The sequence below is a fragment of the Sorex fumeus genome, unplaced genomic scaffold (genome assembly GCF_029834395.1).
Source record: "Sorex fumeus unplaced genomic scaffold, SorFum_2.1 ptg000122l, whole genome shotgun sequence".
Lineage (NCBI taxonomy): Eukaryota > Metazoa > Chordata > Mammalia > Eulipotyphla > Soricidae > Sorex > Sorex fumeus.
The window spans coordinates 55,996,908-56,573,623 of record NW_026606179.1 but is presented as its reverse complement, the minus strand read 5'-3'; the positions used below and the strand labels follow the sequence as shown (position 1 = coordinate 56,573,623).

General features: G+C 41.0%; 1 protein-coding gene and 1 non-coding gene across 2 annotated transcripts; both read right to left on the bottom strand.

The window, feature by feature from the left end:
* Positions 1-231,344: 231,344 nt before the first annotated feature.
* On the bottom strand, positions 231,345-519,057 carry CNTNAP4 (contactin associated protein family member 4). The gene is made up of 24 exons (XM_056135853.1): positions 518,789-519,057; positions 470,927-471,037; positions 433,810-434,003; positions 363,295-363,442; positions 345,144-345,347; positions 344,233-344,420; positions 342,964-343,107; positions 339,546-339,807; positions 331,320-331,469; positions 324,618-324,789; positions 319,726-319,832; positions 316,663-316,782; positions 303,012-303,209; positions 298,348-298,504; positions 294,317-294,444; positions 276,874-277,044; positions 275,366-275,584; positions 259,148-259,387; positions 255,804-256,028; positions 254,138-254,271; positions 253,144-253,231; positions 239,422-239,640; positions 239,019-239,090; positions 231,345-233,750 (listed from the first exon to the last, which is right to left on the bottom strand). Exons 1-24 carry the CDS (start codon positions 518,871-518,873, stop codon positions 233,557-233,559), a joined length of 3,930 nt encoding a protein of 1,309 aa, XP_055991828.1. The 5' UTR covers positions 518,874-519,057; the 3' UTR covers positions 231,345-233,556.
* On the bottom strand, positions 299,818-299,922 carry LOC130044648 (U6 spliceosomal RNA). Its single transcript, XR_008795482.1, has one exon. It is a non-coding gene; the product is annotated as a U6 spliceosomal RNA (small nuclear RNA).
* Positions 519,058-576,716: the final 57,659 nt, after the last annotated feature.

The following is a 576,716-nucleotide window of genomic DNA, read 5'->3' as shown; positions in this document are numbered from 1 at the left end:
GTGCTGTGGCCCATTTGGGAAAGTTTATCATGTCCACAAGCTAGAAACCTGGGCTTCCAGTGGTCACAAAGGCAGCACCTGCTATCATATTTCAGTAGAAGCCAGTTTTCATTGCCAGTTCTCAGGGTGGCAGTGTAGTGGGGCAGCTGCAGCCATACTGGGGACCAGCAGCCTCCTCTGTCCGTCCCGGGGCCTGGGGCAGGTTCCAGAGGACTTTGCTTCTGAGCATTTCTGCAATTGTGGCGAAAACTGTAGCCACACCCCCCAGGAGGCTCAGTGAACCACTGAGTCAGGAACTGATGGCTCCACACACATGTGGTTTTTTCAACCAATGCCCCGAGGGAGTGCCATGGCACCTCAAGTTTGAATACTGCCCTGCAATGTCACTAGGAAACTTTTTGAGGCTTCATCAAGAAGGTCAGATCAGAAGCGGTGCCTTCAACTCCCTCCAGTTGAGTCTGTAAATGCCCAAATCCCTATAGACAATGACACTCTTTTAAACTCAAATAATAACCAATCAAATATATTACCACTTTTGGAACAATAATGAAGAGTTTTATCATGATGTTTTCATAGTTATTCAGTGGGTGAATTTTTTCATCTTCCAAGTGGGTGGTGATACAGATCGCAGGCAAAGGGAGGGGATTACGGAGGGGTAAAGGCTTGCTAGAATGATCCAGGAAGATCTAGGCTATGATTGGTGGGTGGGAGCGCGCCTTCTGTTTGTTACTTAACACAGTGTTGTAGGAGTTTTGATTTGTGTAAATTAAACCACATTCAAATGAACCACCAGTGGCACATGACATGGTCAACTTGTTAAAGAAAGCAGAGTTCCAGTGGGAGGTGCTGAGTGAATTTTTTTTTCTCTGAAAAGGGGGTAGTAAGCCAAATAAATATGGGAACCTTTGCGCTCAGTGAAATAAATCAAGAGAAAGACAAATGCAGGTGATCTCTCTGGGCTATAACCAAGAAGCAAAGTGAGAGAATAGACAAAACTAGATGTGAACAAACCTCTAGACTCAGACAGCAGGGCTGAGGCTACCTATGAGAAGTAGGGTCCAAAGGATGGACTGAAAGAATGTTGATAATTTGGCGGTGTGACATACGGGGCCATATATTCTAAGGCAGCTCAAAACAGTACCCCTAAACCACATAGAGCTGTGTAAACCAGCTTTTCTCAGCCATGTGTCATATTGCCCCCAAGGGGGCCACAGGTGAAAATTGCATAAATTGGGCCCATAACATAAAACTAGAAGATCAACCAGCTGGAGACAGTGGCAAGGGGGTTAGAGGTGTGGTGGGGGGTGAGGCTTGGCACAGGAAGGAAACAACATCAGGAGACCACAATCGGGAAAGGTTGAGAACCACTAATATAAATTAATGTTACCTTGATGCAAACAAACAGAACCATACTCAAATTTTTTTTAGCATTCAATTACTATAAGTACACGTGGAATTGAACTATATTCCTATATCCTAAGCTTTTCCCATTGTTAGCCAATAAGATCTAAAAAGTAATGCTATTCCTGTGTTTCTCACTGAAATACAAATGATGAGTATATATGTGGATGTAGGTAGATTCCAAAGCATAGGTCAGGCACATCACAAATAAAATCTAGCCCTGGTTTCCCCTGTAGGTCATTTACTTTTGGGAACTCTGTATATTAAGAAAACTAATACTGGGGCACTGGAAAATTGACTTGATATCACTGTTTGCCCCGATTACATATTCATAGGATGGTCTTGCTGTTTATAAGCAAAATGTAGCATTGATAGTCTGGTCTAATAGAGAATCTGGCTATTTTCCGTGCAAATAGTCAAACATTTATTTTCATTTTAGGAAATAAAATACGTATCTCTCAGCAGTAAACTCCTGTGAACCAGAAGTGGGCCTGTAGTTGTTCCTAAAGATTATTTTGTATTTGCTTTTAGTGAATCATTTCTCAGTCACTTTGAATTTGTTATACAAATAAAGACAATCTTTATATGTGTATGAAGTAAGAATATAGTTTGAAGACCCCTCAAAAGTATCTCACTGGAACAATAAGCCAGGAAACCATCCCACTGAGACAGAACAAAAGCAAGTTCAATGAAAAACAGTTTTCATTTTACACTAGAGACTACAGCTTCTGGAGATGAAATCTTCTGTATTGCTAAGTCCTTTTATATCCCCAATCTTCTTGTCTGTTCAGAAATCCTTAAGTTCTATTCTATGTAGAGTTTCTGTTGGTTACTAGACATTGGGATGGGGTGGGGTGCGCACATCACATAATTTGAGAGATAACACATTGAAAGAGCTGAAGTGAGAGTTTTATAAAGATGCCCCCCCAAATGCTCTCACATCATTAATGCACTGTGTGAGTATACTGATTTCTTTCCTTTTCCCTCCAGTATCTTTTAGGTCAGTCTGCATAATCTCTAGGTCCTACGAATTTCTATTTAGTATGTGTCACCACATGAGACCAGGAGACCCTCCAGCTGGAGGTGAGGAGCACAGGAAGAAAACAAGATCAGAAGGGGCTACCATCAGAGAAAAGTTGAAAAACACTGATGTAAATTAAAGAAACTTTTGATGAAAACAAAAAAAAAATCAGACTCAGAATTTTTTAGTATTCAACTATGCAGCTGCAAGGAATGATGAAATCATGCAATTTGATGCAACATAGTGGGAACTGGAAGATGTGTTGAATGAAGTAAGTCAAGAGAAGAAAGACAAACACGGGATGATCTTATTTATCTATGGAATATAGAATAAAGGATGGTAAATGTATTGTATTAAAAGGGGGATGCTTAGATAATCCTTGAATTCAGTTTATAGAGAGGAGATGGACAGAGAAGGAAAGAAATCAAGGGGAAATGGAGAAGAGAACAAGAAGTAATGGGTGCAGACGCATCAGGGCATCAGTTATTCCAGTGATATGAGTGAGGGATGTATCCATATACCCAAAATACAGACCTAACAGAAAATGAGATCTAAATGGCAACCACTGAATCTTTGTAACAAACCTGTCAAGTTCAGACAGGGGTAGAGTGGAAGTTGGGATGGGGAGGGAATCCAGGAACACTGATGGAGGAAGTTGACACTGGTGGAGGAATTGGCATCAAATTACTGTAGGCCTACAATGCAACTATCAGTAACTTTGTAAATCATGGCTCTTTAATAATCTTTTAAAAAATTAAAAAGAAATTATTAAACATTAAACAAAAAAAACAAGATTGTTTTAGCATTCAATTACTATGTAAGCTCAAGAACAAAAGAACACTTTTCATATTCACGCATAAAGATTTTCAAGCTCTGCCCATATTCAGTGAAAACGGATGCAAAGAATAAGTAAATAAACTGAGGCCATTCTTTCTGACCTTGAATGTGAGGGCCATCAGGCCAATGGTAGGCTAACGGTTGATTCTTAATATCAACATCTATGTTTTCCCATGTTCCATGCTTCCACTGATTAGGTATGACCACTCCGTGTTCTCCCCACCCGCAGACAAGTTGCTTGTATTGCAAATTATTAATAACATTTCCAGGTCCAACAATATGGTCATCACAGGGGCCCCCTCAGCCTTCATCATCACTTCGACGTTATTGAACTAGCAAGCAGTAATATATAAGGGCAGCTGTAGCTCCAGAAGCTGAAATCATCAGAGCTAACTTTCCCAGCATAGATTTCAGATGATTAAAGGACTATAATAGACTGAGAGTCTGATGAGCAGAGGTGAAAACATTTGCTTCATTTCTCCTTTCTGAACATTCTATACATCTATTTCTATTCCTGTTTCTATTTCTATTCATACTCAGTAATCTTCCCTTCCATTTATAACTCAAGTTAAATTTATTCAGATGGACAATGGGTAGATACTTGGGCAGTAGAATCAAATGTACTTAGATTAGAGTTTTGGCTGTGCTGGTTGCCATATGAAGCTTTTGAACGAGTTTTCTTTGAAGAAGTACCTGAGTTCCTTTAGTTGCAATCCTATTGTGTATTTCACAAGTTGCATTTAATGAAAACATGGATTAAAGTGTTTGTGCATAATAAATACCAGCTATGGATGGAGTTAGTCAAGAAAGTGCATCCTGTGGCAAGGTTGTGTTATTCATTAGAATTTCTTTTAAGTGAAATAAACATATACTAGATTGGATTAAATATATACTAATGCTTTTCAAATGGCATCTTACCCATTGGAAACTTGAGGGATCAAATGAATGAAACTTCATGAGTCATTTGAATGATCAAATCAGCAAATAATCTCATTTGAAATATGGCCATACATTTACTTAAATATTTTAGATGGATGGTAATTTTATTCCATCAATCATTCTTTTTCACGCTTAGGGCTTTATTTTTGGACTCAAGAGTGTGGTAATTGGAGATTTCTGCTTCTGGCTATGATGGATTAGTTTGCAGCTGACCAAATCATATGCCAAGAAAAGGTAGATGCAATAAAAAACACATTTTTGAAGGTACCAGGGAGCTATAAAGGCAGTTAAAACTTGTGGAGCCAAAAACATGGAGAGAAGGAACGTGTAAGAGAAGTGAGTACGACATTCGACAAGACATTCCTAGTCTAGGATTTGCAGATTGTTAAACAGCATTGGGAGGGGTAAAGAATAGCTGGACAAAAGCAGAGCAGAAAATAGTAACTAGGCAGCATTCCTGACAACCCTGCAGTGGAGAGTTCCCCCAGAAGGGTATCACACCTGTGAAGGCAGCCAGGACTTGAGGGGACAAATCCAAAAACAAAGGGAAGAGGCACAAAACTGTAACCCTGCTCCAATTTCTAACTGCAAGATTTTGTCATAGGGCGAGAGGGTAAGTAGAGACTGCCCCTGAAATATCTAAGATGAACATCAGAGTTTCATCAGTTCACAGCACAAGAAAGAAAAAGCAATCCCAGTCCACTGAGAAGGAAGGAATCCTAATAAACAAACTGTAGAAGCAATGACCAGATAATGGATCAGGTCTAATAACAAAGCCAAATCCACATGGGAGACTGTAAAACCCTGCTCACATTGTTATGCCTCCGTTAACTCTGCAGGAAATTTAAACCTAGTTACCTAATTCTCTGGAGGACTCAGTTCTCAGCACCATCTTCTAGCTTCTCTACATGTTCGCATGCAAAAAAGACAACATCTTTTATTTTTTCATTAAGAGTTGAAAAGGACCTTTTGGTCAAATTAAACATTAGAAATAATAATGATCATTCATATTTTGAAATAAGCTCAAAAGAAGTATAAAACTGTATTTTATAGCAAGAGGGTGGAGGATACGTTAGAAAATTGTCACAGAGCCCTTTAATACATAAGAAGTTCCTTTATGACTTTGGAACAGATGAAATTTTTTTAAATTAGATCCGAAGAGCAGTACTTCCAAATTCACCCCCCCCCCCATTATTGCAAATGACAAGATAACTTTCTTCTTCAGGGTTGAATAGTATTTATTACAACTGTCTTTCTATGCAGATATATAATTTCTTAACCCCTTTATCTGTTTATAAACACTTATATTGTTCTACTCCCTTGGACTTTGGACCTACTGGACACATAGAAACAGAGAGTAAAATGATTTTGTTACCAGGGGCAGGGAGCTTGAACATGGTAAAAATTTCATGGTATGGATGTATAACAAAGCAACATGTTGAATGACTTAAATATATACAAGGAAAAGATGAATCTCTATGATTTCTCTCTTTTTTTAATTTTGCTTTTTGGCTCACACCCAACAACGCTCAGGGGTTACTCCTGGCTCTGAACTCAGGAATTACTCAGGAATTAAAGGTGCTTGGAGGATCTTTTGGGATGCCGGGCATTGAACCTGGGTCGGCTGTGTGCAAAACAGATGCCCTACCCGCTGTACTATCACTATAGTCCCGTCTATGATTTCTCTTTTATGTAGAAGATAAAAAACAAATTAATCAAAACAAAAACAAATGCTTATTCCAATATCATAAGTGTCACCTCAACGCTAAACTATAAGAATTGTTTTAATGCCTAGATGTAGAGAACCGGTTGCTTGTCACCAGAGCTTACCAGAGCACAAAGGAGTTGGGATATGAAATAGCAGAAACAGGTGGCCCATGTCACAGTGGAAGGTGGAGTGGAGACTCTTGTAGCAATATACCATATACCCGGGTCATATATAATCTTATCAAATCAATATTACTTTAATTTTAAAAATAGGAAATTTTGAGATAAAAGCATAATCATATAGGAAAGGATAGATAAGTAGAATATCACATTGCATTCACATACCAAGAAGATACAGAGATTAGAAAGGCAATTTAGAGAATAGAATTTATATGCAATCTGTAACAAAGGACTCATCCAGAATAGATCAACAATCTTAATAAATCACACTTCACAAATTAGAGCAACAAGTACGCCAATTAGTAAATAAGAAGATGATCTTCATCATTAATCATCCAGAAATGCTAATTGCCTTCCAACTATTATTGAGGAAATTGGAAAGATAGAGACTCATTGGAGAGAAAGTGGGAGAGCGTAATAATAGAAGAACATCGTGCCTCTAGAAGGGAATTAGTCGCTAGCACATCAAACAATTATTTGGCCCCATATATGAAACGTTAATCTTAAATATTACATGACCCATCATTTCAACTACTAAGTGAATCAACAGAAATGCACAGACTATCTAGATTAAAGATGTAAAATTACGTTTACATGACTGATAATAACTCTAATACTAAATACTTACTGGTCGATAATTTATAGTGTAGCTATATAATGCAATAATATGCACAAATAGAAATTATTTCATTTATACTATAAGAAGCAACCATAAATAAGTCTCATACACATCATATGGGTGGAGCAGTAGCACAGCGGGTAGGGCGTTTGCCTTGCACACAGCTGACCCGAATTCAATTCCTCCATCCCTCTTGGAGAGCACAGCAAGCTACTGAGAGTATCCCGACCGCATGGCAGAGCCTGGTAAGCTCCCTGTGGTGTATTCAATATGCCAAACACAGTAACAACAAATTTCATAATAAAGATGTTACTGGTGCCCGCTGGAGCAAATCGATGAACAACAGGAAGACAGTGCTACGGCACTACACGTCACATAAGCACAAGTAAGAATATTTTGGCTAGCACATTAAGATGGATTTAAAACTGCAAAAGCTAATCAATGGGATTAGAACCCTAGACGATGGTTATTTTTTTGCCAAAGGCTATAGCCAGGAGAACCTAATCAGGTCTTTCTGAAGTCCTGTTAATGTTTTGTTTCTTAACAAAGGTAAGTAGTTGCATTCTGTGTTTAATTCAAATGTATCCTTTTGTATCCTTATGAAATTTTGCAAATATCTAACAAAATTAACAGTCTCTAATAACCTCTTCAATTTATCTTAATAAAGTCATTAATTTACAATCAATCAAACCAAATCACAAATTTTTGTAGCTCTTCATATAAATAGAATATGTCATTTCCCTCCTGGCTCTTTGTTTTATGGAACACACCAGAAAAGAAGTCATCATTTTTTCTTTCCAGAATTTCTTTCTTTCTCATCTTCTTCAAAGTAAAGACTGCTTATAATCTTAATTTTCTCAATAGAGCACATTGAATGTTGGCATTTTGCCATCACTTAATGCACTGACATCTTTTCATTGTTATATAGATTAATATATTACCTGGGCTTCTGGAGAAAGACAAGATGGAAAACAACATGGGTTTTGATTGTGGGAATTCGAAACGCAGCAATGTTCTTCTGTCCTTTCTTATTTATCTGCCTGCAAAACAATGCAGAGTGTGTGACTAAAAACACCAGATCCACTCCACAAACACAATCTTAACTAGAAAATTAATTTTCTTTGACTTCTTTTATTTCTTTTTTGTTTTGTTTTGTTTTGGGGCCACACCTAGCCATACTCAGGGTTACTCCAGATTCTTCAGTCAAGAATTCCTCCTGACGGTGCTCAGAAGACCATATGGGATGCCAGAGATAGAACCTGGGTTGGCCACATGCAAGGTAAAGGCATACCCTCTGTTCTTTCACATGGGCCCCCTTTTATTTGATTTCTATTATTGCTCCTTAAAATATACACGTTTCAACACATTTTTCCCCTGAAAAGTAAGCAACAACTTAACATTTGTATTGTACCTGTGTGGATTTTCTTTGATTTTGCTTTATTTTGTTTTAATATTTATCTGTTTATTTGGTAGGGGGAGAATGTCCTTGGTTCTGTGCAATAACACTATTTCTCCCCAAAGGCAAGTTAATATACTCTATGAAAATATTGTAGCAATTATATTTGCTCATTTTTTTCATCTTCCAGCAATCTCATGGTGCTTTATCTAGTCTCCCGCTCTGCAGTTTTACCGATTCTTACTGTAAATTTTTCCTATCTTTACTATCCACATTTCCTCTACCATTTGGAAGCAAAATTATTTTACTCTAAACAAAGAACACCTTAATTGTCAGTAAACAACACTTGCAAAAATGGAAGTTATTATCACCTTGTTGATCTCTGAATCAATATCCAGGAGGCATTTTAGCCAGAACACTCAGATCAAATGAACTCTGCAGGCTGGCTCTATGTCTGGGGAAAGGGAGTAAGATTTAAGAAAAGAGGCAAAATCAGCCACAGAGCTATTCTCTTAATAAAGTCCGTGTGTAAACACTGTCAAATCTCTCTCAGCTTTTACCATTGACGAATGGGAGGTTCAGCTTAGGTAATTATAGACTAGCTTTTGACAGAAGAACACTCAGCTCTGGCCCTGAGAACTCTATCACTGTACCACTATCATCCCATTGTTCATTGATTTACTTGAGCTGGTGCCAGTAACGTCTCCATTCGTCCCACTCCTGAGATTTTAGCAGCCTCTCTTTACTCGTCTTTTCCAACGCTGCCGTATTAGAGGCTCTTTTAGGGTCAGGGGAGTGTGACCTGTTATTGTTATTGTTTTTGGCATATTGAATATGCCACAGGTGACTTGCAGGCTCTGCCTTGAGAACTACTGGACAAAAATACAGAACTGTTTAAAGACATCCAAAAGCTTCCTCTAAAGCAATAGATATTTATGAAAATAAGATGGGACAGAGGGAGACAAATGGAATGGAAGCAAAATCCCATTTTGGGTTTCCCTTCCCAAATACACATGTCCTGGCCAATCCATAAGGATTACTACCAGGTTGCTGAATCTCCACACAGTGGCACATGGAGGTGAATGAAAAACCAGCACTTGCTGATGCAGAGATGCCATTTAAAACCTACCCAATTCCCAGTTAGATGAAGGTGCTCTTCCTCGTACTAGCTGTTCCTCCTAAAGCTAAGGAAAATCCTTTTTATATATTCTTATACTTAAATATATAAAATTCATTAAAATATAATTTGGCACCTAATAAAAAAGACAAGGAAGAACCAACGAAAACACACAAAGTAAAAAGAGATGCCAGGAAAAAGTCACAAAAAATATTAATTATGCACCACCTTGAAGTCATGGTAATTAAACATTTCAAAGTATTAATAACTAATGCAGAGTTCGGCAGAGAACTAGAAATTCTAAGAAAGTGTAAGGTAAAAGTTCTAGGAATACAAAATTGGAGTTGGTGCTGAGTGGTTGGAGGTTGGATATCAAGGCATTTTAGACATAGTTTGCAAGGGGATTTAAGTAAAGAGATGATAATGAAAAAACTAAGAATGTAGCAGAGTGTAAAATTTATTATAAACTATTGCTATAAGTCACAGGTAAAATAATTGAGCATCTTTAAAATTCTGATATGCATGCATTTGTACTCCAAGAGAAAAAGGGTTTATGGAGAAAAACTGACATTTTAAAATAAAATGTCAGACAATTTTCCAAAATTAAGACAAGAAACCATAAGACTCAGTATTCCAAACCCTAGCAGAACAGTTATCAGAAAACCTAATCCAACACTGGTAAAGGAGAAAAAAAGAAAATTCCTAAAATGCAGCAAGATACTATTATGTTTTATCTTCGTCCCAGGAACTGTAAGAATAATAGCTGACTTAGCAACATGAAATAATAAAAGGAAAAATACATTCCTCATTATTTCTCAAACATGCTAGAAGAAAATAAGTCAACATTAACGTCTATATCTAATAGAAATATCCTTCAGAAAATGGTGGCAAAGTAAGCTGAATGGATCTGTCATCGCAGTCTTTCTCAAATGCAATAATAAAAGTGGTCTTGGGCAAAACGGAAATGATATTAAAGGCAGAAGAACAGAAATTAAAATAGTGAACTGGTGTGTGGATAGAAGTAAGCCATTATTTGGTACACAGTTGCAGTATTATGAAATGAAAAGTTATAAAGGTAGAAAATAATAATGCTTACAAAACATCATTAATGACTGCATACCACTGAATACAGTGTGGCAAATTTTATGCTGTATTATACAGCAATAAAATATTCGGGAGAAAAGTGATACACAGATAGCAAGACTAACATAAATACTCGGTGCCTGTCAACAGCTTAAAAAAATAGTGTCTTGATAAGTGATATATTGGTGATGAATTTCAACCTTCCTTGGTTCCCTTGTCCATTATAGGCCATTATATGAACACAAGACAAACACCAACTCTGCTTAACATGCCCTGGAGCTTTTTAACAATCCTCTCCTTTCTAAGAGAAGGTTTTCTCTAAAAATGGTTATCACTGATTGAACAAAAATAATATAATATATTGTAATATTTTGACCAGGATACAGCAAAAGTACTAATTTAAATTAAACTTTAATTAATCAAGGATGCATGCTTCAATCTCTAGGTAACTGCTCAAAAGATAGTAATAAAAGAAGTAGACTGAGTTATAAACTGATGGAGAGGTAAAAGGAGTAATGAGATAAATAAGATGTGTTTTTTTAGTCATTGGTTTCCCTTAAATAAAAACCTAAAGGAGAAGACTTGAGAATTGTTAATTTGGGGGAAGTTAGTGGTAGTTGCTAAAATAGGGCAGAAAACAAAGTTACCATAGTTAACAGAGAAACTAAAATAATTGACTTAGCTACCATGATGGGTTACATCATATCTTACAGGTCACACTGACATATAACCTAGTAAGGTTGCACCCCACTGGGATTGTTTGGGGAGTCTAAATAAAATAAAAACTGAAACTGTCCACTTGGATAATAAAGATGAGCTAAGATCTGTTCTTCAATCTAGGACTTAAAGCTAACCCCTCGAGCATTGGTTTCTCTATACCACTGTGTTCTTCTTAGGGTATTCCAACCTATGCTCCAGGGATATTTTCTCTGTGTGAAATTTAAAAGCTTGTTGTAAAATGGAAAAAACTCAAGGTAAGAAACTCTATGATGTCACCCACAGAAAGTTTGTAAGGACTTAATAGAACTGATCTCTAAAGAATGGATGAACAAAATAGGCCTCTCAGATACTGAATAAATATGAAGTTGACTCTGTTGAAAGATTTGGGGCATTGTGTTTCTGGACATCTCCCAATTCTTAATCTTCAGACTCAAGGGAAACTGTGAGCTATTTAGTTGTCTTTCCATAAAGCTCTGGTTTGCTAAGTAGTCCAAAATATGTGTCTTTTCTATGTTCCTAAGAACTTTGACTGATAGGATGGAGAACACCATAAATATTCAGGCATCATCTTGACTTCAAAGAGCCAAATATTTTAAGGAAGAGCAAAAAGAAATAATTAAGATTCCCCAGCAGAGACATTACTGTAGATTTAAAAGTTATATTTAAGAATCTTGCATGAAACATCTGCAGAATCCTAAATATTTTGAGAACTGCAAGACAGAGTTATTTAGTGAAATCAGGTTTTGATCAAAGAGTCACTGGAGTTTAGCAATTAAAAGAGATTGTTCTAGGTATGGAAAGGAAGATTGAGTCAAATGTTCATATAAAGAAGGAATCTCAAGCTATTGGAATAGCAGCATGGAAACCCCCAGGTCTAGATCTAGACACAAGAAAAATATTTTAAAGTCATTGCATACAAGAAATTAATATGAAAGGTGATTACTTCACTTGGGCTGGGGTAATATGCTCCAAAAAATTTAAAAATAAAGACATGGCATATATCTTTAATTTTCTTCTTTCCCTTTGCATTAATTTATTATCACTGATCTTTGAAATGGAGAAAACATTTAAGTAAAAGTAGAAGCATAAGGGCTAACATAAGAACTCCTTGTTATTTAATAATAATTTATATAGTCAACTATGTGAAATGTGAAATGTCAATCCTAATTGCCACATTAAAATAAAAGGGAAAGTCATGCCTATAGTGATTTAGGGAAGAAAGGAGTATTTTCTAGAAGACAGAATCTCCCATCCACGGCATTTGTCCTAGAATTATGCAAATCGGATAAAAACAATTATGCATTTTAAGGAACAATTGGAAGAGCTAGCAACTCTAGAAATGGGGGAATACTATCAAGATTGTCACATGCATACAAGGTGCCCAATCATTTCATTGTTTGTGCAACATAAATTCTTCTCTTTGCTAAATTTCTAGTATGATCACAGCATCTTAGGGCTTGAGAAACCAGATCAAAGAGTTGGAAGGGCCTTCCTCATATACTCTCATCTTCTCTGATGTCTCTTTTACCTAATCTTTGCCTTTAATTTATCAAAGCAGCGATGCTGTAATAGTCCTTCAATGTTCTGAAGGCATTGAAGTGAGCAAGGAAAAGGATGACACCTGCGATCTGAGACAGAAATCTGAGGAATAGAAATATTTATTTTCCGGTACAATTTTTTTTTGGTTTTCAAACCCACCAATCCCAGGAAGATAAATGTGCCTCTTTAAGACATATTTGAAATAACCACAATTAATGATACCCTTATCCCTTTGAATTATTTTAATCTTCCATCTTCAGCAGCCCTCATACCTCACATGCACCGAGCACATTGGACCTGTGGAGCCTTAGACATGGAAATTGGCAGTCCTTAAAGAATAAAGGTGAATTCTTGAAACACATAGAGCTAGTATCTGAAATGGCGCCCTGATATTTTCTCAGCTCTGGTCCACTGACACCCAGTATCATTTGATATTCAGTGCTGGATGGAGAACTCAGACTGTGGTTTTGTGCTGCGAATTTAAGTACATGGGAAGCTCACTGCAAAAATTTCTCAATGAGTTGGTCAAATGACTAAGCTGAATATATGAAAATGGACGGAGTCTGCTATTCGGATCACACAAAGGGCAATCCTCCTCCACAGCCAGACTGTCATTTGGACTGCTCAGAGTTGAACTTTTTTGGGAAATTGACAATTATGTTGATCCCTAAATGGCCAGTTTCTGAAACAATTTGGCCTACTTAGTTCCAGAAAGAATTCAAAAGAGAAATACATAAATTAGCAAACTAGTAAGAAAAATTCACTCTGCCTCCTAACAATATTCTTTTATGTTTGATCCCATGCTAACCACTATTTTAGAAAGGTAATTACTGATGTTGTAGAAAATTCACATCTGCATCAATGCTTTTGTGCATGAAAAATAAAAGACTTTATTCAAGTATAGAAGACAGTCGAGTGTCTGGCTCCTGTCTGAAAGCCAGTCAACTTATGCTGGAAACCAGCCTTTGCTTACCAGCTGTGTAACCTGAGGAAAATTTGGTGAATTTTTGTGTCTGTTTCTTCATCTAGAAAATGTAATCAAAGTATATCTTTTCTTTCTTTTTGGGTCACACCTGTGTTGCTCAAGGATTACTCCTGGTTCTATGCTAGGGATAGAGTGAGCTCTAGGAAACATGTGAGGTATCAGGGCCTGAACATAGGTCAGCCACATGTAAAGTAAGCACCCTACCTGCTGTACTATCACTCCAGGCCAAGAGTTTTTCTTTCTTTCCCTTCCTTCCTTCCTTCCTTCCTTCCTTCCTTCCTTCCTTCCTTCCTTCCTTTCCCTCCCTCCCTCCCTCCCTCCCTCCCTCCCTCCCTCCCTTCCTTCCTTCCTTCCTTCCTTCCTTCCTTCCTTCCTTCCTTCCTTTCTCTTTCTTTCTTTCTTTCTTTCTTTCTTTCTTTCTTTCTTTCTTTCCTTCTTTCTTTCTCTTTCTTTCTTTTTCCTAACCAATCATTTTTCATCTTTTTTTTCTGTTCTTGTCAATGGTGGTTTGGGGGGATCATACCCAGAAATGCTCAGGGGTTACTCCTGGCTCTGCACTCCAGGATTACTCCTACTGGTATCGGGGAGGGAATGCTGGGAATAAAACATGGGTCAGGAATATGCCAGACAAATGCCTTATCCACTTTATGATCAGTCTGGCCCCAAGCAGATTTTTCCTAAGGGTGAAGTACAACCAGGCATGTAAAATGCTTAGACTAAGCAATTCTACTTCTATGTATCCAAAAGACTTGAAAGCAGGCATTTAAATTAAAATGATCCAATATTCATGGAAGAATGAGTAGATCAGCAAAACATAGCACACACACACACACACACAACACACACACACATATACACGGACCATTATACAACCTGAAAGAAGAAGAACATTCAGAAGTATGTTATAATATGAATCAACTTTGACAATCTATGGTAAGTGAACTAAACCAGTCATGAAGGATAAATATGGATTTTATTTTATCAGGTATCTAAGAGGCATCCGATTCATTGAGAAAGGAAAACTGTTTAGGATGCTGGATGCCAGAGGTTGAGGGCTGGGGCGGGGGAGGCGCATGAAAAAAAAGTGATTATTCCTTGTTGCTATAGGTTTCATTTGTGGTGAGGCTGGAGAGATAATACATTAGTGACATTAGAGATAATGTCACTAATGCGAGTTTGGCTTGCCTCCACCTTCAGTCCGTGGCACTCCTTATGATCCTCAAGCACTTCCAGGACAAATTCCTGAGCATGGAGCATGAAGTTAGCCCTGGAAACTGTCCCCCCCACCCCAAGTAAAAAGTAAAATAGAATTCTACAAGGCTAGAGAGGTCATAGAGGGGGTAAGGCACTTGCACTGCACATAGCCAACACAAGTTTCATCATTGGCACTTCATATGGTTCTCAGAACACTGCCAGGAATGGTCCTTGAGCACAGAGCAAGTACAGAGCCAGAAGGAAGCCCCAAGGCATGCTAAGTGTGATCCCAAACAAAAATCACAAAGTTTCTGAGTATGTATGGTGGCAATGGTCATACGATGTGAATGTCACTAATGCCATGGAACTGTATACCTCAAACAAGTTAAAATGGTCTATATTACGTGATGGCTGCATGAGCCTTCACCTCTTATTTTTTTTCTTTTTGGGTCACACCTGGCGATGCACAAGGGTTACTCCTGGCTCATGCACTCAGGAATTACTCCTGGTGGTACTTGGGGGACCATATGGGATGTTGGGAATCGAACCCGGGTCGGCCGCGTGCAAGGCAAACGCCCTACCTGCTGTGCTATCGCTCCATCCCCAAGCCTCCAGCTCTTATATGCTTCAAAGGATGCTTAACCCAGTGGGTTAAGTGATCCTTTTTAGGAATCACAGAATCAGCTTCCCTGAGACAAACTAGGAAAGCAAATTCTGGGGCCCAACCCCAGGCTTATTGAATCAGTAGGCTATAAGGAAGAGCAGCAGTGTGTTATAACAAGCCTCCTGCTAACTGTGAAATGTAAAGAAATAAGCAATTGAGAGTAGTTAACGAGTGTGCAGTGCCATAACTCTTCCTATTCTTTAGGCTCCCTTGATTCACTTTCTAGGACACGTTGGTCTTTTTAGGTAATTCCTCCTCTGCCTTCTTTATCAGACTTTCTCTCCTACCTTCTAGCTAAACTGTGAAGAGAAGATGGAGATATTGAAAGATAAACAGGACTGAAAATTATCTGCTGACAGGGGTAAATCCCCGAGGTCTCTCACTCACATGTCTTTGAGTAAGAGACAGACCAGAGGTCGTTTCCATAGTGATGCACACTCTGTGATCTATAAATTGCAGAACGCAGAAGAAAATTATTGAAAATGCCTGTGGAAACTGTAAAGTTTTTTCAGAAGAATGTTTGCAATCCCTTAAATTGTCATGTTCCCTCTCATGATAAACATAGAGGTTATGGGTTATTTAAATGGGTTGTAAGCATCTGGGGGGCCATTGTGATTCTCATTAAACTTCCACTAACCGTAAAGACCTCTTTATTCTTAAAATGAACATGCTGTGAAGAAAGTCATTGCAGAATACCCAGACTGTGACAGACATTAACCTCCAGCATCAATAGCTTCGACTTTTCCCGAACTCCAATAAAACCTTGGAATTCTCAATTGGAGCCACTTCCCTCCTGCAATAACGTTTGCTTTTTGTGAACCCATAAATCAAATCACTTTCCCTCTTTGGAACAAGATCTAAACTTGGTTCCTTGCCTTCGTTTACATCAGATCCCCACAGGAGAAAACCTCTCCTTGATTTTTGATAAGTAGTGACTGTGTGTTCCCAGGAAATGAGCACTTAGACAATGGGGTTAAGTCTGGTCAAAATTCCTTTCTGTTATCACACTGTGTGTGTGTGTGTGCGTGTGTGTGTGTGTGTGTGTGTGTGTGTTTGCACAGGCATGCGCAGGCGCACCCACACACTTTCTAACAATGTGTGCTCAATATTTCCCTGTAATTACTCTCTAATGAAAGTCTATAAAAGGAATCTTGGACCCAATTAGTCGATCTGAAATCCTGCCCCAAAGCGTTTATTTTGAGACCACCTATGATTGTCTGCCTCTGAGTGTGTGGTTCTGGGCTCTGGGCTGAGCCAGAAGCACTATTTTCTTTTTGTTTTGTTTTGTTTGTTTAGTTTTTTGGGTCACACCTGGCAATCAGGTGTTACTCCTGGCTTTGCACTCAGGAACTACTCCTGGCAGTGCTCGGGGGACCATATAGGATGCTGGGAATAGAACCTGAGTTGGCCGTGTACAAGGAAAATACCCTACCTGCTGCACTATTGCAACCCAAGGAGAACTATTTTCAAGGTTCACCTGCTGCTTATTCCATGGTCTCCCAAAGTCTCAGTGCATCTAGGTTTTATTTTGTGAGTGTATGTGGTGGTGGGGATGGGAGTGTGTTTGGACCACACCCAGTGTGGTAAAGGCTTACCACTCTGAACTCTCTTACAACTCTCTTACCATCCCTGAACTCTCTCTGTGTTCAGGGATCACTGATGGTGGTGCTCAGAGGATCTTATGCAGTGCCATATGCAGAGTCGGGGTCATCCATGTCCAAGGCCAGCACTATCTCCACTGTCTCCAGTCCTGGCCTTCTATTTTTATCTGCAGACTCAGATTCTCAGTTTCCTTCTAATTAGGAAGGTTCTAGCAATCTCCCAACCTTCCCAAGGGGAGTTTCTGAAAAGCAAGTTAGCCACTTCGGAGAAATGCTTAGGGGCTCAGAAAGAACATTCAAGGTTAGAGTAGTTTCTGATTCCTGTTCGGCTTTCACAGGGAAGTCTCCCTGGGGGACTTAGAGGAGATGAAATCCCAAGTTCTCATAATTTGGACAAGATGCTGGGTACAAGGCCTCTGTATTCAAAAACAATGTTGGAAATATCACATAGAGGGGTCCAGACACTGAGAGGGATCTTCTAAGGTTAGGTGAAGACCTCATAGTAATGGCAAATCTATATCTGAACAGGATGGGCACAAGTGCTTTATATAGGCATCCAATTAGATCCTGTCAAACAGGAAAAGTTTGACAAAAGGAGCTTTTATTTAATGTTCTGTAACTTTCTCAGGAGCCCATCTTTCATCAGAGGAGTCATCAATGTTTGGTTTGGTGAATTTTTGGGGGGGTGGGGAGCACACCCAGTGGTACTTCGGAGTTTCTCCTGGCTCTGCACTCAGGATTGACCCTGGCCGTGCTCAGAGGACCATATGGGATGCTGGGATCAAACCTGGGTCATCCATATGCAAGGCAAATGCCTTACCCCCTATATTCTATCTCAGGACCCAGAAGGAGTCATGGATGAAAGGGAAGTGGAGAATCCTCACAATGATTATAAATAAACTCGGGGTAACCCTACTTGCTCAAAACCATGTCTTTATATTGAATTCTGGTTCACTGAGAGAAGATACGAGTGATGCTGGATTTCCTTTTCATGGCTATTTCTCCACCAACCCTGCATTTTTAATTCCATCATATTCCTGAGAAGACTCCGAGGTAAAAAAGAAGACTTGCAAATCCTCCTTATCTCTCTTCTTCAGTCTAAGTGGAGGATCTGGGGAAATTTTTAACTGATCTGCGGTAACATCTGCCTCAGACTGGTTTATTTTCCTTGCGATGGATTGGAGCTACTTCAAATGGTCATTAAAAGGTCCAGTCTCAGAGCCAGGGAGACAGCACATGGGTTTAGTTGCTTGCACACAACCTACCAGGGTTTGATCATCAGCACCACATATGGTCTCTTGAGCACCTCTAGGCATGGTCTGAGCATAGAACTCACGGATCATGAGCACTGCGAGGTGTGGCTCCTAAATTAAATTAATAGATAAATAGGGTCCAGTCTCCTTGTCCTACTCTATGGTTCTCTGGGCCACCTGCTGAGTTTATACCTGGGTGTTTGCTCATGGGAAGCACAAAGGACTCCCGGGATATGGTGCTTGAAAGTCACCTGTGGGGGATTTTGACTCAGGGTTCTATTTCAAGACCAAAGTTGAGGGTTCCTTCTGCCACTGGATGCTCTGCATCACTTTCATGCCATCGGTGTGGTAAGAAGGTGCTCATAACATCATGGATCCCCATCAGAGTGTTCTGATTCCATTTTGTACCACTCACCTCCCAGGGGCATGTGGCATGTGAGTCCCCTCAGAGCGGGGATGCTGAGCCCAGCTCTGGCACCACTATCCATCTCCCGCTTTCTCCTTCAACAGGAGACCCTGCATGGAGGATTTCCACACAGCCTGGCCTCCAGTGACCCTCTACCCCTCCTCACCTTTCCCAACGAGCCCACCCTGCAAATGCTCCTGAAGTGTAGGAGAAGGGCTTTCTAACTTACTATGCCCATTAACCTATCAATTATTATAGCTTTAGTTTCATTTGTGAGAAGATTCACAAAGCTTCTCTGTCTAAAGCTCTGCCATTACAAAGAACTCCACACTATTAAATATCAAAACCAGAATATTGATGCTGATGTTTTTTTCATTCATCTTTTAATAACCCAAATCTTCCAGCAATGTCTTTGGTCACCTGTGGACAATCTGACTCTGAGTGGGAGGGAGCTTCCTTGGTACTCAGCTATGTCCTAAGCACTTGGAGAATTCTCTCAAATATAGACAAATACCCTTAGAATCCTCATTTTTCAGGAGAAATGGAGTCTTAAATGAATTATATCATTTGGCCAATGGGCCACATCTAGCAGGGGGTGGAGCTAGTCTCTCGAGAAGTAGCCACTTGAGAAAAATGGACTTAATTTTTGTTTATATATAATGTATATGTATTTATGTGATGTACATTTATCCTATTTATGTGCTTTATATATTTATTATATTGAGCTATTTTTCTTTGCATACTTAATATAGCATAGTATGTAATCAGGGTGTTTGCCTTGCATGTGGTCGATCCGGGTTTGATTCCTCTGCCCCTCTTGGAGAGCTCAGCAAGCTACGGAGAGTATCTCACCTGCACAGCAAAGCCTGGCAAGCTACCCGTGAGGTATACAATATGCCAAAGACAGTAACAACAAGTCTCCCAATGGAGATGTTACTGGTGCCTACTCGAGCAAATCGATGAACAAACGGAGGACAGTGCTACGGTGCAGTGCATGTACTAACGGACTCATGGTTCTCTTCCATTTGTTTACATATTTTCAAAACCAAACACCCACTTGCATTAATACTTTGGCTAAGTAGGGTGTTTGCCTTGCACGCAGCCAACATGGCCACTCGAGTTCGATTCCTCCACTCCTCTTGGAGAGCCTGGCAAGCTACCAAGAGTATCTCACCTGCATGGCAGAGCCTGGCAAGCTACCCGTGATGTATTCGATATGCCAAACACAGTAACAACAAAGTCTCCAATGGAGACGTTACTGGGCCCGCTCGAGCAAATCGATGAACAACGGGAGGACAGTGCCATGTAATTATCCCAAAGAGGAGCAGCTGAGGTGAAAGTGGAGAAGGGGGATGTCGTCTCTGGGTCCAACTGAGTTCCCTGAGGCCCTGCCGCACCCCGAGCTGCAGAATCACTTGGAGCCCATCTCCCTGCTCCAGCTCAGGAACATCCCTAACAGCACGGCCAGAAATCCCACAGCTAGACAGCACTGGAGTCAAGCTCAGTGTTGAGGAGGGGCTACAGGCTCACGCTGCAGCAGGGACTGTGCTCCTATTTGGTTTAACGCTCCACACTTGCCAAATTCCTCTTCTCTCCAGGCCTCCAAAACAGAACCCGCCAAATAGAAGCTGCTTCTCTCGCTTATTTTGTTCCAAGGACATGCTGTGTTTGGCTGGGACATGGTGGGATGCGGTAACAGTGTTCAGTGTCTAAAGCTTTCCTTGCCGAGTCACTTGAAATGGCAGCATTTCTATGGACAGCTGCAACCCGCTCACTTCCCAACCAGGTGGAAATCAGACTCTGGGGTTTCAGCTCATAGGGCTGAGCCCACCACAGACTCTGTTATTCGCTAACACCCAGCACTTGGTCTTCTACTTGCAACTCAATAAGCACTCACCGTGTGTTTTCTTAAATTATTAATTAACTAATAGCACTAGCTTGTGCTCTCATCAATTGATTTAAATGTCAATGTACTAATTATCCTGGAGAAGCAGATGTGGTTTTACATGCTTAATTTACGAGAGGGAAGCCTTTTGATTATCATGGGTTTTGTTTTAAAATCTTAAAAAACGAGAAAATAGGAGGGGGATTTAGTGATTTGATGAACCATGGAATTAATTGCTTGCTTTTCCCGATTTCAATTACTCTCTCTCTTGTCCAGTCTGCTAGAGAAGTTATCAAGTAACTTGATACTTGTTTCCGTGTTTTTAAATAGCAGGTCAACTCACCTTCCTAGTCAACAAAGGATCATAATCATTCGATTAAGTAGGGGAAATTGATCTGCATTTGTATTCCAATTATTCAGGCAAGACTGAAGCAAATCCTTAACCTAGAAAATATTCTCCTGGTCTATATTTACCCACAGAATTCCCTAGAAATGCGGCCATCTTCTTTGTTTTTCTATCATTACAAGAGCAAGTGGCATTATAATAAACTTTGTTAGGCCCTATGGGAAATTCAGAAACATTCTCTGAACTCATACCAAACACTATCGCAATAAACTTCAATTTGCCCTCAAACACTTGCTCATTGTACAAGAGGCTAAAACCAAGATTCAAGGTCAGGTGGCTGGAGTCTCATGTCTACACTGGCTGCTAAAAGGGTAGGTGTTCTGGTTCCTGAGAGGGTCACTTGGTTGTGTAGATTGTGTCCAGCTAAGAGAAACCATGTAGAGACCATGTAGGCTCCAGAAGAACCTGGATCACCCCCACCACTCCCTCTCATAATGAAAACTGAGAATATCGGGTGTGTCCAGAACCAATTTTCCATCAGAGAATTGGAGAGCCTCTGAGTCTTTCACCAAGTGAACCCCCTCTTCTTTCCTTGAAGCCCAGAACCCTATTCTATTCTCTAGTCCAGATATATCTAAGTCAATTCTCCATAAGCAGTTCATTCAACTGGTTCTTTTTCCTTCCTAATCTGCTTGATGTTCATTTGATTGCTGGGCCAGTCTGGAAAGAAACCAAAGGGGTGGGGAGAGGGTTTCTCTTCACTCCTACATCATCTTGCTTTTCTCTTTCTCCGTACACATTGTTAATTTGCTGTTAGTTTAATCATGTCACAGGTAAATTGTGCATTAAACATTTTAAACACTGCACCAATTCACCATCTTACCACACAGCAGCTGTAGTCAACCTCATAAATGTGTGCTAAAGGAAGAGAAATAAATATCTTCCGTGTGCACCACTAATTCCTGATCATCTTCATTTTCCTCTGTTATTTAATTACTACCCCTGGGAGAGACGTGATCTTTATAAATACCATAAAATCAGAGGGCTCACATTGTTCTTCAAAGCCAATTTCCATTAAAAAATAAGACTGATTCAGAGAAACCCTTTTTTCTGCTTTTAGTTACTTTAATCTCTTTTTAAAAATGCTACAAATCCTGATTTTTTATTTTAAACATCGTTAGAAAAGACCACAAGTTCAACTAAATGCCCAATTCAGAAATACTTTCTTTCAGTATGAGGCTTTTGATAAGTAAATTCTAAGCCACAGTCAATGCTCTAACAAGTTATTGATATGTGAATAGCACTGTCCTCTTGTTGTTCATCGATTTGCTTGAGCGGGCACCAGTAATGTCTCACAACAAATTGTGAGACTTGTTGTTACTGTTTTTGGCATATCAAATACGTCACGTGTAGCTTGCCAGGCTTTGCTGTGCGGGCGAGATACTCGGTAGCTTGCCGGGCTCTCCAGAGAGGGGTGGAGGAATCCAACCTGGGTCGGGCCACGTGTAAGGCAAATACCCTACCCGCTGTGCTATTGCTTCAACCCATTGATATGTGAATAAATGATATAATTAAATATGAGTGTGGGACGGTGAATTTGCATTTATGTGTGTCTGTGTGCATGCCTGCCATTGTAAATGATGGCAAGTACTGAAGAGAAGGTAAATGAACCCCAAATTCTAATCATACCCTGAACCACACAAAAGCACCATCACAGCATTTAATGTCATGTTTACATCATCCAGCATCTCCTTTAGGACCAGTGGGTGTTGTTTGATTGTGGATTGACACTTCCAGGCAATTTGCGTTCATTACTAGATTAAAAAAAAAACATGACTGGTCACATTTTCTGTGATCAGATCACCATGGTTTCCATCCCCCTGATTCTGAGTCATTCTTTTTTGCATTTTGTGTTCTAGAACTTGGGAGTTCTCCTTCTCTGTTGTCTGGAACTGCACCTTAAAGGGAACTTCCTGGCAGGCCAAGGAAGTTGGGTGCGGTCATTTCTCCTCAGCCATAGCTTTATTATTATATGCCAATATGTCCTAGCCACCGGCATAATAGTAGACCCCGAGACATAGTTAATGACTATTGAAACTTGATCTCCATCCAACAGCCACTGCCCTAGTCCAGATCTTAATGATGTTTTCAATTATTAAATATAGATCAAAACTAATGTAACTAATGATGTTTCAGAACTCATGACAACTGCCGTGCTTTTGACATTCTGGTCAGATAATTTTTTGGAGGAACTTCATATGTGTGTGAGCATGCTTAGAGTCTAGCCACAAGCAAGATGCTAGTAGCAGTTTTCCCTAATCCTAACAATCACAAATCTCTCTCGGTATTACCAAGTGTGGTCTCAGTGATGAAACTGCTTTCTCCAGCATCAGTAGACATAGATAATAGTCCCAGACCTTTCTCTCTCTGCTCCAAATCTGCATATGGCCGGTAGTAAAGCCTTCCTAAAATAAACATTCCAGTAGCATCTTTTCTTTGCCTAAATACTGGGTTACCATGTCCATGGCGTTAATAACCTGCACTGTAAATAATGGCAGTGTTCAAAGCAGATCTGAGATAGTCACCCTGTGCTGTTTCTGCTGTGACCTTCAGCAAGTACACTGACTTCCCTGGATTCCATGTTCCTCCTTCTAAAAGCTGGGCTGAAGGATTTATAATATTCTCCCCACTTTAACACTTTCAGATTCCTCACATAATTCAGTTACCTATGCAAATTAGCAAGCACTGTCTTTATAAGTGTTTAGCATGGTGCTCTGACAAAACCGATTGTTAAAGATACTTAAATCATCAGATCTGTCTAAACCAGAATGCTTTCTAAGTACCCAGAGTTTGACCTAAATACCCTTCTTCCATGATATCCTCCATAAACCTGGCACTTAGACTATTTTGAAAATAAAGTTCTTTCTCTATGTGGTAGTGTTCTGTTACAAAAATAAATAAGTAAATAAATAAATTATGGAACCCTGATCCTTAGTCCCTTGGTATAGAAGCTGGGGGAAGGGCTTTAACCTAATTTCTAAATGTGACTTCACCCCTTCACAAATTAGGAATTCTAATGATTCTTCAGAAGGTTGCTCTGATGTATAGAATTTGGCACAATGTCAAGTGCATAGTACGTGTTGAATAAATTTCATTACTATAAACTATTTCCAAGACTTCTGACCACAATAGCAAGTGTGCTTTAATCTGCAATTTTTTTCTCTGAGTGTCACATTCAAGTAATGTTCACCTTTCAATAATGACAACATAGACTGGGGAAATGCTGGTATTCTGAGCTCTTCTGCATATCCATTGGAGGGGTTCACATGACTCTGCATAAGAGGAGTTCAATATTAATGGACTGAATTAACTACTGTTGTTGTCCATGCATGTTTCAGAGATGTCTGGGTGCATGTTCTACTTAACAGGAAAATGTTTTATTGACCTAGAATGGAAAGCAACAAGAGTCACTTCTTGTTTATGAACTAGATGGTCAGATTAAAAAATCACATTAAAAAATTCCACTCATTTGCATAGCATGTCCTTTAGCTGTAACATTTAATTAATATGGTAACTCATCAAAAGTGCTGAATAATAATATATGCCACTATTTGATTTGACCAACCCCAAAGGAACATACATTTATTCAGATTCCCCATAGCAGAGAGATTAAGGCTTGAAGATGCTGCATTAGAACCTACAGCCATCTTTATTTTTCCCCAGGCTGCTAATTATGTTCTCAAAATATGATTAGTTGAAGCAATTTTATGCAAAGCACATCCTATCATACAATGCCTTTACATCTTTGTCATGGGGTGGCTCAGCTCATATAACCTAACTTAATAACCCATTATCAGAAAAGATGATCTGTGCACACATGAGAACTCTGAATGAAATGTTGTTTCAGAATGTGTCAGTGAACTCAGAAACAAAATCAAGGTTTTTAAAAATATTAACTGCAACTTAATCAAAGTAGGATTCACTGAGAGACTAGTCATGGCTAGTCATAATTCTCAAGCTGGGCTGAACAACTGAATCACCAGATATCATTTTAGAACATAATGATGGCTTCATCTTACACCAATTAAAACAGAATGTTAGTGGGAATATTCTCATAGAGTGATAGCAGCTAAAAGCTGCCCATGTGATTATAATATGACGTGTTAGGGAGAAAAGGAAATTTCTCTCGACCCCTCTAGGTTGCTCATACATGTCAAATAATCAAGTTATCATTGAACATATTAGAAAGAGAACAAAACCCAGAAGTGTACTTAGATGCATATGGAAACCTAGATAGTTGTGGGTCCCAAAAGCAATGAGGAGGGCGAGGATATATCCTACGGTAAGGAATGGGAGAAGGGTCTGCGCCTTGAAGTCAACAGGAGGGGAAAGCCTCATCACAAAATTAGACACCTCATAATTAGATATAGCCTTGCTCTTAGATAGTCTTCTCTGAAAGAAATGAAATTTCAGGTAAAAACTCTAATCCTGGTTTACAGCCTCATTTTTTGATTCTTCTAAGTTCAAAGCAATGGCAAAAGTCTCTCATAAATCTGCAGTGCCTCAGTTGACTTCAGCTCAAAATACTCTACAGGCTAAGCTTGGGAAATTCAATCCTGAATATTTTGCTGAGAGACTTATTCTTTAGTAGCCAGGGTGGAGAGACCAAGAAGAGAAGTAATTAGGGATGGTACCTAAAGAGGTAGAGTAGAAATGCATTTTATATTCAGTCTAGTACCTTACTTATAACTGTAGCTTAGTGATGGAGAAAGACTAGACCCTAAGGATTATTCAATAGAATGAGTCAATGTCGGTTTTGAAACTTTGACTATTAAAAGAAATGAATGAGCTCCTTAAATTTCTGAAGAAAGTAGTGTAAGCATACATGATCAGCCTATACTTTTACAAATTCCCAATAGCTTTCTTAACACAAAAGCTAGTAATAAATATCATAAATTTGTAGTTACTTAAAATGGAGACAATAGTTAACTTTCTAATTATTTGATTATATGTCTCTTCATGGGATAACCATTCTAATTTTTTTAACCATATAGCAAGAAGTATCTCTCTAAACTGGTGTGATTTCATCTCAAAAACAGAAGGTGGGTTCTTACAGAGAAAAAAATCAGGGGTGAAAATGTAGTAATCTTACTCAGCTATAGAAGAGATAGATTTTTGCTTTCTGCTACGATCTTAATGGAACTGGAGGGTTTGTGCTAAGTGAAATTAGTCAGAGGATAAAGATAGCTAGAAAATCAGATCATCTTATTTATATGTGGTGTTTAAAGAATCAAAGTCAGGGAATTGACAAACCAGTACAAAACATATCCTTAAACTCTGATGACAGACTGAGGTCACCAATGGGGGAAGGTCCTATGGAGGGACTAGAGTGACAGAATAACCTACAGAGCACTTGTCTTGCTATGAGTTGGCCTGGGTCCAATCCCTAGAACCCTTTGTGGGTCCCCATGACCACCAAAAGTGGTCCCTGAGTTCAGAGTCAGGAGTAAGCCCTCAGCACCACTGGGTGTGGACCCAAAACAAAACCAAAAAAAAAGATCCAATGGAGACAGGTTGAGGGAGATTAGCACTCTGGATTAGCATGTGGTATAGAAACATGGTACCCTTAAAACATGCATACATTTAGACCCTTGTAAGTAATGTCCCTTAATTGGTAAATTTGGTAAATTAATTGCAATCCTCCACCCAGATCCTCCAAATTCCAGTAGACGGGGGTCACACCCACCACCTGGCCCCCTGGCGCCGTGTAATCCCATCAACGGCCAAGACTCAGAGACTATAAAATCCAGCTCCCGGACGAGACCAGTGCAGTCAGTCTCCTGCCCCTGCGCCTGGCTGTTCCTCGCTGGGGTCCCTTGGACGGGAGCGGGTTGAGCTTTCCTCCCCGCCCCGACCAGGGCTCCGGCAGCCGAAGACCTCCAGGACCAGCCACCACCATGCTGAGACCACTCTCCGCACACATGAAGGTACTGGCAGAGGGACAAAGCCACGCAGGTTCCGGGGCCGAGATCTCCAAGCCTACTCGAATTGGAGTCGAGCATCCTCCACCCAGATCCTCCAAATTCCAGTAGGCGGGAGTCACACCCACCACCTGGCCCCCTGGCGCCGTGTAATCCCATCAACGGCCAAGACTCAGAGACTATAAAATCCAGCTGCCGGAACCGTGCAGCCGCAAATGCGGCTGCGCGACATCTTATCAGGACATCTTTTTATGATATCTTATTATCTCATTCCTACTCTGGACAAACTTGCAGGCTATAGCATATAGCCTGCCCACAGGGCAGAGTCTGGCAAACTCCCCGTGGCGTACCAAATATGCCAAATACCAGTAACAATGATGGGTCTCATTCTCCTAAAGAGCCTTGAATATAATCTCAGGGCTAGGATGAAAGAGACATTACTGGGGCCTGCTCGAGGCAATCGACGAATAACAGGATGATGAATGAATGAAAAATGAATTTAACAAAATAAAATTTAATAAAAATTAAATATTCTTCAAAATAAAATAGCAAAGATACAAAAGGGACCACAGACCTATTGTGGGATGCCACAGGCTAAAGAAAAAGAGGTGCTCCTTTGCTCACTTTGATTTTATACCATCAAGAAATATGTCATCCATTAGTCACTTGTTTTATTGTATTTTTAAAATAATAGGTAGAAACATTGCCATAGGAAACTCATGCTATGATTTTCAAACAAGAGAGAATTCAAATAAGATGCATACCTACTATATTTTATGAAATGTCAAAAACACAAATAAGAACAAAAGATCATCTGTCTTTTGCAGGCTACATTCAAATTCCATTCCTGCCATTTATTTCACTCACCATATTTTGTGGGAAAAAAAGAACACAAGGAATCCTTAAATCCATCTTAAATAACCATACTGTAGCACTGTAGCACTGTCCTCCTGTTGTTCATCGATTTGCTCGACCTGGCCCAGTAATGTCACCATTGTGAAACTTGTTATTACTGTGTTTGGCATATCTAATACGTCAAGGGTAGCTTGCCAGGCTTTGCCATGTGGGCAATCTACTCTCAGTAGCTTGCTGGGCTCTCCAAGAGGGGCGGAGGAATTGAACCCAGGTCGGCCATGTGCAAGGCAAAGACCCTAGCCGCTGTGCTATCACTCCAGCCTTAAATAGCCATACTACATAGAGTAAACTTGATGCAGACAGAATATCCTTAGTAGTAATGAACTTTCACAAACATACTGATTGTAATTGTTCAAATGGAGAGATCATTCTCATTATGACACAGGTCTTTCTGACTCTTTATGGCACATGCGTTTCTATATTTTATACATTCATTTGTTCATCCTCAGAACAAGAAACTTGGTAAATGTTGACTTGACTTGACTTTCTCCCGTTATCCCTATGGTTCAGTCTCTTGCCCTTAAAAGAGAGTCACTTCTGCCTTTGCTTCAGTTTAGGTTAATCTTAAGAATTGTGCTGGCCAACAGAAGTCAAAGGAAGTCAGTGCACTTCTTCTAAACCCAGAACCCAAGCAGTCCAACTTGCTTTTAGCCAGGACTCAAGAAGGAGGACTTGATTGTATCCTCTCCAAGAAATATTTTATCCCCCTGAGAAGGTTCAGAGCTCGTTTAGAGATCAAGGAGCTATGTGGAGCAGAACTATAATCTATAGACGATAACCCAGAGAAAGAAATGCCTCTCTGATGGCCAGAGATAAGAGATAACACCACCTATAAAGAGATCAGAGGGTCTCGCTGCTCACAGAGCATTGTCTGAGTACCTCCAGACTAAGTGAGCAGTAACAAAGCATTCTAGCTTTAAATCACTAAGTTGTGGGTGTTTTGTTCTACAGAAATTGCAACATGGTATAGAACATAGTACCTAAGGATGCTGTCAAATTAAAACTTCAACAAAATAGTTGGTATTGGGAAAGAAGAAAATAGCCAGAGCTGGGAGCAGGGAAATTGTCGGAAACTTAGTTGTCAAAGGCTTGGGAAACAGTGAGAAATAAAAAAGAATGGATTGGATTGGAGGCAAACAGTGACCCGTGGTTACAGCAACAAAGAAACTGGCAAAGCTGAATCTTTATGAGTAAGAAAAAGACCCCCTGGATTGCATGCATTTGGACCTTGGCAGGGCATTTTCCAGGTGGAAAACGAAAATGTCACTTGAATTTTGTTTCTGAAAATGATAAGGTAAGACAAATGCAGGAGGAACTGAGATACACTAGGCGTGGGTGAATGAAAACCCAGGAAAAATTGCAGATGTTGGTAGTGGTCAATCACAGCTGACCTGCCTTGGGAGGGAAATCTACAGGATCACATTGACGGCATTGTTTCCTTTTCAGCATCTCATCAATCGTACTTGCCAACTTAAGATTTAAGAAACCATTTCATTTTACTCTCTGCTTTTTGCTCAAACTCATTTTAACAGCTGTATCCTTTATTCAGAAGAGGTTCAGTTTGCTTGTTTGTTTGACAAAATATTGCATAGTGATTTTGTTGCAGTGTGCTTGCTTCTGTGTTTATATTTTTGCCAAATTACTGATTTAAATTGTTTGGACCTCTAAATGCATTTCCCCCAAGCCGTGCTTTATTTCCTCTGTGGAAAACTGTCCTACGTAGCCCCAGAATTACCCACAGAACATGTTTTATGTAGGAACAAAACTAAGGAAAATACAGCTCAATTTTTCTTTCATGTACACACTGAAGTTTAACATAAGTAATAGAGAAGGCATATTAACATCTCCCAGAGATGGCGAAAGTACCAAGAGAAGCTAAGAGAAGGCTATGCAATGCAAATCACAAAGCCATCCTTTTTAGTGTTTTCAAGACTTTTCTCTCTGTGATCAGTACATGCTCTCTATCTTGTAGAGTAACATATTAGAAAAATGATTTATTGTGACATCATTATCGCTACAAAATCTTTTCAAAATTAGAAAAAAATAATATGCACTATTACAAAATGTGCATATAGTTATGCAAATAATGTAAGTATACTATTAAATCTTGCCACAAAAAGTGAATTGATTTTTAGTTCTCTTGGGTTCACGGACCGGGTTTGATTCCTCCGCTCCTCTCCAGAGAGCCCGACAAGCTACCGAGAGTATCTCGCCCGCACGGCAAAGCCTGGCAAGCTATCCGTGACATATTCAATTTGCCAAACACAGTAAGAACAAGTCTCACAATGGAGATGTTACTGGGCCTGCTCGAGCAAATCGATGAACAACGGGAGGACAGTGTTGATACCAAGTCTAAGTCTCTGAGATGATATATTAACTCTTTTTTTGCTTTTTTTTTTTTTTTTTGCTTTTTGGGTCACACCCAGTGATGCACAGGGGTCACTCCTGGCTCTGAACTCAGGAATTACCCCTGGTGGTGCTCAGGGGACTATATGGGATGCTGGAAATCGAACCCAGGTCAGCTGTGTGCAAGGCAAACGCCCTACCCACCGTTTTATTGCTCCATCCCTGACATATTAATTCTTATGTGGATGAATTTCCATCTATAAATACTCTTGCCACTAAGATAAAAATGTTTTGAATATTTTAATAAGCAAAAATGTTTCGCCTTCATGTTTTCCATTTCAAAACTCTATCTGAAGGAATAACTTTAAGTTGTTCTTCATATTTAGTGTTTATTGATCTAAAGAATATCATGTGAACTGAGAAGATATTTCATGTAATTATTGATGTGCCAGAGGAGCCTGAACTTTTTTTGCTTTTGGGGGTCACTTCTGGTTCTATAGTCAGGAGCTGCTTCAAGTGGTATTTGGGGGACCATATGTGGTATCAGAGATCAAACCAGCCTTAAGTACATGCAAGGCAAGTGCCTTATCTTCTGTACTATATCTCTGGTCCCAAAATCTGAAATTTTGACTGGAAATATTTTTGCAAAATGTTTGTGTTGGATGTCCCTAATGACAAAAAAGTACCCCATCATTCATGAGAGTGTCTCTTGCACTCAATAAAAATTTACTGAATGGTAAAGGAGGAACATTCCCTATAGCAGATGAAAGGTAAGGAACATAAAGCAGTTGTGATGTTATGATCATACAGAAAATTCTTCCCTCTGGATCCTGAATTGCAGTCAGACATTCTTTACAGTAAGCTCTTTGAACTAATCACGCTTTGTATTAGGAGGGTTATATTTTCATATGCACATAGTTTATGACTGATGAATTATATCCTACAAATGTAATTCATGTCAGAATTTTATGTCTAAAGTCAAATAATCTTCATCTTCTATTCTTTTGTAAAGAATTTGCTTCTATTATTAGAGTGAAACAACCCTTATTTTGAGAGAGATGCTCCAAATAAGTGCTCAGAGACTCTGGAGTCACTTCTAATGACATTGAAACAGGCTAGAGGATGTAATATAAGTGTCAGAGAATGCAAAGTTTCCCAGCCCCGCTGGTGCTGAGGACAACCTGGCAAGGCCACACTTGAAGGTGCTAGAAGTCTCCAGGGCTCTATTATTGGTGCTAGTGTGTGTTGGGGGCAGATTGGGGATCTAACTAGGATCCCACAAGTGTAAACCATGTGTCATAACACCTGCATTTTCTTCCCTGCCCTGAGAGTCTTTCTCTTTTCTGGAGACTCAACCCTGACAGCAGTGTTGCCATTGACTTAAGTGTCATTTATGTCTCAAAGAAATCTGCAGATGATCCCCTCCTATTTATTTGTTTACATGACAACAGAAACACAGATTTGTTTTTGTTTTTCTTGTTGTTTTTGTTTTTTCATTTCCATATCCAATTGTCAGAAAAGTCAAGATTCTTGGCTTTTTTATTTGCTGCAAAGAGAATGTACCAATTTAATCATGTACCAACTCCCTGTGTACCAAGTTAAACAAGATTACTATTCACAATTTGGTTCCTATCTTGCTGCTTCCTCTTATCATTTGCTTTCAGTTTTCATTCCTTGAGCATATAAGGTACCTTCCAAGAATACCTACCAGAAAAGGTTAAAAACACACGTGAGAATTATCAAATGGTTTAAAATCATACAATTTTGTTTTGATCACTAGATCACTTGACTTCCGGTTAATCATCAATTTGCTCAAGCAGGTGCCAGTAACGTCTCCATTCATCCCTGTCGCATGCTAGTGTAGCCCAATAGCGTCTGTTTGTTCTAGGAACACGAAGAGCCTCAAATCAATCATTCAGGATCTTGATGAAGAAGTCTGACCATCTGGTAGGTGGGTAGCCACGCGGTCTTCTGACATCCCATGGAAACTAGTTGGTAACGATTCTAGTCTAGCGGTCTTCTCCAATTCTCATTACGTGTCCAGCCCATATGATTTTCAACGCCTTGGCAAACGACATGGCATTCCTGATTTTTGACCATCGACGGAGGTCAGAACTCCGGATTCTTTCTCTCATTTGAGTGGAATGTGATACTCCAAGCATAGCTCTTTCTATTCCTCTTTGGAGACCCGAATAGCGTTCTCATCCTGTTTTCATGGGGCCCAGGTCTCTGAGGCATATGTCAATGCAGGAAGAACAGTGGAATCGAAGAGATGTGCCCGGAGCTGGAGGTTTTTTGTCCTCTTAGCTATTTCTTCGACGTTCTTGAAGGAATTCCAAGCCACTCTTCCTCCTGCGCAATTCAGGTGCCAGGTCATTTGTCATGTTGACTTCTCAACCTAGGCATGCATAACTGTTGCATTTGGAGATGTTCATTCCCTTGAGAGCGAATGGTACATCAGGAACAGAACGTTTCTCATAAACATTGTCTTTGTGAGATTCAGCTGGAGTCTGACCTTTCAATACACAGGATCGAAGTCCGCCAGCACTTGTGCCACTTGGCTAATGCTTGGTGTTATTAGAACAATGTCATCAGCAAAGTGGAGGTGGTGTAGTTGCCGACCATCTAGCTTCACTCCCATTCCTTCCCATTCCAGCCGTCGCATGACATTCTCGAGGGTGGCACTGAAGAGTTTCAGTGAAATGGTACCACCCTGCAGAACCCCTCTCTTGACATCAATAATCACTACTTTGTAGAATGGTGAGATCCTGGTAGTGAATTCGTAATACAGCTCACGGAGGATCCTGATGTATTGAGTATGAATGCCCTGATTGGCTATGACTTTAATGACCGCTTCAGTCTCAACAGAATCAAAGGCCTTCTTTAAATCAATGAACGTTAGACAGAGTGACATCTTGAACTCCAGAGAAACCTCAATGAGCTTGGTTATCGTGTGGACGATCATGCTGAATCCTTTGAGGAACCTGGCTTTCTTGCATGGTTGTCCTTCATCTAGTGTTCTGCCAATCCTATTCAGGATGACTTGAGTGAACAGCTTGTAGATGACCGACAATAGGCAGATTGGGTGACAGTTGCCAATGTCACGGATGTCTTCCTTCTTGTACAGTAGTGCAATCCTTCTGGTTTTCCATTGGGATGCAACCTTGCATTCAGACAGGAAGCATGTGAAGAGCAGAGCCATTGTATTGATGAGTACAGATGGCAGGTTCTTCAGGTGTTCAGGTCTGACCTTGTCTGGTCCAGGTGATGTTTGTTTCTTTACCAATAAAATGGCATGTCAGATTTCGGAAGGGAGAATGTTGGGAATGACATGTCAATCCTGTGGAATTTGGTATGTGGCAGGTGGACGTGGCTATCGAAGAGATCCAAGTAGATGTCATGGATAATCTTCTTCATTGCCCTTCTGGAAGATGTGAGAAGGACGTTGGAGGGCAGTCATCTTTGTCTTGTAGTTGGCGAAGGAGAGGCGGGCATTACGAATGCTTTTTCTGTCTTCTGCTGCATCTACCAGCACTGCTGCTCTTCTCTCTTTGAGGTTTTCCTTTATCACATCTCTGCACTGCTTTGCAAGCTTGGACGTTTGCTTGTGGTTGCCTGAGGCATGCACCAAACCACATTGGCAAATAAGCTCAAGAGTTTTTGAAGACAGGCGTTTTTTTTTGTGGCTATCTCTCTCGGGGTTCCCTGCACAATCATGGAGGTGCGGAACCAGTCCATTGTTTTCTTCGTCAATGTTGTCAATGACGGCATCTTCCCATGTTGCAGCAATAATGCCAAAGAGCTCCCAGTTGGTGGTCATTCTGGGAGTTCTCTTCTTAAACTTTGCAGCCCTTTCTCCCCGCTCTGTGAAGTAGAATTTTGCACGAAGGTGGTCTGATCCCATTTGGAATTTTGGGACAACAGTGTGTCAGGCAAAACCACTGATTGAATATGATGTGGTAAATTTCGTTGTGGAACTGTCCACTGGGAGACTCCCATGTCCAACGTTTAGATTCAGCCTTCTGGAACTGTGAGTTGCCATGGATGGTCTTGGTCGACATGATGAACTCAGACAGTCTCTCACCCTGTTTGTTCCATTCTACAACGTGGGTCCTGATGTGGAGTTCTTCGGCTGATCTTCTCAGTCCTATCTTGGCATTAAAATCACCAACAATGATCTTGTAGAAGGTGTGTTCTTTATAGAACTTCTCCAGCTCCGTGTAGAACTTCTCAATTTCTCCTTCATCATAATTGGATGTTTGTGCATAGACACTGCTGGCATTGAGCCACATATATTTAAGTGTAATCATCCAATTTGGGTTGTTAGGCATTCAAATGAATCAATGCTCATGGCCAAGTTTGTGTTGACAAGGACACCGATGCCCCCAATGCCTCTTTTGTCGCATGTCCCAAGGAACAGTTCTTCCTCAGTGTCGAAAATGGCATGATGTGATTGATGCCTTCTTGTCTCGGTCAGGAAAATGATGTCGTACTTGATCTTTCGCACTTGTACCTTCAGGTCCTCAATGGATTCATCTGATGCCAGCATACATTCATTGAAAGTACAGACAATCATTTTTGTCTTTCTTCATTTTGGCAGCCTCGTTCGGCCTTGAGATTTTATCACCCTCTCCTTTCTCATTCTTCTCAACGCTGTGGTATTGGTGACTCCTTCAGGGTCAGGGAATGAGACCCATTGTAATTACTGGTTTTGGCATATTGAATACACAACAGATAGCTTGCCAGGCTCTGCCATGCAGGCAGAATACTCTCAGTAGCTTGCCAGGCTCTCCGAGAGGGATAGAGGCTTTTGGGGCGGCTTCTTATCACCCTTGTAGGTGTTCCCATGGTTCAAACTATATTTGCACCCTATCAAATATGGTGCCGCAATCCTGGAAAATGGGTATCAAGTGTCTTATGATGTGTACAGAGAGCGTCCTGGAGTATGGCAGCAACTGGGTAGTGGAGGTGTTTGTTTTAAAAAATTATAATTCTACTCTCACCAAGAGCAGATCCACATGGGAGGAGAGTGGTTCTTAGTATCAAAACTTTAATTATTATTCAAGTGACTGAAATATTCTATCAGAACCAAAATATATCCCCAACTCTTCCATTTGGGGTACTTTTCTCTCAGGGAGTCAGATAAAACCTAAACTTTTCTCTACTATATTCTCTCTCACGCCACATGAATTTCTCTGTGCTCTAGTAATATAGAGCTGGGATCCAGGAAAGACATCCTTGCCTTTTATTAATATCATTATCCGGTGTGTGTGTTTCTCTGGGACTGCAAGTAGACAACTGTTTCAACACTTAAGATGTTTGCCAATAGCAGCTATTCTCATGAATTCAAATCTCAACACTACTGGGAATGTTGCCTTTGCCTCTAATGATGAGCTGAATCTGTCAAAGAAAATGATGAGCAGTGGTTGGTAGCAAACATTTCTCTCCACTCTCAGTAGACTCTCTTTTGTGTAACTCTCTGATTACAAGTGGGGAGGCTCGCAATTCTGGGGGACAGACACAATCACTCAAGTCGGATACCTAACTAGAACTCTTCTACAGCTAAGAACTGCTAGAAATACTCCTCTTCTTTTCCAGCCAATTGTCAGAAATGTTCTTTCAGAAAGGACAGCTGAAATACTAGGAACTTTTCTCTTGAAAATAAGTTGGGCAGAAAGTCATGTCTGTGCGTTGTTCACCAATGAGACATATGTCCTGCATTTCTCTGGAAACTCCGCCATTTAATGAAACAGGTGATGGATTTGATTGGAAGTGGCTCTCATGATTAGCATCACTGTTGTCATATGAAATAAAACATAAAGGTGATTATCAGGTCGGGCACATTTGGTTATAAATCCAAACACTAAGTATTTTGCAGTCACCTGGAGTCCTTCTTCCTCCATCTTTCATCATTTCCTCCCCTGTTATTTCAGAGGCCATCATTCTTTCTGTTCTCTGAACTCTTGTAGTAATGACACTCAGTACTTCAGCTCTTAATTACAAACCACATTGCCTTGGCAGAACAAAATTTTAATGCTTGAACGACTCTTGATCTCAACCACAATGGTCCAAAGGAGAGACAGACAGACAGACAGACAGACAGACAGAGAGAAGACAAGCACCTGCCATAGAGGCATGCAGGGAGTGGGGGGGGGGGGTCAGGGGTGATGGGAGGGAACCCGGGGACACTGGTGCTGGGAAATGTACACTGGTGGAAGGTTGCATGTTGGAATACTATAAGACTGAAATCTGGGGCCAGAGTGATAGTAGATAGTACAGCGGGTAGGGCTTTTGCCTTGCACACGTCTGACCCAGTTTGGATTCATGGCATCCCATATGGTTCCCCAAGCAATGCCAGGAGTAATTCCTGAGTTCAGAGCCACAAGTAAGCCCTGAGCATTGCTGGGTGTGGCCCAGAAAGCAAAAAAAAGACTGAAAACCATTCATGAACAGCGTTGTAAGGGTTTATCTCACAGTGAATCAACTGAAAAGTTGAAAAAAAAAGAATTTCCATGGAAAGCACTGCTCATATATTTGTTATTACTATTAGTAATATCCTGACAAATAAGCATGTTTCTTATTATAAAATAAAAGAAAGACCCTTGCTCTCCTGGAACCACCTCATGAATAGAAGTTGCCCCCCAAAATCGTGTTTTATATTTTATACTATCTCTAAAGTACCAAATATAGAGCAGAGTTGAAACTCAATTAAGAATTTATGGATGTCTGGTTCAGGAAAGTGCCATCTTTAAACAGTAGTCCTTGTCCCCTGCTACCAGATGGTGAGGTCCCTGAGTGCCTCACATAGAAGGAAATATGGAAAAAAATGCCCACCAAGTAGATACAAAACAGCACTTCAGTCTGACTCTCCTGGACCCTGGAGAATGGAAGAGTTGGCAACAACAGCTGGGAAAGGCCACTTCAGAAAAGTGTACACTTGTCAGAAGATTCTGTTGTGATAGACAAGCTTTAAACATCTAGAAAGTGCTCTTCTCTTTGTAAGGTTTACAATTTTTCATCACAGAGATTCCAAATGTAGTCACTTGATAAAAAAAGATTATTGGGGTTACCCTACTATATCAAATATCATGGGAAGTCTTCGTGCTACTTGCTCAAAATACTACTAAGAAAATTATTTCTCCCAGGTATCCACCTTTCCATTCTCAGGATTCAGGGATCTTTGGAGAAATGTTAATTATAGGAGCAGAGCAGAAAATATTCAAGGTGAATCTAGTATATCCTTATAGTGCCAAAAAGTCAGAAAGAGCTAAAAACAAAAACTTCTTGTGGAGGGGATATGTTAAAGTAACCCAGGAACCTAGTAAATGAATTTCTGATGGTTAAGAATGGGATGATTTGAGGACAAAAAAATGAATAATACAGTACTGGATCATGACTCATGTATAAAACAAATATTCTCAAGTTCATTCTGATATTAAGTAGCACTATAGCACTGTCCTCCCACTGTTCATTGATTTGCTTGAGCAGGCACCAATAACAACTCAATTGTGAGATTTGTTGTTACTGTTTTTTTGGCATATCGAATACAATATGGGGAACTTGCCAGGCTCTGCTGTGTATGCAGGATACTCTCAGTAGCTTGCCGGGCTCTCGGAGAGGAACGGAGGAATCGAACCTGGGTCGGTAGCATGCAAGGCAAACACCCCTGATATTAAGTAAAGAGAAGAAACAGTTTCACCCAGAAGAACAATTCTAAGTGGGTTAGAAACCCCTCCAGTGTTTCTGCATGAATAAGGACTTCCTTCCCAAGGACACATCATGTAGAGAGGGAAATACTAGAGTCACATTAGTGACAAGAAACCAATAAACTCTTCCTTAGCCTGGGGGTCAAGATTAATGTCACATGGGTGTATGTAGCCTCATGACATAAAGGGTAAAATGGGTACTATAAGGGGTGAAGGGGTAAAAATAAATTATCTGAGACTTGTCATATAAAAAAATCAGAAAAATTTCAATAAAAGAACTTTTTTAATAAACAATATTCCTGGCTAGGACTCTTCAAAATTTTTAAGATTATCAACATCCAGGAAAGTCTGAGAAACCAGGCCAGAGTAGAGGCATCTAAGGAAGACTCAATGGAAGGCATTCTCATGAGGGGGTATATAGGATGAAAAAAAATACCCGTACAAGGAGTTCATAGGATATACTCACTATGTTCACACTTTTTCTCTAAATCAATATTTTTTTCAAATAAAAAAGTTTCTTTAAAAATATTTATGCTTCAATGGGGTACTATGTAGCTGTTAGAAAAGACGAAGTCACGAAATTTACATATGAGTGGTACTACATGGAAAGTATCATGTTAAGCGAAATGACTCAGAAAGAAAGGGATAGACATAGAAAGATTGCATTCATCTGGGGAACATAAAGTAACAAAATAGGAAACTAACAACCAAGAAAGGCCAAGATTAGTACCAGGAGTTTTACTCCATGACTTGGAGGCCAACCACACATACTAGGGGAAAAGGGAGCTCAGATAAACAGGGGAACACCAAATAAAGGTGTTGGGAGGATCCTTCCAGGATGGGAGAAGAATGCTGAAAGTAGACTATAGACCAAACATGATTGCCACTCAATGTTTCTTTTGCAAACCACAACATCCAAAAGGAGAGAGAGAACAGAGGGGAATGCCCTGCCACAGAGACAGAGTGGGATGGGGGAAATGGGGGGTGGGAGGGATACTGGGATCCGTGGTGGTGGGAAGTGGGCACTGATGGAGGGATGGTATTTGATCATTGTATAATTGAAACCCAAGCACAAAAACGTGTAAGTCTGAAACTGTAACTCATGATGTCTCACTATTAAAAAAATTTTTAATAAAAAAAATAAAAATAAATAAATAAATAATATATTTGTGCTTGAGTTACAAATTAGGGACACAAATTGTTATCCCCCAGTATGCTCGAGGTAAAGGTAAAGGCCCTCCCGTTGATCATCAATTTGCTCGAGCGGACCCAGTAACGTCTCCATAGGAGACTTTGTTGTTACTGTGTCTGGCATATCGAATACATCACAGGGGGCTTGCGACGCTCTGCCGTGCGGGCGAGATACTCTCGGTAGCTGGCCGGGCTCTCCGAGAGGGGCAGAGGAATCGAACTCGGGTCGGCCATGTTGGTTGCTTGCAAGGCAAACTCCCTACCCGCTGTGTTATTGACCTCCTTAGTCATCAAATACATGTCCATTAATATCATAATGAATATCACTACACCTGAAAATAACAAATAAAGCTATGAGTTCAACCAGATCTTCCTATCACTAGTCATGACATAGAATTTACAATACACTTAGGAAAGAAGTCTGCAGGATTCTTTAGAAGAGAAATATAAACTTTCCCTATGATCAAAATATTCAACTCCTAGATTTTACTCAATGGAAATGAAAACATATATCCATATGAGATGCACAAAAGGGTAGAGAGTGGCTTCATTAAAGTCTGAAATTAGTGAAAAGCTTCTAATAACTTGTGTTCAACAGTAACAGTAACATAATTAGGGGATGGACATCCAAAAGAACAAAAGCAACCAACTGGTGTTGGCTCGGATGTGGGGAGAAAGGGACTCTCCTTCACTGCTGGTGGGAATGCCGACTGGTTCAGCCCTTTTGGAAAACAATATGGATGATTCTCAAAAAATTAAAAATTGAGCCCCCATTTGACCCATCAATACCATTTCTGGGGATATATACCGGAGATGCAAAAAAGTATAGTAGAAATGACATCTGCACTTATATGTTCATTGCAGCACTCTTTACAATAGCCAGAATCTGGAAAAAACCCGAGGGCCTGAGAACAAATGACTGGTTAAAGAAACTTTGGTACATCTACACAATGAAATACTATGCAGCTGTTAGAAAAGATGAGGTCATGAAATTTGCATACAGGTAGATCAACATGGAAAGTATCATGATAAGTGAAATGAGGCAGAAAGAGAGGGACAGCCATAGAAAGATAACATACATTTGTGGAATATAAAGTAACATAATGGGACAATAACACCCAAAAATAGTAGAGATAAGTACCAAGAGGATTACTCTACAGCTTAGAAGCCGGCCTCACATGCTGGGGGAAAAGGCAACTCATATAGAGAAGGGACCACCAAGTAAACGGTGCTAGGAGGGCCTGCTCGGGATGGGAGATGCAAGCTGAAAGTAGACTATAGGCTGAACATCATGGCCACTTAATACCTCTATTGCAAATCACAACACCCAAAAGGAGAGAGAGCGAGCAAATGGGAATGCCCTGCCACAGAGGCGGGGTAGGGTGGAGGGGAGAGGATGGGGGTGGTAGGAGGGATGCTGAGACCATTGGTGGTAGAAAATGAGCACTGGTGGAGGGATGGGTACTCGATCATTGTATGACTGAAATGCAAGCACGAAAGTTTATAAGTCTGTAACTGTACCTCATGGTGATTTACTAATATTTTAAAAAAATAAATGAAAAATAAATTTTAATAAAAGTAAAAAACAAAATTAGGGGCTGGAGTGGTAGTACAGTGGGTAGGGTGTTTGCCTTGCACATGGCTGACCAGGGCAGAGAGACTGTAATCCCATCAGCGGCCAAGACTCAGAGACTATAAAATTCAGATCCCGGAACCGCGCGGCCGCATTCGCGGCCGCGCGACATCTTATTATCTCATTCCTACTTTGGACAAACTTGCAGGCTGTCGAATGTAGCCTGCCCACAGGGCAGAGTCTGGCAAACTCCCCGTGGCCTACCAAATATGCCAAATACCAGTAACAATGATGGGTCTCATTCTCCTAAAGAGCCCTGAATATAATCTCAGGGCTAGGATGAAAGAGACGTTACTGGGGCCTGCTCGAGGCAATCGACGATTAACAGGATGATGAAATGAAATGAAAATGAAATGGCTGACCAGAGTTCGATCCCCAGCATCCCATATGGTCTCCCGAGCACCGCCAGGAGTAATTCCTGAGTACAGAGCCAGGAGTAACTCCTGTGCATCCCCAGGTGTGATCCCCCCATACACACAAAAAGTAACAATAAAAACTTTTTTTAGTATCCCTGCTCAATGCATTGACTCCTCACATATAAAAATTATGTGGGTGCAAAGATGATGATCCCATGTCTTGATGGGGCTTTTGTCATGTATTTATCCATGTCTGTTCAGGAACCAACCTATTTCATTTATCAGGGTAGGAAGGGCAGGGTCCCATACCTGGATGCATTCAGGGATTAGTCCTGGCAGTGCTAGGGAGGTCATAATGTGGTGTTGGGAATTGATTCCCGGGTGGCCACATGGAAGGCAAGCACACTGCCCATGGTACTCTCTCTCCAGCCTCAACAAGTCTATTTAAAAAATAAATAAACTTTCCTTATAGATGTCTCCTCCAGTTCTATTTAGCCATACCTAATAGCTTTTAAATCACAAAGAAAAGGAACATGCATTTTCAATGTTTACTTCGGAAGAAGCTAAGTATGTTTTTCTTTTTCTGTAGGACACTTGCCTGAGCCTCTATGTCAGTAGATATTTTGCATCATTGGAAAATATCTGGATAGTAGCTTGCATGTTGCTTTTATTTGTCTCACCCTGAGTCAACCACTGCCTTTTATTTCTTTCAATTTTATAGTTTAAATTAAAATTCAGAATTAATGGATTGCATTTAGTTTTTAACAATGATATAATATTTATAAATGGGATTTTCTTATAGAGGAGCAGCCACTTCTATAAAAAGTAGAATGTTAATATAATTATTCCTATATTTTATTTCATTAAATGAAAACATTTAAGTAATGATTAAATATTTCATAATTCAAACCCAAATTGTTGTCCTAAAGTCATTTTTTTCATACTGTTTGAATAAAATAAAATTATTGCTTCTAACCCACTTAGTACCTATTTTTAATTTAATAACATCATCTGTTGAGTTTATTTCTCTCATTTATTTAAAAACACTCAGATAGCCTCTACTGAAATTAAGTGATGACTCATTCCTATTCTCCTACTGACTCTAATATTTCAATGGCTGATATTTTGCCTCTGATTTAAGATTCTGGTTATTGGCAATGAAGATAATCCATGAGCCCTATTTTTTATAGAGAACTGTTGCTAGAAAATGTATTACGTTATTATTTTGGTATTATTTATTGCATATTTCAAACTTTAAATATTTGAAGACAAGACTGACTTTAAAAATATATGTTCTTTAGCTTCAAATTCTCCCACCCTGTCCTGCAAGCAGCATGAATAAATCACTTCTAGGTGGCACTGCAGAAAAGATGGAGGTCATCAAGGCACATGCTAAGGTTTCTGGCTAGGACAGGTTGGGACTTTGCACAGTTAAGAGTGCACTTGCACCAATCACAATAGTCTCACAAATGAGCACTTTTATGACCATGTGGCTGCAGCCTTCAGAGGTTAGATTTCCCAAGAAAAGTGAACTGTCCTCTGAAGGATAATGCCAAAGCAGAAGAGATGACTGGGAATACAAACTCATGATTTCACCTTTCCTTTCCCTCCCCCAATCAGAGAATAATATCATTTACCTTATATTTGATTGCCATTCATAGAGCGTGTACTTTTGGTACCTTCCTAGTTTTTGGAACTTCAAATTAGCCACCAAGCCAGACCAGTTTCAGCCATCCAACTAGAGCTAGAAAACTCTATAGATCTCAGACTGCAATCAGTCTTTTGTATCACCTTCTGCCTCTGTTGCAGCAACAATCTCTGAACTGAACAAAAGTGGAGGTTTAGCATGTCTGGCCTGTGAAAACCTGATCACCTGATCTACCAACGCAGATTTGTGCTGTCTCTTCAGTTTGCAGACTCTGGTTATCTATCACTACAAGTTGACTCTCCTTTCCTATGTAAGGAACAGAACATTGAATGGTTCATGGTTACTTGGTAGACTCTTGCTCTCTCCTGCCACAGGGCTTTTGCACAAGCTGATCCTTGGCCCCCCAAATGCAACTGTCAGCAAAAATCCCTTTCCCCTCATTTCTGTATAGACATCAGATTTTCACTCCCTAGGACGGATGAGAAATCTATTTATACACCCTCTCTTGAGCCCCTTGATGTACCGTTTTTATTGCAGTGGGCTTAATACTATTATTAACATTAACACATAGCTCCACATTTTATTCCAAACACCAAAACACAGTGAAACAAATATTTTGTGACAAATGAATAAATATTGATCAAGCCCCCACTTAAGTTCCTGGCAGTGATCTGGCTCCTTTAGAAATAATAGCAAGCTCCTCAGAAACAGATCATTATTCGATAGTAAATAAACAAATACATGCCAGGGAGTCTGTAAAAACACTAGATCTGTTCCATGGATAAGAACAAAGCCTCTTACAACAGAATAGGGGGAGAGAGTGACTAAGGGAAGGAAGAAGCTTCTTCTCAGCCCTGGGCCTAGAATGTCCCTGTGAGGACCTATCCTTGGACAAGGAATGAAATAAGCTGAGATGGACGGCGCCTGGTTTTCCAGCCACAGAGGGAAGGTGCCGGCATGTTGTTTGAGAACTTTGAATTTTATTCTGAGAGCTATGAGAAGTCAGGGAGAGTTATGAGCAGGCCGCGATGTGGTCTGACTCCGTAAATAAAGCGATGTGCTCGGAATGCGTGATGAAGGCTCTCTCCAGTCGCTCCACCGAGTACAGGCTTGATGATGGAAAAGGCAGAAAGCAAGCACATCAGTCAGCAGGCAACTACAAAGGTGCAGGGGAGAGACATTTGGATGGCACTGTGTTTAAAGGGAGAGTGCTTTGGGTTTGCTGCTGGAAGAATAGATGACTGTGAGAGGGATATGGAGATTATGCCACGATTTTAGTCTGGGCAACTCTAGGGGAGCTGCCAATCACTAAGAAGAGAGGGGGAGAGAGAGAGAGAGAGAGAGAGAGAGAGAGAGAGAGAGAGAGAGAGAGAGAGAGAGAATGTGTGGGCTCTCGCATAGATGTAGAGTAGGAGGGGTGATTGGAGAGACCCAAGAGTTAGTAATCACTCTAAGAGAACCTCATTTTCTTCCTGGATAAAAGTATCTCAACATAAGCCATCCCTGAGAGCATTAGAAACTCATGAGCCAGAAATTGTGCCCCGGGGAGTCCACATTGAAATATTGACATTAGGCACTGAAGAAATGATAAAATATTTATAGAGTGGTAATTAATTTTTAAGTTTTTCTTCTTTTAAGAGTTGGTTTATAAGAACAATACCAGGCCTGATAACAATTCCCCTAGATGTTTTCAAGCCTGTGATTTTAAATGACTGTAGCAAACAATGTTTAATTCACTAACGCTTGACAATGTTGATTTATTGTAACCAGATAATATTTGTTTAGGGTATTACCATACTTTGTTTATTAAATTCTTACCATAGTTTCACACTGGGTTCTAATCTTACCTTCCAGTTAGTTGTCTAGTCTATTAAATTTAACATAATAAACAAAAACATGTTTGTCATTTTGTTTTTCACAAGATATTTATAAGCATAGGTATGTCCTCATATGCTTTTGGGTTTTGAAATATACAATATTGATATAATTGGGAAAAGCTTATACTGAAGAATAAAACTGTAGTGGTACACTGTTAATAGATCACTTGATCAGTTGACTTCCCATTAATCGTTGATTTGCTCGAGCGGGCGCCAATAACGTCTCCATTTGTCCCTGTCACATGCTAGTGTAGCCCAATGGCATCTGTTTGCTCTAGGAACATGAAGAGCCTCAAACCGATCGTTCATGATCTTGATGAAGAAGTCTGACCATCTGGTAGGTGGGCGGCCACGCGGTCTTTTGACATCCCGTGGAATCCAGTCAGTAACAGCTCTAGTCCAGCGGTCGTCTTTAAATCTCATTACGTGACCAGCCCATCTGATTTTTGACACCTTGGCAAACGAGACAGCGTCCCTGATTCTTGATCGTTGACGGAGGTCGGAACTCTGGATTCTTTCTCTCATTTGAGTGAAACATGATATTCCAAGCATAGCTCTTTCAATTCCTCTTTGGGAGACCCGAATAGCATTCTCATCCTGTTTGCGTAGGGCCCAGGTCTCTGAGGCATATGTTAATGCAGGAAGAACAGTGGAATCAAAGAGATGTGCCCAAAGCTGGAGGTTCTTCGTCCTCTTAGCTATTTCTTCGGCGCTCTTGAAGGCGTTTCAAGTCGCTCTCTTCCTCCTGCGCAGCTCAGATGCCAGGTCATTTGTCATGTTGATTTCTCGACCTAGGTACACATAACTGTTGCTTTCAGAGATGGTCGTTCCATTGAGAGCAAATGGAGTGTCAGGGACGAGGCTGTTTCTCATAAACCTTGTCTTCGTAAGATTCAGCTGTAGTCCTACCTTTCCACACTCACGGTCCAAGTCGGTCAGCACTTGTGTTAATAGATACCTTGGAGAAATTAGTAACAAATGCATGAATGAAATGATACTCCCTCAAACAAGAGATTGATTTTCCCAAATCAACCCCACCCAGAATGAGCTCTTAATCAGAATTACAAGGAATTGGAAGGGAGAGGGCAAAAGTTATCAGGAAAACAAAAATCTAGTCAAAACTTAAGAACAAAGACTATAAAATTTGCGAGTAAAATAAAGAGAAAGGAACAAAATATTATTAAGATTATTATTATTATTAATTTTATTGAATCACCGTGAGATAGCTACAAGCTTTCTTGTTTGGGTTACAATCACACAATGATCAAACACCCATCCCTCCACCAGTGCACATTCCCCACCACCAATATCCCCGGTATACCCCCCCCCCCCCCACATTTTCTACCCTCCCCCTGCCTCCATGGCAGACAATATTCCCCATAATCTCTCTACTTTAGGGCATTATGGTTTGCAATACAGACCCTGAGAGGTTATCATGTTTGGTCCTTTATCTACTTTCTGCACACATCCCCCATACGAACCGATTCCTCCAGCCATCATTCTCTTATTAAGAAGATTATTAAGAGTAGATTTGAATTTATTATATAGTCCCAAGATGTAATGAGCATAGAGATGTTAACTTCTTTCCTTACAAGAACAAAAAGAACCAACTAAAATTTACAAGAAGCAAGCAAATTGAGATGTCAGGATAAAAACCCCTGTCTCATGCTCTGAAGTCTTGAGATCAGTTAAGTATGTATAGAATTACAAGAAGAGGTAACCAAGGATAGAGCCTCAGGACCTTCAGATGAAGCTGGGGCAGAAGAAAACGGGCAATGGTCAAAAACAGATGCATAATAAAAACATGGGTAAAATGTAAGGGAGGGGGAAATCTAAGAAAATACTAAGAAACTGCAGGGAAAATGAATTCCTTTGAAGAGCTCATCATTCTATTATATATGGCCAAGGAAAGAATCCATGAACTTGAGGGTATGTCCATAGAAACTTCCTGAACTGTGAAGGGTAGAGAGATAGTACGGTGGGTAGCACAACTTGTCTAGCACACAGCTGACCTGGATTCGATCTCTGGCTTTCTGTGTTGTCCTCTGACCTCTGTCGGCAGATCCCTGAGCTCAGGGCTGGGAGGAAGCCATGCACACAGTCAGGAGTGGCCCCAAAACAAAACAGAAAATTTCTTAAAGTGCAAAGAATGCAGGGAAAGAATGGTGTGGAGGGGGAACTTTCAGCAAAATATTCAAGAACTGGGGAACGTAATTAAAATGGATGATCTATGATTAATTTTAATATCCAAAAGGGGAGCAAGGATGAGACAGAGAAATATTAAATGTAATAATATCCAAGGCCTTTCCAAAATTAGATGGATATGGGTAGGTGAGATGAATACTGGCAACGTCAGGGGGGATGGAAGGGAGAATTTGGGACTCATCTAAGCCCTCTGAACTGCTTCTAGAACAGTATAATGTTATTCGTAAATGTACCTAGTGATTGTTGTAAAATAGGAAACAATTGACAATTGTTATAAATGCATATTAAACTCTTTATGGGATAAAGCACATTTGGGAGGAGGTAAATTAGAAATAAGTATATTGAAAAAGCATACTACTTAAATAAAAATCTAAATTGTTGTTTTTAAATCATTATTTTATTATTTATTTTGGTTTTGGAGTTACACCCAGAGGCGCTCAGCACTTGCTCCTGGCTCTGTGCTCAGGGATCACTCCTGGCAGGGCTAGGGGGACTCTATGGGATGCTGGGGATCAAACCCAGGTTGGCTCCATTCAAGGCAATTGCCTTCCCCACCCCCACCATACTACCTTTCTGGCCATAAATTAGTGTTTTTAAAAAGTGGTTCAGCACAGATAAAAATAGAATTCCTTTGAGGGTGTGGGGGGAATATCAGATATATTATTCAGGTTTAGTAGAAATATTCAAGAGTTGGAAATATAAGGGGACTGAGAGATTGTCTGAGAAGTGCCTGCCTTGTATATGTCCTGGCTCAATCTTAGACAGTACTCCTTCTGGAGTGATCCTGGGTACCTCCAGGCCTGATCTGAGTGCAGAGCCAGAAGTACTGAGAATCTATGAATCTTACTGAGGACAAATACCCTACCTGCTTAGATGTCATGGTGTTTAAGACCTGGAGAATGGTACAACAATTCCTGGAACCCTATGCTAATAAGACAAGACAAAAGGCAAGCACCAAACCTAATTCTTTGGAGTTCTGGAGACAATTCCTGTGTGTGTGTGTGTGTGTGTGTGTGTGTGTGTGTGTGTGTGTATCCCCAAATCAACAAGCAATGCTAAGATACCAGTACAGTGTGTGAGATTCAATTCAATTCTAATACTAAGGTAGCAGCATATCTTTTGGGTTCAGTCCTAAATTTCTGTCTACCAACACACCACTTCCATCACCAACTTAAAACTCAACTTGCTACCTATATTACTGATAGGCTTTAAATCTGAGATTTCTGGGGCTGGAGAGATAGCACAGCGGGTAGGGCGTTTGCCTTGCACACGGCCAACCCGGGTTCGATTCCCAGCATCCCATATGGTCCCCTGAGCACCGCCAGGAGTAACTCCTGAGTGCAGAGTCAGGAGTAACCCCTGTGAATTGCCAGGTGTAACCCAAAAAGCAAAAAAAAAAAAAATCTGAGAGTTCTAAGACCCAGTTCTTAGGTATGTGACTTGGATACGGGTTGCTCACATAACTCAGACAAATAGTTTACTTACTAGATTGCTGGTTACTTATCAAGGGATAGCTATGAGGAATAACCAGGAGGAAGAAATGCAGAGAGCAATAGCATCCTACTGTCTGCAGGCGGACCATCACCTTCAAAGTTCCTTGTGTTCACCCACTGAAGGTCTACCAAACCCATCCTTTTGGGTCTTATGGAGGCATAAGTTGATTTATGGAAGCATGATAGATGAGCCCATTGATGACTGGTGATTGATTCAATCTCCAGTTTAAGAGACAGGGGGAATGGGACTTAGAATTCCAATTTTCCAATCACAAGACTATCTCCATCATTAAGCGATTTCCAAAAGTCATCTCATTAACCTAATAGGAAGCACTTTATCACTGTCCTGGCTTAGGAAATTCTGAGGGTTTTAAGAACTCTGTGCCCAAAAATATTTGGAGCAAGACCAAAGAAATATTTTGTATTATAAATCACAACATCACAGTAGGTAGCTGAGCAGATATGAGAAGGATCATTAGCAGAACCTGGCACACTTTGATGTGCCCCAATTTGAATGAATGTAGGACAAGATGTGCAATCAGAAATTATTTGAAACTTTTAGTAGTGACTGCTCAATCGTCTGTACCAATGGCAAAGCATAAAAACTATTTGGAAAACATATCTATCTCATTATGCTAAAACCTGGAAAAATAATTAACATCTATAATGCTATTTTAATTATATTATTATGTTCGATGGTCACACCTGGCAATGCTCGGGGCTTTTTCCTGGCTCTGTGCCTCAGAGGTCACTCCTAGTAGTGCCCACAGGACCACATGTGGTGCCAGAGATCTAACCAGGGTTGGCCATGCGCAAGGCAAGTGACTTAACCCTTGTATAATCCCTTAGCCACAAAGAAATTTATTACTTATCTCTGGTTTGGGGGCTTTAGCAGTCCTCAAGGCTTACTCTTGGCCCTGTACTGAGAGATCATTCCTGGCAGGGCTCAGGAGACCTTATGGGATGCCAGGGATTAAAACCCAAGTGAGCTGCCTGCAAGGCAAGCATGCTCTCCACTGTATCATCTCTCTGATTCTTAACATCTAGATTATGACTCTGTCAGGGTACCAACTCTATTATATCTGAAGATTTTCAATCCTCCTATCTTGTGATCAGGATCTTAGGACTATTGAAATGAACTATTCTCCATAGAGATAAATACATGCTGTATGAGTTTTCTGATGGCAATCTGCTATCTAAATAATCACCAAGAGCAAAACAGAAAAATAGAAATATATCAATAGGAATGCTGACTTTTTATTAACAATGTAATATTAAATATTCTAAAGTACTTTTCGGGCTGGAGCGATAGCACAGCGGGTAGGGTGTTTGCCTTGCACACAGCCAATATGGCTGACCCGAGTTTGATTCCTCCGCCCCTCTCGGAGAGCCCGGCAAGCTATCGAGAGTATCTCGCCCGCATGGCAAACCATACTAGGAAAGAGAGAAATAAAGTATGTGACAATTTGAACATTTTTCTAGTCAATCTCTCTTATTCTTTCAGGGGAGAAAAAATAAGATCAACTTATTGATTTGATAAACTCTGAACCTTTGGCAATGATATGCTTCTGGAGAAAGATGTTTGCTTACTTTTATTATTGTTCACATCTAATTATATCAGAGTAATTGCTCACTTCTAATCAAATAATTTCCTTATCCCTTGAAAATAAAAGTTCCCTTAAATAATGCTAGACTACTGAAATGCATAACCTAAAGTGAAATTTTAATTCAGGCATTTCATCATTTCTATCTTTGATAGCATATGACAGCAGAAAAATTATCCTTATCTTTGTAATTGATCATTAAGATGTATATCCAACTAAATAAAATATTAGGTAAGAATTACTGTTGATTTAAAATATTTTCAATGTAGAACATTTTCAAAGATTTTTAAAAATATATCTTTAGTGACTACATGTTTGTTTATTTATTTGGGTTTTGGGGTGCACCTGACATGTCCACTTACTTTTGGCGCTATTCTCAGGGAATCACTCCTGGTGGTATCCAGGAGATCATTGCACACATTGCCTGTGTGCAAGCCTCAACCAACTATGCCTAATGTGATTTTGCTCCTCTAATAAAATCCTGTAGCATTGTAGCACTGTCCTCCCGTTGTTCATTGATTTGCTCGAGTGGGCCCAGAAACATCTCCATTGTGAGACTTATTGTTACCGTGTTTGGCATATCAAATACATCACAGGGAGTTTGCCAGGCTTTGCCTTGTGGGCCGAAGATTCACATGTTTCTTCTTTCCAATTTATCTAAATACACCTAGGTCTACTGGAATTATTTCTCTCATTTAACACTTTCACTCTGTGTGAACCGTTGGTGGCTCACACTTGAATGTGATTTAGTTAATAGAAATTGCAACTCCAATGTCAATGTGTTAAATTATCAGGTAAACCTAAAATCAAAAGGCAGATTAAGTGCCATGGTCAATTAAATAGTAGATGAACATTAAGAATAACAGCAACAGAACATTAGATACTAGATTGTATCACATTGCACAAGTTATTTGCAATGGGAAAAGCCACAGATTAAATAAAAAGCAACAAATTAAATAACTGATTAATCTTTAACTAAAAATTAAAAATAATTAAAAATGAGGAACACAGAGATGGTACAGGGGTTAAGGTTTGCATGTGGCAGAACTTGGGTTTGATTTCGGAGGACAGAGCCAGGAGTAACCTCTGAGCATGGCCAAGCATGCCCCCCAAACAAATGAAATATATATATATATATATATATATTTAAAAGCTAGTGTTGTTAATACTTTTATAGACCCAGAGACTATAAAACCCAGCTCCCAGAAGTGCATGGCTGCAAATGCGGCTGCACGACATCTTATTTATCTCATTCTTGCTTTGGACAACCTGGCAGGCTACCAAATGTAATCTGCCCACACAGCAGAGTCTGGCAAACTCCCCGTGGCATACCCAATATGCCAAATAGCCGTAACAATGATGGGTCTCATTCTCCTAACCCTGAATGAGTGCCTTGAATGTGGCACTTTTTAGAATCTCAGGGCTAGGACGAAGGAGACATTACTGGTGCCTGCTCGAGGCAATCGATGAACAACAGGATGATTGTGATCGTGATCGTGATCATGAGTATTGTTAACAGATCTAATTTAGAAAAGTTAATGAATAAAATGTTAAAAAGGAAATTACGGCCCCCAAATAGAGCCTACCTATCATGTCAAGTCCTACCAAAATGTCTTAGTACCAATTCCTATGTATTAAGGCAGGAGTCTATATCTAGCATATGGAGGCCCTGGGCTCCATCCCTGGTACCACATGGCCACTGAGCACTGCTGAAGGTAGACCAGACGATGCCCTGGGCTGCTGGGCCAGAATTGAGAATATATTAGTTCCACACAGCTGGGTCAACTATCATCTATCAACCCTGGGCCCCTCTGAACTGCTTGGGAGATAGTCCTCACGAGACACAAACTTCCATAAAATCTAGCCAAATTGCAATTTTTGTTTCTCCCCAAAGTGAAAATTAAAATGAATCTAGCTGGAATTTCCTGGTCAGCATGGAGAGACCAAATTAGTCAAGCCAAACAAAAGACTCCTCTGAAAGACTGGCCTGAATGAACAGTAACCAGGCCCAAGGGGTGCGGGTAGGACACACCATCAATTTCACGAGATCCTCTGTCTTTCTCCATGGCCCTTTAGATTTCAAGAAATGGCAACTAATGAGGGAACCAGTAGCTAAAATACAATAGTATCCTAACGCTGAGTGGGTCACAAACTTTGCCTGTTTTTTTAACCTGTTTGCTAAGCTTGTCAACCCTACAGAACAATTTGTACAGCTTTCAGTGGCATGGTAAGATAAAACTAACAACTCTGCCATGAATTGGAAATCAATAAAGCATTAAAAATGCAAATACATTCTTGTTAATATGATATAATTGTGAAGAACTTTTAGGCATTCAATTATCATTTAACACAAAAGCCTGTAACGATTTAATTAGGAATCCTTCACCTAATTGAGGTCAAGATTGTTAGCAGTGGATGTCTAATTAACTTGCTTACAGCAGAGATCTTTTTTAAAAACTCCCTAGATAAAATCCTTCCTTAAGAGATATTTACCCCATTTTCCTAAGCACAAACACACTAGGAATTCATATGAAAGTTGTCAGGATCCAAATAAAGTCTGGACCTGAGTAAGTGGCACTTAGGTGCCATCAGATTCTTGATTCTGACCGTAGTTGTATATTACAACTTGGGAGAGCAGAGTGAAGGGTATTCCAGAACTCCCTATTATTTTACAATTTATTTGGAGTGTTTCATAATCCAAAATAAAATATTGAAAGTGAATCTATATCTTTCTAAACTTGAAGTACTTGCATTGTTTTCTTTCTCTTTAGACGTTACAGTGATTATTTGAGGCAATACCTGATTCTATGAAACAATAAGGCCAAATTAAAGTGGCAGTTTAATTAAGAAAACCTCAGACATCGTAGCATTTTTAAAAGTTGTTAGAGAAGATTCTCTTGGCTGTTTGCATCTTTCAGTCAGATTATGCACTTTCAATATCCAGGTACCATTTCCAGGGTTAAAGATTTGAGTTTCTTTTGTTTAAACTCCATCTCACGATCACAATCATCCTGTTGTTCACCTATGGTCTCGAGCAGACACCAGTAACGTCTCCTTCTAACTACCCCTGAGATTTTAAAAGAGCCATTTCAATGCTCTTTCAGGATTAGGAAAATGAGACCCATCATTGTTACTGGTATTTGGCATATTGAGTACAACACGGGAAGTTTGCCAGACTCTGCCGCGGGCAGGATATTTTTTGTAGCCTTCCAAGTTCTCCAAAGGAAAGATAATAAGATGTCGCGCCATCTATACCACGTAAATTCTGTACTTGGATTTCCTTCCAAAATTTCTATGTAACAACTTTAAAAACAAGCGTTCTACAGAATAGATGTTGAGAATGATTAGCATATAGAGTAAAAAAACATGTTTCCTCATTAAGTCTAGCATCAACAAACTAAATTAGAAATGTGTCTTATACATCACCGGGTGGCCATTGAAAAACTAGGATTTAATTACTTTAATGACTCAATGAGTTTGTGGTTTTTATTAGGACAACCTGGTGCACTTCACATTTCTTTTTTGAGTTTGCTTCTTAAAATCACACAGACAGGACATTTATTTTTAACTTGCCCATCACCTGTGAAACTGAGGATCTTTGGGTTTCCAAAGCTCTTGTCTGCCCATTGCTCCATTACTTGCTCAGGGCTTCCGGCTCACCCACTTCCTTGAGTTTCTTGAACACACCTGCTTTTCCACACCTCTCGCCATCACCACAGGCTGGTTTCTCCATCTGGAACACTTATTCCTCTAATCTCTGCCTTCTTGCCTTTGTTGAGCCTCCATTCATCCATCTTTGAAATGTCACTTCAAATGACAGTTGAAGATCCAAGATAAGAGTGACTTTCAATAGCAAAGTTCTATTACGGTCAATGGGGATTTTTCACACACTGGAGGGGACAATCTGTCTGAGGTCTCACAGGTCTGGATACACAAAGTGTCGAAGGAATCTCCTGTCCACATGATGCCAGTGATAGAAATTATGCCTTCCACTCATTTCAAGAAAGTGAGAACTGCTATGAGGGTAAACATGGTTCAGGGCTCAGTGAGATTCCTCAGAGCTGTGGTCTTTAGGTGAAATCATAATTTATGCATTCTGTGAGATTAGAATTAAATTCAATTGCTTTCATATTTTACCTATTTTGCAGTCTAACTTCCAGCATTGGTTGCTTGTCTTGCAAATTATATTAAAAATGAAAATTTACCTATCCTGTGACTGTGGATACAACTACTCCTTTTTATTTTCTTCTATTTTGTGGTCACATCCAGCAATGCTCAGGAATTAGGAATAATCCAGGTTCTGAGATTAGGGATAGCATCTGGTAGGATTTATGGGTACTGGGGATAGAACCCAGGTGGGCTGTGTATTAGGCAACACCCTACCTGTTGTCCTATCTCTCCTGCCTCTACCTTCCCTTTCCTTTTCTCATTCAAATAACAGGTCATCCCTTGCTGTTTATTCAGTTAAGATCTCAAAGGTGGAAGGAACTTGGAAAAAGGTGGAAGGAACTTGGTTTGAAAAAGGAAATAAAATGATCTATTAAGGAGCAAAAGAAATCTTGTACTCCTCTTCAGAGGCTGGACAAATAATCAAGCAATCATGAGGCAGACTGAGAAAGAACAACAACATAATAATATGTCTGCCATCTATTCAGGTGGGAGGAACCCAGCAAATCTGAATATTGTAGCAAGAGTTTTTTTTAGACACCATCTTTAAACGGATTAGCTTCCAAAGGACTTCAGGAAGCAGGAAGGTCAGTTAAGATGTTTACTAGAGAGGGATAGTAAAACAAGTTAAGTACTGCCTTGTCCATTGATTAGAGTTTCCCTTAAGAAAGATGTTTACATGTGAATTCTCCCTTCCTTTGAAATTAACCTTTTGCTGAAAGGGGCCCCTGACATAACCCTGTGAGTGAATTACACTATTCATTCACCAAACACTCCATACTGAATGAAGATATGCCAATGCCCCGAGCTATGCTAGAAACTTCTCTTTGCAGATGTGCATATTTAGCTTTGGTATCCTTGGGTAGAGAACTGTAGTCCCTGGGTAAATTATCAATCACACCTCTTGGCCTCTCCCTTTTGAAACTCTCAGTCAGCAGTTACTACTATGTATTTCTGAGTATAAAGATTAAAAAACCGAGGCAGCACTCTGTATTGTGTTAAAATAGGATTTAACCATTAACCTTGCTGTTTTTATGAATATGCTCAAAATTAGGTTCTCCTCTTTAGCTTCAAGGTTGATTCTAAATAGATATTGATAGTAAACTAGGCGGTGAGTAAAAATAGATGACATTAGTCAAAACACAGTAGCATATCTAGTAAAAAATTAAAATGTAGCTTGAATATCTACACAAACATCCCTTCCATATGCCTAAATGTATTACATACAGGCTCATTCAAGCAAAGTAATGAAAAAAAAGCATGTTTGATACAAGGCCAAAGTTATAGGAATAAAAGAAGTGCTTCCCACACATCAAAGACTATCTCTTCCAGATCAGCAATCTGCACCCAACAATTATGTACTAGACATGATCATTAGGATTTTTCTGAGTTCCATCCAATAAAGTTGGCAGGTCTAATATGAAAATTGTGAATAGTGAACTAGCAGTGGGAAAAAGGGAAATAAACATCCTTTTTGTGCCATTAAAAAAAAGTTTCATATTAAAGTCCTGCAATAAGAGTGGCCTGCAACAGTGAACACTTGATATGATAATTCTAGATGCTTCTGACACAAGACAGAGAGTAGGAAAAACCAGGAACTCGTATTAGGGGTAGTCTCAAGATGTAGTCAATGTTCTAAAATCCTCAAGACAGAGGGTATCCAATCCTCTCTGGAAAGAAAGATGGCGGCCGCACGGGAGCCTTGTGGACAGCAGGTTTGAGCCGGGGGTGGGGGCGGCAGGGACCTCATGGGAAGGGGGGCATTCTGGGCCGTCCTTCACGCCCGACCGAGGTCACCAGCTGCCCCCCACGAGCGGCTCTCCGGCATGGCCACGACTCCAGAGCACAGAAACCAATCTCTTAACTATCTAACTTTTAATAGAAATACTTCCAGGGTTAATAAGTAAAATAGCAGAAATCCAAAACCCCACGGCCGCGATCATTTTATTCTTAAACCCAGCTGTAGAAAGCAAATCATTTCACAACGCTGTTTCAGCATGTCTGATGGGGGGGGGGGGGTCGTAAACTCTAAACAATAATGGTGCATCTTCTATCGAAACAATGTATCTAGTCAAAGTAGATAGAGTATTAACTAGAACTCATCTGCCTCACAGGAATTGGGAGGGGTGGGAGGTGGGGTTCTATTGGGGTTTGCGGTTAAAAATAAGTATTGGTAAAGGGAAATGTGTTTGATATTTACATGACTGAGACCTAAACCCGAAAGCTCTGTAACTTTTCCCACAGTGATTCAATAAAGAAATAAATTATTAAAAAAAAAAGACAGAGGGTATCAAGTAAATATTAAGTAAATTCAATTACCCACCTATGATACATGGACTGATTCTTTGGAAGACATTTCCTTGTGGTAGAGAAAATATTCAATCACACTTTAAAAGAGAATTAGTACTTTTTATAAATATGGTTCTGTAATCTTGTATTAAGTGTTTTATGACGTGTCCCAAGGCCGTGCAGTCTTGAAAGCGTCCTGTAGAGTGGTGGCGGCTGGGCAGTGGAGGTAGTGGAGGTCTGACAGGCTGCTGGGAGCAGGCAGAGGATCTCTGTTCTGGGGTCTGTTGAGCCTGGAGTCCAAGGTCACAAAGTTCTGCTTCCCTGGTTCTGTGGGGCGTCACTCGTGCATGTAACTTTGTGTACAAGTTTACTTTATTTTAAAATGTCAAGGAGAAACATTATTTTCTATTACTTACATGCCAAGTAAGTCATAAAATAACCCAAAATAAAATAATCTCCTGAGATAATAGCTTTTATATTTTTACACTTTAAATTTAAATGCAGTAATTGTTGCTTTGGATTTTATTTTCTCCTAACAATCAATTATGAATCTTTTATCAACACATTTTCCCAGATCTTTCAAAATAAGAGTGAAACTTAAGATTTTATAGTAGTACAATTTTATAGGTCCTCCTTTTTTTTTTTTGAAAAATAAAAAATCTTACTGTTACTTTGACAAGAGACCATCAACTATTTATGCTTTAGGAAAAAATGAAGATGTTCAGCAAATCTCAACATTCTCTTTGAATCTTTTAATCAAAGACATTTTCAAGTGGGTACTGAGGCTAAAAGCATGCTAGATTTCCTGGAAAAAGAGATGGGAAATTACCTTCTGCTTGACAGCTGGGAGGGGTTACAACTTGAAAGAGGAGGAAATGATTTGGAATAATTTCTACTTTTTTCATACTCCAAAATGATCAGCTCTGGAAGGGCGGATGAATCCTGTGGAATCTGCATAAGCCATTTCAGAAACTACCTTTCTCTACCTACTCCGTTGCCCAAGGCAGCTGTTGAGTTCAGTAACATTCCAATGTTACTCTTTGTCCAAGCCATGCCTTCAACTCATTATTTTATTTTTTTTGCCATGCCTTACTCTTGACCTTTGTATTAACATATATTTTTCCACCTTGGGACACCCATTCTTATTCTAACTAATTTATATTGTTCTTATTCATAAACACACAGGAGCATGTAAATATAGACATTGATATACAATCTATTTTCTTTAGTGGGATAAATAATTGGCTCACATACATTTTGGGATGCCAAATGTCATATCTCTTCCCGTTTCTTTTGTTCTCTTCTTAAATGGTGATCGTTTTTCCTTACCATCTAGCTCTATATTCGCATCTTTCTTGCATACATGTATTTACCTTACATGTACGCAAGTTATGTGGTCCAGCTGAAGAAGGACGACCAAGAGAATGGATGGTGATAGGAAGGTGATACATGCTATCAAGTTTTCCTCTGCAGAAAAATGGGGACAACTTTGAAATAGGTAGGGAATACTGTATTAGATATTATCTACCATGTGTATGAGAGTTTGGCATATCGAATACATCACGGGTAGCTTGCCAGGCTTTGCCATGAGGGCCAAACACAGTAACAACAAGTCTCAAAATGGAGACGTTACTGGGCCCGCTAGAGCAACTCGATGAACAACAGAAGGACAGTGTATGAGAGTGCTAGGAAGATTCCTTTGCACCTGTTTATTAAATCTTGTCCACACACAGTATTTCCTATTTTCTCACTGCTTCTCTCTATACAGACTTAATTTTTACCTTCACCAGCCCAGTAAAATAAGCAAGCATTTCTAAGATTTTAAAGGGAGCTGGACATAAAAGAATTATTCACGGTCTACAAAAAGTTATAAGGTCATCCAAGACTTCCTCTGCCATATAGTTCCCTGAATATTGTTATTGTTGCTAAACCTGTCAAAAGTTATTCTGCATCTTAAGAGCCTGTGAATTGTGTCTCAGGAATACAGCTCTGAGGTCATTTAAAAAAAGGGGGAGGGAAGACTTTTTGCTGGAACATTCTTCTTAAAGGCAAGGTATTCTGTTTTCTTCCACAGCGTGTTCTTCGTGAGTCTACACCAGTTTGTAGCAGTTCAGCATCAGTGTTTAGATAATAGAAAATGACAGCTCTTAAGCCACTGCAAATAATTTTAAAATATTAGGGTCAGTTAGGAGGTGAGGAGAAGTAACAAGAGATAAATGAATTGAGAGAAGCCACCCAGATGGCTAACAGCTGAGAAACCAGTCGGGAATGAAATTGTCAAGAAAATCCCCCGGTAACAGTCACCAAACAATATTTCAAGATTGTTTGGCCTTGTGCTCAATTTGAACTGTTTCTCCTCTGTGGATACCCCAGCTTTGGTATCCACCCTGATGCTACTTTTTCGAAGACCATTAAGTGCACATTTGCAATATGTGAATGATGGCTGGGTTTAGGGTTGTTACTGAAATAAAGACCTCTGGGGCCTGAGTGATAGTATAGCTGTCAGGATACTTGCCTTGCATGCGGCCTACTGGGTTCCATTCCCAGCATCCCATAAGGTCCCCCAAGCACCACCAGGAGTAATTACTGAGTGCAGAACCTGGGGTAACCCCTAAGCACCACCAAAAACAATGTATATATAAAGTATAGATATTGATATACAATCTATTTTCTTTAGTGGGATAAATACCCTTTGGGATGCTGAATGTCATATCATATTTCTTCCCATTTCTTTTCTTCTCTTCTTAAATGGTGATCACTTGTCCTTAAAATCTGTGCTCCAAAAGTCCCAAGCTGCTCCCCACTCCCCCCCACACAAAAAGAGATACACTTTTTCTTAGTTGATGCCATGTAGATCAAAAACTAGCCCACCCCGGGCAGAGAGATGAACAAACCAATAAAAGGATATTGATGAGCCAGTAAGGAGATCCACTGCTGCTCAGGAAGTAGGGACACATTGGGGAAGCAATTTGGATAGACATAAAGATTGGGTATTTTCGTTTTAAACCTGTTTTTCTGGGAGTAATGTAGCAGCTGGCATGCAGGCTACGGAGGAAGTGACTGATAGAACAGTGGTTTACATAATATAATGGGGCCAATCAGAGATGAGAGGGAGCTGATAGGCAGCCTGGTTTCCCGATGAGGGATGTGATGTATCATCTTTGAGGGAGTGGAAGCCGAGATGCAATGAGGAACTCAGTCCTTACTGAAGACAACAGGAAGTCAGTTGAGTCAATTGTGAAAAGAGGCAAGAGATGGGCCGGGGGGGGGGGGGGGGGGAGGCGAGGAAGGGGATGACATGGGGAGTGGAAAGGGGAGGGTTGCACAGTGTCTCTGCCTTCACAGTCCTCTCTTATTCTTGTGTTCTTTGTATGTTCTTCTCTCATTCTTAGGTTCTTTGAGTGCTTTCTATATTATTAACTCATCTACCCACTGACCCTTATACAATCCTGCTGCATGGATTATGCAATGGGAAAAGATTCTTGGCACGATGATTTTCACCAGTGCTCCTTCCCTGCCCCAGGACTATCCATGCTTGTTCCTAGGGACATAGGCAGGACTGTTGCTACTTCTTTCTCTAGCAGATAACAATCAGGAGCAGAGGCCATTCTAAGTGATCTCTGGACCAAAAGGTGATGAAATATTTGGTTCTGTCATCTTTCTCCTAGGATGAACCTACCTACTCTAAAATAAGCCAATTATAAATGTTCTCTTTTGCCTAAGCCATTGAAAGACTGGCCCATCACTTAACCACAAAGAATAAGAGCTACAAATAAGCCTCAGAAGACCGGAGACAGGCAGAAGGAGCCTGAAGGAGTAGCTGACTGGGAGAGGTAAGTCCTCCTGTGTCAATCATTTCTTTTGCTCCCATGCAGCTGTCTTGATCTGTGGGTTGGACTTTGCAGATTGCAATTACGAAACTGGCAGCAAGCCACCTTTCAAGTGTGTGGACCATTGAAATATGGTACACTCTATTCCTTGAAATGTTCAGAGTAGTTAAAAGTATTGACGGAATGTGCTACTTTTCCTTCAGAATGGCAGGGCGTTAGCCAAGCTGGCTTCATAGAAATAGCCATCTTGTTCCTATTTAATGTCTCTCATAAAGCCTTAGAGCCACAATGAGCTGAAACATTTCATAAGAATAATGCTATCATAATTATTCCTACTGGGAATTATGGTCTCCATCTAGAAAAACATTTTTACTATGTAGCATTTTAACTGGAAGACTTTATTTCTGCTCTTTGGCATTCCAGGGCTATGGGATATTCTTATGTGTCTACAACTTACCTACCAGACTCGTAGGATATTTTGTTCCCTACTCTTTCTAGAGAAATTAGATAAGTAATGCTGCATTTCACTTCTGTGCAGTATAGTGCCTGTGCACATATGGATTTGAAGGTCACTTTTACATATATTTAAAAAAAAAGCAAATTGATTTTATTCCTAATAAGAGAATTTAAAATATCATAGCAAGTAAATTCATTGGAAAGAAGCCTTCTGTAGTGTATTCATTTGCAGGTCACCTCGGGTTCATGATACCCGATCAACTTACAGCTGATTAATGAAAGCAGAGTTAATCAATTCAAGTGATAAATTGCCAGTGTTCTTCAGATTCTGTTTTCAAGTCAATAATATTCATTGCCTGTCTATTTTTTAGTCAAATTTATTTTAAAACTTTAAAAATTGTGACGATAGTATAGACTCCACATACCCTGCATTTGGCTATCCCTGTTACTAACATTTGATGCTTAGTATGTCATATTTGTAAAATTAATATATTTAATTTAGTAAAACCCATATCTTTTCCTATTTTTTGACTTAGTAGACTTATTTTTTTTGTCACAGTGTCCCATTCAGAATTCTTTATCACCTTCGATAGTTAACCCTCCTTAGACTACTCTTGACTGTCACTGTTTCTCAAATTTTCCTGTTTGGGGTGACACTGACAGTTTTAGGGATATTTGTCAAGTATTTTATGGAATATCCCTTAACTGGGATTTATATAATGTGTTTCTTATGATTAGATGAGGGTTAATATGCTTGGAGGAGTAGCCCACAGAGGTAAGATGACATTTTACCACGTCATATCAAAGGTAGATGACATCAATATGATTTGTCATTGTTTTCATTAATATCTACAGCTGACAAAGTGTTGAAACGTTTTAATCATTTAAAGTTGCTCTTCTCAGATTCCTTTTGCATACTGCTCTCTTTAGGAAGAAGACACTTCACCTTTACCTTCCTTTACAAGGTAAAAGAATTCCTTGGGAAAAAAAAACAATTCCAGTGATAGAGCAGCAAATATATTATATGAACCTGAAGACTCTTGTAGGAGCAGAAACTAAGATAGTACTCAAAAGGACAGAATTATGTCAAGTGTATACAGAAATTACCCTGAATGGTTTGCCACTGGCCAAAAATCAACAGTTTAAAAAATAAGATAAAGAGTATGTCACTGTCTGTCCTGTCCTCCCGTTGTTCATCGATTTGCTCGAGCGGGTCCAGTAACGTCTCCATTGGAGACTTTGTTGTTACTGTGTCTGGCATATCGAATACATCACGGGTAGCTTGCCAGGCTCTGCCGTGCGCGCGAGATACTCTCGGTAGCTTGCCGGGCTCTCCGAGAGGGGCGGAGGAATCGAACTCGGGTCGGCCATGTTGGCTGCGTGTAAGGCAAACGCCCTACCCGCTGTGCTATCGCTCCAGCCCAAAGAGTATGTACTGGGTTATAATCCAGATTGTAACATGAATATTCATGTGTGATAGTAATATCACAGATTACAGAATAAAGAATGTGCCAGAAAAAAAGCTTCCTCAATTGAAATACTCAGATAATGGATGTAAGCAACCCTCCTTTCAGGAACCATATCTTATCTCTTCATTTCCAAGTACTGGATATGCGTTAAACTTAGCAACTTGTCTCCTAGTAATAGAGTATGGAAAACTAGAAAAAAACAACTAGAAAAAAAACTAGTTGCTTTACATTGGAAAAACCTGGCCAACCCTTTCAATAGCAAGAAAAAACATGGAAACCAAATCTAATGGGGTTTCCTGAGTTAAATCTGAAACATAATTTTTGTTAATGGCAAAATTGGTTGAATCTGAAGTCAAAACTGCAGCGCATAGCAATGCTTCAACAATAGTTTTTAGTTTTGACAAATGTATTCTGTTAATATAAGACATTCACAATAATTTCTACTCTGGACTATCACCGTTTCTCAGAAAACAGAGTGCCTTATGAGAGTTGTTTGTTCTATCATTGTAACTTCTCTGTACATAAAAGAGTATCCCAACACAAAAGCTTATTTTAAAGATAAAAGGCAGGGTTGGAGAAATAGTAGGGGCATAAGTCACTTCTCTTGCAAGCAGCCAACCCCAGTCCAATCCCTTCTAGCTCAGATGGTCCCCCAAGCACCACCAGGATTGATGGCTGAACAGAGCCAAGAGTAAGTTCTGAGTACCACTGGGTTCAGACCCTAAGCCCCAAGTAAATAAATGAATGAATGAATAACACTAAAATAAAAAAAAAAACACAAACCAAAAATAATGTAAGCATGAGGTCCAAACCACAACAATGAAACTTTAAAACACCCCTTCAAGTAGGCAGGCAGGGGATCTGAAGGAGCATGAGGATAGCAGTGGAAGCAATTGGACACTGGTCATAAGGTTGGTGCTGGAATAGTGTATACCTGAAGCTCAGTTATCAAAAACTTTGTGAATCACAATGTCTTCATACAAAATTATGTTCTCAATTGAAAAGAATACATTTTCACTTTTTTGATAATATTTTATTTTTTTATTCATACTGGACTTTAAAATTTTTTTTTATTAGTGAAACACCTTGAGGTACAGTTGTAGACACAAATTTTTGTGCTTGGGTTTCAATTATACAATGATCAAATACCCATCCCTCCACTAGTGCCCATTTTCCACCATCACTGATCCCAGTACCCCTCCCACCCCCCCCCCCATCCCATCCTGCCTCTGTGGCAGGGCATTCCCTTTTGTTCTCTCTCCTTTTGAGTGCTGTGGTTTGCAAAAGAGGCATTGAGTGGCAATCATGTTTGGCCTATAGTTTTCAGCATGTATATTAAGACATTTTTTAAAGATGACGTGTATTAACTATATGATAATCAAGCATATACAGACTAATTGGAATGACTCATCTTTCTATTAATGAACAGAGTTATGTATAGCAAATATTTCTTCAAACCTAAGGAACCATAGACTATTTGACTCTATTCTCCACACATGAACCTCGTTACTAAGCAGAATATATTTTTTGGAAGAATGGCAATAATTCCTCCCTGAAATTTTTAATCTTTTAAGAAAAGTTTTTTGACTTTTTGTCAAAAAGTTGTAACATATACTAGTTCCATTAAATGTTTGTACTCCATTTGTACTACATTGAATAGAAGAAAAGATATTAATATAGAAACTAAAAATTACTTTTTAGATGTAAGCCTGGCTTACTCTTACTAGAAATAAATATAGTGAAAGTTACCTACATAACGTGTTGTTACTTTAGAATCACTCATAGATAACACACATGCCCAATCGCCCACTTTGTAGTCAGATGCATATTAAACTCTAGCAAACATATAGTGTTTTGTGTTGTGCATTTGCAGATGCATAGAAATCACAATTAAAAACACTGGCCTATATAAAAATTGTAATTTTTATTACACGGAAAATAACTTGTTTATATTTTTAGCATCTAATAAGTTGATCACAAAATGTGTCGTTTTGTTCTTATGGATATGATTTAGCAGAATCTGTGATGAAATTAGATCACATAAATTTCTGAAATTTTATAAATATTACTATAAAATTGTATAATACTATAAAATAAGACTTTGATTTTTCTTCTTTTATCAATATTCTAATATTTGAATAAACGTCATCTCATCCATCAAAAGTAGAGTGACTAGAATGTTTAATCAAGAAATCTCTATAACAAGAATAAGTGCTGTATTTATTTAACAAGCCCACTAATTATTGCAGAAACTACTTGATTTTTAACAGTGCATACTATATTTTATTTCATTTCCTATACCAATTAAAGTAAGGAAATTATAGGGGGAAAGATGGTGGTACATATTTATTTTATTTCTTAAAGCTCTTTCAGTTAAAAGAATAATTTAGAAAAGAACACAACTCGTTGTGTTTGGGAATTAAGAAAATAACATTACCAATCCTCTTGCATATAATCCATTCTACTAAAGGGTAAATTTGACATGCTTCCAACCAGCACTAAAACTGTCAGAAAACCCTTGAAAGTGGCATTTAAAAAAATCAATAGTGACCCTTCACATCTTTTAAATTGGTCAACTTTGATTGCCTAGTTCCCCGAAACACTTTGGAACTTGCATGGGTACATAGAGCTGGCCTGAGTCAGTCATTATCAAAGCCATTAGAAAGAGACAGAGAAAGAAGGAGAGAGAGAGAGAGAGAGAGAGAGAGAGAGAGAGAGAGAGAGAGAGAGAGAGAGAGGGAAAGAGTGCCACTTAGAGTTACAATATTGTATAAACATTTAAAGTGTCTTCATGTCCTGCTTAAGAAAGGATACCATGATTTCTTAAATGCATCCATCTCTTGGGAAGTAAAGGGGTCAAAGAGGAATTCAGTGGAATAACTTTACCAGTAACTCTAGAAAAAAAATGCCAGGAATATTTTCCCTTCAGCAAAGGTACTAATATCCCAGTTTTATGGTAGATTTGCTCCTAATGCCAGTTCTTGGAAAAACTTTTCAGATATTTTTGTACCAAATAATTTGACTTCACAGTAAAACTTTTGAAGTGCATTCAGATAGATGACTGAGTAAAGAAACTGATACATATACTCAATGGAATACTACTCAGCTTTAAGAAAAGATGAAATCATACAATACAATTTGCTACTACATGGGTATATCTGGAACATATCATGCTGAGTGAAGTTAGTCAGGAGGACAAGGACAGACAAAAAATTATCTGTCATAAATGGGATATAAAGAAACATAAAAGAGGAATTACAAAGTTAGAAGAAACTGCTTTTCAGTAGGAAGTATACCAACCATGAGGGATGACAGAGAATGGGTGGAACAATGGTGGAGGGAAATATAGGGTAGAGTGTGTGGTGCTGGAATGTTTTATGTATGAAACCCGACCAAAAACAGTTTTGTAAACCACAGTGCCTCAAATACTTATTTTAAAATGATGAATGCAGTTATTTTGTCTGTTTGAGCCATATCTGGCGGTGCTCAGGGCTTACTCCTGGCTCTGCACTCCAAGATCATTCCGGGTGGGCTCAGGGGACCAGATGGGGTATTGGGGGTTGAACCTGCAGCTATTTTTTCCTTAACATTTTACTCATGTGATAAGCTGTTGGTGCTTATATACATGCATGAACTATTAGAAGAGGAAACAAAACATCTCCTCCACTCATCCGCTTAAACATAGTTTTAAATATTATCAAGCTGAAATTTCTGGGGTAATAAAAACATTCAAGACAAAGTAGGAGTGAGATTTTACAATTACTTTCATTGTCAGTTTGTCATTTACTTGACAAATAATAAAGGTCCCCCAAATAATATGACCCAACAGTAATCTTTTTTGTTTGCACTTAGATGATAAATGTGCCATTTATCTCACAAGTTACATAGACTCTAATTAAATTTACCTAAACATGTGAATTGTTATTCATTCATGTGTCTCACTCATTTTCTCCCTGTCTATATTTAAATTTTTTTGCAAGTTGTTATTCTTCTCATGCCATGAAATTTTCTGAATGAGAGACAATGCTGGGTTTGGTGCTGGTCTCAAAGGAGAGATGTTTTAAAAATCTATTTTCATTGAGGTATATTTACAAATGGGCTAGAGTGATAGCTTAGCGGGTAGAGCATTTGCCTTGCACACGGCTGACCTGGGTTCGATTCCTCTGCCCCTCTTGGAGAGCCTGGAAAGCTACCGAGAATATCCCACCTACATGGCAAGACCTAGCAAGCTACCCGTGAAGTATTCAATATGACAAAAACAGTAACAACAAGTCTCACAATGGAGACATTGCTGGCGCCTGCTTGAGCAAATGAATGAACAACGGGAGGACAGTGCTACAGTGCTATATTTACAAATACTATTTAAAGTGTGTGCATTCACCGTCTGGCATTTGTGGCTTGGTAAACCCTGCTGACTGCCTGGCCAAGCTGCGTAAATATTTTTTTTGGGGGGAGGGGGCTTTTTAACAACCAACAATGCCCAGGGGTTACACCTGGCTCTGCACTCAGAAATTGCTCCTGGTGGTGCTCAGGGGACCCTATGGGATGCTGGAGATCAAACCTGGGTCAGCCACGTGCAATGCAAACACCCTGCCTGCTGGACTATCGCTCCAGACCCAGTCTAAATATTTTCACTTATTTAACCAAACGGGCTGGAGCAATAGCACAGTGATAGGGCATTTGCCTTGCGCCAGCCGAGCTGGGTTCGATTCCTCCACCCTTCTTGGAGACCCCAGCAAGCTACCGAGAATACCTCGCCCACACAGCAGAGGCTGCCAAGCTACCTGTGAAGTATTCGATATGCCAAACAAAGTAACAACAAGTCTCACAATCGAGACATTACTGGGCCCACTAAAGCAAATCGATGAACAATGGGAGGACAGTGCTACAGATAGTGCTATTTTCAGTGTATTGTTCAATATATTTTAAGCCTATGTGTGAGATATCCAAATAACCATCACCATCTCCAAGGCACCAAATATCTCTTATTATTTCAGATGATCCCTTAAGCGCCCTCGCCATCAATTTCAACTTAACTTTGGAGAAGTTAAAAACTGATATAAAGCAATAGCACAGCGGTAGGGCATTTGCCTTGTGCTCAGTCAGCCCGGCTGAGCCAGGTTCGATTCCTCCACCCCTCTCGGAGAGCCCAGCAAGCTACCGAGAGTATCTCACCCACATGGCAAAGCCTGGCAAGCTACCCGTGATGTATTCAATATGCCAAAACACAGTAACAAGTCTCAAAATGGAGACATTACTGTGCCCGCTTGAGCAAATCGATGAACAATGGGAGGACAGTGACAGTGATGTTTTCCCTTACCATGGGTTAGTCTTGCCTTTCCCAGAATTTCAAGGAAACTTGACATTATGCTTCCATGTGTGTATTGTCCATTTCATGCCATGTATTGGAAGCTCGTCCACGCTGTCATGTCAGGGGTTCATTTAGTCTTAGTTGAGCAGTGATTACATTTCCCGCACATACATTCTGTTTTAGTGGTGATTTTTACCATTGACAGCAGGTGATTTTTACCCCAGCACACTACTGACGTGTCGTATAACCTTGATAAAATTCCACTAAACCCAACATTTTTGCTGGTTACATAGGGGAGATAAGGCATCATTACTTTGCTAATCCAAAGTGGTTTACATAAGAGACATGGGATGTCTTGGGGACATGGGATCACCCTCACAAACATAAAGGTGCCAGAGTGACAGGGAGGAATGATGGGTCTCCTTGTGAACCCATGGGACAATGTCTCATCCAGATACAGGAGATAACCATTATGGTTTCTATCATTAGTGGCAGCGTTATCTTCTAATGCATCACTGTAAAAATCAACTCTTTTCTCACATACAGTGATTTGCATTTTCAAATAACGAGTGAGCAGCGGGAGCAGACAGCTTCCTTGGGAAACACGTACTTTGTTCCTAAACAAGTAGAGTCTCGTATTTTGTATAAGGCACGAATTAATAATAAATAGAGAAATAAATAATCCATAGCAGAAATGCATATAATCTAGAGGTCCACTATTTTCCAATCGCTCTACTTCTCCTGAAAATATTATAATTTTCCCGGCAGTGGAGTACTCTTGGCTCTTATATATATTATGGCATTCGTGTGAGAGGAAGACCACGTGCTGCATGTTTGCAGAAGGTTCTGACTCACAGGCGATGCTTTACTCAGAGCGGTGGCATCTGTCCAAGATCAACCAGTCTGTAGGTTTAACTTTTGCAGTGGGGTGGAACCAGAGGACTTCATTGTTCTGGAAGGAAAGTTTTTTACGGGTTCTCCTGGGGCAAGATGCAACAGGGGTTCAACAGCCCAGCTAAGAGTGGAGTGAGCTCCAACACACAGGCCAAGACTTTGTACACTTCAAGGAGGTAAGGCACTCGCCTTGCGTGCAGAACCTGTTTCAACTCCTGGCACTGCACGTGGTTGTCTGAGTCAGGAGGATCTCCTGAATACTTCCTTGTGTGTTTCCCCTGCTCACTCCTTGATAAGCTGAAATGGTCACATCTCTAGGATTGCTCTACTGACATTGGAGGAGCCATCCTTATCATTAAATGACCTAAGCAGGACATCTCGGGGCTCAGTATTCCTCCTTGCAGAGTGCAACCTCATTGTCTCTGGGGTGAAGGAAGGGCAAAGTCTTCACCCAGTGAGGATTCCCCCCAGAAGAGAGAAAGGATACGAGCTACTGCTCACCTGCACCCCCTGTCTTATCCATATAGCATACCTGGCACCTCCTAATCAAACAGTTCTCTGGAATTGAAAGAGTTACTTGGGAACAAAGATGTTTTTCCCCTAAATTTGTCCTGGGGATATTAGGCAGGGTGACTACAGAAAGATGCACTGTTTCTTCCTTGTTTTTCTAAAGAACTTGTCCTAATAGACCATCTAGAATCCCCTGGAAATATCAATGGGCAAAAGATTGGCTTTCTTCTTGTCTAAACCACCAGCCAGAACTTATGTGATTGATGTGCCCAAGGCTGCTGGCAGCCCTCTGGGCCTGACACTTCACATGCCAATGGGTTCTATGGAGAAGAGATCTAAGAACCAGGGTCAACATTGCTTTGAGGAGTTCCTACTCTCACCCTCTGATTCTCCTGCAGGCCCCATCACTTAGCAGGGACTTCCTGGTCCTTTCTGAAGCTCACTGAAGTTCACTGATTGCTAAAGCTTCCCAGAAGGGATCACATGCACAATGACCTCATCTACTACCATCCAAGTAAGACCTTGGGGCTTAGAAGGATGTGTCTGAGTCCTTCTACCTGGGTTTTATTTGTTCATCTCCCCAAGATCAATCACCTTCCTCTTCATTTTGTTTTGATTAGAGGCCATACCCAGCAATGCTGAGGTGTTATTCCTGGATCTGCACTCAGAAATTATTCCTAGCAGTGCTTAGGGACCAATAATGGAATGTTGGGGATTGTACCCAGGTCATCCTTGTGAAAGACAAGAGCCTTACCCGCTGTACTATTGCTATGGTCCCTCGCCTTCTTCTTCCAAAGGCAATCTCTCATTTGTGATTATCATGAACAGAAACTATCAGACAAGGCACTGGGATTGGTTCACTTATTGCACCAACTTGATGGGAGTTAAGGGATGCCCAGTGACGTGGCAGAAAATTATTTCCAGGTGTGTTTATGTTTCTGCAAGAAATTGGCATTTGTGTTCATCAGTGGAATCAAAAGGATTACCTCACCTATGGGAGTGGGCCGCACCCAATTCACTAAGTCTCTAAGAAGGACAAAAAGGTAAAGAAAGGACACATTTGCTTTCTCTGCTTGATCTGGGATGTTCATCTTCTCCAGCCCATCTGTGTGACATTTTAGACCATCAGATAGGAACCACTGAATCCACTAGTTGGACTGAGGATTCAACCAGGCCCTCGGAGTTGGACTGGAACCACATCATGGACTTTCTTGGGCCCCAGGCTTACTGATAATATATGGAGAGATATCTTGGCTTTCATATTACAGGAGCCAATCCCACCAAATAGATACTTTTCTACATCTTTTGTTCCCATGTCTGTGAGAACACTGAAACAAAATTTTATTTCATTACCAGAATGCTTTAAGAGTCTCACTTAAACCATTTCCTAAGTCAATCTCTTTGTTCACCCCATTTCTTCTCTCAAAATCCTTTTCTGTGAGAACAGACAATGAGCCTTAGAAACCTGAGTGTCGGGGCTGGAGCGATAGCACAGCGGGTAGGGCGTTTGCCTTGCACATGGCTGACCTGACTTTGATTCCCAGCATCCCATATGGTCCCCTGAGCACCGTCAGGAGTAATTCCTGAGTGCAGAGCCACAAGTAACCCCTGTGCATTGCCAGGTGTGATCCAAAAAGCAAAAAAAGAAACCTGAGTATCCACCAGGACTATTGTACATGCCAGACAGGAGCTCCTGTGGGTGTGAATTCTAATTCCCCCCAAGCTCCATCACTGAGGCCGAGGTGGGCCAAGCAGGAGGGTGGTGGGAGTTAGCACCACTAGTGGCTACTTCTGCCTAACTTCCTCCTAGGCATACTCTAAGTACCATTGCTAGAAGGATACTGTAGTCCATGTATTAAAAGTTTATTGAAATGTGCAAAGTATCTGCATTGTTCACTCCTCATCAAGGAGTTAAGGGACTCTGTCCAGGATACTCACGAGATATTTTTTGAAAACTAAGGCATATAATGACTTTGGTTGGTTGCTCTTAATGTCAGTGGACAAAGGCATGAAAGAAAAAGATGAGCTCAGGGATTTGAGTCCCGGCTCAAACACCACATGAATGACCTCAGAACTTTCAAGTGTGCCCTGGTGGAGGCGTGTAACTCCCATAGCCTCGGGGCTGAGATTGTTGAAAATCAAACACGACTCATCCTGCAATAGATGAATTAAACAAGAGCTGACTTTCAGCCTCAGAATGCTTCCCTGACTGGGAAGGAATGAGAAGGTGGTCATTGGGATGGGGACGGCAGAAGACCCCGAGGGTCCTAACGACATTGAAAGCCTCAATTCTAATGAGGCTTGTGTGTTTGTGGAGGTCTTCCCCTCTTTTGGTCAGGTCTTTCTACCCACATCTCAGGGAGGTGAACAGGGATAGTTACAATGGGGCAGGGCTGACGCTTCCCACTGACTTTCAGCTGGCTTGATTCTTCATCCTATCCACTGAATTACTCATTTGTTATATTTTTAGAGTTTGTGAAAAACTCAATTCTCTCAAATATTTTCAGGAGTTCTATTCTTTTATAGAGAAGAAAGTCCCTAAAATTACTTACGTCATTGTTCCTGCTGACATCACCTAAGGTCATACAAAGATGTCATTAAAAGCATTATTGGAATTTTTTTTTTAATTTATTCCTTTATTTTCAGATGGTAATTTGTTTTTTAACCAGAGTACAACTATCTACACTACTCCATTGTATTGAATCAAGAAGCAGATGGTTCTGTGAAAAAATTAAAAAATAAAAGCTAAAACATATATTCGTAGTTTCCTTTTTAACTGTAGCATGTGGTAATCACCAGCTGTTCAATATTTGTTGCTTTCATGAAGAATCTATAACAATAGAAGAAGATTTATCTTTCAGATTTTTTAGTGGACATATCTCAATTCTTATTGGCTTTCCTTTTGCAATAATTATCTTTAAGATTATTTTTATAGATAAGTCTAATTGGATTTTTTTACACTAGTTTCTGAGTTCTAATGCAATAATGAATTAAATTCTGCAATTAGTTTCAGGATTTTCATGTCATTTTTATTTTATCAAGAATGCCTTTTGTCACTATAACCTCTAAGGGGAAACATATTTCTCTGAGAGATGAGTGACTGCAATGAATCTTTTAACATCTCAAAATAATGCTAAATATTCCCTCTTGTCTTTACTTCAAAATATTGGTTTGATCTGTGCACGTTTATTTATTTATGGGCAAACCAAGTTCACCTAGTCTGTTTTAGTCTGCAGAATCTTCATGAATTTTGAGTATTTTCATCATGTGCAGCCAGTCTTAAAGCCCAATTGATGTAAATTATTTCTGTGTTTTTGAAAATGGCTTACAAACTAAATTTTATTTAAAACTGGTAGCTGTGCAAAAGGCTACTCAGAAATTTATATGTGTGACTTTTCACAAACATTTTTGTTAAAAATCTGAGAAATACCTTTCATTCACTGCCTATTCTTTTTATTTCTCTATAAACATTATTATAAAAAACAAAATATGCAATTGTGCTGAATCAATTGTATTCTTCTTTACAGCTTATCCTTATGGCCCTTTTGGAATTTTACTTGATTTATAAAGTTGGAAAAGAATCATTAGTCATCTGCAAGTTAAGAACATCTTAGAATGACTACAATCTCCTCAAAGTCCCCTGTGACGAAGAAAAGCATGAGTGGGGAAACTGAACTGGAGAGAGAAACCAATCTTAAGGAACTGTGGTCAAAATGCCTTGCTTTTATAAATTTTGAAGAAATATCTGATTATCTTGAATCATTTCCAGAAACTTAAAAGCTGCCTGCACCACTACAGCATGCAAAAATTTAGGTATATTTGATTATTGATTCAAAAAATTTCTTCTCATTCTTACATAATAAAAATCCCTATGCCCTGTCTTAAGATGTAAAGGAGGAGGACTGATCAATGGTAGGAAGTTTGCCACAAATTTGTGAGGGTCAAAGGGCAGTTAGGATAGAGAAAGAACCAGTATTGACAATAATAGTTAGAAATGATCACTCTGAGCAAGACTGAGTGTTGAAAGGAGATAAAGGGATAACCTTTCAGTATCTATATTGCAAATCACAATGCCCAAAAGGAAAGAGAGAGAGGGTGGGAGGGGGAGAGGAGAAAGGGGAGGAGATAGAGAGACAGAGAGAGAGGGAGGGAGAGAGAGAGAGAGAGAGAGAGAGAGAGAGAGAGAGAGAGAGAGAGAGAGAAGAAAAGTTGTCTGCACAGAGGAGACAGGCAGTGGGTGGTGGGGTTGGGGGTAAGATTGGGAAATGTACACTGGTGAAGGGATGGGTGTTGGAACATTGTATGGTTGAAACCCTATCATGAACAACCTTGTAAGTGTATATCTAGCTGTATATCTAATTTTTTTTTTATTTTTGGGTCACACCTGGTGATTCACAGGACTTACTCCTGGCTCTGTACTCAGGAATTACTCCTGGCATGGTTTGGGATCTCCGACGCAGACAAGGACCATGCAGGAATGCAATCAGCAAGCAGTAGTTTATTGAGCTGGCTAGCCAGCGTCAAGCCGTCTCACCGACACGCAGGTCCAGCAGGTTAGACAAGACCCTGAGCTTCTTCAAAGGGGATCTTATTTGTAGGCCTTCACCAGCCATTACTGCAGCGTCCGCGCATTTCATTACCAATAGATTTGTAACAACATATACTTTCTTGGGCTAGAGCAATAGCACAGTGGGTAGGGCATTTGCCTTGCACGTGGCCAACATGGCCGACCCGAATTCAATTCCTCTGCCCCTCTTGGAGAGCCTGGCAAGCTACCGAGAGTATCTTGCCTGCACGGCAAAGCCTAGCCTGTGACGTATTCGATATGCCAAACACAGTAACAAATCTCACAATGTTACTGAACCCGCTCAAGCAAATACTTTCTTAACCAATCCATTTAAAAGTACATGACTCCTTAGCCTATAGATTCAAAGATCAGCATTTACGTACATGGGCATTGTACCTTGATTTATCCATTTCTCTTGGGTAAAAGGATTAATTTAGTAGTAATTAATGGAAACTAAACTATCAGTGGTTATCATGAGGCAGAGTATATACTGATGTCAATTATAACTCATACAAGGTTATAAACAATGCTATTTTTGTGTAGACCTCTAGGTTTCAACGGCAGTGACCAGACCCCATTTCACTTTTCCTCCCTTCCAGAAGTATAATGCAATTTTTCCTCCTTAGATATTTACCTCTTACTTTTAAGATCTATCTCTTACACACACACACACACACACACACACACACACACACTTTTACTTTTACATCAGCTCACACCCCATTTCTTCTTATGCACCAGTGAGAGTGGGTAAATTATACGACAGATTTTTTGAAAGATATATCTTCATGAAACTTCTATATTACTAAATCCTACTCACATCACACACTTCTTTTTTTGGGGGGGGCGGGGGTCCACACCTGGCGATGCACAGGGGTTACTTCTGGCTCTGCACTCAGGAATTACCCCTGGCAGTGCTCAGGGGACCATATGGGACGCTGGGAATAGAACCCAGGCTGGCCATGTTCAAGACAAACGCCCTCCCCGCTGTGTGATTGCCGCAACCCCACCACACTACACCCTTAATCTAAGTGAACAACAATTCTTAGCATTTACATCTGATATTTACATCTGATAATTACATCTCATAATATTTTCCATTAAATATAGGCATATCAATAAAGGTTTTAAATATTATACTTTGGGGAGAGCATGAGACAACAGATTTAGAAAAATCTGCTTAATTGCATTCATTGGGGTTGGAAAGATATGTTAAGAATATAGACTCTAACAGATTGAAACAAGATCTGAATCACTTACTGAATTTGAAATCACTGTTATGATGTCATAGTCCACTAAACAAATATGTCAAAGACCCTATCTTCCCATCCGAGCGTTTATAAACATAATTAGAAAACCGAACTGTATTGTTCTGCCCTGCCTTTTCACAGTAAAATCCAGTAGTTACATCAGGTATAAATTTTTACTTATGTTCAAATAAGATTTTTCTTCTTGCCAATCTCTCTTCCATCCTAGTTCTCCACACAAACCAAGAGAGACTCTTCTTTCGCTGGTTGTCTGTTACAACTATGGAGACTGCTAATTATTTGGGTAAGATTCAGAGCAAGACTAAAACTAAATGATCTGCGATTTCTATTTACCCTTGACAATCAGTTCCTCTATGGTCCCTTCGTGCTTAGCAGAAAGACAGACTTAATTAGTCAAAGTCACGAACAACACAGGACAAAGTAGTCATTTCTAGCCTTTTGTGAATCTTTAAAAGAATCAGTGCAAACAAGAAAATGCCAGTTTTGTCTGCAATAACTTAAACTAGGAAAGGCTTTGTAATTTACTCTGCATTTTTCTATTCTTTCCTCAATCTAAGTTAATTTATTTTAAAGTACTGTCACCAACAGTCTTCATTCAGATATCAGATAAATATGAAAATTAAAATGCTTGATGGAATAAGATATAGTGGGAACCCTCCAAGTCTAGGCAAATTAAAAGATAGTATCTCTTAGATAAGACTCTTCCAAGAATCTTTAATTTTCTATCCTTTAACTCTTCTCATCCCAAAAAGAATTATTATTCCATTATTAGTTTCTTTCCTTTTCCTGTATGCCATTTTCTATGCAGTAAACTGCAGAGCATACTTTTGCATGCAGGTCATAAGCAAACTTATCACTTCACCCCAATGTTAGTTTTCTCGTTTAGAGTCTAGCATTTAGCATGCTTGTTTCCATTCTTTCTTGCCCCCAATCTCTTGCGGACTAGGCACAAGCTCCAAAAATACTTTTATTTGGAGATGTAAGAAGAAATCTCCGGAGGTCTTTCCAAAGTATTTTAAATGGTAATGTCTTATTCTCATTTTGGAAGAGATAACCAGTACTTGAGTATTAGTTTTAGGATGACCTGGGTGTTGTGGTATTTGTGATAGTACTATTTATAACAGCAAACACTTAATAGCAGCTAAAAATACAGTAGAGGGTTAAGTTACTAAATTATTGAACTAACATTAGAAAACCCTCTGCTTCCATTCAAACCAACCTTCTCCAGCACAATAATCCAGGGATGCATGTCATTGTTTCCATGTTTACTGAAATAAGTTTAATTAACGACAAAAGGTTCCTTCCAATGTCTTGGCAATGTTTTACGGAAACTGTAGCACAAACTTTAAAACATATCTCCTCATCCACCATTTAATATCTGCCAATCTAAGGTCAAAAACCCACTTTTATTGGAAAACCCTTCTTAATGAGCAACTGTTCTCTCTACTTAGGGGTTATCATTCACCTATCTGTCTTATATTACAGATTCTTTATCCCATCTTCACTCACACAACTATTTCTCCACTGTGCTCATACATATGGAGCAAAATATTTATGAGAGTTATTATCAGCAAAATGATGGAGTAGGCAGCTTCAAGCACTCATGCCCCCAGAAAAGCATTGAAAAGCAAGCAGTAATTGTCAGGACCAAACTTTTGAAGTGCCCTAAAAAATCATCGCAGAGTAAACAAATGAATGCTGAATCAGGGGGAAAAATGCTACTGAGAGATGATAAACAAGCAGGGCACCACTTTTCCAGGCCCTTTTTAGATTGGTGGCAGCGGGTGAGAGAAGAGAGCCAACACACTCAGCGTTGGAAAGATGGTTTCCAAACTAGGCACACCAAAGCGACTCATTACCAGTGATTCCACAGTCTCTTCTAACATCTTTGGGGAGTACTTGCAAGAGCGATGCACAGTGCTCACCTTCATCTGGCTGTGCTTGGAACTTACTGAGGTTAGAATGTAGCTCTCTTATAGCTGAAGAGATAATACAACAGATAGGGCTCTTGCCTTGCATGCAGCTGACCTGGGTTAGATCCCTGACATTCAATATGGTCCCCAAGCATAGACAGGAGTATTTCCCGAATTCAAAGCCAAAAGTAACATCTAAGCATTGCCCAAAAACAAAACAAAACAAAACAAAAAAATAAACGTAGCTCTTTCTTTTCTTGAAAACATTTTAGGAAAAAGCAAATATGTCAATGATACTGGGGACAGTGTCCAGAAGACAAAACAAATTAACCGAAGCCCAGGAAGAAAAGTTGGGTGTTTTTGCAATGGTGTATTTTTATATAGTACTTGCCTGGGCCAGGGGATGCCCACATAGCTGGCAAGACATTACTCCTGGAGGAGGAGATTTGCATCTGAATCAGTAGGCAGAGGAAGGAATACCCACCCCCACCAATGTGGTGGGCATCATCCTATCCTGTTATGGCCCCTATGGGACAAAAAGTAGAGGAAAGATGGATTTGGGCAGGCTCTGTACTGGGCGATTACTGCTGGTGGAACTCAAGGGACCAAATGGGTGTCGGGTATCAAATTCAGGTTGCCTGCATACTACCTGTTTTACTATTACTCCAGTCCAAGACATCCATTATTATTTGCCTTCAGACACTGGAGCTCTTGGTTTTTGAGACTTGTAACTTCTGCCCAAAGACTGGAAATCTTTTTTTTTTCTTTTTGGTTCACACCTGGTGATGCACAGGGTTTACTCCTGGCTTTGCACTCAGGAATTACTCTTGGCAATGCGTGAGGGTCCATATGGGATGCTGAGAATCAAACCCGGGTTGGCTGCATGCAAGGCATTTGCCCTACCTGCCGTGCTATCGCTCCAGCTCCAAGACTGGAAATTTTATCCTGAACTTGAGACTTCAGTCTTCAGACTCAGACTGGATTCTGCAAGTGGCTTTTGTGGTATTTAGTTTGGTCCCCTGAGCCCTGAGCCAGGAGTAAGCCCTGAACACTGTTGGGCATGACTCAAAACATAAACCAAAGAAAATTAAGAAAAGGAGGAAAAAATTGTTAAAGAAATATATTATTATAGCCTTTGATGATAATTATTATAATAAAATAATAATCCCTAAATAAATGGGAGAATCCGATTACCATAATTACTGTATTAATATTCAAATGTCCAGTTTTCCAAACAAATCACCAGGTATGTTAACAAACAGGATTATTTTGTGGTCTATTCAGAGATTCCAAATGAATGACAGAACCGTACCAGAGGAAATCACCTACTGAAATAAGAAGAAAAGGGCTTTAAAACTACTATTTATGTATGGCAGAGCATTAAAGGAGAAGATGGATAAAAGTATTCAGGAAAATAAATAAAATGAAGTATGAAAAAATAAGAAAACCATAATCAATAAAGAGATATAAACTATAAAATGGAACCAAATAGGATTGGAGATTTACTCCCAAGCACAGAACTAAAAATAACCACTGAGGACCACCAGAGTGGACCAACATACCCACAGCCCCCACAAATATTTAAAATAAAATTACTTAAAAATAAAATATTTAAAGTGAAATTACTTACTAGAGGTTATACTAGAGATATAATAGCAGATTAGAATCACCATGGAAAGTTAAATTTCAAGAAAAAATAATTTAAATCGTTCACTCTGAAGACTATGATGAAAAAATAAAACAAAGTAAGCAGAACCTATAGAACATATGGGATATAATCAAAAGGGACAAAATACTCATCATGGAAGTTTCAGACAGAACAGAAAAAATCAGAAAGAATATTTAAAGAAATAATCATCATGCACATCAAAAGTTTGATGAACATTTTGAATTTATCCTTACATATAAGAAGTAAACAAACTCTAAAGAGTAAGAGAAATCCACATAAGATGCATGATCAAGCCATCATAACCAAAGAGAAAATTCTTGAAAGCAGCAAAAGAAGTGATATGTCTCATTCAAGGAAATCTTCAATAAAATTAGTAGCTAGTTATAATCAGAAATCATGGAGATCATAAAATCATGGAATGGCATATTTAAAATGCTGAAGAAAAACTCAAGATAGAAATTGCCACCTGAGGAAAAAAAAAGTCCTTTAAATATGAGAGAGGGACTAGAGAGATCATACAGTGGGTGGGGGAACTTGCCTTGCATGTTCTGGGTTCTGGGTTCAATTCTCAGCACCCATATAGTTCCCCCATCCCCTCCTGGAGTGATCCCTGAGTGTAGAGCCAGCAGTAAGCCCTGAGAACGGTCAGGTGTGGCCCCAAATCCAGTAAAATAAAAAAACAGATGAAAAAAATTAAAAATTATCTTTTAGAACTACCAACCATGAGGTCTAATTTTATATCAACTAGATGGTTATAATAAAAAAAATTTAAAGTAGTAAATGTTAAAGTAGGGCCAGAGCAATAGCATAGCAGGTAGGGAGTTTGCCTTGCACTTGGCTGACCTGGGTTTGATTCCTCTGCCCCTCTCGGAGATCCTGGCAAGCTGCCAAGAGTATCCTGCCCCCACAGAAAAGCCTGGCAAGCTCCCTGTGGCATATTTGATATGCCAAAAACAGTAACAACAAGTCTCACAATTTGTTGTGAGACGTTACTAATGCCTGCTCAAGAAAATCAATGAACAACGGGGAGACAGGGCTACAGTGCTAAATGTTAAAGAATTAATGAAATCGTACTAGATGACAATTTGAAGTCATAGGAACATAAAGCATATTCAGTAAAAGCAGCTACAAAGCACATACAGAAAACCATTATTATTATTGTATTTAGGATTGTAACTACCATTTTGCCCCATATGGAACGTAAAAGGCAAATTCATCCTAAAACTGTATAAATCCATATTATTAGACACCTGATAAAGATGTCATTTATAACAACAAAAAATGACATACGTAGATCATCATTGTATGCTTTTGAAGTTAGTCTTCATTCAAATAATATCCTTTATAAATTTAAGATGCTAAATATAATGCCCCTGGCAATTGTCAACAATACATCTATAAAAGAAAACGAGGAGGGAATCAAAAATATACACACCCCAAACCACCTGACAATTTTCTAATTGCGAAGTTGTAGCCCTATTTGAATATTATTCTCTAGGATTTTTGAATGAAACGTTCACGAGTATCATCTTAAAAGACCCTGAAACCCTGGAGAGGCACAACAGTATAGTCGAAGTGACATCTGCATTTGTTTGTTCATTGCAGCACTGTTTACAATAGCCAGAATCTGGAAAAAACCTGAGTGCCCGAGAAAAGATGTCTGGTTAAAGAAACTTTGGTACATCTACACAATGGAGTACTATGTAGCTATTAGAAAAAATGAAGTCGTGAAATTTACATACAAGTGGTACTACATGGAAAATATCATGCTAAGCGAAATGAGCCAGAAAGAGAGGGATAGACATAGAAAGATTGCATTCACCTGGGTAACATAAAGTAACAAAATAGGAGACTAACACCCAAGAACAGCTGTGATAAATACCAGGATGTTCACTCCATGGCTTCGAAGCCAGCTGCACACTCTAGGGGTAAAGGTAGCTCAGATGGGCAAGGGAGCACCAAATAAAGGGTGCTGGGAAGATCCACCCAGGACGGGAGATGCATGCTGAAAGTAGACTCTAGATCGAACATGATTGCCACCCAATGCCTCTTCTGCAAACCACAGCACCCAAAAGGAGAGAACTAAAGGAAGTGCCCTGCCACAGAGGAAGGGTGGGATGGGGGCTGGGGGTGGGTGGGAGGGATACTGGGATTGGTAGGGGTGGAGAATGGGCACTGGTGGTGGGATGGGTACTTGATCATTGTATAACTGAAACCCAACCACAAAAACATGTAAGTCTACAACTGTATCTCATGGTGTTTCACTAAAAAAAAAAAAAAGTAAAGGTAAAGGCCCTCCCGTTATTCATCGATTTGCTCGAGTGGGCCCAGTAATGTCTCCATGGGAGACTTTGTTGTTACTGTGTCTGGCATATCGAATACGTCACGGGGAGCTTGCCAGGCTCTGCCGTGCGGGCGAGATACTCTCGGTAGCTTGCCAGGCTGGAGCAATAGCACAGTGGGTAGGGTGTTTGCCTTGCATGTGGCAGACCCGGGTTCGACTCCCAGCATCCCATATGGTCCCCTGAGCACTGCCAGGGGTAATTCCTGAGTGCAGAGCAAGGAGAAACCCCTGAGCATCACCGGGTGTGACCCCCCCAAAAAAAGAAAAAAAAAGACCCTGAAAATTTCCAGAGTAGATTTCATACCACAAGGAGCAATTGTGCATCAATCCACCCTCCTCATTAACCAGCAATTACTCCTCTTTGGTCACCTTCCTACAGCTCTGACTAGCTCCCCATTCTGTTTTCCAAAGAACATCGGAAGTTCACTTTAAACACAAATCTCACCATCCCTTTGCCCTTTTTTTCCCAAGTGGTAGCAAAATGCAGAGGTTTCCCCTGAACTCTGAAAAAAAAAATCCTCTATTCTCCAGCCTACCCTAGAAATTCCAAAATCACATTGGTGCATACAATGGAATTAGGGATTGACTTCTTGGCCTCATACATGCCTTGAGCACTTTGAAATAGGACTAGGGGGAAGCACTTACCAGCTGTGCTCAAGAGTCATTCCTAAAGGTGTTTGTGGGGACGGAATCAAACCAGGATTAATTGCACGCCAAGTACACTCCTAGACCCCAGTATTATCTCTCTCTGGCCTGCCCTGGTTCCCAAGGCCAGTGAAACTACCTTCTGGGATCCCTTTCACTGAGAGCCCAAGCAGAAGAACTGTCAGGACCTATTCAGTGAATGCAGGAGACCCTGGGGTTTGAATTTGGCCTTACACATCCTGGGAAAGTACTTTAAGGCGCTAAATCATCTTCAGGGCTTCTCAAATCCAGCATTTTTACTGGTTGGGCCTTGAGACCCTATATCAGAAAGAAATCTGCAGAGCATTGCAATTTGTCAGAAACATTAAACTTCTCTCTGCCTCTTTTGCAGGTCATCACTTGCTTGTATTCAACTGCATCCGGGAAGGCCAGCTGGATGCTGGAAACTAGTTCTTTAAGGACTGATGAGAATAAGCCTGACCTCTTCCCAATTAAAGTTGTTCCAGGAATCTCTCTGGCATCAGAAGGTGCTATTGCCCCCCCCCCCACAAAGATTCCCTATTTACAAGAATTCACAGGCTATAAAAGTAAAAAGTATCAGCTGACCATCAAAAGTCATGCAGAAAGAAATTAAGTTTTAGTAGAGAGAATTTTGATTCCATGAGCATAAAATAATCACTTCAATGTCAGCCTTTCAACAAGATAGCTAGGGAATCCCAAACCATCAATTTCTATGCTGACACTTTCAAGACTCTTGGGTGAGACTGATGAAGGATGGAGTCAGAGCATTGGTAATTCGATGCGGGATTCTTCACCCTGTACAAGAGTCAATTGATGTGGGATTTCTGTGAAGGCATTTCCCATCCATTTCTCGAGCATTAATATCATGCATTTCCTTTGACCCTGTGGTAATTTTTGCTAGGAATTCATTCTTTTAAACTAATTAGAGATGCCAAAGCAATCTATTACCAGAAGTAGATTGCTCCACATTATTTATAGAATTTGGCAAGTACAAATCTCATTTTATAAATTCAGGTGCACAAGCAATTCATGTTAATTTTTCTGAAATTGAACTTTTTTTTTGAAGCTTCCTTTCTACCAGGCATCGCAAAGCTAATTTAACTGCACCCCACTCTCTCAGTCACTCCCACCCTTGCAACTTGATTATTGATGTATCTGAGTTGCATATACCTCACCATTGGGAAGAGGAGTTAGCCATCAGGGTCATTATCATCTACTCCCATCACATCTAAGAGGCCCTCATTCCATCTGGGTGAACAGTTGTCTGTCTGCAGCATGACTATTTTTCCTAATTCCCAGCAGTCTTGTTTCAGAGTCACTAACTCTGTCTTTGACCTATAGGGCACATGGGAAATGATTCTTGCTGCCTATCATTCTGGGCTGCTGGAAAATCTATAAAGCCCCATAAAACCCTGAAAACAGACACACAACTTGAGTGTGGTACCATTTCTGTTCCTGGAGATTTGTTTGTTTCAGTTTGGTTTGGGGGCCACACCTAACTATGATCAGGGGTTACTGCAGACTCTGGGCTTAGGGGTTACTACTCGTGGTGCTTAGGGGAATTACATGGGGTGCCCAGATGGAACCTGGGTTGGCCTTGTAGAAGGCAAGGCAGCTAACCAGCTGTACTTCAGGCCCGAGAGCTGTTTTATTTTAAAAACCTGTTTCTAAGCTTTGGAGTCTCCAAACCAAATCTCCTTTCTTTTCTCACCCCTAATTTTGAGGCATTTGACAGGACATCCTCTAATGCCTGAATAGAGGCAGAGAAAGTATTATGTCCTCATATTAGCAAAGCAATCAAGTAAAACAGAAACGGACAACAACTGAAAGAATGAAATAAATTGTTTTTCCAAACAATAGGAAACCATTCCACTTTAAAATGAGGCAGGTTTTATTTTGAGGGTTACTTAATAATATGAATTAAAGTCTGGAAAACACAACCAAAATAATCTCATAATGTTCACTTGTAAAACTGCCTATATATATATAATACAAACACTCGGAAAGGAAATATATTAAAATACTAAACACTAAGCAAGAACGCTGAGAATATACACAACCTCCTTCTATGAGTGTCCAAATGGAAAAGCATACTCTTTACAGTAGAAACATACATATAACTTTGATTTCTAAGAAAAAATACAAGTACTGTCAAGAGTCCAAATAAAATAAGGACTGGAGAGATTTCCTTGGTTTGAGCACTTAGAAGGTAATTGAAGAACTTAGCTTGAGCATTTTCAGTGAAGTTGATGGGGGTAGAAGTCAATTTGCTGTAGATTAAAATTTAAAATGGGAAGTTAAATATGTTAGTGAATCTAAACCCGATTTCCAAACGGGTTTTATAGCTTGGCTATAAAAGGAGAGAGATAAAGCAATAGCTAGAGAGGGGCATTAGCTCAGAAAAAGGCTTCTATATATTTAATAGAAGATATTAGCAGATACTTAGGGGCTGGGCAGGAGTGAGGAGAAAGGCAAACGTTTGAATATAGGTTAAAAGCCTCAATTTTCTCGGTGGAGAAGGAAGGGAAATTATCAGCAGAGAAAAGTGGCTGATGGCAGGGTAGGCTCTGAGAGGGAAATAATAAGGAATTAAAACCGTTGCTGTGATGAGCAAGGCAGGAGACCAATGGATGGAAGGCTATTCAGAGCAGCTCTGGAGTCCAGCTGCCCTGGCTTCCTGGAAAGTGTGGTGACACCAATCTGCTCCAACGTGTGATTCAATCTAACAGCCTGCGGGGGTCTGGGTATGGAGCAGGAAAAGTAGAACGCTGGACCCATTTGGAGTCGAGAGACAGACAGCAACTTTGGGTAGGAAAACAGGCCCTCGCTCCTGTGCAACTTCAGTGACATCCCGGTGTGTGTGTTGGTGGGGAGGGAGGGATGGGATGGAAATGATGACTTTGAAAAGAAGCTGAAGTGTAGTCCCAAGAGCTGACAGCTTGCAGCATCTTCAAGAGTGGACGGATGAGCGGGTCAGAGGGCACTCCTGGATCTCTTCCTTGCTAATGGTCTAGTTCATTAACATCACTTAGTTGTCAGGGTTTTCTTGTAAACATGATCTAATCGGGGAATATGTTTCCTGGCTCGCTTTCTGCAACTTTATTTTCCTGAATTTTTTTTTTAGGGGGGTGGTTTGGGCCACAGCCAGCAGTGCTCAGAGAATACTCTATGTTCAATGTGTAGAGTCTCTCCCTGCAGTTTTTAGGGACCGCGTGGTGCAGAGATTGAACCCAGGAAGAAAGAAAGAATAAGAAAAGACATCTTCCTGTGATCAGAATTCTTAGGATTTACACTCGTAGCCAGTGACCGGTGTATCATGCAATAGTGTTAGCTGTGGCCTCATCCTGTTTTCTGTCCCACAGCGTGATCTCGAATAGTCAGAGAAGCAGCAGTGCAGAGCATTGCACACAGAAAAAATGAGCAGCTATTCACTCCTGAGGATGAAGCTGCGCTAAGGGAGCTGGTGAGTTTGCCCATGGATATGTACACAGGGGCTCTCACAAAACAGATGAGCTCTAAGGCTGCATCTTGCCAGTTCCTAGGGAGCCAGCCCTCCTCGCTGAGCACCTTCAGAATGGCCAGGCTTCATGAAAACAAGAAACAAAAATAGTTGTCAAAACAGAAAGCTGCTTCTTCTCTCTCTGATTAGAGAAACTAGAGTAGGATAGTATGGGTTTCTTTTTAAATACTTAAGCTTACGTTTTCTCATTAATTTGATATAATCATTCATGTATTTATAATAATTCATAAATTATCTCCAACTTTCTAATTTTTATTTTGGAATTGGAGCCACACCCAGCAGCACTGGCTCTGGGTTTAGCGATCACTCCTGGAGGGACTCAGGAGTGTCAGGGGCTGAACAGAGGGTATCAGCATGCAAGGAAAATGCCTTATTTCTTTTTATTTTTTTAACTTTTTAATTTTTTATTGAAGGTATGTTTTTATTTCTTTTTTTATTTTTTAAATCTTTATTAGTGAAACACCATGAGGTACAGTTGCAGACTTACAAATTTTTGTGCTTGGGTTTCAGTTATACAATGATCGAGTACCCGTCCCTCCACCAGTGCCCATTTTCCACCACCATGGGTCCCAGTATCTCTCCCACCCCCCATCCCCCCACCCCCCCCCCATCCCACCCTGCCTCTGTGGCAGGGCATTCCCTTTTGTTCTATCTCTCCTTTGGGGTGCTGTGGTTTGCAAAAGAGGCATTGAGTGGCAGTCATGTTCAGTCTATATGACTGAATGCATCTCAGCACACATCTCCCACCCTGGGAGGATCCTCCCAACACCCTTTATTTGGTGCCCCCTTCTCTATCTGAGCTGCTTTTTCCCCTGGAATGTGCGAAAATGCCTTATTTCTTCCACTCTCTCTCCATTCAGTTCCTTATTATTTTAGAAAACAGACAGGATTTTGATCCTGAATCATCAGGAAAATAACTTTTAATAATTGATGCCAGAGCATCTCTAAAGGGCCTAGTTCTTTCTGATCACATAGACAAGGGGTGGGGCGGGACACTGGGTTCACTGGAAGTTTCTACATAGTGGACTGAGGTAAGGTGGCAAGGCAGCAACCATAATACCGTGTCCAGGTAATCTGTAGGCTAGATTCATCTGGGAGGGTCATTGTAGCATATAACATGATTCATATTAGAGCTTCAGTCTTCCTCTTACTATGGAAGAAGTAATCAGTACAATAAATACAATAATAAATAATAAAAATCACATATAAAAATAGCCCTGTCCTATAAATCTTATTAATAAATGCTCTTCAGAAAGTGGGGAGAGAATAAAAATATCATGTATACCCTAACATATGAATATATTATATTACATACCCTAATCATGAATATTTGTACTAAATTTCTACAATTATTAAGGATGTATATTTGCTTTGAGGAAATTTTCTCTACACTTCCACAATTATTAAGGATGTATATTTGCTTTGAGGAAAATTTCCCTGAAAGCAAATATTTATTGAGTGTGTTAATGGTAGAACTGTTTATTGAGCATATACTCTGTGTCTGGCACTAGTTTAAGTGTTGAACATAATTCTTTTTTCCCTTAACCCTATCAGGTAAGGTTTTTTTTTTAAATGCCACCATTTTATTGCTATAAACATTTTTATTACAGTTTAGGTGGTTACAATAAAGTTTATAGTATCAATGTTAAAAAATTTCTATGCCATAGGATCACGAAAGTACCCATGTTCCTGCATCATTGTGCCACCGCTTCAAAGAAAAACGAGAGAGAGAGAGAGAGAGAGAGAGAGAGAGAGAGAGAGAGAGTCTTGTCACTGGCTAGCCACCACGATCCAGCGTAAGATATTATGGTCATTATTCGTTATACTTCCAAGGTAAAGTTATTAAATTTTATGGTTTTCAAGAATGGTCAGATTTTTTATTCATTTACCCAGTGGGACTCATTATTTTTGCTTTCCAACGTTGTATTATTATACTGAGATTATTTAATATCCAGAGGCATATCTGTTTTTAAAAATGGAATTGATTCAGAAAGTAAAGCCTAATAACTGTCATTCTCACAAATTGACTCGCCTGATACATCTCTCAATACAGAAAAATCATCCATACCAAAATTTGTCAATGCTAAGTATGAAAAGGATGACTCTGGATACACACTGGTATTTACCAAAAAGGGCGTGGTCACCTCCTTGGTTTGGTTCTGAGTTTTCCTATTTGGAGTTCCCTCATCTTTCAAGTATCATAGGAGTTTCAAGAGTATCAATACAAGAGAAGCACTCATCATTTTCTAAGCACTATTAGCCATCACTGCTAGATTTTTTTTAAAGACCCGTTTAAGGAGAAAAAGAACACCATCTTTTGGGTTATTTTTATTTAAAGGTAGGATGCATACCTAAATAACTCTCCTGATAGGCATCGGGCAAATATGTAGCAATTTAGACTTTTCAAAGTTTTGCAAGAACAAATTAAAAATTATCTCACAAGTCTGAGGGGGTGTTGACATACTTTCTCCATGTGATAGAAAGAAGTTAGAACTTATCTACACTGCCAAGGAATCCCTGGACTGGAAACCTCTTTTCAGCCATGGTTTCTGAGCTCCTGGCTGGTTCCTTGTGAAGGTTCTCTCCTCTTCTCACTCATCAGTTCCGTCCCATTAATATCGCTAACATGATATCCAAGTAACCTGAGTTGAAAGTCTAGGTTTGTCATTCACACTTGCATATTTGGGGGCAACTCACTTAGTTTCTGTGAACTGTGATATTCATATATAACATACACATTCAGGGGAGGTTGGTGAAGGTTAAAATAGATAGTGAGGAACAGTTACATGTTGACTCATTGTGATCACATGTAAAGAAATGGCTGTAAATACAAACTTGAAAGACAGCCATCATAGTGAGCTTTGTTCTCCAGGAATATCTGTCTTGAGTGTTTCTCTCTCTTACTCCCTCTCTCTCTCCACTTCCCTTAGTATTTCTATAAAACTGGAATATACACATATACACATATTTTGATCAATAGTATGCTGAAAAATTTTAAATTACTAGAGTAAAATAAAACACAATGAGGTCTAAAAATCACATTTTCATGTTTTAAACGATAGTGTTATCACTTGTTTTCAAATGCAGGCTAATTCAAAATTAGGACATTAAGGTGGCTAAGCTTTGAAGAAGAGAAATTGATATAGATTCATCTTCAAGTCCCCAAGAATTATTTTTTATGAAGAGTCTAGGATTATTCGCAGAAATAAAATTACAAGCATACTAAAACCAATACATAAAAAATTATATAATAACTATAATTTTAATGGTAATAGGTATAGACTTTATAGGCACAGGCAAGAAAGACTGCTAATATTTTCCACGCAGAAGTTCACTCTATCAACACGCCATCTCTGTACTGCCACAAACATCATTAGCCAGTTCACAATGGGCAAGATGGACGCTCAGGGAGCACATAGAATTTGCACAAAGTTACCAGGAAAATAAGGAGGAAAAAGTGGGATTAGAACCTCTTTTTCAACGAGCAAAGAGTGCCAACTGCCACCAAAAGGGTCACACTCTTCTCCACACTTTTCGGCCAGCAGGTACTTGCTAGTCATTTGAGAAATCAACTGGCCGAGGTAGAAATGTGTTCGCCATAGAAACTGGCTAAGGTTACGGAGTAGAGACTTGTCCCTGCCACCCATGCCAGTGGTTCCTGGTTTCCGGTTGTCACATGTGGAGTCAGGCTGTGCTCAGCTTTGGCTGTGTATGCACTCTCTCCAGGGGCCCCATACATCTCCATCCGGAAGTCAATATTACTCTGATCCAAGTTCTTCCCTCAGTCCTTGGAGTGTGTCAGCCCTACTCAGACTGCAACTCCTCAGCATTCTAGCTAACCCAGCTTTAGTCTAGTTTCCAGTCATGTAAGTCTTGCTGAAGAAGCTGATCAGGAAAGGCCAGAGATACAGCTCAGTAGAGAAGGGGAATCAACTTAGAACCAAAGCACATGGCACATGGCTCTGAGGCGCCCAACACTGCCAGGTGTGGCCCTAGGGACCCACATAACACCTGATGAGCATTACTGCCAGGTCGAGCACTAAATGGACAATTTAGTGGTTCCAAGTCATTTGTGCACTGCTTTGGAGGACCTTACCCCTGAAAAAAAAATTGAAGGAGTGGGAAAAAGAGGAGAAAGAAAATTAATCAAAGAAATATATATTTACATCAACTGACTGTACATTTCTTTTACTTGTTTTTGTTTGGGGATCACACCTGGCTGTGTTCAGGACTTACTCCTAACCCTATGCTCAGGGATCACTCCTGATTGTTCTCAGGAAAGCAAACAGGGTCCTGAGATTGAACTCTGGTCCTCTCTGGCCCCTAAATCTATACCTAAAATTTTCTTCCTGCCTATTTTTTCTTTTATTTCTTGTAGGAAATTGCTCTTTATTGATGCTGAAGTTATACCTCCAGGTGTATCATTTATAATTGGTCTTGGCTGAAAAATCGTGGTTGATCACTGGGTTTCAAAGCAGGTGTCTTCAAGAATCTGAAGTACTGTTGCTTTTTTTTTTTTAATGTATACTTTCAAAGTTCATCTCAGCTTGGTTATTACTGTTAGCATGACTAAGCAGTCATCATTGCGGTTGATAGTTTTAGAGTATATTAGAGTTGTAGTTCTATCCTGCCCTGTCATCAATTTCTATTGGCTAAATGTATATGCTGCTCAATTGTCTCTGTCCAACTTTTGCACTATGCAATATTCAACTTTTAAATGCATGCTTGGTTGCCCACAGTTCATTAAATGATTAATCAGCTGCTGAAAGACAAAAAGGATGAGACGGTAACAATTGAATTATAGGAGCTAAGGAGATCATTCAGAGGGCAGGCATATATGCCTTGCATTCACTTGGCCCCAAGTTTCATCCCAATACCACATGTCCCAAGCAGTAGCATCAGTCGTAACCCTGTGGCCCTGGTGAGTCCCAGCACTTTTGGGCTTGCTTACTGAGCAGTTGAGCCCGAGTTAGGCCAAGTATCAGCAGGGGTGGCTCCCAACCCTCTGAGCACTGCCTAAGTGCTAAAAAAATATATAAAATATAAAAACTGAAATATAAAATTAGTCAAGCTACCAAGAGTATCTCGCCCGCATGGCAGAGCCTGGCAAGCTCCTTGTGACGTATTCGATATGCCAGACACAGTAACAACAAAGTCTCCAATGGAGACGTTACTGGGCCCACTCGAGCAAATCGATGATCAAGGGGAGGGCCTTTACCTTTACCTTTATATTAAAATTCTACCCCACTCAAATTAGTCTTTGTGTAGAAGGAAGCCTACTGATTTTCAGCATGCAGTGAACAGATAACAAGAGCAGTGAAGTTTATTTTCAGTGGTTTATCTATCTAGCTCTTGTACCTCTTCTGTCCTTGAGTTGACCTTCTTGGGGTGAATCTTGCACACCATTGGGACTGCTTACCAACTTCAAGAATGCAAATTCTTACACTGAATATTCATATGACTAATGGTTATATGAATATTCACAACAAATCACAGAAATATGTGTGTATATATACATATATGTATACATACATATACATATATATGTGTGTGCATATATATATATACACACACACACATATATATATGCATGCCTCTCAGAATGCCTGGCAAGCTACTGAGAGTATCCTGCCCCCATGAGCAGAGGCCTGGCAAACTCCCCATGGCTATTCGATATGCCAAAACCAGTAACTATAACAGGTTTCATTCCCCTGACCGTGAAATAGCCTCCAATTGTTGGGAAAGACGAGTTAAGGAGAGAAGGAGAGGCTGCTAAAATCTCAGGGCTGGGACGAATAGAGACATTACTATTACTGGCGCCCACTCAAATTAATCAATGAACAACGGGATGACAGTGATACAGTGATACAGCGATTAGTTATAAATTAATAATGTAGGGTGATGGGCTTGAGAGAAAAAAATAAATATTTTTTTTTTAAAAAAGTAAGTTTCAGGGACTGGAGCGATAGTGCAGTGGGTAGGGCGTTTGCCTTGCACACGGCTGACCCTGGTTCAATCCCCGGCCTCCTATATGGTGCCCTGAGCACCTCCAGGAGTAATTCCTGAGTGCAGAACCACCCTGAGCATCACTGGGTGTTACCCAAAAAGCAAAAATAAAATAAGTTTTAGGAGAGTGAATTTTTAAATTAAAATATTATGTCCCAAGGCTGCCATTAATTGATTTTACTATTTGTATCTCTACTACCTGGAGTTCAGAAATCTCCCCCAGACCCAAATCACAGAAAACAGTCTGAGCCAGTACGTTTAATAGCATGGCTAACAGAACTCACTGAAAAGGTGCAGAACCATGTGTGGAACTGAATGAATTTCTGTTTTTACTTCTTGTAATTTCAATTTTGAGAAAGATGCCTGGACCACTGTCTAGCTCTCCTTCCCTGCTCCCCTCCCCACTCCAAATATACTGATCTCTTAGACACAAACGAAAATAAAATCATCAGAGCATTCATAATTCAATGTCCCTCTAGCTTCTATTGGTGACTAATTTTAAATGTCTTTTACATTCCCTCACAAGCACAAGATGAAACTGCACAAAATGAACCACAACATATAACAATGCCTGAGCCTAAGGTCAGATTTCCATTCAGCAATTTTTTTTTTGCTTTGCATTACATCATCTTAATGTTTGATATCATCTGTAGAATAGGATAGTGTTTAATGATAGTAGTTTTAAGATAGTTTTATCTTTGAGAATTTTGTTTTCCATAGGCTAATCCTATTGGATTGAATTATTCTGTCATTTCCTACAGAAAGAGATGTCATTTTCCAGAGTGCTTTTCTAACATTCTAAAGAAATATTTTATCATAAGGGCTATTGTCACCATATAAATAGAAAATACAGATTAACATTTTTCTTGTGTAGAATGGATATCTAGCACCTATATGTTTTTGCTTTTCCTGTTGAAATGACAGTGTAATCAAACCACTCAAAATAATGTTTTTCTCCTAATATAATTTCCTCTAAAAATATTAAAATGCAAGCAGAATAATTATTTCACTTTCCCCTATAATTATTTTACTTTAGATTTTATCTGTCTCCCATTCGGTGATATACAAATGATTGAAATAAATTTCAAATACAAAATATTTGCTTATAAATCTCCATTTGTGATTTTAACGATATAAACATGTTATGCAAATGGAATTTGTTATTCTGAAAGTATTTTAACTTGAGTGTATAAAAATATAAATCAAAGAAATTACTTTTATAATTATGACATATTAATTCATCTATATCAATTTGGTTCAGAAACATTTGCCAAAATATTATAGCACAATCATACTTAAGAATTAGTAATCTTTTACTAATTTAGTAACTGTTTCAATACTGCTGGCGTTCATAATTTTAAAATACATCAGCAAAATCTCCAGGCTGAAAAAAAGCTTATATCTCAAAGTTACCTTTCCTAAGTACACAAATTTCACTACTGACTTTAAAGTATACGATAAGAATTTTCTAAGACCAAGTCCCCATTCTTGCTATATTCAAGGCAAGTACCCTAACCACCATACTATCTCTTTGGCCTGAGCAGAAAAATATATTTAATCTTTAAAATAAGTGTGAGATATCCTCCTTCTACCCAATATGAACCAACATAAGTTAGTATGCCATAATTTGTACTCACATGTAAGCATGTGTAAATTGATCATTTTTTCATCATGTAATGAATATATTTTAAATGCTCTAAATTGCACACCTGTGTTTGGGCAGGGGAAGGTCTTTGATACTGGTGCAATTATTTACATAAAAGAACAGATTGGTTTTGCTAAATTCACTGACTTCTAAACTCCTTTTCTAAGTTTCTATCATTTCAAGACTGTCTTGATTAAGATGGAGGAGGGAATTAAGTTTATTCAAGTTGGATTAATGAAAAGCTGATTTGAATAGTGTTATCCCACAATATTATTTCCTTGCTTTTCCTTCACTCTTTTAATATTCTTTTTCCTTACTCCTTGAGTTTAATATATGATTATTTTGTAGAAAGTACTCATCGAGCACGTTTCAGAACCACATGTGGCCATTTTATATTGGTTGCAGTATTCTGAAATTATGGTTTCATTATCTCTTGGCCTGGTTTTGAGAGAGAAAAATATACGTGCTTACCCACCATTATAAGCTATGGACGTTTTGGAACACCATTGAGATTGAAGCGCTAAGCTTGCAAAAAAAAAAAAATGATTCTAACAAACGGTGTGCTTTGAATTTTCCTTTCTACTGTGTTTTTATTCATTTAAAAAATTCTCACATGGTGTTCTAAAGCAGTTACAATGAATCACAGGGTTGAATTCAGCTTTGCAAATATATTAAAAGAAATTATCAGGCATTTCACTTCATCAAGAAACATCACACAAGGAAAAAAAAAAGCAAACCCTTGCTAGGTAGTATTGCACAAAGACCAAAAAGAATTGAATCAGTATTATTGCTTTCCGTTGACAAGCACAAAATTGTACTATCTCCAAGAGAGGGACTATTTGTAAACTTTTTGAACACAGTTACCTTTGTATTCATTACTTACTAAGATCCATATTGCACACTGGTGATATTGCATAAATATCGCCGTGCCTGAGTATATGTTATGTCCCTTGTTTAAATCTCTTCAGAGGCTGATGATGTTGTTTCAGCACTTGGTCTGGAAAACTAAAGGTTGCTTAATGGACATCAAAAGGTGGTGGAAATTGCTACACAGAGCAAGAACCCACTCTCACCTTTGCATAAAGCAACATCTGGGGCTGCAACTGCCTAGATCCCAGGAAAAGCATCTCAATGGTGGTTTGTAATGATTCCACCCAGAGTGACAAATTACACAGGGCTTATATGTTGCTCTAAGGTCTCTAATTAACCAAGTACACTAAGACATAATTTACAGTGGTGGATTCTTCTAGATAATACTGTTTAATAATAATTGTGGAAAAATATCAGTCTGGTTTTCATTTATCCAGAGACTGATTCTCTGTGTTGCTGTTACGCAGGGTGTTTGATAGTTCATAATTTTCCCAGACACCATCAATTCAAATATGGTTTTCAAGTCAAAGACTAGGACAGAGAAAGAGTTATAGGGGTTAAGGCAACTGCCTTACATGCACGCAGCTGACCCAGATTCAGTCTCTGGCACCTCCTGTGTTCTCTCAAGCTCTGCCAAAAGAGATCCCTGAACACAGAAGCAGGTGTAAGCCGTGAGTGCAGCCAGGTATATACCAAAAACAAAAACTCCAGTCAAAGAATGAGGAAGACAAAGGAGGAGGAAAGTCAACACCACTGTGAGCTTTTGACTTCATCTTTGCCAAGTTCATTGGAAGGTACATAAATGCTGCACCTTTCAAGGGATATTTGCCTTGAAGTCTGGCTCTATTTTCAATTTCTAGGGATAATAAGAAATGTTTTATGATATTTTGAAATGGTAGAACATCTCTGAAATCTGAGTTCATATGGAATCTGATCTACAAGCTAGATACATACTAACCCAGGTCCCTGCTACTTACACTTTCAGTGCTTTCTTTCTTCTACTATAAATTATTAATAAACCAGGCATGCATATCCAGACATTAATGTCAGTATACTTAAAGAAAAGTTTTCTATACATTTTGCATAATTCTCTTTTAAAAGATTTTGAAAGTAGACTATAGACCGAACATGATTGCCACCCAATGCCTCTTTTGCAAACCACAGCACCCAAAAGGAGAGAGGGTACAAAAGGGAGTGCCCTGCCAGAGAGGAACAGAGGTGGGACAGGGGGATGGGGGGTGGGAGGGATACTGGGATTGGTGGGGGTGGAGAATGGGCACTGGTGGAGGGATGGGTACTTGATCATCGTATAACTGAAACCCAAGCACAAAAATTTGTAACTATACAACTGTACCTCATGGTGTTTCACTAATAAAAATAAATAAATAAAGATTTTGTTGAATCACTGTGAGATAGACAGAAAGCTGTTCATGATTAGGTTTCAATCATACAGTGTTTCAACACCCATGCCTCCACCAGCGTATATTTCCCAGCACTAGTGTCCCTGGTTTCTCTCCCATCACTGTCCACCCTGCCTCTATGGCATGCGCTTTCTCCTTTCTCTCTCCTTTTCCCTCTCCCTTCTCCCCTCTGCCTCTCCTCATTCCCCCTCCAATCCCACCCCACACACACACACACACAACCACAGTGCTATTCGCTATATAGCATATAGCATTCAAGATCTTGAGACAACCCAAATACCCCACAAATGAGAGGTAAACAGTGGCATATAGAATACTACTCAACTATAGGAGAAGATGAAAACTTGTCTTTCCTACAACATGAATAGAACTCGATGGTATCCTCCTATTGAATCAAAGTATCCTCTTATTGAGTCAAAGGACACATTGGTTTATGTCACTTATATGTGGCTTATGAAGAAATAAAATAAGTGAATAGAGACTACCCAGTGAAAACAAACCTTTTGGCTCCGACAACAAAGCCAAGGTTGCTGGATTTGCAATGTACAGTGTGTTTTGCAAGGTGCTTGCCTTGCATGTGGCCAACCCAGTTCAATCCCTGGCATTGGTCTACTGATCCCTTCCTTGGATGATCCCTGGGCACAGAGCCAGAAGGAGTAAGTTCTGAGCACCATCCACTGCCCTGCCGCCCCCCTCCAAATGCAGAAGTGAGATAACCAAAATGGGTTGTAGACAGAGGGAAGCAAAGGAGAAAGGACCTATGGGCAGTGGTGAAGTATTTTTCGCCCTCTGTGGTGGGTATTAGGTAACATTGTACCCCTATAGCATAAATATTAATACTGTGGTAAACCATGTTACCTTAATAATAATGATAATAAATTCTAACAAATGACCAAAAAAGGACTCTGGGGTCTTCTATTTTTTAGGATTTTTTTTTTTTGGTTTTGAGGTTTTATTGATTTGGTGGGGGGGGGGGGGGTCGTGGCTTTTGAGCTACAGTTAGCTGTGATCTGGGTTTACTCCTTGCTCTGTGCTCAGGGAACAGTCCTGGAGCTGTTTGGGGGAACATGTGGTGCCAGGAATTGAACCTCCACTGGTTATGTGTGAGGCAAGTCACCCATTGAGCCCTCTCTCTGGCCCCCTCTTCAGGATGTCAGTGATGAAAATGCTGTTCTCTTTTACCCCTTGAAGGAAGTGTAAAATAAATACAATCAGACAACTGGCACTAAATTTTCAAATTAAAGGTAAAATGTGGAACTTCTCACCTGCATAAATATATTTTTTATGACATTCAATTTGAACTCTCTAAAAGAAAGCTGCTTTTTAAAAAAGGTGTCCTTAAATTATATGCCTTTGTGCCATTAAACATTTATTTTCTTCAAATACATCAAGAATGTCATTCATTCAAAACCGTATGTTATCTTTAATCATAAAACACAACTAGACTTATTGAATATGAATACATTCTGTAGTTTGATGCACTCGAAATTGCTGTGCTCTGCTTTTTTGGAAAAAATTCTTTTTCAGTGTAACTTTGACTTATGAATATTGTAACAGTTCTTTCCTGTTCACATTCAGTGAACTGAGACAACCTTCACTCTGGTGTTGGGGTCTCCTTCCAAGAATTTGTCTTATGAAAATGCATATTCAATGGTTGAGTGTCTCTGAAGAAAAAGCAATATGGGAAGCTTATAACCTTTATGGATATTTTGAGCTTTGTTTATATTTTTCAGAATATCTCGGGCAAACATTTCCATGTGTTCACTTTTCAAAATAAAAGGATAAATGAATTTCACAAAGTAAAGAGTGCTACTATTTTTCACACTGGGAAAGTGCGTGCGTGAGAGAAAGAAAGAGACACAGACAGCGATAAATAACATAAATTTAATCACTCTCATGCTACCCAGACTATCAGAGTCATGAGGTTAGGCAACCATTGGCTTTGGAGTGATTCAGACATTTTATGTTAAAAATATTACAGTGCTCACTTTCAAATTGCGGGATTAAAAAAATACTATTTTGCCAAATTAAACATGTTAACCTAGACATTGTAAATTAGAGGCTATTCAAGTGGTAGACAGTATTGTTAGGTGGGAGGTGGAATAAGGTCAGAGCTTTCACTGTGATTGGAGTAAGTAATCATTTCCTCCTACCTTTTGATATTTAATAGTAACACACACACACACACACACACACACACATGCAGTGCAGGTTGTTTTTTTTCCTTTTCGTTTTGTTTCTGCTAAGTATTACCTTATAAATAGGGGACCTGAGAGTCACTGAACAAGATTTTATTGATGCAAAATGCTTCTAGTTTTGAAAAACAAGTGAAAGGTAAACCTTGGGAAAAGTGTCCACAGCAGGGGGTGTTGTGAGGGACAGGCAACAGGCCAGATGCTGAGCTGTGGATGCCTGACCCTCACACCAGCCCCTAGAGAGTCCTGCTCTGTGTGTGACTGTGGTCACCCTAACCTATGCGAGTCCGCTTTCCTGCTGGGCCTTGGGGCACCTCCCGTGGCTCTGGATTGATGCTAGGTGATAATGGGAGATTTGGGCAGGGTCTGGTGACATAGACCCTGTCACCGCCAGGGCTGGAGCGTGCTGAGCGGACGCCCATGGATGGGGCTGGGTGTCACCTTTCCCTCCACTTCCCCAGGGAGCCTCGGCATCCTAGATAGGACTGCCTTAACGTGTTTTAGCTAAAGCCTCTTCTTGGGGCATCACGGGTGATTTATGGGAGTAGACTTTTTTATATGGACATATTGAAGAGCTGTCAGATAGTGTTGATTAAGTAGTCCGGCTGCAGAGGCAAACTGCCAAGGTGGAGAACAACGCGGCCAAGCATCCCACCTTAGACTCTGCCAGCCACTTCTCAGGGCTCTAGTTTCCTGATAAATAAATCAGAAATGAGGACATTAGTGAGGAGAAAAGGGAGGGAGGAGGAGAACGGTATCTACCTGGGGTGGTTGTTTCAAATATTTTTTGAAATTAATCTATATATGATACATGACAAAACCTGGCGCTTGGTTCATACATCAATGACTAGAAAACTCTCAGTAGATTGTAAAGTTCTGAAGAAGAACTTTATTTACACATTAGTAATAAATAGTCACACTCGGTGTATATTTTTACAACATCCTTGAACTGGTGATAGGAGCATCAGAGAGATCCAGGGATTCAAGAGTCGGCCTTACATTGCTCTCTAACCAGTGTCATTACAGAAATGAACACAGGGTAGAGATAAGGTTCGGAGGGTTCAAAGGAAGCCCCAAAGCCAGTCTGGTCCACTGAGCAGTTTGGGACAAGATTAAACATGGTGTGTTAAATAATGGTTCACAAATCCTCTGCACTTCCCGATTCCAGTTCCAATTCTTAAATAGAATTGCGATTGTGATTTGGTATGTATCTTTCCTGATATTTATTATTTTGCAAGCACTTGTACACATTAAGCAATCAGGGCAAAAATATCTATTATGCTGCAGCATGAATTCTGTCTGTACCTATCGCTGCTTTGAGATGGATAGTTTCATTAAGCAACATTTACATGTTTATGTTATTCCTTTCCACAATGTTATTCCATTCTACTCGCTCACTATCTCTTTTATGTTCCTTCATTATGTTAGGAGGGTGATCAAGCTTTCTGTTCAAGAACCAGGTCTAATTCTTAGAGGTAGTCTTCATGAACTGTATTTTAATTCTTTCTTTCTTGTTACTTTAATTTTAAATCTGATTTTATTTTTATAAAGTTGTATCTCGCCCGCACGGCAAAGCCTGGCAAGCTACCCGTGACATATTCGATCTGCCAAACACAGTTAACAACAAGTCTCACAATGGAGACGTTACTGGGCCCGCTTGAGCAAATCGATGAACAACCGGAGCATAGTGCTAGTGCTAGTTCACAATAATTTACTACACTCAATATTCAACACCAGTTGCACCACCATTATACCTTCCTACCACTATTTCAAATTTTCCCACCATCACCCAAGCCTGCCCCAAAAGCAGTCCCTAAATAATTTATTTTGTATTGCTTGTTATGGCTAATGTGCTAAAAATTATGCAAGTTTCCTTAGAGGAAAATGTGTGAAGATTGTGGTATCACACCCTGAAGCCTCTATAAGAGATTCCTAACATGGTATAGGTTGGGCCTTGTGTGCTAATATTTTTTTAATCAAGATTGGTTGCCTTCTACCTTATACCTCATCCAATGTTGTGTGCTACTGCAGGTACATCAATGACATAGAGTATAGATGTTGCTTCAGGAATTCTAAAATTTTAAATAGAGTTATGTAGTTGGAGTTAATTTTTAACTAGATGGTGACTTTGTGGTCCAGAGCTTGTTGCTCTCTTCGGAGATTTGTGAGTCTCTGGATCATTTCTGTTAATGAACTTATATGGCACTCCAGGCAATTTGTGGGTGTGACTCCCAGGCTCCTGGAAGAGCAGAGAGATGTGGGGAGGTCGTCCATTCCCGACTCCATTAAAGCCTGGAAGTTTAGGTCACAAAACCCTCATACCTGAGTTTTTCAACAGATTCGCTCCAGGCATGAGGCTGTGGAGATCAGCTGTGAACCTGATGGCTATTGGGTTCTGGAAGTTTTCAGCGGCTGGGGCTCTGAAGCCCAGGTGGTGTACCCACCCGCCCCTCTCCCGGGTGTCCCTCATGAGACTCAGTCTGGTGAGGGGTCTGGAGGCATCTCTGTAGTTTGTTGCTCTCTTCTGAGATTTGTTTGTGAGTCTCTTTCTTTTTCAATAGGCTAGCACTCACAGAGAGTCAATCTTTGAACAGGCAATTATCCACCTACCACACTAGATTTCTTCCTTTGAAATATGTTCCTCCGTAGCCCCCCTGAATACACACCCCCTGGTTGTGCTGTCTGTTTCAGGGAAACAAGGTCACCTATAGAGTCCACTGACTTTGGTAGTCTCTCATCTTCTGCAGAGTTTCCCTGACATCATGAGTGAAGAAGGACTCATGCTCCTTACAGAGCAGGCTGTCAGGAATGTTTTATCTTCAGTAACTTGGGAAAATTTTACATTTCTATCCAGGGACCACATGGGGCTACCATGTGGTAGCCCAAGACATTGCATGAACTCTACTTCAGTCACTAATTAGTTTTACTCTGATCATCATTCACCTTTCGAGTCTCTTTTCTTATAACAGAAGGGGCAGTTGATAGTTTTCAACTATCCTGAAAAAAGTCCTGGGATGCTAAGGGGCAAGCCTAGAAGGTAGTTTGGGGTGGGAAAAAGAGATAAAAGGAAGCTAGCCTATTTCATTTTCTCATGTTTTACAGATAAAAGCAACCTTTGTTTTGTCTTTGATGAAATATTTTGAGTCTTAAATAAAATATTGAATCCACTAAACTGATTTCTACTTTAACATCTCTTGAGGAAATACTCTAGAATCTCCCATTTTATGAAGTAGACATCAAATATCTGTGAAAATAATCTAAAACTAAATTAAACCAAGTCTTGATGTGCTGTGCTTCATTACAAAAAAATGGAAAATGATACATAATTTTTTGCATGTCAGTAGACTCAACTACTTTAATTATTTGTACTATCAAAAATATTTGAAAATAGTTTAAAATGTTTTCATCACTATAAAACTGGGTATATCTTTGAAGCTATGTTCTTTTGCCTATCAACCATGTTCTAACCTACTCTGCTTTTCCAAAACAGATTGATTTCTTCAAGTCATGGAAATAAACTGACTCAAAACTCTCATAGCTAAATTTCTGTACTTATTTATAATTACTTGTAGCTGTGCTAGACCAGAGATGGTAGGGAAAACGTGAATAGAATCTACCAGGAGTATAAGTAGCTGGATTTGTTGGTCATGAATATATATATATATATATATATATATATTTATATGGATGTGTGTTTTTTTTTTTGCTTTGCTGCAACTATGATTTGGGCAAGTTAATGAATTTCTATGTATTTTTTTCCAATATCTCTAAAATACTTTAAGGAGAATTAAATATTAGAGTTTACAACTCTTGTCACAGTGTCAAACACATAATAAACTGCAACTTCATGATAACATTGAATTGTATGATTTCTGAGTCGGCCTAAGAAAGTAGAACCTTGTCCTAGAGCACCAAATTGAAAATGTAAATGTAGTTATAATATGTAATTATTTATAATGTCTATATAATTTTATATTTACAATTTTGGTATTTTTAAAGAGGATAACTCAAACCTATTGAAGTATTTTTTCTCCCATATTATTAATGCAAAACAAATGCAGTTTATGAAAATGGGTCAGAAATTTGGTGGCTCATGAAATAGTTCCACACTCCACAAGACTCCTCGTGCACTGCCAGAAGTGATGCCTCCAAAAATTAGGAAAGTGCAGGATGGCTTTTATTGTGTATCCTTGGAATACATATATATGTGAATGTGTGTATATGTTTATATATTGTAAACAAAATAATGTCAATACAAAGAAAACCATGGAGCATAAGGTGTGATATATTTGAAACAATTAATGAAGAGGGTGTAAACAGAGGACTACAAGAGCGAAACATCAACCAGTCAACCATGAATACACACTGCTATCTTGCTAGTGTCACTCTTTCCAGATTTATTGAATCTCTTATTATTTTTATCATCAACCCCAGGCAACCCTGATCACATGAACCAGAAATGCATAAGAAGGGAGGAGAGATTGGTTAGAAGAGCAGGCAGAGTGCTTGCCTTGCACACAGCAGACCCAGATTCAATCCCTACAACCATATATAGTCCCTTCTTTCCTGAGCACAGAGCCAGGGGTAAGCCCACAGCACAGCTGAGTGTGGTGCAAAGGAAGGAAAAAAAAGGAAGAAAAAGAAAATAAGTGAAGAATCCGATTTATCACCCTATCCTAAATTAATATTATAAAAGGACTCAAAAATACAGGGAAAAATGCCAATGAGTGCATATTTATAATAAAATGTAAATAAAATATAAAAGCTAAAATAGCGAACCAAAAACGTTCCCTCAATTAAAAATTCTTTAGGAAAATATTCCTAAAGTAATCAATTTAATGAAACAAGAAAATTGTAAAATAAATCAGGCATTAAAATTATTTTTTAAATCTATGATTTAAAAGACTACTTTTTGCCAAAACAGAATAATTATGAAGCAATGAGGACTCAGTAAAATACATATTAATCAAATACAGAATTTGAATGTGCATATAAATTCATAACCTATGTGGAATGAACTTATTTAATATTCAAAGATATAGAGTAAATTCCTAAATACTGCAGTTTTATTTAATTGTTGCCAAGTCTGGGAAACAATTCTTGTAAAATATATTCTGATTTAAATAAATTCAGAATATTATTTTCTTTAAAACTGCATTTTTACAGCACATTTATCTAGCTGCTAGATGTTATACAAAAAGCTTGAAAATAGAGAGCCAGTAAATTTAATTATAGTCACTTTCAAATATAGAATTCCAGGATATTAGGACTAAAGATAGTTTTAAGGAAGAACCTACTTCATGTTCTCCATTCTTCCCTTTATCTTTGTATTAAAACATTACATTTAACATTCATGTTCTAAAACTTCCAGACCTTACCTGATTCCCTTACCAATAGCATAGGACACTGATCAATTTGTTTGACATCTCTTTTTCCTCTTTTGCATATTAAAATGAGACTGAGAACAATGACACAGATAAGCATCATAAGAGAAGTCCTATACCCACTAGGAATTTTGTATGCAGTTGGTTTCCTATTTGTCCATTTCCACCAATAGAAGGTTAAGGTAATTAGCTATGCGTAGGGCCTTTTCATCTATCACGATCACGACCACCCTGTTGTTCGTCGATTGCCTCGAGCAGGTGCCAGTAACGTCTTCTTCGTCCTAGCCCTGAGATTTTTTTTTTAAAGTGCCATATTTTTCATCTATAACATCACAAATAATCCACAAAATTTAATGAATTTTTATTTGAGGACCACTCCGGAAGATGCTTAGGGGTTACTTCCGGCTCTGCACTCAGGAATCACTCCTGGTATGCTTCCATAGAGGGGCACATGTGGGGAGCAACCGTATGGATACCAAGGATCAAACCCAGTTTGGTCACATCCAAGGATAGTACCTGCTTTACTATCACTCTAGCCCCTTCCACAATCTTTTGAAACAGAATTATTATCACTTGATCACTTGACTTCCCGTTAATCGTCGATTTGCTCAAGCGGGTGCCAGTAACATCTCAATTTGTCCCTGTCACGTGCTAGTGTAGCCCAATGGTGTCTGTTCGTTCTAGGATCTTGATGAAGAAGTCTGACCATCTGGTAGGTGGGCGGCCACACGGTCTCTTGACATCCAGTAGAATCCAGTCGGTAATGGCTCTAGTCCAGCGGCCGTCTCCAAATCTCATTATGTGTCCAGCCCATCTGATTTTTGACACCTTGGCAAATGAGACAGTGTCTCTGATTCTTGATTGTTGACGGAGGTCAGAACTCCGGATTCTTTCTCTCATTTGAGAGAAATGTGATACTCCAAGCATAGCTCTTTCAATTCCTCTTTGGGAGACCCAAATAGCATTCTCATCCTGTTTGTGTAACAGAATTATTATACTATCTGTATAAATCCATGTGCAAAGAATTTAGATAAACTATGCACATAATACTTATACACAATAAGATTATTAGTCTCCATATTAACTAAATATATCAAGTAATATTGTATGAAAGACTTCTACAAAGTTATGCAAATAGGGTGCACACCATCAGTTATAAAAACTAATTTTGAATGAGAACTTAGATGACCATTGTAATCGATGCTGAAAATGAGTGGAGGTTTCTGTGATCATTTTCTCTAAATGTATCCTTGGATCATTAGCTTTAGAGTGGGTTAATACTTAATATTATGGAAAAGGGTACTTTGGTCAAATCTATTTGTAAGGTATTTGATTGTGCAAATTATCAGTGCCCATGGTTGTAAATTTGGGTTACTGGGGGTTGTAGACCTATTGTGTGTATCTCCTAGAGCAGAATTTTCCCACTGGTCTATTCTCTAACAGAGGACATAACAAAGTCAGATTGAGATGTGTTCAAAATGCTCTCTTACATTTAATTGTCCATTTTTGTCATTTATGACAGGTCATGTATAACAAGTGCATTAAATTCCATGAAATTTTAAGAGGTGAGATGTAAAAGTGTAACATCTAAATAGGATCTTAATTTTTCTCCATAGTAAAAAGTTTTATCATAATATATTACTGAAAAATTTAATTTCAAATAATTCTATATACCCCATAGACATTTTTCTTTCTTTCGTTGTTTTGTTTTGTTTTGGGACACACATGGTGGTGGTCAAGGATGACTCCACTCAGGAGTTACTTCTGGAAGTCTTTGGGTGACCATACAAGATGTCAGGGATCATACCTGGGCCAGCTGCATTGCAAGACAAACACACTACCTGTTGAACTATTGCTCCATTCCCACCATAAACATTTCTTGAGGATGAATATATTAAATGATATTAAACCAGTTCAGGCTAGTTCAGGTATTCCCTTATGATTATTTTTCTCTGCAAGGTAAAGATTTATATGTATATTAAAGGCAAGTCAGTTGATTATTTGCACTGTGAGGTATTTTTGTTGCTATTTTGTTTTTTGTTTTGTTGTAACACCCACTGGTATTCAGGGCTTGCTTTTAGCTCTGTCCTCAAGGATCACTCCTGGTAGGCTTGGGGGACCATACAGGTAATTGGACCTTGGTTGGCACAGTGCAAAGTGCTACCTGCTGCACGAAGGTTCTGGCCTAAGTACTGTGAAAACATAAATCAGGAATAGTGTTTCTTAGGGGGCCAGAGCCATGGTACAGCGAGTGGGGTGTTTGCCTTGCATGCATGGGCCCCAAGTTCGATCCCCTGCATCCCATATGTTCCCTTGAGCACTGTCAGGAGTAATTCCTTTGTGCAGAGCCAAGAGTAATTCCTGAGCATTGCCGGGTGTGACCCCCCCCAAAAAAGAAAACAAGAATAGTGCTTCTTATAGAATTATTTGAAAATTAACAGTTGCACTGACTCATAGATTATTCCCTGAAAGGAGCAAGTTTATGGAGGCTGGGGGAAATAGTTCAATGGACTCACTTGTACAAATAAACACATTCAGAAGTGGCATAAGTTTTCCCTACTAGCCTTAATGGGCGGTGTTCTCCGAACTTAAGTCACTTTATATTTTGACTTCTTGTAAATTTAACACCATTGTCCTTGTTTACTTGGATTTCAAATACAACCCAGGCTACATTTGTTGAAATTGACCCACCCAGCAGGTTGTTTGTGCTCATCCAGCAGTCAGAAGTCAAGCACATCCCAATTAAGGTTTGTTAACATTAAATGGATCCCTCGCCCATTTACTCTGTCACTGTCACTGTCCTCCTGTTGTTCCCTGATTTGCTCAAGCGGGCCCAGTAACGTCTCCATTGTAACACTTGTTACTGTGTTTGGCATGTCGAATACGTCACGGGTAGCTTGCCAGGCTTTGCTGTGTGGGTGAAATACTCTTGGTAGCTTACCGGGGCTCTCGAGAGGGGAAGAGGAATCGAACTTGGGTCGGTGAGGTCGGCCATGTACGAGGCAAACGCCCTACCCGCTGTGCTAACTGCACCAAATCTTCTGCAACTCCACAGTGTATCACAGATGGTTAACACAAACTGTGTAATTTTCAAACTTGGAGTTTATTCAAGGGGTGACTTTTTTTTAATTACTTGTACAGCTATTGATTTACAGCACAGTAAATTTAGGTGAAAAGGATTACACTTTAGTCTGTCAAATATAGTAGCCCCTAGCCGTAGCACTGTCGCACTGTCATCCTGTTGCTCATCGATTTGCTTGAGTAGGCACCAGTAATATCCATTGTGAGACTTGTTACTGTTGAATACACCATATATTGAATACACCATGGGTAGCTTGCCAGGCTCGGCCGTACGGGCAGGATACTCTCTGTTGCTTGCCAGGCTCTCTGAGAGGGATGGAGGAATCGAGCCCAGGTCGGCCAAGCGCAGGCAAATGCCCTACCCATTGTGATATCACTCCAGGGGCTAATTTATATAGTCCCTAGCTATATAAATTAAAAGTAAATGATGGCAGATATTCAGTTCCTTGATTCAGCAGCCACCTTTCAAGATACAATAGCCACCTAGAATGCACAGCTATTAGTGTTGATTTAGAACTTTTACATATCAGTAGACTTCTATTGAACACATATTCTTTCTAGATGAGGTACCCAGGCATATGAAAAACACACAGCTAAAAGTCTCCTTTTTCAACTACAGTTCTTGGTCCAAAGACATCAGGTGACTTGTTTTAGTTTTTGTCACTTAAAATTATTCAATTTAAAAAGGCTTCAGATGTAAAAATATGCATAAACTGTGACCATATATTGAATGTGATTGTAAAATGTTTGGAGAATATCAGTATCTTAGAAGTTCAATTGATATTGGGGCTGGAGAGATAGTGCAGGGGTTTTCTTGCACATGGCCAACCTGGGTTTAATCCCAGGCAGCCCATGTTGTCCCCACAGCTGTGCCAGAAATGATCTAATCATCTGCACAGTACCAGGAGTAAGATTGGAACTCAGCTGGGTGTGTGCCCACAACTCACCAAAAAAAAGAAAAATGGATTTATATGTGTGTTAGTGGTTTTAAAATATTTTCTGAAAAGCATTGGAATATAATTTACATATGCAAGTAATCCATTTCAAGCATATATTTTCATGATTTAAAAAATTCAACTGGGGGCTGGAGCATAGCACAGCAGGTAAGGCATTTGCCTTACACGTGGCCGACCCGGGTTTGATTCCCAGCATACCATATGGTCCTCTGAGCACTGCCAGGAGTAATTCCTGAGTGCAGAGCCAGGAGTAACCCCTGTGCATTTCCAGGTGTGACCCAAAAAGCAAAATAAAAATAAAAATAAAATAAATAAAATAAAAATAAATAAAAATTAAAAATTAAAAATTAAACTGATATAAGCACTAATGTCTCAACATACAGAATATTTCATTACCTAAAGAAGCTCTTTAATGAGTCTTCTCATCAATCCCATGCAACTCTATCTGCTCTTCTCTTATCAGAATAAATTTTTATTTCTCAGTCCAAAATAATATTTTTGAATCAATGATTTGAGGTACTGTAATTACACAACTACTAATGACCAGGTTTCACACACTCAAAGTTCCAGCACCACAGCCTGCACGAGTGTTCACTTCCCTCCACGATTGTCCTCCACGATTGTCCCCTACCATCCATCTCCTACCCCCTTGAAAACTTCAGCTCTGTAGACCAGCTCCCAGGTTCTGTAGTCTTTGGTCAACATTCCCTTACTGTTTCTTCATATCCCACATGAGAGAGAGATCATTCTGCATCTGTGTCTCTTTTACCAACTGACTTCACTAAATATGATAGACTCCAGATCCACCCACTTAATAGAAAATTACATGCTTTTATTTTTTCTTATAGCTGAATAGTATTCCATTGTGTGTATATGCCATATTTTTAGATCCAATATCTTCAGATTTTGGATACGACATAGCCACACAAATGTGTTTTCAAAATAGCATTTTTGGGTCCTGGGGATATATATGCCAAAAAGTAGGAAAAGCCACTTATATAATAAACTCTTTTCTGTTTGCTTTATACCTTCACGCTTGCTAAACTCAGTTTTTAATGTAGCATCTTTAGGAACTCCTACATAGTTGATCATGCCTTTTAGTAATTAAAGACAACTTTATATCTTCATTTCTCTCAGTACATCTTTTATTTCTCTACCTAGTCATGTCTCTTTAGCTAAAAGTTCCAAGACAGCACTGAGTAGAAATAATCAGAGTAAATATCATGAAATTTAGTGGGAAATAGCCAATTCCTATTACTAATATGAAGTTATTTTTAGATTATTCAATGACTATAGCCATCTGACCTTATATAATTGCTGTAAGTAGGTTCTTAAAACTCAATGTCCTGATGTCTGATGCTAAAATCAATGAGAGGCAGTTAAATGAGGAAGACAAATGTAAAATGGGATGAAAATAGATAAGATGGAATCTACGAACTAGAACCTATGAGGATAGACTGAATAGTTTGTGTCTGCTTTGTCCTCAATCTTCAAGATGTGGATATACAGCAAGAAAAGCTAGTGTCTTTCACTACAGAGCTTTCAAAGAGACATCTGGTCCAGAACTCAAAGACTCTGAAAGGATTCAGTGGAAACAGAACTAATAAAAGGGTAGTGGCTGCCCTCTTATTAGAAATAGAAAATAGAAATAGAAAACTCAAATTCCCTTTAAGCATGACTTTCATTGTATCCAATAAATTTTTGGTTGTGTTTTCTCTTCCCTTTAATTCAAAATATCTTCTATTTTTCTCTTACAGTTTCTCCTATGACTCATGTATTATTGGAAAATGTTCTTCTTTTCTCTTTTTTTTTCTTTTTGGGTCACACTCAGCGATGCACAGGCATTACTCCTGGCTCATACATGCAGGAATTACTGCTGGTGGTGCTCAGGGAACCGTATGGGATGCTGAAAATCTAATCCAGGTTAGTCACTTGCAAGGCAAATGCCCCGAGCCTCACACATGCAAAGAAAGTGCTCCATCACTGAACTACATCCCCAGGCTAGGAAGTATCTCTTCAAGTTTAATTCACAAACTTTCAACTATCTTTCTGTTATTGATTTCTAGTGCAATTCCTTCATGCTAAGAGATCAGATATTATATAATTTCATTTTTTTCAGTTTTGTCAAGGGGGATTAGTACTGTGAATGTGTCTGTTTTAGAAAATAGCCCTTGTGAATTTGTTAAGATTCACAAGGGTTATTGAAGGTTGTAGGGTGAAGTAGTCTACAGATTATATTGCGTTTATTTGATTATTGGGGTGTTTCATCCTTATTAATTATCTGCCTGCCGCATCTATCTATTTCAAACACAGGGATGTTGAGATCTCCAATGGTAATAATGAATTTATTTCTTCTTGCGGGTATATCAGTTTTTTCAGCATGTAGACTAATGCTTTGTTAAGTAATAGATACACATTAAGAATTGTTATATATCTTCTTTGAGAATTCTCTCATCTACTCACTTCTTGGGCTGGAGTAATAGCACAGTGGATAGGGCGTTTGCCTTACATGCGACCAACCTGTGTGTTCAATTCTTCCACCCCTCTCGGAGAGGGGCAAGAGCCTGGCAAGCTACCGAGAGTATCCTGCCTGCACAGCAAAGCCTGGTTAACTACTCGTGACATATTCAATATGCCAGAAACAATAACAACAAGTCTCACAATGGAGACATTACTGGTGCCTGCTGGAGCAAACTGATGAACAACAGGAGGACAGTGCTACAGTGCTACCTACTTCTTATCCTTCATAACTTTTCTTGTTTTAAAGTCAGCTTTGGGGTGCAGAGACAACTCAGTAAGCTGGATAGCTTGCATTGTATGCTGGATTCCTGGGTTCAGTCCTTGGCATCACATTATCCCCTCAACACCACAGGGCGTGGCCCCCAAAGGAGGGAGGGATGAAGAAGTGAACTCAGCATCTGAAATGAATACAGCATCACCTGCATTCTCCCTCTCTTCAGTGTTAATTTGTAATCTCATTTGCATTTTAAGTAATTTTATGCACAGGAAACATTGAGGTTGATCTCGTTTTTTGATCTTGCCAATTCGATATTTTAATTAGTATATATAAGAATTCTTATTATTGATTATTGATGTAACTGGATAGCATCTATAATGTTTGTCACTTTTTCCTATTATTTTTTCTTATTCTTTGCTCTTATTTTTGGGTTGCACGCGTACTGGGCCCGCTCGAGCAATCGATAAACAACGGGAGGACAGTAACAGTGACAGTGACCTGGCAATAGCACAGCAAGTCGGGCATTTTCCTTGCACACGGCCGATGTGGCCAACCCTGGTTTGATTTCTCTGACCCTCTCGGAGAGCCCAGCAAGCTACGGAGAGTATCTCACCCACACGGCAAAGCCTGGCAAGCTACCCATGACGTATTCAATACGCCAAACACAGTGACAACGAGTCTCACAATAGAGATGTTACTGGGCCCACTCGAGCAAATTGATGAACAATGGGAGGACAGTGCTACAGTGAAGTGCAGTACTTTAAACTGAACATTTCATATGATAGCATTTTCTAAATTATACTTTCTTTTTTTTAAAGGTTGCCCTAGAAGTTTCAAATATACATTTACAAACATCTAACTCCACTTTTAAATAACACTGCATTACTTTATAAATAGTATGTATACCTTATAATGACAAAATAATCTTAATCCTTTTTCTCTGTTGTCATTTCATTTATACATAAGTATACATAAACATATAAATAAGCTGACATAATAGAATGTATTGTAGCTATTATTACTTAGAAGAAATTGTCGTCTATTAAATCAATTTAGAACAAGAAATTTAAAAGCTTTCATTTTACTTTCACTTATTCACTTCCTAATGCACTTCTTTTCTTTATGTACATCTGAGTATTTGAACTACATCAATTTACTACTCTCTGAAAAACTTCTTTGAACATTTTTGGTAACATATTTCTAAGCACAACAAATTGACTCCATTTTTTGTTTGTGAGAAAGCATTTCTGCTTCATTTATGAAGAACGATTTCTCAGGGTACAAACTTCTGGGTGATTCTGTTTCTCTAAACACTTTAAACATTGCACTTCCCCTCTCTTCTTTCTTGTGTTCTTACTTGCATTCCATTGAGAAGTGGAATACAATTATCCTTTCTTTTCTTTCAACATTTTCATTCTCTAAGATTAGGTTTTCAAGAGGTTTCCTTATTTTTTACGTTCTGAGAACTGGTCGTTGTGCCCTACTGCAGTGTTTTTCACCTGTGTCCCTCTTGCTGTTCCTGGGCTCCAGGATGACGTGTGTTTTATGTTTTGGTGCCTGATATTAACTTATGATGGTTCATAGTTATTACTGGTATAAATATTCTTCCTTTTTCCCCTTCCTTTTTTCTCCTAGTATGCTCATTAAACATATGACATATGTTAAACATTTTGTAGTGCTCCAGAGTTACATTCTCTCTCTCTCTCTCTCTCTCTCTCTCTCTCTCTCTCTCTCTCTCTCTCTCTCTCTCTCTCTCTCTCTCTCTCCTTTCTCTATTTTGGCCACTGTGATTTGCAATACAGATACTGAAAGGTAATCAGGAATATCCCTTTACCTACTTTTATTTTATTTTTAAATTTTTATTAGTGAAACACCATGAGGTACAGTTGTAGACTTAAAAAATTTTTGTGCTTGGGTTTCAGTTATACAATGATCCAGTACCCATCCCTCCACCAGTGCCCATTCTCCATCATTTACATTTTTTTTTTAATTTTTGTTAGTGAAACACCATGAGGTACAGTTGCAGGTTTACAAATTTTTGTGCTTGGGTTTCAATTGTACAATGATCAAACACCCATCCCTCCACCAGTGCCCATTATTACCTACTTTTAGCACTCAGTTCATGTCCAACATGATCATTTCCAGCTATTTTTTGTCATATTGTTCCAGGGGCTGGAGCAATAGCACAGTGGTAGGGCATTTGCCTTTCATGCAGCCAACATGGCCAACCCGAGTTGGATTTCTCCGCCCCTCTCGGAGAGCCCGGCAAGCTACCAAGAGTATCTCGCCCGCACAGCAGAGCCTGGCAAGCCACCCGTGATGTGGCCAAACACAGTAACAACAAAATCTCCAATGGAGATGTTACTGGGCCCGCTTGAACAAATCAATGAACAATGGGAGGGCCTTTTATTGTTCCCTTCTCTTTCTTACTAACATCTACTCCATACACAATTGTGGTTGATTCCAACCATTGACCAGTCCTCCTATCCCCTGATTTCACTGGGTGTGGATATTAATCTTCACATACACACACATATGTACATATATCACTGTCACTGTCCTTCCATTGTTTATCGATTTGCTCGAGCGGGCACCAGTAACGTCTCCATTGTGAGACTTGTTGTTACTGTGTTTGGCATATTGAATACATCACAGGTAGCTTGCCAGGCTTTTCTGTGCGGGTGAGATACTCTCGGTTGCTTGTTGGGCTCTCCAAGAGGGGTGGAGGAATCGAACCCTGGTAAGCCGGGTTGGCTGTGATATGTATTTATATACCACAAATGAATGCAGTCATTCTATATCTGTCCCTCTCCTTCTGACTCATTTCACTCATGATACTTTCCCTGTCCATTCATTTATAGGCAAATTTCATGACTCCATTCTTCATAACAGTTGCATAGTATTCCATTGTGTAGATGGTCCATAGTTTCTTTATCTATTTGTCTGTTCTTGACCACTCAGGTTGTTTCCAGATTCTGGCTATTGTGAATAGTGCTGCAATAAACACAGAAGGCAGATGGTGTTTCTACTGTGTGCTTTTGGGCTCCCCAGGATATATTCCCAGAACTGATATTGCTGGGTCAAATGGGAGCTCTGTTTCTAGTTTTCAAGGAATGTTCATATTGTTTTAAAAAAAAAATCTGCACCAGTTGGTACTCCTACCAACAATGAAGGAGATTCCCTTTCTCCCCACATCCATGCCAGCACTAGTTGATCCTGTTCTTTTGGATGTGTGCCAGTCTCTGTAGTGTGAGGTAATATCTCATTGTTGTTTTGATCTGCATCTCCTCATGATTAGTTAGTGATAAAGAGCATTTTTTTCATGTGCCTTTGGCCATTTGACTTTCTTTTCTGAGAAAGTTTCTGTTCATTTCATCACCCCATTTTCTGATGGGCCTATATTTTCTTTAACTCTTTCTTCCAGGACAAACGTGAAGGCTCTTTTTCTATCCTAAGATAGAGGCAGAGAACTATGTGAATCTCACTAGTGCTCTTAGTGTGAGGGAATGGATTCAGGCTGCCTTTTACAAGCAAATGTTCTTTTCTATCATGATCATAAATAAGGACAAAAAAGTCAAGAGTGGTCCAAACCATAAATTTCCCGAAAACATAACTATCCAATCTGAGTTGTAGGGAGAAATATTAAACTTGTCTTCTCTTAAGAATATTTCTTGACTTGTTAAATTTTTTATTTGAAGAATGATTGCATCTAGTGATTAAAATGGTGATATCTAAATATTTTAAGTTTAAACTATATTTAAGGGTATGAGATAAGAAATATGACCCTGATTTCCATAAGAGCATTCCATTACAATAGTTTTTGACTCAGCCATTGGTAGCAGGTTATAAAGCACAGGATATAAAATTTTGATCAATTCATCATGGGATTTAAATTTTGTTTAATTTATCAATGAGGGAATCATCAAGAATATAAGAGCTCACTCTAAGGACAATTGAGAAACAAGGAGGTTTGTTAGTCAGGAATGAAAGAAATGCCTAAAAATGCCTAAATAAGACTGCTAAATTATGTATAAGACTGGCTGTTAAAAGGTCAATAAATTATATTATCAATATTTTCTGGTTAACCTCTAACTTTATAGAGCTCTAAACTACTGGAGCATTAATCAGCTGTGGATTGTTAGTCACATATTCTGTGACCACAAAGTTATGCCTTCAAGAGAATTGTCTGAAAGTCCAGCAGAATTTTTATAAAATACTATGACCCAACAGCAACAGTATCACTATATCGTGTCTCTTTCTAGATGCAGCTCCATAGGTCACCTTGGTTTTTGCACCAAGATTCCTTTTGGGTTCAGAAGGATGAAGTGATAAGTCCCAATCCTGCACATACTCACTGGAGCTTTATTTACAATATACTACCCAGACAGAGGAGGTATAGCATACTAAAAGGATTTCTTAGTAAAGAAAGCGGTATAGAGCAGCCTCAGAAGACCCTCATTTATCTTCCAGCTAGTAAATTCCATCAGTATGTTTAAAGAAGGACAAAACTGCCAGAGGTGTCCCCAAGGAGAATGAAACAGATTCAGATCTACTATTAACCCTTTCTGACTCATGTGGACGAAATGACTGCTTCCATGAACCATCTGGCATTTACTTTTGGTGATAGTGATACATATTTTTTAAAGAGAAAACTTATAATTTACATGCAAATATAAAATGAGCATATCCCAAAGACCGTTTACTACTCACTAATGGATGAGCAAACCAGCAGCATGGTTTACTGGTTCACAGAAGAATTTAGATAATACACCCACATATGGGCAATCAGGCATGTTGAAATGAGTGTACAATGGTCAGCATTTACTGGACAATAATCGGTTACATTCCACAAGACTAAATCCATTAGCATTTCTATGGAAAAGTAATAATGGACAGTATCATATAGCACAGCGGGTAGGGCGTTCGCCTTACAAGCGGCCAACATGGCCGACCCGAGTTCGATTCCTCCGCCCCTCTCGGAGAGCCCGGCAAGCTACCGAGAGTATTCGATATGCCAGACACAGTAACAACAAAGTCTCCAATGGAGACGTTACTGGGCCCGCTTGAGCAAATCGACGATCAACGGGAGGGCCATCATATCCTTTCTACCACCTCCAGAGATATAAGATAGCTAAAAACAATGACCTGACAAACCTCAAAGAGTGAGCCAGACAAAACCTAGTCATCTTTTGTGTGGGTGTATGTCTCTAACAAGAAGTTTCACAAATTTCCCTGACAGTGGACACTTTTATCAGGCATTTACCTGAATCGTTCTAAATGCACTGACATCACATCAATGGCAATTTCTGTTTTATCTCTTTTTGACACATCTCCAGAGGTCACATTGTTTTTTACAGCAAGAAGTCTTTACGTAAAGGACAGTTCAATAATATTAATATGCCTTCTGATGTCAACTTCTAGCCTGGAAAAATGTTTTAATAGTCCTCTGGCTTGTGTAATTGTAACCCATTAAACTTGCAATTAAATATAAAAAAGTGTAGTCTTTATGATTCGAGGGATGACATGATAGGCTCGTTCTTCTCTGATAAATCTCTTCAGTAAACTTTTACCAAATTTTAGGTATTTACCTGGAGATTTTCTGGATCAAGGATATTCATATATTCAGGCTTAATGGATATTGATAGATATTGTTATATGCTCATTAGTCATGCAGAATTCTGTGTAACCTGAAAACAGGGAAGTTATAAAACTCAGTTTGAGTCAACAAAGGGTGAATCTCAGACAATCTCCTTTGTAGCTCTCATGACTTCTGAAATTGTAGTGCTACAGTCTCTAACATAACAAGAATATACCTATTGCTTGTGTGTGTATCAGGCACAGAACTTCAAAACCTTAAGATTTCTTAAATGACAAGTGCCTAAACACGTGATTCATAAAGGTCACATACCCGGGTGGGCTTGTTTTCAGAAAATCCAACCACGTGATTTAGAGCCCCAAATCATAAACTGTGGGCCCTGACCGCACAAGCAGTCTTATAACTAAAGATGGGGGATATGTTGGCAACAGTGAGAGGTTCCCAAACATTCAACAACCAGAAGTCACTTTAAAAACAACCATGTCATAAAGTCAGAGTTTTTCCATGTTAAATTTCTGATATACTAGACTCACAAGTGGGAAGCTTAAGAAGACCCATTTTAAGGGCTGGAGCAATAGTACAGTGGGTAGGGCATTTGCCTTGCATGCAGGCCTACCTGGGTTCAATTCCCAGCATCCCATATGGTCCCCTGAGTACCATCAGGAGTAATTCCTGAGTCCAGAGCCAGGAGAAACCCCTGAGCATCACTGGGTGTGACCCCAAAAAATAAAAAAAAAAAGAAGACCCATTTTAGAGGAAGTTTGAGCAAATCCAAACTCTGGGAAAGGGAAGAGTTCTAGAGATTGATTTCAATCCTGCATTCATTGATTCCATAAATCACACATGAAGAAAAGTTCCCCCCTCACTCCCCCCCTCCAAAAAAGATTCTGGATATCACATTTTTGAAGCTCTCTGGTTTGTGAACACAATGACCTCACTGTAACTGAAGTTTTCACATGCTATAATATGTGCAAACATGCCTATCAAACCAATTAAGTACTCATTCTAACCTATGATTTACATCTAGCTTTTGATTAAGTCATCCTGGAAGGATAAATCCTATGAGCCAGGGCCAAATGTGTTGAAGCTGACCATTTCTGTCCATGTGGACAGACTCTAAACAGTGTTGACTAAACAATGGATCATGATGGTGTATGAAAAGGCTGAATATCACCATGGGGAATGACACTCTCTAGCACAAGGATTTTCAGTTCAGAACAGGTCAAGAGAAATTGACCATCTAACTTGGGAGAGAGGAGGAGGATGAGGAGCAGGAGGAGGAGGAGGAGGAGGAGGAGGGTAACTCGAATTGTAATTTGCATTCATTCTTGTACAATATGAAAAGAACACTGGACTGTGCATCATAAATGCTTAATTTGAGAAACTTGAATGATAAAAATTTTCATATTCATTTCTGGGGAATTAGAATAACTCAAGGGGGGGGAACTAAGGAAACCAATAGTAGGCATACACAAATAAGTATTCACACATAATACAATGTCTTTTAATTCAGAATGACACTTGAGTGTCCATTTCATAGAAGTATACAATTTGGGTGGGGGAAATATTGAAAATCACTGGCTATCTGGGGGCTGGAGCAATAGTATAGTTAAGTAGCATGCTTATCTTGCATGTGGCTGACCTGACTTTGATCCCTGGCATCACATATGATCCCCTGAGCTCACCAAAAGTGATCCTGGAGTGCAGAGCCAGGAGTAAACCCTGAGCACTGCCAGGTGTGGTCCAAAAGGGTGGGGGGGGTGGAGAAAGAAATCATTGTCTATCTGGTTAAGACATTTGGTTTTAATCTTTGTTCACAGTGGGGAGTTGAGAAGTTTGGGTCGATGGAGTGAGAAAAATAGAAGTGTTGCCGCAAGGAAATTGATACAACAACAACCAGGTGATTAAGGGAGACAGGACAAAGAAAATGATTGGCATTTGTGATATTATAGCACTAGCAATACTTCTCTAGGTTTATTGTTAACTAAAAAACATTTTTATTCCCAGGATTATATTTAGTATTTACAGAATTAAATTCAACCTTTCAGAATTACATTTCAAAATATTTTTAAAAGAAGCTTCCTGTTCTTAACACAGCTGCCACCGTGGAAATAATGGCCCAGCTTCAGAACTGATTTGGGAGGAGATGCAATTCAAGCCAGTGGAACTCATGGGCGCATCACTTTTCAAGCTGAAAACTCTGAGGTGTACTAGTCCCCACCCTGCCAAAGCTCCAGCAGCCAATTCCATACCCCCCAACCGCCATCACATAGATGGCCAACTTTTCACTGCTCCTTGATTAATCACTGCAGAGAAGCTAAGCTGATGAAACTCCCAGGTCTGTGGGTTTTGAGGCTGAAAACTCTACAGTCTTCTTGAAGTGGGGGTGGGCAGCTTCCCCACACCTTACTCCACCACATACTGCCAGGAGCCCCAGAAGCCATACCTGCATCCCACAGCCACTGCCATGTAAACAATGGCCCAGCGTCATAGCTTTATGACTGATATTGGAAGAGATGCAAGGCAAGCTGATGCAAAGCGCAGGTACACTGGTCTTCAGGCTGAAAATTCTGGGTCTCTCCAGGATGGGGGCAGGGCAAGAATTGTCCCAGCTCTACAGATTGTGGAACTCCTGGAGACATGGTCGTGTTTGTGGCTGCATGACACCTCAAATTCTACAACACTGAGAGCTAGTAGGAACACAGCAAATTAGGTGGGAAAGTAGCACAGAAGCCCACTAAGCTCAATAAAAAAACACAAAACACAGAAGACTCAACTAGCAACAAACAGATCAGTAAAATCTCAGACAAGAACTTTAATAACCTCACTGTGAGATACAATCATTTTCACAAATTTTGTTTTACTGAACTCGATTTTGATAATTCCATTGGCCATGTTGTTGTAACAAGCAATATAAAAACATTATTTTGTGCTTGCCAAGGCAGGTAGGCTTGGGAGGTGTGTGGGAAACTGGGGACAATGGTGGAGGGAAGGTCACACAAGTGGTGGAATTTGTGTTGGAACACTAAATACTGGAAACAACTATATTATAAACAACTTTGTAAACCATGGTGTTTATATAAAGTTTAAAAAATAAAATAAGGAAACTTTATGTTTTCCCTCCAGTAGGCACACCATTTATAAATGAGTAAAGAGATCTGAAGAGATTATGGGAATCTGATCATTGGAGAATTCTAATGAACTGTCTTCAGTACTAAAGCAAAATTTGCACCAAAGACTTGAATTAAAGAAGATCTCTTTGAATCAAAGAAGATTTGATTCAAAGCTGTTGCAGTAGGAGAGAGAAGTCAGAACTCAGAGTGAGTTTAATGCCACTGCAAAAAAAAAAAAAAAAGAAGAAGAAGGTGGGGGAGGGGAGATTTTTCAAGTGCTAGAGCAAAGGGAAAATACAGATCACCTTTGCTGATGTTAATTTACCTTAAGAAACAGTCAACTTTCTAGTTTTCAGATTCCCACTAACTGAGGCTTTTACTCTCTTGCAGAAACCAGGGATGGAAAGGTGCTTGTTCCTCTCTGACATTTACAAATAGAAAGATGGGGAGTAAAACTTGTGTGAGACATTTCTGGAGGGTGATATATCAAAGGGGGCATGAAAACAATTCTACTAGTTTTCTAACATAAATTGTTCTAAGAAAGAGAGCAATCAGGTGCCATGAGTCAGGAAGAAGCATACCCACTAAAGTTTGGTAAAGCTGAGAGTAATGTTAGGTCAACACATTAAAGTTTTTTAAGCACTATATTGAAGCAGTGGTATGAAGAGGCAGCATATTAGAAGTGCACTGGAAAATAGCCATTAGAGACATTTGTCTATGGGTATAGAGAGCTGGAAATAAAGGGATTTAAAGGAAATGATTCAGGTGAGTGTGGGGATTAGAAAATCTCAAGTAAATAAAGGGATATACATAATTACAAGGCGAGTGTGTGTGTGTGTGTGAGAGAGAGAGAGAGAGAGAAAGAGAGAGACAAAGAGAGAGAGAGAGAGAGAGAGAGAGAGAGAGAGAGAGAGAAAAGTGCCTGCCATAGAGGCAGGTAGTAGAGGGAAGGACGGACATTGGTGGCAGGAAATGTATATTGGTGAAGATAGAACATGACTGAAACCCAATTATGAACAACTTTGTAGCTGTGCATCTCACTGTGATTCAATGGAAAGAAGGAAAAAGATAGAGAAAGAGAAAGAAAGCGAGGAAGGAAGGAAGGAAGGAAGGAAGGAAGGAAGGAAGGAAGGAAGGAAGGAAGGAAGGAGAAAGAAAAAGAAAGAAAGAAAGAACGAAAGAAAGAAAGAAAGAAAGAAAGAAAGAGAAAGAAAGAACGAAAGAAAGAAAGAAAGAAAGAAAGAAAGAAAGAAAGAAAGAAAGAAAGAAAGAAAGAAAGAAAGAGAATCTTAACTTTGCAGAGCACACTGGCAAGTTGCAGGCCCAGGGAAGAGCTGGTGTTAGCTGCCATCCAATGCTGAAGGCAGCCGTTGTCACCTTTTTCTCAGGACAGCTATTGATCATTACCTCTTACCACCTTTAACTGATTGGATGTGGCCCACTACACTATAGAGGCTACTCCACTTTAATGAGATGCTACTGATTAAAAGGTTAAAATTACCTGAAAAATCCCTTCATGACATCATCTGAACTGACATTTAAGAAAATAGTTGGGTATCATACCTACTTAAATTGACACAGAAAATGAACCCTTACAAACAGGAAACCTGATGGTCAGAAAAACCTCTAACAGGCTAAATGGAACCTCTGTTAAAGCCTTCCTGAAGAATGAGTGTCTCTGGGAAACATTCCGATGCTACTTTTAGTTAATAAATCAGTTACATAATGGGGGCAAATGCAGACAACTCGCCAAGACTAGGTTCTTGGGAATTTTTATTGTTTCAGAGAAGCAGAAACAATCACAATTTTTCTTTTCTGGATAATGAAGCTTGCTTTGAAATATAGGACTAGCTGAAGAACACCCCGAGTCAAAAAAAAGATGCCACCCTTGAAGGAAAGATCTAATTTGGGAATCAGGAATTGCACTTTCCACAGCCATACAGGAAGGAAGACGCTGACCTTCCGATGATAAGAATATATTATTTCTCTAACAGCGGGGCACCCAGCACACAATGTGAGAAGCAGAAAGTCGTGCAATTTACATTTTCACTGTGAAGATGTGAGATGGCAAAGAAAAAAAAACCCATGAGATGTGAAAATGCAGCCTTTCTTAGAGTTAGTTTATGCACCTCCACCCCATGATAAGAATTAGGTGTAGTTCACCTTCGAAATGATAACTTTAGAGATTGTGCGGCACTGGTGTTCTGGGAGAGTGGGAGATGGGCGAATAAAATAGAAAGATGCATTCAAGCACTAAATAGAGATGTTAAGAAAAGCTTGCAGCAGATGAAGTTATTATTCACCTGATGTGTTGCTATCTCTCAGATCATTGGATACACCTTAAAATGCAAATTGCTCCTTTCTAGATATTGGCAATTTTTTTTTTACTTTATTCAGGGAACTGAAGATAATTTTGACTCTCAACCAGAGTCCTGTCTTTCAACTTACAAAGTCCTAAAAAGGAAAAAAATAAATACAAGCGAGAGTTTTTTTAGTCTGTCCCAAAGGTTTCTCCTTCTCTTAGAGATGTTACCAGGAGCACTGAGGCAGGTGAGAAGCAGTGGATACGTGTAAGGCTTTTTCCCTACTGGCCTAAAAGCAGGACGTAGACTGGCAAATGTGCCCTATGCCCCCTCTCAATCCATAACAAGTGTCCCCTGAGACAACTCCAAACACTGGCTCATAGGTGACAACAGAGTCTGCATACAAACACCGTGACATGTTTTTGACAATCTATGAACAACATGACTAGTTCTCTTCCTACAACATGTGGCCTTCAAAACTGCCCTACCTTGTCTTGCCACTTCTAAAAAAATTGCATGACTATTTTGCTGAGAAATTCTGTAAGTCTAAGTTCTAACAACATTTTTGAATTAATTATCACTCAGCTAGAGCCATAGCACAGTGGGTAGGGCGTTTGCCTTGCTTGCTGCCAACCAGGGCAACCCGGGTTCGATTCTTCCGCCCCTCTCAGAGAGTCTGGCAAGCTACCAAGAGTATTTTCCCCCCTGGCAAAGCCTGGCAAGCTATGCGTGATGTATTTGATATGCCAAACACAGTAACAACAGTCTCGCAATGGAGATGCTATTGAGCCCGCTAGAGCAAATCAATGAACAACGGGAGGACAGTGACAGTGACATCACTCAGAGCTCCTGTGTACAAGAGATGTACATGTTAATAAACCAAGCTACCGAGAGTATCTCGCCCGCACGGCAGGGCCTGGCAAGCTCCCCGTGACGTATTCGATATGCCAGACACAGTAACAACAAAGTCTCCGGTGAAGACGTTACTGGGCCCGCTCGAGCAAATCGATGATCAACGGGAGGGCCTTTACTTTACTTTTACTTATTAATTACTTTTGAAGGATGCCAGCTAGAGAATATTGAAGGGTAGAGGAGGGGGAAATAGTCAAATTTTTAAATTTTCTTTCCTTAATATATGAAATTTGGGGCCGGAGCAATAGTACAGGCGGTAGGGTGTTTCCCTTGTATGCAGTCGACGTGGGTTCGATCTCCAGTGTCCCATATGATCCCCCAAGCACCACCAAGAGTAATTTCTGAGTGCAGAGCCCGGAGTAACTGCTGAGCATCACTGGGCATGACCCAAAAAGCAAAAAAAAAAAAATGAAATTTGGCTTGCAAAAATATTTTAGCCTTTATCGACCACTTAGAACACTAAATATTTAGTTCCTTGATTGCATAAAAGCCTAGATTGCCATGTTTTCTAAACCATCAAAATGAATCAATGATAAACTTCATAAAATAACATTTTAGAAAAAAATGAAACAAAAACAGATTATAGATGGAAACCTAATTTTTGATCCAAAAATGTAGAATATATACTTGATATTGAATGTGTGGCTTACACTACAAAATAGAAAAATGCACGCTGAAAATCTAAATAACCAGAGGACCTGGTCATACAGGGCTGGTGGCAAGTCTGGACTGCCCACTAGTTATGTGTGTGTCAGCTGCCCAGCTGTTCGTCCTTCCCTCCTGCCCCAACTTGTCTCCTGCCATTACATCACCTGCTCTCATCGAAGATTTGATGGACCAGAGTTCCACAGTTCAAATGAGTTTAAGAGCAATTTCTATTATTTTGTATTTGCAGTTTTTTTTTATCCTATGTCCACCACTTGAGTGTCAAGACCCCTCCACCATGATCTGAGGGACCCTCTTCCTGCCGCCCACTTTGCATCCTCAGTTCACCATCCTGTAGACTATAGCTCAGGATTTGCTTCCTCTGGGGAAAATCTATGCTCTTGCTTTGTTTTTTTATACCCTACACATGAGTGAGATCATTTGGAATTTGTCTTTTTTCTCTCACTCACTTCACTTACTGTGACTCTCTTTAATCACAGAAAACTGCAAGATTCATCTATTTTCACCATCTTAAACAACCATTAGGTGAAAAAGGAAGGAAAAATATCTTTTTAATTTTTGTTTATTTATTTATTGAATCGCCGTGAGAACAGTCACAAAGCTTTTCAGTTCAAGTCTCAGTTGGTCATTCAATGATCAAACACCTGTCCCTTCACCAGTGCACATTTTCCACCACCAAGAACCCCAATATACCCCCCACCCACCCCACACCTGTGTAGCAGATTTCCACTTTACTCTCTCTCTTTTTACATTGATCACATTCAATATTACGACAAAAACCTCAACATTGTTATTTGGAAATTCCCCCCAACATTCACAAAGATATCCTAAGAAAATTTGTTTTCTGTTGCTGATTATGAAGAGCATATGATGTCGTGTGGCCACAATAGTGGCCACGTAAACTTGGATTTCTGATATTTTAGTAATAAACCTAGAGGGATTACTGCTAGAAGCCCCTGGGTTCTGAGATTGGTATGTGTGCCTCTGGGATCATGGTCAATCAGAAGCCGGAGGAGGCATTTGAGGGTGGCAACCAGGAGCATTGTCATGGTGGGGAGCAGGGCTGATTCCACCCCCATCCCATGAAGCCCCACGTACCTTGTCAACACAGTCTCATATCTGGCTATTCATTAGGCTCTAAAAGATGCAGGCCACCATGTCACCACCAAAAAGTGGGACAGGTGGAGGGACAGACACCCTTCCCTTCCCAGGGTGGCCTAGCACCATAGTTAAATATACAATCCAGATGTATTTCGGTTGGGCATTATCTTTTGCTCAGATTTTCCCACCACCATTCAAGCCTGATTTTCGGGGACAAATACTAGATCATTTACTTTCCGTTGATAACTTTGCATATCAGGAGAAGGTGGGGAGACAGCACCTACCCCATCTGTGATCTCCTGGTGATATCAGCTCTGGATGGGGTCCGGAGAATTCTCTGAGAGCTGTGGGGCTCTCCAGCCAGTTTTTTTCTTTGCTGCTGTGTGCTGTAAGATGGCGCTGGGGGCGAGTTGTGGGCATGACTCATGGAATCAGAGGTTTCCTGGGAGCTGGGGCAGCCCCAATGCAGTTCGGAAAATAGTCCTGGTACCTGGATTCCAGAGCCATGCTTGTAGAAGCTCATGGTCACCAGGATAGGAAAAATATCTTGAGCATGTATAAGCCACAATGTCATCCTAACCCTGCTCAGCAAAGATGAATATCCCTGCCTTGTCTTTCTGAAATCAGCTCCACATCTGGGTAGTCACATCTGCCAATTGGAAAGTCTTTTTTCTGCAGTGGTCGGGGGAGAGGGGTGTTGGACCACACCCAGATGTACTTGAGTTTGCTCCTGGCTCTGTGCTCAGGACTCACTCCTGGCAATGCTCAGGGTACCATAAGGGTTCCAGAAATCAATCTGGCTCAGTCATGCTCAAGCTTTGTCCTACCCAGTTCCTTAATGCCATTTTTGATTCAACTGTTTCTGTGATGTTTGAATGATTCCTTTATCAATAGTCTCTTAAACGATAGAAAACATGAGACATCCTATGCATGACTGACAGCAGATATGAAAAGAGGATTTAATAAAAGATAGTATTTTATACATATTACACCTGCAATTTATTTATAGTTACAAATTAAGATAGGCAGTGGGGTTGGTGCAGGGAGGCTTCAGGACAAAGTTTTAGGATGTCATAACTGAAAAATGCATACAGAAAAAAGATTCAATCTGAAAAGGAATCATCCTGATTCCAGCTCAGACCCCTCAAGAAGTTCAGACCTCTCTGAAGACAACGAACAGGCAGAAATAAAAGCCCTTAAAAGACTGAGAGAATGAAGAAACCCCCGGGACTTAAGGTTGAAAATGCCCAAGCAAGGATTTTACCTGCACACAGTTCAAACTGAGGCAGCTTGATTCAGATCTTTTCTTTTTATGAGCTTTCCAGCCACTCTGGACACTCTGCATTCGAGATTCAGCCCTTCTTTTTGGACAGATAACCTCTTTCTGACTCTCTAGAGGGCATTGCTTTCTCTCTGGGGGAAGCCTGCATTTGCCCTTGAACTTGTAGCCTACTTCAATAAAATTTCTTTATTGATCTGCTCTCAGATGATTTTCCACAATGAAAATCAAAGATCTGAAGTCCAAGGGGAGGTCGGGCTGATTTCATTTCCTGCAAAGAGCAAAACCTTGTCTCACTCTGGGATGGTCCCTGACCTCCCACAGTGCATATACCACGGATAACACATGGATGTAATTGGAAGAAAGACACTATTAACGGACCTGTGCAAATCACGTGGTGCTCTTCAAAACTCAACTTTATTAACCACGAATCCCAAAAATCAGTATCCAGAGACATGGTACATATACATACAAAGCAACCAGGTGGTAAACACAAACGCAGTCTACAATCCAACTGCCCATCAGGGAACTGAAAAACGAGACACAAATGAATGAACTGATTATGCCTTACATCATAAGGAAGATATGGTGAACATTAGTCCAAGTGGAAAGCCACATAAAAAGACATATACTGCATGGATTTAATTCTATGAAACTGCAAAGCATGCAAAACTTAAAATAACATAATTCTTCTATCTATAGATTATAAAACAAAAGTAGAGCACATTAATGACAAAGGGGTCACAGGGAGTAAATTTTATAGGTACTTGCTTCATATATGTTTCAGAACAGAATTTTCTCACTGATGTATTCTGGAGTTGGCTAGAAGGTACTTGTTTTCCTTTATTATTACTGTTTACAAATGTGTGTGCTCATGTATGTTTGTATGTATATCTAGATATATATGTGTAAATATGCTTTACAAATTTATACTGATGTGCATAATAATACATATAAAATCATTTTACAAATCTATTCTGATGCATGTAAATAAGGTGCTGTGAGGACAGCAGTCTGTGATGGCTGTTGTCTGATTTAGATTGAACATGGGCTATTACTCTCCCTTGAGATTATTTTCTTTAGTCATTTTTAGTCACTGTTTATATAACTCATGGATTGAATTGCTTTTAGAAATAGACTTTCTCCAACTTAATTTAGTTGAGAATAAACACTTTTGACAATATTATATAATATTACTTCTCCAAGACCCATCTACTAGAAACCTTTCTTGAAATGATAATTGTGTGAAAGGAAAAACATTTTTTTCCTGACAGCAGCACTTGCCGAGGAGATACCAAAGTGCAAACTGTTCCACTAAAATGATTCTAACCAGCTAGCATTCTCGGGGAAGGACACACTTTGAGTGACCTTCTACACAACTCCCTTGACTACATTGCCATTGGACTGAAGACCCTTTCTTGACCCAAACACAGTATGATTTTTTAGATGAATCATAACAAGCCTGGGGAGGCAGCCTGTCTATGGAGCGGTCCAGCTTTTGCTCCTTGATCAGAATGTCCATACTGAAACCCAGTCCTAACCTCGAGACTCAAGGCAAGAGAGGTGAAACATTTGGAGTTGTGTGAGAGTTGATGGTGGAGGCAGTCAGGAGGTTGCTGATAGGCTGTGCTAGGCAGCTGTAGGCACAGCCAGGCATGTCCAAGCCTGCTTTCATCACAGCTGTCTCTGAGAAGATGCTGAAACGGCTGACCTGACATGGATCATCAAGGATTTTAACCCACCAATCATTACTCAATGAACATTTTACTGTTCTCTAGGCTACTGTATCAATCAGAATATCTAGCCTACTTTGCAAAGAGGGTCACTCATGCTAGACTTGGAACCCTGATTTACATCACTGGCCAGAGTGAGAATGTCCCATCATTTCTATGTGGAGAGAAGCCCTAACCCATTCAGGTAGCTTGAAATCTTTATTTATTTATTTATTCATTTATTCATTTATTTTATTGAATTGCCATGAGAACCCGCTTTCGGGTTTAAGTCTTAGTCATACAATGATCAAACACCCATCTCTTCACCTTGCACATTTTCCACCACCAAGAACCCCAGTACACCTCCCATTCCACCCCTCCCCCTGCCTGTGTGGCAAATGATTTCCACTTTACTCTCTCTTAGATTAAATTCAGTTTTTCAACAGAAGACTCATCATTATTATTTGGAATTTCCCCCCAACAATCAGACCTGCTGAAAAAGCATCATTAGATAATTTGTTTTCTATTGCTGATAATGAAAAGCATATTATGATTTTGGATTTCTGATATTTTTGTAATTAAGTACGGAGGGATTTCTGCCAGAATCTGCTGGTTTCCGAGATTGATTTGTGAGCCTCTGGGATCATGGCCTTTCAGGAACTGGAGGAGCCTTTCGTAGGCGGCAACTCAGGGTCACGTTGGGATGGGGGGAGGAGAGGGCCGGTTACACTCCCCCATCTGGTGAGGCCAGAATGTCTTGTCACTGCAAGCTTGTACCTCTCTGTTCAATAGGCTCTGGAAGATGGTGGTCACCATGCCACCATTGAGGGGAAAAAGCGGAAGGGACAACGCCCTTTCCCACCCAGGGCGGCAAGGGGCCATTAACTTTTTAAAGGCTTCTGGAAACTTCTAGTGTCTTCTGGGCTGCAGCTATAAAAGAGCTCCAAATAAAATACTGATGTTTTGCTTGCAACAAGATTCTGTTCTTTCTGGAAATATACCTCTGACTTTTCCCTCAAATCAGTCAGTGAAAATTTTTCACTGTTGTATTCTTGAAGCTGACCAAAAAATAAATAAACCTTGTTTTCAAATATCTTTGGCTTTGTTTTTGTTTGGGTTCCAGTTGATTGCAATATTTTTAAAAATCGGGTTCAAGTTATTGATTTCATTTGTCATTTCTTTAGATACAAAATGATATTTATGAGAACAAAGCAAAAGTTGCATTTGTCAATAGTTTGTCCAATATTAGTTCTTCTGACAACCAAAAGTGCTATTGATTTCTTTTTATAATTTATTAGAACAATTGTCTTACTTCTGATATATTTTACATTAACACAATTTCAGAAATAGTATTTTCTTTTATTCTTCTTTATATTTTTTCTTCTGTGCTTGTGATTGTAACACCTGCAGTGTGTAGATGAGGTTTGTTTTGCTCGTTGTTGTAGAGCGAATCCTTTTTAAAAAGTTCTTGCCAAAATCTTTGTTTTATCTTCAGCAGCACTGAGTTCATGTCATGAATGTGTCTAGCTGAGTTCAAGTATATCAAACAATTGCAACAGAACTTGGGGAGTACTTGTCTATCTACCCGTCTGCATCCAAAGAGAAATTAATTGGAGCAATGTTTCCATAGACCCGCTGTGAGCTCTGTGTGGGAGTGCGGGAAGGCAAGAATTTAAGTCACATTTTCTCAACAAACTGGTAATCAATTATCAATCGGAGTTGGTTGACACTACAACCATCACTGTTTCCATTTCATTTAATTCCCATAAAAATAAATCCACTTGCATTCAGTTCTGTAGTTTGAGAACATTTACAGTGCATTTGTGCTGGACCATGACTGATCTCTTGGCTTTTTTAACTGCCCATTTTATTAAAGAAAATTAACAGAAATAAGAAAGTAAAGAAAGATGTCCAGAATTCCATCACAAATTAAATTATTTTTACATTTATTTCTCCCCTAAGCCCTTGTAATAATTTTATACAGCTTCATTAAAGCTTTCATACAGTGTTGTTAACATAAGTATTTTTACTGTGACTACATATCTGTAATGATATTTAGAAATACTTAATATTACATAAGGTCAATTAAGCATTTTCCTTAAATAATATTCCTGGTAGTAAAAATTCAAGCTGTTATGACATAAAACAAATGATTAAAATTAACCTGTTGTTTAATGTATTTAAAAGAAAAATCAAGAAAAAAATTCTTAAGGAGTAAAACATGGACTCTTCTCCACTGTTATTTACTTTATACTAAATACATTTCAAATAGTGGTATTTGGGTGCCAAATACCTGGCACTACTTAAATGATCTTTGTTATATATATGATTACATATATATTTCTGAATAATTTAAATAGAATTGGGAGAATTCACATCTTTCTCCATCAAACTGAGAGACATTTTCCTAAGTTTCCTCTGAATCAAAAATCAGAATACTTAATGCTGACACAATACTGTTTTGCATTCCACAGCCTACTTTCAAATTTTACTGCTTGCTCCAATAATGTTCTTCTTCACAATAACTTTTCCTTTGTCCAAGTCCAATTCCAAATCCTTTACGTGTTACAAAGCTTTATTCTCCTTTGACATGAACTAATTTTTTACCTTCCTTTTGTCTCTCATGACCTTATGGTTTTTGACAGTCTAGCCAATCACTAGAACTTCCTGTGTTTCACATCTGCATTCTGTTTCCTCATGACTAGATACAGATTGTGCCTTTTTAATGCCACTACCTCAGCCTGGACACTCTGCTATCCCATGTCATGAATCCAGGAAATGCTGCTGTTAGTATCTCCACTGATCACTTCATTAGATGTGATGAATGTTTCTTCCCTCTGAAGTTTTCCATATTTGAGCAAGATACCTTGAGGTCAAATAAATATTCTGATCTTTGTAAAACTTTTACTCACTATTTTTAGTACCTACTGATGATATGGCATGAATCAATCTTTACTACGATGGTTGCAGAAAGGAAATATTATAATAAGCCATTATTTCTACATTGATGACTTAGTCTTTATTATGAATAACCCTCTTCCTGGTCTTCATCTGTATTGGCATATAGATTGATATTTTCTTCTCTGAATGTTGTTATGATTTTCATGCTCAGGTTTTCCCAGTTTTGCCACGTGACACTGAGAGATAGGGAGACACCTTGGCAGCAAGTGATCTTAAGGAAAACTCAGTCCTTTAGGAATTTTTTTTTTAATTTTTATTAGTGAGACACCATGAGGTGCAGTTGTAGACTTACAAATTTTGTGCTTGGGTTTCAATTATACAATGATCAAATACCCATCTCTCCACCAGTGCTCATTTCCCACCACCACGGATCCCATTATCCCTCCCTCCCCCCATCCCCTCCATTTCACGCTGCCTCTGTGGCAGGGCATTCCCCTCTGTCCTCTCTCTCCTTTTGGGTGTTGTGGTTTGCAAAAGAGGCATTGAGTGGCAATCATGTTCAGTCTATATTCTACTTTCAGCACGCATCTCCCATTCTGGGAGGATCCTCCCAATACCCTTCATTTGGTGCTCCCTTCTCTATCTGAGCTGCCTTTTCCCCCTAGCATGTATGGCTGGCCTGCAAGTCATGGAGCAAAATTCCTTTAGGAAATTTTGAGGCATCACGGTAAGTTCATCAGTTGTGACAAAGATACTGTGAGGTAGGATGTGGACATGCAGTAGTCTATGTACACCGAGAGGTGGAGATACAAGGGAAGACTCTGCACTTACCTCTCGATTATGTTACTAACCTCTACCTGCTCTAGGAAAACATCCATTTTCCTCTATTCCAAAGTAACAGGGCTTTTATGGATGGCACTTTAAGAAATAACTAAAAATACCACTAAACAACAAGGTTCAACCAGGTAGCAGGATTCTAGAGTATTTTACAAACCAACTGTGTAATCACGAAACCACTAGGAAAAGCTCCACGTGGCTCCCTCTGGCCACCTGCGTTTGGTGGTCTCTGGCCTCTTCCCCACCCAGAATGGCTGATACCATGGGCAGACAAAGGAGGAAACGAGGGCCAAGCTGGTTGGTCATCAGTTGCCGTTTATTCCATTCTCCCAACGCGCCTTTTCCAATCTCACTTAGTCCCTCATTCTAGTCTCACACTGTCCCTCATTGACTTCTCCTATTTCTCCAACTCCCATTAGCTGCCCTGGTCTCTCTTTAGTCTCTCACCAACTCCCCAGCATTGGGGACAGCACAATCAACATGTCAAAAGCCCTTCCTGATCACTCAAGGGCAGAAATACCATGTAGGGGTGTTTCTCCTCTACTTAGTTCAATAACTTAATTAACATTGCTCTGAACTAACTATGCAAAGGACTTAAGGAGAAGAGAAAAGCAATATTTACAAGCTAAGAGAGTCTGATTAGGAGATAAAGGTAATTGACCAGTTGGGGAAGCAGAGCACAAAGAAAGAGGTTACAAGTAAACACAGAGGAATGGGAGCACTGTGATGGGAGTAACCCAATAAACCTAAGCTCCCTGTGGCAAGGCAGAAAGGACAAACCAACGTTATCCTACACCAACTATATCTCTCTATTCCAGAAACAAACAATTCAAAAAAAACTATTTAAAAAATACATTCACCCAGAATACTCAAGGAAATTGCAATATCCAATATGCACACCCTGTAGGTGCAGGATAAAGTAAAATACTTTCTGAGATATGGATTTTGTTATTAAGATGAAGCAAATGCCTCTACAAATAAGTGTCTGCTATGTGAGAAATTCTGGATAACTACTGAAGGAGATCAATTTGTTGCCAAAAGGAATCAAGCAAGATTGGAAGAAAAAATAACAGAAATATTTACAGCAACAAAGAAGACAGCTTGTTTAGGAGTTAAAAAAACAATAAATTAGCATGTTAAAAAATTCTTTGAGGCTTCTTTAGAATCCATTAATACAGAGAAAAGTTGTCAAAGAAATGTGCTACAAATATGGTCCAATCATTTTGAAGTCTAGAAGAATAACTCATCTGAAAAACCCTGACCTTTCCTCCAAAAATGTCAAAAGATACATTTGATTGTGCTATTTCACACACACACACTCACACACACACACACACACACACACACACACACACACACACACAGACTCTCTCTCTCTCTCTCTCTTTCTCAAATGAAAAAAATTCACAAGGTGTCTTTTAATCTATTTAGGACTTTAACAATGAAGGAAAGCCATACCCTTGATTTGATCCTTGCTGCCTTAACTTCGAGGTCCTTTACTGAACAAAGGCCTCCTGAATTTTATCTTTCACCACTTGATGATAAAAAGCAAGAACCTCTCCAACTCTTACCTTCCCTGATTGGTCATTGGGTTCTTTTCCCTCCCAAATGATATCAGACAACGCTTTTACCCAAATTCTTATCACAGAACAGGATGAATAGCCCATCATCAGCAACCTCAATACCCAATCCCTGTCAGTCTTCTAATTAAAGATGGTGCTCAGGCCACTGATACTGATTTTCATGGAGGCAGCACTTCGGCTAGATATCATTATTTATGAGAGTTAGAGTGGGCTAAAGTGGTGATAATTAAACCCAAATCTCAGTGACTTTAGTGACTTAGTTTTATTTTTTCCATCACCAAGAGAAGCTGATCTGCGCAGGTCAATCACTCCGGGAGGCAGACAGGCCATCTTTTAAAATAATTCCAAAGGCACCAAAAGAAAATTCTCTTATGAGAGTCTCAACCAATAATGCAATTCCCTGGTGCAAGAGACACAGGTCACTCTTTAAGCACAGAGCATCATGTCCCCCTCACCATCAGGGGATTGAAGAAATACTATCCTTACATGGACCTGGCAGCTGAAGATTCAATGTCAGTAATGACCACTGGACTTAGGAACTGACAGTTTCTCTGGAAAATCCATTGTTGGGGGCTGAAAGTCAAGAACACCAGGCAAATATGTGGGCATGAGGCAAGCACTGGACTGGACAGGCTGATCTGAGAATGAAACTCAAGTGCCCAATGGAAAAGTTAATGTCAATTTTCATTTAAATATACTATTTCTCCTAGTCCCTCTGCTGGAGCAATCACAATATAATGATACCTTGTGTCACTTAGCAGAAATCCCTTCCACCTATCAAGATTAATCATAACATTACCTTGCATTTAACTGGAATGCTTGCATCTCCTCTTGCAACATCTACCACATAGAGAATCAGCAAATAACCTGGTAAAAAAAAGGGATTTTCAAGTCACTGAATAGTGACTTCGAGGGCATAAGACAAAATTCAGAATTCTAAGATACACAACTCCCAGGTGGAAGTGCTAGGGTTAAAAATAGATCATCCAGGCCCTGTCTAGGTGGTCTTTAAGGTTTTTCTGTTACATGTTCTATTGCCATTGATATGCTAAAGTCAAGCACAGTGTTTAATTACTCATTAGTAGCACTGTCCTGTCCTCCCATTGTTCATTGATTTGCTCCAGCAGACACTAGTAATGTCTCCATTGTGAGACTTGTTGTTACTGTTTTTGGCATACCAAATATGCCACACCATGGGGAGCTTGCAAAGCTCTGCTGTGCGGGTGAGATACTCTCAAAAGCTTGCCAGAGCTCTCCAAGGGGGACGGAGGAATCGAACCCGGGTAGGCCGCATGCAAGACAAACGCCCTACCTGCTTTGCTATAGCTCCAGTCTGCTATCATTAGTAAAAGTCAAAATATAAAACAAACAAACAAAAAAACCCAAAGCATTCCACTCACATTAGCAAAACATGCTGTCAGGTAACCAGAAACAAAAATATTACTGCTTAAAGGAGCCTCTTTTAGGAGAGAGACTGTCCAAGGGACAAACGCAGGTAATGCTGAGCTCACATACTTGGGTGTGCGGAGACAAGGTTTGTGAAAGAGGTGGTATTGCAAATCACTGGCAAATGATGTCTTTTTATTAAACACTAATGGGAAAATTGAACATCCATAGGAAAAACATATACATCCCTCACTCATATTACACACCAAAGTCAAGTCCAAATATACTAAGCACCCCAACGAGTAAAGCTAATCTAAAATGTCTAGAAAATATATAGGTAATTATCTGTAGGGTATCAAGACAAAGATGATTTTCTTAAACAAAGCAGCACAATCCTAAAGGAAATCCTACTACATCTGGCAATAAACGTAAATCATAAACAGATTCAACCTGCAAGATACAGATGAGGAAAGTCTTTATAGCTTATTCAAGCCGCCAGGATAAAGAAATCCTAAAAATCAATAATGCACCAAATACGGATGAGCAATTCACCTGAAAAGCAATAAAGACGTGGAAAGAAAATGTTGAACCTCACCGGTAATCAGGAAAAATGCAAATTGAAGCTAATATTTCAGTCTTACGTCGGGAAAATAGTAGTATATTTTGAAGAAATGGATCTTAGAAGAGAATCACCAGATTGTGTTATTAATGGCTAATATGACAAGGAGGGAGATAAATACATATTCTGCTTTGATATTATTTGTGGGTTCTTTTTTTGGCTTCCTTCACGACATCAATTTTTTACTATAAATAGTTCAGGAACAGACAGCAAAGGGGATATAATCAAAGCATGCCAGGAAATAATGTGTGCAGCGGTCTTAAAGGAATTTAGAGGCTCGTAGCATCATTGAGCTGACAGCCCTGCAGAAAACACACACCTACATAAGAAATGTAGCCTGAAGTAAAGACACTCTTGGCATATAATTTAACAGAGTGCTAATTAGATGAACAAAAACAAGAAGCGTGCCAAGAAGATACTTTTGGAAATGCTGAAAATGCTGAATGGATAGGAGAAAACGCTAAATATTCTCATTTGAAGTCAAGATGTTTGGTTATATATTGCTACCTAACCTACCACCCACAGAACACAGGGCTTTAACGCAATAATTTATTATATTTGTGTGGGTTGACCGGGCTCCACAGAACTGTTACTTGCATTCTTACATACAGAGTTGTTCTTTAGATGGGGACTGGGACGGGGGGTGGACATGGATTTTCACACTAATGCATCTCATCTTAAGAATGGCCAGGGTTCCTTAACAGGGTTTTCCCAGAGGAAGCACTGTAGAGCTGTACTCCCATTGTTTATCTGTTTGCTTGAGCGGGCACCAATAACGTCTCCATTGTGAGACTTGTTGTTACTATTTTTGGCATATCGAATACACCACGGGGAGCTTGCCAGGCTCTGCCAGGAGGGCAGGATACTCTCAGTAGCTTGCTGGGCTCTCCGAGAGGGACAGAAAAATCAAACCCGGGTTGGCTGAGTGCAAGGCAAATGCCATACCCGCTGTGCTATCACTCCATCCTTTGCCAACTTCTGATTAGCCTGCAAAGGAACAGAGCTTCAGTTCCATTATGTTGCCCTGGCCCAGCAACTGGCAGGGAGTCAGTTTCTACCTGACTCTAGGTCATCATATTTAGGTATCTCTTCCTTCTCCAGGCATTCTTACTAAAATGATTGTGATTGGTGAGCTACTTCGGGGGCCAAGAGAGTATGTGATGGACCTGAAAGGACATGTGTGATCATGGTACCCACTCAATTCCTCCTAATGTGGGGGATCTAGTCCCTGACACTGGAGGTTGATAGTCTGAGTCATTGGGTATCAATTAATCAGTTGTGTAAAATCAAAGAATCTTCAGGAAATGGTATGCATTGATCCAGGAGCTCCTTTCTACAATATAGAAGGAATGTACTATGGTTTTTAATGAGAATGATGGATAACTATCTTTCTCTCTCCTGTTTTTCCCTCTATTACATAAAGCCTTACGACCCAAAGACAAAAATATCTAATGTGCCCCAGTACCACAGGATATTTTGCTGTAATCCTCTCACAAAGGACAATTCAAATGATCATGCCAACCTTCATATGTCTACAAAATCAAAGCTATGTCACACAGCTAATCATTAAAATAAATCTTACTTTTCAGCTGTATTTTTTCAAGTGTAATGTGAATAATCTTTCTCTCCTCTCAGCATTAGACTCTTCCAAGATGATTTTATGAATGCAATACTCTCAGGAGCAGAGGATAAGGTTTCTATGGCTTAACATAAAAAATACATGATTCTGCCTAATTATAAAAATATGCTATTCTAGGATCATTTGTGATGAATAAAAAAGATCAGTTTCAATGTAGTTGAATTGACTAGTGATTATCTTTATGATCTGGACTCTTTAGATATTGGGGAAAATCTATATTTTCATCAAAGGTGGAAAAATAATATCTAATATCTAATAATAATATCTCACAAAAATCACAAATCACAAATCATCCTGTTATTCATCGACTGCTTCGAGCAGGCCACAGTAACGTCTCCTTCATCCTAGCCCTGAGATTATATTCAAGGCTTTTTAGGAGAATGAGACCCATCATTGTTACTGGTATTTGGCATATTGGGTACGCCACGGGGAGTTTGCCAGACTCTGCCGTGTGGGCAGGCTATATTCGGTAGCCTGTCAGTTTGTCCAAAGTAGGAATGACTTGAGATGTCATAATAAGGGTTCCGGGAGCTGGTTTTTATAGTCTCTGAGTCTTGGCCGCTGATGGGATTACACGGCGCCAGGGGGCCAGTTGGTGGGTGTGACCCCCTGCCTACTTGAATTTGTAGGATCTGGGTGGAGGATGCTCGGCCCAGATCCGAGTAGGCTTGGAGATCTTGGCCCCGGAACCCGCGTGGCTTTGTCCCTCTGCCAGTACCTTCATGTGTGCGGAGAGTGGTCTCAGCATGGTGGTGGCTGGTCCTGGAGGTCTTCGGCTGCCGGAGCCCTGGTCGGGGCGGGGAGGAAAGCTCAACCCGCTCCCCTCCAAGGGGCCCAGCGAGGACAGCCAGGCGCGGGGGCAGGAGACTGCACTGTTCTCTTCCGGGAGCTGGTTTTTATAGTCTCTGAGTCTTGGCCGCTGATGGGATTACATGGTGCCAGGGGGCCAGTTGGTGGGTGTGACCCCCACCTATAATAATATCTAATATTATTAAACACTCCACATTATTGATTTTGTATTGGTCTTTAAAATTTTATACAACTTTAAGGGAAAGCATATGGAAATTATATATATATATGTATACACACATCACTTGATCACTTCTTGATCACTTGTCTCATTGTTCATTGATTTGCTTGAATGAGTGCAAGTAATGTCTCCATTCATCCCTGTTGCATGATAGTGTAGCCCAATAGCATACTGGGGACTCTTTAAGGGTCAGGGGAATGAGACCCATTACTGTTACTGTTTTTGGCATATCACATATATATACATACATTTATATGTGTGTGTATAAATTTACACTTTATACTATATAGAGTATAGTGTACATATATATATCATACTACATATATATCATTCTATCACTATATTTTTTGCTATTTATATTTTTCTATTTATTTATTTATTAAAAACCTCACGCCTATAAAGCATGCAAAACATCTCAAACTATTTGGCTACCCAGGTCTTCCATTTCAGGAAAGATCAACCATCGATCAGACCATTCATATGTGAACTTTCTTGAAAGCAAATGAGAATCTGCAACATCATGTTGTTAATATAATTTACTTTTGTATTACAGAGCTCACTATCATTGGTGCCTTTCATAAGAAAGCACAGCAGCCTTAGTTTTACAAATTTGCATTTAAGGAATATCCTGCTCAGAAGGATGATGGAAGTTGTCATAGAAACCACCATAATTACAAAGATACATTTATCAGGGAGGAAAAATATTTGTCTTAAAAATCTGATTTCCTTTTCCCTTGTTGTAGAGAAATGAATCATTTTTTTAGCTCATGCTTTCTTTTCATGAGTGTGTGGAGGCCAATTGACCTTCCAGGTTCTCTGCTCCCGCGAGGCATTTCTTTCTGGAATCTAAATGCTTAATTTGAGTCTGTGTCCTGAATCTTAAACTTGTTGCTGAAGACTGTGATGTTGCCTCACAGACTGAATTTAGCAATTATTTGATAGAATAGAACAGGGTTATTGTTTGTGTTTGAAGGGGGGGGAAAATCCATGATATTTCCCAAGGCAAGCAATTATCTCCAATAATATTTATCCTTGGTGTATTCAGAGTGAACAGAAAAACACAGGAGTAGAAGCAGAAGAGACATGTGTAAATATCCCATTTATTTTCCTCTATCTGAGGTTTCATCTGTTATTTTTCTAATGCAATGCTACATCCTCCTTATTTTATTTAAAAATAACTTTTTATGGCTAACTATAATTTTGCCTCCATGACCACTTCAAAACTTTGACAATCACGTCCAGTGTTTAAAAATGCCATCGACACATGTTATTTTAAATATGGTTATATATATGTTTTTTATAATATAACATATTTTACATAATTGTTTTTTAAATAAAATCTATATAATTTAAGTGTGCATATTTTAAAAGCACTAGACAAAATGCATAACTTAGTATATGTACATTTTCCAGATACCCTAAAAATTAATGATTTAGATTATGTTCTTCCAAAATTAAATTTATAGTAACTTTCAAAAAATTGATGGCATAATAAAACCAAAAGAATATTCAAAACTTGAGTGGGGAAACTCGGGTAAAGTTGGCTTAATTTCTCTATCAGTTAAGGCTCTGAAGGGGTCCTGGAAGGGTTGCAAAGATGTTACCAAAATCCATGCAAAAGCACAATTATTTCCATTTATGAAGGAAAAATTTTCCTCATCAGTATCTGAAGACCCCATGAAAAGCATTGAACTTTTTAACAAAAATTAGTTTCACACTTGGCTTAAAAAGTCTTTGGGGCTGGAGCAATAGCACAGCATGTAGGGCATTTGCCTTGCACATGGCCGACCCAAGTTTGATTCCCAGCATCCCATATGGTCCCCTGAGCACCGCCATGGGTAATTCCTGAGTGCAGAGCCAGGAGTAAACCTTGTGCATTGCCGGTGTGACCCAAAAAACCAAAAAAAAAGTAGTTTTAACACCAATCATTGAAGGTTTTATCTTATTGTATGTAAATACATCCTTGAGCACAGCACTGGGAATGATGCGGAAGATTTTATTTATTTATTTAAAGACGTTTTATTAGATCACCATGAGATGCAGTTACAAACTTGCATGATTGCATTTTAATCGAACTATGCTCAAGCACCCATCCCTCCACCAATGCACATTTCCCACCACCATTGTTCCTAGTGTCCCACCCACCACCCCTACCCCATCCCTGCCTCTGTGCATATAGCCCTTCTTATTCTCGCTCTAGTTTTGGGCATTGTGATTTGCAATACAGATATTAAGAGGTCATAGTGTTTTGTCCTTGTCAAAATGTCCCAAATGTCTACTTTTAGCACACATTTCCCATCCTGTGCGATCCCTCCAATCATCATTTACTTAGTGGTTCTTTTTCCATTCCAACTGCCTTTTCCCCCCAGCTCTTGGGGCTGGCTTCCAAACCATGGTTCAATCCTCCTTGCCCTTATCTCTACCGTCCTTAGGTGTTAGTCTCATATTAGGCTACTTTATATTCCACAAATGAGTGACCTCATTCAATGTCTGTCCTTCTCTTTCTGACTAATTTCACTTAGCATGATACTCTACATGTCGATCTACTTATATGCAAATTTCATAATTTCATCTCTTCTAATAGGCACATAGTATTCCATTGTGTAGATATACCAGAGTTTCTTTGACCAGTTGTCTATTGTCGGGCACTTGGGCTTTTCCCAGACTCTGGCTTTTGTAAAGTGTGCTGCAATGAACATACAAGTGCAGATATCACTTCTACTGTATTTTTTTGATGCTGAAGATTTTAGGAGATGTCTGTGATGGTGTCGGAATATCAGGTTCCTGATCTGTTCCTCTCCAAGTTAAGAGTAAGATGGAAATTAAAGTTTTGTTTTGTTTGGAGGCCCACTCACAGCAATGCTCAGGACCTATTTCTGGCTTTGCACTAAGGAATTACTCCTGGCAGTGCTCAGGGGATCATATCAAGCCCTAGTCGTCATGTGCAAATCAAACACCCTACCTACTGTACTATCACTCTGGCTCTTCTTTTTTAAAATTTTTATTTTGTTAATTTACCACACCCAGACTCACTCAGGCAGGGCTTACAACTAGCACTGTCTTCAGGAATCAGTCCTAGAGGAGTTCAGGGGACCAGGTGGTGCCACAATTTGAACACAGGTCAGCTTTTGTCAAGTTTTAATGAATCAAATTCCTGGGAATTACTGAATGTAGGTACATGATTATCCTTTGTAAGGAGAGACTACCAAGCAACAAGTAAATGGATGCAAAAGCTACAGGCAATGTATAAATCAAACAGCTTTACTAGGTAAGACTTATAGAACTATTTCTCTCTCTCTCTCTCTCTCTCTCTCTCTCTCTCTCTCTCTCACACACACACACACACACACACACACACACACATCCTGCATTGGTTTCCACTATCTTGTAACATTATAAAGACTATAGAACATATTATCCCCCAAAGATTTACTAATAGAGGCAAATACAGTTTTTAGAAAGAAATTTGTGTTGTGAAATGTTCTTTTTCCCCTGTGTTAAATTCATTTGTCACGACTAACACCAGAGTTGGAATCAGCATGTCTGAAACATTTGGAAACAGACCGAGTAACATTTGCTGGTGGATCATGATGGTCCAGCCTCAGCCATGGTACAGCTTTAGGGTAACCCCCAAACATGGCCCGATAAACAGCAAAATAGACTTTCTTTCCTACGAGAGGGGTGGTAAAGGTCATCCTGCAAGTGACTGACCTTCACATCCACGCAGTTATTTCGATGAAGAGCTAGGAATGTAATGACTATAATTCCTCCTGAAGCACAGGGACAGAGGCCATAGGCCAGGTTCCTGTCATCACTGCTGGAGCCCATCAGACTCACATTCCATGAAGTGATCATACTTTTTGAGGATGTGGGAGGTTCTTGAAACTTTCCTAGATTTCTCAATGATTCTGCTGCTCAGTGACAATCAAGCTCGGCAATGGCATACTTATTATTTGGTTGGGTCTTCTATATCCTCCAGGCAACGACTCTCCCTTTTATTTCCCCACTCATTAAATATCTTAGAGAACATTCTGGTGACACCCAACAGAACTGATATGACACAGCGTCAGTAACAAAGAGAGAGTTGCTAGGTTACTCTTCTATTCTTAGTTTCAAACCATCCCTGTCTCTTTTACAGCTCGTATAAAACCCTCCAAATGATGTTATTTTCCTATTAGTCTTGGTGTAAATGTATCTAGATTCTTACCACCTTCTGAACTTGTTTGGAAATGTTCATCGGGATAGTGGGAGCAGTTGAGAGTGGAGATGGGAATCCCCAAGCAATTGACACTATTAAAAATAGACCACGAAAAAAATCACTAAAATATTCATATTTAAGATTGAAGGTGAATGCCAAGTTTTGATATCTTTCATTTAAAATTCTATGGGAAGTACATCAAAGTTTAAATACGGAAATCATTCGGTACGGGGAGGTAAATTTAGTGGTTTATTTCTCTATCTGTCCTTATAAACTTAAGAGTGAAGACAGTAAATTGAAATATTGATGCTTTGTTTTGAGAGATTTGTTTATTTTCTAGGAGACTTTAAGCCATTCTATTCCTTATAGAACCGATAAAAGATAGAATGTTGACATATCTAGTGTACCAAAATATAGTTATGTTTTTCCCAAATACCTTTGTCTATTGGATTTGTATTTTTCTAATTTACTTTAGGGATGTTTCTTTGCTAACTTCTTGGAATAAGTGAACTTTTTCTTTTTTCTTTTCTCTTTTCTTTTTTGTTTTTCAGCCTAAATTGATTACCTCCTTCTCACATTGCAACATCTGGTGTTTTTCAATTGCCAAGTCCATGGAATCAATGCTTTTAATGATAAACTTTAAACGCTTCCAATCTGTTAGGGTTCAGATGAAACTGTACTTATTCCCAAGGCTACTAACCCCCTCCAATTTTCCCAAACCTTTACATCATAATGAAGCATGCTTCCCTATTTTTGTTGGATATGCCTTCCCTTCCTAAGCATCCAGGGAAGAATGTGCTATACTAAAATCACTACAGTTCCGGAAATTTAAATATAAAGGTCATTTTGAATGACCTACTCATGTGGGAAAATTTTCAGCCATAATCTTGTTTCTATATACTTGCAGCATCTTACTTCTCCTTTTGACTACTTCCTCCCTTACGTAGGAAGTGTTTCTATTTTTCACATGATTTTTCATGCTACTTCAAGGTATGATCAGTTCCATGCTGAATTTATCATCAAAGTTCAACGGAAAATAGTAGCAAAAGGGGAAGGTTAAAAGCATTGCTGTTAAACTTTGACTCAGGACTGCGTGTGTCTTACTTATTGCAACATCACAAATTTAACAGCTCAAGGAACACACCTTTATCTTCTTAGATGGTGTGCATCAGGAACACGGGAAAGCTCAGCTTTCTGAGGACTGCTCCCAGGTCTAGCCCTCCCCTTGCCCACTAGGGTTGTAGTATCTGAAATCCCAAAGGGGAAAGAACAGGTTTCTGACCTTACCTCTGTGGCCCCTGGCAACACTCAGCCCCAGCTGGGCTGTCAGAGTGAGGACTTCCCATTTTAGCAGGCTGTTAGCTAGAAGTTCCCTTGTCACACAGGCTTTCCCCAACTGGCGACTGGCTTCATCAAAGCCAAAAAGAGAAGGTGCCAGCAACTCAGAGACATGATCCCATAACCTGAACGTAGAAAGGACAACTCTTCACCTTTGCCAGAGTCTATTGGTTAGAAAGAAATTTCTAGGGGCATGATTACGTGAAGCCTGTAAACTGGAGGCAGGGGTCAGTGAGGGGACCATCTTAGAAGCTAACTCTTGTAGCACTGACATAGCGGGAGAGAAAGTTCAACTTCCATGCCCACAGCAACTTCTGGATGCTTTGTCCAGAGAAAGTGGCTATTTTCACACAAAATAACATCTGTTTCTATAGAGGGAGCAAGTGCAATCTGGAGCTTACTCAAAACTACAAGCTTTTATCTGTTTGGGCAGCATTAGAGAGCCGGCTGCTGGCAGTCTAGTTTTCCTAAATTGACCTGGCTGTGGCAAGAATTAGATTTCAGGGAGAATATTTCCACATAATGGCCTCTCAGCTATTATGTGAAAGGGTAACCCTGGGCCTGTAATTTATTCCTCCTCCCCAGGGATCCCTGAAGAAGTTTGACCCCGACCAGAATTCTTTGCAAATATCGACTGATCAAATATACTAGCTAAAAGATAAATGAGGGTCTTGAAAGGCTTTTCTATGCACTGGTTACTGATTTAGAAATGATTTTAGCTTTATATCCAGGCCCATCTGGATTGTTTATATTAAATTATACTGCAAATTATAGGCCAAAGCATGGCAGAAATACACAGAGTCCAAAAAAGACCTTGGATCAGGTGAGATCCCCTAACTCAGCAGCCTCCCTGGCTTAGATGTCACAAGTAGAATAATTCTTCACAAACCCCAATACCAAGATGTTTCCAGTGTAGGAAAGGACACTTAGGATGTTGTTGCTTCAGGTCTGGGAAATCACAGATGATGGAGTGAGTGAGTGTGAGTGTGAATGTGAGTGTGAGTGTGTGTGTGTGTGTGTGTGTGTGTGTGTGCGTGCGTGCGCTGTTGCTCCTGACTCGTGCCCACTGGGAAGACTGCAAAAGTCTGGTGCTGGGGAATCAGGCATCTCCTTTCTGAAATAGAAGGGATCACGGTCACAGTCGAATCACGATCCTCCCGTTGTTCATCGATTTGCTTGAGCGGGCCCAGTAACATCTCCATCATGAGACTTGTTACTGTGTTTGGCATATTGAATATGTCAAGGCTCTGCCATGCGGGTGAGATAGTCTTGGAAGCTTGCCGGGCTCTCCGAGAGGGGAGGAGGAATCGAACTCGCGTAGGCCATGTTGGCCGCTTGTAAGGCAAACACCCTACCGCTGTGCTATCTCTCCAGCCCAACAGAAGGGATGATAAGGATAAAGACAACCTGGGTGATATCACTAATGTAGTAACATATCTACTTTGTCAAACAGATTTATTGAGATATAATTGCCAACTAACAAATTTAATGTTTTGGCAGATAACTGCAGTCCAGAAACAATTACCACAATGAGGAATATATGTCAATTATATCATTTGAAACTGCTGATCCCAAATCGTGATGAAGTCTATGATTTAGCATAATCCCAAAATTAAGGCCCTGATATTATATACTTTGTATATATCATATAAATCACATATTTTTGTATATAACATGCCTATATGTTGATATTATGAGTATATGGTCAAGGACTTAAGAGAAAGAATGCTCAGTTACAAGACAGGGGATTAAAATTTGTCAGAAATGTTCATATTCTCCAAAGAAAGGTGCGATCAAAGGAGAAAATTATAAAGCAGGAAGAGAGAATGTACAATTGGTTCCATCTGCTGTTATTGTTTCACTGTCACTGAAAAGTAAGATGAAAAAAGAAGACAATGAAACAGGTCACAAATGGGGTGTTGCTGGCACAGCCCCGAGGCCGGAAAGTGCAAAGCTACTTTCAGTGTGGGCTTTCACCCACAAAACTTACGATGCCCCTTTAATTCACTGCAGACAATTTAACACAGATGAACAGAAATTCAATTTTAATGACCCTGATTTGAAATGGCAAACTCTTAAAAAGGACTGATTGCCTGACACAGAATCATAACACTTCAAAAGTTCATTCTTGAAAGGTTTGTGTTCATGTTATCCAAGCCTCAGAGGGAGGATCCAAGAAACTGAAATGGTGGGGAGAGGAAGGAAGGGGCCTCTGGGCAATAAGGAGGACATTTGTTTGTTTGTTTTTAATTTTAAAAAAAGTTTTTAATGACTGTGAATTATAGGGCTACAAAATTATTCATTAGGTTTCAGGCATACTGTGTTCTCACAGCAATCCTTTCATCAGTGTTCACCTACCTCCATTAATGACCCATTTTCCTACTGCCCCCATAGTCTGCCTCTATGGTCCGCACTCCCCTCCCTCCTCGTAAGACTACTTAGAATGAATCTCCAATGAGGGCAGGTGGGAGGTAAAGGAGCAACTTAGAGAACCTCATGGCAAGACTCCAAGGGCATCAAGCTGTAGAGATAAGGAATAGCAATAACAGGTTGAAGACACTTGACAAGAGAATGTTCTTGGTTGCAACTCTTTATGGAAATACGTGAGTGGATCCCACCCGTGGATGGGGTTGCTGATCTTCTGCTCTTAAATTATATGTGCTGTGTATCCCCTCTACCTGGTTTCAACTTAACTATGAATTGACAGTACTTGCAACTGCCAAGATTTTACTTCCTCCAGAGTAAATATTTAATACAGAATTTCAGAAATGGGAGAGGAGTTTAATGCTTAAAGTAGGAAAATTGATCTCCATTCATTCCCTTTGTAGTAGCCCTTTTTGGCCAAAAGGCAAAGCAGATGATTTAGATACTGAGGACAGACTATTGGGAATCCATTTGGGTAGATCCATCAGTAATCTCACTCAGATGTGGTTGATTTTTTTTTTTGGGGGGGGGGGGAGGATCCATACCTAGAGGTGCTCAGGAATGATTCCTGTGGACCACAGGTGGTATCAATGATGGAACCAGGGATGTCTCTGCATAAGGCAAATGCCTTTCTTCTCTAATCTCTCCAGCTTCCATCACTGTCACTGCCACTGTCCTCCCATTGTTCATTGATTTGCTTGAGCGGGCACAGTAACATTGTGAGACTTGTTACTGTGTTTGGCATATCCAATACATCACGGGTAGCTTGCCAAGCTTTGCCGTGCGGGCGGGATACTCTTGGTAGCTTGCCGGGCTCTCTGAGAGGGGCAGAGGAATCAAACTCAGGTCAGCCATGTTGGCTGTGTGTAAGGCAAACGTCCTACCTGCTGTGCTATGGCTCCAGCCCCCAGCTTCTATAGGTATGATCTTAAAATTTTTTTAACTTGCTCTGAAGACCAATGGATCAAAGACCTTTTGAAAGAGAGAGTCATGTGCAGTCTAGCCTGAGCTCAGATTTCTTTCCTATTTCAGAAACTAGTCAAGAACAGTTTGCGCTCATGGGGAACTCCAAGATTGTATCAACAGTGCTCTAGATTCTGTGAAGTGCTTTCACAGAACATTTAAATTCACCAGCTTATTGTCACGGTCCAGAGTGACTACACTTACCCTTTATAACCATAAAGCTTAAGTTGGTAACATCAACCAAACATTATTGCCTCCTCAGAGGCAGTGGCATGGGGTGGGGTGTGAGGGGGTGTTACAAACTGGCATTCCACCTGCCAACAGAGCATGACACATACACCGCATTAAAATTCAAGACCTGCCCAAGTCCCTGAAAATTGGGGAAATAGCCTGAGCTAGAACTGAACGAGGCTTTCCTTGGAGTGTGCAAAGTAATTTATGATCTGATCTTGACCCTACCACGAAACCGTCCAGAGACTGGAGAAACTGCTTGAGTTATAGCGAAAGTTCCATCTGCCATTTGGGGGTATCATCAGTCCTATTCACAAAGTCGCCAGAAAGAAATCTGAGATTGAACAGGGCTCTGACAGAAGCAAGTAAAAGATTTATAAAGGGCTGTCAATCAGGCGCTGCCTCTTGAGCCCTTTGACCCCCGTGCACAAATGACTGTAGGAGTGTCAGCCACCAGAACACACACAGGCTAGAGCCTTTGGCAGAAATCAATACGGCTACTCAGTGGAGACGGCGGGGAGTTGGGGCTTGAAAGTGGTCGAATGCAGGTGCTCCACGCAGCCCTTTAGAAACACAATTGTGAGTGCGTTGTTGGGCATTGGGAGAAATTGCTCCAACCTTACAACTTCAGACAACCCCCGAAGCAGAAACACCTAACCCATCTGGACTCAGGTGCCCAGTGTCAGAGGAATAGTCAAATGAGGAAGCATCTCAATGCGCCTTGCTCCAACACACAAACAGTTCGTTCCGGAGTGCACTTCTGTGGAAAGTTCAAAAGAAACATGCAGCATTTTATTTTATTTTTTTGTTTTGGGGTCACACCTGGCGATGCACAGGGGTTACTCGTGGCTCTGCACTCAGGAGTTATTCCTGGCGGTGCTCAGGGGATCATATGGGATGCTGGGAATCGAACCCGGGTCGGCCGCGTGCAAGGCAAACGCCCTACCCGCTGTGCTATCTCTCCAGCCCCAGCATGCAGCATTTTAACCCAGACTTCTTCCTGGCTTTCCAAGCCCCCAGGAGCTTCCTGCTCTAACTGCTAGATGGTCTGAACCTAAAGAGAAAAAAAAATCTTCTCTAGCCATGCAAAACCAGCCACTAAATAGAGTGATTTGCCTTTCCCCAAACTGAAATCCATGAAGCTGTTTGGAAATCAGCTGTTACATGTTCTGCGTATGGGGAATCCTTGAAGGAAAAAGAGCAGTTGAAATGGCATTTCAAGAGGCTTTGCCTTATGTCCAAAAAAAAAAAAAAAAAAGAGAGAGATGTGCTAAGTCAAGTGGCGACACTAGAGGGAGTTGTCTTTCAGGCGTCTCATCACATCGATTTGAGATCTAATCCCAGCAATCTGGGATTAGACCTTCAGTATTACGAGAGTCATCAAACATCAATCTTGCCAGCAACCCTGGAAAGGAGCTTCTGCACTTACTCAGGGGAACTTTTAATAGTAATGAAATCAGATGTAGTTAAGAGACAATGGGGCCAGTGACAAAACATCGCTAGGACACTGCAGCCAATCAGCCACCTACAGCACCCAAGCACTTGGCGTGTGTGAAATAGATAGGGGATTTTTTTTAAGGCGTACCCCCGCAAAAAAAAAGGATAATATACTCTTAATCATTTTATTTTCATTATATCTTAAATCTATATTATTTAAATGTATTTGTAGTACTGCACTGTAGCACTGTCCTCCTGTTGTTCATTGATATGCTTGAGTGGGCCCAGTAACGTCTACATTGTGAGACTTGTTGTTACTGTGTTTGGCATATCGAATTCATCACGGGTAGCTTGCCAGGTGGGTGAAATACTCCCTTAGCTTGCCGGGCTCTCAAGAGTGGTGGAGGAATCCAACCCGGCTCAGCCGGACTGGCAGCTTGCAAGGCAAATGCCCTACCACTGTGCTATCGCTCCAGCGATTCAAAAATGTATTTGAATATATAAAATGTTAAAATTCATTTTTTTCGTTGTGGAATCGTCCACCGGGAGACTCCCATGTCCATCGTTTAGATTCTGCCTTCTGGAACTGTGAGTTACCATGAATGGTCTTGGTCGACATGATGAACTCAGACAGTCTCTCACCCTGTTCGTTCCATTCTAGGCCATGGGTCCCAATGTGAAGTTCTTCAGCTGATCTTCTCGGTCCTATCTTGGCATTAAAATCACCCACAATGATCTTGTAGAAGGTGTGGTCTTCTTTATAGAACTTCTCTAGCTCCATGTAGAACTTCTCGATTTCTCTTTCATCATAATGAGATGTTGGTGCGTAGACAACGAAGATAGAAACTGCAGTCAGTGAGCCACATCTATTCAAATGTAAACGTCCGATTCGGGTTGTTAGGCATTCGAATGAATCAATGCTCTTGGCCAAGTTTGTGTTGACAAGGACACCGACGCCTCCAACACCTCTTTTATCGCATGTTCCGAGGAACAATTCTTCTCCAGTGTCGAAAACGGCATGGTGAGATTCGTGCCTTCTTGTCTCGGTCAGACCAATGATGTCGTACTTGATCATTCGCACTTGTACCATCAGGTCCTCGATGGATGCATCTGATGCTAGCGTACGTGCATTGAAAGTACAGACAATCATTTTTGTCTTCCTTCGTTGTGGCAGCCTAGGTCGGCCTTGAGATTTTGTCAGCCTCTCCTTTCTCATCCTTCTCAGTGCTGCCATGTCGGTGAAGCCTTCAGGGTCAGGTGAATGAGACCAGTTGTAGTTACTGATTTTGGCATATCGAATACACAGCGGATGGATCCTGATGGATCCATCACATCCTCCAGAACGGCAATGGAGAAGATTATCTATGACTTCTACTCAAATCTCTTCAATAGCCATGTCAACTTGCCGACATACCAAATTCCACAGGATGGATATATCGTTCCCAACGTTCTCCCTTCCGAAATCCGACACGCCATTTCGTCGGTAAAGAAACAAACAGCACCCGGCCCAGACAAGGTCAGACCTGAACACCTGAAGAACCTGCCGTCAGTACTCATCAATACACTGGCTCAGCTCTTCACTCGCTACCTGTCTGAATGCAAGATTCCATCCCAATGGAAAACCAGCAGGACCGTACTACTGTTCAAGTAGGGAGACATGCATGACATTGGCAACTATCGCCCAATCTGCCTATTGTCTGTCATCTACAAGTTGTTCACTCGAGTCATCCTAAATAGGATTGGGAGAACACTAGATGAAGGACAACCATGCGAGCAAGCAGGGTTCCGCAAAGGATTCAGCACCATCGACCATATCCACACGATAACCAAGCTCATTGAGGTTTCTCGGGAGTTCAAGATGCCGCTCTGTTTAACGTTCATTGATTTAAAGAAGGTCTTTGATTCTGTTGAGACGGAAGCGGTCATTGAAGCCCTAGCCAATCAGGGCATTCAAGCCCAATACATCAGGATCCTCCGTGAGCTCTATTGTGGATTCACTACCAGGATCTCACCATTCTACAAAGAAGTGATCGTTGATGTCAAAAGAGGGGTGCGGCAGGGTGATACCATTTCACCGAAACTCTTCAGTGCCACCCTCGAGAACATCATGCGACGACTGGAATGGGAAGGAATGGGAGTGAAGATAGATGGTCGGCAACTACACCACCTCCGCTTTGCTGATGACATTGTTTTAATAACACCAAACATCAGCCAAGCGGCACAAATGCTGGCCGACTTTGACCGTGAGTGTGGAAAGGTAGGACTACAGCTGAATCTCACGAAGACAATGTTTATGAGAAACAGCCTTGTTCCTGACGCCCCATTCGCTCTCAATGGAACGACCATCTCCGAATGCAACAGCTATGTGTACCTAGGTCGAGAGGTCAACATGACAAATGATCTGGCACCCGAGCTGCGCAGGAGGAAGAGAGTGGCTTGGAACGCCTTCAAGAACGTCGAAGAAATAGCTAAGAGGACGAAGAACCTCCGGCTCCGGGCACATCTCTTTGATTCCACTGTTTTTCCTGCATTAGGGCTGGAGCGATAGCACAGCGGGTAGGGCGTTCGCCTTACACGCGGCCAACATGGCCGACCTGAGTTCGATTCCTCCGCCCCTCTCGGAGAGCCCGGCAAGCTATCGAGAGTATTCGATGTGCCAGACACAGTAACAACAAAGTCTCCAATGGAGACGTTACTGGGCCCGCTCGAGCAAATCGACGATCAACGGGAGGGCCTTTACCTTTACCTTTAACATATGCCTCAGAGACCTGGGCCCTACGCAAACAGGATGAGAATGCTATTCAGGTCTCCCAAAGAAGAATAGAAAGAGCTATGCTTGGAATATCACGTTTCACTCAAATGAGAGAAGGAATCCGGAGTTCTGACATCCGTCGACGATCAAGGATCAGGGACGCTGTCTCATTTGCCAAGGTGTCGAAAATCAGATGGGCTGGTCACGTAATGAGATTTAAAGACGACCGTTGGACTAGAGCTGTTACTGATTGGATTCCACGGGATGTCAAAAGACCGTGTGGCCACCCACCTACCAGATGGTCAGACTTCTTCGTCAAGATCATGAAGGATCGGTTTGAGGCCCTTCATGTTCCTGGAGCGAACAGATGCCATTGGGCTACACTAGCACGCGACAGGGACAAATGGAGACGTTACTGGCGCCCGCTTGAGCAAATCGACGACTAACGGGAAGTTAAGTGATTAAGTTAAGTGATTAAAATTCATTTTATTTTCTTACTTGACATGCATTTATTTATTTTTGCTTTTTTTGGGTCACACCCGGCAATGCACAGGAGTCATTCCTGGCTCTGCGCTCAGGAATTACTCCTGGTGGAGCTCGGGGGACCATATGGGATGCTGGGAATCGAACCCGGGTCGGCAGCGTGCAAGGCAAATGCCCTACCCACTGTGCTATCGCTCCAGCCCCTAAAGTCTCCAATGGAGACGTTACTGGGCCCGCTCAAGCAAATCGACGATCAACGAGAGGGCCTTTACCTTTACCTTTACTTGACATGCATAAGTTTCTATGTAACATGTGTTGTATTCCTCCTGAATATTTCAACATTCTAGGTAGCTCATTGAAAATAATCTTAAAATTTATTAAACTTCAGATGGGCTGGAATAATTGAAGGTATTGATCACAAGATCAAGACATATAAATTCAGATACCACTAGATTCCTGGAACAATAGTACAGTGGTCAGGGTGTTTGCCCTGGACACAGCTAGGTGTAGTCAAAAAATAAACAGAAGAAACGGCTAGATCCAGCTCCTTCCCTGGGCGAACTTGTTCTATATCCAGCACCGATCACTATTCAACCAAAAAAACATTTCCTAATTTGGAAAGGGGACCTTGCAGAAGTTACCTCTTGGGTCTAGAATTTCATGGAAAGTGGTGTGGAACATAAACTTTACATGTTTTGTGTCCTGTTAATGAGAAGTCAATCCTCCTGCTCGCTGTGACATATTTTCAGTAAACTCATTGACAGCTTGAATGCTGTGTTTGCACAGAGGTTGGGGTAATATTTGTTGTTCACACCATGGTTTTTTTTTTTCCCAGCAAAGTCTACAAGGCCACCTGAAATATGTTTCTCTTCTGCGGTATTTGAACTGTCTAAGCAGCCCTGGAAAAAGTCTCTGAAAATCCCAACCTTGAGTTCAGGCGGGTTAACTGCAGACTCCCGCCAGCACATCACACTAATCTACCTCCATGGGTTGTGGCGATTTCTTTTAGATCTAGAGACTGAATTCATCACATCAGGAAATGGTGCCCAAGAAAAATGAGGACATATATAACAAAAAATAAAAAGAAATGGAGGTTATTCATTAAAATTAACTCTGATAATAGGAAACTTTACAAAGAGAAATAAAAATATGATAAAATTATTGTAAAAGTGAAAGAATTTAAGACAGGGTTCTACAGGAAAGCCAAATGGGAGGACGTGACATGCTTAGAGAAATACAGGTTTTAATCTTACGTTCATAAAAGGAGAAGTAGACATTTAAAAAAAACAATAAGACAACAATCTTACCACATTTATATATATGCCATATTTATGAATCATATTTACTATCTATAGTAGGAGAAATTTTGTACCTTAAAACATAAATAGAAAAGGAGATAGAGGCAATTGGGTATATAAGCTTATGAAAATCTATTTTAAAGTAACCTTTTATTTTGAGGGCCATGCCTGGCTGTGCTCAGAGATGGCTCCTGGCTCTGTGCTCAGGAACCAATCCTGGCAGGGCCTGAGGGACCATTAGTGGAGTGAGGAGCAAATCCAAAGTGGCTTTGTGCAAGGCCAGCACCCAAACCACTGTATTGTCTCACTAGCTCTTTAAAGGGATTTTCTCAATTTTTCTTAAAAAAATAAATAAATAAAACAGTACTATGTGCACAACTTAAATCTGTAAAAGAAAACAAGACTCTCAAATGTCAAAGTGGATCAACATCTCCAATCAAAAGCCAAAACCTGGGAAGCCACTGAAAAGAAATCTTAAGGGGAAAGAGTATCTAAAAATACTGGGGGGTGTTTTAACAAGCGGTTACAGGGAATCTAACAGATGGGAGAAAGAAAGCTTCGTACCCAGTACCGTAACAGGGAAAGTTTGAGCGATGCATTATTTATACTTAAAGATTTATTTGCTACTTGTTCCTCAGTTTATGCAAGAATTTGTAAATTCACATTTTGAAAGAGATCACAGCAAAAATGAAACGTGGAAAGGGTGTTAACGGGGGCAATAATAGATCCAGACAAGATTTGTGTGGATGCTGGTCTACGGAGCATTTCCTGGGTAGGATTATTTATATCAGTAGGAAGAAGGTGGTCAGAATTTATGTACAGAACTTTATGTGAATTGTAAAAGATATTTGTTGCTGTTGATCTTCTTTTTGTTTTGCTTTGTTTTTAGCGCTTGAAAGAAAACACATTTTTTGTCAAATACAGAGAGAAAAAAAAGAGGCAGGTGTGTAGGGGGAGTAGGAGAGGGCTTTTAAAAGCTTAACTATGAAAAATCCTCAATAAGAAGGAAGCTTGAAGTTAATTTGTATAGAGGTAGAACTTGGTGATTGTATGAATTGGTGGAATACTACCTATATAATTGTTCATGTGCCCATGAGATAGTACGTAGGATACTTCCTGAAGATGCATAATATGTAAGAAAGAGGCTTGGGAAGTATACATATCATAGAAGACGTTTTAGAAATAAACATTTTCTGATGCAAGTTACAAGACGAATCACGGAATTATTAAAAAGAGAAGGAAGTGGATTTTGGAGGTAACTTATTCTCAAGAGAATTTAAAATTTATAAGATCTTCATATGATGTAAACATTCATAGAATTTTTAAAATTATAAGAGAATCTGGGGTCTCATAAGGGCAGTCAGCAGTATGGCACTTGGTTGGCAAGTGGCCAACCCAGGTTTGATTCTCGGGAACTCTGAAGGTCTCCTGAGCCCTGCCAGGAATAATTCCTAAGAGCAGAGCCAGGAGTAAATCCTGAGAACTGCTGGGTGTGACCCAACAACAAAGCAAAAGGGTAGATGTGACTGCCCACATAAATAAATCCCTGACTAGAAATAACCAAGAGAGCCAGAGAGATAGTATAGGAGTTAAGGTAAGGTGTTTGCCTAACATGCAGTCAACCACAGTTCAATCCCCGGTACCACATATGGTTCCCTGAGCACAGGTAGGAGTGATCCCTGAGCACAGATCAGAGAGTAAGCCCAGAGCACCACTAGGTAAGGCCAAAAAAAAAAAAAACCACACAACAAACAAGGAACAAATCAGGTAAGTCATTTTCATCTTTCATGCTGAGAAAAGGTGCTAAGAATATTAAAATTAAGGGAATGATTGCAGAGTATGTATTCCAGTATTACTCTTAAACTTCTATGTGAGAGCTATTGCAGAGTGAGTATATATTGCTTCACTCACACTAATTATGTGTAATACTCCATTATTATTTATAAATCCTTTAAATTAAATATGTATATTATTAAATATCTATAGCTAGTATTTAATTATATTCACATGTACTTTAGTATTAAATGTTTAGTTTAAGTAAAGAAACCTGTTCGCTTATATTATTAAAATCCATTTTCTTTCGTCCACCCAGCAACTTGCGATGTTGAAAAATCTTATGCATGAAACACTAACTTGTTTATTCATAACCATTTTGTTTTGTTTCATTTTTTGCTTTTTGGGTCACACCCAGCGTTGCACAGGGGTTACTCCAGACTCATGAACTCAGGAATTACTCCTGGTGGTGCTTGGGGGACCATATGGGATGCTGGGAATCGAAGCTGGGTCGGCCACTTGCAAGGCAAATGCCCTACCCTCTGTGCTATCATCTCTCCAGCCTCCTTTGTTTTGTTTGTTTTGCATTTTTATCTTACATTTGTAAACAAATTACATGATAGGAGCATCATACCAAAAGATTTTTTGTGTGTATGGTATCAGAAATCGAACCTGGGTCCTCACTTATGTAAAGCAAGAGCTCTATTGCTAAATTTTGGCTCTGACTTAAAACATTTAAAAACTTACACTTGAGAGGCTACGGGTCAATATTCCTCATGTACATATGAGTGAAATTCCTTAAAAATTTTAGATAAGTGGGCCAGAGGGATAGTACAATAAATAGGGTGCTTGCTTTGCACATATCTGACCCAGGTTCAATCCCTGGCATCCCAAATGATCCTCAAATCTTCCAGGAGTGATTCCTGAGTGCAAGCCAGGAGTAATTCCAGAGTATTCCCAGAGTGTACAAAACAACAACAAAAGTAATAAACAAAAATAACTTTAGATAAAAGAGTCTAAGTGATATACAATTTTGATATACCATAAGAGTGTTTGATTTCATGACAACTGGATTTTTATCTGAGGAATCCACTGCTATTAATGATTGTAAGTCTCTGCCAGTTAGGACTAAAAGAGAATTACCTCATGGTGCGAGGGGCATGTACAAATTCTACAGCTATAATCATACTTAGTAACACACTTAAGAAATTCTTCTTAATATCAATAATAAGTTAAGAATTCATCATGAACAACTTCTATACAACATTGCTGGGGAGGACTTAGGCAAGGCATTAAGGCATAAAAATAAAAAACACAGAAAAGAATTTTTAATTTAACTCTAGAAATTCTTTTATATTTTCAGATTATTTCTTCTTATGGGACTTTAAATTCCTAATAAAATTGTTTTGCCAAAAGAAGTCTTGACTTTACAAAAGTAAGACTGGAATGAAGATATTATTGTATTACAAAAGTAAGACTGGAATGAAGATATTATTGTATGTAGAGAAAAACTTAAGGGACCAATTTTAAAGCTTCTAGAAATTTTAAAATTAATGCGATTTGAGAATGCAAGCACACATACATGTACATATTAATTCAAGATAGTAATTAAAATTAAGAATAAGGTTTGTTATTTTATTTTAAAATAAATTGTTGGGGAACAAATTTAAAAACTGTAGCACTGTAGCACTGTTCTCCCATTGTTCATCGATTTGCTCAAGTGGGCCCAGTAACGTCTCCATCATGAGACTTGTTGTTACTGTGTTTGGCATATCCAGTATGTCACGGGGAGCTTGCCAGGCTTTGCCATGCTGGTGAGGTACTCTCGGTAGCTTGCCAGGCTCTCTGAGAGGGGTGGAGGAATCAAACCCGGCTCGGCCGGGCTGGCTGAGTACTGTATTAAAAACTAAATGTATATGTGGCTGGCCTCAGATAGAGAAGGGAGCACCAAATAAAGGGTGTTGGGAGGATCCTCCCAGGATGGGAGAAGCATGCTGAAAGTAGACTATAGACCAAACATGATTGCCACTCAATACCTCTCTTGCAAACCACAGCACCCAAAAGGAGAGAGAGAACAAAAGGGAATGCCCTGCCACAGAGGCAGGGTGGGATAGGGGGGATGTGGGGTGGGAGGGATACTGGGACTGGCGGTGGTAGAGAATGGGCACTGGTGGAGGAATGGGTATTCAATCATTGTATAACTGAAACCCAAGCACAAAAATTTGTAAGTCTACAACTGTACCTCATGGTGTTTCACTAATAAAAATTTTTAAAAATAATAAAAAAAATAAAAACTAAAAAGTATAAATAAATTTTCCTCTCAAAACAAGAAAATGAACATGATACAAAGAAATTAAAGGAGATACAAATGAGAGATATATAGAATTCTTGAATTAGAATATTTGGTATTGTTAAATCCTCAGTTCTCAGTAAATGGATCTATGCACTCAATACAAACATGTAAAGACCCAATGGGCTTTTTATTGGAAATTAATGAGATAATTATAACATTTAGGTGGATATTAAAAAATGTCAGTAACCAAAAAAAAATCACTTAAAGAGTGAAAAATTCATAAAACTTATTATAAGGATATGCTAATTAAGATTTGTGGGTATTGAGATAAACACAGAAATAGAGTCATTTGCCTGCATCTCCCCCTTGAAGAGTGTTTCATTCCTTTTATGTCGGGGTGTACTTGCTTGCAACTCCCCCTGAGATGTGTACTACCTTATCCTTTGGCCACTTTGCCCACATCCCTGTCTATGGCATGTACTTTCTTTCTTTACGGCTCATTTCCCCATTCAGGACTTGTGTCAAGCATATACAATTAACCCTGACATCTCAATAATAAACGACCTAAATTAAAATGTACAAAATGTGTGAATGATTCATAGAAGACTTGTAAATGGCTAATAAACACATGATTAGTAATTTATCTAAATTATTAGTCCTTAAAACATGAATGCAATATAACCCCTCTAGAAAGCTTAAATTTAGATTTTAGACCTGGGAAGAATTAGGGTAGATAAGCATGTGAAGCAACTGGAAACTTCCATATTTTCCCTGGGGTTTTATCAGTTGGATAACTACTTTGGAAAGCCATTTGGAGGTACCATATACACACATATGTTTAGTATATGACCTCAGTCTCTTTACCTCTGAGAATTTTCCAATAATAATGAAATTTTATTCCCATTTGCATTAACATATGCCTCAGAGACCTGGGCCCTACGCAAACAGCATGAGAACGCTATTCGGGTCTCCCAAAGAGGAATTGAAAGAGCTATGCTTGGAATATCACGTTTCACTCAAATGAGGAAAGAATCTGGAGTTCCGACATCCGTCGACGATCAAGAATCAGGGATGCTGTCTCGTTTGCCAAGGCATCAAAAATCAGATGGACTGGTCACGTAATGAGATTTAAAGACGACCGCTGGACTAGAGCTGTTACCGACCGGATTCCACGGGATGTCAAAAGACCGCGTGGCCGCCACCTACCAGATGGTCAGACTTCTTCATCAAGATCATGAACGATCGGTTTGAGGCTCTTCATGTTCCTAGAGCGAACAGAAGCCATTAGGCTACACTAGCACGTGACAGGGACAAATGGAGTCATTACTGGCACCCGCTCGAGCAAATCGATGATTAACGGGAAGTTAAGTGATTAGGTGAGTCCCATTTGATGTCTTCTATATAACTGTTCATGACATCTCTCTTCATAATGGTCCCAGACTGAAAGCATGACAAATGTCCTTCAACTGGTAAAAGAATTTTTAACGATATAGCCATTCAATAAAATATTATTTAGTAACAAAAAAGAATGGACTAGTGATATGCACTGTTATTTGGTTCAATATTAGAAAGCATTATGTTGAAAAGTATTATATAAAAGTCTGTGCTTTATGATTCTATTTATATAAAAAATGAAGGTGGGGGATATAGCTCCGGAGTAAAGCTATACAGTTGACTATATTGCAAGGTCTTACAATCAATTAATGACACTGCAACTAAATAAAATAATGGAAGATAATCTATCGTAACAAGAATATCTGTGCTTGCCTGGGGCCACACATATGGATAACTCATAAGGGACATTATTGGCTCTGTACTCAGGGAACCACATGCAGTGTAAGGAATTGAACCCAGGTCAGCCGTACTTCCTGTCCTCTCTGGAAAAGCAGTTGGTAGCATAACAGAGGATCTGGACACAAAATACAACTTTTTTCCTCCTGGAACATCAAGAATAAAAAGTGACCCTACCCTTAATACTGGACCTAGTTCAAACCAGTTGATCATACCTGAGAAGAAGAAAGAAAATTTTGACTATGAAAATCAAACAAGTGCATCTTTGAACTTAGAGATCTAGAAACTGAATGTCAACCTAGCAACAGCATTACTGATAATGAAGCAGTTTTACTGACTTAAACATTAAAAAAAAGTGAACATCATAGATATCTCTTCCTTTTCCTTTAATTTGTTAAGGGTATGCTTGCACAAAGAAAAAGTGCTTTGTAAACTGAGATTATTATTGCATTTCAATTTGTACCTGGTGTTTCCCAGGTCAAGTTAATTGGCATTCTGAGGTGAAGCCTCCTGTCTTTCCCCCAATTATGCCAAGTTATTTCACGCCTCAGTTCTTTCCACTCATGTTGCTTTCCAGGCCTGAAATTTGTTCCTTCATCTCGACCTGGCTTCTCATACTCATTCTTCCAGACCCAATTTAAAAATTGCTTCTTCAGAATCACCTTTCTGTTTCTATAAGATGTTCTTTATTTAAGTTAGTTGTTGCACCACATTCTATTCTTTCAAATAATTTAAAACATACGAGTCTTTTGTATATATAAGAAATGATATTTTTGCTTATTGTGTATTATCTAGTCTGTTTTATGACCATTTTTCTTTCTAATACCTACCAATTCTGTTGATTATTGGAAGTGTCCAGTGTACTTGGACCCAGCAATGAATAAAGTTGACATTTTCATACAAAGAGAATATCCCGTATTTTAAAAATATATATTTTAAGTGGTTTAATCTGGAAATTAACTAGTAAAATTTGAAAGGTAGGGCCTCTAATTTTATACAACTTAAATATCGTATTTTAAAAGGACGAAAAGACCCAATAGTAATAATATATAAAACAATAAAAACTAATTTATCATCTTTGGCAAATGTTTAGAATCAAGTCATTATCCTGAAAAGTAGTAAATAAGTATAAGGACCAAGTATTTCTCTTTCCCCTCTCTATGTGAACTGTATCACTGGATAATGAAGAACTAAAACATGCAAAATGCCTCTCTATAGAATTATTGCAGAAAAATATTAAATGACATAAAATGCCAATGTTTTTGCAATAACTAATCACTCAGCATCAATGACTGCAAAGATAATCAAGAATGAGAACATTGAATAGCACGTAGCTCCATCATTAGAGAACATGAAATCACTTAAATTCTTGCCAGAGGAATAGAACATGAGTCTGATAAAGCCTTAGATTCTGCAGCACAGTTTCAAGAAAATACATAGAGTAACATGCTGAACCACACATCATCAGTACATAAAAATATAAACCCACTTTTTGTGGAAAATCTTACAGGATGTATGTCCTGGTTTGTCAAGAGATTAATTTATTTTAAGTACAGGTACTGCAAGTTTATCATATATATTCCTGTACCTATTTCCAGCACTTAGTTCTTGTCCAGAGGAATTATTTCCAACTATCATTGTCATATTGGTCTCTTTGTCCTAATTGCCTTCTCCCCTCCATTTGTAGCCGGCTTCCAACCATGGACCAGTCTGGACCAGTCTCTGGGCCCTCACTTCTACTGTCCTTGGGTAATAGTCTCATTCTATGTTTCTTTAATATCCCCCAAATGAATGTAATCAGATTAAGGTTTTAAAAGTTTCTTGAAAGCCAAGAACCGTATTCCTGCTGGACAAAAATTCCTCTTTTAAGTTTTTGACCAGATATTGTGGTGCTCAGGGCAGACTCCTGTCTTTGCACTCAGAGATCACTCCACGGGGTTGTGGGGGGTGTCTGAGGACCAGATGGGGACTGGAAGTCAAACTTGGGTCAACAACATGCAAGGCAAGCATCCTGCCTGCTGTATTGTGTTTCTTACCACAAATTCCTCTTGACATATCCAACAAGGTTGGGTACCTCTCTCAGCTCTTGGCCTGCTGGGAATTGCCTTATAAGTAAGGCTATGAACTGTTTTAAAGAGGACTTTGTAAGTATTGGCTTTATAAAGTCAACCTTAATTCCTTAAAGCTGTCTGATTGTGTACGATTGTGCATTGCTCCCAATTAATCCTAGTAATAATTCAAATAATCTAATCCTGGTCTTGATTCTACAGCCAGTATTTTCAATCATGTTCTATTACAAGGAGAAGATATTCCAAGGGAAATTACACATAATCTATATTGCTGTGAAAATAAGAGCAGTCAGTGGTAGTCTGAATTCTGACTACTGACTACTGGTCAGTTGAAGTGCCCTACCTGCTATACTATCTCTCCATCTGCACATTTTGAATTTTAACCAGATTATGGTGGCTACACTGTACCAAGAAGTATCATGGGTAGCATATACTTGATACATTTCCAGAAATTTTGTATAATTTTTGAAATAAATTATAATTTATTTTATTATTTATAATCTGTATACATAAATTTGTGTATATGAATAACCTTGGGAAGATTAAACACCATATTAGATAATGCATACTTAAAATTCAGCATATCAAATAAAATTAATTGTTTTTAGCTTCTCTGTTCATGTGAGGCAAAGAAAAAACTTTTTATTATCTTTCCAGGGACTCTCTAAGAAATCACAAAGTTTATTTGAGATCAAGATTTATTAGGATTTGATTTTAAGTTGTGCTGGAGCAATAGCTCAGCGGGTAGGGTCTTTGCCTTGCATGCTGCCAACCCGGATTCAATTCCTCCGTCCCTCTCAGAGAGCACAGCAAGCTACCAAGAGTATCTCGCCTGCACGGCAAAGCCTGGCAAGCTAAGCTACATGTGACGTATTCAATATGCCAAACACAGTAACAACAAAGTCTCGTGATGGAGACGTTACTGGGCCCGCTAGAAAAAATCGATAAACGGGAGGACAGTGACAGTGACAGTGACAGTAACAACAAGTCTCACAATATAGATGTTACTGGTGCCCACTCAAGCAAATCGATGAACAACGGGAGGACAGTGCTACAGTTCTATAAAGGTCACAAGCAGATATTCTTTATAAGAAATACGAAAGGAAGTCCTTCAGGCTGACATGAAATCCAGCTTGAGAATAGCATGAATTCAAATGAAGGGGGAAAAAGCACAGGAAATGGAAACTGTAGGTAAATAAAAAGTCTATATATTTTTATGCCCTCTTCCCTTTGTATGTAATTTAAAGACGGCTACATAAAACAGTATTTGAAAATCTATGTGGATGCCCTGAAAGTAATAAAGTATAATCTGTATAACAATAATATATCAACAATAGTATATAAAGAGATGGAATGGAGCAAGGTAAGAGAAAAGCTATAGTACAAGTGGAAGCTAAATTGAAGCTGTCTCTACAAGATTATTCAATGAATTATAGTAATATTTATAATATTCATTGTAATCTTCAGAGACACTACTAAACAAAGAAGCTCAGAAATATTGAACTGAAATCAAAGAAATAAAAATGGCACACAGGAAATATACAACACAAAGAGTTCTGGAGGAATACTATTTTTAAAAAGGCACTCATATATAAAACAAAAATAATTGTGACAGGTATGGATTCCACCTCCTCCATAATTATAGTAAACTGGACAAAAACATTAATTAAAAAGTGGATAAAAAGTAATCTACTCTAATATTTTAAGACAACACATACTTTAAATTGGTTGAAAATGAAGAGAGGAAAACTACTCTGCGAATAAAAATAATAGTAAGAGAACTGGAGTGAGTGGTTATAAGAAGAGCAAAATGACTGAGTCAAAAATGGTTTTCATATGCACGGAACATTTTCTTTTATTACTTAGTTGTTTTTTGAGGGGCCACACTCAGAGGTCCTCAGGGTCTCCTTCTGGCTCAGTGTTTGGGAACATGTGGTGCTGGAAGAGAACATCATTTTATTTAGTGATTAAAGGGTTAACTCATCAGGAAAATAACTCTTTCTTTCTTTCTTTCTTTCTTTTTTATTAGTGAAACACCATGAAGTACAGTTATAGACTTAAAAATTTTTGTGCTTGGGTTTCAGTTATACAGTGATCAAGTACCCATCCCTCCACCAGCGCCCATCTTCCACCACCGCGGGTCCCAGCATCCCTCCCACCGCCCCATTCCCCCATCCCACCCTGCCTCTGTGACAGGGCATTCCCTTTTGCTCTCTCTCTCTCTCCTCTTGGTTCTGTGGTTTGCAAGAGAGGCATTGAGTGGCAATCATGTTTGGTCTATAGTCTACTTTCAGCATGCTTCTCCCACCCTGGAAGAATCCTCCCAACACCCTTTACTTGGTGCTTTCTTCTTTATCTGAGCTTCCTTTTCCCCTAGCATGTGTGGCTGGCCTCCAAGTCATGGAGCAAAATTCCTGGTACTAATCTTGGCCACCTCTGGGTATTAGTCTCCCATTTTTTTGCTTTATGTTCCCCAGTTAAATGCAATCTTTCTGTGTCTGTCCTTCTCTTTCTGACTCATTTCGCTTAACATGATACTTTCCATGTAGTACCACTTGTATGTGAATTTCATGACTTCATCTTTTTTTTAATATTTTATTTATTTATTGAATAACTGTGGGAAAAGTTACAAAGCTTTCAGGTTTAGGTCTCAGTCATGCAAATATCAAACACCTTTCCCTTTACCAATACTTATTTTTTACCACGAAGAACCCCAATAAAATCCCACCCCCCACCCCTCCCAATGCCTGCGAGGTAGATGAATTCTAGTTGACACTCTATCTGCTTTGGTTAGATTCACTGTTTCAATAAAAGATGCACCACTATTATTTAGAGTTTAACCCCTTCCCCCAAATCAGACATGCTGAGAAAGCATTGTGAAGTGATTCGCTTTCTACAGCTGGGTTTAAGAATTAAATGTTGGTTTTGGATTTCCGCTATTTTGCAAATTAACCCTGTAAGTATTTCTACTGAGAGTAAGATAATTAAGAGATTGGTTTCTGTGCTCTGGAGTCGTGGCCGTGCTGGAGAGCCGCTTGTGGGGGGCAACTGGCGGCCTCAGTAGGGCGTGAAGGATGGACTGGAATGCCCCCCTTCCCATGAGGTTTTAGTCGCCCCCACACCCCCGGCTCACACCTGCTGTCCACAAGGCGCCCATGTGGCCGCCATCTTCTTTCCAGAGAGGAGAGGGCGGAAGGGAGCAACACCCTTTCCCCTCCAGGCAGACATGATGGCCTGGATTAATGCATAGTCCATTCACTTTTCTGCTCCAAGCTGCTGGGTTCTGCATTAAGTCTTTGTGCTTCTGGGGCCGTGGCCGTGCTGGAGAGCCGCTCGTGGGGGGCAACTGGTGACCTCGGTAGGGTGTGAAGGACGGACCGGAACGCCCCCCCTTCCCATGAGGTTTTAGTCGCCCCCACACCCCCGGCTCACAACTGCTCTCCACAAGGCGCCCATGTGGCCGCCATCTTCTTTCCAGAGAGGAGAGGGTGAATGGGGCAACACCTTTCCCCTTCGGGCAGACATGATGGCCTGGATTAACGCATAGTCCACCACTTTTCTGCTCCAAGCTGCTGGGTTCTGCATTAAGTCCTTGTGCTTCTGGGGCTGTGGCCGTGCTCCAAACTTAACTCTGATTTTCAGGGAGAAACGTTGGGTGATTTACTTCCCATTGATCACTTTGTACATATAGAGATGTTGCGCGGCCGCATAAGTGGCCGCGAGGTTTGGAGGAAAAGTCCTAGTTCCCACAAACTCGAGCTATGCTTGTGGAAGCTTCTGGTCACCGGGGTTCCATCTGGGGGAGGCGGGATGCGGCACCTACCCCATCTGGGACTTCCCGGTGATCTCGGCTCTTTTTGGAACCTGGATTCTTCTCAGGGAGCTGTGGAGCCAGCCCTCCATGTGGTCCTTCTCTCTGTACAGCAGTGTTCTGCAAAGATGGCGCTGGGGGGTGGGCCGTGGGCGTGACTTCCGGGATCAGAGGTTATATGGGGGCCGGGGTGGTCCCGGCGGTTTGGAGGAAAAGTCCTAGTTCCCACAAACTCGAGCTATGCTTGTGGAAGCTTCTGGTCACCGGGGTTCCATCTGGGGGAGGCGGGATGAGGCACCTACCCCATCTGGGACTTCCCGGTGATTTCGGCTCTTTTTGGAACCTGGATTCTTCTCCGGGAGTTGTGGAGCCAGCCTTCCATGTGGTCCTTCTTCTCTCTGTACGGCAGAGTGCCGACTTCATCTTTTTTTTCATTTCATTTCATTTCATCATCCTGTTATTCGTCGATTGCCTCGAGCAGGCCCCAGTAACGTCTCTTTCATCAGAGCCCTGAGATTATATTCAAGGCTATTTAGGAGAATGAGACCCATCATTGTTACTGGTATTTGGCATATTTGGTACGCCACGGGGAGTTTGCCAGACTCTGCCCTGTGGGCAGACTACATTCGATGGCCTGCAAGTTTGTCCAAAGTAGGAATGAGACAATAAGATGTCATAAAAAAAAAAGTTCTGATAAGATGTCGCGCGGCCGTGCGGTTCCGGGATCTGGATTTTATAGTCTCTGAGTCTTGGCCGCTGATGGGATTACACGGCGCCAGGGGGCCAGGTGGTGGGTGTGACCCCCGCCTACTGGAATTTGGAGGATCTGGGTGGAAGATGCTCGACTCCAATTCGAGTAGGCTTGGAGGTCTCGGCCCCGGAACCCGCGTGGCTTTGTCCCTCTGCCAGTACCTTCATGTGTGCGGAGAGTGGTCTCAGCATGGTGGTGGCTGGTCCTGGAGGTCTTCGGCTGCCGGAGCCCTGGTCGGGGCGGGGAGGAAAGCTCAACCCGCCCCCCTCCAAGGGGCTCCGGGAAGGAACACCCAGGCGCGGGGGCAGAAGACATCTTTTTTTAACAGCTACATAATACTCCATTGTGTAAATGTACCAAAGTTTCTTTAACCAGTCATCTGTTCTCGGGCGCTCAGGTTTCTTCCAGATTCTGGCTATTGTAAAGAGTGCTGCAATGAACAAACAAGTGCAGATGTCACTTCGACTATACATTTTTGCCTCTCAGGGATATATTCCCAGGAGTGGTATTGCTGGGTCAAATGGGAGATCAAATTCTAATTTTTTGAGAATCATCCATACTATTTTCCAAAAGATATTAAGGGCATCCAGGTAGGGAAGGAAGAAATCAAGCTCTCACTATTCGCAAATGATATGATACTATACTTAGAGAACCCTAAAACCTCTACCAAGAAACTCCTAGAAACAATAGACTTGCATAGTAAAGTGGCAGACTATAAAATCAATACCCAAAAATCCATGGCTTTCCTATATGCAGATAGTGAAAGAGAAGAAAGTGACATGAAGAAAACAATCCCATTCACAATTGTGCCCCAGAAAATCAGCTTAACTAAGGAAGTAAAGGACCTGTACTAGGAAAACTACAAAACGCTACTTCAGTAAATTAAAGAGGACACGAGGAAATGGAAAAATATCCCCTACTCATGGATGGGGAGAATTAACATTGTCAAAATGGCAATACTTCCCAAAGCACTGTACAAATTCAATGTGATCCCTGTAAGGATATCCATGACATTCTTCAAAGAAATGTAGCAAAAACTCCTGAAATTTACATGGAACAATAAAGCCACCACAAATAGCTAAAGCAATTCTTGGGAAAAAGAAAATGGGAGGAATCAACCTCCCCAACTTCAAGCTCTACTACATAACCGTTTCAACTGTTTCAAACTTATACCGATAAGAGCCTAGATTAATCACTTAATCACTTAATCCCCGTTATTCATCGATTTATTCGAGCGGGTGCCAGTAACATCTCCATTCATCCCGGTTGCGTGCTAGCGTAGCCCAATGGTATCTGTTTGTTTTAGGAACATGTAGAGCCTCAAACTGATCATTTAGGGTCTTGACGAAGAAGTCTGACCATCTTATAGGTGGGCGTCCACGTGATCTTTTGATGTCTCGTGGAATCCAATCAGTAATGGCTCTAGTCCAGCGGTTGTCTGTAAACCTCATTACGTGTCCAGCCCATCTGATTTTTGATGTCTTGGCAAATGAGACAGCGTCCCTGATTCTTGAGCGTTGACGAAGATCAGAACTCCGGATTCTATCTCTCATTTGAGTGAATCGTGATATTCCAAGCATAGTTCTTTCGATTCCTCTTTGAGAGACCCGAATAGTGTTCTCATCCTGTTTTCGTAGGGTCCAGGTCTCTGAGGCATATGTTAATGCAGGAAGAATAGTGGAATCAAGGAGATGTGCTCGTAGCTGGAGGTTCTTTGTCCTTTTAGTTATTTCTTCAATGCTCTTGAAGGCATTCCAAGCCGCTCTCTTCCTCCTGCGCAACTCAGGTGCCAGGTCATTTATCATGTTGATTTCTCGACCTAGGTATATATATAACTATATATATATATATATATATATATATATATATATAAGAGCCTAGATTACCTAAGTAAAAATGAACATATTTTGAATGAGATATTTCAGTTATAGTTGAAGAAATTAATACCCTTTATTGTATAGGAATAGAAAACTAGGTGAATTACCACAAGTACATTTTAAAGATGTTTGAAAAAATGTGAAGAAATTAGAAGCTGATACAGCATCAATGGGAATATAACAAAGTACATTTCTAATTTGCAAAGCAGCTAGGTATCACTTTAGAGATTTAAAGACAGATTTGTGACTCAGCCATTCTATGCATACATATATATATATATATAGTCAAGAGAATTGAATATACATGTTCATATAAAACTGTGCACACAAAAATTTATAGCAGAATTTCTTATAATAGTCATAAAAATGGAAAGACCTCAGGGAACTGGAGTGATAGTACAGTGGTTAGGGTGCGTGCCTTGCATGCAGCCCACCCTGTTCCATGGATGGATCATGCATGTAAGATCCAGTATGGTCCTCTGAGCCTGTCCAGGAGTTTTCCCTGAGCTTAAACCAGGAGTCACCACTGAGCCTAAATGATATAGCCCAAAAACAAATAATAAAAGGCTTAACTGTCCATTCACTGATGAAGGCATAAATAAAAAGTAGTGTACCTATAGAATTATATATTATTCAGCTATACAAAAGGAGTAAAGTAGTGATTCCTATGACAATACAGATGAACCTTGAAAGCGTGAAGCTAAGAGACAGCCTCTGGAGGTTACCTACTGCATGGATCCATCTATATGAAATACCTACAACCAACCAATTCTTTGTAATAGAGAATAGCTTAGTATTTGCCTGAATCCAGGGGTGAAGTAACTACGAATAGGCACAAAGTTTCTTTGGAGGCTAGTAAAAGTGTTACAGAATTAGAAATGAATGCTTGACAGATTTATAAGTATACTTAAGAGAACTAAATGGTATGCTTTAAAGGGTGACATTCATGACATATAAATTTTATAAGTCGATAAAAAATAAAGGTAACTAAAATGCAATTATAATAACAATTTAATATTTTAACATAATATCCATAAATCAACATGCATTTATACCTAATGTTTAGTAAGAGAGACGTGTCATTTCTTTCATGATTATAGTTCAAAGATTTCTCCTTCTGTATAATCTTCTCATAATCTACTCCTATAAAGTATATTTTTTTATAGAATCAGAGTTTTAGGTTAGTTCAAATTGAGTGAGAAGTTAAAGACATTTTTGGGATCGTCGTGAGGGCAGAATCTGTCTAAATATTTTTCCAGTCTTCTACAGTTACCCCATCAATAGCTAATTTGACAGCTATTTTAAAGCTACTCCTCGTTGTCGAGTTTTTCTAAAGCCTTTAATTTAGTTTAAATTGATCACCTAACTTTCTCCACTTGCAACTTATATTTCAGCAGATTTGAGGTGGGGGGGTTAATTACCTGAGCTAGATAATGCAAGTGTGAACCACAAGTGGCAAAAGCCACTTCAAACAAAACAGAACTGATTTTTGACAAGCAAATATTTCAGCAGCACCAAAGAGAAAGCACAGGCAAAGGAAGCACATGGAGGAGAACAGTCAATGAAGGGTACAAAATCAATGGGCAATCCCACTTTTCCAGGGAATTGTTAAGTCGAAGCTAGCAAACATTATTCCTGCTATACTAAATCCATATATATATATATATATATATATATGAAGGTCATTGCAAGTCTTCACATATCGGCGTTTGCCTTGCATGCAGCAGACCCAGGCTCAATTCCTCTGTCTCTCTCAGAGAGCCTGGCGAGCTACCAAGAGTATCCCGCCCGCATGACAGAGCCTGGCAAGCTACCTGTGGCATATTTGATATGCCAAAAACAGTAACCAAAAAAAAGTCTCACAATAGAGATGTTTCTGGTCCCTGCTAGAGCAAATCAATGAATGGGATGACAGTGCTATATATATATATATATATATATATATATATATATATATATGGGCTAGAGCAATAGCACAGTAGGTAAGGTGTTTGCCTTGCATGCAGTCGACCGGGCTGACCTGAGTTCAATTCCTCCACCCCTCTCAGAGAGCCCAGCAATCTACCGAGAGTATCTTGCCCACACGGCAAAGCCTGGCAAACTATCTGTGACATATTCGATATGCCAAACACAGTAACAACAAGTCTCACAATGTTACTGTGTCTGCTTGAGCAAATCGATGAACAATAGGAGGACAGTGACAGTGATATATATGTATGTTCTATGTCCAGAAACAACATAGAACCCCACCAACCAGATCCCACCAACAATCTTAATGCACAAGGCAGAAGAGTCTTCCTTCTAATCCCCAAAGAGGACCTTTCTTTCAGCCCAGTGGAAAATATATGGGACCTCTAGTCCCCTAAAATGTAATATGTATATATTATGTATATATGAACAATCTCCAGGGCAAGAGATAGCAATTTTGAGATATAAATAAGAAATCTGACTAGTATTTAATCCCTATGCATAAGTCAATGCCCTTAGTTGAGGTTGCTTTTCAGTATGGTTTCTAGTCCATTTCCAGCAAAGAGGTGGTAACTACATAAAATTTTACATTTTGAAAACTAAATCAATTAATTACCAATGTGGACAAGGTTACATGGTCTAGCTTCGAATCCTGTCCTTAACGCATTCTAGCTTGGAGAATAGAACTGCTCATCTTTAAAATGGAAAAGCTGACTGATGCATGTGGCAGAGGGAAGGTTGCCACAGCTGTCCACGCTCCACATGCCGGGAAGCTATTCCCTGCCTTGGCAACTACAAGGACTGAGTGAAGAACTCTGAGATGAAAAGATTCTTATGGATTATTAAAATGTCCCCAAAGAAAGCACATGGGTTCCTAAAAATAGAGGATTGAGGTAGATGAATGTATCAAAGAAATACAACATGATAAGGATTTGACCAAATCAACCTGGCATTAAAGATGGGAGAGGGCACATGAGCCAAGAATGTAGATGTCCTCTAGAAGTGGAGAGTGACCCCAGCTGATAGCTCACAAGGAAATGGGCACCTGAGTCCAGAAACAACATAGAACCCCGCCAACCAGATTCCACCAACAATCTTAATGCATAAGGCAGAACAGTCTTTCCTCTAACCCCCAAGAGGACCTTACTTTCAGCCCAGTGAAAAAAAATATATGGGACCTCTAGTCCCCCAAAATGTAATGTTTCCATCTACTAAATGTATGTTCATTTGTTATTGATGAAATAACAAATTGAGATAATGGTATATGCCTCTAGAAACCTTCCACCATTTGTAAAAGAATTGCAATCCATCTCAACGTAATCCATAAAAAAACAAGTTTTTTTGTTCATTGTTATTAGTTTTATCATTGTAGGTGTCTTTGTTATTACCAACACTGGCAACATTTAATGAATTGTTTATGGGTATATTTTTAAAACCAGATGGTCCGACCCTTGTTGGCAAAAGTCATTCTAACTTATCTTCAAATATTCAAGTTAGCAAGGTGCTGTACACCATTGGGAGGTGCTGACATTCTTTTGTGTAATTACATTTTGAAAACTAAATCAAACCACAAGCTTGCATTTTCCTGCTCCTTGCATTTTTCTGCTCTCTGAGTTACATTATGATCAGAAGCCTTGACAGGAGATGCTGTTCCCTAATTAAAGCAAAGCGGAGGGGAAAGTGGTTCTGAAAAATAAAGTCAACATCTGTTGTCTTGGATAGGTGGGGGCCTGGCCGAAAAGGACTGAAGAATAGAAAATACCATTGGAGATGAACTGCCACATACTCTAGCTGGATTCTTAACAGGGTGTCTGATAGAGGTGGCTTTTATGAATGAGAAAACACGTGGAACGTAAACATATATCCAACACTCATTGCTGATGCAATGGTGGTAGTTGAAATATTAGAAGCCATTATTTCCCTCTCATTCTGCTCAATACAGCTTTGTAGTGAAAATGAACAACCTACGGGAAGAACAGCTCTATGATCGCCTCTAAATTTCTTGCCAGTCAGTCTTCAAATTGTTCCAAATTGATGCCCGTTTGTGCTACCACATGCACAGCATACTCATCGGGGATTATACCAAAGGATATTAGAATAGAAAGAGGTTTCAAGAAGTTGAATTGAATTACTAGAAACCCTGTTACTAAGGCACATTTCTTCCCCTGAGCGTCTATTTTCTTTGCTCACAATGAGCTCCCTAGGGCTTTGGCGGCATAATTTCCACTGTTTCGGAAAATAATGTTGTATTTTTTGCTATTAGTCAACCTGGTCTGGATAATTATTGAGTTGAAGTTTCCCAGAAAAACTTTTGAAATATTGCAAGGATGTGTGCGAGACAGGTGGAGACCAAAGTTATGTTTAAAAGATGCCACAGTGTGACTTCTGGTATCACTCTATCTTTTGATGCTTGAGAGTCACTGGAGAAAGCACATGCAAGAGATGCAGGAGCATCGCATTCATCTGTGCAAGCCACATCCTTCCCACCTCCTGGCTCTCCTGACTTCTGCTGAATGCTCCCTTTGGGTGCGGACCATGCGTGAAGCTTCTGACTAACCAGCAGGATCTAGCAGAGGGGATCAAAGCTACAAAACAGAGTTCCAGGATGGATGCTCATACCATCGTCTGGACATGAGTCATTCCTTCGCTGGCTCTCCCAGAGCCAGCTGTCACGTTGTGAGCCAGTGTGGGGGGGGCAGTCTCTGTCCACCAGTCTGTGACAAATGGCAGCCCTTAGTGTCACCGCCTGCATGGGGCCAAATTCTGCCAGCAACGACATGAGCTTGGAAAGGGGAACTTTCTCCATGAGATGGTCCTCTTGGCTGACAAACTCTGGGCAGCTTTGTCGGCCACACAGAGGATGGAACCCAGCCACGCTGGATTTGTGGCACAGGAACTGTGAGCTAGGCAGTGGGTGTTTTGTTTTATTTTATTTTATATTTTAATTTTATTTTTTTATTTTATTTTTGAAGCACTGATTCACAGAAATGTTAAATTTCCAAACCAAACTTTTGTAAGGGAAGGCCAACGAAAGCTTCCTCCTCTCCCTGATGTCACCTGCCTTTTCAATTTGCATATTTATATGTCTTATCTATGGAGCCAACAATACTGTCTGCATGAATCTACAGCAGTTCAGAGCAAGAGCTGGAAAACATGATGCTCCTTGGATGCTGCAGTGGGAGGATTACTTGAGGTGTCCTGGCAGTTCTGGGGATCTCCAGGCTCTGGAAAATGTGTGTGCAGATAAGCATATGTGTACACACAATCCTAGTCATATATATGTGTATATACATACATAAGTGTGTGCATATATATAATTGTGCGTGATATGTTCAAAAAGAATAATAATAGATGGATAGGTACCAATTTTGGTAAATAAACACAAAGACTGGGAAATAGCTCAAGTGATAAGAGCATGTGCCTAGCATGTGTAAGGCCCTCATTTTACTCCTGCCCCACTGAGTATCACCAGGAGTGGCTCGTGATACTGGCCATGTCAGGGATTAAGCCAGGGTTAGCCACATGCGAGGCATGTGAGTCACTATACTTTGTCTCCGGGTTCCTGGTTTTTTTTTAAATTGCATTGAAAACATCTTTAAGTATTAAGACACCATGATTGAATAAACATTCATAGTTGCATCTCCAATGTCAAATCCATCGTTCCTGTCAACTTCCCTCCACCAGTGTCCCAGGCTCCCGTCCTCCCCTCCAGCCTGCCTCCTGAACATTTTGCAAGTTCAGTTGCTATTATTTAAAAATGTTTCAGGCTACATTTTTTAGACTACCTGATTCCATATTCCTCAAATCAGGTAATTTTATGTCCCAGACAGTTTGAAAACTCTTCTGGTTCTTTTTATTCACATTCGTGGGCTCTGGTGCAGGTACCAGCATGTCTTTTGAATGGCAGCAATTTCTTTCTGGACCCACCCCCCTCCCCCCACCACGGCATCTCCCTTCCTTTTCACCTGTGGCCTGAGTGACACATTCTGTACAAGCCTGTGATTATGTCAGTCAGACACTTTAAATCCTTCCCAAAGCCTCTGAGCAAAAGCTTAACTCCTCAGTAAAACCCATGCCAAGGATTTCATTTATTTCATATGCTGGCTAATAAAGCACATTTAGCTTCCCCAAGGGGAGGGATTGTGTGTGCCTTATCTTTTTATTCTCAGCATCTTGCATGTATGACTGGAGCCTAAAACAAATAAGGAATCTATGAAGCAATACATAATGTTTGTGTAAGAGGTTAGAGAACTCATGTTAAGATTCTTACCCCTGACAAAAATGCAAAAAGAAACATAAGAAAGATTTGGGAGGGGATGTACTTCTTTAAAAGATATATCTCCTATATATTTAGTATATATGTTTATAGGAGCCCCTTCTGGTGATACTAAGGGGGGTTGGGATTGAAATGAAGGCCTTAGGGAAAATGAGCCCAGAGGAAGGTCAATGGTTGGAAATTACCACAAGGACGTAGGTGGTGGGGGGTAATTAAGATAAAGGAGGGTTCATTATGACAACATTAGTTGGAAATGACCGCTCTGGACAAGAACTGAGTGTTAAAAGTAGGTAAAGGGATATATATCATAAACTTTCAGCATCTGTATTGCAAATCATAATACCTAAAGTGAGAGAGTAAAAGATAAAGAGAGGGAGAGAAGAGAGGTGCCTGCCATAGAGGCAGGCTGGGGTGGGGGGTTGTTTTAGGGATGGGTGGTAGGAAAACTGGGGACATTGGTGCTGGGAAATTACACTGGTGGAGAAATGGGTATTGGAACATTGAATTACTAAAACCCAACCATGAACAACTTTGTAATGCTCTATCTCATGGTGATGCAATAAAATAAAAAAGTAATATTAAATAAATAAAATGAGTGTCTTATACATACTAGGCACATGCTCTACCACTTGAGCTATTTCCCAGTCTTTGTGTTTATTTACCAAAATAGTACCTACTTATCTGTCAATTATCTTTAACCATATACATTGGGCTGGAACGATAGCACAGCGGTAGGGCGTTTGCCTTGCACGCAGCCAACATGGCCGACCCGAGTTCGATTCCTCCGCCCCTCTCGGAGAGCCCAGCAAGCTCCCCGTGACGTATTCGATATGCCAAACACAGTAACAACAAAGTCTCCAATGGAGACGTTACTGGGCCCGCTCAAGCAAATCGATGATCAATGGGAGGGCCTTTACTTTTACTTTATTTACATATACATAGGTAGGCACATAGATATATTTACAGGCACATATATGACTAGGAATGTGTGTATACATTTGTGTATCTGCACACACACTCACACACACACACACACACACACACACACACATCTTTCTCTTTCCAAGCACCAATGGGAAGGATAGGTGATAATAGCGGGCTGCAGAGGCAGCCAGGGTAATAGAGTGAGAGAATGAGGCACAATACTCTGGACTATGTTCTATGCAATTTGGACTAAGGCTGAGCTCCCCACTGTTCACAGACAATTCAAAAGCTCATATTCTACACAGCATTTCCCAGAGTTATTTACATCGTTGTCCTTTTCCATGAAAAGTCTTTGGCCAATGCAACAGAAGGAGATTGTTGAGTGAACCTGTCATTGGGTTTCTCTCCAATCACAAATCATAACCTCCCATTTGGGAACTTTGGCCACAGAATCTACATTTATAAATACCACAAGCAGACAGGAACACAAGAGCCCCTTTGCCCATTGCTAGACAGTGAATGATTAAATTTTTATTAGAGAATTTTACCCAGACACTCTGATCCAACTATCTTCCTGCCACTCTGAATGCCAGGCACACATGCAAAAAATAAATTAAATTACTGTGAACAACTTTATGAAAGTAAAATTTAAAAAATGAATAAAATGAACAAATATCACTGGTTTGCCTTAAGGTACTAAGAATTTCCAAGAAATATGAAAAGGGGTACCTGTAGGCTCTGGCTAGAATCCAAGGAGCAGAATACTGGTGAGTGATGAATCTACCTACTATCCTCAAAGTAACAGGTTTCCTTTAAAGGAATAGGTACTGCAGTAACATTTCTACATTTGTGGTTTAAGGAGTCTCAGAAACCCCTCAATTGAATCTCTCCTTTAGACAACTATCAAACACTTACAAATGAAAATTAATGAGAGAAGAGGAAAGTGTTATCTTTCCATAAGTGACCCTCCCATCATCCAGAGATTAGTCAATAGAGGGATAGAGGATGAGATGCATTTCCCAGATCTTTTAAGAGGCAGTGTTGCAACCACGTGACATCATATGTTATTCATAACCAGCAATAGAACACAAATTGTCTACAGTTGCCTTTTCAGCAGATCTGCGTGTTGGGGTAAAGTCTCAAATAATAATGGTGGGTCTGGTGTCGAAATATTGAATGTGATCAAAGTAGAGAGAGTAATGTGGAAATCATCTGCCACACAGGTAGGGGGAGGGTGTGGGATGGGGATATACTGGGGATTTTGGTGGTGGAGAATGGGCACTGGTGAAGGTATGGGTGTTTCACTATATGACCGAGACTGAGACCCGAAAGCTTTGTAACTGCTCTCACGGTGATTCAATAAATAAAATTATAAAAAATTTTTTAAAAAGTAAGGTGGAGTTCATGCACAATTCAATCAGCTAATCAGTAGCTGAATAAATAGCAGTACTCCTACATTAAAAAAATAAAAATAAAAAATAAAAGAGGCAGTGTTCCTTTAAATATAATCTTCAGTCTTTTTTTTTTTTTTTTTAGCTCTAACACCTCTATTACTTTCCTGCAAAACACAACTTGTAGCTAATCATTGTTAAGGCCCATTTCCTTAGAATCAAGTTGTATGTGTATAGACCATTTCACTAGAGTGTCTCATTGTTATTTTGTCAGTAAGGCATCGAGGTGGCTGGATAACAAGTAGGAAAAAGAAGGACACTGGAAGCAATGGAAGGACACCAAACAGCTTGGGGAAAAATATAGAAGAATGCAGAATAAGGATCAGTAAATACAAGGGAACTGAGAGGTAGAGGCAGAGAAATGGTCAACAACTTGGATCCATCTTCCCATGCAAGAGGCCTCAGGACTCCAAGCACTGTAGGTTTCACAGACAACGGGAAGGGTCCCAAACTTGAGAAAATGGTTCAGATTCTAGATCATTTGTTGTTGTTATTTTATGACAAATGTCCTTACAAATATCTCTAGAAATATCACATCTGGATTATGAAATTGCAGAAAGGAAGTTTGATCAGAGAGTTAGCACAGAAATTTGAAAGTTTTTTTTTAATTTGTTTTGAGGAAAAGCTGTTCTTTCACACAGCACTGTTCAAACTGCATCCATTTATGAAAATAAACTTTGTGATTTAAATTTTACAAAAATTCTCTGTGCTTTCTAAAAATCGAACTGGTCTTTTCAACGTGTCCCTAATGAGGATTGAATCTTAGTTTCAGAACGTTTCGATTTTTTCAATCTACAGACATTTATTGACCTATTAGTCTTAGTTCAGCCTCTAAGAATGGAAGATCAGGGAACAGCAGATAATTGCATATAGACATTTCCATTAAAGGGAACCATGTAGCTCTTTCTGCTGTTGTTAATGGTCTGTTGACATTCACTGTGTGAGTAACTCATTATATTCCTGACTTTATATAGAACTATGCCTATAATTAGCTATTCATAGCTTAGGGTACTCATTTAATTGAAATTATCAAATTTAGAAAGGTTCTTCATTTCTTCACTTAAAATATATACCCATCAAAGCAACCCATGCACATCTAAAAAATAAACAATGCCAAAGGGCTTATCATAAAAAAGCAAAAGTCTTCTAACCCGAAGTCTCTTTGCCCTCGGTTCTACCTATTTCATTCCTTTGTGGCTTTAATTATTCTGGATGTAATACACCCAACTTTAAATAAAGTATTCCTACTGCAAATTTTCAAGTCTATTATCTAGGCCCCCAGGCAGTGAGTGACAATATTCCCACTTGGCACTTCACAGTTTATTGATGTGGCATGATCACAAACACCTTTAATTGGTTAAGACAAAGTGAAAATAATTAGAGGAATCACCATAGACGAGTAAAATGGATGAAATCAGAGGTTCCGAGGGTCACTTTCCAGTCCACTGCAGTCTGATTTGGCCTATCTTTGACTCAATGCAAGTTTGAAACTAGGGGGGTTTGATGGGGGAGGAGGGAAGTCTCACTATGCCTCAGTGTTAGGCAGTCAGGTTCCTAGAGAAAGAGGAAGAGCTTCCTCTCAGGTGTTTGGTGTGAGAAGCAAACATGCGTTCTCAAGCCACATCCAAGGGCTGGTCTCTCTGAACCACCACTGGAGCAAGAACCAGTCTTTCCTCAGACTGGGGACCGTTTCTCCTCGGATAAACTTGATATCTCATCAGTCTGGTTGCAGCTGCTATTTGCAGCAACTTGTTTCCCCCTAGAAATTCAAGCAAGGTGAAGCCAATTCAGGAAGAGAAATACTTATTTCTGGCACTTGTTCTTTTCTCCCATGCTTGCATGTCATAAGTCAGAAGGAGCTGAAAGATGACAGGGCATACCAAGCGTTCTAGGAGGGATGTCAACATCCAGTCAGGGGAGCAATCATCCATCCTGTGGAGTGAAAACTAGAACTTTTTAAAGACGAATTGCTTTTTGTTTTTCTCTCTGGGGGTGGGGGGTGGGTGCTATGCTTGATTATATCCACATGCATATCACCTGCACAAATATTATTAGTAGATTCAGTCTTATTATATTTAACAGTGATGTTTTGAGAAAACCATAATTGAATAAGATGCTCATATTTTCTACTTAGTGATCTAGATGAGTGTTTATCAAGCTTTTCCTCATCAAGGCTCCTTGCCACCCATGTTTCCTTCCTATAGTCCTCGTCCAACTGCTTAGCCCCCTGGTTTCATGCCATCGCTCCCATTTTAAAAATTCTTCATCTGTGGCCCTCTTGGAATTTGCTGAGGGCCCAAAGAGAGTGATATGACCCATCATCTCTCTGACTGAAGAGTGCTAATGTAGGTATTAGGGCTTGGACAAATCTGCAAATTCTGTGCTCTAATACAAAAAATAGGTCTCTGGTATATTTCCTCTTACTAGAGATAATTCCATCCTTTCAATTGCATTGGCCCAACACTTAGAATTATCTTACAGTTCTTTTCATTCATCTGTTTTGTTGCCAATCACAACCACTCCATCAATAAAACTGCTCAGTTGTACATCTGAAATATGTCCTGAGTCCAACCACTTGTCAACACTCCTACCATTACCATCACAGTCCAACACCATCTGCCACTGGACTTTTGAGTCTACGACTCACTCACCCTCCTTCCATTCGGAGTTGCTTCACTTTCCCTTTTGCTCCTGATAGCATGTCTGCTACATCTGATGCTGATGCTTGCTTCAGCACTTCAATTTTTTTTAATCTGTTTTTCCTTCTGGTGTGACTTGTAATTTTTTTTTCCTGGACATGGTCTACCAGGTAAAAGGAACTGCTGTAATTAGGAGAGGTGGTGAGGTGCAAGGATAGAGAAATCATTCTCAGGGCGTGTGATGAGGTTTCCTGCTTTAGGCTAATGCTCCTGAACTGTGAACTCCCCAGGTGGTTCTGCATTTCCTTCTCTTTAGATAAGGCCTGATGACTAGGTTGGGCTAGACTTGGCATTTTCCACTAGGAAAGCTAAAACCAGCCGCAGTTATTTCCCTGCTCAGGTCAGCAGATTCTAGTTATGTCTCAAGCAAGGGATACTCTGATTAACTACTTTCTCCCAAAGGGAGTTGCCCTGTTAGAAAGAACAGAGTATTCTGCCTTGATCTAATGTTTGCCTTGTTCTTTCCGCAACCCTGCCCAGAAGTCTGAAAGGATTTTTCTTTAATACTTGCTATGAGAGCTTAATTTAGCTCCTAGAGGAAAAACTCATAATACATGTGGGAGCCCCTTAGAACTGGAACCCCTTAGAACACTTGCCGCTCTCTCTTAAAACAGCGATTCATCCACAAGAACAAAAGCAACAGGTGCTGGCGCGGATGTGGCGAGAAAGGGACCCTCCTTCACTGCTGGTGGGAATGCAGGCTGGTCCAACCCTTTTGGAAAACAGTATGGACGATTCTCAAAAAATTAGAATTTGATCTCCCATTTGACCCAGCTATAGCACTCCTGGGAATATATCCCAGAGAGGCAAAAAGGTATAGCCGAAGTGACATCTGCAATTGTTTGTTCATTGCAGCACTCTTTACAATAGCCAGAATCTGGAAAAAACCTGAGTGCCCGAGAACAGATGACTGGTTAAAGAAACTTTGGTACATTTACACAATGGAGTACTATGTAGCTGTTAGAAAAGATGAAGTTATGAAATTTACATACAAGTGGTACTACATGGAAAGTATCATGTTAAGCGAAATGAGTCAGAAAGAGCAGGATAGACACAGAAAGATTGCATTCATCTGGGGAACATAAAGCAACAAAACGGGAGACTAACACCCAGGAATGGCTCAGATTAGTACCAGGAATTTTGCTCCATGACTTGAAGGCCAGCCACATGTGCTAGGTGAAAAGGAAGCTCAGATAGAGAAGAGAGCACCAAATAAAGGGTGTTGTGAAGACCCTCCCAGGGTGGGAGAGACATGCTAAAAGTAGTCTATAGACCAAACATGATTGCCACTCAATGCCTCTCTGGCAAAACACAGTACCCAAAAGAAGAGAGAGAGAACAAGGGGGAATGCCCTGCCACAGCAGCAGGGTGGGATGGGGGGGGGGGGGGTGGGGGGGGGAGGGATGCTAGGACCCGTGATGGGGGAGGATGGGCACTGGTGGAGGGATGGGTACTTGATCATTGTATAACTGAAACCCAAGCACAAAAATTTATAAGTCTATAAATGTACTTCATGGTGTTTCACTAATAAAAAAAATGATAAAAAAAAAAAACAGCGATTCATTGAGTATGGTTCAAGTTTCCTTATCCTAGAGCTGGTTCCTATGACTGGGGGGAGGGGGGTCCTAACTCTGCCTGAGAAGCCACGAGTCCCTCTATTTGTCTGTCAATCTCTTTACTATTGAGGACAGTGACCAGACCTGTGCCTTCCCCTCTCTGATGACCCCAAGAAGAGTCATAGCACCGCAGGGCAATTTAGCTTGTACCTGTTGCTAATAAGATGCTGTGCCACCTTATAAGCTCCTAACATATGGAACCAGAAACTAGAAGTATCTCTGGCCAGAAAAAAATGCTTTTAAATACCATATTATCTCTTCACATTCAACTCACGTCTGATAGCATAGGCCGTGATGATAGCCTTGGCCCTTCTTTGTGACTTCATCCTTCAAGTTACCTCTGGTGCACTCATGTTAGAAGACCTTCCTACAGTGCATACCTTCCTTCATTTACTTAACACATTGTGCTTCTTCTAAAAGCCAGCTGCTACTCTACATTCTGGATAGAAAATAGAAATGGAGTATGTGTTTTATATCAAGTCCCACACACTTTTTTAGGTAACGCTCAGGGACGTGTCTCAAAACATAACCAATGTCCTTATTATGAATTAAATATAAGACTTCAGACATCTGCTTTTGGGTTCATTTGCCATTCAACATTTTGCACTAGTGCCAAAAATTGAAAACTATATTGTGTAGGTGTTGAATTAGATTATTCAGTGACCATCCTGAGTGGCATCTATTCATACAACACATGTTTTTGAGCAATTTTTCTGGGTCTTTGGTTAAGGCCAGAGGCAAATTTCTTCCAGGATAGTACACTTGATGAACACGGACAAATAGTTATTTTCTTTCAAAAAGGCTATTTCCAAATTTTTTAAAAATCTTATGTTTATTCTTGTGTGTTCCTTATGTTATCCTATATCATATTAGCTAAAAAATTTAACTTCTTGCAGGAAACAATGAATTTAAATATTTAAAAGATTTTTAAATAAATGAAGATGCAGTTTTAAATACTGCTCTTATCCCAATCCAGGTTCACAGTTCTATAAGGGTGCAGTTTAATAATAAATGTATAATAAGAAATTGTTTACAACATTTTTTTAAAAGTTCAAAGAAAAATTTTCAAAAATCACTCTGGAAAAATAATTACAACAAATTGCAGACTTAATTATTCTTTCTACCACATTTCATTCATTCGTTCGCTTACACATGCATTCATTTTAGTTATTTAACAAATCTTCTTGAGCACCTTCTATGGGGTAGCCATTACAAAGTGACCTAAGAACTTAAGCTACATCTAATAAATATGTCTTACATTCACACTATAGAGAAACACAGAGCTTAGAACCAATCTTCTAACTTCTACTTCACAGAGAGTCACCAATGCTAGAGAGATCAGGGAAGGAACAAGGTCCCCCATTGAAGAAGAGGAAAAAAAAACTGTCTTTCAAGGGAGGCCTAAAGGATAAATATTGAAACAAAGCTCATTACTGGGTTTATTTATAATGGATGGGCACGGATTATTTCCTGATGTAATGAGGGACATAAAACAAGAGGGAAGAAGGGGACCATGAATTACTCTCCTAGCACTGGAATTACAGCTGCCTTCCTGGTGAGTTCACTGGTCTCTGTGTCACCAGCTGTATCAGATGACACAGGGAAATCTACATATTTAGGAAGGGACATGAAAGATTGAAAATTATACCTCGGGTAAACACAACCCCACAGCTCAGACTATTCTGATTTTGGTTCTGGAGCTCCTTCCCATGATTGAGCACGGAGATTACATTCTCCAAGAACGTATTTCTCAGATTTTTTAGGCCATTTGTCTGTCATTAAAATAGCTTACATATCTTTCAAGTTAAAATGTTTCCTATCAGCATCCCAATACACTTAATATTTCTAATTGAAAATAAAGCCTTCAACTGCTTTCTTCTCTCTACCCACTACTTCCTTTTATTAGGAATTTCCTTAGGACACTCTCTAGTTCCTCAACATCCCTATATGACTCTAGTTTATAAAAATAAATTCAGACGCCCATACTTCAAGCACCCAGGGGAATGTTATGGTCCATAATATAACTTCTAGACTTGATTCTATTGCTCTCACTTTCCTCCTCTAACCTTCTCCTTTCTTGGCTTTTATGCCCCCCTCCACCTCCCCGCCCCCCCCCGGTAAGGTAAAGGTAAAAGGTAAAGGCCCTCCCGTTGATCGTCGATTTGCTCGAGCGGGCCCAGTAACGTCTCCATTGGAGACTTTGTTGTTACTGTGTCTGGCATATCGAATACTCTCGGTAGCTTGCCGGGCTCCCCGAGAGGGGCGGAGGAATCGAACTCGGGTCGGCCATGTTGGCCACTTGTAAGGCGAATACCCTACCCGCTGCACGCAACCAACATGCCCCCCCCCCCCCGGTGCTCTACACAATTTCCTTGGTGTCTCTCCTAATTTTCTCTTTTTTTTTTTATATCCCATTGTTTGATTTCTTTTAAGACTCAGTCTAAGTTATTCTCTATTCATTCTCTATCCCAGAGGTAGATGATGGTGATCACACCCTTGGCTTTAAAACTGCCTAGCCTATGTATCAGGAGACTCCAATTTCATATTTCCAGCTCAAATGAGCTCCAAGATCGCCTAGCCAAATGCCTGTCTACAGTCAGCTGTATCTGTCTCACAGTCAGCTCATACATGACCAGCACAGTTACATTAATTAACTGCCTCAGCCCCATTAGGAACATCCCTCCCATCAGTGATAGACTCGCTGACTCTTATTCCATCTTTCATATAAAATCATATGACACAACACTATAGAACAATAAGGAAAAATTCATTCACAGTATGTGTAACAGTATGGCTCTACCTCAGTAACAAATTGCAGTTATGAGAAACCCAAACAGCTCCCCCTTTCCAAAGAAAAAAAAGAGCCCGATCTTCAGAATTTCATTCATAAGTGTGAATGCAAGAAGTAAAACTCCTCAACTGTGGAAGACATCAGAATAGAGGCTACACATGGATGGGTGGTCACTGTAAAGAATTAGACTGGTAATGTTCATGGCAGCTATCTAGACATCTTCACTTTGTGAAAAGTCACTGAACTGTAGAGCTCTGATCCATGCATTTGTCTGCTTGTGCATTAAAGCTTTACCTTGAAAAGAAAACCAAGAGTGCTTTAGGTCTTTCACATATTGTTTCGAATTACTAACCACTCTGGGTATGTTAAAACTGAGAAATAGAAATGGTAGAGTTTTCTGCTGGGTAATTATTGTGTATTTAGAAAAATGCCTAATTATACATTCAACTGACACACTAGAATGATTTCAGGAAGCCTTGGCTAATACAAAAAGTATGTGTTTTGAATAAATAATATCCTGTTGTTAGAAAAGTAAACATCCAGGCCTATGATTAAATAATGTTCATGCAACTCTGGTAAAGAAGTTTAAAAACACAAACAAAGTATAGAAATGCAACATTACAATCTCTTTGCTGGTTGTTAGGTTGACAGGGAACAGAAACACTTTTCTGTTTGAATGGGAAGAGAAACACAGAAGAGCTATAAAAATCTATGCTTTGCAAATCACATTTAAAAATATGAATGTTCCCTTTATAACTGTGATATTACTTTGCAAGCATTTGGGATTGGTGTTTTTATCTCAAATATCTAGATATAAAAGAGCTATTACACTGATTCGAATTTTAGAACCATGGAATTATCTGCGCACATATTTCTTTTTCTTTTCCTTTTATTGGGGGGACACACCCAGCTTTGCTTAGGGCTTTGTTCTGGCTCTGTGCTCAGGGATCGTTTTTGGAGGGGATGGGGGAATATTTTCACTGCTGGTGATTGAACCTGGGTTGGCCACGGGCAGGGTAAACGCCTGGCCTGCTGTATTACCTCTACAACCCCCACAACTTCTTTTACATAGCCTTTTTTCAAAATAGTATAACATGCTTTCATGGGTAAAAACAGTCAAATTGTAAGTAGGACATAATTTGCTTGTTATCATGCACTATAATCAATTAATTTTGAATTTATAAGACAAAAATGATATCAACTTCAGACCAAATGCTATTACTTGAAACTTCTCAATCTTAAAATATAAAGCAAAATATAAAACAGAATAATTTAATAAGCAACATAAATTACAAATTTAATTATGTTCTTTCAGCTTGAAGGTTTTGTTTACCTAGGCACGAATTAAGCACTGAAGACTAATCATTTGGATATATGAGGTGAATTATTAACATGATTAAGCAGTTCATTTAAAAATTCATACATCATCCACTGTCCTTGAAAATCCACTTTTTGAAATCATTATAAGTTTCCCATAATTAAGAATCATGTTTCAATAATATCTACATGTATTTTTTCTTTTTTATTCTCTTTTATTGGAATAAAAGATGTGAAATTTTTATATTCTCATAGCTTTCCTCCTGTCCCTTTTTTATTATTTTTCACAAACTTTTATAAATGAACAAAACTCACCAATCTTTCCACACGCTCAGACATTCAAACATTTGCCTAAGACATATTTATCTTTAGTTTTAAGTAGGTAAGATTTTATCATGTTTTAATATTTCCCACAGGGAGGAGGAGTTTCTAGCAAACGGAGTTTTATTGCTAGTCTCAGTACAACTTCATTTTTCTATTCTCAGATGATTAACTCCATTTTCCAGCATCTGATAAACATCGGCCCAAATCTCCCCTTCGCAGGGACAGGGACTGATGAGAAACTGGGCAGATGGAGGCTGAAGTCGGGCCTGAGCTGGAGCGCGACCCCTTCAAATTCCATTTCACGACTCGCTTCCTGTTCAGAGCCGAATTTGCATGAAAATCAAATTCATCAATTCAGCCACGGCTTTGATCAAGAATTTTGTGGTGGTTCTTGTTCCTTCTGAATTGTTGTCAAAGTCATGCCAGATGGTGATGTTTCTTGAAATGTCTGTTGACGCTTTGCTTGTCTCCTTTCTGGTCCCACATTAGGTAAGAGAAAACCTGCCAGCCTTTCAAGGCAGGGCCCGCTGAGAATAGGGAGGATGCTTAGAACTAAGTTTCTCCTTTTACATATAATGAAAATCAATGGGCCAGCGAAATTATGCAACGGACCAGAGTGCAATCCTTGAATGCCTCAGGCCCAACTTTCATCCTCCATGATCCACCAGCACAGGTGAGGGTACTCTAGAGCCCAAAGACTTCTGAGTCCAGGTAGCATCCCACCTTAGAGCCTACCACTGAACTATCTGGCTGTGCTGGGCTCAGTAGCAACACCAGGACTGGCCCTAAGCCCCCAAAGATTGCCTGAGAGAATCCACCTGCCAAAATTTTAGCTTCCATTTGAAACCAGCCTCTAACTTCTAAGATCTATGTATTCAGATCCACATTTATTTTTCTATATGAATTTATTCCATTTTATTTTTATACAGGGTATACATATATTTCTACATATACAAGGAGAAAATTGATCACTTGAACACTTGACATCCTGTTACTCATCAATTTGCTCGAGCGGGTGCCAGTAATTTGTCCCTGTCATGTGCTAGTATAGCCCAATGGCATCTGCTCATAATAGGAACACAAAGAGCTCAAACCGATCATTCAGGGTCTTGATGAAGAAGTCTGACCATCTCATAGGTGGGCGGCCACATGTTCTTTTGACATCCCATGGAATCCAGTCGGTAATGGCTCTAGTCCAGCGGTCATCTCCAAATCTCGTTACGTGTCGGAGCCATCTGATTTTCTACACCTTGGCAAACGAGACAGCATCCCTGATTCTTGACCGTCGATGGAGGTCGGAACTCCAGCTTCTTTCTCTCATTTGAGTGAATCAGGTTACTCCAAGCATAGCTCTTTTGATTCCTCTTTGGGAGACTCAAATAGCATTCTCATCCTGTTTTTGTAGGGCCCAGGTCTCTGAGGCGTATGTTAATGCAGGAAGAACAGTGGAATCAAAAAAATGTGCCCTGGAGGTTCTTCATCCTCTTAGCTATTTCTTCAACGCTCTTGAAGGAATTCCAAGCTGCTCTCTTCCTCCTGCACAACTTAGGTGCCAGGTCATTCGTCATGTTGACTTCTCGACCTAAGTACACATAACTGTTGCATCAGGAGATGTTTGTTCTTTTGAGAGCAAATGGAACGTCAGAAACAGGACCATTTCTCATAAACATTGTGTTTGTGAGATTAAGCAGTAGTCTGACCTTTCCACACTCATGGTCAAAATTGGCCAGCATTTGTGCTGCTTGGCTAATGTTTGGTGTTATTAGAATGATGTCATCAGCAAAGTGGAGGTGGTATAGTTGCCAACAGTCTATCTTCATTTCCATTCCTTACCATTCCAGTTGTTACATGATGTTCTCGAGGGTGTCACTGAAGAGTTTCGGTGAAATGGTATCACCCTGCTGAACCCCTCTCTTGACATTGATGATTACTTCTTTGTACAATGGTGAGATCCTGGTAGTGAATCCATAATACAGCTCATGAAGGATCCTGATTTATTGAGTTTGAACACCCTGATTGGCTACAGCTTTGATGACCGCTTCTGTCTCAACATAATCAAAGGCCTTCGTTAAATCAATGAACGTTAGACAGAGCAGCATCTTGAACTCCCGAGAAACCTCAATGAGTTTGGTTATCACGTGGATATGGTTGATCATGCTGAATCCTTTGCGGAACCCGGATTGCTCACATGGTTGTCCTTCAGCTAGTGTTCTGTCAATCCTAATTCAGGATGACACAAGTGAACAGTTTGTAGACGACAGACAATAGGCAGATCGGGCGATAGTTGCCAATGTCGTGGATGTCTCCCTTTTTGTACAATAGTACAGTCCTGCTGGTTTTCCATTGGGACGGATCCTTGCATTCAGACAGGTAGCGTATGAAGAGCCGAGCCAGTGTATTAATGAGTACTATTGGCAGATTCTTCAGGTGTTCAGGTCTGTCGTTGTCTGGGCCAGGTGCTATTCACTTCTTTACTAACAAAATGTCGTGTCGGATTTTGGAAGGGAGAGTGTTGGGAATGACATATCCATCCTGCGGAATTTGGTATGTGGGCAGATGGACGTGGCAATCGAAGAGATCCAAGTAAAAGTCATGGATAATCTTCTCCATTGTCCTCCTGGAAGATGTGATCCATCAGGACGTTAGAGGGCAGTCATCTTGGTCTTGTAGTTGGCAAAGGAGAGGTGCGAGTTGCGAATGCTTTTCCCGGCTTCTGCTGCATCTACCGGCACTGCTGCTCTTCTCTCTTTGAGGTCTTCCTTTATTGCTCTTCTGCACTGCTTTGTGAGCTCAGACGTTCACTTGTGATTGCCTGAGGCTTATGCCAAGCCACACTGGCAAATAAGCTCAAGACTTTTTGAAGACAGGCGTTTTTTTGTGGCTATCTCTCCCTTGGCGTTCCTCGCACAATCATGGAGGTGCTGAACCAGTTGATCGTATTCCTTGTCAGTGTTTTCAACGATAGCATATTCCCATGTTGCTGCAATAGTGCCAAAGAGCTCCCAGTTGGTGGTTGATCTGGGAGTTCTCTTATTAAACTTTGCAGTCCTTTCTCCCCGCTCTGTGAAGTAGAATTTTGCATGGAGGAGACGATGGTTCAATCTTGTTTGGAATTTTGGGACAACAGCAACATAGGTCAGACAAAACTGTCAATTGAATATGATATGGTCAATTTTGTTGTGGAACCATCCACCGGGAGACCCCCATGTCCAACGTTTAGATTCGCCTTCTGAAACTGTGAGTTGCCATGGATGGTCTTGGTTGACATGATGAACACAGTCTCTCATCCTGTTCCACTACCTCCAGGAGAAAATTATCAATGGAAATAATTCAATTTATATAGACATGATACGCTTTATATCTTATAGATGACACTTTTTAAAATATCTACATGTCTCAGTAGAGGATATTTGCAACAAGAACTGAAAGAATCTATGAATGAAGAGTATGGAGTTTCTAAACCAACAGACATTTAAATGCCAATTCAGGTACAGTATAGCTCTATAACCTTGGACTCATTATTGGACTTTTGGTGGTTTTTAAATGCAATATATTGTGTGGATGGCATAAACGAATGTTCATAAAAGCTCAGCCCTATGCTTGAAGTGTGGTGACAGTGAAGAGCAAAAGGCATCCAAGGGTTGGATAACCAGATAATGCCTTCTGACAGTGGCTGATACAACACTGCCCTCCAATGCAAAGGTCATTTCCATGGGAGCCACACAAAATGGCCCAACTCAAGGACTGTGGGGGTATTTGTTTCACTTGCCTGGTCTAGAAAATAACCACATTTCAGGAGTTTCCATTTCCGCGAGCATTAAAAGACACATGCAATAAGGCATTAAAGTTTCTACTGTGGAAACTCATTGTACACATTCATGTGTAGAAGTCACATGAATTATACAAAATTTTTGTCTCAAGGTCTTCTTTTCCCTGATGGACACAACCAGTCGGATAAAATACAGTGACAGCTACAAGAAGAGAAAATAGATACCTGTTATTTGGATCTTTAACCATGCACCACGTTGTCATCTGACATCTCAATAACTATTAATAAATTTCTAGGCTAGGTCCCAAGATCCTATTTAGTAATATAATTTAAAAAGCATCTCTTTTGCATTCAACATGTCGGCAACACGCCAAGAAAAGAAACAAAAATTATCTTGATTTGCTTGCCAGCTGGTGCTTTGATCTGAATGGCCAACAACCAATGAACTGCCATTCCTTCGTCACATAGAAATAAAGTGATTTCTTGCTAACAACACACACATCTGACTGTTGAAAAATCATCCTAAAAAAAACTAATTGCCACAGTAAAACACAATTTTGTGTCACCCAGAATCCATCTGGAAACTCAGACAAATATAACCCTGCTGGCAGTGGGAATTTAGGGATCCTAATGGCCATTGATATATAGCTGCTAAATACCTTTTCTTCTTGAAATGATTTCAGAAATGGTTTCCCATTTTCAGAGTAAATAATTTTACTAGCATTATTTTTTAGAGATGTGTAGACACCTTGTGAATATTTATTTATATGTTGTATGTATGCCTATAACACATACCTATATGTTTACATATAAATAAATATTCTATATATATGATTGTCTGTATAAAATATTCTGTACACTTGCAATATATGTTGTCAAATATTTTAGCAAAACCACATGAAAGTGTTTGTTCTGTGCAATTATAATGAATGAGTGATCCAGGGTCATTTTTATTACGTTGTTTATTAGCGTTAATGACATTTAGAAATACATTGGCTTGTTTTTGAAAATGAAAACTGTGATTGGACTGATGAGGGGAAATGTCCAATTTTAGTCATCACAACATGCAAAAATGTTGAACTCTTCAATTATTTTTCTGGCAACTGCTAGTTACCCAGTAGTCATCTCAAGTATTTAGCACATCTTTTTCGCTGAAGATGTGCTTGATTGAAATTTCTTGCCCTATCCTTCTTCCCCATCAATTAACTGGAAGTTTGGAAAGGAACACAATACAGTAAATGCTATATTAGTAGCTATTTAGGATGGATAAAATCTTGTGTGATAGTGACTTTCACATGCACTAGAAACTGTATACATGTGGTACAGCACTGGTCCTAGGGTAGAAAACTGAGTATTAAGATACCCAGATAATGCTTTGTGAATGTCCACATTTCATATTTACTTGAGCTATTAACAGATATAGTCCCAGAAAGAGTATGCAGGAGATAAGGTCCTTGCTATGTGCCATCTCTGATTCAAATCCTGATATCATATATGGTCCTCTGAGTACCGGTAGGGGTCTCTCCAGGGCACAGAGCCAAGATGTTCCCCTGCATACCATTGGGTGTGGCCAAAATAAAACAAAGAATAAACAGCAGATGGCAGAGTTCTAGCTCCAAAGCTCCTCTTTATGATAATACTCTTCCTCGGTTCTAGAAAAATGGAGGGCAATTTGGGGAAATCTTTCGTTGAAATTTTTTTCTAGAATTTTGCTATTTCTCATAAAAATACAAATACTTGTCTCTATATTTCATGTTTAGGCTTCTTTGCAATTCGTTATTACTTAATCATCTTTACATTGTAGAAACCTGGTTGAAATCAGGTATCAGTCAGTTACTCATTAAACTTCTATTTTATTCATGTAAAACGGTGTCGCTGGGATGAACATAATCTAAGTGGATATGTTATTAACACTGATTATAACTAAATCTGACAAGTTATGCTGATCTATGGAAATAAAATCATAAAACTTCCATTTGATATGAAAGGAATTGAAACCCTAATTTGAAGAAATGCTCCATTTGCATCTCCATGCAGCTTTATGATTTATGACAGAGAGAGTTTTCATCTAAAATAGAAAGTTGACTCTCTAGGAGTTATTATATTGTGGAAATGAAATTTCCTAACCTATTTAGATGAACCAGGTTGTGGACTATCCTTCACACTGATATCTCACTGCCTTCATTTCAATAACCATTGCTGCTATTCTCTGCTTACTGAGGGGAGAAGATTAAAAAAAAAAACAACGTATGTTATTCTATAAAAATGGTAAAATATCTCAAATTTATTATATTTTGGTAAAATCTTCTTGAAGAAAGGCAACTTAAAGACACACAATGACACCATTCCTGGGTGATTTTGCATTTTGTAGAGAGGTAGAGTCACCCACATTCTAGCAACGGGACTCCAAAGGAATATTCCCTTCAACAACAATTAAGAGAAACACTGTAGCACTGTCTTCCCGTTGTTCATCGATTTGCTCAAGTGGGCACCAGTAATGTTTCCATTGTGAGACTTGTGACTGTTTTTGGCATATTGAATATGCCACGGGGAGCTTGCCAGTCTCTGCCATGATGGCAGGATACTCTCGTTAGCTTGCTGTGCTCTCCAAGAGGGACGGAGGAATTGAACCCGGCTCAGCCGCGTGCAAGGCAAACACCCTACCTGCTGTGCTATTCTCCCAACAGCAAACAATTTCACAAACATACCAGAATAAACCCCCTTGTCCCCTTTATTTTCTTCATGCTGTCATTTGAGAAATTTCATATTCCTTTTAAAATGGGATGGCCACAAAGGATGACTGAGTAGTTTGCCAAATAAGACAGTTGTGGAAGTGCCCTCTTAAAGTCACTCAAATGATGCTCCAAGTAAGTTTGGATTAATTTTTTAAATTTTGATTTTCAAGCTCCTGTTGAGACTGGAAGATGAAAAATCACTCACACTGTAAAACTTTCTATCTTAGCTGAAAACTCTCCCTGTCATAAATCATGAAGCTGCATATAGATGCAAATGGAGCATTGCTTCAAATTAGGATTTCAATTCCTTTCACATTATAGCACTTGCCCATGCATGACCTTCAGAGAAAAGTTTCTTTCAAGAATTTCCAAATGTGATAGGCAGTGGAACAGGGAGAGTCGAGTCTATGGGTTCTATGGAAAGGGGTGGTCGGTTGAGTGGATGTGCTCAAATTTCAAGGTTAGAAAGGGAGGTAAAACTCAGTTTAGTGAGATGTTCTGATCCTGAAGCATCTCTGGGGCAGCCGCTGCAGCTTGCCAGGTAGTAGGGATCGTGTTTATTTGGTCCAAGCTTCTACTTTCACTAGCTTTTGGCATGAGGTTTAACCTATTAGTGCTTCATTTTCCTCACCAAGAAAATGGACAGCTCATCAACCCCCTCTACTGAATCATTATAAGAATTAAATGGGTATTAGAGAGGAAATATTAAGAATTGTGTTTGAAACCCACCTATCCCGCCTCAATGCCCATAAAAATATCCAATATTAACTAGGGAACTTCCAGCGGATTTAGAGTGAGGCTATGTTGAGTCCAGAGGCAACTCCTTTGAATATCTTTTAATGGTGTTCCCTCATCCCATCTTTTAAATCATGTAGCAAAAGCTTCAATTCCAATTTGTCTTGTATTATCTTGAAGTGAGAGATGGACGGAAGTTAAGTATTATTAAGAGTACCAACTTCTGGTATGGCTGTAGCGATAGCACGGCGGGTAGGGCGTTCGCCTTACAAGCGGCCAACGTGGCCGACCTGAGTTCGATTCCTCCGCCCCTCTCGGAGAGCCCGGCAAGCTACCGAGAGTATTCGATATGCCAAACACCGTAACAACAAAGTCTCCAATGGAGACGTTACTGGGCCCGCTCGAGCAAATCGATGATCAACGGGAGGGCCTTTACCTTTACCTTTACCAACTTCTTAGAAGTGCTGTAAGGTCAAGTGAAAATAAGTGTTTAGGGTTTTGTTTTGGTTTTGAGCCACACCTAGTGCTCAGGGCTTCCTTCTGGCTCTGTGCTCCCCACTGGTGCACTTGGGACCATGCGGAGTGCTGGGGATCAGGTCTAGGCAAGCACTCTACCCGCTGTACTATCTCTCCAGTCCTGAGTGCTTAGAATTTAATTAATAGACTTGCTGCTGATAATGGCAACCAAGAGGATACTGATGTTCACTCAGATAAATGACTGTGTAGGTTTCACTGGGCAAACTCTTCATTCCTTTGAAAATCAAGTACAGCTTTTATCTCTGACTGCAAAGTTACCCAGGTGCCCAGCGTTTGCACTTGATTTCTATTGTAGACATCTTGTGTTTCTGAAGCTCTGAAAATAATATCTTGGTAACATGCTTCACCTATTTCATGGAGGGAAAATGTCTTTGAAAGGCTGAACAATTTACCAAGATCTGAAATTTTTCCCTGATATGAAAACTCCATAGTCACCTATCTAAAAATTCTGAGCATAGTCCTTTATTTTCTTTAACAGTAATTGCTTATTAGTTCTCAGGTTATATTCTTGGTTTTTATTGACTCTTCATATTGGAAAAACAAACATGTCCTCTCTGTACAAGAGAAACACATTTCTCTCCATGTTAGAAGCTGTATTTTTTTTCATGTTACAATTAACACTTTCCCCCTGAATTGTTTACATCCTATGCTTTCTAAGCTTTCTAAGGATGCTGAGAAGACAAAGCAGTACATTATCTCTCACTAGGAGAATTATGATGGCCTAATCACTATATTGCACTTCCACCATTCATCTCTCATTATCTAAAAACAACAGCAGTCATCCATCTACCACGTAAATGTTTCCTTCATTGATTAAAATCTTCCCTTGCACAACATCACCTTTGAATGTGATGTCTTTTCTGGGCATCCAAACTCTTTAATCCTTAGCATTTATTTTCTCACCAAATTTATTTCCTTTCTGTTCAATTGCTTTTCCTTTCACACTGCATCTAAGCTGCTACTGGGAACTCACCCAGTTATTTCATGCTGCTTTGTGACTTCATCGGATCACACCTGATGGTGCTGGTTTCATGGAAACGTGCATGTGCTATGTATGCCCAGCACACAGAGAGAAAGAACGGAGGGGATAGGGACAACTCTTCCTTATTTTTTTCATTCCTCCACATATTCTCCTCCACAAAGTATTTCCTTTCCCTTTTTTCTGCTCCTATACAGACTCTACCCCAAAATATTTTATATATCACACTGGGGAGAATAAACTATCTCCTCTGTTTCTGAAATCTTTAAGGCAAGGGCAATCTTTTGCTTTGCATCTGTGCTCGATTATAGAATGTCACCCGGAGTGGTATACTTCGGCAGGGAGGCATGTGGAATCCATAGTCTGAGTTAGACCTACTTCTCCAACTGCATAATTGGAAACAACTCCCCAGAGCCAGTTTGTATCTGATGCAAAGAATTATTTTGAGACATAAGTGAAAATACTTATAACGGTGTTTTACATTTAGTATTAATTAGTGCCTGTTATTAGCAGGCATTTTAAAATTATATGGTAGGATATACTGCAACATATATTATTTCTTTATCATTTTTATTAGTCTACATTAGTTTATATATATGTGTGTGTTTACATATAATGTACCTCAGTGTGCATACATATATTCATGTGTGTGTGTGTGTGTGTGTGTGTGTGTGTGTGTGTGTGTGTGTCTCACAATACATACCAACGTTTTGGTGTCATCAATCTATCCAAATGACCCTTACACCCATTCCTCCCATCCTTTTTCACAGAGTCTGTTGTTGTTATTGTTTCCAGTTTGTTTGATTTGGTTATTCATATTCTATATGTGAGTGAAACAAAACTATCTTAATTGTCTTCCACTTTCTGATTTTATCTTTTTTAAAAATGATAGTTAAATGGCAAAAGCGAGAGTATAGCAGGCAGGGCATGTGCCTTGTATGTGGCTGACCCGGATTCAATCTCTGGTATCCAATATAGTCTCCTGAGCACCACCAGGACTAATTCCTGAGTGCAGAGTCAGGAGTAAACCATGAGCATAGCTGGGTATGGCCCACTCATCCTCCGCCCCCACTCAAAAAAGTTCAGTAGTATTCAAATGAATTTTCTGCAAAGTTAAAAATGAAACTATTTAACTGCCTGAGCATTTTGTTTTTGTTAAAAAAGTTAAGAAATAGTAGAAAATAATTTATTCCAACCTCATTTCCACCTTAACACTGAAAGAATGATGATAAATTGTTCAACTGTGAATATTTAAACTCAAGTATTCATTTAGTAATAATCACTAGTATTTATAAATAATGGATAAAACCATTTACATGTAATAATAACAAAAAATATACATGTTATTCAAGAATGAAAAAAATCAATTTTCCCAGAGAATAAGTAACACAATAATAAGTTGTGAAACTGAATTTTCTTTGTATTAATCATGGGCTTCAGGATTATTTAGAGTTTTGTATTAAGTTATAGTGTAGTATGGTTTTCAAAGAATCTTAAAATAATGAGTTTTTCCCCCTTTAACTTTGGATAGTTTACTTGTAGAACAATATTTATGCATAAATATACATTTAATTAGTTTTACCTGCTTATTTTACTTAATATAAAAATGTTTTATATGAAATAAATTTTATATCTAAACATGTAATTTGGAAAATCTTTTCAGAAAGTAAAACTATTTGCTGTATTATCCTTAGGTCATGAGAATAAAGTTCTGTGTTGGGAGAAAAACTTATTTGGGTGACAGAATAGGTCTATGTATGTCAGTTAAGTTTTATATCCCTTGTATGTATTCATTTCCAGTAAAAATACAACTCTATTAAAATTATAGACTGTCGAAAGGATATTTGGACCCCTATGCTCAGAGCAGCATTATCCATAATAACCAAAATATGTAATCAACCCAAAGGCTTAGCGACAAAAGCTTGAATAAAAAAAACTGTGGTCTACGTACTTAATAGAACACTGCTCTGTCATTAGAAAAAGGGAAAAAATGAAACCATGCCTTTTGGGTCAAAATGGATGGCTCTTATGGTGCTTATGCTCGGTGAAATAAGTCAGGAAGTGAAAGACAATTACAGATCCTTTCCCTCATGTGTGGAATATGAACTATTAAAACAAATGAATTGGCACAAATGACAAAACTCACTCCTAGACTCAGGGAAAACTAAGGTGGTTAACCAGAGTGCAGGGTTGGGAGTGTGTGGGGGGGTGGGGGGGAGTAGGGGGCGGCTCTGGCTAATAACAGGAGGGCCCTGGGACTTTGTGGATGAATGTGGTATATGGAGGCATGACGTCAAAACTTGAAAAAAGAAACCTTGAAATTCTATAGTGTTGTGAAAACAATGATAAATCAATAATAATAAACATTTAAATACATAAAATTAAAAACATATAGAAAATAATCTATTTTTATTTCCCTACCCCCATACTTTGGCTGCATGGTATTGGTTGATTTCTTTTTTAATTTGAGGCACTCTGATTTCTAATCTGTAAGAACAGGGTTTTATGCACATAGTGCTATAATACTGCACCCCCCATCAGAGTGTCTACTTCCCCCCCCCACCATTTTCTTAGTGTTCCCCATTACCTGACACTTGGTAAGCTCAATTCTATAGACCAACTCTCAACTCTCAACTCTCAACTTCCATTGCCTTTGGTCATTGCTATTCTTTTACTATGTTTCTTTATCATTCTGCATCTCTCTCTCTCTTCTAATTTCACTAGGCCTAATCCCTCTGTTTCATTTCATGTGGGAATAAACTACATAATTTCACCTTGTTGTGTAGCCAGGTAGTTATTGTCACCATCACTGTCCTCCCATTGTTCATCAATTTGCTTGAGCAGGCCCAGTAACATTGTGAAACTTGTTCCTGTGTTTGGCATATTGAATACGTCACAGGTAGCTTGCCAGGCTTTGTCGTACAGGCAAGATAACTCTCGATAGCTTGCTGGGCTCTCCAAGAGGGGCGGAGGAATCGAACTCGGGTCGGTGGCATTGGCCGCATGCAAGGAAATCGCCCTACCCCTCTGTGCTATCACTCCAGCCCATCCAGGCAGTATATACTAAAATCTCCTTAGCCAGACACCAATCAATTTTTAAACGTAATTGTTCTATATGGGCTAAAGCAATAGCACAGCAGGTAGGGCATCTGCCTTGCATGAGGCCAACCCAGGTTTGAGTCCTCCACCCTTCTCGGAGAGCCCAGCTAGCTATGAAGAGTATCTCAATATGCCAAACAGTAACAGGTGTCACAATGGAGACATTATTGGGCCCGCTCTAGCAAATCGATGAACAATGGGAGGACAGTGACAGTGACAATTGTTCTATATACCTTTTTTTCTATACTTCTCTCTACCCTGCTATTTGAGTATATGCCTTTGAAAGTAAACGAATTTTATGAAATGCAAACAAACCTTTGGGATGGTAAGAATTGGAGAAAAGTTTTATTTTTTATGACATAATTTTCCTTTTCTTACTTAGATTGTATAGGTTTATCATAAGAATGTGCTGTAGACAATATTCTCTAAATCAAATTTAAATTTTTTATGTTTTTCAATATTAAAAAATATTAAAACAACAAAGAAAAGTGGAATGAACCTGATCCTTATACATCAAATCACAGAGTGAAGTTAGCAACTTTTTGCAAGTTTTTTTTTAATTCATCAATCTATTTGGCATATATTATAAAAACCCATATGGCTTTAAAAGGAAGAAAAGTTTTCCACATTTTTATGCCATTATGATCTCCCTACCATAAAATTAAATCAAGAAATAAAAATATTCATCGTGTAATGAAAGCATTTATGTAATACATAATTGTGAAGATATTATGGAAATTGCTGGGTAGTCAAATGTAAAAGGAACTGCTGTGTTTGCATGTCTGAAAACTATCTGGACCTCATCGGCTTGGGCATTCTTCATACTTCACCATGGGCAAAAATCATTATGGTAATCTTTTTTATAGGTGCTTACAGTAGAAAATATATTTTCCCCCAAGAATACAGTAAATTATGAAACTCCCAGAGGCACAGATTTGGGGGTTGATATTTATGGCTGTGCATTAGCTGTCATTCCAAAGCCAGAGAAGAAGTAAGGTTAGTTTCGTTTTTAATAGCTGGTTAACATTTAGCTCATGTGAGCTTGCAGACAAATAATATCAACTTCATCTCATCTAACTACATCTGACTTCAGGCAAGGACAAGAGATCGATTCTCTGGATGATGGTAGAATGCTAAATCAGCTCCTCAAAACTGATTTGCCAAAATATGAAACTGTAAATACTACTTGTTTGCAGATGCGCTCCCCTTCCTCACGTTCACTTGCCTTCTCGTCGCTTCTACCTCTGGAACTAGATGACTTCCTGAGCTTCAGATGCTCTTGCCTCACAGAATACAAAATCTGGGGTTTCTCCTTCTTCAATAATCAACAAAACCCAAAGAAGATCCAAGCTGAGCTGAACACAAACCACACAAATCAATCCGTTTTACTTTCCAGCTACTTATAAGAAAAACTATTTGTAGGTCTGATGTACTTAGATAGGTCTGATGTACTTAGATAGGAATTTCTTTCCTTTATCATAAATGAATAAATTCCAAGCCAGAATTGTTAGATAACTAGATAATTAATAAGTAAAGTATTAAACAAAAGAAAAAATTAAGTTTTATATCTCTTGCATGCCTTCATTCATCTCTTCTATGTAAAGCAGAGAGATCGAATTAAATTTAAAGCTTGGTGCCAATCATATAAATATATGATATGTGTTATAGATTCAACAAGAGGCAGAAAACATTAATCTCTTAGAGGTCTCACATAATTGCCTTAAGATTCCTTGTAAACTATAATTTCTTGGGCATAATCTTTTCAAACTGAGTTTTCCTGCCTTCATCTTGACATTATAATGGTGCTGTTCCACTGTGATTGTGAACACAGATCTGGATGTCAGTTGAGTTCTCTGCAAAGCACCTTGAGATAGTGCATGAGCCTTCTTTTCTGTTTTGATCATTCTCCCTCCCCCCCAGCAATTTTTGGGGGCTCAGGGCCACTCCAAGCCAGCGATCTTCAGATTGGCATTATACAACTGACTGTTCAGTACTGGGTGCCAGTGGTGCTGGGTGCTGAACCTGGAGTCAGCTCTCTGAACCCTCTCTGTGGTCTCTGGGAATGTTCTTTTCTAAAGGACTGTCTTCTCAACTCAGTCCCTAGACATTTCAAAGCTCAGAGCATTTAAGCAGTAATCCTTACAACTTCAATCTAAGGTCTGAGCCAGCCACCTGCTTTGATCGACAGATCGAGCGGCATCTCTGCAGCAAGATTTTAGGCCACACAATTCCCTGGATCCCAAAGCATAAACAGTTTTGTCTAAGCTCAAGTATGAGCATGAAGAAAAGTCAAAAGTCAATTATTTCCTTGTCCCCTTGGATGTTAATGATCAAAATGGGTGCTGCCCTTTAAAAGAAGGACAATAAAGCTAAGAAGATTGCCTAGGCCTTCATCACCCAAGGACTGTCTGTAATTCCAAAGGCAGCTCCTGGTGGCTACCCCTTACTGGGCACAGATTCCTGAAATCACGTCCCACTAATCTCTGTTGCAAGTCTCCCCATGATGTGGATGACCCAAATCCCCCATTGTCTTACACTCATTCCAAAAAAATTGCTTAGCTATTAGGAGAATAGATAACTCTCACAGCCATTTTGTACCACCTCCCAAGGGCAGTGGACTAGTGCTTCTAGGCTAGCATGTCTTCAAAAAATAAAAGCTTCCTGATGAACCTGATCAAATCTCCTTACTTGTCAGCTATTAAACTGACACTTCGTGGAACTAACCCTTTGGTGGAGTGAAAACACAGTGGAGGCTCTGCTGCTCACATTCCTCTGTGCCTTGTGAAAGGATGTGAGCTCAGGAGCCCAGCACCCTGGCACTGTCTTGATAACAGACAAGGGGTACAATTTTCATTGAACGACAAGCTAGCAGTTGGGAGACATCCAACAGAGGTTAATATTAAAAATAATATGAAAATATACAACCTGGTAACAACAAAATAAGCAACCTAATTTAAAGAAATACTGGCGAAAGAAAGACCTGAATAAACACTGCCTTAAAAAATATACACAGAAGCTGGTGAGATAGCACAGTGGGTAAGGTGTTTGTTGGACATGCCAACCTGGGTATGATGCCCACACTCCATCTGGTCCCTCAAGCCCACCAGTAATGACCCCTGAGTGCAGAACCAGGAGCAATCACTGAGTACAGCCAGATTAGGCTCAAAGCAAAAAGCAAAAATAAAAACAAAAACAAAAGTAAATAAAGAAGATACACAGTTGACCTATGAAATATAAAAAACTGCCAAATTTCACTTGTAAAAGCCAGGCAACCCCAGCAAAGTGAGAAATCACCTCAAATCTATGAGTATGTCATATCAAAAAGATTAGAAACAAGTGTTGATGAGGGTATAAAGACAAAGGAGCTCTGGTGAGAATGTATTTTATTGTAGCTTTTCTGGAAAATGGTATGGGGATTCCTTACAGATTTTAAAACAGAAATATTATATGATCTACAATGCCACTACTAGGCGCTTCTTCAATGAATATAAAATCACTAAGTCCAAAGGATACTTAGTGCAGCCACACGTTCACAATAGTATGATTCACATGAGCTGAAACATGGAATCAACCGACATGTCCATCAACAGCCATCAGCAGAGGACTGGATACAGAAATTGCCTGACTAACGCCAATTGTATTGGCACTTTTGACCCCCCTCTAGCAGGGGTCGGTCTCAGAAAATGAGACAGATGAACACATAACAACAACAACACACACAAGTCCAAGATTGTGCTCGCTGAAGATCAGAGACTGGGGTATTTTAACATAGCTATCAGAATCACCCTTACAATACAGAGTAGAGTCCCAATATTTTCCTATTCAGTTTATGCCCATGTAGAGCCTACACTGAAAAAAAAAACAACAAAAAAAAAGTCTTTTCTATACTTGCCTTGCACATTTGTCAGCAGATATTTGTTATCTATCCTATTGTTTCCTGCTATATTATTCTTTCCTGGCTACATTTTTGCAAACCTCTGCATTTGAGGACTTAAACTCATTTACTTAGGGGCATATCCCATCCTTTGTCATGGGGAAGAATTCCCACAGTTGCCTTCTGTATGTTGAAGGGAACAATACCATTCTTTATTGGAAAACAAGAAAATGAGTCTCCAGGGACAAAATGGGCAGCTCTTGATGTGATAGATCATGGTGAGTTAAATAAGACAATAAAAGACAATGATTGGACAGTTTCACTCACATGAGGAATATGCAAGCATATCTGCAAAAAGAAAATTAAAAAAAAAAGCCCTACTATACTCAACTAAAATTATGGTACTTGATTGGAAAGCCAAGTATGAGCCTACGGTGATGGGGCAATTGCAACCTCATGGGAAGGGGGGTGTTACCAGCACGCCTTACCGAGTCACAAGTTGCCCCCCATGAGCAGCTCTCCAGAATGACCATAACTCCAGAGGCACAAGGACTTAATGGAGCGTCTGGCAGCTTGCAGAAGAAAAGTGAATGGACTATGCATTAGTCTACGGTGCCATGTGTAGGATAACACTCTTTTGTCCTTCCTCAGGTAGCTTAGGTTTGTCAGGTCACACCCATCTAAGGACACTGAACTTGTATTGTAAGCAATGTCCTTTCTATGTGGACACAGGAAGACAGTTAATATTATGCTTTGTAACTTGGGAGTTGATTGACTCCGAAAAATATTTACTCCTGGACATCTGATTTCTTGACTCAGTTGCCCTTAGTTCCTAGCAACCCAAAAGCAGGGTCCCGACGAGGGACTGAATGGACCCAGGGCAAGCTGTGAGCTACCCTGGCATCGAAATGGGCCAGGCCAAAGAGCCACGATACTCAACTATAAGTTGAGGGCATGATCATGGACAAATGCTGTCATGATCCAAAAGTAAGTAACGACGAGACTAGGACCCTGCTGGAGCCAGGAAGATTAACCTGGCCTGAGGACTGCGGAATGTATAGTGAGATGTTCTCAGGAAAAACCAAACTAAGTTTATATCTCTTACTGTTCTCATAAAGAATGACATTGCTAGAAATATTAGAAGTAGAATTATTACAACTATTTAAGTAGATTACTAACTGAGGGAAGAACACACCCTTGTTGGGATCCCACCCTTGAGCGGATCTCCTAGTAATCTGGAGTAATCTCTGTAGGTGAGATTTTGTCCTTGAGTTAATCTCCTGGAGGAGTGGTTTTACCTCTCTTTGTTGATTCATCAATATTCAACCCACCTTTATGTCACCACCTTATGTGACTGCTATATAAACTAAGATGTAGGCTCCGGAGAGGGGAGTCAGAAGCGAGAGAGCTCAGGCTCCAGAGATCCAGAGTCAGAGCAAGAGGGGCTCAAGCTTGAGAGAAAGAACAGCCGTCCTGATCCAGGCACACACAGGGCTCAAGAGCACCGAACGCAGGCGGTGAGAAAGAGCCATCCAGTGAGCCCACGAACACACAACCTTCGGCATGATAAGATTTTACAGCCATGCTTCCCGGGGAGGAAAAGTGTGTTGCTCCCTTCCACCTTCTTCCCCACCCCCCACCTCCCAGCAGCAAGGTGGCCGCCACCTCAGAGCTTATTGGAAAGCCAGGTATGAGCCTGCGGTGATGGGGCAACTGCAACCTCATGGGAAGGGGGTGTGTTACCGGCTCATCCTTCACGCCCTACCGAGATCACAAGTTGCCCCCTACAAGCGTCTCTCCAGCACGGCCATGGCTCCAGAGCCACAAAAATCAATCTCGTAATTATCTTGGCAGAAATCCCTCCAGACTTAATAAGTAAAATATTAGAAATCCAAAATTGTGTGGCCACTATCGCAGCTGTGTGACATTATATGGTTCTCATAACCAGCTATAGAAAATAAATTATTTCACAATGCCTTTTTAGTAGGTCTGATTGTTGGGTGGAAACTCTAAACAATAATGGTGCATCTTTTGTTGAAATTATGAATGTAAGCAAAATAGAGAGTTAAGTAGAAATCATCTGCCTCACAGGCATTGGGGAGGTGGGAGGGGGGCATATTGGGGTTCCTGGTGGTGAAAAATAAGTACTGGTGAAGGGAAAGGTGTTTGATCATTGTATGACCGAGACTTAAACCTGAAAGCTTTGTAACTTTTCCCACAGTGATTTAATAAATATAACAAAAAAATAAATAAAAATAAAATTATGGTGGTTACTTGACGGACTATTGGAGGTGGGAGAAATAAGCAGAAGGGATCTTTTTGGAGGCGTGTGTACAAGAACTTTGGAGGGAGATGTGGTCTGATACAGTAGTATGAGGTCATACCCTTGCAATTCTTCAGAATTTTAAAACAGTTAATAAGTCATTAGTTTTTAAATAAGGAACATTTTAAAATTTATATGACCAGAGGTATGTGTGTAGATATTTTCAACACAAGCTTATAGGGTGACATCTTTGCCCTCTGGCTGGCTCCTAAACCCCATAGACTCTTAGGTCCTCTCAAAGATGAGGTTAGAACAGGAACTGAGGAGAACTAATAATAGTGAAAAAGAAAACTGCATGGGTACTGACTCAAGGATGTACATATATATGATATATATAAATATCATATATATAAATGTCAAGGTCATATATATAAATGTCAAGGTCATATATATAAATGTCAAGGCCTTGCTTTCCTGAGCACTGCCAAAGAAATCTCTTTAGAGAGATTAAGGAGGAAATGTTAGATTTTTGAAGAAGTAACTAATGTGTGTAGGTTAATCCGATGGATGCTTCCAAGAAACTGAATCAAACCTCTATATTGCTTGCATGCTTTTAAAACTTGCTTAATGTTAATATAAATAATATGACTTGAGCTGTATGCTATGTCTTGCTATTCCTAATAAAAATTTTATAATAGTAAAACTATTATTATCAGTCTAATGCATTAATCTATTCTCTTGATTTCCACCCCCCCACACACACCCATACACACAGAAGTAGCCTTTTGCCAAATGATTAATAGTTTTTATGGTCACAATTAACTGTAATTGAGACCATGGAACCCAGGAGGAAATGATCAACCTCTAAAAGGCAGCCTTATACCCATAAAGAAACAGTAACACAGTATGTGTTCAGTCTACTTGGACTCCTAGCATGATTAAGGTTCATTCTGTGGTCACCATCAGAAATACAATGCTATAGGTATTCACTTTAAAGCCAGGTTTAGAAATGGAGGGGGGCCTAAACCAGTTTGTACCAGCTGGCAAGAAAGTCAATTTTGCAGATTTCTCCTCAATTCCTTATGCAGAGACCTAAGCTGGTAGCTGAAAATGGACTGTGGTGAGAATATTTACACCATAAAAAGATTAATTTTTAAAAGAAAATGAAAGATTTTAAGATCAGCATCAGGCATGGAGTGAACAGTGCAACATTTTGGTATCTGTTTTAATTGCCTCCCCTTCTCCTATCTGTTCACTCCATGCCTGATGCTGATCTTAAAATCTTTCATTTTCTTTAAAAAATTAATCTTATTAATCACCTTGGGTAATGGTGATTATTTTATATTTAGATGGAGGTTACAACTTAGAGGGTATCACAACAGTGGGATGATAGACCGATTCAAAGGCCAGTATGAAAACTGCATGCAGCATTTAACTCGGTGACAGGAAAGAGATGTTCCTAAAATGGGCAATCAATCGTCTACTTCTTTGAAATTTGGATCCTCATGATAAATTATTTTCTGAAACTTATTTCAGGTATCTGCATTTCAGTGATGGCTTATCACACCCAAGAAAGTCAGAGGACATAGTGAGCTCAGTTGGAATTGGTTTGGAAAGGAAAGTTCTAAGGAAGTATCCAGTTGGGATTCCAACTCCCTGGGCCAATTCCCCAATGCTGGGTTAAATACTTCAGAATTTCTGAGTTTCTTGAGTTCTTTTGTGACTCTACTGTTTAAACTATAAAGAACCATGTAAGCAAAAGGCGTCTCGGTCTTGCAAAATTTTGTACCAATGGTTATTATTCAGTGTATTAATGAAGGTTCAAAAAAAACACATTTATTCATACAGAATGAATGTGTATGCTGTTGGCCACCAAAATACTGCTTATCTTTCTATGATAAAGCAACACAGGTTTGGTTGGTCCGCTGCTTTATACTTAGAATTTCAATAGCACTTACTAATCACACAATTTTGTGAGAGTCAAGGTCAGCTAACTGATTGTTTCAAAAATAAGACAATTGTTTTCTGACCACTTCATAACCACATTTTTAGAGAAGTAATACTAGAAGTTATTTGTAGATAATCAGTAAAATTTCATCTAGTTCAAACACTGAACAAATGTTAGAAAAGAATCACTAGTTCCCCTAATCACATTTGATTCCCTTGACATCCAAACTGGCTTCACTATGGCTTCCTGACCTCCATCAAGAGGCAAGTCAGGTAACTGGTGGCTGGAGTCAATGCTACAGAATTACTTCCACAGAAAGACAGCACTGTTATTAAATTATCCAAGTAATTGTTGGTATTGGGTCGCTTTTGTAATTATACAGGCCAAACAAACAGAAAAAAATGACTAATCCTATCCCCCTTCAAATCGGCACCTATCTTCAATTAACAGAGTCAAACAAAAAAAAATAGTGCAAGAACAAAGAGTTGCTTAAATAGTACACAGGCATAGAGTATAGTTGCTCACATAATATTAGAAATTTCAAAAAGGGATGTCACTGCCAAATTGGTCCTGAAGAAAGTGAATTTGATAACATAGCCACTCCAGAGTAGCTTATAAGGCCAGTTATAGGAATCGGTTAAAATGATATCAAATTCTCTATTGTGGGTTAAATTTGTTGGAAAACTACACAGAAAAGTCCTTAAAAATTTTTCAATAATGCATAATCAAATAGAGGGGGAATTAAATTATTTCACAGTATTCTGAGATTTCAATCAATGAAATAAATTGCAGTAATGAAAGTAACTCTAGAAAGCACTTTTTCTTGACACTAGTGGAAATTTAGGTATTATTATTGTTTTTGCATAAACAGTTATAAATTTTAGAACTAAGTGATCACTTTATGTAGAGATTCACAATATATTCATATTTGTAGAATATGGATTTTTTCATTTTAGCTGATGACAAAAATACAATGTTGATCTAATCTGTGTAAAGTAGGTACACATACTTGGCCAATGTCTACTGCATCATCTAAAACATGTACATCCCTGTGTATTATGTTTTATGGCAACTGTTTAAATTCAATTATCAATTACTTCATTGAGAAATTATCTATAATCATATCTGATCTTTCTGCTTCCATGCAAGCAATAGATTTTGATGCCATCAAAATTAACGAATTGTATCATTAAAGGTTAGCAAATGGTTCTTGAGGAATAGATTAGATGTGTTGATGAAAGCACTCAATGCACAGAAGCAATATTTTAAAGTAACTTTTAAAGACTGAATTTAAAAATTTACTCAAAGTACCTTATGATCTCAGCTCTCCCAAGGGATCTTCCAGACCGCTTTGTTCTGAGATGTGTTCCTTAATGCCCTATGTCTGATACTTTCATCTGACACATAGAACTTCACCAGGAATCAGTTCATAAATGCAGTGCTATATGACTTAGATACAAACAGTTTTAAAATAGTTTAATTTTACATTTCATAAATGAAATGAAGCTATTTGTTGTGAATCATTCATTTGGGGGGCCACATGCAGTGGTGCTCAGGAATCACAAATGTTCATGCTTAGGCCCATATGTGGTGCAGAGATCAAACCCAGGTCAGTTGTGTGTGAAGCCCACACTACATTGTGGTATATCTCCCCAACCCTCAAATTATTTACTTTTGAATCAGCAGAACCAATAAAGCAATTTAAGAATAAGAAGTTTTGTTAGGGCGCGGATCGTGATCTCCCTTTAACGACAAAGAGACTCCAGAGACTGCAAACAGCAAGCAAGGTTTATTGTAAGACTGGCTAGCCAGGGTCAAGCCGCCTACACAGACACGCAGGTCAGTTAGGTGAGGCAAGACCCCGAACTTCTTCAAGGGGATCTTATATAGGCCTCCACTGGCCGTTACAGCAAAGCCCGTGCATTTCATAGCCAATAGATTTGTAACAACATATACTTTCTTAACCAATCCATTTAAAAGTACATCACTCGTTAGCCTATAGATTCAAAGATCAGCATTTACGTACATAGGCATTGTGGCTAGTGGGCATCTGGTAACTGGGACATTTGGTTATCACCTGGCTTCCTCTGATTCTCAGCCCTGCATTCCGGAGGGGATAAGGGAAGAGTTCCTAAGGGAGGTAACAGATAAGGAGGGCAGGAAAGAGAGAGTTAAAATTTATAGAGTTTTAACTCTGGAATCTCCCTCAGGATCCCTAGGGACCTAACAGTTTCAGTTAAGAACTTATTTTAAGACAACAGGTATCTAAACATATCATACTTGTATGACTTGGCTTTCAATTTTCAGGACATTTTCCAATAGCTGCTAATTGAGCTGTAAACTAGTCTTGCTATTTCATAATCTCAACCTTGTTTCAAAGTAGCTCAAACTCCCAATGAAGCTACTACAGAATTCAGGTTTGAGTTGATTAGTTAACCTTTCGAATGCAGCATACATTTTTAAAAAGAGAGAAATTTTTGAAAGGGCAATGTATCTATATATACCATCATTCTTTGCATTTTGGGAAAAAAATTGGTTGACCTTCTTTTACTTGTTTCCTTTTTTCCAAATCATTCAAAAAGGGAGCTGAGAGTGAGGTAGCCAATTATATCAGATTGTGGAGATTCAAAATGTACATCATAAATCATTTTAACATGCCTGCCACCTTGGGTCTTCCAATTTCTTCTTCAGTAGATAAAGGTATTTTCACTTTTTTTTTCTTTTTTTATTCTTCTTTTGGGTCAACTATTGTTAGACATTAGCTCATAGTATCCTCAAGGAAAACTATTAGGATCAGTTGCAAGTGTTTTTACTCAAATGTTAATTCTTCAATTACAAGAAAGTGAGTTTATGTCAATTAATTCCATAATATTTGGTTTGATATTGTATACTCCTATACATACATCAGTTTGAAAACCCTTTAATTTCATCCTTGCTCATGGATTCCTCTTCCTGGTGGCCATGCTAGTACTATGCCCCGGGTCTACTTTGCTCTGATGTGTAGGTCCCTGCTTCTACCCATCAAGTATGGTTTGTATTTCATCATTCAGAATCCACTAAGAACTGTCCTGGGTTACTGAGTTGGAAATAAGGGGGTGTGAGGGTTGGAGAATTTTGTCCTGCAAAGCATCTGCTCTCAGTTGGGCTTAAGGTAAGGAGAAGCTATCTCCTTTGGCAAGAAGGGACTCAGGGAGCTTTGAAGATAAAAAGGAATTGTGTTTATCTACCCATATATCCCCAGGCAAGTCTCAGGGACCTAATTATTTTTCCTATCAGGACCCTGGTTTTGACATAGGCAATTGACTGGGGCTCTATATTTAGTCTTGTTTACAGCTTTGCTCTCTTATCATCAGAGTCAAGCCTAATTTTCAGCATTCTGTTTCTGCAGGTTGTACATGGGAATCCCTCAAAGTTATTTTTGAGACCCTATGGCATTCAGAATGTGTTAAACTGGCAGTTAACTATCCTGAGATTGTCACATCTTTTTGTAAATCCTGTCAGAAGGCAGCCTATATTCCATTGTCCTGATGGAGAGAGATTTCCTTCCATGGCATTGTCATGAGCTCCTTCCAACTCCATTCATCCTCCAGATTATGACTCCACCCTGCAATTTAGTGGCCTGGGAAGGGAGATACTGTAATTCAGGTGAGTCATCCAAATCCTTAAAAATATGTGCACATCTTTATTTTAAAAACACTTTGAATACAAACTTTCTTAGCACTGGAACTTGAGAAATCAGAGCCTGAGGAAAGGATTTAGTGTGAAAGTTTACAGCTAGGATCAGCTCAGAGAAGACAAAGTCAGGAGCAAAGGAAGTCTATGCAAGGAAGGAAGTTAAAGGCAGGTATCGGGCTGGCTGCTTCTTCATGTTGAACTTTGGAATGAGCCTGCAGAGGACAGGAATGTTTACCCAAGATTCTAAACATTTTAGAAATCTCTGAAAGTAATGCTGGAGAGAAGCTCATCCTCAGGAAGAAATAATAAGAGGACATTCATTATTTATTTTGTTCTTTGGGCTACGCTCAGTGATGCTCAGTGGTTACTCCTGGCTCTGCACTTGAGAATGACTCCTGGTGGTGCTTGGGGGAACATATAGGGGTGCCAGGGACCCAACCCAGGTGAGCTGTATGCAAACATCTACCTCCTGAACTATCTCTCCAGCCCCAACAAGAGAACATTTATTGACTTGGCTTCTTTCTGTCTCCCACTTCATGTTAATTGATTTTCCCCTTTTGGTTGAGTCATGGCTTTTGAGTCTTTCAATAGCCAGATAGAAACCCAAATGTGTGAGATGACAGTCAAGGGAACAAAGGCCTTGGTGAGGCTGAGAAGCAGGGTGGTGATGTCCTCTCAAATCAGACCAGAGTTTCCACTAATTCACTACCCCCTACTCCCCCACTCCCACCCCAGACCCTGCCTCCTTCAACCAATGATGCTGCTGTGGACAATGTACCCTCTACTTTATGTTTTGGCACAAGAAGGGTCTGTGCTGAAGTGTGAAGTGGTGGGTCCAAGATACTAGCCTAACAGGAGCACCACTCATACCCAGTACCACCGGAGAATTGATGATAAAGCACTAGGAAATAACGTAAAGAACACAAACATAATATAGCACAGCTACATGTAGAGCCTCCTGCCCCCATGCCTGGCTGTCCTCGCTAGGGCCTCTTGGAGGGGAACGGGTTGAGTTTCCCTCTCCGCCCTGACCAGGGCTCCAGCAGCCGAAGACCTCCAGAACCAGCCCCCACCATGCTGAGACCACTCTCCGCACACATGAGGAACAAAGGCATGTGGGTCCCGGGGCTGAGATTTCCAAGCCTATTCGGATCGGGGCTGAGCATCCTCCACCTAAATCCTCCAAATTCCAGTAGGCGGGGGTCACACCCACCAACTGGCCCCCTGGCGCCATGTAATCCCATCAACAGCCAAGACTCAGAGACTATAAAACCCAGCTCCCGGAAGCAACATCTTATTATCTCATTCTTGCTTTGAACAACCTGGCAGGCTACCGAATATAACCTGTCCACACGGCAGAGTCTGGCAAACTCCCAGTGGCGTACCCAATATGCCAAATACCAGTAACAATGATGAGTCTCATTCTCCTAACTCTGAAAGAGCCTTGAATATGGCACTTTTTAAAAAAAAATCTCAGGGCTAGGATGAAGGAGACGTTACTGGGGCCTGCTCGAGGCAATTGACGAATAACAGGATGGTCGTGATCGTGATAGTGATCGTGCTATACACCTGAAAATTAGGGAATGTCCTAAAGCAACACTACGTCAATCAAGAGAGGGAGAAAGAAAGAAGTTTTGCATTTTAAGTGGTACAGAAAACAGCATGGGTATAAGGAGGGGAATTGTGAGATGTGATAATAAAAACTTTGTAAAGGATTTAACGTGTTTTGATATGGTTTTCAAAAACAATACCTACAAACATGGCTTCTGCATCTTATGGGCTTTGGTACTGCTCCATCCTTCTCTCCCCCACTGCACTGATGGTTCACAGCCCACATAATTCGTTCAGGCAGCCAGTACACCTCAACATGATGATCACATTTATTCATGCTACTTGAGAGTTAACATGGCTGGATAAATCTTGGTTGTTTAAAAATTTAATTTAAAAAGTTATCACTGTCCTGACAGTCCTAAGGAGAGTCAAAAGTATCAATGAATGCAGAGAGAAATAGAAGAATTGCTAATAAAATAACTTGGTAAAAATGGCGAATGGTCAGAAACAGTGTCAAGAAAAACATTATCTTCACAATTTATATAACTGAAATATTTCATTCCCATTCGAAGCACACTTTTAATCCAGTAGCAATTGACACTGAACACAACTTATGTAAATTGAATTTATATTAAAGTATCATCATGCTATTAATAGAGAATTTGCTTCCTAAATGTATTAAGAGTACAAAGATCATTTTTCCAAAAGCAGATGTGTAATGGATGAAGCATTTCTTCTTTAAAATTTTCTCAACCAAATGGGTTTTATTAGTGTTTTGAATGCATAATAGTTGAAAATGACAAACAAGATCCAGTGCGGATCACAAATGGAAGATATTTATTGTATAGAAATTTGAAGTCATTTTTAAAGACAATGTGATTGATTTGCCATTGCCTTATACTAATTTAAGATTTCAAGGGCTGGAGTGATAGCACAATAGGTAGGGTGTTTGCTTTGCACATGCACATGGCCAACCACGTTTGATTCCCAGTACCTCATATAATCCCCGAAAACTGCCTGGAGTGACCCGTGAGCACAGAACCAGGAGCAAGTCTTGAGCATAGAAATAACAACAAAACGACTATAATATTTTAGGAGCACAGCATTATCTCTAAGTCTCACCAAACCCTCTACCAATGTTCCAATGCCAGAACACTTCAAAATGAACCCTCTGACCAATCTCTCTAACCCTTCACTCTTGTCCCTGTTCTAATCAGAATCCAAGAGTTATTTGTTTCCTATTTTGCTAATTAGATAGCTTCATCTATTTATATTTCCCTACATGAATGAAGAACCCCAGTATGCGGGGCTCAGGGCTGAAATCTCCAAGCTTGCTCAGATTGGACTGGTCCTCCTCCACCCAGACATCCCATCTTCCAGGAACTAGGCATTACACCCACCAACTGACCCCGGTGCCGTGTAATCCCATCAACGGCCAAGACTCAGAGACTATAAGACCAAGCTCCAAGAAGCGACATCTTATTGTCTAGTTCTCACTCTTGGAGAACCCGGCAGGCTACCAAGAGTATCCTGCCCACATGGCAGAGTCTGGCAAGCTCCTTCGTGGCATATTCGATATGCCAAAACCCAGTAACAATGATGGATCTCATCTCCCTGATCCCAAAAGAGCCTCCAATGTGGCACTTGCTAAAATCTAGGGCTAGGACAAATGGAGACATTACGGCTGCCTGCTCAAGGAAATCGATGAACAATGGGATAACAGAGACACAGTGATACATGAATGAACCCATCCAGCAATTGTCTTTCACTTCTTGACTTCACTGAGTACAGTCGTTTTAATTTCCATTGATTTTTGTCATAAAAGGACAAATTTGAACATTGATTATGATTCCAAATATATACTATGGATTCTTTATCAGGTACAGGAGTTCCTGCATATGTCTTTGTTACTGGCTTTAAATACCTATTCCAACCTTACACTAGGAATCCATTTCTCTGAAGAGCTGATTTGTTTCTTGTATTCATAATGTACATGGATCCATCTCTTTTTGCAACACCATCATTCTGTAATAGTGGATTCAGCCCATTCGCATTTAGTGTAGCCATATATGGATTTTTAAAATACTACCAGTCTATCTTTTGTTTTCTGGTTGGAATAAATGTATGTTATGTTCTCCATGCATTTTTGAGTGATTTTTTTTATTAAAGCACCATGATTTACAAGTTATTCACAGTTGAGTTTTAGACATACAATATTGTAGCACTGTTCCTTCCACCAATGTTTCCAAATTCTCTCCATCCCTCAGCCTTCCCTCTTGACAGGCAACTTTCCAAGTTCAGTTGTTCAAGTTTGGGTCTCATAATTTTAGTGCTGTTGCCTCTGTAGTTTGGATATTTGGCTCTATCACTCCTTAAAACCACCTTTGTACCTGACTCCCCTGACCTGGTCCTTGTTGCTTCTCATCTCTGTCCTCTCCTCCTCCCCTCCACTCTTTCTTTCCTTCTCCTCCCTACATTCTGGGGCCAAGATTAATCTGGACATCCCCTCCCCCTTTAAAACATTGCATTTGCTCATCCAGTTATTCTCAAAACCACATATAAGTGATATCATCCTGAGTTTATCCTTTTTCTGGCTTACTTCTTTGAACCTGATGTCTAACAGACCCATCCATGTTGCAGCAAATTGCATGCTCTTATAATTTCTTACAGCTGTGTAGTACTCCATTGTGTATATATACCACATCTTATAGATCCACTTATCTTTTGTTGGGCTTCTAGGTTGATTCCAAATCTTAGCTATTGCACTGAGTATTGCAATGAACAATGGTGTGCTCTTTTGAATAAACTATCTGCTTTTTCCTTTGGCTGTCTTTTCCCCCTAGCGATTCAATTTCTTCAATTTTGCTTTTGTCTCTACTTTCGATTTATTTTGTGGTTTCTGCGGTCTGTGTCCAAGAGTCCATTGTGTGGGTTTAGACTTATCAATACACTAAACAGAGTCTGTCCTAGTTTTTTTTGGATGTTATGTTGTCTCATTCTTGTTTATGTTTGATTCTTTATTAGTTTTGTGTTTTTTCTTTTAGGAGATTGCTTTCAACATCTCTTGCAGTGCAATTTGGAGGTGGTAAACTCCATTAGCCTTTGTTTATTAATAATATAATTTTATTATTAATAAAAGCCTTTATTTCTCCATCATGTCTGAACTAGAATCTCACAAGGCAGAGAATTCTTGGCTAAAATTTCAAATCTTTTAGAACTGTGAACGTCATTCTACTTTTTCTTAGCCTGGAGAGTTTCTACTCCTCCTACTCAGATCCAACTCTTCTAACAGTTACACCAATTTAGCCTTTCCCAAGGCACTTAGGCCTTACTTAGACTAGGATCTGTCATTATTTTTACCTGGACAAGCCATTTATTTCTTCCTCTATTCATTTTATGTTCTCTGTAGTGACTTTTTGAATATTATGAAATATTGCTCCTGTGTTTTGAGACATTTAACTTATACATTTTGGTCAAATACTTGTTGCTGTTGTTGTTCTTGTTGAAAACAAGTGAATTCGGTGACAACACCTTCTAGAAAATTCACCTGAAGTGTGAATTCTTGACTATGTGGTGTAACAGATGTGAAATGCAGTCTGAGGAGTTTGTGGATCTATCTCAGAATTGTATTGATCTATAAATATCAAAACATAATGAAAAACACAAGCTAGTTATATGAAATCACAAGCTTTTTTTAGTAAATAGCTAGTGTAATTTGTAGAGATGAAGATAAACTGTGCATTGAGATATCTGTTATAAGTATAATGCCACATAAAAATGAGTCCTTTTGTAAAAATTCTAGAACATCTACCATTATGTTGTTTAGATGCCCTCAATCATCACTCAAGAAAACTCTATAATCCGGTTTAATTTTATTCATCATATGCCTGAACATGCAGTCAAGAGTTTAGTAAAAAGTTTCACAAAATGTCTCTTGAAATGGGCTTCCACTGTATATCTACTCTTACACTTCACGGGAATTTCAGTTTTTTGTTTTGGGGTCACAACTGGTGGTACTCCAGGCTTACTCTGACTCTATACTCAGGGATCACTTCCGGTGGTGTTTGGGGGATCATATGTGGTGCTGGGGGTGAAGCCAGGTTGGCCATGTGCAAGGCAAGTTCTCTACTCACTGTACTGTCGTTCCAACTCTTTTCACAAGAATTTCTAATGACTAAAAAACATTTTTGGTGTGCAGCTTGTGCTATGAAAAGGTTTCCACAAACTCCACTCTTCATGTGGCAGATCTTTAGAAGAAATATAGGTGATGAAATAACCTGAGCCCTATGCACAGTGTAGCCTGGTGCACAGAGCAAAAAATACATACATAAATACAATGCAGATAAGATGAGAGCAAGGGAACATTTCATATTAACTTAACACGACTGTAACCAAAAATGACAGACAGCTTACTGGGTAAGCATTATAAGTGCCAATCCGACAGACAGTGCTATGTGGCTTTAAAAATAAACATTAGTTGAAGTTTCAATTTTCTTGTTTCTGTTGTGCTGATCCCTAAGCACTTATTTCATAAAAATAATTTAATTTTTATATAAACAATAACCAACTGGCCAGCTGATATATCAGAGTTGCCCTGTCTTTGAATCATACTTTATCTAAACATGCATCCATCAAATTAGCTTCATGCATCAACTCAAGGAGCATTAGCTTTTGCGTGGACAGAGGATGCCACAAAAACCACTGCTGACACAATGGTTTCACACCTTTTATTTTTATGTGAAACTGAAAAGCTCACTTAAATCCCTACTGGAAAATCATACTGACTATGAGCTATCTGTCAGATTCTGGCCTATCACTGAAAATGAGGAAAAGGCAAGAAAAGACTCTTGCTATTAAATAGGCTGCACTCTTCATGATTTTCTTCATTTCACGAAATGTGTAGCTTGGAATCAAGCCAACTTTCCTACAAAGTCTAGCAAATCTCAAAGTTCACATGCGCGTGTGCATGTCTGTGTGTGTGTGTTTGTGTGTGTTTGTATATGTGTATGTGTGTGAGAGCATATGACACCCATGTTGAATGTGGAGGTACATACTGGGAGTATACATGTATACACGGATGTGAGTGTAGAGGTGTGTTTCTAGGGGCACAGGGCACCTGAGGGGGGTGCATTTCAGGGGACACACACATGAGGCATGAGATACACACACATGAGATACACACAAGAGGCATGAAGGAGAGCTGTGTGAGACATGTACAGAGATTTGGGGAAGAAGTGAACTGTGAGGAGGTCAGTAGGGATTTGGAGATGTGAGAGGGTGGTGGAGAATGTGTTGTAGGGATATAGTGTGTGTGTGTGTGCATGCACGTAGGTGTGAATGTAATGAAGACATTACCTTAGCCTCAACCATAAGTGCACTGAATTCCTGAGGCACAGGATTTCCTTGCAAATGCAGAGGAGATTGGCAGGAGGGAAACAGCAATGCAGTGAACCCCAAAGAATGCTTTAAAGTATCCTCTGAGCTGGGGCTCCCATTGCTTGCTACCTTTCAGGTCCATGCTTTATCTAGTCACATGCCATCAACACATTTCATCTGTTTAAAATCACAAGATCCTAAAGGTTTAATGAGCCTGAAGGTAATTTCCTTCCAATTCTCAATTTTCCAGGAATAGATGAAGTTCAGAGTTTTCATTTGTCACTTTTCTGTTTCCCTGAGACCCAGCTGATCTGTGTATTCTAACTGTGTGGTCTTGATCAGGTTCCACAGACTGACATGCATGCGGGAGAGCACAACAAACTGGATCCCAGAGCAAAACAAAAAAGCTCTGAAAAACAGTCTACCCTAGGAGCAAACGGAAGAACGGGGGCTGAATACGCTTCAGATCTGAAAGGGTCACATAAAACAGGTGACACAGCCATGGGCTGCAGAAATATAGAGTCCCGGGGGTTCTTCCACACAGAAAAATAAATGTATCTAACGTATCAGTTCCTTTGAGTTGAATTCCTTGCCCTCCCTCCCCCAATTTTTAAAACTACCGATTCTTGCATATTTACCCTAAATTATCAGTTTGGATACTATTTGGATCTGTGAACTCTAGAGGACAAACAAAACCTGAATTAATCATAATCCACTTGCCTTGAATATAGTTTTGGACATTTTTTCACTTTTGAGTATTTTAGGGTTTGAAACCACTTACAAATGTCTCCTTCATGTAAGGCAATTATGGAGCTTAGCAACAGTTCCCTGGCAGAGAACAGTGAAAAGTGCCCCTCCGACTTGAACCTTGAGCTCTCTTTTCTACTGGCCTTCCTGCCTGGGGTCTTCCATCCCGGATTTTGGCTCCCAGAGCATTTCTTGATTCTTCCTTCCAAGCAGCATTAACTACCTCTGGGCAGCCTCCTGCCCAATTCTCAGGTCTTACACCTACCCTCTGAAATCTCCTACTTAATGTCCAAAGGGCTTTACAATCCCCTGAAGGGAACAAGAGCTCTATGAAGAATTAGTTATTTGCCTCTCCACTGGTGACTGCATTTTGTTTCTGCTCGGCAATGCTGCTGCTTGCAATGGGATCTGGGCAGTTTGTGGGGGTGGGCGTGTCTAGGATGGTCCCAAATGGTCCCACCTTCTGTTCACCAAAGTCTTTTTTTTTTTAATTTATTGAATCACCATGAGATACAGGCTGGGCACTTCTACGGCAGATAGAGAATCTGGACCCACCTTCCTAACCCTCCCACCACAAGTCAGAAGGCTTTCATAATTTGACTTTTAGTTATACAATAATCGAACACCCATCCCTCCACCAGTGTAGCTGTCCCACCATCAATGTCCCCAGTATACCTCCAGCCACCCCAAGTCCACTCCACCCCCTGCCCCTATGGTAGGCAGTTTCCTTCTTACTCTCTCTCTCAACTTTGGGGCATTATGTTTTGCAAAATAGATACCAAGAGGCCATTATGTTTGGTCTTTTGTCTACTTTCAGCATACATCCCCCCATATCAAGAGACCCCTTCAATGTTCACCAGTCTTGTAACTCCTGTAAGGGCCGGAACTAACTAGCTCCTGGGGGTGGGGGTGGTGGGATCTACCCGTTCTGCAAAGATGACACGTAATTCATTTATAAAAGACTAGAAGGAGCTCTTGGTATATAGCACAAAGGATACTTTCCGCTGGCTTTTCAGGGCCAAAGCCATGATTCAAGGCCACTGATGCCCACTGGCAGGCATCAGTTGGATAATAGAGATCTGAGGTTCAACCATCCTTGAGAGGACACCGTCCAAGGAGCAGCATCTGAAGAAGGCTGGAAGGTGTACCTCCACTGCAGCAGCCCCTCGGCAGAAAGGCAGGGAGGCTGAGAACTTCTACGGCAGACAGAGAATCTGGACCCACCTTCCTGATCTGCCCACAAGTCAGAAGTTGGTGGTTGTTTTGAACTGCTACTGTGTGGACTGTTATTTCTTAGATCTACAACTCTAGCTGGCTCATCTCTAAGTGCATTGTTTTAGCATGAATCAGAGTATATTCCCAGCACAGTTCTGTGCTCTGCTAATAATTTCAACCATCAAGAATACTTTGAAGTTGTCTGAATTTTTCTCTTGGCTCTGAAAGCCACCCTGGTGGCCAAAAGACTTGAAACACTCATGAATGAAATTCCTCTTACACTCATTCATTTGATACACATATAACAAATCAATTTATTGAGGGATAAGCAGTGTGAGAAAAATTTCTGAGTCCATATAGGATGCTCAATGGACAGCGCCTACTCCTGTGTTTCATAACTACCTGGGCGATGCTACAGCTCCAGCTGGTCCACCACAGCTGCTGTTCCAATGCCTCCAACAGCAGAGATCACTGCTCCAATAACTTTGCTGGCTAATTCCTTCAGTTTTCCATCTCGGGGCTTTTGCAAGTGCTGTTCTGAGGTCTGTGACTATCTTCCCCGCAAAGTAGCTACCTACTATCTCATTTTACTGGAATTTTAGTTAAGATGTCTCCCCTCAGGGAAGCCTTCCCTCCCTGCTCACTCTTTTTTTAAAAAAATTTTTATTAGTGAAACGCCATGAGGTACAGTTTTAGACTGACAAATTTTTGTGCTTGGGTTTCAATTATACAAAGATCAAATACCCATCCCTCCACCAGTGCCTATTCTCCACCACCACTGATCCCAGTATCCCTCCCAGCACACCCCCCCCCCCCCCCGCCATCCTACTCTGTCTCTGTGGCAGGGCATTCCCTTTTGTTCTCTCTTTCCTTTTGGGTGCTGTGGTTTGTACATGAGGCATTGAGTGGCAGTCATGTTCAATCTATAGTCTACTCTCTCCTGCTCACTCTTAAACAACACTGTCACTAGTCTCATCCCCAGCCTGCTTTTCATTTTGTGGTTTAGATCATTAGTGAGAGCAAGAAACACAGCCCCTCACTCCTAGGGGCTGGTCTGATATGCACAGATGGGCCCAGATGTTGCCGCCTCCAGAACCCCAAATCCCAAATTCCCTCTTGTGAGCTGCAGGAATCGTTGCTTCACTTCCTTCTTAGCACTGCCCTAATGCTCTTCTTTAGTTCCACAGGAGATGCATTTGGACTCACCATCATAGAATAACCTCTTTTACCAAATTGAAACTATTCTGAGGCCAAACCCCAATGATCCACCATGAACTCCAAACGGGAAAGCCCTTTCTAACTCAAAGGGACTAAGAAACTCAAGTGTCCTCATATTGTGTCTGGTCTTGTTGCAGTGAGTAATAAATCCAGTTTTGACATAACTAAGACAACTACTTGTTCATTATTGCTTGGTGGCAGAGCTTGGAGGGGAGCTTTGGGTACAGGGCATTCTTTCTTCTATCTCCATTTCCTAAAAAAGTCTAGCTGGGCTTACATCATCAATACATTTATTTTTTCTGATGTTGAAAGAAGAGTTCCTCCCCTAATTGATCTTGCGCCATTCTCAGTCGCAAGGATTGGGCAATCATCAAACAGGGTTTGGGGCTGGAGTGATAGCACAGCAGGTAGGGCATTTGCCTTGTGGCCAACCTGGGTTTTATTCCCAGCATCCCATGTGGTCCCCTGAACACTGCCGGGAGTTATTCCTGAATGGAGAGCCAGGAGTAACCCCTGTGCATCAAAGGGTGTGACCCAAAAAGCAAAATACTACTAATAATAATCAAACAGGGTTTGGGACACCCCTCATCTCCTTTGTATTAGTTTATTCCTTTCCTAATCCATTTCATGTGAATTAACCCAAATTTAGAACTGAGGAGAATTTTCTTCTGAGGTATAAAGCTACTGAAGAAGAACACAGAAATAGATCTCGTAACTCCTAATAGGCAGTAGAACAAAATATCTATCTGAAGCAATCTTTTTTGAAACAAATAATTAGACTTATGAGAAAACCAGTATCATTAACTTCCCAGGTTAAACTGAAATAAAAGTCTTGGGTTCCACAGTCTCCTCTCCAGCAGGAACCACAAGACTGTTAGTCTTCAGGGGCTCTAAGTTACAAACACACTTCTGTTAATACTCGTAACTGTGGCATTAGGTAGCAACTTGCCTCAACTGGACTTAGAAGCATTGTGAGTTCTTTTTCCTTAGTCTATTTCTGATGAAGACCCACACGTATCAATACCTTTTTTTAGATGCTAGTCAACACCTGCCAATTGATGTTAAATATACTCTGCCAAATTTAAGAAGCCTTTGTTCAAATCTTAATTTTCACAAAGGATTTATTAACATGAGCAATAGCACAGTGGTAGGGCATTTGCCTTTCGCGCAGCCGGCCAGGCAGAGCCGGGTTTTATTCCTCCGCCCCTCTCGAAGAGCCTGGCAAGCTACCGAGAGTATCTCACCCGCACGGCAGAGCCTGGCAAGCTACCTGTGACATATTCGATATGCCAAACACAGTAACAACAAGTCTCAAAATGGAGACGTTACTGGGCCCGCTCAAGCAAATCGATGAACAACCAGGAGGACAGTTGTTTGTTTGTTTTGTTATTAACATCACAATCTAGTTCTATACCATTAGAGCTTCCCACACTTGAGACCCTTCCCATTGGAGAAACACAATGCAGGTGAGTGCTGTCAAACACTATGGGTTCATCACACAGTTGAATTTGAATGAGCTTTGGGGTATTGTGCATTCGAAAACCATTTACTTTTGCCAATTTTTTTTTCATGACCCCCACGTGCAGTCACACAACTCCAGGTGAGAGTTGCAATCCTCAGTTCAAAGAGCTAAATTCTGGGTGGTGCTCTCCTTTTTAGTTTATCTCTTTGATTTTTATGGTTGCTTTTTGCTTTTGGGACCACACGTGGCTGTGCTCAGGGCTTACTCCTGGCAGGGGTTCAGGGACTATGTGTGGTACAGGGAACCTGGGTCAGCCAAATGCACGGCAAGCAACTTTACCACTGTACTATCTCTCAGCTCACTTACCTCTTTGTTTCAAGTTGTCAAGTCACTCTTGGAGAAATAGAAATGGATTGGTAGATCATAAAACTTAATACAAAAGTTAAATGAGCGTAAGGATAGGTTTCTTTTCAAGAAATGACAACTACAGTGACATGCTCACATGCCCGATGTAAGAGATGATCCACTGCCTTCTTCTGTTTCTACTTCCTCCAGAGCACACTGCCTTGCCTAGATCATGTGATGCTTGAACATGGGCTGAGAGTGTCAGAAACGGGGGCGATGCAAATCATTACAGCCATCAAGGACACACATTGCCCAAGTGTCTTCTTGCCCCTACAACCCAACTTGCTGATCAAAGATTTCAAAGTTATAGAGTGAAATCTCTTTGATGCCCATTTATTTCCCATTTCAGTTGGGCCATAGCATATTGCTGACATTCATCATGAGGGGGAAAGGTGCTTAGGCTCTTATGTTTTTTTTGTGTGTGTGTTTTTGCATGGGAAGCTGGAAAGGTAGCTTTTTTTTTATGAACCTCAATCATCTGCATTTCCCCTCTTAGATGTGGGTGCAATTTCTTGCTTATTAGAGGTGGTTTTATCGCCCTTGTTTCCACCACAGTAACTACTAGCACATTGAAATCCTAGTTACATATTGCATGCAGTAAGTCGAAGATGCTAGGCTAGAGAGTTTTTAGCTTTACCATTGTTGTCTTGGATTACATCATGAATGCAGACCATCTGTCAGGAAAGTGTTGCCAAGAGTGGATATTTATCTGGCTTCTCTATCAATTCAAGAGGACTTAGCAAGTTGGCCACCTGCCAGCAGCTACACAACCAACCTTTAGAGAGATGACTGCTGAGGAAATGACTGAAATTGTACCATTTTAATCTCCCTTTTCATTTCTCCAATTTCTCCACATCTGTGCATAATGAAAGGGGAACTAACTCAACTCCCCCAGCCCTACACCCAGCACCTCCATTCAGCCAAGCTTCCTTCTTTTCCTTCCCATCACTTTCTTCTGTCAAAATCCCATCCATCCTTCAGGGGCCAGCTGAAAGGAAAGCCACAGGTGGAATCACAGTTTCATTTTACCTTTTGTGTTCTTGGCTGGCGGCCTAACACTTTTCTTAAGTATTGATCCTGTGTTACTGCCAGATCCTTAATAGATGATGCACAGCCAAAGATGCAAAGTTTCTGTAACTTACGAATGTTCTAGCAAGTGTCTAACCCATGATATCCACTAAATTATTTCAAACAGCTGGATAAAATCTCTAACCAGTGTTCACTGAATTACCCATGAGATGCAGAGATTTCCCACTGGGTACAAACATTCAGTCATATAAAAGCAAGCCAGACATAAAAGATTAAAAGAGTCCAATATGTAAGCTAGATGATCCCATTATCATGCAGTACCTGCATTGCAAATGGGTTCAAGTATAGGAGGTGGTAGGTGAAAGTTCCAGATAAATGATTTGAACAAAGGTACATATGTAATACTGAATTCTCTGTATTTTTTTCTCTTACACATATAAATGGAAAACACCTTTTACATAGAAGCTTCCCCAAATTGTCCTATTTTAATTCATTCTCATGGACAGGGAATTAGGGTTCTTCTGGCCCCTGGTGCTCCTCCTGTATCTTGCAAATATAGATGCAAGTTTGGTAGATTGTTTTTGGCAGATGATAAATGTTTAAAAGGGAAACGGAAGATGAATGACATCAGATTTATAGTTTAGGAGCAGAACTTTTCAGGGGTTCCCGAAACAATTATTCCCATGGAAAACTTGAAGATTCTCCCTGGGATGGGTTAGTGGATTGGAAGAATACAAGGGGACAGAGTCATTGGCCATGCCACAGGTTTGTCAGACAGGGTAAGAGCCACTGCAGAGGAACCGGCGGCCAGCAAGTACTCTGGCCAGTGCTGTCAGCTTCTCTGCAGCATGAGGCCTTTTTCCAAAGACGGGGAGGGAAACTGGATGCCAATGCTGATGTAATGGGCAGGAGCCCCTGGCAGCACACAGCTTGGGCTCACACTGGGCTGCAAGATGGAATTTCTCAAGGAGTTTTAGGTACACGTGTCCTGCCCCAGGGATTCGAGTTGGGTTGGAAAGCAGCCTAGGGTGCTCAGGGGTTTCAGAACTGATGTCACAAAAGATGAAAGGATTCAATACTTCGGATTAGGTGGCACTGGCCAAACAGATCCATGAGAGACAATAAATACCGCAGAAGTCAGGAGCACCTGCCCCATCCCCAGCAAGAATGTAAAATGTGGAGAAAGTGGGGTGGGGTGCAAGGATATTCTACAGGCCAAGGAAGTCAGGGGGAACTCTGAAGTGAGGAGCATCAAGGGCCTTGGTGATGGTCACACATGGGGAAAACACAGGAAGCATTTTCCTGCAGCCAAGGGGTTGAAGAAAATTGTTCAAAGTCCCAAGATGGGACATTTGGTCCTGGTAGAATCAACCAGCCTAAGGGTCGTAGCATAAAAGCATAACATTACCAGATTTGGAGTGTTTTGTTTTATATTCAGCATCAGCTTTATCTTCAAACATCAGCCATCACTAATACCGCTTAATATTTCTTAAGTACCTGTCTACTTGTAAACTCTAATTATTTTTGCTCGAGTGGGCCCAGTAACGTCTCCATTGGAGACTTTGTTGTTACTGTGTTCGGCATATCGAATACATCATGGGTAGCTTGCCAGGCTCTGGGTATGTCTAAATATATAGCTATCCTAAGATGTTATATGTGACCAACTCTTGATAAGGCACAGGAAATCTTCATCCAAGAACTAATCAGATTGCTCACATCCAGGCGGGAAATATACAGATGACAGAAACTTGGGTCCCAGTTTTACACTGGAGGGACAAAAGTGATTTCATGTTGATACTGTTTTATTTGGTTTACTCCAGTTTAAATGAATTTTTAATATTATTTTCCACAAAAAGAGTGAATGTTTGTGACGATGTCCAGTAATGATTGTAAAGTACTTGTAAGTTCATGAAAGGATGTCAGAGCTCTGTAATTGAGATTTGTGTTTAGTTTGGGCGGAAATTATGTAAACATAGTTCTCCCCCAAATGAGTGTTCAGGGTCATCTAATGTCAAAACCTTTGCACCTGCTTAAACCACCACATGCAGATCTCTGAGAAGCTCATTGAGTTCTGTGTCTGAAGCAGAAAAAAATTGGGGATTATATAAAATTTAGGGTGACTACTCCACCCCACAGCTCACTCCACCCAGGAATTTCTGAGTTCTAATAACCCCAAGGACTACAAATCCTTAACAGATGTTGCCGTTTCTTTGCAACTTTATTTTCTTTCCTCCATTCTACCTGATGAACACAAGTGAGCAGCACCAGCTGGACTTCAGGACCGACTCTTACAAAGCCAGGATGTTAATCAACACTTGCTCTCCCTCCCGTAAAGTCTCATGGGAGATGCACACAGACTTTCATACAGGACTTGTTTCAACACAGAGAGTATTGACACAATTCTCTGATATTTCCTTGCATCCAGTCCTCAGCTGATTGCTCAAAATAAAGCCACTTGTGGGCATGTGCCCAGTTTGAAATCTCTCTTCAAAGTGTGTGGTTCATGGGCCGGCAACACAGCATCTCTCGAAGCTAGTTAGAAATGCCAGCTCGTGGGGTGAATCCCGACCATCTGAGTCAGAAACGCTCTAACAAGCTCCCAGGTGATTTCTGAGCAGGTTAAAACTGACACTCTAATTTGCCCTTCAGATTTCTCTAGATACCTAAATGTTTGTATTTCATATATTTAATTTTTGTGTGTTCACTTTGTCATAATGTTACAAAGAGTGAATTCTGGGAGAAAAATTCATGGTGGGCAAAGCACACAAATAAATGGATAGATTATTTCCCACCCATTGTATTTCTACTTTTCCTCCTGGTCAGCTCACACTCACCTGCAACTTCACAACTTTGATGCGAATTATTCCCACTGACATCTTCACATTTTTGAACATTCTTATAGGAGTCTTGTATTATGCCAGACTTATAGCAATTTAAAACAAACAACTCTAAGATCTATCTTTTGCCTTCAAGATGCTTGGGTTTTAGCACTGCAAGTGAATAAAAATAGCAGTAATTTAAGCAAAAGCAACTGCATGTGACCAGACCACTCTGATCAATTATCGCATTATGAGAGATTATGTAATAACCCTCCTTTTGAAACAGACAGCCCATGTTGTGAAATAAATGATCATAGTATCAATGTGTAATTATGTTACATCTCAATGCATTATCTGAAATGATATTTCACGTGCTAAATTTGTGGGGGGTGGGAGGAGGGAGTGGGTAGGTATTTTATATTGGCAGTTTCACATGTAGATAGACTTATCCATGAACGCAAAGTCTGAAGCCCTGTAAATTCTCATTTTTATTACTGGGAACTCCAATTTTCCAAATAATTTTGGAAAATACAATTGGAAACTGTCCTCTAACTTCTTAATTACAACAACAACAACTACTAAATACTCTTGTTACTTCATCACTTTAAGAGCAAGGCCATCTCCCCAGGAGGCAATCTTTGTTTACAGGCACATTATTGCTGCATGGATTTAATTCTCAGAGACGACTAGAATCCCAATACATTTCACAGCTCAGAAGATACTCAACTGGATTGAATATCAGCCTACTCAGCACACTAGACTTCACTCCCAAACTTCAAAGGAGCCACATTTCCCTTGAAGTGAAACCTAGATGCTACATCTTTTATTCAAACTTGAAATCAGAGTGTGAAAAAAATGGACAAAATAAAACAAAAGCATTTAAACACAGACAAAACACCCCAAACCCATGGTTTCTTTCCAAATCACACATCAGGGAAGAATAAGCACAGTCTAGTCTATTTAGGAAAGCTGAGTTAAAAGTTGTCATTGAGACGCGACCCCCTGCCCCCACCTTAGTCTGATGAATGTGTCTCAACTTTGTTTTTTCAGGTGATGAGTTACTGTTGCAGGGTGGATGATCATTTAGAAAGCACACTCTGAAAGTTTATCCCTTTCTGAAATCAATAAGGAGAGGACTTACACGTCAATAAATGCGGCGCTGACTCAGATGAGGTCAAACCCAGAGGTGGGTGGTTTCAGCTTACTGAACAGGAGGACGCAGACAGCACTGTGTTCCCCCACACTGACTCAGCTCCCCCACCACCAGGAAGCTCTAGTCCCAGGGGTCTGCTCCTCCTCGGTCTGCCCAGCCTCTGAGCACGCCATCTCTGCTCCCCACTACCCACTCTGTGAATCCAACCAAGGGCTCTCAACCGCCAATGCGGAAATTCCTGTGCTCCCACTTCATCCAATCACCTGCCTTGGGTTCTGGGCCAACAGGAGTGAAATCACTTATTGTCACTGATTTTGAGAACTCTGTCTTTACTATCGAAAACGCTCATTCCGAGTACAGCCATGTATTCAGAATGAGGATCACAGACACCCCTAGCAATAGGCCTCCACCTTATCCACCCTATTCTGTCTTGGATAGTGTTTTGGGAACTGCGTTCGGAGGAGTTGCAAAGAATTTATGTTTATCTACAGCAGCAACTCAATGAATGTTCTACTTACATAAAATGCTAAGAAGTGATCATTATGCATACATTCCTAATGAGTCTGAAGGGAATACCTAATAAATAGTCCATATTAATCACACAGCACTTACATGTGGCAAACTAAGACCGGTTCTCTGAGGAGGCTGGAGAACATCTGAATTCATTGGTAGAGGAAACTCGAAGAAGAGCTATCTTCCAGGAGGCTGTGATGAGAAGGCACTGGAGCATATGTTATTAAGCAGATAAAGCTAATTTGGAAGAGAAAGGCGTTTTGACTATTGAACTGGCCAAGATCAGTCTACAGAGGTATTTACATTGTTGTCTTCAACTATTACTGAGAAAATAATCTCACTGCTTTTATGAATTCCCAGCAAAGTAGGTATGAAAGAATGTCTTATAATTCAGACAAGGGGCTATAAAAGTAAACACACACTCCCGCCCTCACACACCCATGCATGATATACATGTATTCTGTTATAAAAACACTGTATATGTTTCATCATTTAGATATGAATAAAAATAAAGACCTAGATAAATTTTATCTTGAATGCACATTTGGTGTTTCATATACATGTGATTTGTAGCATTGAGAGGGAAATATTTGAACTTGTAACGATATGGACTTATGGGCTTGGGAACCTCCTGACCCTGGGATAGTAAAGGTGTCTGCTTCAGGGAAAGATGACAGGACTATGGCTTGACAGCCGTGAGAAAGGACCCCAACTTGCTCAGGGACCTGATTGAATGGAGAGAAGGGGAAAACCTTCGGCCTTAAAAAGCCATGAAAAGTGTCCTGAAACGTCAGAGTGCTAGGTCTCAATCATGACATATCTTTGTGTCAATTAGACACCACCAATAGACAACTATAAGCATCCACAGAAATCTGGCTGGGTCTGATCAAGCGTGATGCCAACACCAACACAGATGTCAAGGTCCTAAGTAGGGCTGTGCCCACCTTCAAGTGCCTTCTAGAAGCAGCCCAGGCAGCCAGAATGGTCCCTTTTGTTTCTTCTGGCCAATGCCTGAGGGTGGGAGAGAACCCTAAGACCATGAGTGCCAGGGAGCAGACACAATAGATCTAGAAACCAAGACACAGCCCAACCCTTGATGATTCACCCTCCCCACTCTGTTTCTGTACTCTCATCTCAAAAGAGGGCACCTCAAACTCAGTTTAGATGAGCTGGATTGTTGGAGGTCACAGACACTGTGACAGGCAGCTGACCTGAGAGGTGGAATCTGAGGCTCTAAATGGAAGGGGGGTGTCCAGGCCCTTCTCCCCTGCCCTTGAAAAACACACACATTCTAGGAGCTGCTTCGCAGAATCAACTTTGACCAAGAGCCAAGTGGATTGTTTTTGTGTCTGAAATCAATTAAGACCTCTGATACTTAAATCAAGCATGAAGCTCTCTGGCTGCTAACTATAACCACCAGCTTCCAATCTCAGAGGGACTCTCTTGGTCTCTCCTCCTTGTTCTTCAAGGAAAGGGTTAGTTTCAGTTCTTAACAGGGAAGCTCCTAAAGCTTCCAAATATTTTGAACCACAATAGTTGTTTTGGGTTAACCTTTGTCATTACCATTGTAAATAGCATCGGGCTTGGAGGATCTTCAACAATAGTAGTATGAATTATTGAAAACAGCCAAGGCAAAGGCTTCCTTTATAAATGGAGGGGGTATTGGAGTCTGGGAGGTAAGGTGCAGGTAAGGTGCTTGCTTTTTCTCACGACTGACTTGGGTTCGATCCCTGGCATCCCCCAATCCTGCCAGGAGTGAGTCCTGAAAGGAGAGTCAGAAGTAATCCCTGGTGTGGTCCCAAAACAATAAATAAAATAGAAGGGTTAGGGAAACCAGTTGTGGATACAGAAATAAAGATGTTTCACATGGGAAAATGTGGTTGTTGATTTATTCTTTATTGTGGTTTTTTTCCCCTAGAAATGCACAGAGATTAAAAATCTGTGATGAGTTAAATATCAATATGGTTACATTCATTTCATTAATAAAACCCCAGCTGATTGGATTATAGGATGCTCTGGACTCTATCTGGAGACTGTCAAGAGGAGGCATCTGAAAAACAGAGCAAATAGCTTGGGGTTGTATTATAACTCACCAGAGCCAAAAAAAAATGCATAGGTCCATATGAACGTAATAATAAATAAATAAATAAATAAATAAATAAATAAATGGTACAGAAGGGAAGCTCTTCTTTGTGAAAATTGTAAATATAAACAGGAAAGACTAGATATCAGCACCGCCATAATCAAGGGAAGAATGATCCTCTACTTGATGCAGAAGTCAGGGAAGGGAGATTAGAGGAGAAACAGAATATTGCCCTAAACGAAAAGTAATTTTACAAGGAAGCAACCGGATAGACACTGTACTAATGCAGACTTTCAGGTCCAGACAAAAACTAATAGAACACTGACTTCAGCATCCTCTAACCAAGAGGGATATGACTGCGGTGGTGTTTTTAAGCCCAAAAGCTTGACCCTCCTTAATGAGGCTGCATAACACACCAAAAAAATGAGTGACATGCTACAGTCTGATCAATTATTCATGACAATGTTAGAAATGACAAGGTCAAGAAAGGCAAGGACAGACTAAGGGATTGTTGCAGATTAAAATGGACAGTAGCAAAGTGCAATCAGGGATCCTGGAATATAGGCAAGAAGGGTCTTAGCAGGAGAAATGAGTGGGATCAGCACTAGATCTGTAGGTTGGTACCCAATGTTTACTCTCTGGTTCTCATAACTGATGAGTGATTGTGTAAATCAACAGTAGGGAAGCTGAATGAAGAGTAAATATAGATTTTCTGCATCTGTTTTCATAACTTTTCCATAATTCTGAAATTATTGCAAATAAAGACTTTTTAAAAAACACAAGAGAATCATTTTTTCATATGAATACATTAGTTCTTGTGCTATCTGCAAATTAAAGCTGAAACACTATTGAAACATTTAATTTCCTTTAATTTCCTTCCTTGAGTTCTATACTAAAAATTACTGCTGGGGTGTAGACAGGAATATCTCCCATGTAATCTGCCAGGTTTGTGGATGAGTCAAAGTCGAATTTGATTGCTAATAAAATGCATTTACTACAAATGTAGTTACACTCTCTAAGCGTTACAATAAGTAAAAGAAAATTACTGATAAATACAGCATGCAAAATGAAATGTTAATTGCCTATAAGTGTTATTGTGAGTAAATTGGTATTGAACAAGGGCGACATTTTTAGCACTAATGTATATAATATGACTCATTAAAAACACATTTCAGCACCTCAAAAATAAAATTTAGCAAATTCAAGGCATTGAGTAATTGGCTTTCATTAAGGTTTTCTTAATTAGATACTTTCTAAATAGGTTTATTAGTGATCACAAAATGAATCTATAAAGCAACTTGTAAAAATGTAGAATTTACCATGTAATGGGCACTGTATTCATGGTTATTACCATCAAGAGGAGTTGGGCGTGTGATAGATAAGCTGCATTTTGCTTAATGTTTGCTTTGAGGTATTTTATTGTTCTAAATAGGTAGTAAATGTCCATTTAACAAGAAAAACAATAGTCAGCAAGCTGCATTAAAAAAATAACTGGAGGACTGTATATGTTTCTACCAGCTTAATCAAGCAGGGTATAAGAAATCCCCCTGAATCATCCAACACGCCAAAATCGCTTGCAGGGAGCAAGCTGGCTCTGAGTCTACCCAGCAACCACTGGGTCCCAGCCCCTTACAGCTAACATGCCCGAGCAACTGGAAGCCCAGAGTCCAGTAAGGGCTCTCACTATTCCACAGTGGCTTCCAGTCAATTTTCAAACCAAACGAAACTGTGAGAAACCAGAAGCCACCCAACATATCATTTACTGTCAATGCTACCTTGAGAATTCCCATACTTCCCCTTCAAAGTCTCATCTATTTGCTGAAACTGTACCCTGTTCTTTGAAATAAATCCCAATACTCATAAAAATGCTTGTCCCTATGAGCGCATAGCACATACATCAGTGTAAGTTCTGGTAGAAGCAAGTTTTGCAACTGGTAACCGTCAAAGAAGTGACTCCTCATTCTACCCAACAAGAGTAACACCAAACAAACAGGAGTAAATAACTATGGTAGCACTTACTTATAAAATCTGTTCTACTAGAATGAAAACGAAAGTGTTCTATTAAGAACAAACAAGAGTTATAAGGACTGGACCACATAAGAATTGTAACTGGAAAACAAAGTTGTCAGCTCAACCCATTTGTCTTTTGTTAGTGTGCTTGTTTGTAAGACAGGCTGACTTTGGTATTGGGTATCACACAAGATGCTCATTAAGGAAGCTTTATTGTTAAGTTCAGTGGTGTGTGAAACTGTTGTTTTGGTACTAATGAAAGTTGCATTTAACATCAAGTTAAGACTTGTGATCTTAAAAACATTAAACTGGCTCCAAGCTCTGGAGGTAAAGAAAATTATCTTTGCAATAGTCTTCCTATCTTATGGGATAGGAGATCAGAAAATGACCTTTACACCTTTGATGTATACAGAAACCAACCAATTATTGGTCATTATTTAGTTCATCTAGATCTATTCAATTAACTCTTTGGGTGGCTGTTAGGCATTTGACCTTCTACTCTGTCATGGACCTGAAAGTGAAACTCAGAAAGACACATCTCTGGACCTTATAGGGCACAGGGTCACAAAGAAGGCACACAAATGCTTTCAAAAGGAAATTTGACCTAGCAATGGGGATCAGAGAGAGCTTTGCTCAGAAGGTAATGCACAAAATGAGGATGGCAAATTAAGTAATCTGAGGAGAAAAGAACTCACTACAAAGGAATTATAAACTCAAAATCTATTTATGTAATGGGGACAGGGAGGAATGAAAAACAAAAGAAACTGAAATAAGAAAATGTTGGTGTGAAAAAATATGGTATCTGTCTGATGTGATGCTGGGACCAGATGTTGATTTTAATCAGGCTTCCCACATTGTACATCTATAATTCATCTGAGACAACAGGAAAAACCAATTAAATGTATGGTGGCTATGACCTTCATCCTAGAGCAAGAAAAACTGCCAAACTGTTAGTGAGTGTTACATGATATAGGAGTATGGCACAGCAGAAGATAGGAGATTGCAGTCCTGGTCTCAAAGACCAATCGGGGACTACTATGAATACTTTAGGCGATATAGTCCCAAATATATAGTTTGAATGAAGGTTCTTGGAGAGAGGAGATAGATCTATGAAATGTTTAAAGGATGCACAGACATACCTTGATAATGTGCAGAAAGGGGGGATCTGGTGTCCCCTCGCAGCAACTAGACAGATTGCGCTACATTGCCACAACATGGGAAAAGTTGGAAGAGGACTGCCTTGGGGTGCTGCATTGTTGGATGGAGCTTAGAGCATGACAGATGAAAGAGGAAGTCTGGGGCTGGAGCAATAGCACAGCAGGTAGGGCGCTTGCCTTTGCGTGCGGCCAACCCGGGTTTGATTCCCAGCATCCCATATGGTCCCCTGAGCACCACTAGGGGTAATTCCTGAGTGCAGAGCCAGGAGTAACCCCTGTGCATTGCCGGGTGTGACCCAAAAAGCAAAAAAAGAAAAAAAGAAAGAGGAAGTCAGTCTTCATGTTACTCCAAGGGCAATACCATACAATATGCCTAGAGAGTATGGCACAATTCTCCACTGGTGTTCTCCAGGACAGACGCTCTCTTTCCTAGACAGCCACTGTCCAGCACTTTAGTTGTCCTGCAATGACCTGAGAGCCAGGTCCTCCCCTGTCTTTTATGAGAAAAGATTCTCTCCAGTGGTTACAGCTTCCACTAAATAATAGAACTCTTTTACCATGCAAAATTCTTATAACATGTAATATGAATAGTATTCTATACATGGGTATTCTTAGAATTGTGATAATTGGCAGCTGATTAAATTTTTGCTTTGCTTTGCCCTTCTTCTATATTGTTTCCAATCACTTAATCACTTAAGTTTCCAATACATCTTTTTATTTCCCTTGTATGTTACAGTGTGGTCCTCCATTAATTTGGCAAATTTAGGGAAAAATGGGTTATAACCAGAAGTTGCAACTGGTCATGAAAACTAAAGAACAACCAACTTAGCTTAAACTGGACTCTGCTTTGGAGCTAATAATGGCCCAATGTGAGTCGCTGACTAAATAAATCACTAAGGGCCAAGCTGTGTTGGCAGAACATGATCCTTTTAATGACCTCTAAATGATCTTGGGAGACCTTCCCTCCTATCATCTCCAAAATAGAAGCTCAAGCTGTTTTAACTGGGTATTAAAGGAAAGGATCTGAGGACAGAGGAATTATTTTGAAGCTTTCCTGGTTTTATGGAGTCATCTGGGAGCCAATGGGAAATGCTATATCTCTCCCCACATCCTTACTTCAGTGGAAAGCATTCACATAGCCAAAAAAATAGCTGCAGATGCCTAAGTATGGTTTGTTTTGGCAATTTAGTAGCAATTTTGTTTGCACAATATTATTCATATCACAGCGGTAGGTCGTTTGCCTTGCACGCAGCCAACATGGCCGACCCGAGTTCAATTCCTCCACCCCTCTCGGAGAGCCCCGCAATCTACCGAGAGTATCTCACCTGCACGGCAGAGCCTGGCAAGCTCCCCGTGAGGTATTCGATATGCCAAACACAGTAACAACAAAGTCTCCAATGGAGACGTTACTGAGCCCGCTCGAGCAAGTCGATGATCAACGGGAGGGCCTTTACTTACTTACTTACTTACTTATTCATATCTAAATTTCTGTCAAACTCTGGATTTCAAAGAAAAGAAATTTTCTAGTGTGTGTGATATAGCTTAAATTCTGTAGCTCAGTTTCAATTTCACAATAGAAGCCAGCAGAAAAATAGAAATTACTACCAAAAAGAATGTTAGCAGCATTTTAGCATCTTATCAATTTCATACATCATGAAATTTCCACTTTAGTAAGGCCAACGTGTATTAGATTTCTACTAAGAATGTCATCAGGAAAGATGAGAGATTTTTTTCTGTTGTATAAATTACAGGTAGAAAAACCATGTGTGGATAGAAAATGTGACCTGCTCCAAAACAATCGTCAGTATTATCATGGGAATAGTTCTAACTATACTGATTCATCAGCATTTATATCACCATAGTTATTACTACGAGAAGGATTTTGCCTGAGCTGAAATTAATGTTTAGTTTTTTCTGATTTTGGAGAGTGAAATTCAATGTGCTACATTTTTAGAATCAGCCTTGTTTTCTTTTATGTAACTAAAATGTTGGTTACACATTGTATCAACTTTTAAAATTTGAGATCATAAAGATTTTTTTTCATATCACAGAAATGTGTACATTATTTGTTTACACAATTCCGTGTATTTCTATTATCTATCATTGATCAATGGACCCATTCATCCAACAAGCCATCCAACATTGATCTAGTATCATCTAGCTTAGGGGGTCATTGGTTAAACTCTCTGCAAGGGTAAAAAGATATCACCCAGTTTAAATAAACATTCAACAAGTAACTTCCAACAGTCAGATCATTATTCTGTGGGAAAACTCGAAATCTAGCTGAACCTCCTTTACTGGTTATACTAAGCAAATCATTTTCTTCCTTCCATTTCTGTATTCTGTATTCATTAAAAGAAAAACATACAAGGCAAATGTAGCTTTTGTAACAACTCACAAAAATTGTACCAAAGTGTTTAAAGAACACACACACCAGTCAAGAATACATACATCTACACATCTTTTACTGTTTTAAAAAAGAAAATCCAGTATAATACCTAATTTTAAACCTTTATACAACGTCTTTTAAAATATATTCTGAATTTTACCTTAAAATGCATATATTAGGAAAAAAAGAAGGAGTAGGTTACAAACCAGGAAAAGGAGGTCAAGGCAGATGATGCATTTATGCATTTTGATGCCATAATGTTGCAGTTCCTAGTGGTGCAGACCACAGAGTAGATGCTTTGAGGTTTCACCATCTACAAACCACTGTACATTCCAGCTCTCAACAAGGCTGATGCTGCTACCAAGGGCTTAGAGCTGTGATGGTGTCTGGATTTTGTTGTGCATCAAATTAAAGACAAAAACAAAAACATTTCTGTGTTCAAGAGTCCTCTAGTCAACAAGGCCTTTCAACTGAAAACAAAGAATAGCAATTATCAACACAGGTTCTTCAGAAGCTGCTATGTTAAATCAGGTCCTCAAGGTCTAGTCAGGCATTTACAGAAACATCAATATGGTTTGAACTCTAGGAGAAAAGACAGGCAGGTTTCATAAGGAGAGTGAAGGTAAAACATACAGAAAATAAGATGCCAAATTCACATATTTCCAAAATCTGATGTGGGCAAATGAAGGAATCCATTCCCCCCCACTCCCATCTTGGTAGGCACCTGAATAGATTAAAATATAAATAGCAAAGTACCTATATTATATAATTGGTGTATACAATTCAAAGATCGCTACATGCAAGCATCTCTTGGCATGGCCTTGAAATTAATCACTGTAACTGTTTTTATTCATTATTGAAATTTCTTTGCACTCTTGGGACAATACATAGGCCAAGTACACTTGTACATAATGAGTATTAGTAAGTCTTGTTGGTTTGTGGAACCTTTTGAGAAATGTGCCCTCTCATTGTGAATGAGAAATGATTAGAAGAACAGACTTAGTCCATATGATATGCTATAATTATTAGGTCATATATGTTAGCTCCCCCGTGCCCCCCCCAACAAGAAGCATTCTTAAATCACACTACAGATTTGCAGAAAGGGCTGCATAATATTTCTGAAAGCATGTCCTTGAATTCTGTGTACAGCCAAAAACACACCTGGAGGGGACTATATTTTAGAAAGGGTGATGGAACTCTATACTTCAACTGTCTCCCTGTTTTCTAATAACTAAGAACATGTTCTACGGAATATAGTCGAGGGAGATCAAAGAAGAGTTGATGATAAACTTTAGAGAAACCAGAAGTATAAATCTATAAAAGAAAACTGAAAGGAGATTGGGGGAAAATATTCTCAGAAGTATGCCTCATTTGAGATATTACAGTTATAAATAAAAATATTTTTGCAGTGCTAAGATCTATGTTTTCTTCTATCAACACGTTCAGTTGCAAATATTTCACATTCTTTGGGAAACCAGAATAATCCCGGGTCTTAACAACTGCTGCTGCAAAAATAATGCTGTCAACTGAACAGAAAACAATTTAAAAGCAAGACGTCACATACTGACAATCAATGTACTGTGTACTATTACATATGATTTTTATAGTTGGAGCTCTAGTCTGACACTCAAACTTAAAGGGTTCGAACTCGTGAAGAGGCAAGTACAAAAAAGAACAATCCAAACAAACCAATGACAACGAATTAGCTTTCAAGACTACTGGCAAATTGTATTGAGTGTAATACAGAGAAAGGCAAAGGGATTCATATACTTTTGGCCATTGAGGATGCGAACACCAGCCAACAGGATCTTCAGAAGCATTTCCAGGTCTAGAAATGACACAATGGGAACACTAAAGCAAATATAGCATGTTCTCAAATAAAGCAAGGTCATTATAGTCCGATTTTGATTTTTTTTCCCCTGCTAACAAAACGTATGTATCACATGGTAGAGACCAAGGTTATGGTTTTCACATTTAAAAACCATGGTAAGAAAGTGACTTAAACTTATGTTTTCAAGATCCTAGCAGAAGAGTTGAAAATTAAGAGCAATGTCTAATTCCTCCTTCTCCAGAATGACAACTATGAGAAATATGTCTCTGGACGAGGCCTCCTGGAACCATCTTGAGTCAGGACTTGGCAAGACAGCATTGTGCGACTTCACTCCCTGGATGTTCAGGGTGCGAGCATTTTCTTATTTTTTCCTGTCCATTGAGAGCCCTGGCTGTTAAAGCAGACGGCTGTGATTAGAAGTGAAATCAGCTGCCAATCAGAAGAAGTACTCTTTCTGGTTCTCACCGACTGTAGTTTGAATATTAAGCTCACTTTTCAAAACGGCCTCAGCTCTGTCTACATTCTCTGACCTTTTTGCCTCATTTCTTTTGTATAACCTTTTCTGCTGATAGATGCGAGCAGCTATGGCAGTGATGCAGAGCAAGATAAAGATCGCCACAGCTATCAAACCTAGTGAGAGAAGAGAATCACAGAGTCAGAATGTTTGTCTGGAAAGAAACTTCACTGACCTCAATGATGAATAAGTAATAATAAGATTATTTTCCTACTTAAATGAACCCCGTGGTACATAGAAACTGGATATATGAAAACTTTAGGTATTTCTAAAGCGAGTGCATTTCTGAGTTCTATCAAGCTTATCTCCATTTATTCTGAATGCATATTTTATTGAGTTATAAGTGTAATTATACTTAACACAACGGAATCACCACATAGATCTAAATCCACAAGGCCATTCTTATCAATGCTTAAACAAGCTTGAACTAGTTTTGAAATTATATAGTAGTAACACTGTAACACCAATGAATGTGGTTTTTTGTGCTTAAATATGTAAACATTTTATTAGGTTGATTTCCTGTAACTTGTCAGCCTGCAGAATAACACACAGATGACATTGATGGAGAACACTAATGAAATAAATACATTGATACAACTTATTTGAAGATGAGTTCTACAGAAAGAATACTAAATATTTAAAACATCTCATCACACATAAAATTTTTAGTACTGTGATTATTAGCTATGCTACTAGCTACCGACAGGAAATTGAGTAGTTCTTAAGGTGTAACCGATGAACTCATGAATAGTGGTACCTGGGATACTCTGAGAGGTTAATAGGGCCCATTGCATTTTCATAATAACTAAATACCTTTTTTTATTATGTTGACATACCCACAGATAATGCAAAACAATGTTGGGGGCACTGCCACTTCCTTAGCCTATTCTATTTCCAAACTGTAAAAGTGATTAATAAGTGGAGATGTTTTGTGGTCAGCAAAAAGGAGAAAATAAAAAGATTTGCTTAAGCATAGACCTGATGAAGCAGTAGACTGGTTAAATCTTGACCTTTGACATTAAGTCTAACTTTTTAAAAGTTTTTAAATTTATTTCTTTCTAACTACTTTATTGTGGCGACATGAAAAGTTTCTAGAAGCACTTCTGGGATCTTAAGTAGACTGAGAGTCTCCAAGGAAGTCTCTTGAGTTGGGAGCTCAACAAGCAGCTTTTCCTCATGAAACAGTTTTAATTAAAAAAAAAATATTGATAGACAAACTGGTTGTTCTGAGGTGATGGTCGGGCAGATGTTTACTCTAAGATGAATGAATTCTGCCACTTCAATAAACACAACTGACAATATATATTGGCCAATGATAAAATTCAAGTTCTGAAATTTGGAAAACTATTGCCTGCATCTATGAGTTTGAAGTTTTCTAAGACTTCGGATTTTCTTGATGAACTCAATAGTGGCTTTAACAGGAATAATTAAAACAACAATATGGGTCAACTCATCTAAGACCAAAACTCTTCATTCTGGCTCAAATTATGCATAGACAGCCCCCTGGATCCAAGCAAGTCAAAATACAAAAAGTCCCCATCAGTCATGGTAGATTCCTGAGCGCACAGTACCATGAGTAGCAATCGTGATATTGTCGACATTTTAGGCTGACTTGGGTATGGACCATGACTTGCTTGAGAAGGGAGCAATTCGTTGGAGATAAACCAAATACACATATGGCAACCAAATTCTGTAGAGTATTTGGTATCTGAAGGACTAAGTCCTACTGTTATTTTGTTATAAATGGCAATATTAACGAAGAAGTAATAAGAACATCTTGTTACTAATTATTTTGGCTCTCATCCTAGAAAAGTAATCAGTTGAGTTATTATAAATATTTCGACAGTCTAGTTATAGGTCCTAAATTTAAACAGATTCTAAAAAATTTCAACATAGAGGACTGATGAAGGATATTATAGAGATCAGGCAACTGAAATTATAAAATAAACTTCAACTTTTTTTTATCCAAATATAAAATTCATGGGCAATGGAATTAGTTTGCTCAAAACATGAGATTCATTTTCTTTAATCTGGGATAAATTTTGTCAGTATTTTCCAGTACAAAAAAAAATCTGATCTAATCTAGTACACCAACACATACCTATATATCTACAATTCTAAATAAAATATGTACAACTACTTCACTTTGTTGTCCTCTGACACTCTGAGTGAAGATGATTTTATGAGCTTTCCATCTGTCTAAATTGACCTTCCCTATTTTTCGTGTCTTGCTAAAAATCACTACAATAAATGAATCACCAATTTTAAATATCCTCCAAAATTAATTCTCCCATATTACATTCTGCATTTTGTACATGGAAAAAGATAACATCTAAAATGTGGAGTATAGGTGCATTAGCCAATTTGGAAAAAAACTTAACTGGATTCACTATGATTAGGTAGTGGGTACAATTTATGAGTAAATGGACAACAGGTAAAGAATTCTACCATAAAGTTACCAGGTGGAGAAACGCACTGGAGGGTCATATTCTGTGATTTAGCAAGGAAACAGAACACAGTCCCAGGCAAGGCTGCCTGAGCTCAGATGGCCAGCTGCCTGGCTTTCTGAGCCCAGACATGGTCAAAAGATATCTGTGATTTGTAGACCAGGGGGAGCCCTTGAGTAGCAAACCTTCCATATTGTCCTTCTCAGCTCTCTGCATTTGAAATTTACATACAAGTGGTACTACATGGAAAGTATCATGTTAAGCGAAATGAGTCAGAAAGAGGGATAGACATAGAAAGATTGCATTCATCTGGGAAACATAAAGTATCAAACTAGGAGACTAAAACCCAAGAGTGGCCGAGATTAGTACCAGGAATTTTGCTCCATGACTTGGAGGCCAGCCACACATGCTAGGGGAAAAGGGAGCTCAGATAGAGAAGGGAGCACCAAATAAAGGGTGTTGGGAAGATCCTCCCAGGATGGGAGAAGCATGCTGAAAGTAGACTATAGACCGAACATGATTGCCACTCAATGCCTCTTTTGCAAACCACAACACCCAAAAGGAGAGAGAGAACAAAAGGGAATGCCCTGCCACAGAGGCAGGGTGGGATGAGGGGGGTGGGGGGTGGGAGGGATACTGGGACCTGTGGTGGTGGAAAATGGGCACTGGTGAAGGGATGGGTACTTGATCAATAAAGGTAAAGGTAAAGGCCCTCCCGTTGATCGTCGATTTGCTTGAGCGGGCCCAGTAACGTCTCCATTGGAGACTTTGTTGTTACTGTGTCTGGCATATCGAATACTCTCGGTAGCTTGCTGGGCTCTCCGAGAGGGGCAGAAGAATCGAACTCGGGTCGGCCATGGTGGCCGCTTGTAAGGCGAACGCCCTACCCGCTGTGCTATCGCTCCAGCCCAAGCACAAAAATTTGTAAGTCTACAACTGTACCTCATGGTGTTTCACTAATAAAAATTTTTAAAAAAGGGGCTGGAGCGATAGCACAGTGGGTAGAGCGTTTGCCTTGCATGCGGCTGACCCAGGTTCGATCCCCGGCATCCCATATGGTCCCCTGAGCACCACCAGGAGTAATGCTTGAGTGCATGAGCCAGGAATAACCCCTGAGCATTTCTGGGTGTGACCCAAAAAGCAAAAAAAAAATAATAAAAATAAATGAAACAAAGAAAAATTGTACAGGTGACCTGCAGCTTATTTCAATTATAGAGTAAGGCAGAATGACATCTGCTTCTTTGCTTTGTATATCTCACCACCTTCTTCGTCAGATATAATAAGATTCTAAAGATTAAATATTTCATACTAATGCTGACTTCACCAGATACTCAATTATTTGTATCTAAGAAATAATATCATCCCTCACAATTGTAATTCTGTGTAAGAAAGAAGCACCATCATTCATCTAAGATTATAGGGCCAGAGCCAGGAATCCTAGTTTAAAAGGTCAAGGACATTTTAACTGCTGTAGCTTTAAATTTGATTTTATAATAGCATGTATTAATAATATAGAATAGTTTGTTTTATATGTGTGATTGTTAAACATTCAAACAGCATTTTGGTTTGTAATTTGACTAAACAGGGATCCCTAAGTTATGTATCTTAATTTATAGAGCATTGATTAATAAAAAGGAAAATAATGGGGCACTTGACAAGATAGAGAGCTCAGGGAAGTAACTGGTGGTAGAATACACATTTTGAATATATTCTGGAAGGTCTACATTTGATCCTTTGCATCCCCCCGAACCTATTCGAGGAGCTAAATCAATAGTACAGTGGGTAGGGCACTGGTCTAACAGGCCATTGAACCAGGTTCAATACCTAGAACCCCATATGGTCCCCTGAGCCCAGCTAGACATGATTCATGAGTAGACCCAGAGTGAATTCTGAGTACTTCTGGGTATGGAACTCTGAGTACTGCTAGGTATGGAACTCTGAATACTGCTGGGTATGAAACTCTGAGTACTGCTGGGTATGATCCAGAAACAAATAGTTTGGCCACTATTATTCTCCTCTTAAATAAAAATTACCTGCTTAAGTAAACAGATATCTAGATGGATGAAGATATAAAAAAATAAATAAAAATAAATGAGTCAGGTTAAAAAGTCCACACAAGTTGCCCAAGTATATAAGTAATCACATTATCTGCAAAGGTAATAAAAATAATTGTTTACCTCTCTAAGTCCATATTATCTGCAAAGTGTGGAGAGAAGGTGAACCACTTAACATTTAAATAACCTGATTAATAAGATTCTTAAGATCATTAATCAGGAAGAAAAAGATTTATTTTGGGAGTTGGTTTTGAATAAATTATGTCTCAGACAATATGCAGTTTTCTAGCCAGGAAGCTATACTTAAAAACATTTTTGTGTTAATTCTGCAATTGAAAATCACCAAGAACTGCTTGCATTCTGCTAGCCAACAGGTGATAATATGCAAATTAAAGCATAATATTCATTAATGGGTGCATCTAAACCATGGAAATATTCACTTTATTAAGCACTGAAGCAGCATAAAATATATCCTTCTAATGTTAAAATCAGGATTTTTCTTACTTGGTTTATAAACCCTCGCAGAAGCAAAGGTATACCAAGAAGAAGGCAACAAAATAATACTTCTCTAAATACAGTTTGAATTCCTTAGGGAAAGCAGATGGCCATTTTCAACCTAAGGATGTAATTACTCCACAGTTTAGCAACTATGGTGCATCAGTAAAATGGTCATTTATTTGTACTAAAAATCTCCAAGGAATCTTTGGGGTTGGGAGAACTTTCTAGAACGATATCGTAAAGAGTGTCTTTCCCTTGCACGTAACTCAGATTCAGGACCTACCACGGATACGCTATGTAGTTTCTTCATAAATCATTTCTAAAACACGACATTGTCACCCTTTTTAGGATGAAGACCAAAGAGCTGATTCCTGCTTTTCCTTACCTCCAATCACTGCTGAGTCACTGCGGATTGCATTTGCAAGGGGTTCTCTGTCATCCTTTGTTCCAGAATGATCTGCAATGACAAGACAAAGGTGGAATGGGGGGAGGGGGCATGGGAGGTGACACAGGCCAAGTATAAAAAAGTTGTTTCAGAATTCATCAATGTTTTAAACCAGAACCATGCTATCAGAGTGAATGTGGGATCTCTGTGATGTGAAATGTACGCCAGGTTAAGGCCATGGCCCCTGTGACTAGGAATGGGGGAATCTGAAGGAAAAATGGGCAGAAGTCCAGAGTGTCAATCACAGCTGAGTTTAAGAGACGTTCCTGAGAACGGAGGTTCAGATTCTAGGATCTAGGGGCCATGCCGGGTCTGTGACTACAAAGGAGGTGCCCTCAGCCACCTGCAAATAAGTGGGTCCTCTCTCTCGACGTGGCATCCGTGCCAGCGGGGACCACACAGCTGGACTCCGACACGTGGCCCGAGACAGTGACAGGTGCAGGGCGGCTGGGGTGCAGGGCTGCCTTCAGAGGGACCACGTGGCTGAACTGGAAGGCAGAGAGACAGCCCAGGAAGCCCTGTGCTCCGGCCAGCGCCGTCTCCTGGTCTACATCGCCGTGTTCTGAAAATCCAAAGAAATACAATAATGTGAGCGTGAGAGGCCCAGGTAGCAGTGGAATATTCTGAGGTGTTAATGCAGCAGCCACAAAGATGTAGCTCCTTGATGCCTTTTGGTTTTGTCCTTGCTGGCAGCATTAGATCCTTGAAGTCTGTCTATGACTACTGGAGAGACTTGCCAGGCTAATAAGGAAGGCACGTAATTAAATACGACGCAGCAAATGCTCAGGAAATGATTAAAGAAAGGGTCAGACTGAGAACTGGGGCGAACTCATGATATTTTATATTTAAAAATAGATAAGAAAATGTATTTCTGGTCGGTTCTGTCATCAATATGCAAAAGATGGAAGTGCTACTGCTTGATTTGGAAATGAATTCAGCTCAGCTTTTGAAACCAAGTCATGAAAATAACGGAAGCTCGAGGGGAAATTGAGCCCCTGGAGTTCCCTTATTATCGTTCAACTGGATAATCTGGCCTGACTAAAAGCTTTCTGATACCCTGAGTCCATCCAAACTTGCAAACGATGAAGTCAGGGAGTTGAACAGAGACTGCACCCCAAAGTGTTTAGAGATGACCCTTACTATTTCTGTACCATGCTGACAACTTTCTGATCTCAGTGCCTTCTCCCTTGTCCCATTGTGGGCCAATCACTCAGAATTTGGAACCCCTAGAGATCCAAACCCTCTCCCACCAATTAATAAGAGTTTAGTTAATACAGGACTGTTATGAAGCAGAGACCATCTTGAATGTCAGAATATTGCTTCATAATTTTACAGTTAAGAATCACTTTCTACATCATGCTGAGCGTGCATAAAACCTTTTCTAGGGGGAAGAAAAATCCTACCTTGGAGGAAAAATGGGGGGTTCATTTGAGGGACCGGGGCAATAGCACAGTGGGTTGGGCATTTGCCTTGCACATGGCTGACCTGGGTTCAATTCCCATCACCCAGATGGTCCCCTGAGCACCTCCAGGAGTAATTCCTGAGTGCAGAGCCAGGAGTAACCCCTGAGCATTGCTGGGTATGACCCAAAAAGCCAAAAAGAAAAAAAAAAGAAAGAATGACATGACGCCATTTGTGACTGAGAATACAGATAACTATACATGTCCACCCAACAGACAGGACCATGTCATACAGCACCATGCCATAAAGCACCAGGTCACTACCTCCAGATTGCATATATGTGAAAGTGGACAACATTTGCACTTGGGTCAATGTCTTTCATTTCTTTAACACTAAAACAAGTTGTCCCTAGATATTGAGTAATTCTTATGTGCACTGACTGTTCCTGAGGAAGGTTCGTGTCTGTGCTTCACCTGCACTGGTCACATGCATGTTACAGCTATCACACAGATGACATACTTAGAAACAGGATTCTTGGGATTTGCCTGAAGTCCCCCCAGCCCCACTGGAGGCATCAAGTACTAGATTACGACATTGAGGGCCTCTTGGTCCTCCTTCCTTGTTTCATGACCACCATCCTTTTCTGGTCACTGCCTCTGTCTTCTACAGCATTTCTTGGATCTCGATCATTTACTAATTTAGTTGATGTGGAGGAGGGGAAGAAGTGAGGGAACTAGGGCCACACCTAGCTGTGCTCAGAGTTTATGCTTTGTGCTCAGAAATCACTTCTAGAGGTGTTCTGGGGACCATAGGCCGTACCTGGGAGTGAACCGAGGGTCGCCGTGTACAAGGCAGGCAAACACCTTAATCCTTGTACTATCTCTCCAGCAACTGGTTTCCATTCTTTTGTTGGCTTAAAAGTTCTTGAACTAAATCTGCACAACCTTGTTCTCATGACGCCCATTTGGGTATAACAAGGTTTGGGAAGAATGCTTCCTTTTTGCTCCCTCCTTTACATTTTATAAGTCACCAAGAAAAGACTGAATAAATGCTTAGTAACATGGATATTATTTTTTTTAACAAAGGAAATCTAACAAGCAGAGAGTATACATCACTTTTCCTGTTATGGGGAACAAGGTATTCAACTCCCACAGCCCGCCACCGAGTTATCCAGCTCAGATAGATGGTCTAGGGAGGGGATCACTGCTCCAGAGCTAGTCTGTGAGGATGGAGGAGGAGACTCACCTCCCCCACAAACACAAAGGGAACCCCGCTGTTCTGTAGGAGGTCGTTCATCAATATGCGCAATCAAAGGACCAACTCACTGGCACTCACTGAATGAATGGATGTGCCAACAGGCTTTTAGAGAAAGCCCACTTCCTTTGCCTCTTTTAACTTTAACAAGTAACACAAAGGAAGCACTCTGATGGCAACATAATCAGGGCAGTGCTTTTCACATGTCTTCTGCCAGGTTACAACTTGAATGAAATTTCTACAGACATCACAAAAATTTCCTTTTGAACAACAAGAAATAGACAAACATAGAGACCCTATTCTCTGGTAAAAAAAAAAATAAGGGAAGGGGTGTTAAAAAAATAAAAACCAACCCTACACCTTTAAAATGAAGGGTAGCACAGAGGGTAGGGTGTTCGCCTTGCATGTGGCCAACCTCGGTTCAATTCCTCTGTCCCTCTCCGAGAGCCTGGCAAGCTATCGAGAGTATCCCACCCACACAGCAGAGCCTGGCAATTTACCTGTGTTGTATTCGATATGCCAAAAATAGTAACAACAAGTCTCACTTTGTGTTCCTGGAGCGAGCAGATGGGACAAATGGAGACGTTACTGGTGCCTGCTCGAGCAACTCAATGAACAACTGGATGACAGTGCAACAGTGCTACATTATAAATTATTGTAAAAATCATTAAATCCTGAATCTTAAAATGGGCACTTAGTGAATACTGACTGTCTTTAAGAGTTAAAGATGGGAAACAAATTCCCTGTAGTTCAAGCAACTGACACAGGGAGAGAGCAATGCAGGGACAAAGGAGAATGAATGAAAGGAAGAACAATAATGATCTGAAAATAAGTGAGACAATGTGATGGTATTATCCGTGATACTGATATACCTGGATAAGCAGTTGACTCTATTTTGGGGAGGGGAGCGGGCACCTCCAGCAGTGCTCAGGACTTGCTCCTGGCTCTGTGCTCAAGGATCATTCCTGGTAGGACTCTGGGGACTATATGGGGATACAGGGGATCGAATCTGGGTGGGTTATGTGCAAGGCAAGCACCCTACCCGCTGTCCTATCTCTCCAATCCCCTAAAGATGACGCTTAATCTATTAGTTTGTAGGTATTACCCCAGTAGTATCTTCTCTTTCAATAACTCTCAAAAACTGTATGATTCCCTGTGACTTAAGACCTTTGACCAGACTGTTGCTAAGTGGCTGTCTTTTCTCTTCTCTTCTACAAAGCATGGTGGGCCCTTTTATCCGTAGATTCTATTTAGTTTCTGAATTTGGAAATTTCCATGGATTCTACCAACAATTATGATTTCACGTAACCCATTTATCTTCCTGAACTACCCTATGTCTCCTCTGCGTGTCCACTAACCCAGAGTTTCTTACACAATTTTTCCCCACTCACCATCCTTTTAGCCTCAGAAAAGAAACTGGATATGTTATGGAGTTGATTTTGAATGAAACTTTCAGGGTTGCGCATTCAGAAACCTTTGACTGTTGTTTAGTTTCTCCTGAATCCCATTCAGTTACATGCCATAGGTTTTAGCCCACTCAATTTTCCCTCCCAATAGATCACTCTCGTTTGGGTCCTTTACTGATGGGGGGGGGGAGGGGAGGATGAGCTAAGAGCTTCATTTCCTTGATTGAGGGGATGAATTTAAGTAGCAATTTGGATCACTCCTGCCTGCTGAATTTTCCTTCTGCAAAAAGGGATACTTTTCAGTCATTTAAGGTCATTCCGTTACTTTGATAGGCTAATTCCCTTAGTAAGAGCTCTGACTCGCCCGGGTGGTATCTGTTTCTGAGGAATAGTTTTATTCTGAGAGGGGGAGAATTAGGCTGTTTGGGGCGTGTTTATTTCGTTTATGTTCTTTTTTAGAGGGGGGGGGCATACCTGGCTATGCTCTGGGCTTACTCCTGGCTCTGAGCTCAGGGATCAGAGGACCTGGGAGGATTTGGGGGCAATACGGGGTGTGGGGGGGGGGGCGGGTAGTGAGGGTCTGCCTCAGGCAAGGCAAGTGCTTTGACCACAATACTCTGTCTCCAGCCGGGGCTTTCCCTCCCCTTGAACTGCAGTTAACAGGATGAGAATGCTATTCGGGTCTATGCTTGGAGTATCACATTTCACTCAAATGAGAGAAAGAATCCGGAGTTTTGACCTTGATGAAGATCAAGAATCAGGGACGCTGTCTCATTTGTCAAAGCGTCAAAAATCAGATGGGCTGGTCAGGTAATGAGATGTAGAGCCACTACTGACTGGATTCCATGGGATGTCAAAAGACCGCTTGGCCGCCCACCTACCAGATGGTCAGACTTCTTCATCAAGATCATGAACGATCGGTTTGAGGCTCTTCATGTTCCTCGAACGAATAGATGCCATTGGGCTACACTAGCACGCGACAGGGACAAATGGAGACATTACTGGCGCCCGCCCGCTGGAGCAAATCGATGATTAACGAGAAGTCAAGTGATCAAGTGATCAAGTGAACTGCAGTTGACTCTTCTGAAGTACTGAGATGCTTTTCTTTCATCTCATTCCACCCACACACAGCTGACTCCCAGTCGCTGGCTTCCCCATGGCCCAGTCCCCCAAGAACAGAGGCAGTGCTGTGCGTGAAGTTGAATCAGAGCACACAGAGGAAGTCTTTCCTACCCACCCAACCTCCAGAGATGGAGGATGAGCCTAAATTCCAGGTCACCGTCAGCAGAATTCCTGAGATCCTTAAATTTCAGGTCACTCCGCCTGGGCAAAGAGGGAATGGAGGTCCCAGGGTAATTCCATGGCTGGCCTCTCTCATTTCCAAGTGGAGGAGGAAATTCACACAATTTAGCTAAGTGCAGGAGGGTTGGGGTGGGTGGTGGTGGTGGTGGGGAGGTCCAGATAATTCAGATTTTCCCTGAGACTGTTCTAGATCTCAGAGAGACTTTGCAGGCATCTTCTCAGAACTAAGCTGAAACAAAACAAGTGTTTGACCTCAGTAACTTGTCACATCAGTTCCTGCACTCTAAAGGCAAAGATTAAAAAAATGTGCATCTTTCCTACAATCTGACCTCTGAAAAGCCAGAGTGTGTAAGACTTAGAACTGAGAAGGTGAGGAGATCGGAGGGAAAAATGTCTTACACTTTATCAGAGTCTAGAGGAGCAAGACATGATTTGGATCTTTCTGGTTCTAAATGCCCTTCACTGATTTACTTGTAATTGGCATTGCCCATATAAAAAACGAATACAACAAAGTAGTTTTCAACAAAGGAAACTGCTTCTGGGAAGAAGGTCTACAACAAACCAACCACAGAAAGGTTAAGCACTGAGGAGTGTAATTTTCTAGGAAGTTCCTCCTTATTTTCTAGGGACTGTCTCTGGAATGCATCGGAAGCAGTGGAAGAACAATTACAAGGAATGCTTTAGGAAAAGTCCCTGGCTCTCAAAAACAAAGGAAACTAATAAAGCAAACCAGAAAAATCAGAACACAAGCCTGAGTGGTTTGCTAGACCTCCATGAAAGGATCACTTTAGGGACAAAAGGAGCCTCAGGGCCTTTACATAATCAAGATGAAGAAGGCTTGCCAGAGGGGAGGTGCAGAGGCTAGGACCACAGACCAGCCCCCAGGCCAGGATGGTTTTACCACTAGAAGCAATGACCCAGATTCAAATTAAACAACAAAGAATTAGTGGAAGAGAAGTAAAAAGGCAAAGCAAACCATCAACTACTGTGTGGATAAAGGAGCAGAATTACTTAAAAGGTACTCTTTTAACAAAATAGGAGACTAACACCCAAGAATAGCCGAAATAAGTACCAGGCGGGTTACTCCATGGCTTTGAGGACAACCGCACACGCTAGGGGAAAAGGCAGCTCAGACAGAGAAGGGAGCACCAAATAAAGGGTGTTGGGAGGTTCCTCTCAGGATGGGAAATACGTGATGAGAGAAGACTATGGTCCAAACAAGATTGCCACTCAATATCTCTTTCACAAACCACAGCACTCAAAGGGAGAAAGATAACAAAAGGGAATGCCCTGCCACAGTGGTAGGGTGGAATGGGGGATGGGGGGAAGGGGGTGGGAGGGATACTGGGACTGGTGGTGGTGGAGAATGGGCACTGGTAGAGGGATGGGTATTCGATCATTGTATAACTGAAACCCAAGCACAAAAATTTGTAAGTCTACAACTGTACCTCATGGTGTTTCACTAATAAAAATTTAAGGAAACAAAAAAAAAAGGTACTCTTTTGTTAACCAAACTATTGCTCTCAGCTACAAGTGGGTAAACCGGATTAATTCGAAGTTACTTGGAATTAAGTATCTCAGGGTAAACCCCTCACTTCTCTTCTGCTTCGGGCATAACCTGTCTCATATCTTGAGGGTCATGTGAGTAAACAACTATAAAAACTCAGTGTCCTTAAATAATTTTATTTTCCTATGCATCCTCTTGGCTCTGAAGCAGGTTTTACATAAAATATTCCTGGGACTTAATAATGCTCCTAAGAGAAGGTGGAATAGACTTGCTTTTATTTAGATCTTCGCTAAATTTCAGTGCAGAAATATGAGTGACCTCCTGGCTCTAGCCTTAGGGGAGCTCAATGATGACTATGGGCCATTACCTCTAAATAGACCAATACTCTAGCCCAGAATGAACAAAAGCCATCTTCTAGAAAGCTCCCCTAACACAAAAAACAACCTGTGAACAGAACTTAATTTCCAAATGGGTTTTGGATATAAAAATGTAAATATCATCCAGCCTATTAATTATGGAGCAATAAGAATCACCATCCTTTGATGCCACCTGCTTCTTCCTTGGCTGCCATGATGTGACAGCAGATCTTTGGTGTCAGTGTTCTTGCCCCATTAAGTATTTGGCATAATAAGTTAAAAAAAAAGTCTTCATAAATATCACTCAACCTCAGAACAAATATCTTTTATTCCTTTTTACTATAGGCTGGATTATATTCTATCCAAATGTGGACACATTTTCCTGAGAGAAGTTGAGTGCAAATTCTAGATGACACAATAATTCCAATAAAAAACTCTCCACCCTACCAACCCACCCACATGCACTCCAATAAATCTTAATGAATTAACAAGGCAACTTTTTACCTGCATATTTTGCTTAGGCAATGATATCTTATATAAGCCTCTTTTTACATAACTTTTGGGTGAAACATCCTCTTCAGGGAACAGGTCAAGGAATCTTTCACTTTGGCACTGGGACTTATAATTTATTGTGATCCACATGCTCCTCGCGAAGAAATGGCTTTGGACTACTGCCTTCTCAAAGGAAAAGGCAGGAAGGAAAGAAGGGCTTTCTCTCTGTTCAATATGCACTTTTACAAATGAGGGTGGATTTCGGAACAATTTTTGACTCTAGTAATTGTTAACAAACATTACTAGCAGATAGTAAGGAAGGAGGGTAATTTGGGAGAAGTAGTATTAAATTGTACCATGGAAACCAGCTCACAGCTTCTGAACAGGCAACACTAGCTGAATTCAAATTTCACTGCTCTGATTCTGCCTCAGTCTATAGATCTTCATTAGGCTGACCTGTGCGGTGGCCCTCTGTTCTAGCTGTAGACTCTCTCCTCCCCAGGTCATGTATCATGCATGTCTCTGTCAATGTCTCTCTCTCTCTCTCTCGTTCTTTCTTTCATCCTCCCTCGCTCTCTTTTCCATCAATGTCTAATGGGGAATTTTTTTCCACTTACATAATATTATATACTGTATCATGACTTTACTTTCTACTTACCTGTGAAGGTATATTTAGCAGCATGTCAGTAATTAGGAAATAAAGTATTGTTTTCTCCATTTAGCTTTAGAAAGCATTCTTTTTCTGATTAATAAGGCTTTAATATTCTATATTCTGATTCTATTGTAGTCTTCATCCCTGCATTGTAAACCATTTTGAGGGAGGGTTGGGTAGGTCAGCTCTGGTCAAAGAAGCCAGTCCCGATTTCCACTCTGGTTCAGACTTTTGTCTTTATGTCATAGAAGAGATTTTTCAGAGAAGACAAATAATGAAGTAAAGGCATTTTGTTAAAAGGAGAGAGAGAGAAAGGGAAATGCATCCTAGAGAGAATATAGACTTTTCCAGAGGGGTGGTGAGATCCCCATGAAGAAATAGTAGTGGAAGGACACATGCCAAGGGATGTGGGTGATTCCAAGGTGGAACACACTAAATCATTCCATTCAGATCCCTGAGTGAGGGTTTCAGAGTTGGCAGCTGATCAACATGTAATTTGGGGTTTGTGAGTGTTTGCCTTTCACCTTCATTGTTTATTTGCTTGTAGTGTAGCTAGAGTTTTCTGCCTGCCTATGACTGACCAACAGGTTAAAGGGGATGAGGGTTCTGTCATTGACAAAGGAGCATATTTGCTTATCAGACCCAGAACACACAAGTGGGATCTACGTAAGCCCCCATGGGACTCTACTAATTTTGCACTATCAATAAAATAAAATGTTGCAGCCTCCTCTGTGTTCTCTGGATCTGAAGCATGACCCCATGACCTACGCTCATATATCCTGGTCAGGAGAAAGAGTATTTGTACGTTTCTAGGCTAGTCAGTTCCAAACAAGATGGCGAACTCTGTGGAAATGATGGCCGCCTCCATGAGAATGAAATCACGCCATGCAGTTTACGATGTGCATGATTGTTAAAATAGTCTGAAAAATAAACCTGATAAACACAAAAATGATTTTAGGTAGATTTCTTCCCTTTCTTGCTCTAAACTGTCTGTACTTCGAAGATTTGGTCTTAAAATAAGCACTCTGCTCTCCAGGGTCAATACACACACACACACACACACACACACACACACACACACACACACACACACACATTGCTTTTGGAGTTACTCCTGGCTCTGCTCTCAGGAATTACCCCTGGCGGTGCTCAGGGTATCATATGGGACGCTGGGAATCAAACCTGGGTCGGTTGCGTGCAAGGCAACCGCCCTACCCGCTGTGCTATCACTCCAGCCCCCAATTCACATATATTTTTAAAAATACAGTGGCCTCGTGTTATACTTTCTCCCATGGATACAGATGCAAGTTTTACATAAAGGACTCCTTAGGCACTGGACATCATTCTTGAAGTTCAAAGGACTACGGGTCCTTTGCATCCGCTGCTTCTCCACTGCAGGCATCTGAGTAGACATCCAGATTCTGGGATTCAGAGGGGAGGAATGGTATCTATCAGTCACCACCACCAATGTACAAATGAGATGACGAAGACCCTCTGGTTTTTAACATAACTCATAAGCGATTCTAACATATAAAATAACCTGATACAATGTTTTTTTTTCTTTTGGGGACACACCCAGAAATGCTCAGGGGTTACTCCTGGCTCTGCACTCAGGAATTACTCCTGGCGGTGCTCAGGGGGAACCATATGGGATGCTGAGGATTGAACCCGGCTTGGCCACGTGCAAAGCAAACGCCCTACCCACTGTGCTATCGCTCCAGCGCCTGATACAAATTTCTGAACTTGATGTTATGGCCCATTATAAATATAAAAAGCAAATTTGATACTCCCTATGGATTATAGGTGGGTCTCTATGGAGCTGTTTGGAGAAAGCCTCAGTCTTGCCATTAGGGTGACAACTAACACTTTGTCATTGCCACAGTTATCGAGTCCTTAAATAGTTTATGTGGAAGGGAATTTGAGGTAATTTTTATATTACCATAATATGCCTTGATATTGTTTCTTAAAATTACCCTTCTTTCTCTCAGTATCTACTAGTAAGGTTTGCTAACAGCAGTAGCAAAACTATCTTCAACATTTCTCCCAACGTTTAAGAATTGAGCAAAGGAGACCCTCAAGAGATGGAAGGCATTTCCCCCTGTATTTTGGAGTTTCCATCTGGCCTGGCAGTAGATGGTTATCTTCCTAGGCATTTTGTTGAAAACAAAGCTCCAAAAGAAAATCCACAGTTGGTCACTGTTTATATTCTGCTGCCTTTTTTGAAGTGTGGTAGGGTTGGTGTAGAGGAAGCTGGAGAGATGGGAGAGAGAGGGAAGTCACACACTTTGCTTGTGGCTGACCACAGTTTGATCCTTGGCAGCACATGATAAGCATTGCCAGGTGGAGGCCTCTGAGTACTGGTGTGATGGATCAGATAATCCCCAACACCACAGGGCCTGAATGGCTCCACATTCTTTCCCTGAACAGTCAGCCCAGTTGCCCAAGAATTGCAGGAAGGGGCCCCTGGTCATCCTGAGCAGCACCTGGGATGTTCAATAAAGAAAGAAATATTCAGAAATTATAAGGAGATACAGGCATTTGGGGGCTGGTGAGATGGTACAGCAGGTAAGGAGTTTGCATTGCATGAGGTTGACCTAGGTTCAATCCCAACACCCCATATGGTCCCTTGACCACCACCAGGAGTGGTTCTTGAGAGAGAGCTAGACGTTAGCCCAAGCTTAGAGCAGGTGATCACAAAATTTGCATGAAACCAGTCAAGATCCAAATAGGCTTTCTCAAAGTGGAAAATGTATTTAATAAGCACAAGGGACAGAGGACTGTGCCCTGCAGACAGATCTCCATTGAGAAGGAGGGCAAAGGACCAGCTGCTAGGTTCTGAAATCCTTGGGCCAATGTCATGCTTGTTTCCTTCCTGTGGGCTGTTTCCAGCAGGGTCATCACATGGAGGATTTCAAGTCAGGCCCATTGCTGGGAAACATGGGTCTCCTCTAATGGCTGATTTTATTTTATTATTATTATTTTTTAATTTTATAAGGTAAAGGTAAAGGCCCTCCCATTGATCGTTGATTTGCTCGAGCGGGGGCTGGAGCGATAGCACAGCGGTAGGTCTTTCGCCTTACAAGCGGCCAACATGGCCGACCCGAGTTCGATTCCTCCATCCCTCTCGGCGAGCCCAGCAAGCTACCGAGAGTATTCGATATGCCAAACACAGTAACAACAAAGTCTCCAATGGAGACGTTACTGGGCCCGCTCGAGCAAATTTTATAAGGTAGTTCACAATATTTGATTAAATTTAATATTCAAACACAAATTTCACCACCATTACACCTTCCCACCACCATCTTCCGGATGTTACCATTCCGAACCCCAATCCCTGTCCCAAAGCAGAACGGAAATAATGTATTTTGTATTGTTTGTTATGAAAAACCACTGAAGATGATACAAAAAAGTACCCTTAGAGGAAAGAGTGCGAAGACTGTTCTATTTCAACAGTAGCCATTAAGACCATAAGAGATCACTAGCACGTTGTTAAAGGTTGAGCCTTGTGTGCTTTTATACATGTATCTGTAATATATATATGTATATATGTGTATATATATAATTACATATATATATTTCCGTCTAAGATTGGTTGCCTACTACTGTGAACTCCATCAAATGTGGTGTGGTACTCTTGGAGTATGGGTAGAGTGTGTCCTAAGAAGTGTCACATGGCCAGATGGCTGATGGCTGATTTTAAGCCAAGGGCTCTTCAAGGGCCCACCTTTCTGCAGAGAAGTCTAGACTCTTCTTTATAACTAGCTGGCACCTCCCTTTCTTCTCCATTTTGAGGCGCATACCATGGCTCTCTGAGGGTACTGCCTGTCTTGGTCAGTCCCTGCCATGCTCTCTTTCACATGTGCTCTTTTAAAAATCTCCACATGGGCAATTTCCTCGAGACAACTGCTCTTGGAGGATATGAACTAACGTAATAAGAAATGTCAAGACTGAGTAACTGTGAAAAATTCACAGCTCCCTCTAAGTCATTTTATTAGAAATTTAAACTATTAAAATCTAATAACATACTACATCACGTTTTATTGTAAATTCATATTACAAAATTTGATCATAAAGTTTTAGTCTTTTCTGAATTACAAATGATTTGACAGTAGCATTCTTTGGTTCTTGGTCAAGATCCACACCTTAGGAGTTTGGGAAATAAATTCTTACTGATAGTTTTAAGGGGATAAATTGATTCAGACTATAAAGTGCATTGCTGAATTTGGACTTTAATCTTACTTTCCTGCTTGAGTGTTATGCATTTTAATCATAAATTATTCTTGAATAAAAACACTAACATCTTTGATTCCATAGTAATCTCTATCCACTTACAAAAAAGAAAACATTTATATGAAATCACTATTCTGCTGTTAGATCCAAGTGATATTTACATAACACTGGCATCAGATTTGAAGATGTTATTTCTTTAAATAATCTGATTTTATAAATATTATAATTAGAATTTTATATCTTGGACTACATGTATTTTTGGAACATCTCATTTCAGAGCCTATTTGAGAAACTCTTGAGATCAGGATTTGTTTTATTTAGTTGATCCCTTTAATTATTACTGCTGAACTTACATAATAAGTACAATAAAACTTGAAAATTTTCATGTATGTTTCCAAACACTTCAGTAGAAGTTTGCACATATGTTTTTATATCCAGTGCAGCATACTACAAGGACACTGCAGCTCACATTTCCCTTTTGTTTGGAGAATAAGAGCATACAATTTTGGTGTTCATCATAGCAGTAGAAAGTCTATAAATATTTATAAACTTAACTATTAACCTTCTCAAGGGCCAATATTTTGAGCATTCACCCCTGGGTTTAATCAAACATTTTCAAGATTCTGAGATTATGTACAGAGAATGTAAGGAATGATTAATCAAGACACAAATAACTGAAAAGGTCAAAAAACAAAGAGTTCCATGTATTATCTTGGTCAAAATACTTGGGGTTTGTGTGAAGTAACAAACTAAAACTGAAAAACTGACTCAGCGAAGACCCCCACCCACCAATTCACTTGAAACTCCAATATTATGTATATTTGACTTATAATTGAAGAAAGATGCCTTTCAAAAATGTACTCCACCCTTTCTTGCCTTGCACAGTTGATTCTTGTTCAGTCCCCACCATCACATACGGTTCCCCATGCAGAGCCAGGCCAGGTCTCATTCCTCAGCTAAGAGCAAGGAATAGTGCCTAAATCCTGCAAGGTATGGTCCCAGTTTGGCCCCTGTCCCCCCCAGAAGAATGTTCCCTTTTCTAATTAGTCACGACTGACAATTATTTTTCAAAAAGATGTACAAATATTAAACAGGCAATACTTCTAGTACTATCTGCCACTCATTGGCAGATGTAAGTTAGAATAACACATTCAAAGTGGGTTTAGTTTTGAAGTGTCAGAACATGATTACATCCCGTTACATTGGACTGTCATTGGACAGAGACAAATGTGGATTTCTACCCAAGCATGATGCTTGCTCCTCTCCAGGAAGTCTGACTGCAGGTTATATGTAAAACCCCAAGAAAGTGCAGATTCTAACTTGATTATCACTCACCTTACTAAGGCAAGAAATTTCTTTTAGCACACTGAATCTGGGTGTGGTGTTGACATGTGCAGTGTTGGGGCTCTCCTGACTCACACCTGTGTATCATTATTAGGGTAAAAGGCGTTCCCCTTTGACTTACCAACCATCCTGCCCAGGACCAGAGCCTTGATGGCACTGAACTCTGTACCTGATGACAGTTGAACTTGTCTTCCTGTGCTTTCATCAATCTACAACATTGGTACATGAGACGCAAACAACCAAGTGGGTGCCATTTTGGTGAGAAGACAGGAAACAAAGGGAAAAAAAAAAGAAAGATGACAGAATAGGTCTGTTTTTTCAGCCCCAAAGATTTAAACAAAGTTTAAGCAGTAAGCCATTTATAAAGGTGAATAGAATTTTCACAGCAATTTCTCTTTATCCTAAAATCTCTCTCTCCCTCTCTCCCTTTCTATCACTTTGCTGTTCTCCATGGTATAAGAAAACTGAAATTGGCAAAGCCAACCAAGGAGATAGGAGTTCTTCCCACCTAGGACTTACACTGAGCTGGGATTTCTTACTTGAGTCAATCAGCTGAGAAATTTTCCTCTCTGTCTAAAACTGAAACATTAGTGCTGCTCTTCACAAAATTGATAAGAGTGAATAATTCCACCGTCTCCACTATGACTCACCTCATTTCAACCAAATTATTCTGATACAGCAATCATTAATTTCTGTTCTAGAATCGGGCACTTTTATAGCCATGTGAAGTCAAGTGCCTTCATTACCATGGCAATGTTCCTTCCCAGGTGCACCAGAGTCCACTGGAAGATGCTGTGGTCCAAGTAGAGTAGAGTGGGTGGGAAACATTACCATAGTCACTATCATCTACTAATATTATTTTAGAAATATATTTTCCCTTGAAATCCTGTGATCATATTTGAAGGTCTACCTCTGATCTCCGTGGAACAGCAAGCAGTACTGAGAGAATCTCTCTCTCTCTCTCTCTCTCACTCTCTCTCTCTCTCTCTCCCTCTCTCTTTCTCCTTCTCTTTCTCTCCCTGTCTATTCTATTTATTATCAAACTTCTGCTGTCAGAACTTCATACAGAGGAGTCAATTTGGGAGCCATGGCTTCCATGAGAGATAGAATATTACCTCGACAAAAACCAGGGATTCTTCTCTGTTAATCCTGATGTGGTGCAGTTGCCCATCAGCCAAGTTTTTGAAATCAAAATTAATAACATCAGGTTCTTGGTATCTATTTAGCTTGTATCTTATCTGCAAACTTCCTAAAGAGGGAAAAAGTTACAGTTGAGTTAAAATCGCATATTAGCAACCAGTTATAAAGACTCGGGGAATTTTCTTTTTTTTTCGGTGGCTGTGATTTACTTACTTCTGGGAAGAAATTCAAAACAGTTCATTTGAATATACTTTCTCATCATAATTCCTGGAAGTCTGTTTTTGTGTGAATTTTCACTGTTTTCAAAATTAAGTCTAAGTTTTGTTGTGTCTTTCCTATGAACATTAGTATTTTCACCCTGAAATTCTAATATGAACTTAAGTTGTCTATCTTCCAACTTAAGAAAGAACAGAAGGCAAGGTGTTTGCTTGCCTTGCATGAGGCCAACCTGGGTTTGATCCTTGGCATCCCATATGGTCCTCTGAACCCACCAGTAATTATCCCTGCTTACAGGGGCAGGAGTAAGCCCCAAATACCACTGGGTGTGGCCCAATATCCCCCACCCCAGAAAAAAAATAAAGACAAGTTGAAAAAAGAAAAAAATGAACACATTATATGCCAAACTATTATGGAATACTGTAATAACATCCTCTTTCTATAAGTTTATTTTTCTAAAATAAATCAACCACTCCTGTGATATAATTGATTAATGAAGATTTTTATAAGTCATTTTATTAAATATGAGATATTGTTTTAAGTCAAACTTACTACTAGAATTGATAGCACTCTTTAAGAGCCTGCAAAGGTGTCAATTAATTTTCTTCACAGGATATCTAATTTATCAAAGAAAATGTTCTAATGTGTAGGCAGACGTCAAGATTCAAATTACATGGTAGGTAAACAATTATTGAACAATATTATTTTTATTTTGATGTCAGTATCCAGAGTCATTAATATTAGCTAAAGCTATATAGTCACATATTTATACATTTATTTTCTTCATCCAGATAATTTATTTATAAACTTTGAAACTATTTACTCTAGATGTAGGGAAAAACAAAATAGCAGTCATTGGTTTTATATGATCTATATTATGATCAACATGCCATAATCCTGAGTTTTTATACCAGCATTTTTTATTACCTACAGTTTGACCAATAGGCCATCTTCTTATAGCCTTGAACACACAAACACACGCACTCACTCTCTCTCTGACTCTCACTCTCTCTCTCTCTCAATGCCAGCTTGTCATCATTCTCTTACTTTGAATGGAAGTACATATATTTTTGTCTACAGATAGACATGTATTTTAAGATACCCTCCTGAACTGATGATAATATTCATAGGGAACAGTAATGAGCTTCTAGGAATAATAAATACTTTTCATACATAAATTTAAGCTTTACATTGAACAATTCGAACTACCATGAGAGAAAAGCAGCTTAATTATTTTAAGTAATTCTTTTAGATTAAACTTCTGGAACAGAGTTAAAAAAAAATAAGAAAAAACCAAAATGAATGCCCCCAATAGACCCACGTCTTCCTTTTGGTAGTTTGAGAAGAAAGAGCATGACAGTGATTCATATTATTTCTGATGCAATAGTCTAATTCAATTTTCTCTGTCATCTAAGAAGCACTCACCATTTTTAGCAATGATAACGGAGAGATATTCTTTATAGAAGGAACTTATATAAAGCAGTAAGCTTGGGCTGCGTATTGTTCGGAAACTAAATCTGATCATTTCTCGGCTCAGCTTCAGATCACCGTGAAATGACGCAGCATGGGAGCTGGAATTTTTACTTAATGAATAATTTTCTTGAAAATTGTAAATCACAGAGGAACCTGATCCAAAATAGGCAGAAATCTCTGAAACGATAGGCACATTTTTGGTTAAGAAATGTAAGTATACGTGGAACTTGCTTAGTTCTGCTGATATTTTTCAAATTAAAAAAAAAAGAACTGTACAGAGCAGAGAGATAGCCCCAAACCAGAATTCAATAACACAGTAAATTAATAGTGCTTTCATGATGGCCCTTGAAATGGTTTGATGTTAGAATTACATATAATTAATTCACCAGTAAATCTTATAATGAGAGCTTAATGCTCTGCTATCTGATTTCAGACATAAACCAGGCTTCGTGGCTTTTGCCTCTTTTACCAGCCATTTCCTTACTTAAAATTTAAATCCCTCTATTATTTTGTAGGAAGAATATACTAGTTGTTCTGCAAAAGGATGTTAAGGGATTCTTTACTTTCTAGGATCGAGAGGCAGAAATGTTCCTTTATGCTAAGCGATGTTTCATATTGACTGCATACTACAGAAATTTCACATACACATCTGTATAATATGTGTATGTATTTGTGTGTGTGTGTATCTTAGGCTAGGAGGGGTAACTGAATTCCTTCCTGATAACCTTGTTTTCTCCAGCATCCTAAAAAAGCCAGTTGTTGAACATGAGATATTGATGAAACCGAGTTTCCATTTCCACAGCATTTTAGGAGGATTCTGTTTGTTTTATTAGTTGGCCCCTCCCCTCCCCTCCCCATCCCCCTCCCATCCCCCTCCTACCCCCCTCCCATCCCCCTCCCTTCTCCTTCTCCTTCTCCTTCTTCTCCTTCTTCTTCTTCCTCCTCCTTTATAAAGATTTGGGACCACACCCAGCAGTGCTCAGGGCTTATTACTGCCTTGGCACTTAGGGAACACTCTTGGGGCTCAGAGGCTGTGAACTGAACCCAGGTCGGCTTGAGGCAAGACAACCACCCTCCCCATTGTCCTATCCCTCCAGCCCCGAAACTATTATTCTTGTTGTATCTAGAGCGTGCTTTGTATGTCCCACATAACATCAAGCGCAGAACAGCAATCCCGATGGCACTCGGCAAGATGAGCTGATGGTGATTGATTCAGACGATGCGAACCTGTTCTTGCGAGGCAGCGTCTTCATTTTTGCTTCAAATCTGAAAAACCTCTTGGGAAATGAAGGGCACAGCACTGAGAGGTGCCTGCTGGATGACTTAAAATTTCAACTTCTTTCTGATAAATGGGAGATTTCCTGAAGATGTGTTGGCAACCAGACATTCATGAACCCCTTGTGCTGTCTTTGCAAATCAGGGGTTGTTTCCATTTGGGGCCTGTTTTTCTTGCCCTGCTCAGGACAAGGCTCAGTCTGGAAACGCTTGAATAAAGTGGAATTAATCAGATGGCAGCTTCCTATAAAGAGCAGTGAATGGATAACCAGTGTCTGAACACTGGTCACTCCATCTCTCTTCCACGACAAGGACTATGAATTGGCCTCATTGAAATTATTGAGCCCCACTTTACCAAGAGATACTCCACAGACCAGAGGGTTCAGCACCTGAGAATCTCTATTTTGTTATGATATTTAGTGGGAAGATTATTTTTATATCTAGAAAAATATGCACATGGCACAAACAAAACATTTCCAGAGTGTCCATACATTGCTGTCTTAGGAAAAACAATCCTGATGCCTTTATTATTTTAAGGAAGAAACAGCCTCCCTCAGGCAAACTGGAGACAGCATCTAAGATACTTAGAAACCATTTGGGGTGGATTTTTTATTAACAGACCATTAAACATTTTTTGTTCTTTTTTGGGGTGATATTTGGCCATGCTCTAGGGTTACTCCTAGCTTTGCACTCAGGAATCACTCCTGGCAAGGCTCAGGGGACCATACGGGGTGCTGAGGAACAAACCCCATTCTTTCACATGCAAGGTAAGTGCCTTATTCAACATACTGTCTCTCTATACCACCTGGATATTCGTTATTTTTTAGGAATTGAGTCAAAGGTAGGTTTCTCCTGAGAGCAGAGAGGCCCGATAAACATTTTATAAGCAGAAATGAAGTAAAGCAGTTACTTTTCTTCATCTGTGTAAAGTCCCAGACACCCCAAATAATTTACCTAATCATGTCAGATAATAAAATCTAAGATCACACTAATATCTGACACAGGGGATGTCTTTAAGGGCTGGAGGATGTGCCTGCGAGCACAGAGGCCTGGCTGTGGCCTCCTGAGCACCACGGGATGAGCCCTGCTGGTCCCACACCACTGGGGAGTCAGAACCCACCCCCCCCAAAAAAAAGCCAAACTCACACTAACGTCTAGGAAAAGCAGGAAACGAAGGATAAGTATGCAGCTGTATGAGGCAGCTGCCAGGGGAGGAGCGTGGCGGAGGGGGCCTCTCAGTGAGCAGGGGGCATGTGGCCTTGAGAACGGCTGACTTGGGGCACAGACATGATGAACACCACAGACAGGAAGCTTCTTTGGGGATGTCTTTGGGTGAGTCAGAACAGTTACGAATGTAGGGTTTTCTGAAATACAGTCAGGGTCTGAAAACTGAATATCTGTATCTAAGTAATGACATAAGGGAGGGAGGGAGGGAGGGAGGGAGGGAGGAAGGAAGGAAGGAAGGAAGGAAGGAAGGAAGAAAGGAAGGAAGGAAGGAGGAAGGGAGGGAGGGAGAGAGAGAAGGGGAGGAGGGAAGGAAGGAAGGAAGGAAGGGAGGGAGGGAGGGAGGGAGGGAGGGAGGGAGGGAGGGAGGGAGGGAGGGAAGGAGGGAGGGAGGAAGGATGGATCCTTTTTAGGATGCTAGAGAAAGCAAGGTTATCAGGAAGGAATTCAGTTACCCCTCCTAGCCTAAGACACACACACACACACACACACACACACACACACACACACACATTATACAGATGTATATGTGAAATTTCTGTATATGCAGTCAATATGAAACATCGTTTTAGCATAACGGGGGAGGGAGGAAGGAAGGAAAGGGAAGGAGTAGGCAGGGGAAGGGAAGAGTATGGAGGGGAGGGGAGGGGAGGGGAGGGGAGGGGAAAGAAGGCAGAGGGAATGAGGGAGGAAGGGAAGAAAGGAAGAACAGAACAGAATCCTTTTGTTTCAAATAGGCACCAGAGCAGATGGAGCAGGGGCTGTCCGCCTTCAGTAGGGGACCCCGGCGCACTCACCCTTGTTGCAGAACGGTCCTGCGTAGGCAGAGAAAGTGCAGTCGCAGGAGAAGCCGCTGGCCTTCTCCCTGCATTTCCCTCCGTTGAGGCACAGCTTGCCATAGCTGCTGCAGTGACCGCGGCAGCCCGGCTCCACCCCGGGAGTGACCTTGGCTCTTTCTTCCAGGTCCAGGGCCAGCCCGTTCAGCTGGAGGGACCGAATACACCCCAGGAAGCCTCTCTGCCTCGTGGCCGTTCCACCTAAAAGAAAAAGACGGCCATGGACACATGCCACTGCGTGTCTGATGTGGGGCAGACAGACCACACAGCCAAGGCCTCACAGAGCATGGACAAGAGGGCAGCCTCTTGGAGAAGACTGTGGGCATCAGAGGCGTCCCTCAGCCCGAGGGAAACAAACGTGAAGACATTTCAAAAGATGTAGAAAAGACAGAGCAGTCGCTTTGGGTTCTAGGCCCAAACTTGGCTGCTATGCAATTGTTTGTCAATAGAAAATGAAATCTTCACCTTCAAATGAGTGAAATGTTTTTTAAAATTAGTTTTGATTTCAAAGAACACATTTAAGGCTATATTTCACTTTTGCTCACTGTTAGGACCTTCCCGTGTGGAAGATTACAGGCACCGAGAAACAAAAGGCCCAAGGCTCCTGGTGAAATTAGACCCAATTAGGAAAACTCCAAAACACGTTATACTCAAAATGACAAAATACAAATATAGAGACGAAATACTGAATGCAGCAAGATCAAAAAAGAAGTTATATATTATAGAGGAAAGCCTATAAAATGTACAGCAGATCTAGCAAATGAGGCCCTCTGAGCTAGAAGGATATGGAAGGATGTAATGGAAAAACTCAATGAAATGATTGCCTCATCAACAAAACTATCCAGCTTGATTATCGTTCATATGTGAAGGAGCCAAACAGAGATTCATGGGCAGGTAGCATGTTAGGGAATTCATAGCCTTGAAGCCAATTTTACCAGAAGCGTTAAAAGAAGGAGAAACTTCCCATCACGTGGCACTGAGTATGGCAATCACTAACAGTTCACGTGGTTGTCCTCTACTAGATTAAGAAAGGTTAAAAACATATAGCAATTCATCATCACTAATTGACTTTTACGGATTGATTTTCTGATAATTCTATTTGCCATTCCTTTGTTTTATTGGACCTAGTAACGTGAAATAAATGTTATATGCCTTCCCAGAGGGCAAACTGGGGAGTGGGAGGGTACCTAAGAATTTTGGCGGAGGGAAATTTTGGTGGTGGTGTGACTGGTGTTGGAATGCTGTCTACTTGAAACAACTCTATTATGAAAACTCTGTAGATCACGGTGTCGCAACACACATTCCTGGGCTGCGGCAAATAACAATCGTGGAGAATGACGGTCATGGAGAAATGACAATTTTAAAAATATAACAATTTAAAATCAGCAATATTTGCAGGTTAAGTGTGGTTGGGCATTTGTGTCAAAACTGAATGCCATTTCAATTCTGCAAGAAATTCTGGAACTTTCCTCATGACTGTACATTGATGTGTCTGCCCCCACAATCCCCCTGCCTTGCACACTTTGGTCTGTTCTCTATGAAGTGATGGTGACTGAGCATCAAAGGATCTGTGCTATTCTGGCATATTTCCCACATATATGCATATATACTATATATATATGTATACATATATCTTATGACTGAATTTCAGTTGTAAAATGTGCCAACACCCATCCCTTCACCAGTGTACATTTTCCACCACCAATATTCCCTGTATCACTCCTGCCACCAACGTCTCCCTGCCTCCAGACTGCCTCTATAGTGGTACTTTTCCTTCTCTCTCTCTCTCTCTCTCTCTCTCTCTCTCTCTCTCTCTCTTGCCCCCACCCTTTTGGGAATTATTGTTTGCAATATTGATACCGGGCTGGAGCAGTAGCACAGCAGTAGAGTGTTTGCCTTGTACGTGGCCAACCCAGGTTCAATTCCTCTGTCCCTCTTGGAGAGCCCAGCAAGCTGCCGAAAGCATCTCGCCTGCATGGCAGAGCCAGGGAAGCTACCCATAGTATATTCGATATGCCAAAAACAGTAACAAGTTTCACAATGGAGATGTTACTGGCGCATGCTCAAGCAAATTGATGAACAATGGGAGGACAGTGCTACAGTGCAATACTGATACTGAGAGGCCATCATGTTTAGTTGCTTGCCTACTTTCAGCACACATCTCCCATCCAGATCGATCCCTTCCAACCATCATTCTCATAATGGTCCCTTCTTTGTCCACAAATACTTTTAAGTGTTGATTCAGTGTTTACTATTTGCATCTTAGAAAGATTCTTAAAAATTAAAGGGGGGTGGTGGTAATTTTTCTTTCTCTTCACATCTCTATAAATTTCTTTCAATAAAACATTTCGCTTCATTTAAAAAAAGTGGAAAGAGGACGAAAATAGAAATGGTGGTTTATTATTTACCAAATCATCTCTAGCAATCAGCACTGATCCAGTTACTTGGAGAAGTCGAAGGTGCTTAGGTGGAGTGAGACCCGTCTATCCTAAAGCTGCATTTCTGAGAATTTAATAAACAGGAATATGACAAAAGAGTTCCTAAAAATCCAGACTTGGGAGTTGCTTCAAGCAATACTGATTCTGAGAGGCAGAAATGGGGCTGTGAACCTAATCAATCTTGCCCAGATGTCTCTTTTATGATCTTCTGGAAAAGCAGCATCCTGAAAGAAGGCTCGTGATAGACAGGATGTAAGTCGGAGACCAAAAATGTGAGAAATGAATGCTCAGAACTTAAAGCACAAAAATAATGTCCCATGTATCCTTTTATTTTTTATTATCTTTTTAAAAAGTTTTATTAGTGAAACACCATGAGGTACAGTTGTAGACTTACAAATTTTTGTGCTTGGGTTTCAGTTATACAATGATCAAGTACCCATCCCTCCACCAGTGCCCATTCTTCCATGTATCCTTTTAAATGCTTTTGTGTTTGGGGGATTGTGGCATCACTTGGTGGTATCGTGGTTCTAGTCCTATTCTTCTGGATCGATCTTTGTATTGTTTTCCATAAAGGCTGGACCAGATGACAGGGTGTGGTATTGAACAAATGTGCATGAGAAGCCATCGATAATAGTACTGTAAATCACAGTCTCAATCAATAAAATTTTTTTTAATTTAAATAAAACAAAAAAAATAAATTACTTCTATTTTAAAGATTTTTTTGGTACAAGAAAGAAAACATTATAACAATGAAAGGGATTGCTTTGGATGGAGATGTGTGCTAAAAAGTGGATAAAGGACTAAACATGATACCGCTCAGATTCTGTATTGTAAGTCATAATGATTAAAAGGAAGGAGAGAGAGAGAGAGAGAGAGAGAGAGAGAGAGAGATTGCAAAAGTGCCTTGACTGCCATAGAGATAGACTGGGGATTGGGGGTTTAGGGTGGGCAGGAGGGATTGGGGGATATTGGTAGTGGAAAATGTACACTGGTGGAGGGATGGGTGTTGGAACATTGTATGACTGGAACCGATCATGAAAGCTTTGTAACTTTATCTCACAGTGATTCCATTAAAAATAATTTTAAAATGTCCTACTAATGGAGTTAATGCAAAAAATAAAAGTCAAAAGACTCGTAAAAAGTTCTTCATCTTTGAAAGACTGATCCTGTTGAACCCTCCTTCAGTCCAGCTCACATGCCTGCTCTGTTCAATTCACTCTTGCCAGAATCTTCTCCCCACTCTGCACTGCATTTAGCTAGCCTGAATCACTTAAATTTTTCTTAGATTGAGAGACGGACCTAAATTTTAGGACCACAAATTGGATCAAAAGACTCAGCACCTGCCTGGTTTAACATTCCATCTATGTACTTCTCAGGGATTTACCCTGAGAACACATGCGACTCAGGCCTTCAACACCCCGCATTCCTAGCACCCAGAGCCATGCAATGCTGATTTTTTAATAAAGATAAGTTTATTCACTGTTCTCTTCCGGAAGAGAACAGTGCAGTCTCCTGCCCCTGCACCTGGCTGTCCTCGCCGGGGCCCCTTGGAGGGAAGCAGGTTGAGCTTTCCTCCCAGCCCGACCAGGGCTCCGGCAGCCGAAGACCTCCAGGACCAGCCACCACCATGCTGAGACCACTCTCCGCACACATGAAGGTACTGGCGGAGGGACAAAGCCACGTGGGTTCCGGGGCCAAGATCTCCAAGCCTACTCAAATTGGGGTCGAGCGTCCTCCACCCAGATCCTCCAAATTCCAGTAGGCGGGGGTCACACCCACCAACTGGCCCCCTGGCACCGTGTGATCCCATCAGCAACCAAGACTCAGAGACTATAAAAACCAGCTCCTGGAACAGCGTGGCCGCATTCGCGGCCACGCGACATCTTATTATGACATCTTGTTATTTCATTCCTACTTTGGACAAACTGGCAGGCTACCGAATGTAGCCTGCCCACACGGCAGAGTCTGGCTAACTCCCCGTGGCATACCCAATATGCCAAATACCAGTAATAATGATGGGTCTCATTCTCCTAAAGAGCCTTGAATATAATCCCAGGGCTAGGATGAAGGAGACGTTACTGGGGCCTGCTCGAGGCAATCGACGGATACAGGATGATTTGTGATTTTGTGATTTGTGAGTTTATTCACACTTAATATTAGCAATAGCTAATGATTAAGACCCCACCGACTTCTTACTGGCAGTTGCAAACACACTTACTCATAAACCACACTCAATGTTGGAAGACGGAGCTGGGATCTTAGAGCTTTGTTAAGACCAGAAAAATCCCCCCCACCTAGCAATTTTAGGGTCCTTGAGACCCAGTAAAAGGGTAAAACCCACTGAATGTTTCTGAATAAATTCATATGTTTTTGGAAAATAAGAATATCAGGAAGAGAAGACTAAAATAACTTATGAGCATTTTAGATCATTTATAGGCATTATGGTCTCTTCAAATGGCTGAACTTATCTGGGGGCTATGTCTGGCAGTTCTCAGAAGCTACTTCTAGCTCTGTGCTTGGGGGTCGCTCTCGCTGGGGCTTGGGGGCTGGACCCAGAGTTTTCACATGTGCCAAGTCCATCAAGGTCTCTCTGAGCCCACAAATGACTGTATGTAAAATATACTCCTACCCGTGTTGTATTCAATATGCCAAAACCAGTAACTATAACGGATCACATTCCCCTGACCCTGGTAGAGCCTCCAATACAGCAGCGTTGGGAAAGACGAGTAAGAAGAGGCTGCTAAAATCTCAGGGCTGGGACAAATAGAGATATCACTGGCTCCTGCTCGAGTTGTCAGACAATGGGATGAGAATGTGATACAGTTATACTCTTTTTGATCTAGTGGACAGACGCTGAACTTCTTAAGTGAAGAATATAAAAGTTTTAAGAATAAAGGTGATATTTTCTTTGTAGAAGCCCAGATATGAGGTGGAATGGAGCAAGAAAAACTCCAATCTCAGTTCCTGTGGCCTGGGAGGGTAGGGCACTTAATTTCATCCCTGAGTTTCACAACAACTAGCAAAACTCAGTTATTCCTCCTATAGTTTTTGCCATTCTTGAGTCTGGCCTATTTCTCAGGAATCTCCTTCCTCTGGTTCAAAGCTGCTGTTCCCCTGCATATCAGATCTCTCAAATATCCCACTCTGTTTGCCCAACTCAAGTTACCCAATTCTCCATCCTTCATAGAGATGCTCTCGGATGGAGGTTTGCTCACTGGGAGAGACAGGTTCAAGCCAGAATTTTAGCTTTGCCTCGGGAATAATTTGGAGGTGGGCAATATGCTATTGAACCTAGAATTGAGGTGTGTGTGCCCATGTATTTTATTTACTCTGTGTTAGAGTTCTTTAAATCATGGTATAAAGTTTATAGTACACTGTGACAATAAATCATGCTCTACTCTGCATTTGTCACTGAAACACTCACCGTCCCTGACTTAGGAGTTCTCTCCATCTGCTAGTGACACAGTAGCAACTAAATAAGTTGAAATCCACCACCTCAACACAACCCATTTCTATCAGTTCCTAACTTGATTTTCCTTGTTTGTCTCTTTTGTTTAAAATAAACTAGAGGGCCAGGGATCATCTATGGGCACAGCTGAAGAAATAACAAAAAAAACACACTTTGAATAAGAGCTGGTCTTCTTACAAGTAAGTTCTACTTCCTCTCCACACCAAAATAAGGTCAAAACCGAAAATCTTTTCCTCTTCCTCCTCAGATCACTTTTGGTTTAAATGGAAGTTCTGCAAGTTTTATTTCATGGCACTTTGCTGGCTCTGAGTTTGACACTGGAGAAAAAGAATGATATGCAACTGATCTTATTCTCAAATTGTGACTGGGCTAGGAACAGGTATCAACAGGGAAGGATGTGATTACTACAATGCTGTTAATGCTGCAAAGAGGAGACAGGCAGAGGATGGGGACATTTAAAGAAAAAATGACATATATGCTCATATAGTTGCCAGAGTAAGAAGAAAATCAACACTCAGCTTTGCAATCAGAACTTTTTGATTCTGTACTTTGAAAGATTTGATGTTCACTTACGAGTTCTTTAATTGCATTTAAGAATTCTCCCACAAGGATAATGTCTTGACTACACACCATCATTTTTGTCATGTAGGTACTGAAGAGGTTCGTTTTGTCACTAGGTTCCAAGTTGAAAACTTTATAAAGGTGTAACTCTTCCAGAAAGCAAGCCAATGTAAATAGTTCTGGGCCTGAAAGCTTAATTAAAGATTCCAGTACCTATTCAGGGTTAGAGTATGTCCAATTAAAATGAGCTGCAGTTTGATTAATTGATTCTGGATGTTTCTGCTGAGCTATTATGTTTGGAACTGTCTTCCAATTAATTTTCTATCAATTTACCTGCCATACCATATCAGATGTAATGAATTCCGGAACTTCACAAACACCGAGTACCTTGTGAAATGGATAGCTCTTCGTTCTGTGTGAATAACTGTGACAGAGCCTGCTGCCTTGCTAAAGCGAATGGAGATTCTGCACTTAAATAACCACGCCAGGTGCTGTGATGGGGCCGAGTGAGCCTCAACCTTTGATGGTATCCGTTACTCTCAGCAAGTTAGTCTCGGTGACAGATGCTACTCTTATGCAGTATGAGCTAGCACTTGGCTTTGCCAATTTCCCACTACTTTTGTGGCAGGAAGACCTCTCACTTCTAAGGGACAAATGATCTGAGGGTCTGGTCCAAAAATTATTAAGGATTAATTGGCAACAATTCCATAATTCCTCCCGGGGCCTTAGAGGAAAAACAAAATCAGGATCAGCGCGTTTCTCTTTAAAAGCCAAAGTTATGAAAGCTTGTCTGGCTGTGCCTGGGCTGGGCCTCCTCCCTGCCCACAGTCTTGTGGCAGAGAAAAGTAAAGGGGTGAAGAGCCTGGCCACAGATCAACCTGGGATAGGAAATGACAGGCATACAGGAAGTTGGGCCCTGGACCAAGTGAAAAGATGAAAGTGTGAAAGTCTGCTTCTGACAATTCCTTAGCAGCAGAAATGGGGTGTCAGTGCAGAGGGCTTGAGAAACTAGAGGTGCAGTCATCATTTTCTTTTTTTCCCCTTTTTCCTTTTTTCTTCTTGCTTTTTGGCTCACACCTAGCAATGCTCAGGGGTTACTCCTGACTCTGCACTCAGGAATTACTCCTGGCGGCACTTGGGGGACTATATGGGATGCTGGGAATGAAACGTAGGTTGGCCATGTGCAAGGCAAATGCCCTACTCACTGTGCTATCACTCCAGCCCCGCAGTCATCATTTTCGACAGAAACTTCCTCATTGAGCAAAGCTCTGCAGGGCCTGAGAGGAAGAGGGCTGCTCTCATGTTCCAAGAACGATACCAGTGAAAGAGGCAACTGGTAAAAAGCACGGAAATGTCAGCCACCTTTGCTGATGCAGTAGCGGGGAGAACGTGTCTCCGGGGCTGAGATGTCAGGGAAAAGTAGCTCTAATTGGACTTCTGACGTGTCGCAGCCACAGTCTGGTGTGTCCCAACAGGCCACATTCTGAGACAGGAATGCTTGGTGGTATTAACCGTATCCTCTGGCCTCAAGAACTTGTCTGTGAATTCTGAACTCAGTTGATTGTCCTATAAAATTTACTCACTGACACAGGCTAAGTACATAGGGAGGTTCCTAAGCTAGTCATAGGAAAAGACATCTTAAAGAGAGATGACATCGCTGAAACAGATGGTAAGAGAAATGTGATTTTTGTCTGCACTGTACTTGTTAATCGGGGGATACATCTATAAAGGAAAATGTGACTGAATAAAAATGATTGGAACACAAAGCATTGTGGCATTCACTTCCCCTATCTCTCTATCTTCTCCTATCAAAACCAAACTGAAGGTAAAAAGAGGAGATCTAGATTCTGTGATAATTAAGAAGTTCGGTTCATCCAAAGACATCACTAACAATAAGAAAATGCAGCCAGTGGGGCAGGAGGAGAGATCTCTAATGCAATTATCTGAAAAGGGTTCATTCAAAATCCATAAAAATCCCTATCAGTTTATAAGTTTATTTTGCTGGGTTTTTTTTTTGAAAGAAGACAGAATTATAGAAAATGGACAACAGACCAGCACAGTCATGCCGTAAAGGAAGATATCCAAATGATTAAGAGAGATTTGGCAACACTTACCATAGGCATATGGTATGTATGACCCAGTAATTCTACTCCTAGGTCTATACCCAACAGAATGCAAGCATATGTTTACCAGAACACCAATTCAGGGATGTCTCTGCTGTATCCAAGATCCAAATGACAAAAATGCCAACACAAAGAAATGACTCATATCTTTGTATCAATAAGATCAGTTACCCAAAGACACCTGAACTGAAACAGTTCACAACTAAGATTGAGAGAGACAGACTCAGAGCATCAGTGTGCTTCAAGTTCAGCACTGACCTTTAAAATCTATTGGCTCCAGGTGCTCAAAAATATATTTGTACACTTGATGCAGATGACTCCTGAGACCACGGCAGCGGTCCTTACTTCTCCTTCAGAGTCTAGCCCCACCGTACTGAGATGGTGTTTGTCCCATTTAAAAAACCTGTCAGTAAATGAATTTAGACGGCAAACAAAAATTGCAGAGCTGGTTGAATGAAAATCAATTCAAGGCTAATTTAAGAAGCTTCTACGAAAAATGCTGAGTTTACAAACCAAAATAGAAAATGACCACTGTCACTTTTCAACTGAAAAAAAAAAAAGACAGAAAAAAAGATGATGGATTCTTTTCTCCCCATCATTTTTGTGGCTGGTGAATGTTTGTGGGAACAAGATAAAGCATAAAGCAGGGACTCCTGACATTGAGTCCTTGGTACTAATGCAGTCAAGGACATATATTTAGTGTACCAATTAGCGCCCTGGCTCTAAACTTATTTTTTCCAAGTAGTAAATGGCATCTCTGAGCAGAGCTATTTATGGAAACGTGATGTAAATCACACATATAGAAAAAAAGGGGGGAGTAAGAGATCAGTGAAACCCAGGGCCATAATTTAGAACAAAAGAGGGAGAAGGATGAATTATAAAGCAGCAAGTGTACAACTTTTCATCACAAAACTGGATGTGGTAGTTTTGAGATTTGAAGGAGAGGAGACGCTCGCTGCATTGTTGTTCATTGTTTCTAACTAAATTAGTATCATTTTTCCCATACCAGGTCCTGGTTATTATCGTGTTACTCCTTCCCTTTTCATAGCATCTTACAACTTACATTGGTTGAATATAGTTGTTCTCACACTGGAAGCCGCTGGGATTGTTAGAATCCGGTTTTGTAATTCTTTGGTGTAGTTTTACAATAGTGGAATCTGGAAAAATCATCATGTCCTTATCTGTTTCAATTGCCAAATATAACTGTTTCTAAGAGCAATCATATTTTTAACCATGCTATTTATTTTCACTGATTTCAAACTGAAGCAATTTTGAGCTCTGACGCTAAAGCCTTGCCTCAGAGTCTCCTCCAAGATGTGAACACACCAGTGAATGGTCTTCAGTGGAAAAAGTGAGAAGGCAACGTGGGCAGTACACTGGCTTCTTTCAGGTCATCCATTCAGATAGTCACTTCGGAAAGACTGCACCAAACTTCAAACACAGAAAACCTCAACAACCTCAATACATTTTACCAACATTGTCAGGGCAATGGTAGCATACTAAACTAGAGCACATAACTGAACCCCAATCTGAGCATGTTTCATCTATTCACAACATTTAATTGTAGGTATTAAATAAGTACATTACAAATACTGGGGCTAAAGAGAGAATAAGAGAGAACTTGAGAGAGAGAGCAAGAACACATCGGGGTTAAAGCACTGTGCACCTTGCATGTGGCTGATCCCAATCAATCCAAAGTACCACATGACTCTTTAATCAGAGTCTGGATTTGCCCTTTGGCACCACTGTATATTATATTAACCCTCCGCAAATTTAAAAAAAAAGGAAATATTAAAAATATTTAAGTAAAGAAACTTTGGTACATATACACAATGGAATACTATGCAGCTATTACAAAAGATGAAATCATGAAATTTGTATGTAAGTGGATCAACATGGAGAGTATTATGCTAAGTGAAAGGAGTCAGAGAGAGAGAGAGGGATAGACTTAGAATAATTACACTCATTTGTGGAATATAAAGTAACAGAATGGGAGACGAACACCCAAGGATAATAGAGATAATGGCCATAAGGATTGTTTCACAGTTTGGAAGATGGCCTCACATGCTGGGAGCAAAGGCAGCTGGGATAGAGAAGGGACCACTAAGTGAATGGTGCTTGGAGGGCTCGCTTGGGATGTGAGATGCGTGCTGAAAGTAGACTATGGACCAAAAATGATGGCCACTTAGTACCTGTATTGCAAGCCATAACACTCAAAAGGAGAAAGAGAATAAAAGGGAATGTGCCTGCCACAGAGGTGGGGCGGTGGGCCCACGGGGAATGGGGATGGGGTGGGTGGGAAGGATACTGGGAACATCGGTGGTGAGGAATGAGCACTGCTGGAGGGATGGGTACTCGACCATTGTATGACTGAAATGCAAGCACGAAAGTTTGTTAAGTCTATAACTGTATCTCACGGTGAGGCCCTCCCGATGATCGTCAATTTGCTCGAGCGGACCCAGTAACGTCTCCATTGGAGACTTTGTTGTTACTGTGTCTGGCATACCCACAGCGGGTAGGGCGTTCGCCTTACAAGCGGCCAACATGGCCGACCCGAGTTCGATTCCTCCGCCCCTCTCGGAGAGCCCGGCAAGCTACCGAGAGTATTCGATATGCCAGACACAGTAACAACAAAGTCTCCAATGGAGACGTTACTGGGCCCGCTCGAGCAAATCGACGATCATCGGGAGGGCCTTTACCTTTACCTTTTTTATCTCACGGTGATTCATTAAAAATATATACAATAAAAATATTTTAAGTAGTTAAATAAAATATTCAAGAAAAAGAATCATGACAAGAATATCTAATTATTGAAAACTCTAATGCTTTATAGCTGTAGTATAAAGCGATTCATTAAAAAAAAACAATCACACATGTCAACACTACTGTATGCATGTCACCTAAGCTATTAAAAAAAAGGAGACTGGAATAAATTGGGATTTATTCCAAGGAAACTATAATTCATAATAAATTGTGTTTATATTATTTAAAAAATCCCAAAAGGTGTTTTGTGACAAAATGCTACTAATTTTGCATTTACACTCATTTGTGGAATATAAAGTAACAGAATGGGAGACGAACACCTAAGGATATTGATTCTGATATAAGGATATAAATTCTGATATTGTAATGGTAGATTGACTCACAATCTTTCACTGAAATTTTATATTTATGAAAATTGCATTTCTGGGGGCCAGAGAGACAATACAGTGGATTGGGCACATGACCTAAGTGCAGCTGACCCAGGTTTTATACCCAGTAGCCAATGGCCCATATGGTCACCTGAGACGAGATCAGGTGTGTTCAGGGTGGTATGGCCATAGATTGGAGGAATGACCCTAAACAGAGTCAAGGATAGGCCCTGAGCTGACTGGGTGTGGTTCCCTTAAATTGAATTTTCATGTCATTTTAAACATTGTTATTGTTATTGCTATTAATGTGACACTTTTATTTCTCCTAATAAAAATGATTTAAAACATTTTTTATTAGGAGAAAAAAGTTACGCTGAAAATGACATTTATTCTTTGTAACTACATTTATCTCACTCATTTGTCCCAATACCCAAATACAAATGATAGTCGTTATGCACACTTGAAAATACAAATTAGCTATAATTATTTTTAAGATGGATGGGTGAACTGCAAATTAAACTCTTGAACTTATAAGTAAGGGGAATGAAATTACCCTTTAAATTCTTTAACTACAAATCAATTGTGCTGGAGTAAAGCAGAGATTCCCAGTCACCCAGAGTCACCGAATCTCAGGGGAGACTTAAGTGAATGTTCTTGAAGGGACCAACTCCATGTGGGAGGCATCTGCCAAGAGAAGGCCCTTTCTCCATCCGGCATGTCCAGTGGACTGACCATTGGACAGACAAGCAGGTTTTCCTGGAGAAAGTGCTTCCGGGGCAGGGGGTTTCAGCTGAGAGAGGAAAGGGTTTCTCCATTGTGAAAAGCAACCATACTTCCCTATTCTGGCAAGAGTGTGATGCATAGTGTACATCCAGGTTGTGGAGCCTTGGAAGAGCTTGATTCATTACCACAAATTAGGATAAAGGGAAAGTAAGGAAAGCAAACTTTATTAAAAACTGGGAAATGCTATTGGAACCTTGAATCCTACAATGAAGTATCCTTTTTTCAAAAAAATGTTTTTTTAAATTTTTATTTTTTAAAATTTTATTGAATCACTGTGAGATAGTTATAGGCTTTCATGTTTGGGTTACAATTACACAAGGATCAAACACCCATCCCTCCACCAATATCCCCAGTATACCCCCCCCCATTTCCCACCTCCCCCCCCCCCCCCGCCTCCATAGAAGACAATAGTCTCCATACTCTCTCTCTCTCTACTTTTGGGCATTATGGTTTTCAATGCAGATACTGAGAGGTTATTATGTTTGGTCCATTATCTTTTATGCCCAAGGATGTCAGTATGATATCAGGCTGGCAACAACCATGAGCCACCATAAACCAAGTCCTGACTCTATCTCCTCTTAAGTCCATGTCACCATTATCGTTCCAAAAGAATACTGACTAGCTTACCTCTGCCCTACTCCCCCAGTTATTCTTGTTTTCCCAAGAATAGCAAGAATGGGGAAGATGGGATCAGATGGAACCCCTCCTCTGACCCCTCAAATAAATGTCAAATTCCTCACCGTGACCTGATGGACCCTAATGCCTAACTCAGTTGTATCTCACACCATTCGTAGAGGTCCTAAAGCTTCTCTCCCGGCTACTGTCCCTTCTCCCTGCTCCCCACAGCTCCCACCCGCAACTCACTTCCAACTCCTGGAATTCCTCCACCTGGAATTCCCTTCCCTTCCTTCAGGGGGAACATCTGTTTCGGCTCCCTCCAACATCTGTTCCAATGTTAGGTCCTGCCACGGGCTAATCAGTCTAAACTTTAAATGAGAATTTAGCTTCTATTTAATCTACAGGGCAAATGTATCTTCATCTAGAATTTGTTTTTGTGAGTTCTGATTGCTGGATAGAAATGTAAATGGATAAATTCATATGTTGTGTGTATGATTTCATTAACTTGGTTGGCATGATTTCCCAAGATAGTGGTCTACTCCCATTTAAGTGAACGGTTCCTTCTCCTGTGACCCCTCATGAGTATCTCCACGAGTACCCCCTCTTTTATCTTTATGAGCCTTTCTTTTATTATCACCACATTAACCATGTCACTCCTCAGTTACTATGAGTTGGAAGGAGGAAATAGTAGATATAGACTTTTACTAATAGGAGCTGTAACTTCTCTTCCCAGATCTTTCTTTCTTGTCTTTGGAATTTTCAATTACTTTGGCTTAAACCTAATAAAAAAATTCAAGTTTTGAAACATTTACAATCATCTGTGAAACTGAACATATACAGGAAAGCTAAAAGTCTGGTTAATGTTCTCATAAAAAAGGAAATATCTCAGATCCTTATTAAAATTATAACACATGATTGATGACAAAAGACTCAATTTTGTTCTAACACAGTTTCCTGATGCCATAATCATACTTCTATCCATTGTGACTACCTGAAATCACATTAAGGTCCAGATTCCTATCAGAAACAATATATCTAACTTCCATTTTCTATGAAGTTACGATTCATACCAAGGATGAAAGGTCACATACAGGCAAACAACAGAAAATTTCACTGAAAAATGCAAGGACTGTTTCAGCCCTCTCCATTTTCAAGAATAGTAAGGCTATTTCCGAGTACTGACAGGTTTTAAATTGCCATAGATTAGTCGTGACCATCTCTCTCTCATTTTTTTTTTTGTAATTCAAGAAATATCTATCTCAGTTTCCTGAGTATCTAGCATGTTATTAAAAGCCAAGTTCTGTATTCTTCATTGTATTCTTCATTATTTCCATACCCTTAAGTCAGTCAAGTGGTCATGAGATCATGATTAAAATGATATCAAAGTGCCTTCCTCACAGAAGTTACTCATTAAACATTTATTGAGTTAAAGAAAGAAAAATATAGGAAATAATTAGTACATACATTCATTAGGGACTCCTAATGGGCCTTAGTCAAATGTATCACAAAAATGTTTTACCCTCTGCAGCAAGAGGGTTAATAAAACACTGTTAACTAATCCAAAGTGAATGGGATTTATCTATAATTTATTCTAAAACGGGCTGGAGCAATAGCACAGCAGGTAGGGCGTTTGCTTTGCACGGGGCCGACCAGGCCAACCCGAGTTCGATTCCTCCACCCCTCTCGGAGAACCTGGCAAGCTACCGAGAGTATCTTGCCTGCATGGCAAAGCCTGGCAAGCTATCCGTGACGTATTCAATATGCCAAACACAGTAACAAGTCTCACAATGGAGACATTACTGGGCCCGCTTGAACAAATCGATAAACAATGGAAGGACAGTGCCACAGGACGGTGGACAGCGCTATTCTAAAACCTAATTCTTCAATGTGCCTGAAAATAGTTCCTGATCATTTGTTGCTGTATCCTTATTTACATTAAAATATACAAAAGTGATCACATAAGAATCAATTATTTGAAATCCATGATTGATAAGTCCAGTAATTAGCATAAATTAAAAATGTGTACAGGTCAGATAGATCATACAAATGTTAAAGCACTCTTTGTGGCTCAACTCAGTTCCAATCCCATCCCCATCAATGGTCCCCTGAGTGCTTCAGGGGTCACTCTTGAGCAGAGCCCAGAACAATACCGATGGGTGTAGTACCAAGGTCTCGTCACACAAAATAAGTTATAAACTCATCAATATGACTTTTAAACACACACACACACAAACACACACACAGAGGTCTACTCTCCAATCTATAAATACAAGGCGAAATAAAGGAACAACATTTTGAGAGTGTAAGAAGTAGGTGATCAGAACGTCTCAGAGGATGGGTCAGAGGTAATACAGCCAGTAGGGCACTTGTCTTGCACACAGCTGATCCAGGTTCAGTCCCCGGCATGCCATATGGCCCTGTGCCCACCAGGAATAGTTTCTGAGTAGTGTCAAAAGTAACCCCTGAGCATTGGCAGGTGGCTCCCCCCCCCCGCAAAAAAGACATGTCCTGCAGATATACTGTGACATGGGCCAAGCCACAAATTTACAATCTGCTCCTTCTTTTTCTCTTTCTGCTGCTGGCCTGTGTTGACAGGGGTGAGGTGGCACTGGCTGGCTTGCCTAGGGAATTCTTGGGAGGGCTCATCGACTCCTTTGAAAATGGAGATAAACTTCTCAGATATTATACTAGAAGCACTCATATTAAAAGAAAGTGAAATCTGTAACAATAATATAATAATATTAAGAATGTTTAATAATTAGTCAAACACAAACACACACACACACACACACACGAACACACCCCTGCCCCAAATATGTCTACTCAACTGTATTTACCATGAGCCAAGTCATTTCAACCATCTGAACCTCAGTGACCCCATGTGTAGAATGGGGAGCACACCTATTCCACAGGTAACTTATGAGGAGACGAAATACACACTAGAGCCTGGACATAGGTTCTCAGTAAATGAAAGTTTGTTTCCCTCATCATTATTTTTAGACATGGTGTTATCTTAATGTCACACAGTTAAATGACCATCTCAAAGCAGGACTTACCCACGAAGAGCTGGCTGTTGAGCTGTAAGAGCACATGACCGTCTGCTGGCGCAGGCTGCGTCTTTGGGGCGAGTTGATCCACTTGGATAGAGGCCTCTTGCATGTTCCTTTCTACCCTCACCTGGTGCCACTGGTTGTCATTGAAGTGAGTGGGTGACTGCACTGAGATTTCCAAAGGCCCATTGCCCACATCAAATGAAAAGGTCACCACTGATGGAGCTGAAATATCAGACATGGAGATTGTCAACTTAGTTCACGGGCTGGGGGCTGAGTCTTTAACACACCAAGTTTAGTGATCATTCAATATTAAGACAGTGATGAGTTTTATGGAAGGACCCAATGACATCAGTACAGAATAGCCAAAGAAAGAGTAAACTACATTTGTGTTTATTCGGGGAAGTGAGTTCACTTTCTATATTGATAAAGAACAAAGCTATGTATCCCAGACAAGAAAGCTATATGGCACTGGCATTTTATATGCATATATGCATATGTATGGTATGATCCAATGTGTACATAACTTTAAGTGCACACAATATAAATTGATACTGATAGAATTTTAAAACAGTCTACATATATGAAATAATATGGCCAGTTAATGAATTAATTTGTCATTAATTTGACACTTAATTTTAAGGAGAATGTTCATAGTTTTAATTTAAAACTTTTCTTAGGGGCCAGAGAGTTAGTACAGTGGGTAGGGCATCAGCCATGCACAAAACCAATCTGGTTTCAATCCCCAGCATCCCATGTGGTTCCCTGAGTACCACCAGGAGTAATTCCTGAGTGCAGAGCCAGGAGTAACCACTGAGCATTTCCAGGTTGATCCGGAAATTTAATATAAAATAAAACAACTGGATAGCTGTCTAACAAAACAAAACAAAACAAAACTTTTCTTAAAGGACAATAAGGATAGTACAGGGGCTAAGGTGCCAGCCTTGCATGCAGCTAACTCCAGTTCAATTCCCAGCATGCCAGGTGTAATCCCTGACCACAGTGCCAGGAATAGCCCCTGTTTGTCCCTAAGCACTGCTGGGTGTGGCCCACCTCCCCCCCCCAAATTCCTTGCCAAAAAAAAAAGCAAAACTTCTTAAAATGCTTACAGAATATTTTTCCCCTGAAATTGTCATGTTAAATATTGTATTTGGCAAAAATGTTAAAGATCAGAGACTTTTCACCAAAAGGACAATACAAAGTCTCAGCCGATAAAGTAGAAATAGAGGAAGGGGGCTGGAGTGATAGCACAGCAGAAGGGCATTTGCCTTGCATGCGGCTAACCCAGGTTCGATTCCCAGCATCCCCAATGGTCCCCTGAGCACCGCCAGAAGTGATTCCTGAGTGCAGAGCCAGGAGTAACCCCTGTGCATCACCAGGTGTGACCCAAAAAGAAAAAAAAAAAGAAAATAAAAAAAGAAATAGAGGAAGTACTATACAAATCAATTCATCATCTCTACTAACTAGGACCTCCACCCTACCCCCAACATTCTGTTTTGGAAAAGATGACTTACAGCGTAGCTCTATCCGTATGAAGTCAGTAATCCCCAGGTTCTCTAAAAATACCCCAGATGAAGCTGTTGTCTTAAAAAAGAAAGATACATCGGCACTAAGTTCTCCATGCAAAGTAGGAAAATGAAGGTAGGAAGCCTCAGTATTGAAGGATGCTGAATTCCAAAATGATCCTGTGGGATTTATTTTTTAAGAGAATGGGGGGAGAAAAAAAAGAAATAAAATGAGTGACACAAACTACACTGTCTAGTTTTAGACACATTGACATTAAAATATCACTAATTTAAGACTGTAGAGATAGTATGGCGGGTAAGGTACTTGTCTTACATGCAGCCTACCTAGGTTCAATCCCTGGCATCCTACATGATCCACCAGGCAGTGCCAGGAGCAATTCCTGAGTACAGAGCCAGAGCATCATTGGGTGTGGCCCAATAAAAAAATTTAAAAGAAAATATCACTTATTTATACGAACATGCTTTCCCTTTTCTGAGGACTGTGTACAGGGCGTGAGCCCACAATTAGAAATTTTACCAGGAATGTAATCCTGGATTTCTTCCCACACAGAAAAGGAATAAACGCTGCAGAAATGGTCTATCTTCTATTTCACATTAAGAAAAGCAGCCCCAGCCTAAATACCATTCTCTGCCAAGGTGAAATGAGAAGAATTTGCCAAACATTAATTAAAAACCTCACTTTTTTTTAACTTGAAAATTTAAATAGATACATGACTTTGAATAACAAGAACGCTTAAGAAGCTCAAGGTGTTTTTGGTCTAACACTTCTAATACATCTACTTCACAGAGTTCTATTCTCAATGAACTGTTTTCATTAAGGGGCCCTATCATTTCCCAAACTGAGACTGGCATTCTGAATATTCTCATGTAATTAAAGATCAAGATACTACATTTCCACGCCAAGCTGATATTCTCATTAAAATGTCTCTCCACTCAAAAGTATCCTTTCCTTTGCTTATGGGATTGAGATAGATAGTCAGAAAGTGGTTCTCAAAGTTTTAAAATGCTTAAAATAAGGAGGAAATGTTGAAAAAAGCTAGGGTATGCTTTAAGAATGTAACTTCTTATCTTCATTTTCTCAATCTTTGTTATATATTTGCAACTTCTTTCTGAAAAAAAAATACTGTGAACCATATATAGAAAAGAATGTGAAATAAAATATGAATGTCATTGTAAGATTTTACAGAGTAAAATCCAACTAGAAATATGTGTGGGTGATGAGCTTTACTATCGGGACAATGAACTATGCATTGCTTGTGCTCACCAGCAAATCCTGGATTTATCAAGTATATACACATATACACACATCTTGACTTTTAACAACTCCACACACAGTCACACCAATGGATAAAATTCTAGCTAAATTACCTTCCTGGAAGGAAGATGTATTGATCCTCTGATGTTAGAACACAGCAATTTCAAAACAACAGTTCATTATGTTCACTGAGAACAAATATCCAACTAGAGTTAAAAAATCACAAGCCTGACTCTCTTTCTACTTAGATTTACATTTATTTTCTATCAATTCTGAACCAAACAAACCATGCTGAGACCTATTTTACTTTTTCTGTTTTTCTTAGAGAATTGACTGAAAAGTCAATTCTCAGCTCATATGTGGCCCATTTTATGGCTGGATTTATCCAACACTGAATGTAGCTTGAGCAATTACCCCTCCCCACAACTCCACCCTCCCACCCCCTCAAGTCAAATGAGAAAAGTGTGTAGTTTCCCCCTTTTTAACAGCTAGTTGCATACGTAGAGACATATCAACTCATGGGTTTCACTGCATTGTGTATTCTTAAAAATTCTTACCTGGACGACTTTTAAAAGGCATTACATGTCCTCTTGCAATGTTTATGAATAAAAATGAAAATGAAGCTATAACTTTAAATTATGAGATATTTATTATTCAGTCTTATGTATTTGGTTTAATTAGGAAGCATATTTCAAATTATTCAAATGTCTAAATTAGATATTATTAAAAGACATAACACTTCATTTGTGTCACTTTTAGATCAAAACAAACCCAAGAAAGCATCACAGAGAAAGCTTCTGGGAACTGGCTGGAGCAGAGGAACCATTCTTGGAATTGCTGTTATCTTTACAGTAAATGTTTTATAGTAATGAAAACACTTTATTACCTCGGGTAGTTTAAACACTCTCACACATGTTAGTTACGGAACTGATCTGGTCTACTTTTTGCCTTCCTTCACAGATTCACAACAGGCAAGGAAAAAATGAAGTTGGAAGACCATATTGGATCACAAAATTACACTAATTCATAATAATTATAAAGAAAGCAGAGGCCAATATTTCTTGCTTTTTTAATTTCTTTCTTTCTTTCCTTCCTTTCTTCCTTCCTTCCTTCCTTCCTTCCTTCCTTCCTTCCTTCTTTGTTTGTTTGTTTTTTTTTTGCTTTTTGGGTCATACCCAGCAATACTCAGAGGTTCCTCCTGGCTCTGCACTTAGGAATTACTCCTGGCAGTACTCAGGGGACCATATGGGATGCCAGACCGGGTCATCCGCATGCAAGGCAAACAAATGCTCTACCCACTGTCCTATTGCTCCAGCCCTAGAGGCCAATATTTCTAGGATCAAATAATATTCATGGTATACACTATCTCTGCTCTTTAGAGCTTGTGCCAGAAAGGCCCCAGGAGGCTGGGGACAACCTCAGAGAATGCTGAGTCTGGAAGGCATCGAGCAGAGGGGAGTTAGGCCTTCTGAAGGCCTCAGTCATGGGCAGGGTTACAAATCCCCAAGTTGCATCGGCAGCAGACCTGGGTGCAGCCGTGAAATCAAGGGTAAGACCTGAATACCCAGATGGGCAAGCCCAACAAGAACAGATCATGATGCATTCTTCCAAGTGAGTAGTTACAGATATTGACCAAGAAAGGTAAATGAGAAGTTTTTCAATTAGATGCAAGAGAGCTGACCTCCCCACTACCCCCAACACCCACCCAATAGCTCTCAGGGATTGGTTCCAGGACACGCAAATTCACAATGTTCCTTCTGTCATGTGGTGAGGGTTCACCTGTAACCTGGGCACGGTCTATTATATTCTTTCAGTCATTCCTACAGGACTTAGAACACCCAACATACTGTAAATGCTACAGAAATGGCTGGTGCATGGCACTGTGTAGGGAATAATGTCAAGGATAAAGTCTGTATGTGGTCCATACAAATGCAATGAATTAAAGGGTCTAATGATATAGTTTATGTTTCTACTTGAGGTTAGCTAAATTTAATCTCTGATAGAAATATAACCAATAAAACCTCAGAGCCTCAGTTTAGGAATCAGAGATAGAGGAATATTTTCTTAGGAATGTTTTTTATCTTTCCAGAATTAAAAGAATTATTAAAGGTGCTGGAGTGATAGTACAGTGGGTGGGGCGCTTGCCTTGCACTTGGCCAACCCGGGTTTGACACTCAGTACCCCATAGGGTCCACTGTGGTCCACAGAGCACCACAGGGTGTGGTCCAGAAACTATCCAAAAAAATTAAAAACTTTTCCAAGAATTAAAACAAAAACAAAACTTCTAAGCACATCTTTTCAAAATTAGGTTAATAACACTATTTCTGGATTCTTTTTACAAAACAAATTGCAATAGATAATGAGATTTATGTTATCTATATAGATAGAAAAGGAATTTGTATTTGTATTTGATTACATATATACAGCAAAAATGATCCCAGTTAAGAAAATAAAATTAACTTAGTAGAATGTTAAGATTAAAATTGGGATGGAATGATAGCACAGCAGATAATGTGCTTTACTTGTACATGGCCAACCTGGGTTTAATCCCAGGTACAACATGTGATCCCTTGGACCCAGCCAGATGTGATGCCTGAGCAGAGCCAGAAGTAATCCTTCAGCACTGCTGGGAAATGGTCCCAGCAGCAGGACCAATATATGTGTGTGTATACATACAAACATATGTAGTTGTTATAAACATATATATTACAAATGCTACATATATAATTGCATATATGACAATGCTGCTATGAGCACTTATGTACATGTGTATGAATGCAAGTTTTCAGTTCTTTGGAATAAATGCCCAGGGCTATAATCACTGAGCTACATGACATCCTATGCCTTTTCTTTGCAATAAAGCCTGTTTTCCAGAGGGGCATACCCTTTTGCGTTGCCACCCGCAATACACAAGGGGGTCCAGCTTCTCTATGGACCAGAATTCGATGGTGTCACTAGCTTTTATTTGCTCAGATCCACTTTGAAAGGTGTGCTGTGATGTCTCCTGGTGTTCTGCTTTGTGTCTGCCCTGTGGCTAGTGACTAATTATCCTTATTTGCTATCTGTGGCCTTCAGGAAACATGCGCATGTCTCTTACCCACCCAGTGGCTGATTTGCACAAGGCTCCTTCTCACTGATTCCTCCCAAGGCCTTTCTACTGTGTCTAAGGCAGCAACCTGGGCACTCTCAGGATCTCTCCCCAGAAGGTCATCAATCATTTCCAATCAGGACCCCTCCTAATAAACTCACTGGACTCTTCCTCTTTAAAGCTCCACTGGCGCATGGTTACTGGCCTGGGAGTCACATGGAGGGTCATTAGAGTTCTCCCTGGCACAGTCCCTGGGCCATGAGGAGTCACATGGCCCTTTGAAAACCCCAGGTCCCAAATTCTCTGGGAACCAAACTGTTCCTGGAGAAGTCTGACATATTCAGAGAATAACACAGATTCATTGGCCTTGTTATTGCTGGTGGCTGATGCCATGGGATGTGGGAAGCAGATATCTTTGGTGTCAACAATACTGTAACCTTTCCTCTGCTTTAGAGCATCAAGGACAGTGCTCCAGCAGCTTCCTCCCAGCCATGACAATCCCCTCCTTCCCTCTGTCACCTGTTCACTAGTGCACACAGCAACATTCCTTCAGCCTCTACTTAACCATTGCTTTCCTAACAAACTCTGTCATGTGACTACGAGTCTATGGCCCTCTATGGCCTATGTGGATGTTATGCCCGTGACTCTTTGAGCATCCATTGCCCTAGATTTGAGGGATTATCTTCATGTCCTTGAGGTCTCTGTAGCTGCAGGACAGCTTAAAAAGTGGCGCTGGTGCGTGGGGCCTCTTAGGATGAGGGGCAGAACTGTCCCTTCCACCCGCCCAGACAAGACCCCTAGTTGCTACCCTCAAATGGCTCCTCTGCTCTCAAACGGCCATGATCCCAAAGGCACACAAACCAATCTCAGAACCCAGCAGCTTCTGGCAGAAATGCTTCTGGAATGTGAACTAAGCTATAGCCCCATGCCGCCCTGGGAGGGAAAAGGTGTTTGACCCTCCACCTTTTCCCCCTCGGTGGCAGCATGGTGGTCACCACCTTTCAGAGTTTATTGGACAGAGAGGCATGGGCTTGCAGTGACAGGGCATGCGGGGCCTCTCTGGATGGGGGGAGGGAGGGGCAGAACAGGCCCTTCCCCCACCCAGACGAGAACCCGAGTCGCTGCCCACGAATGGCTCCTCCATTCCCAAACGGCCATGATCCCAGAGGCACACAAACCAATCTTGGAACCCAGCAGCTTTTGGCAGAAATCCCTTTGAAATTAATTACTAAAATACCAGAAATCCAAAATCACGTAGCCGTGACATCGTATGCTCTTCATTATCAGCAATAGAAAACAAATTATCTAATGATGCTTTGGAGTGATAGCACATTGTTAGGGCGTTTGCCTTGCAAGCAGCCTACCCAGTTGGCACAGTCAACCCAGGTTCAATTCTTCCACCCCTCTCGGAGAGCCTGGCAAGCTACTGAGAATATCTTGCTCACATGGCAAAGCCTGGCAAGCGACCTGTGATGTATTTGATATGTGAAACACAGTAACAAGTCTCACAATGGAGACGTTATTGGGCCCTCTGGAGCAAATTGATGAACAACAGGAGGACAGTGCAGTGCTACAGTGCCTTTTTGGCAGGTCTGATAGTTGCGATAGTTGGGGGGGAATTCCAAATAATAATAGTGGGTGTTCTCTCAAAAAAAAATATGGCACTGGAATCAGGGGCCTTGTATGGCAGAGGGATTCATGTGAATATGCCACATAAATGTGGTGACTGGGGTAAAAATGGGACAAAGTAAGTGCAAAGTTAGGCCCTTTATACCAAGATACGGTAAAGGGCAAGGAATAATGTATTTAAGGCACTGAAGCAGAGAGAGAAAATAGGAGATTCTCGAGAGGGTATCCATAGCTACAGGATGGCATAGAGGGTGAAGACTTGAACGCAAATTTTGAAAGGGAGGAAATGATCTGAGCCACAGAAACCAAACTTCAAAGAGATTGCTTGCTTTTCTTTTCTCCTCTAACATTTGAAGGTTCCTTATATATTCTAGAGACTCGTCCTGTGTCAGTTATGTGGTTGGCAGTTATTTCTCTCAGTCTGCAGTTTGTCTTCGCATATCCTCTGACAGGAACTTTCTGAGTAAAAGTTTATTTTGAGAAAGTCTAATTTATCTATTCTGCTTTATATGAATCATATTTTTGATACCAAATCTAATTTTACTGCCTAGCCACAGAGCAAAAATGCATACAACATTCCAATGAGCCCTTCCTTAAAAGTAAAAAAAAAAATTTAAAGTTGAAACGCTGATGAGAAAACATTTTAAGTGCTCAAAACCATCTTATGAACATACACAAATTGATACCAAAAAGTAAGATGAAAAATAAGTCTTAACAGAAATTAAACTAAACATGTACACTAATAGGAACAAAAAGACTACATATTATTTATAATATTTCTCTTCAACTATTGGTTCATAGGCGAAAAAAGTAGAAAACAACTGGTCTACTACATTGGTTATAACTGTCACTCTATGGGCCATTATGCTGGACTAGAGCTGATTTGCAGGTGTAAAAAAAATTAAAGGATACTGGTTTATAATTCACTGGATTCTTTTGGCACTTTCACAGTTATTTTCAACTCTTTTTTCAAAGTAGCCATATAAACCTTGGTTGGAATGAGTTTAAGAAAGATAAAACTGAAGAACATAAAAATCTGACTGAATAACAGAGACAGGGACAAAAAAGAACAAAGCTACCCACAGATGTTTTCTTAGCGCAAACAACGCTTCTTCAACCCCGCACTCAATGAGTCAGTGTGGCAAGAAGAAAGTGAAAAGTCTTCTGGAAATAGAATGAAATGATTTCAGAAATCCTTCTGGAAATAGAATAAAATAGGAAGAAAAATAGAAGTTGTTTTTATGATCAAAGGATTTTACATACAATGTTAGAAGATAGTTCTTGCCATTTCATCAGTGTTTGAATTCCAAAGACAGGGGTGTGTGTATATGTACTTTAATTATCCAAAGACACACACACATGCTTAGTTTAGAAGTAGTTGAAATGAAGGATTTTGGGACGAGCTAACAATTCTTTCAGTCTAGGTGGAAGAGATTCAAAACAGTAAGTGAAACGGCTGAAGCTGACCTGCACCTCTCCTTGTGTTATCAATCAGGACTCTGAAGGTGAGAATGAAGTTGAAAAGTGTGCAGAGGTGAAATGGGCACCAGAAAAAGGACCCTTCCGAGTGTGACATTCCTATTTTAAGTAACCTATTTTTCTTTAAACTAAGAAACTGGAATAGTTTAATATACAAAGGAGCACATATTATAAATTCAAGACACAGCTGCTCTCACACTTCTTGGTATTTGCCCAAATGAGCTGAAAATGTATGTCCACACACACCAAGAAAAAGAAAAACTGCACAATGATATTTATAGTAATATTATTCATAATTGCCAAAAGCTGGGGAGCAATCAAGGTACCCTTCAAAAGGTCGATTAAAAGGAAAAATTGTGGTACCTCCACACAATGGAATATTTGTGAGAGCTACTGGGATATTGCAATGAAAAAGAAGTTAGCTATTAAAAAATAAAAAATAATTACAGGACCCTTAATATATATTTTCTTCATTATTCTTACTATTATTATAGACTCCATCATACTTATTTGTTTATTGTCTATCTCCCCCACCCACAGGAGAACACAGGCTCCAATATTCCCGGAGAGTAGACATATTTGTCTATTTTATTTACTTCTCTCCTCCCTCCCCATCTAACTTTCTCATGCTCTCTCTCTAAGGTATAGCACATTTATGGCTTTAATAAATATGTGTTGAATGAAATAAGGTTTCCTTTGTCGTACCAGGGAGCAGAAAGCTTAGAGCGCCAGCATCCAGTTTGTTCCAATCCTTTGGTAAACAATTAGAAAAAGGAAGAGAAAGAGGAACAAGAGAGAGAAAGAGGAAGAGGAAAAGAAAGAAGACAAAGAAGTGATTTGAAAATGGAGAAACTTTAGAGAAATCAAATAAGGGAAGCCCGTGGGGATAAGATTAAATGTAAAAAATAAAAATGCCCTAATGGTAGAGGATAATCAGACACAGTAGAACTTTCAAAATCATAAAACTATGTGTTAAGAGAAATTGATTCTCAATATGTTGCCTGACAAATGGATGGGAACTCTCTCTCAAACAGAAATTAACCAAATTGCCAGTCAATATCTTTTGCTAGATGCAGAATGTAACTTCTGCAAAGCTGTTCATTGCCTACACGGACCTTTGATTATTTAATGCATTCTGGGCAGCTGTGGTTTCTCAGACAGCTGAACACATCAATGCAGACGGGATGAAGAAACTCATTTCAACAACAAGATCTTAGAGCACAAAACTTGATTCTTATCTAACAATGTAGATTAGGGAGATGCCTTGAATAAACATGGTGAATTAATTGAGGAGCGATACATTTGACAAAGTAGCCTGAAATTTTTCAGCTGCCAAGGAGTCAAAAATACTACCCGAAAGAACTGGGAGCAGACATCTGGGCTGATATTTGCAACAATTCTTTCAGCAGCTTATAAAATATATGTATGTGTACATTTTTCCACATCGCATTCTATTTTTGGCAAATTTGATTACCCATGCACAACACTGAGATGCCTTCTTGTTAAGTTACTGACTTTTAAGGATGATTATTCTTTAAACTTCTAGTCAGAAGAAGCAACTCATCTACAAGGTGGAAAAATAAGTTCAAATTTCTCCTCAGCAACATTTGATCTCAGGACTTTAAGAGACATACACTAAGGAACACTGTCCACAGATTTCTAAGAGAATGAAAGTGTATCTTAACCTGACTCACCTCTCTCTCTCTCTCTCTCTCTCTCTCTCATTAAGAAGACAATAGACCAATTCTCAAATTTAAAAGAATTCTGAGAAGAAAGCAATAGAAGCCTTTTGGGTGAAAATAAAAATCAAAACCTTCTTCCTCATGAATGGGTGTAACTAAAAAAATCCCAAGGAAAGCTGGGCAGAAAGAGGTAAAACTGGTCAAAGTCACAAAGCATTGCCTCAACTATCCCACCAGTTTCTTAAAAATTTTCATCCTAAACCCCCAGAAAAACCATTAGAAAACATATATGCAAGAGGCGCAAAAACATCTAACCACACACACAAGATTCACAGCATTATAAGTCATAATAGCCAAAAAGTGGAATGAAGACAAGTGCTCAACAACTGATTGACAGATGAACAAAATGTGAGGTATCCATGGCATGAAATGCAGTTTGGTCATGAAAACCAGGAAGCACTGATAGAACAGATTTAGATCTCAGCAGGTTCCATTTGACATGAAAGGACATAGAAAGCACATATTCTGTGTGTTCATATAAATGGGTTTGGCTAGTGATGGAAGAGCGGAAACTAGGGGTGTGGTAGATGGACACAGGTTTCTGAGGAGAAGTGAATAAAAATGTTCTCAGGTTGATAGTGCTGATGGTGGGACAATGCTATATAAAATCCTAAGAGATAAAATCCATCTAAATATGATTTGACTAAATATTTTGAAACAGATAAGTTGTGGGACATATGAATTATACCTCAATAAAAATGCTATGAAAAAAAGTGAAATCACCCAGTTTGTTTTAAGGTTAAGTGGCAACAAATATTCTCAAGCACATGCAAACTCAGCAAATGTAATGCTAAATAGGAAGTTTTTTCCCCAGGAAAATATAAATGAAACCAGAATTGCAGATGCTGTTCAGTAGTAGATCTCATGCCTAAAGTGGATGAGACCTTGGGTTCAATCCCAAGCACCAAAAATAAGACATATACCACCAACTATCTGGCAGTATGATAAAGAAGAAATAAATAAAAATAAAAACTGCACAAGAATAGAGATATTCTGATAATAGGACCAGTAGTGAGCACTAAAAAAAAAAACTGATTAAAAACACCAGCATATGTAGCAAAATTGGAAGGTGGTGGGAGAGAAAAATAACCACAGGTCAAATAAACACTTTTTCATTTTTCAGAATAAATTGATATTGTCTAAAACTGAAAATGAGTCTAATATAAAATCAACTAACTCTAACTGTTTTAAGTTCCCATAGGAATTTTTAAAGTTTGTTATATATATATATATAAATATATGTAAAGTAAAGTAAAGTAAAGGCCCTCCCATTGATCATCGACTTGCTCGAGCGGGCCCAGTAACGTCTCCATTGGAGATTTTGTTGTTACTGTGTTTGGCATATCGAATATGTCACGGGGAGCTTGCCAGGCTCTGCCGTGCGGGCGAGATACTCTCGGTAGCTTGCCGGGCTCTCCGAGAGGGGCAGAGGAATTGAACTCGGGTCGGCCATGTTGGCTGCGTGCAAGGCAAACGCCCTACCGCTATCAATGATGTACAATATATCTATACAATTAGATATATTGTAAACATTGATATATATTGAACATTTAGATAAATAAATGATGTATAGCAATTCCTTTGACTTCCACTTGGTCTTTTTCTCTCTCAATTTCAATGAATCATGTTTCATAAATTTATTTCCAAATCTCCTTTTCTGGGTCTTCTCTATCAGTAGCTCTGCAGCCCACACCACATTTTACATTTTCTGGGGACATATTACTTATCACAATTTGGAGTAGTTTGCTTTTGGCACCTTGGGGACAGAGATCATGAATCTGTTCCTTGTCCTAGAGCACCCAGGATAAACCCAATCCTAACAGAAAATTTCCAGATCCAGGATCAAGAGTATTGAGATTGAGAGATATTGATTTGAGACAACAAGCCAGGCCTAGGATAACCCTCACTGGTATTAATCAGGATTTCCAAGTTGTGTGTTTCTGAGTAATTATTATACTCTGACATTGGTGCTTATTTAACTTTTTATAATGACTCTAACAAGGAAACCATTAATATTTAACATTTAAAAATGGTAATTTAAACAGTAAATTACTTGTAGCACTGTCCTCTTGTTCATTGATTTTCTCGAGTGGGCACCAGTAACGTCTCCATTGTCAGACTTGTTGTTACTGTTTTTGGCATATGGAATACGTCACAGGTAGCTTGCCAGGCTTTGCTGTGTGGGCAGGATACTCTCGGTAGCTTGCCAGGCTCTCCGAGAGGGGTGGAGGAATCGAATCCAGGTCGGCCGTGTGCAAGGCAAACGCCCTACCTGCTATTCTATGGCTATGGCCCAAATTACTTGTATAATTTAATTCATACAGCTGTGTATAAAGTTTTCACAATAGTATTTCATTGCCATTCTGAGAATGAGCAGGACCCCATTCTCAAGTAAAAAGGGGGAGAAGAATCTCTTGAAAGTGGTAGAGCCTTCATTTCCTCGCATATATGACATTTTCTTGAGTCTCAAATTTGAGTTAGTAATGTAATTCTTTCCAAAAGAACAGTCCAAAAAAGTATTTTTCCTCTTAGAAGGAGAAAGGGCTTCATTTTTATAAAAGCTCAATTTTGTTAACAGAGTGAAAAACAGAAAGTCTTCATATTAAGTAAAATTATGTACTTACTTGAAATCACGTTCACTGCCCCTAGCCTGAAAGCTCTGATGAGAAATGGCTCAGAGGGAACTAGATTCTCTTTGTATTATGTGATGACTTTAATCAGAAGAGGTCTTTCAATAGAACCTAAACTCTTTTCACTGAAAGTATATACTTGCATATCACTTAATTGCTTATACAATCAAAAATGCATTCCTGTCTCTAACAAGTAACTCACAAGCTACAGTCTTCTTGAGCTGTATATGATGAATCATTCTCATTCTTTCATAAATGGCTATTTATTGATTATCTTTCATGTAACAGGTAATGCACTAGGTGCCAGAAACACAATAATAAATGAGCAATGGACCCTGCTCTTGAGAGTCTCAAAAATAATTAAAAGCCAGTCTGAGAAATACATCTTTGTAATATGTTCCATATTCTTTGAAAGTGTATGCCTGCACTCTCTAGAGACATCCAGAAGGCAGGCGCTGACTCCGCGTGTGAAAGGTTTCAGTGAAAGAACTGGAAAGATTCTTTTTTTTTTTTGCAGATGAAGGAAAACAAGTCAAGAATCAATGGAGCCAGAAACTACAGTGGTCTGCATATTTGCTTCCTGCTGTAGGGGGAGCAAAAGCTGGAGGATGTAGTAAAAAAAATAAAATTACATGCTGTGTGTCAATACCTTTTCCTTAGCCAAACTCTTTGGCCAAGTTCTGAAGACAATGAGTGCAAGCTAGGATGCCCTCAGGGTAAATTTTATGTAAGCCAAAGGTGAGATATTATTAGTCTAGAAGAGTGTTTCTCAACTGGGGATCAGGATATTCAAATGAGCCACAGGTGAAAATTGTGCCAATAGGGAATAGCATGAGACTAGAGGTCTTATGGACCTCTAATAGGACCTCCAACAAATAGCACGGGGGGCCATAGGTGGAAAACAGGGCTGGAAGGGGATCACAGTTGGGAAAAGGCTGAGAAACACTGGTTTAGAAGATGTTGATGCCTCAAAAATGGACATATTCCCAATTTTCCTGGGATAGTGAGTAGAAAGAAAAGGCAACAGATAACCCTCCTCACTTCCGGTGCACTGGTGAACCTAGGCTCTTTCCCTTGATTCTTTCATCGACTCTTTGGTTTCTAATGTTAATAGAAATCTGAAAGGTCATCAGCAGAAATTGATGCATGTCCTGGAGAATTCCCATGTTACTAAAACCTTTAGTTTTCATGAATGTATCTGGTAATTTTTCAAATGACCCAATTTGAAATTAAGCAACCATCATCTCTGGTAAAAAAAAAAATGCAGCAAATTCCAGAGGGAGTCTGAGCTGGAAGGCTCTACCCATGTGGGAGCAAGTGGACATATCTGAACTATTTTCCTATCAATCTTTTGTAGTCCCAAATGCTCTAAAAATGAAGTCTTAGAAAAATTAAAGCAGTCATGACAATTCACTATCTATAGTATTTTGCTTCTAATTAGATAATGAAAAGGACTTCACACGGAATAAAAGCAAGATTTTCCTACCATGCATTACTCTAAACGTTTTGAGAAGTGCATAAGGCCACAAAGTTTCTGCCACAAACCAGATCTCAAACTGTTCTTCCACCTGTGCCCCTTACAAAATTGCTCTCACCCTGCAGTGGTTGACAACAGAAATTTGTTTTCTGTTCCTATGGTTTTGCCTTTATCAGAATGTCTTAAAAAATGGAATCATCTAGCATGTAGCTTCCTAAACCAGGGGTCTTGCATTTAACCTCATGTATTCAATTCCGTGTTGTTGCAATGATTAATTGTCCATTTCTTTTGGCTAGCAATACCAAGGAGCCCACTATAAAGGGTGTATACGCTACCATAAATGGCAGGTTGACCCCTTCAACTGGCTGGTAAGAGACTCTTGCTTTCCAGTTTTAGCAGACGATGACAATGGAACAGAGCCCAAGGATATTTTATATTTGGAGCACTAAAGTAAGTGGTGGTTTAAAGTTTTTTGTTGATAGATCCTATTATCCTAAGAATTGTAATTTATTTTTATACATTTGTCCTCATAGCCTGTGACTTTATAAAACTAATTTTTAAGTTATTGAGGGAGTTCTCTTTAGTCCTGAATTGACTTCATTTTTGTTTAATTTTTGGTTTGTTTTTTATAGGCGTCAACATTTTATTTTTATTTACTTATTTTAGTTTGGGGGCCACACCCGATAGTGGTCAGGGGTTCTGTGCTCAGGAACTAGTCTTTGAGCACTTGAGGGACCATAAGGGATGCCAGGGATAGAACCTGGGTCAGCCACATACAAGGCAAATGCCCCACTATCATTCCAGTCCTTAGCCTTATTTTTATCATAAATTAGGATGACGAATTCTATCATTTGCTTGTCATATCTCTTTTTTTTTAAAGAAGTTATATTGGATCAGTCATATCTCTTTTAAAAAACTATTTCATATACACAATTAAATCACAATTGTCACTAGGTGTTATGAAACCTCCAGCACAATTTTATAGGGCACATGGTCATTTATATCCTTTACTTTTAGGCTATAATACCAAACCACGTTGCCATTTGTGACTTCTGAAATCCCACAATAGAAGTAGGCGGCAATGTGGACTTTCAGACTCACCCACATTAATTTAAAACAACGACACAAAGGCCTTGGAAGAACGCCGTCAATTAAATACGGGCAAGCTGGAATCTGTTCTACCATACCCCTGCCCTCTTTTTCGATGAACAATGGGAGCACAGTGTTTGTTTGTTCCTAAAAACAAAACAAAACAAACAAACACTGTGCTCCCATTGTTCACCGATTTGCTCGAGCGGGCCCAGTAACGTCTCCACTTTGAGACTTGTTGTTACTGTGTTTGGCATATCGAATACATCACGGGGAGCTTGCCAGGCTCTTTCCTAATAAAGCCTGATAAGGTAGAAAATCTCCATTTTGTGTGATAAAACCAAAATAGCAAATTCTTATTCTTTTCTGTCCATATTTCTGCTCTTGGGAAATCTAAATCTTTCCTGCCTCAATAAAGAATGTGATTCCAGACTGTCTTGGTCTCTGAGCCACGTTATTCCTGTCAGAAAATGGGAATCTGCTTACATCCTTTCACCCTCAACTCCCCACCCAAATCGTACGGACTGTGTCTCTCTGCTTGAGCCTCTTCTGTAAGCCTCACGTCCACCACTGCCTGTTTCTGGTTCTCCTCCTGTCCCTCATCTTATATCAAAGTCGATGCCACTTACCGTCACCATCTATCGCAAAGGTCACTGTACTGGCCTTTAGGTTTATAAGTGCATTTCAGACTTCCATTTGGAATGTCAGAATTAAATAATCTTTCAACCTTAAGTTATCCCATGTTTCAGTTCCAGTGCCATTTAGGACAATGTCCATCTTCTTTTTCTCTGCTTGTAAGTATGTGATCCAGCACGTGGTCCTGTAGCCGGAAGTCCTGTATGCACCTGCTCAGTGTACCTCATTTGGAAAGAAGGAAAATCTTTCCTAGGACATGACACCTTAATGGGTGAGAATTTCTCATCCAGAGAAAAAGGGCATTCATTGTTCTCTCGTTACTGCTCTTCTGAGTGAGCAAAGAAAAATGAGCCTCTCTTGCAGAGAACAAACCTTCTCATGTCAGGTGTCTCAGCCTTCGACATGGCGGAGACACAAAGGCTGTCTCGTCAGTAAGTCAGAGAGGCATTAGCAGGCCTCTGACTCCTTGAAACTCCATAAAGTCCTCTTCCTAGTGTGACAGCCCAAAGTCACAAAAGTGCGATTCCCTTTCTCTGCCTCAGTGAAGGTATGTCTTTGTTGCACAGGGCTGCATTCTGCACTGTAGGATGACAAACACATCCTTGGCTTTTTACACTCTGTTCCCATGGCATTCAACTGCAGACAACCGAGACAACCAATAGTACCTTCAGATATTGTCAAATGTCCATCAAGGGTAAATCGCCCTGGATGGAGCCTCTTGGTTCAGTGTGAAAGGGTGCTGGGGACTTTGATTCATGGAAGGAAATTGGAGAAAGGGACAGAGTTGGTAGTGATCTCACTCAGGAAGACCAATTTTGCCGTGGGACTGTGGCCAATGCAGGAAGGCAGGTGATCTGAGGAAGCCAGTCTAGGCCCCAGAAGGGTTAAGATTGAGTTGAAAGGAAGAAGTGTATGTGATGTATAGAACAATCTCGCTCTAGTCACATGGAATCATTGCACTCCCCTGGAAGCATCCTGAGTTTACAGCCTCAGCCCTTTGCCCATATTTTTTCTCTCCATGAAATATCCGATGCCATCTTCATGTAATTGTGTATGGTCTACTAGCAGAACAGGAAGTAGAGATGAAAAAGATTAGAGATGGCTGGCATAATGGCAGACAGTTTTTTACAATGTACATATAAATTTTTATAGGCCAGTATCATCTTTGCTTTTTAACTAAGCAATTTCTGCTATGAATCTCCATAAACCCACCGAATTGTCAGGTCATCTCTCCCTCTGTTGAGCCCCAAGAATAAAATTTTATTTTAGGGTATACTTTTAATGCAAATAAATATTTCTTCTATTTCCATTCTATGTTCTGGAAATAACTGAAAGCATAAATAATGAATGCATCTATCTCTAGCCCAACTGTTTTCAGAGATTATGAATGAATATGCATGCTCATCTCATTCCCTGCAGAAATTACATATTTCCGGTGAAACTATATTTGAATTAAAAAAAATTCTGGTTTATAGTGTTAGTACAAAGGATACATCAAAACAGCACGTCCTATTGACTTAGAGTAAATGCATACACACACACACAAACACAAACTGAAAAATGAGATTAAAATCTGAAATGTGTTTGATGAGACTGGCAGTTGAGTCTCTGATGTTCTAGCCCTTGTTACAGACTAGGACATCTTTTAGCATCTCAGGTGGGATGGAGGCTTTCCTCATGGGAGGAAGCTGGGGGTTTGGGGCTGTATTTATGAGGCAAATCTACCAAGAAGCTCAAAGATTTCTTCCTGTTGGAATCTTAACCAGGCTCTTCCTCACAGTCTCCAGGGCCTGACACATCATACATCTACTTTATTGGCTGACAGGGTGGAGACTGGGGTTTCAAACGTACTTGGCTTATGGCCCCCTTTTCAGGAAAATAACAGAAATTGTTCCAAAACGCCATCGAGAAATCTGTCTTCTTTAAACAAATTCACAAAAAAACCCAGAAAGCAGGGCTGGAGCTATACAGTACAGCAGGTAGGGTGTTTGCCTTGCATGCCGCTGACCCGGGTTCGATCCCCAGCATCCTGTATGGTCCCCTGAGCACCGCCAGGAATAATTCCTGAGTGCAGAGCCAGGAGTAACCCCTGAGCATCGCCGGGTGTGACCCAAAAAGCAAAAAACAAAACAAAACAGAACACACTCCCCAAGGACAACCAAACCCACAATTCCTGCCTCCACCCCCCACCCCAAGCATCCCAGCGCCCCCAAGTGGTGATCTCAACACTGGGAATCGTGAGCTAGAAGAGTATTTCAGAACAGCTTCTTGCATGGGTTTTTGATGTTGTTTTTTGGGTTTTTTTTTTAGTTTTTTTTTTTTTTTTTTTCAATTGAAGCCTGATGCATGACTAAGTCACAAAGACAGGATTCTGGAGTAACCACACCCTCCCCTTGCCCCACTCACTGTCTCCCCGGCACAGCAGGGGTCCCAGGCGGTAGGCAGCTTCCGAGTGTGGCCTGCCTGTGTCTGTGATCACAATCTTCCTGACAGGCAGGTGTTCTTTATATGAGAGGAATCCAGTGTCATTAGTCCTAAAAGACACCCCCCCCCATTCCACAGATTACTCTGATGAACAGAATTCTAAAATAAACAACAGCCCTTCTTGCATTTCAAAGCCAAGATGTTCTGAGCTAAATTTATACACAACAAAAGAGTAAGAAAGCTAATTGTGCTCCTGGCACATAAAAATATGGCAATATTGTAATGCCTCTTGAAGACAGAATATAATTGTTTTCTTTCTTTTTCTCTTTTTGCAGAAGGAAGAGGAATAATGCAACTTGCTGTCGATCAAGAGATTTGCTTTCATTAACGAGTTTAGTGAGTTGCTTAATTCGGCTGGCTCTTCTGCACTCTTCACCTGCTAATTCTACGACACAGTCCCTCCGTCTGCATTCGCAGTGACAGTGAGAATATTGAGGACTTTGTGGGGGCGACACGGAGAGGCTGGATTCGATTATTGTTCTCCCAAGCCCTCGTTTGTTATTGCTTGGACAGGTAAATTCCTTACCACAACAAATGTTGAGGGCTTGGTTGCATGCTTCATTGCAGAGGGGTGTTGTTCACTGGGTGCTTAGTTCCAGGACCTAGTTTTGGCTGTCAAGACAGGCACTTTCTATCATTTCTGAGAAAAGTGGACAGGTTTCTAAAGTCCACCCGGGTTAGTGAGACTAAACTTCAGATCCTACCACTCTCCCCCTCCCCCCGCCGCCCCGTGGGTATCTGCTAAATCTCCTGAGGCTTTGCAGTTTTCTTTTTTTTTTTTTTTAATTTTTCTGTTTTTGGTTTGGGGGCCACTCTTGGTGGTCGCCGGGGTTTATGCCGAGCTCTGCACACAGGAACCACTCCTGGAGGTGCTTGGGGGCCCCTATGGGGTGCTGGGCATCGAACCCAATCTGGATGTGTGCAAGGCAAGCACCTCCCGTGCTGTGCTATCTTCCAGCAGGCTTTGAGGTTGTGATGGGAACTTGGTTGTTAGAAAAGCCAGTACCATTTCCTGGAGCCATTTGTGGGCCAGCTGAGCATCTGAGGGGAACTCTCCAGCGCACTGTCCCTGCGAGGCATTCCCCTTTGGACCTTCCACTGTCCCCTCGATTTCCAGGTATTCTGGAGACCTCGATACCTCAAGTAAAAACAAACAACTGCCACCCTCCCACTCCCACTCCACCCCCAACCCCTAAATTTCCAGATTTATAATTTGTTCTGCTTACTGTGCAGTGGCTTGCATAGGACTAATCCTCTGAGCCCTGACTGACCCCACTGCCTGAGGATGCAGTTTGATAAATGCTCTCCAGAAAAAAAGCATTCCAACATCTATCCCACACCCGCCAGATACCTTCCTTCAAGGATGAAGAGTCTCAAACCCCCCACCTCCCACCACCCTTAGTTTCCACCTACATTTGCCTTTTCTCTCCTTGTATCAAATTGGTATGTTGTATAAATATTTAAATATTTTAAAAATATTTTTAAAATAAAAGGTAAAGGCCCTCCCGTTGTTCGTCGATTTGCTCGAGCGGGCCCAGTAACGTCTCCATTGGAGACTTTGTTGTTACTGTGTTTGGCATATCGAATACGTCATGAGGAGCTTGCCAGGCTCTGCCGTGCGGGCGAGATACTCTCGGTAGCTTGCTGGGCTCTCCGAGAGGGGCGGAGGAATCGAACTCAGGTCGGCCATGTTGGCTGAGTGCAAGGCAAATGCCCTACCGCTGTGCTATCGCTCCAGCCCAATTTTATTTTATAAAATATTATTTTCATTTATAAAATAAATATTATAAATGTATAATAATATAATATTATAAAAATATATAATAATATAACATTATAAAATTATATAATATATAATAAATATTATAAATATTTATTTATTTTATAAATATTTTGCCTGAAATCGTAATTACCTGGGGAAGATAGTTCTATACAAGCCACTTCACAATAAGTAGAACATACTTTAAATCTCGAAATATGGGAGGTTTTTGTGGGGCTCCCATGTAGAATTTAGGACACCCAAGGACTACTTTAGCTGGCCCGAGAGCTCCATACGGTGGCACTGTGGTTTAGGGGTCACCTGGCCATACTTAGCAGTGCATTGGGGCCTACCAGCGCTATGTCAAGTGATACTTTGGTGCTATGACTCAACCCAGGGTTAAATATTTGCTTTCTGAACCCTGCACTATCTCCCTAGGCCCTAAGTTGTGTTTGATAAATACTGAAATGTTACAAGAGGCATTGTAGAGTTGTTGGTGATTATATTTAGAGTAGTTTGTTTTCTTTTTTTCTGTGAAGCATTGCTGACAACACACTATTCATATTTTAAAACATAATATGATTGTATATGAGTTTTTGGGTTTTGGTGAAGGCAATAAGCAAAAAGGGTAGAAATTTTAGGTAGTAAAAATTTCAAGAGGAGTAGAAATTTTGAAAACTGGAACTTAGAAGAGACAACATTCTTCAAACATGTAACACTAGAAATTTTGGTCATGATTTTAATATGGACATCTAGTCTCTTTTTTGAAATAGTATTGATGTTTGTCAAATAGAGTAAAATGCAATTAAAATGTGAGCTCATTCCACAGTGAACTAGACTCAGGGACCAAATCAATTTTATTTACAGCCAGAGTGATCATTAATATGGTCTTTGAGATTCTAGGCTCCCCAGTAGAGCTCAGGTCTCTGGGAGATGCTCCTAGTGGTACTTCAATGGTCCTTGGAACTTAGGGTGTGGGTCCTGAGACCACCAAAGTCATATTTGGTATGGGGTCATTCATTACCAGGGTCATAGGCATGCAAGGCCCTTGTTCCAACTCTTGGTTCATCCTTCAGGTCCTTGGCCATAAATATTTTTAAAATAATTTGTGTGTACTGATCTACTGGCTTAATGCTCTCAGATGCACATTTGGCATGTTATATATGACTATAGAATTTTTTTTTAAAAAGTTCCTCTTTACCAGTCAATAAAACCAATGTACATGCCAGGTGTAGTCTCAAATAAAATTAATAAATACTCTTTCCAAGGAAAATACATATATAGAAATTCACATCTACTTTAAGAATGTTTCAAAAGCTCAATTTTTCAAATCCCTAAAATGTCAAAGATTTCCTTTGACCAAATAGTAGAAACCGATAATTATATCTGTGTGCATCCTTTAAAAATCAAAGAGATAGCTCAGTGGGTTGAGCACATACTCTGCTGGAGGTTTTATCCTTGGTTCTACATATTCCCCCAGGCACCTTGATTATTAAAGTAACCCCTTCTAGAGCAGGATGTAGCTTGGGACAGGGGAAAAAAGCATTATTTGAGCAGTACATGATATTACACAAAACCCTCCCCACTTTGGGGGAAATATATTAAAATAACTGGGAAATTATTTAAAGATTTTATAGAAATATTCTTAAAGAAATGTGTAGTCGTAATTACTGGCTAAACTATGTTCTGAGAATAATGTATGCTTTATTTTTCTTCATTATGAGGAATTTGTTTGGTGGCTAGCAGTGTTTGGTGGCCATTCCAAGCTTTGGCTCAAGGACCACCCCACAGTGATTGTGGGATTATGTGGTGTCAGATATGAAACCCGAGGTGTCCACATTCAAAGAAAGTTTCACATGCTCTCAGCTCACTGGGCTGTGTCTCCAGTCTCTATACTTCACCTATAAAAGAATAACTGACTTGGAATGAAGAGGAAACATAAAACAGATGCCTCGATTTTATCACATTTAAAAAAATAAGATATACATGACTTATACCCCAGAGCAAAAAAATGCAAATAAGAAATATTCCTCTACACATTTAGAATTCAGAGTGATTCTAACACATTGCAACAAAACATACCTCTCTTTAACTTCTGCACTACACTCTCTCAACATCTGCCTAACTACACATACTTTGAATGTTTCATTTTAAAACAACTTTATGTTGCATAAGGGAATAACGTGGAAATCACCATTCATTTCGGTCAGCATCACAGTTGCAGTAATACTGAGAATCGATGCAGTTTCCTTCCAATCCACAAGTGCATTTTTGAGGATCAAGCAAAGAGCCTCCCCAATATGTGTGCGTTTCATTCGTTCTTCCAACCCACCAGCTCAGAGGTGTTCCATCTGAAAGATAAGGGAGATTGCATCAGGATCCTCTTCTACCCTTCTGCCTCTAAACGGAATGAAAGGGAAAAGAAGGTCAAGATGGATTTGATGTAGTGAGGTTCCAAACATTGTAAGCATCAGCTTAAGCAAACTTAAAAAAATAATTTTCTTACATAAGCTTAAATGATTGATACATTTCTCTGAGTAAAAAAAAGAAATCAGCAATTCATATTTAATTCAGACACAAACGTAAAAAACAAAACAACCCAGAGACACTGTATGCAGAGCAGCTCATATATGCAATATCTTAATTTTTTGAACCAATAAAGGCATCAAAATATAAAGTAAAGCAATTAGCATAGCAGAAACTAAATTGGCTTGAGACCATGAAACAGCCAATAAAGCATTATGGAATCCCATGTAAGGTCAGTTAGTGATTTATCTCAATATACTTAATTGGCTAGCTGTTTATTAAGTGTTAGAATTAGCACTCTTGTCATGATTTTAGATAGATTGGAAGTATATGTATTTTTTCCTTCCATCTGTTGGCATGGCTATTTATTTGTAGACTACAGAAATAACGCTGAAAGATCTTTAGGCCTGAAGCAAATATTACACTCAAAAACAAAGTTTCCCTCCACCAAATGCATTTCTTTCTATGATGAATGTTTAGCTACCAGCTCTTTCTCACAGTTTAAGCGAAACACACAAGGCCAAGGAACCAGGGCAGAGAATAGAGGGAACATATAGTTGGAGGGTTTCAGAAAAAAAGAGGTTAGATACACAGGCAATACATCTTGGGGTTGGGTGAGGCAGGGGCGAGGAACAGCAGAAGAAAATGATAGTCATTTGAGAAGGTGATACCCAATCAGGCAGTTCTTCAAACATGCTTGATCGTTTTCCTGTTGATTTTCTAACCTTTTAAAAGGTATTGCTATCAGCACCATTGAGACTTGTGCTAATTTCTCCCTTCCTCACAAAATGCCAACGCTCATTATAACTCATGCTAGAGAGGGTCCCACAATGCCAACGACCTCTCACCTCTTTATAATACTGTACAAACCAGCGCCTGTTGGACCAGAGGAGAAGTTCTCAGACTGAATCCTAATAAGGATATGAAGATCAGGGAACATCACCTGATCTATTCAAACACAACAGAGGCTTAAGCCAACTTGAAATATTTAAGAGATACTTTGACAACACAGCTTAAAAACCTGTGTTCATGGGTCAAAGGGAGTATTAATCATTATTCCTCAATTTCGAATATTTTCACATCCTGTCTTTCCTATAGATTGGAAACACTGTGTTTTTTATGTTTTTTTTTTCTTTATAAAAATATGCAACGCCTCACGAATTTGTGTGTCATCCTTGAGCAAGGGCCATGCTGATCTTCTCTGCATCATTTCAATTTTAGTATATGTGTTGCTGAAGCAACATGACACTGTGTGTTTTAAAGGTGCCCAATATCTCTGGTTTAATTCAATATTCCTTATAACAAACCTTCAGACAAGTGTAAGGAAGAACTAAGACCATGAGAAAATTTCAGAAGTTAAAAATGAGAACTATTCAAAGCCCTTCTACTTTCCATAGTTAAATCCCCAAATGACTCACTATTCATACTCATCTCTCTTCCAAACTGCTAAGGGATGGAAGATTCAGGTTATATGAAAACATAATTTTTTCTTCCTTTTTACTGGGGGGAGGAGCAGACAACTGGTGGTATTCCTGGCTCTGTGCTCAGGGATCATTCCTGGTGGTGCTCAGGGAATAGGATGCAGTGCTGGCGATCAAACCCTGGTCAATGATGTGCAAGCAAGTGGACTCTCTACACTGAACTATCTCTATGATCTCCAAATATATCTTCTTCTAACATCTGCTTTACTCTTCCAAATTACACGTCACTCTTAACTAAAAACTGCTATTTCTTCAAGATCTGACGCTACACAACACATTTGGGGTACCACCTTTCTGTTCTTCTCTTTACACTGCTTGCTGTGAGCTCCAAATCAAAACCATCTTTCTCTTTTCAGTCTGTCCACCTTTACTCCATTCTCCCTGAATTCTTGGGCCTCAGGGGTGAAAACACCTGTGTGCTTCAACAATGACCATGGTTCCACAGCCTCCTCTCCTTGCAGCTCTCAAACCTCCCTGAAACACCCAGATATTCAAATAGTGGCCTGAGTATCCAGGGCCATAGGGTGGGGTCTTTCACATGCTCTGGACACCCCCCTGACTCTGCAGGGGGCTTGCCCACTGGCCCGTGGGAAGTTTATTTCAAATTTGACTCACTTGTGACTTGGATAATGTGCTTTCCTTTAGTCTTTTGTTTTCCAGTTGCACATCTCGGCACATGTTGGTCCATCCTAGCCATTCACCCTTCTACAGTCATGATTTTCACCCTGAGAACACACTTCCATATTTACCTATTTTCTTTTTCATTCAATGCTTCATATTCAGTCATGATGAGCCATTAGCTGTATACTCAAAGGGCAGGTGAAAGTGAATGCATGAACCACCTCTGAGCCGGGAACAAAAGCTCACTTCAGGCCCTTTCTATGTGTGAAGCCAATCCATACCATACCCCGTATGGTGGCAGTTAGCAACCCCATTAAAGAGGAGGGGAAAAGAAAGATGGAAAGATTCTTCCACCCAAGCTATATAGGTAAAGAAGAATGAATCACACTGTCCTCCCGTTGTTCATCAATTTTCTCGAGTGGGCCCAGTAATGTCTCCATTTTTTGAGACTTGTTGTTACTGTGTTTGGGATATTGAATACGTCATAGGGAGCTTGCCTGGCTTTCCTGTGAAGGCGAGATACTCTCGGTAGCTTGCCGGGTTCTCCAAGAGGGGCGGAGGAATCAAACCCGGCTGGGCCTGGCTAACTGTGCACAAGGCAAACGCTCTACCACTGTGCTATTGCTCCAGCCCAGGATTCTTCCACCCAAGCTCTATGGGTAGAGAAGAATGAATCAATGAAGTGGAATTTAGGTCTCCCTCTACCTCCTCTGCTCTTGGCACTGTAATCAGCTGATGGTCATTCACAGATGGGAGTGGGGTCTTCAGGGTATAAAATCTTAGCAGAAATAAGCAAGATTCAGCTCTCGGAGAACTGTCAGCACTGTCAGGAGTGTAGGGGAATGGAGGGAGGATTAAAGGAAGATATTCTTAAAAAGTGTAAACAGGAGGAACTTTTTTTTTTTAAAAAAAAGGTGGGAATGGGTTGTGGTAAAAGATGGGTACGGTAGTAAAGGCCCTTACTTAGAAATAAAATATCACACCAAATGCTCAAACTTGTTCTGCGTGATGCCTATGTATGGCAATATTCGAAACACAGTATTCTGAAAATTCATATTGAGGGTGAACAGTACAGGAAGTAAGGTGTCTGCCTGGTACACAGCTGACCTGCATTCAATTCCTGGCACCATATATAGACACCTGAGCAGTGTTAGGAGTGATCCCCAAACATGGAGCACTGCTGGATGTGGCCCCCAAACAAAACAAAAAGAAACAAATTTTAAAAATTCCTGTCATTTATCAGGAGTTCCAGTTTCTTTTAAGATGCTACAAGGGAGTCAATATGAGTCAAAGTCTAAGAATCTAGTTTCTACTGAAAATAACCATTCAATACCCATGCGAGCTCCAGCATATTGAGGGAGTGATACAAGGGATGTGTGAGCAGGGAGGGGCCAGAAATGTGATCAGCTGTCCAGTCAAACATGTCTGCAGTGGACAACTGGGGGACAGGAAGGAATTGGAGCTCCAGAAATGATGGAAGCACGTTTCTTAAAGACTTGGATGAAAGGTGATTCTGTTGTATTTTCTCCATAGAGTTGCATCCTTTGGACTAGGCACCAGATTATAAGGACACATGGGGAGGAGTCAAGCAGACAGCCGTGGGGACTTCAAAAATCACATTCTCACATTTAATCAGAAATTTCTTCAAAGGGGCAGGGTGTGTGTGTGGGGGGAGAGGGGGATAGTGGTGGCAGCAAGAATATCCAAAACGCAAAACCCAACGCAGAATTTAGGAGCAGAACCAAAGAGTCCAGATGCTTTCCGGTGTCCTACTTGAGCTTCTAAATAAACTGTCTCCCCTGCTGCCCGTTCTCATTTCCCATCAGGCCCAGAGACTGTCAAAAACAAACAACAGACACGCGCAAGGAAGGATGGCAAGGGATTGGCACATCCAGAAAAAAAAGTCATATTTTTTTATCTGCTCCTTTTCCACGATAAAACGAATGGTGCAGTCCCCTGTCCTTCCTAGGTGAATTCCTCGGACATTGAAATCAAGCCCCTTTGTGCCCAGTGATGTGATAGTGGCCGGGAAGCGACTCTGGCGCACACTGAACCTTGTTCTTTGCTCTGGACAAAAGCATCTCTGGGACTGGCATTCTGTGATGTGCTTGCTAAGCAGGAAGGGAACCAGATACTCTGGGGGCGGGGGGTGGGGTGAGGGTAGCGGGGTGCTCTCTGGCTAGCATCACGGTGGCGGGGCCCTGGACCAGCGCTGCGTGCGTGTACTCACCGTGCCCACTGCCCAGTCGCGACTTCTTGCAGTAGTAGGCGAGCGCCTGCTGACAGTGCTCCGCGCGCTGAATCGTGGCCTGGAGCTGCTCCGGGCTGGCGGGGTACTCGAAAGACCCCGCGTAGGGGCTTTCTGGGTTAGTGTGTCTGACTCTGACTAGGTCAGAGGCATTGTGCTGGAGAATGGTCCAGGCAGTTTCTTGTATGCAGAAATGGGGGGAGAAAGAGAGGAGACCATCACTAGTCTGCAAAAGTTAAAATAAATAAAGAAAATCAAAATCACCTTTTATCTGAGTCAATTTTTTCTTCTTCTTCTAGTCATCAAGCCTCTCTGGGAGGTGGGCTCAACACAAATGGATGCGTACATTTAAAAACTGATCCCAAAGTGATTTTCCCCTCCCTGGAATTTATCCAATTGCCATGCATTTTGCAGTGATTTGATTTTACTTTTACATACCACTTAGCCAGAGGATATTTGCAGTGAAAGACATAAAGAAACCAGATTATTAGATTCTTCTTCTTTTTTTTTTGTAATATATTTCATTTCCTCTGATCTGGCATTCTACTTTTAAAGATGCATCATTATTGTGTTTTCCTCCAAGAAGGACAAATAAATAGTGCCTAGTATAACTGTAAGACATTGATGATTGGCACCCCCTGAACTCAGATATGGTACAATGTGGGAGTCGGGTGCAAATAAATGAACCTCAGAATCTGTGAAGGATTTTAAGCCAGTGTGTAATTAGTGATTACTCTTTTAAAAAAATCATTCATGCTAGAGGCAAAAAGAAATTTAATTTTTAATGGTTTATATCTATTTCTCTTTAGACACCATTTAATTAGGAGAACACAACTATATCTTCTTCTTCTGTTTTTTTTTTTTTTTGAAGATGCAAGGATGCTCCAAATAGGGCTGAGGAAGGGCAGGGCAATGGGTGATTTTCTAACCCCTGGACATTTCAGTGCAGTGCTGCTAGGCCCTGGTTGTTCCAGGAGTCTCTGGGGTCACACTCTGTGATGATCGGGGGGTTCCCAGAGTTGTGCCCTGTGATGCTCAAGGGATCATGTAGTCCCAGGAATTAAACCTGGGTCAGTCACATGCTAGGCAGATACCCTAACCATTGTACTATCTTCCAACCTTATTTCTTTTAAAGTCAAAAGAAAGCGTGCATTCTGGTGTCCTGTGATCTGCATGTGAGGCAGTGACAGATGAAACGACTCTCTAACTGAACATGTATGATCAGCATAGCAGGAACTCACAAGAACAAGAAGAAACCTCACTTTGTGTTATTTACTAGGGCCTCATCATTGACACCTGGCTGTCTGTGAACACTGCCATCTTGACGGAAAGAAATCATATGGATTACCCAGCTTATTTAGATGAAATAAAAACCAATGATAGGTACAAGAGCAGACAGGCATATTGTAGCTATCCGTCATCGTTCCCTGCAACAGCCTTCATGCTGTATTTACTGTGAGAAATGCAGGCACAAGAACGGATTAATCAAAGGGCCGCTGATTTAATAGGTAGGAAACAGATTGGAAGTTGTCAAAACTCTACTATGTATGAGCTGTTAAGTCACATAACTCTTCTGTGTTTCGGAGGAGTATTTCCAACTGGAGGGGAACAGCAGCTAGAACTTTCTCTCCTGACCTTAGCTAGGACATTTGCATGGATGAACAGCCCAGCAAGACACAAGGCACACTCTGAGAAATTGCACTCTTACCCTTCCTTCTCCAGGTCACCAGTCTTTTGAATTCAAGAGCTGGCAACACAAGACATGAGACAAACGGGCAGGTGTGCTGCCTTCCCTGTGTGGATCACTGAATTTTGAGAAAACGGTTCCTACTTCTGCTGACCGATCACACTCACTCAATAGCTCTATCAGTAAAACTCTCTCTATAAGCTCATGAAATGAATTATAAGTGGCCAACAGCAGGAAGACCATGGAGACCATGAACAGATTTGGCCCGGGGCTGGGCCCTAAACAACGCCAGGACCAATCTGAGCTTCTATTTCCAGATTCCAAAGCAGGTGAAGTCCCCTGCACTGTAGGTGAAGTCACCTGCCCTGTAGCACTATAGCACTGTCCTCCCCTTGTTCATCAATTTGCTCGAGCGGGCACCAGTAACATCTCCATTGTGAGGCTTGTTGTTACTGTTTTTGGCATCTCGAATATGCCACGGGGAGCTTGCCAGGTGAAATCATCTAAGAGGTGGAAATTCTATGATTTTAGCCAGTTCCACCTCAGCTGTTTGACGTTGAAGAGTCTGAGCTTGAACAAACGGTTGGCCTCGCCTCTGTGGGACTCTGGTTTGACTGTTCAGCAAAACTATTCATCTCTTCTCTGTTCCATCAGGGGGCCGAGGGAAGGAAAATAAACCTGCTGGGAAACTTTCTCTTCACTGCCCTGTGGGTCACCATGAGGGGACTTCCCGAGAGTTTTGTATCCACCAGGTCACAGTTAACACACGATTCTTCTGGAGCCGGGAGAGATGCAGGGACCCCAGGGAGGCCATCCATTATAGGGCAGCTTTTATCAACACATTCTTGGGAAATTCAAGTGTTCATTATGACAGTGGCTCCCATTAAGTGATTCTGTTTTCTCAAAAAAAAAAAAAAACGTGCTATAAAGTGAGCACTGACACAAGTGCCATGCTCAGGGGCCAGCCCAGCGAAGTCCTCTACTCAGGCTCAGGTGGGGAGCGATGGAGTGTGTGGACTCATTAGCCCCATTCTATGAGTCTTGGACTCTTGTTTCAGACCAGGCTGCTGTGGGATGCTTCTCCAAACACCAGTTTAGAAACGAAGGCTGCAAGAGATGCAGACTTCCCCACAATTTGTCACTCAGCAATTAATTTATTTTTGTCCTTCGTTCCCACTGGGATTCAGCTTGATGAGGAGATACCTTTCTGATTCCTGGCAGAGAATCTCCAGCATATTAGCACAGGCACTTGGCATCACAACAACAGGACACACTCATTCCAGAACGAGCGGGGAAGGACATGAAGGAATGAAACAACGTGTTGCCAAGAGGATGCCCTCCAACGGTATTGGAGATTTATGAAAATACTTAAGTGATCTGATTCTCATTTGGGGGGTTGGCTCCCTAACTGGAATTGTCTTATAACTGCTTTATTATTTTTTATTTGAGGATAATTTGTGGTTTAAGGGATGTTTAACCTTCTAGTAATTTCCCATGAAAATAAGCATCATATTTACATGCCATTAGAGTAAACGTAAAAATCAAAGATACCAAAAAATGATTTAAAAAAACCCAGAACCTCAATCAATTTTTAAAAAGTTGAAAAATTAAAGTGAAATAAAACACAGCTGTACACAAAACAGAACAAGAATTCTTCTTGAAAATGTTCTTTCTCTAACTAATGGAATTTTTATTTATTTAATTGTTTGGGTTAACATTAGTTTACACAAGTGTAAAAGTTTTTGCTTTGGGGAAACAACATTGTCATGCTACTGAAGAGCCCCTACTCCACCCCCACTGTACCAAGTCCTTCTCTCCCCACCCCCCAAGATTTCCATGGGTACCTTGGTTCTGTTGTCAGGGCCAAGGATTTCTGTCCAAGGAACACTGTTGTCCCTTTCTTTGTTTCTTTAAAAAAGTCAGTTTGTCTATTATTACAACATGGTTGCAACATGGTTATATGTCATGGCTATGAGTGTCTCTGTATATGTTTCTGATGCACCTCTACCATCACCAAAGTGCCCAAGAACCTTCACCACTGTCTTTGTGTCACTTCTGGTCTGTTTTTGCCAACTCTGATGCCCCAGACCACCGCTAGAATTGCAAAATCACATTATGCCCAAGGAGGCAAAGGGGGCAAAGTCTTCTTTGTCCCTGTAAATGAATACACTGTCTCGTCTCCGATATAAGTTACTCTTGAGCCTCGCTTGTTTATCTACCTGTATTCACTCCATGGCCCCGTGTCCATCTTCACCTGGACGAAGACGGAGGGGGCACAGCCAGCACTGTGGATCTACGCTGAAGGACGCAGCATCTGTGGGTCAGGCCACGGAGCATGAGTGCAGCCTCTGTGTGCCACACTCAGTACCCCCATTTGCCGGGGCTCAAAACCAAGACTGGAGCGTGCTCTTGCCCTGCTGAAGCTGCACTACAAGAGTCACCCCAAAGTTGTGGGATGCAGCATGCACAAAGGAGCACGGGCACATCTCCAGGGAGTGTGGGAAGGCTGTACAGACCTGCTGGGATGAGAGTGGGCACAAGTGCTTGGGATGTGGACTCAGGATGGAGGCAAAGGCTTATGACACAGAAAAGTGTTTTCAATCTCTCTCGAGAAATGTACCATCACTTGCTTCTAAGACATATTTACATCAAATTATTCCTTCCAACAAGTAACTGAGGCCCACAGTGAATTCAACCTGGTGATACTGAGTTCCCACCCCTCACTGTGCAGAAGCCAGATCTGAGTCTACTTGCACATTATCATCGACTGGGAGGTGTGTCTGTTCTTCAGCTTCTCCTGTGAACCGGCTGAGTTGTGTTGCCAGCTTCCTCATCAATCATGTGCTGATCAACATCTTTAAAACGTGTCAAGTAGGATCCAGAGAGACAGGACAAGAGCTCAGGGGCATGCTTTGCATGCAGCCGATCCTGGTTTGATTCTGGTACCACATGGTCCCCCGAGTATGGCTGAGTGCATCCAGGCAGGTGGGGGTGGGGGGCTGAGCACTGCCAGGATTGATGTAGGCTGGAGAGGGAAGGCCCCCCTCCCAAGCCAATGGCAAAAGCCGACCTTGCAGAAAATAGAAAAACAGGAACTAAGACCTGATAAGACCCTGAGTAGCAATGGACCCTGATGAGACTGGACCCCTCCCCATGAAGAAAATTCCTCAAATACCTTAACGTGATTCAGCCCAAAAAGGCCATCACCACTCCCAATCTCCCTGGTAACCTCCTTAGCAACGGACTTTTACCTAGGAAGAAAAAATGGGGGCAGGTTGGAGAAACCCTACGAAAGCCACCTGAACAAAAAGGAAGGGTGCACATATGCTGCCTGAGCCCATGCGCTGCTTGCACCCACGTGATTGAGCATATGTGATATCCAAACACATGTGTCGCCTGCATCTCCCCTCTTGAGATGTGTACTTTCATGCTTTTGTGTCTAATGCTGGGATGTGCGTAAGGGCTCTCTCTTGAGCACATTACTCTCTCTCCCTCCGACTTTCTCTCTCTCCCTAAAAGGTAAAGGTAAGGTAAAGGCCCTCCCGTTGATCGTCGATTTGCTCGAGCGGGCCCAGTAACGTCTCCATTGGAGACTTTGTTGTTACTGTGTCTGGCATATCGAATACTCTCGAATACTCTCGGTAGCTTGCCGGGCTCTCCGAGAGGGGCGGAGGAATCGAACTCGGGTCGGCCATGTTGGCCACGTGTAAGGCGAACGCCCTACCCGCTGTGCTATCGCTCCAGCCCCTATACCTTCAAAAACCCTCCAAATAAAATTTATTTACTTCACTGCTTTTCTACTCCAGAAATTCCTTTTTGCAAGGTGAGACAAGAACCTAGTAACCCGGGGTCCCAGATGGCAGAGGAAGATGGGGAGAAAGTGACCATCTTTCTCCTCCCTGCTTCACATAAGTCTCCCATGGGCCCACTGACATCAGGATAACCTGGGTTAATCCCCTGCCCCACAGGGTTCTTCATGGAAACATCTACCTGGTTGGTTGACAATCTCCAGGAGGGACCCCCAGGCCTCCTGAATACAGCTTGGGAAACCCCCACGTGAATCTTTTAGCTTTTAGTTTTATATCCATCTCAGAGGCATGGTTTTTTTTCCCCCCCGAAAATTCTCTTTTACCAAAGGCAAAGAGAGCTTGTTCAGATAGGACACGAGGACATGAAAGAAGAGACAGTTGACAGAGGCAGAAAATCTATGGAATGTAATAAATGTACTAAGGAAAAAGATAAAAAGCAAAGGCAGATTGGGCCTTACTGGCATTTCTTCTCGAAGACATTTCTAATATATAGATTGTATGTAAAGCGACTGAGTAATTAAGAACTTGATTTATCTAGGACTGACTGCTATTTTTTAGTGTGATAACAGTGTGAAGTGAAAAAACAAAACAAAACATGCTGTTGAAACAGCGCATTTGCCAAGCGTGTGCTCACTCTCTGTGCTCGCAAGCGGGGGTGACAGGCGACTGAGACCCAGAGGGCCAGGTAGAAGGTGGCCTTTAAGGAAAGCAAGAAGGTGAGGGGGCAGACTTCTGAGCATTCGAGACCACACACAGGCCAAACGGCACATGACTAATGCCCCTCAATGATTAATTCTCCTGGAGGTGAGAAAAACCTTTTTGACTGAAATACTGGGATAAAAATAGCTGTGATAGGAATCTCATGTCACCCCGACCTGACCTTTTCACTGAAATGCCCCTTGCTCCAAACCACTTGGGGTGCTTGTTAATAGGACAGAGGCCCAAGTTTTCTAAAGCCACTGAGTCAGAGATGCTCAGTCCTGGGGTCTCGGTAGTGGTTTCCATGGGAGGGTGAGCTGAGATCATACATTTACCATGAGTTTGAAACCCAAAAAGCCTCCCCTTGTCTAGCCTTTGTCATTTTTGCACCCCTAAAACCACCACCGAGATGAAACAATGTTTGAAAAAGAAAAACTTTTTCAATACAAAATCTTTTTTTAACAAAAAAAGCAGTGAATTTCAGAGTAGACGGGGGGGGACCCTCTATATTTTGAACATTCATTGGAATTCGTGCTGTCCTGACTGGCCATTTTATCAGCAATAGTACAGCAGGTAGGGTGTTTGCCTTGCATGCGGCAGACTCAGTCGACCCAAGTTCAATTCCTCTGCCCCTATCGGAGAGCCCGGCAAGCTACCGTGAGTATTCCGCCTGCACGGCAAAGCCTGGCAAGCTACCCGTGACATATTCAAGATGCCAAAAACAGTAACAACAAGTCTCACAATGGAGATATTACTGGGCCTGCTTGAGCAAATCGATAAACAACAGGAGGACAGTGCTACAGTGCTATTTAGAATACCTGGCTAGAAAGAATTTTCCATCTTTAAAATTCTTTTGGAAAATGCCCCATTCAAATATGACATTTCTGGGGCTTGCAAGATTAGTGCAGTCGGTAGAGCACTTGTCTGGCATGTGGCTGGCCCAGGCTCAATTCCTGGAACCACATATGGTCTCCTGAGCCCCATCAGGAGTAATCACTGAGTGCAGAGCCAGGAGTAAGCCCTGAGCACTGCCAAGTGTGGCCCTCAAACCCAAAACAACAAAGACACAAAAAGGAAAGATGACATTTCTGTTAGTATTTTCAAGCTTAAAACACTTAAAGGTATAATACACGTAGAATCCCCTTGTTTAAGTCTAATTCTTGTCTAATAACTAGATTTTCTAAAATCTACATATTTGCAAGTTAGAACATTTTGTCTGGTTTGCTCTAGACCTGATTTGTCAAACTAGAAGAGCCACTGATGGCCTTCAAGTAATGAGATATTTATAGGAGGGAGTCTGGGAGAAAAGATCAAGGTTTTAGTTCTTGGTCTCTTCTTTGGAGGGATACACCTGCTGGTGCCAGAGGGGTGCTCCCTACTCTGGGCTCAGGGGTCCTTCCCAGCAGTGCTGAGGTGACGATGTGATAGCAGGGAGCAAACCCAAGCCTCCCACAAGCTTTGCATGTGTACAAGCCCATGGAGCAAACTCCTTGACCCATGTTCTTGACCTCCTTCTAAGGGTATTCTTCAGTCTGCTGCCCTGAACCTCCCTGAATCTTGGTTTCCCCCATTTCCAAAACCAGCTCCATCAGGCACGCTCCAAGTTGTCACATACATTTCTCACCAGATCATTATACGCTGGGCTTGTACTTGTGTCTGCAGATGTTTCAATACGCCAGCGTTTCTGAAAATGCACACTTGCAATGAACGGAACTATTCGAGTCTGCTCTCAACAGCTTGCTTTTCAAGTGGCTCTAAGACGGATGGCTCTAAAGTCCTCTCTTTCACACTGCCTTCCAATAACTCCCCTGAAGTCCTTTTAACCTGTATGTGCATGTGTTTGCCTCGTACTCCAAGTCATTTCCTTCACGTCTTTTAGACCTGAAGATTATAGAGTTGTTTTGAGGCTTGGATGACTAAAAGAGTTATGGAGTTGTTCTGAGACTTATGTGACTGAAATAAGGCACATTAATTTGCACTGCAATATGATGATATAAATATTGATTTAATAGAAATAAAATAAATAACATGAAGCTGAAATTTTCATTATCTTTTAGATAATAAAATAGGCACATAGCCTCTACATTACTGAGTCATTATCCTTGATAAACATTATATGCGTGTCTACAGTCAGTCCTCATTAGTTGCACATCTCCATCACTCCTGAATACAGCCATTGATGGAAGTCTGTTTGTAACCCCCCACCCCCAATCAATACTTGAGGCAATCATGTACATTTGCAGACACATATCAAACAGTGCGAAATTTGGGTCATCCCAAATTGCCAACTACAGCTAGCTAAGGCAGTACTCTGTCTCCTCATTTCTGCTCATCTACCAGTAAACAAGAGTGCTATTTGTGATTACTTAGGGCCACAGTTACTGCTTTCTCTTGGTGATTTCACTGTTTAAAAGGGCTTAAATTCTAGTGCAAAGAGTTCTCTAATGTCCCTAAGTGCAAGAAGAATGTGACATGAACTCTGGAGAAAACCCTTGCATCACACTACTTCATAGAGCCGTCGGCTGTTGTGCTGTGGGTCATGAGAGAGTCTCACATTAATAAACCAACATTGATAAATATACTGAAATGCATGTATGATCAATGAGCAGATGACAGCCAATCACCTGATGATGATGTTGGCACTCAAAACCTAATATCATTCTACTGTGCGCCACCATCCTGGGTCGATGATGTGGTGCTCCCTAATTCATGGTCCCTAATTTAAAACCTCACAGATTTTGACTATGGAATGAGATTTGGTTGTGCTGTGCATGTGGGGTGTGTGTGTGTAGTGTTTCTTAAAACTTCAAAGATTGGGGTCCAAACTGGCGGGATGGCACTGGGCTTGAGATACTCGCCTTGCAAGCAGCTGGCCCAAGTTCAATCCCTGGCCCCACAAATGATCCCCTGAACACAGAGCCAGGAGTAGCAGTGAGGCTGTTTTCAACACAGAGGAATCAAATAGAGAATCCAAACATATAAGCCACGTGGTGAGCTCAGGGTGTACGGGTGCGGTGCAAATAAAGAATGAAAAGGGACTGTTAATAGTCCCACTCACACTCCAAGCAATATGCACTGGAAAAAAATCAGGAAGTTATTTGAAACTTGAATTCACATTTTCACTTGCTAGATTTTCCTTTAGGCTGTGAAGTCTGTTCATACTTGCTATGTTTAATTCTCACATATCAACACAGGCCTGTGCTTGCTTAAATTTTGAGAACATTGGGTCTCAAATAGAGACTCCCAAACTTGATTACCACTAAGAATTAATTGAGTATTTTTTAAAACAATATTGATTCTATAGTGCTCCTCTAAGCCCTGGGTCCAGAACCTTCTGAATAGAACTTAGGCTTTAACTGCAAATCTTGAACCACTTAAAGCCTAAAGGTGATGGTCTCAGGACGTGGGGGCCTTTGGGAGGTGATGGGGTGACCCTGGCAATCTCCTGGATACTGCCCTTAAAGAGACCTCCCCATCCCCAGAGCTGCTGAGCGCCAGTGAGCCTGTGAAGATGCCAGGAAAAGTCAACAACTCAAAATTCTACCTCCTGTTCAGGCCAGCACTATGACGTGGGTTTGGCCGCCTTCCCAACCAGAGTGCTGAACTTCCACAGATAAACTACTCAGTCTGTGTTTCTTGGGGACAGGAGTCAGAGCAGGCTAAGATGAGGAGGAGGCTCAACTATGGGCTGAACAGAAGCCACTTGGTTACTGAAAAAAACTCTAAATAAAAGAACAAGAGTCACTGCTTCCCTCACTCACCAAAACCATTGTCTAGGTTTGATCAGCACCTGCAGCTTTTAGAGTGACACATCAACCTAAAGGAAAAAAGGTCCCCGGGTCCAAGTGCCTCCTCAGCGCCTCATCTGAATGGGGAACAGACTGTTAAACTCGTGGACAATTGAAATCCCAATCTCCACCCTCAAACCTTGCCTGTCCACATCTCAAACAACGGTGGGTCAAATGGGTTCTGTGGCCCAAGATAAACATGTCCTATAATTTTGGCTCCCTATTTTCTCCTCACACTTCACATGTGTTAAAGAGAAAATCTAACCTCCGGCCTTCACCTACAAGTCACCCTCAGCAGTGCTGGCCTGGATTCTTACATTTCTTGATTGGTCTCCAAACAGGTTTCCTAGCTCCTATGCTAGGCAGGTAGATAGGAAGATGAAAACGGAGCGAGATATTTACACAATCATACATAATACATGTAATAGTATACAACACTATATATATATATGCACACAAATATACACAATGCGTACTTTCTTCTAACTCCTTTCTATTTCTACTCCTTGATAGTCATTTCCCAATTGCAGAGCTATGGTGATCCTATAAAGGCAAATCAGACTGCATCTGTCATAGTTCAAAACTCTCTTATGTCTTTCCATGTCCCTCAGAGAGGAAACCAGACTCTTGCCACATTTTTTTTTACAGAGCATCTTGCTTGTCTGACCCCTTCCTCTGCCTTGACTTTCTTTGTTCTTCCACTACTAGGACATGAATCACTGTATCACTGTCATCCCATTATTTGTTGATTTACTCAAGAGGGTGCCAGTAATGTCTCTATTCATCCCAGCCCTGAGATTTTAGCAGCCTCTCCTTACTCTTCTTTAACAATGACTGGAGGCTCTTTCAAGGTCAGGGGAATGAGACCAGTTGTAGTTACTGGTTTTGGCATATTGAATATGCCACGGGGAGCTTGCCAGACTCTGCCCATGCAGTAAGGCAGTCAGGATACTCTCAATAGCTTTCCAGGCTCTCCGATATATATATATAAGGTAAAGGTAAAGGCCCTCCCATTGATCGTCGATTTGCTCGAGCGGGCCCAGTAACGTCTCCATTGGAGACTTTGTTGTTACTGTGTCTGGCATATCGAATACTCTCGGTAGCTTGCCGGGCTCTCCGAGAGGGGCGGAGGAATCGAACTCGGGTCGGCCATGTTGGCCGCTTGTAAGGCAAACGCCCTACCCGCTGTGCTATCGCTCCAGCCATGTATGTATATATATACATATATATATATATATATATATATAGAGTCTGGAGAGATAACACAGCAGGTAGGGCATTTGCCCTACCTATGGCTGACCCGAGTTCGATTCCTCCACCCCTCTCGAATAGCCCGGCAAGCGACTGAGAGTATCAAGCCTAGCAAGCTACCTGTGACGTATTTGATATGCCAAACACAGTAAGGAGACTCACAATGTTACTTGGCCTGCTCGAGCAAATCGATGAACAATGGGAGGACAGTGACAGTGATATATATATATATATATATATATATATATTTCTCTCTATGATATGTTGCCTACTGTCTGAACTCCATCAAACATGGTGTGGCAATTATGGAAAATGGGTAGGAAATGTCTTATGATGCGATGATGCAGCTTCTCAGCCGCGCTGTCTGGAAAGTGGCCTGGAGTGTGGTGGTGGTTGGGTAAGGGAGGTCGGCTGCCGGGGTTGGGTCCCTTGGGGTGGGAAGGGCTCTCGCCTGCCCTCCCTCTGAGGCGCCCCCTGAGTGAAAACAGCCTGGCATGGAGTTCCTAGCACATGAATAATTGACTTATTGCAAGGGTGGCATTATTATAAATCAAGTAAAAGACATGCAAGATTTCCAAACAGATAATTGACTGAATGCTGATAACTGTTATTTAGTTTTAGGGTTTTTTTTTTTCTTTTTTCGTGGTGCTCAGGGCTTACTCGTGACTCTGACCTATGGGATGCCGGAGATTGAGTTTAGGCTGGTTGCATGCAACGTTACTATCACTCTGACCCCAATGTGTTGAGAATTGCTAAAACTGGATGAGTGACAATTTAAGCAATTTTGGCAAAACTTTGAACTTTTTTCTCCACAAAAAGTCTAAAGCGGTAAATGTAAAATCAATTCCTTCATTCATTAAAAGTGCTTGATAGAAATTCAAACTATTAATTACTCTATGCAGATTGGGTTATGTTGTTTCTGAACACACCTAGCATATCACCTCTCCCGGGACTAGAACTATTTCTTTGTTCTCTGTCCTGCTAGGCTCCTGGCCAGACTGTCCTAGTCTACAAATCCTGCTCAGTGGAGAATTTACCTTTTCTGGTTCCTTTGCACCACAAAACTTTGACTTTTTAACACCTAAACTTACGTTGATAGAAAGGTTGTATAGCCACAGGATGGCCCCATTCCTTGCTGGGCACCAGAGGCCACTGAGCAGTTACCCCAGCCAGTGAGACTGAGGAACCGACATTCATGTTGTTCTTATTTTAATTAGTCCAAATTTATATTTGTAAAATGTATTTTTAAATCATTCAGTTTTATTCATGAACTTGACTTGCATTTGAATCTCAATTGGCTCTTGTTCCCAAGGGTTACTATATTGGATAGCACTATTCATAGAGAATTTATCTTCCTGATGATGAGGATAACAAACTTCCTTTTTTCTTTTTTGCAACATTTGTATGTATACAGTTCTCCACAGTGTCCCTGGCTTAAAAGGCCATCTTTCTTCCCTGAACACCCGTGTCACCTCTGCAATTAATCCACGATCCCCACATGAGAGTCTGTTCAAAGACTTTCTATACTGTGTTTATAAGGTTATCCACAAACTGATTTATTTGATTCACTTAGTCTATCAGCATAACTGACTGCTTTTCTTCTCCTTATTCCTTCCAATTTTCTGGCAAATTTTAGAATCTCTTTGCCAGTTTTTATTAAAACAATTATTATGCCACAATAAACACCTTGATGGAATCTTAACTTTGTTCTGTGCTGAATTAATACCTTGTTAGAATGAACTGATACTTACCTCATACTGAGCTTTCTAATCAATGAAAATTTTACATTTTTCCATTTGTTAATGATTTGATCTCAATTCTATACTAAACTCTGTACACATGCACACACATGTATATCTCTAATTAAATTTAATTAAATTTAATTGAATAAATCTAATTAAAGATGTGCACACATGAGAACATCTAATTATGCACACATTTTAAATTAGATTTACAATGTATTTGAGATTTTTGGATATTCAAATTTCATTCTTATTCTTTATTGCTCATCAACAGAATGTTACTATTTGATTCACTTGATACCCAGTGATCATCCTCAATTCTGATAGCTAGTTTTAGATTATGTAGATTAGTCTCAATACGGAACCTGGTTATCTACAAATAAGGAGAATCTCAGCTATTTCTTTCCAGTGCTTTTAAATTCATTTTCTATTTCTTGCTTTATGACACTAAATAGGAGCTCCACTATAAGGTAAATGGAATGAATATAGCCAGCATCCTTGTGTTAATGCTGGTGAAAGATGCAAAATATTCAAGATTTTATCAGAAAACTGTGATCAAATTTGCAAATTAGACCAACATACTACTTGTTTCATTTTAATTTTGTAGCTATAAAGCATTCATAAAACTTAGCTCCAGATGAAAGTTAGTTAACTTACCAGTCATGTTACAATACAGGAGGTATGGCTCTAAGGGGCCACTTCCATCCGAATCTACATAATAAAACCCTGAAGTATTTCCTCTGTGCTTATATGCTTCACATGACTGCTCATAGATAGCTGCAAAAAAAAAAAACCAGAAAGATCATTAATAATAATTAACAGAAAAGTATAGAAAAGAAATTTTAAAATTTTAATTTGGACTCAAAATACACCATGTTTTGATATTGACCAGGAGAGAAACAGTAAAATAAACTTCAAAATAAATTTAAAATAAAACTCATTTCTTATTAATATGAACAAAAGAAGATTAGATCGGAAAAAAAAATAAGTCTAAATTTTATAGCATTTCTTTTTATCACTTTTACCACTTAATATGTAAAAATGACGTCAAAAAGCAAAATTAGTTATTTTTACATTAAGCAGAAGAATGAAGAGAGGTAGATTTTTAAAGCCTAATACACTTGTGAGTCTAATACAGTATCCATTTTGGACATCCACCCAAATGGGTATTTAAAATCATTCACTGTCCATTTTGGAATTTCTAATTCTAGCAACACCCTGAAAAAAAATCTAGCATCTGAAACATAATCGTGTAATTTTCGTAAATAACCTGCTGTTGTTCAATAATTGTATGATAAAATTGTTTTAAATAATGCTGTAATTATTCTTCTTTCTCACATAAAATTATCTATAGATAAAATCATTTTTTCATGAAATAATTTTCTTCTCATAATTATTTTTAAAAGCAATTTCTTTAATGCTCTGTAATGAGAATTCAAAAATAATTAAAATTCAAGTCAGAAGAAATATTCACATAAAATATGCCCCCAAGTGGTCTCAATGTGTTTTGATCCATAATGGGATGCTTTTCAATTATGCATTTGCCATGTACAAGTTTGATATTACAACTGAATATGATGCTCACATCTATTGAGCACTTGGTTAAATGTACTGATAATTTACATCAAGCTTTTTATTCTGTAGAATGAGAAATAAACCATCCCCTGAATTATGTTACTGAGCTTTTAGACAATAGAAAATAACGAAACAAATTTTCCCAGTGTCACAAAAATTTTGGCTAATCATGCAAATTTATTTTGCTCCACAATCTGATAGTTTAATTTTGCTCCTATTGTATATCACACAGACAAAATATAAGCAGGGAGTGTTTTCCAGTCCCATTTGTATTTCTCATTGAAGCAGGCCATGTAAAATGGATAATTTATACATTTCTATATGCACACGCATATGTTCCCAGATTCCTGAGAGAGGTTGGCAGGATTTTCGGATAACTCTGAAATGAGGGCTGATATTAGAAAGAACACACGATTGGATGAGAGTAATTTATGAATACTTTTTCTTGGGTATATTGCTTGATTTTTCTAACAAGACTGTTTCATATGTTACTTTCCAATAAAATCCTTTTTAAAAACCCATAACCCTGACCCTCCCTCTGCCCAAACTGCAGACAGTAGCAGCTTCACAGTCACCAAATTTGCCATCTGTGTCCAATTTCTCAGAATGGTCATGGGCTCAAAACATTGGCCTCCCTTTAGATTTCCAGCTGAAAGAGCTAATCAATTCACCATAACCCGATCAAACTATGGGCCATGGATGACCATACTTTATTTACTGATGGTCCAATTTTCCCCCTTAGAACTATTACATTTAAATTTGGCCATTGATAACAATTAAAATAACCATTGAGGTAAAATTCATTAAAATTCATCCAATTAGCCTTGAGTTAGTTATTGAGTTAGTTATTATGTTGAGTTAGTTATCACAATAGAACAGGAAAATAATCAATGTCCCTTCAGGTGCGATGGGAGAGTAATGTGGCCTTGGGAGCAGTGGGGTGCAGCTTGAACAATGCCAGGCATTTTGCATGAGCCTGGCGGGCACTCTCTCTAGCCACTGATGCCCTGGGGATGACTCAACAAGGGATGGTGGGGGCACTGGGAGTACAGCCAGAAGCGTTTCCTCCTCGCACCCTCTCCAATTCTGAACCAGGCTATGAGGGGGCCCCCAAAGATTCCCACAGCAACTCTGGCTGAAGGATAAAGTACCTTCTGATGAGAACAGAGAGTGACCAGGTAGAGGGCTGCTGAGCGTGACCCAAAGTCAAGGCTACAGGAATGGGAATTCCCGTGCCCCCAAATGTCAGAAATTCATGCGGGAAATGGGGAATGAAGAAAATGGGCACCTGGGTCCTCCCATCATCCATGCTGAAAAGATCAACCACAAAACCCTTGAGTCACGACACATGCACAGATTTCATCAGGATGGGTAAGGAGCATGACACCAGCTGCGGGATGGTTGGGACCCCAAATTCTAGCAGGGGGAGGGGAATGCCAGCATGTGTGCCTTGTTGGAACCAGATGATCGATCTCTGTGCCCTCCTGCATAGACTATGAATAATAGTACACTTCCCTCCCTGTTACAAAAATGGGCATCAGAATTCCATGAGTTGAGACCTAGAGAACACAAGATGCAGAACCAGGTCTTTAGAAAGTGTTCCATAAAATAAATTTATGGGTAATATAATTATTACCCATCCCCTGTATCAGAGAACTGAAGGATTTACTCTGCGGTGCTTCGTTTCATCTTTAGTTACCTTGTGTTTTTGCCACAGGCTTCCCCCTGTGAAACACCCTTCTCTTCTATTCTGTTTTCTATTAACTATTTCTATAAGCAACCCTGACTGTTTTCTGAAAAGGAGTATGAATTAAAATTAAACAACTAGAACTCAACCTGATGCTAAATATCAAGGGTGGACCTTTCTAACTTGCTTATGTGAGCAATACATGCTCTTGCCCTCTCTCTCTTTCTCTCCCCCTACCCCCAGAGTCACACACACACACACACACATACACACACACTTGGAATCAGGACATAGGCAAGCCTGAGCAGGCGTGTCAGCTTACAGTTGTGGCCAGTGGCTCCCCTGTAGCCCGTGTTGGCACAGTTGCAGTGAAAGGTGTACACACACACACACACACACACACACACACACACTCGGAATCAGGACATAGGCAAGCCTGAGCAGGCACGTCAGCTTACAGTTGTGGCAAGTGGCTCCCCTGTAGCCCGTGTTGGTACAGTTGCAGTGAAAGGTGTCCCAGGACTGTGAGCACTCACCGCCGTGTTCACAGTAGTTGGGCAAACACCTAAGAGAAGACGCAAATACAGTCATGAGCTTTTCATGTTTAGGCTTATAAAGGTGTGGGGAAGGCGGGGGGGGGGGGCATCTATACCTGATCACATGGAGGGGGGAAGTAAACAGTACCATCCATAAAGAGCGAATTTAACATGAATAAAGATTATTCTGTAAATCGTAAAGGTATTATAATAAAAAAGAGAACGAAACCTCTTAAATCAGTAAATTCATCCAATTTCAACCAATTCTCAAGCAGTAGTGACTACTTAATTTCGATTTATCAGAGTGCTTTCTTTTGTCTAAGTAACACAGCACCTATTCAATATGTTGCCATGTTTTTCAACCACTTACCTAAAATAACACTGAATCCTATTGACTTACTGTGCTGAAGGAAGCAGAAATAAAGGAGGGGGAAGGAATGAAGGATGTGAGGAGGGACAGATCTTGGTATTCTTCTTACGTAAGTCAGGACTAGGGAAACTGAGACTGAGAGGTTGGACACAGAGATTCTAAGCAGTGAGTCAAGGTGATCTAGGCATTGAATCAAATTCACAGAAGATCTTCGGTGACTTGATATTTTCAAGAGAAATATACGCTGCTCTGTGTCTGTTGAATATTGTGAGGCATCCTGGCTTAAAGGAGTGGCATTTCAATCACTGATCGTAATCATAATCATAATCAGGCCTTTAGTGATGCCTCATTTCAAGAAGTTGGGCTTTTTAGTAGTTGATAAAAATGAAGCACCATGCCAAATCAATGTTGAACAACGAGTGTGGCGGTGCAGGACATGATTTTAAGCTTTGAAAAGTGGCACAATACTTAAGGATAAACATGCACAATTACTAAATCATAGTTTAATAAGCAGTGACATAAAATGATTATTGTTAAAACAGATCACCTTTTCAAATAGCTACCAAACTGTCTGAGTACAAACACTTAGAGAGTTGTGTGGATGTAAGTTGAGCAGGAAAGTACAAGAAACACCTTTGGGTCTGGGACACTAAAAATAAGTAGAAGCTATAGACAACACAGTCATGAGCTTCTGGAGTTAACTAATAGGACTAATAAAATTATTGGTGACATACTTGATATGCCAAACACAGTAACAACAAGTCTCACAATGGCGACGTTACTGGGCCCGCTGGAGCAAATCAATGAACAATGGAAGGACAGTGCTACAGTGCTACAGATGATGTACAAAATTTAGGAAAAAAGTTACATTGAAATCAATGCTTGAAGTGTCCTCATTCACCCCAGAATTTAAAAAAAGAACTATAAAACCTCTTAGGAATAAAATCCTGATGTGATTTATGTTATCTTCTTTTTCAATCTAAGGAGCAGAATTTCCTGTTTCAGTTGTTGGGTTTCCCCTACATAGATACACTGGACTGAATATAAAGGTGCTGATTTTTCTTGGTATCAGGACTGACCAAGATGGTCTTAGTATGGGGCCTGGAGTATTGGTCCATGGTTGGAAGCCTACCTCAAGGGCTGGGAGAGAAGCCAGTTGGGATAGATATGGGGCCACTAGGACAATGATAGTCAGAAATGATCACTCTGGATAAGAACTGTGTGCTCAAAATAGGTAAAGGAAAAAACATGATAACCACTCAGTACCTGTTTACAAACCATAATACCCAAAAAGAAGAGAGAAAGAAAGAAGAAAAGTGCCTGCCATAGAGGCAGTCTGGTGCAGGGGAGGGTGGTGGGAGGGAAATGGGGGGCGTTGGTGGTGGGAAATTTACTGGTGGAAGGATGGGTGCTGGAACATTGTATGACTGAAATCTAACCATAACAGCCTTGCAACTGTGTATCTCATGGTGATTCAATAAAAACGGAAAAGAAAAAAAGATTAACACTAAGCTCATGGGGAAAATATAGCTTTATTGAAAAGAGACAGTATTAATAAATTTGCTTACAAACAAACACTGTCTTCCCCTTGTTCATCGATTTGCTCGAGTGGGCCCAGCAACGTCTCTATTTTGAGACTTGTTGTTACTGTGTTTGGCATATTGAATACATCACGGGGAGCTTGCTAGGCGAGATACTCTCAGTAGTTTGCCGGGCTCTCCGAGAGGGACAGAGGAATCGAACCCAGCTCAATCAGGCTGGCTGCATGCAAGGCAAACGCCCTACATTGCTTACAATGTTAAAAAAAAAAAAAGATGGCCTTAGTATTTCCCTTAGCTTGACTAAATTCTAGACAAGTTTCTCTGCTCTAGGCCCAGACCTTCCTTTTCTTTGAGCATTGCATTGAGGAATCTATTCATGTAAATTCTTTTTTACTTCTGGAAGTGAGGGTGGTTCCCAAGCAGTGCCCAGGGTACTGGGGGCTACTCCCAGTGACACTTGGCCAACTGGTCAAGGTGGTGAAATGTTTGGGCCCAGCAGTGCTGAGGGGTAGGCCTGGTGGTGTTTGGGGAATCTATTGAGCTACACCCATCAGTGTTTGGAGAGCCATGCAGTGCTGGGGTTCTAATTCACAGTCTTACACATGTTTCCTACCCCTGAGTCACTTCCTGAACCCTCCACTGTAAATTTTGGGGTGGGTCACTTGGGGTCACACCCAGCTCTGCTCAAGGCTTACACCTGGCTCTGCACTCAGGGATCAGAGTTGAGGGAACTTATGAGATACCGGAACTCAAACAGGGGTCAGCCTCAAGCCAGTCAAGTACCTACTACAGTATTTTCTCTCTTGTCCCTCCAGTATACATTCTTTACATGTTCTTGCACATATTTATAAGGTACGTGTTATTGGATAAACTATTTTTTTAAATGATAAAACATATGGGTATCTTTCTTGTGCCAACTGAGTTTATCTGTACCAGAGTTTCCACAGTCTATCTTGCCTACTTCTCCTTTTTCAGAAAAATAAACACTGCTCAGTGTCCAGCTGTAACTCCACCTTCTTTAAGAAAAACGAAGAGAAAGTGCCTCCCAGCTGTGACCAAGCATCTACCACCCTGAAGATCCTTCCCGCATTCCAGAGGGTGGTATCTCCTTTCTACACACTAGATCACTTTAGACACTGCGATCTACATTTTGGCACTTTTATTGCTTTACAGAAGTGAATTCAAAGAATGTTTCATGGTGCATTTCATTTGTAAGCATTTCAAATCAATAGTATTCAAGAAACAAGGGAAACAATAGAAATAATTAAAAAAAAAGAACAGTCCTATATAAACATCAGATAAGACAGAATTAGTCTCTGAAAGACCTCAGACCATATTTTAAAAGGCCATGGTTATGAATGGTGATTCAGCCTAACGTTCTAACAAATGGATCTTCACTTGTTGTCATCCATGCGCTGTTTCAATTTGATCTGCTACTGAGAGATACTGAGTCTTTTTTTTCCCGCTTTTTTGCTAATCAGACTAGATTTCCCTCATGTTTTAATTATAATGTGAAAGGCTGCATAGGGATTTTATTTAAATTAATCATACAGTATTTTAGGTTGACCACTAGCCAGTAACTGATGGCAAGTAACATTATAGAGCGAAGTACTGATTTTCACTAAATGCTCCAAACAATTGTATTTTACATTTTCCTCATCACTCGCTGTTTCAATATAAAGTAAAACAATCCATCACCCCATTTTCTCTAGCCTCCAAGGCTTTCCCATAGACATTTCCATCAAGCTTTTCATTGCTGAAGAACTTGAACGAATGCATACATCAACAATACCCAGAACTGAAGTGACATGTACGATTTTGGCTTGATACAAGTCCCTGCCCATTACAATTTAAATTTCAAAATGCTTGTGCACCATGTAAAACCTGGTTGGAATGAATGATACAGAAGTAAATCTACGAAACATTGTTAAACTTAGGAAAATTAAACAGTTCCAGGTATCTATTGGCACTAAATCAGATGAAGTCAAATCTCATATCTTCAAAACTATGAAATTCACAAAAACAAATCTCCCTCCCCAACAACAAACCTTCCAACCAGGTTTAGAGTAGGGGTTAAGTTTGCCCTTTTGTTTAACGTTTAGACATCCATAATGGCCCACCATTACATCCCACTGAACTCAATAATTAAAATGAACTGACTTGCTATGGAAGTATGACTGGCAAGAGTAATTGGCTATTATTGCCTCCCTTCGCTAAAAAAAAAAAAGACTTGAAACTTTCAGTTGTTATGAGAAAGTTTCTAATTCTCCGCAATTAATTCAAAATCTTGCACTGCTTTGTCTTCTGCTGAAGCCCCTCCTGAGACTACTGGACGAACCTTACCCTTTGATCGGGATTATGGCTCCAAACTTTTCATTTTCCCTGCAGAGACGATGGTGGTGAGTGGTTAAAGGTGCCCATTAGGAGCATAGCAAGCAGTTAAAGGCCTCTGTCTCTGCAAATATTATTCAGCTGTCTGGGAAGCAAAAGGCAGTTTGATAACCGACCACACAGCACTCTGATTTATTGGTACCTGATGAGCAATATTCCTGTCAGGGTGTCCGAACCTATTGACTTTAATAATGTATTTTTGATACATTTATATCCACCTCAAATTATAGCACATCAACATTATTTTTTTGTGAATTGGTAGCATGTGTGCATATAAATAACACAGTCACTTCTGCTTAAATTTACCACTGGACATAGAAAATATAAAACAAAGGGTGTTTTCCCCCTTATTTTTAATGTGAATATAACCTATTTCCTGGGGAAAAGATGATGGGGAGTGGGGGAGGAGGAAACAGGAGGAAAGAAATTTATTTTACATATAAATGCAAAGACTACTGCCTAAAGTTTGAAAAATGAAAGAGGTCAACATAAAGGAGCGAGGCTGTCTTTACCTGTCTGTGATGCCACATGTGTCTATCTGGAGGTCACTGAAGTTCCCCAGGGAGCCCTGCTGAACGGAAATCAGATCCACCACCTGGTTACTGATAGAAATGAGACGCATACAGCCCTGAAATCCACCCAGTGGGTTTCTGCACTTGGATCCGAGGCCGTTGTCAGGACAACCTAGTGGAAATAAAAACCAAGTGAAACCCGGATACATCAGCGTGAATCAGGAGTTGGAATCACAAATGACTTCATTTCCAAAAGCATCTGGTTATTTTCTTAAAATTAAAAGAGGGAGGTAAAGCCCACTGCAGTCATCATTGATCTAAATTACAAATTACAATCCACACGAAGTGTCTCTCCTTATCACCAGAGGACTCAACAGGAAATTAGCACTGCTGTAAGAATTAGGCGCAAGGATTCGAAATTGATCCCAAAATTTAAAAATATACCATGAGCTAGAGAATCCTAGACATGGGAGCCAGCACTCTTCAATAATGTATAGCTGCAACCTGGGGGCTTATTCTTTTGCAAAGCAGAAACAGGAGGACAAAAGATGACGTGTGGTGGAGATAAAAAAAGAAAAATCAGTCACAGAGCAGTACCTTTGAATTATAAGCTCTTTGGAGAAGTGCTAGTGACTTGGAATAAAATTACAGCTATTGATTTCATTAAATACTTCCTCTCTGTCTGTACAAGAGAGCCCCAAATACATGAATTTTAACGAATCATAATGGCGTAAAGTAAAAAAAAAATATTTAATGCTTGATTTTGTTTACTTATTTTTGCTTCAAAAAGAATGTTCCATTGGCCTTGCTTCCCCCCAACATTTCTCTAAAATTTGTTTCTAATTATTTAAACAATCAGGAAATATAATTTCAACCATTATTGTCTGAAGTTTAATGATGTTCTCGGTGTTTCTCCATCCAAGTGAAATAAATCATTTTATGGAGTATGAACACATATTACACTTATATATTTTTCATTAATCTTTCTTTGCCATTATGCTTGTCAACCACTATTACAATTTCAACAACTACCAGATGCGTCAGCAATTTCTTAATTCCTACCTGGAAATTTCCATTATAATTGAATATTTTGGTTGAGAATACTTCCCCTTCATGCTCTATTTTCCTAACTGAAATACATTTACATGGCAGGCAGGTAAAGGCCAGAATTTGTATTTTAAAGCTGTTCAAAGTTTCAAAAATATCAAGAAAAGGGGGAGCAAAATCACATGTTAATTTATTGAATATGGTGCCACCACATTTTCAGTGCTCAAAATTCTGTCGTGTCGACGGTACCATAAACTCGGTTGGCTTTCCAGGTGCCATGTTAGCTGGTTTAAAATGCTGGCATTTAAAATCAGTTAATAAGGGGGATAATAGTTCAATAATATTTATGGGAACGATATGCCAGGAACACAAACAGTTCCGCTAATCTCCTGCTTGCAGGTGTTGGCTCCTGACACATTTCAAACTACTGCGGAATAAAATTAATTGTGCAGTTGCCTGTCAGGAACCGAACTCAGCGAACTCATCGTCACCAGGAAAGGTCATGGACTTTGAGAGAAAGCATTTCAGATTCCTCGTTACCCTGTTCACGAGGCAAGCGATTCCAAGAGCCAAGCAAGGTTGCAATTGAGGCAGTCTCATTAGCCAAAGGGACCAGCATCTGCGAGCTATTCGAATGCCACGGCACGGGAAGGTTCTGCACTGAACTCGCTGAAGATGAAAGTTGTAAAAGATGAAGATTTCTGGGGAATAGTTAATGCTGAGTTAATGGATGGCTCCATTACCGGAGGCAGCCAGCATGTGAGGGCCCTCGGAGGACGACAGATAAATGATCGCGTGGTGTCACTGCACCACAAGTGAGATGTCGGGTTGGGCTCGGTGCTTGCCAGAGCCAGTTCGGTGGATGGGTAATGTCTGATTTACACAAGCGGGGATGTGAGAATTCGCTGCACAGTTTAGTGTCTCCTGCTTCACGGCACCGAGTGTTACTGGGGAGTGCACAACGGCACCGGGGAATTCAGATATTCGCAGCATCTCTCTGTGATCCGGAGAAGGCTGACTTCAAACGTGTGCTTTGGAGAGCAAGTGCAGAGTAGGCGGCGGTCCTAACGCAGTCTGACTTGGGGCAGAGCAGGAGGGCCTCCTGGAAGGGAGGGTGGGGAATGATGGATGGAGAGTGGCACTGGGCCCAGCCGGCAAGAACGCTGCCTGGGAGGAGGGCCCCTCTCCTGGCGCCAAGTGTGACTGGCACAGGACAAAGGTTCAGTCTGAGCCACTGGAATACAAAGCTCCTTGGCAGGGGCGCTTGCAGCCAGGTTAGACTGAGCATCTGGAGGCCACCGGAAACTTGCGGTGACATTTAGAAAGGAGAGGAGGAGAGCTGATGGCAAGTGCCTTGGAACGTGGGGCACTGGTTTACTGTAAGATGTCTCTCAGTATCTGTACTGCAAAGGATAATGCCCAAAAACGGGGGGGGAGAGAGATCAAGAGAGAGATCTAGAGAGAGAGAGAGAGAGAGAGAGAGAGAGAAGAGAGAGAAAGAGAAGAGAGAGAAAGTACCTACCATAGAGGCAGGCTGGGAGTAGGAGGGTCTGGTGGCAGGAGGTGGCTAGGAGGGGGGGGGGGGGATATTGGTGGTGGGAATTGTACATTGGAGGAGGGATGGGTGTTGGAATATTGTATAACTGAGTCCCGATCATGAAAGCTTTGTAACTAATCTCAAGATGATTCAATTGAAAAAAAAAAAAGATGAACTAGTAGCAAAATGAACTACTTAGGAAACAGTTCCATCTAGATCAAAGCACCAAGTAACAGAGGGGACCCCAGGAGCCCAGAACAGGTGGCTTTCTAGGGTGGCTGATGTTACTCTTTGCCCAGGATGAGAGGGGCACTCTCAGGACATTGAGTGCTAAACATGGTGAGTTGGTACTCCCTTTTCATAACAGCAAAGAGGGACTCTGGGTCAGTTCTACCTCTAAGACACCCTGGCCGGACCCTCTTCCAGTCATGCTCTGGTCCTCAGGCCCTGGAGGCCTCAGGGGACCGAAATGACACTGCTGCCCTCCAGTTACTGTCAGAATCCAAAGTTCCAGGTCCCAAAGAAGACCTCCTCTCCCAGGCCCTGAGGTGTGGGAGATATTCCCCTTAACAAACACCCACACCAAAGTCAGAATAGTCACGTGGGCAAAACATAGGTCTGAGAATTTAATAAAGGGGCAGCAGAAATGCACCCAGGGAAGAATAGAATAAAACAGTTTAGGATCTTCTAGTTGGAAACACAGGCAAGAAGAGAATTAGGGAACAGTCACAACTTCATGCTCGACTTCAAGGGTACCTGCTAATTGGCTAGGAGAAATATCCCCCGTTTCTGCGCTTCCTGTTCCCATTGAGTGTTGGTGTGCTTACAAACTGTCTCAATATCTATGGCAAAGCGAATGATAACTCACGTGCTGGGAAGATGGGGGCGGGGGTATGTGCTACTATATTGATAAAAGACCAGACGTTTTCCTCACTTATGGTTTGTGCCTAAAGTTTGGACAGTCCATGTGTTTGTCTCCTTACATGTTGCTTGTCTCATTCTCCATGACCGACCCCTGCTGGACCAAGGCTGAAGGTGCTAAAGCTTTAGACACTGCAGTGCAAAGCTGGCAGAGGGCATGAGAAGGAGACGGCAAATGGCCCAGATCACCTTGGCATCCTTGCTCCCAGCCGTGACACTGAGAGGGTGCCCTGATTTGCAGGACATGCATCAAGTGATTCATAGCACCTCTTGCCTTCATGAAAGATATTCTGGCTGCAAAGATTGTTGGAAGCGGTGCTGCACACATCCACCTAAGCAAGGCCTCAGGTTAGATCCCTGAGTCCACATGGCCCCCTAGAGCACCAAATCCCCTGGAGTGGCCTCTGGGTCCCCTGAGCACAGCTGAGGGTGGTCTCTGAAGACCATTCTCTACTGAAAGTCACCAACTGAGAAAATGGGTGAATAAGTGCACTGTAGCACTGTCCTCCCGTTGTTCATCGAGCAGGCCCAGTAACTTCTCCATTGTGAGACTTCTTGTTACTGTGTTTGGTATATCAAATACATCATGGGTAGCTTGCCAGGCTTTGCTGTGCAGGCGAGATACTCTCGGTAGCTTGCCAGGATCTTTGAGAGGACGGAGGAATCGGACCTGGGTCGACCGGGTCGGCCACGTGCAAGGCAAACGTCCTACCCACTGCGCTATCGCTCCAGCCCCGGGTGAATAGAGAAGTCTAAATTAACTATAGATTTGTGCTTCCATTTTTCTACGTGCCAGAGTTGTAATTTCATGACAGAAGTATTCAAAGTAGAGTTCAGAAACTTAACAACACCTCAACAGGTGCCACATTATAAAAACATGTAAAGAAGAAGAAACTTTGAATTCAAAACAGTATTTATTTGGGGAGAACAGAAATGATTTGGGAAGGCCCGGTGGGTGTTGGTAATAATATGTTTCTTAATCTAGGAAATGCATGTAACAATAAAAAATGTGTATTTTTTAAAACCTTGGAATTCTGGCAGGTCCGAGGAATAGCCCGGCGGTTAAGTGCCTGCCCTGCAGAGGAGGCTGAGAGTTTGACCTCCTACACACCACATGCCTATTGTGATGCTCTGAGCACTGCCCCAGCCTCGTCACCAAGTGTGGGTGCCCCAGTCATCTCAGCTATAGCAACAATAACAAAAAAGGAAAGGGAAACCATTAACATTCCTTTAAATAGAAGCAGATTTGATTTAAGCAGCGAACAATAGAGCAAACTAGGTGTATGGTATATGGGAGCTCTTCATATACAATATTTCAGTGAATGCAAAACTGTTTTCTAAAAATTAAATGTTAGACCAGGGTAGATAGAGCACAGGCCTGCGTGTGGGAAGGCCCTGGTTTCACCCCCAACTCTGCATGAGACCCCAACACTTCTGAGCACGGTCCTGGGACCCAGACACTCACAAGGTATGTCACCCCCCACCCCCACCCCCACATACACACCCTGCCTAAGAATGAAAGCATATATTAAATATATCAGAATTTGCCCTTTTTTTAAAAAAGAACATGTGATCTATTCCCTATAAAAAAGTATTACAATATGAAAAAACAAGCAACCAATTTTTTCTATGAAGGGGCTAAAAAGACTGTATGAGGGTAAGGAGATTGCTTTGCACATGGCCAAGTTGGGTTCAATTCCCAACATGCCATATGGTCCCCAAAGCATCACTAGGAGTGGTTCCTGAGTGCAGAGCCAGTAGTAACCACTGAGCATCACCCAGTATGGCCCCAAAGCCAAAAGCCTTTTTTCCTATGAAAATTGGTAAATCTGAACATTGAAGGACATAAAATGCTTTTGAAAGATGATTCTTATTTTCATGATTTACACTTTTAAACTGCTATTTTTATCCTCCTTTTTCTTCATACCATTTAACAAGTTGCCTTCCCCCCACTCCAAACACACACACACACACACACACACACACACACACTCACTCTCTCTCTCTCTCTCTCTCTGTCTCTCTCTCTCTCTGTCTCTGTCTCTCTCTCTCTTATTTCTTTAGAGTTTCCAAATCTTTTCCTTTGAAGGCTCTTGGTTAAGTTATTCTCTATATTTTACCAGTTATTAAATGAATGTATTCCAAGGGGCTGTTTTAAAATTAGTCAAATCACCCAGAAGGTTTTAGGAACAGCTGGATTCAGAAATGAACAAATCTCACTGAAGGGAGTATGTTATCTGCTCTTCAGATTGCTGGCATCACGCCACCTTTCCTAGTCAGGGATTATGTGGACGTTTGTTTGTTTGCAAGCTTTTTATGTTTTCAAACTGGGGGAGTGATTCATGGTTGGAGAGCTTACTGTCAATTCTTGGAAAGGAATTTGCATTTTATTGACGAATCGTGAAGTCCTGAAGATTGAGTCACTTCTCCCAAATTCAACAGTGATTCTGCACAGAAGTAACGATTACAACTCCAAATAACAACAAACACAAATACAACTGAATCATGATCGGAAAAACAGTGTTACAACTAACAGTGTTACTAACAGTGTTACAACTCTCTCTTTCCAGTGGCAAACAACATTTTAGTCTGACCTTCAGGGGCTAGGGCTCATTTCCACTTCCAGTGCTTCCTCCCCCAAACCTTAATTTCAATCCGCTGGGCAGGCAAATGAGGTGTTTTGTTGTTGCTCTTTGTGTGATGGGACTTAGTGTTGATTGCTGATGCCTTGAGTTTTTCTGATGTCTCAGTGCATTCTTACTTACGAAGGAGAGATCTCTATGGCTAATTAAGTTAGATTATTTGCCCATAGGTATTATATTCTCCCTCTGTATTGGTCAGATGGAAAGTAATAAGTATGCTCTGGGGAGCTAAGAGTCATGATCCGGAACAGCTCGTAAAATCATTTAAAAAGTAAAAAAAAGACAGAGAGGGACCATTCAACATTAGGAAACATCAATGTTTGAAATAAGAACTGAAGACCGAGAACCAATCGCCATCACTCTCATTACAGAGATAGAAACTTCAACAAGTCGGCCTCCAAGAAAGGCTTTTAGGTCACAGTTGGACACTCCTTGTTCAGAGAAAGTGAGAGATGATTCCACCTCATTGACATTAGCGAATGCCCAATAAAGTCACGGAGCTGTGGGGTAATAGCAATAACGTGCATCAACTGTCTCTCTGGTCTGACCTCTTACCTCCAAAATAGTAGGTTCCCCCTGAACGAATGTGCTCAAGCCCCAGGGAAGAAGCGGTAGAAGCCACCTGACCATCCACCACCAGACTCAGGAGGTTCCTTCTGGCTGATAAGGAGACGGAGTGCCACTGGCCATCACTCAATCCTGCTCCTGAGGGCACAGAATTAGTTCAAAGAGAGTTTTCTCATCAGTAATTCTGGAAATAGTGGGTCAGAAACAGCAACAGTCCCTCCCCACCAAACCTTCTTTAAGAAAAACACTCCCATCTTGGAGGGAAAGAGTGGAAACTGACACTCTCTGTCGGGAGAAGTGGCAGGTCAAGGTCTTTCTTTTGGCCCAGAGGACTGGTCAATGGTTGGGAGTTTGCCACAAGTGCGTGTGGGGCAAAAGGCAGTTAGGATAGAGAAGGGACCAGTATGACAATAATAGTTGGAAATGATCGCTCTGGACAAGAACTGAGTGTTGAAAGTCAGTAACGGAATATACATGATAACCTTTCAGTGTCTGTACTGCAAACCATAAAGCCCAAAAGGAGAGAGAGAAAGAGGGGGGGAGGGAGAGAGAGGGGGAAGGGAGAGGGAGGAAGGGACAGAGAGAGAGAGAGAGAAGAGAGAGAGAGAAACAGAAGAAAACTACCTGCCATAGAGGCCAGGAAAGGGGACAGGAGGGAAACTGTGGACATTGGAGGATGGGAAATGTACACTGGTGAAGGGATGGGTATTGGAACATTATGTGACTTGAAACCCAACCATGAACAACTTTCAACTTTGTAGCTATGTATGTCACTGTGATTCAAAAGTAATAATAAAAATATTGAATTTTTAAAAACAGATCTTTCTTTTGGGTGCCTCAATAGAAAGAACAATAGAAAGATCTTTGGACAACCCTGCATGGGTACACTGTTCAGCTCTTGGGGAGATAAACTTACCTTGTATACAGGGAGGGTATGGGGAAAGCAAAGATACTTTTCTAGACTAGGTTATCGCTGTTATTTATAATTTGTGCAGTTATATTTGAAAATATCATAGCAGGTTATTTAGCTGAGCAAAGCAAGTCAAAGTATGCCAAAAAAAAAAAAAAACACTTGAATGTGCCAATGAATGCTGAAAGCTTACCTATCTAGAGCAGAGCTGAAAAACAAAGCAATGTGGCAAATTATATGTACACAGTTGATCATCAGATCTTGCAGATTCTCTGTGTGACAATCACCTACTCGTGAGTCACCTGAAATCCAGTGAGGGGCTGCTTCTTCCTTGGAATCTTATCATGGAACATGTTGCTCTTATTTAAATATGTGTTTCGTTGGTGAGTTTGCTGTTTAAAAGACTCCCAAGCGGAGTGCTGGAATGTCACCAGGGTTCCTCATGCCAGAAGTCAGTGACTTGCCTCCCATCAGAAGTGAGCCAGACCTTCATTCAGGCACAAGGAAATTGTCTGGATGAGGTCATGTGTTCAGTGTTCGGTATCAGCAATATCCATTAGATAAGGTGCTGTTTCAAACCGAACAGCTCAAGGAACAAGGTGATGAACTGATGGGTTGTCAAAAAACACTTTGACCAGTGACTTCCAGGCACCGAATCCTATATTTTCTCCCCGGAGCAGTGGTCCAGTACACACCAGAACTTCACAGAACATCCCCATTGACAGTACTGCATACGTGCAATTCCAGTTATAGTTCTAATCTTTGAATACGTATAGAAATGAGTCCAAAGAAATATTCCTAAAGGTACAGCAGTAACTTTTGCATGGAGGAAAGAAAACTGTGGCAACCCAATCTTATTTTATCTTTGAAGTTTATGTAGATATGTCTATAAAGATTGTTTAATACTCAAAATTCAAGATTTGTTTTTGTTTGGGGGTCCACCCCCAGTGGCGTTCATCACTTACACTTGGCTCTGTGCTCAGAAATCACTCCTGGTGGGTCTCTAGTGATCAAACGTGGTGCTGGAGACTGAACAGTCATCCATATGCAAGGGAAGTGCCCTACCTACCGTACTATCTCTCTGGCTCCTCAGAGCTTTCTTGTCAGCTCTAAAGTACCTGGAGCCCAATCTAGGGCAGTCCCCACTGTGGGGCGGCCTCTCCCTCCCAAACCTAGTTGAACCTACAGGGTTGAGTTGAAGCCCCTGCTGACAGGAAGAAAGGAAGGGGCTCCGCTCAGACCTCCCAGCCCGCCCACCTGCCTTGAAGATTCAACTCTAGGATTCCGCAGAGCAAATTAGTAAACAAAATCATAATTACCCCCATTAAAACCAAAGGTCATGGTCCTCTTTTCCTGATATTATGTGCAATTTACTTCCCCAGCTATTATCTGCCAGAGCTTTTAGTCCGAAAATGGCGAGGAAGCTCTTTGCTCTGGACTCATTTAGTAGAGCACAAATCCCCTGTCTGGGTGCTGAAACGCATTTTGACATTACATTCGTGTAACAACAACAAAAAAATTTCCAAAGACCCGACTTGGGTTTGATTTGTGAACCATAATGAGAAAGACCTGAACACTGGAGGGTGGGGGTGAGATCTCTCAGCCCCATTTTCTCTAAGAGTGAGTACAGAGACAGATGGTCAGAAAAAGATGCTCCCCGACTGCAAAGATGGTGAAGATTAATCAAATGTCCCCAATTTGTCATCCCATGCTTCCTTCAAGGATATGGATTTAGAGCGAAAATCCTTGCACAGAGCTTTGCATCACATATAGTCCCTATCTATCTCCTGTCTTTCTCTTAGTCCCTACCTCTGCCTCTTTCTCACAGACCCTACCTCCTGCCTCTTTCTCAAAGCGGGCATCTGCCTGGAGACTCCCCACTCCGGGTACAGCATCACACACTTTCCAAGGTCCCGAGTCGGCACATCTCAGAAAGAGTCATGGCAACGGATCTGTTCCTTCCTCATCTACTGTAGACTGATACTTTTACGATACTCAAGAATGGATTATGGAGGGGTGAGATGGGGTGGAGAGAGAGTATCACTGTCACTGTCCTCCCATTGTTCATCGTGTAGAGTATAGTGGGTGGGATATTTGCCTTCCACAAGTTCAATGTCCGGCAGCCCAGATGATGATCCTCCGAGCACCATGAGGAGTGATCCCAGACAGCAGAGTCAGAGGTCACCTGACCAAAAATCCCAAACCAAAAATCCAAAACCAAACGACAAAGAATGCATTAAGGTGCGGCTAGAAAGACAGTACAGTGAGCCAGCTGTGATTCTTGGCGAACTAGGAGGCTGTTCATTGAGAGTTCCTGGGGATGGGGGACACCTGGGCCACCCTGGCTCTGTGTGTGTGTGTGTGTGTGTGTGTGTGTGTGCGTGCGCACGCGTGTGCGGGGGGGTGAGATGGGAAGGGGAATATCCAGGGCAACACCTGCATTGCTTGAGCTCCTCCAGGGCTACACGAACGCCACTGTACTTGGAGGGCGGCATGGTGTCAGAAATTAAATCCTCACCACAGGGCTCAAGCTAGAAAGAGACGGTGACCGCGGCACCATCTCCCGGCCCACAGCATTATCTTCCAGAACTGCTGAAGCTCAGCAATTCCTCTCATCTTCTCACAAGTATTTCACTGATCAGTGTTAGTCCAGGCGACACATTTGGGCCAGCACTGCAACCGGGTGGGATATCTTGATAACTAAGGGCTAGGGATGAAAACAAATACTTTTGGTGAATGCAACAGTTAATTTAGATTAGGAACAAAAGATGGCCAGGTAAGCCCACTTGTATCTGACACTGATAAATGTACCTGTCCACCGAGCTAGCAAGGCTTGTGCTAGGCTTGTCCCAAGAAGGGATCCTTTAGGAATCTGTGCCCGAGCTTCCTTTGTAATAGACAATGCCTGGTTACCAGCTTATTACCCACAAGTTTATTATTCACATTGGATAATGAAGAATTTCTTTAATTCATTTCCTCCGACCTTATGTGATAAAAAATTCATCATGTTAAAATCAGACTTTAGTTTAATTTTTAGGTAAACAACTCCTTCCCGGTTTTAGACTGGTAAGAAAGGTGCCCCTTCCAAAGGCCGAATCACTTGGAAGGAAAAGGGGGAGTTGTGGAATATATATGTTTTTTTCATTTATCATATTAGCTTGCAAAACAGTAATCCTAATAGCATTGTAGCACTGCACTGTCCTCCCATTGTTCATGGATTTGCTTGAGCGGGCACCAGTAACATCTCCATTGTGAGACCTGTTGTTACTGTTTTTGGAATATCAAATACACCACAGGGATCTTGCCAGGCTCTGCTGTGTGGGCAGGATACTCTCAGTAGCTTGTCAGGTTCTCTTAGAGGGATGGAGGAATCGAACCAAGGTTGGCCTCATGCAAAGCAAATGCCCTAACCCCTGTACTATTGCTCCAGCCCAATAATCCTACTACATGCTCAAACCACACACATACTCTTCCTCATCTTCCTCTTTCCCTCATCCTTCTCCATAACTCTTTTCAGGCCTAAACCACACATACATACACACACAAAAGGAACAAAGAGGTTTATATCTGCCCCCTTGCATGTTCCGGTTTCACACCACTACAGAAATTCTGTGTCAGATTGGTGTTGAATTATTGAATGCCTAAAACTCAATTATCAGTAACTTTGTAAATATGACTCCTTAAGAAAAATTTTTTGTTAAAAAAATAGAAAGAAATACTGTGTCAGCTTAACCCCCATCATTCTTTAAGAGATTTTAGTAGACATCTATCTCTTCAGTTAGATGGGTAAAAATAACTTAGCCTACTCTTTGGGGTAAGCTCTTTGCAATGTAATTACCCACAGGTCTTTACTCAAGGAAAAAAACTGAATGGGGGTGCCGATTGCCAAATGCCTTTAGAACCAGTGCCAGGAACTCCCATCACTCCTGCTTATCTCTGGTTTGAGACACCACCCAGAATTCAAGAGTCACACACCAGACAGCTCTTGCCAGGACCAACACGAGTTTGCCCCTGTGACCAGTCACTTCTGGAGCTTAAGGGCATGGTGGGCTTATATTATAAAGACAGGATGGAATATTCCACCAGTGCTAGGGAAGAAAGGGGAATGAGGAAAGGTTCCTCTTGGGTAAGGCAAATCAAGAGGACTGGCAAAATCCATTGCCAGGGCCACAAGAATTATGAAGGCCTTATAATGAAAATGCAGAAACATCTCATCGACTGCAAGGCTTGCATCCGCCAGGCCTAGCCCACGGGACCGAGCAGCTAGTTTATAGGCCGGGTTTTCACCTTCAGGCAAAAGCAGCCCCGACAATGCTAAAATAACAGAAATCTCAAATCTGACAATAAAGAATTTTTTAATAGGAAAATAGAACTGTATGGTTCATTAAGCTTTTGATGGCATATGAATTATTTTTTCTTTGATATCTAGACAAATGGCAAGGACTGAAAATATTTGGTGGCAAGAGAGATTTTTTTTACAGTACTGTTAATATGCTTTATGACTTAAGTGAGTATAATATCCTTAAAATTTCAAAGCTGACATAGGCTGACAAAATATTTCCAAATAATTCTCAGTGACAATCTGCAAAACTGTATGTCACATAAAAATTTTGCCTGATAATTCCAACATTTGTGCCATTCAGTTCTGCCTCAATGCAATTCAAGTTTTATTCCCTGGTAAAAAAAAATCATGTACATTTTGAGTTTTTAAAACAAATGAATATTTGCATCTCCAAGAGCTCTAAAAACTTGAGTGACCTTTCTATATGGAAGAGTTACTATAAATGCTAACAACCTGTCAATAAGTACTTGATTCTCCTTAAAGTATCATTCTGATACATTCTGACAACTTATTTAATTATAGAATGTTATGCCTATGACAATTTCCCCTAGGAGAAAGCAAACCAAACACCCAATAATAGCTGTTCAATAAAATATTTTAAATGCAAAATGTGTTAGTTTACAGAAAGAAGCAAAATAAATGGTTTTGAAGAAACTAGAGGGAGAGGGGCTGAGGTGGAAGAATAGTAGGCAGGGAACTTTCTGTACATGCAGCTGGCTTGGGTTTGATCCCACATATGGTCCCCTGAGTCCTGCCCAAAGTGATCCCTGAGCACAAAGCCAGGAGTAAGTCTAAGCCCCACTAGAAGTGGGGAGGGGAGAGGGAAGGAGGGAAGGAGGGAGGGAAGGAAGGAAGGAAAAAAGGAGGGAAGGACGGGAAGAAGGAAGGAAGTGAGAGGAAAAGGAAGGAAGGAAGGAAGGAAGGAAGGAAGGAAGGAAGGAAGGAAGGAAGGAAGGAAGGGAGGGAGGGAGGGAGGGAGGGGAGGGGAGGGGAGGGGAGGGAGGGAGGGAGGGAGGGAGGGAAGGAAGGAAGGAAAAAAGGAGGGAAGGATGGGAAGAAGGAAGGAAGTGAGGGGAAAAGGAAGGAAGGAAGGAAGGAAGGAAGGAAGGAAGGAAGGAAGGAAGGAAGGGAGGGAGCGAGCGAGGGAGGGAGGGAGGGGAGGGAGGGAGGGAGGGAGGGAAGGAAGGAAGGAAAAAAGAAGGGAAGGATGGGAAGAAGGAAGGAAGTGAGGGGAAAAGGAAGGAAGGAAGGAAGGAAGGGAGGGAGGGAGGGAGGGAGGGAGGGAGGGAGGGAGGGAGGGAGGGAGGGAAGGGAGGGAGGGAGGAAGGAAGGGAGGGAGGGAGGGAGGGAGGAAGGAAGGGAGGGAGGGAGGCAAGCTAGAAAAGTGAAGAAGGGATGTATTATCTGAAAAGTAATAGTAAATGTTCTTATATTAACATTCCTCTGTCATCTAGGTTTCTCATTATTAGTCATGCAAAAAATTCCACTAGGCCATATACTGTCATAATGGATTAGAACAGTGGATTTAAACACGCATCTAGAAAACTTTCTATCTTTCAGGGTATCTATGCAGACTGACACCCAGTGATTTGTTAAATACACATGTCTGCAAACTGTTTAGAAATGAATTCACTTCTCAGAGCTAAGGAGGAGAAACTGTGTGAATGCAGCCTCTTTCCCGTGTTGAAAATCAGGCTGTGAGTATGAGCCTTCGGGAGGATGTCAGCTTCATCACAATGAACAACACGTGAATGGAAAGCTTACATTGTTTTTTATGTTCTCATTTTAGGGAGTGTCTTCACTATAAATAAGACACTGATTAATTTATTTCCTTCTGTCAAGCCTGCAAATGGGCCACATTTTTGAGCATCTAATTAAAAAGTCACAACACAGTATCTCTCAATATTTAAAATTAATATTGAACTTCCAGCTCCCATTTTTAAACTGCAGCCACATAAGAAAACCAAACAGGACATTTCAAGACTAGGCATTTGTCTATTCATTTGTATACTCTAATTACATTTCACTGCCAACTGTATTTTAACATTTGCTTCCTATCCAAACATATGCTGTTAATTCTGGTCCCTGTTAAAATATAGGACTACTAAATGGTATCTTCCCATTGTTTTTTAAGGCTCCTTTATTAAATTGATACAGCCATTACTGCAGTTTGACCTCTGGTCCTGGGTTTGGGTTATTACACCATGTACATGAAAGAAGTGATAGAGATGCCTGTCAGGAAGTATATAATTTTAATGATGAGACAAAAATATTCCTCACCCAAAGCACTGACCTAAATTAGACATTAATTTTCCAGACATTCTTAGTCTCCTTAATTATATTAATTCCAATCATTAAAATGATACCGTATTGCCTGGAAGTAAAGAGAATTGCATTTGGGGTCCCAGTAGGAAACTCTCTATGAATTATTTTTATTTCCCCCCAAAGGCATTCAACTCTTGCAAAGAAAACAGCAGCAAGGAAATTTAAGCTGACCAAATATTTAGGTTTGACCTCCACGGTGCTAACTTAGAGATAGAGATCCCAAAAAGACATTCTCCTCTATCCAAAAATTGGGAAAACTGGCTGTGTTGCAAAGTGTCTAGTTTTCCACCAAAGATACTCTGCAAATATTTGGGTCCATTTCAGTCTCTCACCCTTTCCCCCAAAACACATTTCTTCAAGATATTGAGGGTGGATGAGAAGGTCATAAAGGAGAATTTCTAGTCCTTGTAATTCTCATTTTTGTTAATAAGACCTGACAGTGTTGAGGCCATATTTAAAGGGAGATTGGAATTAAATTCCACTCAGGAAAAGTATTGATATTCTTATTAACTCAAGTATTCACTTATTAAGCAAATATTAATTTTGGGGTTATGCATGCAATTTTAAGGAGAAGGGCCTGGGAGATAATGAAATCTTTCAGACCCATATGCTTCGCCTGTGGGAACACACTTATTACCTGCTGTGATGTTACTTGGTAATTTTCCTGGCTGGGAGAGATTCAGCTTGAGTTTTCCATCATTAAGAAAAAGGAGGAGATGTCCTGAAACCAACTGAAGTTCACTGAAGAGCAGAAGGCCTGCCTTATTCCAGGTTCGGAATTGAAAAGTGGTCAAGATCTCATCGTCTCCAGAAGATCCTGGCAGTGCTAAGTAACTCCGGGAAGTAAGAAAAGTCACTGGCACAGACTGTGGTTGTGAGCAAGAGAAGGACACGTTTCCCTGAGGATAAAGTATGAGAAAAGAGCTTTACAATGAGACAGTCCATGAGTAAGAGAATTGCAATTACTTACAAAAGTTGGTTCTCGATGTCTAACTAAGCTCAGTTTCTTTTGGTTTGGGGGTTACTCCCGGTGGTGCTCAGGGCTTGCTCCCAGCTCTCTGCATAGGGATCACTCCTGGGAGGGTCCATATACAGTGCTGGGGATGAAATTCGGGTTGACCGCATGTAAGGCAAGTGACTTACCCGCTGTACTGTCTCTTTGGCCTTAAATATCCTCAATTTAGAGCAAGTTGCTACCCACATAAAAGTTCAAATTCTTGCTGCATATTATAAATAGATTTTAAAATGCATTCAAATTTTAAATAGATGGCAAATCCAGGGACTTTACAATCAGTCAAATCTCTCTCTTTGGGTTTTTCCCATATCACAGTCTTTCTGAAGTCATTTAACTGAGTCTAAAAAAAATAAATATTTAAGTCTAGAGCGATAGCACAGCGGGTAGGGCGTTCGCCTTACAAGTGGCCAACATGGCCGACCCGAGTTCGATTCCTCCGCCCCTCTCGGAGAGCCCAGCAAGTTACTGAGAGTATTCGATATGCCAGACACAGTAACAACAAAGTCTCCAATGGAGACGTTACTGGGCCCGCTCGAGCAAATCGACGATCAACGGGAGGGCCTTTGCCTTTTTAAGTCTAAGAAACTAAATACAAAATAAAATATTAAAGAATACTGTTTTGGTGATCCCTGATCATAACTAATAAGTTATTTTCTCTTTTCATTGTTATTTACAACTTTCTATTCTCAGGGTTGTTTACTGATAACTTTGTCATTAAAAATTATCTCATGGAAATCATCCAAGGGATCAGACATCAGCCTAGTTCCTTCTTCTCATTGAATGCGTAGTCTGGCAGGTGAAGACTATTCGACTTCTTCTAGGGTTGTTTTCCTGTGACTGTGCAAGAGGTTGTTTCCTAGTTTTCGATTTTACCATCAATGCTATCAGAAAATATTTTTGTGTTTCTCTGTGAGCTAGTATTTTCAAGTTCTACAGGAAAGTTTTAGACACAGAACAACTGCATCTCTGTGCTTTAATAAATAAATACACTCAGCTTCTTCTCCAGGAAGTAAAATTAAAATACTCCATATTTCGACTGGCAAAGTACAGGAACATTTTCTTCCCCACATTCATGACAGCAGCTGCATAAGTTCAATGACAAAATGCCAAAGTGATCTACCACTCTTATTTATACTGCGTTTGCTTAATAATAGTGACTTAGTACTTTTAAAGATTTTGTTGCTCTTCAGGGCTTATTTCCCTCAGAGTGGCATTCATATCTTCACAGTCACCACTTGCTTCTTTTTTTTTTTCATTTTTAACACTGCTTACTACAATGTCCAATGTACTTCTCACATACCATCAAAAAAAGCTACTTGTCCTCATTCTTTATTAGTATGCCCTTATCAGATTTACATATCAAGTGGTTTAGAAACAAAACCTCATGAGAAAAGTGCATACATTTTCATTAAAATGTGGTGTGAAAATTATTCTATTTGAGTGAAATATGTATTTCAATACTCTTTTCAAATTTAAGGTCTGAATTATTTAGCAATAACAAAGCATGCTCTTTTATGTGCTTCCAAAGTGAAGAAGAAAGGTTTTATTTGTCCTAAAAGTATTGTTTAACAAATTAGCTAAATTTAGATTTGGAAAGTGACCTTAATTCATTTGATTAAGGATATGGCAGTGAAGTTATACCATTTGGTCCTGACTAAACCAAAACCACTGGTGATACTAAATCACTATTCAGTGGGAACTAACAGTTGACCAGAATTTCATCCCATGAATGAAATAAAAAAGGCTGCAGAGTCCACGACTAACCCATGAGAGGCAACTGGAAGAGCCAACACATCTTACCAGCTGCAGTTTGGTTTATGTGTCACTTAGCAGCAGCGATAAACAGGTTTGCAAGCGACAAACCTCCTCACCAAAGCAGAATGACTTTTAGTTAAAAAGGAGTATTTGGAAACTTGCTTTGGCAATGGAATGCAACTCTCTATGTTTTATTTTACTTTTAAATCCTTTCTCCTTTTATTAAAAAAAGAAACTGTATAAACATCTCATTGGGTGACACACTTTTGAAAAATATTACCAATTCACACAGAATTAGGAAGAAAACATTTAGCAAGCAAGAAAAACGCTCGTGGAATGTGCTCTGGGCTTTGTGGCTACCACAGCACCTGATGTGGATGTATTCTGAATTCTGAAGAGTTTTATAGACTGTTTGGCAGTGCTAGATGGGTCCTCTTTGCTCTCACCCAGCTGGCACAGCTGGTATTCCTGCTTCTCAGAATTCTCTGGTTCATCTGGTTCGGGTTCTCAGTCAGCCAGAAACAAAGCATGTGTCGGATGAGTCAGAAAGGAAACATGGTCAGAATCCTGTGAGGCTGCATGTGAGTTTGTGGTCAGTCCGGTGAAGACTGGCCACTGACATGTGGTCTGTCCCCAGCTCTCCTGCGCTCTGTGCAAAGAAACATCTTTGCTTCTCTGGCTAATGGCTAAGCCCGAAAACCTAAAATAGAACCTCTCCTAGAGGTAGCACTGCCTCTCACTGAATCCTGACCAAGCTGGTCATGTTTAAAGGAGACTGCATTTTCCCAGAATTAAAATATAATGCAGCTGGGGGGCGGGGGGCAGACTGGCAGATGCAACCCACAATAGCCAATTAGTTATTAGTTCCTCTTATTTGTCATGAATGACCATGGCAAAAGACAGTGTTTTCAGACGCCTCTCTAATCTGCATGGATGTTATCTGATTCCTGGAACTCGGCATGCCTATTTAGAGAGTTTGTCAGAGCATCTTATTAAGGAAATTAGAGCGCCAAAGAAATTAGTCTCCTTGGGAGTAAGGCTATCACAGCAAAATTAAATTATCAACTGTAAAGGATAAAACAGTTGTACTTCCTATAAAAATATTCGCTCCCTATGAATTGTAAAAATCTTAAGATAGAATTTATGCCTTACATGCATATTGTCAAGTGGAGGGAAAAAACTGAAAAGTAAGAGTAAACTTCAAAACATCTTATGGAATGGGAATCCAATTCCCTGGTATGAAAAGGCAGACAGTTTTTCTCCTACCACACGAAGATGCTCTTACCAGAATGATGAGCTGTGGTTTCTGCCCCTTGGCCAGATCAATGATATCCACTCCATTATAGTAAAGATTTTCTAAACATCCATGAAAATTTTTATGGGGGAATGACACTGATTTTCCAGGTGCTGGAATCCCTCCAAAGCTGATCTTAGAAAGAAAAATGGCATCAATAATATTGTTTAGTGATTTTCTGATAATCTGCTTAATTATGATTAGCAACAATAGCAACAAGCATTGCATCAATTTTTTCATTCTTCTGTACTCCCGCATTATAAATTCCAAACTTAGAAAAAGGTAAGAAAGCGTACTTTGAAAAATTATATGTCGAAGGATGATATTAAATTTTGTGGTGAACCTAATGAAATATAGAGAGCTCCTGACTGAGAACAATGTATACCTAAGAATGTAACGTTATAATCTAAGGCTCCTTCAACAAACAGTTTTTTAAATTATATGCTTTCAATTTTATTTACATCATCCCTCGATTATCCTAGAAAGCTGCTAATCACACTTGGATTTGAAATTTATTGGCTGATGGATAAAAATACATCTTTATATCCACAGGAAATCTATGTTTAATGATATCACTGATTATAATGCTTTGTTTTATAGACATTTCTGGTACACCATAACAATGGCATTTATGTTAACTATTAATGAATTACTGGGTTCCTTGCTACTTCCTCTCTAGAAATGGACAAGAGTCATGTGTGCTGTAGCACAAAAGACATGCAGTGTTCCAGATTTACTAGCGGTAACGGGATCGATTCCTGGATATTTGCTGTAGGTGACATCATGTGATTACACACTTCAGGTAAGGAAGACGACCACCCTCTAGTATGTGAGACGATGAAGCCTTCACAGAGCATGCCCAGATCTGTGAGTTAGGTTACTCTGGGCAATGCTTTAGGACTTCTCTGGCTTTTGCAACCATCAGCGTTCAGGAGGCAGAGGGGGCCCTTTCCAGTCATTCTCTGATAACCAGGCCAAGCAGTTGATGCTAGAGAAAGTTCCTGATGGCGCTCGGGATCTTCAATTCCAGGAATACCCAGGTCACCCCAGAGGTACCCAGGGGACCATGTTGGTACTAGGGACAGAACCAGGGTCAGTCTCATGCAAGGCATGTGCCTTCAGTCCTGCACTCTCTCACTGACCCTCAGCAGGTAATTGATGTTCATGGGAAGCGGAAGTTTCTAGAAAGTCATTTCCTTTGGCAGACCTAAACCGCTTTCATCGCCCGGACCTGTCTTAGTTGGAACGGAACCACCACACCTCATGCTCCAGATCCAGGTAGCTGAAGTCCCCCTGGGCGGCGTGGAAGCGGTGCTTTTGTTCATCCACCGTAAAGTTGATTTGCGGGCCCAAGTGCTGGACGAGCACAGAATGCCAGTGCTGGTCATCCAGCAGGCTGCCCAGGGTGAGGTTGATCCAGGTATGCGGTGAAGGCTGCTTTGTTTCACCTTGCAAGAGGGGAAAAGTAAATAACAGCACCATTACTCTTTAAAAAGAAGATGAAATAGCGTCTTTTGTGGATCAGTGTCACTCAGTGATATTGCGCTCCATGCAATCAGCCATGTGGATTTAGCCGAAGTGTGAATATAACAGCCTCTCAACCTTGTGGTAATTTCCTCCACAGTTAATTCTCTTTATTAGTATTATCCATCACATGCTCGTTTTCAATGCAAATTTTATCTTGGCTACAACCTCCTCTTTACTACCTTGGTATTTTTTTCAATAACCCATCCATTTATTTTTGCTGCTCAAAAACAGCCACACAGTTCTACTGGTGCTAAACAAAAAACAAAAAAATAAACAAACAAAATCCATGAGTGTCTGGAACAAGCTAATAAATATGAACTGTTCTTACATGAAACTATAATGCAGTATTATAAATATATAATTTGAGAGACACATATATGAGATATATACAAAAATATAAGTGATAACCCTTGAATCTGGAAGTAAGACAGCCTCATTGTTATGAAATAAACTGGAAAACAAAAAGCAGAAAGTGGGACCAGGGAGATTGCTCGAAGGGCTGGAGCACATGCTTTGCAGGTAGGAGCCTTGGGTTCAATTCCCTGTACCTCATGGGGTCCCAAACTAACACACAAGCATATATCCACTGAATTCATGTAGAAATTAGCAGCTTTTCAAGGATTTTACCAAAGGGATCTATTTACCTGAATTAATAAGTAAAAAGAGTTTTCCTCTTCTTAACTCCAGGGTGATGTGATCTCCATTTTGCCCGCCCCGGTGGAAGAGAATACCATCACTCTGCATGGTTTTAAATTTCAAAGAAATAACATCCTTTATTGGGCTTAGGGCTTTTTGATCAAATCTATATAGAAGAGAACTTTTTCCATCAAGATCAACCACCTCTGATCCTAGAGACAAAGACATTACAGTGATTCTAAGGATAAATATGCTTTTCCTGAAAGCATTTTAAATGCCTATAGACACAGAAAGCACTACACACACTCACAGCATGTATAATTCAGTTCTGAGCCCATCAGAGCAAGGGAAAATAGAGCCACCAAAATCAAATTCCCCCTTGATTCCTAGGACTGATTCCATTTTAGTCTATATTCACCTACTCGCAACACTCACAATCTAGAAATCTGTTTTAAAACACAGCACTAATTTTCTCCTATGTCATTAAAGGCTGTTTCTTCTCATTTCATAAAAACGGAAACCAGCAGGGTTGGTGAAATGCTTATGATCAATATCCATAACCACACTGGACTGGTCTCATGATCAATATGTTTAATGGTGTTCTCAAATGTCAACATTCAATGGCTTTCCAGCTTCTTCAAAAGGGGCGCTGGTGTCCCCAAATTTTCTCAGACCTGCCGTTTCCATGAGATTCACATACATATACCCACACATACATAGGCATCGTCAAAGGTCACCTCTAAGAAATACTAACCAGACCTGTGTGTTTTGATTTTTGATTCTTTTGGTGGCTAAGTCATCATTATTAAATAGTCATACTATTTTCTGTCTTCTGCAGGACAATACAAGGAAGACTCAGTTAATGATACTAGAAGGGCTATGCTGCTGCATCTGTGTCAGAACTGTGACACTGACATGTTTCTTCAGCTTCCTGACAGTGTCTTATCTACTCTTTGTCAAGATCACTTTTATTCAGTTCATCTGAAAAAAGATGTCATGTCACACCACGAACATAACAGTACATCTGTCAAAATTAGTTGCACCCTACACAAGACACACACACACACACACACACACACATGCACAGAACTAATAATATTCAGAGAGTCAAGCAGTATTTTCAGCATTTCACAAATCAAAGTGTTTTTTTTAAATAGGCAATTGCCCTTGAGAGTACATTTATGTAATAAATGACGATGTAGGGAAACCCAATAAAAGAGGAAGCTGTTTTTCAGCAGGCTAGCTGACTTCTCCCAGTCAACAAAATGACATTGTAGTTTACTCACCTTGTTTCATTTGACAAAATTATTATAGCTACTTGGTGCCCAATATGTGTCTCATTCCGTTTATCCAACATATTTAATGAGAACCACTTATATTCACTGCCCCCCGAAAATTTCTTCAACTATTTTAGGCAGACATCTTTCAAAAATTCTGAGGTTTGATTTTTTCACATCTTGTTAATGTGCTTATAAAGAATTCATTCACCAAGCGCACATGAATAAACATTGCATTCTGTAGAAAGAATAATGTTAACTGAACAATTATTCCTTGTTATATAGCTGAATGAATGTGCATGGTACAGACATAACTCTGTGTCAAATACAAATAATGTGTTCTATGATTATTAGATTACAATAAATTAAGACAAATTCCAATAAGACAGACTTTAACTGCTGACACATTTGGAGCAACGCAGTTATGTCTGAGCTAATGTATTGCTTAAAGGCAACCATCATAATAATGATTTTATTTTAGATAGTCTATTTTTGGACTTATCTACCAAGAGGATTTTTTTCAGTAGAATCTTAGCCTGTTACTTTACCTACTATTTCTTCTGTTCCATCTATTTTACTGTTGCTATTTTTATACTTAAATGGCTATATTATCCTTTTATGGAACCTACAGCTTTTGTGCCTAGAATATTTCTATTAGCAAAAATAGAGTAGTTAGACGTCATAGAGTACAGGGGTGAACGTGCTTGCCTCACATGCGGTTGACCCCTGTTCAATTCTCAGCACCATAAACAGTCTGAGCACTTCCAGGAGTGATCCCTGAGCACCACTGGATGTGGTCTAACTCACCCTCACACCCCACAAAAAAAAAAAGAAGTGAAAATAAAACTAACAACCAAAGCCTAGAACAGTGGTGTACATTTTTGTACATTTTTTCTCCTCAGCTGAAGTTACTTGCCACTCTCCTTCTCACTTTTACCTCTGTCATCTCACTTGGAGGGTTGTGATTTCTACCACTGTGCCGTCCTCTGCATTCTTACAACCCATCTGAGGCACTGCACTAGATATTGAGATGTAGGAGGATCAACAGGCAGTCACTGAAGATAAGCATCAATTAGCAAGGGAATCCTCAATCTCACAAAATCCCTAGATCAGGATTCAAAAAAGAGAGGCATCATGCTCATTAAGATGGATATGGAAAGACTCGGAGATCAGTTCCAGAAAGTTCTGGCTTCTGAAGAGGGGAATCAGTAACTTCCCACCATCCTCACTTGCTTGAATCCTATGGCTGGCCCCATGGACTAGAATGACTCATTCCAAGGAATCTATGCATTCTGCCAGTATAGTTGCTCCTTCATGGGATGAGATGAAGTTTATAGAGCCTGTTGAGAATTGACAGCAGAGGTCAAGGGACAGAGAAGGGGTGAGGAGAGTTCACCATGAAAAAAAGAAACCTGAAAGTTAGAAAACAGTGAAACCAAGGGGTCAACATACTGCTATCATCACATCACAGAATTCGCGCACAGATGAAGAAAACCTTTCAAGAAAAGAGCTCAAGAAAACCTGGAATGTGGTCACACTGTCAGGAGACAAGTAAATCCCATGGAGTCTCATCAAAGGGAAAAAATTCAGCATGATACTCAACAGTATTACTTGAGCTATACTCTAAAAATAAGTCACTTTTACCACTATTTACACACATAACAGAAAAAGCAATTTAAAATATAACCACAAAACATTCTTAAGAAATTAAAGTTATTTAATACAGATACTGAGTTTCTAAGCAAATATTAGGTCATATTTGCTTAGAAACAAATATTTGCTTATTAGAACATGAAGGTTTGCTTAGAAATACAAAATCAAGCAGTCAAACTATAATTAGTAGCTAAATAAATTGCCAGAATCACATTTACTCCTGCTTTTTGTAAAAAGTTTCAGAAAAAATCCTTTGCATTCAGTTGTATTATTTAAATAGAAAATAAATAGGAAAAATACAGGTAAATTTTCTGATAAATTTTCTATAGAAAAATTAGAACGAGAAATTAGTACAATTTTTCACAGTAAAAAAAACTCTAACAGAGCCAGAGAGATAGTAGAGCAGATAACTTCTGTCTTGCATGCACTGACCTAGGTTCGATTCTTGGCAGCCTATATTGTTCTCTAAGCCCCACCAGAAATTATTCCCAAGTGTAGAGCCATGAGTAAGCCCTGGGTATGACCAAGTGTGGCTCAAAAATCAAAAACAGAAAGAAAGAAAAAAAAAGAAAAGGTCCTAAAGTCCAAAGTCCAAAATGCCAGAAGAGACTTGACTGAAAAGAAAAATTATGTTCTAATTATATCTGTTGTTAATCTTATTAACAGGTTATAATTTTAACTATTGGATGACTGTCTATAATGTGTCTCTACCACATTCTAGCTCACAATGGAGAGTACATTAATTCTAATTTGGTGGGATTTTGTTGTTATTGTTGTTATAGTTGTTTGGTTTTGGGGTCACACCTGCTGTGCTCAGTGCTTACACCTGGGTCTATGCTGAGGGCTCACTTCTGGAGGTGCTCAGAGGACCACATTTGGTGCCAGGGACTAAATCAGGGTCGACCAGTGCAAGGCAAGTGCCTTAACTGCTGTCCTATCTCTAGCTTGGCTTCTAATTTTCAGTTAACAAGTTGCCAACTGGTTGGACACAACTAATTCCCACAGTCTAGCCCCCTTGAGCATATATGGATAGTGTTTACTGTAGTTTAACAAGGCAACCAGTCTCTCTGTGTTTAGAGGCTCCCTTTACATTATGTTCCTTTTACTTTTCTTTTAAATTAAAAAAAAATCATTTTAGGCATCATACTGTTTAACCGTACTGTTAATGATAGGGTTTCGAGCACATAATGCCTCAACACCAGACCCTGTGCCAGTGTCCTTCCTCCCCCAAAGACTCCCCCTCTGTCCTCCCAACCATGGGGAGCTCAGTTCTGCAGCTTTTAGCCATTCGTTATTCCCTTACCACATTGTTTTATATTCCACAGATGAGAAAGATCATCCAGCTATGTTCCTCTCCAACTAACTTCATGTTCTTTTCATTGCCATAACAACTAACCACAAACTTGATTGTATTAAACAACACAAATTTACCCGTAATCACTTTGGAATTCCCAAGTTCCATAATCAGACACTGGCAGGGGCTGCACTTCTAGAAACTTCTGTTGTTTCTAGAAGATACCATCTTCGCCTTCTGTAGCTTTTCTCTGCCAGTTGTCTCTTCTCTGTCTTTCCACCCATTTCTGACTGTGGTTCACTTCCTTCTCTCTGATAAGAATGCTGGTGATTACACTGGATAATCCCGAATAATCTCTCCATCTCAAGTTTACTCACTCAATCATGCCTGTAAAGTGTCTTTGTCATGTACTGTGACATGGTTACGAGGCATTATTCTACTAGAGCAGATTATGCATTCTTCTTATACCTATCTCCTTATCTGTAACACAGAAATAATAATAATTATCCTTCATTGGACTTCTGTAGTAATATATGTCTGGAAAATTTTGAAAGATTTGCTGATACATTATTAGAACTCAATAAATACTAAGCATTACAAATGCTAATGCTGCTAGTTAATTGTTTCCCTACTGGGCTAGGAAAAAAGGTACAGGGAAAAAAAAAAGTCTTAAAATGTATTCGGTGCATTTATTGAAAAGAAAAATCATGAATTTCAAAGAAACCCTCAATTATCAATGTCACTGCCAGGATGTGCTGTAAGAATAAGGCATCTGAGCCATCCAGGTTCTGCGGCTTTTTCTCAGCCTGTCAGCTAATGCTTAAGCTGACTCACCACAACAATTGCCAGTGACCCGAATCCTCAGTGAATCCTCCATCTCCCATCTTCCCATTTAGAGCAGGAAGCCAGGACAAAAGAGACTCACAAAGATCTCAGGCCCCAACTCTCCTATCAATTCTTCCTGTGACCCCGGGAAAGAGATATAGTTTGCTTTATTTGCATGCTACAGAAATACAATCTCCTGTAGCATGAAGAATTTTCTGATAGAAAATATTCAAATGTCTCCCAGGGAGTGTGTGTCAGAAGCAGGATTGCGGAAATGTGTGTTCTGTGCTCATCTCTCCAGTGCTTATTTACGAAGGCCTTTCTGAGAGCACCAAGGAGAAGGCAACGCATAAAAACAAAAAGCATTTGTTTTTCAAGGTGCTTACAATCTAGCAGGGAAGACACGCTTTCCCGGAGATGTGATTATTGGAGGTGCGGCTCGGAGCTTGGTGTCTGCAGCAGGGCTGAGTATCAAACCATTTCTGACATGTATACAAAGAGAGGAGCCACTCAGTCTCAGAGGAGGACGTCTCCTGCGCCGCAGAAATGCTCTTCCTCCACACGCAGCCAACAGTTTGTCCTAGCTCTGCGTATATTACACACCAACCTTCCTCCCCGCAATACCTTCTTGATCCAGCAGCCCTCCATTACCCCTGCTCCAGAGGTTCAAGCCTTTTCAAATTATAAGAGAAGATGAGATGGAAAAGCAGTGTCCTCCAAACAGTATACTAAGAAAAGCATACATATGTAAAATAAGGCTTTATTAAACAAGAGTTTGAGTCAGGTCATGTGGGAATCAACTGAGGAGAATGTCTTGGGGTCCCCATCCACAGTCTCCTGGGCTCTGTCTGATGTTTACCAAATTAGGACCTCTGAGAACGGTCCCAGGAATGCACATTCCTCAGTGATTCTGAGTCAAGAGAGAGCATGAAGGTTATGTGACAGGAAGAAAATGAGGCAACAGAAGTCATTCTCTAGAAATGAATCACTTTATTGCATATTGAATGGAACCATGGAAAAACGAATCTTTTATTTATTCATACCATAGGTGGCACTTGCAGAAAACTGTGGAGGTGGTAGAGACTTGTCCCTGAAAGATGTTGCAGGGAGAAATTGATTCTGTGAGTTAAACTATGAATCACTGCATTATTGATGAGGTCAGTTGACTAAGAAACTTAAAAGAGAAAAAATGAAACAGAAAATGTGGAAAACCTATCCTTGAAAAATAGAAAAGTGACTCTGTCTCAAGGTTATGAAAGACTGAAAGAGTTCCTGAAAAAAAGACAAGAGAAGCTTCTCTAATTGTCTGGGAATCATCCCCCAAAAAGAGGGTTATCACTGGAGAAAGAGTGATGGACCAAACTCTCCTTGGCTAACCCTGTAGTCAGCCTTACAAACTGCAGACTGTTTCTTTATTTGGAAATTACAACCTATGAATTACGAAACAGAGGCTCAATTTTGACTTCTAAGAAACATAAATCAGACCGAGTCCCCGCTTAACTGTTAGGTAGTGAAATATTAAAGCAACGGTATGATGCATAGGCACTTGAGATCTGCATTACTGAATTGGGTTTTGAAGAGATGGCTGGGTGAGACCACGTACTGGATAAAGCAGCAGGAAATCAGTTGTACTATTTTTTGCATAGTAGCATAGAAGAACACAGGATGATTTAAGGGACTCTTAAGTTTCAAACAACTAAAATTAATACAATAAAAAGGAAGAGGCACAGGATCAAGGGCTTCATATAACCGCAGGGAAAAGCTAACTTCACTATCATGGTTTTAAATAGACTGAGTTAAGGTTGGTCGGGCTCCAGGAGGTTATGGGAACAAATATGATCACTGACACACAAATACTAATCTACTAATCTAAATGAAGCTTTTAAATAGACACGAGTGTGGTACCATCTTCGACTTCAAGGACACTATATTGTGTCTTTGAAGGACATTGAATTTCTGTGGCTCTTCCTTTTTGTAACTTTTCAAATATCAAAGCAGATCATTGAAATGCAGATGCTGAGTCTCCTTCTTTGAAATAGTGGGGAATAATTCCACTGCCGTAATAGTGACCACCTTCTGCCCTTGTGAAGGGAAAGGTGGACACCAGGCAACCGACACACCACAGGTGAGCGGATACATTTACAAATCTCAAGTGGAACCCGAAGGAAAATAAGAGAATGGTAGGAGTGTTCTGAACAGGAAGTTCTAAATCAACACTATCTACACCGGGGATGCCATTACTGTGGAAGGACTGTTTTAGCTGAGATGACCACTCTCTCAGGATGAGAAAAGTGAGCTAGAAGAAAGGAGTGGGGTGGATGCAGAAGGATGAGGGCAGGAGAGGGTGAGGCGAATGTGACGAGAGGGAGACGGGGGAGAGGCAAGATGAGTATCCCCTTGATTCTAAATAGCACCAACCTAAGTGCTGTCTTTAGCCCTGGGATACCCTCGAGTTAAGCATGGTCTTTCCCACCAGGCCAAGACCCTTTGGACTTTGCAGTTAAGCGTCAGATGGTTACAAAGTCCCTCTCCATGGGCAGGACTGGAATCCCAGAACTGGTCTTCCTGACTCCAGGAAGTTCATGTTGAAATCCTGCAGATTTGCCTCTCCATCTTTCAGTTTTCACCAGGATACTTAGGGAGCTTTTGTTAGGCAAGTGAAGTTAGGGAATCAGCCCAGGATTTAAGGGATGGTTAAATCTAAGGGAACTGAACCAGTCCCCCTCTTTCTTCTTCTCTCCTTAAGTGCTCCATTTAAGTTTTTCAGTGCTCCACCTTAAGTTTCTCAATTTCCAGCCATTCCGAAGCTTGAATGCAGATATTGGACTTCCTAGCCTAGTAAGTTCTGTCTTCTTTTGGCCTAAACATCATGATACCCTATAAACTGACAGGTTATTTTCAATTTTTTTATGTAATTGTGTTAATAAACACAGGGAAAGTCTCAAAGAATATAATGATTTTCAAAAATTGAGATGCAACTTTAAGAACTCACTTGAGATCATGAGAGAGTACGGGACATAAGGTGTGTGCCTTGCATGTGGCCAGCCCCAATCTTGAGCACAGCATATGGTTCCTGAAGCTCAGCTGGGAGTGACCTAGCACAAATCCAGGAATAGTGGTTGAGTCCTGACAGATGTATTCCCTAGCCCAACCAAAACAAACTACCAAGGATGAATGGTTAAGAAACCTTCCTCCCACTGGATGCGGTTGACCCTGATTTGATTCCAGGTACCACCAAGGGTCACTGCTGAGCAGAGAGCAAAGAATGACCTCCAGTCATGTGTACAACCAAGTAAGGCCCAAAACAAATGAGGACTGGATAGAAGGGAAGGAAAGGAAGGGGAGGGGAGAGGAGAAGAGGAGAGGAGGAGAGGGGAGGGGAGGGGAGGGAAGGAGAAAAGAAGAAGGGGGGAGGGAGGAAGGGAAGGAGGAAGGAAGGAAGGAAGGAAGGAAGGAAGGAAGGAAGGAAGGAAGGAAGGAAGGATCGAGGGAGGAAAAAAGGAAAAAGGGAAGAGAGGGAGGGAGGGAGGAAGTTGTCATTTAAATGTGGATCTCCTGGAGAATATTTTTGTCCTTCATGAATAGTCTTCTCAGGTTTATAGCTCTTGTGAGTTGAATTTCAGAGCCACAAAGCATTAAAAAAATAAATCTATCTACCTACCTTTTTATATAAATATACAAACAGACAATCTAGATTATAGAATTAATTTTTTTAATTTTTATTAGTGAGACACCATGAGGTAATTTTTATATATTGTTTCTACAGCAATCATAATTGCTGAATTATATACTGGTAATACATATCACTTTTAAATAGCATGTTTGTAATTATTTATTTTTATATAACATACATGATGAGCCTCACGCATAAAAGAACTGACAGAGGAACCCAGGTGTGTGGGACCCGGGGCTGAGATCTCCAAGCCTGCACAGTTTGGGACTGGACCTGCCAGTAACTAGACAGTTACACCCACCAACTGCCGTGTAACTCCAACAATGGCCAGGATCCAGAGATCATCACACTCAGCTCCTGGGAGAGAACAAGGCAGAGTCTCCTACCCTATGCCTGACTGTCTCCACCAGGGCCCAACAGCTGAAGACCACCGAGGCCCAGCCAAGGCCATGCTGGGACCACTCTCCACACACTTGGATGAGCCTCACGCATAAAAGAACTGACAGAGGAACCCAGGTGTGTGGGACCCGGGGCTGAGATCTCCAAGCCTGCACAGTTTGGGACTGGACCTGCCAGTAACTAGACAGTTACACCCACCAACTGCCGTATAACTCCAACAATGGCCAGGATCCAGAGATTATCACACTCAGCTCCCGGAAGCGCGCGGCCGCATTCGCGCGACATCTTATCATCTCATTCCTAATTTGGTCAAACTGGCAGGCTACCAAATGTAACATGCCCACACGGCAGAGTCTGGCAAACTCCCCGTGGTATACCCAATATGCCAAATACCAGTAACAATGATGGGTCTCATTCTCCTAACCCTGAAAAAGCCTTGAATATGGCACTTTAAAAAAAAAATCTCAGGGCTAGGACGAAGAAGACGTTACTGGCACCTGCTCGAGGCAATCGACGAACAACAGGGTGGTCGTGATCGTGAACATACATTATCATTGTTTCAGGAAACAAAACAGTTGAAATAAAAGTTCCCCACTCCCATGCCTGGTTCCAAAAGCAGATGGGTGTTTTGGGGTGATTTTTATTTTTTAGTGCATGAGATCTTCTGTAATAATTGACTCGGTCCATTAATTTAACCAGGGTTGCAATGCGCCTATATGTTCTATTAGTCTTTCTTTATTTATTACCTGGAATATAGATCGAAAGAGAAATTCTCTCTTGTCTTCTATTTGTTTAGGATAAATGCTTGATTTTTCCCCTTAATTTATTCATTTTCAAAATGAGCTGCTTCCTTACTATTTGCTTTAGGAGGCTAATAAGGTATTTTTGGTATTGTCATGAGTCCATTCACATAAGCATATCTAATATGTTTTAAAACTATAGATACCATGCTAATTAATGCTAAGAAATTTACATCTTTGGTCATAAAAAGCCTCAGTTGGGTTTGAATTCTTTTGACATAATCCTGGTGAATTTTCATTGTTTTCTTCATTTTAGTATTAGAATAGCTAAGCTTAATTTTAAGTTTTATAATAATATCACCCAGCAAATTTAAAATCTTAAGACTATAAAACTTTTCAGAGAATTATAATTTATCCTCTTTGATTTTTAGGGCCAGCTCAAATCAATCTCTTTTTTAAACTTTGGCATAAAATAGAATTTCTCAGCTAGAGTTGGATGGACAACTTGAGGGCAAGGATTAGAAATCCATAATGATTGGGCTTTTGGTAGTTAGCATGTAGGAGTTGCTCAATAAACAGGAATTGAGTTTTATTATCATTATTTTATACAGTAAATCAAATAAATGTTCAGTTTTCATTACTTCCATAACAAGACAAATTGTATGGGAGATCAGCATGCCGATTAGAAAATTTTAGTTACCTAATTCTCTATAGTTTTCTTCACCCAAGTGAAATTTGCACTTCTTATGCTACTTCCTTCTATTTGCTCTTGATATGTTTTCTAAACCAAAATCTACTGATGTAAGTAGTTTCAACTTTCCAACATTCAAAAAAATATATTGACATTTTTTACATTATAAAGGGCACATTCGTATTTTTTAAAAGTTCACTTCAGTTTGTAATTATTGACTTATATCCATGCATTAAGTAGAATCTATAACTTTCTTCTAAACAGTCTACATTTAAAAAGTCTAAGTATTTAAGTATGCATTTACGCATACTAGTCAAAAACTCTGAACATCTGGGGCTGGAGTGAGAGTACAGCAAGAAGGATGCTACCCGTATGGCCCACCTGAATTCAATCTCTGGCCTTCCACACGGTCCACGAGCCCCGCTGCCAGGAGTAAGCTTGGGAACACAGCTGGATGTGGCTCAAAAACCACCCAACGAACACCAATAACAAAACCTACCTTCCTTCCTTCCTTCCTTCCTTCCTTCCTTCCTTCCTTCCTTCCTTCCCTCCCTTCCTTCCTTCCTTCCCTTCTCCCTCCCTCCACTCGTTCTTCCCTCCCTCCCTCCACTCCTTCTTCCCTCCCTCCACTCCTCCTTCCCTCCCTCCTTCCCTCACTTCCTTCCTTCTTTCTTTCTCAAATGCTCTCTATCTTAACCCCAACTGTCTCTATCCTAACCCCACCCTTAACTGTGGTGGGCTACTTCTGATATATCAGTGGAGTAGAGGAGGTAATCTCGCACGGCCATGAATGTGGCCATGAGCTCCAAGAATTCCAAAATTTTAAATAGGGTGATACAATTGGAGATGACTTTGGGATCCAGAGGCATCTCTGCAGCTTGTTGCTCTCTTCCAAGATTTATTTATGAGTCTCTGGATAATGGCTATTAATGAGCTTCTATGGTGCTGGAGGCAGTTTGTGGGCGTGACCACCAGGCTCTGAGAAAGACAGGGAAAGGGGAACAGATCGGCCATTTCCAAGTCCATGAGAGCCTGGTGATTTTGGTCACAGAAACCACATATCTAAGTTTTCCAGAAGATTCATCCTCATGTGTGAGGGCTCATCCGGGGCCTTTGGAGATGGGCCGTGAGGATGGCGGTGGTTGGGTTCTGGAGGTTTTCAGCTGCAGGTGCTCTGTTGGGGTGGGTACTGGGCTCACCAGCCCTGCTCTGATTGCCCCAGAAAAGAGGTTCCCGTACATTTCTTCTTTCCCAATCTACTCACTCAGTGTTTCCTATGCTCTATGTCTAATCTTCATGGGTTGAATATGCACTGGATGATGGGGAAAGCCCCCCAAAGACTCACCTTTCCTGTCCCCCTTCATTCATTCCTCTCTCTGAGGCTCAATAGTAAGTATAAAGTATGTGTGTGTGATGTGACCAGGTACAGAAGGGCCAGTCCAGGGGCAGGTGGAAAAGTCCTATGACTTAAACAAGGGGTGTCAGAGCCATTGTCAGAAAAGGTGACTTCTTCTGAGGAAAGATGATGAATCAGAGAACTTATCTAGGTAAAAGGCAGGTGGGAGGCCAAGTGTCCTGGGCACTGTGTAAAGATCCTGTCTCGAAAAGCCATGAAGGTGTGTCATATCAAAGGAAGGGTGTCCGTTCATGAAGGCTGGGCAGGGGGATAATTTTATTCTAATGAGGACAAGGAAGGGAAGATCATAGATGGTGAAATCAAGATATTTACATAGAAACAAGAGAAAAGAAAACTTCGTATTTATACTAAGGGCAATTACCTCTCAATTTATCCACAATTAAAGAACATTATCTCCTGTGGCTTAATTGCCACTTTATAAGGACATGTCTGACAGGGCACATTCACTTTTACCCAGTCATTTTCCTGTCTCTGTCTTTGTTTATTTTTCTTTGGGGCACTTAGCAGAGTTGTATTTCTTTACCACGGAATACTTCCTTCTTGTTTTCTCTGTCTTCCACAAGTTCTTTCCTTAGGTGCCCCTTTTTATTTTCTAGAAGTCTAGATCTATAAACATGCACACACACGGCTGCTCTGGACAAGACATCTGAAATTTATACTTTCCCTTTGAGTTGGTAAAAATTTAGCTTTGACGTCTCTCATTACCCAGGAAACAACTTCAAGGGTACCGACATAAAAGTAGAATAAGCTCTTTGATATGGATTTCCCATTCATTTGATGCTCCTTCATAACAAGTTATTGCTCCAATTCATTGGGACAGAGGGCAATAAAATTATGTGTGGTCCTCCCACCCCCACTACTTCCCTGACACACTCACAGGACTCCCTGGCATCAGTAACCTGAGCCAACATTTGTTCTAGGCCACACAAGAGCGAGGAGGGGACGTGCGGGTGGCATAAAAATTCAGACTACAGAAACAGCATAAAAGACATGCTTCAATTATGATAGAAATGCATTTTTTCCTCTTCAAAGCCATAAGGAGTTGTTCAAACACAGAATTTCATACTTATTGTTCACAATAATGCAATCAATGGAAATGTTAATATGCAGTAAAAGTGGTTTCTATAGGTTTCCATTCTAATTCTATATCTCCAACCTGAGAAATTAGGAGTCCCGATCTGACCTATTTTACCAGCACTAGAACTCAAGAAGCCAACCATGGGGTAAGTTTACTCTCCCCTTTCTTTTCCAAGCATCTCTTTTCTAGAGACCCTCTTACAGTACATACCACCTTCAAATAAACAATCTTCAAAGATAGCAACTCGAGGAGCTAGAGCAATAACACAGTGGGTAGGGCGTTTGCCTTGCATGCAGGCGACCTGGGTTCGATTCCCAGCATCCCATAATTCCATATGGTCCCCTGAGCACTGCCAGGAGTATTTCCTGAGCGCAGAGCCAGGATTAACCCCGATGCATTGCTAGGTATGACCCAAAAAGCAAAAAAAAAAAAAAAAAAAAAAAAAAGATGGCAACTCAAGTCCACTCCCATAAGGCCACAGGTTCTATTGGTCCAAAGACCTCAGTATACTTTAAAGCTAATTCAAGTCAGAAGAACCGAATTTCTTTGATTTCTGTTTCTCTAATCTGAGGCTTCATTGTCAATAGTACAAACCAGGTCAAAAGTCTCCTAACTGAGCCGATATCAATATATGTTGCCCTCATTTGAGTCTAAACTGAGGATCATCCACACAGTCCTTGTTCCCGGGTTTGACTGGAGTGCACCTCTGCAACTGGACTCTGGTTGGACCCTCCTCCTTGGCTGTGTAGGTAAAAATATCTGCATCTCCTCATCTAAAACTATTGGCAATGAAGTTTCTTATACCAGTCTCAACGTACTGAGCCATGTGCTTTTCACGTCCTGCACTCATGATCAATATTTTGTATGGAGTTTGTACAATGTTTGTGAGATTATACAGTTCCACTTAGGATAGGACATCATTGATTACTTTAGAATTTCATCCCTTTACAGTATCTAGTAGAGTTCTATTTCGACAAGTACCAATATACACTTAAATGTATGTAAGTGATCCGAAGAGCACTGACTTGGGGCTGGAGAGATAGCACAGTGGGTAGGGCGTTTGCCTTGCACGCGGCCAACCCGGGTTCAATTCCCAGCATCCCATATGGTCCCCTGAGCACCGCCAGGACTGACACCTGAGTACAGAGCCAGGAGTAACCCCTGTGCATCACCAGGTGTGACCCAAAGAGAAAAAAAAATTAAATCAAGAGCACTGACTTTGGAAAATGAAGGCTTCGATTTTATTGATTTATTTGGGGAGGAGTTGGGTTTGGGGGGGCAGTATCCCGGGTGGTCCAAGGCTACTCCTGATTTGATGTTTGAGGGTCACTCCTGGCCATGTCCAGGCGACCACATGGTGATGGGGATCTAACCAGGGTTGGAGGCATATAAGGAAAATGCCTTAATCCCTGTGCTAGCCTGAGGGCTCCTATTTCAAATCTGAGATTAACACCTAGGCTTTGTGATCCTAGATGAAAGTTCTTAAATTTCCCTTCCTTCAGGTCAGAGACCTATGCTTCTGGCAAAGTTCCCCCAAGGAGATGCAAAACATGGCACAGTGGAGGGGGACTCACAGACCTAGAGCTGTAACATCCTCCAGGCCTTCCTCACCCTTGGACAGATTCACTTCACAGCCAGCAGGGCCTGTGCTTGTGACTAGCTTTCAGGAGACAGCCACCTACTCCCCAGGCCCCACCTTTCCTTCTTCCTAGGGATTATGAGAGAACTGTCATGTGTATCTGGAGAGAATTCAGTCTGATCCTGGATCCAGGCTAATCAGGGGAGCTGCAGAAAATCTCCTGCGGCTGGATTCTGGGGTTGGCAGCATCTGCAGATCTTCCTCCTGAGCCCAGGAGAAAGGGGTGGGCCCGTCAGACAACCCAGAACAAGCCACAGGGCTCACCCAGCAGATAATTCTGCTCAGCTCCTCTTAATCCTATACAAATTAGTAATATTCAAGCACCTACTCCAGTGTATTGTTAGGAATAAACCTGAAAATGCCAGCAAGAATCATATCTGACGCATATTAGCTGTCCGATCAAGGAGACTTCTGTCGCAGTCGGCTTGGGTAAAATAATATTCTGCAACGAATGGAAGCCAATAATAGGAGCAGGATGTGAGTGTGGCGATGGCATCATCGAGGAAATCGAGTCCATTTGATCAAGCACATTTCCATAAGGCACTTATCCCCAAGCCATTTTGGTGTCACTTGCAGGTAATTTATGAGATTTTTTTTTTCACTGAGCCCATTCCTCCCCATCTTCTCCCCAAAAATCATCTACCACCACTTTCCACCCTAGCCTGACCCATCCTTTACCACATGTGTTCCTGTTTGAGTTTAAAATCACAGTGGCTCTCGGGACTGCTTGGCCAAGCATGGGTCAAGGAGAAGAGGCGGCTGATAAGATACATAGACGATACGCTTGCTCCGAGGGGCAGTGAGCCAAGCCACTGGGAAAAGAATGTACCTGTGCGACTGCCGATCAATCAAAGCACACGTGGAGAGAAGAGGTCGGGGGCCAGGGACGCGAGGGTCACTGCACACAGCAGAGAAGCGCTCAGGATGCTGTGTTTGCCAGTACAGGCCTGACAAAGTGGCGTGTTCCTCTCAGCCCCACGGTAGCAGCAGCCTTGTTGAAATTAATGCGGCATTTACATCCCAGATTGAATGTGTATTAAGTGTGTGCTATTGGGAAAATTGCTTAATATTTCTAAGGCTCTATTAGGTGGCTGATTTTGAGGATTCAATTAGAACGTCTGTAAAAACTGCATCTGACATAGAGTCGGTGCTCAGTGATTGTTAGTTATTATTACACCGTGAGAAGTAAATATTTTGCCAGGTGGATGCTCTACACGAGGAGGGAATTAACTATAAATAGGAAGGATCTGGAAGTCTGTTTTGCTAAGTTTCCAACCTGTGGCAGGGACTCTGTTCCATGCTTCTGATCCCAGGACACAGGGCCTGAAGATGAAGCCCAGTGGTGGTGTCTGCCAGCGTGAGGCCACGAGTTCGATCCCAGGACCTGTTCCACATCACTAGTGGCAATGCCACTGTGCGCACCCCACCCCAAGAGAGCAGCCCCCTGGGGAGCATCACCACCAAGTCTGCAAGGAGCTCCCTTAGTGTGGGACCCCAGGATACTGCAGCTATGACAAAGGGGAGGAAGGCGCCATGAAACTGAGTCATCAAAGGCCCCCAAAATAATGACCTCAAGCCAACTGCTCAAGTTCTGTGTCCTCGAATCCCATCTTGTAAAGAGATTTTTCTTTAGTTTTGTTTCGACTTTCTTAAAGGGTGAACTGATTCAAGTAAAAAAAAAAAGCAGGTGACCAGTCACAGGGCGCTGGACGGCTGGAGCCAGGAAAGGCAGCAGCATGCAGGCCAGATGGTGAGCAGGAAGCTGCCCGTGGTTCATCCCCGCTTCAGTGCCTGGCCGGAGCAGGCGCAGGCCTTTGGGTTCTGGTGCTGGCACCTGGCTCCAACCCAGCCTGTCCCTCTCTCCCTCGGACCAACCTCACGCTGTTGTTGTCAGTTCTATCACTTTCAAAGGCGGTGGGCAGATGGACCTACTATCTACTACCATTCATCTTTCGTGGTGATACACTGACCGCTTAATATACGCCGGACATAGAACAGGCATGAGAAAACCGTGCCAGTTCTAGAATCCCAACAATGAATGTGATTAATCCTGGAAAGACAGCTATTACTGTTGCTGTAGATACTATTATGGCAAGTATTCTGCGCAGGGACAAAGGGTTTGTCAATCCTATCCAATGGCAGAGGCAGGTGCTGGCAGTCCTCCTCCCTAGGAAGGCGACCTCTGCCAGCTGTACCCCGTGGGTTCTCCGTCTGATTGAGGTTGAGGCAACTGCTGTGATCTTCAGACCTTCTCTAGGAAGAGCCTTTTGACATAACTAGCACGAAGCAGGATCTAACTGGACCTACATCTCAGAGTGATCAGATAGGTGTGAAAAAGCTAAAACACAAAAGTCTGCTCACAGGCTGAGCTGCCGACAATCTGGCCTCCCCAGCTCCTTTTCAAACGCCCCCATGTGCTAATTGGGAGACGCTGGGCCAAGGATGGAATCGCCTCCCCCCTCAGACTGCGCATCTGCTGGTTGAAGATCGAGGCACTAACTCACCGTTCTCTCATGAAAGACTGTCTCACAGGATGGTGTGGCTTGAGATGGGCTATCAATATCTCGAAGGGCCCTTCCCCACAAAGAGAACCAATAAAATGCTTCATGAAGGGGAGAGTCTGTGAAATCGGTGGTTTCTGCCTCATCCTTTATGTGAGTGTATTTCAAACACATTTTATAATCTGGACAGGAGTCTTTACTTTTCTCTGCTAATTTATGTTGAAGTCACGGCACATTTATAAGCAAGTTCTGGGGCATATTATATTTAGGCTAGAGAGAAAAGGATACTTTGGCCTCCTAATAGATGACTGGTCCCACTGAAGGGAGCACCAGCACGGTCTCTTTTATTCATTTCTGAGCACAAAAATGAAACCTCATCAAATGTAGCACAATGGGGAATAGCTCTGATGGTCATTTTTTGGTTTTCTTATTTTTGGTTTGTTTTTGGTTTGGAGGGGAGGTACACATCTGTCTGTGCCTGGGCTTCCTTCTGGCTCTGTGCTCTGATGTCACTCCTGGCAGTCCTTGAGGGACCATATGCAGTACCAGGAATTGAACCTGGGTTGACCATGTGCAGGGCAAACGTGCTACTTGCTATACTAGCCCTCTGGCCCCGATGTTTAAAAGCTCGGATCTGGTTGCCCTACAGATGGACTCACTATATATATTATATATATATATATATATATATATATATATATATTATATATGTACATCTCTATTGACCCATCTGCAATATACTTCCATTTCTGATTCAATATATAAAAACTGAGCACCAAAGTCAATATTGGCATGTCTGAGTGCAAGCACACAACACAAAGGTTTTCTACACATACACATACACACAAAAAAACATTCTGGCCACCTTTATATTTCTTTACATAGCTACAAAGTCAATTTCCGTGTGCAGTTCGGCTGTTAAAGCATCTCTTGTGATATCCATTTTAGTATGCTGGATAAACAAACACTTACTATAGGTACATCCAAACGCCTCGATTCGCATTCCGATTCTGCCCTTGGGGTTCCATTCTACAGGGATGAAGCGCAGAAGCCTGGCTTTGATGGAAGGCTGCAGTCGATAGTACACAACACTGTCTGCGTTTGCATTTCCTGCAAAGCCCTGCAAGAGAAGGGAAAGATGGCCATCAGCATATCTGAGGAATCTCCCTTACAAGGTGGAAAAGCTTAAAGGGTGGAGGAGTCAGGTCTGCTTTGCTTCCTTATCGTATCATTGCTACCTTCTTTAAGAGAATCATATTAGAGCTATGCCATAAAGTCTATTCACGGAAGTTACTATTACCTAAAAGAAAAAAAAGGGGGGGGTTTTCTTTACTAAACCCTTTGATACTCAGGGACTACTCCCAGCTATTACTCATTGTTGGGACTGGGGTGGGGGGAAGTAATGGGGGTGTGCCCGGAGGTTAGCTGTGCTCATGGGATTATGTGGTTTGGGGAAATCAAAACCTGGACCTCTATGCAAAACTTGTCTTCTCAGTCATTGGACAATCTGATTCTCTGGCACTGAAATCCCAAGGCTTAAATTGTAGGAGTCAGTACAGTAGACCTTAAAAAAGGACAGATAGGCCTATAGGAACCAGGGTATATGAACTAATAGAGCTTCCAAAACTTAGCTGTAATCATCCTCTTGTGGGTTGAAGTTGGTTTCTATAGTATCTATCATGGGTAAAGTATATTAGCTTTGTTCTTTTTCATACTATGAATTTATAAGTTAATAAAAAGCTACCTTGGAAGATGCGATGGGAATAAGCTGACATTCTGCCTTTCCCCCAATTAGTAATAGAAACACATATATCTAAATGGAATTTTTAAGAATATGGACAACTACGGGTAGAGCTCAGCCAGTGCCATTGGCACCTGGGATGATCAGGAGCCATCAGGGCCCCACCTAGCATACCGGAGGGAGGAGCAGTGCCATGTGGTGCCATGAATGGAGCATGTGTGTAGGGAAGTGGACTCAGCATTTAAAATGTGACTTCATTATTATAATGTAGCACTTCTTAGAAGGTATGAAATCTTTTGAGTTATATATTAGTACTTAAGAATAAGGGCTGGAGCGATAGCATAGCGGTAGGGCGTTTGCCTTGCACGCGACAGACCCAGCCGACCTGGGTTCGATTCCTCCGCGCCTCTCGAAGAGCCCAGCAAGCTACCGAGAGTATCTTGCTTGCATGGCAAAGTCTGGCAAGCTACCCATGACGTATTCAATATGCCAAACATAGTAACAAGTCTCACGATGGAGACGTTACTGGGCCCACTCAAGCAAATTGATAAATAACGGGAGGATAACGGGAGGACCGTGACTGTGACTCTTACCTAAACTTTATATTAAGAGTATCTTTGGGCCACAGAGAAAGTTCTGGGGTTAAGGCCCTTGTCTTTCATGTGCCTGATCTTATTTAGTCACCGGCACCAAAAGGTCCCCCTTGCATCAGAAGTGACCCCTGAACTCCAGTGGCCATAGCCGCAATACCTCCCTCCCACCAAAATTTTTTAAAAAGAGAGTGATTTAACATTCATCCTCCACATTGAACCCATTTTTAATGATGACCTCCCCAACACGTTGGTTTGAGCCTAAAAGCTCTTAATGTACCGAATAGCATGCATACTGAGAAAGGATTTTCAATGTTGAAAAACTGTGATCGGATTCACCAAAGAGGTAGCTTCGATCACCAAAGTTCTGGAGTTTCTATGGTTTCCTCCTTTCACCTGATTGCTTTTTTTTTAAATTTTTTTATTAGTGAATAACCATGAGGTACAGTTACAGACTTACAAACTTTCGTGCTTGCATTTCAGTCATACAGTGATCAAGTACTCATCCTTCCAACAGTGCCCATTTTCTACCACCAATGGTCCCAGCATCCCTCCCATCACCTCCACCCCGTATCCCCGACCCCACCCCACCTCTGTGGCAGGGCATACCCTTTTGCTCTCTCTCGCTCTCTCCTTTTGGGTGTTGTGCTTTGCAATAGAGGTATTAAGTGGCCATCGTGTTCGGTCTATAGTCTACTTTCAGCATGCATCTCCCATCCCAAGCGGGCCCTCCTAGCACCCTTTACTTGGTGGTCCCTTCTCTATCTGAGCTGCCTTTTCCCCAGCATGTGATTTCTTAACATAAACAAAAGCTCAGCTCAATACCCCAGTCAGATGACACAGAGAATGGGTCACCAAGCTTCCAGCACTTCCGAAATTGCTGGGAAGTCCTGGATGCCAAATCATAATTTCTGAATAATAATTTGGAAAGACGTGTGATTAGACAGAGCAGTTCACTCTAGCACGCGAAAGCTAGGAAGAGCCTGGGAATGCTGCTTAGCTAGCATAGTCAAATGGCAGAGGAGTAAATTAAAGGCCACAGGGTGAAAAAAAAATCCCCTCTGGCATTTGTGTAACTAGGATGCAGTGAGCTGGGCTGCCCACGCTCCTTCTTCCTCTCAGGACGCCTCTCCCCGGCATGCAGCCCACTGCTACCTGCCTCGCCGCCACCTTCCAACCCCAACCTTTAAGCAGCTTTTATTTCCTCCACAGAACATATGGTACAGGTTCGTTTATTTAAAAAAAAAAAGTCAGAATGAGTTTTCTCAGTTCTATTTTTCATCTCTTTTTTTCCTTTCCTGCCCTTTCTCCTCGACCCATCCTCCTGCTCCATCTCCTCTTCTTCAAGCTCTAATGATGAGCGCACAGAGGAGCAATATACTGGACAAGGCTCAGATCTGTACTGGCGTTTGCTCGGGTCCCTCCTCATGAGTGGGCCCATGAACCAAGTGACGGATCCTTCTGGATTAAGACAAATATGTGAGGAAAACCAATATCCAGAGAGGGAGCCTGTCCGTGCACCAAACTTCTCTTTCTACTTCACCTAGTGGACGTATTTGCTGAGGCTTGAGAGTGGGTGTTTCCTAGTCAAATACATTTTGAGTCCACTTAATCAATTCGCTACCTGCCCTACCCCATCCGTGTTTCCATTCACCCAACTTTCTGGTGGCTCTATAGCGATAACTACAAATTATGCCCCAAGTCTGGCATCTCTCTTCTTCAGAGGCCAGTTCAAAGCATGAAACCACCAGAATCCCCTCACTAGGTTCTTACTCAAATTTTGGTTTCTTCTGTTCCCTGGTTCTGTTCCCATCTATCCCCCATCCCGCAGAGCAGTGAACACGGCCATCAATGGGGAACTAAACTGGGTGACTCTGCCCCTCGCTGTCCCGTGGAGGATGCATGCAGAGTTGTCCAGGGCCAAGAGCCACCAACATGCGGCCAAGACTCTTTCTTTGTCCCTGTGCTCATCCTACTCCCCCTTCCAGGTCCGACCACACCACAGTCTAGGAGTCGGGTAGCTGACACCCCCTGTCTTATCTTCTAATATAATTTTCTTCCTATTACTCATCTGACCAGGGGATATGGGGAGTCTTCTTTGGCTTAATTTTTTTAATCTCCCCTTTCATCATTTGTCATTTATTAAAAAATATTTTATTAAAGAACCGTGATTTACTAAGTGATTAATAGTTCACTCTTAGACATATAATGTTCTAGTGCCAATCCCACCAATGTCAACTTCCCTCCACTGGTGAGGCCATGTTCTCTTTCACCTCCCTAGTCTGACAAGTACATTTTATTTATTTATTTTTTAAATTTTTATTAGTGAAACACCATGAGGTACAGTTGTAGACTTACAAATTTTTGTGCTTGGATTTCAATTATACAATGATCAAATACCCATCCCTCCATCAGTGCCCATTTTCCACCACCACGGGTCCCAGTATCCCTCCCACCCCATCCCCCCACCCCACACTGCCTCTGTGGCAGGGCATTCCCTTTTGTTCTCTCTCTCCTTTTGGGTGTTGTGGTTTGCAAAAGAGGCATTGACTGGTAACATGTTTGGTCTATTGTCTACTTTCAGCATGCTTCTTCCATCCTGGGAAGATCCTCCCAACACCATTTATTTGGTGTTCCTTTCTCTATCTGAGCTCCTTTTTCCCCAAGAATGTGTGCCTGGCCTCCAAGCCATGTAGCAAAACTCCTGGTACTAATCTCGCCACTCTTGGGTGTTAGTCCCCTATTTTGTTACTTTATGTTCCCCAGATGAATGCAATCTTTCTATGTCTATCCCTCTCTTTCTGACTCATTTCGCTTAACATGATACTGTCCATGTAGTACCACAACAAGTACATTTTAAAGTCCGGTTGCTGTAGTTTGGATCTCAGGTTTTCAGTGCTGTTGAGTCTGCAGTTCGGATCTAAAACTTTACCACTCCCCTTTACACTTTCAATGTGCCCAAGGCACCCGGCCCCAGCCCGCCACCTCATTATCTCCTTTCCTTATGTTTTTCCTTCTCCCCTGTATTTCTTCCCTTTTCTGCCCTCTCTTCCCTAAATTTCAATACCCTATACTCTCCCTGGATCTCTCCCTAATAGAGGGTGATCAAGGAGTTCCCCTCTACTACATTACCTGCCATTCTTACCCCACAAAAAGACCAGCTCCATGAAAGCAGACACTTACTTTGGTCATAGTATCAAGAAGGTGGATTGACCCAAAGTGGCTTCCAGCAGAACATGTATTAGGCGTGTATTTGGAAATTGTGTAGTGTCATAAGACAGAACTTGGCAGGTTTCTCTGTTCTTTCTTTAGTCTCCTAGAGACTAAAATGCCAATGTGCAAAGGGCATCTCATGGCGGGGAGTTACTCAGCATGCCACAAACTTAGCAAACTTTTTCTGGCTCAGGTTTCCCAGAATGTAAGCAAAGGGTTATTGTTTCATCCCACAAGTGTCTAGATTTTGATATCCAGACTTTCCTAGAAAGTCCCACCAATTCCTCAGGTCTAAATTTCCTATTGATGGTTTGGTAAGATGGGTTAATACTGCACCACTCAGTCCCATCCATGGCCACAAGCACAATAGGACTGCATGTTTGCCCAAACCATGAACCTGGGTATAAAAGTTCACTGTTCCCTTATTCGAGCTTTTACTTTAGAATGGCTGGGGGAGGGCACTGTTTAATTTATGACAGTGTTTCCCAAACTCAGATTGCTGGTAAAACAAGAACTCAAACTCAAAGCACTGTTTATGTGTGTGTGTGTGTGCATGCACACACACACACACACACATATAAGTATGCATGTGGTAGTTATGTCTGTAAATATCTGCCTATCTTTACAAAATTTCCAAATCAGGGTAGTGAGTAGCCCGGCTGATAACCTGAACTTGAACCTTTTGATCCCAATCAAACCTCTTCCACTTGTGACTTTTCTGAAGTACCACCAGCAGGTGGTAATACAATCCCGAATTGTAATTTTTTTTTTTACCTTGAACAGATGGATGATGAATTAGGATGATGAACTTCAAAGAGTTCGCATTTTTCAAAATGAATGCAAATTTATGGTTTTAGATGGATGCCAACTAAGACGATTGGCACATCATATGGAACTGGGAGCAAAGATGCTCCATAAAAGCGTCCACAGAGAGGAAGTGGACTGGGAGGCCTGCAGAGAGCCTTCCACCATTTAACTGATCGATTTATGAGTTGTCTGAATTCTGGAAACATAAAGAAGAAACGTGAATCTTGATGTAATAAAAATACCTTGGCACATTCAGATGTTTAAACAGTTATTTCTTATATAAGGGTTGAAAGAAATGGAGAGGTGGGGAATATGAGACTCTCACTGAGCACATTTCAACCATCTGGATGTTTTAATGAGTATGTATTCATTATATAATAAGGCAAAATAAAAGAATACACAAACGCATACAGGATGCACGCAGGACCACCATGGAGTAGCACTCTGAGCACCTGAAATAAGCTTTTTCTGAGCAACACAACTATGAAAATACGATCGCTGTGCATTAAATATCTGTTGAAGAACAACATTTCTACTGCTTTGCTCCATTTCTTGAAAATTTTTAACATGAAAGATGCTTGTAAATTTTACTATGTAAGAGGAATTTTGCAGAATGTCTGTGACTAAGATATGGAGTTGAAGCTGAGTTCTACCTGAGCTGAAACAGTACCAAGTTTCAAATGCATTTCCTTTAGTTAGGAGACTTAATTTTCTATGAAGATTTTTTTTCATGCTGTAAAATCTTACAAAGGAATGCATGGATTTAAAGATGTCTCTTTTCAAAATACAACTGATGCTATTTATGTCTTCTTTTATGATACAGATCCTGAACCTCACTGTGTGTCAGGACTGATATAGTGGCTAAAACAAATAAATGAATTAAAGAGAGGCAAAGTCAACTTGGAGACTGTAGGACCAAAGAGTGGTTACCAGACAGGAAGAGGGAAGGAGACTGGGCCGACCACCGGAAGGCAGCTCAGCTCAGAACACTTCACCAACCTCCCGAGGGCAGATGCATTGGGTTAGCAGGGGCTGACTGTAGGCTGAAGGAAAGAACTGGAGTTTTTGTTGTCAACTCAATGTACTCTATGTGCAAGATGATTTTTAATAAAATACAACTAAAACCTAATAATGTGATAAAGCAAGGTTTCTTTGATTGAAAATAAATTTGGAGGAAAGAAAGGGGAAAATGAAGAGAGAGGAGAGAGAGAGAGAGAGAGAGAGAGAGAGAGAGAGAGAGAGAGAGAGAGAGAGAGAAGAGAGAGAAGAGAGAGAGACCTTAGTTTAGAATCTGGCACCTCATCCTATGAGTCTGAGGGCATACCCAGCTAATTTGTACTGCAGTCCTCACATGCCTCCCCCTTTTTCTAAATTGAATCACCGTGAGATACAGCTACAAGCTTTCATGTTTGAGTTTCAATCATACAATGATCAAACACCCATCCCTCCACCAGTGCACATTCCCCACCACCAATGTCCCCAGTATACCCCCCTTTCCAGTCCTTCCCCTGCCTCCATGGCAGACAATTTCCCCCATACTCTCTCCTATTGGGGCATTATTGTCTGCAAGACAGATACTGAGAGGTTATCATGTTTGATCCTTTATCTACTTTGAGCACACATCTCCCATCCTGACTGATTCCTCCAACCATCATTGACTTAGTGATCCCTTCTCTATCCCAGCTGCCTTCTCCCCTAGACCACGAGACAGGCTTCCAACTGTGGGGCCATGCCCTTTTTAAACATCCTTCTAGCACGGCATCCACTGCGTTGTTCCCTCCATGCTATTTAATTTAAAAACTTTCCAGAGAGTGAAAACGTTTTAGGAGGTGGGCTCACCAAGGCTACCTCATGAATAGAGTAAGTGGCAAATGCATCCTATGTCATCGACCCAAATGTCTTCAACACGATAGTATGTCTGAGAGACCGACAGCAGAAATGCATTCTGGAGTGTTAATATTTGCATCACCCCTGAGAAGCTGTCATTTTGGGAATGACTTTAAAACTGAGGATAATGAAAATTATAGAGGTTATGTGCCTAAAGCCACACAGCTAGAAAGTGGCAGAGCAAGAATTTAATTCCAGCCTTTTCTGACTTCGAAGCTCCTAATTTGGCTAAGCCATCAAAAGGCCTCATTCTAACAGAACATGAAAGCAAACAACTCGCCCTAGAGGAAACTTGATATTTTATCTGAGCCTTTTTTCTTCTTTCCCTCCTAATTTATATTTAAAATCTTCGACACATGTGAGAGCAATGCAGCTCAGAATATTGCTGAACTGAGACCCAGCTCTGACAGTGGACTTTATAAACAAAAGGACTGTTCTATTAAACTGTACATTTTCTCAAGATTACTGAAGTGGAATAAAAATGTGAGACAAATGATCCAGAATCAATGGGACTCTTGCATAGAAATGGTACTCTACAAAAGACACAGATTTAAAGAACAATCTTATTATATCACCACATGTGGAAAATATCTACAAGTAAAATGAAGGTGATATACATCTTAGGTGATAAAAATCAAAAAGCTTTAATTGTATTTTTCTTTGCTTTGAGACTCAATGATTTCCCAACTCAATGAGGTGTTCATAGCTTGTTTGGAAATGCAGTCCAACCAAGATAATTTATGGAGTTAATGAATTAAAGATTTTTCCTGGGTTTTATGTATTTTCATTAGCGAGTAGACAGTTTATGAGTAGGTGTAATAGCATTAATTTCTTTTTTCAAATATTAACCGAGCAGCTCATCTATGGCAGCCAAGAGGCATAAAGGGAAATATCCATATGGCAACTCATAAAGGCCAAGAACCCTACTGCCGTGAATCAGAAACATGGTACCAGCTACACAGGATCAGACAGCATCATCCATGATTACATATAAATCGGTTTCACTTCCACCAAAATGAACAGCAACAGTAGTAGAAATTCAATCCAAGATACAAACAAATAAATGTGACAAACCTCTGACCTCTCTTGAGCAAATCCATGTGACTTTCTTTTGACCTATCACCAAGTATAAATCCTTTTGACCCATTCAGCTAATAAGTAAACACTACAGATTTCACAGCAAAGTAGCTCTTTATGTTATAAATCATTATGAAATGTGTTTCCTACAAGATCGTTCAGTGTAGAAACGTACAAAGGAAAAATAAGGACCACTGAAAAATGTAAAATCTACTAACAAAAACAGGTAATATTTTTATATATAAACAGTAAACCTCAAAATGTGTTTGAATAAGACATTGCAGCTCTATCTACTCAAGCTGATTCCATCTTCAGTGTGAACTTAGTTCATTTAAGTAACATGAGGGCACTGTTACCAATAAGAAGGGCAAGTTTTGCTTAGTGTATAAATACACTTTTAGGGAACAGAATTTTATTAACATATAACCACTCCTCTAAGAAAATATTCAGTATCTTCAAAATGGTTAAGGGCTACCAGATTTATTTATGTAACAGTTCAGGGAGGTCCGGAGTTTTAGTCATTCTGCCAGAATCTATGGGGACAGAGTTGTAATTTGTCATGTAGGCCTTTCAGTGTAGTTGGGATTCTCAGGATGATCACATCAAATGGCAACCAAGGAAAAGCACCTGGAAGTTGCAAGCTTTATGTGACTAGAAGTACTGATGAGACATGGCACTCAGTTGCTTCATGGAAAACACAGGACATTAAGCTTAATTTTACAGCAGGGTAAGATTTGCATGACTTTGTGGAATACTAACATTGGATTGACATAGAAAATAACTTGGAACTAAAAAATGATTCTATTATGGTGTGGCAGGCTAGGACGTTCTGGACAGCCTCCCCCACCACGTCCCCTTTGTTTGTTAGGCCACACCTGGCAGTACTCAGGGATCACTCCTGGTGGCCTTGGGGGACCAAATGGAATGCTGGGGATGGGACCCAGGTTGGCCACATTCCAGGCGAGTGCCCTAACTGCCGTACTATCACTCCAGTCCTGGATAACTCTCTTGCTAGAAAATTCAAGAAATATGAAACCTGCGGAAAGAAGTAAGTAAAGGTAAAAGGCCCTCCCGTTGATCGTCGATTTGCTCGAGCGGGCCCAGTAACGTCTCCATTGGAGACTTTGTTGTTACTGTGTCTGGCATATCGAATACTCTCGGTAGCTTGCCGGGCTCTCCGAGAGGGGCAGAGGAATCGAACGAGGGGCAGAGGAATCGAACTCGGGTCGGCCATGTTGGCCGCGTGTAAGGCGAACGCCCTACCCACTGTGCTATCGCTCCAGCCCTGTGATGTCCAAGATCTGGGACAAAAAGAGAAATCTAAAAATGTGGTCCACCTCTGCTTATTCTTTTTCTCCAGAGAGGTGAGACAGAAAGAAATCCGAAGACTTGAGTGTATCTTGGACAATGTGCCCAGAGCAGGGCGACAGTTTTAAATGAGATCCATCAGTAATGGAATCCCTGGAAGTTTCCACAGATTTCATGTGAAACTCGAAGGGTCAGCAATTTAAATGAAGACCAGTCAGAGAGACACTCTTCCCAGAGACTCAAACTTGCCAGTCCAGGGAAACTGTCCTTAAGATGATCGGAAAAACTCTCTGTTCCTCTGTTCCCAGAGATGCGAACAGAATTATGAGCTTCAGAAAGATCTTTCTAGAACACAAATGACGTATGGAATGTTTTTATATAATGTTCTACCCACAACAGAGAGAAAGAAAATAACAGCTAAAACTGTTTGTCCAGGGAAATGGGAGACTTAAATACACAGATACACACTCTAATAGGACAGGAACTGTGTATTCAAAGAACTTAGAAGGAATTTCACTCAACAAAAAAGCTGGACAAATGAACTTTTCTCAAACCCATCAGAAATCCCAGCTTAGGCTTGAGAAGTAGTACAGCAGTAAGGAGCTTGCTTTTCATGCAGCTGACCTCAGTTTGATATCCTGCACCCCATATGCTGGATATCAACCCAAAGTGTTTCAGGATTCACTGGTGAATTGCGCCTTTCCTCCTCCCAGGGAAGCTTAACTTGCTGTTGCTAATATCCTTAATTTGGTTAAAGTTTATCCTTAACCTTTTCCTTATATTTTACCTCTCATTTTCACAGCTCCTCAAGTCAGTCTTGATTACTTATAAGCCAAAACTTTTCTGGTAATTCTGAACTTTGTATTTGTACTGCTTTTTATTTGAAGAGCTCTATATTTGTACCTGCTTTTCTATTTTCCCTACAGGTCTTTTATATTTTACTATAGAGCAATGTTCTTTGGTTAAACACAGAAAGACCATTAATGTTATGCTCCTAATATTTGGGAGTTGATTGGCTCTGAAATATATCCGCTCCTGGGCATAATTACTTGGTCATAATTACTTGACTCAGGCTTTAGTTGTTGTAGTTCCTAACACTCCAAAAGGGAGTCCTGCTGTGGGACTGGGATGGACTCAGGGCAAGTGGCAAAGCTACCTGGCATCAAAATGGGACATCCTAGAAAGCATAAATGCATGGTCTTCTTGCAAGCTGTTACAACTTAAGAGACAGGACCCCCATGGGGAAGGACAAGCTGAACTGGCCTGAGGACTTAGTCTGGGATTTATGGTAAAAGCCTTGCTTGCCTCAGAGCCCAGAGGACTAAATGTTGGGATTTTTGTCTCTTACTGTGTTTATCCAAACAACTGCAAGTATTGATACCTTATACAACTAGAGGGAAAGATAAAAGCAATGCAGATGTCCCTGGGAGAGAGTGTCTTCTTGAATTGATCTTCTCAAGAGAATTTCCTCTGCAAACTGTTGATCTATGTAAATGATCAATCACACTCGTCCTTACCTCAACCCTCCTCAGATGTTCTATAATATGCCAGCAGCTCTGCATTAAAGGGGCCATTTTCACCATCAGACTGTGGTCCCCTGTCTCCCCATCTGTCACTCTGTTGGGGAGCCCTGGAGATATTGGGAGGCAGCTCTGGGCCACGGAGGTGACATGCATCCCAGCAGCAGGTCCCACGATTTACTTTGTGAACTCACACCATATAATGCCCCAAACTCTGCCAGGAGTGACCCCTGAGCACAGAGCCATGAGTAAGCCCTGAGCACTTGAGCACGGTTGGGTGTGCTTGCATCTCTAAAAACAAATAAACACAAACACCCCTGAGGATTCATGCTACTACATACTGGCCATTGTTCCTCTACAGCTCATCAACTGAAGTTCATGTGATGGAATCTGGGAATAGAACCTTTGAGGAGTAAGAAGGGTTTGCTCAAGTCAGGAGGATGAGCCCCATGATGGAACACAGTCTTTAAAAGACAGGGAAGCAAGACCAGAGCATCTCTCTGCTGATGTCTGGACACCTGAGACCCTGGCCAGGGAATCTCACCAGAAACCGCATAAGCTAACACCTCCATCTGGACTTCCCAACATGCAGAACCGAAGAGAGCGGGAGGCAGAAGTCGCTGTCTCTGTCACTCCGACCCAGCAGCCCAAGCTGAAGGAGCACCCAGGCCAAACCACTACTTTGGGATCTGGGAGGCGAGATGGCCAAGAGAGCAGAGTCATTATCTGCCACTCTAGGCCAGGAACCGTGGGTAGTAGAATGTGGGGGTGGGGGTCAATTCACTTCGGAGGCCTTTACATCACAGGGACACTTCTGTGCTCTCGGCGAACATCTGAAAGATTCCCCCCTGGCTGTGGCATGCTGAGGGCAGGAACTCCATGCAAAATGTTCCCCGGGTGTGTGGCCCAAAGGCCTATGTCCAGGAAAACCAGATTGCCAGCCAGAGTTTTATCCCGATGAGGAATGGATATTTTTCCTACTTGGTGTCTCCAGAAGTCAGAAATTCCAGCATATGAACTGAAAACTTGGCAGTCAGGGGGTTGCAGTGGGGAAGGGAAGGCAGAGCGGAGGGAGGGGAGAAGTAGGGGGTGGGAGGAGGATAAGCAATACAAGTAGAAACTCTTTGGCTGGCGACAGTTCGAGGCCAAGTCCCACTGAAATAGCCATTTAATTAGAATCTGAGCACGTGAGCTCTACCTCAGGTCTCACTCCACTGCAATTCTACTAAATGAAAGCAAAACCCATGTATGAAAAGGGTCTCAAAGGTAAATTGAATGGGGGAGGGCGGGGAACTAGGGAACTAGATGCATTTGAACCCTCTGACATTTCCAGAGTCTCCAGCAAACATGAAGGACAGACCGTGCCTAGACAACTTAATACAGATCCTCTTACAAAAGACCTACTTACCCATGAATAGATATAACACGCCCAGATTAAAAATAAACAAATAAGCAAGGCATGCTAAAATGAAGAAAACCCCCAGTTTGCTGAGAAAAAGCAATTAGTAGCATGGATTCACAGATGGCGTGAAAGGGAGCGTCATCAAACCAGGAGTGTAAAACCAGAAGGACAGAAAAGTGGACAATCTGCAAGAGCAGATGGGCAATGTAGAATGAGAAAAAAACTCGAAGAAACATGCAAGATAAATCCTAGAAATCAAAAACACTAACAGAAATGAAGAAAGTCTTTGATGAAAAACTCAAAGAGTCAACACAGCCAAGGAAAGAATCAGTGAGCTTGAAGATAAGAAAACACAAAGTTTCCAAACTGTAACACAAGAGGAAAAAATATAAAAGGCAGGAAAGAGAATCCAAGAACTGGAGGATAATCACCGAAGTTGTTCTATGTACAAAAGTGGAGCGCCAGAAGGCACACAAAGAATGGAGAAGAGATATTTGAAATAATAATGGCTAGTGACCTTCCAAAATTAATGCCAGACACTATCCCATAAATCCAGTAAGCTCAAAGAAATATGAGGAGGTTAGAAAGTAAAATAAAGCCCATACTGCGTTATATTATATTAGAACGGAAGAAAGCCAAAGATAAATACAAGAAGCCAGAGAAAAATAAATGTTCACTGAAAGAGGAGCAAGACTGGATGGATCACACTGGATTTATCATCAGGAAACAGAAAGCCAAAAAAAAGGAGTACAAAATTTTAAATGTTGGAAAAATGTAGGAATAAAGCCAGAATGCTATATCCAAAGAAGTTTTCTTTCAAAAGTGAAGGCAAAATAAAACTTTCTCAGACAAGAACTGAGAGAATTAATTGCTAGTTGACAATATTTCTGCAAGAAATACTTAAAGGAAGTTTTCCAGAGGACAGGAAGATAGCTTAGCTATCTAAGTAATAGTGTGGGGTGCTCAGGTTCAATCCCTGGCATGGCACAGTCCCCGCAGCACCACCAGGAATCCTTCAAGCATCATGCCAGGGGTATGGTATAATGGGCACGCCATCCACCAGCACTGCTGGGTATGACCCAAACACCAAAAAATATAGTTCTGCAGACCAAGTGAAAATGACATAGCTCAGAAACCTGGTGTTACATAAAGAGTGTATTTGAGAGGGAATAAAGGAAGGCAAGAGAATTTATTTTTCTTATTCTTAGTTACAAGGTAACTGTCTAAACTCTTAAGAATGTATTGGATGATTACAACCTATGAATAAATTTAATGAAGAACAGCAAGACCACCAGGGACAAAAGGGAGAAATTGAGAACCCTATTACCAGACGCCTGCACCACTCATTAAGTAGTATAATTTTATTGGAGATGGGCTTTAATTAGTTGAAAGCAGTGACTAAAAAAAAAGTTAAGCAAAATTGATGGGGTAAATGAAGAAATAAAATGGAATTATACAAAATGTTCAATTAAAATCAGATAAAGCATGAGAAAGAGAGAGCACAGAGCCAGCTCGCTGGGCTGAAGGGCAGGCTTTGCACGTGGGAGGGCCCCCTTCCAACCCACTGGTGGTCTTCTAAGCACCCAGCCAGGAGTGGCACCAGAACATTGAGAACCAAATTAAGCAGGCAAAGTATAACCAAAAAAAGGGAGTAGGAGACAGAAGAACAACGGAAAACTAAAAACCAAGTTATCAGAACATAGTTATACCCCGGGTAGGTCTAACTGAAGCCAGAGGGACCAGGCACCGTTTCCAAGGTGACTCATCCCATCACAGGCAGGGGCCAGGAGCAGAGAGGACCCCCTGCGCTAGAGCCCTGCACTCTTGACAGCTGCGCTGTCACCTGGATACCCAGTGCAGCCCATGTGATCTGAAGTTGGGAACCCCGGGGGTTGCAAGGATGTGGACCCCTTCTCCCCCTTCCTCCCTAGCATGACAGCCAGGTGAGTGCAGGTGCATGCAGAGCTGCTAAAGGTGTGGCAAGCAGCCCTGCGAGAGCAGCAGCCACTAGTGGGCTGCCAGCAGCACAACCCCAGGATTGCGCCCCCTAGTGGCATGTGCTCCAGCGCTGCAGCGAAAGGCCTACTGCCCCACTAGGGACATTAGCACCAGCCCTTTAACCCCAACCCCTCACCCCACCACAGTGACAGTTGCACCAGCCCCTTAATTACATGAGCCAGCCCCCCCTCTCCTCGGAGCACCATCATCCCCGGTGGGAGAGGCTCAGCCATGCGTCTGTGGAATTTCACACCATCGCCACAAGAACAAAGATCCTGGGAAGGCTTGGGATGGTGAAAGGAATGCTCAGACCCCATCATGTGTCATCCCCAGGAAGCCGTTTCTGTATGAGAGCTGAGAGAAGGGAGAAGTGGAAGGAACAGGGAAAGGATGGATGAGGCTAGAGCCGAAAATCCAGAAATAGTCCCATTGAAACCTCAATGAATTAGCAATCAGTACCAGTTTATTAACCATTTAAGAACATATTCATCGGGGCTGGAGCGATAGCACAGCAGGTAGGGCATTTGCCTTGCACGTGGCTGACCCAGGTTCAATTCCCAGCGTCCCATATGGTCCCCCGAGCACCGCCAGTAGTGATTCCTGAGTGCATGAGCCCGAAGTAACCCTTGTGCATCACCGGGAGTGATCCAAAAAGAAAAAAAAACCATAAAAGAACATATTCATCAACTGGGAGCTCTTAAACCCCGAAACTATACATAGTCTAGAGGTGTGAGATTACGAGGTGGCCCAGAAAGTGAACATGGGGCAGCCTTTGAGCCCTTTCCAGGGCTGGTTACTACAACAGAGGTCTCCAGACTCCGGGGAATAGGTCCACAGCTGTGATCCTGTGATCCTATACCACTCCACCTCAGCTGCTTCTGTGATGATGAGAGGCATGTAGAAGAAAATGACTGTATCACTTATGTTTGTGGAATAAACTAGATTTTTTTTTTTTGCTTATGGGGCTTAAGCTATTTTCTATGCTCTGAAAATGATCAAGTTTGGTCCCTTTTTATATTCTACCTTACTCTTTTATTTCTGAAAGATAATTTTATTGAAAGAAATTACTTAAAGAAGTGTAAGAGGAGAGAGAGAAATACCTGTTCAAGAGAGAACAAGGGCTTCTCCCAAATGGAAAAAATCTTAAGTCTTATTCTCACTAAGTATACGTTTCTAGTTCACAAGTTGATTTTGTAACCTTTGGTCGATGTTAGGAATTGACTCAAACAAGGCAACAAGGACTTTACCACTGAGCTACATCCCTAACCCTATTCTACTTTATTCTAGCACTAATATGAACGAGTTAGATTACATGCAGACAGAGAAGCCTGTGGAACAAGGAAAATGACAAGAGACAAATAGGAACATTATGTAATGGCAAGGAGACAAATTTTTCAAGATGACATGGCAACCTCTAGGTGGATGCCTCAACCAGCTGAGTCAAAACACTTGAAGCAAATACTAACAAAAATGCAAAGAAAACTCCATTATTAAAGTAATTGACACAAGGAGGGAGACAAACAATAATTATATGCACTTGGCCATCAAGTAGCTAGGTCAAATTGCCATTCTGAAAGCAATTCATCTAAAAGAATCCATAAACAGTCCTTTCAAACTCATGAGAAACCAAAGATAGACATGGTACAAACCCTAATATATACTCTCACAAATTTAGAAGTACATCAGTCATACAAAGCACACTTCCAAGTAAAAATGGAATTGAATTAAAATAGAATTAAGTCTGTAATAGAAGATAACCAGAAAGTCTCCCCAAAGACATGGAAATAACCCGAGTAAAAGCAGAGGCATCAAGTTAAAGTTTGGCCTGAATGAAAATACAATTGATTAAATTCTCTGTGATATAGCAGCATTTTAATAGCATTAAATGTAAGCACTGGGGGGAGGAGGCAAAGATTTAAAGAAATAACCCTGATTTAGGAAACAGTAAAGAAGCGTAAAAGCAATCTGTCAAAATTAAGCAAGAACATTTAGAGCACAAATAAGTGAAATTGAAACAGAAAACAGAAAAAAAAGTCTGGATCTTTGATCAGTTTGCTAACTGGATAAATATCTAGTCATGCTCTCCAAGAAGATGACAGAAGGCCCAAATCATTGTCATTACAAGTAAAAAAGAAACCTCTGAGAACCTGAATATCAGTAAGAGAAATATTTTAAAGATTAATAAGGAGGACCTTAAAACATTAGGGGAAATACAGTGAAGAAGAACCAAGAAAGCAACAGGAAGTCAATGATAAAAATAAAACTCTAAAGTTTATAGTCTGAGCAGAGGAAAGAAAAGAAAGTAGCATAAAAAACAAATTTCAGGAGTGCCAAATAAATATCTTATTACGATCCCACCAACTTGAAAAAGACAGTAAGAGGATATTGTAATTTTGTGTCAGAATTTATAAAAATTAGGTGAATCAGACAGCATCCAAACATTGGCATTTTACCAGAATAAAAAACAGGAAAATCTGAGTTGCAAATATTAGAGGTATGAATTTCATAAATCCATTTAATAACATTCTTACAAAGAAAATTCCAGTCCCTAATGTATTCTGTTGTGAATTCTTCTAAATATTTTGGGACAAAAACACCAATCATGCATATATACTGTCAGAGGAAAAATACAGATTACTTTTCTGCTTGCCTTGTGAGGCCAATGTAACCAAATCTGACAAGACATTATAAAAGGAAAACAAAAGTCAAAAGTTTTCATAGACAGGGATGTAGTAATTCCTAAGACATAGTTGCAAAATCATTTCAGTATATAGACATATATTAAAAGTGTAACAAATCATAATTCAATAAAGTATATCCAGGAACGTGGATCACTTAATATTTTTAAACCATTCAGTGCAATCAGTCATAATAAATGGTCTCCTAAACAGAAGTGAGAAAAGCATTTGATTAAATGCAACATCTATATGTGAATAAAACATTTAATCACATAGGGAATTCTGGTTGAGTCAAGGGTGCCTACAACGATCTTACAGTAAGAATCACATGTAATAAGACATGGTGAGAGGTGCTTCCAGTCAGCTCCAAGGGTTAGAACTATATAAACAGAACTAGAGGGTCAGCTGCTGGGGGGTGAGGGATGTGTGACCCTCTGCACCCTATATAAATTCCCCGAAGCACCGCCAGGAATATCGTCAGAGAACAGAACCAGGAATAAGTCCCGAGCACTGATGGGTGTACCCCCAAACAAAACAACAGAATCTAAGACAAGAAATAAGGTAAGAAAAACATTTAATGTTTAAAAAGAGAACAAGGCAGAGTCTCCTGCCCCGTGCCTGACTATCCTCACTGGGGCCCCTTGGAGGAGGACGGGTCGAGTTTCCCTCTCCACCCCGAGCAGAGCCCCAACAGCTGAAGACCTACAGGACCCAGCCAAAGCCATGCTGAGACCATTCTCCACATGCTTGGACAAGGAACCAGCAGAGGAACTCAGGTGTGCAGGACCCGGAGCTGAGATCTCCAAGCCTGCTCGGTTCGGAACTGGGCCTCCTCCACCCAACTCCCCCACCTTCCAGTAGCTAGACAGTTAAACCCACCAACTTCCATGTAACCCCATCAACGGCCATCCAGAGACTATAAAACCAAGCTCCCGGAAGCGAATGCGGCTGCGCGACCTCTTATCCTCTAGTTCTCACTCTCAGAGAACCCGGCAGGCTACTGACAGTATCATACCCACCTATATGCCTGACTAGGAGCACCTGTAAAGGTGATTAGAGCCTGCCCCCAAAGCCTCCATCCATCTCAGAGAGCCCGGCATGCTACCAGAGTACCCCGCCCGCATGGCAGAGCCTGACAAGCTACCCGTGGCGTACTCGATATGTCAAAAACAGTAAAATGAATGGCCCTCATTCCCCTGACCCTGAAGGAGCCCCCAATATGTCATCGGGCTACACTTGCACGTGACAGGGACGAATGGAGACATTACTGGGCCTGCTCAAGCGAATTAAAGAACAACGGGGTGATAGTGATAGTGATAGTGATAGTGTAAAAATAATCCAATAAAGGAGTTAAAATTACGATTACTTATAGGCTGCATTGTTGGAGTACACGGAGCTTAGTTTTATCAGGTTGCACCCATCACAGTGCTCCCGAGTCATTTCCATTCTTTTGTCTGTCTGTAACCACTTCTATGCTCTCTTCCCCAACCAATTTGTAAGGTCTCATCCTTCTTAGACACTGAAGCTGTACTGTAAGTTAATATTGCCCTTCTCCTCTCCTTATGTCTTTGAGCAGTTTAATACAATGGCCTTTTTGTATAGTTACAGGAAGACAATTAATATTATGCCTTATAACTTAGGATTTAATTGGCTTTGAATATTATTCACTCCTGGGCATCTGCTTTCTCAACTTAAGCCTCAGTTGCCCTCACTTCCTAGCACCCCAAAGGCAGGGTCCCGATGTGGGACTGGATGGAACCAGGGCAAGCCGGTAAGTTATGTGCTACCCTGGCATCGCGATTGGCCTGGCCAAGGTGCCATGATTCTTAACTATAAGTTAAGGGTTTGATCATAGGCAAATGCTGTCATGATCCAAAAGTAATGACGAGACTAGGACCCTGCTGCTAGGAATAGGAAAGATATCTGACCTGAGCACTACAGTCTGAGATCAAGATGGCCCTAGGAGAGCAATTCTATAAGCTTAAGGTATTTCTTACTGTGTCCATACAAAATGATTTATATTATATATGCTTATATGTTGGTCGGACAAGGAGAGGAGAAACACATCCAGGGAAATCTGTTCTAGGGTGGGTTGATCTGCTAAGTGAGAATCTGTCCTAGGAGCAGTTTTCTTGTGTGTACTGACTAGCTTGGATAAGACTGAACTTTCTCCCCTTCAAACTGTCTTCAGTAAATGATTTCAGTATATTGAGGCAGTTTCCCTTATCTCACAGGAACCTAGCTGGTCTTAGGTATGCAGATCCCAGGTGCTAAACCAGGCCTGATCTTTGGGGTGTAGATGCCAGGCTCCAGGCAGGCTGACCTTGGAGATGTAGATTCCAAACTCTAGCAGACTGGTCTTTGTTGTGCTAATCCAAGTGTTTGTAGTTTGTAAAAGGTGAGGCCAGGATTACTGGCCTGCTGATGTAAAGAAACAATGTATGTTTTGCCTCAGTGTTCTTTCTGTAACTCCTTTTGATGACATCACTATATTGTGCCCTTTAGAGGTACTGTGATCTATATAAGGGAGATTTCAGGGCTCTCTGGGGGGACATGTGTGTCAGAGAACCTGGGAAGATGGGGCTGAGGACAGAAGCTGAGAGAACAAAGGAGCATGTGTTTGAGAGATCCTGGGGCCTCCATGACATACATCTCTTCTATGTAATAAACTGCTGCTAAGACCAACCATCCTGGCCCTCATTTCCTTCCTTCGCCTGACCATCGCCATCGACCTCCCTGGAGTGGGGAAACGGCCTGAGACTACCAAACGCAGGCGGCGGGAGAGATAGGCCACCGCCGTCCCCCTTGCCCATCCTTTTTTGTGTGTTTGTTTACACACTGCATGACTGTCAATAGAAAAAAAAAGGCTGAATCTGTGCAGTAAGTCTAGCAACTATGCCAGATATGATAGAATCTAAAGGTCCCAAAACTCTATATAACAGTGCATTTGAATGCTTGCCTATGCATTCTAAAAATGATCGGTAAAGTTTAAAGTTAACAAAGCTTTGGGGACCATATACGGTGTCAGGGATAGGACCCATGTCACCTACATGCAAGGGAAGGGTCTTTTCCACTCTTCTCTCTCTCTAGGCCTGTACATTATCATTTTTGAGCCAGAAAATGCACTCAAAAGAATGTAACCAACAGAGAACCAGGCACTGTGCGGTACCAAAGATATGTCATGAATGTTTTGAAATGTTATTTATGACAGTCTCAAAATACAACTTGTACATCCATTCATAGAATGGATAAGCAAATGGAGATATAATCATAGAATAAAATGTTGCAGGACAGTGAAACTCAATCGTTCCTAAGCAGAAAACCGAGGATGATTCCCAATCATGTCAACTGGAGAAATCAAGGGTAGCTGCAGGTAACGAGATTTCTTTTGTATATAATCCAAAACAAGCATTGGGAGTTGGGCTCGTAATTACCTTGGGATAAAAGGAAGGGAGTAACGATTGGGAATGGTATGAAAGGACACATTTGAGATACTGAGAAATTCTTGTTCTATGTAAAGTTTACAGAGTTGTGCCCACTTTTAAATCATTCAATATACATACAAAACTTTCATCCTTTTTGGAATGTGTGATGTACTTCAAAGTAAGCTAAATGAAAATAATCTTGCTAACGATGGGAAAGAAATAGTTCTGAACACTTTAAAAAATAATTTAGCGGAGACAATCCAAACTTAAATTTCCATGTATTTATCCCAAAGTAAAATGAGATGATTTTGAAGAATACCTCATTAAAATTGTATTTTTCACTTTTGTGCTTTTCTATAGATCATTAGAAACACCATGAAAAGTACCTTTCAACTTCAGATTTTAGATATCATATAATTTATCATGCATTATACCATAAAGAACTCCATTAGTATCTTTCCTTTTATCATTAGTATTACAAAGAATAATAGCACTTATGACCAGTGCTATTAAAATAACTATTATTCATTCATGAAAGAAAACTACTGAGTTCTGTATTAGAGATATTATAAGATTTAAAATATATTATTTCTCACCTCTCCATTCTATTAATACTCTTATATAGTCTTTGTAATATATTGATTAACCTTCAGTCCATCAAAGTACTTTTTATTAAGTAAATTGCTAACAATTTTTCATAGTAAAAGTTTAAATACATGCTTTGAAAGAAACTAAATATTCAATCTTGGCAGCAAATTAAAATAAAATGTCCACTTTATTTCTATAAATTTGAAAACATTGAAATGTTTACATGCTTAGAGTCTTCAATTACCCCTTAATGTCACATAAAGTTTCAGTCAATATTTAGAATGGTTTCTAATATTTCTGATTCTGAAGCCACACATTTTTAACATATATTATACTATTTACGTCTATTGTAAGCACCTTAATATATAGAGTAGTGCACCTAAAATACTACATGCACTATTTAACTGGTGATGTACTATTTTCACTTCAGCCATAAGCTCGGAGGTATACCTGATTTTAACTCAGTAGATGAGCAGATACAAGTGTGATCCTTTATGAGGCTGCTGCCAACTTTGACCAACTAATTTTTGAGTGCATAGGAAAAAAATACAAATGTCCTGTTAATTAGAATTGCTTGACCTTCAGATTCTACACAACTTTGGTCACACAGTTACAGGGTCAATACACATCAAGTCCAAAGAGACTACTTTATTTGGCAATAACGTAATCAAGAGCACTGAAAAGTGGCGACTTTCTTAACCTGCTCCTCACCAGAGACCCTCTCCCCTCTCCTCGGGTAGCCCGGGATGAACGCACACGAGCAGCAGACACTGGGCGAGCGAGACTGGCACAAAAGTGATTTTATTTCAATCAATAATAACACCTGCCTGGTTGCATTGCCTTCCGAGGCACTGCCAGATGTAACAAAACAGAAAAGCAAGCCAGTAAATGGCTCGCATCCCCAGGGGTACTCTGATGGAGACAAATGGAATGGAGAATACAGAAAACACAAATGCCTAATGCATGTCCTCCATATTAATGGCAGGATGGCTGAGAGTGGGGAAACATTTTCTTCCCTCAATACAAGATGACACAAACTCATTTATTTTGTGTTCAAAGAAATCTCTCTTATCTCTGTAGACAACTTTCCTCCCTTTCTACCAACAATCCTTATTACAACTGAACCAATAATAATGCCTTCATCCAAGGACCCCTGGTAAAGACAAATGGAGGATGCCTTATTGAAAGTTCACCCAGAGACCTTAGTTTGCTGTGGACAAACAAGGTATTTGTGATCTCAACGGATTGTACACTGCCGGTTAATAGTTGAAGAAATAAAAGAGATATTCCTAAGCCTCAGCTTCTTCATTGGCGCACTGGGGACAGCAAGAATGAATTCCCAAGTTTGAAGTACAACTTAAGCAAAATTTAAAAAAAAAAAAAACATCTGCCTGGCTCATAACAAGCTTGGATAAAGGAAAGTTGTGATTGCCGTGGTATAGCCATCGAGTCCTCACAGATGCCACATCGTCACCAATCACCAACTGGAAAGACTGAATCACATTATTTTTTGCTAAATACCCAGCTCACCCAGCTAACAGGTCCAAAGAGATATATCAGTTCTTCAGATGTCCTTTAATCAGAGTCACACTTCCATTCCATCTCTGCAAACCAAATACTTGTTTGCATGGTAGCTGACAATATTTTTAACCTCAAGACAAAAGATATTAAGAAAATGCTTCCCAGAAAAGTTACTTATACCAAAATAGTTGCAATTTCTTGAATGCTGGGGGGGGGGGTTTGTTGTATTTTTTTTCCCAAGCTAGTTTGCATTTGAATATAAATTTGGGAAATTATACTTCAGTCCCTGTAATTACAGCAGCAGGGAGCACTAAGAGATTGCAAATGGCTACATTATTTGTTTCAATGCAACTGAGATTAGCTGATGAACATTTGAAAAATATTTCAAAAGCACGGGAGACATTTAAACACAGATAATGTTTGCAGATATTTGTGTATACCCCTGCTGCACACAGGTTTAAGGAGCTTGTAGAGGTGTTTCAACTCTGCTTGCCTGAATTTGGGGGAACTAACCAATGAGGGCGAGGAGAGGGCTCAGTGGTGAGGCTATACCACCAGTTCCCGGCACCACCTCACGTGTCAAGCATCATCCTGGCGGCACTCTGAGATCCCTGGTGCCAACAGAGATCAGACGATCTGTACCACACTGTACAACCGAGCACGTGCCTCCCTGGAGCACTAAGACCCCTATGACTGCAAGCCTCACCACCAAGGGTGGAAGCATCACCATGGCGTAGGTGTAAACAGTGACAAAGGGAAGGGAAGCAGAGGGGATAAAGGAAACTACGTTATTTACAACAGAAGGAATAACGTGGTCTGTTTTAAAGAGCCAGCTAAAATGCCTCACTGCTCCTCTCTATAAAGTGCCTTGCACGCTGCCAGCCCAGGTTCCATCCCCAGCATCCCATATGGTCCCCCCAAGTACCACCAGGAGTAATTCCTGAGTACATGAGCCAGGAGGAACCCCTGAGCATCGCTGGGTGTGACCCAAAAAGAAAAAAGAAGACGAACGAATGAATCTCAGGTTAGTCTTGATTACAGTCCAGTGATACACACTCAGGATTTGTTCTTCTACCCTTGGAGAGTATTTATTATATGCAATATGTAGCTTAAAATCTGTCATTCTCTACACTCAAATTTTCCCTTAAATTCTTCCAGAACAGACACAAATTCTTAAGCCACCAATGTCATAATTACGAGCACAGGTCTGACAGCCAGACGCAAGACGCTCTCTGGCTTCATTCTTGTGGGTATGAAAATCACGGCTCTGAGGATGGCAGCAGGAATCTTCCCTGAACATGGGTGCCCCCAGCAGTTCCAAAAAATGGATTTTTGGAGGACCCAAATCTCAACTGAGCAGCAGATGGCGCAGGTGAGAGGCCTGTGCAGAGGGTCTGCTCCAACACCAACAGTCCTTTGCCACCCAATAGATCCAAGTCATGGAAAAACTTCAGTCTTCCTATACCAGAGATAGTGCAATGCATCCCCCCTCCCCACCCCCCAGTTAAATGACAAGAATTTGAAAACCAACCAGATATTTGAAGATGTAAAGAAATCACCGCTCATTTTTCTGTGGGTTCTGTTTGAAGAAAGGTTTTTTTTTTTTTTCCTTCAAAGATGCATACTGAAGTGGCTGAAGATGAAAGCTAGGATGTTCATGATTTGCTTTGAAATGATGAGTGAAGGCTGGCGGGTGGAGGAGACAGGTGGGGTAGAAGTCCCTGTGGCCTGACGGTTGGGAGTGGGGCCCTGTGGGTTGGCTTTGCTTTTCTGTTTAGTCACATGGATGGACTGTGGGTGGCAATGACCATGGAAGATGTGAAAAATAAATGGATTTGCTTAAGAAGCTTAGTATATTTACAAGCGAATACTGCTCTTTATAACATTCTTCTGCTTATCATGGGTATAGATTTTAGAAGTTTCTTGTAGACAGAAAAGAAACCAATTTAGTATATCTAGTCAACTTAATAGCTACTTAATAGCCTTCTTTGCACCACAAGAAGCTGTTTTATTAGTGTTCAAGAGCGATCATGTTTTATACAATTATCAGTTTCCATAAATCAGATCCTTCAGCTATGTAAAGAAAAAAAGAATGTAATCCAGGGTCCATTTACAGGGTCTGATTTTTTGTTTCCAAAGTAACTAATTTAGAAATTGATGATACTGAAAGTTTCATTTTTGTTTCCATTTTTAGTTCGAAGTGACACTGGTCAGACAATGAAAACCACAGGAAGAAGGAATGACAGTGCTTGGGAGGTTTGAAAGGGATCTCTCAAATAATGTGACCTTAGAGCTCTCTTTGAGAGCAGAAGTTAAGTGCATGTAGAAAATGACACTTAAAAGCACACTCTGATAAAGGCAAGTCATTAACAATCACCTGTGGTGAGCCAGCTCCAATTCTCTCATTTTCTACTCCCAGCTCACTCTTAAATAAATTTCCTTATGAAAGGCAAGCTTTATTAGACATTTATGATACATTCATGAACGTTCTTAAAATATGTGTTTATAGAAAATAATCCAGAATTCTTTTATTGAATCGTACACTTTGGAATGTATCTAATCACAATGCTAAGCCAGTTCACATATTCAAGCTCACAAAATTTTTTGACAGCACTCTTATATAAAGACCTTGTAATCAACCACTTAAGGGTGATCAATCAAACTTGCCAAATACCCATCTGAACTGAGAGATTGTAAATGAGTCCCTCCATTAACCTTCCTTTGAGCCATGTCATTTAAGAAGTGGAATGATGCTATACTAAGGAATTAGAGCATCCCAATTTTGGGTTTTCCAAAGGTCAGATCTCCGTGCTTCAGTTCTCTCTCTCTCTCTCTCTCTCTGTTTCTCTCTGTCTCTCTTCCCTCTTGCTCTCTCTTCTCTCTCTCTGTCTCTCTGTCTCTGTCTCTCTTTTAAAATGTGCAGCCTTGGTTGGTCCATTCTCTCCAACACAATGATGATACCAATACTGCCCTAAATGCAACTCTTCTGGGAGATCTTACTGGCAATGTTTGCTCTCTACAGGCTTGTACAAATATGAGATATTATTAAGTACATTGGCTCACAAGCAGATATGTTAGCATATCTAAATCCATTTGATTAAAATAATTTTTAATTTATACTATACATTTTTGAAGATACTGAATTACTTTCAAGTCCAAAGCACTAAAATATAATTACCCTGGCACATGCACTTGATGGAACATTATGAAGCAATTAAAATGGTGATTTTTGCAGACTATTGAAAAATTAGCATGCTCTCTCCATTACTTAAGTATGATACATGATTGTGTGATCAGCATATTTATAAGTTAATTCAAAGTTAAGCATAATAAGAAAAGAATAAAGATAATATATCAAAGTTTTAATGGTGGTTTTGTTAAGTGATAAAATTACGGGTTTCTTTTTTAATTTCCACAAATGGGCAATTTTTAATAATGTGATTATAATAATTATACAGACAAATGTAAACAAAAAAAGGAAAGCAAAATATACTATTCTCTTTCTGTCTTTCTCTGGTCTTGCTTTACTCAAATTTTTTTGTTCTGCACATACCAGCGTCTTGAATATTACCAACTGTACCATTTCTCTGATTGTCTGTCACTGTGAGTTCCAGTCAGTATATAAGAATATCCCTAGAGGGGCCAGAGAAATAACACAGGAGTTAAAGTATTTGCCCGGCACGTAGCCAACCCTGGCACATTCCCCAGATTGAATAGCGTCTCGTCTCGCAAGTCCTGCCAGGAGCATCCCTGAGTACAGAGTCAGGAATAAGCCCCGAGCACCACCAGGTGTAGCCCCAAAACAAACAAACAAGCAAAATAAGGAAAAACAATATCCTTAGCCAAGGACGAGACTGAATTGATAACTGACAAAGAACATGTCTGTATGTGTGAAACTGAGTTTGATCTGAGCACAGCTGCATGTTACCGTGGTGGCCCTTTCAGTATCACTGGGCCCAGGTGCTGACCAGGCAGAGCATTACTGGGGTGGCCCCTATCAAAACACAAACAAACAAACAGAAGAATATCCCCAAACAAAATTCTCACTACTGGCCATTCCACAATAATCCAATGCTCCTTTCTAAATCTGCCTTTAGGTAAATCATGGGTTTCTTTTTGATTTTGTTTTGCTGTTGTTGTTTTTAGGAAATCCAATGCCAATCAATCAAGAGACTACTACTGAAGAGCCATATTAGATGGTTATCCCTACAGAAGAGAGAAGTCTTTTACATACCTCTTACAAATAACTTCTTATTCATTTTCCTATTTTGTAACTTTTTCTACAAGCGTGATATCTAATCCTCTCTTATTTTACTGAGAGAATCAAACTTTTCTTTAGTTTCAGGGGTCACACTCAGCAGGAGTTACTCGTGACTCAGTACACAGGAATCACTCCTGGAAGGCCCAGAGAACCATATGGGGTATCAGGAATTGAACTCAGGTTAGCTGCATGCAAGGCAAGTGCCCTACCTGCTATATTATCACTCCAGCCCTTGAAAGAATAAAATTCTAAAAGTTGGAATTGATTTACCCAAGATCACACAGTTTCAAAAAGACAGGAGCCAATAAATACAGAGACGCTTCGTGTTGTTGAAGGCTAATAAAAATACCACTTTGTGCTTACAAATAAGACTGGCAAAAGTCAGGAAGCTGGGTAAAATCGTGGGATGGCCAGAAGACGGGGAGCGAGGCGCTCCTCTGGTGCCAGTGACGGTGCAGATTGATCCAGATGCTCCTGATGGCACCTTGCCTTAGGTAATACGGCCACTGACCAATCACTGGTATTGTGAAGACCCATCCCCAGTGACTGTCTAAATATCCCAAGATCATCCTCTCCTAGGTGCGCGTGCGACATGGACATGGTGTGCTCGTCAGCAAGGTGGCCAGCTGGTGAAACAGCCCTGTGTCCATGGCTGGCAGAGGGAAGAGGAAGAAGAGGTGGGATCCCAGCTGATTTGGCCAGGTGACTTTTAGCCAACCCTCTGGAGGATTCTTCTTCGGACGACCCTGCCCGGTTCAACAAGCTCTAGGACTTCCCTGATGAAAAATCCCACCTACTCTCTCTGCCTTTTCACTCCCCCCGCCCCGAGTATGGATCAATATATACTCATGACTTAGCTTGCCTATTCAGTCATTTATTTACAGTGCTGTGATTAAAACCCTGAAATTTTATTCATAAAATAACAAACTAAGGAACTGACACAAGTATTCTATGGTTCAGGCTTGCTTATTAATGACGACTCACCATTTTAGCCCCGAAGACTCTATTTCTATAAAGAGAGAGAGAGAGAGAGAGAGAGAGAGAGAGAGAGAGAGAGAGAACAAAAGTACCTGCCATAGAGACAGGCTGTGGGGTAGGGGGTAATGGGAGGGAAACTGGGGACACTGGTGCTGGGAAATGTACATGGGTGGAAGGATGTGTGCTGGAACATTCTATGACTGAAACCTAATCATAAACAGCTTTGAAAGGATCTGTCTCACAGTTATTCAATTTAGCAACTTTTTAAAATAAAAAAGTGCTAGTGATCAGACTGCAGTCAGCCACCTACAAGGCATCCACACCTTAAGCATTGGATTATCTTACCCAATGATAATGGATTTTTATCTGTTCATACCTTACTCAAAAAAAGCAGAGGATGTGTATTAGATAATAGGAAAAAAAAGCAGAGAATGTATATTAGATAATATATATGGAAAATTATTGTGTTCATCCTTTATATCACATCACAAATTATGTTAGGGCAGAATATGTCATTGAGAACAGAAATTCATAAAAACAAGACAATTTTTACATGCTCCTAACCAGAGAAAATTTTGTAAAAAATCCTCAAAGTACAGCCATTTACTAAAGGGATTATATAATGTATTCTGACATTTTATCTAAAGTATTTCACTTTATTTATTTATTTCACCTGTAAAGGTGATTAGAGGCTGCCCCAAAAGCTTCCATCCCTCTTGGAGAGCCTGGCAAGCTACCGAGAATATCCCACCCGCACAGCAGAGCCTGGTAAGCTACCTGTGGCATACTCGATATGCCAAAAACAGTAACAATGATGGCCCTCATTCCCCTGACCCTGAAAGAGCCCCCTATATGCCATCAGGCTACATTAGCACGTGACAGGGACGAATGGAGACATTACTGGTGCCTGCTCGAGCAAATCGATGAACAATGGGATGACAGTGGTTTTAAACAAATTAAATTAAATCACTATCAGGGAAAGAAACATGACTGTTCCATGTGGGCTCTGCTCCCTGCTGCCTCTCCTCCCTTGCAGCTCCTGCCCAGCTCTCCTGGAGAGGGACAGCCCAAACTACCACTCCCTTTGGGGTGCCTCCTTCCCCCAGAGCCCCCTGACAGGAACAGACCAGTGATAATTAGCACTCTTCTTTCGAAGGACCCATCTGACTGCTCAGTTCCCACGATTTACCCATTTCTCCTCCACTTTCCCAGCCCCCTCACCATCATCGGTGGGTTCTGTCTGGAAATCACTTAAACTCCAGGCTCAAATGTCACCTCCCAGATCAAGGCATTCCTCGAGGACCAGGAAGGGTTTGCTGCTCCTCCTAGAGCACCCGGGGGTCTCCATTCACACATTTACTAAAATAGAGTGATGGCTTGGCTGACCTCTCCTACAGGGAAAGCACCTTATCTGTGATGGATTCTCCAGATGGATCTCTTGGCTGGGGGCAAAACACTCCACGAGTATTTGCTGAATAAATTAATGCAGTGTGGATGCCAAAGGCTCAGTGAATGACCACTCTTATTTAATGGGCCAAGCACAGCCTGGGATCATCTTTGTCCCGGGTGGAAAATGTGCAGTGAGGAAGCCAGCGGGCTCCTCTCAAATCCCACCACAGAGCTCTGTACCCACAGCTGCTAATCCTGGCATACACCTTAGCTCTCCTGCTCTTTGCACTGCCCCGGGCCCCCCAAAACTTTTCTACTCCCTGCCTGAGTCTGCACTGGATGCGGAAGGACTCTCATATCCCAGAGTCCCAGCCTGGTTTCCGATTCCCCTCAACCATGTCTGCTTCCTTGGACACGTGTAATTTTTGCTGGGTCCCTGCACTGATATAATTATGTTTTTTTTTTAACCATAAACACTTGCAGCTCTTTCTTGCTGGGCAAGTCAGCGGCCTTCTGAGAGATGTGGCTGTCGTGTCTGTCAGTTAAGAAGAGTGATCCTTCCAGGATGGGAGATGCATGCTGAAAGTAGACTATAGACCAAATATGATTGCCACTTAATGTCTCTTTTGCAAACCACAGCACCCAAAAGGAGAGAGAGAATAAAAGGGAATGCCCTGCCACAGACGCAGGGTGGGATGGGGGAGATGGGGGTGGGAGGGATACTGGGATCAGTGGTGGTGGAGAATGGGCACTGTGGAGGGATGGGTACTTGATCATTGTATAACTGAAACCCAAGTACAAAAATTTGTAAGTCTACAACTGTACCTCATGGTGTTTCACTAATAAAAATGAAAAAATAATAAAAAAATTAAAGAAGAGTGGTCCTCCCAGAGCCGGGCTATGATACGGAGGAAGGCACTTGCTCTGCACGCAGCAGGCCCCAGCACAGAGCCAGATATAGCCCCTGAGGCCTAGCCGGTGTGGCCCCAGCCCCATCCCACCCCTGTCAGAAGAGAAGGATGCTCTGATCACCCCATTTTCTGGATGGTTTCACAGAGTGGGGGAACCATGGGTACAGTGAAACTGAATGATGCAGCGATTTAGACTGATTAGGGACAGGCACCCCATAGTGCTGTCAGCTGGGCCCTGGGGCATAGTCGGGGTCAGGCACACAAGCAACTTCCCAGGACAGGAAGAGCAGCATGCTAGGTCACGCGAGGCTGTGTGGGAGCAAGATGGCAATCAGGTTGTGCCACATGCTATCCAAATGTGGATCCTGTCAGCGCCATCTCTACCCACAAGGTGAATGCAGATCCTGCCCTGGTATCAACAGGGTTCAGCTCAGCCCTGTGTGGTTGTAGATGTGTTTCTCCTGGTGTCTGGCACTGAGCAGTTCGTACTGAACTCGTTCAGTAATGCCAGTAATGCCATTCTCTGCAGTTTAGTGGCTCGTTGGATTGGCTTTATATATATATCACATATATATATATCACTTATATATATATACAATTGAATCACTGTGAGATACAGTTACAAGCTTTTATGTTTGAGTTTCAATCATACAGTGATCGAACACCAATCCCTCCACCAGTGCACATTCTCCACCACCAATGTCCCCAGTATATCCCCCTTTCCAACCCTCCTTCTGCCTCTATGCCAGACGATTTCCCCCATACTCTCTGTCTCTACTTTTGGGTATTATGGTTTGCAATACAGATACTGAGAGGTTATCACGTTTCAGAAGCTTCATCAAAAAAGAAATACAAATGGCCAAACGGCACATGGAAAAATGCTCCACATCAACTAATCATCAGGGAGATGCAAATCACTGGCTTTCAAGGGGCATGCTGCCAGCCCTTTCCAATGACCCTATGTATGTCCTATAAGTTAAAAAAAACAAAATAAACAAAACAACAACAACAAAAAAAAAGAAAACTTGTGACTTGATTCCACATTATAAGTCATTGATAAAGACATCTTTGTTTTAGTTGATATTGAGATCCTTCTGTATTGATGATCAATATTGATGAGCAATGTCATTTTTGTTGCTGAATCTTTTCAGGGGCCTCAGCACTGCAGCCACCTGCCACCTCCAGCTTGGTGTGTGTGACCATGACAGAGACAACCCAAAGGGTCTCTGATATGTTGACTTTTACCAAAGATAATTTTGAAATATAATTTCTCTTCAGATGAAATCATTTATCATGCTCTATTTTAATAACCTTCAGGCTGGAAAAGAAACAGTGAAAGTGCAAAAATTAATAATGTCAAGGGTTCCTCTGCCCTCTAAGAATCTGCTATGAACAATTGTAAAAGGTCACGATCTCTCTCCAGTTGTTATCACAAATGCTCCTTCTCCCCAAAGGGTTTCTGCACGCAAATATTCTGGAAACCACCCCGAGAGAATCAGGTGTTGTCCTAAGAAGTAAATAATTAAATGTAAACCTTTGTTGAAAAAGAGGAATGTTCAGGCTGGTCCAGCATGGGGGGCAGTTGCCTTGCACGTGACCCATCCGGGTTCAATCCCTGACATCCCATATGGTTCTCCAAAGCACTGCCACGAGTAATTCCTAAGCGCAGAGTCAGGAGTAACCCTTAAGTATCTCCAGGTATGACCCAAAAAGAAAAAGAAAAGGAATGTTTGGTGGATCTGGTCATGGTGATTGGCCTAATTGTTCTGTTAATCAACAAAATTATATTTACAATATTTCCCCACCATCAATATGAGAATAGTCATGCTTGTGTCTCTAAGCAAACAGACCCTACAACTCGGGGTGCTGGTGGCAGAGAAGAAACGAGAGAATGATTTAAACACTGGCCACTCTCTGCAGTAGAGCACACGAATGGCAACGCACAGCTCATGGCAGTGGAGAAATTCCCTATATAATTTTCCAGCTTCTACATTTGTGTAACTTCCTGAAACTCCCTGGATTTTTTTTTTATACACAGGTAACATTTTATTCGAATTCAAAGGATATTTACATAGATACCAAGAACGTTCAAATTTAACCCCCATGTACATATATTATTTCAAAGTACAATTTATGCTGGGCCGGAGCGATAGCACGGTAGGTAGGGCATTTGCTTTGCACACAGCCAACCCAGCTGACCCGAGTTCGATTCCTCCGCCCCCTCTCAGAGAGCCCGGCAAGCTACCAAGAGTATTCTGCCCACACAGCAAAGCCTGGCAAGCTCCCCATGACGTATTTGATATGCCAAACACAGTAACAAGTCTCACAATGTTACTGGGCCCGCTCGAGCAAATCGATGGACAACGGGAGGACAGTGACAGTGACAATTTATGCTCAATGAAAAAAGAGAAAATTTTCATTATAAAAGTAACTTAGATATGTGATAGAATTTGGGTGAAAGGAAGAAAGGAAGAAAAAATCCCACTCATAATCTGATCTCTCAAAAAAATAGTGAAAATGTAGATTATTTCCTCTTGCCATGTTTGAAAGTATACCTATATTAAATTCACTTAATTATAATTTAATACCAGCAAATACAATCTCGTTCATTTTGATTACAGCAAACAGGCATTTAGAAAACATATTTGCTCTCCTCATACTTTCCGAACACTCTGAGGTGTAACTCCGAGTGCATTTACAGATCCAGCCTTGCCAACTTCAGTGGCAGTGAAGGATACAGCACCGGAGATTCACAGAATCAAAGCCACTCAAATAAACAACATTTAAATAACTTGCTCAAGGTCAGCCTGCAAAACGAGTAAACATTCTGACCAAGTCTATTCTACCCCTAACATCAGAGCCTGGCGTGACGAATGTCAAAGAAGATGAATTTTAACAGGCACATGACTCATGAATTTTCAGACGTCGCAGGAGTCGGGATTGGCGTCATGAATAGGCATAACTTTCTTCCCTGCTCCATTTGCTTCTCACGTGGGCCTGCCTGCTCATCCCCATGAAGAAGTACATCCAGAGGAAAACAATCACGGGAAATATTAGACACACTGAGGTGCTCACAGTCTTAATAGAGTTTGTTTCTGTTAGGGAAAAAAATGAAGTAAGTCATTTGTATTGACTACATTTTTTTTCCTCTAAACTCATTTAAGTTCCTAACATTTAAGCTATTTTATAGCTACTTGATAGATCCAATAGTTCTCTGAAGAGGCACCACGGACTTTCCAAGTCTAGGTGTATCACACAGCTTGGAGGCTGAGGTTCTTGCAGGGAGGGTGGCTGGGGAAGGTCATCCCAAGGAAGATGACCTGTCTACAGAACATCCCCTCTCCCCTCCCTCCACCCACTCCCCCAGTCTCCTGGGAGTCCTTTTCTCCCAAATGCACCTAAACTGAGTGAACTTCCCCTCTGTCAGGAATGTCATCGTTCTCCAACTCTCACCCTTCCCCTGACATGCTCTCGAGTCTTGCTTGAGCCCCAAGATGAGCTAGGGAGCTCTGTGCTGACCACCATGCTCTCTCTTGGGTGGGAGCCTCTTAGTCTCTGAGTCTCTGAACACTCCATGTCCCAGTTCATCTATGTACACCCAGCAGAACACAATCTGTTTCCTTGCCTAATACACAAGGATTGAGGGAATCTCAGAAGAACTGAATGAAGCCCTGGGGGTTACCCTGTAGTCTGAGGATAAATCAGAGTGTGAAATGGGGTATCAAGAAAAGCAAGGTGCGGCTGAGAGATAGTACTAAGGGTTTAGATGCTTGCCTTGCATACAACCAACCCTAGTTTGATCCCTGTCACTCCACACTGACCCTGGGTACCACCAGGAGTGATCAAATTGCCCCTGAATTCCACTGGCTCTAGACCCAACCCCACCTCCAGTAAGAAGTTTTATTTAGCTGACACCCCCTCTCATTTTAAAATCTGAGTTTATTTTATCAAGTCATCCCACTTCTTCTCTGGGGCATATTCTGGTATGCCCCAGAAAACTAAGATGGTTCTCAAACACTGAAGATACTGCAGCATTAGTAAAATATCCATTTAATGTTGGCTGGGTCTTTCTTTCTTACATGGAAAAGACGGCGAGGCTGTTGATCACTTAATCACTTAACTTCCCGTTAGTCGTCGATTTGCTCGAGCGGGCGCCAGTAACGTCTCCATTTGTCCCTGTCGCGTGCTAGTGTAGCCCAATGGCATCTCTTCGCTCCGGGAACATGGAGGGCCTCAAACCGATTGTTCATGACCTTGACAAAGAAGTCTGACCATCTGGTAGGTGGGCGGCCACGCGGTCTCTTGACATCCCGTGGAATCCAATCAGTAACAGCTCTAGTCCAACGGTCGTCTTTAAATCTCATTACGTGACCAGCCCATCTGATTTTTGACACCTTGGCAAATGAGACAGCGTCCCTGATCCTTGATCGTCGACGGATGTCAGAACTCCGGATTCGTTCTCTCATTTGAGTGAAACGTGATATTCCAAGCATAGCTCTTTCTATTCTTCTTTGCGAGACCTGAATGGCGTTCTCATCTTGTTTGCGTAGAGCCCAGGTCTCTGAGGCATATGTTAATGCAGGAAGAACAGTGGAATCAAAGAGATGTGCCCGGAGCCGGAGGTTCTTCGTCCTCTTAGCTATTTCTTCGAAGAGGCTGTTGATGAAGAGAATGAATCCGGAAGGGCAACTTTGTGTGTCCTGGGTGAAGGCAAAAGGATCAAGAGGAGCCTGGTGTGAGGATGAGATTTAGACGGCGTGGTTATGGAAGTCATTTCACAGTCGTATGGAGATTAAAATCCCTGAGATAAAACTGGGAAGCCTATTAAGCAAAGGCCCCGTGTCTCAGGCTTGGCTGAAACGAGCGATCAGGGCACGGCCAGGTTTAAGGCAGTAATCCCAGTCTCCTCCCTCTCGGCGCGGCGGTCACAGCTGCCTGCCTGACAGGCACATGTCCCCACGCCGGGAGACACGGAGACGTCTGTGCAAAAGAAATGGCTCTTGGCCCAGGTACCCACGAACATGGGCAGGCCTTAAAATTTCAAACCCCATGTCCATTTGTTACTTCAAATAAGAGTTCTTCCCGAAGGACTCAATGCTCCAGGGAGGGGGGAAAAAAGATTTTTTTTTCCTTTGTGTCTGATGGAGACACGTTTTCTGAATGACAAGATGTGCCAAAGCAGAGCTGGCGGCAGTGTTTGCTACAAAATAAATCTCTGCTGGTGCAGGCAGAGAAGACATTTCCCCCTGTTTCCTTGAGGATGTGTTCCCGTCGCGGTGAGGGGACTGGCAGTGTCGTGTTTAACAACAACGACAACAACCAGAGGAGCGAAGGAGAAGTAGGTGGGGACCGGACTCTTTAGCCTTTTCTGCAGCAGTGCTCCCAACTCTGAAGACAGCGCCAGCGCCTTTGGCGTGACGCCTTGTCTACAAACATCTCTTTAGCACTGCCCTCTCTTTAAGCTAGAGTCTGAGTCTTTTTGCTAGGCTTGTTTTGTTCCCCGCCACCATGCAGTGGTTGTGGGGTGACACTGAAACACAAGCGACATCCTGCGAGACACAGTCAGGCCACAGCTAAACATGTGCACTGGCCTCTCAGCTCTTCTGAAGAGGCGGAACAAGTGCTGGCTGGTACCTGCGAGTCACCTCCCAAAGAAGCTCACCTTGCAGAGGATGGATGATGAGGCTGCTGGAGGCAGCTGGGTTCAAGGTGGGGGTGGGGGTGGGGGAGGGGAGAGGGGTGCATGGAGGCCCCATTCCCAGAGGTTCTGATGGACTCTGGGGTAGGTTGTCACATGCCATATTTCTAACCAGCTCCCAAGAGATGCTGACATGAATTAATTAGTAAATCAGTCTTTCAGGACCAAGAACATCCAGGGGAGTCACACAACACCATCCTGGGCTCCTCCCAGCGTATCCCTCGGCCCACAGGATGCTCTAGAGAAATAAGCACTGGTGAGTTTCAGCACCTTCCTCCATAAAACAGTACATGTGCTCGTCAGATGCCAATTGGAAAGAAGGTCTTGACTGGGGATGAAAACTGGCACTGGGCTGGCCTGTTCAGCCAAGGATAGTCAGGACTGTGACCTGAGTACCACCTGGTTACCACATCCCTTCTTTGTCAGATGCAAGGGGGACAGTCTTAATCTTTATGTTTTGGTTATAAGTCAGTGGGACTTAGTATCCACTTGTCCTTGTGAAGAGACAAATCAATTAGTGGGAGCCAAGAGAATAACCAGATTCTAAAGTTCAGGAAGGGAAATTCCTCTGGCTCAACCAAGAAGTAATCAAAGGAAAAACAAACAAAAAAAGTTATGATTAAATAAGACAGGGGTTGGACATACAGTGGTTAATTTTTGTTTGTTTGGCTGGAGTGATAGCACAGTGGGTAGGGCATTTGCCTTGCATGAGGCCCACCCGGGTTTGCGTCCTCCATCCCTCTCGGAGAGCCCAGCAAGCTACCGCGAGTATCCCACCTGCATGGCAGAGCCTGGCAAGCTCCCTGTGGTATATTCAATATGCCAAAAACAGTAACAAGTCTCACAATGGAGACGTTACTGGTGCCTGCTCAAGCAAGTCGATGAACAATGGGACAACAGTGCTACAGTGTTTGTTTTGGGGTCACAGCCAGTGGTGCTCAGGTTTTGTCTTACTCCTGGCTCTGTACTCAGGAGTCACTCCTGGTGGGGCTCAGGGGACCATATGGGATGCTAAGGATCAAACCTGGGTTGACTGTGTGCAAGGTAAGTGCACTAACCGTTGTGCTTTCATGTCCTTTCCCCACCTCCTCCGAGGTGGTTAAGCCCAAATAAGCTAGAACACTGGGCTCATCTTAGAGGAAGTCATTATGCACTGCTGATGTTAAGGCGGGAGCAAGAGCCTTGACAAAGGAACGCTGTTCAGATCCAGGTGATCAGCAGATACTCCATTCAATAGGACTGAAGAGCTTCAACGGATGAGCTGCAACCAAATCCCAAGAACCAACTGTCAAGGCCCAACTGCAGCAATGGAGATAAAGAACCTGCTGTATCTATCAAAGCCATTGTAGGCTACGGAGCTTGCTAAATCCCAGCTGCCAATACCCGGCAAGTTTACCTGAAGTCTTAGCATGTCTCCTGGGGAGAGGAGTCCTTAAGTCATGCCTGACCAGAGATGACGGGAGACCTCACCTGGGACAGAGACACATGGGAAGCACAGGAGCCCCATCAATGCCCTGCAAGGATCAGGTGGCAGCTGCCCCGAGCTAGGCCTTCAGATGCTGCTTTTCCTTCCTGCCTTACTTCTCTGCATTCATACTTTTGTGTCTTGCAATCAACTTCCAAACTGCATTCAAAATCTTGTCTCTGGATCTGTTTGTGGGGAGAACCAAGCTCAAACGCATTTGTCTGCTGAGAAATAGAACCTCTTGGCACAGAAGAGGTCTCCATTCTGAGGTAAAGAGGTTCCCCCCGCCCCCAGAGATCTGGTGAAGCACAGAATGGGGTAAGAATGGCAGGCGATCCCACCCAAAGGACTGCCCTGACATTGCCGGGCTCAGACACACATGCAGAGCAGAGCGAGCGACATGTCAGGATGTATACCTATGCTTGTGCAGCCTGTCTCATGCCATTTGCGTCACCTGAGTGAACACACACAGCTTTATTCTGCTCATTAATCGCCTAACACATGACTTTCTCCACTACAAAGTCATATCCATTTCTTTATTTCCTCCAGTGAGAAGTCTTTTGTACATACTTACATCTGCTTGTGCACAATATACCCGGCTCTCTGTGTAAACTTTCTATCACTTTAGCTTTCATATGCATATTTAAAATTTTTTTATTATTGCATCACCATGAGATACAGTTACAAGCTTTCATGTTTGAGTTTCAATCACGCAATGATCAAACACCCATCCCTCCACCAGTGCATATTCTTCACCACCAATGTTCCAGTATACGCCCCCTTTCCAACCTTCCCCCTGCCTCCATGGCAGACAATTTCCCCCATACTCTCTCTCTCTGTCTCTCTCTCTCTGTCTCTCTCTGTCTCTGTCTCTCTCTCTGTCTGTCTGTCTCTCTCTCTCTCTCTCTCTCTCTCTCTCTCTCTCTCTCTCTCTCTACATTTGGGCATTATGGTCTGCAATACAGATACTGAGAGGTTATCATATCATATCACACCTTTATCTACTTTCAGCACATATCTCCCATCCCGAATGATCCCTCCAACCATCATTGACTTAGTGATCCCTTTTCTATCCCAGCTGCCTTCTCCCCCAGCTCATGAGGCAGGCTTCCAACTATGGGGCAATATTCCTGGCCCTTGTGTCTACTGCCCTTGGGTGTCTGTCTCATATTGTTGTTTTATATTCCACAAATAAGTTGTATGTATATATTCTTTAGGTGAATTAGATAAGTTTTCTTATTATAAAGATTTTTTTGTCTTCCTCCTCCCACCCCAAGAATTGCTGAAAGGGCCCAGGGTACTTATTAAATATTATACTTTAAAGCACAAAATAATGATTCTACATGACAATTGCTTCACACTTTGCAAGAGACAAGTATTTTGGACTCAGATTCTACCCACATCACCTGACTTGAAAAAGGTTATTTCTCTGGTTTCGGTTTCCTTGTATGGAAAAATCTCAACACAGAGCATTTCTCTTAATGTAGGTTGAAATGAGAAATATTAGATACATATAAAATGTCGAAAACATTTCCTGGAACAGTAAGTCAATAAATCAGCAGCTATATATTTGCATGTCACTGAAGTCCTACTGCCTCACCATATTACCCAAGCCCTGGTATTAGACCTGCAATGATTTTAGGATCTTAATTGTCACCTCTTTTGTGCTGTGAGACAAAAATTGTTCCTGGTGTGCATTCAGACTGACATACTTACGAAAACACTCCAACCCTAATCGGGGCTCCCTCATTTGTTTCCAATCCTTTGCATCAATATTCTGCTCAATGCACATTTCTAAATGTTTCAGATTCACTTCACCATGACTCCCAAAGAAGAAAAGAATGATCGATTACATGAAGAAAGACCAAAAGGAATGGTGTTTTTCTGTTTTAATTATTACACCACTGTTTGGAAAAATGCTGACTTTTCAGGAGAGTGAATTCCTGGCAGGCAGGGCCCCGCATGACTGCTGTTACCGAGGCGGGAGGAGCAAACCGCGGGTCTGTAATGAACTCTCGGGAAAATGTCTCAGTACTGTTCTGACACAGAAGATGCTGACTCGGCCAAAGTCACAGGGTGGAGACCTGTGAGGTAATTGCTTCCCACCTGAACTCCACCCACCTCCTTCCAAGGAAGATACAAAGCCTTTCACACAGGGGCAAAAGAGTCTGGCCAACAGCTCCTCATAGCTCCAGAATTTGGGGGTGGGAGTTTCAGAAAAAAAATAACGTTTTCTAAATGAAATTATATTCACTGGCCTAGAAAACAAAAGCAAGGGATACGGCCTAATTGTGTTGATGCAATAAAACCTTCAATAATAGTGTTTTTACGTCAACTGAGCACAGACTCTCCACTAGGCCATGGAAATAAGTTCCCTAAATTGTTGATTCGTTCTCATGAGGACATAAGCATCTTTCTCCACACTTCTATTCATCTACACTGGCAGATAATCTGTAATCACAATTTTGTTCATGGTTCATGGTTTTTAAATCAACATCAATTTTCATGAATTCTTTACTAGATTATTTCGTGTACATACATTCCACAGTTTCAGACAGAAATTTTTTGGTAGTCATGTTGATCTTACCATCTTTTGGACAAAACCTGATCATCAAACTCTCAGAAATATAAAGGTATAACTCAGCATATTATTATAAATATATATAACTAATAACTCATCTCAACGTGAAAATTGCAAAACAGTGAGATAACACAATTTTTGCACCCCTAAGACAAACTACACAATTGTTCCCAAAGGGCTCACAGAATTAATCCATCTCACAGTTTCCAAATTATATAGTGAGACTTGAAGACAACGGAGGAGTCTCAATATATCCATTTCATTTCTCATCGTGATGTTGGATGGTGTCACCTAAGCCATTGCTGGCATGTGTCTGAATTGGTTTTTAACTTCTATTGTCACTTATTAGATGGTAAATGTCATCTGGTAAGTATATTGATCGTCAATAGCATGGCTGTGTACCAAACAGTCACAAAGTGATAGGGTCTTATGTCAACACATATGTTGATACAACAACTCGTAGGGCAGAAACCTAGCCTGGATCCTGCTTGGCCAAAATCCAAAAGCACACTACCCTTTCCTCAGTGCTCTCGAATGGAGTCTCTCAACTGGCCATGGTCCCCTTCTGACCTCGTTTCCTCCCTGTAACCCCTATGTCCTACCAGTGGGTCCCCAGGATCGTGCCATAGATGTCATTTGCATAATTTATATCTGTGCCCTCTGGAACTTTCCTGGGGGCCCAGAGAGGTCCATGCCACTGAACGAGGCCTGCTGCTTGAGGGGACGAGTCCAATCCACTGCCTGCTTCAGGTTCTAGAAGCTTCCAGTCTCTGTGACTCCAGCTCTGAGCTTTCGTTCAGTCCATGTCTCATTAATCTCCTCTGCTCACCCATGCTTTGCCTTTGAAGGCCCCTTGTGACTGAACTCTCCACCCACAGAAGCCAGGGGGATCTTTCCCAGTCACCAGACGAGCACCCTGATTCTACCCATAACTCATACCCCCCTCGGCACTGGAAGTCAACATAGCCCCAGGCTGAGAGCCCCCTGCCCACCCCAGGAGGGGACTCTGTGACCCACTTCACAGATCAGTTCTGGTAACGGCATGGATTCACTTATGCTGTCTCAACCTTCCCTGGGAACCAGCCCAGGGAAAGTTCTGGAAATGAATGCTAACAAGTAGAAGCTTGTATTTTAAACTCTGGTTATATTAAATACTGAGAGCAATCCGCTTTTTAAAAAAAAAGTGGGTTTTTTTTTTTTTGTTTAATGTGTATCACTGGAAAGGCAAAGACAGTTTTTAAGGGGAAAAAAAAGTCATGATTTTGCCTGAGGCTGTTTTTGTAACTAGATTATTAAAGTTGTAAAAAGATTATACCAGAGCTAGTGGCCATATCATCTCTTTAAGGCAAAAAAGCAAATTACAGTGAATCCTAATTATTCAAAGATTCTGTATTTGTAAATTCCTCTCCTCACGAAAATTTATTTATACTCTTGAAACTGATCTTTGCCGTATTGCTGTTATCATGTATGTACACATAGGCACTTTTTAGGTTGCTCACACTGCATGCTTCCAACTGAATTCAAACAAGGCAACACTTTTCCTGGCTTCATTCCTCGTGCTGTAAACATGTGTCATTAGTCTTCTGAGTGTTGTGTTGTCCTGTGTACATCCGTGGGTGATTCTACTAGTTCATGCGGTCCCTAAGCCTCAGGGCTGCCTTTTCTTCTAAAAGCATGAATACGTGATGTGCCTCACGCAGAAAGATGCGCGATAAAGAAGTTTCATTCTGCAACACTGGTCATGAGTTCCAGAACAGCAACTCAAGAACAGGAATTAAATGAGGCACCTTAATATACTATGTGTGTGTGAGTGTGAGTGTGTGTGTGTGTGTGTGTGTGTGTGTGTGTGTGTGTTTAGGCCATACCCAGCGGTGCTCAGGGCTTACTCCTGACAGTGCTTGGAGCACCATATGGGGTGCCGGGGATCAACCCTATGTCAGCCACGTGTAAGGCAAATGCCTTACCCACTGTGCTATCACACTGTTCCCCTTAACATACTTCATTTAAGGGAGGGTTTGGGCCACAAAGACACAAATAAAACAGGACTGGGTAATGGCTAGCTTAAGAAATGCTGAGACAGAGATTTGCAGAAAACTCACCCTATCTCACCCTTGAGGGCAATGGTTCAGCATTTGTTTATTTGGTGTTTATGCGGACTTTATAAAGCATGACTCCCAAATAACAAGAACAACCTGTATTTATTGTGTAACTTCTACTGTTTTAAGTAAACTGCAAAAACCCAGAGTAAGCCTCAAGGCACATCAACAAAACGCATTAGAATGTCATAAAAATGATCTTAGAAGATTTTGTAAGTAGGCTCCTACCATGAAAGGTGTTTCACACTTTACAAATTGCACCTGCCAGGTGCTAGAATAATTCACATGTATATGTTTGCTATACTGATATTTTAAACTATTTTTCATTTTTTAAAAAAGCATAGCTGGTTGAAGAGTGACTAAATTAAAAACCAGTGATATTTTAGATTTTTAAACACTCACTTTAAATGTAGTTCATGTATTAATTATGCCAATCCCTGCTGTTTTCATTTTCCAATCTTACCTTATCTTTGGCATTTTCGGGGAAGGAAACAATAGAATTAAACAGAAGTTGGTTAATCGTGATGAAAGAAAATGCTGTTTGAGAACGTTTGTAGATTAGGGTCCTTCTGAACTGACTTTCAAAAGTCCAGACGGGGGAAATGAGGTGGTTTAGCAATGAGTATCAATGCTGGCTGGTAGGGACTCTTCCTACTGACCTCCACAGGGGTTTCTGGTTCAATAAGCGGGTGGAAGGAATGTGTCTTTTCCTGAGGCTGGACCCCAAGACATGCTACTCTGTGCCCCAGGTGAACATGGGAGAGGAAAAAAGCAAGTCAGTCATCACAGATAAGGCCACTCGTTCCATAGACCAAGCGTCACTGAGCTTAAGGTTTGGAATGACATAGGGAGAAAAATAATCGCTTTTCTCATTTCCTTTGTTTCTCCCATTCCCCTCCTTTCCTTTCCTCTGTAAGATCAGCCTTTTCTTCCTCTGCTCTCTTTATTTGTAGCAACAAACCTTGAACTTCTGCTCCCCGCTCCCAAGCTGAATGCCCTCCCCGCCAGATCAGAATCTGGACTCGGCCTCATCTGGGTCTGAAGCGTCTCCTTCTACCCGCAATGAAGCAGCAAAACTCACATTAATCTTGATACGGCGTTCCTCGATCCTAATGGTGCTCATTACTGTCAGTCTTATTTGCAAGCAAAATTGCACCATGTAAGAATGAAAATTTGAGCTACTAAAAAGTTAAAGAGGAGAAAATATATACCTGGCATTAAAATTTTTATTATGGGCATTTCCATACACACACCCAGGTAGGGAAAAGAGAACAATAAAGTCATAAATACCCAGCTTCAAAGGCTGCTAACTCACGGCCAATTTAACTTCCTTGCTACCCATGCTCCCTTCCCATTCATCATCTGTCCAACTTGATCACCCTGGATCTGTCTCCGAGCTGGGGAGACAGCTCAAAGGACTGGAGCTCACATCTTACACACATGAGGCCCCAAGTTCGATGCTTGGGCCCACATGACACACACTCCAACATCACCGGGTACTGTCCTCGGGGGGGCCCTCAGCACTGGACCCAGCAGTGCTGCATCTCAGGCCTGAACCTTGAACAATTTGGCCCAGGTAGCAAGATCATATTCTTCTGGGACTATCCCCAGAGTCCATGGAGCGCTGCTTGAAAGGCTCCCAATCAAAAACTTGGATCTTGGCGTATCATCTCATGCATAACATCTTTAAATAAAGGACATAACTCCTTTTTAGAGTCTTAATATTAAATTTTGTGGGGATTGGGGGCCACATCCGGCAGTGCTCAGGGCTTACTTCTGGATCTGCACTTAGGGATCTCCTGGTGGGGGCTTGGGAACTGCATATAGTGTTGGGGCTCAAACACAGGACAGCTGAATGCAAGGCATGCACCTTACCTGTTGGACTATCTCTCCAGCCCCAAGACTTCCTTTCTAAACAAAAGGACAATTTAATTCCCACACCTAAAACATCGACAATATTTATAGTTTTCAACAATGTCCCATAATGATTTCTTAACTCTTGAGAGTTTTGTTCCTATGAGCAATTATCTGTGCAATGCTACTGAAGTCGGGAATACCCAAATTTTCTGCACAGAGCACTGAGTTGATAATACTTTTCAATATATTTTAAGCTATAGATTATTCTCCCTTTAATTTTCAGTATTGAAAGCTGCTGGCATTAATCTTAGAGCTCCCCACAGAGAGCTTTAATCTGATGTCATATATATCCTTCTGTCCCAATATTGCCTAGAAACTAGTAGATGCTGTGGTTTGATTTGACTTAGGTTTCACTTTTTAGCAAGACTCTTCAAAGGACCCGCTGGATAATTCCATGAGGAGATGTATCATAGTCGTTTCTATTTTTATAATGCTAGTGATCACTGATGTTCTTTCTCAGAGACATTTCACTCGACATTATGGAACGGTAATGGTCTAACTCTTATCATCCTTTACTCATTATCCTTTTTTCTCAGTATTTCTTTTCACCTAGAGTATTTTTGTACAGAGAAATTCCTCTCACCAAATATTTGGCTGAGAACACACGTTAATCAGAAAAACATAACAAAAATCTTCTGATAGATCTTTTCATCGATATTGTTGCCTCCTATATTGAATAATGAATTGATTCCCCCAGTCTCCCAATGATAGTGACAAAGCACTCTTTTGTGTTATTATGGATTCATAGTTAAATTACTTGGTATTTCAGTCCATTTCTGGTATTATAATCATGACTGTTCTTCCTGTTTCCCTTCGGCAACTGAAATCCTTTTCAAGTTGACCCCGATTCCCATGGTCATGACTCAAGCTGGCTTTGAAAAATCTGATTTTTTTTTTTGTCATTAGATATTCTGGACAAATTTTGTATATTTAATGCCTCAGATATGAATTCAGTCATTTCCCACAAGAAATCCTAGATTCTTTTAAAGTAAAATGGTATTTGGCTTCCACAATCCCAATGATATGGAAATCATTGTTTTAGGTACATTCTAGTTCCTTGAAAGACAAAGAAAAAAAATTGTTCATTTCTCCCTAAAGAAAAAAAAATATTCCAGAATTCAAGCAAATGTTCTGATTGCAACTGGAATTCCAATTCCTCTTCAAGTTCAGATTGTTTCTCTTTTCTTTTACACTGAAATTATGACTTTCAATGACATTAATATATGGCGGGTGTCATGGAGGTAACTTCTATTTTAACTATCTTGCTTATTGTCCCATTTATTTTAAAATTATGTATATTGGTATACATATACCATGTATATTTCTATTTGTATTTCTTTTTTTATATTTCCATTTCTTTCACTTAAGTTTACCCTACCCATGTTCTTTACCTTGTCTTTGTCCAGGTGGTCAAACAAATATGAAGGGTAGAAATAAGCCACACAGAATTTTGAAAAGGAATGATCCTTACCTTGAAAGGTGACTTTCAAATATCAGAAGTCACCTTGAAAGGTTATTAGGATGACAGTAATTATCCCATAAGGAAAATCAAATTCAAGACACCCTAAAGCTGGAAAGCCCGTTCCAGCTTATTCTCATGTGCCACTGGCCACCGGCTTACCCCTTCCACTGGTATAAGGTCTGAACTGTTTCTGCGACTTTTCATGGGGAAAACTGTGACACCCTCAGCCTCTGCTAAAGAAACACCTGGTAGGAGCACAGAGAGACTACTCTGCCCAGTGAACGTCAACTTGTCCCCCCCACTGCTCCCCATAAAAATATTCCTCTCATTAACTATTCTTTTATTACTTTTATTTTTTATTATTTAATTTTTTATTATTTTATTATTTTTATTACTATTTTATTATTATTAACTATTCTTTTTCCATTCGGAAAATCTGAGAAGTGCATTTTGCGGACAAGAGGAGACTATTGGTATTTGTTAATCATGAGGAAATGATAATGGACAATACAAAAAAAGAGTCTCGAAGGGAGGGAGTCAGGCTGAGAAATTTGCAGAGCCCAGAGGAGAACAAGAGAAGACAAGGTCCAAGGGTGGGTGAAGACTAATGGTAGCAGGATCATTATTCAACTTCAAAGAAAGTAACTGAGCTCATGAAGGGCCATCATTTTATCGGACTGTTCTAAGGTAGAGTTATTGATGGCTGTGGTGTGAAAGAGCCACATCTTATCTATGTGACTTCCTGAGCACACCCGGGCACTATCCTTGGTAACTGCTACATCATCAGAACCTTCACCTATTTATGGCCAGCTCAAGTGTGTATTGTTCTGTTCCCATCTGTGTCTTGCGGAAAGTGCATGGCTCTTTAGCTCTATGGCATCTGTCACTACAAATAATCAATTGATGAATGATTACAAGAAAAACAAATACCCTTAATCACACATTCACTTCCAAAGTCATCTCTTCATGTCCCATTGCTGTATTTTACTAAAATCTTCTATGACCACTGTTTTAAATCAGAGGGGGAAGACAATACGAAATGCACCATTTCTTTTTGTTTAAAAATACTGATTTCTAAGTAATCTTGCGATCTGATGGCGGGCATGAAAACTTAGTTTAGAAGGTTCATATGTAAGCACACCAGCTATGTGATATCAAGAGGGCCGGCATTTATGATATATTAATTCTTGTCTTGGGGGATCCTGCCCAAAGCAGTAAGATTCTGTCAACATTCACAGACCTCTATCACTGTCCTCTGCTCCACCTGTTTTCCATATTCAAATTAAGAAACACTGCAGCGTTTGGCATCCAGTCCTAAATACTTACGTTCATGTTGAACACATATTCCCAGAACTGTTCTAGCTCTATAATGGAAGATATCTTTTGGAGATGCTGCAGAAAAACTCAAGTGTAGCTAATAAAATATTATCCTCCAAAAAATATGCAGAACATCCCCGACCTGATTCTGACTTCCATTTGAGGGAGGTCACTGCATGAGACAAAAAAATATACTCACAGTCAAGAGGGTCACTAACTGAGGTCAACACGATGGGCACCATTATCTAAACCTGGAACATATCTTTTAAAATTCTGAACTTAAGCACAGAGAAATCCTTCACATGTCATTAACTCAGGTGCGGAACAGGACGGCAGTGTATTCTACATCCATGAATCAATTAAGAGGAAAAGATGAGGCCCATTGTCCTAGTCAGAACCAGGTAAGATCAGTCAGCAAGGATTGAAACTGATGTGTGTGTGTCTAACGCCTGAATCGGGCCTGAAATATCAGAAGTCACTCAAATGATCGTGTCACACAGCGTGGCTCATGTGCAGCTCCGTCAAGAGGAAAAGCATGATTAAGAGGTGCAGCTCCCATGAATGATAAAATAGCATCTGAGTAGTCTGGGTGTGACCTCTGGCTGCAAGAGAGAAGATAGAATGAATGACAATAATAAGACAAAATCAGCCAGAGTGAGAGTGGCAGATTTTGGAATTGGCCCAATGAAAATCAGAAATGGGTAAAGATGGAAAGCGAAGCCCATGCCAACTCCAAATTCCAAAGAAGGATTAAACGAGCAAAGAAAATGTACATTTAAATTATTTATTTTTAGCGGAGCACCTCATAGAAGAGTTCATCCTGATGCAGGTGACAATACTCAGGCCCGGTGGTACTCAGGGGCCGGAAGCCACGTCAGGCTGTGCTGGGGGTGACCAAGGCTGTACCTGGCTGTGCTCAGGGGGCCAGTAAGGTGATGCAGATTAAACTCGGGGCCTCAGACATTCTGACATGCCAAAACACACTGATCCACCACTTAAACTTTCTCCCTGGTCCAGACAATTTAGATTGCAAATAGAAATAAAATTTAGAAACATGGTGAGAACATGGTGGGTGAAGATAGTGATGAGGCAAGGAGGTTTCTAAGTGTTAATTTTATACTCTCTTGGGATAAGTGAAAATTCCCTGGGATGCCTTCCATGGGTTTCTGCAATAATTACAACCCTCTGGCATCTCCTACGTCCTGGTCCTGTCTATGGACTGGAGCGCTTCCCTAACAACAGGAAGTGGCTCCTCAGATGAAGTTAGGGTCTAGCTGAGGGATGGAGCATGAAGAAACGAATCTCACTGCTTTATTTTAGTGTCAGCCTGACCCCGCCAGGGAGGCCTCACTGTCCTACCTCACCTCACCCGTGAGGTGGGACAGTGTGTGTCTGAGAGGAGCTGCTGGAAGAGATCAGCATTGACTGCCACACCCTGAGTTAAGGAAGACCCCCAATGTCAATACTATAGGACATTTTTTGTTTTCAGGCTTTTGGGGTCACACCCACCAATACTCAGGGGTTCTCCTGGTTCTCCACTCAAGAATCATGCCTGGCAGTGCTGGGGGGACCATATGGGATGCTGGGGATCGGACCCGGGCTGAGCACATGCAAGGCAAACACCCAGCCTGCCGGATACTAGTGGGCTTGATCCAGCCCACCAAGTGTCAAATTACAACAGACAGGTACGACCAGGGTGAATTCACTCTCTTTGGGTGAGCTGGGGAGATCTATCTTCTTCCTTCCCTCCATCCTTCATCCTTCTGTTTCCTCCTTTCCCTTCCCACCTCCTCTTTCATTCTTGTCTCCTTTGCTTTCATAATTTTCACACCAATTCCTGTGGACCTGTCCAAGCTCCACCCACTTAACAGAGCGAGCAAAAGTGACTCACCCTGTCACATAGCTCTGAGGTGACAGCCCCCACCTTGGACGGCATATGAGACCAAGCAATCTCGGAACAGAGATGACTCCCTCATCCTCACAACCCCCGGTGGCTTCTGTCCCCTTCTCCATGATGTGACTTTCCAGCTACATAAGACACTGTGGACCCCAAACTGGGGGAACAAAAACATTCTCTCCAGGACTTTCCCGGAAGCAGAGACAGGAGGCAGCTTTGTACTTTGACAAGGCCCAGGATGAAGTCACCGAGGTCCTCCACACAGCCAAAGGCTCTTGGGCATGATTCAAAGCAGGGAGAATGGAGAGGAACATGTTTATTTTCACACACAGTAAAAGCTGCTCCTTGTTGGTGAAAACTGTGTCTTTTTTTCCCAACTGCTACAGTCATCCAGATGGGCTGAAACATTCAGAGGCTAAGATTTTAAAAGTACAGACTAATAACGTAGAGCCTATCCAAATGCAAATTCAATCTGTGTGTACAAGTATCCAAAGGGTCTGATTTTATGAGGAAAAGGAGACGAGACAGAACAATTTCTTTCCAATTTAGAGACACTTCAGTATTTACCTGTCATCTCTGACATGCAGATTTTTTAAGAGTGCAAATATCACTACAAGCATAATTTGTTTATTTATTTATTCTGATTTAAGAGTTGAAAAATCTATTTCCAAAATGACATATTGAATTTTATTTTTTTTTTTTACCTTTTGTTATTCCAGGTGTAAGGATGGAACTGCTATTACCATAATAACTTCGTAGCTCTTGGGACAATTTCCTGCAACTTTGCACAAACTTACTCAAATAAATACATAGGACTTGTGTGGTTTTTCACCCCCCTTGAAACCAATATTCCCCAGCCCAGCCCCCACCTAACCTCACAATGACTCTGACATATTGTAATAAAGCCATTGCTCCCTAAGGATGTCTTCTCACCGTACTGGCAATTTTTCTCCTCTCTCTCTCTCTTACTGAAAAGGAACCCTATTATTAAGTACTTAAAATGTTCAAGACTCCAAAAGGGAGACAGCCTTTCAGCATGAGAGATTAATAATAACAATAAGAAATGTGGAATGGATGAGAGGAATTCAGAGTCAAAGAAAAATTACACTTGCAGAAGTCAAATGTGATTTTTTTCTGTTGTTGTTTTTTGGGTTGGTTTTATTTTTTGCCTTCTAGTTTTGGTTTCTGCAACTTTCTTTCATCCCCACAGGCCCTTCTGGACAAACGCCCTCACACTTGCATCTTTCTGAAAGCCTGGCTCTCCTCAGTCATTCAGAGGATTATGGCTGGTGAGAGTTTCTGAAAACTGTAAGATGGAGATAGTAATAAGAAAAATTATCTTTGACAATGTCCACTTCAGATGGACTTTAAAGGCAATCGGGAACACGGACTGAGAGAGCCACGGAGTTCAAGCCCCACTTTATGAAAGACCGTTTTGCTTTTGCATACTCATACAAGCCATCCGGTGGGGCCTTCACCTTATCACATACACAGACCCCTGCATTGAAAATCTGCAGACACAGCTTGGAATTCTTGCAACTTATATCTGAAATCATCAAAGCAGCATTTCCTTGCACCATCACAAAATTCTGAATAGCTCTTCTAAAGTATATTAGGGGAGAAAAAAGGCACTGCGTTCCCATCTCCAAATTCTCGGCTTTAATTATAAAATGATTACTTTTTGTTTAGAAAAAAAGAAGTATGAACAGTATTATTCATCAGCCAGCAGTATTAGGCATTTATTCAAGTCAAGTATCTACTTGGAGGTATAGGAAAACATAGAAGCAGAGTCAAAAAGAAAGAAAAACACGTGGATGAATATGTAATGGAACCAAATGAAATTGTCCAATGCAGAAGAGCCATCTAGAAAGACTCCCTGGAAACACTGTCAGTGTAGCTGTGTCTGGCAGGAAGGCCTGGAGAGGGGTGTGTAGAGGTGGGAAGGGGACAGGACGGGGTGGGCCCAGAAGAGTGAGCAGGTAGAAGGGAGAGGAAGGAGCAGACGGGGCAGGAAGGCCTTAGATCAGTGAAGAAGAGCTGCGATGCTCAGGGACCAGGGAAATCTGGTAACTGTCTGAAGACAGTGAAGCATCTCGACAGGAGCTCAGGCCACAAGGAAGCCTTCGGTGAAATGTGCCAGGTTGAAAGCTGGACAGAGCCATCAGGTCTGACAGCCAAGAAAAACACTTCAATGAAATATAGCAGCACGCTATTCTCTGCGCACTGGACGTCTGTCCCGGCCCATCCCAGAAGTGACAACAGATGTGTGTGAATCCATCCCATATTCCTCTACCCAGTCCTCGGCGGGGATCCCTGGCATTCATCTGAAGAACGTCTGAGGGACCCACGAGAATGGTCCTTTCCCTGCACAAAAGCAGATCTAGGGCCAGTTTCTCTCTACGCTATGAATGAGAACACATAATTGGCTAACCATAATTTATTAGAATACATGATGTGGGAGCCGGAGCGAAAATACAGCAGGGACGGTGTTTGCCTTGCATGAGGCTGACCTGGGTTCAATCCCCGACATCCCATATGGTCCTCCAAGCACAGCCAGGAGTAATTCCTGAGTGCGGAACCGGAAATAACCCCTCAGCATCGCCAGGTGTGGCCCAAAAAGAAAAAAAAAATAAGAATACATGATGCGATGACAATAATAACGCAACGTTTGTCTACTGATTTAGAATAGATTACAGACAAAAACAAAAGTGACCCTAACCCAACAGCTCAGTCTTCCTTTTGGATTCTTTCTTCTTTCTATTACCCCTGTAATGCTAGGCCAGCCTGCAGGAAGAGCTGGAAAGAACGGAAACTTGGTCATTGGTGGTCACCATGCACTTAGGTGAGAACTTACTATCACGAAGCTCGAGTTCATCAGTACCAAAATACTAATGATCTTTTCTATTAGGGGCTGAGAGCATTTTGACACCAAAAAGGGCTGGGTGACCAGTCACTAAGCATGTGGACTCCACCTGCACCCTCCTGTAAGCAAAGGAAAAGGTGGTTCAGAGCCATGCGTTCCCTGGGCTCTCCTGGGCATCTGTTTGTTTAGCTTCTAACCAGGCATGTGCAGTTCGCTGCTCTGCTCTGAGTTGTAGGATGACTGAGCAATGTGCACAAAGACCCCGAGATTCGGACATTAGAAAGTTCACAGGAGAGCACTAGGGGACCGGCTGCTGGGAGTACCAAGGGCAGAGTGTCTTCAGAAGCTCCTGCTGCCAATGGACGCACCCAGCTTCCATCACCCCGCACTGGATTCCTCTGCCTTGATTCCAGCTCCAATAGGAGAACTGAGCCCTGGCTCTTCCCTGCACCCCCCCCCCCCCCCAGCACTAGAAGTTAGATCAGAGCAACTTCGAAGCACTGAAGTGACTCCTCACCTCACAACGGGCCCATCAGCTTTTCCATCACCTGTACTCAATTTCCTTTAATGACTTCAGTTTCAGGTGCCAGGAGCAATTTCTGCATTTCTCACTAGGCCCTGATTCAGAGACAAATTTAGCCTCAGCACTAAGGTGCTTTTCTCTACTGTCATAATATGATCAAAGACATATGCCATGCTGGTCACATAAGTGCCACCCAATATTATGTACTTACTTAAAACTACCATTAAAGTAAATGTTAAAAATACACATATGATTCTTGACATTGATCATTTCCATAGGTTTTAGGCTCTTAATAAATACATGCTACAAGATAATGCGGGAGAACAAGTAGGAAATATGTCCTATATTTTCTCTTAAAAATTAAATAACAAGACTTTTCATTTATTCCTTTTCTTTTATCCTTTGTTTCTTTTCAGCTCCCAGATTGTTTTGTCCCATTTGAAATAACATATAAATCTAGTTCTTACCTGCGCTTTTAATAAATAGTTGTATATTACATCCTGGGCTGGAGTGATAGCACAGCGGGTAGGGCGCTTGCCTTGCACACTGCCAACCCAGGTTTGATTTCTCCACCCCTCTCGGAGAGCCCGGCAAGCTACCAAGAGTATCTCACCTGCACTGCAAAGCCTGGCAAGCTACCCGTGATGTATTCGATATGCCAAACACAGTAACAACAAGTCTCACAATGGAGATGCTACTGGGCCTGTTCGAACAAATCGATGAACAACAGGAGGATGTAAGAATATTATATCCATTCTATCCTTCTATCCCTCTTTACTCCTCAAGATTCATCATTTTAAAGTTTTTCAATGGCGAAAGAAACTCAAAAGAGATTAAAAAGACACACTACTGAATGAAAGAAAAGAATTTGCCAATATCACTGTATCACTGTCATCCTGTTGTTCATCGATTGCCTCGAGCAAGCCCCAATAACGTCTCCTTCGTCCTAGCCCTGACACTTTAAAAAGTGCCAAATTTGAGGCTCTATCAGGGTTAGGAGAATGAGACCCATCATTGTTACTATTTTTTGGCATATTGAATACGCCATGGGGAGTTTGCCAGACTCTGCCGTGTGGGCAGGATACTTTTGGTAGCCTGCCAGGTTCTCCAGAGTAAGAACTACATAATAAAGCGTTGCGTGGCCGCAAATGCGGCTGCTCGCTTCCAGGAGCAGAGTTTTATAGTCTCTGGGTCTTGGCCGTTGATGGGATTACCAACATATATCAGATAAAAGGCTAGAGTTCAAAATATATAAAACACTCACAAAGCAGATGAAGAGACAGTACATTGGATAGGACATTTGCCTTGCACGTGGCCAACCCGGGTTCAATTCCTGGAATCCCATATGGTTCCCCTGAGCCAGCTGGGGGTAATCCCTGAGCACAGAGCCAGGAGTATCCCCTGAGAGTGGCTCAGTGTGTCCCCAAAACAAAATAAACAAAAAATATTGGAAACTAATGGGGGTGCAGTGAAAAAGGGTGGAAAGAATGGGATCTTGGTTCCCCCTCTCTGAAACACAGTATGAAAATGCCTTGCGACATCAATAACAGAGGCCTCTCAGGCCCTGGGGCTTCTGCCTCTTGGCAATTACCCTCAAAACACAAAAACACCCATTTGAAAAGATATGTGTACTTCAATGCTTATGGCAGCTCTTGGTAGAATAGCCAGAATAAGGAAACAACCCTAACATCCAACAGAAAAGATGGACAAAGAAGTTGTGGTATATTTCCACAATGGAGTACTATGCAGCCAGAAAGGGTAGGATGAAATCTTGAAGTTTGCTCAATGTGACTGGAACTGGAAGGTGTCAGGCTGAGCAAGATTTCAGAAGGAGATTTTTGAAAAACTAACAGATTGTCTCATTTATCTGTGGTACACAGAGAAATAAAATAAGGGGAGAGAAAATATTTAAAGATCACAAAACCTTGGGCTTGGATTACAAAAGTCAGTAATTCTGGGAAAGCAGAATTAAACTACAGTATCTCCACACCATGATGAAGTAATACAGCAGAAAAATAGAATTTCAGTTTATATTAACCTATTCTAGAATGAATGATCTATTTTAGTCTTTTTGTTTATTTACTTATTTTTGTTTTTGGAACATAGCAAAGGTGACATGTGACAGTGGTGAAAGTTTTTAGGGATTTGGTGGTGGTAGGGCATAGTAATTTGACACATCAATATCTATATATATATATTATCACAATTATAAGCACGTCACCTCAACTATAATGAAAAGTTAACTATAAACATTTTTTATGATTCAATCTTCAATATCAGTTCACAATCCACTACAAAACCCATCTGTTTTGAAAATTCATTCTAAAATAGGTCAATATATGCTGACATTATCTTTTTCTGATATATTATTCCATCATGGTGTGGAGGTGCTATAATTTAAAATAATTGTTTAGAGCAGATTATGTGTAAAATAAAATGGCCCCTAAGATGACGGCTTAATATTTATCATAGAGACTCTTCTTTCTGTAGACAGAAACATTTTATTTTGAGGTTTTTTTTAATTATCTCTTTTAATTTTACTAAAGCACCATGAGTTATTCATAGTCAAATTTTAAACATAGAATATGTCTAAAATCAGTGTGGCAGCACCAATCCCATCACCAGAGTCAACTTCCCTCCACCAATGTTTCCAATCTTTCCAGGTTCCCTCCCATATCCGCCCCCAACCTTGACCCCAGCCCACCCTCTTGACAGCACTTGTCTAAGTTCAGTTGTTGAAGTTTGGGTCTCTTCATTTCAGTTCTGTAGACTCTGTGGTTGGGATACTTGACTCAATCACTCCTTAACTCTACCTTATAGAAAAGTGGATCATGAAAATGTGCTATATACACACAATGGTATACTACACAACTATAAGGAATGATAAAATCATGCAATTCAAAGCAACATGGAGAGAACTGGAAGATATCAGATTAAATGAAGTAAGCCAAAAGGATAAACACAGGATGGTATCACTTCTATGTGGCATTTAGAATAAATGGATGAGTTGTTCGTCGATTGACTCGAGCAGGCCCCAGTTACATCTCCTTCGTCCTAGCCCTGAGATTTTAAAAAGTGCCATACTCAAGGTTCTTTCAGGGTTAGAAGAATGAGACCCATCATTGTTACTGGTATTTGGCATATTGGGTACGCCACGGTGAGTTTGCAAGACTCTGCCGTGTGGGCAGGTAACATTCAGTAGCCTGCCAGGTTGTCCAAAGTAAGAATGAGATAATAAGATGTCGCTTCTGGTAACTGGGTTTTATAGTCTCTGGGTCTTGGTTGTTGATGGGATTACACGGTGCCACAGGGCCAGTTGGTGGGTGTGGCCCCTGCCTACTGGAAGATGGAGGATCTGGGTGGAGGATGCTCAGCCCCGATCTGAGTAGGCTTGGCAATCTCAGCCCCGGGGCCCACATGCTTTTGTTCCTCTGCCGGTACCTTCATGCGTGTGGAGAGTGGTCTCAGCATGGTGGTGGCTGGTTCTGGAGGTCTTCGGCTGCCGGAGCTCAGCTGGGGGCAGGGAGAGAAATTCAACCCGCACCCCCCTCCAAGGGGCCCCAGCAAGGACAGCCAGGCGCGGGGGCAGGAGTGAGTGAATGCAATATTTTAAAAGGGGGATACCCAGATCCACCTTGGCCCCAGAGTATAGGAAGAGAAGAGAAAGAGTGGATTTGGGGTCAGGAGCAAGAGATAGATGAGAAGCAACAGGGACTAGGTCAGGGGATTAAGGTACAAAAGTGATATTAAGGAACATTTGTGTTTTTATAGTGCAGGGTATACTCCCGTACATTCCTAAGCGCATGTTGCAAGTAGGATTTGGTTAGGGTTCAATGCTAAAGAAAGAATTTATAAACCAAATATTCCTCTTTTCCACCAATGATTAAGATCCAGTTCCCCGAATTAAGTGAGTTTTCTTTGTTCCACTGCTGGTGGGTTGAAACAATATAATTTGGCTCTTACAAAGTGGAAATGAATTTCTTTTCACAAATTTCTTGTGCAAAGTTCAAGTGAACTTGAGGGATACATTCCTAGAACTTGAACTGCTTTTTGATATAGATTATATATTTTGCATATGTCAAGCGTTCACCTACAGTATTTGGGTCTTCCTTCAATGCACTACAAATGTTTATTACCTTCTAAAAGGGTTTGTACTTATTTATTCTCCACCAAGTCTGAGATTTCCACTGTTGTCTTGAATCCCTGAGTTGTCCTTCCAAATGCAGATTTCATAGACCTACTAATTGAACATGCCAGTACAGGGAAGGCCAGATGATTGGAGCTTGAGTAAGCTCATCATCTCTCAGGGGTAGGGAGGGGAGGCTTGTTTGGTTCTGATGTCAAGCCCAGGGGTACTCTGTGTTCAGGGGTAGTTCCCAGATGTGCTCAGGAGATCTTACAGTGCTAGATGTCAAATCTAGATCTGATGTGTGCAAAACCTGTGCTTAGCTCATTGAGCTGCCTCTCTGGTCTCTAGTTTTCTTTTTGGAGTGTTGTTGTTATTGTTTAATAGGGCCATTTCAGTGGCACTGAAGGTACCCTGGGATCAGTCCTGGAGATGTGGAACTAAATGTTTAGTGCCATGATCCAAAAAGTAGAGCTTAGGGACCACCAGGACCATATCCTGGTGGAGCACCTAGGGCTATGCAGTTGCCAGGGATCAAACACAGGGCCCCACTCTTGCCAACCTAGCACTCTAATTCTGCAGACATATCCAGGGCTCTCCTGATCTCCTGAAATATATATATATATATATATATATATATATATATATATATAGCGGTATCCAGGCGGCTCGGGCCTGCTTTGAACACTCTAATTTTTTCAAAGTAAACGCTTCGGCCCCGCGGGACACTCAGCTAAGAGCATCGAGGGGGCGGGGCGGGGACGGGCGGTGGCTCGCCTCGAGGCGGACCGCCCGCCCGCTCCCAAGATCCAACTACGAGCTTTTTAACTGCAGCAACTTTAATATACGCTATTGGAGCTGGAATTACCGCGGCTGCTGGCACCAGACTTGCCCTCCAATGGATCCTCGTTAAAGGATTTAAAGTGGACTCATTCCAATTACAGGGCCTCGAAAGAGTCCTGTATTGTTATTTTTCGTCACTACCTCCCCGGGTTGGGAGTGGGTAATTTGCGCGCCTGCTGCCTTCCTTGGATGTGGTAGCCGTTTCTCAGGCTCCCTCTCCGGAATCGAACCCTGATTCCCCGTCACCCGTGGTCACCATGGTAGGCACGGCGACTACCATCGAAAGTTGATAGGGCAGACTTCGAATGGGTCGTCGCTGCCAGGGGGGGCGTGCGATCGGCCTGAGGTTATCTAGAGTCACCAAAACCGCGGGCGCCTGGCAATTGATGATTATATTTAACTTATGGTGTTGGAAAGATTTAAAACATACATACACAGACATATATCATGTAGGATAGCTCCTGAATACATTAAGTATTGAATATGTGCTCATTCTTCCTGTTTTCCAAATGCTTTTGAAGAAAAGCATTAAATGTTTAGCTTATTCCTGTACTGAAAAGTAGTATCCATAATAACACTGGTAGGAGCTAAGCTTATCTTTAAGAAACTACATTACGTGCATAAGTCTGAAAATTAGAGCTACTGTTGAAGTACCTACTACAGTTTGGATACTCTGAACACCAAAGTCCCAGCATTCTCCCTGGTTCCAGTCCTTTCTGAGGCGTCACTTGGCACCTTGCATTTCTTCAGCAGTTAGTGAGGTGGCAGACACTTTAAAAATATGCTTTCCATCCTTAAACTCCCCGTTTATATTTCTTTCCTTTTTTGAAAAAAAAAAAAGCTTAGTTTTTACTATAGATTTTATTGATCTGGGGTGGGGTTTCTCCCACGTCGTGCAAAGAAGGCCTGAGGACCCATTAATGATTCTCAAGAGCCCCTGGGCCAGTGCTTCAATGCGAGGGTCCCAGAGAGGGATGTTGCTCAGGACTGCAGTACCCGGGACCCTGGAGGTACTTGGGAACATCCCTGTGCCACACCCAGCCTTGCTTTCGGAAACCGTATGGTACCCAGGATCAAACCTGGGTCTAGCACTTGCGAGGCATGTGCCCTAACCAATGCTCTATCTCCCAGCCCCTGTTATTAATCTTAGAGAGTTCTTTCTACATGCTGCCTAATGGAATGTTCTGAGGGACGGAAATGCTCTGTAATGTACTGTCTAATACTATAACCACTGGTTTAATATAGCCATTGGACACATAAAATGTGACCAGCAGGACAGAGAGACTTTATTTTGAATTTTAGTTCATTTCTATTCATTGAATTTTAAATCTAAAACCTCCTATGAACCTGGTGACTGCCACATAGAAGCATTGGGGTTTTGTTTTTGTTTTGTTTTGTTTCTGCACATCCAGGAAACTGGATCTTTCTCACAGGAGGGAAAGAGCTACTATGTGTTTCTAGCTTTCATTTCTTAACCACAAGGATCGAAAATGAATCAGAATCCTGCCTATTACTTTTTGAACTGAACTTGATTATCTGCACTTGATTTTCAGTCTCATTTGCTGAGGACTCAGTTTACCTACTTCAGTACTACAGGGATGGTATGTATTTTTTTATTCCCAATACTACTGTTTTGGCATGAGTGGACATTGAACTTCCAATGTGGAGGGGTTGGGGTAGACAGCTCAGAGGACTGGAGCTCAGACCGGGGTTGAGGCCTGGCACCTCACTGCCTCGTGTGCCCTTGCATGTACAGCCTGATGGCCTTTCACTACCCCCAACCCCCAAAATATAATGAAAATCCAAACAGAATCCCCAAGTGCGTGAACACAGAGAAGCCCAGACGAAGGCAGACCTGATGAAGGCAGACCTGGGATAACTAAGGAGGCCGGGAGTGACATGCGGTGTCGGGAGACACATTGTGGGAGCCAAGGGCCTTCCTAATTGGCTGTGAGTAGGTGACAGGCCTAGATCTCAGCAGAAATAGAAGTGGACACGAGGCCAACGGGAGATTTCAAGTTGTGTTTTATTAGAGCTTCTGCCGGCCACCAGGGACAATCTCATCCATTCAGCCTTGTCCCTGGCGATCATGCTAATCCCAGATGAAATTGTTGGGATAGTTAAAAGCCGTTCAGCATAACAGTGGCGCCAGGACGCCAGATTATTGCCTGCCCTTCAGTCTCTGGCGTTTAGAGTTAAGGAAACTTGCAGCTGAATGAAGGCAATTCATTAGAATCAGTCTGTGACTCAAAGCGTCCCGTATGAAAATACAGTGTTATTGTCCACGCGACAAATGTTCCCTGATTCATACTCTATTTTATGTGGTTCAGACTATATTTTCCTGAAAATTTCAAAGTATCACCACCCTTTATCTCCCTCCTTCACTCCCTCCCATCTTTTCGGATCTGGTTTTCTTGCTTAGAAAGACAGTCTTTGCAATATTCTGTTCTATACAATATTCTGTTTCCTTTGGAGGAGTCTCTCAGGCAGGGGACCCAGGGGCCTCTTTTGGGGATGCTTGGATGGTTCAATGCTCAGCTCAGGATGCAATTGTTCAGCTTGGGGTTTGTAGGAGACAGGGGAGGGTAGGGGGGCGGGATGCCATCAGGGCTCTAGCCCCCAGTGTCGGGGACCAAGTAGTGCCAGGGACTGAACACAGACCCCCACACCTGCAAAGCAAATTCTCCAGTGCCCTGTGTTTTCTTACACCTTTATGCTTTTGATTAGGTGATTTGTACAGACACTCTCTTGATATAAAAATGTTATTTCTTTTTCTCAAACCTGTAGCTTACTACATTTCACACCAGTTTACACTTCCTCTCATTCAACGCTAAGTCTATCTTCCATCTTAGGAAAAAAAAAGCCTACATCTATAAAACTTACTTGTAGAGATTCTAGTTTGTTCTCCCACTGTGTTTGAATGTGCGCATTTCAACATGTTCTAATTAGTGGATTTATAAAGCTGCCCTAGTTTGTAGATGACCCTTCCCACTGTTATTTTTGCTAATCAACTTTTCTCATTTTCTCACACCTCATATATGGGAAATTCAAAATTATTTCATTTCAGGGTGTTATTTTAGTAAAACAAGTAGCTTTACAGGTATTTTTGATTAAAAAAAAGTGATTGTGATCCTTGCATTTAATCAAATTGTGTATGTCCTCTAGCAATATTCTCAATATTGTTTTGATATGTACATTACACACACCATATTTGATTTTAAGATTTTTTTTCTCCCCATGGAGAGACCAGAACAGAGAGAAAGCACGTGTGTTAAACCCTATGCTGTTCATGGGGTCGGCCCAGTCTGATCCCCAGCACTTCATGGTTCTCTAAACATCCTGGGGGTGACCCCCACTACTGCCTCAGGCTCTGAGCAGTCAATATGTCCACAGCAAGTCAGTGAAAAATTGTTGGAAGGCTCCTACGCATGCTCAGAAGGGCTCCCCCACCAAAAAAAAAGTTTTCCCTGTTAGTTATTCATTAACTCCCTTCCCCCAAGTATTTCCTGCATATATTCATTTTGGTTCTTGTATAAAAGTATGTGCCTATAAAGAATATGTGTTCCTTTATGTTCACTACCTCGTTATTTATTTAGAGGGAGATAAATTGCTGCTTAAAAAATTAATTTTATTGTGAGGACATTATTGAATTACCTTTTTAATAATAGTAAGCCAGTTCTCTTAGGTTTTTAAGGACTCTAAAAGTATTCGTTTCCCTGTCCTCATCTTCTCTAGTTTTCTATATTTTTATATCCTCTTCTCTGATGGAAATATATTCCAGAAGTTTGGAAATTAAAAATGGGAGAGAGGTAGAGACCAGAGAGATAGTGCAGTGGGTAGGGCACTTTCTGTGTCATGGTAGACCCAGATTCTATCCCCAGCCTCCTATATGGTATCCTAAGTACATCCAGGAGTAATTACTGAGCACAGAGCCCGGAATCACCTCTGAGCACTGAAGGGTGTGGCCCCCAAACCAAAAGATAAAATAAAATAAATAAAAATGGGAAGTGATGAAAGGGAACATCAGGTACTCATTTTGCCAAGATCTGGAGGAACAATAATGAAACCTGTCACGGGCAGAACGACACCCAACAGGAGATTTCCAAATATAGCATCCCGAGACAGGAGAGAGACGCCAGAGGTAGAACTTGGCCCGGTGGTGTGACAGCAATGACAAGAGGGAACGGAGGCAAGGAGGGATGTTGTCGGGGAGCTGTCACATGGCGGGGGATGAGAGACAAGTCGTAAAGCACCTTTAAACATGCTCTTCTCTGTCTGGGGATTGGCAAGGGAGCTTAAATGTGAGGGTGAAGGAGGCCCCCCTATGAAATCCCTGTCTAGGTCTAACCGCTCTCAATAATTTGGATTTTGCTGGCTTAGAAACAGATCAATTCTAAACTGGAAAAGCCACCCTATTTCCCTCCCATTGCATTCATGGCAGTTGGCAGATATTATTCTATAGATGACACATTGACATGAGTCCCAATACATGTGTCCCAGACACTGATGCTTCGAAGTCCAATAAACCAAGCGTCTTGACAGAGAAGCTGCTTGGCAAATTCAGTGTCCTGACTTGTGACAAAGGCCATGTTCAATGCAACAGTGCAGCCCCAGGTGCCTGCACCTTAAGAGGCTAATCCTATTCAGACGGGCAGAAAACTCTGAGCTAAGTAGGAAAAGAACCAGATTTACCTGAGAAGACAGATGAATCCTGTGGCCTTCCTTTCAAATAGGACTTTGGGATGTGACAACCGAGGCCACCTAGAAAGGCGGAAGCAGCCAAAGGCCTTCTCGAGGTGTGTTCACAGGCAGAAAGGCAAGGGTGGCATCCCGCTCAGAGATTGGGGTGACAGACCTTAGCTTGGTACACTGGATTGCAGGAGGTTTTTGTCACTACATAAAGGCTCAACATGGGGAAAGGGCCAGCTAGGGAGGGCCAGCATGGGAGGAGCACAAGAAACAGAATCCAAATAGAACAAAAGCAACTGGTGTTGGCGCAGATATGGGGAGAAAGGGACACTCTTTCACTGCTGGTGGAAGTGTCAACTGGTTCAGCCTTTTTTTGAAAAATAATATGGACATTTCTCAAAAAAAAAATAAAACTAGAAATTGAGCTCCCATTTGACCCAGCATACCACTTCTGGGAATATATCCCAGAGATGGAAAAAAGTACAGTAGAAATGACATCCCCACTTGTATGTTTATTGCAGCACTATTTACAATAGCCAGAATCTGGAAAAAAAACCCAAATGCCTGAGAACAAATGACTGGTTAAAGAAACTTTGGTACATCTACACAATAGAATATTATGCAGCCATTAGAAAAGATGAAGTCATGAAATTTTCATACAAGTGGATGGACATGGAGAGTATCATGCTAAGTGAAATGAGTCAGAAAAAGAGAGACAGACATAAAATTACTGCACTCATTTGTGGAATATAAAGTAACATAACAGGAGACTAACACCTAAGGATAGTAGAGTTAAGGGCCAGAAGGATCGCTCCACAAAAGTCAGCTGGAATAGAGAAGGGATCACTAAGTGAATGGTGCTTGGAGGGCTTGCTCGGGAGGGGAGATGCGTGCTGAAAGTAGACTATGGACCAAACATGATGGCCACTTCGTACCTGTATAGTAAACCATAACACCCAAAAGGATAGTGTAAAAGGGAATGTTCCTGCCACATAGGTGGGGGAAGGTAGTTGGAGGGGAAGGGGCTTAAGGGATGGGGGGAGGGATACTGGAAACATTAGTGGTAGAGAATGGGCACAGGTGGAGGGATGGGTTTGTATGACCAAAATGTAATCATGCAAGTTTGTAAGTCTGTAACTATATTTCACGGTGATTCATTAAAACCAAAAGAAAGAAAGAAAGAAAGAAAGAAAGAAAGAAAGAAAGAAAGAAAGAAAGGAATCCAGCAGCTCACAGATCAGCTAGCACCCGATCCCTAGCCACATGCTCCAAATTAAAAAGTATATGGCTGGAGCGATAGCACAGAGGTAGGGCACTTGCCTTGCACGCAGCCAACATGGCCGACCCGAGTTCGATTCCTCCGCCCCTCTCGGAGAACCCGGCAAGCTACTGAGAGTATTCGATATGCCAGACACAGTAACAACAAAGTCTCCAATGGAGACATTACTGGGCCCACTCGAGCAAATCAATGAACAATGGGAGGGCCTTGACTTACTTTTACTTAATATATATATATATATATATAATATTACATATTCTTTTATAGAAATATTTTTATTTATGTTTATCTTTATATTAAATATAAATATATTTATTTTCTGGGCTGGAGTAATAGCACAATGGTAGGGCATTTGCCTTGCGTGCAGCTGGCCCAGCTGAGCCAGGTTCAATTCCTCCGCCCCCTCTCGGAGAGCCCGGCAAGCTACCAAGAGTATCTCACCCGCACGTTAAAGCCTGGCAAGTTACCCGTGACGTGTTCAATATGCCAAACACAATAACAACAAGTCTCATGATGGAGACATTACTGGGCCCGCTCGAGCAAAACGATGAACAACAGGAAGACTGTGACTGTGCCCGTACTTATTTTCTAATATATATATATATATATATATATATATATATATATATTTGTGGGCGGTGTTTCTACCCAATCTGTCTTACAGAGTTGATGATGCAATTATCCTCTGAGATCAAATCAGCCTAAATATTTTGTGCCTGGAGAGTTATTCGACTTCACTGTCACATACCATGTTCCAGGGTGCCCCATCTTCATCAGTAAAGGTAAAGGTAAGGTAAAGGCCCTCCCGTTGATCGTCGATTTGCTCAAGCGGGCCCAGTAACGTCTCCATTGGAGACTTTGTTGTTACTGTGTCTGGCATATCGAATACTCTCGGTAGCTTGCCGGGCTCTCCTAGAGGGGCAGAGGAATCGAACTCGGGTCGGCCATGTTGGCCGCTTGTAAGGCGAACACCCTACCGCTGTGCTATCTTCATCAGTGAAGTGCAGAATGTGACATAAAACACTAGCAATTAAATACATAAGAAATATTTATTTTAGAAATATGCTAAAGATGTGTTCCAATCACATAGCAGTGGAGGCCACTACCCATGCTTTAACCCATTAAAAAAAATTATCCCTGTTTATAACAACTGTTATTACTTAAATAATTCAGTATCTCCCAACCCCTCACCCTTTACCTGCTAGGTAAACAAATCTTGTACATGCATCCGAGAGAATTTTTCAGTTTCTTGTAAAGTTCCTGCTAAATGTTGGAAGTATTTAAAATAACTTCTAACACATTTGTTTCATGGTATTTCAGCAACTGTTCTTAAATGGGTGAAAATTACATGTTAGATGGACATTTTTGAGCTTTTCTGTAGTAAGCTGAAGCATCTTTTGATCATTGGAGTTAAGGGCCTCTATTTTGTCTTCGATTTGAGAGAAACAATCTTAGGGGCTTACATTTCCTAATTTCTTATAAAATATTTCCATGCCATCCATTAGAGTATTTTCTACAAACTACATTGTATGAACACTGAACTGTAATTTTTTTAGATTTTTTTTTGAGGCTGTCTGGGGAGAGCTCTGCAGGGGACCACCTGCCTTCTAGATGTGAAGCCTCAGATTTCCATCCCTGGCACCACCCCACATGCCAGCGCTATTGGCATCCCTTTGATGAAACAAGTGTTCCTCTTCAGATGCCCCATCCACCACAATTACAAAGCGTGTGAACACCAAACTTGAGAACATCACGACCAAAGTGTGCCCAAGTACCACATCACCACTTGTGACAGCTGGTCATCACAGCAGGAAAAACAACAATAACAGAAGGCAAGAAAGAGGTACAACAAAAGAATTAAGTGTAGAAAAAGAGATAGTCTGTTTTGTATGTAAATATCACCTATGTGTTTACTGTCCAACTAAAATAAGTTCACAGCCTAGATGGAGGGTAAAACATTTCTCTTACTTTTTAAAGATTTTTTGGTAAGCAGTGGCTGGACATCTCATCCATTCCTTCCCACATACGAGAGTTATTATTCTCTCGAGAGCTGCAAACCGGATGGGATGATGAAAGAATGAGGAGTAGTCGCCAAAGCATTGTCATTCTTGTGGATGGTTTTCCTTTATGTTTCTGCCTTTTCTTCCCCTTTCCGTCATACTCTTGGGTATTGCCGGATGTGCTTCCTACCTCTCAGAAAACTATTTGCATCATCTGGAGTAGCAGATTGAAACTCTTAAAGAAAATTGACATTTTTTGTATGGTTTGAATACGTCCCACAATATCTGGAAACACCGGGCAAAGAATAACAAAAGCAGAAAAGGAAGTTAAGAAACACTAGCTCCCTTTGGTAAATATGCTGTAAGTTTATCAAATCCCTAAATCCTTTATGCTATAAACAGCAATTACAGCTTATTCTTGGGGGACTGGAGCGATAGCACAGTGGTAGGGCGTTTGCCTTGCACGCAGCCAACATGGCCGACCCGAGTTCGATTCCTCCGCCCCTCTAGGAGAGCCCAACAAGCTACCGAGAGTATCTCGCCCGCACGGCAGAGCCTGGCAAGCTCCCTGTGACGTATTCGATATGCCAAACACAGTAACAACAAAGTCTCCAATGGAGACGTTACTGGGCCCGCTCGAGCAAATCGATGATCAATGGGAGGGCCTTTACTTACTTTATTTACTCTTGGGTGAAGAAGAAAAAACCTTCACAGTGAAGTGGTATGAGTTCTTCCAGGTGAAAATGTCCAAAGATAGAGCAAAGTTCATTGTACTTCTTTTCTCCTGCTTTAGCAAGTGGGATAGACCAGAAAAAGCTTTCCGGAAAATGTGGAACCTGAGTAATGTGGAACTCGTTCTGTGGATGTGTAAGACAGAACTTCGTGTTCTACTGAGGTGAACAGGTACAAAGGCTGTGCACACATGCGTGTAAGAGAAAGGAAGAGGAAGGGGGAAAAAGAGAAGGAGGAAGAGAGGGAGAGAGATTGAGAGAGAAAGAAAGAGAGGGGGAGAGGAGAGGAGACGGGGCAAAGACATAAAGACTTCGGTGTAACTATCCTGTGTGTAACAGTAGTTTGATGATTTGAGATTTGAGTAGGTATATGGTGTGTGAGAGATGTTTAGATGTTTGGGGATTTGGAGTTGTGTGTGTATGAGAGATGTTTGAAAATTTGGAATTATGTATGTGTTTATTTATATTGGTGTGTATAATAGAGGTTTAAGTGTGTGTGTGTGTGTGTGTGTGTGAGAGAGAGAGAGAGAGAGAGAGACAGACAGACAGACAAGTTTGCTTTAAGGGTGTGTGTGGGGAGTTGGGGATGACGATGTGTGTGTGAGAGAGAAAGAGAGAGGTTTGGTTTGAGGGTGTGGGGGGTTGGGGGTGAGGGTGTGCGTGTGTGTGTGTGTGTGTGTGTGTTTGTGTGTGTGTGTAACAGAGGATGTGGGACTCTCCTATCCATTGTTGCTGCCTGGAGCCCCCAAGTGCTGCTGGAGGTCCCCGGCACCCAGGGCGGGCTGCACACGCCTGACACTGCACAGTCCAAGCAGCCCCCACTCTTGGTCCCTCATGCTGAGCCAACAGCCTGGCTGGCAGAAAACACCAGGGCAGCCCTGGGGCTTCCTGAGTGGCCCTGGAGTTTCCCCACACCCACCTACCCACTGCAAAAGAAAAGGGGCTCAGTGCTGATATCAGCCAAAGCAGATCTGTGGACATTTTTCAAGTTCCATTTCAGACAGACCCATCTTTAAAAAAATCTTCAATGGTTTTATAATGTCGAGAGAGAGAGAGAGAGAGAGAGAGAGAGAGAGAGAAGCTGGAGAGGAAGAATAGGGTCCCTTTTACTGTGATCAAAATAAAAACTTCCACAATTAATGTATTTCATCCATCTATTTGTTCATGCCCTCATTCACTCATTAATATGCATTCAGCCTTTGTCCACAATATGCCAGGTACTGTTAATATCTGGGGATCTGAAGAGATAGTACAGTGGGTGGGGTCTTGCATACAATGTGACATAGGTTCAATTCCCAGAAGCATTATATACGGTTCCCCAAACAGTACCAAGAGTTATCATTGAACACCACCAAGTCACTGTATCACTGTATTACTGTCATCCTGTTGGTCATCAATTGCCTCGAGCAGGCCCCGGTAACATCTCCTTTGTCCTAGCCCTGAGATTTTAAAAAGTGCCATAATCGAGGCTCTTTTGGGGTCAGGAGAATGAGACCCATCATTGTTACTGATTTTGGGCATATTGAATACGCCATGGGGAGTTTGCCAGACTCTGCCATGTGGGCAGGATACTTTTGGTAGCCTGCCAGGTTCACCAGAGTAAGACCTAGATAGTAAAATCAAAGAACACCACCAAGTATGACCCAAAAATGAAACAAATAAAAAAAATGGGAGGGATGCTGAGGTAGAAGGTTGGAAAGTCCAGTATTTTCTGGGCACTTATGCAAACAAGTGCTTTAACTAACAGTTATAATGAAGTCTAAAATTCTACCTTGATTGTGTGACATAGGCTATCTGTCCCCAAGCTGACTGATCTGCATAATACAACTTCAATAAAGCCATGGTGACACTGCCTGGGTTTCGTATTACCCAATCTCTATTAATGGGGAAAAATCATTTTTATAGTTGATCTATCATTTTTCAAAAGTAAAGACAGACGTTTTATTTAACACAGGTTATAATTAGCATGCACTCACCACTGCTGATCTAGTTTAAAATCCAATTCTTAGTTTAGTGAAAAGGCGTAAAAGAATCCAAATACCTAGTTAAAATAAGTAAATCTCATTAGGTTTTCATTGTTACTGGTTCATAGTTACTGTTTATTTTGTCTCGAGTTCGAAGAGTTTCTGTGGAATTAATTCAAATTCACATCAAGTTTTTCTCACTCTTCTACACAACTTTTACTTGCTTTTGGCTGTAAGGCAAGTTGACTTAAAATGCTTAGAGGGAACTTCCTCTCCAACCACTGTTCACTCCAGAGAAAGAGCAATACTACTTCCCAATTAAATGCACATCAATAAACATGCATCAAATGACCACCAGACGCTTTAGAGATATCAAGGTGAGTAAATCAGAGTCCTTTTCTCCAGTGAGTTTCAAATGTATTAACCGAGTTCTCAGAAGTTTCTAAAGAGAGGCAATCGACTGCTCAAACAAAATTATCATTATGTGCCCAAATAGGCTTCCAAATTATCTGTGTGCTAAGAATGATGCTTCATTAAGTTACTCATTTTCTCTGGTTCCGGCAGCTCAGCCAGAGAAAAATACAAAAAAAAAAGATAGTTCTTTGATTGCAGTATGTTGACCATGGCCCACATAATATCCAAACCAATACTTCTCCGTACTAACAAAGTACTTTGTCACCACCAAACTTCTCTTAGCTTCCTTCTTTCATTAAGTGTTTTCTACAGTCAAGTAGAACACCCATCCACTTGTGCACCCTGGCTGCTTCTCTGTCTCTCAGCGCTAAGAGCTCAGCGCCCAATCTACAACTTGCAGCAGCTAACAATTTTATCTTCCTCAAAGGCAGTAGAGAACAGTGGCATATGCATGTACAAACACACACACACAAACACAAATACACACACACACACAGCAAGTCCCAAATAATGCCACTGCATTCCATGTGACTTCCTCAGAACCCTGAGGAGGGTGGAATTCCCAGCGGGGTCGCTGTCTGCATGCAGTTTACAGACCCTTGGTGTTCTCTAGGTATCATTCCTCCCCATCCCAGACACCTGCCTCAATGCACAGTGGCTTCACTGACACCTTCTCTGCAGTCCCAGTCAGAGTGACTGTGGTGTGCATGTGCGCATGTGTGATGTATCCTGAGAGGAAGGGTCTCCAGGCCACAGCTGATGCCCATCTTGCCCTCTGGCTGCCTTCCTGAACCCACAGTGCCTGGGTAGAAATGAATGGATACAACGGGTGGTTGAATACGAGACAATGTTTGGGGACTTATTTAAAATCTAATGATGTTTTGGTGGGCTGAAGCAATAGCACAGCAGTAGGGTGCTTTCCTTGCATGCGACCAACCTGGCAGACCCGAGTTCGATTCCTCCGCCCCTCTTGGAGAGCCCGGCAAGCTACCGAGAGTATCTCACCCACACAGCAAAGCCTGGCAAGCTACCCATGATGTATTTTAGATGCCAAAAACAGTAACAACAACTCTCACAATGTTACTGGACCCGCTCAAGCAAATCGATGAACAACGGGAGGACAGTGCATTGCTACAGATGTTTTGGTGGCCAGAAATATGCCCTATAGATTTCCCTCTCACTGTGGCCTATGGTCAAAGTGATTTCAGTCAGTAGGTCTTGCATTTCCAAAGAGCAAGAAATGACTCATGATGGGTACATGCAAATGTGTGTGTGAGTGTGTGTGTGTGAGTGTACATACTGCAAAAACATAAAACTCTCCGTGTGTACTAGAGAGTGAAGGAGATATTAAGAAATCTAACTCAACTGGGAAAATAAAGGAATAAATCAGTTCTGTTCTGTTTATTATGGTAGTTTGGGGGGAGGCTCCCAAGTAGTGTTCAGGGGGCCTGGGAGTCACACCCAGCAGCTCATGGCCACTGGTCACTAAAGGGTCAGAGGAGGTGGTGTTGTGGGCGGGAAGTGCCCAGAGGGCCTTCAGTGATACTTGAGGGGTCCAGTGATGCTGGAATTAAACACAGAGCTCAGGCAAAGGAACCCTTAAGGCTATATCTCTGACCCAGGAGTAATTCTTTTGACCAATCTTAAAGATCATGCAAAATTCTGCATTTTGTACAAAGCTTTTTAAAAAGAATTAGTAGGCAAGAGAGCTAGTATAGCACTTGCCTTACACGCAGTTCAATCTCTGACACTGCCAGGAGTGATCTCAGAGCACAGAGCCAAGAGTAGCCCCCGAGCACTACCAGGTACAGCCCAACCCCACACATTCCCCGTTACAAATTTTGTTTCTTTGTTTTTGGACACACTAAGGGGTGCTCAGAGCTTTCTCCTGGTTCTGGACTCAAGTGTCACTTCTGACAGTGCTTGGGTGACCACACACAGTGACTCCGATTGAATCCGGGTCAGCTGTGTGCAAGGCAATTGCATTACCTGCTGTACTATCTCTACAGCCTCCCCCACCAAATAAAATTTTATACAGGTTCTATTTATTTCTTATACTTCCAAACTAGGTAGTGGACTGACACTTGTTTCCAATATCTAAGTACTCTGCAAAACGAAAGTTACCTTTAGCATGGTCATAAACGATACCATAAAGCTCTATTAGGCATTTGACACTACAGCAGTTTCTCCAGAAAGCTGTTTTCTGAGTAATGCCAAAGATTCTGCTTCTCCACAGCGGGACAGAGAGAGGCGTGGGTGGGGGGAGGGCAGGGAGTGTGGCGACTCCACTCCTAAGAGTCATGGCTTGGGGGAAAGGAACATACATACCCAGATGCTGTCCTCCTGTCGGTACTGCTTCCAATTCCGGCCACTGTCGCTGAACATCAGGAGGTAGCTGGTCACCCAGTTGGAGCTCCCATATCCTCCCTGGGTGGCCACGGCGGTGACCTCCATCTTCTCGCCAAGGTCAATCTGCAGCCACTGGTATTTGTTTGACACAAGCGGGGACCAGCCACCAGCACCTTTGACAGAAACAGAAACGGGAAAATAAATTGGCAAAGAATTCACTGTAAAGTATAGGTCAGCAGCGGAGAGGGCCAGTAAGATGGTATTCTGCAACGGAAGGTGCAGCCACATTTCCCACAGTGAGAAATTTATCATTTCTCATCATCGTAGAGGAAAAAAATAAAAAAGAGAGAATTTAATATCGGTCAAGTCTCTGTGAAATACTTTTAAATGTAGGTCTATGGGAAGGTCCTGACAAGGGCAGGCTAACTCAGATTAAATTCATCACATGTTTAAAGTGTTTAGTTTGAGGGGTAGAAATTCATGTTTACTCTTGGAAATGATCTGCAAAGTCCTGAGAGTGAGTAAGCTAATGATGTGGCCTCGCGTCCCTTTGCCTCAGATTATACCTCTTCACATAATGGAGGAACTAGAAGACTTTCTTTGATGTCTATGTTTTATTCTTTTTTTTTTGCTTTTATATTCTACTTTTTTAAAAAAATTTTATTAGTGAAACACCATGAGGTACAGTTGTAGACTTCCAAAGTTTTGTGCTCGGGTTTCAGTTATACAATGATCGAGTAGCCATCCCTCCACCAGTGCCCATTTTCTACCACCACGGGTCCCAGTATCCCTCCAGGGGACCAACACCCAAGAGTGGCCAAGACAGTACCAGGAATTTTGCTCCATGGCTTGGAGGCCAGCCACACATGCTAGGGGGAAAGGCAGCTCAGATAGAGAAGGGAGCACCAAATAAATGGTGTTGGGAGGATCCTCCCAGGATGGGAGAAGCATGCTGAAAGTAGACTCTAGCCCAAACATGATTGCCACTCAATGCCTCTTTTGCAAACCACAACACCCAAATGGAGAGAGAGAACAAAAGGGAATGCCCTGCCACAGAGGCAGGGTGGGATGGGGGGGATGGGGGTGGGAGGGACACTGGGACCCGTGGTGGTGGAAAATGGGCACTGGTGGAGAGATGGGTATTTGATCATTTATGTCTATGTTTTAGACACTGCCAGGAGAGAAGTCCAGCATTAAGCCTGAAAATACAAAGATGGCCAGAGAACAGCCATTGCCCTCACCATGTTCTTGGTCTTCTAAGGAGGAACAGAAACCAAGAAGCATGTTTGAGACACCAGGGGAAGAACGTTCCAGGAGAGGAAGGTGCAGATAGCAATAATACAATTGACAGTGGAGCATTCCAGTACCCCAGAGAGTGTAAGAGAGGATTACATTTTGAGAAATCTTGAAGCTGATTGTTAAAATCATCTATGTTTGAAACTGGCCATGGTGCACCATGTAAGCTACAGAAACTGGAAAACAATCTAACAACAACCAGCACCGACTTCCAGGACAGTTGACACTCATCACTGTCCTACTATCACTGGAGGTGGTAGGGGACAGTTGGGGAACAGCAAATTGCACTTAGGGCCTCAGAGGTAGAACAAACAGTATTTTCACATCCAAGGAACTATGGGGCAAGAAGACTGTGTCAGTTCTCTAATGCTTTCCAGAAAACTACACATGTGACTACTTTTAGTCCTGAGATGTTTCACTCTTTTTCTGTAATATTATAATGTGTTGAAGAGAATTAATTTAAGTAATATTGACACTGCTATAAGTAATACCTTATCATTATAAGTCATGAAATAGGGTTCATCACAATTCTTGATCCATAATTAAGTAAAAATCAGTATCTATTCAAATACGGTATCAATTACTCAACCAAATAAGAACCTGTGTATTTTCATTCCCTTTACTTTCTTTGTAAAGGGAATGAATTGGCTCTGCTGATATCTGAAATTTTAGACACATATTAGCATTAATTTGTGCAATTTTTATTCAAGCATTATTTTATTTTTTAGAGGGGTGCCACACCCAGCTCTGCTCAGACCTTACTCCTGACTGCACTTAAGAATCACTCCTGGCAGGCTCAGTGACTACTGGGGTGCCAGGGATTAAACCTGGGTTGGCCACATGTAAGGTAAGTGCACTACCAACTATACTATCTGCCAGCCCCAAGCATAATTTTTGATGGCTGAGCCTTGTTTGATAAATGCAGACCATAGGCCGTAGTATAAAGTGATGCCCAATAGACATTTTCTCTCATACTGAGGCACCACCACAGTGAGACCTAAGTTGAACATCTCTGGTTAACACAATACTTCTAGAATTTCTCTATTGTCTTGGAATAACTCAAATTCTCTCCCCCATAAATTGAAAGCACAATGCTCGGCCTCCCTCTCCATCTCCTCCCTCTCTCTCCCCCTCCCTCTCTCTCTTTCCCACTTCTCTCTCTCCCTCCCATACCTTCCTCTCTCTTTCTCTGTCTCTTTTTCTCTCATTTTCTTTTGAGCCACAACTGGGAGTTCTTGGGGCTTACTCCTGGCTCTGTGCTCAGGGAATCACTCCTTGTAGAGCTGGGAGACCCACATGGGATGTCAAGAATAAGATCCAGGTTGGCGACATGTTTGGCAAATACCTTACCCACTGATCATCATTCCTACCCTGTCCCTCTCTTAGGTTCTAAAATATTTACACATTGTATAATTTCTTTGAGGTGTTTTTATATTTAATGTTTCCTGGATCTGCCCAGAAAATCCTGTGACTTTAGCCAGTAAGCAGGATGGGTGGAATACTCCTGATCTTCCACCGTGTTTAGGCTAAAAGAAAATGCTCTTATCTTCATTAAGAAAAGGGGTCTGTTGGGTAGACATAGGATGAGTTCCGACTAAATTCAAGATGTCCTGTAGCACTGTAGCACTGTCCTCCCATTGTTCATCAATTTGCTTGAGCAGGCCCAGTAACGTCTCTATTGTGAGACTTGTTGTTCCTGTGTTTGGCACATCAAATATGCCATGGGGAGCTTGCCAGGCTTGGTAGCTTGCTGGGCTCTCCAAGAGGGGTGGAGGAATCGAACCCAGCTCGGCCAAGCCGGTGGCTTGCAAGGCAAACACCCTACCGCTGTGCTATCACTCCAGCCCTACTATCATTTATTTTGCAAAGTTTGGCTGTTTCCTAGGAGTAACTCCCACCCCGACCACCTATTAGCCAAATGAAGAGGATTTGCTCTGGAGTGATCTGAAGAGCACCTTGAAGAGTACCCTGACAAAAATCACACAGGAAGGTCTTAAATCCTAGATGGAATTGTTCAAAGAGTCATTCTGAATTTAGTTTTAGAATTTAAAAAGAATGTATTAAACTATCGTTTCCCCTGTTGTCAAATTGGGTTTGCTTGTTTTTCACTGTCTTGACATTGATTTTTTTCCTCCCCCCAAAATGGGGGCAAGGGTGGGACAAGGGGGATAGCACTATACAATAGCGCTAATGTCTGTGCTTCGGGTGTAGAAAGCCATGGGACAACTGTCACTACCAAAGGGCCTAACCCCCTCCACCTCTGACCCTATGTCCTTTCTAGGCCAGCCCATCCCTTTCTTCCCCTCCCCCTCCCCCTCAATCCTATCCCTACTGATCCTCTCAGCTCTACTGTTAGAATCCGAGTATCCATTTCCATTACACACTTGTCCATTCTCTTTTTCTGTTTCTTCAGGTACCACCTAGAAGTTCCCTCATCAGACACTTGCCATTCTCCCTGACTTAACATGACCCAGTCTAGTTCCATCCAAGTGTTGCCCTTCCACTGTACAATAAGAAACCCCCATTTTTTCATCTACCCTTCTGTCGTTGGGCCCATGGGTTTCTCCCACAGCATCGTTTTCAAGTCTGAGCTTACTCCTCCTCGCAAGATCATTTCTCAGAATGTAATGAAACTCCATCCATCCTCCTGCACTAATTTGACTACAGTACTACTTAACATTTATTGAGCAAGCGCATGCCTTGAGGCAGACACTCGGAAGGGAGTGTTACTTAATTCTCAAAGCAATCTACCTAGTAGATGGTAGTCACATACTGAACATCTGAACAATTCAATCCACTCTACTGAGAGGTGGAGAAGAACAGGGGCTGTTCATTCGGGCATAAGTATGTCCTCCAATGTTCTCATGATACATAAATGAGATTTGGAGTGCCCTGTGGATATAGGAAGGATACCTGTGAGACTAGGGTTGGGGACTCTAGGGGGCAGGTGGAAGGACCAACATTTCTCTCTCCAAATAACAGACCATGTCTTTGAAGAATAGTCTTATGACTAGAGAAGAAAATGGGTGACTATTCCCCTCTGCCTTTCTACTGAATCTATTTTAGGGGACTTGTAGTTTGGACCACACCCAGTGGTGTTCAGAAAGACCACAAGGTATGCTAGGAATCAAACCAGGGTCAACTGCATGCAAGGCACATGCCCTTACTATTTCTCCATGCTTTTAACTTAATTTTACTGTTCTGCCTCCAGGGATTTTCATAGTTTGGAAGTCAAAGTCTTCTTAAGTCTAATGTTCTCCCACGTATCTTTAGTGCTCTTTCTGCTTCAATTCATAACTCTGGATTTTTTAATCTGTTTTTCTTCATGTAGCGCTAACATACACATACACACACATACATCCTTGTGTACATTCACACACTCACACATGTACCAGGTGCTACATGAAGTCATTGTTTTAATGGGGAGGGGTCAGGGACTACACCTGTCAGTGCTGAAATGAAACCATTTACACCAGGCATGCCCATGACATAACCCCTAACCTATCTGCAGTTTTCGCCTCTTCCAAGAGTGGGATTCTAAGCTAATCAGGAATTTCTTTCAGGTCAGCACTAGTGGGTCACTCACTGGCTGATTAGTGCCCCCTGTCTCCTCCAAAGGGAAGATGACTTTGCCTCTTTTCTTCTGCTAATGATTTCATTCCTCACCTCTTCCTAACTATAAAGACTTTTCCCTACTTGCCCTTGAAAGATGGAACAGTGACCAGTTCTGAATTATTTAAAAACTCAATTTGATCTCCAAATTTCCTAAGAATGAATTTTTACTTTAACAGGAGGAAAACTGAGGAAAAGGGAATGGAGAGCCCCCTAGTCAGTCAGAGAAACTTCACGTTGTTCAGATATTTCTACATCTGAGATTTTATCTCCATCAGCTTAGACTTCCGGAGAAAATACTGATTACTTTTGCTTTTTTGGCCTTTCGAGTAGATTTTAATGGCCAGAAGTCCATGGTAATGAGGATACATGTTTTCCGCCTGAAATTTCATAGCATTTCTCTGGCATTTGGACATTCCTATAAAGACCAGTACTTTAAAAGTGAACATGAGAGAGACACAGTGAGGGAAAAAGAATCCGTGTGGTTCTAGTGAGTTAAAATTGGATCATCAATTCTCATCAGGATGAAGAGGAACCTCACGAGCCGCTCCTTCTCGCAGCATCACTCACTGTTATGGCTGCACTAACTGACTTGAGACATTGCAAACAGTCGCAGCTAACTGACCTTGAACATTTCAATCTCTCACCTGTGGTGAGAAGGTACTAGTGCTATGCAAATGAGGCCATCCCACTAAGGAGGGACAGCAATCAAGTCATGAAAATTCAGGTGCTCCAAGACTTCACCAAGTCATTTCAGCAGGCTAAGTCGGTCACCAGGATTCCCAAAATCTCTTGTGGGGACAACTCTACTGTGCAGCTCTTCAAGCATACATGTGCACACACACACATTCACACAAACACATGCATGCATGCACATACTGTACATGTGTGTGATACAATGTTTACTTGTTCTTATTTTAAATCAAATGCTGAAGAGTCAAAATGAAAATGCAAAGACATCAATATGATAAACTGGGTCTGCATCGGCAGAACCAGTCTTTGACAACAAAAGGTAGGGATAACAGTTAGTGGAAATAAAATGTGCCGGGAGTTAACATCAGATGACACCAGTCTGAACCCACTGCCCACCCACCTCACTTCCCACAGACATACTTTTCGGGACACCTTTACTTCCTTAATGAAGAAAATGATGGCTAATGAAGGCAAATGGTGAACTCTATCTAGATTGCTATACCAAATGGAGCTCATTTTTAAAATGTTATTTATTTGACTTTCTGGCTCATACCTGGTGATGTTCAAGGGTTCCTCCTGGCTCTGCATTCAGGAATTACTCCTGGTGGAGCTCGGGGGATCATATGGGAAGCTGGGGATCAAACCCGGGTCAACTGCATGCAAGGCAAACACCCTCCCCACTGTACTATCACTCTGGCCCCCAGCAGTTCATTTTTAAATGAATTTCTACATGATGTTTCTCAGATGCCAATATAAAACTGGTGCCACTTAGCATCACAACTGATTGTTCTTAGTGTGATCAATGGACATCTTTGTGTACCACAATCTCCAACTCACACCCAATGCACGAAACAAAACCCAACACTTAGACCCTGTTCGTGTTCTTCCCCATATTCAAAGTTTTCTTTTCTCTCTTCCATCCTTCGATACTTGCCTTGACCTCTTTATGGAGATTCAACCTGATAAAGTGCCATAAATCTTTTCCAATGGAAACATAGCTTGATTTCAGATGACAGGCCAAAGATTCACATTAAAAAAAAATAAAAATCTTCATAAAAAATCTCCTCTTACATCAAAAGGTGAAGCGTTGCTTGAGAATTAAATTTTAAAAGTCCACCAAGTACTTATTGATTTCTTTTGCACACAGCATATGGTAGATGTTACCTTTTCATTTGCAAGACAATTATGATTGCTGTGAACTCCAAAGAACTAGGATCAAAGCAAAGCTGAGCTTTGAAGAGACCAACTCACCGAATGACCACAGAACACAGTATCTCTTCTGTGGGTTGCATCTAATTCTTGAGGAACTTGTTTCCAATAATGTATGCTGTATGCTGCTATGGATTTTAAGGAAATAAAACCAAACTAAAAATTACACAGTGCCTACTGTATGCTAAGTTCTCCACTAGAAATTTTATGGGATGCACTAAATTCAATTATTTAAACGATTGAGTAAGCTGAAATGGTTTAACATCTCCTTTTCAAATAAAACAAGATTCAAACTCTAAGTATGCGTTCCCAAGTCAAGATAATTTTTTTTATATACATAAGAGTAGACTTTTTTTTAAGACTCAGAAACTATGTTCAGGGGGCCTGGGGACAACTTCAGAAGACACTTGTGACTTCCACAGCGAATGCCAGCCCAACGAGTCACCGCCCCCCCCAAAACAGGTCTGTACCCACTTACCGCCCCCTCCCCACCTAAACTCAGACCCTGAAAGCCAGCCACCTCCAGGACCTGGCCCGGGGCACCTGCCTCCACTTCCGCAGCGAGCACCAGCCCAACTAGTCGCCGCCCCCCAAAACAAGTCTGTACCTGCTTGGCGCCCCCTCACCCACTAAACTGGGACCTTGAAAGTCAACCGCCACCAGAACCCCGGCCTGGGGCACCTGCTTCCATTTCCATAGATTACACTTGTTCTGGAAGTCCCCTATGATTTCGTTCTGAGCAGGCAGTGATGGGATGGGGGTGCCATGGGGGTTCTGTAAGCACGTGGTACAGACCCATTCCCGCCCCCTCAGCCATTCCCCAGCTCAGAACTGACTTATTTTTAAAATTATTTTAATCTGTGTGAGGATCACATTTTCAACATCACCCCCATTTCAGATTTATATCTTTGAAATAATTACAGCACTATCATGGCCTTGTAGTATTATATTTTATTTCAAGAATATATTCCAATGATTTATATGGTGTGACTTAAAAAGAAATGCTGGCTTAAGGTCCTAGTCTGCCTATTAGATATCACCAATTTCAGACACATGGAAAGAAAGCCAGAAAAAGTTAACTCTTCAAAAGGGCCAAAGAGCCTTGCACACAGCAAAAGGTTTATCCCTGTCACCACATAGAGTTCCCGAAGCATCACTAGGACTGATCCCCAAGCATAGGGCTAGGACTATGTGCTGAGCACCACTGATGTGGCCCCAAACTAAAACAACAACAACAACAACAACAATGAAAACAATCCTTTCAATCAGCGGCTATGATTTTAAATAGTTTGACTGTCATTCTTCATGGTCACCAGAGAGGGTGTTGTGATGCAAGTGTCAACTTTGCAACTAGTGATGAGTTGGGGCTCACATTTTTTTCTCAAGGTTATAATGGAGAAGTGTTCAAGGGGCACAGCAAACAATCTGTTTTGCCATTCCAACACCTATATTCTATTTTTAAAAAACATGAACTTCATTAAAATTATCACAGGAGCACTACCCTTGTCAATAAATTCCTCTTTATCCCCCCACATGTGACTTCATCAAGGTTCCCCCAGGAGGCCAAGTTCGGCTGCGTCATTTTCATCTTGACATTGAAATGCAACAACACAACAGGAGGCCACCGAAGGCGCATCAGGCCAAGATTTGCTTGGCTCCCTTAAATGGCCAGCAGTGCCCCTGGGTCATCATTTAGAACCTCTTAACAGCTCTGGTCGCGGAGTGCATGGCTGATCTCTTGAGATTCACGTCCCAATCTCAGCACTGCTGCCAGGGGTCACGGTGACTATGACAGGGTCAGGCAGGTCGTCTGAGCCAGGCCAGTGGGGCAAGTCTTAAGGTCTAGTTGTGGTGACGGCACACGGACCCTCCTTTCTGATGTGATTGCTGGAAAAGGGAAGCTTCAGGCCTCCAATTGGAGGAATCCCGGTGGAAAAGCTGCCCCAGGGAAGCTCAAGGGAGAGAAAGCAGAGGTGAGAGAGGAAGCGAGCCCAGGGCCCACTCAGGGGCAGCACTCCGAATTGCAGATGCAGCTGCCATGCGCAGCAGACCGGGGCCCTGCTTTGCAGGGTCAACCTCCTTGCACAGCTGCTGACCCCCCTTAGGGTCGCTGCTCCCACAACTTACCTCTCCCTCCTGCTTCCTTCTCCTGTTCTCACTGGAGCATTCCCATAAATGTACACACATGCTGCTTTTTTTTTCATATATATTTTTTAAAAGCCTTCTCAAGACTCCACTCTTTTTCCCTGTCAACGTTCTTCCAGTAAGTTGTCCATACCCACCCCTTCCTTGGGTCAAAAACCAGTGAGATTATTGCTCATGTCAAGATGACAAAAGAACTCCTCAGGCTACATCCGACTTTAACCTTCCTATCCCAGGGCCGCTGGGGTCATCTGACTAGCTGGAAATTTAGCTCCCTCTGTTCCCCCAAACGCTGCTGCTTTCCGATTGCTGTCCCCTTTCCGCTGGTTCTTCCTGGGAACTCTTATTGTCCCTTACGTGGAGAGATTCTAGGCTTAGTTCTTTTTCTGCTTCTTTTCTGCTTACACCTTGGTTATCAATAAGCTCCTAGTTTGTCTCTACTTCAGATAATCTTCCATGAACTCCAGATATGAGTATACAGCACCCTGTTTGATAGCTAAACATTGCCTGAACCAAATTCATATTTTGTTCATACCCGTTGCCACCAACCCAATACATGACAAGTCCCTTCTTCTTCCAGGCTTTTAGGTACCCCAAAAGGAGGGGAGTCACACCTGAATCCCTTCTTTCTTTCCCTAAGAAACTGTGTTGGTGACCCTGGTTTGAAAGATTCGTCCCCACACCTGGAAAAGTACAGAGTGCCCTAACACATGTGTAGTTCACGAGTCTCAGCCCTGGTACTACGTGATTCCCGAGCAAGGCCAGCTCTGTCCTGAAGGACCCTGAGCAGCACCATTGTGCTGGACCTAGCATTGAACTGTCCACCTGCAGAGAGTTGAGTGATGCCTCCAGCATTGTTTCACCCCCCCCCCCCCCCCCCAAGGAAGGACTAAGATATGGCATTGATGCTTAGAACACTGCAATGCCCTGATTTTATACCTAGCGTAAAAAACCAACAGAGTCCTGGAGGATCTGTCCTGTGAAATGTTCCAGGTCTGTGAAAGAACCCATATCTGGTCTTCTGTCCCTTCTGTGCAGCTCACTCCCTTCCTTCACAAAGACTTCCTCAGGTACTTCCCCTAGTGGTCCTGCAACTGTCCTGGGGTTCTCTTCCCAGAGATGCCTGTGGGCTAACCTTGCCCAACTCTATGGCTCTCAGAAAGGGAAGCAGTTTCTCGCTGCCCTATCTAAAAGTCCCTGCTCCCAGCAGTCCTGCTCTCTTTGTCTTACTTTGCAAAGCAGGTTTTGATATTTTTTTAACCGAATTTGGTATTATCAAACACAGCCTATGGTTTTATTATACTCCTAGTCTATCTTTTGTCTTGCCCTACCCAAGCATAGACTTCATGAGGACAAGAGCCATGCCTGTTTTATTCACAGATGCAGCCCAGAGTGTCTAGCAGATGGCCCGAAAGACAGCAGGTAGCTATTAAGTACTTACTTCATAAAGGAATGAAAATAGGCTGTAGTTCTGTGGGTAGAAGACAGGGTGGAGGCATACACCGAACTAGTGGCAACGCTAGAATTGCCACCAAAGTAAATTAAAGGGCAGGAGACTTGTTCTATGCAGCTGGTATTTTCAGTCAGATTGCCAACTCTCTCTCTCTCTCTCTCTCTCTCTCTCTCTCTCTCTCTCTCTCTCTCCCCGCATCTCTCCCTTCCTCTCTCTCTCTGCCTCTCTCTCACACACACACTCACACATACACTCACTCACACACACACACACACACACACACACATACATACACACACACACACCCTTCTCAAAGTTACACAATTTAATCACTTGTAAACTATATTTTCTAAATGTATTTATTCCTTTGTTTGGAGATTTTTTTTTTGATACTATGAAAGATAAATGCTCTTCACTTCCTTTTCCCAGCTGGATTCTATTCTCAATTAATAACACCTCACCAAATCCTCTTGGGTTTCAGTTCTTTGCTGTTGATCAATTTTTCCCTCACGGCAAATTGGCAGGCTAACTATCTGTCCTGCTTCTCATATTGCCAGATCAAACATTTCTGAAATCTTTAATAATTCAGGGGATTGAAAAGTAAATATTTACATCCTTTCTCTGTTCAGGCATTTTGATCGGTATATTTGATTTGCAAATTTCCCGAGAGCCAAATTTCCCCTGGAAGGTGGCCATAAAATGACAAAAACACCAAAATTCTGGGCCTTAAATTTATTTTTCGCCACAGCAAGCTTTATTTTATTCAAATGAGGAGTTTGGGGAAAAACGAATTTCAGCCCAGGATGTCTAGAAATTCAGATGATAATCAAGGCCTGCCTGGTTTTGCTTTCTAAGCCCATTATGATACTTTTCTAAACGCTTCTATTTATATCGATTACAGCACGACAGGCCGTTTCAGTAAATGACATCATGCATCAAAAGAAGCATACTGACAGTGTCCCAGAGATTGAAAAACCATTTTTTCCTTCCCTACCTTTTTTTTTTATCTTCTCCAGCCAGACAGAGATGATAAGCTGTCATAAGCCAAATGTCCTCCTATCACTCCTTCTGGGTCAACAAACGGAAGTCACTCTCTTGTACCCAACAGACATTATTTACACAAAATGATTGGAAAACCAACGCGGCCAGGGCACAGTCTATCAAAAAGTTAAAAAGTGTAAAACCAATCCCAAGCATTTGGTTGATTGCGTCGTTTGATAGGTGCCCAATTTGTTAAAGAAAACAAAGAAAAGAAAAAAGAAAAAAATTGTAAACTCTCATAAAATAGCAAATGGCCTACTCTCAATGAAGATGTTTTGACTTCGCGCTTGGGGATTTGTTGAATTCAGTCTTGAATACATTTGCTTTATTGAATTCCACAATTTAGTCCTTTTTAGGGTTAGAGCAATAGCACAGCGGGTAGGGTGTTTGCCTTGCACATGGCCGACCCGGGTTCCTCCCTTTCAGAGAGCCCAGCAAGCTACTGAGAGTATCCTGCCTACACAGCAGAGCCTGGCAAGCTTCCCGTGGCATATTCGATATGCCAAAAAATAGTAACAAGTCTCACAGTGGAGACATTACTGGTGCCCGCTCGAGCAAATCGATGAACAACAGGAAGACAGTGCTACAGTCCTTTTAAAAGGACTTTCACTGTTGGGATTTTAACTTCCCAGGCAAGAGGAGAGAGTGTCAGAGATGCTTGTGGCCAAAACAGAGGACCTTCAGGTTTCCCTGGTCAGAGGAAACTTTGGGGAGGGTTTCTTTCCCACAACAGGCATCTGCCTCCTTTTTCTTGGAGCAGTTAATTTAGGAGACTTACCACTGAATTATTTCTGTGCCTCTTGCGATGTAAATCTTCATCAAGCTTCTTCCTGGTTTTACAAGCTAAAGATGTCTTTCTCAAGGACCTGAGTCACTCCCTCAACGGGAATCGAGTGTACTGAAGTGGAATCATCGAGAAAGATGGGCCCCCGCCTCCCCTGTCTCTGTGGGAGGGGAGCAGTCTAACTTCCAAAAACACCCATTAGAAAATGCTAATGGTCTAATCACTTGGACCAGCTTCCCCCGGAATGTTCTCCTGTACTTTTCCACTCGCTCAGCCCAGATCTTCACAGGCTCCCACCTTCTCTTTTAACAGAACCCGCTCCTCTCTCTCTCTCTCTCCTCTTGACCTCCGTGGCTCTGGTTCTGAGTAAAATCATTTTTCCTGTTCAACTCAACCCAGTGCAACTTTTCTTTGACACAAGATAAGTGTGGAGCTTTGGATTTTTTTTAAAAAAAAATCGGAACAATTTGCTTTTTAGTGTTTCTGCCTAACGAATCATGTTTGCCATGATGAAACCATCCCATGGTGAGCATCTAGGAAAAAATAAAGGGCAATGCCTGGCAGTAAAGGAGGGCCCAACTAGACGCTTACCAGAAGGACTTCTCATGGTCCTTCTCCCTCTGCCTATCTCCCCCATGGTATGAGCCCAAAGAATCTCACAGAAACTTCGGAGACTCTGAATAGCATCAAGTAGCGCCAGCCAGCCAAGGGTGATGACCTCTGCCAAGAGAATTATTGAAGAGCTGTGGAATTTGGCAATGGTGTCCACAATCACCCAGGGTTAAAACCAGTGCAAGGGCACTCGGATTTCACTATCATCATATACAAAGCTCTAACCAAACAGCCTGGGGTGGACACCAGCGTGACAAACAAGATGCATTAGGGAAGCCTCTCCACCCAATGGGTGCTAGGACGAACTGAGTTCCTTTTGGGCCCACACTCATTCTGTAAAAGAAGAATTTGGAAATCAGTGAGTCAGGACGTTTCCATGGAAGACACAGTCAAAAAAGACTAAATTAATACTCCGAGGAGACAAAGGGCTTTGATGTGATCAGGTATTTGGGCAGAGACAGGAAATAATCTCTGGACTGAAGAACGAATAGCATCTTCCCCACTTGAAAACAATCCTCAGAACCGCTCAAGGTTGACAAAGCCGAAAAGTCACATTAGTCCTCGGCTACCAACATAAGCTTCAGAATCAGAAGTCTGAAACTGGCCTGAGAAAATCTGATCATCAATATTTTACACCTGAATGATTAAACTCGTTTACGAGGATCTTCTTTATGTGCCTAACATACCCAACTCTGTTGTTGAATATGCTTTTCAGGTAAATTGTGACAACATAAAACTATATGTGGATTGGAATAACGTATATGTATATTTATATGCAATGCATATGTGTATCCGTATTACTTATAATACATATAAACACACACGGCCAAACAAAGTCAATGCCTTTATCTCATTCAAAAACTATCCTGCCACCTGTGTAGCACAGATGTAGTTGTACCTTCGCTCCGCAGAAAATCATTCAGGTATATCTACATGTATTAGGGGAGATGCAGATTCAGATAGCTGATAGGAAAAATTCTCCACAGCCACACTATAGAATGGGATGCAAAAGGATTCAGTCAGAAAGCAGCAGGTATACTATTCGCCTCTCCACACATCCAGTTCCGGAAATGCAATCAACCGCAGACCTTTTTGCCACACAAATGAATTGCTTCTGTGAACATCGGAGCACCCTGCAAGCTCTGCAGGGCGCCTGCCCTCTGCACAAACAGAGGCACACACCCGGGCTATAATTCTATAACCTTATAGAAAGACAGAGATAAAATATAAGAAAGACTGAGATCAAATACACTATGATGGGACTTGGATCAAAACTGCAATCCATTTTCATTAATTTCACCAAGTTAACTGACATCAATTTAGATGATTTGGAATTATTTTCTATTCGTATGTGTTTTAAGTCAACTCTTCACCCAGTCTTATTAAACAAATGAAGTTTCAGCATATTTAATTTGGGGATAGTCTGTGCAAAAATAAAAGTGCAGAGAATGCCAAGAGACTCAAACCTAAAAAAGCATGGCTGGGTGATTTTTCCAGTCTCAGCAGTTCTCCATATTAATCTGATTAACCTATTATTATCACTGTCATTTTGTCATTGTCTCTTAACAACAAATAGCTTCTAAGTGTGCGCGCTCCTACTCCCTAATGTTTCTATATTGGAGTTGGCAAACACTGTCCTGATTTCACCAAGATAAAAAGCATCTAATATTTTGAGGCATCTGAAGGGCTCTGTGAGGATGGAAGTAGGGTATGGGGAGTAGGTGGAGGAGCAGAGAGCACCCCAGTCTCTGCTGTTTGTTTCCGTTCTATCTCTATTTGTCATGCATAATGGAACATTCTGAAGTGTCCTCTGTGATCAAAGGGAAGTCTGGCAAAGCAACCTCATTTCCTCCCAGACCAATGAGGCCTCTCCCCGAACTGGCAGGCCACTGCTCACAGCTCGTGGCTCCCAGCGTGTATTGATCCCAGAGTTGTAATAAAGTGAGGCTTCGGGGGGAAGGAGAGAGCACACAACACTTTCTGGATAAGAAGAGACGGACAAAAAATATAGGTCAGGCTTCGGACCAATCAATCTCAAACTACGTCTGGCAATGACGTGACTCTCCCGCATAACCCTGCAATTTCCCACACCATCTAAGAGTGAGCCTTAGAGAATGTGGCCACGAAAAAAACAGCAGCCTCAGCGTCCAAGCAGCTGGGTGCATGATGATATCAATACAGTAATAATAATAGGGAAAAAATAAATACTTTTGATAAGAAGAATGGAAAGATTGAGGGTCAGCATGGATTGTTATATTGAAAACGTTATGACTTTCAGTATATCCTTTTCCTGATGAACAATTTTTTTTTTAAATAAAGGCTCAATTTGGTGTGTCTGAGTATATCTTCAGAGTTCAGACTTCTCTGTTCTAATTTTTTTTGCCACAAAAATCATTTGTGTTTTTAAATAAAGAAGGTAGAAAGAAACTTTTGGAAGGAATGAATAAGGTTACGACCTTGATTAGTGGATATCTACTTATCTACAAACTCTGTACAATAAATATATGCCACTTTTGTATATCATATCTCCACAAATTGATTTCTAAAATTATCAATTAGAAATATGAAATCAATATATACTGAGTCTGCCAAATTCAATCATTAAATGTCATAAACGTCATATTTTTATTTAAAGCACCCACATTTTTTTCAACAGGTGCCTAACATTATGCGCCTGCCATAAAACATTTAAAATCTAGGGGCCAGAAAGATAGTATAGCAGATAAGTCTCTTGCTTTCCATGTGGCCAACCCAGGTTCAATCCTGAGCCCCACCAGGAGTGATCCCTGAGCACAGAGTCAGGAGTAAGCCCTGAGAACCACCAGGTGTAGCACCCAAACAAAACAAAAACATTCAAAATCGATCATTATTGGAAAATTCTGTGTAGGCTTGGGTACGAACTTCCTAATGTCCTCTGCTCCTTTCTGTAGTGCGAGAGACATAGGGATGGCAGAGACATAATATTTCAGAGGAATACCCAGATGGGTTACAAGTAGAGCCTCAGTCATGAATATATAATTTGAAGTTTCTTGAAGGTTTTTATTCTCAGAGCAAAAGAATAATCACTTCTCTGTTTTGCTTTTTGCTTTTGGTGTTCAGGGATTTCTCCTGAACTCAAGAATTACTCCTGGTGATGTTCAGGGGACTATATGAGATGGCGGGATCAAACCCAGGTCCACTGCATGCAAGGCAAGCACCTTCCCTCTGTACTGTGTCTCTGGCCCCAAGAATAATCATTTCTTGATGTTACCATACAGATGGTCTGTATGGATAGAACATCACTCTAGGTCAATAAATAAGCTGACACCTAAAAATCAGAAAGGGTTTCTAGAACAGAAATCACTATCAAAAAATTGAGCATTTAGCACAAACCATCCTTCTTTAAACTCCACAAGTCAATGCAACTTGGCAGATTTTTCTCCACTTCTCTGACTGGCGCTTTTTAGCAAACTTCAGGGAGCTCCAATTCTCCCCTATTGTTGGAGCTCACACCACTCTCCCCTCTGCTGTATGACTTTATATTCTCAGTGGATACACTTCCCATGCCGACGGCTGCAATATTTGTAATTTTCAGTGATGAAGCCGGAATCTTATTTTTAGCTCTGGCCTTCCTCTGAAATCTGTATCTCCAGTCCTGAACAGATCCAATCTATCTATTCATAGACATCCCAGAGAAGTCTCAAAACAATATTCCAAACATGGGTGACTTATCCCAGCCCAAACCAGATGGTTCTTTCAACGTGACCTTCAAGTCACCCAAACTCAGATCTTAAAGTCCTGGCTGCTCATTCTGTCCCCATAATAGAAACTTCTTCATGGATAGAAGCTGCCAGGTCAGATCAACAGTCCCCTTTCAAAGTGATTTTCTTTGCTCTTAATTTTTTAAAATTTTTTAAGAATTTATTTTTTAAAGTCGTTCACAATAATTTGTTACATTCAATATTCTGACACCAATCCCACCACCATCACACCTACCCACCACCATACTTTGAAATTTCAAACGTTTTTACCCCGACCCTCAAACCCTGCCCCCAAAGCAGGCCCTAAATAATTTTTCTGGATTTCTTATTATGAATAATCTGCTAAAAATGATCCTGAAAAGCATCCTTAGAGGAAAGTGTGTGAAGACTGCTGTATCTTACCCTGGAGCCAGTAAGCCCTCGACTGAGAGATTACCAACATATAAAATATCTATGGTGTATCGTTCCATGTTGCTGTCTTCTGAGAGCTTTATTTGTGCATCTCTAGATCATGACTGTTAATGAGCTTAGATAGCACCAGAGGCAGTTCCTAGGTGTGACTACCAGGACACCAGAAGCACAGGGAGATGGGGGGAGGTCTCCCATTCCTGACTCCATGTAATCCTGGAGATTTCAGTCACAAGTCCTCAATACCTGGGTTTTTCAGCAAATTCACTCATGGATGCGGCTGTTCTAGCCTGTGAAAAATGGCCTTGAGCATGCTGGCATCAAAGCAATTTTCATTGAAACTTTTGCCTTTCATCATCCCTACCTTCCTTTGAGCTCTGATTATGTCAACCATTCAGTTTCAGATATTTGTGTATTAGGTTTTAATAAAGTGAAAGAATGGGAAAGCCTGGGAGGTGGAGCTGGCAGGATTTCGTGGCCCAGTAGGGTTCTCTAGATCTTTGGTGTGGAGAAGGCAAGGGAAGCTAGGAAGTCAAGGATGGTCATTGAGAAAACTTCCTAGATGGTGGTGCTGAGAGTGTGGTGGTTAATGGGAGGGAAATGTGGGGGAACAGAAATGCCTGTAAAATGGAAGGAGCAGGGAACAGGAGGAGCTACAAGAATCTCAAGTTCCGTAGGGCAACATTTTCAGGGGAGGGGCATGCAGTTATTGAGGATGAGGCACACAAAGGATGCAAAGCCGGGGACCTGGCCTACTTTTCCAGATTCAGGAGAAGAGGACGGGATATTACGTGCCTGCTCCAAGATCAACTCTTCCTAGAAATCTCCACTACGTGCCTCCCAGGTCCCCAGTCACCTTTTGGATTGTTCCCAGAGTTTCTTTGTTCCAAGAAAAATGAGCAATTTCTCTCCTGGCAATAATGAGCACAGTTTGGGCACCATGTCATTCATACAACTTTTACCTGGCCATAGAGCCCCAGAAAACTGTGTTTTTCTATGAAGTCTATTCTTGTTTCCCCCAATCACATTGAACTGAATGCATTCCTCTGCCCCTCACTAGTGGGGACCTTGCTCCCCTGTTCAGCAGCTGCTCAAACACAGCCTCTCTGACAATCCAGCTTGTCACATCTAAGAGCTTTGTAGTATGAGCTAACAGAACTGCTTTATGTTAGTTGAATTAATCATTAAAACCATAATTCCATATTAGAGTATCACCATCACTGCTGGATCTAACTTTGTAAAAATTTGGGGGATCCAGTTCAACATAAAAGCGAGGCTTTCGTTACCTCTGCTATGTTCTACTATGGCCACACAAAAGCAACTGAAATAAATTAGGTAGATCCTGTAATGATTTAAAACGACCAAAGGGCTATAAGAGCTTTGTTCTCTGACAAAGTATAATGCCAGGTGTTTTAGGATCCATTTCAAAGGATTCAAAATGCTATTTTTTGCCATTTCCTTTCTAAAAAAATTGTTCTGATTAATTTCCATCAGTCTTTTTTGGAGTATCTGAAATATGTCTCGAATCCCAGATGAATAAATGAATATTTGCTGAATACTGGATTTAATAAAATGTCAACATAATTAAATACCTTAAATTTCAAATTATTGTGGGTTTTGTGTGTATTACATAGTAGTTCGATTTTATAGCTTTGAAAAATCTAAATACTCGCAACAACACCCTTCATAGCTTTTCAAATTAGGGAGAAGACAGACGTGAAATGCTGAAAATTGAACCAATGGAGGGGCTATGAAAAGTATGGCTTTTCGAATTCTTAATAAAAATTACGGGAGCACAAGAAGCTAGATATTTATGAAATACCACCACCTTTAACATTCCTAAATGCCATCCCTCATAACAAGGAATCCACCCTCCCTGCCTAACAGAGATGGGTTATGGTTTTTAGCACCAGCTCACACACGAGAAAGGATGTCAGGTTCCAACTCATCACACAATTTACATATTTTGCAGACTGCAATTTATATCCTAAGAACCCACACCAAAATGTGACCCATACATCCCTCAGCAACACACAACATCCAGAGCTGCTGGGAAACGCCAGCCTGGAGGGCTGATCTGCTGGCAAGCCAGCTAAGCACACCCACTGGAGTCTTGTAACAAGCCAACATAAGGAGATGCTTCTTCTTTGCTAATTAAGACTGAAAACACGGCCGCCAAGGCAGACAAAGGCACTTGTGAAAGGTCAGGGTCCTAGGGCTGGAGCGGAATCGGGCTGAACACCAAACACAGTCTGATGCCCGGACCAGCCTGCTCCCGGTCCTATTTGTGACAGTTCCCACCCTTCTAACATGCATCTCCGGTGGAAAGAGTGACAACACACCACAGGTGATACGTCTTACATGGGAAGTGAGGCAGAGTAAGGGCAAGAAGGTTTGCATCCGGTGAGTGGTGCTGGCTGAGTGATGAGAGGGACCGGAAACATTTGATGTAGGCTCCAGAGATTCTGAAAGGTCACAGTGAAGGCTTGGAGCGTCCCCAGCAGAGGAACGACACAAGGGCAGGGGAATGCAGGGCACATTTGTCAGCATGGCAGTAATTGGACTGAAGGAACGTGGGGGCATGGAGAGGGCAGCAGGCACGAAGGCCAGAAAGCTCGGGAGTGGTGCCACGTGGCTCAAAGCCTTTCATTCCAAGCTGGGAAAACGAAAGACAAACTTGCAGTGTGAGCGAGAGGCGCTGGGATGGGTAACCACTTCATAGAGATTGAGTTTAAAAGGAGAAAGACCAGCCACACTTTTCAAGGTAAAGAATATACAATCTTGAGGATCATTAGTAATATTCGTGATGAGTCATACTGTTTTCCCCGGCAGACAAAGTCTGCCTTCTTGCTTGGGAAAACTGGACCCCGTTGGATGAGGACCAGTTGATCTGCGCAGATGTAATTCAGGGCCAGTTGAGTGTTGCTCCTGGTATTTACTAAACTAAACAACCTTTCAGGTCCACAAGTGGTGAAAAATAACTAGATCCTGTGACTCTGTTGGAGTTTTCTGGATACTCTGATTGAAAACCCCTAATGACTGGAGAGAGATGATGTTCTTTCAGCATAAAATCAAAAATAAAGTCAGCCGGCAGTCTCACTCAAATGCTGGTGATCTGAATGTTTCCAACTGAGGATACACATTCACTTCAAAGTGGGGGAGGGGGCAGATGGGACAGTTTGGGGCCACATCTGGCATAACTCGGGGACAATTTCCAGTAGTGCTCAGGAGAGGCATGTAGTACCCCAGATCAAACCCCAGTCTCCCTCGTGCAAAGCATGCATGCAGCTCTCTGAGCTCTCCCCAGCTTAGAAAATACAGTCTCAGATTTGCCATATAGCCCTGGAAGCATGTTTTTTGAAACACTGTGAACAAACCTTGTTGATCATGGTGAATAAACAAAATAACACTTAGAGATTTATTTTGTAAACAGCAAGGAACTGGGAATGTGTCAAACTCTTGGTTCAAGGTTGTTTGGGTTTTTTGTTTTTTCTGGAGGTTTTTTTTTTTTTGGCATCACAGTCCAATTTTTAGGGAAAAAAAAAGTCTAACATCTTTCCCCAAATATCATTACACTTTGGCTCATAAGAGATAAGTTCAGGTAAGTGGCATGCTGCTAAGTGTTTAATAACTTGTTCTCTAAGGGGAAAGTGCTGCTTTACAGCATTTGTCAATTCCTGTGGTGTAAATGCTCCCTCCGTGGCAGATTTCAAGCTCCGGACTCGATAAGGCTGAGCTGGAAAGAGCTGTCGCAGTGGGTCCTCACAAGCCAGCAGGCTACTGACCACAGCTCAGATAAGCTACTTGAGCAAAGCAGTTGGAATCATATTGCAGTTCCGAATTTCTCGGTTACAGCCTCAGGTATGAAAAGTGCATTTTTCCCCCCTAACTCAATCTAATTTTCTCCCTTGAGCGCCTACCCTGTCTTATGTAAAAAAAAAAAAATCAATCTAATCATTTCATAGGAACTTGGTCCAGTTCAAGGCTTACTCAGTCAATCCGGGCTTAGATTTCCATCACCATCCGCTTTCAGAAGCGTGCAGGGATCATCGTGCCCACCTTCCTCCTTCCTCCGGTGGAGAGGGAACCAGGTTCCAGATCTTCTCCCCTGAGTGACCTCTGGACAGGCAACCTCTGCTCAGCAGGCGTGAGGGGCTGCAGGTGAGTCCGGAAGAGCCACATGTGACTCTGGATAACAACAGGTTGATGGGCTCCCTTCAGCCGTGTGTGATGCTGTCCACCCATGTGGCCGCTTCACTCCCTAACCACTGTCGCCATCCACGCTGCCTGGCGACTCCCGTACAGTCCCAGACCTTGGGATTGATGCTCATGGGGTCCCAGTGAGGCCGTGGGGTGGCTGTTTATGGGGTCGCAGTAAAGCCGTGGGATTGCATTTATGGGGTCTCAGTCAGGCCACGGCCTCCTCACTTTGGCAACACGCAGGCTTCTTTCCAGAACATCTCTGGAGTTTCTGGGCGTTTCCTCTCTAAGCATCCACTCTCTCCTGCCCAACCCCCCACCCATTTTCACATTCCTCTCTCTCTCTCTCTCTCTCTCTCTCTCTCTCTCTGTGTGTGTGTGTGTGTGTGTGTGTGTGTGTGTGTGTGTGTGAACCAAGCATCCCTCAAAGCTCCCTATAAGGAGCTTCCGCAGGCCTGGGAGCAAAGGAGTCCTCACATTTGCTTGTTCACCTCTTTGATTCTTTTTCCCTGTCCACGCTCAGCTGTGCTCAGGGTTTACTCCTGGCTCTGTGTTCAAGGATCACTCCTGGCCGGCTCCAGGGACCACATGGAGTGCTGGGGGTGGAACCCAGGGTGGCTGCTTGCCAGGCAAGCACCAGTTCTACCCGCTGTACTCTGGTTCCACCCCACTTTGCTCAGTCCTCACCGTTTTTCTTCTTTCCAGATTCCCCTGCTCCTTCAGCCTCTTCCATCTCTCTCATTCAAATCATTCACATTTTAGACCTAAAAAGTAGCTGCTGGACTTTGTCCCTGTGATGGACAGGAATTTCCATGTTCCTAGCATTGGGTGGCTGGTTTCTGCATGCTGGGAGAGGAGGCAAAAGACAAGCACAGATGGATGGACATGAGTATGTGAGTGTGTGTGTGTGTGTGTGTATGTGTGTGTGTGTGTGTGTGTGTGTGTCGGGGGGAGGTCTCCTTACCTGGTTCAGAATGTAGAAATAGTCTCTAGAGGAATGATTTTTATAATCATGAAAGAATTCTGGCTAATCTTTCCAACATTTAGGGACACACTAGTGCATAAACAAGCTACTGCCCACATCTGTGTAGAAGCCCATGGAAAGAACTCTAGCCCTTCACATTTCGGTGACCTCGGTATGGTCAGACTCTATAGAAAAGTGTTACTGACCCACAACCCTTCTCTTTGAATACAGCTTATGGTACCCCCTGGGCACTGCCTTGGTCAAGATCCACGGTGTTTTCCAAACACGGTGTGTTAGTGTTACGGAGTCACCAAGGCCAGCACTACAGAAAAGTTGATATTTTGTCTCCTATAGGAAGGAGGGGGCTTGTCACCGGAAAATCAAAGAAGCTCTTTCATTTTCACTGTGGAAATCATGATTTGATTGGGATTTTCTCATAAACATTGCCTCCTCTCCAACCAGAGCAATAAAAATAATAGCTTATGTGTCTTTGGATAGAAAAGTTTCACAACTGGCGTAGGCTACTTTGTTGCCCAAGCAAAACATAACTAATAAAAATGAAGTTTTGCTAAGAGGAAATGTTATTTGCTGGCATTTGTGGTTCTACCATCATTCATTAGGAAGGCTCATAATATAAAAAGCAACACTAATTGCTTTTTATCATTTATAGCGTTCTGGTATCCTCTATTTGCTGAAATCTCATTTCCCTAGTTTTCTTTAGCTTTACAACATATTTGAAGAGAGCTATTTTAAGTCTTTGTTTAGTAAGTTCAATGCTTTTGTTTTGTCTATGAAGTATCTTTTTTTTACAGTTGCTTGTATGCAGTCATCACACTCAGTTCATATTTTGTACTAAAATAATAGTTTTTCCCCTTCTAATTATCCTAAATTCTTGTTTCTTACTTTTTAATGTCACTTAGTTTTCATAAGATAGTGAATTTTTAATTTATTATTACAGGTTGCATAATAATATATTATAATATATTATAAATGTCACATAATTAAATACTAGAAGGAAAGCAAATACTTATGTAAATTATGTCTCAACAAACAATGGATGATCATTATTAATAATTTAAATGTATAAGTAAATTTAGCACTGTACACACACAATATTGCCATAATAATCTAATTATTAAACCTCTGGAAAGTAGATATCATCATTATCCCCACCCTTTTTTTGGTTGGGAGGTCACAGGGTGCTCCGAGTTTATTCCTGGCTAGTCCACGAATCATGCCTGTGGGTGCTGGGGTGACCATATGCGATGCCATAGATTTTGAACCGGGGTTAGCAACACGCAAGGCAAGCACCTTAATTCCTGTTTTATCTCTTGGCTCTCTGTTATTCTATTTTTTCCACTTTCAAAATGGTCTACAATACTAAATTCCTTTCTCAATGTCATGCATAAAGCAATTAAGTGTCAGGTTTATATCCTGAGAATTCTAAAGACATACTCTATTTTCACAGAGGTATAATTGACATATAACATTTCAGTTTGGTTTATGATGTGTGATCTGATGTTACAACCCAAGGATTTGATATTTGCATATACTGTTAAGTAATCTAGTGAACATTTGCGATCATCCATAGTACAATTTGCTTCCCGTGACAGAACTTTTAAGTCATGCTCTCTTAGAAATTCACAAATATTCAGAGCAGAATCATTTCCATAGTTACAAACTGTATGTTCCACTACCAAGATTGAACAATTGACACCCTCCCAGACCACCCCACCCATTGATTTGTGCTTTCTGCCCCAAAGAGCTCTTTATGTATCTGTACTAACAATTAACGCAGAATTAGTTCAGCATTTATGTCTTATATTTGTTAGGTTTTTAAGATTTGTGGAATAAATATGAGTTCTATTACTCATATTTGATATAATTTCTCATATCAATGAAGCTAAGTGAAATTACACTCTGGTGGGGAATGATTGATAATTCATAAGTTATCTAACAGTTAAATTTGTGAAATTCTTGAGCACGTTTCTTATTCCATTTCCTTCACAATAAGCCAAATTATCTGATAAACACTGCAGACCATCAGTCATATTTTAGACAGCACATTCATATATACAACAGGGCAGGGTTCAAAATCTTATGCGGGAGGAAAAAAGCTCCAAACCATACTCTAAAATGTATTTTTATTGAGGCAAGCCTCCAAATTGCATGTCCAGATATGGGCCTATTTAAAATAACAAAGAACAGCTTTTGATTTCAGAGCCAGGAAAAAAAACCGAAAGGAGAGGGACTTTAAACTATGAAAACACAGAATAATCATCTTCAGGAGGAGAGAGAAGGGAAGGAGAAATAAAAGATGAACCTCGAAGCCTTAAGTCATGGTCATCAATACAAGCGGCAGGAAGGAGAAGAGAAAAATGACGATGAACTGAAGGTGACTTGGAGGAGATATGTTGACCTTAGTGATATGTTCAACTTCTGCAGTCGAGGAGATGTTCTAGCAGGCAGCTGGAAAATTCCAGCAGGCAGCCGAAGAGGCGAGAAGGAAGACTGTTTGCCATCTTTCTCCTCAGCACAAATGTGAGCACAGAGTCTGCACAGGGCTCCTCCAGAGACGCTGGCAGCTGACCAGCTCGTCAGGAAGGGCAAGCACGATGCCAAGGTCAAGGATGAAGCTTTAGTAAAACCCACATAAATATTCTCCTCTTGGCCTGGAGCCTCTGATCCTCCTTTTCATTTCTACACAGATATTTTTATGCAGTCTAGGAAGTCGGTCATATTTTATACGACCAATTATACTGTCAATTTTCCATGTCTGCTTTTATCTTCTATTGTTAATTCCATTATGTGTCCGTTCTTAAAGGGGATAGCAAATAAAAAGATAGGAAGAAAAATAATAAAGAACACTCAAATCCCTCCAAAGTGATTTGAGCTGAACCTTCTGTAGAAAAGATGAATTTTTAAAGATCTTGATGATTCCCCCTGGTGTGTGTGTGTGTGTGTGTGTGTGTGTGTGTGTGGATGTGGGAGGTAAAAACAATTGCTATGAAGTCCTGTTTGGGGGGGGGAAACATAGAAAAGTTCTTACAAAAATGCCAAGTGGAGCGACAGCACAGCGGTAGGGCGTTTGCCTTGCACGCAGCCAACATGGCCAACCCAAGTTCGATTCCTCCGCCCCTCTCGGAGAGCCTGGCAAGCTACCGAGAGTATTTCGCCCACACAGCAGAGCCTGGCAAGCTACTTCGATATGACAAACACAGTAACAACAGAAGTCTCCAATGGAGACGTTACTGGACCCACTCGAACAAATCGATGAACAATGGGAGGACCATGACCGTGACTGACGGAACTGCCTCATAAAAGAGTTTCCGGTACAACTCAGGGAAGTTCATTTAGGAAACAAGACTATAAATTACAGATCGATTCTAACTTGAAGACTGACAGATAATAGAGACAGACAGACAGGCAGGTGGACAGGTGATGTATGATGTCATGTTACAAGACGGCAAATAGGCCACCATCATCTCCAACTTCTATTCCCAGGAACCCCTGTTCCTGTTATCTTAGCAACAACACTAAGGTGGCAACATCAGGACAGGCCCTCCCAGGGTCCCACCAGAGACAATAGCAACCTGGTACACCCACCCCGATCCCCCCGCCAGTAGAACTCCAAGTTGGGTCCAAAACCATAAACTAGTCCTAGAAATGGGCTCTAGCAACTCCCAGTTGCAGTGGGGAGCATTTCGGCCCATCCCAGAGGTGGGCTGGAGTCATCAGTGAGAGGTCCGTCCCCAAACCTCTCTCTACTCACGGGGGCCTGTGTCCACTGTTCAGTAGCCGTGTGCCTACTCAGAGTTGTGTCTGCCCACTAGAGCCCCCCACACAGACCCACCTAATGTGATTCCTTTGTCATGATCCTGTAATACAGCTTCGGCCCCCCTCAGCTGGGATGCCCACCAGAGCAGGGGGCTGGCAGGCAGCACACATATTCCTACCCAGGCAGGGCTCAGGGGCACTGATTCTAGCTGTGAACTCCTCAAGCAGCCTTTAAATTGCTTCAATGAACTAAAGTCTGCCTGTCTCTGCAGACACAGTGATGCAGACCAACCCAGAGAGCGGAACAGGAAGCAAACCCCGTGACACTGAGCGCCCAGCCCACAGAAATGGAGAGCTACAGAGCAACACAGGTAGCAACAGACCTAAACTCGGAATGATTTGAGTTTCACATTCCTGAACAGCCTTTTAGGGAAATCAGAAGGCCCCATCCTGAAGACAAATGCATTTATCCATCATCTCCCATCCTCTACTGGTCGAAGTCAGCCCCACAGGTAGGCAGTAGACATCAGGCAGTCCACAAAAGAACTGAACGTGCCCACCATTCAGTTCCCTGAGAGTGAGTTAGTGCTCAGCACAAAATAAAGGATCAGGTACTAGAACAGCCCAACATAAGATGCTCCTGGGCCTGAGGCAGCCAGGGTTGGAGAAAGGGATCGAACCAGGAGGACAAAGCGTCTCCTGAAGGTCAGGACATAACAGCACCTCTATCTACCAACATTGTCTGTGAGACGCTCTCTCTGCTGGACCCTCACCCAGAGCTCTGTCCTCCCTGAGGGAGAGGCTCTCATCCCTGAGACACACTGACAAGAAAGCCCCAGGACCCAGCTTCCTGAGACTCCTCAATGGCATGGCCCAGCAGGTTTCCAGCTCACGTGCAGATCCCTGGGAGATGCAGTTCCTCATTCAGAGGCAGAGGCCAACTCCCTTCACACATGGACGCTAATATTTTGTTTAGAGTATTTTGCATTTATATTCATGAGAGTGGCTTTTAATTTCCCTTTCTTGTTCGTCCTTGACAGGGTTGGACTCAAGGTTATGCTGGCCTCATAGCATGAGTTGGGGAGAATTTTGACCTTCCCCCCCACCCCCCGTTTTCTGGAAGAGAATATGAAAATTAGAATTGTATTTTCCTTATAAGAAAAATTCACGTTTGGGAGGAATTTACATTCACATTTGAAGGAATTTTAACCTTAGTTTTTCTCTGCTGGAGTATGTGAATTAAAGATTTTACTATCTTTACCCAAAAAAGGGAAACTTTTTATTTTGTTTTCTTCCTTGGCTATCATTTTTAGACTGTGTCTTAAAAATATTTTTCAATTAATTTTAATTTTCACACTATTAGCAGGAAGTTCATTAAAATATCCTGGTTTTATTTTTGTCTTACTAATTTTTTTGCATCTCATTAACACTCTCTTTCCCTCTTATTTTGTGTTTAATCTGATTTTTTTTCTGATTTCTGAAGAAATTGAAAAAGCAGGCACCAGTTTGTTCATTAATATTTAGCCTTCCTTCTTTCAAAATATGTGTAATTAAGGCTATCAATTTGGTCTAAGCTGCATCTCACAATTATGACCTAAAGTATTTGTTATCACTGAGTTAAAATGTTCTCTAATTTCCACTGAGATTTCTTGTTGAGAAGTGTATTAATTAAATTCCACACCTTTCTAGATTTTTAAGTATTTTTTAATTATTGATTTCCAGCTTAATTCAACTGTACCCAGGGTACTTACTTTGTATGATTTAAATCCTTGGAGATGTATTCAAATCATTTTGATGACCCAGAATAAATTTAAATAAATATTTTACGTATACCGTGTAAGACTGAGTGTATTCTACAGATACTGGAGGCAGCGTTTTAGAAGCTACAAATTATATGAGTACATGTTTATATATGTGTTTCTACACAACATATTCACACATATTGTCAATTTTAACTGCCATCAGGCAGTTACTGATCTTCCTCTCTCTCTACCTGCCAGCATCTGAGAAGGTTGATCTGCATGACAGAGGGACAGTGAGGTGCTGTCTACAGCCCCCCAAATGGGCTCTCCACAGGAGTCCTTGCTCATGGGCTTACCAGACTCAGAAATGAAAAACAAAATAAAGAAAGAAAAAGACATAGGCTAGGCCACCCAGTGAATACTATAGCAGACCCCACTAACGAAGACAGGTAAAGGTAAAGGCCCTCCCGTTGATCATCGATTTGCTCGAGCGGGCCCAGTAACGTCTCCATTGGAGACTTTGTTGTTACTGTGTCTGGCATATCGAAGACAGGAGTGTTTCTATATTAATCAGACCACTGGCCCCCCACCAGACTCAGCTCCTAAGTGCACAAAGTCTTCAGATCCAATTCCATCAGCAAGATTTCCTGGGGATTTGGGTGGGCTATGGGATGTTTGAATTCCCCCCTTTCCTTACAATGCTTCTTCCAGACCCTGACCATATTCTCCTGGGAGCCACCCCAAAACCATGGACATACCTAAAAACCCAGAACCAGAATTCTGGAAGACACTCACTCTATATTCTAGGCATTTCCTGGAGAGATTTTCCTACTCAGTCGTGTGGAGGGGGAATATATATATATATTTGGTGCAGAAAAATGAGAGTGACAAATTAGTGATGATTACAACTTTTAGCAGATTTTAATTGATCAAACTGTATCCATTTCAGGGGATCCCCTTTCCAAGCTGAGTTCCTATGGTTTGTACCCAAAGCTGCCTTCTAGGCTGGGGGCACTCTGCCTCTTCTCTTTGGAGGGGACTCAGAAGGACACACTGTCTTCCATTACTCCTCACCTTCCTGTTGAAAAGCCACAAGTCCTGCTCTGAAAGTTTACGTAGGAGGAGAGGGAAAGGAGAAAACATGACTTTATCACAGAGTAAAAGAGGGCAGTGTCTTTAGAGACAGAACTCGGTGATACGCAAATTCAGCCACATACTTCAATAGGGAGACAAAGGGAAAGAGAGTCATTCCTCAAGGCTACCCACAATTTTGTAGTCTTGTTGTCATGACTCTGAAACTAGCATTTTTAATCACCATCAATTACCAGATTGATTTATGAGCACTGAAGATGGGATGCCTGGGGCAGGTAGGGGTAGGCATGCTGAAGAAAGCAATCCCAGAAGGGAGAGCCTGTACCTGTAGTCAGGGGACAATCATCTCCCGTGTTAAATCAAATGAATCGATAGAAGAATAGGAGTGATTCTATATTAGTCCCCAAAGTGACAGCAGCCTCTCCTGTGCTTTAATGAATAGAGGATACGGGCAGATCAAGAAATCAGATGTAAATCTTCACTCATTTTTATTTCACCTTCCCAAGGCCAGGACACACACTTTCATCTCTAAGCACAAGTGACACACCACTGACCATAAAATTGATCTGGAACCTCATTTTCCCAACCTTCATCAAAATGTTAATCTCTTAGTGAGCTTGTTTATAACTTCAAAAACCAATTGCCAAAAAAACATAAAAAGGGCTTAAATAAAACTATCGGATCACCTTAGTTCACAGGCTCTGGGGACATCTGAGAATGTTTTATCATTACTTCAAGCCAATGATGAACAGATAAAACACAACCATAATTCCACGACCCTACTTTGCTTTATAATTAACTGGCAATAAATCGACTCTTGCTACCAGAGTTATGTTGATGCTGGAATGCCCTAAGATTACCTTTGCATAAATTACCGTCTATATTCGGTCCGGCGCCCAGGGATGCTATAAGACAAGCAAATGGCAAGGAATCACTTTGAAAACTGGCTAACGATCTTTGGGGTCTGCGCTTGTGTCACTCTTGTGACCACACGTTCATGCCACACTCATTGTCAGTGAGGTCACCGCAGTATGACCCCTCAACGTTGCTGAAGAAACTAGGGAACTTGAGCACAGAGACGCAAGATCTTTTCCACCCTATGATGTGAATAAGAGGCATTTAAGCCAGGAATTGATCCCTAGGATGTTGAATGCCAAAGCGCTGGTTCTTCATCTTAAATGGTGTCAGTTGTTCTGTCAAGAGAACTAAAGAGAGAAGCAGGTAGGCGAGCGGAGGTGAAATGAGTCGGGCTGGTCTTTTGTGATTGTAGAGGTGACACTGTCAGATCCCATGGGATTCCGCTGGGTTTAGAGGCTTCACATTCCATGTTAAGAACTGTATATCTGGGGCCGGAGCAATAGCACAGCAGGTAGGGAGTTTGCCTTGCACGTGGCCGACCTCGGTTCGATCCCCAGCATCCCATATGGTCCCCCAAGCACCGCAAGGAGTAATTCCTGGGTGCAGAGCCAGGAGTAGCCTCTGAGCATCGCTGGGTGTGACCCCCACCCCCCCAAAAAAAAACAGAACTGTACATCTGAGGGGCCTATAACGAAGACGGCGAGATCACATCATCCTCACCACAGAAAATTCTGGATGTTTCACTGTCAGACTCACTCTCCACTACCTCCCCAATCCTGGAGAACTTTACCCATACATTTCAGACCTGCACTCACCAGGCCAAACACACTCCTCTTTTCCAGAATAGTTCAGTCCTGTACCAAACTCATCTCTTACCCTTTTCCTCACTACTTAATCACTTAATCACTTAACTTCCCGTTAGTGGTCCATTTGCTTGAGCGGGCGCCAGTAACGTCTCCATTTGTCCCTGTAGCGTGCTAGTGTAGCCCAGTGGCATCTGTTCGCTCTGGGAACATGAAGAGCCTCAAACCGATCGTTCATGATCTTGACGAAGAAGTCTGACCATCTGGTAGGTGGGCAGCCACGCGGTCTTTTGACATCCCGTGGAATCCAGTCAGTAACAGCTCTAGTCCAGCAGTCGTCTTTAAATCTCATTACGTGACCAGCCCATCTGATTTTTGACACCTTGGCAAATGAGACAGCGTCCCTGATTCTTGATCTTCGACGGATGTCAGAACTCCGGATTCTTTCTCTCATTTGAGTGAAACGTGATATTCCAAGCATAGCTCTTTCAATTCCTCTTTGGGAGACCTGAATAGCATTCTCATCCTGTTTACTTAGGACCCAGGTCTCTGAGGCATATGTTAATGCAGGAAGAACAGTGGAATCAAAGAGGTGTGCCCGGAGCCGGAGGTTCTTCGTCCTCTTAGCTATTTCTTCGACGTTCTTGAAGGCGTTCCAAGCCGCTCTCTTCCTCCTGCGCAGCTCGGGTGCCAGGTCATTTGTCATGTTGACTTTTCGACCTAGGTACACACAGCTGTTGCATTCGGAGACGGTCGTTCCGTTGAGAGCGAATGGGGCATCAGGAACGAGGCTGTTTCTCATAAACATTGTCTTCATAAGATTCAGCCGTAGTCCTACCTTTCCACACTCGCGGTCAAAGTCGGCCAGCATTTGTGCCGCCTGGCTGATGTTTGGTGTTATTAAAACAATGTCATCAGCAAAGCGGAGGTGGTGTAATTGCCAACCATCTCCCTTCACTCCCATTCCTTCCCATTCCAGTCGTCGCATGATGTTCTCGAGGGTGGCACTGAAGAGTTTTGGTGAAATGGTATTACCCTGCCGAACCCCTCTCTTGACATCAATGATTACTTCTTTGTAGAATGGTGAGATCCTGGTAGTGAATCCGCAATACAGCTCACGGAGGATCTTGATGTATTGGGCTTGAATGCCCTGATTGGCTAGGGCTTCAACGACCACTTCCATTTCAACAGAATCAAAGGCCTTCTTTAAATCAATGAACGTTAAACAGAGCGGCATCTTGAGCTCCTGAGAAACCTCAATGAGCTTGGTTATCGTGTGGATATGGTCAATGGTGCTGAATCCTTTGCGGAACCCTGCTTGCTCGCATGGTTGTCCTTCATCTAGTGTTCTGCCAATCCTATTTAGGATGACTCGAGTGAACAACTTGTAGATGACAGACAATAGGCAGATCGGGTGATAGTTGCCAATGTCATGGATGTCTGCCTTCTTGAACAGTAGTACGGTCCTGCTGGTTTTCCATTGGGACGGAATCTTGCATTCAGACAGGTAGCGTGTGAAGAGCCGAGCCAGTGTATTGATGAGTACTGACGGCAGGTTCTTCAGGTGTTCAGGTCTGACCTTGTCTGTGCCGGGTGCTGTTCGTTTCTTTACTGACGAAATGGCGTGTCAGATTTCAGAAGGCAGAACGTTGGGAATGACATATTTGCCAACTACAAGACCAAGATGACTGCCCTCCGATGCCCTGATGGATCCATCACATCCTCCAGAACGGCAATGGAGAAGATTATCCATGACATCTACTCAAATCTCTTCGATAGCCATGTCCACTTGCCGACATACCAAATTCCACAGGATGGATATGTCGTTCCTCACCAAGTGTTGGTTATTAAGTATATCAATGTCTTCATTTTTAAATGCAATAATTATACCAAATTTTATGCACTATGTTTAACAGCAGGGGGAAAAAACACCTATCTGTCCTCTTAAGCACTGACATACATCATGCATACCTTGGGAATTTATCTCTGGGATTTTAATTTAAGCAGAAGAGTTGTACACGAACAAGCCCAGTGATTTAGGGCAGTGAGGATCGCCAAATACTTCTGTGTAGAATGTTATAATTATTCTCACAAGAATGAGAGAATCCAGGAAAGGGAGTTGTTCTGTCAATTAATCCAATTGCTAACTTCTCTACAGATAAATGCCCAATTTTGAAGCAAAGTCTTACAGCAGGGAAAAAGCATTACTCTGCAAGCATTTGGAGTGAAAGCTTTTAGCTGTGGTTAAATAGGAACAAACAACAGAAAAATAGAGACAATAAGAGAAATACTGCAAATATTCAACTTCTTCATGGTATATAAAATATTTTCCTTACAGATCAGAGAACATTCCAGATCTGTTGGTTCTGGATGCAATCCGCTCTAAATTTAGGCATGTGTAGAAAAAGGTTTGCATGCACACATGTCTTCTCTTTGACTTGACTTTACTATGTACTTGACTTTACTATGTACTGTACTATGACTTTATTTATTGCGGCTTATTATGAACTGACAGTAATGATCCTAACAGATGAACACCAAAAGGCGCCGAGATTGTCAGGAACCCAAGAGACCCATTCAGGGAGGTACCCCAATGAAGCTAAGTGGTAGGCAGCAGAGAGTGACATAAGGACCTCAGTATAAGCTGGTGTGCAAAAGGCAAGACCAGAGAAGGACCTGGCTATAGAGAGGCTCCCTGGACGTTCAAGGAAGTAGAGCTCACTGACAGCTAGCTCACTTCTGGAACATGACGTGCATTCCAGCCCCAGATGGAGCTGGTTCTGAGAATCCTTGTGCACTGCAAACACTGGACTTAAAGACTTCTCAGCTCAGAACCTCTGGGCGCCATCACTTGGGAGAGGGTCTGTCCCCGGGCTCTCTGGCCCTTCACTGCTGTCTGTCAGGGAGTCTTTCTCCATCTCAAGTGATCTTTGCGGGTTATTGATTTGTTTTTGTTTTGTTTGGGGCCACACCCTACAGTGCTCAGGGCTCAAGTGGCAGAATCCCTCCCTCAACTCTTTTACTGCTAATTGAACTGAATGTTTGTATGGCTGTGATGCGCACTCCTCCGCTAAAAACCGTCAATAAAATTGTAATTACGTGCAATCATCTTGAGTCATAAGGCAAGAACTTCTATTTCAAGGTGGAAGTTGCACTCTTGGGCTCTGAACCTCATATTATGTTATTTTACCTGTATGCACAATTCTACCTGCTTTCAGTAGCTCATTTCCCAAGGATGGGAAAATAAAATCTTTCATTCGGGTTCTATCGCAACCTCAGGAACAGTTGTACGTCTACAGATCACTTAGAGTTGGTCCTAAGAATGCTCTTGGATGAACTCTTTCAACTCCACACTGCCAAGAGGGAAAGTTTCCGCTGCCTGTCTTATAATCCAAACTGCACTGACACGGAATCACTGGAACTCTTAAGTAAAAGCAGAGAGAGATTCCACGCCTTTATGGAGGCAGTGATTGGTTTTTGTTTGTGCTGTTCACAGTCAAATTGGGATTAGATTCCTCCGAGTTATGAAATCGCTCAGGTTTGAATTGAGATGCAGCTTCCACACGTGCAGAAGAATCACTGAGTCAACAGCACTTTGGCTTCGCTTCCCAAGGCAGCTGGAACAGAGTCTCCCTCACATGGGTTGCAAGAACAGAATTTCTTCTCACACAGAAATTGAAGGCCAGATGCCGCTGACCCAGACGTCAGCAGGCCTGCACCCTCTCTGTTATTCTGGAGGGGAACCCTTCCTTGTCTCTGTGAGGTTCTGACCGGTAGTCGCCATTCAGCCTTGATCTGATTTGGTCCATAGCTACATCATCTCAACATCTGCTTCCTCCTTCCCAGGGCCTTCTGTTTCCCTCTCCTAGTCTCATTCTCTTCGGAGGAGCTTATCTGGAGCTCACCTGATTACACCTGAACCTCACATAAGCCCAATCATGTCTGTGAAACTATTCCCAGGAAGTGGGGGCTAAAACTTGAAGGTATCCTTAGGAAAGATGCAGTTCAACCAACAATAGCATGTAAGTGGCAAAATTATCCCCACATATATTTAAAAAGTGTCACTCTTCTTTCCTACCAGAAGAAAATGAATGATTATCTTTAATTACGCCTTTTCCTGCTCTCCTACCCCCCACTCCAGAGACCCCAGCGCGCCCCCAATTCTTAACTCACAGACAGAAGTAAGTGGGATGCTGAACTTGATCCCTCCCTCATGCCTAGAACAACTCCCTTTGGGTTTCCAGATCCCACAGGGAAGAGGTACTTCTGTGTTTCTCTGATACCAGGAGACCTCTATTTACTGCTTTCACTTATTGACGACAAGGAAAGTTGCAATGCTAAGAATGATAGAAGGCCTTTAATAAATCACTCAGAACCTGACGTCCCTTTGTATACGTTTGAAGTAATTAATAGGGCGAAAAAAGAAAAACTAAAAGAAAAAAAACGTAATCAAGTAGGTTGACAAGCAGCAAAAGATAATTAAAATGATCCTGTTTTGTTTCTCTATTCCATTAACATGCAAATTAGATTCATGAAGTTTGATACTGTGTTTCACCAAGAGCCATAGAAACGAATTAAGAATGAAAATGAGTTCCATTGATGGAGATTCCTAATGAGCATAGAAAAATTAATGAAAAATATTATTTGATCCAATTAATAACACATTTTGGGTGACTTGTGGAGCCCCTACAAATGAAATCCAGATCATTTTTAAACTAAGATTTGTATCTCTTTGCTCTGTTTGGGACCACACCAAGCGGTACTCAGGGGTTACTCCTGACTTGAGCATTCAGAGGTTGTGCCTGGTTGTGCCCAGGGACCAGGTGGTGCCAGGGACTGACTCATGCCACAAGCCCCTCGCACATACACTATGTCCTCTAGTCCGTGGAGCTCTCTTCTGCCCTGAATTTTAGCTCTTTGAATGAGCCAAATCCTATGAAATCTTTATTAACAAAATGGAGTGCAGTAAATGCTAAATTCTGCCTTGCTTTGAAAAGATGCACAAAGTGAAGGGCCTGTTCTGAGACGAGTGTGGCACCTGAGTTAACAGCATCTGTAGGCCATCCACAGACTGACCCACGAGCAAGGCGCGCTCCCTCGCCTGGAGTCAAGAAGTCAGATCTGAAAACAGAGAGAGACAGAGTGGCCAGTGATGCCCATTCAGTGGAAGATGAGAGCAATACAGGGGCAGTGTCTAAGAGATACAGTCACGGGCCGCAGAGGTCAGCATTTCCAGTCTTACTCTGCACTGGGGTACTTAGGTGAGTCAGAAATGCACATAAATGATTATCTCAAAGAAAATGAGGGTAACACTTTAAAACAAATTTCTATGTAAAATCAAGCCAGAGGGTTAGATATCTGTAATGTGTACCAGATGGCCAAAACCCTGACAGACAGACACATCCGCACACAACATCTATCTGTTCTGCTCAATGCTCAGGTGCTCAAACAGTCAACAGCAGCTCCAAGAAGAGTACCAAAGAGAAAAAAAAATTAAGAGGTGTGGCAGAAAGATGGCACGAGGGAAGGGCGATGTAAATGAGTAATACCCAGTCTCAATAATATCTAATGTCAGTGGCGTTACTTTATGGTAGTTAAAAATATTTTTGTGTGTGGGACTGGGGCGATAGTACAGCAGGCAGGGCATTTGCCTTGCATGCGGCCGACCCAGGTTTGATTCCCAGCATCCTATATGGTCCCCTGAGCACTGCCTGGAGTAATTCCTGAGTGCACAGCCAGGAGTAACCCCCTGTACATTGCCGGGTCTGACCCAAAAATAAAAGAAAATTGTAATCGCTGCCGCAGCCCCTTTTGGTCAACTGTAGGGTACACGGTTATTGCCTTGGAAGAGGATGAAAAGAGACTGCAATGAGGCTGTCTCTGAATGCAGCCTTTTTCATTCTCTCTTATTTCCACTGTGAGTCGTCGTTTAATTATCTGCACTTTCCTTTAAACATTATTCAAGCAATCAAACTCAAGTTACCTAAGAGAGAGTCAACAATATGAATCACATATCCCTGAAGGAGCTGAGAGCTTTATTAAGTTCCCATTCCTCGGCAGGAGAAAGAATCATGTCATCCACACAGAGAATTAAACAAACGAAGGGATTATTATTTCTAAATAATGCTCATCTTTTAAAGTTACTCTTTCATGCAAACTTTCTTATGTAACAGGAAACAGAGGGCCAATTAAATGTCCATGACTACCATTTAAAGTAATTATATTCTATTGTAGAAATAAGTATAATTTTTAAAGAAATTTAAGGTCATCAGAAAGAAGAAATTGAATTTGTTGGGTGCTGAGTGATAGTATCAGATTTTTGGGGGGGAGGGAGTGTTGGGAGCTACACTTGACTTTGCTCAGGGCTTCTTCCTGGCAAGGCTTGGAGGAACATATGGGATGTCAGGGATCAAACCTGGGTTGGCCACATGCAAGGCAAACATCCTCCCTGCTGTACTACTGCTCTGGCCCTTGGTAAAAGGTTTTAAAAGAAGACACGTCCTCTGCCACTCCAGAACCAATTCTACAGATCATGTATACCCTGGGATCACTTCATTATTTAGCAATTTGCTTCTGCTTACAATATATCACTTATGATTTTATCCAAGGCAAGTGGGTCATTAGTAAGAATCTTTCTAAGCCCATCAGAAGGCAGAAAGCCAGCTCTTACCATCTCTTCTGTTTAGCCTGGCAAATCCCGGGCCATGGCTGCTGGAGAGCTCAGAAGAACCGCTGAATGATGCCTGAGGCAAGGCAGACACGAGGGGCTCATCACAACCATCTGGCAAGAGAAAAAATCCAACATCCAGGTAAGTATATTACTGACAGTCCTCGGGGGTTCAGTGGGTAAACAAACCAGGACTAGGGAGATGGCACCAGGAGTGAAGCATATGCCAGACTCCCCAGTTCTCACGGCACTGCTGGGGTGGCCCCCACTGCACACACACACACACACACACACACACACATACACACACAAGCGCGCGCACACACGTACACACACATGCATACGCAAGAGGAACACATGCATACGCAAGAGGAACACATGCATACACACAAACCAATCAAAAAATTTTAACCAAAAATGCTAGGTTCTCCCAGTAGGCCAACTGCTTTTGTGCAATTGTCTATGGTGGTCTAGTAAGTTCAATAAGAAAGGAAAAAAACAAAATTAAAAGACTGTAGAACATGAAAGTGAAGAAGGAAAACCTCCTGGAAATGATATTTGCAATAGAAAAGATTTACTTAACAAAGCAAACAAGGGTATACTTACACAAGAAACAAAAATATACTTAATTAGCATGCCGAATTTATAAGTAAATTTATATACTTAGGAATGTACAAACTTAACCATATTAAAAACTAAGAGTGTATGGTTACCTTCCGCTCCCTTTTTATAAATCACAAAATGTAGAGAAAGTATGTGTGGAAAGCATACAGTTTATATTCCAGCTTGAGGAAAATGAAAATAAAGAAAAAGGCAAACCATGTTTAAATCACTTAGAAAACACACAGAAACAAAAAGGAACAAAAAGAAAAGAACAGAAAGAAAAAGAAATGGAAAGAGAAGAAGAGGGGGAGAGGGAGGTCCTGGGGAGGAGAGGAAAGATCAGCAAGTTCACAGACAGAACCTATGTAATTTTGTTTAAATACATCCTAGGATGGTCCTAGGAAACTAGGACCATCTCTATGAAGAGCCACTGGTCTCAGGAAACTTGCTTCCTATCTAAGAATGCTGGACAAAAACTAGACTGTCATGTGTAAGCAAAATGGTGGGCAGTGCCACTCTAGAGAACCTCAGGTACGTGTCAAAGGAGCCACAAAATTTCTAGTAACATCCATCACAGCAAAGCCATCTTCACAATCCAAACATTGAAAGACCAAAGCACAGATCAATAAGCCACAGGACTTTTTGAAATTAACTAACAGCCGCAGAAACTATACCATACACACCAATTTTTTAAAAAGGAAATAAAATCAAGCTATATGTTAATGACTTTGAAAAAATAAAAGGCAATAAAAGGTTTAGGGACACGTACATTTATTATTGTTATTAACCAGCAGTGCTCAAGGGAGCACAGGCTGTATGTGAAACATATACTCTAGATTGGGAGTCATCTCCACAGCCTCATAGGTAGTTATTTATAAACTCTTTCTTTTTATTAATTTTATTGAATTACCTTGAGACAGGGCTGGAACGATAGCACAGTGGGCAAGGCATTTGCCTTGCACGCAGACAACATGGCCGACCTGAGTTCGATTCCTCCACCCCTCTCGGAGAGCCTGGCAAGCTACCAAGAGTATCTCGCCCACACGGCAGAGCCTGGCAAGCTACCCATGACGTATTCGATATACCAAACACAGTAACAACAAGTCTCATGATGGAGACGTTACTAGGCCCGCTCGAGCAAATCGATGAACAACGGGAGGACCGTGACCATGACCTTGAGACAGTTACAAGCTTTCACATTTGGGTTACAATCACACAATGATCAAACACCCATCCCTCCACCAGTGCACATTCCCCACCACCAATATCCTTAGTGTACCTTCCCTTACCCGCCCTCCCCCTGGCTCCATGGCAGGCATGATTCCCCACAATCTCTCTCTACTTTTGGGCATTATGGTTTGCAATATAGATACTGAGAGGTTATCATGCTTGGTCCTTTATCTACTTTCTGCACACATCTCCCATCCCGACCGATTCCTCCAGCCATCATTTTCTTAGTGATCCCTTCTCTATTCCAGCTGCCTTCTCCCCTTTGCTCATGAGGCAGGCTTCCATCTATGGAGCAATCTATCTGTCCCATGCATCTACTATACTTAGGTGTCAGCCTCATGTTATAAACTCTTTTTTAAAACAAAGAAACGAAAAGCATAGAATTGAAAGCATAGTATTGAAAAGCATAGTATTGAAAGGATAGTATTTACATCTGGAGAAAGGCATTATGCATTATGTGCATATCCAAGCACAGAAGTCCAAGTACACATCACTCTAGCACTGTAGCACTGTCCTCCCGTTGTTCATCAATTTGCTCGAGTGGGCCCAATAACGTCTCCATCATGAGACTTGTTGTTACAGTGTTTGGCATATCAAAACGTCACGGGTAGCTTACCAGGCTTTGCCGTGCAAGTACACATCAACATGTACATAAACACATCAATACGTATAAACATACAATAGTCCGTCAGCCATCCATTTGTGTATATCACATATGAAATAAAAGTTAAAACACTTAAAAAGAGGAAAAGGATGAATAACTTCAGGCTCATTAGCCTCATATCATCGTCATGATATTCATACACTCATTTTGTTCAGCTAGTTATTTGTACTTTATTTTACGTAATTATTAAGTTGTTGGCACTTTGCTCTAATCAGAAAAAATTTTTTCTCATATTTAGGAAACACACTGGTAATTAAAAATCACAGAGTTTCTGTCCCAAGTTTTTAATTAACAACAAGTAATTTAAATTAAATTAATCAAGAATTATCTAGGTTCATCTGAAACGTGATGGTTTATTCTGCTTGAACACATTTATTTTTATACAGTCTCTAGCAGTCTTGCTGCTTAAATATTAGATGACAGTATTTTTCTGTCGTCCTGCTATGTGAAATGTGTTTCTCTCTAAAGCTAAATGTTTAAAGCATAAGAGCTAAGGAAAACTTAGCAACTTAATGCCTTTCATGAGAACTTGCCTACGATGGCATTTTATTTTTCAGAATGGACTCATTTTCATTTAAACCTCACTCTTTTTTCTTTCACCCTTCAATTTTTTAGCTAACTCTTAAGACAGGCTTGATAGCTGGCCCACGGTTCCTGCATGTCTATTGATTGGCTTAAGTACTGACACTGCCAACCGAGTTGTAATTCAAGTGTTAAGGAGTATAGGCTTAAAAAGCCATACAATCCATGGCCTATTGAAAGAAATTCTGGTCAGACCCAATGACAAGCGACAACCAAAATGTTTTAGTACACTGCAGTATGATGTGCATGTGTTTGCGCACACCAATGAGTGCGTTGTCTACATGGGATAGAGGCGCAGTGTGGGTGTGGGTATTCGCATGCGTTACTGGAAAGCCTCATCAACATGCAGGTGTTAAGTGTGACACAAAAGGATGTTTAACTGCAATTCACAAATAATTATGCAGACTCAAATCGACGTTTCAGATGTAAAATGCTCTAGAGCAGTTGCTCTAGAGGGTATATATTTATTGCTCATTTATTTTTGCCACTATAAATTGAGAATCAATATGGTTCTATATTTAGCTTGCAAGGAGCGGGATTAAAAGAAGAGAAGGGGGTGTTTAGTCCTTTTGACAGGAAAGGGACATGTGAGGTGGAGACTGGATCCTAGAGGGCAGAGAGGGCATGGTTCTAGAAAATTCTGGTTCTAGAAAGTTCTACATGTCCTGAAGGGTGGCTACATGGAAATTTTCTACCATCAGTACAACTATTTCCCCCACAACTGCTTGTCTTTTTTATTTAGTGATAGTAAAGTAAAGTAAAGGCCCTCCCGTTGATCATCGATTTGCTCGAGCGGGCCCAGTAACGTCTCCATTGGAGACTTTGTTGTTACTGTGTCTGGCATATCGAATACTCTTGGTAGCTTGCCGGGCTCTCCAAGAGGGGCGGAGGAATCGAACTCGGGTTGGCCACGTTGGCTGCGTGTAAGGCAGACGCCCTACCCGCTGTGCTATCGCTCCAGCGTGATAAGGAATTTTAAAACTCCTCCTATAAAACAGATGACTGAAACAGATTCAGTGATCAATGGTAAGAACCATGAGCATGTCACAGGTGGCTGGTTACTGATCTCTGCCTCTGATGACTTTGCTTGGCTCATGGCGGGAACATGGTACTCACAAAAGGAGCTGGGGTCTAGAGTCCAGATTTGGAGAGTAGAAATTTCCTCAGACTCTATAGTGACATGAATAAGATCTCTTCCAAGAAACTGCATACTCCAATTTCAGCTTTGCCAAGTGATTTGCTCATTACAGATTTGTTCTTCAGTAATCTTGACAAAAGGGTGGTGGGTCTCTGTGATAATGAGCCTGGAGTAAAAGGAATATTGCCCTCCAAGCCTCAATAAAATGGAATTCTAGATTAAGTCCTCATCCCCTGCGCCCTTAGTTCTAGAAACATTTTTCTGTGACTGTACTAGTCAAAGAAGCATAGGCCAAGAACCCCAACTAGGTACAATGCTCTCCCCAGGGGTCATTCAGCAGTATCTGCAGACACTCTGGCCATCACAACAAAGGCCACTGCTAAAATTTAGTGAGTAGAGGTCAGAGATGCTACTAAACAGTCTACAGTTGCAGGGGGTAAACATACCATGACAAAGAAATTTTGATTCCAAATGTCAAACAGGGCAGCAGCTGAGAAAACCAATCCTGGACTTTAATAAAAGAACCCAGTGAACCAGTCTCCTGAACTATCTTTCAACTAGAACTCTCAACTTCCTCTGAATTTCAATGATTAGGAGATTAAGTGACAGCTTTTCAAAGTATGTAATCTCCACTGAGAGTCCATAAATATGTAGGAATTTAAGTAAGGTGCTTATCAAGTCTGAAGACAAAATTGTATTATTTTCTAATTGAGTACTATGTTTGATCATCAAACCATTTGGCTCCTTCACCAAGAACATATACATATGTATATAAATAAAATAGACACTTATAACTGCACATGGTTAATACATACACATGTAATTCTTACACATATGTACAAGTATACTTTTGATATAGATGAATATAACATAATGTATGCATGCACATGCATTTCCTTCATATATATATTCACTATATAGACAGTATTTGCATCTATGTAACATATGTATTATATATACATAAAATTATAATTTTTATATAATATGCACAATGGCATGTATCACAATTCATGTGTCTGTACAAATACATATGCACATGAATATCATAAAGTATATATTTGCATGTGCATAATGTACACATAAGCTGACCATGTATATAAAAGAATACTTATACATGCAACACTAAGCTTATCATCAAATCATAGCTGTTGCATATACTGACTGTTGAATATCCTTATTTATAAACAAATTTATTTATTACACACACTGGATATATGAATGTGTTAATACATTATGTTGACATACACACATAAGTATAATTTGCACTCATACACGAAATATAAACTATACATGCACGGCCATTTGTATGCACATTTACACATGCAAAATTCTGTGAATACAAGTATTCACATGGGGAAATATTTTCTGAATATTACAAATGCTATTATACACTTATATTTGCCTTTGTAAAGATGCCACGCTATATCAGATCATAGACACATTATTTTATACTCATCTTTATGGGGGGGGACACCGTCACACCTGTGGTTCATTAAGGGCGCTGGGCTGTGGTGCTGCCTCAGTGGCGGGGATAACCCGGGCCAACTTGCGGCACTTGTTCCGGTCCTGCAGTTCTGCGTGCGGCAGTGTTCAGGGGGCCGTGCGGTGCAGAGGACCAAATCGGGGGTGCGCGTGCCTAACGGTATGACCTGTTGGCCCGATTTATAATTGACACCGCAGTCTTCTACACACAAGCTACTTGAGAACACTGCGTATCGTTCCACATTACACATAGATTTGTTGTGCGCCCATAGCGCCAACATGCAGGCGAGCTTGCAGCCACACGCCACAGCAGTGCGGACAGGGGACCCGGCTCGCACCCCTTCCCTGCATCCCCGGTTCCCCCCGGGAGGCCCCTGTCTCCCACTTCCAATGACAGTGTCGCAAATGCTGGGCAGTCCATGACTTCCAGGCTACCTCGTCCCCCGAATTAGGAATGTCAGGAGGAGAAAGAGGCATCCGGGACCCCACAACCTTCCCACACCTAGTGTCTGCATAGACCTGCGACTGCCCAGGGGTAGATGCACCCACAGGCCTCTTAGCAGGTCTCCACCTACAGAGCTGCTCCTGGAGAGGAGGGGAGTGAGTCTCTATGGTGCATGCTGGGCCATGATGCAGCAGCAGCTGTGCAGACGGGCTTTACCAGGTCACAGGGGTGGGCCACAAGTCAGCACCAGAGAACCTGTCACCACAAGGGGTGAAACAGTATGTTGGGGTCATTGGGTCTCATTTTTGTTTCGGGCTCTGCACTCAGGGATCACTCCAGGTGGGTTCAGGCGACCATATGGAGTGTTGGGGATGGAACTTGGGTTAGCTGCATGTAAAGTGGGCACCCAACCTGCTGTACCATCTCTCTGTTTTCACAGACATTGGAATTCCCACACTAACTTTTTGTAGCACACGTGCACACAGGCACACACGCATGTGCACACACACACACACACACACACACACATACACACAACTTTAGGACTGTTATCTCAGGAAAGTCCCCATTTACACTTCATACATAGCAGAAAGAAACATCACAATCATTTAAAACAAGTAGTGAGCCACGAGACCTCTGGCAAATTGCGTGCTGGGAAAAACTCAGTCTCCTACAAATAAAGGTATAAGCTTTGCTGAAGGTATTTTAATATAGCCTGATCAAAAGTAATTTTATTTTACAAAAGACCTTAATGCCTAATTCTCGTGATTAAGTAAAAGCTGTTCAGTTTTTAATAAATGTAATTCCATTTTCTTAATTTTAGAACAATACAACCTGTACTAAGACAATAAGGAGATACTATTGGCTGCCCGTGTTCTCAGTGTTCTCCATGGAATTGTCATTCATCCTGACCAAACACCCTACATTATGCCATACTATTAACTTCACTGGGCAATTGAGAAATGGACAAGTGAATTAAACAATTTACCCATGCCAGGGTTCAGAACTGAAACAAGTGCTGGTTATCTAAAATGCACTTAAGAAACAAACAAAAAAACTAGGACTGGTTTTCAGCAGTGTTTAGCTCGGATCCACTGAGGAAAGCAACCTTGTTATTTGGAAGCCTTGCCACAAGCAGTTGCTTGCCTGCTAGTGAATTGTATTTCCCACAGGAATATTAATTGGAGAAGGACAGGATAGAAAAGACAAAGAGAGGCTGGGGGTGGGGTGGGACAGGGCAGGACAGAATAGAATTGAATAGTATTCAATTGACAAGATTCTATCAGCTGAGAAATTGAATAGAACTGAATATGAATCAACATGCATAATATCTTGTGAAATTCCTATATACCACAGAGTTGGGACCTTTGACGGGAACTTCAGAAACAAACATTGGACTCTTGGTGGCTGAATAAAAAAACAGTTTACTTAAATCTAAATTCTAATACTCCAATGACAGATTGATGACTAAAGAATAGCCTTCTCTTCAAGAAACCTATTTGCTTGAACAAAATATTTTATTCTGAAGGATAGGTAGATAGATTATTTTGAGCTGAAGTCAATCAAGATCCTGCAGACTCCTAAGAAACTTTTAGTACTCTGTTAGCTACCTCGAATTAAAATGGAAGTAGTGACCAGATTATAATTTTTTATCAGAAATAACCATTTTATGGGAGAAAGCTACCTCTGTGGCAAGGGAAACATTAATTATGGAGCATCTGGTCTTCATCTTGAGTTCCCTCTTCTCAGCAAGTGGGTCCCTTTGAAAACCAGGTTCCTAATCCCATTCCTTAACTCAGTATTTATAACCCTCCTCCTTGCCTTAGTGTTTTTGGAATCTACATATACACAGACACAGACACACAAATATATGTAGGTGCATATGAATACATGTATACATGTAAGTATACATATGGATTCCCTTTATGGACACAACTTTTTTGTATGTTTTTTTCTCCTTCTAATCTGTCGGATGTTAATTACATTATTCAACCAGCCCAAGAAGAACCCAAAAGTATAGCGAGAAAGCTTTCCTCCTCCCCAGTAGTTCCAATTAGTTTTATTGACAGTGTGAACCACTTGAAATGGGAATCATCAACTCGTTTAAGAAAAAATTTACATATATTTTTAAACTTCATAAAAGACAAGGTTTCCTCTAAAAGTTAAAGTGTTTAACATAAACCTGAACTACAGCCCCACTAAATATCAAAGTCTAACTTCAGGAATTCAAGTTGCCCGGGTTCACCTCTGGCTCCTGTGACAACAGAGATTGAATACACAAAAAGGAAACACAGAAAACTAGAACTCTGACCCAGAACAGCAACTCGTGCAGGAACCCAGCCTAACTGTCATAGTGGTGAACCGAAGCAACAGCCCCTGTAACAAAGGCACCAAACAACCAGAACTTGGTGCGTATTCCACCCAACCCACCGCCCCATCAAGAGTTTTCCCACGTTTCTCCACTATCAAGCATCCCCTCCCCTGCCAGCCTTTGAGTCTCTGCCAAACACAAATGAAAGAAAGCACAATTTGTCAATCTGAATTATGCCACTTTGAAATAAGAATCACTTTTTGAGTTGGTCATTTTGGAGGAAGACAGAAAAAGCAAACCTAGAAACAGTTCTGAAAACCGAGCAGAATACCCTTTCCTGAGAGAAGTTTACAGGCATACAGGGAATCTTCATTTGGAAGAGGGGCTCCCTTTGTGGAACCCAAGAGAAAGATGATCCCAGAAATCCTTATCAGTGGGAAGAGCAGGACTGCCATAACTCCATTTACTGTGCTGAGAAGGATGCTCAGGAGGGGAGGATTTTGTTGTTTTGTTTTGGAGCCATACCTGGTGGTACTCAAGACTTAATCAACCCTGGCTCTGCTCAGGGATTACTCTTAGTTTGGGGTACCATATGCAGTGCCAGCAATCGAACCCAGGTCAGCTGTGCATGAGGTAAGACTATTGCCCACTGTAATATCTCTCTGCCCCTCAGATTTTCCTTGAAATCTCCCCTATAGATGGAGGTAAACATGCTATTGAACTTATTTTGCTCAGGTTAATCTGCCTTTTATTACAAGGGGATCTCAGCTAACAATACAAAGGATTGAGGGAACATAATTTTTTCCTCCCCAGCACAGTGGTAGCTGACTTCCTCTGCTCGGACTAAACAGCCTTTGTGTGCTGTAATTTCAGCCGTCTTCATTTCTTTCCATGTCAATGAATCTGGAGGTTGACCATCATGGCTTTCCCATGTGATCACTCTACATATTAAAGAAAATCCACAAAAAGTCCATTCCATGAAGTTACAGAAGGCCCAAGCATGCATGAAAAGCAGCTCCCATCTCTTGATAATTTTATGTGGATCCACTCCAATTCATCTCTTCTGTGGAACATAAGCCTTCCATCATTCATCCCAGAGCTGGGGCAGAACCACAGGGGAGAGATTTCAGACTTGCCCATGACTCTATCCTATTCCAAGTCCTCTGACTTACGATGTCTGGGGTGTAGTTTCACCAGACCCATGCTAGTTTGGAAACCACTAAAACACACTTCAAATTAATTTCTACCCAATGGAGACTTTTGCTCCTTTAACAAATGTCTTTATGCCTTTCACACAGTTTCATGAGGCTGTTTAGAGATTGAAAAAGTGGCCAGAGTCCAACGCTGCACCCCTATGTCCCCAGAAAGTAACCTAGACTGAGAGCTCTACACAGTGACATCTAGGTGGAAACAAAAAGAATCTTTAAGACAATGGTACCTTCAAGATGGGCTTGGATAAATTAAATTTTGATAAGAAAAGGTATCAAAACATGACCCCTTCCTGATTTTCTCTCTCATCATTGCCTAAAGTAATATTTCAACTCAGTGCAATACCACTGAGTAAATATTGCTGTTACTTCTTCAGCTTCTTTGGGTATTAATTTGACTTTAACATAAAAATGATCATGAACTTGAAGACAATAGTACTAGAACTATTAAAGAAGATAAACATAAGTTTCTAACTTTGTCAACCAATGGTTTAAGTGAAAAAAATTCTAAATTAAATTTAAAACTCTCTGCTCTTTAATACACATAAAACATATAATGCATTTATATAAACACATAAATGTTTTCTTCTCAAGCCCAATTAAAGGCATGATGATTTTCTGGTTTTCCAAAATTCATTTGGGTCGCTGGTTGTAAATTTCTAGGCATTTTCTCCTATGTGAGCCACTGGTGAATTATATGTGTGTATGCATGCATACACATATATATTAATATTCCATGATGTTAATGGGATAAGCTTTCATTTGTTGGCAAATACTGGCTTAAGGGACCCCAAGTTATAGTAGTGGTTTTAATAGCTTTCCCAATTAATCTTCACAATTAATGGATTAATGGGTAGGCAGTTAACTTTTAATGACAACACAGCTAGAGGCTGATTGATTTTAGAAGCTTAATAGCAACTATTTAAAGTCCAGATATTACAAGACCTGGAAATCCACTGTACAAAATGAACCAAAGGTGAGGGAGTGGAAGAAATAATTAAAAAGTAAAAAGAAAGGGGTCGGAGAGATAGTACAGTGGTAGTACAGCACTGGCCTTACACAAAGCTGTCTTGGGTTCAATTCCTGAGTGAAGAGCTAGAAGAAACTCCCAAGTATAACAGAGAGTCACCCCCAACCATCCAAAAGGTAAAAAGTATTACAACTCTAGGAATGTACCCACAATACAGACTTGACTCTCAGAGAAAATGACTACACGAGATCGCACGTTTCAACTCCTTTCTCAAATCAATCCTTTAAGACTAAATCTATATTTCTAAACTGTCTTTCAAAGGACTTGAGAAAAACTTTATGAATAAGTTCAAACTCAAAATAATTTAACTAGAAGGTTACTGAAGACAAGATGTTCAAAGCAATGATTATTAAGTATCCTCTCACAAAATTAGGACTTTTGTGGAGTGGAAGTGGGGAGAGGTTCAGAACATTAATTGGTGTAACTTGGATAAGATAAAGTATGAGCTGAATTAATAAGGATAAAATCTATTTAAAGAAAACTTCCATGTAAGGTTAAAAACTGAAAGCGCTACACAAAAAAAAGAAAGATACTAAATGTAAATGTATCCAAACATGAACCTAGGCCATTGAAAATTAAAGAATAACAAGCAAAAAAAGTGATGAAATATACAGAATATACCAGGTACAAAAGATTCCAGTGAGGTTATGTCTATCTTTAATCGTACTCAGATCCAGGAATGCCTACTCTGAGTGACCACAAAAAAAGGAGTTTCTGGAATTCCTCCTCCATTTATTGAAAAAAGCAGAGATTAATCTGACTTCAAATCTCTGCTAGATCAGCTGAAATCAAATAGTAGTGCCCACATGACTTTAAAAGAAGATAGGCTTGATCCCAAGTTCTGCAGAAGCAAGCACCTGAGCACCATGGAAGGAGTAGTTTCTAATCATCACTGTATGCTCTCTTCCCCTCCAAGCATAAAGAACCATAGAACTTATTTAGTACTAAACCAATCAGAATTGCTTACTCTTGTCATTTACCATTAAAATGAAATTCACTACAATTAACTTTGAAAAAAAATAAAATAAAAGAAGATAGGCTTAAATTTATAAGAAATTTTGTGCCTTTTACTTTCTTTAATTAGTTCATGTAAAAACTTGCATGAATTTCCATAGAAAATTGTTTGTGTCCCATAACCGGAAGCAGAAGCACTGTGACGAATTACTGTCAGTTCAGTATCTCAAAGCCATGAACGTGTATTAGCCTAGAGGTCTGGGTTTCAGAAGCCCCCAATCACTCTCAGTGAATGAAAATCCAGGTGTCAGCAGGGCGATTTTCCATCTGGAGGCTTCAGCGGAGATCGCCTTCCTTTTTCCAGATGGTACAAACATTGTCCTCTGATTTCTTCATCATTCTCATCACATCTTTCCAACTCCCTTGTCCACCCAGTTACTGCAAGGATTCTTATACTGCATTCAACCAACCTGCATACCCAGGACAGACTTCTCCATCACAAGGGTTTTCAATGAATCACATCTGCAAAGTTCCTCTGTCACAGAGACAACATACTCAAAGGTTCTGGGGGAATGGGGCATAGATACCCACTGGAGGTCCTTATTCTGCCCACCACAGTTCCCAAGCAATAGTCAAAAAAAATGATTATTTTCCAGATCCTGTGGCTCAAAATATTGTCCAACGATTGCTCCAAGGAATCTTTCCACCTACCATAAGGACACACACACGTGGGTGTAATATGGGTACTTTCCATTTGGAGTCAGCCAGCCTATTTAACAGTGGTATATATTGTTGTTGACTAAGTATATATTGAGATTGACCAGACCATATTATTCCCATTGTCCCTGGAAATTATCCCAGCTCTTCATGCACATGGGTCAGGCGTGATTTCCCCTCTGTCTGAGCCCAGCTTCTTCTCCCAAATCTCTAGCCTAGTCCTTCTCCACGACATCCATCCTGAGAGCAAGCACCCTCCCATCCTTTCTCTGAAGACAGTAATTTCTATCCCAGTGTCAGTAATTGCTACCTGACATATTTATTATTACATTTTCAAAGAATTTGAAGGTTGGAACGGGATAAGATATAGCCAAATATCTTTTACAAAGTCTTATTGGTGTTACCCCTTCAATGTGGTAAACATCATTTGCCATGCCTTCTCACCTTGCTATCCTCACCACTGGGGGGGGAAATCAGTTCAAAATTATTAACCTAAAAGAAAAAACAACATCCTCCTGATACATTGTTTTCTGATATGAAATAATTATCAATGCCCCAAAAGGTCATTTTCGTCTTTATGTCCCTTGCACATTTTGCTTCATTTTTACTCCAGAAAAATAGAATTTAAGTTTGCACTATATCACTGTATCACTGTCATCCCATTGATCCTCGAATTACTCAAGTGGGGCCAGTAACGTCTCTATTCCTGCGAGCCCTGAGATTTTAGCAGCCTCTTCTTGCTCATCTTTTCCCAACAATTGGAGGCTCTTTCGGGTCAGGGGAATGAGACCTATTGTCGTTACTGAATTTGGCATATCAAATATACCTCAAGGAGCTAGCCAGGCTCTGCCCCGTGCAGGAGGGATACTCTCGGTAGCTTGCCAGGCTCTCCAAGAGGAATAAATGGGTAGGAAGTGTCTTATAATGTGTTGCGCAGCTGCAAAGTCTGCACAGGGTGCAGAAATGAACAGATACAAGTTGTTAGGAAAGGGAGAGAAACCCAGAGACCCAGGCGTATCTTCCCTCAGCCACGTCTGAGAATGTCATTAGAAAATTCAGTGCCTTCGTGCTGTGCCCAGCAAAGTCACATGTGAACCACGTTAGAGTAACGATGACCTCCTAGGTCGGTGCTATTTCCATCAACACATATTTTCAACCAGAAATTGCCAGGTTTTAGACTTCGGTTCCCGGAGGGAAAATTGGGTGAGCTCCAATTCAATTCCTGTTCTAGTCCTATTAGGTGATATTTCAACATTTCTGAACAAAAACTCCATTTTATTACTAAATTATTTTGAGAGTTGTTATTTGTCTCTCTAAATACCACGCTCTAGAGTGGAGACCGAAGTGCTTCATGGTGATAAGGAATTGCACTGCATGTAAGTGAATTTTAAACGGTGGGTCTGTAAAGTTATTTTAATAAATAGCTATTTCTTTACTCAGGGTGTGTGGAGAAACCACATCTACTAGAAACAATAGGCTTCTTTTAAGAATAACATGAAATCGGATGGAGAATATTTCCGTTTCATTGGCTGAGATTATTGTGTTTGATTTCATAATCAAGCGGAGGACAAGCTTGGCTGGCTCGGGGCTTTGTCTCCACTGTTTGGGGCAGCTTCGTCAAAAGCTCAATGAGAGAACAGCCAGGGTTTATTCTGAGCTCTGCAACATCCCCCTGGCCAACAATCAGGACAGAGCACTGAACTCTGAGAGGGCCCCATGGCTGTTTCCTGCCCCTAATCTCCTTAAACTGAGTTAACATAATGCCACAGCCCCACTGACCAATGTGGAAGCCCCTCAATGGGCAGAATCCCAAAAATGACCCTCAAGATTCTAACCCTGTGTTCTTCAGACACCTTGTAGAAGTGTTTCCCCTTGAACGCAGTCCAGGGGTAATGGTCCATCATGTGTCTGTCACTGTCCTCCCGTTGTTCATCGATTTGCTCGAGCAGGCCCAGTAACATCTCCATTGTGAGACTTCTTGTTACTGTGTTTGGCATATTGAATACTCTTGGTAGCTTGTCAGGCTCTCCGAGAGGGGCGAAAGAATCGAACCTGGCTCGGCCAGGCTGGCTGCGCGCAAGGCAAACACCCTACCGCTGTGTTATCACTCCAGGCCCATCATGTGAGGTGCTAGAATATCACCCAGTGATACAATGTTACATGACGTGGAGAGGGATTTCACAGATGGAGCACTGAGGCTCCAAATTCATCATCTTCTATCATCAAAGGGAGATGGCAATCCTCCATGAAGCCATAAAGGTCCAAGACACTGAGAAGCCAGAGAGACATGAAGCATGAGTGAAATCACTCCCACTGGCCTTGGAGGAACAAATTCCCAGTAGAATGGTGAGTGAGGGTCATATGGAGAGAGTAGGTGAACTCTGGGTACTAAGAACAGCCCCAGGTTACAGTAGGTGAGAAACCGAGAAACCAAGGCGCAAAGAACTCAGCTCTGCTAACAAGCACATGAGCTTGGAGAGAACACACAGATTTAGGTGAGACCAAAAGATGCATCTTAAAGCTTCAAGGTCCTTTATCTCTCTTTACAACTACTGCCGCCCGAACAATAATACTGAGAACATTAATTTATAACAGAACCAAATAGGCGCCTCTCCCTTCTTTCCTTGCACATGAGTTTACATATCATTTGTTTAGGTTGTCTTGGATCATTATTTATAATGAGAAAGCACAAGCTTCAACTCACTTGCATATCCCACCATGATCCACTTTTGCCCTCCAAAACAATCTTTAAAAAGTCTTCATATAGCCATCCACTGATTTAAAAAAAATAGAATTAGTTTAAAAGAAACCCTGAAGTTTTTGATAATGAAGATGGTGTTACCAGAGGCCATAAGATGTCATTCCATTTTTTAAGACTGCCAGACTTACCGTTGATAATTGCTAAAAAGACAAAAATTTGATGTTCCATTTTTTTTGCTTCGTGTTGTTAATTTTTCATACGTGCCTCCTATTCACGTGTCCTGGGAATTAAAAAGAAGGTAGCCTAGTTTCTACTTTGTTTTAATGTCTGTAAGCTATAATTTTGATGTTAGCCTTTTCAAAATGGTGCTGAGTTGACTGAGTATTTTAAACAAATAGTTACATAAATGCACCCTCTGCGCTCCCATCTTAAAGATATTCTCCCCTTGACCCATCTCCCAAGTGCATCTCTGACATACGTTACAGCCTCTATTGCAAATTGACTTCATGTTTAGCAACTCAGGCATTAATAGGGTGAACTGATCCATGTCAGCACAGCAATGGCAGTTTAACAGGAGTCTCAAGAGAGACATGCGAATAATAACAGTTCCAAGTTTTGCATGCTCTGTCCCAGTCACATTAAATCCTTACAAGCCTGGAAGACTTTAGCTCCATTTTTGAGATGGGGAATGGCAGGTCAGAGAATTTAGATTTCTTACCCAGGCCTTTGGAGTTTTGTTGTTGTTGTTTTTCTTTAGCCAGGGTTACTCTGTGCTCAGGAATTTCTCTTGGCGATGCTCAGGGGACCATATGGGATGCTGGGAATCGAAGCCAGGTCAGCTGCGTGCAAGGTAAACGCCCTACCCGCTGTGCTATTGCTTCAGCCTCTGGAGTGTTTCATTTTTTTCCTTCTACCAACATCCCTACTTTTAGTGACTATGTTATCCTACTAATATCCACACAATAACCAAGCTCATTGAGGTTTCTCAGGAGTTCAAGATGCCACTCTGTCTAACGTTCATTGATTTAGAGAAGGCCTTTGACTCTGTTGAGATGGAAGCGGTCATTGAAGCCCTAGCCAATCAGGGCATTCAAACTCAATATATCAGGATCCTCTGAGAGCTGTATTATGGATTCACTACCAGGATCTCACCATTCTACAAAGAAGTGATCATTGATGTCAAGAGAGGGGTTCAGCAGGGTGATACCATTTCACTGAAACTCTTCAGTGCCACCCCGAGAACATCATGAGATGACTGGAATGGGAAGGAGTGGGAGTGAAGATAGATGGTTGGCAACTACACCACCTCCGCTTTGCTGATGACATTGTTTTAATAACACCAAACATTAGCCAAGCAACACAAATGCTAGCCGACTTCGACCGTGAGTGTGGAAAGGTCGGACTACAGCTGAATCTCACGAAGACAATGTTTATGAGAAACAGCCTCGTTCCTGACGCTCCATTAGCTGTCAATGGGACAAACATCTCCAAATGCAACAGTTACGTGTACCTTGGTCGAGAAGTCAACATGACAAATGACCTGGCACCTGAGTTGTGTAGGAGGAAGAGAGTGGCTTGGAACACCTTCAAGAGCGTCAAAGAAATAGCTAAGAGAATGAAGAACCTCCGGCTCCAGGCATATCTCTTCAATTCCACTGTTCTTTCTGCATTAATATATGCCTCAGAGACCTGGGCCCTACACAAACAAGTTCCGACCTCCATCAATGGTCAAGAATCAGGGATGCTGTTTACCAAGGCGTCGAAAATCAGATGGGCTGGACATGTAATGAGATTTGGAGACGACCACTGGACTAGAGCCGTTGCCGACTGGAATCCCCGGGATGTCAAAAGACCGCATAGCTGCCCACCTACCAGATGGTCAGACTTCTTCATCAAGACCCTGAACGATTGGTTTGATGCTCTTTGTGTTCCTAGAACGAATAGACGCCATTGGGCTACACTAGCACACAACAGGGACAAATGGAGACATTACTAGCGCCCACCAGAGCAAATTGATGATTAACGGGAAGTCAAGTGATCAAGTGATGTTATCCTACTGGCACAAGTCTCCCACATTATTACCTGAACTGTTAGAGTTATGTGAGCAAGTATGTTGAACACATTATCCTAGGTAGGAATGGTACGAAACAGACAGGGCTCTCTGTCTCATCAACAATCTAATATACTCTTCATAAATATACATCAATAATATTCCACACTCCCCAGGTTAGTTTATTTACCTTTTTGAAGATTACAGATATAGTAAGTGAAATTAAAATTCTCTACCAAGAGCCAGAGAACACTGAGTCACAATCAGCATAGAGGAAAAGTATAGGCTCCACTTACATCTCTACCCCTCTTTAATCCACATTAGAAGTCTGCAGTCCATTTATTTTTTTCCTCCACTCTTTGCCTGCCAATCAGAGAATGTTCGACTTGATAGGAGTATGGTCCTGACATGGTTCTCAACCCAGATGTCTAACATCCCTACAGGCCAGCGGCCTTGTAGAAAAATGAATTTGACTAAAGCAACCTTGTAGTTTCCAGGACAATAGCATTCCACTTGCAGCTTTTTACTTTATCTCCAGATTCTAATAAAGTTCTCCACTTGAATGGACCCTGAAACTGAGACTCGGGTTATGCGCCATCATTGTCCAATCACTGTACCCCACCCATGGACCTACCAGGCCCCAAACCTGGGCTATTCATTCTAAACTCATCTTGAATAAATTCCACTTCCCCTATCCCATCTGTTTGCTCACATCAATGCTCCAGGACTATGATGTTTTGATTTTAGCACTTGGTTGAACCAAGCTAATCATTTTAATTGAACCAACAGTTCTATTCTGGACCACTGCTCTCAATCAACACTTATACTGTGAGCATAGCATGGACTCCAGGCAAGTCCAAACTCCTGAGACTCCTGGGGCATCCTCCATGCTCTCATGGATCCTGTACACAAATCCTAAACAGCTGTTAAAATAAATCAATGAGGGGCCGGAGTGATAGCACAGTGGAGAGGGCATTTGCCTTGTACACAGCCAACGTGGCACCTCATATGGTCCCCTGAGCACCATCAGGAGTCATTCCTGAGTGCAGAGCCAGGAGTAACCCCTGAGCATCGCTGGGTGTAACCCAAAAAGCATTAATTAATTAATTAATTAAAGCATTGAAATCCTGTGATCACAGGTATTCTGTTCCTGTTTTACTGCTCAGACCCACCATGTAGTAGAAAGACCAAGTCCATTTGGCGGTGGTGGTGGCAGAGAAAGGAAAAAAAGGGGGAAATGATGAAGGGACACTCAGGAGGAAGTATCTAAATTCTGTGACCCCCCCCCCCCACCCAGAGAGGTGAGTGATGGGAACAAGGAAACCAGAATGTCTCGGCATTTCTGACTATGGGTTAGTGGGAACGAAAGAACAGGATGGGGAAGCAAACACGATTTCTGGCTTCCAGCTTCACATCTGATTTATAGTATGAATAATACTAGGGAGAAAAAAATATGTCTCAGACCGACATTTTTATATCTTGCAAATGCCAAACAAAATCAGAAAGGGCAAGTTATTTGTTCTTGCATAAAATATCTGGAGAAAGTATGCGGAAGTTTTCCATACAGCCATTAGCAGAGTGAAAAACTCTCATGGATTTGAGGTCTTCCTTTTATTAAGTAAATGGTGAATAACTTAAGGGAAACACCAGTTGGCTCACAACCTGATAATATGTATTTCAATTTACTTGGCTGAAGCTTAAGTCATAGGTTGAAATAGGGATTTTCTATAAAATTACTATCTTATTCTCTGTACTAAGGATTAAGTTTTCTCTGTAAATTAACTCCTAATATGCACATCTGAAAGAGCAAGTCTTTTCTTTTTCGGAGTTTCAATGTAATAAATTAAATGTATTATTGTGATTAAACAAAAGTGAATATAAGTAACCATCTTTTATTGTAGTTTATTCAACACCTCAAATCATTTGCAGAGTATATGAGAATTTGTACTGAAGGTCCATTTCTTTCTAATAGAATTTTGAAATATGTTAGCTGGTTTTTAAACTAAATTCAAATTCACTATTATAAAGCCTAAAAGGGTCAAGAGGAGTTGGCTAAATAGTAATCTCAATTAAAACAGCTGTCTGAAAACCAGCTGCTGGGTTTGTTGACCTTGAAATCCTGATTTCAAATATAAAATCACATTTTTTAAAAAAGAACTTTCCCTTCCTGCTTCTCATAAGTCCTCTGAGTTCACTTATAAATTAGTAAAGGTTATTTCTTTAAAACTCTGTCGAGTAGAAACCTCCTGGGTTTTTCTCCATAACTGGTTATATCCAGGGACGTGTTTTTAAAATATAACCGTTTCCAGGCCAGAGTGATAGTACAGTGGACAGGGTGCTTGCCTTGCATGTGGCTGACCCAGGTTCGAACCCTGGCACCTCATATGGTCCCCCGAGTATGATCCCTGAGTGCATAAAGCCTGAGTACCACTAGGTGGGCTGGAGCGATAGCACAGTGGTAGGGCATTTGCCTTGCGCACAGCTGGCCCGGCCAAGCCGGGTTCAATTCCTCCGCCCCTCTCGGAGAGCCTAGCAAGCTACCGAGAGTATCTCGCCCGCACAGCCAAGCCTGGCAAGCTACCCGTGACGTATTCCATATGCCAAACACAGTAATAACAAGTCTCACGATGGAGACGTTATTGGGCCCGCTCAAGCAAATCAATGAACAACAGGAGGATAGTAACAGTGACTGTGACCACTAGGTGTGGTCCTAAAACAACAACAAAAAAAAAGAAAAAGAAATAGATGCCACAGGAAAATAATCTAAAAGCTTAAAATGTTTCTAGCCAAAGGTTTTTAAATCTCACCAGACTGTGTAAGTTAACAGATCACCTAGAGAATTGAAGTTCTCTGGGTGGGTCCATTATGTCAACTGTCTTCATACTCAGTGTATCAGCCAAGAACTCAATGGTACTCATCCATGGCTTCTGATTCCCAGATACAACAACAAGAAATGGATTCCAAATGATGTGCCCATACCAAAAATGGTACAATGAGTACCACCAAAATGAACAGCACCATTTCTTTCTCTTCACCTTTCATTCTTTCCGTTAAAGAACAGAGTCAAGACATCTATCAATGCCTGGTTCCTTGCATGCAAATCAATAGCAGGCACTTGGGAAAAGTATGTTTGATCAAACTGAATGTAACTTGAAGAAGACATCCAATAACTATTATCAACTGTTGCTTTTTCCACATAGATCCTCTTTTTATAAGTCAAGTGATCACAAAATCACAAAATCACAAATCATCCTGTTAATCGTCGATTGCCTCGAGCAGGCCCCAGTAACGTCTCCTTCATCCTAGCCCTGAGGTTATATTCAAGGCTCTTTAGGAGAATGAGACCCATCATTGTTACTGGTATTTGGCATATTGGGTATGCCACAGGGAGTTTGCCAGACTCTGCCGTGTGGGCAGGCTACATTTGGGAGCCTGCCAGTTTGTCCAAAGTAGGAATGAGATAATAAGATGTCACAATAAGATGTCAAGCCTGCCAGTTTGTCCAAAGTAGGAATGAGATAATAAGATGTCGCAATAAGAGCCTTGGTTGGGGCGGGGAGGAAAGCTCAACCCGCTCCCCTCCAAGGGGCCCCGGCAGCGAGGACAGTCAGGCACGGGGGCAGGAGACTGCACTGTTCTTCTTCCGGGAGCTGGTTTTTATAGTCTCTGAGTCTTGGCCGCTGATGGGATTACACAGCACCAGGGGGCCAGGTGGTGGGTGTGACCCCCGCCTACTGGAATTTGGAGGATCTGGGTGGAGGATGCTTGGCCCAAATCCGAGTAGGCTTGGAGATCTCGGCCCCGGAACCCGCGTGACTTTGTCCCTCTGCCAGTACCTTCATGTGTGCGGAAAGTGGTCTCAGCATGGTGGTGGCTGGTCCTGGAGGTCTTTGGCTGCCGGAGCCCTGGTCGGGGTGGAGAGGAAAGCTCAACCCGCTCCCCTCCAAGGGGCCCCGGCGGCGAGGACAGTCAGGCGCGGGGGCAGGAGTCAAGTGATAGATCACTTCAAACCAGAGAGTTTCTATCCTAAATCCAACTCCAGGAATTCAGTCTTTTATCCAAGTAAAAACCGAGTCCCTACTATGGAGGATAAATGGGTTGAGAACAGGTATTTGAGTAGCACACAGAAAAATATAAGAATTATCAGTGATGGGGAAGAATACTACTTCATAAAACCTTCAATCAAAGATCTATTCTTGTTCCTACCAAAACTACAATGTCACATATGAGACATAAGAACCAAAGCAAAATATATATATATATATATATATATATATATATATATAAGGAAAACAAACTCAGATTCAGAGAACAGGCTGATGAGTACAAGGTGGAAAAAGAACTGATGGTGAGTGAAATGGGAACAGAATAGCACCTGTTCTGCAATGGGTTGGAATTTTATTTTGGTTGTTATTACCATGGAGTGGATACAGATAAAGTATTATAACATGCTATAACTGAAAGTTATATAGTGTTGTAAGTCAATTTTACCTCAATAAAAATTTATTTTGGGGGCTGGAGCAATACCATAGTGGGTAAGGCATTTGCCTTGCATGCGGCCGACCCAGGTTCAATTCCCAGCATCCCATATGGTCCCCTGAGCACCACCAGGAGTGATTCCTGAGTGACTCCTGTGCATCACCGGATGTGACCCAAAAAAGAAAAAAAAAGATTTATTTTAAAAAAGTAAGATATATTGTATGGAACATTGTATGATAGAAACCAAATCATGAACATTATAACCATATCTCGCAGTGATTCAATAAAAATATATATATAAATTAAAATATCCTTAATTGTAACACCAAAAAAACAAAATAGAAAGGAGGGGGGAAATATTATTAAAATACAAAGTGTAGGGGCTGGAGAAATAGTACAACCAGTACAGTGCTGGCCTTACACACAACAACCCTTGGTTCAACGCCTGAACCACCAGATAGTACTATGAGCCCTATTAGAAGTAATCCCTGAGCCCAGAGCCAGACGCAAGCCCTGAGCACTGTCGGGAATGGCCCCCAAACTGCATAAAATAAAAACTGTAACAGCCCAGAGTATTTTGTATGTGTCTTATTTCAGAAATCTTTTACTCAATATATCACCATGGCATGAATCTTTACAAAGTATCCCAATATGCATATCCCACACATTCTCAAAAATTGAGGTTTGGCAGCAATACCACTTCCAGGAATATACCCTGGGGGGCCCAAAAACACACAGCAGAAATACCATCTGCACTCCTCTGTTCGTTGCAGCACTATTCACCATAGCCAGAATCTGGAAACAACATGGAGTGCCCGAGAAAAGATCAATGGATAAAGAAACTATGGTGCATCTACACAATGGAATACTATGCAGCTCTCAGGAAAAATGAAACCATAATTTTGCCTATAAATGGATAGACATGGAGAGTATCATGCTGAGTGAAATGAGTCTGAAGGAAAGGGACAGGTAAAGAATGACTGCATTCATTTGTGGTATATAAAAATATATATAGTAGAAAAATAATATCCATGGACAGGGCACAGGGGGTCAGGAAGACTGATCAATGGTTGGAACTAACCACAAGTGTGTGTGTGGGGCTGAGGGTATGTAAGAAGAGAAGAGACTGTTATGACAATAATAGCTAGGAATGATTATGCTCGACAAGAGTTGAGGGTTAAAGCAAGTAAGAGATATTCTGGATAACCTTTCAGTATCAAAAACCACAGTGTCCAAAAGGAGGGAGGGGGAGGAGGAGGAAGAGGAGGAGGAGGAGGAATGCATTTAAAAGTCCTTACTCAGAAAGGAAGCAGTCACGTACCATTAGCATGGACACCAGATTATGAAGACTTTCCTGGTTAAACAAAAGTCAGAGCCACCAAGCAAAAGTGCCCCCCTGCTCTCGGCCACCGTCTGTGTCTGCAGGGAGCAATTCTAGGGCCTGCTTTGATCACCACTGTCACTGCCGGGATTACTCTGTAGCTCTCATTCCTTCTCTTGTGAATTAACTCAGTCAGCCAAAGACCAGGTTTCTCTGTTCCCGATTAGGCCGCGTCCCTGTTCCTGCTCCCTCCCATTCTTCATAATGCCAAAAGGCTCAACATTAGAAAATGCAAAGCTGGTTGATGTCACACACCGGTGTGCATGTAACACGGTGTATTAAGATGTCCCCTTGGGGATTCTGGGTAAAATACTTCCAGTTTCAGCATTATGGACAGGAACTCCACACTCAGGATTGTTCTTTGGCTTTTCTTCTTGTTTTTGAGTCACACCCGACAGTGTTCTGGGCTTATTCCAGGCTCTGTGCTCAGGGTTACTCCTGGTAGTACTTGGGGTCCGTAGATGGTAGCAGGGCCCTAAGCCAGGCTGTCCACGTGAGAGGAAAGAACTCTGCTGGCTATCCTATCTCTGCCTGCTGCTTCTTTGGCTTTATTTGTGGCCGATTGTCACCTTAAATCTGTCCTTCTTGGTTTCTTAACATTCCAGACTTTTGTGGGGAAAGTGCCTCCCCTTGATGTCCCCCCATCCCGACTTCCCCATTTCTTTTTTAAGCCCTAACTTTCTCTAGTCATCTGCCCATTCCCAACCCAACTCCCTCTATTCCTCTGCCTGGTTTTGATTCTAATACTAAACGACTCCTTCCCACAGAATCAGGAAGTGGCAATGCTGAGCTGAGAGCCTGGGTGGGCTGGTGAAGTGTTAGCCCAAATAGAAGCTCAGTGCCTTGCCTGTCATCACGCTGCTTACTCTGTAGGCACATGGGTCAAATCTGTACCACTGTCTTAAAGGAAGCAAAGCCTGAGACTTCAGGTGAACACAGAGCCTTGTGTATTTGCAGTCAAGATTTCCCAACTGTTAACAAGAAATGGCTGCCTCTGACCAATAGATTTCGAAACCATGATGCTGGAGATGTGTATAGGCAGCACAATGTGAAGGCGTACTAAATAGTTTTTGGATGAATAAAATGGATAGCTTAAGGCACAATCCTAAAAAGTATCAGAAATGGCAAAGGCTGGCATGCTTTAATAGACTAAAAGAACAACAGTTCAATGCAATGAGGAGCAAGTGTCCATATGAATACATACCAGATAAACAAAGTTTCCCCAAGGCTTTTCAAAAAACAATTATAGAAGTATTTCTCTTTTGTAGGTATTATGGATGGGCTGGAGCATCCAGCCCATCCATAATACCTACAAAATGCCCAAAATGCCCACAGTAGGTAGGGCATTTGCTTTGCATGCGGCCAACATGACCGACCCAAGTTTGATTCCTCTGCCCCTCTCGGAGAGCCCGGCAATCTACCGAGAATATCTCACCTGCATGCCAAAGCCTGGCAAGCTACCCATGACATATTCGATATGCCAAACACAGTAACAAGTCTCACGTTGTTACTGGGCCCGCTTGAGAAAATCGATGAACAACGGGAGGACAGTGACAGTGACAATAACAGGTATTATGGATAAATTGAATAGTACCAAGTTTCTTTAACTGCAATTAGTTTGTGGGGACAAATTTCTAAACTAGCATATCACAGAGAATGAAAAATAGATAAAAGTTCAGGACTCAGGGAATTATCTAGGGTCAAGGGATTGAACCCGCATTAGTTGTGTGTAAGGCAAGCATTGTACCTGCTGTACTATCTCTCAAGCCCCTACAGGTTGTATTTTAATGATATGTCTTACCTTTTTTCCCATTCTTTTCTATTCTTTTTTTTTTCAGTTCCAATTAGGACATTTTAATTTTTTTTAATTGAATCACCATGAGATACACGGTTACAATACTGTTCATGGTTGAGTTTTAGTGGTTGGTCGTCTATTGGTTTTTTGGTTATTTTGATTTGGGGGGGTGGCAAACTCAGGGGTACTCAGGGGACCATAATGGGTGCCATGGATCAAATTGGGATCAGCTATGTGCAAAGCAAGAGTCTTACTTGCTACATTATCTTTCTAACCTGAAATCATTTATTAGTTTTTTAAAAAAATGAGCAGAAATACATAAGTTACCCAATAAACTGAAATGGTACTGTGTCAGAATCTACAGTGAAATGGAGCATGTGTCATAGTTTGACTATTGGAGGTTACTGATGGCATATATTTCTCTCTTCCTCATATAGTTTGGGGTTCTGAATGGCAGGGATTTACCACTTTGGGACAGCTCTGCTCCCGATGCTCAGGGATCATTCCTAGTGGAGCTCAGTGGACCAAATGGAGTGCCAGGGATTGAATATGTGAGCAAGTACTTTACACACTGAACTCTCTCTCCAGCACAGGATTTAATATTTAATTTCTTAATCCTCCACCACGACTGGAACAAGTATCTTACAGGAGTGGATGGAGGGATGTTCCATCCCTTCCCCACTGATCCTCTAAGATTGGGACACTCTAGGATACTTGAGTATATCTTTTTCTGTACATCACATTGGAAGCTCACTTAGAAGGTAAACGGAATCCCTAAAACGGGAACTAGGGAGACAGAAAGGACTTTGTTGCTTTCTGTGTGTATGTTTTTAGGCCACACCTGGCAATACTCAGGGATTATTCTGGGATCTGCACTCTAAAATTAATACTGATGGTGCTTGGGGCACCTTACACAATGCAGAGATTGAACTGGGATCGGCCTCATGCAAGGCAAATGCCTTACCCAAACATACTATTTCCCCAGCCCTGTATCTCTTGCCTTTATAAGAATGAATGACTGCAGGCCAGAGCAAAAGTACAGTAAGGAGGGCACTTGTCTTGCATGCGGCTGACCCAGATGTAATTCCTGGCACCCCATATGGTCCCCCAAGCCCACCAGGAGGGATCACCAAGTGCAGAGCCAGGAGTTAGTTCTCAGCACCAGCACCACTGGGCATAATCAAAAAAAAAAAAACTAAAACAAAGAAATGTGTTAAATTTAAAGTAAATAAAAGCAATCAGAACTCACTCCAAATTACTCAAGAGAAAAACATCTATGTTTAGTTCTGAGCATTCGTTAACTCTTTTTTCTCCAATTTTGAGCCTACTCCTGGTTATGCTCAGGTCGTACTTCTAGTTCAGTACACGGAAACCACTCCTAAAGGGGCTCAGGGGACCCTATGATGGATTAGGGTCAATCTAGGGTTAGGTACAAGCAAGGGAAGCATCTTACCCCCCTCCCACTACCTCTCTAGCCGATAACCTCTCCTCATATAAAAAAATAAACAGATCATTATATAATGTACAATAAATTCCAACCTTAGGATTATCCATTTGCTCATAATAGTTCACCTGGTATTTTGCCTCACACATGAAATGTGTGATTAAATACATTTATTTTCAACAATATCCAATTAACTTCAAGCAAACAGCTATAAAACTCTGAAGGTATATGTTATGATAGATCCGTTTTCGTGCAGTCACAAAAGCCTGCCATAAAAAAAATTATTACAGAAATTAAGAAGAAATTCATTTTAGAATCAATTAATTAATGCCCTATGAAACCATTTCCCCCTTAATAATTTTTTACTTATGTAATCAGGGACTGGAAAGCAGGCCGTCAATATTGTTATTTCAAAGAAAATAATGTTAAATGAATCTCATTCCTTTGTTCAATAGAGCAAACACTGAAAGGTGCAGTGCCTTGCTCGTGAGTATTGAGAATATTAAGTGCCTCTGGCGAAACCATAAAGAGAGTTGGGCTGGATGAAGAGGGATCAACTGTCAAAGAAGGATCAAAGTGCCCCGATATTTTTCCTTTTAAAAATAAAATGGCGGGGGGAGTCGGAATTAGTATCAAATGTTTTCCAACCTCCAATGGACTCTAGGCTCCAATATCCTGGGGCACAGTGCCACAGGAAGAGTTCTCACTCAAAACACCCGCCCTGTTCTCCTTTTCCTTTCATCTTCATTAAACCCGGGGCATTTTCTCTGACTGAGGATACCAGGGTTGAAGGACACTGTTCTTTTTTCCAGCGATGTTGAAGTTTTTCTCCAAAGATGGAAGAAATGATACTTAAAGAAGAAAAAACAGAGGCAAGACACATAGCACAGCGGGTAGGGCGCTTGCCTTGCACAGGGCCCACCCAGGTTCAAGCTCTGGTGCTACATAGGGTCCCCAGAGACTGGGAAGGGTGCCAAGAGCCGTGCTTGAGCATGGAACCAGGAATAAATCCTGAGCACCGCCAACAACAAAACAAAAAAACAGAAAACAAAATGCCCCAAGGACATCAAAACAAGCCAGAGAGGTGGCTTAGGAGTTCTTTCCATAAGTAGTTGGCTGTGCCTGGTGGAAAAGACCTGGGTTCCTGGTGACAACTGAAGTCCCCACCCTAGACACCACAGGAAACAGAGAGACACGTGTAGGCATAGTTGGTATAGCCAGGGCTGCAAGGCCAGACAGGGTGTGTCACTGACAAGACCAATTGACGAGCCAGCAGCTTCCTAGAGGTGTCTTCTGAGATCTGTCAGACTCGACAGATCTGGCAATCTCAACCACCACCTCTGATTCATGTCCCATCAAATGATAGCACTAGGAGAGACAGAGAACCACCTTTGAGTGTTATAAATTCTGGAGCAGGCCAGGGAAGGACGCGAGACAGCCACTGCTTTAAATATCACCTCCCGAAAGAAATTGGTCAACATGGGACAGACACTGAACGCTTTGTGACACTGACACTTGTCAATGGCTAACAATACAGGGATGTTGGAGAACTAAAAGAACCTAAGACAGCCACGGGAACAGGTAGCGGGTCCCAGGAGACTAGGGGAACTTCAAAACAAATCAATGAACTGCAATTGGTTCAAAGGAGAGGGACTGAGGAAGAGCAGAACCAGCACTGATGGGTGACTACGAACCACTCAAATAAATAAATACAGGGACTAGAGAGGTAGCACAGGGATCAAGGCCTTGTACATGGCTGACCTGGGTTCAATCCACCTAGGGTCCCCCAAGCACCACCAGGAGTGATCCCTGAGCACAGAGACAGAAATAAGCCCGAGCAGCACATCTGTGATCCAACCCTCCCCGTCACCAAAAAAAAAAAAGAAAAGAAAGATAAATACAAAGACCATGTAGCCACAGGAGAAAAGTGGGGAAATGGGCAGGAGAGAAAAGCGGGGCTGTGAACAGATGCCGTGTGGAGATGGAGTGAAAGAATGAATGGCAAACATCTGTCCCCCTTCCTCTCCCGGGAGACCCGCCACAAATTTCACATTGGACAAATTTCAACTGGAATATATAGAAGTTATTAGAGCCGCCATTGCTTGTTGTATCCGAGTTCTGTCTGCTTGCTTTCGGCCAGATATAGCAGGTGTCCCAGGAAGCAAGGGGGGACTCTGTGTTCTCAGAGAGATCACAGACTCAAAGGGGCAAGTGCCCGAGAAACCAAGTGCGAGCTCTGGAGAGAACATGAGAGACTCATTGATCACCGCGTGCCTGGCCAGAGCTCAGGAGCACTGGGGAGAGAGTAATGTTTAGGAGTGGGGGGTGGTAGGTAAAAGGTGATCTGATACAGGACAGAAAATTATTATTCTAAGTGCCTCTGGGATTTGTTGGAAGGAGAATTCAGAACATGCGCCTAAGAAATGACTTGCATCAAAGGTGCAAAATTCATTAAATGATGGGAAGGCTTTTTGTTTGTTTTGCTTTGTCTTTTGGGCCACACCTGGCTACGCTCAGGGCTTACTACTGGCTCTGTGCTCAGAAATCACTCCTGGAGGGGCAGAGGGGACCACATGCAGTGCCAAGGACAAAACTCAGGTCTGCCTTATCCCAGGATTATTTCCCTGGCCTCACAGCATTTTCCTTTAATCACTGAAATGCATGCTGAGAGCACAGGGTGCAGAGGAAAATGAAGAGAAGGGAGCAGGAGCAGGGTATGGGCCACCCCTACACCCAGAGGCAGGACCAATGGTGTGGCCTCGAGGACAGTTTCAAGTTCTCACTTGGTAAGTTTAGTTGGTCAAAGCAGTAGATCTGCTGTTGGCTCTTCACAATCATCGCCTCATCCCCACACATCACAAACTAAAACTAAGGAGGCAACTATGGTCAAATGAGATCAGGAGAGTAGACTTGGTGGGAAGTCCTGGTGTGTTTTCCTCCTCTCCCTTCTCTTCTCTCTCCTTTCCCCAACTCTCCCTTTCCCTTCCCATCTTCCTCCTCCTCCCCTCTTCCCTCTCCTTCCCTCTCCTCCTCTTTCTGCCCTCTTTGTCTTTCTCTCCTTCTCCCTTTCCTTTTCTAGACACCAACCCCATGGCACCATTTTCCCCACTGCTTAAGCCACCCATGGTCTTTTAGGTAGCCCTAGCCGACTAATTCTGCACCCAAAGGAAAAGTTGTTCGCTCTTGCAGAAAGAGTTGGTTCCTATGTATGGTCTGAGCATTTTCAGCCCGTTCTTACTTAGACCTGAAGTTGGTGACTCAGAAAAGGACCAAGTGGGAAGTCTTTGGGTACCAGGAGAAGCAAGGAGGATTTGCAAACACTCAGAAGAAACTGCTATAGGCAAACCCAGTAAGTGATGCTTCACATCTCTCGGACTAGTCAGGAAGAGAATAACATGCAAATAATAGATTCATGGGCAGAGGAACAGTATTTTTGCAGAAAAATTTATCATACCCTGTGGGGGATCCTGAGAACAAGCATAAGTGGATTCTGATACTCAGGATACATGACTGACAAAGTTCACAGAGAGCAGAGCTGAGCATATTCCATTTCAAAGAGCAATAGATTTAGAGTTGGTGAAGTTGCATCCAAGACTCAGTGCTGGACTTTCTTTGTAAAGGAGTACCTCCTAATTTTAAAAGTACTTCCTTCTTTTCAATTTTCCTAGCTTATAAAATAATGAAAGGCCTGAGAGGTCCACTCCATCACCTTAGACTCCACAGGGCCCAATGTGAAAGGAGTATTTGTCAACATTAATAATAACACATGTCAACATGTGTGGAAAACTATGATCTATAAAATTCTGGCAATAAAAGTTATAAATGAGAAAGAAGAAACATGAGAAAAATCTAAATAAAATGCAATGAAATTTTAGAGGAAAATAATTTTTAAAGAAAAGATATGCCAAGGTACATGGAGGAAAATGTAGGCAGAAACCTCCATGACATTGAAACTAAAAGCATCTTTAAGGATGAAACACCACTGGCCAAGCAAGTGGAAACAAACATTAACAAACGGGACTACATAAAGCTAAGAAGCTTCTGCACCTCAAAGGAAACAGTGACCAAAATACAGAGAAAGCTCACGGAATGGGAAAGAATATTTACCCAATACCTATCTGATAAAGGGTTAATATTCAGGATATACAAGACACTAGTATAATTGTACCGGATAAAAACCTCCAACCCCATCAAAAAATGGAGGGAAGAAATGAACAGAAGCTTCCTCAAAAAAAAAAAATACAAATGGCCAAAGGCATGTGAAAAAATTCTTTAGATCACTAATCATCAGGGAGATTAAATCAAAACAACAATGAGATATCATCTCACACCACAGAGACTGGCACACATCAAAAAAAAACAAAAACAACCAGTGCTGGAGCAGTTGTGGGGAGAAAGAGATTGTCTTTCATAGTTGGTGAGAATGCCTACTGGTACAGTCTTTTTGGAAAACAATATGGGCATTCCTTAAAAAAAACTAGAAATTGTAACTCAAGCATAAAAGCTTGTAACTGTATCACAAGGTGATTTAATAAAATTAAAAGAAAAAAAATTTTTTAAAAAAAACTAGAAATTGAGCTTCCATATGACCCCTCAATACCACTTCTGGGAATATATCCTGAGGGTGAAAACAAGCACAGTGGAAATTATATCAGCACCTGTATGACATCTACAGCATTGTTCACAATAGCCAGAATCTGGAAACAACACAAGTACCGAAGAACAGAGGACTGGTTGAAAAAACCTCGGTACATCTACACAATGAAATACTATGCAGCTGTTAGGAAAGATGAAGTTATGAAATTTGCTTATAAGTGCATGGTCATAGAAAGTATCATGCTAAATGAAATGAGTCAGAAAGAGAGGGACAAACACAGAATGACTGCCCTCATTTGTAGAATATAAAATAACATGAGACTGATACCCAAGAACAGTGGGGTTGGAGCGATAGCACAGCAGGTAGGGCGTTTGCCTTGCACGCAGCCAACGTGGCCAATCCGAGTTCGATTCCTCCGCCCCTCTCAGAGAGCCCGGCAAGCTACCGAGATATCTCGCCCACAGGGCAAAGCCTGGCAAGCTCCCCGTGACGTATTCAATATGCCAAACACAGTAACAAGTCTCACAATGTTACTGGGCCCGCTCGAGCAAATCGATGAACAACGGGAGGACCGTGACCGTGACCGTGACCCAAGAACAGTAGACACAAGGGCCAGAAATGTTGCTCCATGGTTGGAAGCCTGCCTCATGAGCTGGGAGAGAAGATAGCTGAAATAGAGAAGGGATCACTAAGTCAACGATAGTTGGAGGGATCATTTGGGATGGGAGATGTGTGCTGAAAGTAGATAAAGGACCAAATGTGCTAGCCTCTCCAACAAGACCCCGAGTTGCCGCCCACAAATCGACCCTATGGTGCCGATCCACTACCTGTTCCCCCTGGAGGCTTGGGGTCTGCCATCTTCCAGGGCCCCGCAGTGATGAGACACAGGGGGGTGGGGGGGCTCATGGGATGTGGGTGGAGCCAGCCCCTTCCTCCTCCCCAATGAAACTCAGAGTCACCACCCACAAATAAGCCCTCTGGCTACTCAACAAGCTGCTTAAGTCATGATTCCAGAGACTCAGAAACAAATCTCGAAATCTAGTGGCTTTTGGCAGAAATCCCTCCAGATTTAATTATTAAGATTTCAGAATTCCAAAATCGCGCTGCCGCTACTGCATAATAACATAGCATAATATCATATATGGGCTGGAGCGATAGCACAGTGGGTAGGGCATTTGCCTTGCACGTGGCCAACCTGGTCGGCCCAGGTTCGATTCCTCCGCCCCTTGCGGAGAGCCCGGCAAGCTACTGAGAGTATCTCACCTGCACAGCACAGCCTAGGAAGCTACCCATGACATATTCAATATGCCAAACACAGTAACAAGTCTCACAATGGAGATGTTACTGGGCCCACTCGAGCAAATCAATGAACAACAGGAGGACAGTGACAGTGACAGTGAATATCATATGCTATTCATAATCAGCAATAGAAAACAAATTGCCTAATGTTGTTTTTTTGGCAGATGTGAGTGTTGGGGTATCACTGTATCACTGTCATCCCATTGTTCATCAATTTCCTTGAGCAGGACCAGTAACGTCTCCATTCGTCCTAGCCCTAAGATTTTAGCAAGTGCCACATTGGAGGCTCCTTCAGGGTCAGGGGAATGAGACCCATCATTATTACTGGGTTTTGGCATATCAAATACACCACAGGGAGCTTGCCAGACTCTGCCATGCAGGCAGGATACACTCGGTAGCCTGTCGGTTTCTCCAAGAGTGAGAACTAGACCATAATAGCCTTGCTTCAGAGACCCACAAATAAATCTCAAAAGAAATCAAAACCAGGCCACTTACGTGCATTAGTGGCCATGATTCAGAGACTCACGAATGAATCTCAGAGAGAGCAGCATACCAAAGACGTCTCCCCACTCTGTGCCAGGCTGATTATACTGGGAACCTAGGAGGGGGGCTGATGTGTCCTTCTACCTGCCCCAAATGAACATTGGTAGCTGCAAACTTTCAGAATCCAATCGCTGCCATGCTCACAGCTGACCTTCACAGGCTTGTCCCAAGTCCCAAGTTCCTCCCCACCCCCAGGAGAATGAATCTGCTTTTCATACCAAGGTATGTGAAACTAGTGACTGAAAACGCCAGGATTCACGGAATTGGGGATGGATGACCTCCCCCATCTCCCCACCCTTCCAGTTTCCTGGCAGTCATACCCAACATCTACCTCTGGGCACCATTTAGCATGATATAGGTCATGATTCAGAGACTCACAAATGAATCTTGGAAGAGAGCAGCACACCACAGAGATACCTCCAGACGAGCCCAAAATATTTTTTTTAAAATGTGTTTATTGGTGCTGAGATGGAGAAGACAAATAATTTTAATATATTTTAGTTTCTGGCAGGCTACCAAAAGTATCCTGCCCCTACCAAAAGTTTGGTAGAGTCAGGCAAACTCCCCGTGGTGTATTCAATATGCCAAAAACCAGTAACAATGATGAGTCTCATTCTCCTGACCCTGAAAGAGTCTCAAATGTGGCACTTTTTAAAATCTCAGGGCTAGGACAAAGGAGATGTTACTGGGGCCTGCTCGAGGCAATTGATGAACAACAGGATGACAGTGATACGGTGATAGAATTCCAGGAGTGTGTGGCCACTTTTGCGGTCACACAACATCTCATACTATTCATTGCAATACAAAATAAATTAGTTAGCATCTACCTATGGGGCAGGTTTTGGTGTTGGTGGAAAGGTGTAGTGGTGGTGGGATTGGTATTGAAATGGTGAATGTAAACAATTATTGTGAACAGATTTATAAAAAATTAATTAAAAAATTAAAATAAATAAATATCAATCCACATCCTCCTCAGAACAGTAAGCCTCTCCTTCATGCTAATGACTCTCACCAGGAAGAGCTACCAAGGTCACATGATAATTTTTCCAAGAATTAAAATATCCCCACCCACCACATCAGCTTTCAATTGTATTTGGAGTGGGGAAGATGGCATGAATTTTAGTACTGATCTTACCCAGTTTCCTATCCTTTCCACCACCCCTTCATTGTATTTTCCTACATGAAAGTTTCAACTCCGCCCTGTCACGTTTTTGTTGACTTGAAATTCTTTGGGGGAATAATTCCAAGTAATAAATGCACTTCCCCCCAAGTATAACAAGAGAATTAGTATCACTTCAAATCACTAAATAATTATTTGTAAAATATTTTACAAATACTGTAAAATATGATGTTGTACTTGGTGGTGGAAAATGTGCCCTGGTGAAGGGATGGGTATTCGATCATTGTATAACTGAAACTCAAACATGAAAGCTTTGTAACTGTATCTCATGGTGATTCAATAAAAAAATTTTTTTAAAAAGAATAGATGTGCCATGAAAAGAGGAAGATAAAGTTCATAAGTAAAGATACTATTGTTCCCAAATTATTAAAGACAATGAATAAGTTTTGAAGATTTCAGAATTCCAAAATTCCATATAAGAGTTTTTTGTAGGCAAAAGATGAGCAGGTTTTGAGTATGCTCTTCATAAAATTGATGATAAAAAGAATAATAGAGAAAAAGTGCCTCTTTTTTCGCAATCTTATAAAAAAGAGAAAAGTCTTCAGATATGAAAAATGGAGGCCCAGGGACAGTACAAGAAATAAGGCCAACTCCAGTTTAATCCCTGGAACCACATGTGGTTCCTTGAGCAATGCCAGGGATCACTCCTGAGAAGAACTGGGTTTGGCCCTCACCCAAAGGAAAGCAAAAATGCAGAAGAAAGGTCAACATAAACTGAAGTCTGAACGGAATAGAGGAGTTGGAAATGTCTTTCTGGAGTGGGGAGAGAACTTAGTAGTGTAATTTCCAAATTAAGGGAGGAATCTAGGAGATGCCACAGAGATGGGAGGTAGGATGTGGCGAAGGGCCAGAGACTACCCCGAGCTCAAACACATGACTGACTTCTGCTTCTTTCCCGTTGACAGTCCTCCATTCAGAAATGAGTGGATACAGTGAACTGCTAAATTATGTTTACGATCAATAAAAGGAGGGCAGAGAGGAAAAGACATAGTGGGAAGCAATGAGCAGGTTGGCCGTGATAATATACATCCCGAGAAATTATGACAGCCCAGAATAAAACATTTAATTACTAAGTGAGAGAATATAGTAGAGACAAGTACAAAGGCAAACACAAGTGATAGCCGGCCATTTGGGAAGGTTAATAGAGTTTTTATTTTTTAAAAAAGCAGAGCTTTTCTAAAAGTAGCATGATGAAATGGTCTTATAAATAAGAATAACTGTTTTATCATTAAAATAGCACACAATGGTCCAATCCATCCCATTTAACTCTGTTCTTCTCTTCTTTCCTTGGTTTCTACTGAAAAAAATAATAATTGCATCTTTTGTATCTGTTCTTTCATATTTATTGAATATCTTATTTATGCCAGATACAGTATTAGATCATTGAGACACAGAAATTATAAAGAGACAAAAAAAATCCAGTTTGTTAAGAAACTTTTTTAAAATCCTGTTCCATATTATATTTATCTACAGCATCCAGGGAGGCTGAGTCACTCCAAAATAACTCAATCACCACCAGTTTTTCACTGATTTGGGTGGGCTTTACAATACTATAGAAATGTGGGGGTTTAATCTCCTTAATCTCCCCTTACCAAAGTTCCACCCCACCACAAAGAAGGCCCTCCAAATATTCCTCAGTCTCCCAGAAAAATTCCTTTTCCTCTGTAACCAAATCAGGAATAGGGCCACACTCAGCTACTATGGGATTTCTGAAAGGATGGATGTGTGTTGCCATGGTAAGCTGGAATCATGTCAGTAAGAAAGGAGGTGGCCTTGCACTAAGAGGTGTTCCAGGGGGGCTTGGAGAGCAGGATTGATGGCAATCAGGCAAAGGAAAACGTGGGTGGAAAAGGCAGAGACTGAAGGCAGGACTGGGGGGCAGGTAAAGGTAAAGGTAAAGGCCCTCCCGTTGATCGTCGATTTGCTCGAGCGGGCCCAGTAACGTCTCCATTGGAGACTTTGTTGTTACTGTGTCTGGCATATCGAATGCTAAGGAAAATAATGTAGTTAAGACAGACAGAAGTGGACGGATCAGCAAGCACAGGGTGGGAAGCTATTTCATTGTGCGAATAATTCTGAACTTAAAAAAAAAGCTGCTACCAAGACTTGCTTTCTTTTTACCCAAGGACAATAATAACTAGGGTCAGGAGGAATCTTCCATGTGTGGAAGCTTTGCCACAAGTGTTGTGGGGGGGGGGGGGGAGGGCAGCCAGGAGAGAGAAGGACCCACTATGATAATGATAGTTGGAAATGATCACTCTGGACAAAAACTGAATGTTGGAAGTAGGTAAAGGGACAAACATAAAAATAACCTTTCCGGGGGCTGGAGCGATAGCACAGCAGGTAGGGCGTTTGCCTTGCACGCGGCCAACCCGGGTTCGATTCCCAGCATCCCATATGGTCCCCCAGAACCACCAGGAGTAATTCCTGAGTGCAGAGCCAGGAGTAGTCCCTATGCATCACCAAGTGTGACCCAAAACGCAAAATAATAATCATCATAGTAATAAACTTTCAGTACTGCAAACCATAATGTCCAAAAGGAGAGAGAGAGAAAGATAGAGAAAGAGAGAGAGAGAAGAAAAGCCCACCATAGAGGCAGGCGGGGGAAGGGGGAGGAGACTGTCGTCATAGGTGGTGGGAAATGTGCACTGGTAAATGGATGGGTGATGGAACACTATATGACTAAAACTCAATTATTAACAACTTTGAACAGTATATCTCTCAAGGATTCAATTGTTTTTAAAAAGAGGATAAAAAAAACACTTAAGGCGGATTTAATCTATCAAGGTATAACGGTAGACTTCCTAAAGAATACCGTAATCTGTGTAGTAGTTTAAACCATTGTGCAATGTGGGCTAGAAGGAGTGGAAGTCTCAGGAAGTAGCGAGGGAGGAAGGGGAAGCTGCTTCCCCAGCCGTATCAGCCAAATCAACCCTGGCAATCACTACGACGACAGATGCCACAGCCAGATCATCCTCACATCCAGGAAAATGAAAGAGGAAAATTATCGCGGGAGGCTCGATTTTGCTAACTCAGAAAAACAGAGAACTGCCGGCATCTTCTCCAGAGAATGTTTCCGTGATTAATGATACTACACACACTCTTTTCAAGCTAATCCATTTCATGTTGCAATCATATGTATATAGAGAGAAAGAAACTCTCCGTATACAAGTGCACAGCCGGGCTTTCAAGAAATGACTGTGGTCCTTTTACAAGGCCACACCAGGAAATGTCTCGTTTATAGATCAGGCATAACGAATTGCTGAAATCATAACTCAGTTCACAGCACCTAAAATGGTCCGTCATGTTATATTAGCCTTTCTTTTACCCATTTCTCTAGTAGATATTCAGAGGTAAAGTGACGATTTTGTGGTGCTCCATTTTGTGATACAATCCTTACGATGGCGAATTTTCAAAAAACAAATGTTTTCTTCGGTGTCTCTTCTTTGCTCTCTTCAACATAACCTTTTCCCTTTACCGAAGAATCTCTCTTTTTTGTCTGTTTCGGGAAAGTTACGAGTCTGATGATACTTCAAGAAGCTGTGCTGACATTTTCCAGGCTCATGGAGTTTTCTTAAAAGGATCATAATATAGACTCTGTGCTAAAGTACAATAGCTCAAATAAGCATAGGGATCACGGACACAACAGAAAAACAACGACAACAAAAAAGAGAGCCTAATTGAGCAGCTTTATAGCCTTGCGCGGAATTCCCTCACCACCGCTTTCGACAGAATTGCTTCTATTTTAGAAATGTTCTTTTAATTAAGTCCTAAGCATCTAAAACATGGCAAATGTAAATATGAATTATAAATCCTTAATCGTGACAATCGCTAAGTATTCATGGAAGTTTCTGGCTTGGCAACGGCTCCTTTTTTGTTTAAGATCAGTCAAAATGGAGAGACAAAAGTGATTCGTGTGGAAAACATTCAACATTGTGCCTATAATCTTTGCACAGTATCATTTGATTACCTTGACTTCAAAAGTTAAATTAAGATTTCAATGGTTTGATTTTTTTTCTTTAGATTTTTAAGTATTTTTGGTTTGGGGGTCACATCTGGCAGTGCTCAGGGCTTCCTCCTGGTCCTGGACTCAGGGATCACTCCTGGAAGAGCTTGAGGGACTACAGGGGGTGATAGAGATCGAACCCACATCAGCTGCAAAAAAACGCAGGTGACCTACCCACTGTACTATCACTCCAATCCAGACTTCAGAGATTTTAGAGCCAAACTCTCTCCAGCTCTTTTCTGCCACATTCAGAAAGACGAGGATCCTGAAACTGAGTTAATCTTAGGTCTTGGCCTTTCCCCAAAAGGAGAGCACTGGGAATTCCAAAAGGACAATACTCTTCCTCTGGTGTGAGTTTAAAGTGGATCCAAGAAGAGTCTTACTATTTGCCGGGCCCACGATCTGTTTTAAAACCTCACCCGGCCAACTGGAGAGGCAGTGCAGGAGGAAAGGCGTTTTCCTGCATGTGGCCACTTTGGCTGACCCTAGTTGGATTCCAGGCACTGCAAATGGGCCCCCCAGCAACACTGGGTATGTCCCCAAAACTAAAACAGCAAAACCATACCAGGAACTAATTCTAGAACCTAAATTGATGAAATTTAATTTACAATGTCACCTAAAAGAGAAACATTTTTCAATTCATCCATATACAGTATCTGAACATGCATATACGCAAGCTCTCAAAACATTAATCAATTTAGCAACTCACTTGAAAACGTCTGGTACAGGGTCTTGAGTGATAGTCTAGTGGGGAGGGAATTTGGTTTGCACATGCCAACCCGGGTTCTATCCCCCCATCCCATCTGGTGCCCTGAGCATGCTAGGAGTGATTCTTGAGTATAGAGCCAGGAGTAACCCCTGAGCACTGCTAGGTGTGGCAGAAAAAAAAAACATTATGAAATAGCAGTTAAGGTGTATGCCTTGCATATGGCAATCCAGGTTCAATTTCCAGTACCAAGTGGTCCCCGAAGAATTGTTATAAAGGAATGCTCAGGATACCTTGCATATGGCCAATCCAAATTTAATTCCCAGTACCAAGTGGTCCCCCAAGAATTGTTATAAAGTATATGTTTGCGATTATTTTTTCCTCCCAGTGAATTTTTGTTATGGTTCATGGAAAAGTGGTACTCTGGTAATAAAATTGAAGAATGCTCAGGTATCCTGAGCATTTCTCCAATGGTCACACCACCCCTCTTCCAAAAACAGGCCATTTATTTCCTTTCTTCTCTTTGGTTATCCCAATACATTTTTTAATAAATACATTAATATTTTTGAAAACTAAAGATGTATCTTAAAGATCTAAATACACATCCAATCTTCCAGTGCAAAGCCTAGAAAGTAATTTAATTTTCTCCAAATTTATGAATCATCTCTACATTAGTCCTGACTTGAAAAGCAGGAATTTCAATAAATAGTTGGCCACAGGGTTCAAATGTCTATTCAGTGTCATCCAGTCATCTAACAACACCAAGGCTTATTCTAACTCATTTCCAGGAGAGTTTATCAGTGTTCTTAATCAAAGGATATTAAAAAATTTCTCTCTATAGATGATCACTGCTGAGTAAGTCACGGAATGAAATTAAAAATCGTGGGTTGTCTAAAAACTATACAATAAATGTAACTCAGGACAGCGGGTGAATTTATATATTTACATGCTCTTTCTAAACTAATATCAACCTATGACCCTCCTTGTAAGTACCATAATTGCCAGTGGGGGGGAATGGTTACAAAAACAAATATGTCTCCTATGATTTAGTAGCGCATAATATCTTATTCTATATAGCACTGCCAAATAATGAGAGGTACTTAATAAAAAAAAAGTAATTAGAGCTACAGGGCAACTGATACATATCATACAGTTTTTTCCTTTGTGATTTAGAAACCTTAGAGGTAAATTTCATCACTGCTCTATTAAATACTTATGGCATTAAAAAATTTTATAGTTACTAATTTTAAACTACTTAAAATGTCAAATGTTTTCAGGCTTCACTCACTTTTCCAATTATTACATTGGAATGACTCATTAACTGTAACATAAACAGGCTCATTTTTACCTCCTGTTATGCTATTTCTCCGATTTTATTACCAGAGTACCACTTTTCCATGAGCCATAACAAAAATTCACTGGGAGGAAAAAAGAATCCCAAACATACACTTTTCTGCTTCCAAACACCAATTTTCAATGGGCGAACTGAAGCAACAATAAAAATCTGTAGTAGATATTGCCCGAATGGTCTTTCTCATTACATAACACTGGAGTATCAGGTAGCATGCATGCGAGCAGCTTACATGCTGACAAGCTCAAAGTCTCTAAGACTCTAAAAGTGAAGCGGAGGCCGAGGCATGACTTCCCTTGTAAAGTAGATCACGCGTGGTCGTTACCACCAGGTTCTGCAGCCATGGTGCTATGGAGATTTTAAAACTACAAATTAGGGGCTGGAGCACTAGCACAGTGGGTAGGGCATTTGCTTTGCATGAGGTCAACCTGGGTTTGACTCCCAGCATACCATATGGTCCCCCAAGCACTGCCAGGAGTAATTCCTGAGTGCATGAGCCAGGAGTAACCCTTGTGCAATGCTGAGTGTGACCCAAAAAGCAAAAAAATACAAAAATAAAATAAAATTACAAATTAAAGCAGGGAAGGTCAGATCTAGAAAGTCAAAGAAATAACTTGCCCCCTGAGCACACCAGCAGGCCCACCCACGGGAGGTGCCAGCCAGCAACTACAGCCCTAGAACTCACTGCAGAGCTTTCAATGGTGTGTCTCAGGCATCAATGTTGACACCTTAGAGTAAGCAAAACATGGTTGGCATTAGAGGACTGACATGCGGAGTGAAGTGAGTCTGAAGGAAAAGGGTAGATGCAGAATGTTGCCTCTCATAGGTGAGACTTAAAGATACACAACAGGGTAGCAACAAAAGGCTTAAGGCAACATTATGGGAGAACGAACAGATCAGTACAATTGGGTGGCGGGTGGGGAGGGCAGTGGGGGGCTGGGAGAGGGATGTGGGTACCCCGGTGATGGGCGTAGTTCTGTAACTATGTGCATGAGAAACCATTAGAAACTATTAGTAGCAGTAATATGTAATCCACCAAATTTGAATCAACAAGAATAAATTAATAAAAATAAATCATAGTAACATCTATGCCATGCAGAAGCGCAATTTATTCTCATTTAGGTTATGGATAAACTCAAGAATTCCTCAAGAACTTTTAAATCCTTAAAAAAAAATTAACCTCAAAGACTTTGAATTATAGTACTAATCCTCAGAGCAAATTATTTCACTTCAGTATATTCAATTTATTGGGGCTTTTTGATGAGTTCATTCTTCCTCTAATGAGGACTTTCCATGAAAGACACAGGGTCTCCCAGAGCACAAATTTTGTCTGCATTCAGTTTGGGACATCTCTTTCCATTTGGGACAGAAAAAAAAAAAGAAATAGACATTTCTATTTTTAAATTTTAAATTAACCAAAATCAAGCTGACCTAAGTCTGTGATGCCACAACTCAAGAACTATTTTTAAAGATCTGCTTGTTAAAGACTATTTCTAAATATCTTTAATGGAAATATCCCTTCAAACAATTATTGATATGTTCTGTAAGAATTCAACTCTTCCACCAAAATAATACAGATCATTTCACCTCCTGAATATGGTTACAATGAAAAATGAAACAGATCCTATTTCAAGGACATGTTCTAGGACAGGTCTGCCCTTTGGATCAGACAAGTTGGGGGGGGGGGGGGTGGAGGGAGAGGAGTCCATTGAACTTACAGAGACCAACAATTCTGAATCAATTAGAAGGAGGAGATTAAGTGAAACAATAACAGAAATGCCAGGTCACTGAAAAATCTAAATCTTCCTTTAATATTTCCATAGAAATAGTTAGGCTCCAACCTATGCGTGCATATCTGGGTATTTATCAACAATGCTTGATAAATTTTCAGGAGCCAGGTCCCTACAGAGAAGGTAGAAAATGATTTTCAGGGTTGGTTTTATTTTTCTATTTTTGTTTCTGTCTTTTAGGTTAGTGGAGATTTCTTAGATAATCTGGCTAATTCTTAACTTGACAATACAAAGATCAAATATTGGCTGTGGTCAGTGCTTTCAATTTTAAGTACAGAATTAAACTGAGAAAAATAGGTATGTCATGTAACACTGGTATTCTGCTGTTAAAAAAAAAATATCAGAGGAGCCTGAGCGATACTAGAGCAGTTAGGGCGTTTGTCTTGCACCCAGGTTCTATCCGATATGGTCCCCAGAGCTCCATCAGGAGTAATTCCTGAGTGCAGAGTCAGGAGTAACCACTGAGCATCGCAGATGTAGTCCAAAAACAAACAAACAAAAAACCAATATATCGGAGAGCCCGGCAAGCTACCGAGAGTATTCGATATGCCAGACACAGTAACAACAAAAATTCTCCAATGGAGACGTTACTGGGCCCGCTCAAGCAAATCGACGATCAACGGGAGGGCCTTTACCTTTTACCTTTATCAGAGTCTTGTAATCCTTACCATGAGCCATGTGGCAATTCCTGTTGATACCAGAGCCGGCCTCACTTCACCAAGTTCATGAAACTAACTGTCTTAGATTATCTTTGATTTTCAAATTGTTTCTTTGGTTAGGACAGGAAGCTTCAGAAGAGCTGAACCATGGAAAACAGTGGGATGAAAAGTAAACTAACACATGGACGTTCATTTTTTTTTTTTAGTCTAACACATAGACTTAAAAAAAAAGTTACAATGTAATCTGAATTGAAAGGGATTTTCTGAAATACGAGACCCTATTAATTTTTTTAACTTAAGAAATACAACACTGCATTTAACAGTGCAATGTAAATAAGACAAAACCAATCATCAGCTCTTGGAAGTGAAAAGTAAATACAATTCCAAATGGAACCGGTATTTACATAAAAATTAATTGTGTTGGCATGAGTAGGTGAAAAGCACCTGCTTAACTGCTATGAAGTCTCAGGAGGCAGAGCCTAAAAGGAAATCTATTTTTCAGTTTATCCTAGAAAGTTTCACCATTTCTGAGTGTTAAGGCTCCACTGTTAGGATCCTTAGTGAAAAGAGCAACAACTGGGTCTCAAGTCTCGCCACCTCAACCAGTGGTTCCAAATGCAAGTTCCTAAGATTAGACGGAGCAAAAGGTTTTACACTCACTTGAAAGTATCGAAAATATAAAACAACAAATGCAATTCTATGAAAAGTATCTAATGATCTTTTCTTTATTGAACTTTTTTATACTAATCAGATTACTTGAGAAGATAGGGTTCACTTAAGCCCCAAATGCTTTGCAAAGAGCTACAAATAATTCACATCCCCTGAAATCCAGACTTCTGAACAATAAAGTCTCTAGGAAGAAACAAATAAAGAAATACAAACTAAAGTTTTCCTCTGTTCAAGTTCCTGGCATTAACAGCAATATCTTCAGTACCACAACACAAGTATTTCCTAAGGAATACAGCCTAAGTTTTGTGACAGAGGCATCATATTTTTATACTTGGTTTCTTGGATGTATTTATAATGCATAATCAGGAGTCTACAAAGTTTATCTATAAAGTATCAAATAGTAAATAATACACTACATAGGCTCTTAAGTAACAAGAGGGAACTGAATTTTTAAACTGAATTGAAAATTTTAAAATAGTAATTTTAATAATAATAGAGCATGAAATTTTGTTATACAGCTCTACTAATGAGAAGAATGGGTGACTGAATTTTGAATTTCACATAATTATTTTGGGCCACAAATAATCTCCTTTTGATTATTTTTAAACATTTAAAAAAGCAAATACCTTTCTTGCAAGTTAAAATACAACAGGCGGCAAGCCAGATTTGGCCCAGTGACCATAATTTACCAAACTCTGAGCAAAATATTCTATTATCTTACAATAGATGGAATGCAATTTCATTAATATGCTTTCACTGAGGGATAAATAAACTCCATCTTGATCTAGGGACTGACTTCTAGAAAGGAACTATTTATATAGGATGCCAATTGCAAAACCAATCCGAACATACATCAAAGTGTCTAAATGACCCGGTGTAAGCAGTAACCATCATGTGTAAGCCAAATATTTGACCCTCAAATTAGCAATGAGCTCCTATCCACATGGCTGGAGACCACCCACAAAGAGATAATTTAGGATGCAACTGTCTACCCAGGAATAGGGTGAATGCATCAAACTGATGAAACAACCAATATTACTCTTAGGAAAGTGTGACAGAATGCGTATTCGCCTCTATATACAAACTCACCTACCGACATACAGCATCACCTAATCATAATTTCTTTTTTTGCTACTTTACTGTTGCAGTCTATTTTTTGGGTTTTTTTTTTTGCTATGAAAAGAAATATGATAGAGAAAGATGAAAAGGAAGTTTCGATTAAGAATTACAAAGGTTGGGAGGGAATCTGGAGACAATGGTACTGGGAAATGTACATTGGTAGAGGAATGGGTGTTGGGACACTGTCGGACTGAAATCCAATCAGGAACAGCTTTGTAAGGGTCTATCTCACAGTGACCCAATAAAAAGTTAAATAAAAAAAAGAATGACCAAGGTTGAGTTTAAACAATTTGATGAACTGTCAAATGACCAACCAAAGTCAACTAATGAGTATTCCTGGTTGCATGCAACTTTCCAGGAAGATACAGCCTTTATTTAAAGTAGAGAAAAGAACGAACATAGAAGCTGACTTCTAATTAAGTCATTAAGTCATATGCTACATGGTGACCACCCCCCCAACCTCCTCACCCCCGCAGTGGGGTAGTCGAGCAGGTAGGGTGCTTGTCTGCACCAGACTAACCCAGGTTCGATTTCTGGAGCCCTTTATGGTTCCCCAAACCCTCCAAGGAGGGATCCCTGAGCATCACCAAGTGTGACCCCAAAACAACAACTTATGAAAATAAAATTAAAAATATCTGAGTGGAAGGCATTAAATCTTCTCAGAATAGAACAGAGATCTCTTCACGTATCTGTGAGAACAAAAATTAAAGCAAAAACCCTTACTTGCTTTACTGCCTAAACTTGCTCGTTCTTGTGGTTGGGTGAACCCCTTCTCCTATCATGTCTAATGTTCGGAAAGAAATGACAATTTCTCAGGGATGATGAAAAAGTAAGGAGGTGTCTCTCTTCTTGGTGCATGTTTCTTAACAGCAAGTGAAAAAATAGAAGACAGCCATCTGTGCCCTTTTTCAAAGAACAAGCTCTCCAAGGAGGCTCTCACCTTAAACTTTTATGAAAGGGACACCGCAAGATAGCACAAACTTATCTGAACCCCAACAAAGACGATCTGGAAATGGTTTGTTGCTCTGAAATGTTCAGTAGAGCTCTAGTTGGCAAAGGATTGGTTCAGTTCCCACATTTCATCTTTAGAAAGATGAGGAATAAATAGAGGTATCCAAAATGTGTAAACCCCTGAATCTGGTGGTGTAGACTTATTTATATACGTAAGCAAGTATGCAAGTATATTCACACAGAATCTGTCTAATGAAACATTTTCTTGCTAATTAATAGTCCACTAGTGAAATCATATTTATGGTCTGGGACACAAAGGGCTATCCCAGAGATGTATTCCCAGTAGTTTATCTTGGACCATCTTGGGCTGACTCAATGGACAGATTTGCTTCTGGCAAACTGTTATAAATAAAGGAGAAAGTCTATATTCTGTTTGGGTGACAGACTTACACATTAACTTGTACTCAGTTCTCCCTAACTTCAATCTTGATACATTAAAGATTGATTCAAGTTTTCATATAGTCTTACCTAGAAGGATTGAAGGATTACTTGGATTATCAAAATACTTTTAAAATACATATGCTGGCTGATGCCCACTCATCCATACACTAAATTCCAAACTTGCTGACTGGACATATATGCCTGTTATTCTAAAAGGGTTAAAACATGTGTGAAGTACCATGATTTCATAATAAGTAGATCATTATTAGTCAAAAAAATGACCTTACTCAAATAGTCAAGAATGCATTAAAATCTGGGGATAGGAGTTTCTCTATTATGTATTGTTACAGCTCATACAAAGTGACTAACAAGAAATTAGTGGTTGCAACTTTAATTATCTGAAGTCACTTTCTTGCATTTCCACACTTTAAGAACTATTATCTCTTGACTTCTAAGGTATCCAAGAACACCAACCATATTATTAAAATGGTCCTATTTATTTAAGATCCTACAAATTCTTTATAATTTTATTCAATGCACTTAAGCATACTTAGCTACTTTCCAAACAAACCAAGGCTGAAAGAGCCTAAGAACAGGATTGCAATTTTAAGTACCAATGAAAAAGCCAACTAGGACCCAGGGATCTTCAGCTCCTCCAGGATCTTCTCAACAGCTTATCTTTCCATTACTAAGAAGACCTATTACAAAAGAAAACTATGGCATATTCATCTGGACACTTTAGGAAAACAAATGAAAGCAACCGACACACCAATCAATCATATTAACATAGTGTGACTCCATATACAGTCAGTGCAACAGAAAGACAGGATTGCTTCAGACTTAAGCTCTGCTTTTCTTTCAGGAAAGATGCTTCTACAGATGCACTTCACATTGTAAGAGTGACCTCTAGTGCTTCCTTTTTTGTTAAACTTCAGTAGCTGGACAATGAATTACTTAGGCTTTTTCTACAAAACTTTGTGTGTGTGTGTGTGTGTGTGTGTGTGTGTGTGTGTGTGTGTGCGCGCACAGGCTGTTGTCTGTAATGCATGTCAAAGGCTAAGTTTACAGCAATCCAGGATTTTACTTAGATGAAAATATGCAAATTTTGTTGATCCATGGGATTCCTCTAGCCAAATGAAAATTGAATCTGAAACACCAGTATAGATACGTGATTATATAAAAATAACTGAAACTGAACACATATTCAGGAGCTCACATGAAATTACAGTAGCCAGGCAACAGAAAGGGACATCTGACCTGGCCAATGAGGCCATTTACTCTGTTTTTCCTATTTAAGAGTCCTTTAGTGTACCTTCTGATAGGATGAACCACGGCAGAGCTTATTCATGTTCCCTGATCCTAAGCTTGGTGGATACAGTAACAAAATAAATTCCTCAACAGGCCCCGAAGCCCTTTCTTGAAAAGCAAATGAGCTTTTCCCTTAAAACCTCAGAGAAAAAAAGTTGTATTTGCTGAGTTTCTTTACCATTCATCTAGGAGAGGAACATTTTCCCATTTAGAAATTTTAAACCAAATAAAAACTTTTAAAACTTCAATTAAGAAGTGGACGAAAGAAGTTCTACCAAAAAAAATTTGGGGGCTAATACTTAGAGGACCCATGAGGTCTTAATACCGCTTTTCACTGAATCAATTAACTCTGAATCAGAATAGTCCATCACAAATTTGCAAAGTTAAAAAATTCAACCCCTCAGGAAAAAGACATCTGAAAATCACCTGACTGCCTTTCCCTTAAGCAAAAGGCAGGGACAAAGTCCCTTGTCGCTCCATCTCCTCTGCCCGAGGAGGGAACAATTCTTCATCGAAAGCCTCCACCTCATAATCTGCTCCTGGATTCTGCAGCACGCTGGCAACGCCGGAAATATGCAGCCAGCTTCCAGCCTGCCAAACTGCAAACTTCAGGAATCTAAGCTAATGCAGCATAATGTCAAGTCTGCCAGTTGTTTTCCTGTTAGACATAATTCCAATAAAATTTGGTAATCCTAAAAAGGGAGGAAATGAAGACATTCTCAGACTTATTCCCTGGTTAAGATGCTAATGTAATGTTTCACTAGAACTTGAGCTTTCTTAATGAATATTCAAAGACCACATCGGCTGGCTCATAGACAAAAAAGAGAAATGACACTTTGCCTGTTATGACCGAACCAAGAGGAATGGCATGTGCACGCAGCCCATCGCATTTGCAAGATCTTTAGGGGATGCTTCATTTACAGCAATATGCTTTGCAGCAATTCCAGTGGCAAAGAAGACGCATAAAAAATCACACAATTAAAGTTTTGCAGCCAGCCCCCTGCAAGTTTGAAATCATTGCTGTATACTTACAGGAATTCCCAGCTCTGACCCTGTTCCAGTTTTGAGTAGATAAGAGAAGTAGTGTCTTGAGGATAGCTCCGGGGACAGACCTCATATTCACATTTACTGGGCTTCTAAGCTCCCGAGTCGCTCTCCCGGGCTCGGGTCCTGCTCCTCGATCCTCTCCGGCTCTTCCAGCTCCACGGCCGTCTGGGTCTCCAGCACCTCTAGATCTCTCAGTCTCTCTCCCAGTTTCCCTCCCCTGCTCCTTTCCTCCTCCTCCTCCACCTCCTCCTCCTCCTCCTCCTCGTCCTCCTCCTCCTCTTCTCTCCCCTCTGCCCCCACCACCTCTCCCTCCCTCTAGCGCTCTCTCCCTCCGTCTCTCTGTCTCCCTCCCTCCTCCCTCTCGCCTCATACACACGCGCACGCACACGCGCGCGCACACACACACACACACACACACACACACACACACACACACACACACCACAGTGCTCACTTCTCACTGCAATCACTGCTCTGCGCCCAGCATCTTCCCAAGCACGCATCCACTCGGCCGAGGCCACGCCCACTCCTGGCCGCCGCGGTCCCCGAAATTGGCATCAGCATCCCTTGCCCGGTTCCTGATTCCCAGCCGGGGCTCCGGGGGCCCGGGGGGCCGTGGGGCCGTGGAAAGCGTGACCCGGAGGCTGGGCCCGCTGCTCCCTGGCCTCCTCGGGGCTCCCCCCAACCTCTGCTCGCTTCTACAATAATCCTTAACCCTTTGCTCTCCTCTGGAGGTGGGGATGGGGGAGGGCGCAAGGCACTGGAACCTCCGGGCTTTTTTTGTTCTGGAGCTTTTGCCTGGAGCAGAGGCAGTCTACAGTCGCTACTAATCCCCAACGCTCTGGCAGGGCATCCAGGTAAAATGCTGTCGTGTTTCCAAACAAAAGCCGACAATTAGACAGAAATAACGAAGCAGCATCCGTAAATTGTGGCTAAAACTGTCCTAAGGGGAAATACTTGCTGTTGTTTTCCTCTGTTTATAGCAAACTGTCCTTTTCTGCTAGGATGCCAGGTTTTTATTATGGAAATTCCTCACAGGGAAACAGACATCCCTGCTTGGCAGATATTTAAAATCATCTGGTAATAGTCTGCAAGAAATTAACATTTCTTATTTTAGTACATCAGGAGTAGGAATCCACAAATTGAATGCCCAGAAAAAGACTTATTTTGATGAACGCAATCATGCAATGAATAAACGGGAGCAATCTACAATCAAATTCTTTAATAACAATTCCCAAAAGGCCCCAAAAGGAAAATGATGGGATTTTGAAGAAAGGGACAGGAAAATACACTCATGCACAGACACACACACACACACACACACACACACACACACACACACACACTGTGAAGAGGCAATTCAAAAACGGTTTAAGGAGAGGAGTAAAGTTGAACTCAGATAAAAGACCATAGAAGAAACTATTCGTCTAATGGCTAAGCCATAGATACTTCTGTGTCTTTAACAGGTTACGAAAATATTAGTAATGGAATTAATATTACATAAGGCTGAGGGTATCAATGTGTCACTGATCGCGTTAAAATAAAACGGTGCTAGATTTCCCTAAGAGTAATATGTTGGGGTTCCCCATCATCTCCTGGTGAGGACAAGCTAGAAGCAGCAGCAGCATCTCACCACCCGCTAAACAGAGCAGGCAGCAAACACAGTTTCTGCCTTTGGCTTAACTATAAGAGTTCAACACATTTGCCTCCAAACAAAGCAGAATAAATATTTCTGCTTTTCCTATTTTACAGATGAGAAGAACAAGAACAGACAATGGAAATGAAGCAATAACACAGGGTTAGTAAATAAAGTGCTGGGAACTGGACTTGGCTTTTCTGGCTCTAATTGTACCCTCTACCTCCGGCTTGATCAAAGAACACTGTCATCCTCCTCCCTCCCACCCCCAACTGTGGCAGCAGAAACCTGAGGCCTGCGGGGGAAACAAACCCTGGTGGTGGCAAGGAAAGGTGTGTGTTTGATGTGTGCTCCTGAAGCGGCAAGCTCACTTTCTGGGTTATTTTCAAATATAATTATGTGAAGTATAAGCAAGCATAAATGGATTGTTTCTTTCAAGGAATAATTAAAGGGGGTTAAATTTTATTGAGCACATGCAATCTGCCCTTTGCAACCTAATCAAATTATTATGGCAATCAGTGCAGGACATACCACTGTGCCTATTCAACACGCAAAGAGCTGAAACTCAGCCAAGTTACTTAGCAGACCCAAAGTGTGCCCAAGACACAGGAGAGAGAGAGAGAGAGAGAGAGAGAGAGAGAGAGAGAGAGAGAGAGAGAGAGAGAGAGCTGGGCTCAGCACTCTAGACTGCAAAACTCTAAAATCATCCCTTTCCACTGACTCTGGGCCAAGGGACAGGTTGTCCCTCTAACATGTCAGCAAAGAAACTGTAATCTTCCTAGGAAACTTCATACTTCATTCCCCAAATTCTCTCTCCTCCACTTCTCTCTCTATGTGTGTGTCTCTCTCTCTTTCTCTCTCTCTCTCTCTCTCTCTCTCTCTCTCTCTCTCTCTCTCTCTCTTACACACACAGACACACACACACACATATACAAGCATTTACTGTTTTCAAGGATCAGAATATTTTTCAAAATGAAAAAAATAATGTCAAGCAGAGAAAAATAACTGTTGTGGACCAAGGGCAAATTATCATAGCACCTATTACCGGTTAGCACAGCTGGGGGATAGGGGTGGACATAGCATGGGCTGGAAGCTGCCACTGCATAGAACTCTTGAGACATTCCAGCCACCCCACACCTGTCCCGGCATACGGTACAGAGAGAAGACAGCTGCCTCAAGAATCTGGACTAGGAAATGTATGCTGGGAGTTGCAACACTGTATGACTGAAACTTAATCAATAATAGTCTTTGTAAGGGTCTATCTCATAGTGATTCAATTAAAAAAGGCAAATTTATAAACTTGTACCTTAACGCCAAAGCAATAAAGAATAATCTAAAACCAAAAAGAAAAAAAAAAAGAATTTGGGCTAGGGACAAAGTTAGCTTGACTCTGACTGACACTGATTTGATGACTCTGGTCATTGATTTTTTTTTCCCAAAAATAATGAAAGAGTGCCGGAAGTGCCATTATGATCACCCCCTACCTGGAGGGTTGCCAGTGACTCGGGAGACTTAGATCTCTGCATCATCACTGCTACACTGTTAGTGATCCAAGTAGGTGGAGGGCGAGTCCCGGATTCCCACAGCCCAGGGACAAATCGAGCTGCTGCCTGTCCTGAGCCTAACTTTCCTCATCTGTGCCCCAAGAATAGCACCAAGTGCACAGCTGAGACAGCCCCTGGGAGACCCTCAGTCAATACTGCTTCTGTAACCACTGCATACCTACAGCCCACTCTGCACGGAGGAGGAATCTGATGGGCAAAGAAATAAGGACTTGTCAGAAGGACATAACCAGTGTAGCACCAAAGAGCTGGTCATCCAAACCCTACTGATTTGTTCTTTATTATTACTTTTGTAGTTGTTGTTCTTATATAATATTATTAAAGTTATTATTAAAATTCTCAGAATGGTGCTTGATGTCAGAAGGAAGAGAAAAAAAAAACTAGATGAATGGAAAAAAGCATCAAAGTGTAGGGCACTAATTATGCAGGCTACTGTACTGCTGATTCAGACACCATGAATCACTTCTCCCTGTATATTCCTTTGTGGTTATATTTTCCACCTATTAGAGAAAAACAACTGCTGGTGCTTCAGGTCTTGCATATGGGTCAGATCCTACCTGAAAAGACACTATAAATCAAATTGAGATGTTGGAGTTTGTAAAAGAGGGTTTCAATTTGCTCTTAGAACAACTTAGTAAAGAATGAATATCCCACCAGAGTGGTGCATGAAGCCTCCTGGAATGGGCCATCGATTAGAAATGATCACAGGTCAGAGCGAAACAAAGTCACATCAAAAGCCTCGAAAGCTATTAAGATGTGACTCTCTGGCTTATGAAACAGTTCTTTTTCTCTTGATTTCTGCTTTGGCACCTTTTCAAAACCAGATGCTCATTCAATTATTATTTTTGTACTTCAAAGTTTGATTTGAAATTAAATTGATAATTTTAGAAATGTTTTATACATTTGAAATTAAATTGATGCTTTTAAGAATCTATGCTTTCATGTTATTTTTTTTTGTAAAAATCTAATATTAACCATCTTAATTTTTTAAGTATAGAGTTTGGTAGTATTAAATATATTTACATCATTGTAGAAGGTTCCAAGACACTTTCATCTTGCCAAACTGAAAAGTCTACACTCATTAAACACTAATTCTCCCCCCGCCCCAGTCCTTGGATTCTTGATTCTATGGTTTTGACCAATCTAGATACTTCACATGAATAGAATATTATGCAGCTAAAGCATCTAGAATATAGACTCAGTACTTTGGAACAGATTTAATGCTTTTCATAGCGTCCTTGATGTTATTGCAGGAGACAGAAATCTCTTATTTTTTAGGGTTGCATTTATCTTCTATAAGGTTAAATTTATTATTTATCAATGAATGGATACTTGAGTTATAATCATCACTGTTGTAAATAATATTGCCATGAATACAGGTGAGCAACATGTTGAGATTCTGTTTCAAATCTTTTAGATATATGCTCAGAAATGAGATTGTGGGACCATTTTTAATTTTTTTACTTTTTATTGTTGGAAAAACTTCCATGTTATTTTCCATGGTGATCACACATGTGCAGACATACATTACGACTCACAGTACACAACGTTTCCAATTCCTTCTCACGCTCACCAACACATGATTTCCTGATACATTACTTGTCTATTTGAGTTGTTTGTAATATACACATTTCTTTTTGAGTTAACTTTTCATGTGTTCTTGAGATATATGCCAGGGATGAAATCTCTGGTAGTTCAGAAATCAACATACTTTTCAGTCTCCGTTTTCTGTGGTGGCTGAATCAGACATTTAACTAATAGTGATGGAGGGCTCCATTTTCACTGCATCTGCTCCAACCCTGATTATTTCCAGACGTTTTATCATAGGCCATTTTCACTAGAATCAGGTGATAGTTCATCATTGTTTTGGTTCACATTTCCCTGATAGTCAGTGAGGATGAGTGCTTTCTCATAAGCCAATTGGTCATGTGTATATCTTCTTTGAGGAAATATCTGCTCGTTGGAAATTTCAAAAGAAATACTCTTTGAGGAGTGGGGTTACGTCTTTTTTTTGTTTGTTTTTGAGTGTTGAGAGTGCTTTATATATCTTGAGTATTAGCTCTTTTGGGGGGGGTCACACCTGGCAGTGATCAGGGGCTACTCCTGGCTCTGTGCTGAGGAGTCACTCCTGGAGGTGCTCAGAGAACCATAGGAAGTGCAGAGAACAGAACTGCAGTTGATAATATGCAAGGCATGTGCCTTAACCCCTCCCTGTACTATCTTTATGGCCCTTCTGCCATATTTAATATGCTATTACATCCAGAGTACTTTTCAATTTAAGCACTGTAAATTTTAGCTTAAGAACTTCAAGTTTCATCCTTTTTTACTTCTTCCATTACACTATTTAACCTTCTAAGTCTTTGGAAGTTGACTACGCATAAATTGCAATGTCCTTATCTGCTTAGTGTTCTAGTATGTTACCTTATAATAATAATAGATTACTGATTATTTTCCTCTCCATAGACTGTGTTCTCTGTTTCTCTACATACCTGGTCATCTTTGACTAGATTCCAGATATTGTGTGAATTTTACTTTGTTTTTCAATAGTTATTCTATAAATCTTCTTAGCTTTATTCTGGAATAAAGCTAATATTCTTGGAAATGTTTCATGTGTGTATTGATCCTACAATTTTTAGTTCAGCTTGAAGTAGCCCATGGATCATCCACACCGAGGCAACATCTTCCTGAATGCTCTTCCCAGTGCCCTGGGAACTCTAAGGCTTCCTTGTCTGGTTCGAAGATATAAGTATTATTCCACACCCTCTGAGACTGAAAAATACTTTTATCTCCATTACTTTTGAGTCTTGTTCTTGGTCTCAATATATATATATATATTCTGTTGAATACTCAGAGAGGAGTTTCTGAGTTTCATTCTCTGTTCCCTTTATTCTCATTAAGGTCTGGCTGCTCTGGACTTTCCAAACTTACAGTTCCATCTTCTCCTCACCAGACTATCTTGGTTTCTCTTTCCAGAATCATGAGGTAGAAGCATTGTAAAGGGGAAAAAAAAGGAACCAGGCAATCATGGAACTCAAACAAACCATATTTGCTCCTCATCTTTCAGAGATCTTTGTCCTTAGCCACTGAATTGATGTCTAATATCTTAAAACCAATGATTTTACATATATATTTTGTTTGTTTTGGCTTTTTCGATTAAGGGAATAAATCCAATCCCTATTTCCATATTGGGTAGGAGTATAAAACACAAGGGTGCCACAGACTTCTGTTATGCATCAGGTGAACAAAGCTGTGATGAGCTGTGAAATTTCTTTCTAAATTATGTTCCTGAACAAAAGTCAGTTAACTATTCCTAAGAAATTGGACATTTAAGGAGGAGAAAATAGGGGGTGAGGAGGAAGTTTTTTTTGGGGGGGGGGCATTTTGGGTCACATTGGCGAAGCTCTGGGGTTACTCCTGGCTGTGCACTCAGGAATTACTCCTGAAGGTGCTCAGGGAACTATACGGAATGCCGAGGATGGAACCCTGGTCGGTCTCGTGCAAGGCAAACTCCCCCCTCAGCACTTTTGTCCCCATGGGGGTGGGGAGTGGGGAGAGTATTTTAAGGTGAGTGCTTTATGGATGATCAGATGTCCAATTTAATATCATAAGTCATCATAACAGAAATAGCCACTGGATGCCTTCTTTGATATAGAAATAGTCTGACCTGAAATCAGAGTCAACTTTACACATGAATCGATGGATATACAAATGTAGAGTGAAATTTCAGGAACTGGAAAGTAAGTCCTAGATTCCATAAAATTCAAATATATTCTATTTTGAATATTTTGATATAAATGTATTTAACATAAGACAAAATATTCAATCCTATAAAACCTGTTCATGATTCAGGAGAGATCCCAGATCACTGGAATCCAGAGGATTCGAGAGAAAAGGGAAAAAAAATTAAATGTAGAATGGGCGGTAATGAGGTAGAAGGATAATTTGTTGTCGAAATCGGATTAACTTCCCAAATGGTTTTGTCTCAATGAAACCCTGTATGTACAACATTCTGAGTTTTACTTCTATGATAGCAAAAGCTTATCCCAATAGGAATGCATAGCGCTCGGAAATGTCATGCTTAGATTTGTGATATCTTTATAGTGAACTGATTTAAGCATAGGGAACAGAGTTACTATAGAAAACAAAGAATTCTGTAGATAAGGACTTTGAATTTCTTTTATGTCTAGCAGCATTTATGTTTTAGAACTCTAGACAGCTTTATGGAAAGTTTCCATTTCTCAGAATAATGAAGCAGAAACAATTCTGGCCTCGGGCATGTCCAGGAAAATCAAATCCACCCACCACCTAGATCTTCAGATCCACAACCAACAGCAAGTTTCATGCCTGGCAGCTGATAAGCTTTAAGTGCCTTAAGGGAGCACTTCAGCAACTCTCAGGTAGAAAGCTATTGCTACAGAAGAGTGAGGAAGATAGGGTTAAATCCCCTACAAGTTAAACTGGTCCTTATTTGTACAACATGGAAATCTAAATGGTGTCATCTCCATAGTAGCAAGAAAGAGGTAGCAGTGACTGGATACTCTTGCTTTCTCCAAAGAGACTAATTTCCTTTTGTGTGCTTATGTTGGACACCAGTCCTATGGGATAGATGGATGCATAAGGTCTTCATTTCGACCTGCTGTTCAACATGGTGGCCACTAGCCTTATTAATATTGTTCAAATGTCCAATTTTGGTGACCACCTTCAAATGTTCAATAGCATGTGTAGAGAGTGGCTGCCATACTGAATGGCAGTTCTAGAATAAGGCATTTGCAGACTGTGTTCACGAGCACACAAAGTTAGATGCATGTTCGCCATGGCTGGCTCGAGTTTTCAGTACGATGTCAGGATTTTAGTGTGGAATTTTTTTCATAAAGAGCATTTAAAGGCGAATTTCTTTCTAATCCAACCGAAATTATGTGCATTAAATTTTCAGATAGTGAAGTCTCAAGAGAGGTTAAAAAGTCATTATGCTCTTTATAGATGAAAGGTAAACCCAGCTGCCTGAAATAACCACCTAGACTGCTCATAGATAATAGTTTTGTGGTTTATGTTGAATGCTCCTACCAAGGTGATAAATAAAAGTGAAAGATTACATGCAGCGTAACTTCCTAAAGTATAATAGTCCTCAATTACAAATTAGTGTGCATACTCCAGTTCACATTTTAAATAATGTAGTTTGGATATAAGGAGATAAAAAGAAAAGTATGGGAGGAAAAAAAGGCTAAAAAATAGAACAAAATTGATTATAGTTAAAAATGAGAGAGCATTGTGGCTTGGAGAAGTGGAATGGTAGGAAGAACAAGACCAAGAGCAAGAACTTCCACGTCCTTCACCCACTTGAACAAACTATCAAACATCTCTTAACCCTTAAGAGTCATAGCTATCTTCCAGTGTTAAGAGTATATATGAGATAATTAATGAAACTGTCTTTGGCATATCGAATACGCCACGGGGAGCTTGCCAGGCTCTGCCGTGCGGGCAAGATACTCTCGGTAGCTTGCCGGGCTCTCCGAGAGGGGCGAAGGAATCGAACCCGGCTTGGCTGGGCTGGCTGCGTGCAAGGCAAACACCCTACCAGCTGTGCTATTGCTCCAGCCCGGTATAGAAATAAACAAAATATTTTCAAAGTCTTGTTTAAAAATTAAAAAATATATTTGATATCCACAAATATATTTAATCCACACTAAAGATTTTTTGGGGGGTCATACCCGGCAATGCACAGGGGTCACTCTTGGCTTTGCACTCAGGAATTACACCTGGCAGTATTCAGGGGAGCATATGGGATGCTGGGATTTGAACCTGGGTCGGCCACATGCAAGGCAAACACCCTACCCGCTGTGCTATGGCTCCAGCCCCCACACTAAAGATTTTTAAACATATCATATAGTTGCCAGAGAGCCAAGCAGCAGAATAATAGTTTTATTCTTGTTTTTGGCTTTTCTCATTGTTTTTTGGAGCAGTTAAATGAGCAGTACTCAGAGGCTACTTCTGACTCTCTGCTCAGTAGTTGCTCCTGATGGTATTCAGGGGATTAGATAGTGTTGGAGGAAAGGACCCAGACTTCCTGCATGCAGACCACGTGCTCCAACCAGTTGAGCTTTCTCTCCAGTTGCCGTGCTCGTTTGACCCTTCTGAGCTCCTATAGTTATGTGTTGTATATTCAGATGATGCTACTGGGTTAATATTTGTGCTTCAAAAAGCATCTTATTGAACTCCACTATACACCTTATTATTCAAAGATATCCACAAAATAATATGTCTTTTTATGTTACAAAGGCCTTGTACAATTCTCTTGTTTCTTGAAAGCCCTGGTTGAAATAAATTATTTTTTTCTGCATACAAAATTACATTTTGTTTCATCAGACTACCTCCACATCTCAGACTCTCTGCTCGTACTGTCACGCTTCCAGGTGAGGTTAACATGCTGGTGTTCCTCCTTTCCAGCAGGGTCCGAGTAGCCTCCGTGCCTGACCTCCACCATCTCAACCAGCAGGCCTACTTCCACAAATACTGAATTGCATTAATGGCTGTGACAGCTCTCCTAATCACACCTTGTATTGTTCACACTTATAGCTTTTGTCACTGGGTAAGAAAAGGGTGACACCCCAACTAATGCTTCAGAGTCTCCCGGAAGTGAATCTACAAAGATTCACCCTTAGCACAGCAGGAATACTGAAAACCAAAAAGGGAAAAAGTGCCAAAATCCACAGAGCTCAATGAATGAAAATTATCATTGTCACTATCACTGTTCTCCCGTTGTTCATCAATTTGCTTGAGCGGGCCCAGTAACATTGTGAAACTTGTTACTGTGTTTGGCATATCGAGTATGTCACGGGTAGCTTGCCAGGCTTTGCCATGCGGGCAAGATACTCTCGGTAGCTTGCCAGGCTCTCTGAGAGGGACGGAGGAATCAAACTTGGGTTGGCTGTGTCGGCCGCATGCAAGGCAAACGCCCTACCTGCTGTGCTATCAACAGGAACAATCTCTACTACCGCCAACTACATCTGTAGTTTACCATCTGTAAAACTCTCAGAAAATGACTTCCTTGACACCATATTAAGGATGTTTGATGAGCTAAAAAATGATGGTACATCTAGTCAGCAATGCACAAGAAAGTACGAGAGCAGAAATGAGAAAGATATAATCAGAAGAGACAGAAATGAAGAGTTTAGCAGGTGATATAAAAGACTCAACAGAAGACTTCAGCAACAGAATTAACAGCAGCTAAGGAAAAGATCAGTGTTCTCCAAGATGAGAAGAACTTGAAAACAACAGAATTTGAAAAAAAAAAAGTTGAAAAGAAATGAACAGCAGACCAGAAAATATGGATGAGGTTGAGAGGAGCAATATTAAGAATTATTGGACCATATGCCACATCTGCTGGCACAGAAAAGGCCCAGCTTCACAGCTGAACAACTAATCTTAGAGAAAATGCAGAGCCATTGAAGCATCCCAGTTCTACAGCCCCTGGAGTGTACGGTCACATGCACAGCCTCACAATACCTCCAAATTTCATAATACCTACAGCCCAGTAGGAGCACAGCAAATTAGATGGGAAAGTTGCACAGAAGTGCACAAGCTTGATAAGTGAAAACAATAACACAGAAGGTTCAGCTAGTACCAAACAGCTCAGTAAATCCTAAATGACTCTAAAAACACCATGACAAGATATAACAATTTTCCCAAATTTTCTTTGACTTAACTATTTTTTTTTAATTCCTTTGCCATTGTGTTGTAACAAGCAATATAAAGTAAACTCTTTTGGCCTACTAAGGAGGCAAGCTTGGGGGATGGGTGAGAAACTGGGAACACTGATTGAGGGAAGGTCTCAGTGGTGATGGGATTGGGGTTGGAACACTGAATTTCCGAAACAAGAATATTATAAACCACTTTGTAAACCATCGTGTTTAAATAAAGTTTGAAATTAAAATAAAAAGAATCACTGAAGTCCCTAAGGAAAAGGAAGCAAACTTGATTTAAAAAAAAAAAACAACAAACAAGTAAAACCAAAAATTTAATGGAATCATAGGTAAGAATTTCCCAGAGTTGAGGAGTATAAGTACTAAGGTTCTAGAAATCTGAGGTGTCCCAGCAAAATTAGACCCAAAGAGAAAAGTGCCAAGAAAGATACATTAAAATAAGAATGACAAAAGCCAAAGACAGACAGAATATTGAAAGTAACAAGTTGAAAAATGGAACTTACATACAAAGGAAAGCCTATAAGATTTACAGCAGATCTAGCAAATGAGACTTTATATGGCAGAAAAGAGTGATGCAATATAGTTAAAAAAAAAAGTCAATAAAATGAACATCCCTACAATACTCTAGCCAGCTAAGATTTGAAGGAGCGATGCCAAGCTTCATGGACAGACAACAGTTTAGGGAATGCATAGCCTTGAAACCAGTTTTTCAAGAAGGGTTACAGAAACTTCTTTAAAAGACAAGACAAACTGCTTAAAACATTGTCTCTATGAATATCATTCACTCTTGATGCATATAGTTGCCCTCTGCAGATCTTTAAAAAACTGCTTGTTTCTAGTTTGCTAAAGAATTTTATACCTTTTCAGTGTAACATTTCCTTTGCATTAAATGTTCTATATCTATTCAGGTGACTTTTTAATATCTACAGAGATTTTATTGTTATCTTGTACTTATTAATGTAAATACTTAAGTATTATCTGTAATAAAATATTTTCTAAACAAAATCAATATTCCCTTAAAATTAATATCAAACCCGTATTTACAATTATGTCTTTGGTCACAGTCACGATCCTCCCGTTGTTCATCGATTTGCTCGAGCGGGCCCAGTAATGTCTCCATTGTGACACTTGTTACTGTGTTTGGCATATCGAATACATCACGGGGAGCTTGCCAGGCTCTGCCGTGCAGGCGAGATACTCTCGGTAGCTTGCCGGGCTCTCCGAGAGGGGCGGAGGAATTGAACTCGGGTCGGCCATGTTGGCTGCGTGCAAGGCAAATGCCCTACCCGCTGTGCTATCGCTCATTCCCTTATAAGGATAAAAAGACACTTTCATATTTAAAAAAAAGAAACTATATTAAAAACCATTAAATAATGATTCGTTGTCAGGTTGAGATTATTAATTTTATTTTATACATTTCTTTATTAACTTTTTTAGTGAAATATACTTATGATATGTTATCTAAATATTGACACATATAAAGATGTCTCAATATACATACATAGATAAACATCTTGATGTATTTATATACACATAAAATGACAAAATTATATAGTCAATAATATTTCGTGGATTTTTAAGACTTTGAGGGTCAAAACCTGGTCTTCACCATGCAAGGTAAAGAGTCTCCTGCCTCTGCACTGGGCTGTCCTCACCAGGGCCCTTGGAGGAGGGTGGATTGAGTTTCCCTCCCCACCCCGAGCAGAGCCTCAGCAGCTGAAGACCTCCGGTTCCAGCCACAGCCATGCTGAAGACCACTCTCCACACGTTCGGACAAGCCTCACGCATGAAGGAACCAGCAGAGGAACCCAGGTGTACGGGACCCGGGGCGTAGATCTCCAAGCCTGCTTGGATTGGGACTTGGGCCTCCTCCACCCAGATCCCCCATCCTCTAGTATGTAGGCGTTACACGTACCAACTGCCCCCAGCGCCATGTAATCCTATTAATGGACAAGACCCAGAGACTATAAAAATCCTGCTCCCGGAAGCGCATGGCCGCATTCGCGGCCGTGTGACATCTTATTATCTAGTTCTTACTCTGGAGAACCTGGCAGGCTACCAAAAGTATCCTGCCCACATGGCAGAGTCTGGCAAACTCCCCGTGGCATATTCAATATGCCAAAAACCAGTAACAATGATGGGTTTCATTCTCCTGACCCTGAAAGAACCTCGAATGTGGCACTTTTTAAAATCTCAGGGCTAGGACAAAGGAGACATAACTGGGGCCTGGCCGAGGCAATCGATGAACAACAGGATGACAGTGATACAGTGATATCACTCATCCACATTTTTGAATCCTGTTAGCAATATTTCAATGATTCAGATTTGAGGCATAAAGTTTTATGGTTACATGTCTTCATTACTCACTCTTTTTCAAGAAAATATTTCCATATAGGATCTCCCTCAAAACAGGGATATTCTTGAATAAATTCTACTTGTAACATACGAGCATTCTAACTTTCTCAAACATTGAGAGGGAAATTTTAAGAAACTCATGAATTCTCTTAAAAATATCTCATGGTAATATCTATTACCAAAATAATTGACCTAATTATTACAGACATCATATTTTCCTTTACAAATATGAATCTTAATTCAGTTAAGGATTGTAAAGGAATATTTGGATCACTCAAAAAAACAAAAAATGATCCTGCCAATTCCTTTTGTTTTTCAGGAATTAAAGTCTATGACAATGACAAAAATTTATTTAGTCCTGAAATACTGACTATAGAAACAATTGGCTATAAAAATATTATAGATTGGTAGACTGTCCAGTGGTTTACTGTTTTACTTGGAAAAGAGCAGTATGTAACATTTATGTTTTTCAAAATTATAACTCTTTGCAATTATTAAAATAACCTAAAACTGAAATATTTTTGTTTAAATCAAGCTTTGTTATGGAAAAACTATTACTAAATTTGGTGGCTTGAGATAATTTCTGGTGGGAAACTAAATCACAAAATGGCCTCCTGCCCCTGTGTGCTGAGTTGGTGTCTGGGGGAGCTGAGCTCCACACACCAACATCCACTTCCTTACCAGGGGGTTTCAGTTTATGACAGAAGATGTTGAGGATGAAAACTACAAGGTCTTTTGAAGCATAATCTGAGGATCATATTATGTTATTTCCACCTGATTTTACTTGTCAAAGCAGATCTCAAGTCCAGCCTTGAATTACGTGGATGAAGAAAGAAATCTCACCTTCAAAATTGGGAGAAACAGAAGCATCACGCAGGGAAAAGATGTGATGTACAGAAGTATCCACTAGAGACAGGAAAAGTTTGTAGGCCATGAATAATATAACTCATGCTGCATCTTCTTTATCCTGGCATTATTTTTCTGACAAAACGGTGGATCACAGAAGACAACATTTGCATCTGTCTGCCTTTTAAAACATACACACGAAAGGTAAATTTCACAGAAATATTTGTGGTCTCCATCAATTTTTCCAAGGGCCTTCCTTCATCTTTCGGTATTCAGATCATTGTCTTTTGAAGATTGAAATAAATTTGCATTTCATTTGCTATGTATATATAATTGACAACATCTTATACTCAACAATGCACTAACTTACAAACAACCTAACACAAGTGAGGGGATCCTGAGCTAGTTTTTAGCAGAAACGACAGCTGAGTGATTCTTGATTTCATAAATAATCGATGTATTAATGACTGCTTTGCCGTGAAGAATTTCATGTCCCTACAAGATCTTGTATTTGTAGACAGAATCATATTTAATTAGTCAGGGCCCCCTCGCATCTATTTTTTTTAACTCCTTATTCTGTGTTAAACATTTCACTAGACTCAAATATAAATCTAGTTTATGAATTCCAAACAGGAATTTAATCCAGGATATACTGACAGGGGTATTGAAAAACCCTGTGGAAAGAGAAGATCAGTAACTACAGGAGGATACTACTACTTTAGGACTGGGAAAGGCAGTGGAGTCAGGAATGTTACCTCAAGCCTGGAATCCCTGGAGATCCACATCTGGAGTTGATCCTGAATGCTCTAGCGCGTGCGCGCGCGCACCTACCCACACACACACACACACACACACACACACACACACACACACACACGGCATTTTTGTTGCAATCCCCTCTACTCCCTGCACCACCATTACTGTTTTTCCCAGCATGTACAAGAAAGAAATAGCATCTTCCTTTTACCTCCTACTAACTGAACCAAGCAGTAAGTAGAAATCTTAAAGGAGTTTGGGAAACATGGGTTATTGGTTCTGAGTCTCCTTCAACACAGGGCAGGATACTGAGGGGCAATAATGATGCTCAGATCAAAAGGTGGAGGCTCAGTGCAGGGAGTAATTACCTTCATTACAGGCAATAATGCAGTGGTGGGCATGCAATTAGTAACTCTAAAGAAAGTTCTGCTGCAATGAGTGCCAGGGGAGGAGCAAAGTTAGGAGATTCCAGACTAATTCTAGAAAAGGAGCATAATAAATTGGGAGATCAGAGGAAGAAAGAGAGAAATTGAAGTTTAAGTGACAGAAAGTCTGTATGACTACCTGATCAAGAAAAGCAATGTCCAGGAAGAGGAGGTGACATTTGGGGTAGAATGCTGGTTTGTTTGGGTTTTTAAGAGAACCTAAGATATAATTTTTGAAAGACGTTTCTGGGATTGGAAAGCAGTCAGAGTGTTTCTTTTCATTCACAGAAATGACAGGCATTTGGACAAGAGGTAGTTGTTAGATTGAACTGGGGGTTCCTTAGAAGTGGCATCACTTTTCCAATGAACTATTTTAAACTTTCCCCCCATTGAAGGAGAGGTAAGAATAACTAAGGGGATTTATGTGTTATTATGCCAGTTTTATTCCTTTAGACTTAAAGTGATCACTGATGATGGATTTATCTGTCTTTTTTTTTGTACTTTAAATTTTCTTGTAATTATTTGAATTTTACAAAAGTTTTTGTAAACATACTTAAAACTCCCTTTTAAGGACGTTTACTGGAAGCAGTGGAGGGATTGGTTCACTGGCAAGCAGCTAAGATGCTCTAAGATTACAGTGTGGCTGCACTTTGTAGCAGCAGAACACATTTATGTCGACTTTACCTCTGGTGTAGAGCTCTCCTATACATTTAGCGCTAGGGTGAGAGTGATCCACTAGAATATCTGGCATTCTCTTTCTCTTTCTCAAATTGCTTCTAAAAGCATTATTCTGTCCTGAATGGCAGAAATCTTTCAGGTCATAGGATCAGGGCTGAAAACCGCAGCAGCATTGAGACACCAGAAGTGACCTTGAGTCCAAGCTAGGAATACACTAACCTCAGAAACTTTGCCTGTAGAAGATTTGAATAGACAATCTCTAATGCTCTTTCAGATCAGAGAAGGTAAAATGTTATGAAAAAGGCTATAAGAGAAGTTGGAGTCAAAATACCTGGGAGAATGCATTACAAAATTTACTTTCAGTTCATTGCAAACATTTAAAATGTCAGTGGTATTCTCTGCATTTGTGTATACCTATTTTCTTATTTTATTACTTTCAAAGGAGGCTGAAAAACATTACGAGACAAAACTTTATATAAATTAGACACAGGTCTTAGAAAACTGTTGCTAAATAATTTTAAGGAATTATTCCTATATTCTTAGAGCTTTTATATTGCTAAATAATTTGCAAGAATTATTCCTAAAATCTTAGAGTATTTGTTCAAAAGCACCTAAAGAATAACTCATTCCTACTCTCTTGTTCTTTGTGACTAGTTGGTTATAGCAGAAAGATTAAAGCACACTAACTAAATTCAGTATTTGTATAATTTTGTATTTGTGCAGCACTAGTCAAGTAAATTGCCCTCTCGGATCTTTAATTTCTTCTATTATCTGCTATAGGGAGGGAGGTTAATCATAATCTTTGATTCACAATTCACTATCACAAGTATGCCAGTGACACTCATTTTAATTTATAGTCTATTACTTAATTTTTTAGTTAATTAATATAAGGAATACCTTAAGGCCTAGCACTAGCTTTGTCTAGTTTTGAAGATTTTAAGTCATACTGTCCATGTCTGGCTTTTAATTTTTTATTCAACAGGATGTTACTGAGAATAATTTGTGTTGTTCTGTTGCCCTTGGGTAGTGCAGTTCATTCATTTTCACTGTTATCCATTATGAGAAAAACTATAATTTGTTAAAAATTAATTAGGCCATTTTTGGATTTTTTAAATTACCAGAATTGCTTCTACAAATTGTATTCTTGATGTCTTTCGGTACAAGGGTAAAATTTCTTCTAGATAGGCAAATGTTAATGGAATTACTGGATCTATAAACGTTCAGCTTTATAATTCAATAGGAAAAAACTTTTCAACAGGATGGTGCCAATTAAAACTGCTTTCTGAAATGAATAATACAGATAATTGATCCACAACTCTCTCAAATGCTAGTATTTTCCATCTTCTTACTTTTTTCCAATAAACAATTCCAATATTATAAGTCATTCTGCATGCTTCCATGTAGTGAATGTGAACTTTTCTCCAGATCCATATCTACTACTATATGTGATTTCCATTTTAGGAAATTTAGGTTCATATATTTACCCACAATTTTATAGACATCATGAATGCTCTATGTTATTCTTTGGGTCAACTTAAAAACGTGAACACCAGAATGGCAGGCTATATTATCACACATTTTCACAACTTAATCTCTAAATGGGAAATTTCTCTCTTTACTCCTCATCGCGCTAAGACATGCCTTGTCTTAGATCATGGAAGTTCCTTGTAAACATTAGAATCAGCATTCTCAAGTTTTATGGAAACAGTAGATTTTTACCGGGGAAATGTTAAGCTAACAAACATGAGCATAGAACACATACTCACTTACTAAAGCTACTTAAAACATTCACATTCAAGGTTTGCAAAACCTTTGTTAGATTTATTTCTAGATCTATTACAACTTTAGTTTTAAATTCTATATCCATACACACATATGCGGATCTGTTTCTTCTAATTGCTTGTTGAGGATGACTTAAAAACAAAACTACTGACTCTTGCATGTTGCTCCTTTATCCGACCTCACTGTGTCTTATTTGGGAGGTGGCTGTTGGAACACACCTAGCAGTGATAATGGGCTACTCCTGACTTTGTTCTCAGGCGTGACCCCTGGCAATGTTCAAAGGTCCATATACAGTTCCAAAGATCAAAGCAGGGTCAGCCAAAGCGGCTACATGCAAGGCAAGTGCCTTACTTCTATACTATCTCTGTGCCCCTTAACCTCATTGTTAAGTTTCTTACAAGAACCGTTACTTTTCCATCTATAAAATATCTGTCCACATGGCTGTTATGGTGAATGAAATAAGAGAAAATTACTTGAGAACACACAACATTTAAAGAGGTGTGTTTGAATATTACTTTGTTATTGAGGGTGGGGCATATTGAAGAGTAAGATGATTGAGAATAGAAGAAACTCTTGTTATTTCAGGCTGCCAGTTCTTTGATATGTCATATTTTTGTAATTTATTTGCATTATGACTAATGCATGGTTTTGCCATTTTAAATATGTTACATATCCCTACAAATAATACAAAAATAGGATTGAGCTTTCTTCTTTTATGGGACAAAAGAACATGAATTTCATTTAAAGAATTTTGGTTTATAATACAGATGCATTACACATATAAAAACTATATTTCTTTATACATCTTAGATCCTTACTACTCACTTTCTCTTTCCCTCCTTCATTTCTCCTTCCTTCTTTCCTATTGTCCTTTCTTTCTTGATATCCTCCTCCTTCCTTTCCTCCAACTCTTCCTTTCTTTTTCTTATCCTCTCACCATGATGAATTTGAGCCTCTTTGAGTCCTGAATTAAACTTGAGGGATACTGTGTACAAGGCTTTAGACACTAACTTGGAACACTGTCATTCATTTTGATTTTGGGTGTTAAAGTAGCAATTTATAGTGTCATCACGTTGGATAAGGGTATTCACCTTTCACTATCTCTGATGTATAAGTCTAACTGGTTTAAAATCTTACATCATTTCTCATCCCCTAGGAGAAAATAATGAGATTTTTAAATGTGGCTCATATTAAAAATAAAATGTCCTAAAAATTACTTATTTTTGTGATGACACGTTTAGAAAGCTTTTCCAGTATCTATATAAGATGGCAATGATTAGATACTGGGCTAGAACAGACCTGCAGACCAAGGGAACAGAGTTGAATATTCTGTCACAGACCCCCAAATATATGACCACTTAATCTTTGACAAAGGAGCAAGAAATGTGAAGTGGAACAAGGAAAGCCTCTTCAACAAGTGGTGCTGTGAAAACTGGATAGCTACCTGCAAAAAAATGAACTCTGACCTCTGTCTAATGCCATGCACAAAAGTCAGATCAAAGTGGATGAAAGACCTCAATATCAGACATGAATCCACAAGGTATGTAGAGGAAAATGTAGGCAGAACTCTCCACGACATTGAAGCTAAAATCATCTTTAAGGATGAAACAGCACTGACTATGCAAGTGGAAGCAAACATAAACAAATGGGACTACATCAAATTAAGAAGCTTCTGCACTTCAAAAGAAACAGAAACCAAAATACAGAAAGAGTCTACAGAATGGGAAAGAATATTTACCCAATACCCATCTGACAAGGGATTAATATCCAGGATATACAAGACACTAGTAGAATTGTACAAGAAAAAAACCCTAAACCCCATCAAAAAGTGGGGAGAAGAAATGAACAGAAGTTTCCTCAAAAAAAGAAATACAAATGGCCAAAAGGCATATGAAAAAATGCTCCACATCGCTAGCCATCAGGGAGATGCAAATCAAAACAACAATGAGATATCATTTCACACCACAGAGACTGGCACACATTCAAAAGAATAAAGGCAACAATTGCTGGCGTGGATGTGGGGAAAAAGGAACACACTTTCATTGTTGGTGGGAATGGCCACTAGTCCAGACTTTCTGGAAAACAATATGGACAGTCCTTCAAAAACTAGCAATTGAGCTTCCATATGACCCTGCAATACCACTTCTGGGAATATATCCCAAGGATGCAAAAAAGCACAGTAGAAATGACATCTGTACCTATATATTCATTGCAGCACTGTTCACAATAGCCAAAATCTGGAAACAACCCAAGTGTCCTAGAATAGATGACTGGTTAAAGACACTTTAGTACATCTACACAATGGAATACGATGCAGCTGTCAGGAGAGATGAAGTCATGAACTTTGCTTATAAATGGATAGATATGGAGAGTATCATGCTAAGTGAAATGAGTCAGAGAGAGGGGGACAGATATAGAAGGACTGCACTCATTTGTGGAGTATAAAACAACATAACAGGACGCTGACACCTAAGGACAGTAGATATATGGGACAGATAGACTGCTCCATAACTGGAAGCCTGCCTCATGAGCAAAGGGGAGAAGGCAGCTGGAATAGAGAAGGGATCACTAAGAAAAAGATGGCTGGAGGAATCGGTCGGGATGGGAGATGTGTGCAGAAAGTAGATAAAGGACCAAGCATGATAACCACTCAGTGTCTGCATTGCAAACCACAATGCCCAAACGTAGAGAGAGAGTATGGGGAATTATGTCTGTCATGGAGGCAGGGGAAGGTGAGAAAGGGGGAGGGGGGCATACCAGGGATATTGGTGGTGGGGAATGTGCACTGGTGGAGGGATGGGTGTTTGATCATTGTGTGATTGTAACCCAAACATGAAAGATTATAACTATCTCATGGTGATTCAATAAAATTTCAAAAAAAAATGTTGGCCATGCTTAATATTATCTCTGTTGTGGTAGAACACCCACAAAGAAGTGACCTCCACTAGGACAGCTTTGCTTTAGTTGGTTTAGAATAGAATAATTCCTATCTCTGAAGTAGTCACTTCATAGGTATGTAAATTAATCTTCACATTAAATAAGCTAGAGATTTTTGCTTACTCCATCCCTTATAGCTGTACTCAAACGAAATGACTGAAAAGTGAAGCAATAAAAAAATTAACTCAATATCCTTTCGACAAATGAGCCTCTTCTATTATCACCCATGTTCAACTCCTGTCTTTAAATAAGAACTTTCTTAGATGAGGCATATAATAATAAGTCTTGATAAATAAAACACCACATGATAAAGATCCTTTTTTAGTAGTAAAATGCCATGAGATTAACTTTTACAGGAGTTATAGAACATAGTATAGCTTCTGAATCTAAAGAATGACTTAATTATCATAATTCCTAAAAGGATGATAAAAAATGTATGCAACAACAAATAAAACAAAAGGATCAGGAGTTATAGTCTCTTACAAGTAGAATTAAATCATTTTGTTCCCTACACAAATAGCAACAACAAAAACAAAATTTAGGGTATCCCTTTTCTACCTTCCCAAGGGGTAATTTTTGACGAAATAAACTTAGTAGCTACTTTGATTTGGATCAACTCCAATGGGAAAGAAAAGAACCAGAGAAAAGTTCAGATTGCCTTTCATATAATTACCTTCTATATTACTTCAATGTGCTATTTCAAGCTTTATTAATCAAGGTTATTAATTCTTAAAGGTAATTTCACTATTAGAGTCCCTTCAAATAATTAGATTGCCTGTAGATGACCTCAAGAGGTTTGATTTCCTTATCATGCATTTATCAGGTACTGGTTATGCCTTTCCAGGAAGATTGTAGAGATGTTTGTAGAACTGACCTAAGTTTGACCAAATAATCCTTAAAGCATCATTAAGACCCAAGATTCTCAGAGGTCATTAAGACCCAGGGTTCTCATCTTTTATAATGTCAAAAAAAGTCCATCTTTACAGTATGTATGCTCTTGCTACTTTTGAAGAAAATGATGAGAAATTAAAGGAAATAACATTGTGTTCTCTGGGGGTAAATATTAAAATAGAATTAATTTATTTTGCACTATTTCTACTTTTATCAGATCTCACTTTAATTTTAAATTACCTCAATCTATTCAGGTATCGGATTTATACTGAGATAGAAACAAGTGCTTAAGTAATGCATAAATGTAGTGTTTGCAAAACCCAATCCATGTTTCATTATTCTCTTTCAAGATACCATGAACTTCTATCTAATGTTTGGTCAAACAGGAGTTCCAGCCCACAAAAAAACCCACCTCCAGAAATTTTTCCTGACATGACCAACATGAATTTAGAGCAGTAGGTAGTCTCTTCAGATTCAGCAATCTCACGGCTAGGTTATAGGAAAGTAACAACAATGATACAGGGAGACCTCATTCCTTCCTCCTTCCAAAGACAAACCAATGAATCGCTATCAGTTGGACTCTTTTAAATTATTTTAAAAAGGTAGGGGGGAGCAAAATTGCACTAGCCAGTTGACACAGAGCAGCTTCAGCCTACTATGCTATCAGCTCCTCATTCATTTGTGTGATTGAGGTCAAGTACTGATATATTTCTGCTCCACTTTCCACTTTCTTCATCTGCAAAATGGAGACATGACAAAGCCTCTACCTCCTACAGTGGTTGAAACCAGGCTTGTGGCAAACTGTTCACAATGCCCAGAACATGATGAATGGAATATAAATGTCAGTTCGTATTAATTTTTCCCCAGCCTTTCTTTTTTTCTATTAAGGTATTCTTCTATTTTTTAATTTTTTTATTGAATCACCGTAAGCTACAATTACAAAACTTTCGTAGTAGAGTTTCAGTCATACAATAATGAAACACCCATCTCTCCACCAGTGTACATTTCCCACCACCAATATCCCCAGTATCCCTACCACCCCACCCTCCCCCTGCCTCTATATGGCAGACAGTTTCCCTCCTATTCACTCTTTTCTTATGGATATTATGGTTTGCAACAGATAATGAGAGACCATCATGTTTGGTCTTTTATCTACTTTCAGAACACATCTCCCATCCAGAGCGATCATTGACTTAGTGATCCCTTCTCTATCCCAGCTGCCTTCTCCCTCAGCTCATAAGGCAGGCTTCCAACACATCCCAGCCTTTCTTGGACTCATTCCCACCCTAGTCAACCTCATCCTCCAGATATTTTCCCTCTTTTTTTTGAAAGAGTGGTATGTAAATTATTCCCTTTTTTCCTAGGATAGGTGACACACTTAAGCATCCTCTCCAACCCCTAAGTCCCTCTCAACCTACTCATACAAAGTTGTTATTTCCTAGTGTGTAAATTAAATAAAGAAACTTTAACTCAAATCAGATTCAGGAGTACTCATGAATGTATAGCTCTTCTTTACATGACCCAACAGGAATTACATAAGTGTACACAAGAAATGTTTTCTTTCACTCTACCAAATGAGAGCTATCCTGCCCACCATAAGCTCCACCTATGAAATGTGCTGCAACCTAGCCAATGAGAAGTTGGCATCATCTGCACTCTTCTCCAATGAACACCCATTCAGAGCAACCAATCAGTGTCTACCTCATCCTCTCTACAAGTTCTTCTTTACACTCCAGATTTGCCATGCCTTCCCAAGACTACAATTTCTCTGTCATTCCCAGACAAACTTGTTTTGCTGGTCAAAATAATCTGCTGCTTCATATTTTAGATCAATAATGGCTTTGATAAATCAGAACATATCCATGTTTACATGTTCACTGCATTAGTTAGGAGTCTCCACACTCTCACAGTGAAGCTGACACTGTGATTTTAACCAGCAAGGGCTCTGTTTTCATCCCGCAGGAATTGTGGGAGTGGGTGCTTACTGTTCCTCCCACTGCCCTCCCTGTTTGGCTCTGTCTGTGTTATGCCAGTTGTCAAAACACAGCACGTGATCAACAGACTCAGCTCCAGGCAATAGGGCCTCCATGGTGGGCAGGATGCAAGGGCCGAGAAGAGCGACTAAGTCTTTTCATGTCTTGTGGACTGTTCTTACTAGGAAGAGAAATGACCTTCTAAGAATTTACACAGTCCAATTTCTGCATTTCACTGACCAGCACGAAATTCTGTTGTGACTCTCAAATCCACGGCAGGCTGGAGTTAGAATCTTAAACAAACAAACAAACAAATGGCATCACTTTAATTGGCTTAGACTAAAGGGTCCAAACTTTCTCAATTCACAGCTCCTTTGACATTTCTGTGATTATTTTCACAGTGCCCCTAGGCAAAAGAAATACCAAATCATTTGGGGTTTGAAAGCAGTTGGTGCCAAACAACATAATATTTCCTTTAAAACACAGTCGCCATTAGCCACCCTTAAATGTCCTGGGTAACTTTTGAGTATGCAGTATACTCGTTTACTAAATTGTTTTTAAAAATAGTAATAGTAATACAATTATTTTTAATTATTGAGAAAATTTGCCTATTGGGGGTGTACACCTCAACAATTTAAAATCAGGGGTCTAAGCAACCTGGGTTTAATCCTCTACATCCCATATGATTCTGAGCCCCACCAGGTATACTGGACACCACTGGGAGTGCCCTCCTCCCCCCCTCCACACACACAAAAAAAAACCAATTAAAATCAGATTGGAGGTTCAGGGATAGTGTATATAGTTCAGTGGAAAAGCACTTGTCTTGCATGTGTAAACTCTTAGTTCAATTATTGGCAACACACACTCAGATTAGACACCAATACCCCTTATTTCCTATTTATCATCCCATACTGATTTCCATGTGGAAGGTTCTGTGTAACACATCAACCACTGAAATTCCTTCGCAAAGATTTAACATCCCAGAAAGGAGGTCATCAGAACTAAGGGTGAAAGTGTAAACTGCCTTAAACTAGCTCCAGAGCCTAACCAACTGCCTGTTCCTTGGAAGACGCTAGATCACCTGATGTGCCAGTGAAGGAATTACTTAGATTCAAGTGCTCTCTCAACAGAAACTGCACCATTGTTTGCTCTTCTTGGCCCCGTGCTGGACTCCTACATCCAGGAATTCTGAAAGCCCAGAGCACAAAATTCCTCAGGGTTCCTCTGGAATTAATGGCGTGACTGTTCATGCAGAAAAGGGGAGGAATTCATGGATGTGAGGGTGACCTGGTGGCAACATCTATCACCCCACTGACTGCCAGGGTTGATCAGGCTGATCTGGCTGGCTAGGTGGGTGTCCGTCCCCTCCTCCCTCACCATTCCATCCTGACCCTGCAGGTTGGGTGGGAGATGAGTAACTTCCTCGAACAGAGATGGACCCTTCTTTCATGAGGGTATGTGAGTAGCTGCCTCTGAACAAAGTCCGAATTATTGCACTTTCTAAATTAGTGACCATCCTTCAGCTGCCTTCTGATTCCCAATGAAGCTACTGCTGACCTTACACTTATTTATTTTTGAAAGTTACATTTCTATCATGGCGATGGAGTCTCAAGAAAGCAAGCAAATGAAAAAAGAAAAACAAATCAGAACGGCCCATACAACATTTTCAACTGTAAAAAAAAAAGTCCAGGGCGGATTCTGAAATGGATTCAACCTTGGTAAGAGGGGTGATAATAGAAAATTCCAGGTGTTAGTGTACTTGACATGTGCTGTTACTAGATAATACACCGAATACTGTACTAAAGACTGTGAGGGATGATCTATTTCAGACATCACAAAATCCTTGACTTCCCAGGTCCTAGTAATTCCAGGATATACAAATGATTGCCTGTATACCACCCACTAATACCAAAGCTGCGCTAATCAATTGTCTAGACCCTTTTATACCTGAAGACCAACACTACACTGGTCCTAATACAGGTGTACAGACCATAGGCAAATCACTGCCATACAAAAAAGGTTACCAACCACCAGACTAACCACCCTTAGGGTAGAGAGCAAGCAAGCTCGAATGACCGGAGCACATGATTTACATACAGGAATCCTGGTTCCAGAACCACCTAGGTCCTGGATTATTGCTGGGAGTGATCCCCAAGCAGAGTTCTGGGAGTAACCCCTGAGCACTGCTAGATATGGTCCCCATACAAAAATTTTAAAATAAGTAAATCACCCCTATTCCAAATACCCATCCAATCTTCCATAACAACCTTGTCTCTACATAGGTAAAGGATCAAAATAAATTTTATTCCAGATCTTAATTCAATCCAAGTAATTGGATCGAGGTCAAAGATCTGCATTTAAGTTCTTTCAACCTCCCAATTCAGCAGACTTTTTGCTTTACTAAAAAAAAAAGTCCTATTTCCTATTCTTCAAAAATTTTTTGAATAAATATTTTTTATTCTTCAAAGACATGAGATCTGATATTACATCAGCAAAGAAAATGATATATTTCCACACCTCGCTATAGATTAAATGTTATCAGCTTTGAAAAGTTAATACACAATCCCCCCCTGCTTCACTCCCTGAAAATCTATGAAACAATGGTTTCTTTGAGAATTTTGGTGGCAGGAATCTTCATGTTAGTAAAAAAATAACGGGTCTCACTACTGAGACTGGAATCAAAGTTGATAGTTCCAACGTTATGTTTTAGATGAACAGTGTACAGAAACAACTTCCCTTTCATCTTGCACGGGGCTTGAATTAAGTTCAGAGTTTACTAGGGAAATAGATGCCTTCAATATACGTTTCTTTATATCTATCAGAAAGGGTTATGCTACTGAGAGTATCTAGGTAGTAGATTCAGTTAGGTCAAGGGCATACGTGGAAAGTACTCTCTTTGACATTTTAGAAAATTCAAGACGTCAGATGTTTGTATTTAAAATGGGAAGTAGTCTTCAGATAAGAGAAGGCAGGAGAAAAGATGGATGATTTTTTTATTGGTGAAGAAAGCCATTGGATCTAATCTTAAATCTTCTTTCTAAATATTTGTTTTTCAGAGATGACAGTTTCTGTTTAAAAGTCAGTTTTGGGATGAGGTGGCTTTGAGAAAGTCATGTAGAGGTTTTAAACAAACCAAAACAACAGTCTCTCTCTCTCTCTCTCTCTCTCTCTCTCTCTCTCTCTCTCTCTCACACACACACACACACACACACACACCCCACACACACCCCACACACACTCTCATCTGACAAATTCTTTCTAATAAATATAGGACAGCTATGTGTTATTTTTTTTAAAAAAATTCCTTAGTACTTTATTGAGTTGCGTCAAAATCCTGGGTAATATTTTAGTTTCTTAATATGCATATTAACACTCAGATTATTTTATTACTCTGCACATAGCACTTTGCATTAGGTTTCCCCTCCTGCTTGAGATTGTAAATTTGGGGAGGCATAAACCATGATTGTCCTTAGTAAATAAAACTGCAACATCTGCACATTACTAAAACTGTAGCAAACCTCTAAGAAATATATGCAAATATATTTTTCAAAGTAAGAGGTCTCAGTAGCAGGCAAAATAAACGGATCCTTGCCTCCACAATCAAGAAGGGAATATAGAAAAAAGAGCTAATGCTGATTCATGGGATTCTCAAGGATTTGGGCTAGAAATTACACAGAAGCCAAAGAAACTGGAAGGAGTCGAGTGTTAGAACCAGCGATCCCCTACCTGCTTCACCAAAATCTGCCCTGAGGGGCCAGAGCAAAAGTACAGCTGGGAGGGCATTTGCTTTGCACATGGCTGACCTGGGTTCAATCCTCGGCATCCCAGATGGTCCCCTGAGCACCACCAGGAGTGATTCCTGTGTGCAGAGCCAGAAGGAACTGCTGAGCATCGCAGGATGTGACCCAAAAAGAAAAAAAATAAAATAAACAGAATCTGGCCTGGGTGCGAAACTAGTATCCAGCAGCTTGGAGTTCAATGTGAAAGCCTTAGATCCATGGCAGGGAGTCAAGGAGCACAATGTGGCCATATTCGGCTCCCCTCCTGGCTGGAAGCCCTCTGCTTCTCCCCAGTAAGCCCACTGGGGATTGGCCCAAGCCAGGTGAGGGGAAACTTTTGCATCACGATCATGACCATCCTGTAGTTCGTCGATTGCCTCTAGCAGGCCCCAGTAACATCTCCTTCGTCCTAGCCCTGAGAATTTTTTAAAAATTCCCATATACAAGTCTCTTTCAGGTTTAGGAGAATGAGGCCCATCATTGTTACTGGTATTTGGCATATCAGGTACGCCACGGGGAGTTTGCAGACTGCCGTGTGGGCAGGTTACATTTGGTAGCCTGCCAGTTTGTCCAAAGAATGAGATAATAAGGGAGCTGGGTTTTATAGTCTCTGGGTCTTGGCCGTTGATGGGATTACACAGCACTGGGGGGTCAGTTGGTGGGTGTGACCCCTGCCTATTGGAAGATGGAGGATCTGGGTGGAGGATGCTCAGCCCCGATCCAATCAGGCTTGGAGATCTCAGCCCCAGGACCCGCATGCCTTTGTTCCTTTGCCGGTACCTTCATGCGTGTGGAGAGTGGTCTCAGCATGGTGGTGGCTGGTTCTGGAGGTCTTCAGCTGCTGGAGGCATGGTCGGGGTGGGGAGGAAAACTCAACCCGCTCCGCTCCAAGGGGCCCCCAGCGAGGACAGTCAGGCGCGGGGGCAGGAGACTCTGCACTGTTCTCTTCCGGGAACTGGGTTTTATAGTCCCTGAGTCTTGGCCGTTGATGGGATCACACGGTGTCAGGGGGCCAGTTGGTGGGTGTGACCCCTGCCTACTGGTCGTGATCAGGATGCAAAAGTTTCCCCTCACCTGGCTTGGGCCAATCCCCAGTGGGTTTACTGGGGAAACTTTTGCATAGTCAGAAAATAATCTATTTGACTGCCATACCTTCTCCAACATAATGTTTTGAATAAAAAATGTGCCCCTGGATATAATGGAATAGATGTTGTTTTTTAAAAATTTTTATTAGTGAAACACCATGAGGTACAGCTGTAGACTTACAAATTTTTGTGCTTGGGTTTCAGTTATACAATGATCTAGTACCCATCTCTCCACTAGTGCCCATTCTCCACCACCATGGGTCCCAGTATCCCTCCCTTCTCCCCCCCCCGCCCCCATCACACCCTGCCTCTGTGGCAGGGCATTCCTTTTTGTTCTCTCTCTCCTTTTGGGTCTTGTGGTTTGCAAAAGAGGCATTGAGTGGCAATCATGTTTGGTCTATAGTCCACTTTCAGCATGCTTCTCCCATCCTGGGAGGATTCTCCCAACACCCTTTATTTGGTGCTCCCTTCTCTATATGAGTTCCCCTTTCCCCTAGCATGTGTGGTTGGCCTCCAAACCATGGAGCAAAATTCCTGGTACTAATCTTGGCCACTCTTGGGTGTTAGTCTCTCATTTGTTACTTTATGTTCCCCAGATGATGCAATCTTTCTATGTCTATCCCTCTCTTTCTGACTCATTCCGCTTAACATGATACTTTCCATGTAGTACCACTTGTATGTAAATTTCATGACTTCATCTTTTCTAACAGCTACATAGTACTCCATTGTGTAGATATACCAAAGTTTCTTTAACCAGTCATCTGTTCTCGGGCACTCAGGTTTTTTCCAGATTCTGGCTATCGTAAAGAGTGCTGCAATGAACAAACAAGTGCAAATGTCACTTCGACTATACATTTTTGCCTCTCTGGGATATATTCCCAGGAGTGGTATTGCTGGGTCAAATGGGAGCTCAATTTCTAATTTTTTGAGAATCGTCCATACTGTTTTCCAAAAGGGCTGAACCAGTCGGCATGGAATAGATGTTTTCACAAAATAAACTGTGCTTCTAATGATCCCACTGGACAAGAACTGAGTGCTTGAAGGAGGTAAAGGAATATACATAATATTCAGTATCTGTATTGCAAATTATATTGTCCCAAAGGAAAAAGGGAGAGAGAGGGAGAGGGACGGGGAGAGAGAGAATGAGAATGAGAAAGAGAGAGAGAGAGAGAGAGAGAGAGAGAGAGTGAGGTCTACCATAGATGCAGGCTGATGGGGGATGGGCTGGAGGGAATCTGGAGACACTGGTGGTGGGAAATGTACACTGATAAAGGGACAAGTGTTGGAAAACTGTGTGACTGAAACACAATCACGAACAACTCTGTAACTGTGTATCTCAGTTACATTCAATTGAAAAAAAAATGATGTGTGCTTCTTTTCAAGAAAAAGAAGAAAAGCAAGGTGTCATGGGTTTAAGGGTTACTAAATAATGTTTATTTTTCATTGACAAAAACATTCCATCTTTACCTTTCTGTCATTAGGATGCTCCTAAAATGTACAAATTGAGCAAAATTTCCATCAAGGGAGATTCAAACAACCCAGGTTTCCTGTATGTTTAGTAACTTTACAGAAACCAAGATATCCTAATGTATCTGTTTAAAATATCTCAGTCATTTTAAAGCGTGTTGGGAGGATCCTCCCAGGATGGGAGAAGCATGCTGAAAGTAGACTATAGACCAAACATGATTGCCACTCAATGCCTCTTTTGCAAACCACAAGACCCAAAAGGAGAGAGAGAACAAAAGGGAATGTCCTACCACAGAGGCAGGGTGGGTTGGGGGATGGGGCGTGGGAGGGATACTGGGACACGTGGTAGTGGAAAATGGGCACTGGTTAAGGGAATGGTATTTGATCATTGTATAATTGAAATCCGAGCACAAAAATGTGTAAGTCTACAACTGTACCTCATGGTGCTTCACTAACAAAAATTTAAAAAAAAAGTAAATGATGGAGAACGGGCACTGGTGGAGGAATGGGTACTGGATCACTGTGTGACTGAAACCCAAGCACAAAAATTTGTGGGTATACAACTGTGCCTCATGGTGTTTCACTAGTAAAAATTTAAAATAAAATCTCAGTCATTTTCATCTAAGATATCCACTATTTGATTGGAGAAGTATCATCTTTTGTTGTTCATGCTAAATCTGACTTCTAGTAAAAATCTCATGTGTGGTCTTTTTTTTTTTGAAAATAAGAAAATGAGAGCTTCCCATTTTATTTTCATTGCTTTCTGAATATTTTGACTCCAAAAGTAAACAGAATTCCTTGTAAGTTTAGTCACAAGAAGTGTCTCATAAAGTAACTCAGAATAAATGGACACTATGACTTTGCATTGTTCTTAAATTCTCATTAGCTTTAATGGGATCAGAGTGAGGGTTTTTTGGGCTCTTTTAGTTTGGTTTGTCTTTTCAAGTTTGGACAAACTTGCAGGCTATCGAATGTAGCCTGCCCACAGGGCAGAGTCTGGCAAACTCCCCGTGGCCTACCAAATATGCCAAATACCAGTAACAATGATGGGTCTCATTCTCCTAAAGAGCCATGAATATAATCTCAGGGCTAGGATGAAAGAGACGTTACTGGGGCCTGCTCGAGGCAATCGACGATTAACAGGATGATGAAATGAAATGAAATGTCTTTTCATTTAATGTTGCTTTGTTTTGGTTGTTACTGTTCAGTTTGGGGGCCACACCAGGCAGTGCTCAGGAATCCCTCTTGGCTCTGCACTCAGGGATCACTCTGGTGGGGCTCTGGAGACCCGGTGGGGTGCCCGGGATCAAACCCTGGTCAGCTGCAAGCTAGACCTGCGCCCTCTCCGCTGTACTATCAGAGAGTGATTTTTTTTTAAATGGAAGAATGGGTTCCACTTCTTATTCTTTACTACTCTTTAAATACTGAACAAATATTTGAAGTCATGAATGTATAAACTTTTAACATTTGAAAAATGATGAGTTGCCATAAGCCACCCCTGGCTAGTGCCAGATAATCTCTTCATCGGCCACCATCCAGAGCCACATGTCTTTCTCTCCGGGACAGTTGCATAACATGACGCTCGCCACAACCATGCCGCCAGACCCCATGCCAGGCTGTTTCACTCGGCGTGCCCACGAGAGGGGTGGGTGAGAGCCCTCCCTGCCCCAAGAGAACCAGCTCTAGTAGTTGAAAACTCCCAGAACTCAACCGCTCCCACACTCACATGCTCAGGCCAAGCCACACCACAAGTGAACCTATTCCTAGATACTTCATACCACATACCCTACCCATACTCCAGAGTGTCACACCACATTTGATGGGGTTCAAAGTAGGAGGCAACTAATCTTAGAGGAAAATATTTTTTACAGATATATATATACACACATAGGGCTGGAGCTAATATATATATATATGTATTCATATGTATGTATGTATTATGTATGTATTATATATGTGTGCATATATATATATATATACATATATATATATATGCACACAAGGCTCAACCTCTATATGTTAGAGATATGTTAGTGATCTCTTATAGAAGGACTTAATGACCCTGTGGTGAAACACAACAATCTTCACCCTCTTTCCTCTAAGGATACTTTTTTGTAGCATTTTCAGCAGTTTTTCATAACAAACAATACAAAATATATTATTTCGGTTCTGCTTTGGGGCAGGGATTGGGGATCAGCATCTGAAATACGGTGGCGGGAAGGTGTAATGGAGGTAGGATTGTGTTTGAATATTAAATCTAATGAAATATTGTGAACTATTTTATAAAATTAAAAAATTATATAAAAATTATGAGTTGAAATGGAATGCACTATAAAAGACATTGACAAGTTTTTCAGAAACTTCCTAGCTTAAAAGATGCCCAAATTCATAATTCATTAGTCATTGTTCCTTAAGATGTAACTAATCTCCAAAATAACTAAATGACAAATAAAGATTTTAAAACTTCTTGAAATTTAAAAATCTACTTAAAAACCTCACTTTAAATAGTACAGCACTAGATTATATAGGAATTTTATAAATACTAAACATGAAACTGTAATAGGCTTTTATTTCACAAAAAGCCTCTAGGTTAATCTAATGTCTATTTAGAATCTGTTCTGATGAGAAAATTTTATTATACAAACAATAAATTTTTAGTGTCTATTCAATTCTTTTTATAATGTATATTTCATCACACTTATGTGAAGAATGAGAATAATAGAGTTATAATAAGAATCGAAGGAAATAATGCATGTAAAGATATTAACATAAACAATTTTAATAGTGATAATGGTTATAGTAATCATGTTTATGTTCCTCTTACTGACTTTAGGAAAAAATATGGTTTACTTTGAGATATTTAATATAAAAATCTTGACATAGTCTGTAACTTCAATAATGACATCTAGCACGAAAAATTTTTAGATTTTAATAGAGCATTTCAAAAGTCTCTACTAATACAAGACTGTAAAAGTATTCTAAAAGTTATGCTAAACTGAATGATATGCTTCTTGTTTATACATAGAAAAACAGAACAAGCATGTTATGAGTTTGAACATATGGGGGGAAATTTAGCAAATGAACTTTTTATCTTAAGAGTTAATAGATTCTCCACATGAGCGATGCATTAGTAAAGCCATTATCTGGGAAAGATGAAAGAAAAGAGATATCAAAAGAAATAACTTTTGTGTCTCTGTGTGTGAGAGAGAAATAGAAAGAGGGGGAGAGAAAAAGAGAGAGGGAGAGGGAGAGAGGGACGGATGAAAAGGAGAGAGAACAGAAGAAGTGGGAAGGGAATGGAAAATGGGCAGTGAAAGCCAGAGGGTGGGAAAAAAATGAATCCAAGTAGCATCTAGCATCTCCCAGGTCAGTCTGAGTGATTTCTCCAGTTATTCTCAAAATTCAATATGGCTTCTCATAATAAAAACACCTGAACAGTTGTTTACACACAGATTGCTGAGTCCTCCCCCTAAATCTGATGTGAGTTTTCATGGGACGTCACATTTTTGCATTTCTAAGAAGTGATGCGGAAGACACAGACTCAATTTTGCAGAACGCTGGTCTCAGTGGCACTAGGCTGAGACCTACGCCTTCATCCTCCTGACAGATAAGGCACCTGGGACCAGTATTTTGATGAATAATGTTTGAAATGGAAACTGTTCACATTTCCTCAGATGTCCACCAACTATTATCAAAAATAAGCAAGTAAAGATCATCATACACATGATATATACAAGACTAAAACTTCCCCATATTCCATTAAGTCACATGTAATGTGCAATTATTTAATAAATTAAATATTAAATAATTTATTTAATAAATAAATTTTATGGTTAGGAAGCCAAAACAATAGTACAGCAGGGAGGGTGCTTGCCTTGCACAAGGTGGACCCTGGTTCTACCCAAATGGTCCCCGAAACAGCACAAACAGTGAATGCAGAACCAGGAGTAACCCTGGATCACAGCTGAATGTGGCCCCCAAATCAAAAAGAAGTAAAATAAAATTATAGTTAGATATAAGTCTTATGTCATTTTGGTCAAGGGCAGTAAATAAGAATAGAGAACACCACTGATAATGCTACAGATAAAAAAAAAGCCCACACCATTTCCCCATGTCAGAAAGACAGAAATACGAATGTTTTATAATATCCTTCATACAGTCCAAAAAAGAGGCCTCCTAGCCGGGCTGATTCCAGGGTAGACTGAGGTGCCGCTTGCTACCTGAAGCAATTTTTCATAGCTGATGATATCGTTCCTTGTAGGAAAATAAAACTGTAAGCTATTGTATGAGTATTGAAACACGCGCAATGATGTTTTCTTTTTTATTAGTGTTTATTTACTTATGTATTCTGGGTTTGGGTGTCACACCTGGAAATGTTCAGGGGTTACTCCCGGTTCTGGGCTCAGGAGCGACCAATGGCAATGCCCCAAGGACCACATGCCGTGCTGGGATAGACTCTGGATTGGCCACAAGCAAGAAAAGTGCCTCAATCCCTGTACTCTGTCTCCAGCCCCCCAGTAGCATTTTCAAAGTCAATCTGACTTCAGCACAAGTTCTTGGGCATAGCCCAGATTTCCAGCTAAACTTGTTTTTCTTTCATGGATAACAAACATGCCTTATTCTAGATTAAGTGTGGTCACTGTATGGGTTGAAAGTGCAGCTGATGCCATCCAATGAGCACTGCTTCTGGGCTAGCTGCTGCTGCTCTACTCTCATTTTAAATATATTAAATCATCACAATGTACTCAGAGTTGAGTTTTAAGCATGCTCTGTTTCAGCACCAGTCCCAACACCAGTGTCAACTTGCTTCCACCAGAGTCCCCAGGTTCCTTCCTACCCCCAACTCCCTGCTCCCAGCCTGACGTTTTGGTAACTCAGTTGCTCTGGTTTGGATTTCCTGCTTCCAGTGATGTTGGCCTTGGCTGCTGAATGTATAGCTACATCACTCCTCTAATTACATTTTTAAGGATCATAGACCAATGGGAAACACAGGCGAAATAAAACACACTGTTACTCATGCACCAGATATGTCAGCCAGATTTCCGGTCATTCTTTGCATTTTCTTAAACAAATATCCTTGAAATTTCCTAACAACCTGGGTAGTGTTAATCCTTGGCACCCTATTCAGGGATTAAGGCTCTTTCCTTGCATGTGGCCAATTCAGATTCAATCTCTGACTAAATGTCTCCAGAGAGTATACAAATGTCCAAACATGTACAAAATATATTTGACAGTAAAGACACATCCCCTCCAAAAGACTACGGCAAAAATAAGTATCAAAATCTCTATTACTATCCTTCCTAAAATAAATCAAAGGAATTCACATTTTCTGGGAGTTAATTTCCTTGATATTTAAATCAAACAAAAATATTAGGTGAACTAATCATGTTTCACACTACAGAGGTTAAACGAGGCTGGGAAATAGTAAAGAAATTAATCCACATTGGGGACAAAGTTAACCTGTTTCCTGTGCCTCTGGGAACCACTTAACAGAAACTGCATAATCTTGCATAATAGCAGATCGACTGAACACACTGGAAGTTTGCTGATTTTGCATTTAATTCTCACAGAGCAATTATTGGGAGAGGAGGTTCTGTCAGATAATAAAGTGAACATTGCTACAATGGTGTTGAAAGTATGCACTTGGTGGACACGGATGGAATACTGTCTGGATGCGTGAGCAGGGGGACCCAGTGTGGGCGGTATCTGTGCTCATAATGTACACATGCAAACCAGACATGCACAGAAATCTCTCCCCCCACCCACTCTCTCTGTCGCAGTCATCAGAGATGTGTTTACTAGTGTGAGAAGACCAGAATCTGAGCTCTCCATACCAGGACACAGATAAGTCAGGCCAAACAATTTTTTTTCGTGGAACAGAAACACTGAAGCACGTGCTCAAACTGTACACGTAGGGGACATGACCCTGTATTCAGGTCAGAGCAGGTGTCTTGGAAGCAAGGAAGTGCCTTGAAGTTTTTTTTTTTAATCTGAACTGTATCTATTGATTAGGTTCAAGAAGAAACCAGTGAAGAAAGCACCTCAAGTCTCAGAATTGCTCCAGAGAGCATGAGGCAACAATCAGATGGGCTCTAGAAAAATGCCTCATTTCTGTAAACCATCACTCCGATAATATAAATCTTGTGACGTGCTATCAATAAAATCACATTCATACACCGGGGATGCATTTTTTAAAAGTCCCGATCTAGCCATATTTGAAAGTAAATATATACATTTATCTTTTATTTGAAAAGCTCTCTAGACACTTTAACTCCAGCCAGTGCTAAAGTTATCTTTGGAACCATTTTCCTTTGATTACACAGGCCTCAATGGCACTCTTTCTTCTGGCAAATACGACACTGATTATATACATTTGCTTTAACCTTCTGAAATTGCAGGGGGAAAGCATATCTATAAATATATGGTGATAATTGATGGTCAAAATGCCAGTCGGGCTTTGAGCTCATTGAACAATTTCAGGCTTAGAAAAGAGAACAAGTTAAAGTTGCCCTCAGCCTGTATTGCTTAGGAAGATTCCTTCCTTTATGCACTGTGGTTTCTGAATGGGCTCTCGTGCTATTGTCGTATTCATAATGTGCCTCGCTTCTGAGTAGTCAAAATACAGCCATTATATTTTCGTAACCTATTAATTCAGTAATGCTTGATTAAGTGCCCATGTGAAAAATGACAAGTTCAAAAAGTAATCCGAAGAGTACAGATGGCTCACAAGCTAAACAGAGAAAACAGAAGAGAGTCACGGTGTTGCTTTTAACCTCTGCTCCCCTCCTCACCAAGGTTTCAAGGTTTCGTAGCACACAAGTTGTTCTCTGCTTTCTTTGCTGTTCCTTCACAGTGCATCCTGCAGGTCCTTCCAGATTTCTCTCGTGGGGCTCTCCCCCAAAGTGCTCCTCCAGTGGTCTCACTACACCTGAACACACTGCTCATCATTCATGTCCTATTTGGTTTCTGTCACAGACTCCGCACTATTAGGTCCTCTGCTGTCAAAAGCACTAACACGTCAGTATAAACACAAATGTGTATATGCCTGTGTGCAGCAAACCTACTAATATTCTTCTCATATTTGTCTCCCTTAGGATCTCTATCACGACCATCCTGTTGTTCGTCGATTGCCTCGAGCAGGCCCCAGTAACGTCTCCTTTGTCCTAGACCTGAGATTTTTTAAAAAGTGCCATATTCAAGGCTCCTTCAGGGTTAGGAGAATGAGACTCATATTTGTTACTGGTAGTTGGCATATTGGGTATGCCACGGGGAGTTTGCCAGACTCTGCCGTGTGGGCAGGTTACATTCGGCAGCCTGCCAGTTTGTCCAAAGTAGGAATGAGATAATAAGATGTCGTACAGCCGCAAATGTAGCCGAGCGCTTCCAGGAGCTGGGTTTTATAGTCTCTGAGTCTTGGCCGTTGATGGGATTACACGGCACCAGGGGGCCAGTTGGTGGGTGTGGCCCCTGCCTACTGGAATTTGGAGGATCTGGGTGGAGGATGCTCAACCCCAATCTGAGCAGGCTTGGAGATCTCAGCCCCGGGACCCGCATGCCCTTGTTCCTCAGCTGGTACCTTCATGCATGTGGAGAATGGTCTCAGCATGGTGGTGGCTGGTTCTAGAGGTGTTCGGCTGCCGGAGCCCTGGTCGGGGTGGGAAGGGAAACTCAACCTTAGGAAGTTAAGACAATACCACAAGACTGCTGTGCCCAGGACAGTGGCCACTGAAAACTTTATGTTTTTATCCCCTGGATTTCCCTATCCCACTCAGATAGTGTGTAACAGAGTTTCAGAAGGATGCATTACAAGATAACGGGGTTTCTGTCTCATGGCCAGCTGAACCAGAACTTTCCTAAACCATTCAATCTTAACCTGCACTGGGCACCCATCAAAAGTTAGAAATGACTTTCTAGCTACAAGGAAAATTTCTCATCTTTTTCATGACATTTTTTCCAAAGGATGTGGATATTCATTCCGCAGACAGTCTATAAATAAGATTGTGCCCTTCTAACTCATACCTAAGAGTCACCATATAAATGATGTTCCATTTTCTGGCTCACAAAGAGAATTATGGACAGAAAATGTTTAATCCCTAGTCTTTTTCTTTATAAATATTTTCACCAAACATTTAAAATTTTGTATGTATAGTTGTATATTACTACTATAGTTCTTATTATCATGTCTTTGGTCTTCTTTTTTGTTACACTATATCTTTCATTTTGTTTGCTCAATACTTCCTCTTCTCTCATCCAACATATAGATTAATATTTTAACTTGTTAAAGTAAAAAAATCTTCACCTCACATGAAGTCAAGAGACTGTCAACTTCTATGAATAAATGGAGTTCACGTTGATTCCAATGACCAATTCTAATATTATTTTGAAATTCCATGAGTATCCCCATGATTTATGATACAAGCGTTACTGAAAAAAAAATATATATGTATATATATTACACACATAAATTACTTCTTTGAAAAATATCCTTACCATGAACTTTGTCTTCAGATATAACATCACTATTTACAAGTAAGTTTGATTATTCTGTTACTTCCTGTACCACAAGCATCCTGAGGACAGGGATTCATTTGTTTCACTTCTCCAGTTAGCCCAAACCCTTGGAATAAGGTCTGGCTCATTCAGTCCATTCAGTCCACATTTAACACATACTATATTTTAAATCAAGTGCCAGGGAACCAGTTTAACAGAGGAATTGAAAGACTTGTGTAAAGAAAACTGTAAGTATTCTTAAAAGGAATAGCAGAATCACAAGGAAATGGAAACACATCCCCTGTTCACGGCTTGGAGGTGACTGCTGCTGCTAAAATGACCATCCCACCCAAAGCATTATACAGATTCAATGCAGTTCCCATAAAAATTCCAATGACATTTTTCAACAACAGGGACCAAATGCTGTTAAAATTTATATGGAGTAATAAAGCCCCTGAATAGCCAAAGCAATCCTGGGGGTGGAGGGTGAGGACGATAGGAGGATTTTCCCCCAACTTTAAATCATACTATAAAGCTAGTAATCAAAAGTATGTGGTACTGGAATAAAGGTAGACACTGAGACCAATGGAATAGAATCAAGAGCCCAGAAACAGACTTTCACTTATGGAGAGCTAATCTTTGATATAAAATCTAGGGTTGTGAAGGAAAGTTTTTTGAACAAATGCTGATGGGAAAACTTGATAGCCAGGTAAGAAAGAAAGAAAGAAAGAAAGAAAGAAAGAAAGAAAGAAAGAAAGAAAGAGAAAGAAAGAAAGAGGAAGGAAGGAAGAAAGAGGAAGGAAGGAAGGAAGGAAGGAAGGAAGGAAGGAAGGAAGGAAGGAAGGAAGGAAGAAAAGAACTTTGATCCCTATCTCACACAGAGCACAAAAGTTAGGTAATCATGATTAAAGGCCTAGGTCATAGACCTGAATCCACAAATTAGACAGAAAAAAACATAGGCAGAACTTTTCATGTTATTAACTCTAGAGGAATCACTAATGATTCAATGTTATCAGCTAAGCAAACAGAAGCCAAAATAAACAAATGGGATTACATCAAATTAAGAAGCTTCTGTACCAAAAAATAAATGGTGACTAGAATAAAAAATACACAATAAATTGGGAGAATATATTACTCATCACACATCTGACAAAGAACTTCACTTAATCACTTAACTTCCCGTTAGTCGTCGATTTGCTCGAGCGGGCGCCAGTAACATCTCCATTTGTCCCTGTCGCGTGCTAGTGTAGCCCAATGGCATCTGTTCAATCTGGGAACATGAAGAGCCTCAAACCGATTGTTCATGATCTTGACTAAGAAGTCTGATCATCTGGTAGGTGGGCGGCCACGCGGTCTTTTGACATCTCGTGGAATCCAGTCAGTAACAGATCTAGTCCAGCGGTCGTCTTTAAAACTCATTACGTGACCAGCCCATCTGATTTTTGACACCTTGGCAAATGAGACAGCATGCCTGATTCTTGATCGTCGACGGATGTCGGAACTCCGGATTTTTTCTCTCATTTGAGTGAAACGTGATCTTCCAAGCACAGCTCTTTCTATTCTTCTTTGGGAGTCCTGAATAGCGTTCTCATCCAGTTTGCGTAGGGCCCAGGTCTCTGAGGCATATGTTAATGCAGGAAGAACAGTGGAATCAAAGAGATGTGCCCGGAGCCGGAGATTCTTCTTCCTCTTAGCTATTTCTTCGACGTTCTTGAAGGTATTCCAAGCCGCTCTCTTCCTCCTGCACAGCTCGGGTGCCAGATCATTTGTCATGTTGACTTCTCGACCTAGGTACACATAACTGTTGCATTCGGAGATGGTGGTTCCATTGAGAGTGAATGGGGCATCAGGAACGAGGCTGTTTCTCATAAACATTGTCTTCGTGAGATTCAGCTGTAGTCCTACCTTTCCACACTCATGGTCAAAGTCAGCCAGCATTTGTGCCGCTTGGCTGATGTTTGGTGTTATTAAAACAATGTCATCAGCAAAGCGGAGGTGGTGTAATTGCCGACCATCTATCTTCACTCCCATTCCTTCCCATTCCAGTCGTCGCATGATGTTCTCGAGGGTGGCACTGAAGAGTTTTGGTGAAATGGTATCACCCTGCCGCACCCCTCTCTTGACATCAACGATCACTTCTTTGTAGAATGGTGAGATCCTGGTAGTGAATCCGCAATACAGCTCACGGAGGATCCTGATGTATTGGGCTTGAATGCCCTGATTGGCTAGGGCTTCAATGACCGCTTCCGTCTCAACAGAATCAAAGGCCTTCTTTAAATCAATGAACGTTAAACAGAGTGGCATCTTGAACTCCCGAGAAACCTCAATGAGTTTGGTTATTGTGTGGATATGGTCGATGGTTCTGAATCCTTTGCGGAACCCGGCTTGCTCGCATGGTTGTCCTTCATCTAGTGTTCTGCCAATCCTATTTAGGATGACTCGAGTGAACAACTTGTAGATGACAGACAATAGACAGATAGGGCGATAGTTGCCAATGTCATGGATGTTTCCCTTCTTGAACAGTAGTATGGTCCTGCTGGTTTTCCATTGGGACGGAACCTTGCATTCAGACAGGTAGCGAGTGAAGAGCCGAGCCAGTGTATTGATGAGTACTGATGGCAGGTTCTTCAGGTGTTCAGGTCTGACCTTGTCTGGGCTGGGTGCTGTTTGTTTCTTTACCAATGAAATGGTGTGTCGGATTTCGGAAGGAAGAACGTTGGGAACGACATATCCATCCTGTGGAATTTGGTATGTCGGCAAGTGGACATGGCTATCGAAGAGATTTGAGTAGAAGTCATGGATAATCTTCTCCATTGCCGTTCTGGAGGATGTGATGGATCCATCAGGATGTCAGAGGGCAGTCATCTTGGTCTTGTACTTGGCGAAGGACAGGCAGGTGTAACAAATACTTTTCCCGGCTTCTGCCGCATCTACCAGTACTTCTGCTCTTCTCTCTTTGAGGTCTTCCTTGATCGCATCTCTGCACTGCTTTGCAAGCTCGGACGTTAGCTTGTGGTTGCCTGAGGCATGCGCCAAACCACACCGGTGAATTAGCTCAAGAGTTTTCGAAAGCAGGCTTTTTTTGTGGCTATCTCTCTCTTGGCGTTCCTTGCACATTCATGGAGGTGCTGAACCAGTCGATCGTATTCCTCGTCAATGTTGTCAACAATGGCATCTTTCCATGTTGCCGCAATAGTGCCAAAGAGTTCCCAGTTGGTGGTCATTCTGGGAGTTCTCTTTTTGAACTTTGCAGCCCTTTCTCCCCACTCTGTGAAGTAGAATTTTGCACGAAGGAGACAGTGGTCTGATCCCGTTCGAAACTTTGGGACAACAGCGACATCAGTCAGGCAAAACCATCGATTGAATATGATGTGGTCTATTTCGTTGTGGAATCGTCTGCCAGGAGACTCCCATGTCCAACGTTTAGATTCTGCCTTCTGGAACTGTGAGTTACCATGGATGGTCTTGGTCAACATGATGAACTCAGACAGTCTCTCACCCTGTTCGTTCCATTCTAGGCCATGGGTCCCGATGTGAAGTTCTTCAGCTGATCTTCTCGGTCCTATCTTGGCATTAAAATCACCCACGATGATCTTGTAGAAGGTGTGGTCTTCTTTATAGAACTTCTCCAGCTCCATGTAGATCTTCTCGATTTCTCTTTCATCATAATGAGAAGTTGGTGTGTAGACAACGAAGATAGAAACTTCAGGCAGTGAGCCACATCTATTCAAATGTAAACGTCTGATTTGGGTTGTTAGGCATTCGAATGAATCAATGCTCATGGCCAAGTTTGTGTTGACAAGGACACCGACGCCTCCGACACCTCTTTTATCACATGTTCCGAGGAATAATTCTTCTCCAGTGTCGAAAACGGCATGGTAAGATTTGTGCCTTCTTGTCTCGGTCAGACCAATGATGTCGTACTTGATCATTCACGCTTGTACCATCAGGTCCTCGAAGGATGCATCTGATGCTAGCGTACGTGCATTGAAAGTACAGATGATCATTTTTGTCTTCCTTCGTTGTGGCAGCCCAGTTCGGCCTTGAGATTTTGTTGGCCTCTCCTTTCTCATCCTTCTCAGTGCTGCCATGTCGTGGCCACGTGACACATCATAAGACACTAAATACCCATCTTCTGGAATTGTCGTACCATATTTGATAGGGTTCAAATATGGTAACACCTACAAGGGTGATTAGAGGTTGCCCCAAAAGCCTCTATCCCTCTCGGAAAGACTGGCAAGCTACCGAGAGTATTCTGCCCGCACGGAAGAGCCTGGCAAGCTATCCGTTGTGTATTCGATATGCCAAAACCAGTAACTACAACTGGTCTCATTCACCTGACCCTGAAGGCTTCACGGACAAAGAACTAATATCCAGAATATATAAGGTAAAGGCCCTCCCGTTGATCGTCGATTTGCTCGAGCGGGCCCAGTAACGTCTCCATTGGAGACTTTGTTGTTACTGTGTCTGGCATATCGAATACTCTCGGTAGCTTGCCGGGCTCTCCTAGAGGGGCGGAGGAATTGAACTCGGGTCGGCCATGTTGGCCGCGTGTAAGGCGAACGCCCTACCCGCTGTGCTATCGCTCCAGCCCCAGAATATATAAAGCACTAATAAAACTTGACAACAAAGAAGAAAACAACCCCATTACAAAATGGGGATAAGAGCTGAACAGAAACTTTCTCAAAGAAAACATAAAGAAGGTCATTAGATATATTATAAAGTTCTCTTCACTACTGACCCTCAGGAAAATACAAATAAAACATCAGATATCACCTCATACTAGTGAGAAGTGGAAAGAATGTCCTATTTCTGCTCCTGTGGTAAAGAGCATGACTCCATCTCAAAGAAGTTAAAACAGTTTCCACATGACCAGCAAATCCACTTCTTGGCACACACACCAAGGACCCTAACACACTATTGTGAAAAGACATTTCACACCTTTATTCACTGTAGCACTATTCACAATAGCCAAGATCTAGAAATAACCCAGGTAACCAAAGGACAGGTGACCAATAAAGGAACAGTGATTTCCCCCCACCATGGGTTCATTTTTTTGAATTTAAATTTAAATTTTTTTCATTTTTTATATTAGTGAAACACCATGAGGTATAGTTGTAGACTTACAAACTTTCATGCTTGGGTTTCAGTTATACAATGATCGAGTACCCACCCCTCCACCAGTGCCCATTTTCCACCATTAATGATCCCAGTAGCCTTCCCACCCCCCCATTCCACCCCCATCCCACCCTGCCTTTGTGGCAGGGCATTCCCTTTTGCTCTCTCTTTCCTTTAGGGTGTTGTGGTTTGCAATAGAGGTATTGAGTGGTCATTGTGTTTGGTCTATAGTCTACTTTCAGCACTCATCTCACATCCTGAGCGAATCCTCCAAACATCCTTTACATAGTGTTCCCTTCTCTATCTGAGTTTCTTTTTCCCCCAACGTGTGCTGTCAGCTTCCAAGCCATGGAGCAGACCTCCTGGTACTTATCTCAACTATTCTTCGGTGTTTGTCTCCCATTCTGTTACTTTATATTCCCCATATGAGTGCAGTCTTTCTATGCCTGTCCCTCTCTTTATGGCTCATTTTCACTTAGCATGATACTTTACATGTATAACCACTTGTATGTAAATTTTATGACTTCATCTTTTCTAACAGCTGCGTAGTATTCCATTGTGTAGATGTACCAAAGTTTCTTTAACCAGTCATCTAAGAACAGTGATTTTTAAATAATGGAACACTTCTCAGCTGTACAAAAAGAAGAAATCGTGTAATTCACTGCAATGGGGAGAAAAGGAGAAGGTATCGTGCTGAGTGAAGCCAGTCAGAAGGAGAGGAACAGACATGGAATAATCTCTCTCATATGGGGGGTAAAAGAGATACAGTAAGGGAATAAGAAGTGGCCAATGTTATCAGACACCATGAGATGGACACAGAATTGAAACATGTAATTGAAACTTTGTAATGGACTACTGCAGATCAGAGCATCTAATGAGTACCACTGTATCACTGTCATCAATTTGCTTGAGCAGGCAAGGCACCAGTAACATCTCCATTCGTCCTAGTCCTGAGATTTTAGCAAGTGCCACATTGGAGGCTCTTTCGGGGTCAGGGGAATGAGCCCCATCATGGTTACTGGGTTTTGGCATATTGAATATGCCACGGGGAGCTTGCCAGACTCTGCCTTGGGGGCAGGATACTCTCGGTAGCCTGCTGGGTTCTCTGAGAGCGAGAACTAGACCATTCCCAAGATACTCAATTTAAAAATAGAATTCATTTTTTTTTCTTTTTTATTAGTGAAACACCATGAGGTACAGTTGTAGATTTACAAATTTTTATGCTTGGATCTCGGTCATACCACGATCAAATACCCATCCCTCCACCAGTGCCCATTTTCCACCACCAGGATAATATCCCTCCCCCCCATCCTCCCATCCCCCCATCCCCCCCTGCCACTGTGGCAGGACATTCCCCCCTGTTCTCTCTCTCCTCCTGGGCGCTGTGATCAGCCAAAGAGGCATTGAGTGGCGAACATGTTCAGTCCAGTCTACTTTCAACCTGCATCTCCCCTCCTGGGAGGATCCTCCAAACACCCTCCACTTGGTGTTCCCCTTTCTAAAAATAGAATTCATTTATTATAAGTAAATATATCCCTCAATCCAAATGAGCTTCCCTGTAGAGATAAAAATTTAAAAGCTTAAAATTCTGTGACAAATCAAAGAAGGCATATTAAAAATGCACATCTGGGGAGACAGGGTTTGGGGGCCACAACTCGTGGTTTTTCGGGCTTGGTCCTGACTCTGTAACTGCGGTATCATTCCTGGATGGTTCCGGAGATCATACTGGGTGCTAGGAATCCAACCCTGATTACCCTGGTTGGCCACGTGTAGAGAAGTCTTGTTCACTCTGTATTATCATTTCTCCAGCCCCTGCAAATGCATAAATTTTACTTAAAAAAGTTTATAAGGAAAGAAGTTTCAAGAAAAGTACATAAATTTATGTAACACAGTCTCAAAACAAAATGGTTTCATTGAGATTAGGACCCCTACCTGCTAATTCCCTACCTGCTGTACTATCTCTCCAGCCCTTACAGTTACTTAACATGTCTTTATTACATTTAAAATCTCCATGAGGTGTTTCATATTTATGAAATCTTTACAATATTATAGGCCTTTTTTTAAAAATCTGCTACATTTGAGTTTTGTTTTAAAAAGATTTAAGGACTTAGAATTGACATGTGCTATAATATAAGCTCAAAATTGTACCATTTTTGGCATATCACTACGGTCAAAATGATGTAGACTTATACCCAAATGTTCTTACAACCTCTCAATCCTGACATTGCTTTGTGACCATCTACAGCAACTGATATCTTGGCAGCCACTGATATGGTATCTGTTACTGTAAATTGTTGCATTTCCTTCAATTTTACATAAATAAAAACATACAGTATGCCTCACAATATAGTAGACCTAATGAGTATCAAGAACAAAACCCCTCAAAACGAATTACCAAAAAATTTCAAATAAATAAATTAAAATGTGAAGTTAAAATACCAAAGAGATAGTACAGAGGTTAAAGTGTTTGGCTTCCTCTCCTCTCTAGAAAGAAAGATGGTGGCCACATGGGAGCCTTGTGGAGAGCAGGTATGAGTCGGGGGTGGGGGGGCGACTAAAACCTCATGGGAAGGGGGGCGTTCTGGTCTGTCCTTCACGCCCTACCGAGGTCACCAGTTACCCCCCATGAGCGGCTCTCCAGCACGGTCACAGCCCCAGAAGCACAAGGACTTAATGCAGAACCCAGCAGCTTGGAGCAGAAAAGTGAACGGACTATGCGTTAATCCAGGCCATCATGTCTGCCCGGAGGGGAAAGGGTGTTGCTCCCTTCTGCCCTCCTCCCTCTGGAAAGAAAGATGGCGGCCGCATGGGAGCCTTTGGAGAGCAGGTATGAGCCGGGGGTGTGGGGGCGACTAAAACCTCATGGGAAGGGGGGTGTTCTGGTCCGTCCTTCACGCCCTATCAGGGCCACCAGTTGCTCCCCCCATGAGCGGCTCTCTAGCACGGCCACGACTCCAGAGCACAGAAACCAATCTCTTAATTATCTGACTCTTAGTAGAAATACTTCCAGGGTTAATTAGTAAAATAGTGGAAATCCAAAACCAACATTTAATTCTTGAACCCAGCTGTAGAAAGCGAATCACTTCACAATGCTTTTTCAGCATGTCTGATTTGGGGCGGAGGGGGGGGGGTAAACTCTAAATAATAGTGGTGCATCTTTTATTGAAACAATGAATCTAATCAAAGCAGATAGAGTGTTAACTAGAATTCATCTGCCTCGCAGGCATTGGGAGGGGTGGGGGGTGGGGTTTTATTGGGGCTCTTCATGGTAAAAAATAAGTATTGGTAAAGGGAAAGGTGTTTGATATTTGCATGACTGAGACCTAAACCTGAAAACTTTGTAACTTTTCCCACAGTGATTCAATAAATAAATAAATTATTTAAAAAAAAAATAAAGTGTTTGGCTTGCATGCCAAGTTGGATTCAATCCCTAGCACCACATAACATCCCTCAGTGTCAGGAGTGATCCCCGAGCACAGAGCCTGAGGTAAGCCCTGAACACTGAGTGTGGCCCAAAACCAAAATAAACTTTTTAAGCACCAGTACTTTTATAATTAATATATTTAAAGTAATCTTCAAACAATACTTAGAGAATGAATATATCACTTGAGAACATTATTCTCTTCCTTAATAATTATGGCACTGTTTAAAGTAGAAGGAAACCAATCGTAGAGGGAAATACATTTTTACAGATATATATGCATATATATGTATATGTATATGTGTGTGTGTGTATATATATATATATATGCACACAAGGCTCAACCTTTAACAACATGAAATCTCTTATAGAAGGGCTTAATGGCCCCTGGGTAAAATACAACAATATTCATATAGTTTCCTCTAAGAAAACTTTTCTGGAAATTTTCAGAGGTTTATTCATAATGAACAATGCACTATTCATAATGAACAATGCAAAATAAATTATTTTGGTTCTGCTTTGAGGCAGGGGTTAGGGCTCGGGATGGAAACATCCAAAATATGGTGGTGGGGGGCTGGAGCAATAGCACAGCAGGTAGGGCATTTGCCTTGCATATGGCCAACCCAGGTTCGATTCCCAGCATCCCATATGGTCCCCTGAGCACCTCCAGGGGTAATTCCTGAGTGCAGAACCAGGAGTATAACCCCTGTGCTTCTCCAGGTGTGACCCAAAAAGCAAAGAAAAAAAATGGTGGTGAGAAGGTGCAATGGTGGTGCGATTGGTGTTTGAATGTTAAATGTAATCAAATATTGTGAACTACTTTATAAAAATAAAATTTTTTAAAAATTAAAAATAATTATGGCACTGAAATTTTATTTCATGTATTTTGCAAAGATTTTAAATCTTTGGAGCGATAGCACAGTGGGTAGGGCGTTTGCCTTGCATGCAGCCAACACGGCCAACCTGAGTTTGATTCCTCCGGCCCTCTCAGAGAGCCTGGCAAGCTACCGAGAGTATCTCGCCCTCACAGCAAAGCATGGCAAGCTACTTGTGATGTATTGGATATGCCAAACACAGTAACAAGTCTCACAATGTTACTGGGCTCGCGCGAGCAAATCGATGAACAACGGGAAGACAGTAAAGTAAAGTAAAGGCCCTCCCGTTGATCATCGATTTGCTCGAGCGGGCCCAGTAACGTCTCCATTGGAGACTTTGTTGTTACTGTGTCTGGCATATCGAATGCTCTCGGTAGCTTGCTGGGCTCTCCGAGAGGGGCGGAGGAATCGAACTCGGGTCGGCCATGTTGGCTGCGTGCAAGGCAGACGCCCTACCCGCTGTGCTATCGCTCCAGCCCTAACGGGAAGACAGTGGCAGTTTAAATGTTATGATTTTTCTGTGATCAGATGTGTTTTTGTATCCTGATAACAATAAGCACAAATATAAGTGAACTCTTTTATAAATTTTTGTGCTTGGGTTTCGGTTATACAATGATCAAATGCCCATCCCTCCACCAGTGCCCATTTTCCACCACCATGGATAATATCCCTCCCACCCCCATCCCCCCCATTCCACCCTGCCTCTGTGGCAGGGCATTCCCTTTTGTTCTCTCTCTCCTTTTGAGTGTTGTGGTCTGCAAAAGATGCATTGAGTGGCAAACATGTTCAGTCCATAGTCTACTTTCAACATGCATCTCCCCTCCTGGGAGGATCCTCCAAACACCCTTTATTTGGTGCTCCCTTCTCTATCTGATCTGCCCTTTCCCCTAGGATACCCGGCTGGCCTCTAAGCTATGGAGTAATCCTCCTGGTGTTGATCTCAGCTATTCTTAGGTATTAATCTCATATTTTGTTACTTTATATCCCCCAGATGAATGTAATCTTTCTATGTCTATCCCTGTCTTTCTGACTCATTTCGCTTAACATGATATTTTCCATGTAGTACCACTTGTATGTAAATTTCATGACTTCATCTTTTCTAGCAGCTACATAGTACTCCATTGTGTAGATGTACCAAAGTTTCTTTAACCAGTCATCTGTTCTTGGGCATTCAGGTTTTTTCCAGATTCTGGCTATTGTAAAGAGTGCTGCAATGAACAAACAAGTGCAGATGTCACTTTGACTATACATTTTTGCCGCTCTGGGATATATTCCCAGGAGTGGTATCGCTGGGTCAAATGGGAGCTCAACTGTACCTTATGGTGTTTCACTAATAAAAATTTTTAAAAAAGAAAAAAGAAAATTATCTGTAATGAACTACTGTGAACTAATGTTATGAAAATAAAATATATATAAAAATAAAAAAAATAAGTGAACTCTTAAAGATATTACCCTGATTACCAGTTCTTACTAGAACAATTTTGCCTCTTCTGGAACCATTTTCAGCTATCATGAACCCAAGGGCTGGGGGCTACTATTTTCCTGTGGGGAGAAGCCAAAGATACTGTTCAACATCCTAAAACGCACAGAACATCCCCAAATGTTAGTGAAGCCATGATGGAGAAATCCTGCTTTCAAATGTGCCCTTTAAATTTTAAGTTTCAAATGGTGTGATGCATCTTTCTTTTGTTTTTAATGTTTTTTTTTCTTTTTCAGTTGACAAGTGTGGTAGTTCAATGTCACTATTCAGGGGAAGAACATCTTGGTTCCTGGTGTCAGAACGGAAATGCGTTATCTTCGTCAAACTGCTGCCATCCTTCCGGTCAGAAGTCATCCTTGGAAAGTGAAGAAAGCTCAGAGGTACAGCAAATGTCTCTGGGCTTTGCTCCTCACCATGGGATCTTGTTAAATTCCAGGCGGTTCAACCACAATGGGCAGAACATGGAGGACGGTTGCACCCTGAACTGCAGCTGCTGCCCGGAAGACAGCGCCTGTGAACTAATACCTAATCCTAAAGTCCACTGTAAAATCGGCCTCCACAAATCCCCAGTCTCAGTGTGTTTATGTAAGGGCTTACTCATCTTCTGCATTAGTGGCAAGTCTAATTCCCCTGTGTGTCCGGAATGGACAATGTGAAAGATAAAGTGGAGCTTTCCATTCCCTGGGGACAAGATCATCCTTTGGATGCTCTAAGCTACTCGTTTAGCCTTTTACAAGGGAACAAAGTAAACTGTTCTCCGGGTGCCTCAAGCGGCAACTCTTTTAAAACACATTTACCTAAAAACACTTTGAAAACCGAGTTTTACCATGCCTTCACCGCCTTGGAGAATTTAATAATTTATAGGCCTGCACATTGGTCATAAAAATATTTTGTCATTGATGTTTCCATTAAATTGTACTTGCTTGAAGTCAGTGTGGGGCTGAAACTCTTTCCAGTGAATGGCATGATTTCTTTCACTCATTTATCAAGGGTGCTTATTGACAGCTGGTATGAATAGAATCTTGCCTTCCAACATCATTTTTACAAGAAAGGAAAAATCACAACATTGAGTAAGGTTCTTTGAGAAGAGGAAAAATACCCAATGAAAAAATGTATTTCTCATCATCATTTCCTGACTTCTGTACACAGCAGAAAATACTCAACTAAAACGTGAATTCAACATTTAGTCCTTTTGAAGAATTAAGAATTCAGACCTCTCAGGAAACATGCTCCAATCCCTCAATCAAGATCTAAATTGCAGTTCAGGACTGGGGAAACGGGGTCATTGGGGTTTCCACAAACCATACGCTCTGAGCAGCTTATATGTCTTCTGCATAGCTTCCTTCTCCCCATTGGTGAGGTGATAAGAATGTAATAAAGTGAAGACAGCAGATTTACAGCTAGCTGGTGAGAATTTAGGATGTTAAATGGGTATTTATAGAACTTTACTATGCAATTCATCATGAACTCTATAAGGGTGGGGTCCAAACGAAAAGAAGTATATTTTAGTGTGAGGAATGAGACATATATAACACTGTAAATGATAAATTAGTTCTAAATAACCCAGTGCTGTGGGGAGGAAGTGCCCTTTCAGTTGGTATTTGAACAAGAGCATCTGGCAGAAATGGAAGGAGATAGTCCTTCTAATGAGGATCAGAGTGAAGGAAAGAACTACCCCACACATAGGGACATGGGAACTCTGACTCTCTAGAATCTCAGTAGCAAACAGAAATATAAGGCAGGCCACATATATCACTTTAATTTTCTAATAGCCATATTAGGAAATATGGAAAATAATGCTGGTAAAATGTGGAAATTAGGGGCTGGAGCGATTTCACAGCGGGTAGGGCTTTTGCCTTGCACACGGCCAACCGGGTTCTATTCCCAGCATCCCATATGGTCCCCTGAGCACCACCAGGGGCAATTCCAGGAGTAACCCCTGTGCATCACCAGGTGTGATCCAAAAAAAAGCAAAAAAAAAAAGTGGAAATTAATAATGGTAAAATTCACTGAAAAGTTTAAACCAACATAACCAGAATATCATTTGAACAATAAAAAATCTATAAAAATGATCATTCTGCTTACATCACTTTTATCATATTAAGTTTATGAAAACTAGCATCTAATTTATTGTTCTGGCAGTTCTCAATTTGAACTGGCCACATTTTGAGGATGCCACAATCACATGTCTGGAGACTACCATATTGGAAAAGGTAGATCTAGGGTTCTGAGATTCCCCAGGTAAAAAGAGCCGAGATAGAGCAGAGAAACAATATGCATTTCTGCACTGGAACATGAAAAATGGGCAAGAGAATGCCTGATTGCTTTGAGTCTGCACACTAGTTCAAAATGCAGTGAGTTTGCTGGACAACATACTCAAACTCCTCTCTTCCATGACTAAAGTTGCCTCTAAGTAACAACGGACTTCTAGCAGCCAGTGGGGAGATTTCCAGAGGAAGAATGCTTCCTTTGCTATTCTCTGTTTGACACTGGGAGCCTACTCATAACTTTGGGCTCTACAAATTATGGGAAATGGAATTTGTAGACAAACAAGTAGGAAATGGAATTAAGAATCTAAATAGAGAAGCTGGAGAGATATCACAAAAGGTAAGGCACTTGCCTTGCATACAACCAACCTAGGTTCTATCCCCGGCACCACAGAGTGTCCTCCAGCACTGCCACAAGTGATCCCTGAGCTCAGATGCAGGAGTAAGTCCTGAGCACATCTGGGAAACACACGGCCCCCTCAAAAAAAGAAAAAAGAAAGAAAGAAAGAAAGAAAGAAAGAAAGAAAGAAAGAAAGAAAGAATCTAGCAGTAGATTAAACATTGGAATGAAATATTTTTAAATTTATTAAACATTGGAATGAAATATTTTTAAATTTATTCCTCGTGTGTTACAAAATTCATACACAAATGTAAAACATGAGACGGTTGTGCCAGAGAGATAGTATAGCAGGTAAGGTGCATTTTAGCATCACAGAAAGTGCCTTTCTGAGTTCCATCAGTGCAGCCAATGCATTTGCTTTGCACCCCTGACCTGCCAGAAGTAAACCTTAAGTGCAGAGCCAGGAGTAAGCCCTGATCACAGTGGGAGTGACCTCCACACCAAACCAAAACCATGCAACTGATAGGTTATAAATAAAACCACAAGTTCAAAAGATTAATAGACATTCAAACAAGACCATTTTTTTTCTTTTTGGGGCACACCTGGCGATGCACAGGGGTTACTCCTGGCTCTTCATTCAGGAATTACTCCTGGCGGTGCTCAGGGGACCATATGGGATGCTGGGAATCGAACCCCCGGTCAGCCGGGTACAAGGCAAATGCCCTACCCGCTGTACTATAGCTCCAGGCACAAACAAGATTGTGTTAACACACCCTTCATTTCCTTAACAGGTTTCCATCTGATTACAGGTCCCAACTTCCTTTCTTTCAGGAAACCCACAAAATGGTCTAGCTATAAATTCTTCACCTGCCCCTTTGAAATACATGTAAATCTTCTAGTCTCTTCTTGGGTTAGGACCCAGAAAATATTTTCTGAGACTTGGAAACCATCTCTTTGAAAATAAACACCTAAAGACATGGCACCCTTTCCTCCTTGGTCATTTCCAGAAAAGTGGAGCCTGATGGACAGGTATCAGTTAGCCAAACTACTCAGGGCAGGTCAGCTGTGCCCAGCTCCTCTCTATCCCAACACACCCTCCAAAACTTTCCCCCCTACTGACCCAGTGCTGAAAATACCCCCCAACCTAGGATAGAAGGGTTTCACTTCAGTTTCTCCCCCATCCCAAAAGCCCAAAGAATCTCTTACTTCCCTGTGACAATGGTGTCTTTTTATTTTGTAGGGCCACATCTGGTTGGCTCATGGCTTAATCCCAACACTGAGCTTAAGGATCACTCCTAGAAGTCCTTAGGGGAGCATATGTGGTGCCCTGGATTGAATCTGGCTCAGTCACATATGAAGTAGAAACCTACCCATAATTCTATCTCTCTCGACTATATCTGTTTCTTTAACTTTGTAAAAAAATTTTTTTGGTTATTGGGCCACACCCAGAAATACTCAGGGTCTACTCCTGGCTCTGCATTCAGGAATTACTCCTGGTAATGGCCAGAAAATCATATGGGATGTCAGAGATTGAAACTGAGTTGTCTGCAAGCAAGGCAAGTGCCCACCCCAAGGTATTATCACTCTGGTCCCACATTTGGAGCTATTTAGGGGCTGAAGAGATAGTACATTGGGCCAGCCACTTGCCTTGCAAGAGATCAACCAGGGTTTGATCCCTGGCACCACACCCAGACCACTGAGGAATATGGCCCACAACAGACAAACAAACAAAACACTCATTAAAAATCTTTAATTGAGTTAATTTCATAAAACAATGTTATTTTAGTAATTTTTAAAACATGATATAATATGCTTTTAGAGAAAAATTAAAGATGGAAACAACTAAACTGCCTTGGAACGTCAAGAAGAGGTTGGCCAAGTATCACTGGGAGTGGGCACTGCACTCAGTGCTGGTTTGGAGCACCCAAAAAAACTGATAAAATAGATGTGGCCTAGGGATTCCAGGAGCAAAAGGAACGAGGTCCCAATCCCACTGGAAAAAGATGAGCTCAGATCTCACACACTCAGCAGACATAACAGTATTTATGTGAACAAAAACTGATCTCCAAATAGCCCCTTGAAGGATACCAACCCTATGTATAAATTTAAGCTTTTCGTGCATATTCTATCTACTTAGTTAGGAAGACTTTCTATCACCCATCAAGGTCCCTAATCATATGTAATACCCAGACCTCTTCATCAGGCTCCTTTTCACTCTCCTTGTTTTCACTGTCCTCTCAGCTTTATTGGCAATGAAAGAATATTCTGAAGTGAACTATGGAGATTAACCTCTAGATGTCCTGGGCTCCTATTAAATTCTCATTCATAGGTTAGGGGTCATCATCAATTTTATCTTCAAAATTATCCCAATTGTCCAGAGACTTCATTCTTCTTCTAGGTTTGTGAGTTTTTTTTTAAGGAGACTAAAGGAGATCTTTAGAACCTTCAAAGATATAAAATATGTATCCAGGTGTCAGGATACTATTTCAGATGAATAGATCATTAGCCTGTGGAGTGTGGCATTTAGAAATGTTTTATAGTCAAACATCTGATCAGAACATTTCCAAGTAGTGCTCACATAAATCCTTTAGCAAATTATATCTATAAATGCAAGTAAAAACATCTTAGAAGCATGTTTTCTATCATTAATCATAAATATGCTATTCCAGTTATGAATTCAGCAAAGCAAGCAGGGTTTTACATAACAACGGATCTTAAAACACTGTTAGGTGAAATATATAATATATGCAGATTAAGGTATTTAGACTAGCCAAACAATAAAGTCACTGGAACTAGCAACAGTATAAACAGACATCATTAGAAAATAATCTCTCCATGTCTCCAGTATAAGATTACAAACATAAGATTACGGATATGAACCAATAATCAAAAAATGTGAATTTATCATACATATTATATGAAAAGCCAGCTAACAGAATGTCCATCTCACTTTCTAAAAAGCTACCTTTGTTCCTTCTGCATTATCTAATGCTAAAATACACTAAATCTTGTAGTGTCAAGAATTTCCTTGTTGAAAGTATAGTTGGATAGTTTCTAAAATTTTATATGGGATAAAACTTTTTAAATCTGTTACATTGTTTTCATGCTTCTTTAATCAAGTGAATCCATAACATGTCGTTTTTGGCAAATCCACATGAGAATTCTGTGGCAAATAACAGGCTCACTTTATGAAAGGAGAGATGTTTTCTCTAGCTCTATGGAAAAAATAAATGCTTCTTCTCCAGATCTTACTGCTGGAACATTGTTTAGAAAACAAAGGAAGAAATAGATGAGAAAAGAACACAGGATTCTTTCCTTTAGTATAAATCAACTCTAAGAGTGCATATGTATTTTAAATAAATGATGCAAATATGCTATTTACCACTGAAATCAATTTTATGTCTATATTTTACTAGTCACATTGAAATATTTTTCATGTGTTTGTTCATTTTTCTCTTTTCAATTTCATTTCATTTTCATTTTATGAAAAATAGTAAGATATTTTCCCAATTAAACTTACAGGTTTTAATGCAAAATTACAAAATAGATTTTAAAAAATCCACCAAATGAATGATTACATTCTTGACAATATTATTTCTAAAGAAACCCACCATATCATGCAAACTAATCAAAAGAATCGATAGAAAAACAAGCACTTGACCATCTTTACAACTGGAGGACAATTTAACAAAATAACCTTTGATTTCTAAGTCATGTCATTATATGTAAAGAATAAAGCATGCAAAAATATGAAGAGAAAGGCAAATCCAAATGATAAAAACCTTCAATATTATCTGGACATTATGTTGATGCTAAGACAAATACATTTTCTGAATTGACCACAAATCACATGGACTTTTTTTTCTTAGAGTTTCCCTGTTATGTCTTCAAGAATTTAATAACCCAGCCCTTTTCTAAAGTAAGAATTATCAGAAGTGAGATGGAAGCATATGACAGGTTGAAATTATTTTTCATTATCTGCAAATGTGTTGATTTACTATACTGGTTTACAGAGGGGAAAGTAAAATTATTACAAAGTAGAGATCAACTTACAAAAAGCTAAAGGTCCAAACAAGTGCTCGGAACTACTCTGCTATGGACTTAGTGGCCTATTTTAATGAACTGTGTAACTTTCAATAAAGATTAGGGCTCGTTTTCCACATTTCAAATTGTTAATTGTTTTCTCATGTAAATGTTTCCAAAACTGAAGTCATGCAGCAATCCTCGTCCCTACTGATTTTCCTCTCTAGATCTCTCTATGGCAAGGCCATCTTGTAACTGGTATAAAGTGGGTGGTTTGTTTGTGTGTTTGTGTGTGTGCGTGTTTTTTTTTTTTTTTTTGCTTCATGTTTCAGTACCCAAACCAAGAGACCATCCAAGGCACAAAGCACTTTCCTCTTCCTTAACTGGGAGCCAAGACAAAACCAAACACAATCCTAGAATTTGTTTCATGAAAATATCAGATGTGTTTCCCATTTCTAATTAAGAACTTCAAATGTGATTCCAGTTACAGAGTTGTCAAAGCTGCACCAGAGAGACGGGCTGGACTTCGTTTTTGACGGTGTCTTCCTGGAGACGAACCCTCCCTGACCAGCATATAGCTACTTTTGAAAAACTTTAGCCACTTTTCTGAAGATCAGACATGCTGACACCCTTTTGAGGGGTTCTAATCCAGTGTGCTTGCGAAGCCAAATTTCTAAAATCTACTGGAATAAATTGTCGGATGATTATTTTGGATTAAGCAAATATTGATGACAAATTGTGCTGATTCTGACCCAACCATCTGATTCATCAATTTGGGAAGGGGAGTCAGGGTGGGTTCCAAGCATGCACAGGGGGCCAGGGGCCACTTACGGTGATCAAAGAGGCTGATAGTTCAATTGTCAGGTCTGGGTAAAGTACAGGCTAAATTTATGGTCCCACCCATGCAAGACATTTGTTCCAACCCCTTGAAATATAGTCTCAGTTCCCTAAGACAATGTTATACTCTTACACATCTTGTAGTACACTAGCCCCCAAGTGCCTTCAAGTTACCCCCTTGGGGAAGGCTACTATGCCTTCCCCTTGAGCATCTACTAGATAAAAACAAATTTTAGTCCATCTATGCTACCAATACCTGATTAAGTGTGGACACAGTGATGCCATTTTATTGAAGTGTTAAATCATAGATGTCTCTTGCCACTGTGTGCTAGAACTCAACTATTTCATCAACTAGAAGGTGAAATGTTTGTTTCCACAGGGTTAAGTATGATAATGTATTCACAATCACTGACATATTAAAATTTTAATACATGCAGCTACTATAAATTTGGCTGAATTTTTCAAAGGAAGAAGTTTACAGTTTTAAAACTTTCTCTTGAACTATAATCTACATGTGAAAAAGTGCTCAGATAATCAGTTTAGGGTCCAATAAATTCTTAAGGGTAAAAGTTTGAACATCAAAGCTCAACATTGCCAAATGAAAGCTTTCTATTTTTACATGATATTTTCTATTTTCTTTCTTCTAATTTTTTTAATCACCAATGCCATGTAAAATCTGAAAAATGGTCAGTTGATATGATGGAATTAAAAGATTCAACCATGTAAGCTGGAGGGCATAGTTCATTACCTAAACATTGCTCTAAGGCTTTGTTCACAAAAATATATAAATATGATAATTTATCTTAGTAATTGCCTATTACAAAGATATTTTTTTCTTATGTGTGTAGGAAGTGGATATGGTGTAAAGAGCAGGATTGATTTTCACTGAATTAAAGGACCAGGTACTCTGATGGGTACTGTTTTGCAACAGTAGAGTTACTGCATGCTTACAACATCCCTAGAAAGAAAAATATTTATTTGTACAAATAAGGACCCTAAGACAGAGACACACTTAATATCTTGCCCATACCCACACCTTGTAAATAAACCACTGGACATCCAATTCCTCTAGTCTTTCAACCACTCCAGTTGGCCACGAGCACTGACATTGTAGTTCATGATCCAATAATCTAATGCCAACTGTTTCTTTGCTGACATTGCTCTAATTAGTTTCACCATTGAAAATCTAA

Coding starts and splice junctions, on each gene's coding strand:
- CNTNAP4 (XM_056135853.1), bottom strand. CDS start 518,873: ATGAGGTCTGTCCCCGGAGCTATCCTCAAGACACTACTTCTCTTATCT. Junction 316,783..319,725: donor GGGAGCCACTTGCCACAACT/GTAAGCTGACGT, acceptor TTTTTTTTGCAG/CTATCTATGAGCAGTCATGT. Junction 239,641..253,143: donor GGTCCTGGGCAGGATGGTTG/GTAAGTCAAAGG, acceptor TTGGATTTTCAG/AACACGGCGATGTAGACCAG.